This window comes from Blennius ocellaris, assembly GCF_963422515.1.
Source record: "Blennius ocellaris genome assembly, chromosome: 6".
Taxonomy (NCBI): Eukaryota; Metazoa; Chordata; class Actinopteri; order Blenniiformes; family Blenniidae; genus Blennius; species Blennius ocellaris.
Window position 1 is genome coordinate 12797232 of NC_137655.1, and position 576716 is coordinate 13373947.

Genomic DNA, 576716 nt, shown 5'->3' on the forward strand with positions numbered 1-576716 from the left:
GTGTGTGTGTGTGAGTGTGTGTGTGTGTGTCCGTGCGTGCATGCATGTGTGTGTGTCCGTGCGTGCATGCATGTGTGTGCCCGTGTGTGTGTGTCCGTGCGTGTTTTATTGTTGTTGGGAATGAGTTAATTTAAAAACCCATATTGTGTAGAGAAAAAGCCAGTTCCTGACAGAACAATCACTGACGGCTTTTTGGTGATGATCAAAATAATAGTCAGACTGAAGTTAGTGTTGATGTTATCCAGGTATAGTTGTGTTTCAAGTTAGGAAATAAAAGTCAACACAATGACCTCAGAACACATTAAAACACAAAACATGTGTCCCTGTACGTGTTATTTTCAGGATTGTATTACGTCTTAAGAAGCATTATCGTCACTATTTTATGTAGGTGTTATTAAGTCTTTTTTTTTTTTACGGTTTGACTTCAAAATAAATAGAGGGACATATAGCCCAATAGATGTTGCATCAGCACTGCACAAACTTCCTTTTCTTCAAGCAAAACCGAAGGACAAAGATGAACTCAAATTAAATCCCTTGATACATGAAGGCTTCTCACACAAGTTTTTGGAAAGTTCTCAGATTTTTTTCTCCCCTCTTGGCTTCAAAGTCTTGAATGTTTCAGTGCTGGGATCCTCTCCATAGGTCCATCTGTGGTGTGAGTCACTGGCACAACACAGAGTCACAGTGTACTGTCTCCTCTTACTGCAAAGAGTTTGGTCTCAGACACTAAGTTACAGAGTTACAACTTGTGTCAACATTTGACCATGATCCTGACTAAAGTAAATAAAAAATGTGCTGCAGTTTCTATTTGTTGTAATTATGTGCATTTAATGATAAATCAATAGTATTGGGTTTTGTACCATTTAATATATGTGCTTGTCTGTAGAGTTTAATATTTCCTATCTTTACCAATAATTTCAAGTGCAAATTTATACATTATGTACCGTTATCTCAGTAGAGGCTGAAAAGGAAGTAGAGGAAAATTGCATGAACATTGTGGCCTTACTTTCCTGTTAAGTGAGCCCTCCATGAGCCTCACAGCATGCCCGCAGCAAAACAACCTCTTTTGACTGCAGTGCTATTTTAAAATGTTCCCAATGTATGTCGTCAATAACTAATATTAACATAAATGACAGATTTTGAATAATAATATACTTTTTCCATTGCCAATTTCAGGAAACAGTCTGTATTGAAAGGGGAGAGCTTCTAAAGGGTAAAACAAGCATATCCAGAAATGTGACTTGTTTCTTTCTCTCAAGTCAAATGTAAAGTAGGACAGACGTTCATAAATTATGGAGTAAACAGTTATGAAAGAAGACTCAAATGTGATTTAAATGTTGCTGTGAGATCGGCGGTAGTTTCTGTCTGTGCTCTCTCAGGAAGGCACTTCTCACAACACTTTAAATGCCATTCAAAATGCACTTTCCGTTTGAGCGCAGTCATAGTTCATAGCTGGCTTATCAACAAAAGCATGGAAATGAATCCATCTGTTTCAAGCTCAATTCCACTGTTCTGTTGAAGGTGCTAGATCAATACTTCATATTCATACTCATTTTTAACTGCGTTGTGAAGATGGGTTTTCTTTGTTTCTACACAATCCAAACTTATATAATTTAGTGACAAATTTTCAATTTCCCTTAATAATATCTACATAGAAATATAAGACATTTGAAAACACTGTAACCATTTTTATATTCTGCAATCAATCAATAAAGAAAAAAAAACCTACAGCATGTTGATGTGATAAAGGATAAATAGAAAGTCCTGGAAATTACAAAGCTTGGCTACTAAAAATGCAACCATTTCCTTTTACCACTAAATACTTAGTAATTTCAATTTTTCTACAAGACATATTTTATGTCTGTCCGTAATGCCCTGTAAACTTTCATCAATCCACTAAGCAGAAGCAGATTCTTAAACAAATGAGGGGGACTCAACTCATTCACTCCTGAACTACATCCAAACAAGAAGCCATTTGTGGAATGGAAATCTTTTTCCTCATCCGTTATGTGGTATCATTTCCTTTTCCTCTATGAGGCTCCATCTGCGCCTGTGAAAAGACCTCTTGTCTGTTGAATCGAAGCCGCTGCTCATGTTTCCTGGTCACATCTGCCAAGCAAGTCTTGTCAGCTGCCACTCGGACCTGACCAATTACTTGACAATTTCGAGATGGGTCCACAGATGGACTGACAGTCTGGTAGATCTGAAAATAAAACATCTTATAGGCATCATAGTACTATCTGAATGATAGCTATTGTAGTATTTGAAGACATGCTTTGCTTTAGCGGAAGGGTGAGGTTAAAGGCACGATAAGTTTAATGTATGCTGCACTGGAGCAATCATACGATCACTTTAACCTCCAATTCAAGATGGACGTACAGAGACTCGTGCAAGTCAACAAACAGTCCAGAAGAACCGCCTGTCAACTGTAAATGTTGTTTATCTGTTGCCATAAATCTCGGAATGAAACTCGGATACATGCTGGGCAGCAGTCCTTGCACAAATCTAAGCCTTCTCTCCAGATTTATGGAGGCCAAAGCACTCAGTCTGCGGGAGACACATTTACTTTCAGAGAGTCTTCATCATCAATCACAATGCAACACCAAGGACGTCCTGTTTTCTCTGACATCTGCTGTTTGACATACTCTGACTGACACAGCCCAGGGGCTTATTCCTTTCCCTCTGTGCATGTTGAATGTTGAAGACACATTGTACATGTTTGTCTGGTCCTTGATGCAGATTTTTAAAAACATCAGGCGAGGATCATTGTGCAACAATTTAATTACACTTTTACATTAGGCCATGTCTATCCAAGCACTGCCTAACGTATACCCTAATGTGTACCACCCAAATCACATGCAGGGAAACACGAGAATCATACGGTTATGTGGTGGAGGGAGCGAGGTGGATCCAAAGGATCATACATATAACTGTCATGGTAGAAACCACATACACACAAAGTGATATTGAAAGACATGTGGAGGCAGGTTTAACAAGAAAAGAAGAAACGAGCCACAGCTTCTGGCTGCATTTCAATGGTGATGGAGACTCCCATCACTACTCTTTTGCATTTAATCCCTTTTGTTCCTCAAATACGCCTCACATTACTTCCATAACATATTGTGATTTTTAGACTACTGAACCCAACTCCCATGTTGTGGCATCATCTTGGCCCGAACCGTAATATTAATTGACACATTTGTTTTAATGGAAGGCACAGCCTATGAATGACAATCAGCCCAAGGAATTGTAGTTTGGAGACATGAGAGCACAAACACAGATATATTTGAATATAAAAACAAAAGCGGCAGCAAAAGTCTCTGGTAGCTTTGCAATTTGGTTTGTTTTGTTTTAGCCAGGGACACATTGGACTTTGTTGTCTGCCCTTTTATTTTCCACCACTAAAAAAGGTTTGGATGAACTTTTGTTGTTTTCACTGTGAGCACATTAAGGGAATACCGGTTCCCCGCTACGGTGGATGGGCTGACACAGTAATGGGTTACACTGAAACAAAAGGGGCAAAATTAATTGAACAATTGCTTTTGTGAATAGATTTCAAATTCTAAATCACCAAGAATTACAGGAAGACACTCATGAGGGACATTCGGGGTTCTACTGAGATGTTTTGTTGTTGCTGCTGTTTAGTAAAGGAGCGAAAACGCAAATTAAAATTTTTAATTACGCTGAGGTCCCAAATAAATGATTTAGTGCCTTGGCACAGAAGATTCACTGTATATGTATTTTCTGAGAACTGTGTATGAGTGTTTATTGCAAGGTTTATGTATATGTGAACATACATGTATTTGTCGTGAATAATGCGTGGCTCTATTGTGGATCCATTTGTCATGAGCTGAAAGGAGTTTGGGATATGCAACTATTTATCAATAGCCACTGGCCTCATGAAAACCTAATTCATTCTCGAGAACAGAAACTGTTTTCCCTGTTGTAATTATTATTATGTGAGACGTTTGTTAAAGTCACCCACTGAAAATATAGAGGAAGTGTTGAAATACTGCTGGTTCAACGTGCATGTGTATAAAAGAAAGACAGCTCCCAAATGTTTACGTCAGGATATCTATGATGTTGCTTTCTCATCAGTTATTTTGTATACATAGAGAATTGATTTATACATATTTTTGTTAAAATTCTGAAATGGAAAATGCTATTTTTTTATGTGCTATTTTTTTTCCAATAACTCAACTGACCTGTCCTGTCATGATAACTGACTATAGTAAATGACAAATAATGCTGACACTTGTGAGTGAGGAAGTTTTCTTATGTTTTGAAATAGCACTTGTATCAAGGAGGTTTCATACAAGCTACTCTGAAATGTATTATATGACTTTTGGACCAGTTTTGCTTTAATTACCATTTTGTGTTCCTCCTGACTCATATAAACATTTGTTTTGTTGGTTCAGTCTTATGCTCAATAGATAATAAATGTTGTGTTATATGATGATCACAACTTTTGTGTGACTGCTGGTTGATGAAACCTATATCAAAGTATGACAATACTTTGATATCAAATTGATTTGCATCAAATTTGCATCAAATTGATTGAAAAAGTAACAACAGAAACATGTTCTAGAGTTACACAGTTGGTCTAATTGACCTTGAGAATAAAAAGTAAATATGTGTTAAAAAGTAAGGAATAAATGTAATAACAAAAGAAATAATCTGTGCAGACACTTCAAAAATTCACTTAAGTACAATAATGATGTATAGGTATTAATGTCAATACAATACAGACTCTTTTATTAGTGCTTTTGCCTGAAAGGTTGCAGAGCTTTCCCACATGTGATTTGGACTTCAAAGTGACTGGATTAGAACAAATCTTTAAATTAATTTTGAAACCTCTACATGTGGCTAGTAGAGGGGGAAAAACACTGAACTGCCTTTACTGCCACCTCATCTTCAGGACCTGATAACATTCCTACTGCTCAACCCTTGCCACCATATTTCTCCGAGCTTTAAATTAAACTAACAGGCAATCAGTTTTGTTTGCATGTTCCTGGAAATATTTCATTTTTTTTATTAAGCCGATTCTTAGAAATGGCTGCCTGCTATCTGTGCAGCAAGCCTGAGTTATGAGCAGCGGGAAGTAATTTGCCTGGTGCATTACCATCCGCTGAGATGAGCGTTAAATATCTGCAGGGGTGGCTGCACAGACCTTTTTTAGCATGTCAGAAAGTACCCTCAGGCAGTTAAAGAGAGACATACCTAGGTCATAAAAGTTCCAGGTATGACAGCAATGAATGGAATGAATGTATTCTTGTGTGTCCGGTTTGGTGGAGTAATGAAAAGGTAGCTTGTTCATATTTACCTTAAAAGGTAGGATTTTCCACTCTCTGGGATGGAAAAGTGGTCAGTCATTCATTTCCCCCCCGATGGACCAACAGCATGTAAATGGAGAGGCAAGAAACAAAACACTGAACACTCACACAAGACAGCAAAGTGACTACACATTTACTTACCAGTATATGTATATGTGTGTGTTGGGGTTTTCTTTTCAGCTTTCAGACAATTATATATATATATATATATATATATATATATATATATATATATATATATATATATATTTATATACTATCAGTATTAAGATGGAGGTCTGAATGAAAGCCTCTTAGTCATATGGTTGCATAAAGACTAATAAATTGCAGGCGTCTTTTCACCCCTGCATTTGTTGGCACAATTCACTCCCATCACTCAATTGTCTCTGCCCTTTGAAGCTGCCCTCCATCTCTGATCCTTTGAAGTCATCACTCCATCAAGTCGGCCTCCCCTCCTCTGTCTCTCAGGTCACAAGATTTTCCTGCACGCATAACACCTTAACTTACATGTTTTTGCTGTCATTGCTCTTCGTTGTCTGTTCAGCCACTTTCCTCCACCCCAGAGGTTCAGGATGGTCTTTGGAGACCTGTCATTTATGATGCTGCCAGTTGAGTTAATGTTCAGGTATTGGAGACACATCAACTCCTATGCATTGTGAGTGCAAGTCTTTTCAAGTCGTTGTCTTGTGTCTGCCATCTGCCATGTTCGCCATCATGCACAGCAGTACATAGAAGCATGTTGTTTTCATAAATTAATCATGTGATACTATGAATGCACCCCTGCTGGTCTGCCAGAGAAAGATTTTTTCAGTGAAAGCCGTCAACAAATTCCAGACGATTCAATGTCTCTTTATATGCTATTCCCAGAGCCATTATTCACCACTGTATTGGTATGCTTGTCCATGGCGGATTTGGCTGCTTGCTGGGATGAAAGCTGCACATTCCACATTCTTTCTCATATGAGAAAGTGACACCCCAATCCTCTGATCTGGCCGGTTAAAATTCAGACCATGATGCCTTTCCTCAGACCACGAGGGAAATTAATAAATGATTAAAGTCTAGTGGAGTCAAGGGAAAGAATGGTAAAGAGGGATAATGGTGTATTGCTGAATGATGCTATCTCGCTGTGCTCAGAGTTATGTCTCTATCTACTATAGTGTGTGCTCAGACGAGATGAAGGCTGGAAGCTGTTTAGTTGACAGGTGTCCATAAGCGATAAAAAAAGAAGAAGCAACTAAGATGATTACTGAATAAGGAATGCTCCCTCGGGATCCACTCAAACCTTGAGATTGTACAATGGTGTGTTTGTAGCATGCAGATGCTGAATACACCTCTAATAATTAGCATTATTCTAACGAGTTGACCGCTTCAGTTCAACAGTAATGGTGAAAAAAAATGTTAGGTACACAGGTCGGAGACACAAACACAGAGGCAGAAGACAGACTTTGTTTAAGCAGTTTATTCGCAAACCAGGTACAAAGATACATTTTATGAAACACAAGTACATGGCATGGTCAATCCAAGATGTGATCAACGTTGGGTCCCAGGGGGTTGCACCCTGGATATGTCCAACACAGCACAAACACAGAGAGACAGACACACTAAGATACACATCTATGGGCATTTAATGGTCAACACATAATCTGCAGATTTTTTGTGGCGGTAAACCTGAGGGCTCAGAGAAAATTCTACAGAAACCTACAACCATTTCGCTATGAGGTCAGACAGCTGACGACTGCGTCACTGTGGCCCTTGGTTCAACAAGTGTTGTTGACCAATTATGAGTGGGAGAGCCCAAGATTATGAAAGGCCTGCTGCCTATTGATTTATTTGCATTATTAATTTGGTGCTTTGTATGACACTGTGATTGAAAAAATAATCTATTGGTGATTTGGTTGAATGACTTCACTCAAATATACTGATGTGTTATTCATTCCTCATGTGATTGTGTCATGATTTTAAGTTTCGAAAGAGGTTTTGATTCTGGCTCACTAACACAGCTTTAGATAAATCTGTCAACAATATTTAAGACAAATAGGCCTTTTACATACATAGAAAAAGTCTTAGATCTTTGAGTTCACCTCATGAAAAATAGGAGCAAAAACAAAAGTGTTGCATTTATATATTTGTTCAGTGTATGTCTGTTTGTGAGCGTTCTTGTAAAAATGGCGGGGTGAACGAGCCGCTCTTCTGACCCAACTGTGTCCTTACGTACCAGCCAATAAGCAGCCTGCCATCTGCCATTGTCACTTTGTCTACTCACCTCAGCTCACTTGGAACAGCAGTCGAGGAAGTACCATGAAGGTACCTAGTATCAGGTACCAACAGGTAATGGAAAAGCCTAAAAGGCAAGGCAAGTCAAGTGGAGTAGGTACAAGTGGAAAAGCATCATAATCTGTATATTTAATCAAAACATGTATTTGAGAACAGATTTCAAATGAGGTGGAAAGCGACCAGATATGAATGGTATCCCAAAATTTTCTTATACCACCTTAAGCCTCCACTGACTAAAATGTCTTATGATTTCCCAGTGTGCTCAATAAACTTGTTGATCCACCCTCTGATCCTTGTCTGATTACTTTTGTTTCTCATCACAACCTATTTTCTTTGGATTTTTCCTACCTGTATTTTGTCCATATACACCAATGCTGGTATTCAGTAATGTGAATCCAAACCAAAATCCCTGTCGGAAACCCCCTGTTGAGACTTTATTTGGCTGTGTGCTTTTTTTAGCATCACTTTGAACTCTCCATATCAACTTGGCTTTAGAAGTCAGCTACAAACAGCCTCATTGAGTTTTGTTTTTCATCCAGATTCTGAATTGACATTAGACCAGTTTGTGTGCTAACTCACTTAGACTATATTGTGATCTGGAAAGGAGCCAGATGGGAGTCTAAGAATTAAAACTGTGGAATCCATACGAAATCTCTCCACAGTGTTGTAAAAGTTAAATGAGATGGACTGGCAATCACTTTGAGCCATTTATCCTGAAATGCACATTCTCCATAGGCTTATTCACCGTTTGTCAAGGCTTATATGGAGTTAGCATCCTGTTATTTCAATGTTTGCTTTTTGCCGGTGGGATATTTTCATCATGTGGATCAGACCTGGACATGCTTTCACGGGAATATTTTGATCAATAGTGTTGTTTATTAGTCAAGATAATCCATTAGCAATGGTTCAGAAAAACCTTGTGCTGCGCAGGATATTGCTCAAATCCACACAGTGGATGCAAATTGGACACAAACTCAAATGTTTTCCTATAATTAGCCTAATGATAACAGCTTTACAGCTTTAGGTCTGTATTCTTGTTTAATACACCTTCATTAAATGAGAATAGACAACTGAAGTATTCTTAAACCATTTTTTAATTTGTAATAAACAAAGAAAAGGGCGTAAAAATGGTATGTAATCATTTGTTCGTCAAAAGTTGCTTTCAAAGTCCAGCTGACAATGATGACCTGGGCACGGTGACTGAGGGAAAATGTGATGTGACACCGCTGACAGGCTGTGCCTCACTTCAAAACCACTCTGGGTCCTTTGGGAGGGCTCAGTTTTGATGCGAAGGCTGGCACACTTCACAGCTAGAAAAGCCTTTTATCAGTCACTCGAGCTGACTTTGAGAACAGGGGACATTTTTTGGCCTGAAACACATGGGAAGTAAGTATGAGGTACTCTGCAGCATAGGGGGGTGCACACAACATTGCAGAGACAGGGCAGCCTTTCACATGGCTGCATCCATAAGATCATGCTTTGTGACCGACTCCTAAACCCCGACACTGATGGACGACAGCTGGACATTGGTAATTCTCTGTCTGTCTCTCTGAATGCATTGCTACTCCTTAACCTTGGAAACACTTGAGGGAATTATCATAATTGAGATATGAATTGGCTGATATGAAAAACTGAATGAGCAGGTCAGCAAGAGGTATCAGACTTATTATGAGATGATTTTGAATGGACAACAATGATTTTCATCATGGAAACCAGATGCTTTTATGTAAGATAAACTAGTTAAGTGACTTATACTTCTTAGTGAAGTACAAAACTCGGTCAAACTGCCTCCCGAGGGAATGTTTGACTCTACATGACCTTCACTTTGAACATCTATCTTTAAATGATGGTTGCTACTGACGGCAATGATCTGTGTCTAAACACCGGAAGTTATCGTGAGTGCTGAGAGGTCCCCGGACTTTTCAGTCATAGCACATACGTCTGTTTATTTATTTAGAGTTTATTTATTTTCAAAATGGGTTATGTCAGTATCAAAATGTTTCTGACTAATCTAAAATAAGGCAAAGAAAATGTATAAATGTATTTAACGTATAGAGCACTGCTTAGGCACAACTTAAGGAGGTAATGACAATATGAAGCCAAGTATTGAATATGAATATGAGTATATGAAGCATTGTAAAATAATTTTGTGGTTAGGTACAGACATCAAAAACATGTCAATTGACTATTTGATTATTTGTGTATCTTTCTGCTTCTGTGTCTGAAGCAATGCTGCAGTGATATTTGTAGTCTAGGAATCACCACAGCTGGAAGAGATGATGCTTCATAGAGAAAAGTAGCTTCAGTGTCAACACTATGGGAGCCAACACAATAAAAATCATAATCTCTGACTGTTCTAACATCTCCTACCAAATCTAATCACTGGTGAGCAAGTGCAAATGCATATATTTGACATTTTAGCAATAAGCATATAAGTAAAGTATAATGCAGGAAATAGTTATGGCTCGTCCAGACAGTGACCTTGTTGAATCTGTATAGGGGAGGGTTTTTGGCTCTCAGCGACCTGTGTTCTCTTATTCATGGGTGATGATTATTCAGAGGGATGATTCAACCCAAGCTAAGCCTGTCCTATTTAATGCCTTTATAGCTCATGATGAACTTTAGATAACTCCTTCACCCGACACATCTCAGTGTCATAATAGACAGAAGATCTTTCTGACACCGTTCAGACTTCTTTAATTAGAATTTCATGTTAATGTAGACCAGCTGACTCCCAAGTTCTTTTTTTCCTTCTTCCTCCCTGAGGGTCACAATGGAAGGACACACTCAGTAGGATAGTCGTAATATGCAATGTTGGACCAAAATTGCTCACTTCTGTTTCTGTGGTTTGGAGAAGCCACTTGTAATAACAGTTGTACATGAGCCCCACAAAGGAAAAACAATTAAAACATGCATCTGTCAATCTTCAGTGCTCATGAGTTTCCATGTTTTACTACCACAACTTAACCATGTACCATCTCTGCAATGATTGCTGTTTGCTCATTTACTACATTGCCGTGTTTCCGTACATTTGGGCCTCGGCTCCACATGCTAGCTAGCACAAGCTTTCTGGATGAGCTGAACTAATAACACTACTATATCAGAGTTGCATGAATGGAGATAGCTTACTCCCCATTTAAGGTCTATTAATTTGTATGAATTTAGTGAAAACCCAAATATGCATGAAATAGGCTCCATGCCTTTATTGCACTATGCTGTGTCAAAGCAGTTCTTAACTGCCTCATTTTACACTCTAACAGTTTTACCTGTGAAACTGTATTCTTGTTGTTATGATTCACCACTAGTTAAGGACAAATGTGTTCGAGAAATGTGTATTTCCCGAATGTATTTAATTAGTTGCTCCCATATGAACTACAAACTAAAGACTGGTGATTCCCATGCTGACTAACAAAGGATATGTGCTGTTGTAGATATATCTAGGTCTATCTAGGTTTCTCTCTTTGTGTTATTTTATATTTTAATATATGTCTATTCTTTCCTTGAAGGCAAGTATAGAAGGCAGGTGATCTGAAAAGAATCATTTCAATGTAATTTGACATACAGTTGACAAATCTGTGGAACTTTACTTTAAAAGACTCTCCTTTAAAGAAAAAAAAAACTGTTTTGATCATATCGGTAAGAAGTGCTGTCTTTCATATGTGTGAGAGAGCTCCAACCAGTTCAACACAGTGTTTTGTGCTAAAGGCCATAAGCATAGCATCCATTATGGTTCATTTGATTTTAATCGTCTTGTTTCCTGTGAGGAAATACCTGCATTCCCATTTTTGCTATCTTGTTATTTTGTAATGGACCTATGGTGACAATGTGAAAAGTCAATCACAATGAGAATAAAATTAATGGGCATTACAACAGGATACCACTCTCACCTCGTGAGATTTGAGTCCTGGTTTTGAACCCTTCTGTGCTGAATGTTCACCTTGTTTGTGCTTGGGTTTTCTCAGATTACTCGAGTTTCCTCCCATAGTCCTCTATAAAAGGATAATCAGTGACTCTCTAGGAATGCCCTGAAGTTTAAGGAATAATTTGCCTTCAAAACTGAAGAGCTTGGATTGTGTCCAGCACCTCACTAACCAACAGTACAGAATACAAGTTGGACAGAAAATGATTGTAGAAATGATGTTAAATTAATGTTGTCCTCAAATTCAAAAGTTATTATACTAAAATTATCATATATTTTGAAAAAGGCACTAATGAAGAGCACAGGAACACCAGCTTGATCTGCTTGTGTAGTGACCAAAGTAAATTGAATAGTTTTACTACCCAAGTGTGATCACAGACGAGACCAAATTATGCTGTTTCCAGTGATTATGTGGGTTATGCTGTAAATAAAATACCTAATTTGATTATTGTTTTTTATATATATATATATATATATATATAATGTCAAAAACGAAACGCAGACTGACTTTCTGCCCTTTTCAAATCTTCTGCTACAAGTGATGCATACTGCGTGGTCAGTTTAAAGGCACAGTGCAGCTATCATAGGTCAAAGAAATCACAATACGGTAATGAGGAAAATTAAGTGCAGATACAAACATTTTTGTCACGATACTTTTAATGATAAATACACACACCTCTCGACAGCACTAGGCTTATATTTTTTTAAACAGGACTCTGAGTGGACATGAAAAGTAAAGCATATGAAGGGATCTGAGCACTTTCAGTAATGAGAATCTACAATAGTTATCTAACTATAAATCATGATAACAAATATAAAGAAAGGATTATCATTCTGATAGTACATTTTGTTTTCTTGACATAAAATAGCACAAAATAGTATTGTAATAATGTTGTTCCCAGAACAAATGACTCAGATATGCTTTTTAATGCTTCATGAGGATCACCCACATACTGTTTTACCACCTTCAGACTCTGTTGGCAGCCATGAAAGTTATTGTTAGTGCCCCGATTTCAGTTTATTGTTGATCTAGTTTTTGTTGCTTTTAGAATTAACATTTATTTTAAATAAGTGTTTCACTTATAATTTCATTTTCAAATATCGTACTCTTGGTTTTCATTACCCCAATGCTTCCCCAAGCAAAGATCAAAGTAGAGAATGTAAGATTTTTAAAACTTAAGTTTATCCACTTGGCAACATTTTTAAGCATTTAAATTCAAGCAGATGGTGAATAACACATCTGTCTTTGGATTGCCACTCATAACTCAGATTTATCCTCTCTTTGCCACATTTTTTTTATGATCACATGCTTGTAAAGATTGAAGGATATCTCATAAAGTATTTTTGTTGTTGGGCAATTTTCCAATAATTGATGGAATGACTCTGAAACACAAATGATCTGATTGACAGTCTTCCTGGCCAGAGTTAATAAAAGATTCATCAAGTGTTTCATTTGAATTTCAAATTTCAACATAAAAACGTAAATCATTCCAACTAACTGAAGGGTCATTGAAGGAAAAAAAAACATGTCTTTTTCAAGATGAGCATTAAAAGCACTACATAGTTTGCAAAGGTCAGATATAATGGCACATTGAAGTGGTCATTAAAATAGAATAAAGGTTTTGCTTCTGGATGTGCTGAGGAACGTCTTGTCCATTGCTTTGCAGTGGGATTTTTTTGTCTTTTTTGTATTGTGGATGTGATTTAGTGTTGGGAAGCTCTATCTGACATCACCTCCTTTAAGATGATTTTTTATAGTTTTCTCACTTTTTGTTTTCCAAGAAGAAAAATAGAAACTGACTTCAGCCTCCTAGCCTGTGTGATGAGTCCTGTTAGTCAGAGCTAGGTGACAAGGTGTTCTTGATTCATAACCCTGCAGTAACCTAATTTCACTGGAAGCAGTAGCAGACTCTGTGTTTATCACCAGCAATTCAAAGAGAAGCAAACTTATAACAACCTCATGTCGGAGCAGAGAAGAAATCCACTCTCAAGGAAGTCTGCTTTTATTGATCAAATAAATTAGGTTAAACAGCCTTGAACAACAATAATTATCTATTATTCAATTAGCTTACCAAGATTAAATCGATAACTTAAATCTAGACGTGACTTACTTCATAGAGCGCATGTGAACGAAGGTTCTGCACCAATGCAGAACATTTTATTCCCTTCTTCATGATCCTGTGGGGTAGATTCTCATTTGGAAACTGTCAGAAACCGATGTCAGAACTGCAGCAATAACACCACTGAGTATGAATTACTGCATTAATCCGTCTACCTCCTATATTGCTTTATCCATGTCTGTGTTTTGGGGGATCATCGGAGCATCACTGGTCAACCTCAAATTAATCTTTTTGGAAGGGAGTACTTGCCAAATAGCTGGCCACACTTAGAGAGTTCTCAGAGAGAACACGCAAACTTCACACAGAAAGGCCCCTGTGCAGTCACATGTATCTCACTGAAATGGAAAAAGTAGCAGAAAGCCCTGGAATAGTACCATGAATAAGATTCCAAAAGTTTCAGTCTTTCGGTATAGAGATGCAAAAATTTCCTTCCCAAGTTGCCATGTAAAGCAAAGTAGCAATATGCTTGTGTTGCTTCTCTAAACAATAGAATAACTCCTTTCCCAACACAAGTTTGATTAGTTGAATTCACTTATTTTTGAATTTGTGATTAGTTTATGTGAGTGCATGTGTCATTTTGTTAATAATTTTGTTACAACTGTTGGCTTTGTTACATCTTTACATTCACTTTTAATTGTAGTCCTGATAGTAAATGTCCACTTTAGAACTACATTCAAGCAGGTTGGATTTTAATACATAACCTTATTGATCTACAACTCACCTCTTCACCTGTCTGTGGGTGCGTAATTACCCATTTTCCTGTGTCGTGGGAAAGTACTTATGCGCGGCTGTAAATCTGAACCATAATGAAAAAAAACGAACGAAAATGTGATGTGCATGAAATAAAATGTATGGTCTTTCCATGAATAGTTAATTTAGCACACTATGTGCCACCATACTAAAGCAAAGTTTACAAGTAGTTTCAGTGACACCGATTTCCATACAATAAAAACTTCCAATATTGTGTTTGCCCTAACTGTTTTCTCAGAGCCTACACTTGAACTCAAAAAAAAGAATTCTGTATTCCGCCTGTCATTTCTTTGAAATTGCACAGAAAGTAGACCTTTCAAACAAAACCAGCTCCTCACTTTATTGAATTCTGTGCTGAAAAGAAAAATCAACATTGGTTTGGAAAGACCAATGTTTTCTGTGTCTGTCTCATAAGGCGAGCCAGCTACCTAAATGCATGACGTTAGCAATTTTTAGGTAGATAAATGCAGCAATGGTAAATTAGTCAGCAGTCCACTGAAGTTGACGAGAAAAAAAAATATGATAAAGGTCTGACAACTGCGATATGTCATTCGTGTCCGCACAAATGTAAACACACCAGACAGCTGAATGTGTCACTCCTTCAGATTGACACACATCTAGCAGGCAGCTGACTGAGAAGAAACACAAAGTCCTGACATAAGCATTTTCGTGAATGTTCACGGGGAAAGAAAACTTCTAAATACTCTACCAAGATTTTAAATAAAATACACAGTTGTTAACAAACAGTCATTGTTATGGAGTCTGCTTACTGCTTCTAATATTTGAGAGAAAGACAAACAGCTGCACAGTGTCTACCACCAATGTGTCTCTTCTTCCTGGAAACTGTTTTTCTTTTCCCCATTAGTTTACACATAAAGCAGAAGTAGAAATACAAGTCACCATATCTAGTAAAGAAACTTCCCTCCTCAGGAGAGTAAGAATTCTTGTCCTCATTTTGTTGTTTCTCGGGCTGAAGTTATGCTGTGAGCACTTCAGTCTGATGGGATACTTGCTTGAAGTCTACTGAACTTTTTGGACATAACCTGAAAGTTCAAGAGTTAACTGCATCATCACATATTTATTGCCATTTCTATTTGGTTGCTTGATCACTAGCCTGATGTTCCTTAAATCAGAGCAATTCATTTTGGGGGGATTGTCTTAATATCACAGCCTCCACAACATAAGCAGTGTGAGCTAAAAATTATGAATTGTATTTAGCACAACCATCCTTTTTTTTTGGTTGGGACAAAAGTCTTTATATTTTAGACTCTTTGTTATAGACATTCTTCATTTATGTTATTCTTTTGGGTTTTTTGGAGTGTCAGTGGGAAGTTATGGGGAAATAACTCTGCCTCAGAGCCTGATATCCCTCATCGACATTTCACAGGATGGATCAGTGCAGTCTGCACGCTCTGAAAATTCCTCAGATGTGGAAGCTGTTCAACACCTCTAATGAAGCCGTTGATCAATGTCAGCTTAATGACACTCGCAAAGTGAACTGTATGCTCACCCAAATTGACAATGTGGTGCTGGGGTACTCAGAGACATCATTAAAAAATCGAAAAGCACTGACATGTAAACCGTACTGACCATTCAACTACACATTAACATTGGCAGTGAATACATCTGTGTGGTTCCTTCATCTGTTTATTCAGGTCCATTCATTAAACAAAAATTAGTTGTGGATGTGATACTGTGACCATGCTTATCAATCCTGCCCCGATTAGTGAGATCAAATTATTTTAAATCTCATGACGCCAATAAAAAGGCTCCCAGCTTCACCCTTTTTACAAGATGTAGTCTCATACTGGATTTAGACGAATGATATTGAAACAAATTAAAAAGTTTAAAGCTTTTATCTGTGAATTATTGATACTCCAACTAAATTATATCATTTGTACATTTTGGATGTCAGTTCAGCACTTGTTATTTTTTAATTGTAAGAATTCCACATATCCAGTATAAAGTTTGAATTCGGCTGTGGTGTTTCAGTTAAAATATTTGAATGTAATGTTGAACCAAATGCTTGTGTACAGTACAGTTCTAATTACCTGATAATAAAAAAAAAAAAAAAAAACAAGCAAGTTTTAAAAATGTGATGAGTAAAAAGTGAGGATTTTTTTTCTTTTTCAGGTGTGGGTAGTTCAGGTAAAAAGTATTATGGTGCATGTTTACTTTTTTGAAGTATTGCACTTCCTTTCAAGCTCCTTGACTCTCATCCTATCAACAGCAGTCTGACCACCTGAGTCCTTCAGTCAGCACTCCCTGACAAAAGTCATCAGAAGTGGAAATGCTCAAGAACAGTACAAAATTGAAATACAAGTGTACCCTTAAATGGTTAGCTTGTACGCCTCTATATAGTGGCATGACACACACCTAACATTTAGTGTTTCCCTTTATTCAACCATGCATGATCGATGCCAGTTTGCCATTAACTAACTCTACAGCAGCTGTGTCATGGGACTTCTATCCCTCACTTCTAATACAAGACTCAAGATTTCTGATCAGTAATCCCATTTTCTACAAAAGCCAACCAACCCCAAACATTTGAGCCTCGTGAAATGTGATGTTCTGGTCATGAATTTGACAATTTCATTAATTTGTTGAAATGTGACTAATGACCAGACTAACGGTCTATCCAGACCACTGCTTCCCAGGCTGCTCCGAATAGTCTGTTCTGTCCTGAGTTGTTTTGATCACTGATGTTTCAAAAACTTGTGTAATGTCACTCACAAAGAGATTTGTTATTCATACAGAGTTACCGATGACATTATTCAATGCAGTGTTTTGCATTTCAAATCATTGCGTAAATGAGAAGGAAAACATGTGGGCAACTTTATACAACATTAAGTGCACTGGAGTCATTTGAATTAATTGCAAATACTGAGAAAAGGAGCAGCACACAAGACAAGAAGTTTTGTTTGTGAAATGTACTGGATGAAAACGGCAACATTTTAATGATATTTTGTAGCTTAGAGCTTTGGAACTTTTAAATTTAATGGTCTTCAGTGGAGTGGCGTGCTTTTATAATAGCATATGCAGCACATATCCTCACACTATACTGTCCCCAAACTAGCAGGCAACACTTGAAAATATGGTTTTAGTGCCTATGTGTGTTTTTAGTGCTGGAGTTTGTAGATAGATGGGCAGGTTTAGTTTTTATTTGTTTGCTTGTTGATTTTTTTTTTTTTTTTTTTTTTTTTTTTTTTAGGATAACCAATCTGGGGAAAATGTGTCAGCCATATCTGATTAATAATGTACTATGAAAAACATATTTTTGCAGTCCTATCAGGATTGACTGATTCAATTGAGAGACTATGTGAACCATAGAAATGTCTTTCCCTTCAAGTTAAATAGCAGGCTCCTTTTAAGAAAGATTGGAAGCAGATGGATTTCCTTCTTATAGATAAATATAATAGTAAGGCAAATTAGCTAATTCTCAAAATGTTAGTCACAGATGCAAAAGAATGCTAGAGTCAGACTGCCCAAAGGCAAAATTCAGCAGACAGTAGTGGACGTTCATTTCTCACATTCTGCCAAATCCTCATTAAGATGTTAACCAGTGTAGTTTGGTAATTGCATTAAACTTGTTCATGTCAGATGATGCAGGGAATTCCTTTAGAATTTTTGCATATTGATATATTACATTTACCTCCTTTTGACTTCACTTGGATACAAAAAAAATGCCTCTAATTTGTTGTTGTATCCTTCCAACCTACCCATCCTGATTATGTGACTTGTTCTCATCTGTCAATTGGTTTTCCTGTTTAATTTCCTCTTAAATGCTTCAATCAGTAGAGGCCACATGATGATCTGTAAATGCAATCACTGAAACCATTTGGTAACAACAGCATTCTGGTGTGAGCTTTTGAGCGCAGCATACTTTGCAGAAACGAACAATGCTTGTATAGCACAGTTGAGAAGACCTCCAGGTTTATATATTTGGGACCTGTGCGTGTGTCTGCATGGATATCTATCTTTCTGCATTAGACCTATGATGGTCTAGCAATCTGTCTAGGTTGTAGCCTGTCTTTCACCCATTGTCATTTGAGATCGCTCTCGCACCCGGCAACCCTGAGCAGGATAAGCAGGTCTGGAGGATGGATTGATAGCTCTATGGATGGATGGATGAGTTGCTCTAGTCCTGAAATATACCATTGTTCCTGCAAGCTCAGTCTGTAAAATCTGTAGATTGACTCAACTGGTCATTATTTTCCGCACAGCAAACTCCTGAAGAGAACTAAGATACAGATACTGACAGCTGCCAACTTTAAGTTATTTAGCTGAAGCATGCTTACATATAAAAGCAATGATTTTGATCTAATTTCCTCCTGTTGTTACATGATTGAAAAATATAAAAGATAAAGAAAATGTGCATTTTATAATGATGCATAGCATATGAGTAATGCTTGAACAATGATGTGAGGAATTATGCAAAAACCCCATCCTATCCTCACAGCACCCCATTTTGGGAAGTACTGAGATAGCAAATGATTTAGAGCATGAGGAAACAGCAGTGTAAAGGTAGGAGTGAAAGAGTGTGGATGAATAAGTACATGATAAGGGCCATGAATCAGTAAATGTGTCGCTCTGATTAAATGAGACATTACAATTAATGGAGTGTGGGTGGGACTGACTGAGTGAGGGAGACAGCGAGTGGAAATTTACATGATTCGGTGGGTGTGTAAATGAATGAGTGAGGAAAGGAGACCATGAGTCTAATAGCGTCTTTCAAAGGGAAAAGTTGAGATTTTGCATTGTGAACTTCTTGATTGACTAAGACCATATGTATGTTCTAATCTTGATATAAAAACAACAACATTAAGCATTTGCAGTTCAGCCTTGCAGCCTTGGGAAGAACAGAGCCTCATGCAGTCTCATTTACAGTCTGTGCTGGCATGTGTCTGGCTTGAAGTACACTAATTCTGTTGGAAAATTATTCTAAGAAAACTGAACATATTATTGCTCCCGAGCAGGGTTTAGCAGGGATAACAGCAGTGACAGCAATGTCCAGCTGTCCGACTTTGGGTGCCAATATCATTTTAATGCAAATGGTTTCACATAAATGACCAGGACTGTAAATGCTTCAGCCGGATATAGGTGACAGAATATTAAAAGATGGCAAAGCATCACCCGGAGAGATGGACCTTTACTATTCTTGGCCAAGGGGGAATTTCCACAGAGCCATTAAATCGTATTTTGGGGTTGGAGGGGAAAAGCTGGCTTTTTGTATTGATTCAAAATAGGGGAATGGTACAGATTGTTAAGGGGCATTTCTTTTACTGTGTTCTATATCGCATTCCCTGTATCTCTCTTTTGCTCTCAGTTCCCCAGTTCTTTATGCACTCTCATTTTGCCTGAGCTGCAGCAGCTCAAAATGGTCCTCCTACAACACACAACACACATTTAATTGGCTACATGCATCTTGAATGTGAGATGAGAATGCACTCATACAAATAAGAATCCATTAGAGTTTGCAGAAAATTTCCGAGCTCAGTGAAAAGACATGAACCTCAACATCGTATCTATATCACACTCTGACCCAGTATTTGTGTAAAAACCATCAATAAGAACAAAGAAAGACCCTATAAGACCCAACTACTTAAGTGGTTAGGGTTCTGACTTTAGCGTACCAGAACACAGGGACACTTGGAAAACATGCAAGGTGACTGTGGCTCAGTTTGTGGAACAGTTTGTCCTTAAATCTCATTGTTAGTGGTTCAATCCCTCCTCTTAGATGTCCATCTGTCATGTCACAGTTCAGTATTAGGACTCTGGCGTAAGTTGAAAGAGTTAATGCATCCAATCATGTAAAACACATCGAGTGCTGAAGTGTCACATAAGCAAAGTCCATTTACCATGCAAGACACACAAAAAGGTCCCATACCACATAGATTCTTACTGTATGACTTCCCCATGATCTGCTTCTACATGATGACATGAACTCTACTTACCCCCACTGTTGTACAACATGACAGTTAATGTTCATGCCAACAGCGAAGCATAATTCAACTCACAGACATTACAGATTCTTCCTGAGATTACAAACACCAGCTTTTCCCCTCCCAGTTTTAATATAAGACTTCAAATATTAACCCCCCCCTCTCTACAGGATCCTCAGAGACCAAAAAGAGGGCAACGTCAGCTGAATGTTCACTTTGATCAAAGTAAAACCTATGTATCCTCGCAATACTCCTTCGTTGACACCCTGCTTCGAGATTCCCTCTGTTCATCTGTACCCCATCCTACACTTTGTCTTGGCTTACAGAGTACAACCTCAGAGGAGAAGCACACAAGGAAAGGATGGATGTCAAATGTAATTAACCCAAAGAGCGTCCCACACTTTACTTTCTCCTTTTATCTCTCCTCACCAGGAGATTTCTACAAGGCCTGTTCGCACATGCTGTCACTGTACTGTACCCTTCTTTGTCCTCATAAAGGAAGCAGCAGGAGAAACTCAATGAAATTTGGCTCAATTAGTTGTGATGAAACTAGTGGGGAGAATCTGGCTGACTATTAAGGGTAGAGAGCATCGGAGTGAAGCATTTGGACATTTCAAAGGCAGTGATCCTATTTCTAGAATTTGCTGAAGCTTAAAAATACTTAAAACTTTGGAGTGAGACATTTACTCTGTAGCACATATATGATAATGTTTCTATTGCTTTCATGTCGCTTGTGTTTTTTTTTGTTTTTGTTTTTTTATTTAGTTATTTTCATTGTTTTCTTTTTAATGAGCCAAACCTGTTGTCTAAGGCCATGTTTACACAGCAATGTTTCAAATGATAATGCATTATTTTTGCATCTTTGTTCCAGAAATGATTTCTTCCAGAAAATGCACACAGAAATGGCACAAAATACTGAAAATTATGTGGTTAGCATGCCAGGCCACAAGTTGGTTTTGTTGATAGTTTTTGTGATAAAACCACACACATGCGTGCAGAGAACAATATGCTGTAAACATTAACAGACATTCGTGTGGCTCAATGAACAAGATGGATTGCTATATAACAGGTGACTCTCGCCTTTAAAACTACCAGGTCCCTGGAGAATATGAACTGGGAGTCATGACACTTTGGAGGCAAGCATTGTTGCTATTGTCCATCAACTTATATATGTGGAGAAGAACTATTTACTATGGATGTGGTGTACATGCACAGTAGCAGCCTTTTAGAAAAATAGCTTTCCCCGGATTCCATGGAGACAAAGTCAGAGCAATTTCAAAGCACAACCAAAGTTTCACATCTTCAAGTGAAAGCATTGTCATTTACATTACCTTTTCACTTCTGTATACTCGTCTGGCGGAGGAACACATCATTAATCCTGACTTGGGTCAATGCTCATGCCAACAACATGAAAGATGTCTGATTCTCATTGACACCACTATTATCCTGCATTGTACGTGTGACACATTATCAGCCTGAGGAAACATCAGCTGACTTTTACACTGTTTGCTGCTGTCTTTATGTTTGTGGGCTATTACAGCTGTTTTCTTTTTGTTTCTTCTTGCTGTTAGTTTCTGAATCTGTTTCTGTCAAGAACTGCAACTCACCTTCAAATAACTAGGCAACTTTTTTCCAAATGGCAGAAGTAACTTTAGCTGAAATAAAAGAATGAGTGAGACCCACACAGTCCTGACAGCTCTGCTGTTTCACAGCAACTCTACAACCATAGAAATATGTGCACATTGTTTGGATATCCGAAATAAAGCGCGACACTGAAATAAAACTATGGCGAACTTCACAAGTAACTAGGAGATTTGTATTTTCAGTAGCTTGTGACTTTTTAAGGAAGTACAACCTACCAATTCAATCTGTAGTGATGTCTGACCTTAGTGAATCCTTTGTAGCTTCTAAGACCCATTGGTTTGATATAGACATTGTTAATTGAAATTTCTGTGAGGTGAACCCAGGTGCATGGATAATATGCAATGTAATGTTTTCTGGCTATTTGTATGTAGTATGTTTGCTTTCTGCATGAGTTAAATTAATGCCAACACCACGTATTACAAGGCGACTGGATAATACAACTGAACTTTTATTGGGTTAGCTTGCCCCATGATGAATTGCGTTACTGGCCCGATAACTGACTGCGGGTTTTGTTGGCTGGTGATTTGAGTTGCTGCGATGTTTAAATTTGTTTGATTAATTGTTTTATGGGCTAATTGTTGCCTAGGGCACTTGTAGAAAAAAGCAATAGACCCTGATCGGATTGCAGAGAAACAAAGCAGAAACAAATGTGTTGGTGTGTGGAGGTCAGCAGTGTGGTTCAAAAATAAAGTTGCTGTTCTCTTTTCAGCCATCTTTTCCCTGTAATCGGCTGCTTTACTTCATACTCTGTAGCGTTTCCTTCTCTTAGACATAGAGTGAGATCTATCAAATACAAAGCTCACTATTATTTGTAGTATTTTGAATACTCAATCAATAGGCACTTCCCTGCCAGCACAGTTTTGAGAACAAAGGGGTGTATTTGACTTCCAAGACAGCATTGCTGCAATTGAATATAGCATAAATCTTCAATAGCTCCCTGTAATATAAAGACAGGAGATGTTCAGAACTCTACATTTCATGAAGGAGAAAAATATATGTTTCAGAAATGTCAGATCATCACACATCTTTGCACTATATACGTATGGTATTTTAGCTATCTATACACGAAGAACAAAAACAAATAAAATAACTGGAGGCATTAATTGAAAAATAATCATTTGAAGTCTTTACCTCATCTTTATGTTTTGGTTGTCTAAACAACAATATTTCTGAATCTTTTTCCCCAAAGAGATTACAGTTTTGAAGAAAGAAATACAAGTTTGAACTGTATACTATTATACCTTAACCTTAGAGGGCAGCTTGTATTTATTTTTCTTGGTTCTTTTCTTTTCTATTGAGTCTGAAGAAATGTTGGTTTCCAGGACATGCTCTGTGAATTTACCAACAGTTCAATAAACACATTTAATACATTTTGGAGCTATATGGCAGGGAGATATTACAGTTGACGGATACTTACTGTTTCCACACCGAGGAGTCATGTTGATCACACAAATTTATCCATCAAGATTAGACCTTGTAAAAGTATTTTGTTAGTGTGAAACTGATGACAAGGGTATGCTGATACTTGTCATGTTTAAATAAAAAACACTCCACTTGTTGGACCCTTCCTCTGTGTAAACATTGCCATAAAACCTTAGTGTGAACCAAACAGATTTCAGCATGTCCAATAGTTACTGCATTCTCTACATAAGGCCAATTATCCATCCATCCATCCATCCATCCATCCATCTATCCATGTTCTAAGTCACTTAGATCCTGTGCATGGTTGCAGGCCATTGGAGCCAATCCAAGCTAACTGTGTACAGGGGCATGATGCACTATGGACAGGTGCCAGCCTGTTTGCTGTGAAATGAGAGTGCTAGCCACTGCTTCATTTTGTGGCCCAGGGCAATTTCAATACAGTGAAAGGTAAAAAAAAAATGACAAAATTTTGCAACTTTTTGCAGGCCTGTGTTTACAGACTCACCCTCATAGCATGGCTTTGAGGCCACTGCTAGTTTGGTAGCAATAAGGTGGCGAGCTTTCAGAGTAGCATCACAGACATCTTCGCTTGGGTCTCTGTGTTGTGTTGTGATGTGATGTGTTGTGTCTGCAACTCTTGACAAAGCCGTATTTAAAATGTAATACTTCAAAGAATTTCCTCCAGAGATGAATAAAGTACTTCTGATTGTGATTGTGATTCTTTCCTTGTAATTTTTGCAGTGGGTTTGTCAGCCAGATTGCAGCTTCTTGTGGGCTGGTTTCGACCCACATGTTTGACACCCCTGCTTTAGCTACAGATGAATTAATCAAAACAGTTGGTGACAGTTTTATTGTGAAAAACATTAGGAAGTCTGGCATTCAACAAAAGATTACTATGATGGTTGTGAGACAAAAATTGCTTGTGAGATGCATTCTTCCTTCCATACTTTGAGAACCCTCGGATGACTTCGATGCATTCACTTCTCGTTGTAACTTTGAACATTTTCACCGTGCTCTATAGTTATCACAATCTAATATTGTGGTATGATGATACTTTTAATGAGCTTAGTTGAGCAATAATTGGGCTCTTTTTACTTGTTTTATACATCACAAAGAATGAAATGTCTGTGATTTAGCACATTTGGAATATTTGAAGTGAAATATTGAAGAGAAAGCATTGTGGTCGTCAATTGAAATGTTCAACTTTTATCATTTTGAAAGTAAAAGGCCTTTTCTTTTCTTTTTTTTTCCTTCAAAAATGACCATTGTCTGCCCCCATCTGGATAGCTGGCAGGAATCTGCTATTTGAAGAACACACTGAGTATGACAATGAAAGGGCACCAGCATCTCCCTGCCATTGGCTTGATGTTACTCCTATTGAACATGTCACAGCTTCAAGAAAGGCTCTGAGAGGATGCAAAGCCTTTTACTAACTCAAACATCGCTCACACTGTGTGCATGTCATCATTTTGTTGGATCAGTTTTGGATCACGTCTGTGCTGGCAGACAGCTGTTTTCCCAGAAAAGACTCCAATAAACGCTCTGTTTGCTATCTGCCCTGCACCAAACATCACGGCGCTGCGGCTTGCTGTGTCATTCACAAGACGGTAGCAAAACAAAATGCAGTTATTGCTGCATTATATAAACAGAGAACACCTCGTGCACAACACTCCTTTCTCCTTTTACAATAAATCATTTAACTGAGCCTTGTAGTGTGGATGTACGGTTGTCTCTTTGTGGAGATTTTTTAAACGTCACTGTTGCTGATCAAATAATGCTGCTATTGTGCTTGTTTTTGTATTAGTTTGCAATTCTATTATGCAAACATGAATGCTTGCAAAATGTATGTTTGCCTTGTCCCATGTGGCAGCATCCCCACAGTGGCATTTGAAAGCCTGTGGTGGTATCTATTGATTTTTTTTTTTTTAGTTAATGTTCTCAACTGAATGGCTGACTACTGATAACATGTAAAGCCTGAAAAAAAGCAGCAGACTAAGAGATTTGGAATGCTGCAAGTGCATGTGTTGTTTGACATGAGCATGGATTTACTGTATAGACACCCCCCAGCATAATAGGGATGACTTACCCATTTCTTTCTATTTAATCTAAAGCAGAAACAAGCTTGTCTAATACTAATATGGGTTTTCAAAGCTTTGACCTTTACAATTATACTACAGTGACTTTTTGAAAAGAAAATGTCACAGACAGAGAAAATTATTTAGCTGTCTGAAAGTTTTATTTCAAGCTCACTGGAATGATTGACTTGATGGATAGTAATAATATCCCATATAGCATAGATTATATAAAGCAATATCAAGGAGCAAATTTAAGTCATTTTTTAAAACTTATTTAAACAGCTCATTTGTGCACAACAAGCTACTATATAGGGTTTTATTTGGAATCAAAGGCGTTTCTGATTCTAGCCAGTTCATTGTGGTACACTCGGAACAGGAGTGCTTATTTTCATGTGATACTTTTCATGCGTAGCAGGATTAACAGTTTGATTTATTCAGCACAAATTCAAGGGGCTTGTATGCAGTACTGTTATACAGAACAAATGGAACTCCTTTCTATGAGGCACATACTAAATACAGATTACACCTCCTTTTTCTTATGGTTTGTTGCCAGTTGGGCATTTATGAAATCATCAGACAAAATTTGAAGCAGTTGTTGCCATTTTCTTGCTTGTCTGACCATATGTGATAATCTGACCATTTTTGCACATGATGAAGGCATTGCTTTCTCAGAACAATAATGTGCGACTGGATACACACAAGACCACTTCCACAGGCAGGTATCGAACAAATTACAAGTGCCATGTTTACACATACGCTGTTGGGCCATACTCCCAAAACTCAGCTGGTTGTCCTGAAGACAGTGAATATGAAAGCATCCTAAATAAGACCAGTATTCGGACTTAGCTATGATATACAGTATGTATAAAAGTGTCAATATCACAATTTAAAGTTGCAATACCACTGTCCCCACACAAATTGAGTTATAACATTCTGTTCTTGCAAGCTTGTTTTTGCATAACATCAAAACAACTTTACTGTGGTCTTCTCATTAAAAGCCAACTGTTTCATCACTCAAGAACTATTTTCTCCACAATGCAACTTGATACCAGAAGCATTTTTGCATTTATAAGAAAACTAATCTGAATAAAATCGGACACTAACAATTTGGACTTTACCTTTAATTTTTTTTTTCCCACAGTCTTTTTCGACAATCTTGATATTAAGATCCGTAAAAGAAACGCTTGTTGACAGTGACAATGAAAAAAGTTGAAGTGGTGACAATGAACAAAGGAATCTGCACAAGATGAGAAGCTGTCTACCACTGTAATAAGATATCAGAGCTCTCTCTCTCTCTCTGACATGCTGCACTAAGCCTTCTCTACATTGTCTACACATGAACAGTAGTGGGAGAAAAATCCATGTCTCAGAGTCTTCCTCTGCAACATATGGATTCTTAATTCTTTTGTGCCTTCTGAGCGAAAATTGGCAGAGCGCAGGCTTGGTGAAGGTCCCTTTTTTCTCACCTACACGTATTGAAAGCAGAAGTACATGGCCTTAAAAGATTACTCAGCTGCCTCCTGTAAAAAAAAAGCTACTCCTCAAGGTGTTAGGGAGGATAAAGAATCAAAAAATTCATGTCACAAAATCCTCTGATGAAGTCTCTTCCTCCTTCAAATGCCTTATAACAGTGTATTGAGTCTGTCTCAGGATGTACATAGACTTCAAAATTTTGGAGGTTATCAGACTTTTTATGAAAATGTAAGACCATACCCCCAATCCATCTTCTATACCTCACAAACAGAATCAAAATAGGAGTCACACACACTCACATTGACACCTACTGGCAGTTTAGAAGGACTCGTTACCCTCAAAGCATGCCTTCGTGGGAGGAAATAAGAGTACTCAGAGAAAATGCACAAAAACTCAATATGGAAACGCCCCCATCTTGATTCCAACCAGGGACTTTCTCACTGTAATGTCAGCGTTAACCACTGTGAAGGGCTGTGCTCAAATATACATTCTTTTTACTACCATCCGAGATCATTTGCTTCTTCTCTACCCATTTAAAACATCTCTGCCCACAGCTTCATGCAAATGATCCAAGCGGGAGTTGAGTCACCCAAATGCACCAAAATGTGCCCTCATGTACAGTACAATCACACTTCCTAACAAATGGTTATTCATTATTTAAAAATTCAAATTAATGTGCATTTCTGGCATAAAATAATGAGCCCATTGCATTAATTCAACACATTATGTTTTACTCCTGACATGATGAACTGGTGTTTCATTCATTTTAATACCATAGTAAATCGGGAAACACATGACTCTTAACAACTAGTAGGAACCAAACTAATTATTAAATCTAATTAGGAAAAGAAAATGTGCAAAAATCTGCATAGTTCTTTCTGATTCAAGGCCAAGGTAGCTCATCAAATTAGCTACAGTATCCTCTTGATTATGGAGTTATATCTACTCCATACAAGATTATGGTGATTAAAGCTTATGTTCATCCACCTGGAAAGATCCTGTCTATTTGAAGGAGAAATAAAAATGTCATGAGCCTTTTTGTAACCTCGAATAAACAAATGCATACATACATGTTCCATTAACATAGTTGTAAATATAAGCACATCACAGATGCACATATGTATGCAAAAGTATGATATTTGCTTTATGCTTCATAAGCAAATTGTGGTAAAGGTTAATGTACAAGTTGTGATCCATGTGATCACACTGAATACACACAGTACACCAGTCAACCACAGAATATTTAAACTGGAAAACATAGGCGTGACCTTTCCCTTTCCCCTCAGATCCTCAATCTTGTCTTCTCTCCAACAAACAGTGTTAATGAGCGTGCCCAGTAAACATATTAAATGTCATTGGCTGACCAATGGAGTTGGGCTACATTAAAATGATTTGATATTCACAGTATTATAGCAGACATCAGAAATACACATGTGAACACGAACCAAGACCAGCCTCCAAAGAGATTGTATCCATGGATATATATATTGGCTACAGTAATTTTTTTATTTATTTTTTCTAAATATTGTGGACTTTTATAGCAGCAGTTTCCCATCTCCATTTTGTCTTAAGTTACTTTCTCAAGGTGTATATTCATGTAAGTGGGTAAAGGGAGGAAAAAAACCGTGTTTAATCTTAGTAAGCACTCAGTTCTATGAGTAGTACCTGAGAATTGGAACTGTTGAAAGCTTTGTGTTGTAATGGGCTGACACAGATCTCTGGCATGTCTGAATAGTTCAAAAAGTCTACTTTATTTGGTCTGTAAGCATTTGACATGGTGGATCTTGGGCCACAAGAGGGCAGGACATGCTAATAGGAACTGCTGATTGATTCAAGTGAGGCAACCACTTTTATGTGCATCAGTCTTTTGAAAGTATTTGGTGCTGACAGTCAGTACATGAATATTTGAGGAATGTCTGAGGTATTATTAGAGCTTCACTCCACTCTACTCTCTGTTCTTTTTTACAGATTTTTTTTTTTTTTTTTACTGCTTTAATTGGTTCGGCTTTTGTCTCTCAGTTTGTTGAATATAAAACAGAGTGAAAAGAAAAACTGTCAGAGCTCCATCATAAAGATTGAATACACATGGAAAGATCATCATTTAAGCAATATCCCACAAAAGGGAGTGAATATCAGTACAGCTTTGATTCAATCAAAGATAATTACAGCAAGTGTGATATAGGTTTATACAACATTTACATTAATGTTATTGAACGATGGACAGAAATAAATCTGAAATTTTTCTCTGAAAAATTATATTTTCTGAACATTTCTTCTTTGTGTTGGTCCTTTGAATCAGGAACATTTTCTAAACAAAACTTTTTAATGTTCAACTGGTGACGGAGAAATGTGAATATTGGGATCCACTGTTATTTGACACCACATGTCTCTCATCAAATCACATCCTTCTATTAGAAGTGAAAAAATCAATGTCTGTTGTATTTGCAAAATCATAATATTTATATAACAAAATATATTTGTGTGTAATAATGATACAAAAAGGACTATTATTGCAATATATTTTCATATGACAAAAGAGCAAATACACTGAATTTAGTATGAATTCCTGCAGGTTTATTTTCAAGCAAGCGATACTCACATATTCATAACTTTTTCTAACCTCAGTAGGCAACAAATTAAGTTCCTTGGAATTATTAAAAAAAACTGGTATTCTCATCGGTGGAAAGCTTTCCTTATATGACAAGGCCATTTAATACTTTGGTTCTGGGCCACATTTTCAATTTGCAACCCTGTCTTCGCAATGGCAGTTTCAATGTCATTATCTTTTGTCCTCAGTTCACATTCCTAGAAGATTAAATTTGTTAACAGGTGGACAGAAAAGAATAACAACAGTCTTTATCGAGAGTATCTCAGTGAAAACTGATCCAGAATCCATTCAATGTGTTTGCAATCTGATCTTTCTTTTTTGGGGGTTGTTGATGCAATTCACAATGAATATTAATGCGCGTTGTAAGAAATCGATTTATTTGTGACACACAAACAAATACTACTTACACTTGTACTGTTAACTATTGAAGGGTCATAAACATTTAAAGCTATGCTGGTTCACACTGACTACCTCAGTATGTCATGTGACACGGTTCATATAAATAAAAGCTATATTTTATATTATTGTATTACGAATATTGGAAGTGTGTTTGCTCAAAAACCCTCTATTGCATCACATTTAGTAATGATTGAGTTGGATTAAAAATGTATGTGGTTCCTTTAAGAATGAATAACCTTTCAGTGGTGGGAGTTGAAAGTCTTCTTCGGGTAAACCTGTACTGGAGGCTCATTCAATTGGATTGAAGTTGCGCGTGGAAAAAATCTCTCCCTCCACTTTCAGATCTTTCCTTTGACGGCAACAAGGTCTACATGTAAAGTGGTATACAGTAACCAAATCACTTTATCTTAGTCACAATGTAATTACCTTTAACTTGCAATACATCCATAACACCCCTTGAATAAGTGGATTTTCACATGTAAGTAGATTCTCTGTTGGGTTTCAATACCCCCATGTTCTATTTTTTTTCTTTCTTTCTTTCTTTCTTTCTTTCTTTCTTGGTAGAGCTCCAACAGTAGTGAATCTTTGTCTTTATAATGTAGTGAGTTAGTCTCCATTTAATTTGGAGGCTGTCCATGTAAAGGCAAGAAACAGCCAGGGGCAGAAACTCAGCTTCATTAACTCCTTTATAGTCCTTCCAGATATTTAGTTTTCAGAAGGTATTGTCTTTCAAAAGAAAAGATTCAGGTTTTCAACTGATCTCAACCTGGCTTGCTTAACTTTTGCTTTTGAAGCTTTTGTGTTTTGTTCTATTTTGCTTTAAACAAAACTTTCTTGCCTTGCTGAAAACAATGAATACTGCACAGTTTTGACAGAGATTTCACAATAAATTTTTTTCTAAACTGTGTGCCACTTTATCTTCAAAGTAGAAAGTTCTGATCCTCCCACCTCTCAAACCTTGGGTTGAAGATGTGCCCTTTCCCCCTTGATTTGATATTCCTGAACGCTATCGCTCACCGAATTACTTATGAGTTCATTTCAGAAATGCAAAAGAAGAGTTAATAATTGACAAATGAGAGACATAAGACAATGGTGGTCATGTACTTTCTGCAAATCCTTATAAAAACATTGATTTATACACCATTATCCATTGTTCTCTGAATATCAGACCAGTAGAGGCAACCATGAATCCTTAAATCAATACTGGAAATTGGGAAACTTGTTGACAATAATAATTATTTGAGTGCTCGATAGACACAAAAACAACTTTAAAAACAACATGTTGTATAAGTAGTGGAGTTGATCTATTTGTTGTTGATCAAAACTTTGGTTTAGCATGAAATATCTCAAAAGGGACAATTAATCATTATGAGTTTGTTCCACAAGCCACACAACTGATTTAAGTCAACAGTTTTCTCCATCTGGTTACTCAATCAATCAAACATAGAGGAGATGTCTTCATTTCGAAAACCTGAGGGCCACTTATAAAATCAGGGTAATAAACTAAACCAGGCTGTGTATGAAGATACTTTGTAATCCAATGAACTACTACAAACTTTGACAGGACATTATAAAACTTTTAGTATGAACACGTTGCATTTCTTTGATAAACATTTAATTTGTCACCTTTACCAATTAAAAACAAAATACCGAGGGTTGTAGTGTGATGACTTGCAGGTATGTTTATCAGCAGTTTCCTTTCTCATCATACAGTTTTTGGTGGCTTTTATAGTGAATTTGTTGATAAATCTTTCAAAATGTCAGATGGATGACGAGGGAGTTTGGTGCAAACATTTTTTTTATGACTTCAACTTCAGTGAGGGCCACAAGCTCATTAAATGTGACACTACCATGATGGACAACCATACACTTTGGCACGGACACTCATTCTGTCAATGACTTTGTTGAGATGCTTTTCAGTGATGAAGAATTTTTTAAAGAGTGGATTTATACTCCTCGTGAATAATAAAACAATAGTGCACCGATAAATCAAAAACCTTTCAGTTTATGGGACATACCTCAGCGTTGAAATGAACAAAAACCAATCAAGTGGGGTATGATTTGGTTATCATGTTTGATTGACTTTTTGATTGTCCCGCAATGTCATTGTGTACAACCAGACTGCGGACTTGATGACTCATGCTACTCACAACTCGTACACATATTATATCTTGTTAAATTGTATGTGTGGCAGTTTATAATGAAAGCTCAAATGATTGTCACAGGCTAATGTCCTTGTCGCTGAGACAAACGTGGCAGCGCTGATAAAAGCAGTAAAAGTGCTCAGTGACCATAGACCTTGTCGTACGTATTATATTGCAGTACACAGCTTCATGACCTCTGTCCACTCTTAAAGTGAATAAAGCTACTTCACCTGCAGACTGGACAAAACAAATCAAATAAATGTATTTTCCAACGCAAGTAATGCAGAGCTGAACAATGGCAGCTTGAATATAGTGTTATTTGCTGTTGGAACACTCTGGCAATAAGAGGTATTACAGAAGGTGTCTTAGTTGCACATTCTTTGAATCAATGTAAATCCTCACATTCACACACCCACTGCAATTTTCACTGTTTGCATTCAATGGGTGTTGATTTTGTGCTTCTTATATATTATAATTTTACCTATTTATGTTTTTTTGTATTGTTTGTGTTTTTTGATTTTGTATTCTACATCCTTTTACCTATTTGGCAAAAATATGTAACTATTACACTTGTTCAATTTATACATTTCTGTTTTTACACTCCAATGTTTTTTTTAATTTTTTGACAGTCACATTGTAGGTGCATGATTCCAAGGTTTAGTGTGTTTTCAAGACTGATTGATTCATTGATTGACTGTCTCACAAATCCCAGTTGTGAGTAATCCCAGTAGAGTACAGTACTGTTTCTTAACTGTTTCTTAGGGCTATTTCTCAGGTGTTCTCCCTCCGGAATAAAAAAAAACAAAAACTGCTGTTGGTATAAATTACTTATAGCCATACACTGTTCGACAGCTCAGCAGCCTTTTCATCCTCCACTGCAACAATTTCAGTCAGTAAAAGGTGACCGTCAGTCACTATTGCCTATTCCTGTGAGTGAAATACTCTGACGTGAATGAGGAATGAGAGCAAGGTTAAATGTCACTCACATGACATGAGTCCTCCACACAGGATTCGTTTTCTCCTTTTTTCTGTTACATTCTCCGTACTCTCTCCTCATGACCGATATTTCTCAGGGCTGGTGTGAGGTCATTGACTCCAAAATACTGAACCAATTTTGCCCCCTACTGACATATTTTAAGTATGCTCATGTCCCAGCATCTGCCATGCTTTATATGTACAGATTCTCCTTCTATAATCAGCTCGATGTTAGATTTTCTTTTCACGTTGAATCAATTCTAATTATGTTTTACAATGTGTTCTTAAGATTCACTTAACCTGAATGATTGTACAATCAAGAGCACAAAAGCAGAAGGACTAAATTATGAATACTGTGCTATCTGATAATTGTTGAATTTCTTCTTTATATAATTTAATGTAACAGCCTAACTGGTCCTAAGAGTAAGGTTGTTGTTGTTGTTTTTTTTTCTAAACTACATGTACTCAACAATACTATCATATTTGAGCTGTTTGAATGATGCAATGTAGTGAATTACATGTTTTTCGTATCTTGGAACAATAATTTTTTAGCTTCCGATCTTTCTGCTGCTATGTGACCTTGCAATGTCAACAGTGTATTAATGCTGATGTACAGGACAAGGGGGAAAAAAAAAAACCTCAGTGTATTAATGATCGTGCTCTGATGCTAGTTGTGTTGGGTTCAAGAGTTTAGCCACAAAGGCGCACAAGCAGCACCAGATCCAGGAAGAGCGCGACAACAGTGATACATCATGTGCCAACAGCCAGAACAGAGAAGATGACTCTGCCACAACCTGATCTTTACAGCAATCTATCTCGCCTCTGGCAATGACAAGAGTCATGACCAATGAGTAAAGGGTCTGTATAGGACACTTAGGGACAAACTGCACGTTGATAAAAAGTTGAGGCAGAAGAACCAGGAGTTGCTCTAATTTGCAGAAAGATCATTTGGTTATCTAATTGAGACACATTTAAAAATTAATATATTGGTAAGTACATTTTTGTGGCAACATGTGTAAACTGCATGTGTCACAAAGTGCCTATTTTTTAAAATTTTAGAAATTGGTACAAAACAAAAATGGTAGAAAGGTTTTGAGGCGGGGAGAAATAATTTGTTTTTGTTCATATTTAGCGAAGAACCAGTTGGGTCATTGTGTCCTCCCACAGCTAATGTCTAACTGAACAAGCAATTCCAGAAATACAATCCAATCTATAACTTTTTTTTTTTTTTTTCAAAGGAGGAGAGTGACTTGGTGAGGCTGACGCCTTTGATATCGTATAGCTATAATTAATACTTTGTAAATATTTCCATAAATACACAGTGGTTGCCTTTTGTAGATTTGCATCAAAGTAAAAAGCCTTTGGCCTGCAGCCTCCATGTGCCTTTCTAATCCATCACTGTCATACCCCCACTCACCCTGAAATACTGCAATTGTGCTTTTGTCAGCATATCAATACAACAATCTAACCTCAAATGTATTCGTAATTGATATGAGCTGTTTCTTCTATAACGAAGTAGTTTAGGAAATAGAAGCAAGCACTGATTGTTATCATAGTGATTTGAAATTCGTCGTAAAGCTCTTCTCTGTACGTTAGACTTCTGCATTTGTGTAATTTTTTTTAGCAAAGACCAAGTTTGCACAAGTCAATAACCTCCTGATTGTGATAGAGATTTTTTTTAATAAAACATTATCAATTGTGAGATTCAAAGTGACATTATAAGTAAATCTGCCAAATGTGTGCTACAAACTTAGATTACATCAACAAATTAAAATATGCCTTTAAACTAAGAGACTGTGTCTATATTGACAGCACTTTGCATTATTACACCACCAAGAAAATATTCAGAAACAAATCAAAGAGAGAGCATTGACATAGAAGTACACAGAGTTATAACACATTGGTCTTTTGAATTAGTCTCCTTTTCGACAAAGATTGACAAAGATCTGCTGTACCCGAAATAAAGCCCCACACTTGTAAATTATAGACTTGCAGAAATAGCACAAAGTCTGGGAGAGAGCAAGAGATTTAAGTTCTTAAAATGCAGAATTACAAAGAGTACTTACAGAGCTTATCATTGTAAGCCTTCCATAGCTTTTCCTTCAAACTGAAATATCTGTAAAGTGATGTGAAATGTGAAAGCAGTGAGTGGTGGAGACAAAAATAGTACGATTGAGTGGGATAATACTGATATTCTGCCCTACAAGCTGTTACAGATGTTCATAGTGGACCTTTTTTTTTCTACTCTCAGGGCTGGGGCCCCAAGCAGTTTTCCTATATGACCCTTCTTCTCTGCCATCAGTAACATCTTCCCATTGCTCCCAACCTCTTCATCCCCTCATCTGGCCTCGTTAAAGTCAGACGGAGATAAGAGTAGTCTCGTGCCCCCACGCACCTCCCTTCCACCCCAACTCTATCCTTTTCTGAGATTGACAGGCTGACACACCAACTCTGAGGTCAGCCAGGCTAATTGGTTTTTGCACATCTGAGATGGAACATTAGGTTTTAAAAGTACTAAACTGAAAACATTTCACACTCTCTCTATCGCTTGTTCTCTTTGAGGGTGGCTGATGGAGGCAGTTATGGTGGCCCACTGAGAAGTAATCACATCCAGTGCGATCTGGGACTCACATATGTCACAAGCTAAAACAATTGGCTCTTTAATCTTTTGGTCATTTTGGTCTTATTTTCTTTTTGTTCCCTTAAACTTGCCTGGGATTTAGTATGGCCATTAATGGCAGAAGTACGACTTTAGTCATTCAATCATTTAGAAGTATGATTTATATCGTAGTAACACTGAATTGATAAGTCTTGAGGTTAACTCTATTAATCTAATGTGGTTTGTTTTTTGGTTGATTTTCATTTTACAGGAAAAAATGTAAAAATAAAAAAAAGTCTTTGTAAGCACCATATTTATTTTATTTTATTTATTTTTTTATGTATTTTTTTATTTTTTGTTTAAATTTAATTGAGTCTTTCATTCACTTCCTAATGCAGAACAGCAGGACTGTTTTATTATACCGGGCTCCAGTGCAATGCTGTGGTCGTGTTCTCTGTGTTTCCTGATTGCAACTATCAGCAGGTGTTTTTGTGCAAAATGGGTTTCACTAGAAAGGAGTGCATTAGTGACTTTTCTTAATGTCCAACGTCAATAATGTCCACTAGTATTGGAAACTTGGAGAGTAGGACAAATTACGACCAGCACACGTAAATGGACAAGAATAGATCAACTGAGTAAGCCACTTTGTGGTTTAACAAAATATAAAAAGCTCCATGCTCATTTTAGTGTGTCCCTTTGTTTTTGTTTATTTGTTTATTTGTTTTGTTTTTAATGATCTCATGTTCTCACAACGTCTTCCAAGGGTCCCCTGTTCTGATTATTCCACCATGTTCTTGGAGCTTCATGTGCTGTCATTTCTCATGTTTTAAGAATCTTTCTATTTTCAAGATTTTCTGCGTGAAGCAATCGTATAATCCCAGGACTTTGCAGCCAAGTCCCTGTCTTCCCTCCGGGCATCACACCTGTGCACCATTCTCAGCTCTGTCTCTGTCTGTAGTTCAGTGCTCTGTTACTTCTTGGTGTTGATTAGGCTTGACACAGTTTGCTCTGCCTCTTGTTTTCTTTTCCTTATTGTGTAATGATGCGCTCATGTATCAGGGTAGTGGGAATGTTCCAACTTCAGATCACAAAAAAAAGAAATATTGTGTTAGTTCCTAATAAAAAGCTGTATTTGCTTATGTGTAAAAGCTCCTTTTGTCAGTACTGGTCAATTCATATAATCCATGTTTAGCCTATAATTTTTGATTTTCATGGGGCCGACTTGACAACCAGCTGTCATATGAAAGGTTTCTATGGGTATATATGACTTTTTGGCGATAACATCTACATAATCATATTATGAATTCTTGGATTTGTGCAGATTTTTCTGTTCTCATGTTCAAGAAGGTTTCAAGATTTGTTCAGCTCCTTTTCATATTTACACTCTGGTGAACATTACCTATGTGCCTGTTACCTGCCTCCTTGTTTCACTGGGTCCAGGATGCATAGAAAATCACATTAGAAATATCACAGGCAGGATGCACTGGGAACATGATAGGAAACATATCACTGAAAAACATGGGGAAACTTAGAGAGCAAAAAGAAAGAAAACAGATGAACAATGAATGAATACATTTGGCAGACTTATTAAAAATTGTGTCTGATCATGTGACCTGACCTACTTATTTTGATTTGATGGGTGCAATTTGTTTCTGGGCAAAATTGATCAGAAACGTACTTGAGGAGACACATAATGTGGGTTATCTTTCAATATACTGTCATCTCACAGGCTAAACAGAACCATCAGATATCAGTCGATTAAATGGAATAGAAATTGGTCATTTCATTATTTTTGCTCTATTGTTTTAATGTTTTTGTCAATGATCACACTTTTCTCTTTCTTTCATACTTAATATCCAGAATTGTTGAAATTGCAGCGCTTGAATGCACAGTGCATATAAACATAACAATGTGCAGTTCAGTCAGTCCCTTCTAAAACATTCTTCTAATAGCCTGATCTTCCAGCCATTCTACTGTACATTATTTGTATTATTGTCTCACAGGACACATGCTTTGGTATTTCACCATTAAAAAGGGGGAAAGGATTAGGCAGTCAAGTGAGACACAGACACAGACAACACCTGAGGTATTTTGTCTGGCAAACACAGCTAACCGTCTGATGGTTATTATCTTTGACAGACTGCCACTGACTGCTAGGGCCCTATCATTGGCTGCTTGAGCTGTGCTCGGTGGCCAAAGCAAAACACCTCTCTGTGTGATGTCGGCTGAAGAGTGATCTCTTGTCCCTGACACCAGATAAATGGTGCAGGGCACTCTGTTGCAGCTGCCTTTGTGTCAAACCTGTATCACAGTGAGTCAGCTAATTGATTACATTGACGAGTCAGCAAGGTATCTCAGGTAGCTTCTAACAGTCCAATCCAGAGGCATGCGCTCAGTCGTCTGTTCCGACTTAATACGTTAATAGTTTTATGAGTGTCGACATGGACATGGAAGTTTGGCTGTGTGTATCCACCTGACCTTCAGTTTCACATCAAAGACTAATCTCGCTTTCCTCTAGTCGTTTCTCGCAGCCCATCAGGGAGCCGCAGCCTGTAATTGGGTGTGGAGCCTGAGAGGCCGTGTAGTGGACAGCTCAGTGGAGACTGCAAGAGTCAATTACCAAAGCTGACAGTGCAGCGGAGAGAAAGGTACACCAGACACACTGTACTGATCTGTCTAAGCAGGATAAAGGAAACTCACGGTGTATGCAAATGTGAGACCAAAATGCTGCATTTCTCACACAGCAACAGTAGCATTTGCAATTGTACCACGTGTAGCAGTTCAACAGAGAAAATAAGAGGAAAAGACAGTAACAAAAAGTGAAGTCTATTTGTGAATATTATTGTGTCACGGTGTTAACAAACCGAACCTACTTATGCAAACCTTTTTTTTTTTTGTCTTGTCTATGAGACAACAGGTAAATAAATGCTTTCATTGCTAATGCTCCTTTGACTTCAAAATGGATTAGTGTTGCAGTGATCAAACAGTGGTAACTTCTTAATGGGAACCTTTCCCTGCAGCTCATTTGCTTCCATTACAAATGAAAGATTTGGATTCTTGAGATGTTCAGCACATAATTAGACAAGGACGTGAATACAAATCTTTGTGACTTTCTCTTCCTCCTTCCTACGTCATTTGTTTCCGTGTGACTTTTCTTGTTGTTTTTGATTGTAAACATCAATCTTGCTCCAGCATTAAAAAGAAACAATTCTAGCTGGGGTCAGTTAGAGTTTATAGAAAACACTTCAAAGTCCATAAAGGAACAGTTTAGTTTGAATCATGACAGAATTCTAACAGTTGTGTTTGATCACTGAAGAATGTAATTATCCATTCAGCTTTTATACTGCTTTATTCAACTTACTCACTAATGAATTTTAAATGAACGAGTAACTCGAGAAAGCCCATGCGTGCACAAAGAAAAGAAAGAAACGAGCCTGGACTTGAACTGGGATATTCTTAGGTAAGAGTGTTGACCACAATAGTTTTCTTTTCAAAATATAGTTGGGTACCATGCCATCCCTTGCTGCCTTACATAAATGTACCATGGGTTACAACAAAAAAGACTCACTCAAGACAGGAATCACTTCTGTTAGTCCAACAGGTGAGGTGATCATGCACATGCACGTGCATGTGCATGTGCACAGTATATCTCTAGACCTTCTCTTCCATGGCAACGGAGCATAATCATTCTGTAATCTTAACTAGATTCTGTGAGAAGCTCAACAGATCCATCTCAGAGTGAAGCACTTTGGGATCCCAACAAGTGAACTCTTTACGGTATGACTGTTTTCAACGAGCAAAGCACTGTCAGTGGGTGTTTTTGTTTAATATCAGCAGGAAATCTTTTTTGAAAGCATTTCCTCTTTACGCCTGCAGAAAACATACTGTTCTCAAAACTGGTCATCACTTGGATGAAAGAGCAACCCCCCCCCCGCCTGCCCCCTCCTAATTATATAATAATATTTGTTATACCAATTGATTGACTGCAGTTAAGTTTTCTTTATGAAAACATTGACTTTGCCAAGTTAGCTGTGTGGGAGCATTCTAATATGTTTTCTCAGATGCAGAGGGTAACAAATAATGCAAGCTAATTATGTGTGATGTGTTTATTTTTTTGTCTGGTCTTTGTACTTGTGCAGGACAAAGGGATTGGTGCCATTTCATTTCAAATTAAATGCTAGTCAGACATAAAAAGCACTGAGAGACAAGGCACTAATTGGCATAATTATTTAATCACTGGTTGTCACCTGTTGTACCAAGAAGTCCTGTTTTCCATCACTGAACTAATTCTAATGGTATCATAATACTTAGCAGGCAGCTCCACACACAGACACGGAGAGTATTAGCAGAAGTAGGGATGAATAGATTTCACTTAGTTCTTTTCCACTGCCTTAGCAGACCCCAAAATGCTTTACACTGTTAATCAGATTCATGTTTGCACCAACACACTGACATGCAAGGTTCTCAGTCCATCTACTGGAAGCAATTCAGAGTTCGGGGTCTTGGGAGATGGACAACTGAACATACGACCTATCTTATGAGAAATAACCAACCCGCTCTACCATCCAAAACACAGCGGCCTGTTTGATTCCATATAAGGCTACAACATTTACAGAAATTACATTACAGATGAAGAAGGAAAAACATTTTTTTTCAATTTGAATCTATAAATGCTTTGTCACATTCAGGATTGTGATTGGCTCCATTGGATGCACACATTAATAATCTGTCTCATGAAGAGACAGAGAATTGAAGAGAATGGCAATATGCTTTGCGAATAAAGTTACAATTCATATGTTGAATTTCAGAGTTAAGGAAGATATATAATGATGTAGTTGAACAGTTTAGAATCGAAATAAAACTAGTGTTCAGATGGTTTTGATGTGTGCTCAGGTGACAAAGGAGCTACTAGTCTAAGATTCATGGATGGAGTGAAGGAGGGAGTTGAAATGAGAAGATCTCATACTTGCTGATAAAATTCACAAAAAAAAAACAAGGATACAACAATCAGATAGAGGAAAATCTTTGGTGTGCATAAGGATAGACTGTTTGTAGCAAGCTCTCCTCAATCACTCACATTTTAAGTAATTTAACAACAAATCTGTTTATATGAGTCCTTCTTGCATGACTCTCAAGGTCTGTTAGCATCTTCTGTGGGTTGCTTTGTCAAGTGAGTGTGGCTATTCTCATAATAAACAAAACCTGTTCATCTCTCTTCTGAAGACGGCAGGGTGGAAGGAAACAGCTGTTTGCTTTCACGGATCACTGACATGATAATAGCTGCTCGCAAGTAACAGTGCACAGTGGGGTATTTTTCTGTGAGTGGGCTTCTACTTAACTGACTATCTTGCTGTTTAGTATCATATCGCTTATATATCGAGGTCTAATCTGGCATTATGTAAGTGATCACCAATCACAATCAGGTTTAGTTTTAATGACAAGTGCAAGTATGGGGTGCGAGTATTTGCATACTCTTGAGATGGAGGAGTGGATGATAATTTACATTTCACAGTGAGCTGCGACAGTCTGGGCTGCAGTGTGTAACAGCATATGGTGGGAAGGAAACAAACACTCCTTCATACATAACGGCAAAGTGATCAGACCGTCTGAACATATACATATGCCACAATGGTAGTATTATGCCTGTAGCCTGAATTTTATTGCTGAGACTGTTTATACAGTAAGCAGAGCTATTTAAATTCCTTGCATCATAAATATCCTTGTAAAAATAATGACTGGTGATAGAAATCGGATTAGCACACTGCCGTCCAGGAATTATCTCACAGGATTAAGATTAGTTCAATATAATGAAGAGATTACCAGAGCACCTGGAGTTTTTAAAACCTCTAATGAGATTATCGCTGTACAAATCATATTTTTTTCCTGCTAATCCATCAGAACCCAGCAGCCAGGTGAAACACAGTAGAGAAAATCTAAAAGATGAGCAAAGACAAATCAACGTAGCTCTTGAGATGTTCATATTTATTTGATTCATCAAACACCCAGCAGCACTGCCCTTTCTGAATCTCAGTCAAAGTCAAATGAAAAGTACATTTAAAAAAAAAAAAAAACTTATTTTGACTACTTCATGGCAGTGTGAGCTCTCCTCCTTTACTTTCTATTAGATATGCAGTAGTACAGACATACATTGACACACATGGTATAGTTTAGATTCAATGTAAAATCATTTTTGGTTCATCTAAGTTCAACCATCTCTCCCCCACACACATCCTGCAACTGTCTGCCAACCACAAAATCTCTTTCATGTCAGGTGCTCTATTCATCTGATTTTAAGGTAATGTTGGCACGCCTGCAGAGGGATGGGGTGGAGGAGTGGAGGGGGGGGTTGTAGATGTGAGAAGGTTTCATTTGTCATCACATATCACAAACTAGTCACAGACTGTATGAGAAATGGGGGTCCATGTATTGTAAACACCCCCACTCGACAAACTTTCCATTATGGTTTCAGTGGTTTTTGAATACATGAATGTAAGTGTGATTTCTCTCAACACACACGTACGCACGTGAATGCACATGCACATGAATGCACATGCACATGCGCGCGCGCACACACACACACACACACACACACACACACACACACACACACACACACACACACACACACACACACACACACACACACACACAGGTTATCACCTTTTTCTCGCCTTCAGACTTACAGTACCTCTGGGGCCTACACGGAGAGAACTGGTGACTGCAGGAACAAGACTGTATCTCTAGCACACCAGACACCTCAGAAAAAAACAGACATTGACACATTTTACAAATGATTAACAAAACCTGTGAATTTAAAGTAAAGAAACTAAAAAAAGCAGTATAACAGTTATTAGCTTTGGTCATTTTTGTTCATGTTTTAAATTCAATTTTACAAAAGAAATGTATTACCATTCTAATCAATGAAGAAAATGCCTTCACAAAGGTTTTAAACTTCTCTGATGTTAGTTCACATGCTATTTAAATGTGTTTATTGCTTAAGAATTCCAGTCAGAAGTGTTTACAAACTTGTCAAAAGTAGCTTTGATGCTGGTAAATAAGTGCATCATGGAAACATGCTAAATACCAATCAATTTCCTATTTTTCTATATTATTTGATCTTAAAAAGCTTAATTATAGTAGCACCTTCATATTGAACCTAAAAACCTTGTGCTAAACTGGTTTACCAGCTAGTATTTATTTCAAAATGTTGCAGATTTACAGAAACACAGATCTTCAGTGTGTTACATATGAACTATCAATGATAACCCAGAAACCTTTTACATGAGACTTGAATGTCATACCTTTAGTACTGTACTCGGTTCAAGAATCCATTGATCTCATTTAGTCCTGCTACAAATCATTTGAACACTGAGGTTGTTTTGCCACATATGAGCTGTGACCAATCAGATTCACAATGCTGGTGTAATGACATCGCTCATTCCATACCCCTCAGCTACTGCAGCTGACTTGTGCTTGCCAAATGAGATTTCTCTCAAACCTCTTGAAACACATCCCCCTCCCCTCACTGTGACCCAAATCTGAAAACAGGGTAGAAGCAAATTTTGGCAAATCCCCAAATGAAAAAAGTGAAAATATTACTTCAGTAGACATGTGAGACATGTTGATTTTCTTTCCATTTTCTTTCCATTTCATCCTAAAGCACGTTCAATTTTGTCCATTTACAAGCTGTAGCTGCTTTTGATCACAGGTTGAGGCCTTGCTTTGCAGTAATAGATTGTGTGGTTTAGCAACTGTGCTAAACTTGACTATATTCAAAATAAACAGACATCAATAGAAATCGAAATGTCTGGCTGTGATATAAGATTTATGAATAAAGTCCGGTAGAAAGTAATGCGTATTCCATAAACTGCTTGTCTTGGGACAATGGGATGCACATGGCTGGACTCAAACACAGAGGCAGCAACCACAAAGGCCAGTTTTGAAAATGGTGGTGACAAGTGAGCCAATACACATCTTCATGTTTTTCAAAACTGGAGAGCTCCTTGACCTTGGCCATGATGAACCGTCTGCCAGATGTCTTTGCATGGTAATTTGGTTTGTTTGCCATCCAGCACTTGAGCCCTCGTGGGGCACTGAAGTCATGATTATAAATCCAGTGTAAACAGTGAGCATCAAAACGCCATAACAAATCCAGGGGGCAGTACAACGAGGCCATGTGTGATTGGACTCTGATGTAGTACAGAGTGAGGTGATATGTCATCCCCTCAAAACACTTTTTTCTCATCTGTAAAGCATTTTTTTTTACTGGGTCAAGGATGATCGACTGATGTCTGTGCATTTGTTTGTGTGTGTGTGTGTGTGTGTGTGTGTGTGTGTGTGTGTGTGTGTGTGTGTGTGTGTGTGTGTGTGTGTGTGTGTGTGTGTGTGTGTGTGTGTGTGTGTGTGTGTGTGTGTGTGTGTGGGCGTGTGCGTGTGCGTGTGCGTGTTTATTTTTGTGCAAGAGCTGCTGCTGTGTGGACATACGCACGCGCAAGCACACACACACACGCACGCACCCACACACACACACACACCCACACACAAACTCACAGATTTGGGTACACACATACAGAAGTACAAACAGCATGAATGAAGGGGGCAAGAGGAGTAGTGGGGTATGGTCTGCAGGCACGTGCTCTCGAAGTGTTTTCAAAGTCTCTGTCTGTATTGCCTCTATTTCTGCTCTGCAATTTCACAGCCCAGGGTCTACAGACACGGAGAGAATAAATTAAACAGTCTATTGACCTTACTTTGTCTGCATCCAACTTTAAAATGAAAAGCAATTGTTGAGTGAAAAATGAATCACGGGGACCGAAGCAAACGTCAACAAAGGACTCGGTTTTTATTGCTGTGGAGGGAGCTGGTCAGGGAGCTGGTCAGGTTCAGTGCCAATTGAAACACAAAGGTGTAAAATCCCTGACTATTGGATTTAACCTTTATTTAAGTCATGAGTTTATCAATTTTCATGGTGTTTATCAGGCACAAAGAACAACTATTGCACCATGAGGTTTGTTCATGAGTATAAAGCCTGGTATATCCCCTGTATCATGTATTGTACTCTCTATGAGTTCCTTTTTTATGAACTGAATGTAAATGTATGAACAAAAGAGGATATAACACACAGTGCCATAAATAACCACCCAGCTTGCCTGTGAACAGAAGCAATGTGTTAAGGCAACTAAATGAGCTTTAATATACTATCTTCTTATTGATTATAGTGACTTTGGGGGTTAGTTCCAATGGCACTGTGCAAGCAGGTACAATTTAATGTTTTCATAGAGAGAGTGAACAACCTGACCTGCTATCGACTTCCAGCTGAAATAGATGTAATATAAACATAAATCACAATCATCCCGCGCATACAGTGTGCTTTGTGTTTGTAAAATAACGGATGTAGGTGAGTTGTTATTGTGCTGCAGCGGTCTGTTGAGCACACGACTGTACATTGACTTCTTGTTTTCAGTTAATAGATTCAGTAAAAGCCCTAGAGGGGTTTTGAAAGGTGCCGGTGTTATGTGGGGCTGAGTGGCTGTCAGTGACTAGGAACTGTTAGTCAGTCACCCATGCAGGCGTTGCCACTGGGACTAAAACCTTTTGGGGAACCCAGTGATTGTCCATGGTTAATAGAAACATCATTCTTACCAAGGGTATCTGGCTGATACGAGGTGAAGGAGTGTTGACCCTTTCACTTATCGAGAGAAGAAAGACTTTTTGAACATTTATCGATCTATCCATAAATCTTTTTTTTTGTAATACCCACTTTATGCAGAGCAGGCAATTAAACAAAGAGGCAGGTTACTTAGACAAGCTGCTAATCAACCATGAGACCTGGAGAGTCATATTGGTGATTATCTACATAATCCTTAACATTTCTAGTATAGTTTGAATTTTCAACTCACCCAGACAGATTGACTCTCAGCCAAGTAAAACGTGAGTATGTTGGTAGATCAGTCAGTATACTATATTAGGAATATCGTACAATTGCTTTTCTTTTTCCTTGGAGTGAATTGTGAGTTGATAAGCAACACTTGGACATCTGGGTGACAGGTTTCCTCATCCAATGTTGATTAGTAGTAATTAGTGACACAAAATCAAAATATAGTACCCTCCAAAATCCTTTTACCTGCAGTGTCCCAAGCTAGTAGTTCCTAATACTTTTCCCCAGCTGAATCCAACATTGACTTGTGTAAACAGAGAAGCTCGCTCTCATAAAGACATAAACATGCAATGCCTTGTCCCCGAATCTGATTTAGAGTCTACATACTGTCATTACGTTTTTCTTAATTATGTCAACACCAAAACAGGCCAAGCATCAGATCTTCCTTGTGATTGCTGCCAGCACCTCAAGAACATCCTGAACCACAAGTTGAGAAACACTGCCCCAATCAGTTTCCCTCATTCTTTTACATAATATACACAAGTACTTGCCTGTGCTATCAAAACAACTTCCATTTCTCCTGTTACAAGCCTGCAGTTTAGTTTGAAAATATTTTTTTAAGTGCGCGGTTGGCAACATGTCGAACTTGTTTGAGTTTGGATTGTGTCAGAGTACAAACAAGTTTCAACAGTGTCACCAGTGGGAATAAAACCGGCTTATTGCCAGGATCCTATTGCATGCTCACGCTCTAATTTTTCAAGCAGCGGTTTTTTTTCCTCTGGAATAAGAAAATGCTTTCTACTTGAGAAGGTATTTGTTTGGACAAATTGGAGAGAGCGCTCCGAAGCAACACTCAATGACAGAAAATAAGATATAAAAGTATCACTGCGGTACCAAACCGATTTTATGGAACAGTAGCAGGCATGGGGAACAGCAAAACTGACAAACATCCAATTCCAACCTAGCGGCCACTCTCTAAATTTAGCTTTCAAGAGCCCTGTGCTTAAAGAATCATTTGATAACAATACTTAATGAAATCCATTTTCTTTCTTCACCCATCTATCCAAGGGTTGTGGTGGCTAGAACCATCAGAGTATGGTCAAAGAAGACAGGACACACTCTGGATAGGTCGCAAGTGATTAAAATCAGGGGTGTCAAACATGAGGCCCGTGGGCCAAAAGCAGCAGGCAAGAGGCTCCAATCTGGCCCATCAAGTCATGAACAATAGCTACCTTGCTGTGGAAATGCAAACTAGCATTATTGTCAAAACCATGTAATCAGGGTGAGTTTGTAAAAACATGCATGAATTCTGCTTTTGTTTTTCTTTCTTTCATTTTTAAATTTTTTTACATTTTTACATTTCACAGTATTTTGCACCAGAAGGTACCATTAAAATTGGCTTTAAATTCACACCATACTCATTTGTGGTTGTGATATTTGTGAAAATATTGACATTTTCATCACATGAACTCTACACAACATCAAAGAACAACTTTTATGTTGAAATATAAGATAAAATTGGGCTGTATGTGGCTCCTGAACAAAAGTGGATTTGACATCCCTAACTTCCTCAAATGGTGAAATCTTTTTTCACCAATTGACTTCAAATGTATGTTTCTGAACTGTGTGAGACAGCACACTCCAGCACTGGGAAAAAATGCAAACTCAGAAAGGCCTCCAATGCACAACTTGAAAAGAGGATAGTATGACTGTGAGACACGATTGCTTACCTGTACACCACTATGTGGCCTGTTTTGTACGATCGTCATTTTTATCCAGTATAATGGTAGTGGTTATCTTGTAGAAGTATCAATCGTGATTTAATTCACACGTGATGTTAATAAAAAAGTTAGATAAGACTCAGTGCCTGCTATTTATTAAATTTAAACCCACTGTACATTGCTCCAATAAGGTTGAAGAAAAACTGAATGGACATTATGTTAGCCAAACCATCAACTGTCAAAATAAACCAACTCTGCACCATTACCGCTTAAAAAAGAAAGAAAAATCATGCAAAGCCCTCTTCCTCTTTGAAATGCCGCACTAATTTTCATGCAGGCGTAAATGCAAAGAGCACAGCAGGGAGTGCAGGATGCCCAAATAATTCATGTCCTAATCGCAACAAAATAACAGAACTGGACTGCCTGTCAGAGATTCTCAGCAGCCGCTGGCAAAACCGGAATGGTCTGCCTTGATCAGTCAGAAGAATCACCAGTTGCATTTTTAAATACCAGTGTAAAATATTTAGATGTAGCTTAACTAACCACCTACTGCCCACCTCCCACACACACACACACACACACACACACACACACACACACACACACACACACACACACACACACACACACACACACACACACACACACACACACACACACGCACACACACGCACACAAAATAATTACACCACTATTCACCCACGCTGTTTTGGAATGTGGCATTTAAAAGCACATGTTACAATCTGCATCAGTGCTGATTCCTCTTATTGATCTGATCTTATTGTAGCACATGCACTCTGCAGGCATGCTGTGTGATTCCGTAGGCAGAAATAATGGTTTTCAGATGTGGAGCTTTTAATGTGGACCCCACTTTTGTGCCATCACAGCTTCATATTCAAGAAAAAAAAAGTATCCTTTGGAAAAGTATGCACCAAGGCTGTGACAGAACACACAGAGTGAAAGTGAGCTGCAGTTGCAATATGACCCACTGGTCCTGCAGAGCAAAACAAAGATCCTGCTCTTAGTGTTCTGTAATTCACAGCCACCCAAGGAAGTTAATGTTCTTGCACTAGTGTCTGAATGCTACATTTTTTACAGTTGTTAGTTATTGCAGCAGTTAAGAAAGAAGATGTGGAAGTTCTGCACAGTTAAACGGCTTCATGGACAGAATTTTTGATGGACCACCAGTGCCCTCTGTCAGTCTTAGCCAGGATATCACATGTTGGACATGCTTGTTTTTTCTTCTTTGTTACAGCACAGATACTGTAAGTAGCATGTATATATTTTCACCTTTATATTTCTTGCATTTATAGATTTTTGCTTGTTTGTTATTTAATGTGTTTCTAGGTCTTTATAGCATATTCTGTGTACAAGGCTTTCCAGTTAGCTTAGATATCAGGATATGTAAATGTACATTAGGCTCATGCAATAACCAAGCTCGTGGGCGTATATGCAAAGGGATTATTCTGAGGTGAGACAGTCTCCTGACAGTCGTTAGCATTTGCTTTTGTGTGTGAAACTGAAAACTGATTGTGGGAAAGGAACCAAAACATCTGATTCAGACCTTGTCAAACTGTTTCCAGTCTGGGTCTCTCTACTTTACACTTTACTGAGTTCATTGACTTGTGCAAGCTGACAGTATGAGTAAGTGTGTGTGTGTGTGTGTGTGTGTGTGTGTGTGTGTGTGTGTGTGTGTGTGTGTGTGTGTGTGTGTGTGTGTGTGTGTGTGTGTGTGTGTGTGTGTGTGTGTGTGTGTGTGTGTGTGTGTGTGTGTGTGTGTGTGTGTGTGTGCGTGTGCTTGTGTGTACTGAGAATTGGTCTTTATCACAGTTGCTATTTTTATAAAGCATTAAGCAATTTGCTACTTTGAAAGGTAGTACGTCAGTTTCCTTGATACTTTCAGCTGCCTTTCAAAAACTGGGATCTGTTATTGTGCCTGTGTAATAGTATTATTGCAGTGCTACAGAAAGGCATTAACTGAGCTCCCATCTCCATGTTGAAAAATGTAGAATTTTCTCATGTCTGCCAAATTGACATCAGGTTGTAGGATGTCAGATGTCCTGGGTCTGTTTTAGTTCCTCACTGTTTAAAGACTGGAAGATGTTAAGATGGTTGCAAATTCTGAATGGTGTCCACAACCATTTTTGTGTATGACTAAAGTGAGACGTCACAAAATCACGACAACTTCAAAATGTTTTAATGTCTTTTTCATTTTGTTGAGCAGTTCTACCAAAATATGTGGATTTATCATATTGCATAACTTCATAACCTTCTATTTTCCATACCGATTGTTGCAAGGTTCCTGCAGAATGCATATTTTTTGAGAGGGTTTTTTCTCTGTATACTGTTTAAAATACAAATATTTCATAGTAATAAATGACTGTTTAAACTATGGTTACATTACATCAAGCTGCTGTGCCTGTCTGTCTTAACAAGTGCAAGTTGTCACAACAGAAAACCCCAGGGGTATAATCACTAATGGCTTCATTCCAAGTCGGTTTAAGAGTCCTGTTCTTGTACATGTCAACCCACGGAAAGGGGAGATATAAATGAAATATTTTATTCTGAATTCTTTCCACAGTTCAGGGAATTTTAATGCGTGTGTGTGTGTGCGTGTGTGTGTGTGTGTGTGTGTGTGTGTGTGTGTGTGTGTGTGTGTGTGTGTGTGTGTGTGTGTGTGTGCGTGTGTGTGTGTGTGTGTGTGTGTGTGAGAGAGAGAGAGAGAGAGAGAGAGAGCTACATACCTCTTGGGATATAATTGTGTTCTATCAATCAGATTTTTATTATTATCATTAATTTGATGCTTTTGATTAGATTATTCAGCTTACAGACACTAGAGGGAACCATTTAGCCAATTTACAGCTTGGGGGTCACAGAAAATGATCTGAGGTGTAAGTTTGAATGCATCAAGTCGTATCATAATAATCAGAAATAGCCTTTTCAAAACGAATAAGGAGAAGAACATACATGCAAGAAGAGAAGAACATGGATAATGTTAGGATAACAGGAGAATCTCTGTTCATTAATTTCTTTCATTCTATTGGTCAGGCAGCTTGTCGATAAATATTACAACTGTGGTGATCTGGCACTTCCCTATATTTACCACAGGACGGAGCTGCAGTGAAAGAGATTCTTTAGAAATAAGAAACACGATGTAATAAAACACCACAATTGAGATTAAGTGAGAAAATGCAGGTGCAGTGAAAATGGACATTTCTTGCAGACCTATCCAGTTCCTCTACTCAGCAGCCTATCATGAATAATGACTGCTACCTTTGATCGGGGTGCACCTCCGCATGGTTCACAGGACTCGTGCTTCTGCTTTTTCATGTACTATGCTCCAAAGGCTACATGCTACTATTTTCAGTGAACCCAGTTCTAAGGTCACATACATTACTCTGACAATGTTTTCACTTTTACCATAACAGAGCACAGATAGTTTTTTTGGTAATGAGATTCCAATGGTAAATAAGTCTTGTACAAGTTTGTTCCAAACTAGTAGTGTTGTGACTAAAGAAAGAGAGGCAAGTCTGGCTGAAATTAGTTACTGAAATTATTGTATTGAAAGAAGAAAATTAGATGTGATGGTGAACACCATTAGTATTTACTAGGATGCATGTGTGAGTGAAATTTGTAAAAGTATTGAAAGAGAAAAAACAGCTCAACCAAATCTACACAGCAAAAAGCCCAGAGTTGAATTAACTCCCACAATGTTTACTTGAGTCCGACTCAAATAAACACTGTGGGAGTTAATTCAACTCTGGGCTTTTTGCTGTGTAGGAGAGAAGAGTAATGAGATCAGACTGGTCTAAATAGCTGTGGTTAGATTTATACAGGTGCAGCCTGATAACCTCCATGACCATCCCTGAATAAACTTAAAGCAAAAGCAACATACTTTTTATCTTCTATTGACATTTCCCCATTGCAGGTTACCACAATTCACTATCTTCTTCCAACACTCTTTCTCCTGTATCTTTCTTCTTCAAACCAGCATAATGTCCTAACTTCTTCTTCTCTCGACTGGCAGCTGCATATTTAGCGCATTTCTCCCTCCATCTCGCCGCAGTTGGCCCGCGCCCCATATTTTGGACCCTCCTGCATTAGAATGATAAGGTTTTTAAGTGTAAATGCAACAGCAGGTTAAAAAAACACATCCTTAAAATCTGTACTTCATCTGTGTGATTATCAGATATATGGAGCAAATCCGAATAGTGATTAGCAGTCCAACCTCACAGCAAAATAAATGCTGGTTCAATTCTGGGCTTGGTAGAATTCCTATGGAGAGTTTATATGTTTTATCTCGGTACTTCAGTTTCTTTGCTCAGACTAAAACCACATGTTTGAGGTTAATGGGTGACTCTGATGGACGGGTGACCTGTCCGGGTGTACTCTATTTGTGCTCATAGTCAGCTGGTATCAGATGAAGCACCCAGCAACCCCAACTTGGGCAACATGGTAAATAATATGAATGGATGTGGTTGATTTTGGGACAATTGTCTAAGCAATGTGAGATTGGAATTACAGAAATGTCATCTACATTAGATGACAGGAGCATCATCTCAAGTATTCAAATTGTGAGATTGAATTTAACAATATTTTGTGGAAATAAGCAGGTTTGACGTAACAATCTGATGTGGTGATCAACAGTCACTTCCTGATCAAAGATGACAAATTACTTTATTCAGTGCATTTGAGAAACAGGCTCTAAGGCATGAGAGCAGAATCATGGCCATCAGGATGGCTGAGGGCATCATCAGCTACCCCAGAAATTTGAGAGTCCTCCTTTTAGAAACCACCTAGAATGGCCTTCCTGCATCAGAGCAATCACTTAGTTTATTTAATTGGAGTATCATCTCAAAACAAGAACAGGCTTTGTCTACTGCACTAAATGTGTAATTTTCATTTAATATGTTGTCATATTCATAACAAGTTATGTTATGTAGAGGAACATGGTCTATTCAGTACAATTTTAGACAGCAGAGCATTAAAAAATTTAAGAAATTGTAATTTCATTTTCAGGGAAATAAACAAAATCTTCAACACGCCCCTGCTCTAAGCACTGTTGCTTGTTTGACGGTCCACCATCAGACACAATTATCAGGACCTAAATCTTATTGAGAAATTACAGACAGTTGGCTAAATGTCACTTTCAGAGTATTAATATTGTAGGTTTTACTACATCTCAAATAGATTGCTTTACATATTGTAATGTACATATGTTATTTATTATTAAATATGCTATTAATTAACTGATAGGATAAGCATTGACAATATCATTTTTAATGTGAAATAAAGACTTTGACGCAACAAAAATGTATTGCAGACAAACTGTGTGTCACGGGAGTGATTTAAGCCCTCAGTTTCACTCTGGATGCTCGAGTCGACTCTGCTTCAGTTATGAAAAATGCTTATATGAAGTGTTTTTTCCGGTCTGCTTGCTTATAAAGTTGCATAAAATCATTATTCCATGTTAGTGATGGAGGGACACATTATGCACCCTTAGTTATAGTCAGTTCTACTGCCCCAGTTATGCCTGCAACCACTTTCTGGTTTGGTTTGACTTTAGGGTCATTTTCACATTTTTCACCATATTATTCACATGCTGACATTTACACACTGACAACCAGACCTCACAACCTAATTTATTTTAGAGCCCATTATCTATTTTGTAATCAATAGCTTATGCTTGATAGGATGTACTGTAACACCTTTTTACTTTTATTACTGCTCCAGGAGCCTAATGGGGATAACTCTCGGTCAGTTACTTAGAAAGCTGTTAGTGTTTTGAGTTTTTGATTTAATCACTCAAGTAATAAAAGTACATTAACCATTACATTGTGAAAATAAAGATGACTTGTAATTTATGACCTCTTCCTGTTCCTGGTTACATAACATCATTCATAAATATTAGTATTTGATATGCCACAGTTGTTAAGGATGATATCACAATGATGGGATGTTTCTTCTAGCTTCTGGTAACATGACACATTTCAACATCTGCTTATGATCACGACAATCAGCAATGCAGTTTTCCCTCAGCTACATCACAGCCTGCTGAACAGATTCACAAATCTCTCCAGCAAGTTAACCCTCTAATGCAGCGGGGGCCAGATGGAGTCTCACCGAACCTTCTCAAAGCCTGTGCTGGTGAAGTGACAGGTGTGCGCACAGACATCTTCATCCTTTGGGACCGCTCCCTCCCGCCTGCAAAAATGGAATTTAAATGGTGGTTAGGCCCGGGAATATGGTATCAGCAGCTCTGAAAAATCCCAGCGCTCTTGTATCAACTTTATAACCCCTGTAGATCACTGTCTGTCCCCTATGAAGTCAGCTGCCAGGTTTTCAAATGTGTGAGCAGTGCAACGAAGAGAAACTGTTTCTCATACCATGGACGGAGGGTGTACCTGCTTATGTGGAGGAAAAACAGGCCTGTTGTCAAAATGGTAGAAACAGAGTTTCAGGGAAATATTTGCCCTCTGCGATCTTTCTCCTGTGGTAAGAATGGTTGACAGCTTTATTTTCTGATCCCACGTACAACCAAAGTCCACAGCCAATATCTGGAGCACTATTAAAAGAGCCCATCAGGTCCAACCTGTCAACTGTTTACTCAGACCTGCTGAGGTGTTGTTGAGAACATCCTCACCAGAGATGACCCTGTGTGGCATGGAAACGCCACACAATAGAGGAGCACGGCCCTCCAGAGGACTATTAATACTGCAAAGAGGATCATGGGAACACAGCACCCCTTCATGGACACTCTGTTCACTATGCTGCAGGAACAAAAGGCAGGTTTTTGTCAGTGACCCACCTCACCAGGGAATCCCTCTGTTTTGATGGAGGAGCTTAAGATACCTCTTACAAGGAAGTGTCACAGTAGAGTCGAAGCCACCACTGCATTTTCTGTCCAGTGGCTTTCAGTGTGGAAGAACAAATGAGACCATGGTGCTTTTCAATAGTTCCGTATTTAAGCGCCAATTTAAATGTTTGCCCATGAATGCCCAAATAATATGAATACCTTATTGTCATATATAAATCGCATAATTCTGACTAGGTAGAGTTGCTCACTGCTTCTGAACACGTGATTTTACGATTTAGTTGTTTTCTAAAAAATCACTCACACATAGCCTACGGTTCAGTGGTAGAATTATCACCTGCCATGTGGCAGGCCTGAGTTTGATTCCTGGCATTGGCCAGGTTCAAAACACCTTTTGAACTATGTGTAGTTAATTTTAACAATGCAATTTTGTTTTTGATCGGCTATCCCCCAGTGGGGGCTTAACCTTTTCAGTGGATGCTGGAGCACCAGAGCATACATGGAATTAGCGCCTGGTTCCATATCTATACATGACAGGTTCTTCTTTCAGATGTCAGAATCACATTAGTTTTACTCAGTCATACTTTTACAATACAAGATGTTGAATGTGTAAATAGTTACACTGTACTGTAAAAATGAAGTACATTTTAAAACAATTACAGTCATAAGATATGGAAGCTAAGAACAATAATCCCAATACTTCTCCTGTCTCATAGCGATAATGTCATAGGTTAAAATCAGAGATATACAATATTGTGCCAATATCCAATATGTCGATATTTTTAAAACAAACTCCAGCCGATGCCTATAAAATCCAGAGTCGCAGGATGCATTGGCTCATCAAAATCACGTGTCCACAATATCCGTCAATTTCCTGCTTCCCATCCATTCTCTATGTGAAACACACTGTGGTGCATGCTGGTGCAGTATGGCATGTTTGTGTTGAGCTCGTTTGCATAAAGTTGCACCCAGTTAAATTCATGCAAATTAGGGGCAGGGAGTGGAAGTCCGACGCATCGCAAAACTTTTATGAAGCGTCTCGCTGTAGTGGAACCAAAAGGAGGACATATTCAGCAAATCCATAGCTAATTTTTCTCTTCAAGTGTTTTCAGAACAGAAATACATTTCACTGAATTGCTTTAGTAATAAAAGTGAAAGTTTGTGACAAGCCACCATGTTGGTTTAGCTTAAACTCCAGCAGCAGACAGCCCGTGAGATGACGTGTTTGTTCAATCAGGTGTAGTGCTCTGAAGTTCATGATGTGAGGATGTCTCTCGTTTGTTTTTTCTAATCTGACAGCCAAGTGTGCTCATGGCCTGCTTTCTGGCTGCTCCAAAACACAAAAAAACAAACAAAAATAAAGCATAAGAAAATCTACCTTTCATGCTGATGTTTTGTCAATATCATTGTGCATCCCTGGTCCTATATCCGCCCGCCCTTTCTCTGAATCTGAGTTTGCATGTTCTTGCTGTGTGTGTTCGGGTTTTGTTTACTCTGGTTTCCTCACAGTCCCAAAACATGCACAAGCACATGGCATGAGGGTAATTGGTGATCCTGAATTGCCAATTATGAATGTGACTATGTATGTGGTCTCTGTGTTTGTCTTGTGATGGACTGGAGACTCATCCATGGTGAACTCTGCCCTCGCCCATATTTAGCTGGGATTAACTCTCGTGCCCCACAACCCTGCACAGGATAAGTGGAATAGAAAATGGATAGATGGATGGGTCAGAGTTTCTATATATAGTTCATATGTGGTTTAATGTTCATTGTCTGTGTTCATGTGGACCCTGACTCCCATCAGCTCGAGTATTAAGGCCTGTTTAGGCCAATGCATTTGGGCCTTTCGTTTTCACCAAAAAATATTAGATCTTTATACTCAGGTAAAAATTAAGATTTGTAAAAACTTGGTCTTTACGTTTGGATGTAGACAGGGGGAGATTTAACGTCACACAGTACAAGACAGAAGCATCATCACCATCATATGTGTGCAACCTTTGTTTATTTTGACTACTGTGATGACAATGGATGCTTTTGAAGCAGTGCTTGTTTTTACATTTGTGCAAACGCTTTTGGCTTGTTTGCATTTACAATCACAATTGCTCGATAAAGACAAGGAACAGAGGCTTTATGCCATTACACTGCCACCTATAGGTTTGGCATGCTCATAGTAGCTCTACATTTTTTTTGTGTGGGTTTATGTGTATGAATCTTTTTTGGAAAGCAATGTGGTGTGAACAATGTCATTTTTTTTAATGTTTCATTCTGATTACCCTTGATTGTTGTCAGCTGCACTTTCTTGTCTCAACACTCCCTGTGTGTGCATATGTGCCATACCAACACTTGACCTGTTGACTTTTGCCCATGGTGGTCTATTGGTGATTGTTGCTTGCATCCCTAACAATCACCCAATGCTTGCCTCCCATTTCCCCCCCACCAATCTGCTTAACAGCAGGATGGATGCCAACAGATTTGATTGATTTTGAAATAAGGCTGCCAGGAAATGGTCATATGAAATTGTGAATACATTTATGTTAGAAATTGGATATTGGCAAGTTCTTAATTTATCACATCTCTTGCAGTCTTGGACAATGATATTACCATCAAATATTCTGTCTTGCTCTTGCCAGTAGTTATAAAACTTTATAGTCTTGGCAAAATAACAGCAGGTGGTTAAAATAAATTCTTTGGGCGACATTTTGTTTTGCAGATTATTAGGATATAACTGGCTAGATTTAATAGCTGTATGTAATATGAAAATGCATATGGGAATCATCGTATCCTTTTATGGAGTTTAGCTCATGTTTTTTTATGGCAGTGTCCGCAGCATTAGAAATAAGAGGCCCCCTTTGTAACCTAATCGATTGCCGAGCAGAGAGGAAGACCGGGTCCACACTCTGTGATCCGTTTCTCTGTGTCAGACCAAGTTCCCAGAATAGCAACTCGTGCGGGTCGTCTGCTGTCGTGCTCTGCTCTGGTGGAGATGGAGGAGGAAGTCACTGGTGGATTTGACAACTGTTGCTTTTGCCGCTGAGATCACCGCCGCCGCCGCCGCCGGTGGTGCTGCTGCTGCTACGGAACCAAAGTCCCCGTCGGCGCGCGCTGCGTGGCGCACGTCGAACAAGAATGAATCCTCCTCCGAGCCGAGACGTTCAGCCTGGATCAGTGTGCAAGTTCATGGGATTCCATTAACTCCTGCATGTCTAAGGTAAATGAAAAGAGACAGCGAAAGAAGCATTTCCTGCTTCTTCTTCTTCTTTTTTTTTCAAGAAGAAACTGGTTGAATTCTCCATTGAGTATCGTTAGTCAATTGACGTCCAGACGCCTGAGAGCTGCTGGAGGCGCATGTCTGCAGCGGCGGCAGACAAGGAGCGTCTGTCTGATGAATGGAAAGCCAGACGGGCTCTGCTGTAGACTGCGGTGATCGGATAACCTGTTGAATTGCAGCTGTCAGTCAGTCAGCTTCGAGCCGTGCAGGCAAACACAGCCCGCTAAAACCCCAACAAATAATATATATATATATATATATATATTTTTTTTTTTTTTTTTTTAAATCACTTGCCACCTGAAACACTGCGCGCTTGCCACTATCAGCAAAACTCGTCTCACGTTTCTTTCTCTCTCTCTCTTTTTTTTTTCCCAGCTGATGGTTATTTTCAGAGATGCCTGTTGCCTGTCAGGTAAAACGCACCATACCCATATGATTTAACTTGCTTTACAAGAATACATTGTCCTCCCACACCATATTGATATGGATATTAATTTAGCGTCCTTAAGTCACGTCGTGCCACTTAACTAGGAAGTCATGTTGAAAGTGGTGGGCCTACACATTATCAAAAAAATAAATTAAAAAAATGAAGGATTTTAACTCCTATTGTGTCTAATGGAGCAGTGGATTCCTTTAGTTGTCGTGTGGTTTTAATGCGGTGGAGATCACCAGTTTCCCTCATGGTTTATTTATCCACCACATCACATTATTCCCATTGTCCGCAGCTGGCAGTCAAAACGCGCGGAGCTCTGCCGGCTCGACCTTGAGTCACTTCGCCACAGTCGCTTTTTCTAACGTCGTCTGCCCACGGATTTCCAGTCCTTTGGCTGTTGAAAATAGCTTGGCTGCTCCCTGTCGCTATGGCTAATTCCTTAGGAACCGGTGGATCCAGTTTGATCCATCCCTCTCTTTCTTTCCCTCACCAGCTCGAGTCTTCCCCCTTTTCTTTCCAACTGCAGAAAGTTCACCGTGTAGGAGTCGGCCAGCAGTTGTGAGACTTGTGGAGAAATGTTATGAGTTTGAATCAGACCAGACGAGAAGGCACCGGGGTCGTTAAAGTAGGAAAACTCGACGGGGCGCGCGCAGAGGACGCATTGACGCAGCGACAGACACCTGTTGGACTCTGAATGCGCACCTCAACTTTTTCTCTGCCTTCCTGAACGGGCTCTTATGATTTGTTAGGTTTTTTTTATTTTTTTTTCCTTCTTCATTTTAATGGATTGTGACAGAAACGTGTTCTTTTGGGAGGAAAAACAAAAAAAGAAATATATGTATACGCGAGTACAGTGAGTTATTGCTCAAAGGTAAATTGGAGATTTTTGTGTCTTTAAAGGGAGGTGGAGACGACTCGCCACCCCCTCCCTCCATCCTTGACTGAAATCATCACCTTTTTTTGCACAGGGGAGACACTTGAAGGTAACTATATTAATGCCTTTTTAAGTGTATTGCATGTTACTTTTATGTATTCTCATTTCACTTCAATTTTAGGATCAAATGAGCTAGTAGAAACGTAGAAAATGACATGAATTTAAAGTGGCCAAGGTTTATTCATATATTTATATAAGAGGTCAGACACATGTCAGACCAATTCTTTAAAAAAATATATATATATAATGTGTGTGTGTCATAGTGGTTACATTATAAATTAATATTTTAAAAAAATGAAAACAAAAAGTACATTGGTCATTCTTTAGTTCACTTGTAGGTTTTTTTTTCTTTCTCTGAAAGGGTTAAACTTAATGTTTTTCAAAGAAGCCAACACCTGTGACACAGTAGAAGTGTGTGAGACTGCTTTTCGCATTCAGCAAAGTCTGACAAGTCTTTCTGGTGTAATCAAAATCTAATTATAATACATAAACTTTCTATTCATCAAAGTTAACAAATCTTTTAACTACATAAACGTATCGGGAGCAAATTATTGACCCAAAATTTATTTTGATTAATACAAAATCAATTTCACACCTTATTTACAAAAAATGTACAATGAACTCAATGCACACGTTTAACATTTACTTTTCACGACTTTTTAAAAAATGTTTCAAGTGTATATGTCATGACGTGCAGCTTACACCATCTATTTCTTTTTGGAACATTTTCAGCAATTTTTTGTTTTTTTTCATGGACAATAGTTGACATCATTTCACATCAGTGTAGCATTAACAACAGAACTGCTCCATTACGTTACAAAAAAATGAGCACCATTAAACTCGCCAATATAGTTCTGAAAAGGAAGAACTTTTCTTGTGAAGAATGTGAAACTAAAACATGACAGTTCACACATTTTTAAAATAGTTAGTGGGTAGCTCGCTAAATACGCAGGTCTACTTCTGTAAGAAGAAAGGTGCAGAAATATGTAGCTGCTGTGAAGTGTCTCTTCTTACAAGCTGTGTATTTTGATACAGTCACTATTCTAAACAAGTGGATAGTTCATAGCACTTATAAGGTTACTTTTAATAGTACTGATTATTGCTGTTCATTTTGGCTTCTTTTAAACCTTTGTTGTAAGGTGCTACATATTTTTTTTTCTCTTAATATGGTTTGTTCCTCATTTTGCAGCAATCCCAAAGCACTTGAAATGGAGGCCTCTGATAGCTACAGTGCAAGTAAGTCCCAATATCTCTACAGCACTGTGTTTGACCAATAACTTCAGCTGGTACAGCCACATGACTGGTAAACTGTGCTGATTACAGGTGTCATGAAAACCTTTGGACGTTTATATCGTTGACTTAGTTTTATTTTTCTGGACTTCCACAACTCCTCCAACAATTTCATTAAATGCAAGAAAGAAAAGCCGAAACAATATTTTGCAATCACATATCTGTAAACATTTCAAGGGATTTTCCCCCTGTGCAGCTGTTTTCCTGTTCACCCTTTAAAGGTGGAGAAACCCGTGCATTAGCAACATCCTGTTGAATGCGGCAGATACTGGATATGCGCTTTGTGGTGCTCCATTGCCCTTTGTTGGTTTCCTTTGGGCAAGTCTCTTGAACGTTTTCCTTGCCCCCCCCCCCCCCTTCTGCATTTAGCTTGTTTACGCATGTTGTTGATGACATAAGTGGTGACTTTTATTTCTCCATCGGGGGCTTGTGTCAGTAGGACCGCTCGGCAGGTGCGGTAGGGGTGGAGGCAGAAGAATATAATGGAGGCTTTTCCTTTCCCTGCTCTTCTTTTGCCTGTTTCTTCAATGATACTTTACAAATCAATTCTTCATCTTTTTTTGACGTTTAAAACATTTCAAAAAGAGCAGGAGTGAATACATTAATTCTTGAAGGTTGCATGATTTGAGGAATTAATGCACTCACACTTAATGAAGTAGCAGTTGTTGCATTGTGCATAACAAAACTATAATTATATCTGAAAATTAAGTATTCATTTATCGCCCGGTGTGATGCAGTAAATTCAGCTTGTGATTGTGGTGTTGAGACGGACTGCCATATACATACGCTGAACACGAACAAAAATGAAACAATTGTGGTAAATACCACTCAATATGTGCAACAAAATTAATAAAAAATAAAAAGAAGAAATGATGTATTGGATCACAAGAGTTTGTAGAAGTGTACTTAATGAAGTGGTAATGAGTGTATTTCTTGGACTGACAAAAATAACTGGCTGATTTGCAGGTGTGTGTCATTTGAAATCAGTCCGGTGGATTGTAACGCCTGTAATGAGTCCAGCCTATCAACACATAAATCAAATCCATGTCCAATGAACTGAAGTTTGCTGTTGGCTTTGCTGCAAGTTTTCGGGAGTAATCGAACCTTTTCTTAAGTAATCATTGAACTTCATGAAAAAGCTTGCATGATAAAAGTCCAGTTCTGCTGAAGTTCAAATATAAATTCTTCACATTTTACATCCTAAACTCAAGCTGCATTGTATTGCCTTTTGCAACCTCGCACAGCAGGCTGCGTACAACAAAACACTTTCTGCCATGTTTTGTTATTTTTTTTTTTTACATTTTAGTGGTGAATGGATGAATATTTCCTGGGCATACTATGAAGGCTTGGTATGGACAACTCTTGACCAGCTACCTGACTTGAGTGAAGCGTTTTGCTTATGAAAGCATATTCATCATTGGTCAAGTTTTTTGAAAACTGAGGGCATTTAAATTCGATACTTCAACAGGCCATTTATTCCCAGTTGCAGTCACACCAGTCATGATAAAGTTTGATATAAAGGAGCCCTGGACATCGGTAACGACTAAAGAATTACAGTCGGTAGTTCCATTTCATCAGCTATACTCATGCTCGTGGCTGGTTGATTCACTCTGAGCTGAGACGCTGAGCCAAGTGGATGTTGCTCTGAGTGTTTTACATTGTTTAGAGCAAATAAATGGGAACTTAAAAGGAAATAATAAAAACAGCATTTGTAACTAGATATATACTTCACACTAATGTTATCTATATCAGATTGTAACATGCAACATGGTGTCATATAAAAATATATGGACTGTTTTTGGTTTTAATTTGTGATAGACTTGGAAAAATGGCATAAAACATACTCCTAAACAAGGTAGGCAGGTAATAAACAGGGGAATCTATCTTTTGCACTGACAAAACAATGTCTCTTAACTTTTCTGTAGCTGGATTCAATTGTGCCTTGAATCCAAATGTTTACTGCAACCAGTACAAAGTTTCTTTTTGAAGAAAGTTTTGATGAACAATAAGGTGCCGACTTGTTTAATACCCAATTTTTTTTTAATATATCAAACTCTTTTTGCACTATTGCTCTGTATTATAAGTGCATATTTCTCTTTCACATACACTTTAAACTGCAATTTTACAGAAAAATTACTCACGCTCTTTTCTGTTTCACATCTAATTAAGTATTTCTCATTCTCAGTCCTGTGTTTGGTGATGAAATATGTATTTCACAATGTTAAAAGTGCAATAACTGCATCTGAATGCCATATGCCAAGTTGCCATTTTTCTGAAGAACATGGGTGTTGTCTTCCTTTTCCTGGTCTCAGTATTTCCTAAACAAAGTCAAAGTCATTCCTGTTAAATGTAGGGTTGTTATAAATTATTTTAATATATTTTGATCACATTTCATTCCATTTCAATAAAGTTATTTAAGTTTAATAATAAAATTCAAGCAAAAGTTATTTGTTCAAAAATGCTCACTCTGGTTTCTTCACTATGTGCACCCCAGAGAAAACCATATATACCTTATATACCACCATGTATCAAAAAAGATCAGTCGATACTTCATTGGTAAAGTATATGTTCTACGTTCAAGAGCACTTGATTCTTAATAACATCAACAAACCTCTCAAATTATGACAAAAAGTCAGTTTCTTTTGATTGAAGGTTTCGTTTGAGGCATGATCTTGCTATTTTCATCATGGTAATATAGAAGGCGAAAATACACGATTTGCAAGCTCAAATTATCCCTATTTTTTCAGAGACAAGTTTGTTATAACAGCTGTTACTTGCCAAGGATAAATCAGTCGCTAACGGTTGGCATAAACTCTTCGTTGTACAGACAGTAAATTTAAACTGTAGTTCGTTCACATGTAAGTTATAATGAGCTCCAACTCAGACCGGAAGGCGCATGGTATAATAATGCATATGTGGTTGCGCTTGTATCTGCATATTTTTGTTCACAGTCTGTGCTGTATGTTACTTTCATGACTCGGGTGTCTATAAGGAGGAGTTGAAGGTTGACAGGAAAAAATAACAACGTCTCTCATAAAGACTGACTGGATGACCTTCACTCCAGAACATTATCTTTTGTGAAGGTTGGCATAGGTGTCTTTGAGCCACTTTGTGTCTTTTTGTCATCGAGCAGACATGTATAGCTTCACCATCACTCTTCATTACTGTGGTATACTGTCCTTGAAACTACTTGTCCTTAGTTTTGAAAACCTTCAAAGACCACAAATATCTTTGTGTGTCAATCCTGAGCTGATGACCGTATTGTAGAAACTCATTTCTTTGGCATCAATGATGAAGTCAGCAATTATCACACCTACGAGGTTTTGTGTGTACACATTTGTTCCTTTCCATTTGTCAGCAGTAAACACCATCTTAATTTGTCATATTACTCAAACTCTCTTTTCCCTGGCAAGTCTCGACCGATTGATATCCTCTTCTTACTGTTCATGTGGGTATGACTCACACATGGAGCTCTAAACGTGGAGCACCAACACGGCCTGTGTTCAACGGAGTCTGTTTGAAGTTGTGTTTTAGCTCAGCAGTAAGACTTTTACATTTCTGACCCCATCCAAATTAGAAACAAAAGTTAAAGCTTTTGTGTGGAAACACTCTGATTGTGTAGCTGTAAACACCATCATCAGAAAATAAGTAGAATACTAGAAGATTTCTGCAGGAAATTTTATTGTGCAGTAACCCTTTTTTATTTCTAGTAATAGATGAGGACACATAGCTCAAAGTCTTTGAAAGTGACTGCGTTATGAATATGCAGAAAAATATAATGGCATTTTAAAGTTACTTTGACCATACTGCCAGAAGTCTGAACTCGGATAACCCAAAATGATCCATTTATGAACCTATTTAATCACGATGGTGTGGTGTGGCCATGCATCTGTCAGCATCTGTTACAGTAATGGAAAATCCTTCATGACAAATCTGGGCCACCCCTGTCTTCAGGACAGCTTTGCCAGTGCTGGTCACCTGAGATTTCCTCCAACCCCAACCTGTGCAACCCGAGCCCAGACTCAGGGATTGTGTCATGGACAACGTCTCCCAGTAAGCCCCACTGAGTGAGCGCGCCACTACAATGGAACAATACCTCCCAAGAGGTTGTCAAATTATGTTGAGCTGTCAAAGCAACAGGAGATCTGACACATATTTCTTTTTCATGTTCGAGGATTCATTTCAGCACTAACAAAATGGAAACATGGCATTCTTATACAAGTTTCAAATGTATTGCTGTCTTTTGATCTGTGAGTGCATCCACTGTAAGAACTGGAGGCAGTTGTGTGACATCAAATTGTGTTTTTTGGTGGGGTTTTTTGTTTCCACGGTTGAGTATTCTTGAAGAAAGTTAGTTGCGCTGCTGGTAAATGATGACTCGTTGTGGTTCCTAAAGGATCTGACACCTGGGTCAGAAGCAGTGTTTGCCTGTTGCCACTGCATTGTTTCAGTGACCCTGACGGGGCCAGGCTGTAAGGGGATAAGGGATTGGTTTGCTCTCCCTCTGAGTGGACACTGGGCTATCCATAGCAAGGGTTTTGTACAGGCTGCTGATGGGATGCAATCTGATCTACCTTTGCTGGATGTTGGCTTCCCATAGGTGCATATAAACAGTTGCCCTCTGCATTCTCCATGTTGACCTTTTATTCTGACCACTGAGGTCCGGATTAAAAGAAGATCTAGATCTTTAAAACAAAAAAGTAGTATGTAACATACCTCTCTGTGTAGTGGATGAAACGTTTGGTTGTCACTATATATGACCGTCTTTGCTTGTACAAAAGTAATTAAGAGAAGTCATTCTCATGTACAAAATGCAATATGTTCACTTACATATTCAAAATGTATATGACTGCGAAAGGTTGAATATTTAAGATCTTAGATAATTAAACTGTATTTTTTTTTTCACACGACAGTGGTATTTGTTGTACAAGCACAACACTGTAAAGCACAATGAGGATCGCTCTGTTTCTGTGTCTCCCAGGTAACGGACAGTGCTCTCCCGGTAAGGAGAACTCGAGAATGTTGGCAGATATGTCAGCACCTAATGGACAGACTGTTCCTCAGGGTCCTAATTCCCCCAGTGGTGAGTGCTCAATTAACAGATACACCTCTCTGTGATCTGTGGTGAATAACTGCAGCGCACTCATTCTCTTTCCCTCTCCGTCTCTTATGTCTCGCTCTTATTGTATTTAAATATGCTGTTGTAACCCGTTCCATGACTGCCATTCTCATGACTGCATTAATTCAGTTCAGTATACCATTTTCCCATTAAGCAGCTTTCTGAGGCAGGAAGTAATGCATTTAATATGCAACTTTACAAATTTAAAGTGACACAACATACAAGATAATATATTATCTTAGCTTCAAACAGTGGGGCCATTTAAAACATTTTTTTAATTATATCTTTAGCAATGTCTGAGTATGTTTGACCAATTCAAATAAGATAAGTCACACTTCAAAACCAGAAATGTAACAAATTTAACAGTTGCAGGCTGTAGATCAAAATTGTCCGTTCTATTCATTGTAAAATTCTATAACTCGTCGATTCCAGCAGACTCTTTTTGTTGTTTGTTGTTCTATGATCCCAAAAGGTGTTGACAACAGTATCTTTGAATGTGATGACAGACAAGTTCATGTGTGACTAAAGCACGTATGATGTTGGAGTGAGTTAGGAGTTTCACTCAATGTGTAAGCATTGCTGGCCCAGCTTTTCTCTGCTTTTGAATGTTGTGTCTTAATCAAGTATGGAACCGTAATAACATTAAAACAAATTGATAGATAAACAATGTATAAGCTGACTGCCCTGCAATACAAAGTTGTTTGTGCAGTGATGCATGTTCAAATTGTTGTGTCATGTAGATTGTAGTGCAATAAACTTGGTGTGAAGTGTTGCAAGGTGACCCTGTATCTACGATCATCTCCAGCCATGTCACCATGAAGCAGCAAAGTAAGAAAAGGAGAAACAAAGAGCGAGAGAGGAGAAGAGTTAGAAAAAGGGAAGCTCCTCTCCCACTAGTTTAGAGATACAGGGAGGCGGGCTGGGCATTGGTTTTCACAGGGAGATCCTCTTCACCGATAAGCGCTGTTGTCATGTTTAGAAGTTGCCTAACACGTTTGTTAATTGAGGGTATGTTACAAAAGAAGCACAACAATGCATCCCCTGTTAAGAATAAGTCTGTAAAAGTCTTAAAATTGTGAATTTGAAGAGAAGATATCTTTTTTTTAATTTACCTGTCGGGCTTATTGATGGGTTGCGTCGAAAGCGTGACAAATGTATTTTTCTGCTTTCAGTCAGCACCTCAAGCAGTCATAGCTGATCCCCATTCTTGTTTTCCTCTGGATTTTGGTGCCCTTATGTAGATGAAAATGTGTGTTGCTCTGGATCTCAAAGAGTATTGAAAATAAATCCTTAAAAAAAAAAAAAAAAGAATTCTTGTGATTCTCCTTGGTGCTTTTGTTGTGCGAGCCGCTTCAAGTGTATCCTCATTGGACCACTCTATGCATTCCACTCTGGCAAACTAGAGAGACAGATGTAAAGATGCAATGAGCTGAATAGCAAGGACGTTCAGGTCTGCCTCGTGTTGCCAGGATACAGCTGTCAAAGACGAGGCTCGATTGCAACCTGGGTATTGGGATAAGTGTTCCTGTGAACAAAGTGTGGCCTTGGAAACATACAGTATCAGCTCAAGGAACAGAGATTCTTTCTTAATACTTATTGCGGTAGTCTATAAGTGATACATTACTAAATGTATACACCCATACTGGCCTCTGAGAGTTAAATGAATGTGGCCTCAAAGCCGGAGGTGACAGTTGACGGAAGGTTTCGAATGGGAGGCTTCAGTAAAACTACCACATGTGCTCACACTGTGATTATGGCCCCTGTAGATCCCGAAACAGGATAATCTGGATCAGTGGGTTGTATTTAGACAGTACTGAGCTTTTTGCTAAATGTATTAGACCATCAAAAAGGTTTTTCAGTCAAGTGGTATAAAGAAACTGCTCGTATTACGCCTGATTCTTTAAAATGTTCAGTGTCTGCTGCGACATGCCAGGGTTAGAAGTGTCAGGGTTTCACTCTATGCAACAAACTGAGTCACGTTTCATCACATCTGTGAGGACTATGTTCAGCCCCTTGTGTTGATTACAGCTTACGCGTATGTAGATGTATTGTACTCTTTGTGTAAATCAAAATGGAGTAATTTTTATTTTTTCTAGTCTTTCTTGTGTCTCCATTTCATTATCCTACATCTTTTTAACATATTTTTGTCATCCTATTACAAATAGCTTTAGATTTGCAATCAGCTGACATTTGGGACAAAACTATAAATGGAATGGGCTTAAGTGTTGCTCTCTGTATGTTGAATAGGCCACATGCAACTTTTTTTGGTGTATTCATTGTGCACTGCTAACAACCTTTGTGTATTACGGATTGCTGCCTACTGCTTACGAGACACTGCAGGAGCAAAGTTATTTCCCGTCACCTCCCACATCCACAAGCGCATATTATTGCACAATCATCTGCCCTTGTCATCCAGCCAGTCTCCCATTGCTAGTCAACAGCAACTAGCAATGGGCCTCTGACACTCCTTTTCTCCCCAGGGACAGCCAGAAACCAAACCAGCCTGTTTCTTTATCTTCTGTCTCTTTCTCTCTTCTTGTCAACCAGCCAGTTCATCCTAATCCTGTGTCAAACTTGAACTTCTGAGTCAAAATGTTGTTTAAACGATAGCCTGTTTGGCAGAGAGTAAAACTGTCCGTTTTGTCTTCACAGAGACAAACACGCAGTTTCCAAGCATTACTGCTGCTACTTTTACTAACTAAAATGTACTTCAGTAATAGCCAAAACATTGTCACCTAACCTAATTATTTAAATGAGCACATGATCTTAAAATGTAATGTAAAGCTGTATGTAGAGCTTTCATCCAGTGCCCTGGTTCAGGCTGGGTTCACGATTGCTTTAGTTTGGTAAAAAGGCATTAATGACACTCCCATAAAACCTGCTGAAAACATAGCATCTCCGGCTTGTGGTGTGTTTTGTATCACAGAGCTCACAATCAAGCAAGAGGATGAAATTGCTGAAGAAGCTGACAACAGCAGCCCAGCACCTGAAGAAATAAGCCAAGCAGGTGATGAAGCGGCAGCACTGGAGGAGTCCATGAGCAGCAGCCCAAGCAACACTCAGGATGGGTTATCTGGGTCACATGCCACTGGTGATGCAGGAAATCGCCACCCAAACGGTACGAGCCCAATTCCAAACATTAAAAGATCATAAAGAAACTGGATTTTACACATATTTGTCACCGCATGTGTTCGAAACCAATTGACAATGGACTTTCTCGTTTTCTAAACTTTAAAATCAATACAGAGTTTATGTAGTTTCTACAGTGAGTCAGAAATAATTCCTTCTCCTCGTCTCTGGGTGTAAAGTGCTGTCTTTTCTTTTTTTCTTTGGAAGACAATAGTTTAGTCTTGGAATTAATAGCAAGGAAAAAATATCCTTGGAATCCCCCGCAACCTGTTTTAACTGACGCCATGACTGCTCTGTTTGTCACAGCATTAGGATCATATTTCTCTTTTCCAACTGGCTGCAGATCAAAAGATTTGCCATAAGAGCAGGTGACGGTTGTCCACTTGAGAGATAGTTGACTGTACACAATGTCAGACCGAGACACACAAATCTTTAAGAGGCTCAATACATTACAGTATATTCCCACAGCTGTGTAACATTACCTTTTATTTAAAGACCCCTAAGTGATAGAAAATCCACCAGTGATTGTATACGATAGATGTGTGCTTCCACACTCTTATTTACATGTCTCAAATGTTTAGGTTGATGAAGAGAAGAAAACACATTATTTTCAAAGGTGTTTTTCAACAATCTGCAACATACTTGTAATGCTTTGAAGTTTTATCATTCTTTCCTGACCTGCAGTGGAAATGAATTTAGCATTGCTTCAAGAAATCAACATTAAACATTTTTTATTTGTATCTTTCATATCTAGTAATACTGTACTTTACATATGGGGAAAAAATTAAAGTCTCTAGCCTCTATTGATATTTGAACCTTTAGATCTGGATGTTTTATAGCCCATATGTTTAATCTTTTGACAAAGGTCCGGTTCCATGTGAACATTTGAATAAAGACATATTCCCATACTGTATTTTTTATTGTATTTCATTGTTACACTGAGATATGTGCTTTTAACTTGGATGTTTAATAGAAGTAGATAGAATCAAGTGTCTGCTATGGACTATGTGTTTTCCTGCAGTGAAAAAGTAACTAATACTTTAGTTTTTGAAAAGTGTATTTTCTCATTTTACCTGTGATGTAGACGTTATTAAGTATTTTATAATGTAGCGGTCACTGGCGACGGCACATGGCTGTTCGGTACACAGAATTGTCTTGTTCTGACTTGTCGATATGTTCATGAAAATATCCTCCAGGTTGAGTGTGGTCTCAATGTCTTGTGCTCTCTTGCACCAGGAGACAGGCCGTTCCAGTGCAACCAGTGTGGTGTGTCGTTCACCCAGAAGGGAAACCTGCTGCGACACATTAAACTGCACACGGGTGAAAAACCCTTCAAATGTCCCTTCTGCAGCTATGCCTGCCGGCGACGCGATGCTCTCACCGGACATCTGCGCACTCATGCAGGCAAGTCCCACCTTCTATTCTTTCCTATTTCCTGTTTCTGGAGAACATGTGTTGATTTCTATGCAAGAAATCTTAAAAAAAAGAAAGAAAAAAAAACCCCGCCAACATCATGTTTTTTATTGTTTGTATTGTAACTTGGAGCGTAACTTTATTTCTGTTTTTGTTCGTATGCCTTTCCTTGTATTTGTGCTTTATCAGTGTACACAACATACATAAAAGAGCTCGAAACAGACTTACACCTTAATAAAGTCAGACCTTGCTCATATTTCTTAAAAAAATTTTTAAAGAAAAGGGCAACCTGCCACCTTTGTATGCACCTCTTGCCTTGTAGAGGTATAGTGTTTTCACATGTAATGCTCAGCACACAAGCCAGTAGTCTTTTATTATTTTTGGATAGATTTTTTTTTTTTTTTTTTACGTGCATGCTACAGACAGTGCAGTGAGTGTTTTGTGGTTAAGTACCAAGGACACGCTGTTCCTTAGTCGCTTGACTTGCTTAGGAGGAAACTATCTGTATGTTGAGAAACTCCTGACGAGCACTGGTTGTCTCTCTCAACTGTAACCCACTTTCCTATCAGAGGATGTGCTTTACCCTCTGTTTCGCCTTTGAAATCAAGGTCAGACAATACTGTCATTTCTGCCTGTGATGCCCCCAGAAAGGGTTACTCATCCACAGTGAGACAAAGATAGATTGTGTCTGTGCCTTTGCTTACAAGTTGCCTTTGTTTGGAAACCTGTACGTCTTCCTTATGCCTCTTTTATTTATTTAGCGCATTTATTTTGTCTTCTACCAGCAGCCACGATCACTATTCTGCTATTACTTCTTTTATGGTTCACCTGGTTTTGTTTGCTACAACTTTAAACACCATTGTCTGTCATGAACATTGAGCTTTTCTTCTTGTTCAGTGGGAATTTAGAGGAATTCCATGTTGCCAAAACATGCCGTCCTGACTCTCTCCTGTCCCGGGACTCTTTAATCTCTTTGAGCCACAAGTCTGGCATTTCTGCTCTGGTATCCCTCCAGGAGGAGCAGGTGTAGTGAAAAGCACCGCAAGAGAAGTCGGATGAGAAAATTCAGGAAAGCTCGAAGCGAAAGACGATGTAGGACAACCAAAGGCCGAATGTACTGAATGTATCGCCGAAAGTTCTGTTTTTTTTACTGAGGTTCAGTTAATCAGTGAAGCCTTAATGTGCAAAAACCAGGACTGAAGAGGCAAACTGTTTCACACATTTTAAACTGCTGCATGTTCCTATTTATGAGCCAAATGCAATCAGTCAAGTGAGTCCGGGTTCACAATGTGGTCCATTTGCATTAATAAGAATAGCAGCTGAAAGGTGCATTCTTCAGGTCCATCCAACATCTGCACAAGGTTGTGTGTGGGTGGCTGTATAAATATGAAAAAGTAATGAAGTCTATAGTATGTCTGTGCTTGTGTGTGTGTGTGTGTAAGAGAGAGACACTTGATTTAATACTGCCTACTTCACAGTCAGAGTTTCACGGCTAGAAAGCAGCAGAGAAAATTATTTCCATGATGACGTTTAATGCCGAAGTCACTCTTTCATTGCCCTGAATAAGTATTCTTGCAGTGACCCTGTAGGTACGCCTACTCACGCTTCAATAATATTGAAACCTTTTGTCATTAGTCACCACATCTTTTTTTTTTTGTCTCAGTTTACATTCATACTCAGAAAAAAATTATAAAAAAACCACAGGTTTGACTTTGATCAATACTATGCCGTTCATAGACCAAAAGAAAAACAGCTGAATGACATATAGTGTGACCTATTATCACATGATTCACTAGAATGGAAAAAAAAAGATACGAGATTAGCTATGACAGGTCATATCATTGTGTAACAAGTGGGTTTTTGTTATTCACATGAATCCCTGTCACATTAATTTACTGGGAAAAAAAAACACCTTTTTTTTTGGGGGGGGGGGGGGGGGCATATGGTGAAAAGACGTTAAATGAAGTGTTTTATATAACTTTGCGTGAGAGATGGGATGCTTATGTTGATGTGTGATGTATCACCTTACTTCACCTGTGTGTGCATGTCGTTGTACATGTGCTAGAGTCTCCGTGTTTCAGAGTGAAACATCATTGGTTTCTCTATTCTCAGCCTGAGAAAAGTAGTGGATCATCTGCACAGCCAGCCGGTGTCTTTATAAAGTTGCTCATGATGTAGTCTGGGTAACATTGGTATGCTTATGTAGCCACCAGTTCACTCCCTGCAACCCTATATGAGTCATCACATTACTTCTGAGAATAGCTGAACACAGAAGTATTACTTCAGCTGTGAATTGTTTTGTGACATTTATTTTTTATCATAGTGTGCTGCAATTTCTTTCTTTCTTTTTTTTTAAACAGTCTTCATGATGTATTTTTAATGGTCTTCCTCATGTCAAATAAAAATACAACTAAATATCCAGATAACTTGTGCAAATATTTTAAGTGACAGTATCAATTCTATGCTTGAAGGGATTTATGAGCCGACTTTGGTAGAGGCAGAGTACATGTCTTCATCTTTCCACTTGTCTAGGTAGGAAGGATTTGAATAGAATAGAATTGACACAATGAATCACACTCCACCTCCATAGCAGTTTAACTTGGAGTCAGTTTCCTACCACCACCATGGGATGCATGATCAACTCCGACAGTGGGAGTGCTCTGTACGTCTCACAGAGCAAAGTGTTTTGAAATGCAGTCTTCATGGCGCCGCTTTCTCTCTCTCTCTCTCTCTCTCTCGCCCACCACTTTTTTTTGCCTGTCTTGCGATGGTCGTGTGGAATCCTCACACTAGTAGTGGAACCTCCGTGATCTCAGAAGCTCACTTTTGGTTTGTTTGTACGAGTGACTGATTGCAGCATATACTACTACGCACTGCCTGAATACTGCTGCCCACTCGCTTTCTGTGCAGCAGTGAATGAAACTGATCACCAGTCCCTTGAATGTCTTCACTTTTAGTTGGCAAGCCACATAAGTGTAACTACTGTGGGCGGAGTTACAAACAGCGCACATCTCTGGAGGAGCACAAAGAGCGCTGCCATAGTTACCTGCAGAGTATCGGCTTGGATCCTTCCTCCAACGCTGGCCCTTACACAGGTAAAACTTGTACTGAAATTTTAACTATGAACTGGTACAGCAACCATACCATCGGATCACAAAATCGGATTTAACACACATTGATTTCTGATTGAAATTTTTCTCCATTACAATGTTTTCTGATTTCAACTTTAAATTGATCAGAATGTGTTTACTACATACATATTCAACAACCGTTCTCCTCGAACACCATTTAGAATCTATTTATAATTGCTCACCTGCTTATTCAGTGTGTTAATTTAAATATTCAATTATTTACTGTAAATGAGAACTACCTTGTGAGACATGTGTTCCATCCATGCATCCCATCACAATATACTATGTTAATATCCTAACCAACACAATGAATGTTTAGAAAAAAACAAAAGTTGATCAAAACTAAGTTCAAAGAAACTTTCCATTGTCTATGTATTGCTCTTAAACATTGACTATGAATTTAAAATACCTCCGACAACAGTTGATTAGCAGAAAAAGATTGATCAAATTGACCTAGTGGAAATGTATTGAGACACAGATACTTAGCGTATTTGGCAGTGAATGTTGCTTTTAACAAACTTGACTTCTTCAGACTTCTTCATTATTTTGAGGTCAAAAGGAAGCCGATGATTTATGTCTGAGAAGTTATGACTATGACCTTTTGAGGATCAGTTGTTTGACCTAAAAAGTTACAACAATGAAAATATAACAAACGGCATTACTTCAGGATTCGAAACTAAATGGATCAGTCTTTAAATGGGAAGTAGGCCGTCACTGTCGAACAAGTATTTTGAAGCTTTAATGTCTGTCACTCTAAAAATCAATTTACAAACAGTGTTGTTGAATAAAGTCTCAATAAAAGGCTGCCATTTGTCTGAAAGCTCAAGCTGCAATATTTTAGCTTGTATAGTGTTTTCACTTGTTTATCTACCATCTAATATGTGCTTTTCTCTTTGGCTTCTCAATCACACAAGGCGACATCGTGAAAGAGCCGAGGCCCATGGCAGAAGTCAACTCCTTGCATACCTTTGATCGGCCTCCTGTAATTGAAAGGCTGCACAGCAATGTAGGCAAGAGGAAGAGCACCACGCCACAGAAATTTGTGGGTGAGGGGCTTTTGTTTGTTTGTTTTTTCTAGCAAATCGGCAACCATATTGGAGTTCTACAGAGGTAAAATCTAAAAAGATACTGTTGTGTATTTTTTATTTCACTTGCTTTCAATTTGGAATTGAGTTCTTTTTGTTATGTGGTTACTGTGGCTTTTACCTCAACAGATTTCAAACACGATTCCACCAAATTTTGACATAACGTGATTTTAGGTTAAGGTAAACTTATTATTTCGTTTGTGCAACACACATTGAATATGTCAAAATGTGTTGTTTTGCTGGAGCCATATAGTGGATTCATCAGATTGTCATCATGCATCCAAGTTTAATATGATTTGAGTCATGCAGTATAATGCCAAACTTGCAAGCCTACCCTACTTGTATGCACAGATAATTTTTTTTAACACATTAGAAATGGAAATCAAACAAGCCAGAGTGAGCGAATGAATGAGCAATGAGGAAATGGTTTCTTTTTTCTCAATCTCTTTGTGGTTAGGTACACCTGTAACTTTGCTATTGCACTTATCGAGAGAAAACAGCTCACCGCATCCCGGTTCTGTAGGGGTTAAATAGCACAATAGTTGATGGATGGGGCTTTCCACCTCATTAAACTTGAACATCACGTGCAAAATGTGAAAAACAGGACGCAAGAGATTCAGTAGATTTGGTTTCTTTTGATTTGCAAAATTTGATTTCTTTTTTTTTCTTAGTTAATATTTTCTTTACAAGAGTTTGAAATTCAACTCCCTCTTCACAACATACATACATAGGGGCGGACCACCACCGCATTTTTTGGAAGTGCCCAAAAATTCAAATATTCTGGGAAAATATTCAGGAAGTTCTCCAACATATTTTTGGGCAGAATATACCAATAAAATGCACAACACTTTATCTGGGTGATTTACCGGAAGGAATGACAGGACATGATAGATACCTGCTGAAAATACTGATTGCTTCAGCAAAGAAAGCATTAACTCGTAAATGGTTACAGAAGGATGCACCTACAGTAGATAATTGGGTGGAAGTTATCAGGGAGATTCATGAGATGGAAAGACTGACCTTCTTGCTACGCCTACAAAAGGAGTCGTACTTTGCAAAATGGACAATACTGCTATACTTTCAGATATAAGATCATCCCCACACACCACACACACTACCTGTGCAGTGTAATAAAACAAACTTAACATGCTGTACCAAATGCTGTAAGAATGTAAATTGCCTGGAATTGTAATAGAAAAATGATTGTCAATTCAGATGTACTGTGACACTGTTTACTGTTAATGTTGCTGTATGGTTTATATGTTTCTCTGTTCTTATGAAAAAAAACGAATAAACTTCAAGTATAAAATTTAAAAAAACATGCATACATAATTGCTGTTTTTTTTGTTTGTTTGTTTTTTTACAGGTGAAAAGATGGTTCGCTACGGCTACCCTGATGTAGGCTACGAGATGGGCCTTAAGTATGAAAAGCAGGCGGAATTGATGCCTCCGCATATGATGGACCAGGCCATCAATAATGCCATCACATATCTAGGATCGGAAACTTTACGTCCCATGCTCCACCATCCAGGCCCTCCTCTTGCAATGTCGGATGTGGTGCCTATGGTCAACCCCCTCTTCCACCACGTCCTGCCGCTGGGCCATCGCACCGAGCGTCCAGGTAACTGTGACTCACTGCCAACACAGCCGCCTCACCTGCACGAGTTCCCGAGCCATCCCACTTCCAATGGCCCCAGTGCTTTAGCCAGGCAGGGCAAACCGCCCCACCGGGGAAACGAGGAATCGCCCTGCAACAGTGGTGTTGAGTCTGCTGACTCGGCTCGCAGCAGCCCTCAAGACCGGCACGCTTACCATAACAGCGCTCCCCCTGGCCTCAGGTCTCGAGCCAGTCCGGCGGTGGTCTTCTCAGGTGAGAGAGTTCGAGATGCGTCGCCCAGGAGTGCGACGGGAGTGGGCAGTGGGATGATGCGAGTCGCCGCCGAAAGGCCGGCAAGTCACGAAGGTGTGCGGGTGTTCGGACGAGAGGGTCACGAGTTGCGGGCCTTCCAGTGCGAGCACTGTCGAGTGCTCTTCCTGGACCATGTCATGTACACCATTCACATGGGTTGCCATGGATACAGAGATCCACTGGAGTGCAACATCTGCGGTCACCGGAGCAAGGACCGCTATGAATTCTCCTCTCACATCGTCCGCGGCGAGCATACTTTCCAATAATCAGGACAGGAAAGACGATAGCGGCGACAGGAGCTATAGCTTGACATCCCTCCTTGTCCCGAGTGAGACTGCAGAGTTGAATGACACTGTAGACAAGTGTAGCACAATCACAGACTCCTCTTTAAGCTACTTTTTGTGAATCTGAGCAGTTGAACAATCAGATGAAGGTACGGGCCAAAGACACATTTTCTACTTATTTAAATATTACACAAGAAGGAAGGTAAGTTTAGTTTTTTTTCTGTCTTAAAATGAATCGTACAACAGAGCAGCTGTCACATTGCTTTAATGAGGTATTTTTTTGTTGTTTTTCTAAGACCTCTTAAGATGTTTTTTTTTCTTCTTCCTAACCTTATGGTTTTTCACTTGCGATGAAACGGTTCTGAGATGGGGTGGGTGTGTGTGTGTGTGTGTGTGTGTGTGTGTGTGTGTGTGTGTGTGTGTGTGTGTGTGTGTGTGTTCTCTATGTGGTGGGTAAAGTGAGTTTCTATTCTGCAGTAACAGGTAAAATTGTCTTCAGTCCACTCAAACAGAAAAATGTTGGAATATTATTTGTCAAATATTGATGAGGTACTCAAGAAAATGGATCCAGTAAGGATTGCAATGTATGTTTTTAAGACATTTACCAGTGGATTTACAATTCCATTAATACTTGGACTGCTGTAACAACAAAATAATTAACGCTTTAGACCTGCCTCGTCAATTGAGTGCAGCATTTATTCTTTGGAGAGTCTTTCAGGGCGTTCAGTAAGTGTAAGGTTATTTACATTGTCTGAAGGGTACACCAATACGAGGCTTTAAATGCAGACTATAGAGATGAGTGTCAATACAAGTTAGACACAATAAAAGTGTGTGTGTGTGTGTGTGTGTGTTTTTGTGTGTGTATATATATATATATATATATATATAGTGCCCATTAGCATGTAGCTGTATGTTATTTTGGTGTTTTTCACAGTTTTAAACTGTGTCAAAATCCCAATATCACACTCAGGGTTGTGCTATTTCTTTGAACGACCTTTTAACAGTTAGGATTAGTCTATCAGATATTAGAAACAAACAAGCACACACTCTGTTATGCAGGCTCTCGACCAATGTCATAGACATTTATGAGAAGTGCTCAACCTTTGTGCGATCAAATCTATATGCAAATGTATTGATTTCTTTATAAATTCGACCAAATGTCTTTTGCACAAAGGAGGACTTCAAATGTAGATAGGTTGAGATAACTGAGTTAATAAGTTCATTACTGAATCAAATGATAAGTGGCAAATTGAGTAAATTAAACCACTATGTTCATCAGTGATATATTTTTATGTGTCAGATATTGTAAATCTCTCTTTGTAGGTTGTGAAACTGCATTTGCTGCTTGTATTGACACTTAATGTCAGTATTATATTCAGCCTCTATTCAATTTGCACTGACAAAGGCAGAACTATCGATCATGAAGCAGAAACGCACACGGAAAAGCACAAGAAGACTGTTCCCCAAACTCGTTGACCTCAAAAAGTTTGAGCCATGGCCGTCTCCTTTTCATCCTGTCTTTTTTTTTTAAGCTTCCGGAGTGATCCACACAAATAACTGTCCATTTGATTAGTTCTTTTGTTGCTCCTACACAAAATATTACATCCTGATGACTCACTTGGAGTTAAATCACTCTTGTATATACATGAATGGTTTAGAATAGTAAAAAAATGCTTGTGAAAAACTTTTAAACCTGAAGGACATTCAGCAACTTTGCTGTATTTAATAGAAATGGATTCAAAAACGGACAAAGATGCAGCTCGGCATCCTCTCTGATGTACCTCACTTAATGTTTTCTTGTTTTTTGTTTTTTTTTATTGAATCCATCTATGGATGGCTGGTTGTATGTTTGTGTGTGCATTTCATTGTATTGCATACATGCTGGTACATCAGATTTGAGTCTTTCATTTGATTTGTAGATTGAAAACAATACAGGAAAGAACTGATGTTTTACTGAAGCTCAATTGTTGCTGAATGGTTATTTTGTTGGCTTCCTGTTATTCTCACGGGACCGTATGGAGCCGGGAGAGAACCGTTTGTAAATACAGACCGCTACAAGCACGTGCGTCGTGCTTTTTTGCATTGCCATAATGTTTGTGTGTGACCATTTGCAAAGAGGAGAAGCAGGGCAGTGTGGTTATTGTTGTACTGCCCTCAAGGTACTTACCAAAACTGTGTAGCATTCCAAATCACCTCCAGAAACCTCTCACATTTGAAGCTCCTGTATATTAAATGTAAAAGTTGGAGATTTCCATCTCCCGATCACCTGCAGTACACTGAAGGATTACAGATTTTGATCCATGAGGCCAGTTTCTCCCCTGTGAAGGGACTCGGATAAGACTGGTACAGTTGATCATGCACTTTATGTCTCATTGTAGGCAGTGAGTTATTTTTGTTTCTCAGTTTTTATAGTGAAGTTAGAATGGGAACCAGTGATTTGACACAATCCAGGTTAGTCTTCTGAAGAACAATCACAGAGCAGTCTTCATCGAGGTCTGTGCTACCCTGTTTGATCGTCACAATCTTTTAACTGTATTACAATGTACAAGAAGTTTCTCAAGATTTTTCCAACATCAAAAGCAGTGGATTATGACTTATGATTGATTATTGAAGGTTTAACTCAGTTACCTGTTGTTTTTTATGTTCCCGATGTAATCAAAAGGCAGCTTTTTGTCTGTTTACATGTTGCTTCTTTTATGCGCAATTGGTGCCCAGCTAGCATTAAAAAAAAAAAAAAAAAATGAAAAAAAGAAATGTACTGTCTGTAAAGTGTTGGCATTGGAGATTGTTTACATCTTTACCTATGACATACAGTCTATACATTCCTGTATTTTTTCTGTATATATTTGTTTTCTGGTAAGCCTTAGACAGGTCCTCAAAAATGTACATGCCTTTTACTTATCCTCTAAAATAGATTTTTCTTTTTTCTTAATCCTCGTTCAGGAGAACAATAATGCACCAAGAACTGAATCGAACATCTTTTCAGTTTTTCTCCATCTTAAGGGTTTCACTTGGTATCTGCTAACCTTTTGCTCGATTTGGTTTCTCGTAGTTATCTTGTAAAAAGCACATAAGGGCTTGTTTCTATTGAAAAGCTTGAAATGAGGCAGCCATAAGAACAAACGAAGGTTGAAAAAAAAAAAAAAAGGTGAGAGAGGACTTTACTTGAAAATCATTATTATTGTTGGAAATTGCGGGGGATGTTTCTTTTTTTGTACATTTTGACAGTGAGTGTGCTAAATGTCTATTTTTCTGCTGAAATGTTGATACAGATAGTTTTGTGACCTTTTATGTGTTTAAAAATTGTTTACAAAAATGTAAAAGGCAGGGTTCCGGGTGCATTGTATTTTTTAAGAAATAATAAACTGTATATTTTGGCATTGCATATCAAAATTATACAGGAAGGTGTGCTGATTGATCAACTCTGATATGGACTCCGACTATCCAATGTGAGGGCTCTCAGGTATTTGCATAGGTCGTGTATTTTTATGTCCTAAAATATGTGATTTATTTATCAAAAGGATGCACATCAATTGAATTTCTTTGGTAATTTCTCTTGACCCAAATCCATGTACCACTGAATATGGTGAAGGAAGTTGGAAAATTGTTTTTACATCAGTGACCCTGTATGAAGAGACACTGCTGTGAACAACATGTAAATTCTGAGACATTGGTTTCTCTTTATCAAAGAAATGGTTTTGCTCTTTTTTTTTTTTTTTTTTGTGCCTGTTTTGTGCATTGGAAAACAGTAAGTCTAATGTACTCTTGCATTATTTTCTTCTGACCGTGCAAAATGTACTTTACTTGCAATTAAAACATTTTATTGTTGGAAAAACTGCTCTGATGTGAGACAATTGGACTTTACTGTACCATCCTCTGCCCGGGTTACTACTTTGAAATCCAGACTCAAATGATTGGACAGTGAACAGATCATCAGGTAATTTGACCATAAGAGACTTTGTTTGACTTGTGAAATTGGTTTTGTTATGTTTTACTTGAAGCAGTATTTCTCTTATGACTTTCTCTTATCACTGCTTGTCTCACACTTGAAATGCCTTCTTGAATGACACAATTATTCAAAAACCTTTACATGTTATTTAGATGCCTTTTAAGTTAAAATGCTTGGTCAATGCACTTTTATTGGGAGGCAATGTATAACCTAATATTTTCCATTGGGAAAAAATACTGATGGTACTCGTCAAATTAATCCATTTGGAAAATTATCTGAAACATTCCCTTTGTGGTGTTCAAGCTGAATTTAAAATCAGTGAATGTTTACTCCTTGTTTATGTAATATGTACTTTTTCACATATTGGTATTGAAGGACAGTGAGCCACACAAGTGTTTTCACACATCAAGCAGAAATTTAGTTAATTGCAAAAAGAGCCTTTTCATATTTTAATGTTGCATTGTTTTTATCACCTGCTAATAAGATCACTCTTCTCATGCAAGTTGGACGCTTCTGTTGCACTCTTGGTTTTTCACCAAAGGTTATCTTATCTTTTTTTTCAATTTGTCTCTCATTCCACTTACTTTGAATTTGTTTTTCTATTTTTTACTGAAGTTTTCTTTTTAGAATTATTGCCTCTCATAAATTTAAAGTAGTACAACTATGCTGAAAAAAGGCTTTATGGTGCTCCTCAGGGAGGCCGTCACAACAATTGGAAAACCACTGGTTTGGATTTAGATATTTATTTATGTATACGGAGACCAGTCTTTCTTGATTGTAAAGCAGAGTTTGCGCTTGCTGTACTTTTCCACCACAGTTAACGATACCAAAAAAATGTCAAAGTTAAGCTACAAAATAATACTCTGTTAACAGTTGTGTTTTTTAGTTGTGCAAAAACTATTCAAATGAAACGAGGCAAAAATGTCAGCAACTTCAGTACGAGTATGTCAGTGTAAGTCATCCTGAGCAAAACATCATTCTGCCCAAAAAGTGTTTTATCTTGAATAATTTGTGAAAATGTAATGTGCAGCCAGACCTTCTCCACCATACTGTACAGCCTTAAAGGCTTGCCTTAGTTTACTGTGTAATGACTGGTGTTTGTTCCTCTCTCTGAACAGGTGGGCTGGAGCCTGTTGAAGCCTCTAAATGTCAGAGCAGTCTTTTTCACCCTCCTATGTCTTTAATCTGTGTATCTTACACACACACACACACACACACACACACACACACACACACACACACACACACACACACACACACACACACACACACACACACACACACACACACACACACACACACAATCAAAGCTGCCTGAAGGCGGTAGCAGAACTCGGAATTGTAAAGCCTGAACAGACCCCAAACTGTATCTTTTCATCTTCAGAATCCTCTATTTACCTGCCAGTCAGTTGATTGTTTGTTACCAGCTAGATCATATCTCAACTTGAGTCATACTTTCAGGGCAGGAAAAACACACCTGCCTTCACTTTGTTTCTCAGACAGAAGTACATTTGTAAGATATATTTGTAAGGTGTGTGTGTGTGTGTGTGTGTGTGTGTGTGTGTGTGTGTGTGTGTGTGTGTGTGTGTGTGTGTGTGTGTGTGTGTGTGTGTGTGTGTGTGTGTGTGTGTGTGTGTGTGTGTGTGTGTGTGTGTGTGTGTGTGTGTGTGTGTGTGTGTGTGTGTGAATGAACATCTGAAACCATTTTTTTAACTGAAACTATCTGACACGTGCTGTCATAGCATAACTTCATGAGGAAAGATAAAATGAATCTGTATACAGGTGAGGTTGTCTTGCAGCAGAAACCATTATAACTAAACACTATATACTGTAACTGCAGTTTAAGTTTCAAGAGAGCATCACTTATCACACTTTGAAATCAAACACTCTCAAGCCTAACATCTCTGATACTACACCTCCTGATTTTTGGGCTTTTCTCCAAATTGTCATTTATCATGTGCAATATAGGCAAGGTGCTGGGAGGATTTATTTCCACTCTGGTCTATGTCTGTCCCCTCTAAATTATTTTTATTGCAGGGGAAAAAAATGGATTTCCCCCTTCAAAGCCATTAAAACTGCTTAAAAAAAATATGACATACTTTTTTTGTTTTTAATTTAACTAAAGTGGGGCAACTTTTGGACTTTTCCATTTTATTTCACCTCATTAATCTAAATGCTCTACATCAGACCTGGGCATTATAAGCATCAAATGTAAATCAAATGAAGGTTGGTGTGCATGCCACACGTATTTTATTTATTTATTTTCACGCTAATGGACAGTGATGTAGTATTGGTTGCTTCATGGTGTCTCACACCTTAGCTACTCTTAACTGGGAAAACTCACAGTGAAAAATTTGCAGTTTAAATGAACTTTAGTGAACTCAAAATGTAAAAACATTGATTCACAATTACAAAAGAAGGACTGAGAAAAAGTGACGCAGGGCAGCAGTAGCTCATCCAAACTGTGACAAACTGCTTTTCATCAGGACTAGTTTTCTTATTGTAGTCTCCTTGGGAAAACTACTTGCCCACCCCTGTTCCACATACTTTAAGTTAAGTTAAATAGTCACATTTCACTGATTGTTGGACTGAATTTTCAGAGTTTACAAATAACCAGTGCAAGATTTTTAACTTTTACAGTTTTTGTTTGTACCAGGATTTATTTTATTAATGTAATTTAGCTTCATTAACAAAAGTCTGTTTCAAAATAGGTTTTTAACTAAACTATATTTATATGCTTTTTATAATGGTTTATTCTCAAACTCAATGAAAACATCGACCCCTGGTTCCTCAAATTCCCAACTTGGCAAACGGTAAGTATGAAGGAATTCTTACTTGATGTTTCATCAGAACAGTGATGTTTTGGTTTGAAATCTTTTTGAGGTCATGTTTTTGCACCCCGTGTAATCGGTTTGAAAAAGTTTAATATTTCTCACATAAACTGTTTCTGAAAGCCATTTTATCTGTCAGGATTTTATTAACTCAATGTATTATGACCATCTTTCTTGATCCTGGATGTATGGCCCTGAAAAATACAGCATGTATTGATTTCTTCTTTCTTTCCCCTGTATGTGTAACACTTTGTGGAGTCCAGAACCCCTTGACATTGTCTGCCTGCTTTGTGCTCCTGCATTCTATTTAAGAGAACTTATGTGATCAAGTACCTTGGAAGTTTGTAATTGAACTCAGAGGTCAGTGTCATGCCATTAGTTTCTCTCTGTCTCTCATTTTCTCCTCTTCAGGACGAATGCCAGAAGCAGTTTCGTGGTTCCGGCTATAAGATTTCCTCCATCAGCTCCCATTGGCTGTGTCACTTCTTCTGCAGGTCCTGTTAGACAGTAATGGAGGTATGGAGCTGTCTTAAGCACTGGAAACTACAGCCATCCACACCTACGTACTGAGGCACGCTTTGTACTCAGGGGAACACCAAAACACACCCCATACCTGCACTGGACAAATACGGACATTATGCTGCGTCTCAACCGTAAACCGTAACCGTTGTCAAACAATGTCAAGAATGATGAGTATGACTCGAAGGAAACCTGGTTTAATCATTTTAATAATGAACTCACAAGCCAATAGATGGTAAGAAATTACACATATTGTATTCATGTCATGGTATGGTAGTGTTTGAGTTAAAAATGGCAGCATGATTTCCATCACTTTTGACTGCTTCGCCTTCATTGTAAGTTTTTCCTGAGTTATAAGTGCCATGTGCCTGTCCTCTGGGTTTGGAGTAACCAAGCGTGGAGTGGTTCCAGGTCTGATTCAACCGAATACGCATCCTCGCTGAGGTTGTGCAATCGTCTGGTGACAAGTCCTATTCCTGTTTTTCCTGCCAGGTCGTGGTGGATGTTTGGACAGGCCCTTAAACCTCCATGCATGCCAGCATAGTGACGCCAACAAACATACACACACACACACTAGTCTAGTTAGTTTCTGTTACACACCCATATCTCAGAGTTGATGAGACTAGCAAGGGAGAAATCTGGTATTGCACACGATGTCTTTGTGTTTGTGCTGCTTGTATTTGTTGTAATGCGAGATGCTGGGAAATGATTAATGCAACTCAGTGACTGCTTGGTGTAATGTCACTGTTGAAACATTAGTGATGAGAGAGTGGAAGGGGTGGTGCTATCAAGCTTGAGAATCTCTCTGCAGTACGTGTTTTGTGTGGTTATCTCTGACTCTTTCTGAATTTTCAAACCACTGAGTGATCCTGCCAATGTTAAAGCAGTTAAGATATTGGCGCCTTTGGATTCTTCTACTCCAATAATCCAGTAATCCTTCACAGTTTTACTTTGCAAATTGTTTTGAGGTAGTTGTACATGAAGCTGCTAGTTTAGGTCTTCTTTTTTCACTCTCTGTGCACATGAGGAAGTCGAGGTGTCATTGCAGAGGCATCTGTGTAATTTGGGCTGTTTTGTGGTCAGAGCGCTTTAAAACTTCGAGGTCTTTATATTCATGTGGGGAGGAAGTAGGACTGTGGGGGAACTTCCACTTTTGGAGGGTGTTGGGTGAATAACAAGCATAGAAAGATAAGTGATAGCAAACCAACTAATGAGAGTGAACAAAGGTGGCAGGCAGCTAGTTTAAGCAAAGTAGTGGAAGTCTTGAATAGTACCATTTGGTTACTGCTACCAGTTACTTCTTTAAAAGGTTGTGGAGTTGCTTTTCTCATTACTGAACCTGGAAAAGTAAGTAGTGACTTGGTAAAGGGACTATCGCATTACTTGTAATACTTAATAATAATTATTATTATTACTAATAATAACACTCATAATTGAATACCACCAGTACAAAGTTAAGCAAAAATAACTGAGGAATTTCTCAAGTAAAAGAATAAGATACTCGTCTCAAAAAATTAACTTATGCTGTAGTTATATTTCAACCACTATAACAATAACAAAGACTAAAACATTCAATTCAATGCACTTGAATAGAACATAACAACAATACAATAACTAAAAATAACACTTTTCTGGACAAATATATATATACCGCAGAGAATTTTTCTGATGAAAAAGTATACATAAAATTCAAATTGTGAATTTACTCAGAAGGGAGTTTAGAAAGGAGATTGCAGGAAGAAAATTGCGAGTAGAGTTACATAGTTTAAAAATATAAATGATAAAAGTCCCCATGATATGATTTGTAGTATGTTACTCGCACTCTCTCTTTGCGATGTGCATGCGGGAGAATTATTATAGTTTAGCTGGAAGTAGCAGTTCTTGAAATAAATTAGAAGAAAAATGATTCATAGATCAAATACAATGAGAAGAATCAGGAACTGCAGTGCTGAGATAAAACATGCACTGAAATCTAAGCAACTGAAATCTAAGCAAAAACTTCACATTTGCTGCTGCTCTATTAAATCGATGTATTTTTTATTGTATATTTGAGATTGCTTTTAGGAGAACTTGCCAAAAGTATAATGTCAAACGATGAGTTCTCAACAAAGCATAGTTTAAGTAAGTGAAAGAGCACCAGACATCACACTCATCACACACACTCAGTGGTTCTCATGGACTCCATGAGGGCCTGTGAAAGTAGGAAAGTAAAAAGACACCATAGCAGAGAAACTGAGAAAGGGATGAATTATTTGACACAGGAAGATGGAGAATGTGACAGAAAGAGAGAAACAGAGGTTTTGTAGAGCTGTGCACACCTGCTCTGAATATACTTGGGAGCGAGATACGGTTTGAGGCCCGCCGTGAAGCAGACAGCCACAGGTTTACTGTTGGAAACTGGGATGTGGGGGATACAGCCACCGGTGGTTTGACATAAATGGATTTGCAGCTGCGATGAGCTGAACTGAAAACAGGAAATAAGTTTGAACACAAAACTGCATTTATTTTTCTTGTTTTCACAGACAAATAAAGAGAAGGAAATTTCATCAGGTAAGGGCTATATTCAGATGAGCCAAACGCCAGACACAGCAATGCACATTTGTGACCACAGACATTTCCCCAAATAGATTTGACTCGGACTGTAAATACTTTTTTCTTTTTTCAGTTTGAGTGTGACAAAATTGCCAAAATTGCTCCTCTACAATATTCAGGTTTTTTTTTTTTTAAGTGTGTGGAGGGGGTAAGAAAAGGGTTGACAGAAAGAGTCATGTTCAAAACTTATCACTAGTGATTTAAAGGGCAACCACACACACCGTAAACCAAAGAGCAAAAATTAAATGTCAGCCCTTGAGGTTATTCCATTTGCATCACGTTTACTGCTGCTCCATGGGGGCTGGGGAGTCGGAGCATGTCAGCTCCTCCCTGAAGTCTGCACTTTATCATCAATCAGCATCAACAAGCTACGATGCCTGCTGCACCATAACACTCCACTTGTCTTTATAGTGCATTATGTTCGCGTTAAGGGGCTTTAAAGAAGCAACAATACAAAAACTGAAATCTAAGTTTGAATCATGGCATGTGTGTGTTCTTCTTTGTAGTGAAAGGGTATTTACGTGAGCATAATGGTGGGACACACGCATACACTCTTTCTTAGATGTTTCTGTACAACAAAGCCGACAAGTGTTTTGTTTTTTGTTGTTCTTCTCAGAAGATACTGGGACAGTTTTGATACTCGAACTAAGAAGCCGTCACATAATTTTTTGTTTTGAATCATGAATATGAGTGGACATGATTAGAATGGGCCACACTAAGGGACTTAACAGTTTGAAGGAGTTTTAACGCTTGCATTTTGTGAAGAACATATATTATATATATATATGTGTGTGTGTGTGTGTGTATTTTATATTTTATTTCACAATTTATAATTTCAAGAAAGCTATAAATGGAACAATCTTGTCTCATCCTAATTACCACATGATACTAGTGTCCTACAAAAGGGTGTTTTTAGCTGGAAAAGTGTGTTTTGTAGGTCTTCTATGACCTTATGATAAACCAAAGCTTTCCATATAACATTATGAACATAACTGGTTTAAAATTAATGTGAGTGTTACTTTACGAAGGCTGTAGTTACTATAACAACTAAAGTAATTCATGTTATTGAGTACTAAAGAGTTATTGAAAAACTTAGGCAAAAAAAAGTCCTGTGGTAATATTAAAAACCTGTAGGAAATTGGAAAATCTCTCAACAGTAACTAATAACACCACACCGGAGTGACATTAGAAAATAAAAGAGTTTGAAGTTCTTACAAACAGCACCTTCAATCAGACAAGTCAATTATAATTAGAAGAGAAGCTACTTTTCTATAAATGGAGGAACTGCGTTCCTGTTTCTGCCAATTATTATTTTGCATGTTTGCCTTCTCTTTCAGAAGAAGAAGCGAGCGGAGAATAAGAAAACAGTTTTGGCATACTTCTCTGCCTTTGTTTTTGTAAATGTCAGCACTTGTGGTTGCAGGCTCCCAGGTCAAGATAAGAGTGGTGGAGACTCAGATGGAAAGACTGACACACTTCGAAGCAGAGCTGAGGCCGGCTTTGGGCCTCTTCCCGGACAGCTGCTGCACCTGTAAGAAAGAACATCTCTGAGGTTTTGCCAGCAAACAATGTCTAAATGACATTATACCAAATGACAGCCATCTTTATTTCTTCCTGTATCTATATTATCTCTGAGAGGGTTTGTTTTTTTTCATTCATTGCTTTAACTTTGTTCTTTATATGCTAGCATCTTTGCTATTGTTATTATTATTATTATTATTAGTAGTAGTAGTAGTAGTATTAGTATTGTTGGTATTATTATTATTATTGTGTCTTTTAAATCCATTTGTTATTTCATGTCTTACTGCGGTCAATGAATTCTTAAAATTAACTCAACTCTTGGTGAATCAATGGCAAAATCAACAATGTTACACAAATGATTCTCCTATAACGGTTGCAAACTGTATTTTACACTGACTTAGTCTCTAATAAAAAATAAAGTCACTTGCTAGCAGTTCATTATCACTATATCACTAATAATATGGAAAAACTGACACCACATCAGTTTGGATATAAGGCCTATGTGCATTTGTCAAAATGTGAATTTATCTATAAAAAAAGAAAATCCACCACAGCAATTAAATATAGCATTCACTTAAACATGTGCTTTCATCAGCTTCAGTTTTTTCCTTGGACACTAGTATTTTTTTTTTTTTTTTGGTACAAGAACTGATACCATATGACCTTTGTTAATGGGGTCATCTCACTTGAGCAGTCATGTTATCTTCCACCTGCCAGAGCATTCAGGCCATATAATTATGTGTTTGTATGCTTCCTGGAGGGAGGGAAAAAAAACCCCACTTCAATCAAGGCTCAGACGTTATTATTTTTTTTTCTACACAGGATTTTCTATACACACTTTCAGTCTTCATCGAAAAGTGATATTGAGTTTGTGACATACAGTGATGAACTTTGACCTTTCACCTGCTGTCTTTGGACAAATCCCTCTCCCTCGGCCACGTGTCTTCTGTAAGAGTGTGAATCCAGAAGAGATTTATGAGGATTTCTTTCTTTCTGCGCACACACGCACTGTCTGACAACATATATCGCGTTTTTTTCTTCTTTCTTTTGTGAACTCTGGGTTTTGAGAGCGTCTTCAATTCATCTATTTTCCCCTACTGCCATCCAGTGGTGACTTATTGCTATCAAAGGGTGGAGCTCACTTTTTTTTTTCTTCATAACGTTGGTAAAGCCATCAAACACGTCCCTTCAATAAATATTACATTCACACGCTGAAACATAATTCATTCTTACCGGGAAATACCGGGACACATTTTTTCTGTTCATCACTTCTTCATATATGAAAACACGTTGTACCGTTTTGCCCATTTGCAACTGCTCTGTTTTTGCACAGCGTAACATTAAGTCTTCATGGATGTATTTTGTCAAGTGCATTCATTCGTTCATTCATTCATTTATTTCCAAGGTGGATAGACCAGCAATCTGCCATTGTTCCTATTGTTCATCCAGCATGGATAGCCTCCAACCCCCTGCAGCCACAAGTTGGATAAAGGATGGTCTATAAGCAACAAGACTGGATGGACAGATGGGTGGCTTTCAAAGGTAATGCAAAAAAAAATTATTACAGGCTATCTTGTCTATGAATTTAAACATTGTTTTAAACATTGTTTAAATTCATGATCATGCTGAAACAATGCTTTGCATGATTGTGTAATAAAAGCACATCCCAGCATCATAAAACCATAATAAAAAAAGAAAGAATTATTAGATAATGAAAAGATAGTTCTTGACATCTCAATGTTTGTGTTGCAAATATCAGTGCAAACGACTCCAGGTAGTAAATACAAGCTGCGGATAATAATAATGAATAGTTGCTGCTTTATTTTTGTTTACACTCCAAACGTTAGATGGGGACGTTCAGATGGTATTTTGAGTTCCATCCTGTAGATGGCAGCATTGTAAAGAGAACCTGTCCTGCATCACCAGCAGTGACGAGATCCTCCATCCACATCAGCCTAATAGTGCATGGGGAAATCTCATCTAAGACAGCATTAATAACTTGAGAAAAGTCCTCTCCCTTCCTCGTTGTCAGGTTTCACTTGACATAGTCGACCTCGTCTGAACTTTTGACCGGCCTGTAATTTGCAGTGTAAGCTATCCAATTTACAACACCTTCACAAGGGCACATGCCAACAATTATTCATTACTGCTGTGTGTGTGTGTGTGTGTGTGTGTGTGTGTGTGTGTGTGTGTGTGTGTGTGTGTGTGTGTGTGTGTGTGTGTGTGTGTGTGTGTGTGTGTGTGTGTGTGTGTGTGTGTGTGTGTGTGTGTGTGTGTGTGTGTGTGTGTGTGTGTGTCTCAGCCCTACATTTAATGTAACGCTTCATACTAATAGAGTCACATTATACATCCAAAGCAGTGTGTAAAACAGGAAGTGGGTCCCCTGGGAGGTGCCAGAGAGCTTTGAGGAGGTGAACCAGAAGACACAATCTGCTTAAACTAGCTTGTTTCTAGCGAGACTTTTTCTGTTTTATTTTTGAGGAAAAATATCAAGACAAAACAAGTGGTAGGCAAAACATATTGAAAAGCCACACCTTTCCATCCATCCCTCCATCTTCTATCCCACTCTTCCTGTTCAGGGTAGCGGGGCGCTGGAGCCAATCCCAGCATACTGTGGGCGAGGGGAGGATACACCCCGGACTGGTCACCAGTCTGGCCACACGTTTTTAGAGCTTTGTTATATGTTATTCAAAGAAAGATTTGAATTAAATTCTCCACTAACTTATCGTTTCACATTGAAAGAATTGAACCATTTCAAGTGTGATTGTGTTGTTTAACTGTTAACAACAATATCTAATGTATAACATGGAAAACATTAGAATATACTGTATAGATAAAAAATATCCTGTGAGTCATATGTGACATTTGGGGAGAAGCAATGTGAGTTTTACTCTGTGAGAGGAGCTCAACTCCTGCATTAGAGTATCAAGATGTACGTCGATGCAAAGACTGCATCTGAGCTAAAGAGACATCAGCACAGTAAGCACTGATGTGACTGATGGTAAAATTAAGTCTGCCATCATTTTCGTGAATCACCAAACATCTGAACTTTTGCCCCGTGGCACTACATGACGAAGTATCCTCATCCTCAGAGTGATCCGACTGCTTGTGTGCTGCTCATTCTGCTGCGGGCACAACCCTCAGCAGGATCAGGTCGCTTCCTTCAGTGGACAGTGAGTATTCGTCAGCAAACTCGGCAGTGAGACACGACTGGGTGGCAGTCAACATTTCCCCTAATGGGAAACAATTACACACTCAGTGGCTTCTTCAGTGACTTCTGATGAGTCTCATTCACTGAGGAAATAGCCACGTAATCATGTGTGTGTAACGCGCTAACACTGCTTATAGCTCACTGAATCAGGCTCATGCACAGCCACTCAGATCTCCAGTCGTCTCTTTCGCCACCATACGAGTCTGATGACAGACAAAACGTGTGAGGAGGAGAAATGGATGTACAGCTCACTTTCTCTGAGGAATGTCTCTGTTGTTGTTGCTCTTTCTTTATTCATTTACAATATGTGTGCAAACAGATGTCCCGCAAAGCTCTATAATCCCTGATCTTCTTCTCTGTCTCAGGAGAGTGACTATGAGAATAAATAACACTGGGAAATAGCCACTTTTTTAGGATTTATGCTCAGCCAGACTAAGATGTAAACATACTGAAATGTCTTGTCTTGTGCAGACATTAAGGTTGCCATGACCTTTTGTTTGCTCCTGTGTATTTTCTACTCAGAATGGCTTAAAAGTAGAAATTACACTGAATGAATCCAGTGCTTTTGAATCAATCTTAAAGTGCCTTTCAGTAATTTGAATGACATAATTTTTCATTTGATATATTTTGACTGTTCTGTCTCACAATTCAGATTTTCCTTTTTAAAAAAAACAAAAACTGAACAGATTTATAAAAGATTGCAGAGAAACCTTTCTTCGTGTGATAACAATGGTTTAATTGTATGTGTCTTAGAACACTGTGGCAGTGGAGAGATCATTATGATCATCTGTGTCTGTCAATAGTTATGTTTAAAATACACCACAAATAATATCGACATGTATGATGAGATGTCACTACCTGATGATTCCATGCTTCAATCAATGCAACAATGTAATGCTGTGTAATCCAGAGAGAAACTAATCCCATCATTGTTGCCTCAGATAACAAAGTCTGTCATCAGCAGACACAAGTATTTTTTTTTAAATATAATTGATGGTACTGTGTCTGACACTAGGCCTGTGGTGTCTCACGCACGTTTTGAATTCCCTCGACATGATGTTTTTGGATCCAAATCACAAAAGTAAATTTTCCTGATTTACTCCCAACAATTCATATAGCTTTCTGTGCAGATATTCCATTTTTTTCTGGGCTTCTTAACAAAATATATCAGAGTTTGCATGTCATTGTAGATCTTGCATTCATCGTTTTAGTTTTTTTGTGGCATTACCTTACATACACAATTATGATTTGGTGAGTTTAATTTACTATTGTGTCTCAATCAGCTTCAAACTAAATGATCCATTCATCTTTTGTACTGGGTGATGCAGCTCAGGGTCACGGCACGCTGGAGACGATCCCACCTGACGAGTCAGCTGACAGTTCACTGCTCCATCACAGGGCTGAGAGACAAACACACACACACACACACACACACACACACACACACACACACACAAGACTGTCACTAATTAGCTACAAATGCATGATTTTGCACTGTAAGAGAAAACTGGATTGCCCAGAGAAAGCACATACAGACTTGACAAGCAACAAAGCAAAGAAAAAAAAAAACAATGCCATGTAAGAAAACAACAAAATATTACTGTCACATATATAAGAAAAAAGGAAATGGTTGGTGTCTAAATGTATTAAAAACCAAAAAAAATCATGTTCTGATGATCATTAATACATTTTTGACTTTGTTGTCTAAAAGAGAATGAAGTGATAAGACTGTCCATTAGCAAGGAATAATCATGAGGAAGCGTAGATAGGTGGGGGTGGCTTCTGATTGAATTTTTATCTGTCAACATGTCAAACGATGCGTCGTCTGTGTTTATCTCTGTGCTGTCTTGTATGACTTGAGCCAAGCCTACAGCCCGAGATGTCAGCTGACGCAGATACAATCAATTGCAATCTGCGCTTGAAAATTCTCATTACTCCTGTTTGTACCTGTCATTATGAAATGAGAAGCTGTCTGCAGCCCACATCTGATCCAAAATGATGAATGCTTTTATCAATGCATGCCTTAAACACAGTGACATGTGCATTGTTAAAGATATATACCGGTAGGTAAAATTAGCGTGTTAGCAGTTTCATGTAATATTCTTATTGATCTAAATTTATCACTGTTCCCAGCATCAAATCGACACAGTCAGTGATATTGATTTGGGATTCCAGCACTGTGTAAATAGTCTGAGGTGATGAGATAGAATTTTAGCTCCTTTGTGGCCTTCATCAGACTACTTCAGTGTTATCTATTGAACAAAACACTTCTTGTTTTGACAAAAACAAACGTTTCTAAGTTTTTTCGGCTCTGACATGTCTGAAACTGATCATTTTTGGGGACAAAAAAATATTCATCCTATTTTTGCCTTATTGTTGGAGAAAGACAGAAAGACTTAGAGACATGAAAGAAGACCTGTAGCTCTTTTTATTGCCATCCGAGGGTTACTTTTGTGCTGCTCAAACAAAACAGGCAATTTAGTGTGGAATGCTGCTCTTCGGATTTTATTTTATCTATTGGAAGTCCTACATCCAGCGCCATGTTCGAAAGACATTTTAATGCAGGCAGAATCTAACGGAGTTCAGTTAAAGTTTAAAACCGCATATAAATGTTCACTTTTCATTTTCTCCATGGCTCTGTTAAATGTTTCCGGTTCTATTTGCTTTACTGCCACTATAATACATTTATGCTATGATTGTGATAAATGAAAATAATAAAGATGACTGGCCGGTTAGGACCCCCAACAATTGTATCATTTAAACAAATCCCATACTTTTGCAAATCTCTATCCTTTATACTTCTTCATAAGTATAGTTAGTCATGGGTGAAGGGTACACTCTAAACAGGCCTTAGACAGACATACAGGAGAAAACCTATGGAAAAAAAAGAGTTCACCCAAAATCAGCTTCAAACTAAATTGTTGCTTTGTATTCATATTGTTTGAAAAACAAAGTACTATAGCCAAGGCAAGTGCATTCATGGTGCACCTTTCAGACACAAGCTAATTCACACTGCTTCACAAAGAAGTAAAAATAATCCATTAAATCAAGCAATTGAGAATCTTAATCTCAAGCAATTAGGAGTATAAAATTATTTATAATAATTTCATAAGGATTTCTTCCAGGGATTAAAACAGTATGATTTGGATATAATAGGAATATAATTATTAAAAAAAAACTTCAATGTGTGAGAAATGTGTTGGCTTTTGAGAAAGTAGACAGTATGTTGAGTACTTTGTACTTTTCATTTGAGTATTTTAACAACTGTACATTTCAGGCAATGCAACAATAGCTATACTTCAGTACAAAGTTATAGTGATGTTTTCCATCTATGATGAGCTGAAAGGCATTTGTGCTAGTAAAATGTGCAATTGTAAGCATGATGAAATTATATGGATCAGGTCTTCTGTTTATTATCCTCAAAAACTAGGACATTCAATTTTTACCCTCTGAAATGTTCATTTAAAATCTAGTGTTTGATGAACTGTTACAGCTTTTCACCATATTTCTGCATAAATAACTTGATTGAACAATAAAAGTCGGATGGGATTTTAATTGAAAAAAAAAAGAAAAAGATTCATTGTTTTAGCTATCTCCCACCAACTAGTAAGTCATCAGCGTAGCATGTATTTCAGGGTGAAATGTTCCTGATCTCTGCAACATGTGGCTGGGACAGTTTATCATAGTGAAGGTTTATCTAAGTGTGGGGGAGAAGTGCTGTGCTGCAGGGAGAGATTGCCTTTACTTGCACGGCACCAACAGAGCAAAACAATGTGCCGCATGATAAAAAATTGCTTCATAACTCTCACATTGTGTGTCTGGCATCATTATGAGGCACAATAGCCTCTGGAGGGGCCTGGCTTTTATTGGCGTGCCTCTTGCAGCAGCAAAGTCTCATCCATTAAACAAATCAGGGGGTTATGTATTAGATTAGCCGTACAGCGGCACAGGGGAACGCCGTGAAGAACACATGAAACCTCGTCTCATTCCCACTCATAATCCCTGGAATAAATTACCTAATTGACAGCATTAGCTTGATACTGTCAGAAGGTGCCTCTTAAAGCATAATGCATAATGAAAATACACAACGTTGCTAAATTGCATTTTTGGTATTAAAAATGATAAACGGCAGCCATTTGGGGCATATTTAGAGTGAAGCCTTTCCCCGCAGCATGCTGCCAGATCTCATTTTTCCATATTTCTTAATAAATTTGTGGTGTCAGTGATATTAAAAGCTCATTTCTGCTGAGGAATATCTAATAAAGCGTCCGTGTGATAGGAAGCCAATGTCAAACAGAGAGTCAGGGAACTAGTTGGTGGCAGCTTGAATCACCCGCGGCCCCCTGCTGTGTCATTCTGCTGGTCCTGTGACCTGTGTGGTGAGAAATGGACTGCCCCCCACTGGTGAAGGGTCACTACTGCAGGAGAGGTTCAAGAAGTGCCCCTCACAGTTCAATGCACTATTCATTTTGCAGCCAAGCTGAAAACAACAAAGCCTTTTTGACTTTCCTCAAAGTGAAAGCTATAACTGACTACATCCCAGTTTCGGAAATGTGTCGGATACAGTCAGATCGAGGGAGTTCAGCCCAGTGTGTGTGTGTGTGTGTGTGTGAGAGAGAGAGAGAGAGAGAGAGAGAGACAGAGAGAGAGAGAGTGGCATGCCTCTATTAAAGCAAACAAGACCCTTGAATGATTTCTGGAGGGGAGGGATCTGCATGTAGCTGAAAGGAGGCTGTCTATTGATTAGTGTCCATCGTTGCTCAAACATATACTTTGATGTAATGGAAAATTGAAGGTAAGGTAAATAGCTCCTTGAGTCATAACAGATCCAACAGCCAGTCACTTTTAAAAGAGCATCAATGTCATATTTCTGATACCTTTATAATGGAAAACAAAGTGCTTGCAGTTAATTCTACGTATATTGGTTAATCCAATGTTACAACACATTTCAACAAAAATATAGTCAATATTTAGCTATTTCTGGAAAAAATACACCTAATGCAACGCATTTCGTGTAAGGGTTATGGAGAAGAATAAAAACTAAGACTTTGATGTATATAGAGTTACGAGATAGTTCCAATTAACTATAGCACAAGCAAATTTAAGGTTCTTATTGTTACTGTCGGAACTATAATACATTTCAGTTCAGCACTCTCTGTATTTGCAACATTAAAAGAAGGTTATATAAAGTAATGTCAAGTATAGATAAACAAATATTTACAACCAAAATGTATACAAAAAAATGAAACTGTGGAAAATAGATGTGAACATTATATAACGATAATATTGTAATTAAGCATAGGCACTTTGCATATTCTAGTAAAGACACCTTATAAAGCAAATTGAATCAGGTTAGCTGGACTTGGAAGATGTTTTGGAAGATGTTTTGTCTCTTAGTCTTTTTTCTATTGTTGCCAATGTTTAAACACTTTGCATGATCATTGCTGAGTTTTGCATGACTTTTTCAGACTTGTGTTCATGTTTGTATGTATGGATTGAACTTTGGGGTGGTGGGCAGGGACAGCCAGAGTACACTGTTTTTGTCCAGATGTGTAGACATATTGTAACTCCAGGAGGTGTTCAACCTTCTCCTCAGGTGGAGGAGTGGGGAGCAGCTGGTGGGAAGTAATAACCTTTTGTCCTATTGAATCCCCCCCATCCCTATTATGTTACTTATTATTTCCTTCATCACCACAAAGTCACTGCTTTCAAACTGTTACAAATAGCTCAGTGAGAGCAACAATATCACTATCTATACGTTCTATTTGACTTTTATTTGTGTCATTTGCACCAGGCCATTCTCGGGGAGGAAAAATGATTACCCGGGATATGGAGAGATATTGCCTTCAACAGTAATGTTTTCTGATAACTGAGGAAAAATGGGAATCTTTGTTCAGGATGCAGTGTGAACATGACAATTGGTTATGCTTGACACTTTGCTGACTGATCATGCTTCTGTTTTTACAGCTGTTAAAAAAAAGAAAAAAGCAACTCTAAAATGGAAAGAAAAAAAATTGGATACAAAGGAACAAAAGCAAAAGTTCCCTGCATGTTGAAAGGATAACATTCTAGTTTTGCATCACAGTTTCCACTGTCCACGTTTTAATGCAATATATTGTACCAGGTTTAGTTTTAATTTCTTGACCACATTAAAAGCATTATGTGTCTTATTCAGCTCTGTATCCCACAGAGGAATCACACACCTGTCAGACTGCTGGGTTTGTGCTGTGGTCACTGACAGGTGCAATACAGCCGATGCACTTATTTAAGCGCTTTTGCGATTCATGTCGACCAATGGCATCGCTTACCAAGTTGAGATTGGCGGGTCTAAGAGTGATCGACGGCGGAATGAGCCAATCATACATTGTGTGGGCGGGGTTACAGGACTCGGAGGTGTGTCTGTGAGAACAGCGAGTCTGCAGCTGCATAGTGTTTTCAAGTCGGGGAGTAATGGCATGAGTACTGCTTTACACTATTAAGACAAGCTTTTCAGTGCGTGCGGTGGAAATTGATAACTGACTCTTTCTGCATTCGGGAAGAAGTCGAAAACTGAGGGCGAAGACTTGGAGGGTCGAGGCGGAAGGACTGTCGGGCCGACTGCAAACTTGACCAAAAACATTCAAAAGTCGTCAAACTTGCACCCCGAAAAAGCGCCAGGCGCAAACGGTTCATCCTTTTTGGCTCTTCCAAGGAAGGACACTGCGACTGGACATGTGAATTTAAAGGAGATAACCTGCCACAGCACAACCATGAAACCAACGAGCGTCCCATGTTGCTTCGGCTTTCTTCTGACTTTCCTCCTGTTTGGGTTCAGCTATTCACAATCAGGTGAGTGCGCGCCAGCCGCCTCCTGTTCGGTGCTTACATGTGCGCAGTTTCTGGTCCATTGAGCTGGTCAGCGCGCGCAGTGCCAACTATTCATCCAGCCTACTTTTCCATCTTTTTTTTTTTGTTCTTTGTTATGCGCGGATTGACACTGGAGGTGTTCTCATCCAATCTGCCTCAAATGTGCTTTTCACGACCAGCTTCGAGTTCTGATGTTGGAATATTGTCTAAAAACAACATGCACTGCTCTTAAAAAAAAAAAAAAAAATGCTTGACGTACAGATCCCAGTCTCACTGAGAGACAGGTGTCGGTGTGAGCAGATGGCACATTGAAGCAGTGCATCTGATAATCAGAATGAATCCAACCGAGCGACTTGCTCTGTTGTCTTCTCGCACAGAGGGACACTGTTAAGGAGAATGGGAAACATTTGATGTCCATCACACGTGTCCTTTAGACAGTGTAGACAAACACACAGCGGACTGACAGCCTCACTTCACAACAGTGCTCCTGTTCTCCCCCTCCCGTGGAGACGCAGGCTGTCTAAATGCATAAAATTTCCCTCTAAACTCATTTTCCTTCCCCTTCAGACTAATTTATCTTCAAAATAACCCATTGATCGTCATGTAATAAGATGTATCCCCGTGGTCATCGTTTTTAATTATTGCGTTGGCAGAACGGCGGGTTGCATTTCACAGCTTTACGCACCGCAAGCATTGTCGATCAAACGGCACACGTTTGCTCCAACTACTTTAAGTTAAAAGTCCTGGAGGCACTCTTCTGGGAACAGTCCACTGCTGGTGTGTTTTGGCGTCGATAGTCGGTGTGTGGCTCTCACCTGTGTAAACGGTGATAACTGCTGAACATTCATCCATATGCATTCTGTAATCGGGATAAAAGCAAAGCGGATTAGCGTGAAATTACATTATTCCTCATTTTCTAGTGCGGCCCCTGGGGGCTGCCGCGGACCACAGTTTGACTCCTAGTGTTGGCAGCTCGCGGCAGCACCACGCTGACAGTGGCAGTACTGTTTGTACAGTGCAGGGGCGCTCTTTACGCACGGGGAGGCATAAGCGCACTTGGCGAGTTGTGTGTGAGTCTGTTCTTGTATGTGTGTGAGACACTGAGAGATGGACAAGACGAATAAAATTCTCCCTCACCTCCATGCAAAATTACCTTCAGACAGGACTACGTCTACAAAAAGATTCTAATCAGAAGCTATTGCGTCCACAGAGTATACTTCACACATATTCGCATCAGTTAATTTATTTCCCGTGGGGGGAAAAATACACACATTGAGAGAGCTCATCAAACAAACGTGCTTCAACCAGTTAGTGTTATTTCAGTCTTGATTTGGGTTGAATTCTGGTGCTTTCCGATAATAAATGCATGTCGTGCGCAGTCCCGTCTCATAAACCACTTGGTGCATATCTATTTAGAGATCTTAAACTAAGTTTGAGCCGGTACCACTGTTGCTGCGTCGTTTGAAGTTTGTATATTGGATACATTTGCATCGTTGGCCCTTTAGTTTAATCTCACAGGCTCGGCGGTGAAAAATGTGCACCTGGTGGCACATTGAAAGGGACCACGGGGCACCAAATTAGTTTTCATTACAGCGCTTGCATCTTTTAAGGCAAGATAAAGGTTGGTCAAAAACACTGATTCCCTTTATAAAACATTATTATCCTCAACGGGTGTTTCTATTTTTTATTTTTTACTTGTTTAAAAACCGCAGTTTTTAGGTTTATTCCTCCAGAATCATGTCTTTCAGATGACGTACACAAGCAAACCCAATCAACAAATTTAAATATAGACACATTTAAATATATATTTTTTACTGTTTATTTCTGTCGTTTTTACTTCCACCGCATGTGATTGAGCCGGAGCCGAAAACGATCAAATGAAATGACCAGATGACAGTGGGGAGCGCTTCCACATTGAGGGACTTCATTGAACAAAACACAGTGGAGCGCAGCGCACTGATACAGGACTGAACTGAACTGAACAAACATTTGTGTGGGTTTCAGAATAAACACAAAGCTGTGCCAATGGAAAAGGCGTGTGTGCGTGCGTGCGTGCGTGCGCGTGTGTGTGCGTGAACGTGCAATTGCAATGCGCCCTGGACCCCGTGGCGCGCACAACGTAAATAATAATTGTACGCACTCCTGTTTCTCAGTTTACTTGACATAATATTGCATGTCTCATGAACATAATTCCGATTACATTTTTTTTTTATTTCTTTAGGGACGTAACATTTTAAACACCTTTATTGGTGCTCCATAATTTTTTTTAATGCTTTAAAAAAACCGGACGTTTTCCAAAACCTTCCCCTAAACTGGCTTTAAAAGATTTTTTGCGTTGACAGGAGGTTCTTTTCTGCAATGTGCTGAGGGTACCCCAGTGATTCCCCTGCACAGCATTCCCTTCTTAATTTGACTGCAGGTATGAAACTGGAGGAACTGGGAACATAGAAAGTCTGAACATGTGGCAACTTTCCAGTTCTCTGTCTGCTGTTGTGAATATTCATTAAATCATGTGTTGAATACAACTACATTTTATTTAGTGTGGTCACTGCAGTGCCACGACTCTGCAGAGGGATGTACCTGCTTTGTAGTTTTTGCAAGTTGGACTTTTTTCTAATTTGCGGTAAGGTACACGGAACAAAATTGAAAGCTGTTGAGGATTAGTTTTGTTGTCCACCTTTTACAGGTGTCATAATGGCAGCCCTTCCCCACTGTGTACAGTATATCAAAATGTTTACAAGGAACTGAGGCACAGAGGGAAGCTCATCTCTAGAAGAGAAGCCTGAGATTTTGTTATTTCTTTTCCTTGTTTTGTGCTCTCACTACACAGACTAACACTTCTTGTACAGTTCTCTTTGTGTATTTTGTTGGGTTTTTTTTTGTTTTTTTTGCCCAGCTTGAAGCATAGGGAAAGAATGGTGTCACATTTAGCAGCCCACACAGCTCTGCTGCTCCACAAAGCCCTCTTACAGTCATATCTGCTGTCGCCTGTTAAAGGAGCTTTGACCCTCCACTGCCACCAGGCCTTTTAATGGAAGAATGGAAGTCTTTGATTGGGCTGGTCATCCACTTCCATTTGTTGGAAAAAGGAATGTGAACCTTTGTGCTTTTGTCGCCTCCGTCTCGGGCTGGGTCGGACACCAGGAGCTACATATGACCATCAATCTAATATAATCTAATCCCCAATCATCTGGTATTGCTTTTTAAAACATGGAGAGAGAAAAAAAAAAAACGACTGAGTTAATATCTGACAAGACACATGCTGTTATTGTGTAGCATGTGCTCCAAAGCATTGATGTAGGTAATCATAATATAGTTTCCTTTTTTCTAGTGAGTTGTTGTTGATGTTTCCTTTATACAACAGTTGTAAAATGCCAAAAGACAGACTACAGTTTATTGTATTTTTCTCTCCTGGGGCTTTCACTCTGCAGCCAGATAAAGAATAAATAAGCTTTCTGTTGTTTTAATCTCAACCGGATTCAATGTGCGAGTAGTTGATACCATTCCATTTTTGATGCATCTCACCTTTTGTTTGTGTAAATGTGGGGGACTTTTTTTCCCTTCTTACAATTGTTGCACACTAAGATATTACAATGAGAAATGTATTCGCATGGATGGATGGTGTGTGTGCATTAGTAGGATATACCATATACATGTCCTTAAATTCAGCAATGGTGTTTTCCTTGGTTTTAATCTGATATTTCTGGAATCGCAATGACTGGCCACTATATGGATGTATAACTGTAACATTTTGTCATATACTTCCAGTTGGAACTTGTATTCGAAGGCACAACTGGTGACATTGTCAGGCCTCATAAGCCATTAGACTGTATGCCACCAGCAGAAATGATTGGCTCATATCCTTGGTGACCTTTACAAGCTCTGCAACCTCATTTATCACCTGCAGTTATGAATGCTCCACACATGTGCTTATGTTTTGTCATGTGTCATTGTCATCTTGGCTATTTAATGTCATAATTGGTTCAGAGCATTGCCCGTGTCTGCACATGCTTGATTCAGCTGGCTGTTATTCACATGCTGTGTTTAAAATGCAAAGTCCATGTTTGGAACTTGGCTCACAAGCAATTAGATTACTGCTGATTTGATAAGGTGCGTTGAAAAGGGAATGCTTTTTTTCTGTTTGAGTCCTCCCTTTATCTCGTTTCCCCCTGCTTTTATGGTTTCTCTTTTTGCTGTCTGTAAATTGATCCTGCTTTAGGTTTTGTGTTTGTGAGGGAGAATGAAGGCACAGGGAGCAAAAAAGAGACACACAAATAGAAATACTGATAGCCTCTCTGCAACACAGGCCCTGAGTGCTGAATGCGCAGTACTCAAAGTCCTTCATTAACAAGGTAGTGCAACAAACATTAGCTTGATATCTTGAACAATACACAATAGCTACCGGTAGTTTAGACAGATTGAGGACTGAGTTTCAGTTGTGGGGAAATCAATCAGCCGCACTTTAATTAGGTTGGCAAATGTACATTTAGGGCCACCAAGAGGAGCTTGCAGTCAAAAAAAGCAATAATAATTCTGACTGCTTCTCAAACTGTTGAGTGTTTCTATGCATTGTGATGTGATGGACAAACACTCCAAGAAAAGGAGGCAAACAATGCAGTGTCATGTAAGGTTCAGATATGTGTCAGTAAAAATTTATATTTTATCTGTACCGTGACTGCTGAAAATTCAAAATTAAAGAAGCTAGCTCTGCTGTGTCTTCCTCTCCGAATGTTTTTCACCATCTTGTAAAATATGAGACCATCAACTCTTGTATTGTTTTTTTAACCTTCTGTTTTTTTTTTAATTTAAGTTTTGATTTGGTATTTGCATAAACATTTTTAACTGTGGTGCATTAGTTTAATTAGATCCACCAAAAAAAAAAAAAAAAAAAAAAACATTGGGCACTGATGCCAGTGTGCATTGTACATTGGCACATGCACTCTAAGACACACTCCCACACACTTGCACACATACCCACACACTCATACTGCCTTCACCCTGGGCCATCACTCTTGAAGTATAAGGCAAATGTGCCAGATGCAGGCCCTTGGAAGGCTCAGTCCTGTGTTCTCTAAATAATGTAGATGTCGGGAGTCTGAACGCACCATGTATGCCTGTCAGTTTGAGAGACTTTTGATCCCCTTTGTTGTTGCTGCTACTCTTATAACAAAAAGCCTGTCTGTCCTCCGCATCCTCCTGGAGGGCTGCAGGAGGCTGTCAGCCATCGACCCTTTTGACAACCACATTTTGAGGGCTTCAAAACGTGGCGACAAAGGATGGGGAGGATGCACGCATATTGTGTGTGTTTGCATGTGTGGTGGCTGTGTCAGTGTGCGTGTGGATGCATGGTTGGAGGGATAGAGGGTGACTGACAGACTAAGCAAGCTCTAGAGACTTTCTCTCTGCTCTAGTGTCTGTCTGCTCTTCTTCCTCCGCCCACCCTCTGCCTTCATCTGTGGCTTTGTAAGCCTCCACATTATGTGGGAGAATTAAAATGACAATGGAAATTATAGCTAATCTTTGTTAAGACATACTCATTACTGCCGCATTTCAGAACGAGAGTCCGACGATAAGAGTTGATCTGCCATGTTGTTTTTTTCTCTTCCTCTGAAGAGACAGCCTGACACATTGGATTGATGTGTTTTATTCCCACTTTTTTTGTTATTTTTCTATTCCCGCTCACAGTTAATAATGGTGGCAAACATATGAAAGGATGATAATAGGCTGACAACTTGGGAATGAAAGACGAGCTCCACCTTCAAACGAGCTTTTCATGCAGTCCTGCATGTGGGTGTGTGTTAAGGGGCTGATTTCTCCCAACTCTCTCCCCCTCTGTCTCTTTCCTCTTTTAGTAATCCCCTTCTAAAATATTCATAGCTAATCTGCATGTACAATGTAATTACAGACGGCTTTGAGTGATATCGGATATGGCCGGCAGAACACTCGCTTCACGCAAAAGCTTGATTTGGTGATTTGTGTGCCTGAATAAATATGAAACGGACTTAGGATGTGTTGTTTGAGTTAAGGCTATTTAAAATAGGTTAAAACAAATAAAATGTCTTCTGGACTACTTTCTGCAGTTGCAGTGAGAGTTCTCACTGTTCCTCGTGGCAAAAAACCCACATTGTTTTCTTTTTAAAAACTCTCTATCTTGGTACTTTGCACACAGTTAATGCGAATGCTGCTGCTGCAGAATGACACACACACACACACACACACACACACACACACACACACACACACACACACACACACACACACACACACACACACACACACACACACACACACACACACACACACACACACACACACACACACACACACACACACACACACACACACACACACACACACACACACACACACACACACACACACACACACACGAAGCTATCCCTTGCGTCTCTCTGTTTCACCCTCCACCCATCAAAACCTGCTCCGATCATTTTGGGTGTTGCTGGCCCCCGTTTTTGTGCTAATGGTGCGCCGTGTCCTGTATGCTATTCTTGCAGGGCAATTTTTCACTCATGCAGGGTGGGAGGGCGGGGAGTTGGGGTGTCCTTTTTAAATGAAGCACTTGGCGTTTGTGACCTGTAATAAATGAGTTTGCAGTCAGTCATGGCAGCTGTAAAGAGACATCTGGGAGCAGAGGAGAGAAAGAAATTGAGATATCCTGACTTTACTGGGGAACAGTTTATCTATGCAAGGGTGACAAATGGTGGCAACAAATATGCAATAACTAAAAAAAATATATATATAACATTTTACGTAGACATTGCAGAACATGCAGGAAATATACGAAATATACGACTGTAACACCACAAGGGTGAATATAACTCCATGTCCATTTTAATTGAGAATTTCATCCAAACATTTAAAACACAATGCAGCAATCATATGGTTCCAATTAGGAGTTTCCCTGGATATCAACCTGTTATAGTCATTGTGTCTATTCTCTCTATACAAGGAGAGAAACAAAGACTACAGTAAAGAATGCAATACAAAGCAAAATTAGCATAAAAAAATCATCGCAACAAAGGACAAACAATGTTTAGTCATATTTTCATATTTTCAGGACCAGGAATGCATCTTCTTTGGAATCATGATCAAGACTGGCGTCTTGTTTTTGCTCAAAAGGCTTTGACATACTGCTCCCTCCCCCAAAGAAGACTACTGGGGTTGGTATGTTAACACAAAAACATCAGTTGAGCTAAAAAAAAAGAAAAAAAAAAGTTTTTTCGAGTAGTTTTGACTGGAATATTGATTTTGTTCCACAAGAGTACAAGCTAGAAAAGGAAAAAACAAAAAAAAACAAGGAATAAATGAATCACAGGGCTTGGTGGAGTAATCATTGAGTTGTTGGTATTGATCTGTTGCTCTTTCAAAGTCCACATTATGGCTATTACTGCCCCTTAACATCAGACAAAGGTGGAGTTATCTGTAGTTAAAGAATTAACTCTTTTGTTTGCTGTGCTTTTTAGGGGAAGATCAATATCTTCTCGTATGTTAGAGGTAGGTAAGATCAGAACATCTCAAGGAAAAATAACAATACCTCCCCTTTTTATAAATACATTTTAGGGATGGATTTTCAAAAACAAAATGTTTAAAGGAAATGTTAGGTGGTCTTTCTCTTAACCCGCATTAGCGTTGTCATCACTGCTGTAGAGCAGCAGTCACCTTGCAGCAGAAATAGCGCAGCTCTTTTTCCCTGGATGTGAAGGTACATAAAGCACAAGATGAGAGGAGCGGGAAAGGCAATTGACCTTGGCTGCTTTTGGGGGCTGGCTGTCGCGCCATTCGGTTAGATGCCATGGGTCTGCAGCTCAGAGAAGAAGGGAAATAAAGGGATAATGCTGAGCATGACAGCCATTGTTCGAAATGGAGATTGATGGATTTTCGTAATTGTTAAGTTTTAACCATGCTGAAAGTGTGTCGTAATTCTCTGTGGTAATGTCGCACACATTTTCTCCTTCTGGATCTTTGCTGGTACAGTATTAGGGAACTGTAACATCTGCATGTCATTTCTCTATCCCTTCGTCTGTCTCTCTCTTAGTAGAAATGTGTGATTAAAGGTTAAGGTATGATGATAAGGGTGGAGCATATATCAAATGTGAGAGGAGCTGACTAAGTGCAGTGCTGGGCCAAAGTCAACCCTGCCTTTTTGTCCTGCTGCGCTAGACTGTTTACCTGAGACAGGGGTGCTTTATCTCAGCCAGTCAACAGAGCATGTGTAAACACACGGGGGGGGACACACACACTGCATATCATGCCGTTTTCAGCCCCCCTGCCTTTGTTCCAAAACCTCTCTCCCACAGAGAGACATTATCCCCCGATGGCAAGGTGAATGGGGTGCTGATGTAAGATTATTTGTAGCAGCCAGAGAGGCTCCGAAAAAAAGTGCGGCATTTGGGAATTGAAAGAGAAAAATTCACCTAATTTTGGCACGGGAAAGGGCAGCCTAGTACACTGGAGGAGAGGTGTCTTTCGGTGGGGGATGGGACTCGGGTGAGTGTCTTGGGAGTCTTGGTTAAAGCAGTCGCTATCACAGGAGCTGGACGGACAATTAATCAGGAGTGGCCCAGAGGGGAAAGCTGGGCCTCTGACAGGGACACTTCATTCTGCAGGACACACACATACACGCACCTGCTGGAAGGCCCAGCTATGGCTTTGTCACCTCTTTCTATTTGCCTCTGCCATGTTGCCATCCTGTTTCCTTTTCTGTGCACATCTCACTTCTTATGCCCGTTTTTTTTTTCCTTTTTTGTGACAGTTTTTTCCCCTCTCGTCACCTCTCCTCAAACATGTGTTTAGGTCTGCGAACCTCTTGATTGGAGTTGGTTGCGAGTGCCTCTTGTGACTTGACAGGCAACTGGAAACTCGATAAGAGTTAGGATTTCTGGAGGCTGTAGGGGTATGGAGGCAGGGAGGCAAAATTAGGTGTGAGAGGGTGGGCTGATGGCTATACTTTACCTCAACCGCCCCTTCCTTCTTCCCTGCTCTCATCCCCCCATTTCTTGCTTTCCTCTCCCCACGGCTGGCGCTGAGTGATTGATGGATTCAGGTTTGACATGGCCCGGTTCACCCGAGGGCGTGAGCAAGGACACTGGTGAGACTTGGCCAGATGCTGAGGAGAAGCAGACAGAGGGGAAATTAAAAAACAAAGAGAAGTGACGGTGCACTCAGCACTGCTCTGACCACCACGCATTGCTGCAGTTGTAGAGATAAAGAAGATTTTTATTATGTTGCGTCTCTTTGAGAGCACCCGATGGCTTTTAAATGTGGCTTCAATATAATGAAACGATATTATTGGAACTTTCTCACTTAAAAGTAAATTAGTTTAATTGATATCCTTATCATTACTTGCTTTATGGTAAGATTTGTTCTTTAAATGGTTCTATTATGGTTAGCACTTTAGAAATGGTGTTTAATGAGTTGTAGTTTCATCCATCGACATAGATCCTTTTCTCATCTTTGTCCTTAACTAACCCATAATTATTGTTCCGGTCATTGATGCATATACTGTATAAGTGAAGTATGATTGTAAATGTGATGAGAGTAGGTCTGGAGTAGTGTCTTTTTGTTGACTAAGGTGTAGGCTGAATGTTGCTACCCCTCCAGGGGGTCCTGGTCCTCCCAGTAAGCAAACACCCACTTGACATAGAGCTGGCAAGTGGGAACAAGGCCTGCAGTGTCTCCCTGCTCCAAGAGCTTTGTCCTGGAGGAGGCTCCCGCCGTGGCTCCCGGCCCCACGTGACATGCCTGGAGATGAGGGTGCCATTTCTCCTTATTGGACATTGTTTGCATGAAGCAGGCGAAATAAATCTAAATACACCTCTCCAGTTTAAATCAAATGATTTCAATTGTATTGCATGTAATGTATTTGAAAATCAAATGTCATATTTTTACATTCTGGTATCCAATGTAAAGTGTAATTGAACATCAGCCATAGCAACCAAGAAATGTCATTGGAGGGAATGTAGGGCTTTAAAAACTGTCTTCACTGAACATCAGATATTAATTATATAAAAAGAATGTATTATTGTATTATCATTCTTTCTCAGTTATTCATCTCTCATGCCACTTTGCCCTACCTTGTGTCGTGGGGTCTGGAGACCAAACAAGCTTACAGTGTTTTAAAGCAAGGACGGATAACTTTACACACTCTCTCATACACACCTTTGGTCAATTTACACACCAACTCACTTTAATATTTATGTGTTTGAATGTGAGGGACAAGAGCAAAACCCATGAGCACACAAGAGGAACATGCAAACTGTAAAGAAAAAGCCTTGAAATTGAGCTGCAGATATTCTTACTGAGTGCTAACCATTACCCCACATATTGTCCCATGTTTACATCCTCCGCTTTGCACTAGCTGTTTAATTAACTTTTTTTTTTTTTGCAGCCACAGAGCTGCTACTGCAACTGCAACTTCCTTGTTGGTTCTGAGAGCGCGGACGTCACTCTGGCGAACGCCGCTGCAGCGGCGTCCGCGGCTATGTGACAGCCGTAACTTCTATGTTGGTTCCAAGAAAGTGAACTTTGCCCCCCAGTGTCACAAAGCCAGTGGCTGGATGTGATAATTGCGGTGGCCCACAGAATGGAGTACCGGCCAGCGACGCAACATGATGTGATGAGCGGACTTGATTGTGCATCGGTTACGGCCGTAGCGTCTGCTCCTGAGTCCAGTTCTCCATCCCTGCCTAGCTTCTGCTCTTTCTTGACCAACATGAAAAACAAAAATAAACCAACCAGTGCAACGCTGAATATGTTAACAACAGAGGATTCATACAGCCGACATATTGAAACATTGAGGGCGTGTAATAAATCACTCACCAATCAGCAGACGGCTCCTCAAAATCAGAGCCGTTCTATGGTCCTGAGTACTCCAAAGGAAGGGTGACGGAAACGCCAAAAACCCCAAATTCTTGCGGTGGAAACCCGAACCGTAACGGACTATACTACTCCATTACTGCACTTTTTGTGCGGTGGAAACAGAGCTTAACAGACTAGTTTAGCCATACTTTCGGTTTATTCAAAGATGCTACAGTGAAATACAAACCTCCTTGAGGGATGTAATCCCACATCCTCACCATGCCTGCCTGTCTTGAGCCCTCCCAGTAAATAGGCAGTTTCATCCTCTCAGTGCTGGCAATATCTCCCAATCTCTGTCTGCATGGTGATGAGTATATTGTGTATGTGTCACCCAGCTGTCTCAAAGCTGTGTCTGGCTATCTGAGCAGTAAACACCACAACAGGTATCTCCCGCTCACCCTCTCACTGCCGCCTACCACACTTCAGGCTTGTGCTCTCTGTCTGGCTTGGCAGCAATGTGAAGTCAATAGGATGAATAAAACATACCTGAATCAGAGCCCTCTACCCTGGGAAATGTCAAACTGTCAGTATAGCTTAATGGGAAAACATAGGGCCAGTCCCAAGGGTCAAACAGTTTATTGTGAAGCACCTACAAAAATGCAAGCAGCCCAGTTGGTGTCTTTGTATATTACAGATACACAAGTTCTGATTTGATTTGCGTAAACTCGGCATGATGTGATAATCCAGTGTGCTTTAGAGAGACCCCCCCGTTTACTGGAGGTTGCAGAGTCAGTTTTTACCCGAGCTCACCAGTACAGAAAGTTGTGCTATACAGCAACCCGCTCTGGGTGAAAAAACAAAACAAAACCACCCTCTAAGTTGCATAATGAGTAATTCAACTGGTCTGTCTCTCAACAACTACCATTTAACATGCCTTGCTACACATATTACACAACACTCTTTCCTGCCTGTGGTGGTGGTAGCCTGCCCCTACAGCTAATTATCTTTAAATTAGGGCTGAGGCTTAGGTTTAATTAGGCCTAGCCATGAGGAGAGCTGAAGCTAAATACTAACTCCAGCAACTTCAGCTGCCAAAACTCATCATCCTAATGGAGACTCAAACGAGAGCCCTTGGGGGAATGGAAGACTAGCCTGATTTTCTGCTTTGCCCAAGACTCATGCAAACACAAACAGAGTGGGTTGTGCATAATGTGTGTAACAGGCTTTGTTTTTTCTTTTAATCACATAACTAGGAATAACTATTTAGGTGTAAAATGTCCTGTGTGTGCTGTTGTTCCTAGTTTGTGGAGTACAACTTATTCAACCGTCCAAACAGTTTCAGTATACTCAATAGGTGACTTTGACTTTCAAAACTGATTCATAAAATCCCCAAATGGCTGAGCAGGTCTGTGGAGATACTCGAGCATTGCTTCATGCAGCATGTATGTCACATTCTTGCCCTATTCAGCAAATTTGTAAGAGCTATGTATTGGTTTGCTGATTCTTGGTCACAATCTGGTGTTAAAGTAGGCTGTGAAACCACAAAAAAAGGAAGATGTAGCCAACCACAGCACAAATATCAGTCTTCCATGCTGCTGCCCTTTCTTTTTTTTTTACTTATTCCCCTGCCATTTCCCTTCTGCTGTTCAAATCACAACTTGGCTATTAACGCTCAAAAAAAAGCCTGTTTATGGGGTAAGAAAAGTGTGCACGCGAGTGTGTAGGTTTTCTTTCATACATTCTACTGCTGACAGTGTTTTTCACTGTTTGAAGTCAGCTGCAAAGGCAACCCTTCACAAAAAAAGAAAAAAAAATACCCAACATGCAGGTTTTTTTGTTCACACCACAGGCAAAGCACAGACACACGGGCAGCTCGTACATTAGAAGAGATTTGGCCAATTTATTGTAGGGACAGTGCACATCCTTGGCTTTGCTGCTCTTCCTGCAAATGAGTGTTTTTTTTTATAAAGGTACTAACATTAAAAATATAAATATAAAGGATTATTGCCAAGATGCATTGATACAATATTGTTTTTGGCTTGAGCTATGTCATTGCATTAACATTTGGCCTTCAGATTCTGGCCCACAATGAGGTCAAGTGGTTGACTCTAGTGGGAATTTTCCATGTTTATCCTGTGTCCTTGGGTTTTTTCCACATTCTCAGTCCCCCCCCCCCCCAAGGTTTGGATATTGGGTGATTTTTGTGAAATTGACCATAGGTGTGAATGATGGAATATGTGATAGTCTATCACTGTATTAGTCTTAGTGACCTGTACACTTAGTACTATGAGTTTGCACATTGTAAGCCGAGATCACCTCCCATAGACCGAAGTGCGATAAAGCAATATAGCAAAGGCATGAACTATGTATTCTAAACCATCTGAGCTTTCCTCATTTGATTATCTTGCCACGGTTTTGTTGCGCATGTGCAATAAAATAGTTGAAAACAGAAACGAGATGATCAGGAAGCAGTTCAACAGATCTGCAGAAACCAAATCAATGTGAGAGGCTGACAGAAAAAGAAGGAAACTATGCATTTTCAACACTTGCAGGCCGCAAGGAGTTTGTGATTGACACACGATTACATGAAAATAAATTGGTTTGGAATACATTTAGAGCAGCAGCTTCACATGAGTCATCCGAGTTTGAAACTTTCTGCTGCTCGGCACAGGATGGTTGTAGGATGAGTGTAAAGAAGAGAGTGAGTCAGGAAGTCAAGATTGTCATAATGACAGCTTGAACGTAAAAACAATCTCTTATATTGTCACATTTGGGAAAAACATCAACTTCACTTTACTGCAAGTAACTGGAGTTACGTATGATGTCATTTTTGCAATGACTAATTTTGAATGCCTATTAATCTGGACAAATCTTACAAAAGTGCATCATGGTTTTGATGTTAGAAAAAAACTATATAATAGATACAGAAACTGTTGCTGCTGTTTCCCCAGATCTTTAAAATGCAGATTCTTTGTTTGTGAGCCCCTGCGGCTCCACAACCACCTCCACTGCTTCCCACTGTCACCGCTTCAGCGCCAAGTTTGACAATGTGGTAATAACTATAAACACAATGAATATGAAATTTATTGGGTGGAGGTGTTGCATTAAACATGTTGAACTGATGATTTACACACCGAGAAAGAATGAGGGTGCCCTGAAAAGAAATGAGACAATTAGTCCCGAGTTTAATCATGTGAATTTGATATGAAGCATTTACTTTCTTGAATTGCATCGGCCAGTTATATGCCAAATCTAATAAACAGCCTTGACACACGAAAAAGCAAAACATAGCGTCGGTGTTTAAACATAAGACGTTTGCAATTCATGACATGGAAACGCATGTCTTGCCGCTGCACTTCTCTCATCCATCTGTGAACCTGTCCTTTTTACTTCAGACACAGACAGACAGCAAATGGATAAATAAAGACCGAGCAGAAATTGGCAGTGGGTGTGTTTGTTCTGTGGGGCATGTTGGACGCCTCCCGGCGCTGACAGCTAGTCCGTCTCGGAGGATTGAGTGACGGAGTGGGGCACTGGAGCTGGCAGGACGCTAATGGGTGTGATGCTAATGAGCTCGGAGCCAATAAACAAGCGCTCCCTTCTCCTCCCCTCACCTCTGATCTCCTCTCTTGTTTGTTTAACAACCTTGCAGGTATGATGAGGTGAATTCAGCCATGTTGCCAGAAAGCACAAAAGCAGGCTGTGATGGTGAGGATGAAAGCTGATTAAAATGTAACCTTAGCCAAGTGTGCTGGTTTTCTACAGTTAAATACCGATTTTACTCTTTTGCCTCACTGCATTTAAAACACATCTTTTGTTACTCAAGATGAAGATTTTACACTTTTTGGATATTAATTCAATTAATATTTGACAGAAAAAAAGAAATGTCACCTTTTTTGTTTTTGACTAAGGTCAAGCAAACAAAGAATATTGTTGACTTCTGACATAATTACAACACAATCTCTTTTCCTCTGAAGCAGCAACTCTTAATAAAGCTGGGAATGAAATAGAATTGACATTTTTGTGTTTATTTGGATAAGGCTTTTAAATGAATGACAACAAGAGCAATCACATTCACTTAAAAATCAAACAAACCTGCGGTTATGTCATATCAGTTTATTGCGCAATAATCATTAGAACATTTTTATTCAGTAAATGGTCTTCATAAAACCAGTGATGTTGGAGGCTGTGTGAAATTTGCAGGACTCATTCCCTCGGCTCGTACTCTACAGGTGCTTTGTACATGTTGGTGTTTGCCAGAAAGGGCACAATGTTTGACAATTTTAACTTGAATCAATTCAGCTTCATCCCTGAAGTAAAAGTACAAGTCAAGCTTTAAAATGTGCTTAGAAATATTTAAAAAAAAAGTTATATTGGTTGAATGATGATACCTTTTTAACATGTTTTTGGGGGCACTATGTCATATTGGGGATTGGGGCCCCCTTTAACACAACGACATTTACATGAGAATGTTCCCCGAAGCCACTGAAAATGCACGTTTTTAAAAACTGCTCACAAGGTGGAGCTTTTCGAAAACAATCCAGCTCCATCTCCACAATGTTTGTTCTTTCTGGACACTTGTAAGTCGATGGGCAATAATGACAATTGCGGCCTCCAGAGTGGCATGACTCCCAGTCCCTATTTTCCTTGTGCCTTGGTAATTTTATAGTTCAGTCACCTATTATAGCAATCCAACTTGGTTATCTCTCCATACGAATGTCTGTGTAATCATCAGAAGAAAGAACAGATAATATGTGTGGATTGCTTGACAAATTAACAAAATTAACAGAGTGCAAATACTTTGTCAGTGCTGGTGTTTGCATTTGTTTACAATTAGAAAGAAAGGCTGTAAATTTGAACTGTAAATCCCCCAAAAATATACTAAAAAAGATTTGCTTCTAATTACAGTTGGCCAAATTGACAGTGTACAATGTATGTTTATCTGCAAACAGTTATTGGAGACATCTTTCTGCATAAACGGGGCCCCACCAAGACAAATTGGAATATCTTTCAACACAAGTTGCATTTTCAGTCTAAGCGTCCATTTGAAATTAATTTGGCGTCATCTTTTTAAACTCTGAAAGATAGGGTGTAATTATAATTTCTTTGTGATTTGATTTCATGAAAAGAAATCGATCTTGTAATTTGTTCAGCAATGTGATTTTTGAAGCGGTTTGGGACCGAAAAGTTCCAGCTTTCATGTCTGCTGGACCAGAAATGTCAAGAAAAAAGATGTAATTCGGAGTGACCATATAGAAGTACGTCTTTCAAACAAATTGCCATCTAACCCTAACCCACTTATGCTCATAGATGCTTTTCTGTGCTTTTTACCCTCTTTTTCTTTAACAACCTGAGACGTCTAACACTTTTGTCCCTTCTTTCCCACCCTGGAGAAATGTCACTCGGGTGGGCGTCGTCCGTCAAACTGGCATTTCTGACAGAGTGCTCGGCTAAAAGGCCATGCTCCGATTGGCATGGGATCCCTCGGCTGTGCTGTGTCAGGCTCCTGCCTTCTCTTTTCTCCTCTCCTTGCCATGTTATTAGCATTCTCAAATCGGGGGGAAATATGAAGTTCTTCCAACACTATATCTACCAAAATGTATATATGCATCCATGTGTGAATATAATTTTAAGAATGTGAAAAAAAGGATGCTTATTTGAAGAAAATAATGAGCTGCATAATGATTCTGTAGCGTAATGAGCAATCGACGTGCCAGTGAAATGCAGGCAAACTCTCAGTTGCTCATAACGCTAATAATGACTCCTCTTATTTGATCTACTCGTATTTCAGTTAAACAGAATTGAGAAGTGACCACAGACTGTTCACAGCTGGTGGAACGAGGTTGAGGTTCATTGGCTGCGTTTCTTTTCCTCCAGTGATTAATATTGATTACTCTGTGAAAGTGATAAAACAAACTCCCTCTGTGACTCTCAATGTAGGTGAGGGCCACTTGTCGTCTTTAGGATCCGCTCCTTTTTAATTAAGTGTGAACCACTCCGGAGACAAATGTAGTTTAAATGTTATTGTGGCTTCCTCAATTAAGTGTTTATCTTAATGAACGCCGACACGTACAATGCAGGTCTTCGTTGTAAGTTATTCTCAGATTAAAAGGCAGTTTCTGCAATGTATCTGAAGATAGTAGAATATGCTACGTCACGTTTAAGTACATTCATATTTATGCTGAATAAATGCAGGAGATCTCACCATATAGTTCAATACACAGTTCAGAAACGTATTTATCAGGGGAATCAGACGATCGTTGCTGAAATGCTTGGCAGCTCTCGGTGCCAGATCAACACAGATTCATTCAAAGCTGACTGGAACTGCATTAGTAAGAGCCATCACACTGTATTGAATTCTTGTTGTCATTCCACTCCTGAACCACAGGTGGAAGTCTTTCAGCCTAGCTGAGCCAAGGGGGATAGATATCGGACCAGTGTTGTGTGGTCCTGATGATCTGATTCCCTAGTTAAGGGTGCATGGTCCTGCAATGTTTGACTCCAACCTCATAGCTTAAAAAGTGTCGACTTGGTGGCCTTACTGTGTGGAGTTGGACTCTTCCCTCTGTACGTCTGTTGGTATATATGATGATAATAATGTTTTGGAGCAATGATGAAAACTTCAAAATCTTTAGTCTTCTATCTGAAGCAAAGCTAAGTTTACATGTGCCTTTCTGATTTTGTGAAACAGTCAAACCACAAGATTTCATGCCAGAAATCTGTGCACTTTCCATCCCTATTTAATCAAGATTAACTCCAAATTAGTGTGAAATCCTGTTGGAAAGCTATTCAAATCTTTCAGATTGTAAAAATGCACACCAATTAACGGAGAGCTAAAAATTACCAAAGGAAAAAAGGATCAAAATGACTGAGTCACCTTGGTTCCTTGCAGGATTAAAAGGATTGAGATCATGGAGAACTTTCTGACTTCAGCCTTTATCTGATTTTCAAAAGTGTAATTGTGCTCATTTTGGCTGGCTTGCAGAGCTTTTTGCACATTTGTCCAATGCATGAGGCAGCAGAGCCAACAAATCAGTGGCAAAGAGGATGCTCTGGTTGCTGGATGTTTGCTTCTACATTGGAGCTGAATTTGTTCATACAGTACATGAATCTGTTTGTTCATTTGCAGATGTGTTTGTGCAAATCAGTGCAAACCGAGGCATCTGTGGTAATCTGTGCAGAAGATGATTTTACACCTTTACATCTGTTTAGAGCCCGATACAGTATCTGCACTTGTATTGTGCTACGTATTTGAGTGTTTGCTGATAAAGTCGCTAATGTAATGAATTCCACATGGCAAGTGAATTTGTTCGTATTGTATGCACTGTTGTTCAGGCCAAGTTCACAGAGGGACAGATGGGGGCCAGAAAATAAAAGCCTTCCCTTTATGCCTCTGCATTGTGCTTTCTCCTTGTACACACACACACACACACACATGCGCAAGGGGCCGCACTTGGAGGTGGAAGCAAAACGTTTAACTTTGAAAGTTGGGCTCCTAATTAGCAGAATTAGCCGTAGATCAAAGAGGACAATTAAGCACGGTGTTTGTGGTAGCGAGGGCTCATTAGCATCACAACACATGGACACGGCCATGAAAAAGAGAGTGGCAGAAGGAGTCTCATTATGGAGCACCGCTGTGCTTGTACCGGGCCACATGCGGACAGATTGGCCATCAGGAGCGCAAGTGAACAACCAGCTCCGACACACGCAGACACATATGTGCGCTCACACACCTCAAGGAGGCAAGGCCCGATGCACTAACACCTATGGTTATGGGTACAGAGACAACAAATCATTCTCTCATACACACACACACACACATGCAGTTGGATAGCTTGTAATGTTTGCCGGCACAAAGGAAAACAAAAGCTAGTCCCTGCCTGCTCTCATCCAATTTCTGCTTAATTAAGAGGGGAATTAACTTTGATCTGTACTGTGTAGTAGGAGCTTGATAGACCAGCCTGTAGGAGAAAAAAAAAAAACACACGCAAGCAAGCCCATAAGTATTCTTCAACCTCGCCCTCAAAGTCAGACCGGGATTGTGTTCCATTCATTCCACACTGTTTGAAGTTAATACAGATAAGAGCAGGAAAGATTCTATTAGGACTACCTGAGCCTTCCTCGTTAGCTAGATCTAACAAACCCCTGGCTGCGGGCCAGTGTGTGTGGCTCTCCACACTAATGGCATAAGCAGAACAAAAGATCAAAGGTTTTGGGATGGCCCTTTATTTTTACCGGGCCCAGCCGCTGCCTCTCAGTCTTTGGTCCAGTGATGTTGGTTAATGATGTGCTGGAGAAGAAGCTTTAGAAGAGAACCCGAGTTTGTGAAACATAGAACACAAGGATATCTTCTGCAGACGGCACAGCTTAATGTTTGGCAGGTTGAAAAGAAGTTATGATTCATTCTTGCTCATTTTTCATAGTTCGTTGAACATCACTGTTATTTATTATATTTTGAACGCCAAACATTTTCCATGTTTTTCGATTTTTATTTCCTGCACACATTGCTCTCCATGCTCTATAATAAAATTGTTCAACAGGGGAAGACTTCATGCTGAGTTAATTTCACTTGTTCCGAATTCACAAGTTTGACTTCCTAATTCAAAAAAAAAAAAAAAAAAAGGAAGAAAGAAGGATAAAGGCTTCTTTCTCCACAGGCTGTGAGCAATGTTTTGTCCATTTTTTTGTCCAGAAAAGTTTTTTTCAGCAATAAATTTGCACCCATTGGGCCTTGTGCACAACTGTTTAGTTCTAATTTTCTCCTTAAATGTTGTAAGAGCACTGTGGTTCATGAAATTGATACCCATGTGAACCACTTGGAGGATCCTGTTTGATCTTGAACTGAATTCACAATGTAATAAAGCTGTGGTATGAATATTAAAATGTGGCGAGCAAAGGGCCCGGAGAGACGGAGGGTGGTTGAAGCTGGATTGATGCAACATTGCTCATGTTGTAAGATTATAAACAAGTGCTTTTATATCGACTTCAAAAATAACTCTTAAGTACATGGGGATCTTGCACAGATATGTTCCATCCATCTTCTGTAATGCTTTATCCAATTTAGTGTCATGACTTGAACATCGCATGGCAAAAACACTCTCAATCACACCTACTGGTCTTGAGCCAGGAGTAGTGCAGCTTTAAACAATATGTCAATATAAAATATCTAACTTTGTGGACTATCGTCTTGTGCTCAGTGCTGCGATGCACAATATATACTATGTTGTATACAATAGCTTTCAGCAGACGCTCTCCAAAAACATCAATTCCCACGTTTTCCTGTGCTCAGTGACTTCATCTATATCATGCGTGTTTACCAGAAGGAGCACCCGCAGAGAGGCGCAGCAACAGTGCCTCTCTCTGTCTCCCTCGCTGCTTCTCTCTCCTGTTGAGGTGTTGAAAAGCTTCCCGTTCCTGCCACCACTGTCCCCCGTTCCCCATCCATCCCGAGGGATGGCTCAATCCGTCTACCAGCGCAGCCCTCCAGGCCACAGAAGGGTGGGACAGTGGGATTGAGAGGCGCATGAGGGAAGGGGGTGTTCAGATTGACAGTACTGATAATCACTGTAATAGGTGCACAGTGAGGAAAGTGGGAGGTAAGCAGCTCTTTCCTAAATGCCAGCACTAATAGCAGCAGCAACAGCAGCATGCCTCAGTCTGCTGATACGGCTTGCAGTGAGTGTGGCACAGGAAGGAGCGAGCGAGGTGAAGTTGTAGTTAAGAGAGAGGAAGGATAGCAGGAGGGAGTGCTCACTGAAGGCTGTCGAAAGGCTTAGTTAGAACGGACAAATCTCATTCATCTTCTGGAGCGACTGTCAGATATTCACTGTGAAGAGACATAAACTACAGAGGAGTTTGGGGAGAAAGCTCGGTATGAGATTAAATATCCCCTATTTTATATTTATATGGAAGCACCTGCTCGAAGAGCATAAAAACACCTCACAAAGTTTCCAATACAGTACTTATTCTAAGTATCTAAGTATCAAAGCTTAAATTACAGCTTGCTATCTACAATGTAAACATCCCTGATCCATACACCCTTTACCTAAATTCCCTACATTACTCAATTGTTTGTAAACTGGAATTCACAAAATTAATTCTCCATATTCAGTAACCCTTTTATAATTTCATGGCTATAGAATTTTCAAAAATCCGCAATGACTGAGTGTGCCGGCCACTTTTAAATAACTTTAACTCTCAATATCAAATACATCTTCAATATTGCCCAGTTTTTTTCTTCAAACAAATGTCTAAAGTCCAAATACAACAAGTGACAATGCAGTAATAGGTTGATAAGGATGATATCACATGGAAAAGGGAAAACAGAAATGAAAAAGGAACATAAGCACAGAAAATAAGCAAACATAAAAAAAGATGATTAGAAATGGTTTTGTGGAAAAATATTGAAATTCAAATCACATGCATGTGCAGAAAGCATGTTTTGGTCTATACATTGCAAAATACAGTCAAATCTGTTCAGGCAAAATTCCACAGGCTCTTCTCAGTACTTCAGTGTGTAATCAGTAATTGCGCATGTTTTTATTTTGCAAATAGTTTGGATGTTGTCTGAAAAAGTCAAAACCAGGCTTTTGAGAAGTTGTAGAAAAAAATGGTGTACTGTCACTGTCCCTGTTTAATAAAGGGGAAACGGTCTGCTAATGTTTATCAATGACCTGAGTGAAAACTGCCAGTATATTTAATGCAATCATTGCTACAAATAGTTTCATAAACACTGCATTTTTTTGACAAGCAGCTGACACTTTCGGGACAGAAGAAACTTGCTAATGACATTTGTTGAAGAGAAAAAACACACTCTTTCATGGGTTTATGTCTTTATTGTTTTACTCTTTAGTCTACCTTCATCATTATTATTTTTCTGTTATTCCTCCCTTCTGTGTCCCCTCTGTTTTGTGCTTCCTCATTTTCGCTTTAATATCTGCTCATTATGCAGAATAAATAGTATTTTTGCCCAGGACATGTTGAATGTGGCCGTTATCTTTAAAACCACAGCTGTGAATGCACAGATATGCCTGCACATAGCGACGAGAATATGTGCTGGGCCTTTGAACTACAAGCGTGGCTAATCATATTTTGTCCGCACCACCAAAGCCATGATCATTGTTTGTATAATACAAAAGTACGGTTAAGTCTCTGTTTCTATTTGAGCACCACTGTTTTCTTCATTAAATGTAGGTACACAAAGTTGACTGACTTCCAGTGCTTTTTTCTAGAACATTACTTGGTGAAGCTCAGAAATATTTCCATTGTAGTAGAGTTTTACAATCTTTGTTTTTATTAAATATTTGCAATTGGAATCAGATTTTTAGTTGATTGTTGCATTGACCCTGATCAAGGCTCCAGTACTTATGCTTACAGCACTATTAATTTTTTTGTTTTGCATCATGACATGAATTGTAAACTACAATTTAAAGAAAATTAAGTATCTTAATGTCAGTTTGTTTGCTTGAGATTTGGGGGTAATTTATACTGATACTTAATAACTACTTCAATACTATAATTACTTGTGCCTAAAACTGCTTTAAATAAAGCATAACCATGTTGGACTTTTAGTTATGAACAGCTTCTGGGATTTATTTGGATTGAATTGCATTCGATGGGGAAATACTTTCCTGTACTACCAAAACTTTTGTACCTCTGTTTGAAGCAGCAACAATGAAGTATCAATTTTCATTGGTCTCTCTTATAATCCTGTGACTGCACAGGTAAATGGTTTTTCTTATTATATTTGATGCTTTTTAAGATTACCAAGAGGCAGCACTTCTTTTAAGTGAAAGATACACTGCAATAGTGATCTACATTAAAGTCTTCACTCTCAGTTTGAAGGGATGATGGACATAACCTCACTGATCCAGATCCTCATTCAGCCTCTCACTTGTGTTTCAAGTCGGCGTGGACACTCAATAACCTTAAAAAAAATGTATTTACTTAATAATGCACTAGAAGTGGATATTGTGCTGCATAATCAAATAACTTGGCAAAAGGAAAAAGTGAGTATGTACTGATGAAATGTTCAATATTGATGCATGAATGACCTGCCAAACACATTAATTACCAACTTTTCCTCATTACACTGAAAAAATGATCTGGTCTAAGAATTTCGTTCAATTTTTAATTTTGTTTGATATTTATTGCTGTTTAAAGATGGGTAGAGAAATTTAGTTGAGATGTAATGGCTAAGCTCAGATATAGCCAGTAAAGAGTAAGTTGAGGGCTGATATCCCTGCATCTCCACTGGGATAAGTAAAGGAAATAAAGGTTGGAGGAAGAAAAATAAGTTTTGCTATACACAGTACATTCTCAGTTCTGAAACCGAGCAGCAGTGCGTCTCGACAAGCATCCCCTGCGACACGTGGTTTTTGTGAGTGTGGCATAGAGCAGCTTAACTAAACCCGATAGAACCTGTAGTATTATGTGCTTTTGGAAGGGGACTCAAAATAAGACCCTAAACTCAGGATACCACAGCCTCAGCAGATTAATTTTAAACTCAGCAGTTGTAATGTTTGAGGATTGTTGTATACCTCATTTGATCATAGCATCACTGTCGGATATAGCGATGTACTGCATGTGAGCATGCACATACACACACACTGGGACAAACTTAGAGTTTGTCGTCTTGCCAAAGGACACGCCAACATATGGACATGATGAGATTGGGAATTGAACCTCTATCAACAACTTTTTTAAAAAGTATTTATCTTTAACCAGCTTTCGAACATTACTTGACAGTTTTTCAGCTGAAACTAGAAGCAAGCTGAGGGTCATGTCACGGATCTGGTCTGCCTGTCAGCCTTGAATGTGTTGGTATCTGCTGTATCTCCATGAATTCATTAACTGGTGATTTGTAGACTTGTCAAACGAGTCTAGAAATGATAAAAGAGAGACAGACGGGCAGCAATAGAGGGCGAGTGTGACGGGGAGAGGCTATTTATTTGTACGGGGCATGTCCAAAATAGCTTTTGGTTACTTTGGGCTGCCCAAAGAAAATCAAAGCCTTCTCCATTCCCTGGTTCCTCTCCTTGCTGGCCCTGTTTTATTAATATTTCCTCAGTGTTACCCACTTTCATTCTTACTTCCAACTTGTTATCCCTGTCTTTTTGAATTCAATTTGCATCCATTTAGAAATAGATGAGAGGCCAACTCTCACCATCTCTTTTTTGTTTAGAAGTGATGGGCAGCTCTCAGCCCCCGTGTCTCTTCTTTATCCAGTAGTGATTAGTCTAGCCAAATAGCTGGAATTAGCAATGTAAAAATCTGCTTATCCACTGCCAGCTGGAGCAGATGCTCAAATTAAGCATCGGTGCCAGATTTTTCGACTGGCATGAAGCTAAGCTGGAAGGCCAACGCTGAGGAGGGAGAGAGGAGAAAACAAGAAAACAGGTTGAAAAGTGGGAGTGGGAAAATGGGCTTGTGAGAGGGAAAGAAACAAAGACGGAATACGAGGGAGTGGGGGTAGGGGAGAGTGAGCATGGGAATAAGAAATGGCAAATTCTTTAGTTTCAGCCAATTAGGCTGAGAAGCCACTGGTAATTAACTCTCGAGGGACCCACTGAACAGTCATGCACCTCGTTTACATAATGAGGATGAGAGGAGAGCCTCTTTTTCTCCTCTTTCTCCCTCTCCCTGCCTCTCACTGGTTTTCTGTCTTTGGCCTGTTGAACCACAGCAGAACAGCACTTCCTTCTACTCCTCATGACCAGTGTCATACAGCTCCCACTGACCTGGTATATCACCAGACACAGCACAATCAGAGGGATTTGACTCATGGAAATGACAGAAAATGGATTTCAAACTTCTGATTGTTCATTAAATGGTCGTCCATTTCTCTGGTGCTCTGCCCTATAAATTAGACCTGCCACTATATTGTCACTATATTGAACTTGTTTCCTCTTCAATTCCCAAACTCTCTGCCCATAAAGCAGAGAGTTAGATCATGTAAATTTATGATAATCCATTTGACTTTCTCCTTCTGCCCTTTGCCCCACTCCAATACCTTTCATTTCCTCCTTGCAAGATATGGAATATGATGGACTTAGACTTAAGTCTAGCACCCTTTAGCTTCATTGAAAAGACTGAGTATAAAAAAAGCTAACTGTCAAGAAGTAAGGGACATATTTTGAGCTTTTCACAAACAGGTTGAATTCACAGGTTGAATCTTTCCAACTATAATTTATTTCTAATCATTTATCTATCCCTTTTTAATCTGCTCTTCAAAAGAGCACTGCCCCAACTTTTTTTTCCCTTTTTTCAGATGCCTTTTTATTAGTTCTCCAATATCATCACACGTGCAGCTCACAATCACTTGTTTGGAATTCAAAAGACTTGTCACATCACTCATGTAAAAAGGAAACATCAAGTAACATTGTTAATGTATGAAAGTCACTCACCTCTAAATTCAGCTATAAAAACAAAAAACAGCACAGACACATGCTCTGGCAACATAATACTGGATACATCAATTCTCTTTAAATACAAAAACACACCTGTGTTCTTTTAACAAAAAAAAATTATTTGATTCATGCGTTTCATCTAAGCATAAAGCTAATCTTAACCATAAAGACAACTCCGAGTTGAAGACCAGAAAAGTTTGGAGCATTTTTTTTCCCCGAGTTCTGGTCTTCTTAAACTCTTTCATTCCTTTAAAAACAATTTGCTTCCTTTTTGTTTTTTTCCCCTCCCACACGAGGTTGAAAGTAGCTCAGGGGTAGCGTGAATGTAACGTAACAGGAAGAAATTCATATCTTCAGGTTGTGTGTTTTCCCTTTCACTGCCTTTTTTCTTCCCTCTTCCTTTGATGGTGTAGTTGGGATAAAAGCTTTAAGTTCACTTCCTCTTTTATTAAAGGAGGCCTAATTTAATTAGCTTGCTCTGCGTGAGCCTGCTATCAGGCCCTTCTGTTCCCAAATCCAAGGTTTCTAACGCTCTGAGGAAGAGAAGGCAAGAAAAAAGGGAAACTGTCGGGTGGTCTCCAAGGAGGAAGTGTCCTTTTAATCAGAAGTCTGCTAAGATCCCATTAGCATCTCCTTAGAGAGAGGGAGGGCAACACATAGCCAGATGGACAGACGTACAGTAGAGGAGGGTAGAAGAAATATTCCAGAATTGGCCAAATTCAGCATTAAAAGATAAGGAAGAAGCTTAAATGACACAGTGTCAACAAAGGGGCCTCAGCTGTTCAGGAATAATACTCCATAGTGCAACTATCCATGAGCTTCTCTTCACAACATATTTTTATTAATGCACTGCATACTTTTGAACATTGACTTTACTTGCCACTGCTGGGACTTAAGAGTACAAAAAGATGTTATTTGTGTTTCAGTCCATTTTAGCTGCAGTTTTGCTTTTGTTTTTCTGAACTCCAGGAATACATTTTGAAAGATGAAGTGCAGACCTATAGCAGAAAGATTTATGGCTCTGCTCATTCAGAAAACATAATTTCCATTTAAGACAACAAATATATGTTGTCACTGGAACCTTGGAAGACATCAGAAGAATGTCCAAATCATAATCAAGTAAAATGAGAAAAATTATCTTGTATATCTATAAAATATTTGCTACTGTGAATCTGAGGGCATCATCTGAACCTCTCACACTGAAGGTTAAACTTAAAACACTCAAACGATTGATTACGCTAATCTGTGAATATTATTGGTTATAGGGGTGATGTCGGAGCAGCCCCATTCTGTCAGTATACAGACGGCTATTTGAGTGCACTATGTGTGATTGTCACTTTTAGACCTTAAACTGGGACAAAAGAGTGAGTTTACATCATGGCTGTACAGCGACACTTGAACCTCTTGTCCTGTCACAGCCGCCATCGAGCTGCATCCTGTGACACATTCAGGTCAGACATTTAAAGTGTGACACAAGAATAATAACTGTTAATGGTCGGTGTTGTATTCGATAATAAAAATAAATTTAAAAAACAGAGTCGAGCAAAGTCGGGCTCTTTTTTTACGTATTATAACTTGATACATATTGCTCTTTTTTTCCTAATTTGTAACAAAAATGTTCTCTGAGTCATGTTGGTTGCCTGTGGTGACACATTAACTCTGCTTACAAGCAGAAGCATAACGTTTGGATGCATGATAATATACATCAAAATCATGACACAGGTTGTTTAATACTGACCTGATTTTTTTTGTCACAATCCCTAAATAGGAAACAGAAAAAAGAAAGGAAATCACAACCACTGTCACAAAAACTGATTGAAACATTGTTCTGCAGAATCTGTCGTCATTTCCAGACATCAGAAGGCACTAATACGTTATTCAGATCATCAGAGTCATCATGTTTGAATTAGGATTGCTCATTAAAGTTTGGTTTGTATTTCATGGGTTACATCATGCTTCAAATGAGCTGCTTGTGACTTGAAACATTAGCAGAGGAAAGGCTTTATGAAAAAAATAAAACCTCGAGAGGAACAAAATGTTGGAAATGTTACATTCTTCAAATAGTGCAGGTGCTGTATTTGTCCCATATGCCTGGTATTTGTAATTAAATGAGGGCACAATCATTAAGTACCTCTGTCTGATGCTCTTTGTATGAGGGCTTTGTTCTCCAACAACATATTTAATAGTTGGAAAAATGTGAAAAGAATAACTAACTTTAGTGAAGGGGGCCATCCTGCTAACCTTTCCTTTGGTTTAAGAGTTATTGATTGTTAATGAGTATGACTGTCTCTTCTAAGCAATACCATTAAAGGACAGTGAATGCTGGTTGTGTTAATTAAGACATAATGGGATAGAGACTCAAAATGAAAAAAAATAAAATAAATGGAAAGATATCTTTTTCCAAAGTCTCATTATAGGGTGTTGTTGAGAAGGTCATTTTCAAGTTAATTAGATAGTTAATATATACTTAACCAATGGAGTAGATTATATACATTGATATGTCTAGATATTTTATGATTTAAGGCTGCAGAGGGGTTCATTACATTTGTCCTCATGTGGCCCCTGCCTTCAATCCCTGAGGTCCAATAGTTAAAATAATATTGAAAAAAAGCTTTTTGAATTGTGATGGGTGGGGGAGCTCCACTTGTAACTACTGTATTTATTAAGTGTTTTAAAGCCCAACATATGGCATGCTAACTGCTGCTTATTGAGTTATTTTCCATTAATCATAACCATGAACTCAGATTTTCTGTTGTAAAATTGCTGGATCAGAATTTGAAAATCGGATTTGAAAAAATGAAACTTCCAACCTTGGTCATTGTAAGGACCACAACAGAGTGCTTGTCCACTGTTGTTGGATAGATAGTGGGATATCTTATATCCAGTAGTAAAGGACACACAATGTGCAGTGCAATATCAAAAGTGTCTCTGCACCTTTGGGACATAGCAGAAGAAATCTCTCTGGGTTCTGTCTTGTAATTTCTGCTCCCTGTCAGCTCTACATGTTCATCTCCTCAGGGACAAGCTTCAGGAGGTCATTGTCTTCCACCAAGGAAAAGCTATAGCATGTCCTTTTTTCATAGGTAAAGGGATTTCTGTTCTCAGACTTCTCTTGTAGAAGCTGTTACAAATGGTCCCTTTTGAATTGACAGGTTAAAAAAAACAAAAAAAAACCCTCACTGTAATAAACCCACAATGCACGTCGCTGCAATCTCTTAAATTTGTTTGCATGTCTATTACATTGATCACCCTACAACTTACCTATTGTTCAATCTTCCATTAAAACTCACTTTAATAGTCATTCATATGCGTTATTATCATTATTTTCTCACCAGGGTGGCTGTAGCTCAGTTGGTCGAACTGGAAGCCTGTAGTGCTAAACTGGATTTTCTCTCGTCGAGGTAACTTCAGGCATTAACCCTGCGTTTTATCAGTCCTATTGTGCTGGTTCACTTCTTATTTAAAGGGATCATATCATACAACATTGTCTTTCAAATGGTTTTACAGAAAGTCTGTCATCTATCTCCCCGGCTTCTTTCTGTTTTTTGTTTTGTTTTGATTTTTAAGTGTGTGCTCCAATGGGTAAATCAGAAATCAAACCCTACATAGTGTCATTGGGGGTTGAGCAAATCCCAATCAAGGTAGGCACTCCCTTAGACCATCCTACAATTAGGCAGTTCTGCTCTGGCACATGGCACCATGAGAGGAAGTTTTCTTCTTTCTAAGATTGGCATTAGTGGGCGGAGCCAGTCCAGCTCCCAGACAGCAGATTTTGAATGCAGCTCCTATAATCTAATATTCAAATCAAGGAAAAGCTGTAGTTGGGGATATTAACTTGAATTACAATGGTTTTGGATCAATGAGACTCATATGAAAGTCTTGAAAAGCTGTTTAATATGACTGCTATAGCTCACCATGGTAACTTGTGCTTAATGAGTTACCTGCTTCAGAGCAGGTTATGTTCTGGATAAGAGATTAGGTATGAAAGCACTACCTCTGGACGTATCAATTCTCCTGGAAAATGTCCTGTCCATTCTTGGAAGATCCTGTCAGTGTTGGCACACGGATCTTGAGTGGAACGCTTGGGAGAGAAAGAGACTTTAGGGACAGATGGAAGCTTTTTTTATGCCCCAATGACATCCTATATCAGGGGTCAACAAGCCATGTTGACCCGTTTCCCACTGGACACAATGGTGCTTGTTCAACTAGTGCACTTTAGGACAGTGGTTACAGAAATATGGATATTATAATACCCGTTTAGATGGTTCACATTTGAAATGGGAACCTCTGTGTTCACCTAACATGTTGCAGTCAAATTCACAGTTAATCTGTGAATTGGTGTAAAGAAGGTCCAGTGCGGGAATGGTTTTTGATTTGTCATGTCATAAACACTTGGCTGCTCCAAAACATCTTTGTCTAGATGGAAACCGCTTTACTTTTTTCACTGCTGTATGTCTTTCCTGACTGACTTGACTTTTGCAGCGAGAGAAGAATGGCTTTCTCCTCTGTGCCTTTGACTTTCAGACACCATGGAGGCCCTCGGGCTTTCTGTCAGATAGACATTACTCTAGCGTTTCGTCTTTCTGATGTGTTAGAAATGCTGAGCGCCACGGCAGGTGCTACACTTTTCAAGATGAGCTGACGATGCTGATAGATTTTATTTTTTTTACACAGCCTGTACGCTGTTTGGTCCTCAAATTTCTTTTGTTGAAAGTGTTTGACCTTTGTGGTTGATGTGTGGGTTGTCACAGCACACAAAGCATAGAGTATAGTCATCAGAGTATTATAACTTCTCTGCAATGTAAGTAATGATCAATTTCAACACTATAAGTCTCATGAGTTTTCGATTTTTGTAGATTTGTGATTACCGTAAAAACTTACTTAAAATTCTAAATTGATTATGGTTAATACTTTAGAAGCAGTATAGTTCTTTAATCAGTCAGTACACATGAAATGTAATCATCTGTTTTGAAAATCAAGTTGTTGTTTTTTTTGTTTTTTTAGCTGTGTTGTTGCTGTGTTGTTGCAGCCGGCATGGTTTAGGTAAGCATGTGGACTGGTTTACTCATTAAACTCAGTTAATATTCCATCATTTAGTTGGAACATGTATTATAATCTGCACGTTAATGAATCCTGAAACTCAACCAGAGGAAGCTTAAGTTATCAACACTCAGAGGGCAGCAGGCAGCTCTTACAATGGTAAACTAATTTTCAGTGAAGGCTGACAATACATCGCAACCATTTTGAATACAAACTAATGACAGTTATATTCAGATGTCTGCCAGAAGTACTCGGTCCAAGTTTTTAGGCACACCTCCTCTAATTATCATTAATATTGTGAAATGGCTACTGCAGTTTTGGCTCCACCTCATTTGTCATGTGTAACAAAAATAACAGTAGCACAACTTCTGTAACATTGTATTTATTATAACGTGACTTTATGATACAGTTTTCACAATATTGTCAGTGGATCCACAGCAGGAACCGTTGTCAGTACAGGGATGAGGAAAATATCCTCTTCTTTTCTCTTTATCTTGAGACATAAGTCAGATTTTGTGCAAACTATCTACAGATTATCTGCTGTTCCCTCTTTGGCATTGTGTTGTGCAATTAATAGGACATAATGAATTCCTCTTTTTTGAGACGTGCAATGTTTTTCTTATGGGACACATTTTGGCAAAGCACTCAGAACTCAAATATATTTGGTCAGTTATGCAACATCAGGATTCATTTACATTTTTCAGCAATGGTCAAATATAAAGGTAGACAAATAGTTTCCTTGGCTCCATTCAGCATTGTTCTGAAAGGTGAGGCTCATATATTATGGCTCTTTAGGACATACTGTTGCAGTATGTGTGCATGCGCATCGTGTGTACTTTTTTCACCCTTGTGTATCTACACGTGAAACCTTTTGTGTGCTTATCATTAATCTGTTTCTGAGCAAGATCTTTTCACCAGCATTTAATTGTTGGGTCAGAGTTTGCTTTACTTGCTGCTGCCAAATCAATAACATAATTGCAGTACAAACCTTATCTGAAATCTACTTTGCTCTCCTTGGACAACAAAATGGATAGAGTGAACCGATTCAGCACAAGGATTTCAGAAGCAGGACATTGGCATAATCAAATATTAATAAAGAGTTTTCAAAGTATTGTTTTGAACAGCTGTAGAAGAAACTTTTCAGGATGTGGCAAGACAATTTTTTCCTAAGATTTCAGGACACAAATGTTTATTTGTTGCAGTTGGGGTTAATTATTTTCTATCACCACAAAGCAGTATTTTATACAGTACTTGCATTACTAGTATTTCCCATCCATCCATCCATCCATCCACCCATTTTTTAGTAATTACTGTTGTAGGAAATCCCAGTGTCTGGATAAAATAAAGGTGCAAACTCCACACAGAAAGGCCTGGAAATGTGAGACAAGACTTCTAACTGTTACACTACTTACTTAATTATTGTAAAGTGGAGATTTTGTGAGATTATTTTTTTCCTCACTAAATGTAATCCCTGTGACCACAGGGAGAAAAAAAAAGAATATGAATGTTGAAGCTAACACAGATGGGATGTTGACAGTTAGTGGGATTTTATGTGTAATACCTAGATAGTATTCTGCTTCACTTATTGAGTTTTTTTTCTTTTATTTTTCATTTTGTGTGGTGCCACACCAGTATAGTACATCTTATTGATTATTTCAGATGGCACTTGTTCTTTGCTGCTTTCCTCTCCTCTGCCATTTTTCTGTATCCGTTTCTCACTGGCAGGTCAGGGCTGCAGAAACACCAGAGCTGCAGCTTAGTTACAGTTTAGTTAAGACATTGATTGCTGCACAAACGAATAGCTGCTACACACAGTTCTTGACATTGATAGGAGGGAATCACTATGGTATACAGTTTGAAAAAGTGCTTTACTATATCTTTCTCACATGTTGCATTTTCGACTTGTAGACAATACATTTCCTCACTCTCTGTGTGTGTCTAACATTGTTTTACCTATTATTCAAGACTTGGATTAAGGCTGTTATACTGACAATATTGGTAGTTATGTTAAATTATACTCTGCATTGTGGAAAACCTGTGAAAAGGTTGTTTAAAATGACAATGACTTGTTTCGTTTTGTAGGAGAGAGTCGGCAGCTGAAGGTTGTCAGTCGACATTGAGGTAGTTTCCTCTATAAAAAAGATAAAAAACACACAGACAGTTCATGATGAGCTAGATATAGTGTGTAAAAATTTGAATCATTATTGCCCTGATATTGTTGTTTTGGTTTGTTGTTGTCTGTGAAAAGCAGAAATCTTGACAACAATACTTTGGATATTGTTTACACGCTATGGTCACAAATGAGTGAAAATGTGTGTTAGGGTGACATAGCTGTGATGGGTATGGGAAGGTCAGGGCATCATTTAAATGAAGACCTGACTTGAGTAATACAAATGTACAAATATGCGAATACACTTGCGTACAGCTGCCTAATGAGCATGGGGAAGTTGCTTGTTTCCGAAGTAAGTTCATGAAGGTGCTGCACAAATCCTACTCCAGTTATACTCCACATTATTGTGATGATGTATGTTTTTGACATTGGGAGAAAGTGAATTTGAAATACGGCTGAGTGGGTTGAAACACCTACTCAAGTTAAAAACAAACAGACTGGTTTAGCAATTATAAAAAAAAAATCAAAAAAAAAAATCAAAAAATACAACCTCACTGCAAGATAATAAAAAGGAAAAGAAATAACTAAAATGATTTAGCTAATGGCACCTTGTAAAAGAAGATTTATTGCGAGTGCATATATGTAGCCTAGTCCAACCATTTACCTGCAAGCAGTAGAACATAAAGAATGAATGCAAAATTTAACTGATCAAAGATTCATAACCCAGCAGAATGGAGCAGACATTTTAAAATTTTCCAAATCTAAGCTAATAAGCTGAGGACTTTCAAGAAATGTTATCATGTAGTATTTTTATGCCACCGTTTGAGTGACAGAACTACCAGGTAGTTCATAGAGGAAATAATTAAAACAGTTTTTTTCCCCCCTCAATTTTACATCACTGTTTATTTCCAATTGTATTCTGACTAAACACAGCTCAGACAGTGGACCTAAAATATATTTCACTACTCGTGAGGGGCAGCAGGGCTAGCACTGCTTGCCCTGTCAAAAATGTTTTTTTCTGAAATCTGTGTCTGGAATCAATTGGTGACGTTAGCAATTTTATAATGCATAACAGTGGCCTTACATTGGATTCGAATTGTCTATTTTTTGTTTGGGGGGTGGGGTTGTAACTGCTGGCCCTGACTGAAACACCACCGCATGCTACTGTTCACTACACTGCACTACATGCCTGCACACAAGCTAACACACAGTGATGAGCACAGTTATGCAAATGTACAAACACAAATACATACTGTCTCTCCTGCCTTGTTTATTGTGGCTTTCCGTAACTTGCACTTGCTGGAACTGGCAGCAGCTGCCAGCTGACATAAAGCTGCATTAAGAAGTCTCTTCATTGTGCCTTTATGACCACTGTAAAGATACATGCAGCTTTGCCTCATCCGCTCGCACTCAAATGCCTGCGGCAGCATAGATCAGGCCTGCTGTGCCTGTGAGTGACAAAGTCCGCACAGTCACAGCCCAAAAGTTTTTTTTCCCAGCTGCAGAGCACAAAAACAACCGACATAAGAACTGAATGAAAAGCAAAGGGGTTGCACTATATGAGAAACACGACCTGTAATGGTTAAAGAACGATGTAGCGTATGAAAAGAAAAACTAAATCTTTATCATTATTTACTTGAAAGCCTTTGTTATTGTGGCAGCTGAATTGCTTTTGATCATTTCCTACTATTGCCAAAAAAAAAAAAAAAAGGAATCCTCATTGAACATAATTCTTGTGTTTATTCCTATGATTTCCTGGTATTATTGCTTGTGCTACTATTTCTTCAGTATTTGTGTTTGTTCATCTCCTAACACACTCAAGTCCCCTTTAACGATCCATTTTATGACATCTTTAGCACCTTCTCCTTTGAATTACCACAAAACAAATAATGTTGCTATTATTCTTGTTATGTTAGGCATGCTGGATGTGTATGTATCTCACACACACACACACACACACACACACACACACACACACACACACACACACACACACACACACACACACACACACACACACACACACACACACACACACACACACACACACACACACACACACACACACACACACCCAGGATCTACTTTACACACATGTATCACACCTCACCTACACAAACTCGGTCTCCCCCTCTGTTATTGTTGTTGTATACTTAAAAGTCTGTTTCTTTTGTTTTTGTTTTATCACCTATTTTTTGTCTTTCTTCACCAATTCCCGAACAGAAAAAAATAGACCGAGCCTTTAGATTAGGAAGCATTAAACAGATTGAGTTTGTCACTAAAAACGACACCGGGTGAACTGAGACAGAGGCAATATTTTTGTGCAAGAGGCCTCTCAGGACACACAGAGTGAACCATTATCTGGTCTGTCTGCGGCCGATATCAAAGGCCAACCTCCCCATCATGCAAAATGATCGCCTTCACAGATTGGTATGCCAACACGTCTGGCAGTTTTCATTCCTAACAGCCAGTCACACAAAATAATAGGCTGCGTTGGCCAACAGTTATGATGCCATTTCCTCTATTGCAACAGAATGTCTCGAGTTGTTTGTCACCTAGCTTGGGATGCAGCAGCCCTCCTTGAGCACCCTGCGAGCCTCTCCTGGATAAAACTCATTATCCCAGTCTGGTGCTCTTCAGGAAACTCATTATCCCATCCATCACCAGTGGACTCTTAGACAACAGGATGAATATGCCCTCTCATCGTTTAATTAGATCGCTTTGCCTAGAGTTTGTGGGCGAGCACAACAGCAGCCCACACCGCTATATCAGCTGTAATTATCTATCTACTATGACATCTTTAGTTTGACATTGGATACTTCTGTTCGTTTTCATCAACACCCTGTTTGCGATATACACATGCACACCTGCGAGCAGTCACATTGTTAGTCTGCCTGGTTGTCGGGAGTCAGCCCTTCTTCAGACTGAGGCAGAGGAGTCCCTGGTTATTCAGTTGTGTACTTGCTGGATGTCCAGGGGCCACAGTAGAAATGTGTTGTGTGGTTTCCCAGATGGGTTTCATAAGCAACACGGCACGGATACCAAGGTCCAAAATAGTTGGACACGAGGGGCCTCAACATAACCTCTTCAAGAGCATTGCTTGGCTGTAACACTGGCTGAGTGCGATGCTGGCTTACATCACGATCCATAATGAACTGTGTCCGCAAGTCGTTGGGTAGATGGATAGCCTCTAGTTTCTCAGAGAACCATCACCTCCCACCACTTCACTTTCTCCCTCTTCTATTCTATCCCCTCTTCTCCCATTCATCCATCCTCTGCCAAACGGGTGTCTAATGACAATGAAGGGCCCTTGGATGACTTGGAGAATAGATTATTGACTGGGACCAGAGATTTACACTGGAGCCACGGGGCTAGGCGGCCCAACCAGAGATAAATGGGACATGTAATTGAGTTTGGTCACTCAGTTGTGTTGGAGTGGCTAAGACTGGTGTTGCACCCATGCTGTTGTTGGGTGAATGGTGGAGCTCGCAGCGAGGGTGGTGAGAGGCGTCGAGGTTTATGAGCCATACAGAGTGGCAGTAAAGGGTCAGACAGAGGGCAGTTGGACACTTTAGTTGTAGAGATGTCAGGACAATGTCACACAAGATGGAAAAGGGGAGGAGGAAATGTGCCTTATAGACCTTAACAGATCTTATTAAGAACAGAGGATTCTTTCAGGGCGGTGACAGGACTGGAATTCCAAATTGTGATCCAGTGCTTTGAGTTGCCTTTTTAAAAACATTTCTATATAATGTCCTATAGTCACTGTCGACAGCTCGGAGGCACCTCAGGAGGTTCTATCATTAAATACGGCAAAATACATTATTGAAATAGGACAACACCAATGAACCTGAGCTTGTGTTTGCATTCAGGACTTGCAAAATCTGTTTTATTTTTGTTGCAAACTGAGATTGGCTAAAAAAATTAATAAATTCCACAGTGGCTTTAACTCAAACTTTGTACTTTTAAAACACAGCAAAAAAAAAGAGGGGTTTGTTGAGAAATGAAATCGCTTAAAAAAGCAATTCAACAGAAATAAAATCATAGCACTTCTCATTGATTGATGTCTTGTTTATTTTATGATTGCCACCAATTCACTTCATTGTCCTCTTTTCGGTCATCTCTCTCTAACATGTCCAAATTATTGAACAGACTTTTTTACTTGATGTTAAGTATGTATCTGGTCATTATGCAGTTATTAGGGAACATAGCATTTTCATGAACCAACACTTTGGGTACAATAAATATATCGTATAGGTGCACATCTTGTCTAAAGGTGTGAGGCACAGTATTTGGGATTCGGAAAGCGGTTGTAAAAATTGGAGATAACGATTTATGTTGGCTGAAGTGTACAATCGTGTGTGCACATGTGCCTGCATGTTGGTGTGTGGTGGTCTAGGTGGTCTGTCTGTGTGCTGAGGTGAGAGATGAGCAATGATGTTCATTGAATACCAATAAGCTCAGTCACCTCTTTACCCACAAGTGCTCCCTCACAAGCACCAAAGAGCATGCATATAAGTATGCATAGACACATGCGCACACACACTTAAGGACCTCTATAATCTGACCCTTGTCACTTAATTTCTATTGCTTTGTTTTTGTAAGTTTTCCACCCTATTGCAATACATATCATTTGGAAATTTGCCATGTTAAAATCTACTTTATTTATCATGCAGCATATATAACTCTGACTATTTATTGTAATGAGAATGAGCACGTGTGCTGCAGTATGATATCACACTTAGGTCACTGGTGGGGAAATCCTCTTCTGTTCACAAATTTCATCTTTATTTCTGCTTGGCTGACTGTAAAGTGTCATAGGATGATCTCCATGTGAAATCCAATATAATGTAATGTGTCTCTTTTGGCATGGTTAGTGGTGTCACCTGGCATATGTGCCCAAGCAGGTGTGCCACGGATATGAGTGAAAGGATTATCAGTCAGCCTACTGAGACCATATGAACACACCCTTCCCTATAACATGTTTTTACATTTAATGAATCTCTGTCAAATATTTATTTGGATGCTATTGTGACATAATGTTGATGTTGTTTATTGGACATCATTTTGTCTTTGCAATGTAACTACTCTGCTAAAGCAGCACTCTGTATCTTGATACTGAGTAAGTGTCATTGATATTCAATAAAATCCACATTAATGATGATCACTATTATAGCAAACTGCAGCATTAAGTATAATGGATGGTTGTAAGCTGGCTGTCTCAGCCTCCAGCCTCTGCCAAAGAGTTTGGGGGGAAAAAGAGCAAAAATACTGCAATTCTTTTCTTCTTAGCTTTCCCATGGGACTGTGTTCATGCACCAGGCTGGATGGAGGCCAATCTTTGACATGTGACTACAAGTCACAAATGTTATTACTCACCTAGATCCTCAATAGCGTCTCTGTCTGTTCGGACAGTCGGCACAGCAGCTTGCTGAGGCTTCTACAGAGGCTTTATATAAGGATCCTAAAATCCCTGAACAGTTAAGCTGGGAGGGTCGAGCTTTGCAGAAAGCATTGTTTGTGTGGGTACCTGTAGCACTGAGGGGAGAAAAGTTAAATACTGGAAAAACTTAGAAAATACCCAACATACGCACAGAGAAACACAGAAAGGATGCAGACAAACGAAACAGACGATGAAAGGATGACAGTCTCCAGCCTCAGAAACAAGACGGATTGTGATCACTCGTCATATAATGAAAATCAAAGATTTGAACAGCATTTGGTTTGATGACATTATGTGACAATGGTGCAAAGTTGTGTTGAAATCCATGCAGCAGGATGACCACAAGCCAAGCACACGGCCAATTAGCTCTGGTATTAAAAACGTATATCTTCTGTATGCATGTTAAACTGTACCAAGAAAAACCAATAGCAGGGGTACCCAGGTGAAATACCTTTTCATGTGTTATAGCATACTTGATCCAGGTGTTGATTCTGCAACAATAGGAGGGATCACCGAGTGCATTAGATTGAAGGAACGGTTAGGATTGTTATGCTTGTGTGTGTGTTTTTGCACATTCCTCAGTGCATCTCTATATAACGTATAAAATGTGTGCACATGTAGAAAAATTACATTAGTCGGTGACCATGTTCCTTTGTGTAACTTTTTTTTTTTTTTTTCATGGGGCTGTACATATACCGGTATGCTTTCTATGTAGAGATTTGTGGTTCGAAGTCAGGGGTGGTCTTGGTCTTGCCTGCTTTCAGCATCAGGTTGGCAACGAAGGCCTCAAGCCAGTAGGGGGCAATAAAAAATAAAACATTGACAATGCCTTTAAAATATATGCCATCAGAACAATAGTTAAAGCAGTCAAACCAGGAATAAAGGTACAATAAAAACAAATGAATACATAGCACATAGTCAATTTCAATCACAGTAGAACAGCATGCATTTGGTTTCTCATGCAGTAAAACAAGCGAAATCAAACATTTGAGTGAAGCTAAAATGTTTGCAAAGCTAAAACTCAGTGCATGTTGTTCAGGCTGACTCTGAGGCTCAGGTGAGTCCAGCCAGTTTCACGACAGTGAAATAAGCAGTGAGGATTTATATGAGGGTTTTTTTTCTCCACTGTGAGCTGCATTATAAAAGAATGAACTTTGGGGGCTTAATGAAGACAGGTACATAAGCAAGAAGGTCATGTTTTGCTGAAGGTCAGGTTTGTTTTTCATTCTGTACAAATATGCAACACTGTGGTGAATTAGTTATCAGTGCAACTGTTTTGTGTTTTACCTGACTGCATAGTTAGTGATGCTTAAAGAGTCTGCGTGTTGACAGCATCCCTGTGGAGCATGGTGTAATGAAGATATAATAGTTGTTTACAATACCATCATTGGGTGCTTGGCATTGGGTAGTGTGTGGAATTGAGTTTTCTCCAGACCAAATGCATGGGATTTTGATGAAGAGTACAAACAATCCAAACAATGTCAAATGTATTTGAAAGCATAGTGCTTTGGGGTTTTTGCATTGATGTTGGATCTCTTTAGGCATTTCAAAATCCACATCTGTGTGTGGTAGCTTTCTTTCTTGAATGCATTGGTTCATACACTGTTTTAAAAAAAATGTGTGTTAGGTCTTCATAGTATTATTTAATTTGAAACTTGTTTCAAAAAGATCTTATTGGAGCCATTGCAGGTCACCATCTATTACAAGGTAAGCTGGACCTTGCTCTCAAGAAGTAAAGTCCATTTACTATTTTAAAACATTTGAATTTTTCAGACCAAGTTTTACTCTTGTGTTTAAATATTCCAACATCCACAGTTTAAATAATAATGTGAAAGGCAATAACTACTCACCTCACTTCACATATTTCACTTTTTATTATAATATACATTTAAGTATAATTCAGTGTGAGAACCCACTCTCAGGATACATACATTCGACACACTGCCTGCACACAACAGCAAAAGATCAAGGTCTGATTCAATCAGTCAATCAATCATCCTCTCTGCATGTTGCTGTTGATACCTCTTAACAGAGCTGATTTTGGATATTAGTTGGATAAGGACAGCACTCTGTTTTTTGCATGCACGCCTCAGCCTTGGGGAGGAAAAAAAAAAAGTTTAAGAAGTTGCTGAGATTGCAAGCAGTAACCCCTTTTTACAGAGGCCATTTGTTTAATGATATTGACCAGTTTCAGAGTCGGATGACTTTTAATGAACTGTGAACTAGCACTATTGAAATCCCAGTCAATACTGGGATATATATAATTAAATGCAATGAGGTTTTTATTTGTGAATTGAATTGGACTGTGCATAGAGATTTAGAAGGGGAACAAGAGAGCCAATAATGCAGACAGAGACATGGCTTAGTTGAACGGAGAGCCTTGTAGTTTTCTTACAACGACTTAATGCTCTGGGTGAAATCTGCTGCTGACAGACTCTCACAGTTTGGGTGCCAAGATTGTTTTCACTTCTATTGAAGAAGAGACAACCCCCCCTCCTCTAAAGTCTAGCTGTTTGCATGAATAAAGAATAAGATGCTGGTCACAACCCAGATTGTAATCGGCATTTGTATTATGCGGCATGTTACAGTCTCCACCTGCACTAACCAACAAACTTCAACATACCATTTGTCACTCCCACCCTCCTTCTGCTCCCAGCAAATGAGCAAGAGTCACATAAAACATCCTAAAAAAGGATTTTCTTCTGTCTTTCCAACCCGAAAAATTTATGATCTTAACATCACTTTCTAAACACCACCGGCAGTGATTTTCATCAGCTAGTAAATTATTTCCTGGAGAGAATGAGGATTTTCATCTTCTTTTCATCAGATTGTAAATTTCCCCTGTTCTTTCATTATTTTCTTTTGGAATATTGCCTCAATAAAATGTAAATATTAATCAGAGCAGGGTATTAAAAAAAAAATCCCCTTAAAATGTAAATCAAACGGACTGAAACCTTTCAAATACCTCATCCTCTTTTTCTACAGTGTCTGTTCTCAGCACAACAGATAGAGGAGTAACAGAAATGCTTTCTCTTTTCCCGCCCATAGCACAGCCTGTTATTTCTTTCAATCTTTATTTTCCCCTGCTCTTATCTCACAGGCAGGACCTCATGTGGCAGAATTAGAAGCACTAAGGCCTCAGCTCTGCAGTAGGAGTGCTTTACCAGGTGGTTTTACACTTCACTACTTCACCAAGGTGACCAAATCGGTCTCAGATATAACTCCTCTCGTCAGTGTCTCATTTTGTCTTCTAGTGCCCAGCTAGTCTTTTGTTGCTTACTCCACTAAGTAAGCTGCCTTCATTTCTTATGTGGAGCTCATAGTCGATTGGGATTCTTGTAGCATGGCCTCAAGGCACATGTAAAACATATGCATTGAGCCGGTGGCAAATCATGCGTACATATAGTGTGTTGGAACAGAAATGACCCAATCAACAATGATTGAAAGAGAGGCTGTATACGTATGTAACAGCTGCTTTGGTTTATTAAAATTGCCATGGCTCAGTTTTAGTCTTTTCACATTGTCCTCAGGGTAATGCAGAAGAGAAGGCAAAAATACCAACCAACTGTTTTCAGTTCTCTTTGGAGTTGGAGCACTGGGTGAAGATTTAACACATCTGGTGAAATCATGCCTGTGGAAAGATGTTGCCATGGCAAAGATAAGCCCAACTGATGTCTTAGTTGGTTTGCCCAGGCAACATTTCTATTAGTTTCACATCATTTAGGATCACAATCTGGTCTCAAATCCAGAAGGTGTTAAGATTTGTTCTTGAAAACATGTTTATTCATTTAAACATGTTTGATTGTTAGCAACTGCTAAGTTAATTGAGTTTAACTGTCACAAACTGAAAAGAGCTTTAGATCTAATGTGCTGTTGCAGTGGAAACTCATAACCCTGGGAGCAATATTCTAGCAGTGACTGACCAAAGCCATGGGCTGTCTCGGTTATACATGTTTAGGTTTTTTTTATAAACCATACAAAGTGAAAACAAATTGCCAAAAAACACTTTTGCATCATCCTAACCAATGAACAGGTGTGTGTCCTCTGTATAGTTGATGTCGAGACAACCTCTATGACAAGGAATATCACATTTAAAAATATCTCCAACTACTCTGTAAGCTCAATACTTGCAATGAAACAATCTCCACAGTGGATGTGTGCATTATCTTCTCTACAGGTCACAGGCCATTGTGGCCAACACTCACTGTTAAAGCTGGGGATGTGTCATAATGATTTTAACAGATCCCAGCTGAGGAGAGAGGGAGTAGGTGTATAATTCTGGACAGAAGCAGGCACAAATCTCTCTGTCTGCCTTTGTGTCCAGCTCCCTAAGGGAACAGAAGGGTGTATTCTCTGCACAAATACTCCAACTAAAGAGGCGAAAGCTGACATGGATCTCAGTGTCTGTTACAGAGGCAAGCTGCTCTGCCATGTTGCCAAGTGGGAGCTGATGGCTTTTCGCAGAAATGTCCACTTTTGTAAACGCTTCATCATCACATCCATCTGGGACAAACTGTCAATGCTTGATGGTGATCTTGGGTGAATTCTTTTACTATTTACGAAAAATTGCCCAGGGGGGTCATCTCAGGTTTATTAGAGATTTGATGTCCAATGCACTCTTTTTGGCAAATTGATCATATGTCGATTTCAGCACTTGCAATAAAACATATGCTGTATAATTTTAGGTATGGATCAAGGTCAAGCTTAAGGCCTCTGTGGTCGACTCAGATGTATACCTCAGAACCCACTGGGCACTTGTGTGATGAGATCATCCGTCTCTCCGTCTGAACAATCACAATTTAAACGCAAATAAAGAGCCAGATGGCTCAAAACTGCTGAAGTGAAACATAAACTACTTTAGGAAAGGTGGAGAATGACGGGCAGCAGAAGTGGAGATATTTTGGGGATCGTTGCGTTACGTTATGAAACGCACAGGGAAATGAACCCAGAGTGTAGTATGGATATTAGGAGCCTCTTTACTCTGAAAGGTTGGCTTCCAGTTTGATGAGGATGATATGCAGCAGGCTCAGTGTAGTTACTGGGACGATCAGCACATCATATCCTCCCTAGTTGGGTGTGCTTTGCTGTCCACATCAATCTTTGTGAACTCCCTCAGCCAAGTTCTAATTTCATCTGAGCAAGCCATTGCTTTCCAACATGTTGATGGGCAGTGTGGACAAATCTCCAGCAAGCACATGGGAAGGCCAATCCTGGAGTTGACAAAGCAAAGAAAAGCAGCACATGTCGTTTCTCTTTGATAAAACTTTCACAATGGGCGACTGTTGGCAGTCGAACTGTTTTCTTCTCATTTCCTCCTTATTCCTCTCAAGCATAACAATATGCTAGCCTCCTAGTTGCCAGTGTGTTTGTGAAAGAGATGGAAGAGGAAATCATTGGCACACGAGTGACAAAGTCCAGCGAGCCAATCGGCGAGGAGAAACATGCAGGCGAGTGTTTCAAATTTGGTTCTTGATTTCGCCATTTCTGTTTTGCCATCCACAATTACAGTGTGGAGATTTGTGGAAACAGAAGTTCAGAATCATGCTTCAGACATCAATAGATCAATTGTTTTATCTATAATAGTAGGCTTTAGGTTACTGTTTAATAAAGTTTTGTAACAAGTCCTGAGAACCATTGAAGGTCTTCAGTTCATTCAATTGAATGAATTCCAGAATTTGTTCTAGCTCAGCAAAAATGTGTCATCGGTAAAAGGTTGAGAGGATGAATTATCAGAGAAATGGATAGTTTGAACCTGGAAAACTGTGGTTTATTTTCAATTAATCCATCCATCCATTCATAAATCCGACAATATTCTCTTCCCTTCTGTATCCTCAAAGGACTGGATAGAAACACTGGGCTTGAGGCAGTTTTACACCTTAAAAATGCTACTCGTCCATTAAAGTTCTAACATAGAAAGACAGTCACATTCATTTAGGCACTCTGGAGACACAAGGGACTGGGCAGGCATATTTTGGGATTGTATAAGTTAACAAAGACACCTGCAAGCACAAAACAGAAAATCCCTGACCCCATAATTCAAAATGTGGGTTGTAAAGTCAACATAGATATATTTCTTTATTGTGTTTATGTACATATTACAAACTTACTACCTTAACAATTTTTATGCGCACAACGTATGTATTGTGGCTTCAGTGGCAGACTTGTTGATTACTGTGTGTGTGTGTGTGTGTGTGTGCCTGTGTGTGAATCCTGGTGGGAGGAATAACTACAATTGCTTTTGGTTGCTCATATAAATCCAGATGCAATCACTCTCCATCAAACTCGAAGCTTTCGCTTCCTCTCATTCTATCCCTCTCTTTCTCTCTGAAAACTCTATGGATGTTGGTTGTAATCTGTCTCAGGGGAAACCGCAGGAGTTTGCTCAAAACCCCATCTGTTTAGCTAGAAAGTAAACCTGATGAATGGGATTCTCTGGTGTCTCATGCTTACTGAGCTAAGCAGAGGAACAGAAGGAGACTTGTGGGGTGAGTTTGGGTGCACGTGTGCAAGTGAGAAAGACTTTACTTCTCTGTAAGTGCAGACATAATTCCTATGAAGCATTTTTTTTTTTACCACTTCAAACCTCGCATACACAATTGACTGCCATAGATGTAACTTTATAGTAAAAGCAATGGCTTTGCTTTCTTTGATTACTTCGCTCATTCTCTGACATTTTGCTGAACGTTTATTATTTGATTGTATTAAAATAATGACACCACAAAATGGCAAATGAAAAAAGGTTTGCCTTCAACCTAGTCTAAAATATACATACCCACTCTACTTTTAGGAAATAATTTTTTTGGGAGTTTATGCAAATGTTTCTTATTTGTGCTTTGCTTGTAGTCTACATTTCATTCCGTTACAGACAGATACGATGTCTTTTGAAACACTTTATTTTCCAAAATGTTCACACTGGGCATCACTGTTACCAGTGGAAGCTACTTTTTTTTTATAACTCACAATAGACTTAATATATATCGTGATGCCAAACTGCATGATTGTACATGGCTGCAACAACCAGATCACTCAATTTTCAAAAATTGCTTCGTCATGAAATTTCCCTCAATAAATGTTTTATTTTATTTCATGTTTGAACATTCACACATTGCCATCTGAATAGGAGAAAAATGAATCCTCTGCTGGGAGTCTACCACTTGTCATGTCCTGTGAGGAGCCTATTTAAACGCAGCAGTGTTTTCTTTGTCTTGCATAGGTGGTGTTCAAGGACAGTACTGAGTGATTATTCACATTTTAGAGAGACTGTGATTGTTGATCCAGACTGCCGTGCTGACCCTCATTGTTGCTGCAGTGCAGCACTCCACTTCAAATATTAAGAGTTTATTGTACAATAACCCCAAATTTGAACAATTTCAGAAGGGTACACTTGATGAACAATAAAACCTGCTTTGGGTCACGTCTTCGGTCCCGAAAATTCTGAAGAACTCGTCAGTAGCGGCATTCAATCCAATATAAGTGAGGAGAACAGTTACTGTAAGTTTTTCTACTTGTCATACAAGAGAATAACTTCAGGAGAAATGTTAATATTCAATGGAAGATCAAATATTTTTAAAAACAAAAAATAATACAATTCTTACAAATGTACAAATCTGTGCTTACACAGATTTGCATGTACTCATTGGGCCTTTTAATCTGCACATTTTCTCATTTATACATCCTTTATACATGTAGTAGAACTCAGTGAGGACTAATCAAACATTACAGGGACTGGATATGACCAGACTTGAGCCTGCGACTGTCGTGTTAGGGCACAGAAAAGGAAACATGAATGAATCGATTGTAGGACAGCTTGTCCACTAAACTGCAACCTCGGACAACTCGTTGACGGATGAGATTTCCGATTGTTTTTTGTTTTTTTTGAGGAAATAAAGCTTGTACATTGTACTTTCACATATTATTTGTAATTGATATTTTTTACATTTATCATATATCTAGTATATGTCCATATATTTAATATAGTATTAGCTTTGTTTCATATGGTTCTGGTTCTTGCGAAGAATGGTTTTCTTTGTAAACAGTTGCAGTTTGGTGGAGGAGTTCACCCAATGAATCTCTGGAACTGCAGAAGCGTAGCAGGATTCCATGAGGTGGGAGCCTGAAGTCGAGGTGAAAGTATTTACAGGTCCTTGTAGGGACACACAAATCTCAGGACAAACCACCAACATATTACACACATACAAATTGTATTACACATATTAAAATGGAATTATTCACAGGCAAAATGTAATACACACATACAAATCTGTGCACATTTACATCTGATTTATATACTAAGAAATCTCATTATAGTCTCACAAATATTACACCAATGTCTTTTGCAAATATCGATGCATAAACAAGCTGGCCACTTTAATAGCCCAACACATAAAGACTTATTAGTTTTATTGCAAAACTCTCAACTTTTATTTGTGTCTTGATCTGTTTTAATTATTTTTAGAATGTATTGATTTATTGAGCTCAAGTTTATGCATGTAGGTTGCTATCCCCTTACAACTGTCGGAGGTGACTGAGCCTCATTTCAGTTTGTATTCATAATTCAAATCAAGTCTCTTCAACTATTAGAACCTCAAGGTTTTGTTGTTCAGCATGTTACTTATGCCGTTGATTCATTTCATACACACAGCTTACATTCTGCCAGCAACACTCGGAGAGCTTCTCCCTGAACTGCTCCACTAATTCTTGGAAGACACTGTAGCAAACACAATTATCTGCTGCTATAAAACACAGAACGTTAACACTCAGGAGATTTTATTACATTGCCTTACCTTTTTCCACTGACTGCCTTCTTGCGTTATGCATAAATAGTGGGAATGTTTCACCACAAAATCTCTGAGGAGAGTTGAAGTTTTTTAACTTTGTGTGTTGCACTTTGTGTTGGAATACTGGAGCAGATGATGCTGCAGATGGCAAAGTAAGGGGTTGGGTTGGCGTGGAGGGGTTTGGGGGAGATATGGGAAACCAGTAACAGACTGGTTTCCTCCCAAGCTCACCAGGCTCTGGCCGCAACACCAACACAGCCTGTGACTGAGATCCCCAGAGCAAAGCATGGAGAGACGAATTCCATTGAGTGCTCTGTGTGCTGCGAGTTGTCTGCGCTTCCAGTTGGCGCCGAGGCCTGTGTGCATTTGTGTGTGCGTACATGCGCCTGCTCTTGTGAGAGAGTCTGTTAAGGCTGCGATATTAATAGCACAATGCTCCGAGATAAGCCATTTGCAACACACACACACACACACACACACACACACACACACACACACACACACACACACACACACACACACACACACACACACACACACACACACACACACACACACACACACACACACACACACACACATTGTCCCTCACATGCATAGAGAGCCACATGTATTTATTGAGACACACAAACCTATAGTGCATCCCTCCTCAGTGACTTTTTGTTTTTATTTCTCACCTGTGTTTACTCCTCAACCTTCACAGTTATCAAAGCATATATTGCTTCTGCTCCGTTGTCGAGGGCAAAGTGATTTGTCATAATTTGTGTGGACACGGGAGTTCTCTTTCCTCTGTGGATGTGCTGTCTAGACGGCGCGCTTTGCTGCGAGAGCTACCGTACAGGGGCCACCTTTGTATTTTGCAGCTACTCTCTTAGTTTATGAAAACGGCAGATACTGTAGACCCTGGAGGTAACTTTAGCGTGCAGACTACACACTGCAAAGCATGGGAACGGAATGCTCTTACAGAAAAGAATTGAACTACCACAGTACCTCAGTGGTTTATTCAGCTGACAAATTGGCTGTAGCATATCTTTCTCAAACAGAATGTACGCAAAGACAGAAAGAAGCAATTAAAGTAAAACAGGATTGCAAAGACTCAAAAACACACTGAAATCACTACAGTTCATTTGCTGTTTTGGCAGTTGTGAACAAAACAAAAAAGTGGAAGATCACGTCTAACTGCAGTCAGTGCTGTTTGTTGTTGTTTTTTTTAGCTTACTCAGCGGACTAGTACTACCTGTCTGATCACAACTGCTTAATAGATGTAGTTTCTTTGTTATGTCATCAGTTTTAATGCATCAGTGATCAGTGTTAAGCAGGACTGATGTTGCACAAGAGGCTATTCGTCATTGTTGTTGGACGGCCTCAAACCCGTTTATTTAAGTGCTACAACGGTACGAGAATCCAATCTGTTAGTAAACTAGACACATCAATTCAACGTTATTTATATAGCACTGAATACAACAAAGTCATTCAGGCCACTTTTACAGAGAAAACCAAGCATACAAGCAAACACCCTTAACTTATCATAAATGGGGTATTATCAGTGTATTGTGTCATATTTTCCAAGGCTCTTATATTGTTATGCGCTTGAAGAAAAAACAAAAGCAAACATTTCTTATCCAATTTTAGGGAGACTTGCTTTAACAGCAAAGTTTGCAAGGTAATACATTGCCATTACAAAAACAGAACTTGTATGTCATGCTAAAGATCTATGAGGCAGTTCTTTGATTTAAAAAAAAGAAAAAAGAGAAAGGTTTGTCCCAGCATTGATTTGATTGTGATTATTAGTGAGTAACATATAGATTGAACCCCGCTGAGGTGCAGTTGTGTTTCCCAGTTGCTCTTTGGAGTTATCGACTGACTCTGCAAGCCTCCAATGACTTGAGGGCCACTGCTGGCCTTAACAGGATCTGATCTAATGCCTCTCTTGCTTTATTCATCTCTCACATCTACTCACTGCTGGAAGCCCAGTGATGTGACTCAAAGCATGCTTGTGCATATGTGAATCTGTGATTGTCTACGCATGTATACACACGGGAGAGTTTGATATCCAGCTGCAAAGGGATCAATAACAGTCTCTGCATGACGGCACTGAACAATAGAGGTTAAGTGAATTAATGCAGCACTTTGTTTCTGCAGTGCACACTTTTATGCGAAGGTTCTCATAGATAAATCAATCGGAGCCTATATGCGCTCTATTGTGTTTGTAGACAATCCCACTGTGCAAATACGCCATTAACTCTTCACAGAGGTAGAATTGTCTCAGCTGTAAGAAGTTAATGTGTTTGATTTTTCTACATGCATTCATGCATCTCCTATACTGCTTTACTGCTTTAACTGCCTTTGGGTCATGGCATTGGGACCAATCCACACACAGGGAGGACATGTAATCATGAGACTGCTGACTACTGGAGCACCATGAAGCCACTCTGCATTCATACGGGCAGTAAATCATAAGGATGACTTAAAAGTTTGTATGTAAAATTGCACTATCACAGCCTGTATTTGGCTTTTTGAAGTAGCACACCTTTCAAAGTATGAATTTGTTAAAAAAAACAAAACGCACAAAATAACTTCCCAGTCCTAGACTTTAAGTGCTGTGAGAATGTAGCATTTTTCTCTGTCATGGTGAATGGAGGCTGTGAGCACCTGTAAAAATCCATTGTAATTGCTGTGAATCTCCGATAATTACAGTCCCTGTTGTAAATGTAACAGCCAACTTGTCACTGCCACCTGTTATCAACTCCTTCATGGAGGGTTTCTTAATCAAAAACACATTTTATAAGAAGTAAGGAAAAACTCCGAGGATACAGGCTGTGATTGTGTGGATCTTATAATGTATTAACGAGACTGTGTCGACAAAACATTCAGTTTGATTATCTTTTACTTGTAGCCTGTTCCTTGTAGGAGTAGGATACCTTGTTTGCCCCCTTACATACAAGACAATAGTTTGACAATGGCTGAACCATAAAGAAGATCAAGTTTGTTGTAGAAGCTCCACGGAGTCTTGTCTCCTTTTTATCTGCACTTCTGCTTGCAGAGCAGATGCTTACTGACATCATGTACAATCACAACAGACAAATGGAAAATGATTGGATTCTCTATTTGTCTCATGAGGATTGAAGCAGCCGTCTACAGAGCCAGGAAATAGAAAGGGAAAAAATGCAAATTCACAAATTACAGTTCCAGTCGTTCTCGTCATTACCATTGCATATGCAGTAACCACAGGCTCACCTTTTTGTTGTTTACCATTTTTAACCTTTGCTGTTCTCCCTAAAGTCTTGAATTAAGTGCCACTGCTTCATGATTGATGCAGCTTGAGCGTTTCACATGCAAATGCCACACCTATTCCGAGACACAATGGATGGTTAACCTTTCTGTTCGAGTTAATCTTTATAATGATTCTGGATTACTGACACTCATTAGGGAGACCGGCTAATGAGAAGAAGTGTCAGTTTTCTTCATTGGACAACATCAACTTTATATTTGCCTATCTAATATTGCAATGGCTGACTACTTTATCTCACAGCTTTGCATTCACGCTGAAATGGACGAAATTATTTAAAAACTAAATGAAAAAAATACTCTAATTAGTCTCTTGTGCCTTCTCTTTTAAAACGTCCTGTAGGTTGGGCAGATATGTTTAACGATGCTTCTCATATCGAATATGAATCTTTATTATGTTAAAATACACCGTCAATACCTCTCAAGCTCGCACGATTACCTGGAAAAGCAACAAAATATGCAAATAAATCAACTTCGATTAGATTTCTTGCGCATATTTTTGATGCAGATGGAAAAAAGAAAGTCTGTAGCATGCCCACACGAGCGGCCTGCATGTTGGAAAGCCGACATAACACTTGCGCAATGCTACATTCACACTGACAGACATGTTAACATGTACACATGTAGATACGTGTTCAAACATGTAGTCAGTCCCCAATGTCGTCCCACTCACAAGAAGGTCACACATGCGTGCAGTACATGTGAACAATTTGACAGCGAACTCTGATGCACTTGTAATGAATGCATGCACACGTTAATCTGAATAATTGTGTGTGATGGCCAATCCCAATAGCTGCAATATGTGCATGCTTGCAAAAAATACAACTGTACTTTTTGGGAGTCTTGAGGCGATCTGTTAAACCTCACAGCAAGAGTTCAGTGCTTCATGTTGTAGTGATGGAGCCCTGTAGGGACCGGAGGGCCATGGCTGGATTAATGAGGTAGAACTCCATTCCCTTTCCATAACCTGTCTGCATGTGGCCCTGAAGCTCTTGCTTTTCCCCACGAGCACGCCCTGCTTGTCACCTGGTTGCTGGCAGTTTGGATGTACAGTGAGGGAACTGGCTTCCACCTGTTCTGTTCAGTGTGCAGTCGGCCGAACTTGCCAGAAAATACCAATGTTTTTGGCATCACTTTTTATATCCTGTAAACATCAGAAACCAAAAGCAAACACTCAGCAGAGGACTCCTTAATCTAAAGTTCACGTGGCCACGGTGTGAAATATAACTGAAAACAGGGAGTTTGATAAAAGCCTGTCTTTATTTAGTTTGACACTAGGGGGATGTGTCATATCTGCTGGGAAAAATGTTGAAGCTGCTTCCCTCAGCAGCTTCTGTTGTGGTGTCCTTGTGTAAGGCATCAATTCCCTAACTGCACATTCATGCTACAAAGTGGCCACCAATGAAAATATGCTTATACTGGACAGGACAGTCAGGCCACGAGTTAAAAATAAAGAAATAGAAGAACAGAGAAGAACAACTGTGGTTGCATTGGAAAAACTACAAGGTGTGAATATGTTTCTGCCAAAATCACAAGTTCTGGCATAACCTGACGAGGCCAGATATGATCCGGGAAATCTGTCCATAGCTGTTGTCTGACTTTGCAAATTCAAGAAAGAAAATAGAAGGAAGTTCAAAACGTTCCTCACAGTAACATGGAGTGAGTATGGGCATCAAGGCCATCAAAATATTAGTCAGAATAATATGTGAATTTTTGCCACATATTTAATTTGTAATTTTCCACAAATGTAGTATATAATGTAGACAATAGTGCATCCTGCATATTTAGTAGTGGTAACCCATTCAATCATTTATTTAAAATGAACAGATTAATTCAGTGTATTAAACACAGAATTGAATGAGCTCATCTGTTTTAAAATGTGAACATTAGCCTAATGGTAGTCCTGTTGGCTTTATCAGCCATAAAAAAAAAAAAAGTCTGCATAAAAACATAACCTCAATTTCCAAAAGGTTGGGATGATGTGTGCCATAAGGTAAAAACAGGGAGCATCCACGCAAGTTGAGTGATTTCTAAATGGGTTCCTGTAAAAGGAGAAAGACATTTAGGACCTGCATGTTTTACCTGTTGGGTTTCATTGCTCTGTATTTTTAGCCGATCCCTAAATTGTTAGAAACACCTCCCACTATAATGCAGTGCAACTGAACACAACTGTGAAAAAACCTCCCAAACGGGTTTGGTTTGGTTGTTTAACATGTTGTTAATATGATCAGTCATTTCATTGATGATACATCAATGCATAAAAGTCCATCTTCTTTCACATGTTTGTGTGAACTTGTGAACCAAATGGCAAATTATTAAATCTGCTTACACGATACATACATCCTTACCAAACATTATATTTAGGCTGCTCATTTAATCAGATAATTCTCATGTTTCACTGAATAAATCCAGAGCGTTTCCATCTCAGACGGCTACCATGACAGAGAAGTCAATTTGTTTGCTGAAGAAATCAAATATGTTTTGGGAGAAGCCAATGACATCGGCTTCCCTGATCTGCTCTCACTAAAGAAATGGCACAAGTTGATATCTTCAGGGCATAACAGCGACTGCACTGGCTAGTCAATATGAAAACTGTCATTTTCGTTTCGTATAAATGAAGAATTTGTGAAAGGAAAAAGAATGAGTATGTAAATGTGTAGTAATATGGAACGTGATATAGTAGAAACTATATCTTGGAGGGTTTTGGAGAAAAGCAAATTAATTTCTTCACACTTTCCTGACATGCCTTCATACGGGTATCCAGTTTAAACACAAGCCACGAGTGACTTCCTGTAAAAGATGGCAACAAAACAGACAAACAATAGCAGCGGTGGTGGCAGAGAGGTTGGGGAGGCGAGCTTGTAACCAGAAGTTGGCTGGTTGTATTTCACTGTCGACGGGTGTCCCCTGTGGGTCCTTTAGCAGCTACAGCTCCCCTTGCATCAGTGAGCAATACTGGAGTGAAACTTGTGCCAGTCACACGATCTGCTGCGGAGAAGGAAGAAACAAAAACATACGCTCTTATATCAAGGTGAAAATAAATTCTAGGTTGTCTTTTGTCATTACCCTCTGTGAAACTGAACATCAAAAATCAGCCGTGATGAGTTAGTCACAGGTGGAGCAGATGACAAGTGTACAGAGTCCCACAGGTATTCACCCCAGTCAAACCCAGGTTCTGACGAGGCTCTTGATGTTGATGGATGGGTTAAAAGAGCTGGGCTTTTATAATACCACATCTTCTGATCATGTGCCTTGGGAGCTAAAGACCAATCTGTGAGTAGCTGGATCTACACCTCAAAGCAAGATAAAGACAACAAATCTCTCACTTCACTTTGGCAACTTTGAAATTTTGCTCCTCAAAGGAGTCTCTTATTTTTTCTTCTCATGAACACGGAACAAAAAAAACCCAAACTGAAAACAAACCCCTGAGAGATTTCCCAAATACCTTTTGTCAGGTCTTTGTTTTTCACCTTGTGAAGGCCGTATTACTATTCATGCCATCTCTTTGGGGCTGTCACTTTTTGCCATATCAGCTGTTTGGAAAGACACCATATCTGATGTCCGTGATTTGGGAAAAGGCTCTCTTCTCCTCTTGATATGTTTTGCCAGTTTATTTTCAGGAAAGCCTGGCTGGTTGAATTCACGGGGCGGTTGAACTCTACTGGATCACTAATGGAAATGCAAACCTCAATGCTAATTCAAAGCCACAGATTCTCTTGAATAATTAATGAATTACCACAAGTGACCTGATTTTGATTTTGTATTTTGGCGTACTGTATCTCTAGGTTTCAGACCACAGCCTAAAGTGGAGCGCAGATCTTCTTTCCAATGCCATTACTGACTAAACATTTTACATTACCTCACTTAAAGATTTCTGACTAGTCCTTTTTTTTGAAGATCAAAACACATCATTGCTGCTTTGGCTTGATTCATTATTTTATCGATATTCATTTGTATTTGTACGTCTTAATCAAAGTGTATTATATGTCTATATGCATCCCACTGGGATGCATTCGCTTTTAGCCACAAAGCCGCACTAATTTGATCAAAGCAGCAATGTAGTAAAGCTGAAACACCCTTAAAACTTCTAGAGGGAGGATCCAACCGCTGATCTGTATTTTCACCAGAAAGATACAAGTCAATTTCAAGGTTTACGTCTTCTTTTCAGTAGCTCCTTTTTTTTAATTATTATTTTTTTTATGCTAACATCAGAAAATAGATGGAAAAAGGAAAACCCATGGGAATGGGTTAAAAGGCAGGCGTCAGGCGCATGCTGAGAGACTTTGTACAAACCCAACTTATTTTTTCACTTTGTACATTGATACGTGTGTGATGTTCACTTTTTGATTTAAATTTCAGACTCTACCAATGTCTAATCCTAACTATAAAGAAGACTAAACAGGACTAAACCAGAGGTGATGGATGTCATTTTGGGGGGGGGGCGGGGTGCACTGGTTTCAACTATGCAGAACTCTGTGCTCCGCTGTGTGGAGCTGGTACTCCGAGAGGGTATTGCAGTATTCAAACAAAACAAGATAAATAAATGATCCGATTTTATGCCTATCCAAGCAGACATGCCATCAACATTTCACTTTACTGTCATATTGTAAAATACGATGACATGATGTGTTTTAAGTGCCACTACACCACTTGAAAATGGATACAAAGCTCCAAGTACTAAATGGGTTCTTAGTTGGTGTAATTGCAGGAAACACATTTCCTAAACTATACAGAGGATCCTCCTCTGCCTGTCTTCATATTATATGCTTTTAGGCCACTTTTTTGTATAATTTACAGAATTGTATTGGACTTATTTCAACTCCATCCACTTTATCACTATGCTCCAACTCTCTCTTCTCTTACTTTTGTCTGCTTGTTTTTTGTCCCTTTTATGGAGTTCTTTCTGTCATATCTGTTGAGCTTTTTTTTTTCCCTTTTATGTCACCTTCTACATTGCTGCTTGTTCATTTCTGCCCTCGACCATTTTTTTTTAAAGTTAAAAACTAAAATTCCTTTTCCTTTTCCATCGTTGTCCTTATGTGTTTTTCTTCACCTCCCTCCTTCTCTCTTTTGGTCCTCCCTGCCCTCCCTCCTACCTGAAAAGATGCGATAACAGCCAACTTTTTTTTTTTCTGACAATGTTCACTCAGGGTTATCTTGTTCCACTCCTCTTATCACTGTAATATGACACCGCCTCCTATTCCTACATAACAACCGCCACTTTAACTGAAACGGCCGCATCTCTGTGCATCCCATAAGACTGAAATAATTGTTTACGATTGAGTGCCCTGTGAAATTTGCTTTCACAGAAGGAGAGCCATATACTGAGGCACAACTTACAGCATTGATATTTCTCTCGACCAAAGAATCGAGGATTCATTCATTAGTGTATTTATTTCTGTATACTTGCCCTCCTGAAAGAAAGAGACATGAATTTATTATACTTAAGATGCTTACCTCAGTATGAGTGTTTGGTATATTTAGTACTTTAAAAATAAATCTTAGTCCTGTCAATTGACAAAAAAACCCCAAAACAAACAACTGATGAATTGCACAATTTCATGTAATCAATTGCAATTAATCACATTGTTTTTCTACTGAAGACTGAAGCTTGTATTGGATATTTATTCAGGGGAAAGCCACGGAATTAATGTCGACTCAACACACAGACTATATTTAAATTTAAAAAACAACAACTTTATATTGTGCTTTTAGCATTGTGTGAAACTGTTTCTCTCTAAGATCAGCAAAATAATAAAACCTTAAATTAATTAATTAATAAACATCTAACGTGAGTCTAGGTTTTTTTTTTTTAGAGTGCAGGTCCACCACTGTGAATTTTAGATTTAAAATTAGATGAACATAAGTGGTAATCCAGTTTTAGCAGCAAGATGGCTACTTGTCAGCCAACATGGCTGTTTTGCTGCAGGTTAATTACAATTCTTTTAACGAGTTAAACATTTAAAATCAATTACTTAATTACATGAATGCGTTATTATATATATTTTTGACACACACACACATATATATATATATATATCTGGATACACTAAAAGCCATCAAGATAAACAAGAAACATTGATATTTGTCATGCTATCTGTGGAGCACACCCTATTTTCCACTAAGAAAAGAAAACCTACTAAATGTATACTTTATCTCGATCTCTCTTATATCTTGTCCCGTTAAAGTCAACAAAGGTCCCTGTACCATTTTAACATTTCCACAATAAGATTACCTCTGAGATTTACATCCACAGTGGAACACCTCTCGGTGTAATATGGCCCAAGATGTTTGCTGATTAGAGAAAAACACAGAGTGCATGCAAGTTCCTCTGTAGGACAGACATCAGAAAATACTGCACTGCACTGCTTCTAGAGCTGCAATGAATGATTATATTGCAAATCGATTAATCTGTAAATGTTTTGTCCAATTATTCTATTATGTTATTTTTGTTTTGAATTTTTTTAACCATGGTAAGTTATTAAGAACATATTTTCATGAATAACAAAGAACTATATGAGAATTGTGCATTTTACAGTAATTATTCTATAAAACACAGCTGGAAATGATAGAATAAGCTTAATTACTGCTTCATGAGCAATATTTCCAACACAAATATAAACTGCTGTCTCAACCTTGTCTCAGTTTTCAGGTCACACATCTTTTTCTTTTTGATGTGGATTAAGCTTGAGGTGCTCCCACAATTTGGATAACTTTTCGTGAAATTTTCTCTGCTGATATATCTCTTTTCTCCCATTCCTTGGACCTTTCCGCAGCCACCTCTGAGATCTTGCAGAAAGTATGACTGCTGTGGTACACGTGAAGCAAAACAACTATTGGCTGTTCACTGCTTCTCTTGCTGTGCTGGTAGATTACAGCCACAGGTGGCCTATGGCTGCCACACTGTGGTAGCTGCTAGAACAGATTGGTTGAAAACTTGGGGAAAATAACCCCAAAAAACTGACAAACATTTTTTTCTCAACCAACAAATCGATTACTAAATCAGCTGACAACTACTTTAATAATCAATTTTGATTGATCAAATCGATTAACTGCTTCAGTTCTAAATGCTTCCACTGTTGCTTTTGTATTATTTATTAATTTAAGTCCCCGAGAGGGGAAGTTTATTTACTGAATTGGCCCATCCACAGCTGTCACACAGTGCAGCAATCAGGAAGAGCTGATGGCGGCAGAGCGTGTTGATCAGGGATGCACGGTGCATGTTATTTTGGACTGTGTGAGGAAATTGGAATACCCGGAGGAAATCCATGCACACATGAGGACATCCAGTTCTTTAACCCAGGCCTTCTTGCTGTGTATGGAAGATGTGTATTGAACGGAGAAAGTCCACACAAGTGTAGTATGTTTTGACTAATTAATTTGACCTCTAAACCATATGAGAATTGGTCAATCTAACTAACTCATTAAGCATGCGGTACTTACTTGAGGATGTAAAGTAGTAGACACTGTTGATGGAAAAATAATACCATTGTCACTGAGCAAATGCAGTTGATTGCATGTTGTAAGTCATTCTTTGAGGATTAATGTTAAATTTGTATTTCTTCTACTTCCCAATTGATTGTATTGGAAAACACAATGCAAGGTCAAGAGAAAGTTATAGCTCTGTTTATGGATGAAGTGTATGAAATGCAAGATTGCACTTAATTATAAGCTGAAAAGGGAACCAATGGTGTTCAGTCAACTCGTAGTGTAATTTTATTAGCCAATCTTGCATCATTTGGCTGATTATTGATGCAACTGTGATTTCTCAGTTACTCAAAGACAATGAACATTTATGGGGCTTGGCCTTGTTTTATGATTAAGCCAAGAAAATCTGTCCACACCTCCAAATCTGCAGCCACCTGTATCTTTTAGGTGACTGTGACTGACATACTGCTGATAAAAAGAACAAACCCCGCAGAGCAAGGACAAACTACTTTTTTAAAACACTTGATTATGAATGCAAATGTGAATTCTCACCTGTACTTATGCCTTTGTGTGTTTGTGTGCTGGCTCATGTGTGATGTCACATTTACACCCGGCACACAATGATTTACTCAACTGTGTAAGGTCTGTCTGCCAGGCCAGCAGTCGCATGGCACTCAGTTATAGCCTCCTAAATCTCACAAGAGCATACAGGCTTCCTACAGTGAGCTAATTATTGATGCTAACCGCCTTTATTGCTGCCAATGCCAAAAGAGTTATTGGAGCCACTCAGACAAACATCTCAACCTCTGGCACCTTGTCACTGTCAGACACTGTGGGCATATGGAGTGGGAATGAAAAGAAGCTCAAATGCAGGCAGACACAGGAAATTAAACACATTAATGTGCTTTTTTGGTGGTGTGGTCACAGTCCTAATTTCATCTGTTACAAATCTGAAGATAAAGAAAAAAAAAACTGCCAATGTTCTTTATGGATTGTCACTACTGCCTCAGTTACAATGTGGAAGCAACATCAGGCAAAAGCGCGGTCTTGAGTTTAAATGCATTCCTTAATGCATACGATTAAAACGTCCTGAGAGTGGGAGGTCTGCACTTCTCTCTAGCTTCTATATTTGAAAAATATACCCCCCCCTTATGTGGGACTTGGTATAACACTGTGGCACTAACAGAACCCTTGGTGTGTGACACTTGCTACTAATCATTTACATCGTGTTTACTTGGTTGAGCCTTTTCAGTATGGACAGAGAAGGTGAGAGGGGAGAACAAATATAGAGTCCAATCTTTTTATTTCTTTTCTTTTTTTTGCCATAGTCAAATCTATTCGAGTCCCTCGTCACACATCCGAATACACACTGCTCATTTCACACTCAGATACCTCGGGTGTTGTTAATAGAGGTCACATTGAGATGGATCTCCAGTGGGGCTTTTACCCACTCCTGTATCTAACAGTTCCCCTGTATGATGATGATGGCACGCACGCACACACACGTTTCAAGAAAGCAAGGGGTGTGTCTGCTTGTAGTCCTGCTAATTCAATCCTACAAGACTCAATATTACTCCACAGTTGAGTTTCTGTCAGTCCAAAATCTTAAAATCTGTGTCTGTGTGTCCGTATGTGAGGATGTTATTCTTCTTGTTATCACACTTTTTTCAAAGCTATTTAGTTTATCTTGATGACTTTATGTTCAATGTCCCGGTTTATATGTCCTTTCATCATGTTCCTATCTGATCCTCTCTGTCTCTCTGAACTGCTCTCTCTCTCTCTCTCTCTTGCTCTCGCTCTCTCTCTCTCTCTCTCTCTCTCATCAGTAATATAGCAGACTGATCTGTTGGCCCAGCAGCACATTGGACCACCCCACCATTTGACACCACTGACAAATAGATAGCCGGCCAGTGAGTCGGGCCTGTGACCCTGTCATTCCTTAGCTAGACTGATTGGATTCCATTTGTCCCTGCAGAGGAAAGGCAGCGATTACAAACAGATAAACAGAGTGGGACTGCATGGCGTTTGGCCAGCATGGACTGCTCGAATCCCCTGTGACAGGAGAGGAGATTGAGAGTGTGTGAAAGTGGTAGGCTTGAAAACGGGGAGTTTCAAGGCCAGGTTGTTTACTGCGGCATTGCAGCGAGGATGATGGAGGTAGCGGCAGGCACGATGTGACTGAGTTTTTAGTTTTTCTGAAATTCCAAATTGTCCTAAAACCTCTCACGTCCAACACTTTAACAGCTCTCTACCTAAAAACACCAATCAGGGCAAACTGAAGCACTTTGTTGAACATTTTTTTCCTTCTCCTTGTAGCCTTAATGTATTCTAATTAACCCAAGAAACATTTAGCCCAAGAAACATTTAGCCCAAACATTTTATGAAATGTATCACCTCACAAAAGCACGATCACATCGTAATGCAGTTTGATAAAACTTCAAAAGATCAAGTGCTTTATCTGACTTTTCTTGGTGCTTTATAAAAATCATTTTTTTTTTTTTCTCTTTCCTAAACTCAGCTTTTTAATGTATTTTATATTTAACGCCAGCATTTTATAAATTACAGCTTAAGGAACAAAGTTGTGCAGTGTTGCAATGTCTAGTGCTTCCATCTCGCAATGAGGGTATCCACCATTTTAACATGTTTGCATGCCCCCCCACCCCCCCCAATTATTCAAAAACATGCCTTAGAGTAACTAGTTAACCTTCAATGGCATTTTAGACCACAATAAAACCTTACTGCTCCAGTTTAAAAAAAATAATACAAAATAAAACCACATGATACGACGAGCAGGTTAGTGGAGGTTCAGTATCTGTCCTTTTTTCACGTTGAGCTGTGGTATATTCCAAAATGATTGTGTACTTCAGCTTCGTGCTCTGGTGTCTCTAAGGCAGGTTAATGATGAAGAAGAATATCTCTTGTGCTGGTCGGGAGAGGACAGGCCCTGTTAACTTGGCTCACTGGTGAGTCGCATTGACAAGAGTCTTCACGGGCCATAAACCCAGAGGGATGAGGGAGAGTCCAAAATGGCCGACCGTCTCAATTTTCTGCCAGACTGACTTTCCCACCTTTCATTTTTTTCTCGCCTTTGTAGGTGTATGTGTGCGTATACCTCTTATTCAGATTGTATCATCAGTAATTCATAATTTTAGCTCACTTCATGTTGTCAGTCCGTCCTTCTCCAACCCACTTTTTCTATATATCACACACTCCCAGCATGTACATATGCACCGCATGACATGGATCCTGAGGGCAGTGGGGCATATCAAAACTCCATCCTGAAGGTTAAGATAAGTGTTTTTGGAGAGTGAATTTAGAGTTTGTGTTAAGTAGCACATAATATGCATACACATGCACAATCTTGTGGTTGCTCATATACTGCTACTCAGCCAGCAGAGCAGAATGGCCGTTTCATTATGATTGCTGCTGGCATATCGGGTCGCAATTATCGACGCTGGCTTATTCGCATTTAATTGCATCATTTAATTTGTCTTGAACAATGTCAACCTGTAGTTGAAAGTGATTTCCTCGCAGAACATACAACATAGACAACCTCATGTGCATTGGTTATGTGTATGTGGGTGTCTATAGCTGTGTCATTTGCTTTCTGCCGGACACCGGAAAGAGAGAAAGTGGGATACGGAACACATATTACTGTTGGAAGAACATTAGAAAGTTAACATTTGCATAATATAACAGCTTTAATGCTTTTATTTGCTTAAGTTAAAATGATCATTTAATAAATTATAGCAGTGCTTGCAACCTAAATCTATTTGGAACTGTGTCACAATTTCATGAAAACAGGTACAAATTAGAAGTATTTAAAAAAAAAAAGGTTTGTAGGTTTCAATTAACAAAGACTGGTGAAGAGCAGAAGCTGTGATTGTCAGCCAGAATCAGGACTTCTTCTGATGTTGATATTTGATTGTAAAAAATAGAAACACTTTGAGGTTCTGTTGCCACTCATTAACATGTGACAATTGTTGTCGATGCTTGTTTTCTTACAAAAAACAGCAGTGATCAATTGGTGAAATCAAGTATGTAAACCCAACATGAGGAGTCACTTGCGAGTCAAAACAAGACTTGTGTATGTGATAGACGCAGTACAAATTTGCTTTGATTTAGGAAATTACATCATAGGATATATCAATATGACTTATATCTCTTACTAATGGGGGAAAAAGCTTCTAATTTCACTATTATTGAACAAAATACCCAGAATTACACTGATTTCACTTAAAGTAGTTAAAAAATTAGATACCAGTACCAGTACCAGTTTGAAATTAGGTATCTTCTTAAGAAGGTATTTGTTTGAATATTTTCTACCCATGTGATGGCTACCATAAATTGTATGAAAGGGGAGGCTAGTCTTGTTTGGTTAATTGTAATTTACTACCTCATAGCTAATATTTCACTGTATTGTATCTCTTTGTGGTCAAAACAATTATGACAGTAGTAACAAAGATCTTGAATGTACCAAACATGGTAATTTCACTGAGGAGAGCCCTGTTTACCTCCATGTTGTACAAAATAACACTGACCTGTATCTGCTGGTTTGCCTACATTTGACAAAACTACAACTAACACACACCATTTATTGCTTTTTAGTGCCATGACAAAGCACCAGTATACCTCCCTATCCTGGAGTGAGCTCATGTTGCAACAAAGGACATTTGATTTAATCTAATGGGCTATTTTACAATAGTGATTGTGCAAGGAGTGTATTGAATCACTGCTGCAAAGGTAAAACAACGCAGTGGTGTGTTATGTCAGATTTGCGTTCCACATGTCCAATACTAATTGAGCTGTGCGTGTGTGTATGTATGTGAATGTGTCAGTCGTGTCGCTGCATGAATGCGAGGGAGTCTCATTGTTAAGTCCAGCGGTGATGCCAGCCTCATTAAGATTGATGAGGAGCGCCCGATGTCACGGGTGGGTTAGCAGTCCACCGACAAGCCAGGAACAGTACTGCCCTGCCACCAAGTTCTGGTCGCTGCATCGCGCCACACAACTATCTGGTTAAACGTCAAATGAATAAGGTAATTTATTCAACTGGATTATTTATGAGAGGAACTTTACAGGCGAAATGTTTCTCACCTGCCCTTTTTCGACTTGGTGAAAGAAACTGCTTCAGATTTACCTTATTAATAGGAGCAGCCACGGGGTTAGGAGACTACTTATATTATGAGAGTACCTGTCAGTCATCAGATTCATGCTAATTCTTTATATTGTCCATGTTGAAAAACAACATAATACAAATCCATATGCAAATTGCATACATGTTTTATTCCAATGTTTTCCAATTCCATAATTTTATATAAAATCACATGAGGGGGAACAAAGCTTTTGGTTTGCAGATTCTAGATGAACTGACTTTTCAATTTACTAATGACTATTTTGTAAATAACACTCTCCAATTCTAAACCCCCCAAAAAGCAGGGATGCTTTCAATAAAATGTTTTAAATTCAAATAAAACCAGAATGCATGTTAGCAGACGCTGATGCAAAATGTTTTTCTTTCATCTTCTTAACAAACCATGTTATCCATCACATTGCCACGGGTCACTGAAGCCAATCTTGATTAAAGAAATCAGAGGAATCCCCCTGAAAGGTCCTGAAAAAACAATTAGAGGAGCATTTGACATCATGTTAGTAACACGGCTGAGTACAAAAGGAGCATTTCAGATGCGTTTGAGTAATAAAAACTGACAGAAGTTCAATATGTGACAAAACGTGTCTACAAATCTTCAAACAATGTTTCTCTACATAAGATTAACACTTGCAGATCCCATCATCTGCAATGTAAAATGTCATCTGTAAATTTAGCTAATCAAGAGAAATCCCCTTGAACAAGGGACAAAGCTGAAGGTCAAAACTGAATGCTTTGGGCCCTGAGGTGGCACTGCATCAAAAAACAACATGAATCTCTACTGAACATCACTGTATGGGCTCAGCAACAATGCCAGAAATCATTGTCTGAACATTTAGCTACACAGAAATGTAATATTCTGTAGTTCAAAGATATTTTGGAACAATTTCCGACATGAAGACGTGTCAACCAAGATGTGAGCATTTTACACCTTAGAAAGTGGAATAATGACCTCGCATCACTATTGTGTTCTGGTGATTCTCATCACAGCTCAGCAGTATTGTGTGATCTGCATGGTGATTTAAAAGAAATCTAAGAAAATATGTCAGACCACATCACATCTTTCTCCACCTGTGCATGTACCTGACTTCAGTTGAGAGCCGAACAAAACACAACACCTAGTCGAAGGCTTTAGACAATTGCTTTTCTCTCTCTCTCAAATCCTTTTGTAATGCCTTGGATTGGCTAATAAGCTTCCCACAGTGCACTGAGGATTGACTGAAACAGAGACTCGCAGCTTCAATGATTCAAGGAGACTTTCTTTTACAAAGTGGGCCAACAGTGTGCCGTGAATTCCGTATGAGTGGGGAGGGGACATCTTCCTGTAGGGAGAGGAAGTGAGAGCAGAATACTGATACCAGCACCCAAAACCTCCTCATTAAGAAACACCATATGGTACCACCCCGCAGAAGCATGTAAGCCAGTGAGCTGAGGCCTGCAACTGGGTGCACACTTCACAAACTTAGAAACCACAATGGTGAAGATTCTCCATTAATTTGAGAGACTTAGTTTAAAAAAAATTTTTTTTCCAAACTTAAACTTTTCTGCTTTACTGCTCAGTTTGATTACAAATAGGCCGGGGAGAGCGAGGTAGGAGAGGAGGAGGTGTTGTAGTTGAACGAGTGACCGAATTGTTACTCATTCTTGATCAAGACTTTTTCTTGTCGTTTTTGGAGTTAGACATTTTTAGCTTTATTATCCTGGATTAACTGTCTCGAGCCATTTCAATCAGACGTCACGGTCACGTCGGGATTTCAGTGTTATATTCTATTCGTCCAGTTATTTCCATGGAGGGCACTGTCCTTTATATGAGCCGTTTTGATGTACTCTGCAACCATGCAATATCAAACTGAATTGATACCGTCCGTGATTTGATTAGACAGCCAGATGGGAGGTTAAGGACAGTGTGTCCCTGCTGGAACATTACACTTTGATAGTGGATTAGTAAAATAATCATAGAAGTGGTCATTTTGTGAGTACAGAGTGGTGCAGAGGACCTGCAAAGGAAACTTACAGCCTTTACAAACTATTTTGTATTTGATAACATCATGGATTTATAAGGGGAACTTCACCTCCTCCATGCTTGTATGTTTCTCTTGGTTTCTGACTATGTCGTATGTAATTGTAAGATTCTGTGATTCTTTATTTTTATTTTTTATTTTTTTTGACTGATCCAAAGAGGGCACGTGGCCTCTTATGGCTGAGAGGTTGAAAGAGAATTCTTAACACAATTCATGCCCTTCAGCTGTTTTTCCTGTCAGGCCAAAAATAATAATATGGTTGGCATTATGTCTACATATCTCTTCGTTTCATGTTTCAACAGAGTGGCTATCAATTCTCAACTACTCTATGCTCTTCTAATAGATAATGAAAATGTGCACATAAAAAAAAAAAAAAAAAAAGCGCCAATCTCTTTGAGCGTGATCACAGGGGATGTAACATCCATCTTAGCTGACTGGTGTTGCAGTAAGCCGCATCACTCAGACATTATGACGTTTTGGGGAAGTCTTTGTGTTTCGGTTTGTAAGTGTGAAAGTAACATTCACAGTTACAGAGATCAAAAGCTCATCAAATGGCTGTGGAGAGAACTGGCAGCCTGATTGCTCTTTTCTGCTTAGCTTCAGAAAATGGTCTTCATTTTCTCTTACAGGCACTATTCATGAGAATTGTGATAAGCCATGCAATGTAAATTATGCAGGTAAGAGGGTAGATGTGATTCATTGAGAATTCAGACAAATTGATTCTGAAAAAAAGTTGCAAAGTGTCTGAACCTTTTATGCTCTTTAACAGTTCATCATATGTATGATCACACAGCTGGCTGTTTGTGTAAAATAAGGCCCAAGATTGAAAAAAAAAAAAAAAAAAAAAGATTGTTAAAAAATGGCATCAGACTGTTATGAAGGCTCAGTTTGCACCACGTTTATATGACTTGATTGTCAACGCATCCTAATTATTTATGTGGTGATCTGCTTCAGGCACAATGCATTGTGGGTAATGCAGACATAAAATTGGCTGAAGTATTTCAGTGTGTCTGACTTTTAAGAACATCTTGAAAGGTCTTCATTGGGAATCCAGGGGATTGGTCTGTGCAATATCACGAAGCACTGTTGCAGAATATGAATTGTTGTAAATGTTTGTTTGTGTATTTAATGCTATTTTTAATACAGAAAAATAATTATAATATAAAACTAATATGACAAATTGGAGAAGGGGCAGAATTTGATAAGTTTATTTCTTCCTACCCCTTTTCAGGCATGCTAATCAGATATATGGAATATGTGTGTATGCATGCGTGTATGTTGATATTTATGTGTGGGTCTAATTAAGCATAGATTATCTATTTTTTTTATAATTATTTTCATAAGATATAATTTATTTATATATTAACATGAAATGGTGTACATATTTTTGGACGTGCGTGTATGAATATTGGATGTGTGCATGATTGCACAGAATGTATTAAATGTCACATGCCTGAAATTAATTTAGAAAAAAAATGTTGACGCTGCTACACATGTTTTTCCAGAATTGTGTGTGTGTGTGTGTGTGTGTGTGTGTGTGTGTGTGTGTGTGTGTGTGTGTGTGTGTGTGTGTGTGTGTGTGTGTGTGTGTGTGTGTGTGTGTGTGTGTGTGTGTGTGTGTGTGTGTGTGTGTGTGTGTGTGTGTTCTTCACATATAGAAATGGTTCTGTTCACATGAGTATGTATCGGCATGAATGTAACTATAAATGGGGGACTGGCAACCTGATATTTGCTCCCGCTACATGACTGTTTTTTTCTTTCAAATGAGCAGGTTCTTATTAAGTTGCATATATGGTGCCCCTTGTATTGCCACACAGCCTTGACTCGCGTCCCGTGCAAAAGAGAACCTGCTGACCTTCAATGTGACGAGTGGACACTTGTTAGTGGCGTGCTCCCTCCATCTCCACCGACTTTTTTATGGCACACATTGATTCCTCAACACCTCTTCCTCTCACAGGAGAGCAAGAGGTCTGAACTGAGAATTGATTCTCATCATTATTGGTCCCAATTTCCCCACTGCACCTACAGTAACAGACCTATGGAAAGGTCAGAAAAATTACCTCTGCTGACTCCTTGCCTGAAGGATTTGGCTGTTTATTGGCCTATTGATTTATGAATTTGATCGTTTTTTTCTCCATATTTCAGCTGAATATTTTTGCTTTGTTTATTAACTTGTTTTATAGTTTTATAGTGGCACCGATGAACACACCTGCAGTAAACAATAAATGATACCTGCATAAATAATGTGTTGATTACACACCTAAATGTAATTTTTTTTGTGTGGTGGCCCATTTTAGGAACTTGTTAATTGTCTTTATTTGAGTGTAAATGTTGACATATTACTGTGGGTTTCTCTGTGTGTGTTTGTATGTGTGTCTTTTTGTGTGAGTGCATAGTCACATTGCAATTAACCTGTTGATAAAATTCTCTCCCAATTTTTGCCAGAGATTATAATTTAAAAATAAATTTTTGAGGGTAGATTTTGAGCTGCCGACCTGTGTGTATAAAGTGACTGAAAAGAAATGCAGCTTCTGTATTGTTCACTGCAAAATATAAAACAGCAATTTATGCCAATTATATATAAGGGATTGAGGATGAGAATAGAAGTGTATATATTGGTGATATTAAAACATTTGAGAATATAGCAAAATGTCACAGCTCTTATCAATTATTGCAAAAAAAAAAAAAAACTTCGAAAAACCTGCATGATTTGTCTCACCCTGGACTCTGGGTTACTCCTTCTGAGCAGTTTAAACAACATTCTGGCCTGAAGCAAATTTGGTTTAAAGACATGTTAGAATTTTGTACAGTCATGCATTCAAATATTTGTTTGGAACATATTTGTCTTTTTTGTGTCTCTCTGTATTTAAACTATATGTAGTGTTCTTGCAAAACACTCACTTGTCCCACCTGCCCAGAGCACATTCACATTCATGTTACCCGCTGGCTGTCAGAATATCCCATGAAATATTCACTGTACCATTTAAAAAGGCAGCACTATGCAGCAATAATACCTAAAATCATCTATCCTGCCTTTTGTGATAGGTTTCGATGTAGAAAACTGTAGTGTGCATATCCCTGCACAGATACAGGCTGTACTCGCATCCCCGGGAGTTGTCTCAGATCAATAGGTGGCGGACGGGGCAGTCATCGATCAGCTCAGTGCATGGAGGCTAATTTATGCCACTGCTCCAGCGATCCCTCCGCACCGAGGCAGCAGGGTGTGAAATTCAAATTATTATTACAGCCAGGCAATTCCATTATCTGGGGGAAGGATATGTCGCTCTGGCACATATTGGCTGTCTTCCTAGTGTAAAGGCAGATAGAAGGAGAAAAGGAATAGTGGCCAAGGCTAGCCCTCTGTGGCCGTGGCACGAGGGCAGAATTATTACCCCAGGTTATTCTGGTGACCTCCGTTTTTCTTCTTCGAGTATCTTCTCAAGCCCCCAAATTCATGATGAAGTGTTTTACAGCAACTGCACTGTCCTTTAATGCCTCCTAAAGTTGCTGTTGCTGGATAGGTCATATTTATATACATTGTTAGTTTACCTTTTATCAATGTATTTTTTTCTGGCACAGATGGTGGCTCCAAGATGTCATGTATGGGAAATAAGCCTATCTTAAAAATGGCAAGCTACATGAAATGAGGCCCCAAGGCAAAGCATCCAAACAGCAGTTTAACTTATCTTACTGTTATATTTTTTTTTATTGTCATTAGAATGACCACAGTACATGGACCTCATAACAATGCTCCTCTGCATCCACTTGGTCCATTAAAGACAATCTTAAAACTACCATAATGTTGAGGACTGATTGATTGGAAAGTCACTCAAATTGTTATACTTTGTTTCAAAAGAAAGAGGGGGATAATGATGGAATTGTTTTGTAGGGGTTTTTCAGGTATTGGTTTGGTGCAGTCGCCTCAGTATACTGATCATTTTGTGTGCTATTTGCTGGGTACGGAAAGTCTTTCTAGGGTCTAAACTATGTGGTTGCAAGCTTTGGTATTCTAACCGTGGACCAGCTTAGTGAATATTAGAGGATGCCACCACTTTTCATCTTACTGAGGTTAATAGGTGTAACCTCTGTTCTTTTAATTGGTGCCAGGGGAGAACTAACTGGCTGTTGGAGGAATATATTGTATCTGCTATCGCTATGACTGGGTCTTTGACATCAACTGATTATTTAATTTATCATTGTGGGAAATTATAATCAGATGCAAGTCAGTATTGATTATTCTATTCGACATTACTTGCAGTACATAGGGATGTTTACATATTCTTTAGATTACAGCAGCTTACCCTCCTTAGCATGTTCACCTCTTGTCCTTGCGAAGTTCCACTTCCTTGCAAAATGTATGATCATAAGACAATTTGTTAGAGCAGCTGTTAATAATTTAGCTCAGTCATTAGCTCCCTGCCTCACAATGATTCTACAAACCCTATGCATTCTTGCCATTTCTGTCTCACTGCTGTTTTGTTGCCTCTGTTTTCTCAGAAAACAGTAACAGCAGCTTAGTCTGTTTATGTGTCTCTGAGTCTTAACTCCTGCTGCTAATATTATTGGACCGTGACAACTTTGATTATAAATGTTGTTGCTGCTTTGAATTAATCCAGTAAAAGCACAAACAAAACACAAGGCAGTCTTTCTTTGTAATCTTCTTAGCATTCAGGAGAGGGCAACCTTGAATTTAGGGGGCATGTTATAATAGTTTTGCACAGAGTCATATTTTTCCAGTTTAAGACTTTGTCAAAAGCAATGGATAACCACCTAATTGTGGACAATGTCACCCTGCTTATAGGGGCATCAAATGGAAAAAAAATACCCTTCTTATGGGTACACTTTGGAAGTCAATGGCAAAGGACAGCCATTGGCAGAGGGAAAAGTCAAAGTAAAAAAAAAAAAAAAAAAAGGCGATATAAGAAAACTGCAGAGGTAGAAGAACTTTAAAGAGACTCATTAATGCCAAGTGCAATGAGTGCCGGACGGTGGGTGGCTCAATGCTCGCATTAAGATAGTTGGTTTTTTTTGGCCCTGAGTCAATTAATTAGCACTGCAAGGGGTATCAATGCTGCTCAAACTACAGTATTTGTGTACAGAAGAAATAAAATAAGTGCAGATCAAAGTGGAAGAAGCAAATGAAAGAACAAGACTTGAAAACATTATTCTGAAAGTGTCCTAAGATGGATGCCAGAGTGTATATGAGGAAAAGGGTCAGGGTGTCATTTCCGTACATTCCCCTCTATTTTGAAATTGCGACTTTCTTTTGTCAAATCTTAGCACAGGAAGAATCCAAATAAACATATTCTCAGTGGCAGCTTTCGAAAGTGACAGTATGACTGAAAAGGTGTTTTTTGATTTCACCTTAAAAGAACTTTCAAGACCAGTGATATAGTGGGATGTGCCAAAAGGTAGCATCCTTTGACAGTGACATGATATTCAGTTAAAACAGCTGCCGAATGTCTGAATGAGGAATGTTTTATTTGCAGTTGTGCCGGTGGTAGGCTGTTTGTATCAGAAATTCTATATTTCTACACAAGATATTGAAATGATATTTATTTAATATTTAGACTCTTAATTCCATCATTTGTAGCATCATGGTTAAATTGCATTTGATTTCTATTTCAATTTGACCCATGTACCAACTTTATGGAATGTGTTATGTATTTAAGCTATAAAGGTTCCTGTACATGTGAACATATCTGTCACTTCCATATGTTCTTTAGTTTTGGGCCCTATTTGCACTGCAATGTTTGAAGTGAAACTGTGTCATTTTTGTGTTTTTGTTTCAAAAAGCTTTTGCATGTACATGGCAATGTTTTGAAAACAATGTCCATTTACAGGGAAAAGGCAGACATGCTGAAAACAATGTAGTTTTCATGTTTGCCACTAATGGGTGCTGTTTGTTTTTGTCAATGAAATCACACACACACACACACACACACACACACACACACACACACACACACACACACACACACACACACACACACACACACACACACACACACACACACACACACACACACACACACACACACACACACACACAGAACAAAATACTACAAACATTAACAATGGTGAGTACACAAACATTTGACCTAGTTTGATTGCTTTTTGCTGGTGACTCTAAACTATAAAACTACCAAGCGCAATGAGAATATGGGCTGGGAGTCACATGACTCTGGGGGCCGCCATTGTTGTTCTTGTCTATCTGATCGCACATGTGCAGAAGAACTATTTATTATGGCCATAGTGCACATGCACAGTAAGAAGCATTTCAAAAAGTTGTGTTGTTTCTCTGTTTACACAGACGGGGTGGGACCACTTTCAAAAAGTTCCACCTTACAAGCCTTTTTCAAAGAGTTGGATTTTCAATGGATCTGAGCACTGTAATGGTGTCAAGGGACACCCAAAATGTAAGAAAAGTTTTAACTTGAAAGTGCTGTTGAGGAAATGAGGCTGAGTAACATCTATTGGCTATTATATAATGACAGAATGAGGAACTCGGGTAAGATTGTCATCAAATCCACATGCACCATAATCTTGTAAAATATACTAACCTGTTTGAGGTACACTTGTGCATTATGCGATCCAGCTCAGCAGTTCTGTCTGAATCATTTGGCTTGTACGAGCACATTTTCTGTGTTGCCATCAAATCATCAGAAATGTTTGACATTTGTTTATTGTGGAAGCTGCAGTTTGTTGCAAATTTCTATTGTATTGCCGTTGTTTCTGGAAGAAAATACTCCAGTGGTTCACGTACCAACAAAAGAACAGAAAACCTGTGGTCATTTCAGCTCAAGGTTCCTGTCTGAATGTGCTAAATGTACATTTGAAGGTGCTTGCATTTGTCAGATTGCATGATGGTTGCATTTCCAAACACCAGAGAAGGAACACAGAAAGAGGTCAACCATTTAAGCACATTGTTGTTTGTATGACATTTTCTCCCGTGGTTGCCCAAATGAGTTTGACCTCTCCTCCTTCCCATGGGCTTCTGCTCCATGTCAGCCACTCACAGGAACAGGTGTTAAGGTGGTAGCTGCCAGGATATCCCTTTTATTTATTTCTTTTTTTTTACCTGGTGATTGATTTCCCCATCTTGCTGCCCTGAATGGGTTAAACATCACCAAGACCTCTGTTACAGAGAGATTGCGTTTAGCCGTTGCTGCCAAACCAAATAGGCAACCAGTCTGTCTGGTAGAGGGAGGTATCGGGGTGAAAGAACTGGGTCAGATAAAAAAGAGAGAGAGAGACAGAGAGAAAAGGCTAAACAGCCAGGCTGTTACCTGACACTTCACACTTGTTGTCCTCCAGCCTACTCTTTGCTTGCCCATTATGAAAATAAATCCTGTGTAATAAATTGGCCAGATTGCTTTGCCTTGTTTCGCCTGTGACACATTTTTGCACCAATTTACTGAGGCTGGAATTAATTCTGCCAAGCCATGTTTTCTGTAAACACAAGATACCCACTCTCCATTTTAGTTCTGTGTCATTATCCAAAGAATGACATAGGAGCTATGCGTTTTACAATAATTCAATTTTTTTAAATTTTAGCTTGAATATATATATATATATATATAAATATATATATGTCCAGTCTTCTTCTATCATCTAATAATCTAATATTGTCTTTCTTCTTTTTCTGTCTTACAGGTAACATGCTACACTGTTCATCCCCATGGGTCCATGCTCAGGACCACAGATGTGATGAGTAACACAGCTTGACTTTGTTGACCAAAGTTGACTATGCACACAGAGCAGCAGAAAAGGAAGTGAACCTAGGCAACCTGTTCACACAACCTAATATACACACAAGACCTGGATGCACACGAAGCATGAATACAAATCATGTCTTAATATATAATGTATTTTTGCATGTGGAGAAGATCGTTTTTGGCATGATAAATAATCGTTGGCAGCAATGCAATGTTTACATGATGAAGTACATTGAAATTGGTGTTTTAATAGCATGGCATAAGTCATCCCAGATGAAATGTTTTCATACTTTTTGTACTGAACAAAATATGTGGATATACAAATTACTTAAAGCTTTTTTAATTTAGTTTGTTTTATGATAAATTAATTGATAAACCCCTACATGCATGTCCTCACATTGTAAATGCCATCATGTTGCTTCATTTCCAGTTTTCCTGATCATGTGAAAAGGAGTTTAAACAAGCCGAGTGTCAAACCATCCTCTTCAAATAGCCAACTGAGATTTGGGCTTTTTGACTTCCTGTATGTGGAACATGTAATCGGGCATTTATTTAATAGCCATGGTGGAGTGTCTAGAACTCTTATCAAAATGATTGAAAAGAAACAAAAATCTGTATGCATCTAAAAATTACACTTAAGTCAGGCATAAGTCAGAGATAGTCATGAGAGTTGCCATACACATTTTGAAGTGAACTACATGACTTGTGCATGTATTGCTCAAGCCAGCTACAGTAATGCAGTGTAACTGGTTGGACTTACAACAAAGCGAACGTGCACAAGCACGAGGAGCAGATTTCTATCTTGTGTGTAGCTTTGTATGTACCAACAGTTGACTTTTTAATTGTTCACCCCCCCTCCCTTAAATCTGTGTTCATGTGCAAAAAGAAAAAAAATAGGTCATCTGATGAGAAAGTGGGAGGCATTTCTTATCTGGGATCTATTTGTAATATGTGTAGCTGCTTTTAGGCACACCTGTAGGTGTAGGTTCAGAGAGTAACTGTAGGTAGAAGCAGACAGACTAGGTTGCCTCACAAGGTGATTAGGTTGCCTCAGTGTTTAATCAGATTTGACTGAGACACACAAAGTTGTCAAATTCAAAAAAACAATGACACATGAAGCAGGGAACATAACTTTTGTAGAACAACTACAGCAACTTCTGGAGCTGTTTGGGGAGGTGAATATTAATTTGTGCCTACCCTCTTGATACTTGATACATCCACCAGAGTAAAGAAAAGTAGGAGAGGGAATAAACCAAGTAACTCAATCCAAAATTCAAAAATAACCCTAACCTGGCCAAATTGTATAGGTGCCGCACTGCCGAAACTTCAGCACTGCCATGTGCTGCTCATGCGTGTTCCAGCTTGCTCCTAACTATGTCATATTTTAATTATATTTAGCATGTAGCCTCTCTGCTGTGACGCATCACTCAAAGCGGTCAGCTCCTGCAGTCAAAACCGGACCAACATTGCGGCTCGGACAAAAACTCTCTTTTATTCCTCAAACAGTTCAGACAAATGTATTTCTGAAAACACTGGACGTGAAAAATAAGCTGTTCTTATAGCTTCAAAGAGGGAGTATGCAGAAGCTTCAAGAGTATTTCAAATAAGAAGATTTAATTTCTTCTCAAAATGTTTAACGTTTAGCAATCAACTACTTGATATAGAGCTGTGACTTCTTCTGTCACCTAATATAGCTTTACTGTTTTTTTCCCTCATAAAACAACACCATGGCTACTTCATTGAGTCACCAATCTCAGTGTGTCTACAAACCAACCTGAGTGTTTATTTAACCTGATCGTAGCTGCAATGTCATATACCCTGGTCTCAGTTTAGCTCAGTTTAATAATGTTTTAGGTCTCACACTAAATACAGATTTGACCTGAGCACGGCTTCTCACATTGCATTGTGTGTACACAATGCGGAGGAAGAACACAAATATTTGGATTACCTGTGAAGAACTCTGGATCCCGGATCTCACTTGAGTTTAGCACAGAGTCTGACTGATAAGCTGACAGTGATATGAGCCTCCAAGGCTCACCAGCAAGGTCATCAGTGCTGTATGAAAGTGTCAAATCAAGCTGAGAGATTGGTGTTGTGTTTCAGATGAGTCTGGATGGTGGTTTGACACCTGTTGCTTTTAATGGTTACGTCACTATGAGCCATACTCGGATTCATGAGTTGAAGAGTGATTGCAGCGTGCACCAGATTACCGCAGAGTGAATTGTTGTAGAATTGGCTGACACTGTGTTGTACACAATGCAGGCAAAGGTTTAGTGTTTTGCATTTGATCTCACAATATTGCACAAATATTGTGCTTTTATTATGCCCCCATGTGTTTACTGTCAGTCAAAATTTTCTGGAGAATAACAAAGATTTCTCTTCTTATACAAGTAGAGCTTTGTTTCACTCACCCACTCAACACGCACAGACAAGTCGGCGAGAGCAAAATAAAAAACAAAAAGACATTTTACACTTTTTTTTAAATTATTTTAGTTGTTCTGTTAGTAATATTTGAGATATGTATTGACATAAGCAAACAGTTTTTGCACATTTTGCTCGTTTATTCCTTGGAGGTGCAGATTTCGTCACTTGAAAGGAGATTTCTTTTTTCCTTTTTAATTTTATTTCATTCCAGTTGAGTAAGGAAGTTCCTCAGTTGGTGTTTTATTTTGTCATTTAATTATTTTTGATCGAATGCATGCCAACAAGCTATTCTGCCTACCCTGATCTCATGTTCAATAGACTTGTGGCTATCTTCACATTTGTGGGTCTGACATGTACCTCATAATGTACAACATTATACAAAATTGGTAATTGTGGTCCCTGGCGTGCATAAAGGTATTGACACGTATGCAACCTCCCGTTACCTTGTTGACCGCTGGCATGGCTACATGGCACTGTGCCAATAGACGTTGTATTTGCCCATTCGTCTGCCTGAAAGTAAACTAACTATGTAAATCTTCCAAACTCTAGCAAAAGCAGTGGAGCAGAAAAAAAAAAGGCTGTTTTACATTTCGGCAGAAATAGCTATGTAAAGAAAGAATGACGAGAGACGGAGTGAGGGAGCATAAAGCAAACTCAATCAAACGCAGTGAGTTTGCTTTGGTTTGATTTTCAGTCTCATCTGGAATTTAAAACACACCGTTGTTCCGGGTGATGTTTAAAATCACTGTATGTGATTAAGCTTGCGACAAAAAAACTATAGAAACAATGTGAAAGTCTTGTGCGTTTGTATATACGGGGCTTGTCCTAGAAAAAAAAAAAATCATTGTGAATTCATAACTCCTAATTTAGAGGACTGTGGGAATTGAAAAATGCACAGCCAGTAACCAGTGTCAGTTACAATGGCTGAAACCAAATCTTCTAGAGTGAAAATTGTACCTCATTTAAATGCGGACCCTATTCCTTTCAGAGCAATCGCCTTGTCTCGTATTACCGTCAGTGCTCTCACTACACCTGAAATGCACTTCCTAAAGCATTTCAGATAACATATGCAACTACTACAGCTAAATCTTCTCCACCAACTGGGTAATTAAAATGTAATATAGTCTGAGAAGAGGCTTTGTCACAAATAAACATGCCCTTGCATCACAATTCAGGTGTTTTCATTTTACAAGTGATTTAACAAACTCATTGAGACACATCACAATATCACATTGTCATCCTGGAAGAATTATTCATCGCTTGCAACCTGTGAATAGAAAAAACCCCAACAAAACAAACATTCAGGTGAAAAAAAAAAAACACCCTTGTGCACCCAAATCTTATCACCAGCGATGACATTCTCACACTTTTTTTCAAAAGGTTAAAGGGTAGTTATTGTCTGATGTTAGACACATGTACAGATACTGATAGAGCCTCCTGTCTGTACTCATTCATTCATTATGTGATGTATTTTGGTCTGCCTCCTGGAAGTTTAGGAGTACAGACAAATACTGTATGGTTCTCAATAAATGCGAGTGCAAACCTTGGGGTGTGCGTCTATTGAGAACATGTTAGCAAGGTTCAAACATTTTGTAAAAATACACTAATTACATGTGCCTTTGTTGACAGCGAAGTAGTTTTGTGAACCATGCAAGCGCATATCCAGATTAGCTGTGGCAGTCATGAAAGATGGTGTTAAGAATATAATGACTGTGAGAAGGGCCTGGCGTATGTCCAGAGCCGCTGACCGTCACCCGACCCCTTGGCTGACCTGTGTTCCATCCGCCCCGCGAGAGAAATGCCCCCCCCCCCCCCCCCCCCACTGTGCCAGGGTGAAGCACGAACACGGAGGGACAAAAGCCCCCCACGAGGCACACCACACGTCGAATTTCCAGCGCCGGGGAGAGGGGGTGTTGATGGGGCCACTGCTCCCCCTCACTGCAGCGTAAGCCCAGTCCCAGGCAGAGCGGTTTTAAAAATAAAAAAGCTTGAAAATTTTTTTATTGAGTGTTGTTTCTACACTGCAAAAAATGTTTATTTTATCAAGTAGTGAGGTTCGGTCTTTCTTCATACACTCCACATCTTTGAAAAACCAGGTGCTCTCCTATTGGGAACTATACGGTGGAGTAGTACCACTCTCGCCACAGGGGCAGTGGTGAAATTGTGAATTACAAATGCATTTTTTTTGAAGAGCAGCTGTGGTGACGCCTTAAGGTGTTTAACAACCTCTCAGACCACTGCCGTCTGCAATGCTACCCCTGATGGTGCGTAATTCTCAACATGGACATTAGTCACCCTCCCCTGCCATTGCCATTGTTGTCATCGTTGACTTCCTTCCTCTCTTGCAGAGAATTCCCCTCTGGTGGATTGAATGTCAAATGCTCATATTCGAATGCATTGAATGCTTGGTAGTATAAAAATAGGGCCGATTGCACTGATTGAAGCACATGTATCCATTTATGTGCATGTGTAGAGCATACATGAGTATTTCCAAGCCTGTTTAAAAGGTTCCTCGAACGCACAACACAAAAGTCATAGCCACATTTCAATATATATGTACTCATAAAAAGCCATGCTGACACATGTCCCCGTGTTTACCAAGTGACACCATGAGGCGTAGTGATTCACACAAGTATAAACCTGCTCTGTTCCATTTCTGTGCATGAATGACATATTTCTGAATAGACCTTGGTGTGACATACCCACAGTATTTTCCTGCATTGGTATTTGTTGGATTGTGTGTAGAAAAGCCTGTCGAATGTCCTCGGCCCCTGTTTTTTTTTAAACTGACTTTTCTTACAACCACTCAATCACACACATACCTTATTTAAAAAATTGGTTAAATGATCAACACTTTGGCCTTCCTGCTGCTAAGGAGAGCAATGTTTGTGAACAGAGGTCAGTGAGTATATGTGTGTTAGCAGAAGGTCACTGGGACCTTGGGTTGACCAACCTGCCACTCATTAGCACTGGCCCGTGGTCTGCTGGTGAGGGGTGAGAACATGGGTCCTGACCTGAGTAGCAGCCTGTTGTGTGTCTGCATGGACTCAATAACTATTTATGCGGACATCGGCAGATTAGCAACAGTTTACTGTACTTTTCCGAACTGTGTATTTGATTTGTCACATTTTTAAGACGAGCACACACATCCAGATTTTAACTAGCTGCACCACTGTCATGACAGCAACAACACTGCAGAGAAAAATGTGCCCTCCTGTTGTGGACTGGACAAATATTTATCCTTTTTCCTACAATGGAAAAGGAAGAATTGCTCGTTTTCTGCTTCCTTGCACATGCTGTGGCTCGTGGGTTTTGCGTGTTCTCAATTTGTTGCTGCAAATACTTTCACTTTGTGACAACATGAGGTGGGAACCAGATTACAGAACAATGTCATTTGTACACATTTATATCTAGGTTTTATTAGATTTGATTCATCTTTTGCTGTTTAAAGATCTTGCTTGGATTTTAAAGTTTGAATTTATGTGGGGAGTCATTTATGTACGTAAATTCATGTGACTGATTTTGGACTGGTGTTGTTCTTTTCCCTTCTGTATGACTACATGTTCACTTGAATTTGAGATTTTTGTGTGTTTCACTGTTTTTGCTATTTTTACCCATACTTGACTATAGACTCAACAGTTGGTATGTTTCCCTTAAAAGGACCGAGTTAGTTGGTCTGCAGTAGAAAGAAAAGGAAGTAAAATATATATTTGAAAGTAGTGCAACTTAAAGCTTCATCTTTCATCTATGTTTTCTGATCTCTGTAATCTGCAGTGGATCAGGTTCACAGTGGTGCTCCTTTAATATTCCTTACATTTTTCACTTGTTTCTGACAAACACTTTTTAACAATCTTTTTATCTATCTCTATTACTGGTCTGTACTGCAAACAGTTTTTAGTCTGAGTTTCTTCATATCCTGGTGACCCACAAAAAATCAGGTTTAATCGGTTTCACAAAAGTGGTTATCAGCTGTGTCTGTGGCAGCGAAGATCATGTTCATTTGTGGAGTCTAATTACCATCACAAGCAGCATCAACTGATCAGGTGCAGAGTGTGATATGAGATGAGATAAACATGCCTGTTCTTGCAGGGAAATTAGGTCAATGTGTGAATGGAGTGTTCGCAAGGGTTTACGATTGTTAATGAAGTGCATCATGTAGATTAAATATAATAACCATACAAATAAAACATGGCAGCTGTGGCTCAGCTGGTAGAGCAGATCCTTTCAATGTGTGGAAGTGTCCTTGCGCCAAACACTTTCTTCTAGCGGTGCTCAAACATGCCTTCATGCCATCACCATTGACATGTGTGTGTTTGTGTGAGACTGGGTGAATAGATGTATGTGGTTGTTTGCATTTAAATCCATTGATCACTCAAGACAAATATACATTAATATGGTCTCTTTGTTACCCTAGGTGGCACTGATGGGAAACATCAAATATCAAGGATACAGAGGTTGCACTGTTTTGATTCTCAGCGCCTTCATTGCAGCCGACTAATTGGCCAGGAGCCTTTGTGCTGCTAAAAAGCACAGGAGATGAGTGCTGTAGGCTATTTGTACATTCACACTGTGGTCTTTGATAAATGACTCTTTAGTGGATATATATACTGTAGAGTAGTCATTTGTCTCTGTCAGATGTTTAAAAATGATTTTGTTTTATGGGGAGTCGATTGATTTGTAAGCAAACATTTGCCACACATCAATCCATCCATTGAAGTGTTTTTGATCCTGAGCAGATCAGGGAGGATTACTGGTTCTCCCTTGAATTTAATGACAAGTTTGTTGTCTCTGATGTCTTCATTTCAGCATTGCATGTCCGTGGCTTTGTTCATTATATTGTATTCCAGTGTCTGTAAACCAAAAGCAGTTAAACATTTCACACAAAGAAACAAACCACCATCTTTACGATCTGAGGAAGATTACCCTCAGAAGTGAAACAAGACAAAACTATATGCAGCTACTTAATGAATAAGCCAAATTGGGACACTAGTCAAATATTTTTAGATTTATGCAGGTTTCTGAGAAGTAAAATGTGTTTTCAAAAACCTGGGTGTGTCCGCTTTAAACATGCACTCTGTTTTATCAGTTAATTGAATACAGCTGTGATTGATGTATTTTTTTCCTGTCTTGTCATATTGGGCATTGAGTTTTTACACTCTGGAAACATCTACAAATTGGGATCTACTATTATAATGCAATTATATCTGTCATTGTATCAGCCCACAGAGTCAAAAACAATATTCTTCTGAGATTGGTCGTTCTTTTACATGCAGCTCAAGTATTCAGGACATGTAATTTTGTTAATTAAAAATAAAAAGTTTAAATGAGGCAACATTCAGGTAGACAACTTTTCTTTTTTAATTGCCTGTGAAAAGAAAACCCTTCAAAGCTCTCTGATGAAATCTTTTATCTACAGAACCAAACCCTGCATCTTGGCAATCAATAAGGGCACTGCTCCCATCAATTTATTTTTAAAAAGTAACAACAATTTCAAATAATTGTCATGATTCCGGTTTCCTTCGATGAGAAATGTCAAAGATGCTAATTCAGTGCTTTCAATATTAGGATATTAAAAAGAAAAAAATGTACCAACGGAGTAGAATGCTTCAATGTTGGTATCAAGTGAGATCAATGCCAATGAGATGTAATATAATTTGGAAAAAATTTAACATTTGCAGCTACAGAGACTTTTGCTTTCAGTTTAATAAAAACTAAGAGGAACATTAAACACATTGAGCATAAACTTGAACATATATGAAACAATTGAAGGAACGGTTGGCTGGTGAGTGCTCATAATTCAATAGCAGAGTACAGAAAATCAATTTTACATGTGGGCTTTAACATGGGAATAAATTACCATATGCGTAAACACAACACCTCACTCACGCATATTCCAGGCATCCCTGCAGACGTGTCTCCTCTGGTTCTGCTTTTAATTTCTTGTTTTGTAGTAACGCATTAGTGTGGATTCAGTTGTGTGTATGCTTAAATCTGCGTCATTAAAATGCATAGCAGAGACTGTTTGTCATGGGCATTAATGTGCATATTTCTTCATACATGCATCTAGAAATTAAAACGAGGCACCGTATGGGTAGATTTAAGCATTGCAACCAAATTGCTCTTAAATATCTTGTAACTGTAAGAGTCTTTATAGCGTATAATGGCAAACTTCCCTTTTGCACATGAACGTACATACAAAAGCAGCGCAAGCTTGAAATTCACACCCATTCCAGCAGACTTGCCACAATCAATAAAATTCACTGGCCCAAATAAGAGAAGCCTCTTTTGTTTCAGCTCAACTTGTCTTTACAAGGACAGACACATTTAGTTACATTACAATAGATGACAGACAGTCCAGTCTATCAAGGCCTTGCTCATGTGTCCCACTTAATGAGCTAAAACAATCTGCTGTCTCCTCTGATAGAAGACAGCATGGGAATGAAAAGAGGTTTAGTGTGTGCAGTGGTCCCATTGGGTGAGGAGAAAGGTCTCCTGACAAAATATCCTGATCGTAGGTCTCATTTTTTTTCTCCAAACATCACTCTTTTTGACATCCTTCCTCATGCCGTCCATCACATGCGTGATGCGTTTTAAATCCCTCTCAAACAGATGTCACCTCCTTATCTACAGTGTCTGGTGTTAAACAAGGTCTATTTCTCTTCTAGCGCACAAGGCCTTTACTTCCTTTTAGTTTTTCCACTAATGTCCCATTATGCAAAGTTACATTGTGCACTATCAAGTGTTCTTTATTTGGCGGCACTTGTGTCGAGCTGTTCTTTTCTACAACTTCGTCCTTGGTCTGAGATTGTGTGTCTTTTCATTCCTTGTTCAGCAGCTTAATCATTCTGCATTCACCTCTGGTCTTAATAAGGGTACATAACAAATGTAATCATTTACCAATGGCCTTTCAGTCTTTCACTGACTATTCTAAAACAATTTATTACAAAGACAACTGACAGCACCACTTACAGATGCGCTGTGGTTCTTCACGTATCATCTGGGGCGATATGGAAAGGGCACAATGTGAGATAAAAAGAGACTATCACTGCTAATTTTCACAGAGCAGGTCCAACTTTGAATTTCTGCACATATACTCAGAGGTGAGAGAAGGCATTCGCTTTCAGCGATATTATAATAATGACAATGTATGCATCATGAAAGCTGCACCTTTGGGTGACTGTAATGATTGATGACCTTCACTGAGTAATAATCAGTTGGAGGGGTGACTCAGAGTGACAAGTAGCCTGCGGGACACAGACACGAAAACCAATGGGTTTTTCATCAAAGTGTCATGGGAATTCAAGCATTTTGGAAGGGCGGGCTCATTTTACCCTCCTTGGAAGAATAATGGGCTTTGAATTTTGTTTTGCCTCTATGTACTTGATATTCTGATTTAAAGAAAAATGGGTGATCATATATATATATATATATATATATATATGTCTGTCTTTACGTACATGTATATATTTAGTAAAAAAAATAGAACATACATTTTTGTTTATCTAAAAATCTTTAATAAATATGCAAAACAAGGGTCACTTTTTGTGGGACTTTTTGTGTGTTTTATAGTGAAAGCTAAGTGCCTACATCTTGGAAACAGCCATTAAGAGCAATATGTTTCAATGTGTCGATGTTGCTATGATAGAAAGTCTTAATTCAGCAAAGTGATTGCGGCATCTACGTGTAAAACAACAACAAAAAACTTGCAGAAATATGTATACATATACCAGAATGGTGAATTCTCCAGCCTTCTCTTTTATGCAGGTAATCAAACTCACACACACACACCAGTGGCAAAGGTTGGCATGTATGGTGCTCACACATTATTTGTAGCAATTTGGAAACAAGATTCTTGCCCAAGGACACATCGATTCATAAAATAAGGTGAAATAATGAGCAACCCTTCACATTGGAAACTGACCAGCTCTCCAAAATAGGACATAATCATCCTGAGAAGTTAAATATTCAAACATAATTTTTTTCCTTTTTTTTTCGTTAACTAAAGAACAGTCCTCTGGAAGACATTAAATCTGGGGTGGAGGAGTTTGTCCTTAGCTTGTGCCTTTCATAATATAGGCAGAGTTCTGTTTGAACAATTGAGCCTATTAAAAGTCCTGTCGTTGTTTTTTGCATCTGTTGTCCAATCAATGCCTCGTCTCTTCATTCTACGTTAATTCAGTGGGTACCTTTCACAACTTCTTTTTGTTGCTGTAATTATATGTAAAGTGTCTCACGTCCCATTCTGTGAACTGTTTCCGTCATCTTGAAGCCGTGCGATCACAGAGGCGTGTGCCTCCGAGCCGCTTGTGTCGGCTGACGTGTTTGTCTTTGTTTGTTCCTTCATCTGAATGAAGCTTCATCTGCTGTAACCCTCCATCCTTTTAATTTTGACAGCAGCCTGACTGACACTCTTCATTGGCTGTTGAGATACAGTATGGCAATGCACGCACGCACACACGCACGCACTCACACACGCACTCACGCATGCACGTTACGGCTGGCTGATTGTTTGATTTAGCATCACCCCTCCAAATTCATCAAAAATGGCAGACCTGTGTCTGAGCGTTATTGTGTTGCCAGCAGGCCTAAATATTTCACATGTATTGGAGTGAGAGTTAGTATGAGTGCTCAGGCCCATGCACGGCGCTATACTGCTTGTGTGAGTGTTTGCAGGGATGCCCTGATTGATAGTGCAGAGGCCAGGGTTGTAAAACTGCGGGTTTGAGTTGACATGAATACTCGCCTGCAGCTATCAAACATGATGCATGTTGGTGTGATGCGAAGGAGAGATAACCCCCAATGGGGGGTGGGTGGACAAGAGCTGTGACACTAATTTATCCATTTGACTGACTTCCCACTATTACAAAAGCTTGGAGGCGCAGTAGTATTATATACCACAAATTGCCATGCACTACTTGTATCTGCAGGGGTGAAGTGGACAATGTTAGCCGGTGAAACTTTGATAAGACATTGATAAAAAGTTGAAGCCTACAGTGAACACTGAAGTGAACAGTCTAGTATGGCTACAAAGTGGTATATTACATTATAAAGATGCAAAGAAGCTGCAGAATATTCTCTTTGTGTTGAGGAAAAACACACTTTTGAAAGAGACACAAAAATCAAAAGATATACATTGCCACAGAAAAGCTTCCTGATTTATTGCCTGGGACCTTGTGTGTTTTGTTGAAAAAGATGAAGCTGGAGGTTTTGTGAGATTCAAGTAGCTGCAGACAGCCGAGTGCTGCAAGTGAGCTACTTTCTGATGTGTAAGATTAAAGGGATTTAGCACTTGACTACCTTCTCGTGTAGACTCTCCTGGAGGGTTGTCTGGAAAAAAAAAAAAAAAGGACAGGAAGCTAAAAGCTCCTCTTTTTCCTCATCTCTCCCTCCTCCTGTGCATCAGCCTGATGAACTTTGGGTCTCAATTAAAGCGGGCATTCCCACATTATTGTCTCTGTGTTACATATGGTTGGCTTCATGATTCAGGCTTGTTGGATGGTGTATGCGGACACTTCAATGTGCGTTTTAAAGCATAATTGCTTTGCTATCTTAATAAACCAATCCACAGTGTTCCAGATAGTTGGACAAGTAGGTCTTTTGGTCTTTTTGAAATTCAAATACTATAGTGCATATGTGTAGTGTTGCAGAACGTGGTGCATATATATATATATGTCTGCTCCTATAAACCACACTATTTCATTCTGCACAGTATAGTTTGTAATATCTGTTCAAACCTGGCAACCTTAGGCTGTGATTGTGATTTTCTTTTTTTTTAAAATTTTTCATTCAAGCGTGCATTTGAAGGTTAAAAGGCCAAATAGAGAGAGGAGTATCGTGCCTAATCTGTGAGCAGAGGAATTAACTTGAAGCCATTGGTATTCTTGTGAACCCCTTATGAAATGCATTAAAACTAGTTTATAATCTCTTTGTCATCATCATCTCTTTTCTGATCACAGAAAGCAAACAAAGCTTGGCAAACTTCAGAACAATCCATAATTCACAACCAAACTGGCTTCTCTTGTTTAGCTTTTGGAACTAGATGGTATGCCCAACTCTTGCAAGCTCAACCACAAGTTCCACTTTGCATCCCGGTTTACTGAAGTCTTCCATCAGGTCAAATGGAAGCTCTGAAGACTGCAGTTACTTTGAAGATTTGACGAGGGGTGAAAGAATTGATTGTGGCCTGTATTTTGTGCCTTTCTTTTTCATCTTCAGATTGATTTATTACTGATTGATGAAAGCTCTCTCCTCTTTTTCTTATGAGAATGGATCATATTGAGCTCTCCAGGCAGTTCTCATGTCCTATTTATGTGCATATATGAAGTCTTGAATTCAACTGTGTTTATGCTTAATGTGCAGATTTGTGTGTGTTGGTGTGTGTGTACAAATGCATGCTGTTTATTAGGGCTGAGAAATTATGTGACATTGCAACAGCTGTGGTTGTTTCATTCATTTAAGACAAAAACGCCACTCTACCACCCAATGTACACTTTCAAAGTTTGTAACTCATGCTCATAATTGCAATACATGAGTTTGTCATAAACAACTTTTGAGAAGTTTTATGAGCATATAACCTTTTAGTCAACGGAAATGGTATTTAACATTTGACACTTGAAAAATAGTCTTCATTCATTTTCCAATAATTTTTGTACATGCAAGCAGTTGTAGGAAAAAGGATGATGCTCAGGTTCAGATGAGATAATGGCAGCTGCCTCTTTGTCTCTGGCTCTCTCTGCCAGAAATCATCCAGAAATGTACTTGTGACTCACAGATACATCTCCGAGGTCACATATCAGAAAATTAAGGGTTGTGTCACTTTCAGTGCAGCGATGTAGAATAAGTAACATGTGAATGGAATGCATCTGCAGTTTTTATTTTCTTCAACTACACTGGAAATGCACTGACTCTTGTGATATGCCTGAAACCAACTCAACACACCTCGTGCGTGTGTGCGTGTGTGCGTGTGTGCGTGTGTGTGTGTGTGTGTGTGTGTGTGTGTGTGTGTGTGTGTGTGTGTGTGTGTGTGTGTGTGTGTGTGTGTGTGTGTGTGTGTGTGTGTGTGTGTGTGTGTGTGTGTGTGTGTGTGTGTGTGTGTGTGTGTGTGTGTGTGTGTGTGTGTGTGCGTGTGTGTTTATTGACAGTACTGAGGAGGCCATGTAAGCTATGTGAGACACACTGGGGGACAGTTCAACTTCAAAAAATACTGGGGGCCACTGTAATGAATACTGTAGCGTGGAGTTACAGCCATGGGATAAGTCCATTGTAAATCTCAGTATTGTCAACAGGGTTAAAGTGCAAAAGTGGAGACCAGAAGTAATTTTGGCGTCTTAACTTGACCCAGCCGTTACCTTTCACATTGCCTGTAACCTAAAAACCTGACTTTTTTATCTCATGTTCATTGGTACAACAACACTGTGTTTTTCTATTGTTATCAAAACGTTTCCACACCTACTGACTGTACATCAACAAGGAGATTAAACTCGTGTGTGTGTGTGTGCGCGCGCGCGTGTGTGTCCTCTCTTCACAAGCCAACCGTTTTCCTTGGTGCAAGATCAGGCAAGCCCGATCAAGAACATGTGTGACTACTGAGATTAAACATTCTATGTAAACCGTTTTGCCTCAGGTTAACAGGGTGTGTGTGTGGGTTGTTGTTTTTTTTTTTAAGATACTTGGAAATTAGCCAAGTCTCTTCAGGTATGTAAATAATTGGACCTATACAGTATATTTATATATTATATATTATATGAATATTCATTGATATGAGTGTTTCTGCTGCTACAAAAGAAAAGACAAAAATGTGTGTCTGTGATAAAAAGAGACATAAACTAGACTGTGCAATACATCTGCATGCCTAAATGTTAAAATAAATAGCTGGAAGAGGTCATAAGGCTTGCAAGTTGCATGCTTCTGGACTGTCGATGAAAACTGGTATACCATAATAAAAACCTGGGTTCTGCATTGCAAACATGCAAACTTAATACAGAAAAGCCCCTAGGATTTTTCTTTGTAAGCAAGCGCACCACTGCCCCACTGTGTGGTAGTTAAGTTTGATCATTTTGGATTATTGTAATTTAGGTTTTCAATGACAAGTTTTATACTTGAAAGAGTGGAGGGTTATACTTTGGAACCACTTCAGTGAAGTTTAGCATCATAACGTGAGAAATTGCAGCGCAAAGCAGCATTACAGCTTGATGATGGGTATATTTAGTCTTACGCTAAGATGTGAGAAGGGAAATGCATTGTGTGGACCGAAAGGTCAGTTTGAATGCACTTTTCTTTTCTTGTATAGCATTTTTTTTGTCTGACTCTGTTCCAGCTTAGTTAGTCTCCTTGTTTTAAATGGCACACTTCTAAAAATGTTTTCATGTCTTCCACTTCAATCATATGATGCTTGTAAAGTAAAACTGCTTGACTTGGCTATAGATCGTGTGGAAAAGCTGGATCCATAAATATCATCCGGTTGGAGAGCGCTGTAACCGCACATAAATCTGAAGCTCAGCACAAATTTCTGCTTGTATATAATTTCTGCGTGTATACTGCCTTCAAGCAAGGATGACTTCTTTGAACGCAGTGATGCACTCTGATCCCTGACCTGTGACACTACTTACTAGAGGCTTTGACTGAAATTCAGAATTTATCCTTATATTCTTAAAGGATCAAAGGGAGCCTGCAAGCTATCAAGCATCACATTGGTGAGAAGGCAGAAAGCCTTTGTCTTTCCACTCTGCCTTCAATCACTTTTTCCACATGCTTTAATGATCTTTTACAAACAATTATTTTCTTCCACTGCCTTACCTTTTAAATACTCGACGACTTGTTATTCATGTGGATTAGATTTATGTAAATTATAGTTTGCCTCTGAAAAAGGTTGCCTATTGTTCTGTAAAGTGTCTGCTTATTGGAACATGTGCACCTGCAGAAAATGCAATTGAAGGCCTAATTGTATTATCTGCTATTGTTTTGAATGCCAGACGTAGAACTATCAGAATAATACAACTCGATCTGTGACTGAGCTTACGTGGGCAGTTTCTCATCAAAGCATTGTGTGTGATGATTTCAATGGCCACACTTAAAAACCGAGAAGCCATAAAGTCAATCTGCATACTGCATAGAGCTGAGTGATGATGGAAGGACCTGAGAGAGCTACCCTTAGTGTTGTCTCTCCTCTTGAGATATCTCACTTTCGAGCATTGATCACGTATTTCTTTGCAACTTGGCATCACAAGGCACTTTGAATATACATTGTCATATATTGCAAAAGATAGAGGTTGAAAAGCATATTTTTTTCAGGGTTGTTTTTGGAGCATCACTTGTAATTTGACTCGTATGTAGATAACAAGTAATTTCTTTCAAAAGGACGCTGTTTACCTCCATCATTAAGAACATTACCGAAGCAAGCTTTGGAGCTTTTCAAGTGTCCAATTTCTGTTCATTTAAAGTAAAATGCTGTTAATTAGTAGAGTTATGACATGCGTTCACTACTCTCCAGACCACAATGTACCTGATCGGAGGTGTGTGTGTGTGTGTGTGTGTGTGTGTGTGTGTGTGTGTGTGTGTGTGTGTGTGTGTGTGTGTGTGTGTGTGTGTGTGTGTGTGTGTGTGTGTGTGTGTGTGTGTGTGTGTGTGTGTGTGTGTGTGTGTGTGTGTGTGTGTGTGTGTGTGTGTGTGTGTGTGTGTGCGCAATACATAAACAGTGTTGGCAAGCCAATTAATTTGTTTATGAGCGTGCTCAGTGGGCTATGTGACCTCAGTGCCAGAGAGAGTTAAGAGTGCATTTAGCAAGCTGATGGCCTCCAAATTAGAACCGGTTTGCATTTATATACAAAGGCAGGATGGGGAGCAGAAAAGACAGCCAGATAGATGACTAAATACAATTGTTGTGGTTCAGGATGTCCTTTATTGTCAAGGTTGGCAGTATGATTCTTAGTACCCCTTGTTCCCTTACAGAGCTGTTTTTTTTTAAAACAAGTAGCTGAAACAAGAAAGTAAAAGCGTCGGGGCTGGCACTCATCCCCTTTCTGGGCTTTGAAGCAGAACAATGTCCAGCAATAGACCCAGTTTCTGCATATACTGCATTTTCTCCTTACAGGTGCTCAGTGATGGCTCAGTGCCTTGGATTCAGCATATTATCACATATCCCAAATTGTCCAGCTGACACCACATTGCTTCCTTCAGGACCTGGTGTGATGAAGTGTCTTGCTCAAGGGCATAACTATGGAAATCTCATAAATGCAGGAGGCTTTACATGCCAGTCTGTCATTTAATATCTCGCAACAGATCACCTTGCCGACTGTCAAGATGCTGAACCAAAGGTTGTCTAATGTAAGCATACTGTACATAGTCCAATCAGCTCTTCCTGCTACTTGCTAATATTAGGTTACCATACTTAAACCCAAAGTTGTTCATATTCAAACTAAATATTTAAATTTGATATCGAAGCTGATATAGGAATTTGCTCCATTCTCACTGAGTAATTCCAGATAAGTCATCAGTCGACCTTGATTTTCTGCTTGCAGTTTCTTCTCAAATTATATATATTTTTTGCGTCAGTTTGATGAGTCAAAAAAAGGTTTTATTGGAGACTTGGGACTCTAACCTTAATCAAAGTGATCTACCACGAGTGCGGCATACAACAGATACGTGAGAGATGAACAAACAACTAAATTAAGGTCAAACACTTTATTCTTATTTGATATAGTATTGTTTTTTGTAGGTTTAACGACAAGTGTAATTGTTGCTTGACCTTTTTATGTTTACTGCCTACTGGTAAGTGGAGGATGGTATTTTCTTTACAGACTTTATATTTTCTCATTTCATTAGTGTCATTGGTTCAGATGTAGTGTGAATGGTACTAGAACAATTAATTGTTATGTTTTGCGTTTCAGTTTACTGATCATGTTTTCCCGTGTTTCATACAATTTGACATTAAACATGTCTGAGTTCTCACTGTGGTTATTAGCACACATTGATTGTATACAAAACATTTCATTGCCCACTGGACAGTGGTAGAGTGGTTTGTTTCTCTGTCCCCTTGTTGAAGTGTCCTTGAGCAAGACACTGAACCCCAAACTGCTCACACTTTATTGGCTGAGCACCTGTGATGGCAGCCATCTGTGTTGGTGTGTGAATAGGTGAATGTAATTAAAGTTGTAGATTCATTTTCAAGTGGTCGTCAAATACGAGCCAACAAAATCTAGACAATATGACGTGGTAAAGAAGGAGAATGGGGGAAAAAAGAGAGCACAGCTTTTAACTTCTCTTTAACATTTTGGTGGAGCTGCTTCATCTGGCACTTATCCGTGATGTTAGGGTTATCAATGACGGAGCAGTCACATGTAGAAAAATATTTGAATCGGAAGCACATATGAACGTGGCCTGGGTTTGGTGTGAAACAAATCTGAATTGGCGTTTTCATACCACCACAAAAAAAGTTGGATATAAGTCACTTGTGATTAAAAAAAGTCAGAAATGGGTCTTTCTGAAGAATTCCCTTCAGTGTGAATGACACCTTACGCATCTTTACAGGTGGAGATGGGAATCGAATCTGCAACCTTTCATTGGGAGACTACCACTCTACCAACTGAGCCATGCTGCCCCATAGATAAAATGGATATAGATTTTGTGGGATAAAGACTTCAATCTGTCTTTTTTGGCAGGTATGAGTCATTGTTATGAGTACTGGTGATGAGAATTAGAAACACATCTGGAGGCTATGCTAAGATTTTTCTTCCGGATATAACTGGTTAAGTCAAAGTTACTGCTGTAAAACTTGATAGAGGACTCTTGCAGATGGGATAGTAGTTAATGTAAATATTAATATTAATGCCCACTCTGAACACTCAGTGTTGCAGCAGCAAGAGTTAGGGTGGCGTGTTTAAAAGCTGTGGAAAACATTTGACTAGACAAGAAAAGACAGCGAGGGACAAGTGGTTGGAAGTGCAACGAACTGTAGATCTGAGTAAGAGAAACAAAAAAAAAATAATAAAACACTTAACTGGAATGTATTGGAAGACAACACTTTTTTTTTTTTTTTTGAATGACATGAGGGCCAGTGTCAGCTTTGGGACAGCATATAATTGACACTGTTTCTATGGGGGTGTGATGGATTGCCTGATTAGAGGCCCTGGCAGTAGTATGCTTCACAGATGGCAAATTAAACAGCAGACAGATGCCCCCCAGCCTCCCCGCCACCCTCACCCATTGCAACCGCTCAGCGCAACCTCTCTCACCTCTCGGTGTCCTAGGCTGTACTACACTTCCCCGATTTCTCTTCCTCCTCTGTCTTTCCTGTCTTTGTAGAATGGTTTATGTCGGCTCTCGTGAGACATCCTATTGCAAGTTGATGGGTGTTTTGCTGTCCACTTGTCTTCAGTCTCATCAAAGTACAGTATAGGACATTTGTCTTCTCATTTATTGACTTGACTTGGATTGAGCAAAGGGATTTTTAGTCACATTAATGATAAAATAGAAGCAGGGATACAGGTACACAGATTAAAGTGTTTTTTTAACTGTGTGTGTGTGTGTGTGTGTGTGTGTGTGTGTGTGTGTGTGTGTGTGTGTGTGTGTGTGTGTGTGTGTGTGTGTGTGTGTGTGTGTGTGTGTGTGTGTGTGTGTGTGTGTGTGTGTGTGTGTGTGTGTGTGTGTGTGTGTGTGTGTGTGTGTGCGCGTGTCATACATATAAAATACATTGTGTTTGAGTGCATCTGCGTTTGTTCAGCACAGAGAGAGCTTGTAACCACGGTCAGTGCATCATTAATACCGTCTCCTGCAGATGTACCGTCATTCTTGACAAATCACCTGGGCCTGCCATCAGGAACATTACAATCCCCGCTCCACATTAGATGTACACGTGTAGCATGAAAGAGAACACACGTCTTCTCTCTTTGCAGCGGCACAGGCTGGGGGCCGTGAGGCTCTGGGGTCTCCGTCAGGGCTAAGTACTTGCAGAAAGAAAGTGGGCCTGCTTTCTAATGCGCGGCTAATCAAGCTTTGATGCGTTCCCTCGCCTCGTAGCACCGTGTGTTTTCGCCCCCACCCGCCCTCCCCCCATCTGCAGCCAAGCAATGCCCTGCCTGCTCGTCCAATTACCCTCAAGCATGTCTTTGTTTTATCTCGCTTGACTGCGTGTGTCCGCGCATGATAAAGGCCAGTGCACCATCCTTGGAAGTAGTCTTTTCCCTTAGTAGAAGAAGACGAGAGTGAGAAAGAAATGGCATTAATGCTATTGCACTAATGGTTTTTACCTGAGTGTAACTTTCATGGCCTGCCTCTAAAGTGTCCTGTCGCTCCAGTGGTTTGGAAAGCATCTATTATATTCAGCCCACAGAGCAATCACGGGATGCAGATGGGAGCCGTAGCTTGCCGTGTCTAAGACTTCCTGCAAGTGCCCTTTGCAAATGCCACAGACAATGATGGGGAGGAGAGAAGCACAGTTCCATATCCATCTGCATGCCTGACCAAACCAGGCGCCTGTGTGTCAAACGTTGAACTTACAGTGAAATGAGCTTTGTAATCCGATGATATCTTGTCAGCTCAAATCTGCTGCTGGAGGACTTGAAGTGAAGTCCTTCTTTTTTTTTTTTTTTTTTTTTTTTTGCTCAAACGCCAGTCAAACAGAAAAAGAAATATTGGGGTAGCTTCTGTCATCCAGAGGAGAGATAAGAGATGATAACACATATTGATAAACAAAACAGAAGGGAAAAAAAACCCCAATCCAAAAAATATACTTTTTATTCATGTGATTTTAATAAACATTAGAAGTCATGCAAATCACTGTACTCATGCACAGAGTGCTCATGTGCATGCAGTGAGTTCTACTACTCATTTCATTTGGATGAACACTACAGGTGTGCCTGATCTCACATATTTGCACACAAAAGTACACACTTTGTGTTGTCCAGAAATTCTCTGGTCTATCTGCCATAGCATTTCTGTGGAGCTCTGTGCATTCTTGCATACATGTGTGTCAGTCAGTCAGTCAGTCAGTCAGTCAGTCAGTCAGTCAGTCAGTCCTCTCTCTCTCTCTCTCTCTCTCTCTCTGTTCCTCCCACTGTGTCTTGCATTTCCTCCCACATAGGGACGCCTACACACCCTCATTCATTTTCTGTTTCCCCGACTCTGGTTCCAGCAGTGTTCCTCCTTGTTTTCCATTCTACCTTTTTTCTCAGATCGAGTCTTTGATGGTAGATCTCTCACTTCTTTTCCTTTCACCCCCGTCCATATCTGTTTTGCAAGATCGATCAATAGGTTAATCCTAAAACTGGTTGAGAGCCGTTGGCTGGAAACACACACACACACACACACACACACACACACACACACACACACACACACACACACACACACACACACACACACACACACACACACACACACACACACACACACACACACACACACACACACACACACACACACACACACACACACACACACATCTGCTTCTCCTGCAGCCATGACTTGGACTGGAAACAGCTTTTAAACGTCCCGTTCATCACGGCAGCTTAACTTGTATATATCTACTGAGGGTAAACTTTATTTCATGCAACTATAATTTACCTTATTAAAGTTGATCACAGTGATCCCGGGCACAAATATGTTCATTAAAAATATAGTAACAAATATGTTCATTCATTTTTCAAATGTAATTATGTCTAGTGCTTATATCAAAATTAATTGTCTGAATTGTCTTCCTATTTCTTCACACAAATGGACAAGTACACAAGTGAAGTTTGTCTTTACTCCTAAATTACATAAATTAAATATATGCACAGAAAACTATCTATGTGTGTACATGTCATCACCCAATACTTGGAAGTCGTGGCCTCGCCACTCAGGTTATTTATAATCTATATGGAAAAACCTCCACATGATTTGGCAAGTATGCAATCCCAAGATTAATTTTGGTTTTCTTTCTTTTTTTATTACCCTTAACTGTCGATTTTGTTGTTATTTTTGTTTTTTATTTTAAATCAGTAGCCTGTCACGCCAAACTTTGATGCGATCCATCCTTCTCCATTTCAGAAAACAAGCTCCAACGTCTCCTTTCCCAAACAGATGATCGTCATAAATCTGAATGACTGCTAGCACAAACACTGCCAAACTCTATCCTCAAATATACGTCTACCAAACCTTGAAGACTATAGACGATGTTGGGGTCATTTTTCACACTTCCTGCAGCTGTGCACATGCAGTACATGTAGTCACTCTTTTGGCTCATAGCAGCGTGTTTGAGACCATTATTGTATCTTTGATGACCAACAAGCTCTTAATTATGGTTGAAATCTCTATAGCCAACTATAAGCTTTCAAAGCAATTTCTCCCATACTTTTATTAAAGGTTTCAACTGTAACCTTCAGACAACCCGCTGTCACAAGCTCTTGACATTTCTTTGGACTTTGTTAGTGCATGTTTTTGTACCACTTTCTGCTATTAATGGTCAATATTGCTGCGTAGTGCTTTGCTAATACTGCACCTTTCTATTGGTTACACCACCAGAATGATGAGAAAAAAGCACACATACAAGGTGGGGGAAAACAGTGGTTTGATTTCAAAGGTTCAGCATTTTGGAGAACTCTGGCTTCCCACAGTGCTATGGCTGAACCATGCAGTCATTTATGTTATATTTAGTCAAGAATCACTTCAAATTCCTCCCTTACAGGAAGCACTTTAGGTGCAGTAAAATGTAAAGTCACTTTTATTTATTTATTTTTTTCAACAGATCTATTGAATTTTTCATGTCTCATGCAGATTTTCAAGCTCATCCGTTTTGTTTTTTCTTTCCTGTTTTAATATCAGACTCACTGGTGAGCTTTAGGGACGTGACACCACATGGTGCAGCTTTTAGTGGGGCACCTGTGAACATTTCTTTCTTTCTCGGTCTATCTCTCTCTCACTGCACAACATATTGTAAATGTATTATTCCTGCAAAAATGTGCAATATTTGAACGTGAGACTGAGGGAATTGTGAATTACATCCATGGGCTGAGTATTCATGCTCCGCAAATTCAAACGACAACAGTTTATATCTCAGCTCTGCAAACTGGTAGGTATAAACAGTGTATTCACTGCATATTATATTGTTTTTGCAATACTCTACATTACAATAATACATTGAAAGTTTACCTAACACAGCACAGCCAGTATTTACACAAGGGTAGGGTATTCACTTGCTGAGAGTACCTTCTTGTAATAATCTTTGTAAATCTGTCTTATGAAATAAAACTAACTGATGTTTGGGCTTAGTGGGGGGTGTCACCTCAGACCCAACAGAGTGCAAGGCGTACAACACACTGCTGGAATCCCAGTAGTGCAATACAAGTTGATGCGTCCTGCCACAGTTTCCCACTGTATTGTGTGTGCAGACATAGGTGGAAGACCAGCCAGCAATCATTGGTTATTTTTGTTTTTCGCCCAGTGAAATCTTCATCCAGCTTCTCTGTCTTTCCCTGCTCTTTTTCTACCTTGCTTTCATCTGGTGGCTCTATGGAATTGATTTCTACCCGCCTGTCTGCTTCCTTTGTGAGCAACGCACAAGCTGGGGAGAGGGAAAAAGAGATGGAAGGCCCTATTTTTCCTTCAAGGAGGGTTTCACACTCCTCCCTCGAAGGAGGCTTTTCGTGCTCACCCCTTTCAGTTTTTGGATGAGTACAGAAAGAGTATGTGGGCACAAATGCATCAGGTTCGGTCTGGCTGGGTTAGCTGGAGGATGGAGAGGAGACGGGCAGCCTTCAACCCACAGAATCAATTCGCCAGCAGAAAACTTCTTTACCGCACTAAATGATAACACACCTTGAGAGGCTTGGCCTCTGACATGGGAGAAAAATAGCTGCGTGAAAGAACTGTCGTGGGAGCTATAAACATATTTTTTGTCAGCCAGCCCAAAGTTGGCTCTATAATCTCGTATAGGTATGCTCTAGCTTTGGGGGCACCACTGTTTTCGCTTTTGTTTTCTCAAAACAAAGTTATTTTACCCTTTGTAATGCAACGCTTTTTCTTAGCCTGTCATGATACATGTCTCTTTTCTTGATGTAGTTCTGTAATCCTTCCTGGAAGAACATATTTCCTTGTTAAGTAGTGTCTCCTGTAAGTAGTGTCTCATCTATTTCTAACTAAATCTTGTCTTGCATGAAAGGGAAAGAAAGATGAGCATATGCAGTTATGTTAAACATTATTCCTACTGGACCTCGGTTCAAATAATTATGTAGTGGATCAAAACTCTCTATCCATTATAGTAATGACCATGTGAAGTTGTAATATTGATAATGAATAATGGAACTGTTCGGGCAAGTTTAACTAATTGTCATAACATCAAGTCAAATGATGTGGCGGTCATGTTCTGGCAGATAATGTCTACACCAGGACTCATTCCCTGGTATCAGAAGTAGTAACATTACTTTTTATATGACAAGTTCCAACTCATTCTTAGGTTGGTGATATTTCATTGTGGCAATGTTTTGAATGAATGACACTTATTTTCCCAAGGAGAATAACTTTGATACCACCAACCTTTGACATTTTTGATTGCCTCTTTCTAGTGGGTGTTCTTCAGGCCATTAGACACTGACACTGCATTATCTTAGACACACTTAGGAGAGAAAACCATTAAGCTGATGTTCTGGTCATTCTTTCAATTGAATTATCGGTGGATAATCAGTCCATTGTGGTCATCATCCATGATTCTCCCCCATTTAGCATGATATGTAGCCCCATATTCAGTGGTGCGATGCATTGTGTTTTCTGACATCTTTCTATCAAATTAAGTATAAATTAATTTAAGGAAATCGCCTCTATACTTGTGCATTCATACTTACATGTGACTAATAATCCCTTTGACCACAAATCTCTTCTATCTGCTTATTATCCTTGTTTTTTTCAGTTATATATTCTACATCAAACTTGATATTTAGGACTAGATTGGTTAATGGGACAGTTTTCATGGTTGTGTGCATGTGTGTGCAATTGTGTCTGAGCATGTACTTCCTTTTCTATTTCTCCTCATGTGTGACTTTGATTCTTGTGGGAGGGAGACTTTTATTAAATGTCAACCAGAAAGAGCTGACGGTGCGGTCACATCTTTGAGACTCTCACCTACCTAGACATTTTAAATGATAAGGCTTTTAACTGAAGCTTACCAACGCATCTCTACTTTGTCTTGACTCATCATTTTTTGCACACACATACATGTAGCATTCATCACAGCTTATACACAATATGCCTCTTTGTTGGTATGCATTGCAGTTTATGTGAGTAGAGCATCTACAGTAATGTACATTTTAAGTTTTTGAGTGACCGTAGATTTCGGGAAGGGGTAAAAATAATGTCATAAGCCTTCTTTGCCTGCAACACAATATGTATTTCTGCTAATCACATTCTATGACTCTGTATTTGTATTAAAACTACAAAAAAATAGCTTGTCCTCACACATATGGGCAAATGCAGACAGACAGACATACAAACAAACAGACAATCACATTAACACTGACAGGCAATTTTGAGTCACACAATATTCCCATGTTTTTAGACATGGGGGAAAATGTTACGTATAAAGTGAAAAATCATACATGCACATCAATGTTGCTATTAAATAAGATGAAAGCAGCATTTCTGCATGCAAGCAGACTCTACATTCAAAATTAAATTCACTAATACATGCCACTGGATTGACTCTTGTCCAGACCTCCTACAGAGCTGATGGAGAGGGCCTGAGCTTTCTCAAAGTCATTGTGGTGAGTTTTGGAGTTGCAGAGCTTGAGAGAGCTGTGAGCGCACGAATCTGTAGCCTTCTGTGTTGGTTCACCGCCAGCTTTGTGGTTTGACTTCCAGTCGACTTCGACTCCAGATGTTCTCAGCTATATGCCTGGTGTGTTTGTGCGTGTATGTGCGTAACTGAATTCTGGCTGTGGATGAAGGGATGTGACCATATGTGTGTGTTTTGTATGTGTGATTGTGTTTTCATCTGCCTGCTGTCTGACTTTCACCTTGTAATATCTACTGACTGGTCAATCACAATCTGTCCTGTCGCGCAAACACATTTGGTAGTGCTAAAAGCATCATCTTTTGGTAATGAAAAACAGGATTTCAGTCCTTTACAGTACTAAAACACATCTTTCACCTCGCTATTCAAAAATTATGCAGGCACATTTATCACAGAAGTGGCTAACATATATCCGCTGGAGCTTCAGTAAATTGAACTGTAATGCTTAAAATGGACACATTTGCTCAGTCGTTTCACCAAAATATACTCATATTTCCAGATTCTCTTCTCCATCCACACATACTATACTTTAGCCCAACATACTGTAGCTCCATTACATACTGAGCAAATGTCAGTTACCATCTTTTTGTTGTGTCGAGGGATTTTTTTTCTTTCAGATTATAATTACTAAAGACTTTTTGAATAGTATGAAAAAGAAATAACAGTCAGGTTTAAGGCAGAGAAGCTGACAACCCACCCAACAAAAAAGGACAGTCTATTGAAGAGACTTGCTATTATGGAATATTTTAAATTATATAATTATAGAAGCTAATTTTACAATTTCCTCAGGACTATGAGGCTTCTTTCTGTTCATTTGTTAAGAAAACAAAATCCCTCACTACTGTCAGTACTTGCTCAAACAACCGGTAAACAGATTTAGAAAAGAAAATTACCTTTCAACTTCAACCAAACCCTTTATTCATAGACTGCAATTTGCTTGAAACTCTGCACTCTCTCCTCGCAAAGTCTTCTTAACATCCAGTTGAGAACTGGGATTTTTTGGTCCGAAAACACAAATCTGGTCCGGTAAATAAGGCAGCCTTATACAGAGCCAGGCTGCGGCAAAGCCACAAATGGCAGTCACTTGGACTACTGAGGTTTCAAACTTTGTGCGAGCTGATTACTACACCTGCCAGAAATAGAAAACAATTTCCTGGTTACAGCTCTACCATATAGCAGCTCTTTGTACAAAAAAGAAAAAGAAGTGGTTGTTAGTGATCATTGTGTTCCACTTCTTTCTGTGCTTAGTAGAAGGCTTTGGTGCATGCTATGTCTTCCTCTTTAACAGTTTGATATAAAATATGCCACAAATGCATTTAGAAATCTTTAAATCAAGTTAAAGAAAAAAAAAAAAGAAAAAGCAACAGCTGCCTGGAAGTATAGAATATAATTTGTAGATGGATGTTATTCTTAGATATTCCATACATTTAAATACTTCTGCAGGTCAAACACTATCTGCTCTCGATGGTTCGTCCCATGGCTTTTATATGTTGTTGCTTGTGAAGAATCATCAGCATCAAAGCTGTAGTATGGGGTGATTTTGTTAAAACAGGCATGCTGAAGGATGCAGAAAGTGTGTGTCTTGGGAAGCCACTAGCTTTTGTCAGCATTAGCCCAATGGACCAGATGCCATTTCAGATGTTTCAGCAGATTGTGATGTCACTTGTTGCTATTTGGATGCAAAACTATTGGGGGGGGCGGAGAGAGAGATACAACATGACATGATTTTTGGACAGTTTATTGTGTTTTGTGCTTGACAGCGCCATGTAGAACTTATTTTTCTACGTTACCTTATTCAGCTTTTTGAAGAAATGTTTGATTACACATGGAATCTATAAATACATAGACATATTTATTTTCACTTAAACGAAAGGGGACATTTGAAATATTCTCTTATTACATTGTGACACTATCTTTTTTTAAAGGGCTATATGTGGCTTTTGTATTGAAAGGAGTTTGAAACCCCTGTACTAGAGCTCACTGAGATGACATGATCTGCCATTACAACTCATCATGAAGGTTGACAGAGCAGAGGGAGCTTCAGAGGTGTGAGAGCTAACCAACGTGGTTTTCTACTAATTGTATATATCGTATGCTTATAATTATATATATATATATATATATATATATATATATATATATATATATATATATATATATGCAAATTAATAATAATTAAATGTTATTTTTGCATTCAGCAATATTGGCTTTGGTTAACCCCACATGCACAAAGCCCCACTCCTCACAAAAAAAGGATGTTGTACATTGATATGTGTGACTGTGCCTGGGTGTGTGTTTGTGTGTGGGAGGAAAGGTGGGATTTGAATAAAAAGACCGACGGATAGAGATGATGGAAGAGCGACAAACCCCAGAGGGAACAGTTGAAGGGTTTGAATGGGCAGAAGTATTTGTCTTAAACAATCTTTCCTTTGCAGGTTTACTCAACCCATGCTTGCAGTAATGTGTTTTTGACTCCCATTGACTCTGAATCGCATTTCATTCAGTGCAGTGCAATCCACTTCCCTCTTTTCTCTCTCCCTCTCTCTCCTTTTATTGCATCTCATCAGCCGTGGGGAAACAGCCCAGCTGCCGCTGTGATGCCACTCACGGCCAATGCGCCCTGACAGATTCCAATTAAGTTGGAAAATGTAACGTATGAATATTAGAAAATACTCTGACACAAACATCATCCCCTTCTTTTGTTGCATTATGCAGCTTGTAGTCGGGGGTCTCCACTGGTCCACCATTTCCATAAACTTTATTTCTCCGCTACCTCCCTCTCTTTTGACTATCTGGAGCTCCCTCCTTTCCCGAAGGCTGTTTGTTAACGGTTGTAAATATGCCTGCCATGTACACATAAACCCTCATTTAAAGCCCAAGATGTGGCTTTGTTAATCAGTGCATCTCTATTTGGCTTCCCCTGCTCATTCCAATGAACATTTGCGTGTGAGGCAGGCGGGAGTCAATGGACATTTAGCACAGGAGATTGTGTAAATAAATGTAGACCTGTATGATATCTGATTTTGTATGCACTGAATTATACTAGTATTAGCTGAATGGCTTAAAAAAAAAAAAAAAAAAAAAAAATATATATATATATAAATATATATATATATATATTGTGTCGCTAGAAAATATATATTTCAACCTGTTTGCTTGTCTGTCTGCATGTATGTATTCATATGTTTGTATGTGTGGCAATGATCTGGAAACCTCGGTATTGCCAGCTGTCTGGCAGTTACATCACCACAAGGCTCAGTCGGACTGTTGCATTCCCACAGACTTCCGTTTTTCCGTGCTGAATGAGACCGTTCCTGCAGGCTGCCAGCTCCTGCAAGTATGTATGTGTATGTTTGTGTGCCGGTTCATGAGTGTGCACCGTCAGAGCCTTGAGACAGAGCCAGCGTCCCAATGTTGGACTGTGTACTGTGGTGTGACCTCATCTCAACCTGGTACCAATTTATCTTCAGCTGCTCGACCAATCTCACTGTCTGTCTGCCCAGTTGAAGTGGGGTTGTTTCTTTAATTCAGTTAGCTACATTGTATTGGATTTTAAAACAAGCAGTCATTATTGCATAAGCTGTAGACAGCAGAAAATGATATTAGAAGAGAGGAGGAAGTTTGAGTGTGATACAGGTGGAAATGGCCTGGATGTAAATTCATTTTGGAAAAACCTTTAGAAAAGTTCCATTTGAGTTGAATGTTTATTGTGAAGTTGGCAAATTAGCTATTGGGCGAATATAAAACTTCTAGAACAGACTCCTAACAATTAAAACATAAAACCTTATTGTGTCGACCAAAAAACAATAGATAAGTCAAAGCTAAGAAATTTAAGCAAATTAGTCTTTTCTCATCTCTATCATCAGGTCAGGTGAGATCTGACAAAGTGATTTTGTTTGATTTTACCTTATCTATGCAGTCAAAACTGTCCTGAAAACTTGCAGTTGCATCATTATCTGATTTGATTATATTGTCAATGATGTGAGGCAGTAATATAGTAATATATTTGTCATCGTGCAATTAGTTGTGGCAGTTACATTTCCTCACAGTGAATCTGCACAAAACAATATTGATCCAAAGGAAGCATGTGGGTGTGGAATGGACATCTGTTCTATCGGCTCTATCTTTCTATTTCATAATTCCAGCAATAAATAAATAAAAAATAGGAGATTTTAACACGTGCAGGACTTTATCTCTAAATTGCTCACCCATAGTAGTTCATTTTTAATCCTGTCTGTCCAGCTCAGCTTCTTCATTGAATGAATAAAGAGAAACCTACCTTGAGGTTGGATGTATTGTTTTAACTCGTGGGAAGAAGTTTATTGTTTGCCCTGTACTCTTCCCTTTTTGCTGGTCAAGTTTCTGTCCAACATTTGTCAGTCATTTTTATTATCGCTTCACCTTTGAAAAGCATCCAACCTCTCCTGCCCGGGGCTCAGGCAACAAACTCTATTGACTCCACAGGTGGTGAAGAAATAGGTTATGAAGTTGACCCTAAAGACAGACTTTTATTTATTGCTACAGTGTACTGGCCCCGTGGACAGCTAGATGTTGGCCACACAAGCCTGTATATCCTTGCTGTGTCATGTTTAGGCTCAGATACAAACTTACAGCCTCACAATTACCATGTATGAATGAACATATCTCTCATGCCAAGTCAAGCTGTGATTTTGAACTAGATTGGAGGTGAGCGCTAGTATTTCCCTGTAGATTGTCACATGTATGGGTCCATCGACTCCAGGATACTCAACACAAGGACAGAAGATAAAGTAGAGGTCTCTCTCTCTCTCTCTCTCTCTCAAGAAATTTATTCGTTTTTTGTAGATGTAGTCTTATTTATTTAGTCCATATTAGAAAACAAAATACACTGATGATAACATTGTGCCACTTGAACACAGTGTGTGTGTAGACTCCTTCAGATATATCTTCTTTTTTTTTCCCACACACTGTCTCACCTCCCTCTTTTAGTACACCTGCCCCTTCCCCTTTCACACTCTGTGAGCTGAACAGCAGTGAAATGACCCGACCCCACGACACAGCTGTAGCTAGTTGGTGTCATCATGACGCTCCAAATATCGGATGTCGCTGATGATGACAGCAACTTTAAAGAGTAACATAGTCTATCTGCAAGTTTTTATGGTTTTTGTAAATTTGGTCAGGAGTTGGGCAACTTGCCAATTTGCTTAGAAATGAGCAGTGATCATGCGTCTACCATTTACCTTTGAATGAAATGTTTCCTGCTGTCGGAAGTCTGTCTTATATGGAAACATAAATATGTAAGTCACACAAGCAGACTCTTTCCTGTATATTACAATTGATCATGCCAAGGTATTTATCTAAATCATACATGCTCATATACAGTACTTTAACTGGCTTAAAAATATTTTCTCCTAAAAAAACATCCATGACTCTTTTTTTCTTTTCTTAATAATAACAAATGATAATGTGACAAACTCTGGCAGGGTTATGCCTGACAGCCTGTATGCTAGGTGGAGAGCTCAGTACAATGCCCGAGGCCTGAGCCTGAGCTTGGTACACCCTCCACTTCTCTGCATGCATAGATGTGATTGCTGGCCCGACTGGACTAGAGACAGCTGTTAAGATAGAAGAAGTTGTGCGGAGGGCAAATCAAAAAATAGCAGTTTATCATCTTCAAAAGCATTCCACACCGATATGGAGGAAAGGAGAGCAGAGGGAGGAGAATTATGTCTTGGCAACATATCTTCCCCTCCTGGCTAAATGAGCAGTAGATTGAAGTGTGAATACGTGTTTGTGTGTGTGGGGGATTGTGTATGAGACTGCATACAGTGTGTGAGCTCTGTCCATCCAAGACAACTCAATATACATGTTTTATCAAGTATGTTAAACCTCACTGATCTCCAATGAAACTGGCTCCATTCTGCAGTCCTTGAATGGATGTTTCTCTTTTTATCTTTTTCGTTGTTGTCTTTGTGGATTACCAGCATTATAAAAGTTAAAAAAAACAACTACAAAAAAACAACAAAAACTAATACAGTACATCTCCAAGCGAGGGTTAAATAAAGACCATCAAATGACAGTACAATGGTTACAGTTTTGTCACCTTAAGGTACAGGGATCAACAAGGGAAATATTTTGTTTTGTGTACAGAATCCAAACAGGGGAAATAGGAGTTAGAAGTATTGTTTTAACTGTAGCATAGACCATTGTTTGTCACTCCATTCCCAATACTATAGGCAGTTCTTTATATGTTGGTGGCATTCTGCTGTTAGCGTAGCCCGACTGTGATTGATTTACAATTCCTTAGTAACATTCACCCGATAAATTCCAGGTTCAGGGTGGACTCTGTCAACATTCCTCTCTGTTTTTCCCTTCTTCTATTGTTCCTTTGTTCTCATTCAGTCTCAGTGTCTACCTCTTTATTGTGCTTTGTCTTTGGAGCTGTTCAATATTTCTTTTTTTGTATCTATGTTTCCATCACTATGTTTCTCGTGCTCCCATTCTAAACTCCATCGAAAGACAGCCAGAAGAGTCCATCACTTGAATGAGAAAACTGTATCTCGACACACAGGGGTTGTTATTTTGGCAAAAAGAACTTCAACAGTAATATGTGGTCTGCTCTCTAGTGTTAGCCTCAACCAAAGGTGGATCTCAGCAGCCCATTAATCTCTGGAACACACACCTCGCACTCTAAACACACTGACATGAGTGTGCATGTGTCCACAAATGTACAAAAACACACACACACAGACACTCTCTCGCTTCCTTTCGCTCCCCTGCATGACTTGAGAGAGCCAGTTGACCTTAGCACTGGGAAAACAGGTTTAGTAATGGGATCAGTGGCCACAGGCGAACCCCTTCACCCACAATCTCATCACCCCTGCTTACTCTAGTGGAGGAGAGATGGACCGGGAAGAGCCACGGTGGTTGTTGGGGAAATACACTCATTTAGGCTACTGTTGGTTCAATAAGTTTGCAATAAAGTCAGACTATGCATGAATCGGGGGTATAAAGTATCTTTTAAATATGAAGATACAACGGACAACTGCTTTCAAGTGTGATTTCTATTGTTTATGATTGGCCTTTTGTTGTCGCAAACATTCTTTAAAAGTAATACAGCCAATTTAAAAACACAGGAATTTCGTGAAAAATTGTATAGTATACAGTACAATCTAAGTTTAGTAAACATGATCATTGCTAAACCTTTAAAAATCCTCCCATTTTTCATTAGAACTTGTGACAAACAATTACTTACATACAGCATCAAATAAATACTTTATGAAACCAGAAATATTGATAGATTAGACACTTGCCCCACTAGTCTTCCAGCAACTTGAAACCACCTGAATAAATGTAAGATACTACTTGATGATGATAGATAATTCTTATTTGTACCTGTAACATAAAATAAATACATTTTTCAATTATTTATTGTGATCATTGACTTAGTTGACTATGCTATATTTTAATTTTGAAGTACATCATTGACATTATTGACATTTATTGTTCAAAAGAAACTGTGAGCATCAAATATGTGGATGCAGGACATTACTACACTTGGTCAGCTTGAATAGTTTGTATAACTCAAGAAACTTAGTACCTGCCTGAGTGTTATACACAGGCCAGCGCTTATTTTCATCTTGGTTTTAGACGTTGCTTAAAAATACATCAGTCAGTGAGATGAAGGGAAGGAGGCCTTTAGAGGAATTAGAAAAGACGAACCAAATGGGGATTCGTTGACAGATTTGCCCTTTATTCACCGCTGTTACACAAGTCCTCCAAAGAGCCTGCTTACATTGGAGGCATAGCATGAATTTATATTTTCACATCATGACTATTCAGGCCTCCCTGTACCCCTCAAACAAACTGCCTCCTACCTCATGTTGGGTTCAGCTGTAATAAAGTGGGCTTGTTTTAAAAAGAAGTTGGGGAAATGTCCCTGTGGTGGGTTGAAATCCCATTTGCGAATTGAGCTGTGGTACATGGGATCAAGCGCTGCTGCTAGACAAAGAAAACTAAAAGCGGGAGAGGAACAGTGAGGTTACAGACGGATCTAATTAGATGGAGAAAGGGGCAGTGATAGAAGAGAGAGCGAGAGTGAGAGGGAAAGACAGACACAACACCAGAGGGGGAGCTGACTCATTCATCACCACACTCTCCTCTTTTACTTTTAACTCCTCAGGACATTTTTTTTCTCCCTATGAACACAATACAAGTTTGTTGAGAGGAAAGTAGTCAAAAATAAATATAAGAAACATAAAGTTTGTTGGTGCAGAAGGTGGCTTACCAGGCGGTGCTCTCCCTCTCCAAGACAGTTTCCACATGCAATGTTGCTTCTTGTGGCTTCAGAAGGTTACTTTTAGTAGTTAAAAGAGCCAAAACAAGCTTTCAAGTTATTATGAGATGAAACATTCTCAAAGATGACAGTGAAGCTTTGATTTGAAACAGAAGTACAAGGACAAAACCCTTTTCATCTTCCTTTTATATTTGATTAATCTGAACTTGGTGAGGCCATCTGTCAGCCTGACCCAGGCCAGTCAGACCCGAGAGAAACAAAGAGAACGGACGGTGAAAAGCCAGTCGTTGTGTAACAATCAAGCACATGTCAAGCGTGACTTCAATGGTCATCATGTAGAAGTAGTGTTGTAGTACCTTGTAGAAATCCTTGTTTGGACTCATCAACGGTGTCCTCAAAGTAAGAACACTTTTAAGAGCCTTTTTTTTTTTTTTTTTTAAATTACAATGGGCTCTGATGAGTCTGCAATCCAACTTCAAAGTATTATAACAAAATTGCAACTGTAGCTTTTACTTGCTGATCGGTCTCAGCTGCCAGAGGGAGTCAACATGCCAGCACATACAGTAGATAAGATTAATTTGAACGGGCAGTAACTCTTATCTGTGAGAGTCTGCTCAGTTTGATTTGGCTCATTGGTACCCGTGACTGCCCTTTTGCATCGGATGTCATGACTCACATGTGCAGCAGTGCAAAAGTTAGCCTAAAATAGTCACTTTGTCAAATTTGGCACAAACATGAAGATGTCATGGTGAGGCATGTTTTTGCTCAGACATGTATCGGATGGCAGACTACACAAACTGAAAAGGCAAGTGGGTGGGAGTGGGGTCCATGATTGCTCACACTCTCCGCTACTTCTGGTTGTCAGCCTATGACTGCTTATGTTGGGAAAACAACTGCGGAGCGCTGGTAGCTGCAGGGCATTCTTGTTGATGCAATGTTACCATCATGAGGTTCAGCTTGCAGAGTAGGCTCTGCGTGTGTCCGTGTGTGTGTGTAATGGAGAATAAAACTGAGCATTATCACCAGCAGGAAACGCATTTCTGAAAAAAGTGACAGTTGATCAAAAGAGTACGGATAGATTTTTAATAAATGCCATCACATCTCTCCTGTCATGAACCTTCTGGGCATGACTACAACTACTTTCCACTTTACATGTCAATTTTTTTTTTCCTATTACATTCTATTTTTCAAATGACAAATTGATATTTGGAGGCAATCAGCATTTGTTTTGAGTGCTTTTTGAGAAACATTAACAAAGTTAGACAGAAAAAGATTTTGTCTATATATAGAAGTAGATTTTATTAATACCTCTTGGAGAAATGACATCTCAGTGGGAGCAGCAGGATGCCACAATTCAGGGAAGAGGCTCACATTGTTAACCTGTTGATGGAGGGATTCTGCAATAACACTGCTTTTATATAAAATGTTCACAATGTCCTGCATATAAAAGTCCTACTACAGCAGAAAATAGCTGTTGATTGTGAAATGGACATTACACAATCAAGCATATAACCCCAGTTACTGAAAAGATGTGAGGTTGAGGAAAGGAAAAAATGTAATCTTAAGTTTTATTCAAATGTCAGAGAAAGCATCGAGATTCAAAACCGCTGCATTTTTAGAAACAATTGCAGATTTTGAATTTCTTTATTCAAAGATAACATCCAATATTAACTAAAAGCATTAGCTAAGACAAACAGGACTTCATGAAAAACTGTATAAATAATGTGCAGAATTCAGATATGTATTGCTGCTGTTTTGTCTTTGTGGTACATTGGAGGGACCTTTCCAATAATTTTTTTTTCTTCTTTTAACTAAACTGACTTGATTTTTGAACTGGTATTTTATAGATTTAAAGTATCAGGAGGCTGGATATGAATATCATACAGCTGCAATGTTGTTTTTTTTAGTCAGCCATGCCACAATACAGACACATGTAGTGCATATTTCTCAGGCAGGAATTGTATGTTTCTTGCATTGATGCTCATGCTAGCTAAATTGAGAACATTAAAAGAAGACATGAACAAAGTTCAGAGATCATGCTGTCTTCTAAACTTTTGAAAGCATAGCACTTGATGGATGTTGTGTGCGCAGGACCAGAGGCGAAAAAGGCCCATGTACAGGTCAGCATTCATGATAGTATGAGAGTGTTTTGAGTGACAAGTTATATATGTTTTCAAGCAACATCAGTGTAACTGGAAAACTTCTATATTTACACAAAATTGGGCCAAACCATGGCTTTGGGGTCTGGAGTCAATTTTGTTACCATGATTTTCACATTATTACACTTTTTTTACATTTTATTTTACACAATATTGCTGTCTTTGCTATTTCAATTGTTTCCCACAATAACTTATGATGAAGTAATGTACAAATGTATCCTAGAGCTACTGAAACCGTAGTCAACAGCTGTAACTTAAGCTCATCAAATGGTTCAATGTGCAGGGTTTGAAAGAAAGTGGAGACTTTTGTTGCACTGCAGGTTTCTAAAGATTCAGCATGGATGGATTGGATAGGTAAGATGTACTACTGAAATCGCTCCATAGCTCAGCATGTTGCAAAGCTGCTCTACGAGGTTTCCTGTGGTTTTTCATTGAGTGTCATCATCAATTAGCATATGGTTGTCGGAGGCAGCTGCTATCTTACAGGCTTTAATGTCAGCTCAAAACTGGCTTGTAAAGGCACAGATGCCTTTGTGGAAGTGTGTGAGTGTGTGTGTGTGTGCACACACACATTGGAAGAGAAAGAAATGCCAGTCATCACCAAGTAAACAAGATCTTAATATCAATGTTAGCTTGCAAAATATTGCTTCTGAGCCATCTCCACAGAGTCTGTGGCAATCTGTAAATAAGGGGACGGATAGGGAGACATCTCTAATCGTCCTTGAAAAGGAAGTGCCACAGTTTTTTAATATTTCCTGCCCCAATGCCCAGAGGTATTGCAGGATGTTGGGAGGAGTAGGGTGGTGTGCATGTGTGACAGGGGTGCTGTCGGTGCCGGGTGATGGGGCATTACTCTCGCACCATTGACTTCATTACAGTCCCTCTCACATATCCATCCCTCACCCTTTCTAAATGCCCTTGCCAGCCTCTAATTCACTTAATTCGTTGATTATCAATTCTGATGGCATTCGGGCAGAAAGGTCAATACTCTTTGTGGTGCATACCTGAACTTTTACAACAGCAACTCAAAAGTGGGGAAGCCAGCTTTATCAAAGCCATGCCGAAAGGATGGAAATGCGATGTGTTACAATCATACGCTACCAGTTGGTTTCATTAAATTTTCATTGTTCACACTCTCGCAGGCATATTTTAAGAGTACACAAAAAATGGTATGCATCAGCACACACGAGGACGGGGAGAAAGGAAAAAAAAGAACAGGAAGACACCACGGACAGAGTCCTGCACTTGTGACAAACACTCATTTCTTACTCTCCCTTCTCTTTGCCCGTCTCTGTGATGAAATTGAGGTTGCCATGCCGTGACTCTACGCAGCAGACGCACGAACAAGTGTTTCCCCCTGAGGAGATGCAATCTAAATGGGAAAGCAACATGACAGCTTTGCCACATAATCAAACACCACACCCACAGTTACACACCAGCACCTTTGTTTGGAGACATTTCTGCGCTCCGCTTCATGCATGTGAAATATAAAGTGCAGTCCCTTTTCACCCTGAGCTCATAAAATCCTGCATCAATGGCATATGTCCTTTTTTCCTCCAATTTAGTATATTCCGCCTAAAATTGATAAACTGCCTCATGTCCATCTGGCATTGGTATGGTTCACATCTAAAAGTTTGCTACACAGACAGTGGGTGCTTTTTCTTCGCTAATTCTCGATTTGGTATTGAACTGGTGTTATACTGTTACACTTGATCAGTTTTTAATATGGGCAGCTAATGTTTACATGAGACTTCCTATTTACTCCACAGTTTACAAGCTCGGGGGAAAGAGTGCCTGTTCTCACAGTTTTTTTTTTTTTGCAGAATGTATGAGAGCATTCACCACCTATAAACTTTTACACTTTTATTAATACAATCCAGGGTTAAGAAGTGAAACATGCACCATATTTATATCTTCATTTTATAATGGAACTGTTTTTTTATGGAGCCGATCCATTACTTTAAAGATAATTAGTGTGCAGTTATAGCCAATTAAAAAGTAGGCTAAATGGTCACAGAGGCATAATCTCTGCCAGTTTGGCATGCAGCGGCACTTAGATAAAACTGATTTCTTAACCGGTGAAATGTGTCTTGCTGCATCATCTGTATGAGAGATGTGATTCGTCATAAATCTGCAAGCTGCTGTCTGGAAAGCAAGGATTTGACACATTCTTTGTTCAGAAAAGCTGTCACTTTGAGTAAATGCATACAGCACCATTTAGTCTTGTGTACATAATGTGAGCGGGTGTTGGGAGTGTCAGTGAGTGAGGAGGTCACAAAACTCAACTATCGCAGAAACAGCCTGTGTGTGTGTGTATGTGTGGATGAGACTGGCAGGTGGACAGCATATTTTTTCTTACACATGTCTGCTTGCGCATGTGAATATCTACACAATGACTCCCAACATGTGAAAAGCAATGTCTGACAGTCTTCGGGGGTCAGTGATGATCATCCGCACATTGTTTCTGTCCCTTATGTGGATAATGCATTGATTTATATCAATATTATGCGGCCTTTGTAGATACTCAAGAGAAGCTGGTACTTAAATACCCTGACTCTAAATCATGTCTTCACCTGAAAAGGCATTGATTTCCCCAATGGGATCTTCATTTTGTTCCAAACAATGACACTGTTTTCCAATGGATTAAGGTGTAATCAGGTTTATATCCCCTCCAGTATGAAAGAATAAAGACACACACAACTGTATTGGCTTCCATGGTGTGACTTGTGAAAGAAGTATGTCCCCACACATGATGCAACTTTGAAAATGCAAAAGAAAGCATTATGTGACAAAGGTCATTTCTTTGCCCCTTAACGTGACACCTTAATCCTAACATAAATCTAATCCCTGCCTCATCCTTGATGGTTTTCCACAGCAGGGGTGTATTTCATGAATTTTTAGCAGGGAAACCAATTTCACATACAACATTATCTTGCAGAAAAAAAGACAAAATAATTGGTCTGTGCATTTTTTTTCAATTTCTTTATTTTTCATTTCCAAATTACTGTTGTTTATATAGTGTCACAAAAAAAGTATCATGGCTTTTTGTATAAAAATGTATACAAATTTAAAAAAAAAATAGCATATGTGTAAATAATGAGATAGTGAAGATATAATAAAGATAGTGAAGCGTTGGTTACCGCTCTTGCCTCATAGTGAGAAGGCCATGGGTTCAAATATGGGCTGAACTTTTGTGTGGAGTTTGCATGTTTTCAACAGGTATTTGGTTTTTCTGTATGGACCCCGGTTTCCTCAAATAATATACATGTGGATTTTATTAGTGATTCTAAATAGCCCCTAATAGCATATATGCTATTGTCTGTTTTGTATTGGGATGCTCGCGCCAATAGTGAACTGGGACTGGATTCAGTCTCTGTCAACCATACACAAGATAGAGATGTATGAAATGTGGAACTTTTAAGTCGGATCTTCAAAAAAGAAGCCGTGTTAGTAACAGTCGTTTCTCCCAGTTGTGTCCCAAATTATAACTGTGATCTTGTTCCACACGAGACAATCATTCTACATTTAGAAACTTTTGGAGCCTCCAATAATCGAGAACAAAGTGTTATGATGGGGTAATATGTATATGAAAACTTTTTCTTATGATATGGCGGAGCTTGGCTGTTACACTAAAATAAGTTTTGGCTTTTTGTAATTGTTTTACAGGAAGACAAATAAAATAAAATGTAGAGAAACCAATATGAGAGAAATAATATATGTTGTATTCGTTCCTGCTAGTATTCTCACTTTTTCAAATCAGTTTGAGATTATTATAAGATTAGATCAGACTTTATTAATATCACATGGGAAAATTCGGTCATCACAGCAGCAGTTTCACATTGGATAAAATAGTTAGACAGTATAGTTGCTCACAGAGAACATACTATGTGCTTATCAATAGATAATTAGATAAATATATATGCATGTATACACATAGTAATATAAGTGACAAATATGGTGGGAACAATATTGATACTATTATTGAGACACCTTGATCATAAAGAATGATACAAGTACAGTCTATATGTAAATAGATGCCTCCTTAACCAATCACATTTTGTATGTTTGTCTATGGAAGGCCTGTTGATCACTTGTGTTGCTTCTTCTTGAGATGTGAGAAAAATCTCAACATGTTGCAAGGACACTCTGAATCATGTGCAGACTGTGCATATGTGAGTCTGTGCCTGGGGACATACTTCATATGTTGTACCTTGACATAACACCTGTTGTGGTGGAGTTTCTGCTCCTGAATGAGTGAGCGGAAGACTCTATCCCTTTTTCTGCCATGGAAAATTAACTTTTTCTTTTTTTATATAAGTATGAAGCTGGATAAATCACATGACTGAAGTGAAGGTAAATCCATGTTTTGTGTCAAGTAATGGCTTTTCACAAACAATATAAAAGATATCTAAACTTCCAAAGGTCTAAAATCCCAACTTGTTTTCTTCACTGTATATACTGTGTATATTGTCATTCACGAAGTCACCCTCGCCATGCATTAGGGTGGAATCTGTTACAAGCACGACATGCAAAACACTACAGAGCCTCTGACAGCTTGGCTGTGCTGACTTGGCTGATTCATCTGAATGGTTTGGCTTCATTTATTCTCCGTGTTCATTCTCTCCACTTTCTCTTCATCAATCTTATTTAATCAGTCAGTCCACAACCTGAGGAGTGTTCCTCACACCTGGTCCGTCTCTCGAAGATGATAATAGCAAAGCTCAAACTAAACCTTTAAATAAGTTGTTCATCAGTCCAGCTTTATACATCAATTGCCATGAAGAATATATTAATCAGAAAATAATAAGGAATTAATCAGTATGCTGTTATTTTTGACTGTCGGGTCTGTCTGATTTTCTCCTGCTACAGAATAAACAGTTGCATCCTGTTAACATACAGGTGAAGAACAAGAGTAGGCTAATCTTATTGTAATGCACATAGCCTTTTTGATTGTCACAGATTGTTATGCCAACATGCTCATATGGTATTTATTCTTTATCACGCTGCTGAGAACATGAGCCTATCACTCACATACATTTTTTCCAATATAAATACACAGATATGATATTAATGGAACAACTCACCTGCAGAAAGACTCCTTCACAGGACTGCTCTATAAATTGCTAACCTGATCTACATTCATGAGTCTAATAGATGAATGCATGCAGTGTGTGGAACAGGCTTGGGATCAAATCAAAGGTATACGCTCCCCGTCTACCTGTCCAGGTGCTTTGTGCCAGGCACTTTATTAGCGCGGCCCTGCAGATGGACACCGATGGAAGCAGGCTCTTTGAGCTTTATTCTTTGTGACTTGTTGTTCATTAAAATCAAATTATGTGTCAGGAAGCATAACTTGTATGTGCTGTAGTGCAGTTATTGCTCAACAAGCTCTTTGTCTTGCATCAGTTCACGTCTCTGTTTGTCTTACACAGTCTGCCAGACTAATTCTGCTCATTCTCCTCATTCAGTACACCTGACAGCTGCATTTATGACACAGTTCCTTGAAACACACTTCATTTCACCATGTTGAAAACATCTTTCACTGTATGTTTAAGTTTGAATTATATTTTATTCAAGGTTTTATCGATTTTCCTAATAAGTAAAAAGAAAATAGTGCATCTTTACTTTGAAGATGCAAAACCCCGACATGTTTGTTAACTTTCTCAAGTAATCTAGATTGAATGCTGCACGGATGGTATATTTATATATCTGCCTGCAAAAGCCAAAGGAATTATGCTTTCACTTTGTCCTTCGGTTAATTTATCTGTACATTATTCTATTCTCATTAGCACAATATCACTTCAAACTTGGTACACATTTTAACTGCCATTTAAGGTGGCACAATTGTGAATGGAATCAGTCAAGAAAGCTATTTATTTTTTCATTTATTTTTTCATTTTTCCCACAAATGGGAAAATGTGATGAACTGGTGCCCTGAACAGGATGACACTTGACCCAAAATCACCTGGGATCAGTTCTAGCACCTTGCAATCATAAATTGGTACAGTATTTTTAGGTTTGTTGATTAGTATAGGCTCAGAAATATATGAAACAAATGAAACAAGCAAATAATATCAAAACCTTCATCTATGAAATGGACCATGTCCCCTTTAATTGGGAAGTCATCCGTAAACAGTATAGAACCAGTAAGTAAAGTTGAAATGTCAGAATTTTCAAATGTTGTCAAGATAATCCTGTCTTCCTCTTCTGCTGCCAGAGTAAGGTTGAGAGAAAGAGGTTCTGTACTTCACACTCACTTTCACTGGAGGGTGTAGGGATGTGACAAGAAATGGCTGCTGCAGGAGTGGTGAGGCTCTGATTAAAGAGCCCCATTAAGTTCCCCCTTGGCGTTTGTGTTATACGTCTCACCTCAGTCTAAAAATCCTGTTTGTGTCCCATTAACTCTGACTCCCTATTAGTTATTTTGTCTTTGCATATCTGGTAAGCCCCAACCTAATTCTACATTTGTACCTTTGGGATTTTAGATGATACTTGAAGACAGACCGGTCTATAAAGAGTATGTTGGTTACCTAATAAACCTATAGCAATAATAAATGTGATGGGGTCGTGACTTCATAATAGTAGAACTGGTTGAAATGAAATTATATTAACATTAAAATAAAACACAATAGTCAGGAGCTGGTACCCCTATCCCCTTTCATATATTTAATTCTAATTCAAACACAATGATTCTTTTCCTTGAGGAAGAATACACTGCTTCTGATAGGATAGGCAAACCTATAATACAATGTTTATTCTGTGCCTGTGAGGGGGAGATGCAATAAGCTCTTCCTTTTCCCATTAAGGTGAAAAACCACGGATTTAGCCAAATACACCAGTCACTACAGTTAAGCAAACTCAAACGAACACACAGTTCTTCTAATCAGTCACTTAGTGTGGCGTATCCTATTATCAGCAGTTTCCAGCATTTCCCAGCCACCATAAAGAACACGCACAAGCTTAATTGCGTTTGATTCACTTCCACCTCTACCATTATTGAATTAGCTGGGACTGGCTAGTTCAAATCAATGCCAATGTTATCACAGGCCCCCAGGTGAGCAAGATATAAAGAGAAAATCAGGTGTGACAACATCTCCTCAGTCATCAATAGAGTTGCCTAGTCTCTTTTTCTGTGCCATTGACTTCATATTGACTGTTGATGGGGTAGATAATTGATCTTCTTTCTCTGCTCACTCCCTCTAAGAGGCAACTGAACATGGGCATGGAGCAAAAGGCAATCAGCGGAAATGGGTGATACAGAGGATGCCAAACAAAGAGAGGGAGAGGTGCAAGGGAATTAAGCGATCCAACGGAAAGTAGAGGCATCTCTAATTGGAGGCATCTGGGGGCTGTGGAGTAATCGAGTAGAAGAAAAACTGACTCCTGCTCTGATAAAACTATTAGGAGCTTCAGAAAACCAGTCTTAGATCAATATAGCAGTGCGGTGTGTAGGGAATGAATGAAGAAAAAAGCAAAAAATCCATTGACGATATCTGCATTCTGTATCCTCAGAGTATTGATGGGCATGTCGATTGGAAAACCAGAAGGAAGGAGCAGCATTTTAAAGTGTTCACAATGATAATTTTTTGGGTGGAAAAAATTATTTGGTTGAGTAGTCACATCTGTTGGGACTTTATAAAGAGCTTCAAAAAATGTAGCTATTCAAGCAAAGAGAAAACCACAATGCAATGTAAATGAAAGAGCATATTCTCAATATATCATTTGATATTCTAAGGTTGTGTATTTCCACCTGAGGTAACAATTATTATTGTGGAGAGGCTAGCTAAACCTTGAACTGGGATCTATAACAGGATGGCACTTGGGCAATAGAAGACCACAAATTATACAAAAAAACAAACATATTTGAGGTTGTACCCACTACTACACCATGCTCCCACTTATAGCTTATTATATTTGCATTTTATGCCACATTTTTGTTCTCTTTGGTGATCTGATGTTTTTATTCCCACAGATTGTTTTGTTTTTAGAAAGTGTTATTTGTAAAATACAAACACTTTACAGTCAAAATGACTGAGTCTCCCCTGTATTGTTTCATATAGCTAACCTTAGCAATTATGGGTCAATGGATATATTGTACGGTAAAAAGTTTAAAAGTGAATATGGCTTTCTAAATTCTTCATGGCAGTGAAGATGTGGCTCAAAAAAGTCTTTTTGGCAGGAGCCCCATTGCCGATATCTCCTCTGTGCACACAGTAGTCGTATAGTGTGGGCAAAATGACAACTGAGCGGGACAAAAATAACAGATATATTGCAGTGCTTGATGAATCACGCAAAGCATTTCAAAATCAATCAGGATTTTAAGCGTGTTCCAGTAAGCCACCAACTTTATTGAGAGTCCCATTTCAACTGGATGGCATTTTTATTTTCTCTGCTTTCTATCCACCTTGATATTCATGCCATTCATGTCCTCTGAAAAAAGCCCTAACCAGGAATCATTGGGTCTTGTCAGCCTGTAGGAAAGTTAGACCATCAAAGATAATTGCATGCTAATGTTCAATAAGCCTTGTAAGTCGCTGCAGATAAGTGTGGCTGCCAAACAGTCTTGCCAGGGGAAAGCACATCTAATCCCTTGGCTGTGGCCGGGGAAATTTAATACAGAGCTCCTTTGGCCAGCGACTTCCAGTGTGGTGGTAGAAACAATTACACAACAGCCCACCAGAGCACAATTAATGAATAACTCAGGAGCTGCCTAGTGTACACGTTCTAACAAAGATGTATCTACCCGCTAGCTGTACAAACAATTAAAACTTGTATGGATGGAGAAGTGGCCTCTTTGTTTGAGTGCACTGGACAATGACGTTTATGCAGAAGGATCCTGTTCTGGCATGACCAGAAAAATTCATCATTTTCACCCCTCCAATATCTTCTGTTTACATTGGTGCCTGTATCTGTATAATAGCTAATTAAAATATGTCACAAGATAGAGCAGGCTATTTTGTTCTTTAAACATAATATGCATATTATTTTATGTGTATTCTTCCTCATCACGCAACTGGTAAGCCTATATAAAGATATACAGTTCCGAACATCATCACCTCATCTTTATTTTTTTAATTAACTCAACATAACGCCTGGAATCGTGTTACATCTTTAGAATGTCCAGGTAAATATCTCAAGCTGATTTGATGGAGAACATGAATGAGAACAATAAATTGCCACATAATGGGATTTGGGGGGGGGGGGGGGGGGGGGGTCCATTTTAATGTAGGCAAGTACTTAACAGTATGCAATGGAAGACTCAGCAGCATCATGTGTGTGTGACCTGTGTTTACAGCTTGGCTACTGTGATGATGGATGCTGTTAAAACCGTTTTTGTGTTTGTGCTTTTGACTTGTTTATATTTAAAACTGAGCAAAACACTGAGCAGGGGCACACATATAAACCACTAACCCGAGTCAATGCGCTCACAATATTGTTCCTGGGCACTTACGGAACCTAGATATTAGCTGCGAGCTCTGGAGCGGAGTTAGCAGTATGCTCACAGGCAGCTAACGGCAGCCTCTTTCTAACGTCAGTGCTGACTGACAGCTCACCACGGACCACCACTGTGGCCACAATAGAGGAAATACTTTTCCTTTCCAGGAGCTGTTCAATCTAAAAATGTAATGGATTTGTTCTTGGATGTCGAGAAATTATCCCTGAAGATTTCATGCAATGTGGGTCAGTAGTTTTTGTGAAAAGTTGGTAAAATACATACATACATGTTCATCCAGGGTGGAAAACAAGCCGGGTCCATGCCTGGGATGACCTGTCGATGGACGGGCCTGTGGGGACCTGCATGATATCACACCATTGTGTTTCTTAAGTACTGCATTTGCTCCAATTCAAAACCAGCACTGTAGTGACCTGAGGAGCTAACATAACCAGTGTTTTTACAATCTACAGAAAGTGTTTTGTGAAAGCCCAAATGTTTAATGTACAAAAGCATGTACATTGTTTGGAACAAATGAAACTGTGAAAAGGGTTGACATTTTTATTTAATTATATAAAGTCCTCTTTCCTCAATAAATGCTTTGGAATCAAAGTTCTCATCCGATATGGGTGTCTGTGGCTTCCACATGAACCCTTTTCAGGTGTGATTATTGACTCTGATTTTGTGATTTTGAAAGCCCTTATTGAATTTTTGCTCTTCTCAATGAGAAGCAGGTGATGGCGTGAGCCTCTCCCCTCTCCCAAAGCACTCAGGCAGCAGTCGCTTCAAGTTGCAGTCAGAGCAGGACGTGTTCACCCCATATTGAAAATTAATCGCAAATGCATGAAGCTGCTTTTGGCCGAACCCGCTCTGGCTTACAATCAGTAGTTCTAAAAATGTAACTTTTTGGCCTAAATGTAAAACGTTGTGTGGCGGAAACCTAACACTGCACATCACCGTGAACACACCATCCCCACTGTCAAACATGGTGGTGGTAGCATTATGCTCTGGGGGTGCTTCTCTTCAGCAGGGACAGGAAAATTGGTCAGAGTTGATGGGGAGATGGATGGAGCCAAATACAGAGCAATCTTGGAAGAAAACCTGTTGGAGTCTGCAAAAGACTTGAGACTGGGGCGGAGGTTCACCTTCCAGAAGGACAACGATCCTAAACATAAAGCCAGGGCTACAATGGAATGGTTTAAAACAAAACATAGTCATGTGTTAGAATGGCCCAGTCAAAGTCCCGACCTAAATCCCATTGAGAATCTGTGGCAAGATCTGAAAACCGCCGTTCACAAACGCTCTCCATCTAATTTGACTGAGCTTGAGCTGTTTCGCAAAGAAGAATGGGCAAAAATCTCAGTCTCAGGATGTGCAAAGCTGGTAGAGACATACCCCAAAAGACTTGCAGCGTGTAATGTGACAAAATGTGGAAAAGTTCAAGGGATATTAATACTTTTGCAAGCCACTGTAGATTACAAGCAAAAATGAATTCACTATCAGTGTCTTCGTTGATTGGATGGACTGCCTGTGTGTTAGTCTTGATCTTTTTAGGGGTTAATGTCTGGCTATTTACATTCATCCACTAAGCCTTAAAACAAATTATAATCGATCTGGGGTGTGATGAAAAGGGTGGTCCTACTGCAAATTGAAATAAAAAGGTGGAAAGGACAGCAGAATCACAATAGCCCCTTCTCACAATGTGTGGTGCAATACATAACTGACATTTACCCCTATGTTTCAGATTTGCAAGCAGACTAAGGCGCTAATAAGTTTTCCGTGATAATATAGTCAGACACAGACTTCTTGTCAGTCTTCACTGTGAGCTGTCAGTGGATGGAAATAGTCTTTTTTTTAATAGTTCCATACAGGCGGGAAACAATAGTTGACAGTCATCTGCACAGAAGAATCAATCTGTATGTTGTGCTTGCTCTTCTGCATGTGGGCATGTAGATTTAGAGTCCTCTTTGCCATGCTGACTTAATAGCTATCTTGTTGTGAACTCAATGGAATTATTACTCATTGTAGTATATGAAACAAACATAATCTTGGTAAAAAGAGAGGATTGACTTGGACTGAGTAATGGTCCCCCTACAACTGCTCAGTTCATTTTTAATCAAGGCTATCTTTTATCCCTCTCCCTTCTATCCTGCTCAAATCCTGTCCAGGGTAGCAGGGCGTTTGAGCCAATGAGAAAATAATATTAAAATAATTATATTTTTAGTGGTTTTTAATAAATGAACAGTGGCATTATATTTAAGCTCAATGTAAATTGTATAAAAAGACACTTTTTATATAATTTCAATATTAAAGTAAGAACACTTACTGAGAAAATGTATAGTATTGAAGTTGGAATTTGCATTATCTTACTGAATTGTGCTGTATGTTTTCCAGGGTGTTAAATTAATTCTCCTTTCATCTGCATCACAGCTTCATTATTGATACCCTCTCTTGTGATTTGTCAGTAACAAGTCATTTATATAAGTCTGATACAGATCTATGTTATTGAGAAAAAGAACAGATCGTAATAACATGAATGCAGTGTTGAGCACACGTGAGTCAGCATTTGCGGCGTACACATTTTTTCAATAGGTGACTTCTAATTGAACCATTTGCTATCTTTAGGAGACAGAGTGAACAAGCCTTGCATCTAAAGGCTCTTAAAGAGTGAGTGCTTTTATAACAATCCAATAATGTTAGTATATTACCTGCTGTGGGCTGTATCTGTGGATGCAAGAAACAGAAATGTTTAACTAACATTGGAAATATTGCCACAATATCTGGGTGGGTGAAAATCATGTATAAAAGTGGATGGCCTCCTCTACACACCAAGCAATAGAAGCAAAAAGGTCAGCTAATTAAAAAAAAGCCATTTCTACTCAGAAAAAACAGTGTACTCAGGAAAGGCAATTAAAAACAAAAAATAGCTTTAAGGGCTTGAGTACCATCAGTGTAGGCTTGTATAGCAAGTAGTTAGCCTCATAGGAAAAACAAAGAAAACAATATTATTAGAGGCAATGTTTATGGTGCTGAAACATTTTCATTAACATTGGTATTGTTGACACGAAATGCAAAAAGTGCCATGATCCCATTATACTCTACATCTCAAATATGTGGTAAAAAGCAGATGATATATATGTTTAATAAAATTACATAGAAAGGTAAAAACAAATTGTGTATTCTTGCACTCTTCTTGTCGAAGTGTTTTTTTCAAAGGTCTATACTTAGGGTTACGGGTTGCTTTAACAAGTTGGATCTCTGTGTTCATGCAGGCTGTGCCCGGGAGCAATGCCTCAGGGTAGCTGAATTTGCTGAAATGTTTCTTACAGACTTCAAAACAATAGTGCCTATCTTCTAAATGAGAACTCACACGAATGTGACATAGTTCAAGGTATATCATGGTCATCTAAATATTTAAAAGAGAAACAAAAGGTACATTTTCAATCCCAACCATAACCCCATTGGAATTCTTGTTATAGACCACAAACCAGAAATGGTATCTTGTGTAGTATCTATGAGTAACAGACATGCCTTGAGACAATCAAGTGCCTCCAGCAGTGACTTCTTGTCATCTTGATGTCTCACACATAAACATTCAACCTGTCACCATGTTCCACCAGTTTAATGGAATAAATTATTTAACCACACCGACAGCTTCAGACATGCCTGTTGTGTGTCACATACAGTCTCCTGAATGACAAATCACATCACCGTCTGACAGGCTGAGAAAAGACAGATACCTAGAGATGTCGTCTTCTGAAGAGGGCATGCACTCTGGATTTTATGTTGTGAGAAATGCACTGTTGTAGAAAGATTAATGCTGTAACAAACAAACAAGTGCTGAGCCTTCTTCCTGTGTATATTGATGTCACTAGATCGCTAGTGTAAGAAGTATTTTTTTTTATAATACCGCAGTGTAATCAAACTTTGCATACTCCTGCACTTCTTAGTAGAGGGACACAGGAGGGAATCCAAAATCCAGCCTACATTTTGGAAGTTTGGACAAAATCTTGGATTTTCTGTTAGTAAGATCATCTGAAACTTTTTTACATCAACATCCTGCTTGTTAAACTCTCCAATCATTTTGTTGTTTCCCCCATTAAAAAAAAAGAAGAAGTAAATACTGGGACTAATGTTTTTTAGCAACCCCCAGGACAACAATCTCACACGTAGAAAAGTGTGTGGTTGCGTGCACATATACGAAACAAAAACACACATACATGCTACCATTCATATGTTCTACCTGTGGGAAGCACAGCGTCCACAAGCCTGCTGAGAAATCATTTCCCAGGCAAGCGAGCGAAGCAATTCCATCTCAGCGAGGAGGGAAAAAAAGGCTTTTTTAATGGGGAAAAATGGGAGGCAGGGGAAGAGTTAGCAGTAGCAGCCAGGATAATTGATGGCAACTGTTTGGGTACAAGATTAAGATTCATGGGTAGGACCACACAGTGGGGCTGAAAACCGCTATGTGCTAGAGGCATGAAGGATATGAGGTAACATTTTGACTGGCCTGCCGCTTTAATTGATAGAGTGTCGTCCCAGATGCAGCGTAAAAAAAGAAAAACTATCAAAGAGGATTTCACTCACTTCTAGATTGGAATCCATAATGGATTCCAACACCTGGACCTGAACTAAGAATGACAGAGAGGGTAAGAGAAGGGTCGGAAAAGGGTGGAAAGCAAGCAGTGGAAACCCAGAGGCAAGAAAAGCTGGTTTGCTTGTGGAAGGTCAGTGGTTCCCATCCACAGTCTGCCTGCAGAAAAAAAAAAAAAAAAAGAGAAGTGTGTGAGTTACATACTTCTACTCATCATCCACTACCCTTGAGGAGCCTTTCAGCAGTGTGCTTAACAGACAACTGCCCCAGTGGAACTGCTCAATAGCCAGCAATAGACACTATTGTTCAGTACAGTTCCTGTTGTGAATGTTACCGACTGGGAAATGTGGGGAAAAAGTGAGAGGAGCCAATGTGACTTTTCCTGCATATTTTAAACATAACCTTCTTACACAATGAGTACATATCTGGCTTTCTATGGGTTTCTATTGATGCTTCACATAGGCAGGAAGCTTACAAAGAGCTCGCTACGCCTATTACTTTGTTATGAGCAATCTTTCTCATAGCAATCTGCAGGTTCACCCTTACTAAAGTATCTGACCCACTGAACTGAATGTGATTTATACTGCAGTGGGAAAGCTTGGGGATATAAAACAAGTCATGCACAAAATCTGTCGTAAAACAGATAAAACGGGGAGGGGACATGGGAAAAAAAACACAGGGGTCAAAACTGACAGGAGATGAGAGGAGACAAAGGCCCATTTATGTTGCCCATACAGCATCCATTTATGTGTTGCATCGGTCATCCACCCAGCAGATTTTTGTTTTCTGTTAAAAAAAAAAAAGAAGAAGAATGTTTAATGGGCTGTTAGCTAAAGCAAAAATATAAATACTGATAAGGTAGCAATTTTGTGGAACATTATTTTCTTTTGATTATTATTAATTAGTGAATATTGACACTTGACGAAGATATGCAAATTAATACAATATTCATGAATTTAAATTGAACTATTAAATAAAAAGAGAAACCTATCCTGATGGCTCGACCTGCACATGTGCTCTATCAATGGTTCATAAAATATTGTGGTTGTGATGAAAAAGATCACTTGAAACAATTTTTTTGATTGTGTTTCTGGTCCATTTTCTGGGAATGGGGGAGATACTTTGATCAAGGTCAATCGAATTCAACATTCTATGAAAGAGGGACACTTTTTACCACTAACAATTTTCCCTCACCCCCTCAATCACTCAAAGAAGTTGTTGCTGTATGAAATCCCAATATGTGTTATTTGCTTTGGAGACCAAACATTCCAATCCTCACCACACAAGTTTATTTCAAGCAGTTGAACAGATTGATTCAGCCATGTTTCTCCTGCCTATGACCCCTATGTGAATGGGGCTATGTGTGAATGTATGTATGATAGAATTGTTCACACGTATTCATTTATTAGTATTACCACCTACATACCTCCACTTTCTTCAGGAGTAGGGCCTCAGAATTGTGTGTGTGTGTGTGTGTGTGTGTGTGTGTGTGTGTGTGTGTGTGTGTGTGTGTGTGTGTGTGTGTGTGTGTGTGTGTGTGTGTGTGTGTGTGTGTGTGTGTGTGTGTGTGTGTGTGTGTGTGTGTGTGTGTGTGTGTGTGTGTGTGTGTGTGCATGATTGCAGATAGAGCTCAAAAAATGTTCACATTTGGCGAGAAGCTCAATAGCTGAAGGGCATCATGAAGAGGCACATGTACTGGGTCATCAGCCTTGTTTCCAACCCTCAGCTAAAATGCTGGCAGACACCTGCACACTAATTTGGAATGGAGGCTGCTCGTTTGACCCTATTGCTCAGCCTATCCACCGTTTCTCTCTTTAGGGAACTATTGGGATATGGACCACCTCAGGGGTTTAATGTTTCTACTATTAGCATATAAAGAGTATAAATGTTACTCCGTATTGTGTAAGCAGGAAGCTTCTGAGACTCGTGGAGCAAAGGCGATGCCGCCGGGGAAATTTATAAACTATCTGTGATTGGGTAAGCCTTGAATTCAGAGAAAATCAGGCCATAAAATGCAGTAAAGATAGATGTATCTGTAGCTGCAAACTGGTAACACATATTTAGAACCACAGGCCACAGCTATTCAAGTGCTTGTTGAAACATATTTCTGTACAGCTGATGATAGGTTAATAGCCAAATGCACTTTGGCATGTCAAAATGATCTTCCAAGGTTCAAATCAAGCCCCTGAATGTGGAATGAAAGTGAATTCAGAGACAGCCTAGTCTGAGACAAATTAGTTGTAGTGGAGATGCCATCTACAACTTTCAAAGGAATGGTCCCAAAAAGACAAAATAAGCAGCACTTTCTCTCTCAGGAATGTTATTGATATCAAAGGTAAGAAGCATCAATGACACAAAAAATTGTTGTTTCTATAAAAAATCTATACAACCTCGGTTTCCTAAAGATCCTCACTGAACCTTAAAGCAGTTGTCCACAGTCATTGAAAACCACACTGGGTAACAGCAGCTATGAAGAAAAAACTATCCAATCGAAGATTTGTCAAAACATATTCTGACCTGATGAGTCTTGATTCCTGCTGTAAACATCCTGCCTTGCATCAGTGATGCAGGCTGCTGATGGGGGTTTAACAATGTGGGGTAAATTTTATTGGCACTCAGGATATTTTGGATTCCATAGTGCCATCTGTGCGTACTACAGTCCACCCGATTATTTATGATGACCATGTCTGTGCCATTATGGCCACAGCTTGCCTTCAGAAGATGGCTATTTCAACCAGAACCATGTTACAGAGCTCCGTTCAAGTTGACCTGATTTTATGAAGTACACCAGGAGATTCATACTATCGGTGTGATGCAGACACATTTGTACAATTGTATAATTTTGGCCCTTGTGAGCAATAGTTCCTGTTCCTTCTTCAATCGCAAATATGAAGAATGAAGCACCTGATGAAAGTAAGTAAAATGGGGCCCAATGGTTACAGACAAGTTGTGCTCAGCAGTGTCGATCTTTATTGTATATTATTTCCATTCATCCGCGAAAGACCACAACTCTGGAAAATGCCTCACACATAAAAGTCAAGTTCAGCTTGACTTTGAACCTTTTTGGCAACATGGGTTAGTTTTACTGAAAATCACTTCTCAGAGTATCTTTCCTCACAGTTTTGTCAAGTGTGTGGCTTCCATGGTCCACAGCTGCTCTCGCACTGACATTTAAGTAGGAAAGCATAGAGGAGGTAAATATCCCAATGCTGACAATATTGAGACTTACTTTATATGAACTTCACATTATTTGATTACATCATAATCATAAGGATGGAAGTAAGAACAGAACAAGTTTGTGTGTTTCAGGGAGGTGGTGAATACTCAATGAATTCATGTCAAAATGTGTTCAGATTGCGAACAGCTTGGAGTTTATTGCGAGTTAAGCCGAGAATGACTTTCCCTCTTCGTAAACTTTATTGACAAATACCGAATTACATTGCTGTTAGAAGATGATAGCAGAGTCAAGATTAGCCATCCACCTCATCCACATTTAATCCAAGCTCAGGAACCCCACAATGTTTGTAGGCACGCCTGAAGCACCATCTCTTGGGGGGGGTATCCCACTTTTCAGCTGCAAACTGAACAGACGCAGTAGCCAAATTTCTCCTGTGCAAAATAATCTTGAGACACTGTATTGTAATGAAAGCTTTGGATGATGCCTCTAGTGCTATTTACTTATAAAATGCATCATAAATTATAGATACAGTATATTGTTCCCAGCATCTCACTAAGCCGGTTTAATTTTGCCCTCCAGTGGATGAAGCATAATTGGTGTAACGGTGGGTTATCAGCAGCTGGTGGTCATGCACTCATGCCCCAGGACAATTGTCCTAACTTAATTATTGACTTACAGAAAATGCTACCACATCCAGTGTATACATATATCTGAATTGATATCTCAGATACTTGATCCCTTTTGGTCTTACAAGCTCTGCCCAGCTGTTATACTCTCCCCTGTTCTGAACCTTCGGGTATTTTTGATTTGGCAGTTGGTGACTCTATATTGGTTCCATGTGTGAATGTGCATGTAAGTAAATGTTTTTTTTTTTTTTTTTTTTTTTTTTTTTTGTGGTTGCTCTGTGCTGTGTTCAGGGAACTTCCTCCTACTTTCCCACTGTCATGTGAGCTCAACGCAAGTCCTTTAAAAGAAAAGGATATCAAAGATGAATAAATGAGCGACTCCTTTGACATGTGGCACCCAATGCATGTAAATTCCTGAAACTAATGGAAGCAGCTGGGCAAATATGTTGATAGTTCTGCTGCTTTCGATTTAAAAAGCATGACGCCACAAAACAACACCACTATGCCTCACCATACGCAGGATTTTGTCTAATCAAATCATATGCAGATGAAATGTGGCTGTTCAAAATAAACAAAGTGACAGGCTGCTGTGGAATTTCTCAAGTTATTTTGGAGAATATGGTCTCTAATGTGATTATCCCATGTTTTACTGTCTGGGTAAAAACCTTAAAGCTATTGATGTCCCATTTGAGCTAGCCTACTCATTGCTGCATTGTGAATCAGTAGATTGTATTTACATGAACCAAGTCTATTTTTTCTTTGGATTTATACTGATGCTTTATGTGGTTTGTTGTAACTTTGACTCAGTTAGTTTGCTGTAAAGGGTCTATAAGCACTCAGTCTGATGAGCTGTGAGTTTTAGGATATGGCCTTTTTTTTTTTTTTTTTACAAGCGACACACACATCTAATTATTTGCAGTGAGTATCAGTGTGCATTGAGCCTACTCAACTTAATGATTATATATACTGTATTTATGACAACATTTCCTGGAGCGACTTTCTTTAACTGCCTTTTCACAAGGTATGTAGCTCAAATGCTGAGTGTTTAGATTTGAAGCCATACAAATAAAAATGCTTCAAGTATTCAGATGGTGTAAATAAAAAAAAATAAAAAAGTGTAGATGCCAATATCACACCAGACATGAAGTTAGCGGCTCGAGGCAAGACATCTGTCTATCAGTCTGTTGGAGCTGGTGAAACGGAGCATCAGGTGTTGTACAGTAATATTACAGAGGAAGGTTATTTTCTCACAAAAGATCCAGGAATCTTGATCTTGAGCAGAGACGCCAACTGTCACATTTTATGTTCATCTGTCATTGCTGTTTCTAGCTGGCAATATTGACAGTCATCATTGTCAAAAGAACTGCTGCATGACTGTTGTTTAGTCCTCTTTAACAATTAGAAAGCAGGAGAGATTAGTAAATCCACTGTTTCTTTATGTTGAGGTGTGAAAACACAGACTGTCACCCTATTGTGCTTAAATACATTGTTTTTTACGTGCACTGATATTGAGCAGAGCCCTGTTGTTCTGCAGACCAACTTGACCAGTTCAGCACGACAGCATTCTATTCATAACTAAAATATACCCAAATTGGCTCCAAAGCTGATCCTTGGCAAAAAGCATGTAAACATAACCATCAGCATCATAGCTATGCAAAGCAAATGCAAATGATAAATGTCACCTTGCTGAAGAGGCAAGCAAAACTATATTAATGCTGATGTTATTTCATTTATTTTGAATCATTGCCTGCTGTTTGTGCTTCCTGAGATATAAATAGTGATTCTCTGTGGTTGTAAATTAAACTGTCACACTTAGTTGACACCTACACCAATATGTTTCTTCCTACTTAGTTTATTTCCTTTATCTTTTGAATCCTCCTAGCTCTCCATCACTTTTCACATGTAAATGTGACAATATCAATTCTTGGGAAATGATTGAGCTTTATCTAACTTGGTGCATTGGAGCCAATCCAAGCTGATCGTTGGTGAAGGCAAAGTACATATTGGACAGGTCATCTGTTCTTCACACGGCAAACACAATACTGAAAGCACAGACACTGCAGGTGAAATAACTTGGATTGGACATGAAAAAAAAGGTGTCAAAGACAGAGTATCACTTCACTTCACACTTTCTGTTCCTGTCCTGTCTTATAGTCAACCACTCACCGCACTGATATATATAGGAAATACACATCCATGGTAACACAAAACTGAGTGTCAATAATATACATTTTGCAAAGCACATTTCTTGTGGTCAATGTAACGTCAAACTTACCTCACACTATACTTTACACTATACTGACAGCAGCATGCTCTGTCAAAAAGAAGTGGAAACTACAGAATCTCGGGTAATGAGGTGTCAGTGTTGGCCAATCACTCCCTGGTGACTCGGTGGGTTTCTCTTGTCTGGAGACAACTTTAATTCCCAGAGAAATAGAAAGAGTTCAGGTGAAGTTTTCAGTTTGAGGCAGGTTTCTCCACAAAAAAATGTTTTCAGTTACTATTTGAACCACTGAAGCAAAAGGACAACTCCTGTTATGTTCGCAGAGATATCTTGACAGCCAATTCAAAGAATTGAAAGAGCTTATTCTCACATGTATTGTGAAAATAATCCCAAGACTATATGGTGGATGTACACTATTTTTATTTTGGTAATTTGATAAGTGGTATCAAAAACACCTCTAATCAAGATATTAATGACAACTTTAAGGTAAGTTGTATTGAAAAACAAAACAACAAAACAACAACCTTCTCATTAAGAGGCCAAAGTTTCAAGGATTACATTTCCTTGCCCTTTTAACATGAATGCCCAGGTATATATGCATCCATGCACTGTTTGAAGAAAAAACATACACAAGTTAGATATCAGAAGCAGAGAAATGTCAACCAGCAGTTGCTTGCTTGTCGTCCCATTTTTGATTGGGTCACAGTGTTCATCAAAGCCTATTCCCTGTTGCTTGACTCAAGGTTAATGGGAAGGAGAGCCTGTCATGTTGTACGGATCATATACCCATCATATAGCCATTCTGAAGTAGCTATAGCATCAGATGTATGCAATGGAAACAGCTTCTGGAAGACCCGGGTACACTGTGGCAGATGCAAGCTATTCTCTGTGGAAAACTCCCATAAGGTGTTGGGACTGTGCACACCAGTAAGGACATGAATGCTAATTTATGGTCGACCATATGGAGACAGCTGCAGCGTTGTTGGTAGGTGACCAAAGCTCAGAGGGCAGTGAGAGGTTAGTGTTACTGGACCATGCCTTCATCACGAACACTCATCTAGTTATTGTTTCTGATGCTTATTAAGCTGCTCAGCAGATGGACGATAATCTAGGCTATGATTACCATCAGAACCAGTGGCTTGTAACTCATACTTAGCTCACGAAGCTCATCTGGAGGGACATTATGGGACAAAGGATGCCTGTGACCTCAACTGTGGTACTTCATTCAGTTTGCCTGACAGAAAATTAGGTGTTTTGCTTTGTGAAAGCTGCAGTTCTGTCTAATCCCTACATGGATATCCTGTTTATTCAAGGCATGTCAGCAAAGCTGAGCTATTGACAGTGTTTACTTATGTAAGTGACATTTGCAACTTTATTTAATTCAGTCAGTTACTTGCTATTGGGATGACCTTTTGCTGGCTTCACTCGCTGAGGCCTATAAACCTCAGAGACTCGCCAGCTTTATAGGCATTCAATAATCGCACAAGGCATTATTGATGAAGTTGTTGTGTGCACAACCTATGAAATAGAAAAGAAGCAGGAATCATGGTCATGTAGTGATTGTGTAATCTTGATGAGGGTGTTCATGAAATTAAAATTGATGAAAATGCAGCTTCGGGCTCTTTGTCTGTCTCCAGAAATTCAAAGTTTTGTTGTGATTGTTTGCTTGTTTGTTTTTAATGCACTGGCAAGGGTGATTGTGTCAAAGATGGTGATAGATGCACTGTGGTCTTTTCTCGTGGCTGTGCATTGGAAGATTTCCTATGAATAAGCGTTTTTACATTATCTGGTTACTCACAAGCTTGTTTAAGTCAAATTATTGCAAATAAAACCAACAAACAACAAAAAACTGTTATGCTTCCTTCTACACTACACAGGTTGAGCCCCATACATTTTTAACAATTGGTTTATGATCTCATTAATTACATATATTGGAAAATCTTGAATTAATATAATTCATTGCCTTAATCTATCACTCCTGAGATAAAATTCCCTGCAAGTACATTCAATCAATTTACTCACATGGCCAGATATACTATACATATGCAACAATGACAGTGAATCTCATTGACATCCCCAGTTTGAAGTGTGCCGCAGTGAGAAATCCATCAAATGGAGGAGGCAGATTTTTTTTCTTTTAATGGAACAACCATAAGCTTTAAACAATATGAAGATTCATCTTCAGCAGTCCATTCCTGCATTCTAGGCAGTATGTTAAGCAGTCAACAACTCACTGTCTCAAAGTGTGCCCGCCTGTGTAGACAGGTTAGCCAAAATAATGAGCAGAGACTACGTTTTTTTCTTTACGGTTATACACAGGCTCAGATGTAACCTGTCGAGCACGGTGACAAATGGATTCAATCATGCAATGCGTAGAGCAGGGATTACATCCTGAGATCTGGTGTTTACATCCTGCCCACGCTCATGCACACAGATGCAAAGATATCACAAGCCGGAGCACCAAACTTTGCAGTTAACCTGCAACAGTTCACACATCTATATGTGCCGCAGAGCACAGATGGTTTTGTGGTGGTTTACTTGGCAGTTAGCTCCATTTCAATATCACACTGAGCTTTCACATTCCATAGTGTTTCAATAGAAATGACACAAAAACAATAATAAAAAAATAAAAAAAATACACTTTTTTCATCACACCAAACAGAGCTGTAAAGCCAGCAAGCTTATTGAAGCAAATAGGTATAAGAAAAAAAGAAAAAAGTAAATTTCACTCGACATCTCATGCCACAATGCCCCTTTCCTCTGATCTCAGCGCCCTGCCCCAAGGGTGCAATAACAGTTTATTACACCTATCTTCACTTTATGACCCCACCCCCCCTCCGTACCCTGCTTCCCTCAAGCCCACGCTAACTGTTATTGAAAACACCCAGGTCTGCCGTATATCATTCCTGAGCAGAACGGTATGTTGAGCGCAAGCTGGCTAGTCAGCGCTAACTCATCTGGCAATTGTTCAGGTTACATTGAAATGGTTCCACTTATCTAATATCTACTTTGACGTGGAATTATTTAAACGGGACACCATTTGTCTTTACAGCTTATCCTTCCCGTAGGCTGAATTTTCTTTCACTCATTTGTATCTTTTGAATAATGGTGGATATTGATTAGGCTATGGAATTGAAAGTTGTTTTTCTTTTCTTTTTCTTTTTTTTCCACATTGCACCATTGCACAAAAAATTATATGCTTGACTTTAGTTTTGTGGCTTTGCCAGCTGATAGAGTAAGCTGCTCTCAAAGAAAGGAGTATAAGATAGAGATAACATTTTTAGGATCTCAGATTGAAATACAAAGTGTCAGTAAAAATCTTTGGAAGTGGATGTGTTCAGAGAGAGGGGTAACCACTCATGGGTGACAGTGTGACAAGACCCAGGGAATGACCCGTCGCCCCTCCGTCACTGTGATGGCTTCTCTGTTATCAAGCATGAAGATGGTGCAGGTGGGAGAACCATAATACCAAGATAATACAAATGAAACTAATGCTTCAAAATTGCATATGTCAAATATATGTCATATATGTCCCTTATGTTTCAGGTCCAGTTGATTGACAGTAAAGGCTGTAAATAACTGGGAGATTTACAAGACGATTATGTGTTGGTTGCTATTTGCTTTACAGATAAAATATATGTTAACTCCAATTATGCTTATACCATAAGTATTTATAGACTTTTTTCTCAGTCTCTGTCCATGAATGCCTCTATGATGGTGTTTGTGCTTGACGAGGTAATACACCAGCTGGTGTATTAGGGCAGATGGCTTGTTTAGTCCTGGGTGAGCAAGGTGGAAATAGTCCTCTTTAATTACATGTCAAGCGAAGAGCCCAAGTAGCCACTAAAGAGCTCTCATCCACCCTATCGTTAAGTCTTGATGTGCAGTAGGGTCTACTAACTTCTTCCATGACCAGAGCTGTCAGTGTGTGGACTGCTAGATTTTAGGAGTGGAACAGAAAACATCGGATCCCTTTTACCATTCCCACAATGAAGCAAAGTTTAAAATGTTTTTGTTGGTAGATGTTAGGGGAAAAAAACAAAAAAACAACAACAAAAAAAACCTAAAACTTCTACGGACATCTTAATCAAAGTACTTGTGCTTCCAGATTGATTGATTGATTGATTGATTGATTCCTTCATTGATTCCTTGATTCATTCATTCCCCAGAAACATCTCTAGAGGTATTGGAGTGACTGTGACTTCTAATATTTTTCATTTTGTGAATAAAATATTTGGAAACTGAAACTTTCTAAAACATGCTTTATTCATTCCCTTTTTGGCTGTCACTCATGTAGTCATCCCATATATTGGTACGATAGAACCACTTGGGTAGTGATTTTGGTTTAACAACTTTACTGAACAAAAGCTCTTCATCTAACCTATATAAAAAAGAAATAGCTTTATTAACACTGTTGCATCTTTTGTTTTCCCCCTTGTGTCTTTGTATTCTAGTATGTGCTGGCACGGAGAACAAGCTGAGCACGCTATCGGACCTGGAGCAGCAATACCGCACACTGCGGAAATACTACGAGAATTGTGAAGTTGTGATGGGAAACCTCGAGATTACAAGCATCGACCGCAGCCGAGACCTCACATTCCTCAGAGTAAGGACAGAACTAAATAATAATAACCAGAATTCATTAGTATTTGTGTTTGCATACCAATACCTGTCCACTCACTATTCACTTGTGTTTAAACTGTCCAATTTTTTTTTTTGTTCTTCAATGAAGTGAAAAGTTCAGGATTTGAACTTCTTTTTAAACCTATGTTTCAAAGAGGCTTGTGTTAAAATCTTTCTCTTACCAATCAGCACTCGGATTAATGCCTCCATAGCCAATGATAAGCAGATAGGGAAGTTATTCTAATCAGGGTTAATCAAACCTGCTCTCGTGTAAGCGTCTCAGTGATTGTACGCTCGCTCCATTGTAGTCACTGCAGAATAATCCAAATCAAAATAACTTGATCCGGCAAATCTGTTTTTTAAAATTAACATCAATCCCAAATTGTCAAGTAGTGCTGCATCATTGAGATTCCAGGAAAAAAAAAAAAAGTTTGAGAGAGTTATAAGCAGTTTTACAGCCATTGTATTTCATTTGAATCTGTCTGGCTGTGATAAGCAGGAGTATGAGGTACCAGCATTATCAGCGCTTATAAACATAAGGCTGAAGCTAGAGCTGAGAAGAACAAGCTTACTTAATTGCTTACTTTTCTTAGTTTGATTTATGCACACAAACAGTGTCATAGCATGGAAGCGCTCAGTTCCTGAAGAGCCAGAAAAGTAACAGCATGGTAATGATAAGTTAAAAAGGGGTTATCGCAGTATAAATTGCATGAGAAAGCCCCAGACTTCTTTTTTTTTTGGGGTGGGGGGGTGAAGTGAGCTTCTCCAACTGACCTCTGTTAGCCCCCCACTTCTCATGGACATCATTTTGGACCGCACTGGCTCCACTCTGCACTGCTAACGCCAACCATCTCCAATTGATTCCAGTTTATCTGGGGGCCCTGGAGCTCCCCTGGTGCTAAGCTGAGGTGCTGAATGCATTAATGGGTCAATATTGCCATGTGAATGAACTGGGTTGAGGGGAAAGCATGTCCTCAATAATGCATGCTGTGTTTTTATACATTTCTTTTTACAGCGATGATTTATGTAATCATAGCAAACTTGTTTACATCATTTTAAAAAGAAAGAATTGTCTATCGTTGAGTATTTACTTTGTGTGGACCAAAAGGAAGAAAAAAAAAAAGATTGATCAAAGCACAAAAACAAAACAGCATCATTAAGTGCATTGTGCAAAGCAATTCTGATAACACCCCCCGCGATGTAAAACAAAACCAAGATGATATTAAAAAAGCTGGAGCAATGGATGGTAACGTGCTACCATTAGACTCCTGCAGAGGTAATAGGCCCAGCTGACTTAGTTGAGACAAAAAAAAAGATTGCGGTGGGGGTAGACATAGTTGGGCTGGAGTGTGATTCTTGTTTAACTACACAGAACCACAGGCACTTTAACACATGCTCCTGTCTTACTTAAGGTGTGCCTTTCGCACAATGTCACCTGTCCTAACTAGCATTACATAAAAGCAGTGTCTGTAGGTTGAGGTTGAAGGTGCATCATTGCAGTCTTATCCTCACATGCCCACGTTACACCACCAATCATTTATGAAACAGCTCCCTGTGGCACCAACTTGCCAGGTTCCTACACCTTTCCATGGTTGGCAATTAATATGGGTTAATTGAAGATGCTAATTAGGAACACAGGGTGCCAAACAGCAAGGGAGCAAGAGAGCAGGGTGCAGTATGTATTTTTAGATTTTTTTTTTATTATTATTATTATTATAAAACACTTTAATAACACATTTCCCCTGGGAAGTGGAAAATATTCACCTTGAGGTAGAAAAAAAATGAGTAAAAAGTAGAGGAAAAAAGTATTGTGCAGCAGCTTACCATACCACCTGTCTCTGGGAGGTGATTGAAACTGATGCTTGTGCATTGGCTCTTTCTTTTGAAGATAGCCAGGAGATTGATGGCTGCCTCCCAAAGCCCCTCAGACAGCTTTAGCAGTAAATAGAGTCCATCTTCTAAACTGCCTCCACGACAGATGAATCAACGCTTGCTCTGTGATTAATAACTGCATTTCACCACTGAGGCTTTCTCCCCCTTTCTCACATATGCACATTTACACCAACAGCTCAGCAGTGAGCGTTACCCACATGCTGTATTTATGTTGTCAGTGTTTAAATCACCGCTAAATCCATATCCTCATTCCTTTGAATGCTTCCCCCATATTCTAAGCAGAACATGCATTTGCATACAGAAATTGAAATGACAAGTTGTACCCATATTCTAGGGCGACATTTTCTTTTTTGTGAATGGGACACAGAGGAGAGCAAACACACACACACACACACACACACATGCACATGTACTGTGCATCTTTCTTTCCCCTTATGCCATATTCTCCTGTGAGCTCAAACAGATCTGTGGTGATAAAATATTAATTTCTCTTATCCTCCCCTCCTCTTGGTCTCAGTCAGTACTCACACCCATACAGTCAGATCAGATAGTTTGTCTAGCAGTTGCAAACATTAGTAATCATGTATGGCCTCATATCCCCCACCCCCAACTCATATATAAATGAGGTGATCCGCTTGCTTATTAGCTCAGCACCAGTTCTTTGACAACCTTTTTGTTAAAATCAGCCACTATAAAAACAATCTTGTTGTTGATCTTGATGTTTTCACCTGGTGTTGTACTATTAATGTCAAAAGAGACTGAGAAAGACAGCCAGAACACTGTGGTCACAGTTGTAAAAACACATGCTACTCTCCTATTACCCATCTCACACTGTCTTTGTTTTTTTTGTTTTTTTACTGAATTGTAACATGGTATCAAAAGTTTGATTTTAATCTAAAGTTGCCTTACATTTATTTTATTTTGTATAATGTTTTATTGACCTCAGGGTTGTAGGGAGCTGACGGCTGGGAAGACCTTGGCTCGGTCGCCAGTCCAGTCTAACCCAAACCTACAGAGACGGACTGTCACACAGACTCACGTACACAACTATGTTCAATTTTCAGCCTCAAATGTATGCATTCAGGCTTTGAGACGAAACCAGAAATCCAGGAAAGGAACTTATGTATGCACAGAGAGAACATGGACACCCCATAAAGAGATACTTAAAGCCAATCCCAGACTCGAGCCTTCTTGCAGTGAGCCAAGAGTGCTAACCCACTCCAATGTCCCCAACCATTTTTCTTCTTTTCCCTCAGAGTGGATCAAAATGTACATTTTGCTATAGTCATCAAAATCATATTAACTATGTAATCTATCTCTCTATTATAGCCATACCTTCATATTTTACATTTCAATGACACTTTCGCCAATGTTTGTGTAATAAAAGGGGCTTGTATGAAGCGACAGCGGTGGTCTATTACTGCGGTCTTTAGTGACACTTCATCAAAGTGTTCACTTGATCCTGTGCTTGTTCAATTGGCTGTTAGCTTTGATGCGTATCAGATGGAAACCACTGCACCAGTGACGAGGAACAAGGCAAAGGGTGCCAGGGGATTAAACACTTCCAATTATCTAATCAGAGAAAATAATTATTTAAGAGCAACAGCAAACAAAACTTCTTTTATATATATATATATATATATATATATATATATATTTTTTTTTTTTTTTTTTTTTTAACATAGGCAGCAGAAGGGATTATCTTCTCTCCCTGCACTTCTGTACCAAGTTGACTCGGTGTTATGCTGTTTTATATCATACAGGAAAGGACAGCTGTCGGTTGGTAGATACTGGGAATCAAGAAATCATTTTCGTTTTAAAAAACAGACAATTAAGTATTTTGCAGTGGACTTTAAAGGCCAGAGAAAAACTGCTGTGCATTGGGCACTATCTGAAGTCCAATTCATAACCCATGACAACAAGAAGAAAGTTCGGCATACCAGGGTCTTGCAGAACATAATGACATAATTTTCTTTGGCCTCTGGCCAAACAGATTATGTTGGGCAGTGCCAAACATCTGGGCCGAAGTCTCTCGGTGACTGTAAGCCATATGAGCCCTGAAGTGCATTTAGCATGTAGCAATGTAGCACAGACCAGTGTTCGTGATGCCCTTAAATGCATCACACAGAGTTGTCAGCTCCTGCAGTTAAAACCGGACCAACATCGCAGCTTGGACACAAACTCCATTTTTTTACTGCAATATTTCAGTGACATATATTTCTGAAAGCATTTGAAGCAAGAAATATGCTGTGCAATTGAAAAATTCCAATCAGCTTCACAGAATGTGTGAGGGGGCGTGGCCTGCGAGTTTGAGTGCTTGTTTTCTGGAGTATGAACTATCCTGCCGAACAAGCATCTTCTTTGGCATCTGGCTGGCCTCACAGCCAAACTTTTCTTCTTGTTCTTATGGGAGTATTTAGGGGTCTTGGGGCTGCTTCTAGTAATCTCAACATTACTGGCAGGTTTGTTATCTGCCACCAGTTGTTGTGAGACCGAGCGCCATCGAGGACGTGTTACACAACCATGTTCAGACTGATTTCTTTAAGCTCAAGATTACGTATAGGAAAGTAAGTGCTTTGATGAAAGCCATTCAAAAGTTTGTGACTGAACGCAGCTCAGTCTTGACACGGATCAGGGAGAAGACGCAAACCTGTACTGAGTAAATGGTGTGAAAATAGACGAAGTTGTGGAAAAAATACCAATAAAAGTACATAAATCCACATCATTAAAATGAAGAAAAAAATGTTTTTCATTTACTCTGTACTTTTCTGTCTCAATATTCACTGCTACATGACCGATAACTGGCGCAATCGTTAATATTAGTATGAACGTGCAGATGCTGAACACAACAAAACGTCTAAAAAGTGACTTATGTTGTCGCATCGCAATATTTACCGTAATTCAACGTACACTTGTATTGTTGTCTCCGATAAAAGCCATCAGACCACAGTGAACGCAAGAGAGAATACCATAAAAACTCCTCTATCACGCAAAGACACAACAAATGCCAGGGATTCAACTGCAGCTGCGCACTGCTATGTCACTTGTAACTCAAAGGTTTTATTGCCCATTAAGTCAGATGGATCATTTAGAGCTACAGTCAACACATGTCTGTAAACCCCCCCTGTGAAGCGTATGTGTGTGCTTGTCTGTGTTTGTCTCTACATAAGTGTGCACATGCATGTGCATGTGTACTGCTGTGTGTTACGTACGTGTCCAATAATCCATATGTTCAAATAGAAATAGTTATTGAGCGGACCTAACAATTAATGGATGGTGCCATCAGGCACCTCTCAGAAATACATAATTGCAAATGTGGACAAATGTACAGCTGAGAAAAACTTTTTTTATAAATGAACTAATTAATCACACAGTTTTCTGTAATTATTTGCAATTAAGCAGTTTTTTTTTTTTTTTTTTTACTTAAGACTCAAGCTTGTAATGCCCATCTATTTATGGAAAATAATGGAATTAATGTAGACTAATCACACAAAGTATATTTAAGTTCAGAGACAATGTTTATAACATGCTCTCAGTGTTGAGTGAACACTGCTTCTCTCAAAGTTTAGCAAAAAGAAAAAAAAAATCTTAACTCCATGAACACATAATATAACAAAACCAAGACGTATTTTTCTTAAAGTGCAGGTCAAATTTACAAAGGAGAGTAGTGACTAAACTCAAGCAGGAGTACAATTATTGTATGTCATAAATTAACTAAAGAAGACACATTTATATTCTGAAATGCACCTTGCATTCCATTATGTTGGTTGTTTTTTGTTTGTTTGTTTGTTTGTTTTTATATCCCAATAAACCTTTACAATGTCTGGTTTTCTTAATAAAGATGACATGGTTTTCTACATTACTACTCCTCTAAGGCATGATTTTATCATGATAAGAGGTGAGAGTACTTGGTTTAAAACGTTTGGTTTGTATGCCAGAGGTTTATTAGAGAAAAACAAAACGTCTAAAGGTAAAGGATAAAACTGCCTGTTCTTCATGGATGATGTCCTGAGTGGCCAAGTGGAGGATCAACATAGAATACAAGAAAAATACAATAAAATAAATTAAGAAAGGAGCACAATAGACCCCTTTAGGTATATTGTTAATACGCCCTATAATAATGCATTGATTGTCAGCATATGTGGATTTGCATTTTTTTTTACAGACTGCATGTTAACATGATATTTATAATGTTGCCTTTGATGGCTATCTCCCACAGCATTTGAAAGCAGCACCTCCTCCGGCAATGGTTACTATCCGCTGACATCTCTCTTCATGCTTTCTTTTGACTGGCATATTTGTCCCTCAGGCACCATCGCTGCCCTCCCCAGCTTCCTAATTTCTGATGCACTGTTAGATGAGTGCAGATTATGTTGGCCCCCTGCTCCTCAGCAAACTCCTTCAATATTAATGAAGACTGATGAAGTGCTAGGGAGCCCCTGTCTTTCAGCCCCGACCTAGATTGGATTGACAATTGCAATTAGCGTCTCCTCAAGTTCATTTCCATCACTTTAATTTGACACGAAGAAGGACAGTGTGGGGTTGGGAGTGAGACCACTGAAAGTGGGGAGGGGGTGGGGGGGGGGCGTCCTGAGAAGAAAGGTTGGTCAGGCAAACTGGGGTGAAAGAGTTTGACCGGGAGTTATTCTGAAAACTTGAGAGCAAAGAAGAAGTTAGCAAAGATTGTATATATATGTATACAAGTTGTATATATATGTATATATATATATATATAATTAAAATGCAGAATTTCTTGATTGGAATTTTCAGTGCATTTATTTTGAAAACTTTCTTAAACATTGTCATATCCATCAGAAAGAACTTTATACTGTCATTTAGGTCATGATTGCCACTTTGCTGGTGCTGCTTTTGTGAAGATAGGTACGTCTTTTCACCCCTATAACCATGTTAGATCTGACTCTCCAAGTTTCCTGCAATAGTCCCGAAATGGATAGCTTGTCACCGCGTGTGTGGGAAAGATGAATTTGTGAGATATGGGGACAGCAGAGCCTGGAAAATGATTGATTCTGCATCCATGTGCTGAACCAAAAGAAGCAGTAGTTGATAGTCGGAGGTTGATGATGTGTCATGTCTGTGTGCCTTTCTATAAGTGTGTGTGTGTGTGTGTGTGTGTGTGTGTATATATATATATATATATATATATATATATATATAAAGGAAAATAAAAGTTGCAGCAGGAATGTATACTGAACCCTCAAACTGACTGGTTCAGTAGGTGGTATATGTCTGCCAGTTTGGATGTGTGCGCTTGTAGGTTAAAACCTGTTTTATTCTCTGAATGACAGATACATTTTCTTTCCCTCTTTCCAGCTGTTGGGGAGCTGGCAGCGTTTTCTTTTCTTGTCTTTAAAAACTGATCTGGACAAATAGTGCGATATATCTATATATATTTATTTTTTTATTTTTTTATCCCTCAAATGAATCAGTACACAACTTTCCATTAGTATTGACCTATGATACTTCTGGTTGACAATGAGAGCTGTGCAAACCTGTTTTTTAAATGACAGTTATTGTGAAACAGGAAACATGTCCTGAATCACAGAGGTCAGGTAACTGCTGCTACCCTCCACACAGTCCAACTTGAAGCTTATAACGCATTTTGCCACAACAGAAATTAATCACAGCAAGTTAAATCCAAAATGTTTTCCAAACTTACAAGTGTTTTATCCTGTAATTAAGAGGTAGCATATTTTGCGAATCAAAGACATAATTATAAGTGGAGTGCTGAAACTCATGATTATAATAAAACATTGTAATTTTCAGTTTTATTTACCTGGTAATAATTAAAATTGCTGTCAGTTTGGTTTTTTTTTTCCTTCTCATACTTGAATCTCTTCTCGTGTGATCACCTTGTGTTGCATTACCTTTATTGATAATGTTTTCTGCAGAAATGGAGTGCATCAAATTAACTGGGTCTATATGATGCTATTAGCATGCTGACACATGCTAATAGCATCATATAGACCTGTTTGGAAGTTAATGACTGGTAAAATAACCTCTTATAGAATGCAGGCCATATCACAAGGAGTCTGTATTTTCCTTGCTTTCCTGTTATCTTTAGCCTTTATTTGTTACCATTTTAGCAAATGGGTAACATTTTGTGCACTTAAGTACCTAATAACAACCCTTATTTTCAGGGTGCCCATGGATAGAGACAATTATCACCAGATTAGTTCATAAAGTGGAAGATACTCAGGCAAATTCTTAAGTGTCATTGGAGATAATAGCATCCTCAGCAACTTAAGGTCACACTGAATGGCTCCATCAGTATGCATTTCATATGTCCCGGTATTAAAACGGAAGTGACTTTTGATTCAAATTTCTCTCACATTATATGTTCACATCCTATTTCTCCCTCTGTGCCCCCCATGCAGACTTTGGGCTTCCACTTTTGACTCAGCTCCAGTGAATGACCAATTGTCATAGAGACCTTATCATGTAATTTTCTGTAAAATGGGAACTGATGAGGTAAATTACAGAGAAGCACTGTGCATGTTTAATCTCCTAACTCCTTCACTTGGAATTGCATTGTAATGAACCATAACTGCATCCTAAACAGGGTTGTTATGACATAGTGTAGAATATACTGCTTCATGAAATACTCTGCTTTGGGAGTATAGTAGATTCCTACTCATTATAGAAAGCCTGTATTTGCATTTGCTTACATCCTATCTCTAATAAGAATGTTTTATTTATTCTCTTTCTCTCTCTCTCTCTCTCTCTCTCTCTCGCTCTCTCTCTCTACCCAAACTGTGACTAAAAGCCATAATACATTTTGGAAATGTAATTGCCTCCATCATAAGTGACTTGCTTTGCATCTGAGGAAAAACGAAGCGCTCTATACATGGATGACTGTATAAACAGATTTTGGTCTCCACAACATGGGCAATACCTGGACTCACACTTCCATGCACCCACAGACCAGAGGTGATAGGACTTATCATAACATAGCAGTGCCAGACTGAATAGAGAGGCAGTCGAGAGGAGAAGCAGAACCGAGCCATGACAATAGCTACCCTGCTTCTCTGATGCCTTTCAAACCTCATATCTGCCTCCCTCTGCTGCCTGACCCCCCCACCACCACCACCACCACCCCCCAAAAAAGGTGAAAGATATACACCAACTTCTCTGGAGGATCGAAATCAATTTCCACCCACTGCGACTTAGATGAGGGAGTTTTTTTCATGAATGGCTAGTGTTGCGGCTTATGGCCGGAGTGGAATTGTTCCTTTGGAACCAGACTCTGTCCTCCTCATTAACAAAACTCATTTGATATCAATTCTTTTAAAAAAGCAACCTGCACATTTAATCCTCTGCTTTACGTAGACCCCCAACCCCTCACATACACTTTTTTATGCATTCACCCTGCACCGGTAGTCAATGCACGGTAATTAGGGACCTTGTGGGTTTGACTTGCTTTGTCTGAATAGTGAAACTCTTTTTACCTGATGGTCATTTTAATATTCCTAGCATTTCTTTCCTTCTTTTTTTTCTATTGTTCAAACTGTATTAAACCATAATCTCCTTCTGGCTACACTGGACACCTCCACAGCACGAGTTTGATATCAGCACATTCATTCACATTCTCCATCCGTATTTTCTTATATGTGGAAGGACTGAATCTCGCATACAGTGCTACAAGGCATGTAATCATTATACAGTATAGCCGATGTGATATAAGTCCATAGAAACTAGGAACCTGTTGAGTGGTTTCTTGGTTTGGATCATAAATAAATAAATAAATATATGACAGAACATTTTGCACATTAATACTGTCGACTTTATGGTCACGCATAATGGCACCAGACCAGTAGATACCAACATGCTGACAGCTGTTGAAATAAAAAGAAGTCTCTCAGATTCACATTAATGCATCGTGCTTAGCTAATTGCAATGTGCTCCATGTGGCAGGATAATTTTTACCAGCCAACATCTTGCAGAGTATTAAAAATACAGAAACACTGGAAGAAAGTACGAAATGTCTTGTACACATCAATTACGAACTATTGCAATGGTACAACACATCTTAAGCCTGTTAGTCCCCATGTTTGTTAGGTTTCAAGTTTCTTTTTTTCACTTCTATATTCACACTTCAATCAAACTTTAATCAAACTATAACTTTGAAAAGCAGGTTTCAATCCAGTTCCGAAATAGTCAGAGCCCACTTGTTTTGGCACACGCCAGGTTTTGGATAGCAGCATTAACATTTCCACAAATATATCACATTAAAACATTGATTGCACCAGAACACAGGCCAAAACCCAAAGAGAGTAAACACACACTACACTATATACTAAGCGCTTAAACTGTTTAACAGGCCATTTTTATTTAGCTCCACTTTGTGGAAAATGACTCACTTAAACTAAGTTACTAAAAGGTCAATAGGACCCTTATATTGTTCGGAGAACAAGTACAACAGGATCTGACCCGAACTGATTGAATAATGAACTGGGCTGTAACACCTAACTATGATTTTTTCTTCGTGTCGCACTCATACGTCAGCTTTGTCGATGTGGCTGCGGAAGGTTTCACTCACACTCTGACCACTCATTTTGATATGACTTTACCACAGGTTTTTTTTATTTTTTTTTTATTTTGTTGGGTGAAGTTCTCATCCTTCTGTTGTGTTGGAGAAAATGAAAGCATCATCATTACTAAATAAACTATGAATGGTGGAACATTATCAGATAATCATTAACGCTGAATATAAATGAATGCCAGTCTGAGAAACAATGGTGATTGCTTGACACAGGCCTGTTTTGGATTACACAGGTCTTATTGTTTTCATGCACTGTGATTGCAGCATTGCAACAACTCATGTCCTTGTTGAAGTTGGGGGAAATTAATAACATATCAAATAATCAATTGCATACCATGCATTTTTTTCAGTCAGAACCATGCAGCAAAGTTCATAAAGGAGATATGAATCTGACCCCATTGTTCTGGAATCAGATCTTTCAGATAATCTCTTGTTAGACCAATTGTCCTTTGCAGTATCCCACTTAATCATTAGACAAAAAAGAAGTCCCTAATGAGGGACATCTGAATTATTTTTAAATGTATGCACTTTATTTATACAGGTACTCCCAGTTAGACACATTTTGTCATTTACAAGCAAGATCTGGTAACAGTATTGTTACACCAGGTTTCCAATCAGAACAATTTCACTTCGAAGATACACATACATATATTTCAAATCTTCAAGTTTCATTCATTAAACTAAGGGTATTACAGTTTGAACTTGTTTACCATTATTAGTGCTGTTATTATTCATGATCAGAATATGTTCTGCTGAAATGACCGATGACACAAAAACAAACAAAAAAGAAAAATGTGTTAACTCAATATTGCTCTACAGTTTTATTGCTTGGCTTAAATGAACAAATTACTGCATCACAGTAAGTACAATAAATGAGGGCAATTATGCTAAGTCGGTACTGCATGTAAGCAGGGTCTTTTTTATTTTATTATTAATAATAATAATAATATATTTTTTAAACTATAATATCATGATAGAGCAGATATCATTATTGTATACTCTCTTCCATATTATCAGTTTAAATTGTGGTACATCAATTAAAACTGAGATTGCAGGAAAAAAATGAATAAAAACAAACAACTGATAATTGTTTCCAATTCCATTAAGTTCCTTAATGATTTCCAGATTCAAGTTTGTCTCAGCCTGTCTTTGTAAACACGTGGTAAGTCCCACCAAATCGTTCAGTCCAGTATAGCTGTGCTACCTTATTCTATTGTTTTTTTTTAAGCATTGTTGGTCTAATCATTGTATTAGTCAGATGTAGGGTCAAAAGGTTCTAACCGTCTGTCATTTGGAAATTGACCCAGTCTAAATCATTTTATAAAATTGTCTTATCTCAAAGTTGTCAAATTTTCTTGGCTCTTTCTGCTTTCCATAGTTTGCCATGGCTTGGAATGTAATTCATTATGACCAGTCATATACTATATTGCTAATTCTGTATTAATTGACTGCAATACATAACTTTTTTTCACAACTTTACCAGCAGACTGTTTATATGATGCTGTTTTCTAGACACTGCTGTATAGCTGAAGGTTTTAGAGTCGGTGCCTATAAAATACCATTTTGACTGGTGTTGAAGTAAATCCCAGAAGGTGCAAAATATTCCATTGTGTATAAATGTTATTCTTCCAATACATTACTTCTAGTTTTCACTCAAACTTACAACAGTCATTTTCTATATTCAACTTCTCAGCCGAGTAGTTGTCATAACCTTGGTGGTGGCGGTGTTTATTCTGATTGATTCCTGTTAGTTGATTATACACATGCTGTCCATCATTCTTCGTTCCACTTCTCATTCTGCCCCTATATGCAAGCATTGCTTCTTTTTCAATTTCAATTCTGCTTCCCTCTGCCAACCAGCACCCCCACCCCTCCCCATGTCTCCTTGCACTAACTAGTCAGTGTTTGAATAAAAACTCATTAGAATTACATAGTCATTTAGCTAAGTGACACAGGGTGTAATTGTACCATCCATCAATTGCTGTGTAATAATACACTCGGAGGAGCTGAATGTTGATTAGCCGTCAGCCATTTTCACCAAGTGGATTTTGTGAATAAATAACTTAAGGAACTTGGGTGGTGTGATGGGTGGTAGGTGGCCTTAAAAGGCTGTTGTGGTCAGGGTCACTGACCCATGCAAGTGAAATTAACTTGGATTGGACATTAAAAAAAAAGTGTCAAAGACAGAAAGTATCACTTTCTGTTCCTGGCTATCGTCCTGTCTGATATCACCGCAGTGTGCAATATATACAGTGTGAGTGGTTAACTATCAGACAGGACGATAACCGAGGATAACAATCTAGTTTATCAGTGCTGTCACTCGATTAAAACAATTGTACTAATTAATTGCACATTTTTCTGCAATTAATTGCAATTAATTGCATTGTTTTTCTCCTGAAGACTGAAGCTTTTAATGGATATGTATTCAAGGAAATCCACAGAATTAAGGTTGACTCAACACAGAGAGTCTATGTTTAAATTTAAAGGCTATTTTTATAACGTCCTTTATGCTTTTTGTGAAACTGCTTCTGTCTAAGATCAGTAAAATAATTAAAACTTAAATTATTTACTTAATAAATGTTACATAAGTCTGGGTTTTGTTAGAGTGCAGGTCCACCACTTTTAGAATTTGAATATTTCTGGAAGCAAAGTTGTAAACTTTTTACATGAACAAAGTAACAACAATATACTGTAACACACACACACACACACACACACACACACACACACACACACACACACACACACACACACACACACACACACACACACACACACACACACACACACTAAATAGCATGATACTTCTTTTGGACTTCTTTTGTTCAGTGGCCCTGATCTGCTTGACATGACCTCATTTATTTTAATCATCTTCACTAAATCGTCCCATCCTGTGCTCAGTCAGTCAGTAATTTCCCTCTTGTATGCTTCACAGCAGTGTCCCAACCCAGTGTGTGAGACCTCCATAGGGAGGAAAGGAAGGGGGTTGAAGTTGTCAAAATTAGATTTGCATGTCCAAGAAAACCATAAAAGATATTTCCTAGAATTCATAGTTTGACAGTTTGGTTTTATGTTGGTAAGAGTGTTGGTCTTTTTTTAGAGTACAAAGGAAAACAGCCTTGCAGTGTCTTCTATGCCATGTGTGATTTCCATGGAGGATTATCTACTCACACTTTTTCATTTTGTCTGAGACTGGTAAAATCTGCTGTCCATGTTGCAATTCTCCTTGTATGAAAAAATGGAGCAGCCAAATAGACACATCATCCTACGACTGTACGACCATGCTACCACATCCTCATCCTCTTTAATTTTCCCTCGGTTGGTTACCATTTTGATAAGTCATCTTGACTTGCTGGTGGTCACATTGTTTTGAGTTGAAATAGATAAAAAGTCCACCATAGTCGAACCTGGCTTCTCCTGTTGCCATGCAAAAGGAAACTGCATTGTTCCCATCCAAAAGTAGCATTGTGTAATCTGAAAAACAAACACAATAGAAGCTGAAAACCATGAGAGACATGAGGCAGAGGTGGTGGGAGACATTTCTTTTTTTGTTCCATTCAGAATCATTCTAATTTCTTCTCTTAATAGATGAAAGAATAACTTAATTGCTTGTTGAATCAGTGACACCTTTTTGCAGATAATATTCCATGGCAGTGACAGTTTGGAAAAAGGAACAGCACAGAAGATTGAAAGGAAAAGAGACAGTATAAAGAAACAGAGCAAGATATAGAGAATTAAAAGAGAGTCTCTTTTAGTGTAATTGCAGCTTTTACCATTAAATGAATGCAGTGTGTGGAGCTAACGGTTCCAGCTCCACCCATGTGAGCAATCGTGTCTTTATCACTAATGGACCACTGACTACTACTGTAATTACATAGGCTTTTGTCTAGCTGTGTGCGCAACTATCTGGGAAGCAAAAATTGCTCTGACTTTTTATGGCTCTTTCATTGACATCTTCAGTGTATGGGCAAGCTAAAAAAAGACACGGCAAAAATGACATGCTGTTGAAAAGGGAGAGAGGCAAAAAGAGAACAAGAGCCATTAGAACAAAGTTAAATGGAAAGATTGTGTTGTAAAAAACTTGTGGGAATGAGCACAATGATTTCATAGATTACAAATGTTATGAATAGAATTTGTAACTAAAAATTAGTCAGACTCGCACAATATTCCAGCTTTTTTTTTCTTGTCATCTATAAGAAGAAACAAGAAAAACTGGTGATTCACGAGTTTGTGATTCGGGTAAGGAAGTCAAGACAATTGATGGTGTGCATGATCCAGCCACCAGAGGCTCTAATTTGGATGAAGTAAAAGGTGCTTGGGATGTGAAAAGTATGAAACAAATATTACAGAATAGATCCCGTAAAACATCTAGTGTATGCTAGAAAACAGTCAATGTCAATGCAAAATGTATTTTAAGGAGCACTAAAAACCCCACATGCTGTAGAACTCACACCTTCTTGGAGGCAGAGAAATAAAACACTTTAATCAACGGAAGATCTCACTGCAGCTTTCGCTTCTTCTTCTTTGTCTCGTTAATATTCTGCCATGAAGCACTGCAGGAGTTCAAACACAAGACGTCCATTAAAACAATTAAAATATTTATCATTTTTAGTCGGGTAGAAGCCGAAAACATTTGTTCACCAATGTCCCGTCTACTCGAGCAAAAGCATCTATCGAATGCGACTCTGGTAGTCGCCCACATATACACAGCTGTGTAGTAACCACTCTCCAAAGGAGAGAAGTTAACAATACACAAAAAAAGAGCAGAATTACTTTTATCTCTATTAAAGTAGTTAACTTGACGTTTTTAAGAACATGTTTCTCTCGAACAGTCTATTAAACAGCACTTGTCTCAAAGTTACATTCTCATTGTGTGAACATAACAGACTACTTTCACAGACATTTGGGTATGTCATTTTTGGAAGTACAAAGGCTGAATGGATGACACCGATGAAGGTTGAATTATATTTGCTGCAAAATGACATAGTTCTCAGGTCCAGGAAGTGTGCATCTGGTTCAATGGCCTAGCTCACCGGCACATTAAAGAAGGTACAAAATCATCACGAACAATAATACAGTGGTGCCTCAAGTGCTTTCTCTCCTTTGACCAAACTCTCTACTGTGAAAAAGACATTTTCACTCCTGACATTATTCATGTGGTAAAAAAGATCATAAAGGTATGCAATGGTTAGAATCAAAGGTGACTGTGATTGTTGAATATGGTTTGTTAGCTATGAAAGAAAGAAACCATCATAGTCAAGTTCACTGTGAACAAACAGCAATTTCAACATCTGTAAGTCATTCATGATTTTTTTAATCAGTCAAGACAGGGACCATTTGCACAAACATAGCATTTGAGAGGAAAACAAAATCCAATGTTGTCTCTTTTGATTCCCCCACATACAAAGTCCATAAAGTTGGTATTATAGGAACATACCAAAATGTTTTCATAAATCCTATATGTTAGTTTTCTTTTGTTGTTGACAGTAATCTGCAAGCGACAGGCAGAGTCACATCAATTTAGAGTGTTCTGCTCCAATTCCCCCATAATACTTCAACATCTTAATTAAACATGATTGCTATCTGGGTTTGTTTAATTCTTAGACATGCTGATGGGTCTTGCTGCCAAATAACACTCCACGGACTGGATTTAGCCACTTGGCTGTTGTGCGCGTGCATGTGCGCGCGCGCGTGTGTGTGAGTGAGACACAATAAGAGAAAGAAAGAGAGTATAGCCAAGTGGGTTAGAAAACTGTTTTCCAAGTTCCCCGTGGAAACAGCAAGACTTCAATTTCTGAGATTTCCTCTGTGGTCAGAATAAGAGGACAAATCACCTGTTTCTCTTCCACTCCTTTACTTGTAGAGGGCCATCAATTGACTCACGAAATATGAGATATATAGAGTATTTTAAGCACTTTTTTTTTCACTTTATACTTTTGTTACACATTTCTTTTTTTGGCATTTCATCTGAGTTATTTCTCTCTGTTGGTTTGGATTCATGTGCACACGTCAAAAGGCTTTTGTATATCATAAATGTGAGCTTTGCAGAATTTAGCACAAGGCTAATTTCCATCTGTTGTCTCACGCATTCATTCCCCCGTCCAGTATAAAAACGTTCTCCTTACAAAGCACTCCAAAATCGAGCCCCCACCTACCTCTGCAACCTCCTCCATGAATACACTCTTCTCACCTTCTCACCATTCCCACGTCACGCCTCAGCACCAAGGGTGCCCGAGCGTTCAGCTGCCCAGAACCCAGACGCTGGAACTCCTTCCCCCCCTAAACATAAGACAGTCAGACTCCATTACATCATTCAAGACTAAACTCAAAATCCACCTGTTCACCTGCTCTCACTTGCTTATACACTTTAATTGGACACTGTGTGCTTAACTTAACTTGTTTATGTTTTTTTTAATGATCTGATGTTTGATGCTCGTATTCTCTGTAAGGTGACGTTACGTGATCTGAAAGGCACCTCCAAATTAAATGTATTGTTATTTATTAATATTGCATTAAAAAAATGGTTCCAGATGTATAAGAACAAAAAAACAAAACAAAAACAAAAATATAGGAAAACGAAGACACTGATTAATCATTGTAATCAAATATTTTGGAACCCAATGTCATCTTGTTAGTGGTTTTCCTTACAAACAGTTTTCTTCTTTTATGTTGGTGTATAATCAAGCCCACTCCATCACTAGGAAAACCCACAGACACATCTCTCTCTATTTCATTCACACCTACAGACAATTACAATACAATGTATGATCTTAAATTCATATTTTGAATTGTGAGACAAAATGAAGAGGAGCCAGAAAAACCAACAAATGCACAGTGAGAACAGGCAAACTCCACGTTCCAGCCAGGATTCTGCCTGGCACATTCTTATTGTGAGGAGAGTACTAACCATTACACAACTGTGGGGCTCTGTTTTATATGGGATAGATGTCTAACCTCAGGAAAAGGTAGACCATCTTGTGTGTTCTTGATTCATCCTTTAGTTAACTCATCAAAATCACAAACTGGAAAATTACAAGAACTTTTCAAAACTTCCCTAATGCTGATGCATTTAGTATATAAGCCAAAGCTTCAGAAGAGAAGTTCAGAGGTTGTGTCCAACTGCTTTGTCATCATTAATTAAGTGAGGTGATATATGCATGCCTGTTAGGAAATGTAATGCCATTGTGAACAACGGGGAAGGAGTGGATTGTCTGCAGAATTTAGCATTTATGGAAAAAACACAGCCAAACATTTATTATGGCACGGCATTTTTCAATGACTTGACCTATTAGGCTTGACATTAGAAGAACCATACATTTGTTTCAAAACAACTTAAAACATGCATCAACACTCATGACGTGTGCACCATAGCAGTTGATCAGTAAGTTGAACTCATGACAATGATGTATTCAAAGGAAATAAGTTTTACTGGTAGATGTCACTGAATAAAAAGTCAAGATTGAATACAGACATTTCTCATGAATGGTATTCTTACGTCTTAAACCTTGATGTGCTTTTTTTACGAGTGCAAATCCTTCCATGAACTCTATGCAGAGTATGCCTTGGTGCAATCCACAAATTTTTAGACTGAGACCTCAACTTAGCACGGCCACTGCTTCTTCTCCTGTCCTCCTAAATTTATAGAGCCGCGAGGCCCATCAACCTTTATTAGCTAATAATGTGGTTAGGGCCATTAAACATGGTCGAGACTCCCCCACAGCAACACTTAACAGTCTCAGTGGGGTACTACTGGAGGACTGAAGTAACAGAACTGCTGTGTGACAATCCCCTTGTACTGACATGTCTGAGGAGACTTCTAATTTGACAGTGCTACGACCAGTATAGCACCCCCAGAAGGTGATCAGTTTGTCACTTAAATCCAGCCAGAAAAATGCTAAAATAATTAATAAAAGAGGAGTAATGTTGGACTTTTCTTGTTTTTGTGTGTCATTTGTTGGGGGTTTGTTTTTTGTTTGTTTTCTCATGATGTTCCAAAAAAAAAAAATGCAAGAGTTTGATTTTTATCAGTGACTGTGTGCAACTACTAAAAATCCAAACTCCCATAAATAATTTCTATGCACATAGTGGAGGGCCCTTAGGGTTTCCCAAAGATGTCTAGACCTCCATTTGAGAATGAGTGTTTCCTATGTTCTTTGTGCTAAAATGTACTTGTCAAAATAGATAGTAAATGCGTCCTATAGAGAGTGGACTGTAGATGATTTAAAGTTCCTGCAGGCAGTCTTTAGATTGCCACGCTAAAATAAGGACACAATGGAGTCTGGTTGCTCCCAGGACTGTGGGGGTTGTTTTTGTTGTGTTGTGCTCAGGCCAAAGTCTTGGAGAATGGTTAGAGGATATCTGCTGTAGATCAAAGACAGAATATAATGAAGGGGGGGTCCTAACAGTTGATAAAGGGGTGGCAGAAAGGACTGTACAGTGTGTGCTCTCATGAATCACAAGACTGGAAAGGGATTGTGGCTTTAGCAATTAAACCATTCTTTGATACTATTGGGATGTGTTTGTTCCAAGTCTTTCAAGAAAATTGATTATAAAAGTTATTCTGGTTGATTCTTTGAAACTGTTCTGGCAGTCACCATTGGAACACACATTGGGCCCATTCAGACCTGTTATTTGCATGCATTTCTGCTGATCCTATCGCATGCGGCGAGCCCTGACGCAGACTGTTTACACTTGTCCGTATCATGCATTTCGGGCTGAGCACATGAGATCAGATTGTGTTACTACCTCTACATCACTTGGCCCTATGTGCAGCTATCAGTTAAGTTATGCGGCTGCAATGGACAGATCCACTGCCCGGGCGGCTATAAGGCAGTATGGCTCTGCAGATCCCTGGGCATGGACATCCATGTTCTTTTCCATAGTTCTTTTAAAGGTTGAAAGGGCTGTATAGCTCAGACCACTGCATTCTCTTAAATAAAAACATGGCCCACACTGATGACGTTTACATTTTCAGTATTTTCCTGAAAGGCCACAACCCGTGACCCATGCTGTTCACACTACAAAGCCTACGAGGTCACCTCGTGAATTGATTTGAATGAAAAGGGCTTTGGTTCCTATTCAGAATTGTCTTTACAGCTCGGAAGTACAGATACTGGTCAAAAAGATACGTGAGTTGTCTCCAATTTTTTTTCACACAACTAACCTGTCTTTGCTCCAAACATCACTAGTGACACTGAAGTAAAAAGGCTGCAGAGTCTCACAGGAAGCATGTCCCCATCACATCATGTCACAGAATCATTGCAAACTTTCACTCGAGTGCAAGAATCTCCTCAACTAGAAAACTTTACAATGCCGTTGGGATTTGGGTCTCAGGCCTGATTAGGGAGCTAACCACGGGCTACATGAATCAAGGACTATATTTTACTCCACCACACTCCTCCTACACAGCAGCTCATAGTTGAGGAGCATGGGGAAGTGATTACTCTCGGATTAAGACTTGCCTCACCGCAGATATGTGCAGCATAATTAAATAATGGCTGCCTCACCCGTACAGTCCCAATGCAGTGGGGCCTCCCAGCCTCGTCAGTTCGGCACAATATTAACCATGACACAGGCGTAACCAGGCCAGTAATTAATGCACTGAATCAATTACAAATTAGTCAATTTGGAGAATTCCCCACAGGAGTCCACTCATTACCAGAGCTCTGATGGAGTCGCAAGTTCTCCTCATGGGAAGGGGTGTCACTTCACTCTTCTCTTCTTCTATCTGTCTTTATCTCTTTTCTCAAGGTAGGATTCAGAAGACAAATGGAGGATGAAATTGATGCTGCCTGCTACTTGGAAGTGCTTTGCAAATTAAAATAGCAGCTATACAAAACTGGGTAATAGGTATTATCCAACTAGTGGTGCTTGTAAGCTTTTCAAAGTTAGTAGAAACACATTTAAACTAAGCTAATTACTAGTTGACGTGTTTACTGCTAACGTGCTACTTAAACCTAGTGTTACGCAGATCACTGAAGTAGCCATGAAAGCCATTTAACTGATGAACTATTGATCTTAATCGTTTTGTTTTGTACTCTTCAACTTTTACTGCAGGAGGTGGTCATAAGGAACTGCATTTGATGCTAACTGCTACTCTCCAATCATTACAGATTAACAGTGCAGAGGACAAATTGCATGGATTATATTGGGTTCACCTTACTTAACTGGTGTTGAAGGAAGGTGTTATGGTGAAGGATATGGCTCTCACTTCTCACTTTATATTAATGGTTCTCCTGGCATACCATAAGGTGTGCACGATACAATTCATTTCCCTGCCAAAGGAAAGAGTCAGCCTTAATGATAGAGAGCTTTCTAGCTCAATTCAGGAGCTGTCATGTGGGTGAAATGGGAAAGTGCATCCAGTGTGTGTGTGTGTGTGTGTGTGTGTGTGTGTGTGTGTGTGTGTGTGTGTGTGTGTGTGTGTGTGTGTGTGTGTGTGTGTGTGTGTGTGTGTGTGTGTGTGTGTGTGTGTGTGTGTGTGTGTGTGTGTGTGTGTGTGTGTGTGTAGCGGGCTGAGTAGGTGTGGTTAATATTTTTTTTCTGCCCACAAGCGATTTGAAAAGCAAGGTTCCTTCAGTACACCAAGCCGAGGAAAGAATTCAGGATATTATACCAATAATTTGATATAGCTACACCATTCAATATTTTTGAAAGAATTCATAATTTTGCATAAAATGTCTATTACAAAGCACACAACATATTTAAGTGGAAGGTGTAAAATATGGAAACTGTTAACCACAATCTCCACAGCTGAAGCAGAGGTGTCACGTTCATCATAATGTCAGGAAAAGAAATAATTGAAATTTAAAACTCACATGTATAGAATCGGTATAGGCATAGCTCAAAAAGGATATGCAGAATGCAAAATGGTCACCTGAGACATCTCCAACCCTGCAAGATGAGGAACTAGGTGATGTTTCATAAGGATACAGTTCTGGTCTAAAATCCTGACTCCTGCATCCTACTTGTGGTGCAACATACCCTCTCATGCTTGTATTCTTTGATGAAACATTAAGAGGGACCTACCCCAGGATAAAAATGTAGTTGTCTTTACTTGACAAGAATGAAAATCATGAATATCTAGTGCGGTGGTGTTAACACAAACCAAAGGTAGCTCAGACATGCTGTAATGATGAGGTAGATACTGCTTGCTTTCAACAACGGTAATCCTCGCAAACCTTTGAAGGGTTATAGACTCGAGGTCAAAGCACTATTGATGCATTTCTATAGTTGGCTGTACTGGCAAAGATATCTGTATATTTCAAGGGAAGTATCAGGAGAGCAATAATTAAACTACCGATTTATAGAGGAGTCCTTATGCGTCAGTGGCTGATGTGTCCTGGCAAAAGTGAGCTTTTTCCCGTAATTATTGTTGGTCCCATGAATATTGTAAACGTGAGTCACAATTTAATAGTTGTTTTTTTTTCCAAACCTAGTTGAATTTCCAAGACAGCGATTGGATCTGTTGGTAAATGACAAAACGCGACATTGTGAGTCAAAATGCAGAAGAAGTCATTTGTTCCATTCCTCCATTTGAAAAAGTAATTTTCACATTTGACTTCTTCTCGCTCTTAATTGATACAATCTGCACTAAATGTTCAACTCCCTGATGATTTATTTCTCTAAAAGACATAATCCAATTACCTGGTGCTTAGATTTTAATTTTTAAATGTGTTTTTATCTTTTTTTTTAATTCAGTCTTGTATCAGTCGTAGGCCTGGCGCAGCTGTCTTAAAACATTTTCTTTTTCAATAGCTCAGTTTAATTTGAACTCAACAACATTATTTGCTTGCAAATCTTGTTTGCATAAACACTATAAAGAGGATTGAAGGATGACAGAATGGTGCCTAATCAACTTGTACAGTATGGGTCATGGATTTATGAACACTCTGACAGTTAAAATACTCCTTAATTTAGTCAGCTTAAATATATTATCACCCACGAACAGAAACCTTCACAAGATGCTTGTTCAATGGACTAACTGAAATAGTTCAATTCATTTTATATTGTGAGCGTCCATGTACATCAACAAACATGATTACACAATATCTAGAGACAACCTGCAAAAATATGAGTGATGCTTAACTGACACACTCACTGTGTTGCAAATTTGATTTATGTTGTACTGAAATGTTTTGCTCACGTGAACAAAGTCATACAAAACCAACTCACTTCCTCTGTAAGGTTCTGAGCATGTGAGATTAGGACTGATAACAAATGTGAGCATCTATCTTCAACATCACTTTCACATATTTTTGATGCCCAAAAATGACTTAATTGGCAATCATAGTTAAAGTAAGTCAACTACTTAACTTAAAAAAAAATACACATTCATCGTGCTATTATCTACATTTAGTTTGTGCATTTCTGAGAAACAAGTATTTATTATTGTTTATTCACATAACTAATAATTTTTATTTTATTTAATCATTATTAACACTATTACATTATTAACACACAAAAAAAAGCTTGGTAAATAAACTGCATTACATCATACTTGAGGACTTTCTGTGCTCAAAACTACATGGTTATTTTTGTTTTTTTCGTCAGTGTAACACCATTCAAAAATCTGAAGAGTGTGGCAGAGGGAGTAAAATGGATTTATTCAGCAGAAAAAAGAAAGTGAATGGCATGTACAAAGATTTATTCCTTAATGTTGAGTTTAGTCATGCTCTTTACTGACTTGATACTGAGGGAGAGGTGTTGGATGAGCTTATGGAGGTCATGGATGAGAAAATAAAGGTGACTGACATATTCACAGACAGATCAGCCATATATCAGCTTCATCACACATCCTACTCCAGACTCCCAAAGGAGGAATTACAGATAACATTTGTTACACATAATATAGTCTCTATTTTTCAGTTATCTTAGTAAAGGCATCACAAGCCATTCTTGACAATGTTGTCAACACAACGATACTCAACATTGTAACATTTTACAATACATGCAACACGCATCTTAATGTTACAGTATGTTTGTTTTTCAAATAATTGTAAAATAATATTCAGAGTGTTGCAGAGAAAGCTATTACATGTTGTGACTTCTCCAGATAGCCAGAGCAAAGTGCTGCAGTCCTGTTCTTTATCTCAATATAGTGCATTGAGTAAGTCAACCACAGTTTAAGAGCAGATTTTCTACAAGAAAAGCAATGATTTCAACCAGCCCTGGAACTCCGTGTGACCACTAAAGACAAACAGCTAAAATGTTGACTAACAGTGACACACTACTGTCATTCTGTGCACAAATGTGTTATCACTTCAGTCTAAGTCATCATACCTTTAATTTTGCACTTTTAGGTCGGTGTCAAGTTTTTTTTCTTAAATATGTAAAATAGCTTAATAGTCTTTAGAAATTGTTAGTCAAGAAAATTTAGACATGACTTTGGGATCTATCGTAGAGTAAGAATAGATGAGTTTGCCAGAGCTATGACACTGTGTCATCCACGCCCCCAAAAATAGTGCTAACCCTGCCAAGGTAAACGCTTGACTGGGCCATTTGTATCTCTCAACAACATAAAAGCAGCAGATACTCAGAGTGCAGACAGTATCAATGCTGGATTGGGAAAATGTACACAAGCAATCAATTGGAAAGACACTGTTAAAGTAGCTACTATATGAAATTAACAAGGTCTTTAGTTCAGATTTAGTGTTGGTCAGCAAGACTTCTCTTGGCAAGGCTGTGCCAGGCCTGAATACTGGTCTGACTGCATCTTAAAATCATTCTCCTAAAGGGGGAAACCACTCTGGTTTGTTTGTATTTGTTCATTACCAGTGTGATGTGAGACCCCGCAATGCTGCAATGACAGCACTTATAGAAAATAGTGCCAAGCAAGAATATGTCGGAGTTTATAAACATAGAGGAGCAAGGAAATTAGTGAATGCATCTTTGAAAAGGAAAATGATGAAGTGGGGAAAATATGTCTGACTTGTGTTAATAGTTTTTCCAAAAGGCTGTTAGCATTTGGACATTGTTGTTTATGTTTGCAACAGCAATTTTTAATACAATAACTTGCTCAGCTGTTACTATGAACTGACATGCCCCCCAGACTCGTACACCAAAAAGCTTTTTTAGTAAATGTTCCAGCTGCACAACAGCACATTTATCCTCTCAGTGAATACTAAAGGGACTGTCAAATCCCTGCTGGACACCAAGCGAAAAACAACTTTTCCATGAAGCAACTATCCATCTTTACTTTTAGTTTGTCGAGCGCAGTGTATATTGCGAAGACTATATAATTGGTTAACGTGCCCTTCTGAGATCTGGACTTCCTGGGATAGATGTGTCAAACACAGTTTGGTTCAAGGGCCACATACAGCCTAATTGCATATTGCGTCGGCCAAATAAAATAGTGCTATAATAACCTTTAAATTTAAACTTAAAATGTTTTCTTAGTTTTGATGCAGAGTATATGTGATAAAAATGCCTAAATGTTTGCAAAACCAATCATCTATAACTGTTGCCTCATGCATTTTCTTTCTTTATTTTTTTTTTTACAAATTCACCCTGACAGCGTGGCTTTGGGTCAAATGATAGTTTAGGAGTAACAAAGTAGCCAGCTTTCATGGCAGCATTACCAATATCTCAGCTCAGTTCTCATGTTGTGTTGTGTTTGCTGTTCTTGAAAGATTAGTCTCTTTACAATTTGCTTGGTGGTTTGGTGGACTAAATTGGACCCTCTTGTCGGCCAGTTTTGGCCCATAGGCCTTGTGTTTGACACCCCTGTCCGACAGCATCTGATGTTCTCTTTCTAGTGAAGAACCATCTCTTGATTGATTGATTGATTTTTATTTATTTTTTTCATCATCGTCCAATCATACAATATTCTCAATACTCAGCTTATTCTTTTCATATTCAACAATTGTTATATATTCTGTCAATGATGCATGCACCTTCCAGGGCCTTTTTGTCATCACGGATGACAAGTCGGCTGTCACCCTGTCACAACCAATGACACTCAAACATCAACTGAGCACTACGCATTGCCCCGGCGTACATCCTATGCACACTCTGAACAGGGACTTCTGAAAGTCGTCCTTTCTTTCTGATCTAATTAAGAAGTTTCAACCACTCTCAAACACAAGTCACACATGTAAACAAGTTGAATAATCCCTGGTCTATTGCAATATTCTTGTATGATACATTGCAAATTTGGTTGTGGTCTAGACATTTTAATGAAGTGAGATAGATTTTCTTGCTGACAGGGATATTACATTTTTATTTCCTTCATTGAAATCAAGTGTTCCTAAATATCAGCTGGCATTGACCCTAGTCTGTAGACATGAGGGAAGGACATGAAACAACAACAGAGGCATTTTCTATCTTTCATGTCACTTATTCCTTTTTGGTCTTTCAGTTGGTGAAACATGAAAAAAAAATACAAAATTCTAATCTCACATGCCTATCTCTTCATACAGCCACACAAACACATAACACATTCATGTTTGTTTCACCAGAGCATATACAAATGGTGTAAGAAATGGACCAGATAGTTTCTCTTAATCTTCAAAGGTGAGTCGTCGTTGACGATGGGACAGCATAACCATCTTGTTCAAGCAATAAAAAGGTACTTCAGTGGCACACACATAGACTCCGGTGTAATCCCTCTTTCTTGCTGACTTACACTAACATCAATGTAGTGTCACCTACAGTTGTTGGAAGTGCCTCATACTTGGATGTGTGCCACTCCAGAGGTCTCCCAGGCAGCAGGGTGGATTGAAGGTGGACACTTTGACAGTAAACCAAAGCATTGCAACACCAATGGAATCAAGTATAAAAAGCAGTAACATATTGTCTCAGGCAGTATTCTTCCTGTGAAATATTGCATTCACAGTGCATATATATTGATGCAATGCCATTACAATTGCCTTTGTAGAGCATGTGCATTATGCCCTCTCAGGGTGTGTTCTCACTTACTGTAGCACTTTTGTCTTTCCTCTGGTCAAAATGACCCACGGTCCATTTGCATAACTGTGTATGCCGCCATCTGCATTTTGGGAGCCAAACAAGTAGATCAAGCCCACTTGAGATCATACGGTGATGTTTTTCCATTAAAGTCCTATCGATAACCGAATGCAAAATAGACCAGAGAGCCATAAGTGAACCAGACAGGTGGTGGGACAAGCTTCAGAAGCACTGTATGCTTGCAGTTTTTCTAAACTGATACACATAATAGAGGTATAAACTTTTTGATGGCTGCCGATTAGTTCTTAGCAGGCAAAAAATCCTCTCAGCAATACAACACACAACATCACATTGGAAGTCGTGAATGTAGCATCAACCATCCGATGTGACTTCTGTAAACTGGTCTATGTAAGCACCCTCCTCAATTGGTTGACAATCATGTCAAAAGACAGATATTAATGTCCCAGTTGTAATGAGGCTTTTACTTTACACTTTTTCGTAGTATTTCCCGTACTTTGCTAGTGACATTGAGAATTGCCTGGGAAAACTCAGGAGGATTTTCTTACTTTCATCTGTGAACACTTTATCAGGATTGTGTGTCTGTTTACAGATGTGGGTGTGAGCTCAGGCAGAGGATTTAGAGAAGCGATATGGAAATGGGGGATGAAGACTAGGTGACGCAAACCTTAAGCCCCGACAGTGCACCCCTGTGTATCTGACTTCAATGACCGCAGCCCTTACGGAGCCCTAGCTCAATATGTATGGAAATGAGAGGCAATCATGCTAACGTGTGTTCAGTCTCTTCAAACATGCTAATGGTGTCCATTGCCCGCACCACAACATTTCACCCTTTAACAGACCCTTTGCTGTCCCTCTGTCTCTTCTGACCTGGAACAGGTGTGGTATTAATTATGCATAGACATTTACATATACCTACTCTAGTTCACTTGAGCTTCCCTGCTCTGTGCATAGCTTACTGTCCAAGATAGTTTTATTGCTCTCGCCTTTCTCTTTCCTCCCTTCACTGATTCTACCTCCAACCCCCCCCCCCCCCCCCCGCTTAGAAGTCAGGGATTGAAGGACTTGATTTCAAAACTGCGCACGTCTCAGTGACTCAAGTGAGGGGTTTGTTCCGCTGCCACACTTCCGTTCACAAATGCTTCAGCTTGGGGAGGAGGGAGAAATCCCTGTTAATCTAGTGAATCTGGCTCTCCCAGTCTCTTTTGTTCACTGTTGCCGGGACCCTGACACATTGATCTCCTGGGAGGCATGTGAGGTGTGGACTTGGATGCATTCAAGGGGAGGGGGCGACATGCTACGCGGTGCTGTAAAGGACTTTTATCTTTGACTGTATAAATAATATGATTTTCAAAAACTGGCAAGTTTCTTTCGGCGTGATGGTCACGGTTCATTAACAGTTTTGTACAAATCTTTCTAATGCTTGAAGGACAACATTTTTTAAGGATCGAAATAAATGCTAAACTGACATGGGAAATAAGCATAAGGACATGACTCTTCAGCTTTATGTTGTTCTGTAATCACATGTGCCTGACAAGAGCATGTAGCTACGTATATTTCGCAGGTAATTGAACATCCCTAAACACAGGACAGTGCAAAATACTGAACAATTTATTCCATTGGAATCTTTGTCATGATCTTGCATTATACCACTACATATTTTACTTGTGTTTGTCATTATTTAATATATATAAGAATATATTTCTGCTCTTTTCTATTTGAGCCTATGGTAAAGCTTGCTGTTATCAGGTGCCGGCTTCCCCGGAGAAGACTTGCTCTCAGTGCTCTTGGCCTGCACCAGTGGTATTTCCAAAGGGGTGCTTGTTTTGTTGATCTGCGTTTAATGAAAGTGACCACGCGTGGAGCAGATTTGGCCATTAGCTCAGCTAGAGCCTGTAATCACTACAAGTTGTTTTCCTTTTTTCATGCAGTTCATTATTGAACAAACAATCTGCGAGTGTGTGTAGCTGCCATCTTCTTCCTCGCTCATTTTATTTCCCTCTGCAAGGCTGCACTTTGGAAAGTATTGATTTGGTCCCTTGAAAATAACACACCAACAACTGTGTGAGTGCGGTAATAAATGTGCTCAGGAAAAAGAAAGGAAAAAAAAAACTGCTATAAAAGCACCCATGAAATGTGGACCCTGCAATGATTATTAGCTACTGTATATGTTCAGATATAGTAAGAAACCAACGATTGCTATTGCAGTTGTGTCGCACCTTCAGCTTTTTGGTAGAAGTACCTTGTAGTGGAGGAACATATGGCCAAAGTTGAGTCGCTGCACAACCACAGATTTGAGCTCAGTTGGTTGGTTAGCTCATTTGAAATGACCTTCAAACCCCAAGCAATGTCTCCATGAGTCATCTAAAAGACCTTGTGTTACTCTGTCCGCACTGACGGTAATACATATCCACGTTGCAAAAAAACCCCAGAACAAACATATTGCACATACCCACGATTGGCGCTGACAAATGTCCACTTCTACAACTAAAAACGCATCAACTTTTGAACCCTTGAAGTGAACATTGTCCTTGGGGATCCTCTAACTGCTAAAATGTTTTCATCATATTTTTTGTCCGGTTTTGAAACCGATAAATACTGATGTTAAAGTCCCTGTCACTCAGGCACATAAATACACAGAGACTCACCAGTATTCGGCCCGTCTGTTTCTATTAATGGTAATCATTCGGGTAATGATGACGGAGCTGTGGCTTACTTACTGGTGGCTGATGCCCATGGTCTCTGACAGCTGTCAGCCGCCATGACTACACTGCCAGAGCCCTCCTTAGGACTTATTTCAGCTCAGTACATCAGTTGTAGCAGCACTTCACGCACAGACTTGTTGATTAGCAGCATCATCGGTCCAGCGTGGAAAAGACTTCTCTGACCGCCGGTCTGCTAATGACAGCCACCATAATGGTGGATGGGAGAAAGAGGACACAGTCTGTCACTTTGATTCATGCAATAGCAGCTCCAACTGGGTGGCTCCTTGCCAAAGTCTCGACAGTCGTTATATCCCCTCCTAAATGACATTTAAAGTGTGAAGCAATAGCTGTCCTTGTGGCTCAGTCACCCCAGGCCAAGCCCCGGACGAGCACTGAACCCTGCGCCAAGTTTTGTGCTGAGGTCACAAACCCTGGAGCCGATTCTACTTGCTGAGATGTTTTAACTCTACTCAGTGGCATTACTGAATATGTGGAAAACGACCTTGAAGACACATGCCATCAATGACCTGATGGAGCCTTTTGACAATTCTTTCTTTCCCTCACCATAGTTTTGCTCCTCGATTGAATCATCTGACATTTCCTCTAATTAGCTTATTCCAGAGGCAGCTCCTTACATCTACACATTTTCAAGGTATAATCGAGTTGTATTTGTACCTGATGTGATTATATATCCAGACGTCGATACATCTTTTGGGAAGGAATACATGCCCACTTATGTTTTCAAATATGACTATCCTAAAATATGTTTGTTGTGTTTGTCACTGTGTGAAAGATATGTGAAAACGGGAGTGGGACATTTTCTAAGACATTAAACAAAGACATACAGAGACTTTTTTTTTTGTGCAAGACACAGGTACAAAGTGTTTTTATGAAATCACATTTTGTTTTATAACATTTCATGAACTTAAATAAACACCCCCTATCAGGGTCCTCTTAAGTATCTTGAGTGTCCCGAAAAGCGCTATATAAAATCTATGCGATATATTTATGTATATCATGCATTACTAGATATAATTCCATATGTATGTTACATACATACATACACACATGCATACATACATACATTACATATGTATGCAATTATGGGGAAAAAATGTGATTGTCCTGTTATGCACTACTTGTCTTTACTCATGGTCCTAATGAGATATATTTTTATATAAAATGTGCCTTTGTGAACTCAAGCTGCATCTCTTTTATATGAAGGATGGCAAATAATATTATAAATGGAATGGCATCATTATGAGAGGGCTTCCTGTGTCATCACAATCATTTTTCCAACTTCTTATTTTCATGGCTGGATGGTTCCACTGATCATTGAAAATCTCTACAATCCACACAATAATATGCGCTATGAATGCATGCCATACACATAGCAGAGCTATAGCTCAGTCGAGTAAACTACTTGAACACGTGTGCTTGGATCAGTTATAAATGAATTCAGTCACCTCCAAAATTAGGCTTGACACATTGTTTTTCAAGATAACATCACAAATGAGCTAATCAACTGTTTTAGTGTTCATTTGTGTGTCCTTTTCTTGAAGGGACTTTTATTTTACACACTTGACTTTGCCCAGATAAATCTTTCCATCTACTGGTTAATGAAGGTTGTGTATTTCCACAAATTTGGAGAAGCAATGCAAATCGCAGAAAAAGAGTTAAAATCATGTTTACATTCTGTATTACATTAACTTCTGCTCAGACTGCAGGGTTTGCAAAGGCATTTTACAAATCATGTCATCAGGGAGTAACATCGAGGAGAATGAGAAGTGTACAAACAAGTATTGTCCGTGTAAAAGTATCATTGCACGATGTCACTCTACAAGTTCTTGCTTGAAGTAAGGAGGCTGTAAAGGGTCCGTGTACCTTCCAGCCATTCGATTTTCGTTTTGATGTCGGAGAACGAAAAACCGGAAACCATCCGATTTTCGTTTTTCGATTTGATATTGGGAAACGAAAAACGGGAGATGGCTCATCTCCCGTTTTTCGTTTTTAAATTGAAAATAACATTTCTCTCAGAAAAACCTCTGATAGGGCCAAACCGACTGCACAGGTGTGCAGAGATTTCACCCGAAGTCATGCCGTTGGCGTGCATTTCCACGATGAGGTTGGCGCAACCATCCAAAGACATTTTAAGAAGTTTTAACAATTAAATTTATAGGAGAGTATGAGAAAGATGGTGGGTCAAAGTCAGACAGACTGAAGGGAGCAGCAACGCAATGTGCCTTTGTTTACTCTCCCATCAAGCGAAGAAGAGACTCGACTTCCGGTTTTCCGGCAACTCAAACTTGAAATAAAGAATTATGGTCGGATTTTATTTCCCGATTTTTGTTTCAGAAACGCATATCGGGAAACCATCCGATTTCCGTTTTTCAATTTTCAATTTAAAAATGATTATCGGATGGTTTCCGGTTTTTCGTTCTCTGACATCAAAACGAAAATCGAATGGCCGGAAGGTACACGGACCGTAAAGCTCTTAGCATGCTCAATGTGAGGGAAAACCAATTATAGCAGCATGCACCTTGTCAGCTTCAGCAAATACTAGTCTGCTATCCCTTCATAATGCAGTTCTATTAAAAACCTTTTTTTGTTAGCATATGTTGTGGTTCATCTTTGGCTAAACCTTGGAGTTTATGCACTGGGAAAAGTAGAAATATCTCCCTGTACCATCTATACCCAGCTGAGTCAATCATTTTTATAACCACCACAAGAAACAGTTTTATTTTTTACTACACTTATACTATTTTCTTTTACGTACAAATAACAGGTCTTGCTTCTTGGAGTATTTGATGATTTTGGAACACTATTGTGCACAGCTAAGACTTCTACTAAGAACCTCCCTCTGTGAATCTGCCCACAGTCTATCCGAGAAGTGACTGGTTATGTGCTGGTGGCTCTGAACCAGTTTGACTACCTGCCTTTGGAAAACCTGAGGATCATCAGAGGGACGAAGCTGTATGAGGACCACTACTCACTTGCAATCTTCCTCAACTACAGACGTGATGGAAACTTTGGACTGAGGAAGTTGGGTCTGAAAAATCTCACAGGCAAGTGTTTTGCTTATGTTCCAGTTATTCACATTGTAACTGTGCTGTTTCGTTGGTGTGGGTATCTGCCCGTGTAGTTTTCATGTTAAACATGTTGTTCAGAATAAGTCCAAAACATTGGTCCCAAACATTGTGGTCTATATAAAGAAAAACATCCAATGCAATGGAACAAGTGAGCACTCGGATGAAAGTAGAAAATTGCATAAATCTACTGAAAGAATCTTTTTTCCACTTTCAGCCAAAACTATAGTATTTATTGTATTGCATTTTCTCACGGTTGTTATTTAAATGGTCACAGTATTCACACACCAGGTCTGTGTTCCAGAAATAACAAAACCAAGTTGTTTTGCTAGAGTGAGTGTCTGTTCCCCCTCAATCACTAACCACTGCAAAGCACAGCTGACATTCCAGAGCTACCAAGAAGTCAGATTGAATGTTTACCTTTCAAACGACATCTCTTTATTTGAACCATGTCGGATTTCCACGATTTAGCCACTAATGGCATAAGATAAATTAGTAAGGGAAAGATCAAATTTAGACAAGTTGATTATGATATAATTTCCTTGCACTGTCACCAAGGTTAGTGAACTTCACCAGCAGATATCAGCACACTTCACAGTGATATTGATTTTAAAGTTGGACTTCCTTATACAGAGCCACTAAGTCTCAGACATAGAACAATACACTCATATATTTGACTCAAAAACGCGCTCAAACACCACAATTGCATTTTCTCACATTAAGTTACAGTTTTTAACTCAATGCTTGACTTTTTTGTCTTATACATTGAATATGATGATCCAACTATTAGCTAATGTTGAGGCAGAGTGTTTGATCCCTTAATGTATATTATACTCTTGGGAGCGTCTCTTTTAAAATTGAACGTAATTTCATATGCAATCCCTAAAATACTGTATTATTTTTTATGGTTTAATTATTCTTACCCATTTCATAGCTTTTCATTTGTCACAAAATCTATGATTTTTCCTCAATGCACTTAAAAAATTACTGTAGACCTGATATATTGTCAAAAGTGCAATTGTATTGCTGTGATTGTCCACACACATTGCTGGACAAGCTTTGGACTTGCTTTTTACTCATGGACTAACCATGACAAACATTTCCCTTGAGGATTTACTGGTCGCTGATCATAGATGTGTTCTTTTTTGGAATTTCCTGCATTCTGGATATGCAACCATGAACCACGTGTCTCAATCTTGGTGCATCATAAATTAACACTGCTGAAAAATTTACTGCTTTTTATCATGAACATGGCCTGTCATACTGTGATGATGTGCAAACGCTGGTGGAGCTTTCACAGCTCCTCTGTTCTCAACAGGGTTGCTCCCCTCAAACCTAAAGAAACATTCTTTACTAAAATCCTCGCCTTGGATTAATGAGTCAATTCACTGTCTCAGGCGTCAGTGTAGGAGGACAGAGCATTTATGGAAATCCACTGAACTACAGGTCCACCGGCTGCATCTTAAGGAATTATTACTAGAACTCAATGACATGATTTGAGTTGAAAGAACACCATATTTCACCATATTAATACCATAAATGCAATAGTGTCTCCTACCACTCCACAAGTTCCCGTTTCCTCTCACACTGAATGCAATAATATTTTGCCAATAAAGTCAGCGAAATCAGAGCCAAGATCTCCTAGTCATCTCCCCAGCTTTCTGCAGGGGCTCCCAACATCTCAATTTTACATTCTTTTACCCCTGTCTCATTAGAGGAAGTTACAGGTCTGATGACCAAAATGAAGCCTCCGTATGCCCCCTTTGATTTTCTCCCTCCATCTTTGGTTTCTTTTATCGTTTTTAAATCAATTAGTCCCACAATTGTTGATGTAATACATCTGTCCCTATCAACATGCACTGTCCCTACACTTTTTAAGTGTAGGGATATAGTTCATATGAACTATAGGCCTATTTCCAAAACTGCCCTTTGTCTCAAAAATTCATGAAAAGGTTGTAGCCACGCAGCCTACATCTGCTCTCGAAGCACATGCTATGTATGACCCATTCCAATCCAGTTTCCGTAAACTTCACTCCACAGAATCTGCTCTGACTAAAGTCACTAATGACCTTTTTATGGCAGCAGATGATGGGAAATGCTCCGTGTTGGTACTTCTGGACCTCAGCTCTGCTTTTAACGCTGTGGCTCTCACTCCTATAAAAAGCTTATCCTATTTTCTCAGAAAAAGTGGTTTAATAAAAGAGATTACAATTAAAACACAAAACTCCAAACAAAATAGAATTCCAATAATTTTTGTGTGTATATAAATTGAACAGTGTGTTTATCATTAGTTGTTTATAGGTTCCATCGCCTGAATGCCAAATGACGATACCTTTGCCTTTTCCTCTTCTCTGGAGAATCCCAAGCTTTGCTGTTATCACATTTAACCCTCTCACACTGAGGCATATGACGCTGACTCACAATGTTGTGAAAAGACTATCACTTGATGACTACACATCAATCACACCAAAAGCATTATCATTTGATTTACAACCCACTCAGCTGAAGACCTGAGTCTGTTTCCTCAGGAGCCTATTTATCAGCAATCACATTCAGTGTGTTCTCCATCTTCTAAGTATGAAAACAGTGTGTGGGTGGCTCTGCTTCTTCATGATCAGTGGATCCTTGTACTGCTTTTCCTTCAGGAGCCCTGACCCACAGGTCACTAGAAAACGGTGCTCTTGCCTCGTGGATAATGCTGTAGAGCGTTTCCACGACAGGGCTAAGTGTGGCATGCCAAGGGCAGTTTACTATGTGTCCAACACAAGTTCTGAGGTGTTATTTACTTGTTTTAAGGCTCATTCCAGCATTACGCAACTCAAGAAGGAGTGAAAATGGAGAGAGAAGCAGGTATAGCTTTATTTAAATGTCAGTCCACACCACTGTTGAATAGTTAACTATCATATCAACTATCTACTATATTTCTATAGTTTATATACTGTAAACTGTCATATATTTCACTGCTATAGAATAGATCATACAGTCACCAGACTTGGTTACTCTTTTTAAAGGGAAATCAATAATTTAAAGGAGGACAATTGCACATTTAAAGCAACATTTTTGATAGGTAACTAAACTTATGCTAATGTTTATTTGAGCATGAGGGATGGTGGTTTTATTAATTATTATATCTACTGGTAACTCATGCAGTCCTTCCTCTGTAGTGCAGAGAGACATTATATCTTACAACTAAAGTATGAATGAAAATTATACCTGTAACCATGGCAACTGTTCTAAATCTCATCTAAAAGATGGAGCAGCATCATTCCTAAAACACAAAAATGATACAGAACTTACAAACCTAGGCACACGTTAGAATAAAACTAATGACCCCCCCCCCCCTTGCAGAAAAGACTGGATTGTTGATAGGTTAACACCTCACCTCAGGTGCCAAAATTAACACTGGTTATGGCCCAAGAAGAACACACTGGCAAGGTCTTGTTTGTTTTTGTTTATTTATTTTTTCTGTTTCAGGGCTTTTTTTTTGTTATCTCTCACCCTCTGCACAATCAGGGTTCAAAATGTTCTCACATCCACATGGTATCTCTTATACAAAGTGAACCATGTGAAAATAGATATCAATGTTTTATCCATTAGCACAACATACTACATACTACTTTGGGGTACTGTGTTTTTTCAGATGTCTTTCACCTCTAATTCCAACTTGATGTTGAGCCGGAATCGGTATGAATTGGTTTGCAGCAAATGATGTCTTCAGACTAATATCGTGTATAAATCATTCAGTAATTGTATGGTGAATTATTTCAAGGAGATTATAAGGAAGTGTGATAATTGCATCACCTCATAGTAGATATTTGACATTTCTACATATGTTTTCTGAATGTGTTTGGATTTGTATGGAAGAGGTTTGGCACTGAGTCTTTCTCCAACGCTTTCAAACCCTTTTTTTTTTTAATAATTCAGTTCTCTCTCATTCTTCTCTTCAACTGTTCCTTCCTGGTGATTCCCTGGGGTCGAGGAGGGGGAGGGGGGGGGGGCAACAGCACAGCTATCAGTCTGCATGTGCAGCTACGGCATGTGCTTGTGTGTTACGCTCCATCTTTTCTTCTTTCTTGCATGTTGCGCCACACTTAGGGGATTGCATTTGTCCAGCACCACCAGCAGTTGTTTTGCCAAGCCAGTCCTTTTCATTGTGGTGCCAAGTTGAAGCCGGGGCTGAGGGAGCCAGTGCTGGACTCTGTGAGAAGTTGCTGTTTGATGTGCCATCCATGGCCTCAAGCCATGAAGTGCAGCGGAGTTACACACAACAGCCACTGTATCTGCTCTACTTCATAACTTCTGTTGTTTGTGTTTCACATTGGTATATTTTATTCCTGCTAACGAAATGAATATAAAACAATCCGCTCTGTTTAATTTGATATAAAATACCATTGTTACTCACAAATCTGTGCTTTCAATTTGGGTTATGTAGTTATTGCAATGTACAAACCAGACGTCCTCAGTTATGTCTTTGTTTTGTTGAAGTAGGACCTGACCCAGAGCTCCAGTCTAATTTATAAGCAGTCCAACTGCGTAAGGAAAAAGGTTTCTCTTCTATCTTGTGGGGTCTCAGCTCTATGTCTCAATATAAGTAAATAAATCTGTATTTTTCTGGTGTTTATTTCATATTATTATTACCTGGCATTGCTGCTAACAGTGGCATTATTCACACCACAGATATTTTAAATAAATCACCTTTTTGAGTCTATTTGTTGTATAACTGTGTATGATCAGATGGCTGATTTGACCTTGGGTCTGCTTTTACAGTGACAATTTCTTAAATTGCTTGAAACATGGAATTTCTACCACTCACTTAGATTCATACAATGGGTCATTACAGCCTTAAACACCCAGAGAGGACTTTGCCTAATCAAATCAGTCTGGGAGAATGCAAAGAATTGGGATCACTTCAAGATAATTGGGACTATGTACTTTTTTTTCTACTGCCTGTCCTGTATTTTAACTGTATTCAAAATAAAAATAGCAAAGTTTGTTCAAAGAAATATTTTATTCACAGATGTAATTCTACTTTTGATGTCTTGCTCACCACTACATACACTGATCAAGTTCGTACAAGGCTAGTGAGAATCATGTTCAAAAGTGTGACCCCATGAAAACCTTCTCACTAACTTATCTCTTCATCAGAAGAAACTTGTCTCGAAGAGTTTATCATATCACTGAATTTTCCACAGATAGTCCTGACAGTTTAACAAACTCTTGCCTGGGGAGAGAAGAAAATCACTTGTGTCCCAGTTTGTTCTGTTGCAGTTGTCATCATTCCACACTGTGCTTCTGAGGAAGGAAATAAGCCTGAACTATCGGGCTCTATCCAGTCATGTACATCAAGCAGCACAGATCAAACTCTTTCCTTACTGCGAGTGATCTAGAGAGTCCAAAGCAAGCTGTCTCATTCATTACGACGCCTTTGATGTCGCTGTCATATTAGTCTTGCGTTGCTCTGCTTGTCTCTCCCAGGAGAGGTGTCAAATGATCAATATAATCCATAAGCAACATATATAAGAGGATAAAACTTATTAACTACATAAGGGGCTAATCGAGAGAAGGCTTGGTGAAAGACCCCTTCAGTGCTGAAACCCACACACGCTTCTACTTGGGTCGAAATTGCCTTGGGATGAAATCAATTTGTCGGCAGTATATTGTAGCATTGGACTTATTGATTTTTCTGGTGCACTCTCTGCAAGCTGTGAATGGACTCTGTGGATTTGAGGGGACTGGAGGATGGGGTGGAGGAGGTCTCTGGCTGAGCGGGGATAGGACTCCCTCTGATGCACCTTTCAATCAAGCTTAGCTAAGTTATCCTCATGAATATGAAATATAAAGCACAGTCAAGCTGGGGAAAGTTGAGAGATGGCGTATGTGCACAAGAGTGTATAGAATAGAATAAGAAATATAAAAGCCACTCTTTGCTCAAGTGTGGAAAGTTTCCTTATGTTTATTTCGTGTCACTTTTTAGAAGAAAAATCTGCTTAAAAAGCAACAATTTCAAGACAAAAAGTTATTCCCTGAAACATCTGATGAGTGTACAAATATGTTTTCTGATGCTGCAGGAAGAAGGTTCAAATAAGTACTGCCTTGACTCTTTTTGCCTATATTCAAGTAAGATTAAGGTTAAACAGACATACCACCTCACATTTTCTAAGAGCCCAATATGTATTGTGTTGCCTACTGATCCACCATGTTTTCCTTTTTGCTTAGGCAAATGTTTTCAGTACTTTTTTTTTTTTTGGGGGGGGGGGGCATAGTCATATGAACCCTGGGCAGTCTCTGTGCTTTCACATGGTAATTACAGCCTGCTTGCCTGGCAAAATAATAACAGCCTCAATAAGGAGACCTACCCAGATGAGCTTTCTGATTTAACACATTTTACTGCCACCCCCTCCCATTCCCTCATTTCATCCCGTATTTATTTTTTTTTTTCAGATTTGTTTAGTGTTGTTGATTCATTTTTCTAACCACCCTACGCCTGCACTGCGTCTGTCCAAAATGAAGCATCCAATCTGAGCCCCCATCTGCTGAATGATCCACTCTCATCGCATGCATGTACACAAGGCTGTGTTTTACGCCAAGGCGTTATCCACTTCTTCATGGCCCATCTGCTCTCTCTTTATTTATCTCATTTTCTGTCTATCTTCCATCTCTTTATCCCTTTTTTTCTTTGGCTCTCTTTCTGCCATCATATTCCACTTGGCTGTCTTGATTTGTCACATTGATGCCTTTCACACCAACACATACAATGTCATGCTTGTAGCAGTCTGTACTGCATGTAAAACTCTTCTGGATGCTGGGATCTTCTTCACAGGCTGGGGCAGTGGCTCGATGATCATTTGCTGAACCTGCTCTGCTCAGGGTCTTGTGACAGCAGTACTGCTGTCACAAGGGAGGCAGAAAAATGATGGGATTGGGCAAGGTGAAAGGGACGATTAGAGTTGGTGTTTCTCCCAGACGAGACGCTGCTAAATGGACGGGCATGCAACTGCTGCCTCGTTCTGATCCTTTAGACTGCCATTCAACACCTAGCTACTAGGTGACGAGAGAGCAACTGCACCATACAAAACAGGCACGATCGGTTCAGTGCACATCACCAGAATTTAGTCGAGCCTTTTGCCTGGCAGCCTGCGGTCCGCAGGTCTCCTTCAATTGTGTGTCTAATTGATTACTTCCCATGCAATTACTCCCGTGTCAGACTCAATATTTCACTGCTCCAGGAAGGGGTAAGAGGGACTTCCTTTTGAAGGACGACATTCATATTGTCACATTTGTGAGCCTTTAATGTGTATCGGGTGGAAGCACAAGTTAAATTGAAGTGCAGAACGGGACATGAGTTGTAGTTGGTTTTAAGTGATTGCTGTGTTATGCCCCGTTTATGACATGGGCAGTGAGACTGTTGAAGCCAAGCACTTTTATTTTGGCTGAACACCTCCCAAAACTTTTACTTTTGTTTTTATTCAGTTTTTTGTTTTTTTTCCACAAATGTATATGCCAAAATGGGATTTTTTTTTCATAATCAATTACATCTTGGTAATTTCCCAATCTCATATAGTTCAGAAATGTTGAAATAGTAAACCCTAGCTGAAATATTACTTAAGCTTTCCCAAATGTACCTAATTTGCCAGACCTATTCTCCTATATTGCTCAGAGCTTGGCCTTAAACGTACACTGTTTTTTTATTGTTTAGTTATTTTTTACCTTCTCCGCTCTTTAATATTGCGATGCCTGAGATTTCATAAGAAGAAAATAACCACTCTATGAAATATTAATGGGGGACAATAGCACAACCTGCCATGAGACAGGAGAAATAATAATACAAAACAGATCTTTGCCAATTAAAAATGTGTGTATTTGTGTGCATCTTTATATGCATTTATGTCGCATATATTAAGTTAATGGATTGTGCCTGCAGCAAGTTTTTGCCTTATGTCAAAAAGGCCTCCATTCTCTCTTAAACCTTTAGACTTAAATGAGCAATAAGGCAACACAATATATTCATTTCATTTTTGCCAGATATGTTGGCAAAGTAGAGAACAAGCCAGAAAGGATGTTAATGCAAATAGTGAGGAATTATTGCAGTGCAGTTTTTTAGTTATAATAAAAGAACTGCAGGCCAATGCATAAATACATCAGTTGGGCATACGAGTATAGCATGTGTGCCTTTCCAATAAATAATTTACATTATGTAAGTCTGTGATTGCATCAGGGACCACTCTTGGTGGATCATCCTCCCAGATCTCTCATCAGCATATCCCAGCATGTCTCTCATCTACTTCTGTTTTTGTCAGCAGAAGAAAAAAAAAACCTTGTCTAAACACCACTACACACCCTTTATTGCCAATTTGCCTGCCTAACTAAATTTCTGTGGCCTGCTGGAAGTGAAAGTTGACTTTCACCTCATTAAAATTTTAAGTAGACATGGAAGGAATTTTAATTCCATTTAATAATCAAAATACTCTTCCATCTTTTTTCCAACATTTCCATCCCCCTTGGCAATGACTTTGGTCTGACATATATTATGATGTAGATACATATAAAACTGGTTCACAAACCAGTACAATGCTGATAATTTAGATACAATTCCATGCAAACGTATTGCTGCAATAACAAGCAACAATGAGGAACAACAGACATATATTGTATGCCTCGTAAAGTCTTAAAGTTACCAAATACTTGTCTCTCTTGAACTTCAGGTTTTGCAACCAGAAACTGCTATAGTAAGAAGAAGAAAATATTTATCAAATGTCATTTCAATATTCAACATATTTGCATATGGCATATGGCAAGTGCTGCACAGTGGTTAGTGAGAAGTCTGTGTGTTCAAATGCTGGCCGGTGGTGTTTGCATGTTTCTATGTTACCTCTCGGCTCTCCGGTTTCCTCCCACAGTCCAAAAGAACATTCACCTTGGGTCCCTTAGCAAGACCCTTTGCCCCGATTAGCTCCCCCTGAGAGCCACGCTGTGTGGTTGCATACCCATGGGTCAATTAGGTTAATAAATGTTCCCTCTGGGGACTGTTGCAGGGCTAATAAATCAAATACACTAAAGGCAAAAGCCAGTACATGGAGTCCAGTGAATGACTTCAACAATATTTTTTTGTTGTACATTTTATATAGACGTTTATTCTCTGTGACTGTGATTTGCATGTATTTTAGGAAACAGAAAACACTGAAATTTCACTTGAGTGGGAAAGCATGGTAGTGGAACCATCATTCTCTGTGGGTGTATTTCAGCAACAAAACGGGAGACAGGGTTCAGGACAACCTTACTGAAAACAATCACACTTAAAGTCCTAAAGGGCCAAACGGTCATCACTTGAATTACTACGCCACACCCATTTCTGAACCTAAGTTAAGATCTGAAGGGAAATCTGAAAATAGCCTCTTCGATAGTTTTAAATGATTTACTGACACGTTTGGCAAAACATCTCCAAATCAAGGTGTATACAACCATTCCCATCACACCCAGGAAGACTCAAGTCTGTAATTATAACTAAAAGTGATTCAGCTAAGTGGTAAGTAAAAAAAATCTGAATGCTCATGTCAATGTGATGTTTCAGCTTGATTGAAATCCCTCGTGAAAGTTTATTGCGGGGTGTTTGGTGCACACTGACATAGGTTAAAAAATAAAAAGTCTGAAATGGCTTGAGACAGATTGAAAAAGTGAAACTGATCGAACTTTTCTTGCATTGTGCACTTGTCACTTTGCAAACACGAAGCGTAGTTTGAAACGTCTTTATGACAGATTTGTAAGAGTAATCCTTCCTTTGCTGAATATCTGCTGCTTTTTCAATCAGCTCAGTATTCAGACCTGATTTGGTTACACTTGAAGATAAATAAACAAATGCATGGCTCAATACTTACATGTCCAGTGTATGATTCTCCTGTATTTTTCTGTGGAACATTGCATTATTTAAAAGTCTGCCGTATATATGAATATAGACCTGAAACAATCTCAGAGTGATGGTGATTGACTTTGTCAGTGACGGCCTGCTGTTGTGGCTCTATGTCAGTGCATGGCTGTGCAGCATTGACATGAAGTTTCTACTTGTATTGTGAAGGCCAGACTATTTCAGACAGGTCTTTCATGTCAGAGGCGCTCAGTGCTCATCTCAGGGTGTGAACAAAATGAGTGGGAAAGCAAATAAAATAGAAGCTGACTGACAGCTCCGTGGGTCTCAGAAACCACTGAAGGAAAATGTCACTTTCTATCATCTTAGTTATGAGGCCCAAGTGGATACCTCTGGACTGGTGATGGGAGATTTTCATTTTTAAAAGACATGAGCAGTTTAAACAATCATAAAACTAGTTTTCAGTCGTCTTCAGCTGTTGTTACAGTCACTTGGCTTTAAGTTGCATGCACAGTAGAACCCGAGAGCCCCTTTACAATAATCATTATCATTGTATTTGCTCCTTCTATATGTGGCTTACCATAATATAGTTTGATTGATGCAATTCGATTTTCAGGTATAAGGATACCAAAAAGTGTGATATCTCAAGGTTACAGGTTTGATTCCCTATCGGTCCACATGTTAGTTTCCTTGAGCAATACACTTAAACCCAAACTGCTCCCAATGACCTTGCATTCATACACATTCACACCACTTCCATTGGTTTGTGGATGTGTGTCTGTGAATGGGTGAGTGTGACTAACATTGTAAAATGCGTTGGTATCTGTTAAGTCAGTGGAACGAGCTCGAAAAATGACCTCCATTTACTATTTACCATATTCTTATGTGCCACATTCGACTCACATAGAGTGATTGTAGCAGTATCATTATACATCAGCAGTGTTGTACAAATAACAAAAAATAGGTACTTCTGTGTATATATACTGGTTACTTCTTTAAGAATTACTTTAGTGTAAAGGTGTGACACATTACCTGAGCTGTCAGCACTGTGTGAGTCAATCATGTGTCTGAACCAGTAAATTCCTGCTCACAGGAAGCCAATAGTTGTTCCTGCAATGTTAATTCCATAATATTATTCGGTGATCAACACAGATAACTTTGTGATACTGGATCGGATCGGCCCTATCCCTATTAATGGAGTAATGTTAGCATTATGTAATCATGTATCATACTTCAAAGCATCTGGCATGTATAATATGAGCACAGTCCTCTTTATGCTGTCCTTTTCTGGGATGTTGTCTATTTGAATCACATGATTATTATTTTTTTTCAGATTTTTTCTGTGCTAACAAATATATAACATTCCTCTATAAGTAGTCAAAGCAATTCCAATTGCTTTGAGAATTGCTTCCCATTAGTTGAAAAGGAGGAATGCTCCAAAACCAATTTAATAAGAGTACATAGTGCCTACACACATAAGCATTCACATTACCCTGTAACCCCATGGCTCCTCCCCTTTTCCCCCTGGCAGCTTAATAATTAATATGTTTTTTTTTCCCCCTTGTAGGCTAAAGCCTTGGTTAAGTGAAACTCTTGATGGGAGCAGTGGTGGGTAATGGGACATGGAAAAGCCTTATTTATTCATTTATATATGGTATTCAAATGGTTTGACTTCCATTGTTGGCATTTTAGTCTACACTTTGCGAGGGGGGGTCTCTGACTACATCTATAAGGTAGTCCTGTAATGTCCATATTTTAATGCTTTTTATTGCTATTTCAACAAGTAGAATGTATGAGCACTTTTATATTCAATAGGACAAGTCAGATCAGCAATGTGGTCTGAAAAAAGTGTATCTCCTATAATAGCATAAAGACACATTTTTCCAAGTCACTAAATTCTGCTTTTTAGTTTGGTTCAGGCTAGTTTTATATGGAATCACAGAAATGCCCAAATTAAAAGGAAATAAATGCGATTTGCATTGTATTGCTTTTGGCTTCTCAGACGGCTTGACTCATCGAGTAAATGATATGACAAAAAGCAAATGGAAAAGACAAAGACACAACAGGAGAAGCATAGACAAAATGAAATAAGTAAAGACAAGATAGAAAAAGAATATGACAACCTTTGTATATTTTTTTGTATTATTGATTCTCTTTATATTTCCACATGTACAGTATTTCCTTTTAATTTTGGCACTCCTGCATTCTATAGTTTTAAAGCAACTACGTTCAAATAAATAAATAAATAAATCTTAAAGAGTAAATAATGTCCACATTGTTGCACTGCAGAAGGGCTGGAAGCACATGCATTGACTTCACTCTTCCAACTTCAGAATATCCATGTCACATGGATGAAAACAAATCGGTTGGCAAAATGCAAGGCACAGATTGTGTAATGTGCGGATCAAATGACTTTTTCTTTATAATATCTTTTTGGAAAGAATTAGTAACATTTCACTCGGGTGTATCCACAGAAATAGTTGTCGGAAGAGAGGAGAGCTTCAGCAAGAAGTTCAAACTTTGCTTACTTTCTCACTTGCATGCTTGGCCAGTCAGAGTGTGAAGTGGGAGTGCATGTTGGATTGGTGGATTTGGAAAGTTGCACAAATGTTATTCAGTTCAAAACCTTTTGCAGAATTTACTGACAATCTTTTGTAGTATTGTCTTGGTGTTGCGCCAGCGGCTAATAACAAGTGAAACCAGCCCTTCTGTTGAGTCATGTCCGTACCAACCCTCCTTTGTCTAAAGTGTGTTTCCATCTGAAAGGTTAAAAGGGAATATGTTATTCAGCAAACACTTTTTTTCTTCTTCAGCTGTTTGGCAGGATTGCCATTTTGCTAAACACTTAACTTTTGGATACATGTTTGCAACACACTGAAGGTGATGTCCAACACACATTTGAGCTACAGTATGTGAACAGAGTGAGAGCTGTGGCCTGCATTGTGTTACTGTCTCTCAGTGGACCTGAAAAAACAAGGCCTCTGTAACGTGTTGTTGCCTTAGCAAAGCAGGCACTGACTGAAACCAACTTCCTCCGTGGTAAAACCAACATACTTGGTATGCTTGTGGTAAGATATGCACTCTTTCTTCTCAGTCTCTCCATCGTTCACTCTTTTTCTCTTAGCCTCTCTCAGACCCTGGCTTGTTTTGTTCATTTCAGTGAGCGTGGCTCATTTTTAATTCAGCTGGCATTCTGATCACACATCAGCCTTGATAAGCTAAGTGGCCCTCAGCAGTAGCAATTGAAGGCCCTTTTACTCTTTTTTTTAATCACTGACTTGTATGTCCCCTTGATAATCTTTTCTGTCTTACTTTTTGGTTTCTTTCCTAATTTGTTTTTCTAGGTTTTGTTTTTCTCTGTTGCTCAGAGATCTCTCTTGTCTCAAGGTATTATAACATGATTTGCCCCCCCCTCCTCCATTCTCACCATAAAGCTCAGATTACTGAGGCCTTTATCACAGAACAAGTTGGAAATAAGAAAGAATGCAACCCCAAACCACCAAAACCATTCTGTCATGATTGTATTTTTTCCCCTTTTCTCATGTTTAAGCAGATGATTTGCCTTGCTCTGGTATAATACCATAATCCCTAAATCTCGGCCATTTTTCATAAAGACTCATAGGAAACAATTGCGTGAGGGATGGGCCAAATTTAATCAAGCTGTCTCCAAATGCAATTAAGTCAGTGAAGGAGAGACATACGTTTGGGGGATGAGGACCACGGCCAATGCCCCCATGACATCTTCTATACTCCCAGTGAAGATCTCATCATTTCTCCTTCACATTGCCACACAGGTTAAAATGGATACATGTGACTTTTACAACCTGTGTAATATATCTATTTTAGGGATTGAATGTTGATGCGCTATGTTTTTTGTGTTTTGTTTTTTTTTCTTTTCTGTTGACACTTTCAATACACTCAAATTTAGGAGGTAAAGCTCTTATTTTATTTTGGATACACTCAGTCAGAGGTTAAATAATACGTTGTACCATTAATGAAACACATACAATGCTGTATCTTTATAGTTGAGACAGCTTGTCGACTGTTAGCATATACGAGGCCGAGTCAATATATTAAATAATGGAAGTATAACATGCTGCAGTGTAATGATCTGCTAGTATTGATTGAAATCAATACTAACACACACACAAAAAAAAGTTATTTTAGTCAACAAATATTGTTTTAAGAGATTTAATCAATAGAGTTTGGAAAAGATTTGAATTGAACCATGACATGTACAAGTATTCTTGACAGAAAACCTGCTGTTTGTGGCTAGTCTCCAGTTCCTTCATTTGACCTTATCTTTATAGCTGTACTTTGCAACAGATATCCATTAAGATAATCATTTCTTCTTTAGTTCCCTTAAATAATTATTTCTCTCATTTCATTGCCTCCTTTTCCATTTTTCACAGCTGTTTTACCAACAGCCTCTAGCACTCTTAGGAAAAATTTATATTTGGTCCAATGCAGTATTTTTGCCTATTGGGGTTACTTATTTGCAGTCGGGCTATGTAACCTGTTTTTCCACCCAAACACTTCACCAATAGGAAATGGAAAAGTGCAACTCTTAAATTTGAATGAAATTGCAGGCCTTGGTAAGACTAACGGTTCTTGAACTATATGGCTTTCACATTGAGACATAAGAGGCTGTTCATTACACCAAAAACCTCCCAATGTGCACATAGAACTATGCACACAATGCTGGCTACTGCCACAGCCACTCGCCCATGAATATCACCATGAAGAAATTTAATATGCATTTTATGTGCGAGGATTCTCCATATGCAGCCTCATGTGTATATAGTCTGTACATATGTGCCCATGAAGTTAAAACTCATCCCTGTCTCTGTGTTTGTCTTTGTTGAATCTTTAATATATTCTTTTTACTTCCATTAAATTTTTTTTCGCCATTTCTTTCTTCTACCAACCCAATGTGAGACATGCACACGTGCACAAGCAGGCACACACACACACACACACACACACACACTTCCCACGCTGCTGTTCCTGCCTGACCGCAGTAAGTTCAGAGACACTCAAATCCCACTGCCACTATCTCTCTGGTGAAGCACTTTTATGGAGTTGAAATAATGCAGCTGTTCTTTTCAGGTCAATAGTTATACACATAAAAGTGCAATTACATTTGAATGGGGACCACCATTTCGTTTCAGGACTGCGTTCACAGTAGTAGAATTGCATGCCATTCTAGTGGGAGGTGCTCTGTGCATTGACATTCGTAAAGAATGGAAGTTTGTGACGCATGCTGTGACACATTTCATACTTTTGAAATGTGTTTGATTTTAGAATTATTTCTTTGATTTGATATTTGTACTACATTCATGTGAAGTGAAAACTAGACCAGAAACTAGAGATTGCATTGTTCAATTTTGCAACATCTGCTGTGGAACTGATGTCAGCTCACATACGATCAAATTCTGAATCTAAAATGTTTTCCAGTAAAGGCACATATTTATGTGAATCAAATGCTTCTGTTTTCCCTCTGATTTGTTAAAAAGAAAAAAAGAAAGAAAACCATGACACGTTTAAACTGATGTCTAACACACAATTTAAAAGAGCATCACGTGTTTCCATAGATCTTTGCGTTATCTACATAGCTGAAAACAGCAGTTTGATCAGATTGAAAAAAACTACTGAAAATGTGACTTAAGTAAAGCTATTGGGACTTACCTTATATTGTACCAATTTTAAAGTAAGTGCAGTTTTTGGAAAGAAAAAAAGAAAAATCTAACATTCTTCCTCTACATTTCTAAGGTTCTTGTGTTCATCGGCACATTCTCGATCTTTCATAATACTGTTTAAAAGCTTTGCAAAAAACATAGAATGAGCACACAGTGTTTTTAATCACATTGTTTTAGCAACTGAGTCTGTAACGGAACACCCTGATGAAGAACATGGATCTGGTATGGTTTTGGTCTTACCTGGTTGGTCGAACCTGCTGTGTTAACCCTGGCAACTACGTGTCTGCCACTGCTTCCCTCTCCTGTTCTCCAGATCTCCTTGTTGCCCTTTGGATCCAAATTTCAAAAGCAGTTTTTCTTAAACCTGAACCGAAAACCTGCCTGAAGCTCGGAGAGGATCAACCATTATCTGTCGCAGTTCCTCGACTCTCCCACTACACATCAGACAGGCACCTTCTTTATCTCTTATTAAATCCAATATTAAAACCCAGCTCATCTTCGTGGCTTTTAACACCACATAAGAAGGTGATATCAGTGTGTGAGTGATTAATTTTATGTATTGCACACATCAAATGTATTAAAATATTGTATTATATAGTATACGTGTAATAAGCCACCAAATGCCCAGGTCTGATTGAGAAGTATTAGCAGATGATTGGACTGCCTTTTCTTTTAATTGACATTTGGAAACACCTGACCTCCAACCAGACAGCCAACGTGATCAGCTACCAATAATTCTATTTTGCTCAGGGTAAAGATTTGTTGCCATGTCAAGTACATGCAAAGATAGATTTACTCATTATATCTGTGCATTACGACTGACTTTCCTTGCCAACTGTGGGGACTGCAAGACAACGATAGAGTTGTTGGGTTATGGAAGATGATGGATGTGAAGGGAGATCACCTATTTGTAGAGCAAAGGCACAGATTTCCCGTCTTGACATCTACTGTCTGCAGTGGAGCAGTTTAAAGGAGTGATTGACGCAGCCCTGTGTGGCCACGAGTGGTGTGCACAGGGAATAGTTTCTCCGAAAGCCTTCTTTCTTTCTTTCTCTCTTTCTCTGCATGTGCACTGAGAAATGATGTGTTGATTCAACCACAAGGAAATTATTAGAAGTTTTATGTATAGAAACTCTCCCCTCGTACTGCAGAGCTCTGTGATATCGTGTCATTATTTTTAAACACCCGTCTGGTATGCTTCCAGTTTGAAATGAAATGGTCATTGATGACATATGACATAGGTTCATAAGAAGGAACAGTTGAGTGGTGCTGACAGTTTCTGCCCACATTTCCTCTGCTCCTTTGTCAGGGTTTCAAATTAGTGACCTTCTCGTTACAAGCCCGCTGATAAAGCAAACTGGTAATTTAATTGACGCTCGTGGCACATATAGTAACGAGGGCCTCATTACTGCCAAGCCTAAGACATGTATGTGAGTGAGGATGTACTGTGCGTGTGCGTGTGACTGCGTGCGTGTGTGTGCAGTTTTGCCATTATGCCTGTGAAGTGCAGCCTTGAGCAACATCTTCAGCCTTCCTCTGCTGCTGGGGAGTCCAGCAGGATCTGCACCCGAGCATTTAGCCTTTTTGACCCAGAATACACCCTCATCTTCCTGCAGAGTTTCTCCCCTCGGTTCCACTGAGCTTATAGCAGTGCTGAGCTGAAACCAAGTTCAAGCTCTCAGAAATCAATGAGACTGTGCCATGGAGACCGACGGGAAAATCCCCAGTTTCACTGTTGTGAGAGAGAAGAAATGCCTCTGTCTTTTTGATTGAATACCTGTCTGTTTACTGTAATTGCCTGACTGTTTCAGTGTCTTCCAGAATCTCTAGCTGCTCCTCTATCTTTTTAACTACTGCCTGGCTGAATGTGTTTGTTCCTACTTATCTATAAAGCCAATATGCTGCTGTTGTTGTTTTATTTATTTTTTTGACTGTGGAAAACAATATGAAGAAGGACTGAACTTAAGATATTGAATAAATGTGTTTTCCTGTATTCATTGATAGTACTACTTCTCCGCATTGATCTTTTTCAGATTACAAAGCAATAAACTCTGTTGGAGGATTTTGATAATGCAATTCAACAACAATGGAACACAGCAGCCATTGGTTCTGGTGTTTCTGTTGTCCGACATATTTCTCCATTATACAGTCCACACAACACATTTTAATTCACTCTCACTAACTCATTAATATGTAGTTCTTATCTTTCTTCTGATCGTTGCTTTGCTATTTGCCTCCCAGTCTTAATCAAACTCATCCCCACCCTGCAATAAAGAAGAAAAAAAAAAAATCATAACAAGCACTTACCATCAAAATAATTGCCTGCATACATTTGTTCTGCATCCCTGAGTTTCATATTGTTTTCCTCCAACGGTCATACAGCATGGTACTGAATATCGCTGTGCCTTTTGAAGCCATACGCTCATTCATAGATGCTTGGTGTGGCTCTTGGGACAAGGCAGAAAGGGAAGAGCTAAAAAAAAGATTAGCTGGAGCTACGTGGAAAAAAACCCTAATTAAGACATTTTCTCTACCCACTAAACAATCAACAGCAGGATTTATCCATTGATCTCCCCAGGCTGCTGAACCCACCCAGAACACATGCACGTCAAGCTTTTTGCCTCTAATGAAAGGAAAGCCTACATGAGTATTTGATGTCATCATAGGTATTATGTTGTATATGTTTCTTAATCATTCATATCAAGATAAAATAGGCCTTTGGAAATACTGTAACTGTTCTGGGCAAAGTGCCAGCAAGTAGCCAATTAAACTGAAATCCTGTGCTGTCACCCATTGCAAATAAATGTGTATGTCTCTGCTCCACTGGCTGTTGTCAGCCAACGTGTAGCGTTTAAATTTGGGAAACAAATTTCCTCACTCACAGATGAACAGATTTGATTTTGGTTGCCAAAAGTTAAAGGTCACATTTACCATTACCACTTCTATTCTATCCAATGTGTTATACCAGAAATGCTTTTAGGGAATAGGTTCAGGTTTATCTTCCAATCTCACTATGGATAAATTAATTAGGGTTTGGTGTCTAAAGATCAAGGTCACTATAAGCGCTTGCTCCATTTTTGTTGTCATCTGAAAGCCTCATTCTAAGCTGCGTTTCTTTGGTAGTCGCTGTTGTGGATAGTTTTTAAGTAGATGCATTTGGGATCTTGTTCTTCCTTGGAAAAAAAACAAAGTTGTCCCTTGTAGGATATCATTCCAGGACGTTGTATAATTGTTCATTATTATGTTATATGTATACAAAACTAAAAGCATGAGTGCTAGTATATATTTATAGTGCAATACGGTGATATAATAACAACAACAAAACAAAAAAAAACAAATCCCAGTGAAATCAGTTGTGACACGTATGTGCACTTTAGTTTGGTACAATTGATATACAAAAATATTAATGTGGATAATGATAATGTTTTTGACATAAGCGTAGTCAGTTTAATTCCAAGAAACATTTATTTCTGTTGTTGCTGTCGTGCATTTTTTTAACCATCTTTCAAATAAATTAAGGAACACTACATTCTCACGTCCTCAGTAGATTTCAATGTGATCAATCGGACAGAACCCTTTAAAAATGTTGTTGTACATGTTTTCTGTTCTGTTTCTGTCGTCGTCCAAATAATTAAACAAGAGTTCCCCTCTTAGCTGCTTTGCTTGTTCTGTACAAAAGCAAATGTACAAAATGCTTGTAAAGCTGGAGAAGATGATGATGTGGTGTAGTTTTTTTGCAAATAATAATTGCAATGCACAACAATGAAGCCACAGCTACAGGTTAGTCACAAAGTGCATGTTGTTCTTTCTTCGTACAGGTTATAATATTTATGAGGGAGTTCAGCGCAGATGGAAAACGTTCCTCTTTGACCTAAGGGTTTGAAATAACTTAATCACACTGAAGGTCTTTTCACCAATTTATGCAAATGAGATAAATTATCTCAGGAAAAAGTCAAACAAAAAAAAGCTCTTTTTTTAAACACTTGCAGCTTAATATGTTTTAGATAGGTTTCCTAGAACATTTGCACTGTGGCTCCAATTAGAGTCTAGTCTGCCAGAATAATGGTGAGAAGGTTTCGGAGATGGACCTGTGTCTCGGTTGAACTGAATTAATATGTTATGCTGGCAGTTTTTGTCACATTATCTACTCCACTTTGTGTGTTGGTCTGTTCGATGTGCAGCTTTGCTGGCAGCATCCTAATGTGAAAACAATTTGAATTTGAAACATGAGCTCCTCCTCCCTGAGATATTGTATGTTCCATCTGTGGTGAGAAGCGTGGATATAATTTATTTCCCTAACTATCACTGTACGTGCAGAAAGATAGGGAGGGAGAGGTGGGGCTTGGGATACGGACCCGTACAGGTAAGACCACTGTTATCCAAGGAACATCTTTTTATAGAGTCTGTGTGGGACCAGATTGTATTCAGCTGGTTTGGTGAGGTTCTGGCCGGGAGTCTCATGTTTGATTATGTGTCTCATCACTTTCAGCCCTGTGTCAGTAATATGTTTGTAGGGAGATAGAGAACACACAAGCTCAGTAAATAATGCAAATCTGCTACCGGGCTTCCCTTTCCTTCCTGCCATTTGTCTCTATGTGGCTTTCTTCCATCTTTATGTGTCTGTCTCCTATTGTCTTCTCTCTTTCTTCCTCACATAAAAGTCAGGATTAGACATTCTCTAAACTCCCGCACAACAGTAATCCCAGCTCCCCTCTGTATCCAATCATTCAGCTGTGTGTGTGTGTGTGTGTGTGTGTGTGTGTGTGTGTGTGTGTGTGTGTGTGTGTGTGTGTGTGTGTGTGTGTGTGTGTGTGTGTGTGTGTGTGTGTGTGTGTGTGTGTGTGTGTGTGTGTGTGTGTGTGTGTGTGTGTGTGTGTGGCAAGAGGAATCAGACCGTCTCCTAAGACCGGGGATCATCAGCTCGACATGGTATTGCATATTATAATAGTGCGATACATAGACACCATGATTAGTGATAAAATTACAAACATGTTTGGCCTGGTGTCCCTTAGTAAAGGTTACTCGAACGGATTTATAGCTGTGATGGTGGTGGAAATAATTGATTCTGTCGACCCACAGCCAGTGAGAAGAGAATTGAGAAAAACAAAATGGAAAAAAAAAAAAAATCACAATTTGTAATAACAGTGATACGGCAGAGCTTTGTCATTCCTACCGTTGAACAATAGCCTTTTCGACATCCGTGTCACTCAAGATCAACTTTTCATCCTAAAACTTTAAACCACTCATGTTTCCTGCTGAAATGAGTGCACCTTTTACGTCATACTACTCTACTGTACTTTGTGTATGTTTGTACTAATAGCTTTTTTCTGTCTTTCCCACAGAAATCCTGAGTGGAGGTGTGTATGTCGACCAGAATAAGTTCCTGTGCCATGCAGATACAATCCATTGGCAGGACATTGTGAAGAACCCACGGATTCATCCGGTGGTGGTGCCTACCAACAGTAGTGTCACATGTAAGTAAAGACACAACAGCACAAGCATTCGAATTTACTGTGTATTTTTCTGGATTTTTCAGAGTATAATCCATAGTAAATAGTCCAATCCACATACACTGTTACATCCATTCACTTTAGGAACCTGCACAACAATGCAAGGACAGTTTGACCCATAAGACAGCTATGGGGCTTAATAGAATACTGCGTTAACTCAATATTGTGCTTCTACATCACTGTTGGACATAGAATTAAACTAATCTAATGTTAATCTCATGGACCATTCTCGTTGTATAATCTAATACTTTGTGAATTGGTTTTATAAGCTTTTTTTTTTTTACATAAGAGTTCACTTACATAGAACTTTTCTACCATGTAAGCAGTCTCCATGTACTTTACACTGTTAATCACATTCACTCATTCACACACACGCTTTCACACATCAATAGGGTCCGCTGCCACGCAAACTTTGAAAGCTCTTTAAATTGTAATCTGAGCCCAATCTACATCCCTGTCACTGCTTCGCCACTTTAGTCTTTGTTTCGCGTTTGATGCTTCCCATTGCCAACCCGAGACACTGGCTGCAGTTTTTGACCTGTTTTGATGCAGGCATCCAGATCAGTCTAGTTCTACCATCGAGTTCAGTGATGACCAATCATGTTCAATGCTGTCTAATATTTCTCACTCACAAACATGTGCCATGATACAGACGTCGTTGGTGTTATTCACTTCTTCTGGTCATAACTTTATTGCTGAATGGCGCATATGAAAATAGATGTGTGACCCAATTTGCCCCAATCCATTTCATTATTTTTTAAATTACAATTCTTTTGCTTCATCTGGCACATTTTTAATCCCATATTTACAAGACTCCAAACTCAAATCCATCCTAAAGTAAATGCATTCACAAACGCATTCCAAACAGGCTCAGTCTGGTAAATTGTGACTTCAGAAATCCTCTAAAGAAGAAAAAAATAATTGTACCTGTTCTTTATCCAGTTTATATTTAATGGGTAAATCTGAGCAGCAAAACACTCTCATTCCAAAATCACCCCTTGACCCCATTGTGTCACTCTGCTTATCATAACAATGCCTCAAGCCTGATGTTCTGGTTACTTTAATGCTTTACTATAGGCAGTTGGAAGATGTGTTAATGATTCCTTTGAATATTGATGGGATTTACTTGGGTGAGGATTGAGGTGGTTGCAAGTAAAGATGTATTGAGTCCCCTCCTGACCCATTTCTGTTAATTCACTGACTAAGCCTCTTAGCAGTGCTCTCCTTTTGTTAGTAATTTAGTGTTCAAGTTGTTTGACATTTAAATGCTTTGTTGTTTATGTCCGTTTTTTCTTCTTTAAGATGTCTCATTTTACAAATACAGAATAACACAAAGTGCATTGTCATTATTAAAATAATTAAAAAGAAGCTTTGACGTATGTCCTTGGATATAATCTCAGAAGACTTCCTGAAGACTTTGGTTGCATATTAACAGCTGCAAGCATTGATATTCTGCTCGATCACTGTCCTCCCCACAGCCCCGTTAGCCCTGGATCGACCCTGACTGCTGTGCAAGTCTCCTATCCCCACTGAAAGATCAAGGGTCTCCAAACTTGTAATCCCCAATTGATAAGATAATCTCTCTTTCATTCTTTCCGGGTGGCACGCGAGTTATGTTCTTATCATATGACACTGCTGTCGTGGGATTGTGTTTTGTTTGTATTTGGTGCCAAAAAAAAAAAGGAATTTCAAAGTTAATTAATTCAAGATTCTTTTGGCCCGCAGCAGCCCGAGGATGGCAGTTGTCTCAAGATTTTAACCTTCAGTGGCTGTTTTAAGAAAGCTGTTAAAGATTATGCTTCAGGAAAAGAGGTGGCACAGGTTTATTCTCGGTCATTGAGCATTTAGAGGTTGAGATAGTGACGGCCGTGGACAGGGAAGGAAAGCTCTGACTTCACAAGGCACCAAGCTCAGAGGAGAAAGGAGATATATCATAAGTGTAGCAGAGATTTGGCACACTTGGCACTGTCAGACAGCCACCTATAGTTGCCTGACATTTATATTATTATCCTGTTTGTGCATTGCCTTTCATACAGTCAGCACTGTCATACTCTTCCTAAAGCTGTGTCAAAGTGCTGTTTTTTAAGGGAAACAGAGCAGACATAAAGAGAATGGAATGAAGAAGGACATAAATATACAGAGGCAGACATTCATTTAGCAAAGAACCACAGAGTAGTAATGAATCAGTTAGGGGTAGCTTGTGGATGAAAGAGATGGAATCTGGCTCACAAACAAGGAGATGGAGGGGGGGAGAAGATGGAGAGGCTCGTGTTGGACAGTAAAGTCAGTCCGATGGTAATAGCTCTCATCTGGAGAGGCTGATGGACAGAGGACAGCACTTGTGCACTTATCCAGCCTCTCTCCTCCCCTGCAGTCAATTACGAGGTGGTCAATTAAGTCCTCAAAACAACCAAAAAAACTTGAAAAGACACTGGTGAAAGCTCTGAGAGTATGACGCTGCTTACAGATCCCTTACTGCTTTTATCTCAACCAGATGTGCTCCAGTTTCATTCTGGGCTGATTTAGTGTGAAGTTGCAAGAGGAAATGTCATATTTTCTCAAAACAACCTGTGTCAAGTTTCTTGGAAGATTTTATGCCTGGAACAGCATGTACAAGTGAGAGGAAGAGCAAACCTGTTACGAATACAACACATTTTGTTTTCATGTCTTGGATTCAAAAGAGAACACCTGAAGAGCTTTTCATTTGTAGTGAATGCATAAAAATGACATGGCATTTTGAATTATTTCAAGCATGAAAACCTTTTGAGATTGCATCAATTAATACAAATATTGTCACCATAAGATTGTATAATTAACTACACACCAGTCCTACAACCACAATTTTTTGCAAGACTTTGTTTTTTACATTAGATTTTAAATGCAATAATTATGGCGAGTTCTCCAAATGTATTCATATTGAAGCACTGTTTCTTAACATCAGCACTTTCAGCTAATTTAATGATGTTTCACAAACACAGGCACACAGACCTAAGTTGTATTCAGAGTGAAGTAAAATGATCAGCTCCATTTTAATGCAGTTAAACCAGAAATAGTTTTGATTGGTCCTAAGTGGGTTGCGTGATGACAGTACAGCTCCTGTTGACAATATTAAAGTCTAGCCAAGTCGATACCGATACCATATTTTGTTTGATACAGATCATAATTTGTTAATAAGCCATTTGAAATGCTAATTCTGTTTTTCTTGACATTTATGCAGGTCAGAAATGCCATCGTTCTTGTAACGGCCGATGCTGGGGACCCAAAGAGGACGAGTGTCAAAGCTGTAAGTGCATCATTATTATGAGTACACATTAATTTCTACTTGTTTCTTCATTAACTGGGAGATGATGATGTCTCCAATGATTTTTAACTGCGTTAACACGTTAGCCAATGTGTTATCACTATGGTTCAAGCTCATTGTCAACAGATCATTTGTGATGCAATTACAATTGTTGTTATAGAAACCGACCGCTCACAAGGACTCATTTACCTTACTCTGCGCTTTTACCACAATGATGGACCCACATTCAAACCAAGTATGATACGGATTCTCGAGTCTGTGGTAATTTGTTTTGTTCTACCAAACGTAATGAAACATTGACACTCTTTTGCAGACTTTTGTATTTATTGTGAAATGTGTCTAATTTTCAAGCTGAGATTGCAAAATAAACCACTTTAAGTTGAACTTTAGGACAACAATACTCAAGCTCTGAGTTCATTATTGAAGTTTGCATAGAATTGAAAAGAAATACTTTATTCATCTGAGTTTTTTCTTTGTGGGAACATGCAGGAAGATTTAGACTGACAAATTATTGTAACAGATTGCTTTTGTTTATTAATTATATGTCATTTCTACATGCAGAAAAACTGAGAAATTGATGGGTATGCGTTAATATATTAAAAAGAAAAAAAACGTTACAATAGTAATAACTAGTCTCTTTGTGCCATTATGTGAATGTATGTTGCTTCTCTGAGAAATTTAAACAACTGTGTGAGTAAAACTGATTTTTTTTTTTGCATTTTGTAATAAGAAAAAACAATTGCAACAATATATCCCCTGGCTCAGGTTTATATTTAGATGAATAGCATGTTATCTGAATAGTTGCTTTTCATTAATAGAGATTATTACTAAAACACTGTCTCTGACTATTATTGTGGAGGTTTAAATTTATTCCAGAGGCTTCCATTTTGAAAGAATTGGAATAAAATGTCATTTTGCCACCAAGCGGAGAATAATCCTTGTATTTGTAATTCACTTGTGAATCATCTGTGGCATAACTTTAATTTGTTGAATGTTGCATCGATTGCACTCTGAAATGAAGGTCTAGTAATTCCTTGGGATTCAACACAAGGAGGGAAATTAATTTTTTCAAATGTCTTTTCGGTTTCAAAATGTCGACAAGCATGAGGTGTTAAAAGAGCTGTTCGTCCCTTAGAAGTTTAAATAGACATCTGACATGTGTTTCATGACCATTGGGTTTGGGTTCTTCTGCGTCTCAAGTAAATATCAGATATTTTTAGACCCAATGTTTATATTACACTATATAGCTGTAAGTTTATTGACTGAAGATTTAAGGTTTCAGGCACGCTACAGCCTTGCCAATCAGCAATAATTATTTGTCCATCATAGCCCCATCGATACATAGGAAAGAAAACACAACTTTTATTTTCTATGAGTATGTCCGTTCTCACTGTAGCACATCAAAACACACACTACACATGATGCAAAGTTAAAAAAATAAAAAATAAATCCCAACCCCCCCAAGACATACTTTCCGCTTTTAATTGGAGAGCTATTTTTCTTCTTCCAATTCCAGTTTGACTCCTCTCTCCATCTATTTTGTCATCATTTCTCATTGCTGTACATGCAGACCACTTCCTTCATGCCGTCCAAACCCTGGCAGGACTGGTATTATTTGTTTTGCGGTCACAATCTCATTTAGATAATGAGGGTTGAACTGTTTGACCAGGACCTGTTAACAAGTGACAGACCAGACCTGGATAAGCTCTGGCCCCGTGTGTGTGTGTGTGTGTGTGTGTGCCGCCGTTTTGGCTGCTAGCCGACCATCTATGCGTTTGCTAGTTTATGGATGACAAGCCTTTTTTTTCATGAGAACCTTCAATTTGTTATGTTAAAAGAAAAATCTGAATTGTAAAAAGGTCAAATATTGAAAAGCTTTTTTGTGACATATTGTCATTCATTATTCAGCTGCTTCCAAAGATGACAAGTGTCTGCATTTCCTCCATTTAAGTCGATTTTCCGGGTTTATGCAGTAAAGTATTTATTTTTCTAAAAATGCATTTATTTTACATTCTATCACATGTTTCAGATTAACAATGAAATGACCAAAGAGGCTGACAGTGATATTATCCATTTTGAAAGTGCCAAAGTTGACCAATTTAAGTGATCAAATTACATCTATCATAGTTGAGTTTCAAGACTTTTCTGCGATATTCTGTTCGACCAGCTTTTTATTTAAAAAAACAAAAAAAACTAATTAATTTCTGAATAATAACTATGAATCATGATTCTCATTGAAACACGCAAGACCAAACCAGAACTGACTTTAAGCCAATCGCTGAACCCGGGGCGACTTAAAGGTTGCCCCAGGTTTCTGGCATGAAATGACACTGATTAGCTTAATTCAGTGTCAGTCACTCTGATGTTAATCAGTAATTAGTGAGATCACTACTAAACCCCGCCTCCTGTGGGCTGCTTTCCACAGCCCCCCAGGCTGCTCTCACACAGACTACTAGAGAGACAGGAATCAAGAAATAGTCTAATTTGAAATGAAGCATATATAGTTCAGGGGCCATTGTTAATGTGTCGGCATGAACAAATGTCAACAGTACTGCAGTTTGTTCATATATTTTATATTAAAAACAATAAAAAAATAGGGGGGAGGACTCCTTAGCACCCTGTATTGACCAGCAACCACTGTCCTCTGGCCATGCACTAGTAGACAATATCAAGAGAGACTGAGACTTGGTAGTTTTATTGTTGACAGTCACTCATAAAATAATCCAACTTCCAACTATTGTTCTAAGCACATGTGTTTGTGTTTCATTACAAAAACAAATGACAGCATCCATAATGGGCCAACATGACAATACATTGTTTTCAGCAATTCTGCCGTTTGCATGTAAACCGACCATCATTATATAATTTATGTATATTCCACAGAAACTAAATGAACAGCTTTGCCATTCACCCTACTAATCCATATTTGAAATGGCATCTTTTATTAAAGTTCTGCATTCTGTATCAGAACCTGAAGGTAAGCTTGTTTGAGGTTAACAGTGCTAAGGTCTCCTCCACAACACTGTTTTGTTGTGGATTTCTTCAAACGTTTGCAAATCTATTTTTATTACCGCTCAACCTCCGAGCAGACGAAGCCTTGCACTGCCATGATCTTTCATGACAAAACCATTGGGGGCATCAAACCAGTCGGGGCGCAGGCCAAAGGTTGGGAACAACTGCACTGCAGTATTCTAAAGAGCAGAGAATTGAGAGCGGCACCTTCCTGATTCCATACTTTTAAAAACCGTGCAGAGCATGGTTATATGGGAGGAAAATGAAATTGTACGAACAAAAGTACAAGGTATTTGTCAAGGGTGTTGGTGGAGGGTGGGGTGTGTGTGTGTGTGTGTGTGTGTGTGTGTGTGTGTGTGTGTGTGTGTGTGTGTGTGTGTGTGTGTGTGTGTGTGTGTGTGTGTGTGTGTGTGTGTGTGTGTGTGTGTGTGTGTGTGTGTGTGTGTGTGTGTGTGTGTGTGTGTGTGTGTGTGTGTGTGTGTGTGGTGGGGGGGGGAGAAAAGAAAAGAATGGAGAGATATTTCAAGAACACTTTTGCCATGGTCAAGCACGGTTGTGAAAATGTGATGCTTTGGAGTTGTTTTTCAGTCCATGGTCCAGACAGCCTTCTACTTAAAAGGCATCAAACCTTGGGTAGTCTGTAAATAAACCTGGCCCTGGGTGGAATTGTACCCACGAACAAAACAGTAATTTCAACCATACAACTGAATGGATCACATCTGTCAAGAAATATTGATCAAAATATAAATACAAAACAACATAAAAGTACAGATCTTTTTGCAACGGTTAAACAAAGCATAATAAACACAGACAGTATATACACATAACATTAAAACTAAACTAAATATTTTAAAAAATATATCTTTAAATACTTTAAGTGAGCAGTGAAATACAGGCCATGATAATGAAGGAGAAGTGAACATTAAACCAATTCTGCATTGTATTGGCATCCTATCACCGTGATAGAAACGGATTATGTTTCATGTGGTTCTCTTACGTGTTTTTTTTTTTTTTTTGCTGTGAAACCTATAGGTTTGGACAATGTCATCCCTTTAATGTGAACTAATTTTATTTGTTGAAATAAAAAAAAAAAGAATAACCCACATTTCTCTGAAGGAAGTTGTGACAACGTCATGAAAGTTACCATAATTTACATATCAGATTTTTGAAGAGCAGCAACAGCCCTCCATTTGTAATAAAAGATTACAATCCTTCATCCTTCCCCTTAATTTGGCTCCTGGTTCTAAAATTCACCAAAATACAGTTATACCCTCAGAAAATGTGATTACCTGTTTAAGGATGGCCTTAAATTTGATATTTTCCTGACAGATTGTCCAAATATGCATGCATTCTCACAAACTATAATACAGCCAGTTTATTTTTTGTTTAGTCACACAAAACCCAGAAACTGAACTTGACAAGTATTTGAACATGTGTAGAACAAAGTGAAATGCAAACAGGTGGTCATCAATGGATTTCATGTAAAATATTGGTGTATGAAATATACTGCACATAAACAAAATGATGATATTCTTATGTTGGGTTGACCATCTTATTTCAAATACACCATTGTTATTATATTAAGTATTAATTAGAAACAAATATTTCCATTATAGAGCAATTAAGTCAAGCTATCAAAATAGTATTTTTATGTCAGATAAACAAATATAAGGCAATTGACTTATCCAGTGCACATCTGGTTTACACATTTGTATTTTGTCTTCAGTAAAGTTTCCTTCACTTATGTGTGAATCACATGATCTTCTTTGGTGGCACTGAATATGTGCTGCTGAAACTTGTCACCACCACAGAGTAAAGTTTTTCCTCTCAAAAATGCATATACTATTCATGAAGTTCTTTTGGGAGGCACTTTTAGGGAAAAAAATGGAAAGATTTGCTCATGTAAATAGGAAAAGAGAGGCAGCGGTCCTTGTGACTGATGCTGCTGTCCACAGTCTGTTCAAATGGAAGCTTCCAGGCATATTTCATGAGATGGATTCTTTCTGTATTTGTTGTCACCAGCATTTTTTTTTTCTTCCTAAAGTGGAAGTTTAAAGCCAAATTGATAAACAACATTGCGTCTCTTCCTGGCAAGGTCATTTGTTTGACAGAGTGTCTTTTGAATAAAGCAGGCCGTTTCATTTTAGCCCAGCCACGCTTAATGGAATGCCACTGATGGCATGTTAGGCACCGGGTGAAGTGTGCATGTGTGCCTGCATGTTTGTTTGGCAACTTGTCCATGGCTTCTATCAATCACAGTGAATGGCATCTTGTCGCAACGATGGAGAGTGGGAAACAAAGCACCCACAAAACACACACTACCGTAATTTAAAAATAAATAAAATTAATTTGTAAATGAATTCCACCAACTATTTTTTTTTTGGTCATTGCAAATTCAGCATTTTCATTGTAAAGTCTATTCACACAACTCATTTTGTGCACTTAGTCAAAACTGATCACCACTTTTTGATATGCAAAAGCAAGTTGTTTTGCTTGAAACTAATAATAAGGAAGAAAGGATCCTGACAAAGTGACAGTATGTTTTAAGGAACTCTTGTTGTATTGAGTGACAAATGAGATATTACTGTGACGTGTAAGCTGCAAAACCGGTCAAAACACTCAGCTTTTCCCTACAAATTTCAAATTATTTTTGTTGTTTTTTTTCAGAGACCATTAACTCTATGCAACTTTTCCCCCCTCGTTGCTCCATTCACTGCTTTATCCAATCCCCTGTAAGATTTGATTTAGTAATGTGCTCAAGCTCTAGCTTTTAAATTCCCTCCACTGACACTTGAGCTGTGTCTCTTACCAGCTGCCTCTATCCACAGACTGAAGACATTGTATGTACATTTACATATAGCTGTCAGAGCGAGAAACTCTCAGACATATGGTGGCCCATATGATCACAAAAGACATATGAGGAAAGGGTGGGCAGATGTTGGCAAAGATGGTAGTACTCTAGTAAGATAGGAATTGCTATGTCTCTGTCACATCCAGCTAGAGACCCTCAGGGGAGCACACAGGAAGTCGAAAACATGATTGAATAAAGATGGTAGGTGGTAACAAATGCTTCTGGTTCAGCTGAACCAATCACATGCAAATACACACATAATGATGGCCTTTGTGCAATGTGGTGCTATTGTTGCACTTATGGCTGATTGTCAAGCACTGGGTCTGGCTTTGAGGGATTGTTTTTGTTTTTTTCCCAAGCTTCACCTCGATTCCCACAGAGTTTTGAATTACGATAAAAGTCACCTTTTTATTTTTTCTAAAATAAAATCTTTGTTTAATTTTATATTTTTGAGAATAAATGATAATGTATGTCTGGTTCCAGAAGTGATTGTTGTATAAATGTGATTAAGAAAGCTATAAATGCTAATATAAGTAAGAAGCTTAAAAACTGCTGTATACCCACAAATACTTAAATGTCTTTGTTGATCCCAAAACCTATAATGAGGAGTATATTATTCCTCATTACAAAGTTTGGCAATCAACTGAAAGCTTCAACTCCTATAAAATGATTATCGGTACATGGTACCGTGTATCACTACACAGTGCATTGTGGATTTCACAGCAATACGTTTGGCTTGGTTTGGTTGCTCTCCACTGAGCAATCACTATAACTTATAACATTAGTTTGGACCAACAACAATGTCGCCCTGTACATCATTGACATAGGACACCAATGGCTTCAGGATGAAGATAAACCAATCTAACGAAGAAATGAGCCATTGCAAAAAGTTCTGTATCTATGCAAGAGTAGGCCTGTTGTCATAATCCAATCCATCTTTATTTATACAGCACAAATAAAACAACCACACAATAAACAACGCGATTCGAATCGTACACATTTACTGAGCTGTATCCACTATAATTAATTTGTCTTTATTGGCAGTGCCAGTTAATAAAATGACAATACACTTGTCCATATGGATTTTCTCACATATGTAATCCCTCGATGGTTTATGTCAATGCTCCCTGACTTATATAGACAAAGCACAATGTGGTAATGTCGCCTTTGTGATTTCAAACTGTATGTCTGAAGTGATTATAGGTGTGCTTTGCTGTGGGTGGTTATGAGGAAAACACCTCAATAAAAAAGATTGTGTCTTGCAGGTTCCAAGATGCTAACCACATGCCCTTTCAAGCCACTTGACACAAGACACTTTCAAACCACCAGTGTTGCTGTCTATGAGGTCATAACTCATCTCATGTACTGTATATGTGAGACTCCTTACTAACCTGGATCACAACATCCTCCCAAAGCTAACCATTTTGCTATGGTAAGAGCAGTGATATGCTGGTCCCTTCGAGGTTGGAAAATCATTTGAGCTGTAATTTTGCAAGTCAATGAAGGTGCTCAAGGCTGGGACTGCAAAAGCAACATATTGCACCTCCTTCAGTGGAGACGAGTACACAATTCCAAATTACATATGATATATTCTGCATGTTTACTCAGTACCTTCCTCATTTCTGAATGTGACCCATTTTCAGTGATTGTTTTCTCCTTATTTCTATTCAAACTGCATTGTGTTCATTAGTGTTACATATCAAACATTCTTTGTCACTCCGCAGTAACAAAGACGGTGTGTGTCGAGCAGTGTGACGGCCGATGCTTTGGTCCCTATGTTAGCGACTGCTGCCACCGTGAGTGTGCAGGTGGCTGCTTTGGTCCTAAGGACACAGACTGCTTTGTAAGTGAACACACACACACACACACACACACACACACACACACACACACACACACACACACACACACACACACACACACACACACACACACACACACACACACACACACACACACACAGCACTCTGATTCCAGGTTTTCATAAATCAACACATTGTGCTCTTTACTTTTGGGTTATATTGATTCTGCAAGAAAGACTTAATCTGGATTTTCTTTCGTTTTTTGATTAAAGAAATTCCAGTTTTGTGTCAAATGTGATCAGATGAAGTTTAATGAGCTTTTCTTTCTGTAATGCATGTCAATGTTAAAATTTAACCACTTCTACTCTTCCCTCCTGAGTTAACATCTACTTTTTTTTCATCTGTCTGCATGTTGAACGTATATTAATTTTGTAACTCAAACTCTGTCACGTATGGAGTGTCACTAGCAGACTTCGAAAAAGAAATAATCTAATGTTGGTCTTCATTTTGACTTCAAAAATAGGATTAAACATAAAGGGCTTTTGACATTCTCCCTAAACTTTACACCAAAGTTATCACTGTCTCTCATCAAATTCATATCAGGGCTATGAATGAATCGTCCCTAAAATAGACATTTTTAAGCCACAACATTAGGATCTCTGGAAAGATTTGTAAAACTGTTTCATAGCATCTGTCATTGGTGGAGTGAAGCCTGATATGTGTGATCTGGTGAAACATAAAAGCTACTGAAGCTTAATGTCGGTGCTTTCTGACATATAACCAGCAACATGGGAATGACCCCAATACTAGGGAGGTGGTCATATTATTGTGGATGACCGCTATATATATATATATATATATGTAACAATTACCTTCAGTCTTTTTGATAAATTAGTTTTCTCTCTCTGGCTGACAAGTTGAGAACAAATACACTGAAAAGTAATTTGAACAATGTTCCAGTTGAGAAAACAAAACCCTTGATTGACTCCTATCAAATTCATTAGGCTGTGTAATGAGGTACAGCGTGAAATCCATGGTTCAGTACATATCTTTCTTTTCAGATCACTGTTTGGTGTGTTTTTAAGACAGAAAAGTAGAAAAAAACAAAGAATGCCTAATAATTGTGTTATCCACACATTGGTAATGTTCTTTACCATTCGTAAACCATTCACCTTTTGCAGACACAATGAAAATGTGTTAATGCAAGCTCTCCCACATTCCCCCCATAACCCTCCTATAGCCAATATATTAGTTGATTTAAACGTTCGCTTTGTGTGTGTGTTTGCAGGCCTGCACCAATTTCAATGACAGTGGGGCTTGTGTGACCCAATGCCCTCAGCCATTTGTCTACAATCCTACCACCTTCCAGCTGGAGCACAACCCCAGGGCGAAGTACACCTATGGAGCCTTCTGTGTCAAAAAGTGTCCGCGTGAGTGTTACGGTCCTACACACACACACACACACACACACACACACACATACACACACACAGTAATACAATTCCAACCAGAATGACATACATCTTACTTTGCGTACAAATTTGGACACATTCAATACACGCTTGTGTTTTTCCTAAACGTTTTGTCCTTTAAGATTTTGACTATTCGCTGGTTGCAGCATGGTTTCCAATACTTTAAAGTGTTAGTGGATCCTACTGTACACCTGAACCTTTTTGATTATATTATATTATATATTGTTGTGAAATAATAGTGCTCAAAGCTTTTTTGTGCATTTTCAAAAGTGAGACTTATGGTTACGTACACATATGTACGTGCTTGCAGGGTCAGTAAAACAGTTGCAAGCAAAGATTTGTGAAATCCCTCATTCGTATTGTACTGTGCCAGATAAATGCAACGACTTCTTTCTGTTTCGCCTTCACATGAAAATCAACAGTATGCATACAGCAAGAGCAGCAATTTCATATTGAGGTAGCTTGAATTACATTTTCTCTTTAGGACTCTCAGCATTCTCATTACTGCTGTGAGATCATTTTTCAAAACGAGTGCTGCTAATATGAAACAGCTTGTTATATGCTCTCCCCAGATAACCTGTGTAGAGCCAGCCTGAGTTTTTGACACTTTGCAAAGTGAGGATATCTCCAAAAAGCTGTTAAAGGTTAGGAGTTGGTGTCATGGTTGGGAATTAAGCAGGTTAGGTTGCGGTTTGACATTTGGTTAAGGTCACGGTGAAAGGAATGCATCGTGTTAGAAATATTGAAGAACAAATATATCTGAGTGTTCTTGTCTTTTAAAGCCAGTGTTTAATTGACATAATCGCTCAGTACAAAGTGGATTGTTGGCATATATTTAAATCCCCTGTGCCAGTAAGTCGACATTTTCATTGGAACTAAATGTTTAATCCCTTTATATTACTGGAAAGTTTTCGCATTATATTTCTTCACATTAACAACTAAGAAAACACAATATAAGCTGTGACTTCCCACCTTTATTTCACCTTGTGAGAAATGGCTAGACCACTGAGCCACGGAAATTATGGTTTAACTATCATAAAGAATTTCAATAAGCCAGAGCTGCCAAAATAACTTCAAAGGGGTTGAAGTGCTTCTTCACATCTATGGATCTCTTCCTCGGGAACAGAAACTTTTTTTTCTTTTTCTTTTTTCTCATCCAAAAGATACTTTCTGTAAGTCAATTGTGACGGAGGAGCCAGATATTGAACGTGTCTTTCAAAACTCTTTGATAGAGGTTCCATGGTGACTGGCTGATATAGCATAGCATTTTGGCCAAGACAGATTTTATCCACTTGTGACTGGATTTGTTTTGCCAGAAACATATTAATCTTTACAGCTTAATATTTTTTTATTAAAATTCATCAGCAGCTCAAGTCACATGTCATATTTATCTCTGTTTGTATTATCTCCATAATAACTTTACTAATAATAACTAATAAAGTTACTAACCAAATTATTTTTTTTTTCTACTTTTTTGAAAAAACAATGGATTAAAGTTCAATTGACAGTAAAACCATCACCAGGTCCTCAGGTAGAATCCCTCTGTAAAACTAGAATATATCTATGTTGCAGTGCTATGTAAGCCTGCTATGAAAAGTTGACTTGCGTTAAGTTGTAACGTGTTTTCAAAGTGAGTAGAGAAGAGGATTTGTTTTGCATCCATCATGTCACCTCTCTATGCTTTGCACTATTGGTATTCCCTGCATCACTACCCGAGTGTGTTTGCGCCCCTGTATCCTTCACTGGTCATAACATCAATGAGAAAAGGCCAATCAGAAGGGTGGAATGTAAAAAGCAGTTGCACACCGACCAGTTCCTTAGACTAAAATGACCATTCAAAGATAATGGAACATAAATGTTCCCTTCCTTTTTGCTGGTTTTCTAATTGGAAATAGTTCATACGTGGCCTCTTTAGTGTCTCAGTTTCATTATACTGTATGGACTGAGTGATTTTTTAAAATTTTTAGCACAGCTTCATTAAATTCCACATTTTCGTGTATGGCCTTTGACCTGCTCGAAACTACTGACAGTTATGAATATGACCCGCTCATCCTCCAGTGTGGGTTGGATCATGAGAAAACAATGAATTAAAATGCACAAAGAGTGAACATTGGATAGAACTGTAATAATCACAAGAGACAGTACACACTAAAGGGTCAATATAAAACATTTGAATATGCATTTTTGATTTTTGTGTTTGTTTTTAAGACAATAGTCAAACATCTTCTCACCCTTAAACAATTGGCAACCTCAAACTGATGGATGCTAGTTGAAAGAACAGAGTTCAACTCTCAACGGATTAAACCAGCTAAACCAGACATGTTGCATTAGCTAACATATTCCCCATAGTTCCCTCACAGCTAGAAAAGGAACACCTTTATAATAGTGGGAGGGGCGTTATAAGAACGGAGTCTTTGTAATACATATAAAACTTGTTCGATCTGCTAATTCAATTCATGGGCAGTCACAGAGCATTGATCTAGACAGCAAGAAAATGACTTCCAGCCATTATTTTCAATTGGACTTCCTGCTATTTGCTGCCAGTTGGTGCACCGTACAGCCCTGTGTGACAAACTGCAACTTCCTGTAGTTGACATTTTCAATGAATTGTTTTTGTGTTTTCTTGGGGGGGGGTTTTTCAGATAACTTTGTGGTAGACCATAGCTCCTGTGTGAGAGCATGCCCCAGTAACAAGATGGAGGTGGAGGAGAATCGCATTAAGATGTGTATCCCTTGCACTGACATCTGCCCGAAAGGTAAAGCCTCAAACAATTGGTCCTTTTTTTGTTTTCTGATTACGCTTAAATAGTATGGATTCCTTTATGATCTCGTACTTGTTTGTGTATCAATGAATTTGCCATTGATGATAAATGTCTTCAAACTGATAAATAACTAATTTACTGTTTTGTCCAGCATGTGATGGAATCGGTACAGCCAGCCTTCAGACAGCCCAAACAGTGGATTCCAGCAACATTGACAAGTTTGTCAACTGCACCAAAATCAATGGAAACCTGGTGTTCCTCATTACGGGAATTAAGGGGTAAGAGCTGTAACTGGTTAACATGCATCCATGCATCCATCTTCTGTTGGACTTTGTAAAACTTGAGGTTGCTGACTGACCCCTGATATTTATTGACTTGAAAACATTCACTATTTTACCTTAATAGTCAGTTGAAAACTTTGTCATCTCTTCACATAGAAATGTTTAACGTTCAGTTAAGTGTAGAAAAGACAAAGAAAAAAGGTGCAACGGGAATTCCCTGTGAGAAGAAAGCTGAGTGTATGTTACCCTCAAATAGAAAGTGAACATGTTCATATTACTTCTAGATGGATTATCTATACAGTGTAGGTACATGTATTTCAGTGCGTTACCCAAGAGAAGAAAATCCATGTGAGCAACACACACTTAATCAATTTGCTGTGTGTAAGCTTACTTAATGTTGAGATATGTGCAGCCTCTGAGTATGCGTTGATTCAAGTGAATGTGCCATTCTGATCTCCCGTCATTATCCACAGGGACGTCTATCATAACATTGAAGCTTTGGACCCAGAAAAGCTCAATGTATTCCGTACCGTTCGAGAGATCACTGGTGAGTAACACACATAGATATGGACAAACTTTACTCCTAACTTCAACTCTATTCTTCAGCTTTTTATGCGTTCTTCGTGGTTCATGTGAGTGTGTGTGTCTTTGTGTGTGTATTTGCTCAAGTCGACTTCACCTCCTTCCCTTGAGACTGTCCACTGCAAGGACAGACATTGCAGCATAAGATGAATATCATATGAGTCTTTCAATCTCCTCCTTCTCTCTGTTGCTTCTCCCTCTGGGAGTCTCTTGCCTTGAGTCCCACAGTCCCAGCTCTCCCTTCACGCACCATGAAGAAAAGATCCCGAACATGTGGTGCGCATCGTTAATCCTCCAGCTCCCCCATGCTACCACCATTTTTAAGCTGCATGTGTACTGTCATCTCTTCTGCTCGACATTTGACAATGTGACAATGTTGTCTGAAAAAACCTCATACCTTTGATATCAGTCCCACTCAAGGAAATATTGATGTTGAAATATTTTTGGGTAATATTTCTTAGTTAATAGGTTGGTTGCAGAAGGGAATTATTTTAGAAATATGTACCCTGTTTGATTGAAAAGCACTTTGGTGACAATGTTTGTTAACAAGCAATCTAGAATACACTCTAAAATTGGAAATTTTATATCTAATTGATGCTAATGGCTCTTTAAATGTAATATAAGGAGGTGATAAATGTGCACAATTAGGTGTCAGGACAAATTATGTGGTGTTGGTAGCAGTTTTCTTACTTGCTCATTATGCAGCTCCTACGGCTCTGCCACATCTGTCTGCATTATCTGAATGTGATTCAAAGCACTCCACCCGGATAAGAAAAGATCCCCGTCTGGGCCAGAATTTTAATAATGCTTTGCAGCAATTGACCACAAGAAAAAGAGCTAGATAATATATCTGTATGATCAAATTGGATATAACAACAAAATGACTGGAAAACACAACTCGCTGTATCCGTTATAGTCGGAAAAGTTTCTTCTTACAGGAAAACAGAAGGTGCAAAGCGATGACTTAAGTATATTTACCCCATGATTACTCCACAATAGGCTTCGGTGTTCACATAATACTACTACTACTACGATTACTACGACTACTACTACTACTACTAATAATAATAATACATTTTATTTACAACACACTTTACATTGAAACAGTTTCAAGTGCGACAGGAAACATTTTTGTATTATTGGGTTTAAAAGAAACACATAAAAGACAATTAACAGAAGGCTTTTTTTTTTTCTTTTAAATGGTAGGTTTTTAGTTTTTGTTTAAAAACATCTGTAGCTTCAGATAAATCTGCAGTCTGTTTCATGCCCATGTGGTCGTGAACATGTGTCTATAGTCATTTTGTGAAACTGATGAAAATTTAAATACACAATAAGAATAAAAAAAAATTATGCTGTATTGATTAAAATTTTCCCAGATGAAATCCAGTGTTTCGACTTTTCATCTCTCTTGGTTTGTGGTGGCAGCTGGAGAGCAGGTGATGGGGCATAAACCAGTGGCCATGTCTTCCGACACGTGTGTCAGCTCAGCTTGTCATCTCTCTGAGCTGTCAAGAGAACGTGACTTCTGACAGAAGCAGCCACCCTGTCTCCGTGACCTCAAGGTCACGAGTAGCGTTGCTCTCGCTTCCAAATGAGTTGCGCAGGCAGACACTTCTCATCGGCCACACCAGCACACCTATCTCTCGGTCTCCAATTCTTTTCCGTCTCGCTGCCTTTCGCTGCTTCGCTCATTTTTTTCCCCCCAGGATCTTCAAAGACATTTCAACCGGTCAGAGTGGGCGATCAACACTCACCACTTAGCATAAATGGGTTTGTCAGTGTTTAGACTCAGGATATAATTACCACAGCTTATGAACTGTTAACCTTTGCTTGTGAGCTCATGGTGTTCTGTGTTAAGTGGTTCCACAGTGTATTTCACTGTTGGATCTGGTATACTACTGATGTGGCTCATAGCAGAGCAAGAATGACTGCTGGGTGATCTTTTCACGTTCCCTTTCCTGCACAAATTGCTCATTTGCAGGTGAAAAGATGGCAGAGACACTATACCATAGCATAAAGTCAGTCTCTCTTCTTAAGACGAATTCAACTGCATATAATATAATGCAGAGAATGTAGTTTCTGTTCCATAAATTGCCATTTTTGTTCCAGCTCTGAAATAGCAAATATGCCCTGCTGCCACCCCTGTGTTTGCTGATCTAAGATGCAAAGCAGCTGACCCAGAGATGTCATGTCCATTACATGTACTGTATTCAGTACACTGCAATCTTTCAGCACCTCCTCTCCTTCAGCTCCACCATCTGTGTGAGCAGGAAAAAGAATAAACAAGAAATAAACTACATTCATTTGATTTATTTCAAGCTGCTGTTTCTTTGCTTCTTTTCTTTCATATATCACTTTCTTTTCCCAATTCAAAAAATAAATAAATACAAATACATTCTGTGATTCACACCCAAGCCATTTTTTTTTCCAAAAACATAATTTATGAGATGTCTGCTTGCTTGTCATATAAACACATTGTCGAGACCTTATTGTTATTGTTGATGTATCATACAGTATTTCCCTCTGCACACTGATCAAGTCCAGTGCAGATTCATCCATCCGTCAATCATCTGTCATGCCTGCTTTTTTCCAACTTGGAGAAGCAGTGTCAATCTTGAAGGCCAAAGTGCACACTAGACAGGTCAGCAATCCATTACTGGGCGAATCCAAAGCCACCTACACACTCTTTACCACCTACAGTAAATTTAGAGACCTCATGTGTTTGTGGACTTGGAGTTGGAAGCCAGAGAAGATATTCTTGCTGTAAGGCGAAAGTGCTTTAACCAAACATTGTATGCTGATCACAGCCATGAATACGGATCATTCACGGGCTAAGGCAGATTAAAACTTTAAGTAATAGGGTTCTTGACACATTTAATCATGTTGGTGCTGTTTTTATTATGCGTTAGGTGTTTTTGCTCGTGAACAGCTTGAAGAAGCTTCCAGGAGTTAAGCTTTCTTTTTTTTTTTTTTTTTTTTGCTTTAAAGTGGTTCCACAGTTGACTTTTCGGTTCTGTGTTGCTGTAGCAACTAATTTCAGCGGAACACCCACTGTTTATTGCACGCAAGCCTTTTTTTTTTTTTTTTACCATTTTGTTTACTGTATTTTCTTTTCTTTTGTTTTTTTTTATAAGACTTAACTTAATATTTTCTTGCAGGTAATGTGACTGTTGGATTCCTATCATAATAAACTGTGTACCCACTGTACCACATATACAGTAGGTATCCTCTTCAATGTATAAAATGGAGATTAAAAAACAGCCAACAGCCAGTCAATAATGCCTCTTCGGTAGTCTGTATACTATATGTACTGTTAAGTGTAGTTTAGCAGCCCTTACTTTTCACCACACTTGCGAGCACCATTAAACTGAGCACTGCACTCTTTTCATGCTGGGCTCTTCTCCCAGATATCTGTCCAAACATCTTGGAACACAACTATTGCTTTATTTGAGTTAACTGTTGTGCACATACCCTATGGCCACATGGTAGACCAGCTCAGGAGTTTAAATGAATTTTTCCTCCTGATACATTCTGTGCTTTAGGCTGTGCATAGACTTGTTTGTGTCCATCAAAAAGGGAGTCATCATGGTCATACCAACACAAACCTTTGGTTTTGTGGCTTATTGTGACCTACATTCCCCTGCACCTTAAGCCTTGAGTGTTTTTTTTTTTTTATTTATTTTTTTATCCCTCCCTCTCCACGTATATACAATTTACCTCTCCCTTAGGGCAGCTTTGTTTGCTGATCAGAAGCCTGCATCACTGGTCCTCAGTTGCAGATAGTTCACTTTGTCATCCATGGCCTCTGGTTGGCAGATACTGAGATGGGATTCACAACGTCTTCAGCACAATTGCCTGTCTGCCCTGTCGTCACCACTGTCTGGGATGATGCTACAGCCCAAGTGTTCGCAGCAATCCTGTACATCTGCAGTGGCTCCCTCTGGCCAGAGTCTGACCCATTTTCTTGCTACTTTGGTGAAACTACTTAAGTAGTGGTTCTTTTACAGGGAGTCATAGATGTCAGTGAGATAGACCAAAGCAGGTTATGGAGCCGTTTGCCCCACAATCTGCAATGCTGATAGTATAGACAAGCAGAAGTGTGCTACGGACTTTGACACATTTGTACAGTCAATTTTAATGGGCTGGCTCTAATGTGACTTTATGAATCCTGCAGTGACAAACTTGTGACCTCGAGTATATTTTGCCTGGTTAGTTTAACAATGAGTATCTTTGCCCCCAAAAATAAAATACATATGAAAATGACCATTCAACCTAATGCAAGTTAATGGAAAAAATAAAATCACCATAATGCTTCATTATATGTTTCCGTGATCTTTTACCCAGTATCGACACATTTGTACTTGGAGATCTTGTGCTACTTGTGCCTTATACGCTGTTCGCACAAATCCAACATTAGTATGAGCAAGTGTGCAGGAAGCTGTCAGCTGTCATCTCGAAGTAGAGAGCACTCCCGCCTCACTGAAGTGGCTCTATGGCAGAGCTGTGAGGTGTCTCAGCACTGCAGGTTTTGTCATTAAGACAATTAGTGTCGGCAAGTACAGCCCTAACGATTCCATAGCACTGCTGCCTCCGAGTTGAGAGACCCTCACAGTTGCATAAAGTGTACGCCATGAGAGACGAGGTGCACAAATACCAAACGTGCAATTACATTTCATAAACAAGTATTTTCCCAGCAGTGTATCTACTGTTCCATACACTTTTTCTAAAATGATCCTCTATATATTGCAATTCCTAAGCATGGAGTGGATTGTTGTTAATATTCATCATATTAGAAGAATTTGTTTTTTCCTCCAACCTGTACACCAGAACACTTGCACAGCCTGCATAGGGGTTACTCTTAAAATGTATTCAAATTTTGCCCTTGTTCATTTGCATGACCCATGCTCAATGTTTGTTTTTGTTTTTTTTACAATTTTCAAACTTTTTGTTGTTTCATCATCTTCACTTTCCTAACAAGTGTATATTCAGACCTTGCTACTGCTCAGCTGGGATTGACAGAGCACACGAAATGCTGTCTACAAACTGATAAAGGTGCCGTTGAAGGTTATCGCTGTCTTGTCCATGAGCCAAGAGAGCTCTTGTTCCTCTGAAATTCTGCTTACCTTTCACCACCATTCCTCCTGTTCTGAGTAAACAAATGATGCGTCCTCTGGGAGGAAATCACACAGTTTAATATAATGGAGTCAGATACTGTTCATTGATTAGAGAGTGCACAGTAATGCCCATCACTCCTACCACCTCCCTGTCTGACTTGTTTCTTTCATCAAAAAGGAAATGCAACAGCTGGTCTTGGTGTGTTTTTTTATATGTTGAAGAAATGTTATGTTTTCTAATGTTACATTCATCATATTCGTCTGGACATCTACCCTTTTCCTTCCCTCTCTTCATCCTTCCTTTATGGATTTTTCCCCTTGGTCTCATAGCATCATCCAATTGTTGTTTGTCCTCTGCTGCTGGCTTGGGGATTGCACTCCCCTACTGTTCCTCTACTAAATATTTAATATTCCTGAATCCATTATTGAATATCCTAAATGAGCCATAGACATCTTCTCAGCTTTTCATTTAATCCTCTAAATGATTAAGCAGTGGAGAGCCTGATATAGGAAAATGCAAAAACATTGATATGTCTGATCTTGCTCCTGACATAACTGGCACCACCGTTCTTTGTGGATGTGTACATTTCTTTCTGGTTTAGGACTGCTTGGATGTCTTTAGATGAGACACAGGTGTTATTGTGGCGCTGGAATGTTCCTGACAGGGATGTCATGTCTCCCCTTTCTCTTTATTCCTTTCATCACTGTGTAAAATGGACAGTGAGATAGACAGGTGATTCAAGTATGACAGTGACTCATTATAAACTGTGTGTCTGTGTCCCCACTTAGGCTTTCTTAACATCCAGTCTTGGCCTGACAACATGACAGACTTGAGTGTGTTCTCCAACCTGGCAACTATTGGTGGAAGAGCTTTGTACAGGTACCTGTTTAAAAAAACTGTTGAGTGCACAATGTGGAGTATTTTGGTTTGTACATCATGTAAATATTTAAATCAATTTACTAGACAGTGACACAATTTTATTTTTTTAATTATGTATCAGCACCTATTTCAATATATTACACAACAGACTATTTGTGTGTGTCTTCTATGATTTTTGTTCATTTGTTGTTATTCTGGAAAAAACATGATAAAAGAATGCTACCAAATATGTTGATGTGCTACAATAAAGGGTTCATATTTGAACTCTATCCTGGATAACCAGTTAAAGCATTTTAATATTCGTTCACATTCTTACAGGTAAGCCTAACAGTCATTTTGACATGCTTCAGGGAAATATTTAAGGTCAAATGTGTATTAGTGTTTCTTGCATTATCATACGAACTTAAAGCACAACGTATGTTATTCAATTAAACTGTATTACTGCGCAGACAAATGTAGACTGAAAGGAACAGATTATTTTGTGCACATGATGTGCACATGCTTACCTAGAAATTTATGTTTAAACATTTTTCTATGCAAATTCAGTTTCTGGTTTGTTATGCTTTTATTAGTAATTGCTGTGCATTCAAATGTTGCCAAATGCATTTGTTGCCAAAAACACTGTGCTTTAAACAAGCTTCTGCCATGGTTTTGTTTTGACATTTAAGTAGACAGCTGAGTTGTTCGAACCCGGCTGATACAACGTAATTATTTATCATTTAGATTTCAGTGAGGTATTTTATTTTTTCAAAAAAGTACTCTAAAAATGGGGATGGAAACAAAGCAAATATCGGCAGCCTGTTCAACACGCTTTTGTCAGTGCGTGTGTGTGCGCACACAGGTGCATGGTCAACAAGTGTGTGTAAAAATGTGTGTTTGTGCCGTGCACCTGCCTGCAGATGGAAACAGCAGGCTGCAGTACAAATTACAGGCTGCCACCCACCCTTGCCCCCGTGCTTGATCCCGCATACTCCCCGTCTATCTGATGGCTCTGACATGGCACATGAGTGAAGTTGCTTTGAAGGGGGAAAGATGCTCTTTATTTCCAATGATTTTCAAAACATATTAAGCTATACAACTCTATTTAAAAAAAGTAAATTAAAGCCAGTCATTTGTAATTCTCATTGATTCAGGTTTTTACCTTTTGTATCTTGTCATTTAGAATATTTTAAGGCGATGGCAGGAACATTTCTGTTGCCGTGTTTACCACAGTACAGCATACCCTCTTCTTTGAAGTAAAAATGTGGTAGAAAAGGAGAAAAGTCGTTGGAGTTCCGGTTGAAGCATTTATTTTATGTCCCATGTTGTATGAGGCAGCGTCTGAGGAGTCCTTGGTGTTCTCTTCGGGTGTGTTATTCTTGATGTTTTGAATGCTTTCTGTCGGTGAAAGGTCTTGACTGAAGTCAAGCCAGTTCAACATCTGGACTCCTCTCCTGTGAGAACATGCTGTTGTGCTGGATGCAGGGTTTGGTCCAACATTGTCTTGCTAAAATATGCAAGGCCTTAACTGCAACAGGGATTGTCTGGATGGGTGCAGATACAGTTCTAAAAGCTCTTTTTTTTTTTTTTTTCCTTTCCAGATGTGTAACCTTCCACACCATGGGCACTAATGCAGCCCCAAACCATCAGCCATGTTTCTTAAACTGTGAGCTGATGATAAGGCAGTTGGTCCTTTTCCACATTAGTCTACAAGAAACAGCGTATTTGTTTCTAAGCAAATTTTCATTCATTTGACCACGTTGTGGTCCATGTTAAATTAACATTTGTTGAAGAAAAACAGGCACATTTTCAGTAGAAAACAATGCCTGCTCTATGTACGGTGCCTTGTGACAGCCCACAGATCACAGAAATTAACATTTGGTCTTGTCTTTTGCACATAACGATATCACCACATTTGTTGAATAGTTTGTTTGATTCTGTTGTGTTGATTGTGAGATTTTCAGATTATGCACAACATTGTTTAAATGAAAATGTTCATATCTTTAATTTTCAACCTTCTACCCATTCTTACAACATGCTCTGTCTCTCTAAAATGCTCTGTTGTTACGTCGCGATGTTGCTCACATGTCACGTGAAACCTCATTAGTCATTTGATCCTTTGATTTGTTCAAAATTAAGGCCACTTCCTTTTTCAAACTTTTGTTGACCAAGTTATACCTTTGGTTAGATGTATTACTGCCACTAAATGCAAACATAATGTATCTATTAGTCTTTACAGCCTTATAAAACTCTGGGTCAGGAGTCTTCAAAGCCAGTCCTCGCTGACTGTGGGTGAAGACAGGGTCCATCCTGGAAAGGTCACCAGTCCATAACAGGACAAATACAGAGACATCCAAACCCACTTGTTTTCACACATACTGGCAACTATTGACACACAAATGGTCTCAGTGCATATTTCTCCTCTGAAACGGGAATTTACAGAATACTGACGCATCCTCAGGGCCAACATTCAAACTTTACACAGAAAGGCCTCCCAGGGGGACATTACTGCTCTGAGGCTGGCTGCCAACCGCTCCTCTGCCGTGTGGCCACAAAGTATATGAAACAAATTAAATATCTTTATTGCAACATCTAATACATTTCTATAACCATAAGATTCCATCTTGTAAATAACTATTTAAATGTTTTGGTTTTCTATTCAAATGATTTATATGCATATTTAGTTTGAAGCATTTACAACAATAACAGTTACTTAAAAAAAAAATGTTGTGGTATTGGTCTTACTTCATTTTTTGGTTAAACACAATTCCAGAGTCAAGGAAGTATATCTAAGTTTAGTTGCAAGCTCGTTCCTGTGTGTTAGTTGTCTTTTTAAAGAGCAAAATACAAAGAAATAAACCGACAGGCTCCATTTGCCTTATGTCTGTTGCTATGTTACTGTGCTGAATTACTTAAATCTGCCATTTTCAGATGCGAAAATGCTGCATTAGTGTCTTAAATTCAGTGGAAATGTTAAGTGCTAAACAAGACTTGTGTGAAGACAGAATATTTAAGAGATTCCCTTCAATGCAGACAGATTGCAATCCATTTGGTGCAAAGTACCCACAATAAGTTTATTCATTTTAACCATGAGGACAATGTCTGTTTTCACATTAGCGATTTTGTTCAGGTTCATAGTTAGTGTACATACACATTATCTATTTATGTATTTTATGTATTTTTTATATATATATATATATATATATATATATAGACACTAATGCAGCATTTTCGCATCTGAAAATGGCAGATTTAAGTAATTCAGCACAGTAACATAGCAACAGACATAAGGCAAATGGAGCCTGTCGGTTTATTTCTTTGTATTTTGCTCTTTAAAAAGACAACTAACACACAGGAACGAGCTTGCAACTAAACTTAGATATATATATATATATATATTTGGGTTTTTTTGTTTGTTTTTTTTACAAAGAAAATAACCTGAGTGGCATCAAAACCTGTGAAATTAATTCACCTTTGTGTCGGCCTCTGTCCTTTCCCTTTCTGTCCCTCTCTTGTCCCCGTTGTACTCCACCTCTTCTCCTGCTACTCTCCCCTCTCTCCTCTACCCATCTGGCTCTTTCTTCCTCTCACCTCTACCCATTCTGCCCTCTCAGTGGGATCTCCCTGCTGGTTTTAAAGCAGCAGGGTATCTCATCGTTGCAGCTTCAGTCCCTGAAAGAAATCAGCGCTGGCAACGTCCACATCGCAGAGAACAGCCAGCTCTGCTACTACAACACCGTCAACTGGACAAGACTGTTTCGCGCTGCGAACCAGAACGTTTTGGTCCGTAACAACAGAAGTCCAGAGGAGTGCTGTAAGTCCATGTCTAAGTCCCATGAAGTACAAGGTGTCATGTTGTCATGCATAATAACAAACAATGCTGGATACTGTTTCTGTATGACTGACTTTTTCTTTTCTTTTCTTTTTTTGTCGCTTAAATACTGCAAAGATATACCAATTTTTAAGTTTTTGGTCTACAGTCCTCTATGCCAGTGCATTAGGTCGAGTATAGCAGATTCACACTTGAATCACGGTTATGACACCCAACATAAAGTCTATAGTATGCAGAGAAAATCGCAATGACTTGTGGAGACTCCTGGAAAATGCAGAGCAGCCAATAACACAACTTATCAAGCAGAATCTCTCAAATCACATCATGTTTGTAAAAGACCACCTCTTTCTGATCGTGATATATAGAGATTTCTCACAACGGAGCTCATGTTATGCAATGTCTTAAACATAAACTATCCTCTTAATATTTGTTGGCCTCAACTTTTCCTTCTGTATATTTTATAGTCAAGGTCCAAACTGTACAGGAATAAACAAACAAACAAAATGCATTGTGTTTCCAAAATATTTTAAGTCTGTGATACAAACAATCCACATCCAACTGTCTCACTCACCACCTCAAACTGATATGGATTTTTAGAAAAGTCAGGTTGCTACTCCACGGAAGGATAACATTCAATCGAAATCAATCACTGACTAGCTGAGAGAACATGCTAAGATACGCCCACGCGTGCTGAATATTTACTTCTATTAAGATGGGAATGGCCCTTTAACACACAATTTGACTAACCAAGTCGGTCGCTAAAGCGCTGAAGGTCAGCCATAATACATATGTTTTTTAGGTTGGTAAACACCTTGCATGTCTATTGTTCAACAATATATATTTGCTATTACTTCACCTGTATTTCTTTTCAGCATCCTCTCACACATCGCGCCGACACACATTGACACATACAACAAATTTAGACTCCATTCATAATGTGTGTGGGTTAAAGGGTAGAGTGTATCTTAGGTCCCATAATTAGCATTTATCTGTAAGCTCAGAGGACTACATCTGCCAAAGCTTCAACAATCATGGCTGTAAAATGGTGTTTGCTTTGACTTCAGAGGAGTAGCTCTAATAAATTAGGTCTTTTTATCATTACTCCCTCAACATCTCCATGTGTCAAAATAAGGGACACACTTGTGTCTGGCCTAATGTGAAAATTATGGTCCACCCTAATAATTCAAAAGGTTTTCTAGTTTTAATTATCAATGTGGTTATTTTGATGGAATAATCAAAATTTGTTTTTTCCTTCTCTGTGAATAAAAGTGTTTTTTGTTCTTTCTGGAAAATTAGGCAACAGTGATGCTAAACATGCAAATTCAGAATACACTCAAAACACTCTTGACCTGTCTGCTACTATTATGTCATAGTAGATTGAGGGTATTGGCTTTGTAATTTCTGAAAGCAACACCGACTCCACAATTAAACAAATGAACCAACAGGAGCATTCAGAGGGTTCAAGGTTCCATGGATTGAAATTGAGCTAAAAGCTCATATTAATAAGAGTAAAGACTGAAAGATTTCTAAAAATGGAAGAACTTTTTATTATGTCACTGCCAGAAGTGTTAAAACATTATTCATTTATATATAATGTTCATTAATGAGACTGTATTTGCATTATTGAGTTGGCCCCTTTTCACTGTTCATGTGCTCCTTTTCCTTGGGCAGTTCCACGGAGACACACACACACACACACACACACACACACACACACACACACACACACACACACACACACACACACTGCAGACACTTTGAAGACCGGTGAGATACAAAAGTCACATCCTTGACATGGTCCTGCGTGTGTGCGTGCGCGCATGTGCGTGTGTCTAAACTTGACTGATCCTTGCAGGGACTGCAAAAGGGCAGGCATCACACCGTAACAGGGCATTAAAGACAGAGGAGAAAGCGAGTGCATCTGCCCACACTTTCATGCGAATGTCTCTGCAGTTGCAGCAATATGGAAATGTCCCTGCTGTCCTCAAATCAAATGTGCTGCTGTAGATTGATTGTACAAGCAGAAAATCCAATGTCTGTGCACGCTATATTCTGCACTTAATTGATGAATTTATTGTCTCATACATGTGCCACTGCTCGTCTCCAACAGTCAAACAATCGATCATGTATTTTAAATGTAAAGACTCATGGATCTGCTTATGTAACCTTCAACTGTCATTGAAAATAATTGTTTTGGTCTGAGAAAGTGAGCTTAAGAAACAAGCGGTGACTATTTGACAGGACTGAAGAAATGTCATATTTAGGAATAACATTTAGTTATTTGGTATCCAGCATCTGCAGTCACCTACAGCTTTGTAAACGTCTTTATTGCCAAATGATGTGGTTTTATCTGTAAAAGAGTAAGCCAGACATTGCCTGGATCGGGCTGCACAAAGTTTTATGTTTGTATTTTGAAAGGATTCTTTCTAGAATGAAGCAATCAAGACACTCAGTTGCCACTATATCAGGGCAAACAAATTAACAAGAGTCCCAAGAGTAGGTGGCCCTATGATCCTAATAAACCATTTAATGAAATGACTTGATGTCAGACAGAAATGAATGCATCTCTTACGAGTTTGCAATAAAATTGTAATAATTAATGAATATGTACAACATATTTAAATTTTTTTGTTTTTTCTTCCTTTCTGTTTTTTAATTAGAATTATTTAACACTTCTGCATTGCACATAGAAAAGGATCATTACCCAGCTGCCCCTCTCCCCTGTTTAGGCGTCTCAGTGGCTGTGATGCGTTGCTTTCAATGCTTCCATTGTTGAGAGGGATGAGAGGTGAGGGATGCAGAAAACTGAGGCAACTGTCTCCTCTCTTTTCTTGTAGTCACTACTGTTACTCTCGTCTTTTTTAATGAGGTGTTTTATTGTTTATTTCAATCCTATTTCCTTTTTTTTTTTAATCATATCTGCTCACTTTATGTAAATTATCCATCATCACAGCCTGTTATCCTTCAGCCCTCGGATACCAAACAGGCACTTGTCTGGCTACTTGATCAGAAGCGGCTGTGTGTTTGATCTCCTCATATAAATTAAAAGCAATGCCAGCGTTTTCCATTGCTCCATGCCTCTTTTTCTTACTGACCACTTTACCTTTGGTGCTGGAAGCTCAACAGAGGCGCTTTGTCTCCTGTGAAAGACAAAGCTTTCATTCTGTGCCCTCAAAAGGAGCACTTGATTTCTGTTCGTTCATGTATCTGCATCTTTCTGTCGGAATTGTTAAGCATTCTGAGCATGGCTCAGGTTATCACTGAGGCATCGCCCCTGGCTTACACATGGCCAGGATGCCGAAAAACAGCAGGAGCCCTTTTATTGCCAGGTTCACAGCCCAACAGAAAGAAAGACAAGAGGAGCGAAAGAGTCTGGGAAAAATCATGGCTGACCCAGATCGGATGACAAAAGTTTCCCATGTATTTGTGGTACTGTCACCATGTTACTTCAACACTTTCATTTTATCACTGTAATGGCCTCAAATATAGCAACCTTTTGTAGAGCCCAGTCCTAGGGGGGGAAGACAAAAGGGAACGAGAGAAAGAGATAAGAGATCCAGGCCATTATGGAGCAGATGTAATAGCCTGATCATTTGGTAGAATATGAAAAAAACGGTGTGGCAGAAATTGAGAGAATAGAATACCGATTGCTTGACATAATGGCGCCTTTTTGTTTTGTCCCTTTTTTATAACTGAATGCAATGCAAAGAAAATAACACCTACTCATCTCGCACTTGTTTCTTTGTAAATAAAAGGTTGCTTTTATTGCGGATATACATGGTCACCCAAACAGCTGACTATAGCGGATTTTACTATTCATGTGCATCTGAGGATGTAGGTTTAGTAAGACAGTATACTTTCTTCGAAGCTTATTTAAAAAAAAAAAAAAGCACTAATTATCACAACACAAAACGCAGAAAGTCTGCATTTCACATTAAACACAGGTGATAAATACAATGTTTCTATACTGGTTTTGTATGTCATGTTTTTATGGGTCTATGTTATATCAACAATTCTGTGTGGCATCTGCAGGTGCATATTGGCTCCCGCTGGTGATTTGTCATTGTTTGCTCAGCATTTTTTTTTTTTTTTAATAATGAAGTGGCTTCTTCATTTCCAAATGAAAAAATAACCACATCACATAGCACTGGAACCAGTAAGTAGAGGTAGCACCACCTATACTAAGCCACCATCCCAGTCCTTATTTGAACTGAGTTAATTGATGTAATGTTTGACGGGGAAAAAAAACAAAAAACTTGCTGGGAGTATTTAGTGGGACTAACCAGCTTATCTGTCAGTTTTTTCCGTGAGGTAATTGTTATGTGACGCTATTTTGTCTGACAATTTCTTGTTTCCCAAAAACAAATAGCTTAATCCTTCACTATTAAGTTTTAGACACACCCCTATCCCTTTGTTTTGCTGCAATTACCCTGATATTGTTTAGGAAAGTTGTCCTGACAAAAACACAGCTTTTTATAGGTCACCACGAATGAACAGCTGCAATGTGGAGGTGGAGAATTTTCATGCAAAAACTAAGTCCTCACAAATTGCATGTGCTTCAGTACATCTAGCCCTGTGTCTTTTTTGCACTGTAAGTAATGAGATTAGTTTGGCTAATTTTATAACCAGCTAATTTAGGGGAATTTAGAGTTTATGTGTCAGCACTGAGTCATCAAAGAATAATTGCATCCACACAGTTACAATCCTCTGCTCTAATGTCTTTCTTTCTGTTTATATGTATTGGGCAGCTAAGGAGCGCATGGTGTGTGACCCACTGTGTTCAGACGCTGGGTGTTGGGGTCCTGGCCCAGACCAGTGCATGTCCTGTCGATACTTCAGCCGTGGGCGAACCTGTGTGGATACCTGCAACCTATACGAAGGGTAAGTTATGCATATGCATGTCCACATCCACTCTTACATGGAATCAATGCACCATCGATATGACAGACAAAAGTAGCTGTAGATATTTTGATGTGGTGTTTGGTTTGAGGCTTGATGTCATTTGTGCTACAAGTCTGATGGTGAAACAACAGATGGCAGATAAATAGTGAAGGAATTGCATTTCTTCATATTAAAAAAAACTCATAGTGACAGGCAGGAATGTGCAATGTGTATCAGATAGTAAATTACAACAAAAATAGAATCAATCGAAACGGAAAAGTACAGGTCTGTTGTAGGTGAACAGTTCCCATCATCACATCACTAAAGTGTTGATAAAATGAAGATGTACAGTTGGTGGAAACAGCATTTTTCATCTTTTCTGTTTTCTCTTATGCATCTTATCATCATATTTTCTCTGCTAGATAAATCCCAATGCAACTCAGTTTGGTGCCAGTGCACATAAATATACGGATTACTTGCATCTATGTCATTTGGGCACAAATGCATTTTACAAAGCACATTTGTCTGTTGTTGTTCCAATATTAATCAAAGTCACCACTGACCCTGTTCTTGTCCACCTTTACTTCATGTTGAATATGATAATTTTGCTTTGCAACATTCACATAGGAGATGAAACCAAGCCAAACTCATGTGTTATGTTGCTACAGGACAGGCAGACTAAATATGGCATCACTGCAACATTCAACTTATGTGTCACTGAATCACAGATAATGAGGCGTTGCTTGAATAAAAAAAAAATAAATAAATAAAGAAAGGTAAATACTAATATTGAGGAAGTTACATTAATTGTGTTGGATGATATTCTGAAACACATTTATGCTCTGTTAGCATGTCACAAACAAAAGTCCATTTATCATTACAATGTAGAGCGCCTTCCTGTAGCACAGATTCGAGCAGCACTTCTAGTTGTAACCTTTTCAGACTTATTTTCTTCCTTGTATAAAAACGATTTAATTTCAAAGATTGCTAGATTCCCTGCCAGTCCATGAGCACCATCCTGTATGGTAAATCACAGCCCTTGAAGATGGCCTGCTGCTGCAAGAAAAGTCACTATGGTAACCGACAAGAGTCCTCTGACGGAGTGGACAGGGCTCAAGTAAACTGTCCATGCTTCCACTCACCGAGAAACTAGCACACAAAAAAAAAAATTGCACTCGCGTGGTGGAAAGGGTTCATGCAATTCATTTTAGCTACTAAGACACAAGTAGATTTCCTGTCCTGTCCCATGCTTGAATGATCGCATTCATTACAACACGTGCAAACTTGTGAATTCAAGTTTTTGCTTTTTTTAAAGAAATCACCATCATCACAAAGACAAATCACACTTGAAAGTTGCCCTGTTAAACAGTTCTTGGAACTGTAGTAAAATTGATTTTAATGGTCATTTTGGGTAGAACATTGGCCTCTTAAGTGAACTCAGCCTATTTGGGTATGAATATAAACAATATTAAGTTATGGGTTGAAGAGCTCCTGCATCACCTTTTCATAAAAAGAGTTTTGATAAACAGCCCAAGGCTTTTTACTCTTCAAGCTGAGTGGTATTTTTGTCTGTTTATTGAGGATGATATTAGAAGCCAGGGGTTGAAAGAAACAACCTAAGAAGTGGTGTAGACTCTTCAGTCAAAAGGCACCCCTGCAGAGCATCATGACAGCAGCAGGTCCCTTGATGTTAAAAAGTAAAAGTGACAACATCCACTTTGCCAAGGGCGTTTTATCAGCTACATTTACAATGTGTTTCCCCATCAAAGAATAGCTGGAAAGATGTTTTGTTTGTTTTTGTTTTTATTTTTGTTTGAGGGTGATGACATGATTCACAGATTTTTGGTGGATGTGTTGGTGAGGAATGAGGAGGACCAGAAGCTAGGGCAGGGGGGCTAGGCGTGTCACTGCGTGTCACAGTCACTGCTTGCGCACGGGGCCACGCCCTGCCTACCTGTCCACCTGCACGTCAGCACCACCACCACCTTCAGCGATACTGGCACACTTATGCAGTGCATCATCCACCACATTGGAGATTCATTAAATGCAGCTCTAAAACTTCACCATTTCATCATTCCTACATTGTATTTCATAAGCAGTGTTTTACTGAGTTTTGCACAAATATTTAACTCAATTTTAGTCAATAGTTACTCATTTTAAAAGGTGAATTCTTACTCTTTTGAAACTCATTCTACTGAGACTCATTTTAGTAGCTGTTATCTGCTATTTCATTCTTTATGTTTTGACCCAACGTTCATAGCCATAGGTGAGTGTCGTGATGTAAATCTATTTGCAAACAGAAAACTTTACTCTACAACTCATTGTCAACGATGACATAATTAATTGCAATATTGTCTATTTGTGACCAATCTCACATAACCGCTTCATCACTCCTGAATAAGACACATGAACCCTTCCACTCAGTAAAGGTTTTTCATCCTTTCCTGCAGGCATGCCTTTTTCCCCCCATAAGATAATGATGGAATTTTTAATTGGCTGATTCACATACAAAACCCTTTGCACTCAGTAGCAAACTATGTGACATGAAACAGCGTGCCCTCCTCAACCGCTTAAGTGCATCAGAATAAACTTTTCTGGGTTTGCTAAAGAAGTATGATCGCCTGAGAAAAAGCGACTACTCTCCACTTATCCCTTTTTGAAAATAGTGACCATCATCTCTGCATGCAACTTTTTGACTACCCTGATGACTCCCACCAGGGACATTCAGAAAGTTCAGAAGTCTTCAGAATTGCTTCCCATAAGAGAGGCATGCCCCCCGGGGTTCAGAAGATCCACAGTGTTCTTTCCACACTCTGATGATATCATAATTTACAGTCGAAGGATATCTTGCTGAGCACAGCTTGCACAAGACTCGTTTGACCCGTCCTGAGCTGCCAGATGGTGCCCCAGAACCTCTTTAAGGCTAACTGAAAGTCACTCTCCATGGTCTCCCTGATGCCCTCTCCTGCTACAGCTGTGGCCTTGTTTAGCCTGCTGATACCTGTCTGTTGCATTGAGACAGCCATGCCTTCCAGGCCTCCTTCTTATAGTTGGTAACACCCATGGTTGCTACTGTCCTTGGTGTGCCATGCTGACAGGCACCAACAAGCCTCTGGCCAAAGTTGAACCTAGCAATTTCCACAACAGAGGTTTTGAGAAAGGTCTACTTGGGCTCCATGCTCACAACATCCTTTGGGACATGGAAGAAAATCGTAATGAGGTGAAAGTTGGCATCCTTTGAACAATGTCCCCTCTAAGCCATTTTCCGCCTACCCACAATGTGTTCTAAACTGCTGGGTCTGGCCCACATCAATCCATGCCATCTGAATAACTGATAGATGCTGATGAATTGACAGCCTTGCACCTGTCTTCAACAGAATGTCCACAACACACTGCCTGGGTCAAGGTCCTGAGATCTAATGAACTCTGGTACTAAATATACCTTTGAGCATTTTTGTGGTCGGACATGGCATTTGTTTTGGATGATCAATCCCATTCCTGGTTTCCCATTAATGCCAACAGGACTATTCACTTTCCATGTTTGATTCCATTAGTAGGGCCTACACCATGACCTTGCCCACCTGCTCAAAAACGGCTGTCAACAGTCAGTTATCCTTCCGTGACTTTAAGCTGCAGGGTGGTGACCCTCTTGTCCACCGGGACAAACTCCAAGTGTTTGGCTGCCAGCCGAGGGCTTTTGAGAATGCCCATAACCCCCCCAGCTGCTCTTACTCCGTACACATGAAAAGAGACCGCCATTAATTGCAGAGCTTGATTCTAGAGGTGACATTGTATGTTCCAGCAACCAATTTGTGTTTTAGGACTTCTCCATGCCATGTGTCTTCCTGCTCTCTCAAACTGAATTGCCAATGCACCACTCCTCCATGTTGGGCTTTGCAGCTCATGGGCACTCATAGTCCCTTCACATAGCTTGTTTGGGGTATGTCTGACTGGGAAACTACAGAGACAGCAGGCACTTACCGGCAAATACTGCCACAGTGCTTGTCTCCAGGTGGGTCATGGTCACCCATTCATCTGGAAAGTGAGAGCCACAGTCTCTCCACATCTTCATTATCACTACCATGAGCATTAAAGCAAGGCTCATAAAACCTGCCCTGCTCTTTGGCTACTGTCCTGCAACAGCTCAGAGTGTGTGTAGTTTGGATTAAATATGAACAGGATGGAAACGGAATCAATAAAAAAGGTTAATAAAACTGAGGAGAATTTACTCTGCCTAACCACACACTTGCATCCTCAACTTTTTTACAACTTCTATGTTTGAAGTGTACTTTTAAAAAACATATCTATTCAATGACTTTGTGACTGTTAGTTCATCTTGAGTAGCTTGTGCATGTGATTTTCATCTGAAACTTTACATCACCTCAAACAGTATTTAATGCATTATGTATTGTAACATTAATCTTTGTAAGAGAAACTTAATCCTGGAAAACCCGGGGATAATAGCAAGCTGCTACTGCAAAGCATTGCACATGGTTGTTGAAAATATTAAAAAGTCAAAACAATCTGAATAATGGCACTCAAGTTTATGTTGTTTGTTTTCTCAGACAGTAGATTTTTTCCATAGTGAATGTGCTACTTTATCTCCATTCTTTAACAAACAGATCATTCAGTAAAGCAGAGCATAATGCTGTCATCTATAAGTCCTTAGTGGTAGTGATATCGTCTCGCTACAGTGCAGTCACTATTATTTCGACCAGTACACACCCAGACAAAAGCTCACCCTATATTGCCTCTTGGAAGGTTTTATGAAGGCCAGATGAAGCATAATTAATAATAATTTGATTTAGTTCCCACTGGGACAGCATCATTTATTCTTATACTGAGAACATTCTGTCTTCCCTCACTTACCAAAAAGGACCCAAAATTCATTCTCCTGCTGTAGTGACAAAGGCAAAGTGCCAACTCAGTTGCACTGTGGTCAAATTTAATGACTTCTTGAGGCCACAGCATTGCTCCAGTCTTATAAAGGGATTGTAGGAATTGAATAACAAGGCACTTAATTAAATTGATTTTTTTGAAAATGTTGCACCTAATGCAGGTACTGCACCTTTCAACTGTGTCAACCCCGTGAGTGATGGTATCAGTGTTCCAGTTAGCTAATTGGATACAAGCTTTTTAGTGTGCATCTCCGTGTATGTTTATTTGGGGGGTTAACTGTGTATTTTGTGTACTTCATTTGCCATATTTGTATCTACAGACCTTAAGTCATCCTCCACTGTTCATCATTTCTCCGGTTGTTTCAATTTTGTTGACGACATACATGCCACAGATTGAGTCTGACATCACCAACTTGAAAGGGAAATTTGCAATTGTGTTAAATTGTATAAAATGTTATATTTTAGTCGCAAATGAATCTGCTACACATCTATAGAGATCGGTGGAGGAAGTCAAGACACCCAAAGCACAAGAGAGCAAGTGGATTCAATCCAGAAACATTTTGACTGTAAAGTTATATGGTGAATCACTGCAAAACTGTGCTTTCCATTAGCCAGCACACAATAGAAATCCTCATTCAGCCATACTTGCCATACATACAGTTTAAGCCTCTACTAGAACCAGGGTTAAAGAATAGAAAATCCTGTTTTGTAAATGCTTTCCAAAATAAAGTACTACAATTGCAATTTGTTTGGTATTTGGATGCTGTTACTCTTACCATTGCAGTAGAAGTTTGAGGCCGTCTTTGAAAGAGATTAGGAGAATAAACATATTTAGACAGGAAACAAAACAAATAAAGATTTGGATATACTAAATGACTGTTATTTGAATGTTAATGCTGATGCACGCAGATTCTTGTGAGCTACCCAAACAATACAGAAAAATAGGAGAATCCCTAAAAAACCTCTTGTCTCATTTATTTTACAGTGTTTTTACGGCTTTGCTATTAGTAGGAGCAGTGATGTACATGCAATAAAATATTAGTTCAAAATCATGGAAAACCTTAAATCATGGAAAATATGTCAATATTGTGTAAAATGTGTGTGTGTGTATATATATATATATATATATATATATTAGATATATTTTAGTATTTCTAAATGAAAGTGTTAACTGTAGCCTTGTTGCTCTGCTTTTTTGCTTCCTTCACACCCGCAAGAAGGGATATTTTATTAAACAGGCTATTCTCCTAACTGAGGACACAGTACATCATTACTGTGTCTTTTTTTAGCAATATATAATACGGAACACTCTTGTTCGAAGTGACAAATGCTTCTCCGCTTGTCTCTCACTCCTGTTCTCCCTTTCTGTTTTTCACCCATTGCACCCTTTCTCCCTCTCCTTTTCCATCATCTCTCTCAGGGACATTCGAGAGTATGCCAATGGCTCAGTGTGTGTGGAGTGTGACGCCCAATGTGAGCGAGCTGACGATGAGTCTTTGACCTGCCATGGCCCGGTAAGCTCAACCCAAAGACAACAATATTGAGGAAGACTAAAGCCTTCATTTCCCATATTTCTTCTCAATATAGATAGAGAGAGGAGCCATTTGAAGACTTAATCTTTGTTTCTATCTGCTCAATAGAGAGATATACCTTGTTGCACAGCCAGTAATACATCAGCCACTGACGCTCAAGAAAAGAGCACTAAAGCCCCACCATATCTCTTTCACGTACAAAAACCACATGAATCCTAAGAATGAATCACATGAATCCTAAGGTGATACTGTGCCAATAGGCAATTTCCTAACTGGCTTGTGGCAGCCAAGCATTCATGGCGATGACACTTTTTGATCCTTCGATGGTCTTGGTAACATTGTGAAGCAGAATTCACCAAGGGTTGGATTGTTCACCCACTAATAGGGAACGTGAGTTATGATTAGACCGCCGTGAGACTGGTTAGTTTTACCCTGCTGATGATGTGTTGTTGCAATAATAATTTCATTCATTCATTCATTCATTCATTCATTCATTCATTCATCCATCCATCCATCCATCCATCCATCCATCCATCCATCCATCCATCCATCCATCCATCCATCCATCCATCCATTCATTCATATTTGTATTATAATTTAATCGAGTTGAGTATAATTTAGTAAAAAAAAAAAACATGACATGTAATACAAAAAAAAAAACTGTTTATTCTTGCTCGGACATGATGGAGGGGTGCAAAAAGCCCAAAGAAACACAAGTTTTCCAAATCACTGTTGTTTGCCTATTCTGCTTAGTCAGATCAGCAGTATTGAGAAAAAGATTTTCTCTGTAGTTATTTCTAGGATCACTGACTCTCTTCCTAGGTAATGTCAGCAGATACACAGCTGTGGGTCTTAAGTTAGACCTATAAAGGATCTGAAAGCAACATAGAAAAGATTCAAGCCTCTGGAAGTTGACATCAGTTATTCACAGCTTGACTATGTCAATCGGCGGTTTTCTCAGTGAGCATCTGACAGCATCTCTCTGCAGGTGTCTTTCATAAAGAACAGAGCTTCTTTCAGACATTTGGTGCAATTGTTTCCAATGGTGCCCACAAATTATATCCACTTTTTCAGCACAGTCGTTGGTAGGTTTAAACAGCCAGCATCCACAGAGGGGCATGTTCTCATGGAGGACTTTGCAAATAGGGGGTTCTGACAGAGTGTAAAATAAAATCTTTGCCTGAGGAATTCAGTTGGCACCCTGCACAAGCACCAAATCCACTGAGTGAGAAAACTGATAAACAACACTTCACTCAGTCCTACAGTCATAACCTAAGGATGAAGGCCTCTTGGTGAAGATGACTTCAGTGTCTGGCCAGTGAGCTAAACTATTATTGAAATTTTTTGATTATCTTGCTGTGTAGCAGCTACAACATTAACCAAATATCCCAAAATGCCTTTGACAAGTCTTTGAAAACAGAGAACGTCTGAAAATATATATAAAAAAAACAGCAAATAAGCAATATCATATTAATTAGCCCCTCAAATTCCCTCTATTTCGTGAATGCTCCAGCTTGTCAAATCCTATGAAAGTCAACTCCAGACTACAAAAACAAGATAGTAACATTGAATGGCTTTTTAAGCATGTCCCAATGTATGCACCCTCATTCCTCAAATGTTCCATTATCGCATGAGTGAGCATATTCAGGTAAAATAATGGAATTCTTGAATTTTTTTGGCAGAACATTGTGCTCATCATCAAAACCTCTCCATACCCACTGTATCCAGCCCTTGTCCTCCACTGCCTCAGATCAGACACCGCCAGCAATACAGTTAATCAGTCCCAAGGCCCCCATCAGACATTGATTGCTCTAAAACTGGTCATGCTAAATACTCCATTATCTTATGCAGAAGTCTGTGCAGATCTACTTTCAAACTCCAACCCCTCTTCTTATTGTAGCATAGGACACTGCATTGTTCTAATTTTGAAAAAAATATAGTATGACTTTGTCGCCAAGAAAAACCTAGAGTGACTGAAACTACAAAATCAATGGAACTTCACTGGAAAGCTAAATGACATGGATCATTGTGAACATAGTCAATGGCAGTTGTACAAAAGTGCTGCATAGAGACAACTGACCAAAATCAGATCACTACAACTGAAAACTGCACCGACTTGTAGGAACCCAAGTGTGTGTGTTTTCTAATGTCTCGAATGACAAAAGCATGGATGCTGTTTTTGCACTTTACTTTTTCAGCTTGGATCTATGTTATTCACATCATGGCATTTAATTAGTGAGTAAATGTAACTGTTTGGGATACATGATTATGGCTTGTGGTTTTGTCATTTTTTTTTAATGAATCTCTTCTTCAATGGCGTCCCCTGAGTTATAAATATGGGAACAATATTCATCCACTGAAAAATGTTATGCCCCTCTATCTGCCTTAAATTGCATTGACAGTATAAGGAATTATATCGCAAACGAGCCTATGAACCTCTATTTCTGTATATCAATAAAGATTAACTATCTCTTTGACAATATCAAGTCAGTGGTAAAGTACCTGTCAGGTTTTCCACATGAAAAATGGCAGGATTGTATCTGCAGGCTTTCCATCGCAAACTCGAGAGTCTGTTTCTTTGAGCTAAATTGGCCCTGAGTTGAGGCTGAAATCTAAAGAAAAGGAATTACCTCTCAAACTTGTCATTTTTTTTATGTTTGCGCCTCTGTTTCTTACTATCCCCGCACAAGTATTCTATAGAACAGTGCCCAAAACCAAGAATTTGCAAAAACACCAGCAACTTTTGTGGGTATTTATTTTCCACCGATTGAAATACACTTCTGAAGCCAAGCAATGATAGTAAGGTTGCATCAAAAAGGATTTTTGCTCAAAACATGCATTGCAGATTTTGTTCCTTGTATTTATATCAGCAGTTGACATTTGTTGTCAGGTGAAATTATGAAGCTGTCCCATAACATTTTAAGCAACATGGAATATGCCTAAAGATAAGATTAAAAAGGCAGTTGCTCCTATTGTATCGTCTAAATCAGCAGTCCCCAACCTTTTTTTGTGCTACGGACCGGTTTAATGTCATACAATATTTTCACCGACCGGTCTTTAAGGTGTTGGTGGATAAATACAACAAAATAAAATGATACGACCAACACAACACAGATGTCTGTTTTTTTATTCATTTTGCGAGCTTATGGGTTTAATATCAGCGCTAATGTGTCACGTGACCAAGACAAGTGTGAGTCATAGACGGATGTAACGAAGAGAAGTGGGTCATTTTTCTAAATAAAAGATTGTTCAGTCTCGGATAATATATAAAACGGAAATAATGTAAGTTATTTATTCTTTCTGTGCGGCCTGGTAACAAACAGCCCATGGACGGGTACCGGTCCTCGGCTCGGGGACCACTGATTTTAAAGCCAACACTGAAAGTCAATTTATCATTATACAGTAAAAGCAGATTCAGCTGTAAAGGGGTCAGTTATTTTGTTTTGTGTGTCAGGCCTTCGCTCCAAGGCTTCAGCATCACTTCACTAACCAGAAACTAAATGATTGAGCTGGAGACAGCCCCTGTGGTATTCTTCGACTCAGATTAATTATTGTACCAACAGTCAAAGTGTGCCTTTCAGCTTGACTATTGATTATATTTCATGTTGTAATTCAAAGATAAAAGTCATTGCTTAGTGCGCACACTAAATTTCTGGACATTTGAATCCACTTCATGTACATTTCTGGGTATTAAATAGGCTAATCCACAAGTTCAAACTGTAACAGTGCATAAATGGGGAAACTTATCAATCTCATGTTATTCTTCTGTAAACAAGCAACCGTTAATTATGAAAATGTAGAAGTTATTGTTTCATATGTATTTTTCCCCCAGGAAGACATTTCTCTTCCCCAGGAACCTTATCTCCTCGTGAGTTTCAAGAGAAGCATGGCAGCTTTTGAAAAACTGGGAGCAGCTGTATCAAAAAATGCCATGAAAAATAAATCCCTGACCTTCATTTCCGTCTGCCTCTTGCGAACACTGCACCCACAGCCACATGAGGCCCCTGACCCTGCTTTCTCTTAAAATCTTATCTTGCTGTTTGATAGAGGGGAATGATTTGCGACAGATGCAAGCCAGAGGGGCCATGTACTGTCTTTTGTGTCCCATCACACCCTGTCAGACAGTTTTCCCAATGTAGTTTAGAAGTGTGGAACTTTTTTGCTCTCCCAAACCACTGTGATGTTTGTGTGTGGATGTACAAGCATGGGCAAAGCCAATGCCAAAGTTACCGGTAGGACTTTCATGTTTGTTGTTGCTTTCAGTTGTGTGTTTGTTTTGATTTGAGTGTCTTGGCTGGCTGCTTGATAGTTGACTGTCCTGGACAAAGCTTTCGATGACATTGATGGGAATATGGCTGCTGTAAAAACCTTGCTACTACCCAGAGGCCAAGAACTTATTTGAGCCATTTGATGAATAAAGGGATCATGAACTTAATATTAATGCTTGTACCCAATTTGCAATTGCTGTCACATTTATATTTGTCAGTTAGTTTGGAAGTAAATATACTTATTCTGATATTCACCCATTTGTCTTTTTTGCCACTCTGTAATTCCATACGTACTGTACAATGTTCAAACGAGTTAGTGTGTCAAATGCAGATGTTTACTCTGTGTGTATACATGCATGTGACTTGTCAAGCAGTGTATAATGGAGATGCCCCAGCCTGTTGGACCTTGTATAGATGTCACTTGTACAGCATAGGCATCCAAATGGATTACAGCAATAATGTTATTGCTACAGAGCCCATAGCAATTACATTACAGCTTGCAGACAGTGATTTGATAGGTCCCGTGCCCTCCGTGGATTCTCGACGTGTCAATATGCATGTTTACAGGCAGTGCTAGAAGCGATATAGGCGATGATATTAAATCTAAAGTAGTTAATCAGCTGACTTAGCTTGCTGATTTCAATCTCAGCAAAACCACTGCTCCAAAATGCATATATATTTACAACATTGAAAACCAAAGTCCTGAATGGTTCATTAGCAAGTACATTATGTTGTCTTTAAGATCCTACAGTTGCTTCATGCATAGTGTTAACAAATCTTCTTGTTCCATTATTTTTGATATTGCCCCACACATACAAAAAAATCAGCAGACCCACGACCACCACCACCACAACCATCATCACTGCTGGTGCCTCCCAGACATGTACACATCACACACATTTACACAATTTGGTCTGAAGTGTGCATGCAGTGCAAATTTGAATGTACAGCAGGGTGCTGTAGTTGTTGTTGTGGTTGCCCTACCATCCTGCTGGACCGGGCACAGTTTGTTTGCTCTGTCACATAATTTAGTGCGCTGATGTGACGGGACTATTGTATACGCACACACCAATAGACATGGGTGGGAAGACACTCATAAAAGCAAAGTGTCAGGCTCGATGCGAAAGCCAGAGAGAGCGGTGAGACTTACAATTTGCATAATTATAGCAGGGTGAGTACATATTCACACATGTGCACCAGCTTTAAAGAGCATCTGCGGGGGTATTATGATGCACATACACATGCACACACAGATTTACACTCTGTTTCAGTGATCAAAGCACAACTGTATGTTGTTCTCCTCCTTTCACGAAACATTACATTGACATACACTTATTTTCAGCAGACCATAGTACGATTTGCTTGCCTCTTATTCTCCTTTTAACCTAACCCGAACCCAACTCCTCTTACGAAAATGTGATTATTGACAGTATGGGTATTCCATTGTTCCCGCCATACTTGAGACAAGTTCCCAAAAGGATGGTGTCTTAAGAGCTTTATATGTAAAGTGCAGACACGCATACAAGACCGTGTTTGCGTTAATCATTCTGGCAAAATGTGTTAATACATGTCTATTTGTTCAATATTGTTCTATGCACCTTATTAACATTCATGCTATGGCTCAAGCTCAAAACAAGGGTTGGATAATGGGGAATTAAAATATGATTTTTATATGCTTCAATTAGAATTATTTCACTGTTTTTCTATGATTTCTGATGATTTGACAAGGTCATTTTTGTCAATGTATCACTTTATGTTGTTTTCATGACAAAGAGGCTAAAAGCAAATTACACTGCAGCCTCCACACTATTCTTTTTTTTTTAAACATATTTTATTGTTCTTTAGCTTCTATAACCAGCCAAAACAATATATTATGCCATTTTGTGATAAATCCCAAATTTAAGATCATGTCCAGTCTCTCACTTAATCTTGATAATCAATACATTGGCGTGCGTGTGTGTGTGTGTGATGCTCGTTATGGGGGTCTTCTGGGAGAGCGTTTCACCTCTCTTCCTGTCCTCCCCTACCCCCTCCCTCGCCTATATTAGCACCATAAATCCTGTTCTAGGCGGATTGTTATGGTCATTGTGTGTGCTGTGAGCGATGGTTATTATCTGCCTGCTCTCCTCACACTGTTTTATGCGTATCGTCTGCTTTTTCCCTCCCTCTCCCTCTCTCTCTCTCTCTCTCTCTCTCTCTCTCCCCCTCTCCCTCTCCCTCTCCCTCTCCCTCTCTCTCTCTCTCTCTATGCTTCCTTATTACTCAGCAGCACTGTCTTTTATTTCTTTTTTCACTTTTCTCTATTCTTTTTTTGTCACTTTTGCCTTCTGTCTTTTACCTCCCGTTATCTCTCACTCTTTCTCTTTCAAGCTGCTGCTGCTTCACGGGTGTACTAATACTATATACTACAGTTTTATCTGTGAAACGTAAATCACTCAGCTTCAAGTTTATGTATATATATATATATATATATATCAGACAATAGTCATGCAAACAGAGGCTACCCCCTCCCATAAATCTGCAATAGTACAAAATTGTCCTCTATGCCTGATTTAATGATGTCACATACTACAATATATCCTCTAAATGTGTTTTTAGAATAAATATTTATTAGGAAAGCATGTCTACTTTGCATTTATGAGGCAAAAAGTAAATTTGATTGTGATAGTTAACCCTGCTGCATGCATATCTCTAACTGCTTGCCAACATGCTAGAAAGAAAAAAGGACTTGAAGATGATTTTGTTTGAATCAAGATAAGTTGTTTTGACTGACACGTATCACACACTGCAAAACGAGCTTTTTTTATTACGCTGTAAATTGGGTTTACTGCTGGGATTCTTCTGTTATGTAATTCTTAAAAAATGATTTAAAATGTGCTTCATTTTCTCTCTGCCCACAGGGCCCAGAGCATTGTGTGAAATGCCTTCATTTCAAGGATGGTCCAAACTGTGTGGAAAAATGTCCCGATGGCCTGCAAGGTGCCAACAGTTTCATCTTCAAGTATGCCGAAGTCAACAACGAATGTCATCCCTGCCATGCCAATTGCACCCAGGGGTAAGTGCAAGGACAGAGCTGTGGGGGTACGATGCTCATTAATCCATAGATGCTAAGAAACTCCCCTCATTCTTTCGCAGATTTCAAAACAGTGCAGACTGTAAGAGATAAAAACAAAGCAAACGGCAGCTGAGTTCAGTCATCATTTAATAATAGAAGAGCAAGTAAAAAATCAAAACAAGTGGCATCGCATAATCATCTGCTTTGTTTCTCAGGCTAATTTTGGAGTACAATTTGAAAAAAAAATTGTTGTTTAAGCCTCTCGTGCTGTTCATACGTCATGCTTTCACTCATGGCCTTCTGAGCCAGGTCATGAATCTATCTTTGACTATTTAGAATGGATAAATAGATGTTCTGTTAATATGAATGGATTATCATCCTTAAATAAATGTTTTAGATTGCAGTAACAAGAAACATTTGTAAGGTTTTATAAGTCTCTGGAAGCAGTTATTACACAATAACATGCCCTGCCACACAGGGCATGAAAGCATAACAACCAGTTATCAAATTCAAGTACTGCTGAACCTTAAGTTTCTTAACCACATTGGTGGAACTAATATTCACCTCAAATTATAGGGATCAAATTTTACTATGCTTCAGTGTACTTATGTCACTTTAATGTTAAGTTATTAAAGTTCAGGGTAACTTAACCATATTTCTGTTTTTTTGTTTTTTTTACTGCTTTCAAATGTGAACAGATCAACTCAGACCCAAACTTTTCATTAAGTACATTAGAATGGAAAATATAAAACAGGAAAAAAAACTATGCTCAAGTTCCAGCTGCTTAACACAATCTTAACCAAAGTTAAGACCTGTTTAAACCTGTGAAACCTTTCATGCATCCCTGTGTTTTCTATCCGACGTGTAAGAGAAACATATTGGATCTGCAATTCAAGTGCATGTAATCTAATGGGGCAAACAGCAATGTATGTTGTCATGCATTTAGCAGTAAATTGATGTAAAATTCAATACTGCGTGTTAACAGTTTCAGCTCTATTAAAGAAGAGGTTTTCCTGAAGCTGGAATATCAGAAGGAAGTGGAATTTATGTAAGACCAGCTTAAAAGAAGCCAAAGCTACAACAACCTCCTTCAGAGAGAAGGCCATAATTTAACGGTCTAAGTGCACAGTCTAAAAGTCTAAAGCACTCGTGCATTTAGGTGTGTCCAAGTTCTCGTTGGCTATTTTACCGGCAAATAGTCTGTGAGCTAAATCTGGTATAAATCCAACACATGGTTCAAAGGGCTGTAATTATCCCCTCAATTATTCATAGGCGTTTTGGTTGTACCACTGAATAAACCAATCAGAGCGCCATTCCCTATTACTCTAAAGAATTTAGGATCACGTCTTTCTTAACAAATATTTTGAAAGCACTGATGGCAAACAAGAAAATATCTACATGTCAATCTACCTGGCGCTAATTAAGGATGCAGAATCTTAAGGCAGGTTGACATGTGTGAATGATTGCACACATATTTGGTGATGGTGCAAATATATTGGTTAGAAGGTGACCAGCGAGAGTAGCGCAGATGAGTAAGTGAAGTGTACCACACAAATATTTCAATACAACTCAAGCTTATGGAGCTTGTGCTGCTCTTCCTGCAAACACAAAACTATACTCCCAAGATCTTGTGAGATAAGCAAGATAAATGAAGAGATGAAGTAGAAAATGAGCAAGGAGAGGAAAAAAAACAAACAAAAGTGCATGAAGCCAATGAGGTATCCCGCAACTTTCCGCTGGTCACTAGCTACTGATCGCTCACTGTAATATACAACTCGGTTTGGTAAGACATCATTTTGTATTTAACTCCACGGGGAGTTTATGTCACTTTCCTGTGTCATTTCTTCTCTCCTGAGTGACAGCCTCCAGCCCGCTCCAGCCCGCTCCAGCATAACAATGTAGTCTTAAATGGAAAACACCAGGCTGACACTTTGTCACAGGCACCGCTTCATAAGCAGGTCCGCCTTTAGAAAACAAAAACTGATGGAAGGCAAAGGATTTGAGAGATACACTGAGAGGGAAAGAGACAGACTCTGCCAGACATTCAAAAGAGCCACTAAATTTCACAGCCGGTGCGTGTTGTGTATGACGCCACTGGTGCACGCTGCACATAGGAGGCTTGAAACATTAATGCAAGAGGACTGCTGAAACTTCCTACGGAGATGTTCGCTTTTCTTCTGAAGACAGTGCAGCTTTGTAAACTGTCACTCTGAAAATAAACTCTCACTGTGTTCCAGACCAGAGCAAGTATGAAGCTGAGAGCAAGCTAACAAGACAAAACCAGTCTCACATTTTAAGTTTGCTCATGGTCGTCCGGAGTTTAACACACAAGGCCATCTTGCTACTGTCTTGAAGTGTGCGACTCAAAAACATCCTTATGCATCATCATACATTCATCATTTAAATTTGAGCCAACTGCTATTAAGTTAGCATTCCATCATTTTCAGCAATATCTCAATTTTATGAGGATTGCTTATTGCTTGTCCTTCATTTTTTACAAGGTGCATTGGACCAAGACTTCAAGACTGCATTGGCTGGATGGACAGGTACCACATTCCCTTCTATGGATAGCGTTTATTTCACAGCATGCAAACAAACAACCATAAGATCAACCCTCCAAAAGAATCACAGTCAGCACAGAATCTGATTAATGATTCGCTTGAAGGCCCTAAATCCCTGCGAGTGTCCTTAATGCCTCGCTGTGCATGTGTGCATTTGTGTGTATGTGTGTGTGAGTAGCCTGCATGGTTCTTGATAAATTGATAATGCTTTGGCTTTTGTTGTGATGCTCGGGGGTAATAATAATGAAAAAAAAGGAAAGAATGCTCACAAGTCCTTATAAGTGAAGGAATTTGCCATCAAGTGGCGTTAAGAAATCATTTGTGGCGTTTAGGGCATGATTAAAAATATGGGAAAATAAACAAAGATCAGCAGCCAGTACTACACAGCTTAGAGGTGAGTCTCAAGATCTCCAGCACACTGAAAAGATCGGGGGTTATTAAAAGTTAGCTCGGAAGTAAAAGTCAAGATGTGGCACTGTTTAGACTCTCTAGAAACATCACGCAAAACTCTTGTAAAGTCAACATACATATAATCAGTGAGGAGCCAGATGTCATGTCGCTGGTGTTTTATGTGAATTATTCTGCTTGCTGTGCATTTTACCAAGGAAACGGATGCTGAAAGAGTTTTCATGATTTCCGGAAGGAAAAAAAAAAATAACATGCCATTTTCAAAGCATTTACCCATTTTCACCTGAAACAGTATTTGGGACTCTGCCAGCAGCGAAACTCCAGTAGATGGGAAAATGTAGCTATCAGCTGACCCGGTGAACAGATCGGCTCTTATCAGATCTCCAATAGCCCTCACTCGGATAAGGCTGTATCGTAGCTGCAGCTTTCGGGCTGAGCTGCCTGTTCTTAGGTGTCGCACATGTTGTAAATCTGTTTCGGGGGTATTGGTTTTTTAGCACAGCTGAAAGTGTCTTATCACAAAACTATGGTAACACAAAGTCATTTGAGGCCATTGTTGCACATTGCATTGACGTACATGTTGTGTAGGAATTGCGTGGATATCAGCCGCATCAATTTTGTTCCTCTGTGTTTTGCCATATATGTTCATGTATGTTGTTTAGCAATGCTGGTCCATAACTTCTCATTCAAGTCATTCAGAAATGAAAGGTATTGATACACACATCATGTTTTTCCTCTGCGCTCAGACATAATGATCTCCTTCACAGTCGATGTGTAATTCCCCAGAATCATAAACGCTGACCTGTATAATTTGAAGAGCTTGACATCTGTATAAGGGGAGTGACATCTCACCTGTATCTCTCTGTTAGATGTGAAGCTACAACAACAATCAAAAAATCACTAAAAGTAGAAGTTGGGGGAAAATGATTTGTCTGGACTTTTATTCAAAATAATCTACAAGCACATCTAAAGCTCACTATTGATCACATTGTACCTTCTGATTCATTTGATCCATATAAAGCCCTTAATGTAATAACCAGCCTCACAGTGTTTGGACCCGGTGTGCCGAACATTTGAAGTATTTTCACGACCTTTTTTTTGTCATATAAGTGTTACTTTAAAAGGAGTTTCTATTATCCGACACATATGTTCCATAAGTAAGTTGAGAAGTTGGACAGATTCAGGTTGATGTTTTATGGAGGTCCTCATGCTTTCCCTGACAAAACGGTTTCAATTGGGACACGTCACAGGAACTGATGGATTCCACAAGCTTGTCAACAGAATTTTACTGGTTTGAATCACACTGAGAGATTACAGCTGTGAGTCAACAACCAAGGCCGTCAAACCCCAACATCTTGACTTGCGTTAGGAAGGGAATAAGACTAAACCTTGTTTCAAATCAAACATGCGGATCACGATGATCCCAAAAGAGAAGCCGGAATTCATTCTCTCTCGATTGGACCTCTTTCTATGAATAGAATTCCATTATTCTCGTGACAAGGCACATGTTTTGATATCCTGTTGGTCCCTTTCCTTTATTGTTGTGACCAAATAGCTGCACGTCTCATTTACCAGCATTATATTGTTTTGTTGTGTTTGTCTGACTTGTTTGTGTATACGCACTGTTCACCAATGGTTCTTGTCTATACATATGTTCACACATGAATCACTGTTTCATATTGAAGCAATGATTATCCAGTTTTTACGCTTGATATGTTTTCCCACCTGGTATTGGGCTAATCCTGGAGAATTAGCCAAGTCTATGATAAAAGTTTTAATAACCTGCTGTGATGACCCGAAACAGATATGGCTGTAATTGGAATATATCTTTGAACAGACAGTTTAAAGAAGCTGGTTCCTCATCTTGGCTACAATGGTCAGCTCTACATCTCAATGTAGAAGTAGTGTCTTTTACAAAATGTCAAACTATTTCTTGAAAGAACTGCAATCATGACTTGTGAAAATCATATTTTTGTTTTTTTCATAGAACGAAACAAACAAGATAAGCCATCAGTAAAATAGCTGGAGCTGCTATCCCTCCAGGCGACATCTCCACAGCACAAACAAAGCTCCTAAAACCCCACAAAACATATTAGTCTTCTTTGCCCCGTGGTGAGGAGGCAGGGTCTCAAGAGACCTCATAGGGTCAGTGGTGTGGGGGAAGACGCTCCTGCCCAATCCAGAATAAACACCTCTCCTCCCACTCACTTCCAACCTGCCAAGTGGTCTTCAACCAAAAATATTTATGAAACACTACAATAAATAGTACAGCTTGTTTACATATTTTATGGTAAGGATTGTCCAATAAATTTGAATCTTTTTTTTGAATTTCATTGTTGTTGGTTTTTTTTCAGTTACTCATCTTTGTATAATTACCCATAAAGAAAAAAAGGCAGGTTGCATGTTGGTAGCAGTCGTGAATGACTTCAAGTTGAATGGTGACCTGTATAATCAAAAGGTAATCAGTTGTGTATACGATCTATCCACCTATGATATTCTGCACTAAGAGATTGAAAAGGTGAAGAAATTGAGTCCAGCTGTGAATACCTTTTCTTTTTGCCTCTATTTACCCTATATATACTTTTAATTTTTGCTTCTTCTGTACAGGGATGACAGGGTGTGGATTGGTCAACACCTCAGTCTAAGATGCTGTAAACTATATGAAATGATGTATAGGAATGGACAAATGATACACAGACTGGAAGCCTTTACTTTGTCATGAGAAGACATGACGTGTCACAACGTTTTATAGTTAACAACATCAATTGTTGAGGCTAAACTCCCATGTCAGATCATACAGTGATTTTTTTTTTTTTTTTTTCAGTTGCAGGAAGTTGCTTGCTTAATACTGAATTGGTCACTTTGCATGACAACCTTTTTTCAGTGGTAGCTTAATATCAGGTCTGTCCTTGTCTGAATTTTGCAGACAATGATACAAAAATGGCATCCATTTATTTCAGTTTATTTCTGGCCAGATCTTAGTTGGTATGTCTCGACCAAGCCAGGCTGAGTTAGAGCACGGAAAAGCAAACCGCTCTCTGTCTGTATCCATTCGGCAGACAGTCTGGGGAGCATATCACAAAAATTATTGAGAGTCTTGATTTCAAATGACAGCATCAGTGAGGGGCTGAGAATTCACTTTGAAGGCGGTTTCCATGTTTTTGATCTCAGCCTCAATTTTAATGAGAGGGCATGGAGGAATATTTGTAAGCAGATGAGTATGAGACAAAAAGTGAAGGTGAAGATGATCTTCAAGGATCGCCCACATGCGCATATACTTCAGAAACATGGTCGCTGTCAATTAATTTGCCTATTTGTTTTGTATGAACGCATGTGTGTGCATGCACATGTGTGAAGCTGTTCAAGTCGGTCTATTCCACCAGACTGTTGTGAGCCCCCCCACCTCCATCCGCCCATCTCCTATTTGCCATTGACGAGTGTTCATCTCTCTTCCTCTCAATTTTCTTGCCTTCAGAACTCCTCTGATTGCAGCTGGAGTAATCGGCGGCCTCTTCATGGTGGTGATCATGGTACTGGGCATAGCAGTGTCGTTGCGTCGTAAGAACATTAAGAAGAAGAGAGCCCTTCGTCGCTTCCTGGAGACAGAGGTAAGAGAGTGACTTGATCAAAAACAAGTGGGTTAAAGGTATGACATGCTGTCTGTTTAAATTAAATACTCTGTTGGGGGTTTTTTTGTAAGTTGATTTAAATTCAGCATAACAAAAATGCACTTTAACTTGTAAAGATAGATGAAATTAGTGTGATTTCATTTGGTGTCAAGTTGTTTTTAAATAATAAGATCAAGAAAAAAAATGCCTACAACCATTTGTTAGATTTTCAAATATTTTTCAGATGTTTGTATGTGTGTTTGAAACTGGAGGTGTGTTTACATGAAAGCGTGGGAAAACTACACTGAAAGATAGAGAAAAAGATAAAGAGTTTGTCTGCAAATTAGAGTGTCAGAGAAAGTTTCTCTCAGACTCGGGGGCTGACTTTGTCATGGTATAATGGAGAGACACTTCTTTCAGAAAGAGGTAAGGGACCACACCATTAGAAGAAGAGAAAGCACTCTTTTTGTGTGTTAAAACCATGAGAGTGCATCGTCTGAGGTACTTGTGTGTGCAGAGTGAGAATAAGGTCTTGTTTCACTGCTTTCTCTCTCACACAAGTGTCAGTGAAGTATCTTACCAAAATAGAGCTAATATCTCATATCATTATACTTCATCCAATGCGCTGTACTTCTCTTACATTAGGGCAACACTTTTTGAGTCACTGTCCATTGAATACTTCAATGTTTTTCTACATTTCTAAAATATACTGAAATACTGAAATATATAATCATGGATATATCACAAGGATGCATTCCTCTCTGGTCTACATGCTCCAATTGTCTGATGGGTGGGGGGGGGGGGGGAGTTGTGATCTGCATGTAGTTTGAATCACACACACATCTACTTTACAATGTCATGTTTCCTTGAGAATTATTGTAATAATAATAATAATAATAATAATGTTGTGAGCTTTTTATCTCCTGCTTTCATCACAAATTGCACCCTGACTGTGGACAAGATTACCAAGAAGAAGTGATTTTTATTGCACTGATTTGACTGATAATCTTCTGGGAAATGCCTCAATCGCTCAATATAGTTATTCTAAGTGACTATATTTTAATGATATCAACACATGTCAACATTAACTTCATGGCAAAAGATTGTACTAATTGCCATCAATATTGCATATTAATATTTAATTTTAGCAAAACAATAAGGAAAAATGTAAGTGCAATTGAACTTACTATGAGATTGAATCCTGGTGGCGCCACTGCTACCTGGTAACCATGAGTCTAAAACTTTCTCTGTGCCATTTGCACATCACAATAATTGAAGCATTAAAGGAAGGCACCCACTATACTTGAGCCTGTGGCTTAACCTGTACATCTCTTAAGCACTTGGCTTTTCTCACTCTGTTCTTCTTTAACAGTGATAGATTCTGTCAGCGTCACGAGTATGAGAGTTATATTTTGTCATTCAGCATGCAAAAGTAGGGAATGAGTGATTTTTATTGTTTGTGTTCACAGTGTTACTGAAAATAGGTAGGATTACAGTCAATTGTTTAAAAACTAATGAATTTACTTTACTGAAATAAATGCAAAAAAAACCCCCAACAAAAAACAATTGGATTAAAAGCAGCATAATCATTACTTTAATGTTCTCTCTTATTAAAGATTTTTTTATAGGTATTGTGACCATTTTCGTAAGGCAAATTAGCAAAGCTGGTGGTACAATGCTTGTTTGAATACTTAGACATTAATAAAGGCAAGTACTTGCAACTGCAGACTCTCCCTTTTTTGGCATGAAGCAAAACTCTTCATAACAGCTGTTCTTGAAAGAAACAGATCGATGAACAAATGACAACAAGAACAAGCAATCTTCAACAAATCTTTGCGGTAAACTACCAACAAATAGACAGAAGCACAGAGTTCTTACAAAGAAAAAGCTCATATTTATTTAAGGCTGGTAAAACATCACAGGTACTGTTGATACACTGAAGCTAGCAATTGAGTTCATGTCCAACAAAATGGACTCCAGCGGGTTAGCGGTTTACTGACAGTAGTTATACCATAGTAGCATGTCTATGAATGAAACTTTACCGAGCATCAGTTTTGGCTCATGGAGTGAGAAGGCAGCTCCACTGTCCAGTCCTTATGGCTGCTCTACAGCCTGAACGTCTTCAGCACTCATGCTGGACAGCTCCCAGCACCATGCAGCAGCACAGCGTTCTGTATGTGTATGTGTATGTGTATGTGTATGTGTATGTGTCTGTATGGGTCATTTTTAAAGATATCTGTATTGCCTTGTGTGTGTCCGTGGCGCCCCGCCCCACTGGTTTCCACCCTGCAGAAGCTGATTTGTTATTCCATTTAAATGAAGAATGGCTATTGTTTTTAATCAAATGGTAACCATGAGCCAGAGGGACAGAAGCTGCCGACTACAGCCAGGCTGATTTACACCTCCTCTGTTTTCCACTCCCTGCCCTCTCTCCCTCCCTCCCTTTCTCCCTCCCTCCCCTTCTAATCTTCCACTCTTTTCTGTAATTCTCCTTATATTGCTCCCTCACTTACGCTTTTGCATCCTCTGACTAATTCAGCAGCCCGCTTCTCCATCGTTGTCTTGTTGTTGTTTCTGCCACAGTTCCTCTCCTCATCTTCCTTCTTCCCCGGATATATAATTTCTTCCTTTCTTGTGATTTCATCTGTTCGGTTCCTACTCTCGAAGCAGTAATGAGACAACAAAAGTGTCAAATCCTGTTCAGGCTCCAAAATTATCTACCCCTCCCCAATGCTTTTCTCCTGTTTCATCCACCTGTGCTCCTCTCCCGAGTCTATTCACACACTAAATGTCTCACTTTTACCTCTCATGAAAAAAAATTGTTTAGTGGCACTTCACAGTTATGATTTTTCCAGTTGGAGAGAAAGGAAATTGCAACCTGACTTCAACCGTAAACACTTTGTTGGCGGAGCACATATGTAAGATTAACTATCAAAGTATCTTTAGCCTTCTGTGGACACAGTAATTATCACCATTGGATTAAGCTATTTCAGGTAGGGAATATTTTAAGTATGGTCATTATTTCATGTAACTCCATGTTAATTGTGGCTTGGGCGCTATGATGAAAGCAGAGTTTCACAGCATGACTCTCAGAATTAGGTCACAGTTTTATAGAAGGAGACAGGTTTTTTACTTTTTCTCCCCCAATTACTATCGACTGCTTGGTTGAAGAGATCCTATTTTTTACTTATTCATATTCCATTTGCTTACCTATGATGGCATATCCTGGAAAAGGTTTTAAGATTTGTTTGTGCACAAGGATGTGGATGTCTTTTGTGGTGTGATTGTTATGAGCTCAATACAAGACGGCGGAATAGCATGCAGGGGATCAATTATCTGAGTAATATCAGATATTTCAGTGTTTGGTTTTAGATTTTGATGGTACGTTATGGCTTATTGGTGGAAACTTCTGACGATGTGCACAGGAAAAAAACTTGAAGAAAATGACAGTCCGTTCTCTTTTGTTTATGTTGCAGTATTCACTAATTGGATTTTTTGTGTGTTTTTAGTTGGTGGAACCGTTGACCCCCAGTGGAACAGCCCCCAATCAAGCTCAACTTCGCATTCTGAAAGAAACGGAACTCAAAAAAGTCAAGATCCTTGGATCTGGAGCTTTTGGGACAGTTTACAAGGTAAAACACAAAATAAAATTTCACTTTCATGAGTTACTTTGCCAAATAGGTTAATATACTTCCAAATCTACGTTCTCAATGTGAGATTATAGAGATCATCCCACATCATGAGAGGAAGATGAGAGAGACGGATTGCAGGATGGTTAATGACAGGAAATGAGATGGAAGGCTGGAGGCGGGAGATGAAAAGAATAAGTAATAGCAGACATTGAGACCCCTGGGGTGACAGTGAAATAGGAGAGAGTTGGGGTCACCAGCAGTGCAACGGTGGGCTGGGGAGAGGTATATAAAAAAATAAAAAAAACAGAGCCTAAATTAGAAAGAACAGACTCTCTCACTCTGAAGTATATAATTGGTCACTTTGTGAATCAATCTGTTCACATCATACCACCTTTTTAGGTCAGAGCTATAGTAGCTGAAGTGATGTCTTGCTCCCCTGGGGGAATTTACAGCGCCTTCAGGTGTGTCAAAAATAGTTGGTCTTATGTGAGATACAGAAGCTGTCAGCGGCTTGGTGGTCAGGAGATATCAGAACAGCACTTAAATTTCCTTCAGTGGAGAGACTTGGGGTCAAGGCGCATTACGTGCTGATATATTTGCATGTCGACATTTTGATGCTGCACTGATTTACACTCATGTTCTTTAATGCTCTTATACCTCAGAGAGACTAGCCTAGTGGACAAACTGCAGACAACATGTCTATTGCTTCCTTATGGGGGGCATTAACCATACATTTCTAATGCAATCTGTTTCTTTTTGAATCAACTCTAAGATTTAAAAAAAAAATCACATTTTTAATTGAATACAAATAATATTTTGTTTTTTTTCAAAAGTTGTTGGGGATATTTTCACTTGTTCGTCTGACTGACTGATCATATCACAAAATAAACAGGTTAGATGTTTCTGAATCTTTTGCTTAATTGACACATTTACTATAACTACATTTTTAGATGTTCAAATATTCAGATGTCACTGTCATATTGTAGCATATGAACAAATATCCATTGGCAAAGTTGTGTAGAGAAGAAATGGCTCATGTCATTTGAATATACACAGCAATGGATGGAAAATGGTACATAAGGCAGTCATATAAACATTGTTAAATTGATGTAATCAAAAGATATTGATCTTTCAAGACTTTAAGTTGGAATAAAAAAGCACCATCACATATCAGTCCGTTGCAAAGAGGCCAAAAACTGAACAGAATCAAGCTATTTCAGTATTTTGAATATCCAATATCATGTGCTTTCTATAAAGAAGCACATTAAATATGACTTCCTAGTATTATTAGCTGTGTTTGAAAATAGGTCCTTTCTATTTTTCCTAATGACAGGATTCTCAAAGAGTGAGAGAATGAGTCTTCCCTCACAACTTAAACCAACTTTAATCCAAATTTCCTAGCAAATCAGAACTGGGTAGCGAAGACAGATTTCCCAATCTCTGTCACATTTTACATTCAATGTATCAACATTGTTGACAGGCATAACTTTTCTTGCGTAAGTGACTGGCAAGTTTTTATATGTAGTCTGCAATATTAAATGTTTTTGAACCACATCATATGTTTTAAATTCATCACTATCACAATCACAACAATTTTAGCAAAATACCCATAATTTACCCCTCCAATTATTTGGTATTGTCAAGATTTATTCTTCTGCAAATAGGCGTCCCTCTGATCCCCAGACTTTCTGCTTCCCTGTCATATTCTTGTTAACAGGAACAACCCATTTAAAAGGAAACAAGATCAGAGATGCCTAAATATTAAGGTGCTTACAAGTATAAAATTAATTACTCAACTCGAGAATGAAAGTGCCACATTACATTCTTTCCATGCATGTGGGTTCAAGATAAGTCATTGTCCTGAATAGTAATCATCTCTGGCTCAAGCACAGAAGACAGTGTATGCCATCAGAGTGATCTTTGATGTTTCAGCCTTCAATTCAGGAGTGTCAGTGCTGCACTAACTGTCACCAGGAACGTGTAGTCACACTGTGGTTGAACAAAGGTGAAACTCATTTTAAACATTTTGCAAAAATTGAGAGGCACTTGATTTCTCTCCTCTTTTAAATGCTTTGGCAGCTGCTAAATCACTTTAATCCTACCTGAAATTAAATACTTCAAAATGATTAAATAGTTTGACTTAAGTCTTATTGAAGGGCACAATAACCTTAATCATACTGCGTGCAGAACGTTCTCATACACTGCCAAGGAGAATAGAGAGCGATGTTTATTAAGTGGAATTTCATTATGAAAAAAAAAAAGTTAAATTCATTGCCAGAGATTTGTCACGCTTATTGGGATTTATGGGGGGAAAAGTTTTGTGAATGGAAAAACCTGTGTCTTCATTCAGTGTAATGAGTAACTATATTTGTGTCAGAGTCTGTGTTTCCTTTCCTTTATCTAGGGTATTTGGGTCCCAGAGGGTGAAACCGTGAAAATTCCTGTCGCCATTAAAATCCTGATTGAAGCCACTGGACCAAAGGCGAATGTAGAATTTATGGACGTGAGTATCCCAAAAAATTATCTTTGTCATATATATATATATATAAGAACTTTTTACCTGACCTTGACAACAAATACTTTCCTGCTCATGACAGTCTTGACTGGGTATTTGCTGGTTTTAACCTCTATGAGGACGACTCAGAGTTGCAGTGAAAGCATCAAAGCAGCTGATGGTAACAGTTATCGATATAGAAGCTTGCAGAAGGTTTTAGCAGTAATCAGGTTATATCAATATTGGCTAAATACCAAAATGTACTTTCTGTTTCAAAACGTGCGTGTATCCGTGCGTGCATCCGTGCGTGCGTGCGAGGCCACACACCTGAAAAATGTTTGACGTCCCTTTTCACTTTTATCTGCACTTTTGTACTGGAGTACATTGTAGATACTGTACATTTTCACATTTGCTGAAATAAAGAACTTGATTTAAAACGTTTACTTTTTGTAAACACAAGTATCTGGCCTTCTGGTAAGGTCGCGGTTTTCAGAGGAGCCTTTCACACAATTTTAATTGACTCAAAAACATTTAATGTCACTAACATTTTAAAACCAATATTAAATTGACATAATGTCTGAATCCAAATATGTGTACATGAATACAAATTATTTAAATCCATTGATACAATTGATTCTTTTTAATAATCGTGAAATTAACACCATCTCAAATACAATGTAAAATCATTCCTTGATTTTTAACTCAACAAAAAGTTACTGAAACCAATTATCTGAGCGGGATCATTTGCTGTTCAGTCTACAGATTAGACACATATTATAAGACTTAGTGAATGTCCAGTGTGACTTGTGACTCAAGTTTGACTTCTTCAAAGCAGAACTAAGAACAGTGCTGCTACAGAAATGTTATAAGAAAGCACAAACTGAACGTCAGCATGATGAAGCTGTTAAGAACTAAACCTAGACACCACAGACACCAAAATAGGAACCATCAAGGTACACACACACACACACACACACACGCACGCACATGCCACAGGCTCTGAGCTTGGTGAACTAGGCCCCATTTATAAAACATTCGCTGCTTGGCTTATTTCAAAAGGAAAAGTGGGGGAAAAAAGTCAAATTTATTATCCTGTGATGATGCAATGCAGATGAAATAACTCCTATCAACACACGCACATGTGCAGTCACACACACTCACTCACACAAGCGACCCACTTGCTCTCATGTCTTGCACTTAGTTTAATAGTCTAAAAGAAATAGTTTAGGAGTGTTGGCATTTCTATTTTTATGCTGTCTTTGATGAATATCCCATGTGTCCTTAATTTTTATGCTAAACGTGCTTCGGGGGCTTGTCTGACAATCAGAACACCCGATAAAGTAATGAAAGGGCAACGTACAGAGAAGAGTGTGATATGAATCCATAGAGAGGGAGAAATGTAAAAAGAAAATGGTGTTAATTTGATAATAGAAGTGTAAATATAATAGAATAAGTACTTGAGACCTTTAATGCTGCATTCATCATCTCTCCTCAGAAGGTTTGTGTGTGTGGCATCTGGACAGTCAGTCAATGAGCTTGAGAGTTACAGTGAAAAAGGAGAAGATGTTCATGTAATTTGTCTTACGTTAAATGCTTCTAAGTAATTAATAGCATGTGTATTAAAAATATGTCATTACCTACTTCATTAATACTGAATAATAAAAGTATTGACAGAATGATGAAGAAAGCAGATTATATCAAATAAAATTCCTCATAAACATGTAAAAGGCAAAATATCCCAGGACGCGATGAAGGAACAAGGGCCGACTGTAAACTGTAATTTGGAAAAATACCATAAAAACATGGATTAAACATTGTAAGTGCTTGATTGATCAAACCTTTTTTTTTTTTAAGTTATCAGTGTCTGTTCTGATCCACACACCCCGACTAACTGACAAAAGATGAGTCTTTACACGTGTCAGCCAGAATTCACCTCCAATAAGAAGCTTTTTTGCAAAGTTAAGCTAAAAATTATTATTGCATTGAAAACATGGTCGTAATTTTCTCTTCAATAGCATTTAATTTACAGTTGTAAGCGGGGGGCAGTTTTTCCTGTTAAAGCAAGTCTAAATGAAGTTAAAATCAAATCATCACATTTATTAAATACATATCTTAATATGGTTTTCTCATAATTGTGATTCAATGGCCTGAAATTTACTAACATTTAACATTAAATTAACTTACTGTGACATTACCTGTAATTGTACCTTACTCTAAATAATTGAAAGAATTCATCAACATCCAAGCTCATTTGCTAATGATTATCCAGTATGGATAAAGAGCTTTATTTACACATCGTCATCATTCACACATGATAATTCCAGTTGTTTAGCACCTTACAGTATGGGGATTACATCTATGGGTTTTCTTCTTCAGCTAATCCAGTTTCCTTCCACAGTCCAAATAACCTTGCGCGTGCGTGAGAGTTAATCAATGTTCCTAAATTGCCCATTGATGTGAGTGTGTGTGTGTGTGTGCTCGCGCGCACTGTAAAGTACGGGCAACTTGTCCAGGGCGTATTCATACTTCTCCCACATTTAGCTGGATTGACTCCAGCGCTCTGCGACCCTGAATGGCAAAGAAAATGGAGGGATATAATAATGAATTTTACACTCATAACCTCCATTACTATCCAGCTCTGTTGTCTTCTGAGTGCTCAGTAGTGGTTGGTAAGCTTTTGCTGCAAATTTACTCAATTAAGCATTTCTATCAGAAAGCACAATGAGGACCAGAGTTTAGTGCCTTTCCATTTGTTGTCCTACCATAATTGTGTGCATTTCAGCAGCTAAAAGTCAATTTTCAGGCTTGCTGGATGTCTGTGCCATTTTACTTTTTCCTCATTTGACCTTAGTTAAAATAATTTGCTAAAAAATCTCAGCACTAAAATAAATGACTGATCAAACTGGGAAACGGTGATCAGCACAAGGATAAACAAAGTCTTGCACGATGTTCATTATAGTCATTTGATGGTTATATTGGAAGTCATAAAACATTTCACCTATAGGCTAAATCGTTATCAGGCCGGTAGTTGATGGGCTCTGAGGTTGCACTCAAGGGAAGATCACTGGAAATTACAGAAATAAAGCCAATTCCATCCATTATTTCCCAGCGAGAATGAGAAGTGTTAGTGTTGGATTTGGCTGCAGGCCACGCGCACTTCCCATTGACTGTTAGGAGATGTCACCATTGATTATTTTTTTAGTGGTGCATTTATATCTCTTGTAGTTTACCACACGTTACCTGTGCAGCACTAAGGAAAGCAACACATTTCTTTAAAGCAATCAAAAACTATGTGACCCCTCCACACAATTTCACTCTCTCAGTCTTGCAAGTGCTTGGCAGGAAAACGGGATGTTAATATCCTGCAGTATGGCTATGCATATACATGTGTTCAACGCTGTGCATGTTTGTTTTGGTGTGCAGTGATGATAGCAGCTGCAGGAAGATTGAGTTAGTACAGCATGTTATTGCTTTTGAAAGCTGCACTGCTCAAGGCTTGTTTTCACCAAAGAAGGATAAAACTGTATCGAACTTGAAGTCTGTCCTTGGAAATTTTGTTTAGCTATCCTTTTGTGAAAGAAAAAGAGACCCTTTTTTATTTTCAGGGTTTTACACAGGTTATTGTTCAGGTTTGGATCACAACTGCTGAACTTCCTATAATATTAATGTATTCTCAACAAATAATAATGGGGATAAGAGGAGGAAGAAGAAGAACAATTAGTATTCATAATAATAACTCAGATTGTTGGAACATTTTACATGCTTGGAAAACTAAATTGTAAGATTGCATGTCATTTTTATTTTATGGAACTTTTTTCTAGGAATAAATAAGTGTTCAATATTTAAGTTTACAATTTTACAGCATCACCTATACCCATTCAATTTTATTCAAATGAATATACTTTTGACAAAACCCCACTGGATACTGTGGAGCTTACTGTATCATCAGTGGATCATGCTGTTTGATGGAGATATTTTGACACACAGAAGCATAGTGGCAGATAGATACTGACGTAATTCAGTTGAATTTAAATGGCAAAACTGTCAAGGTGCAGATGACAGAAAGACGTTGCCTCTCTTGCTCTTTGACCTAATTTATCGTGATCTTTTCCATATCTTTTCCTGTCACCGGACTTGTGCAGCACATGAGCAGCGGTCTGATTATGTAAGCATTGTGATAGATGAGCTATATAAATTATAGATTGTGTGGTGGTTGTATCCCTTTGTCAGTGTTCAGCAGCGCCACATACACTGTATATCTGTCTCACCCAATATACACACACACACACACGCATGCACACACACACGCCTGTTTCTGACACGACTACTGCCTGTCTTGTGTATTTGATCGCAGAGCGATCCGTCTCATGATGAATTGTCACATTAACTCATAACCCTCACGGCCGCCCTGCTTTACTTATGTGTCCACATACATACGTATAGTTGAGCAGAATAGATGGAGGCCTGATTCTGTCTTCGGTAGCGGTTTCACTTGAATAATAAATTGTGCAAATTGAAGTATATGATATGCAATATTGCCAACTATAGGCAAAGTTTCATCACATGCACATATTTCATACACAGTAGTCATGTTTAATGCATAGTATATGTCATTACAAAACACAAAGAGACATCACTGTACTAAAAGGATAGAGACTAGTGAGTTACAGAAATATCACCTTGCTGTGTTTACTACATTTTTTTGTTCTCTACAAAGAATGCTGACAGTCTTGAAGCGGTGAGTCACTTTGATGTTTGAGGTTTTGAATAAAATTCAACTTCTTTTTGACTGAGTGCAACCTTGCTGCTAACTTCAAGAGGAATTTCAGCCTGAAACAGAATAAGAGGTCCTGTGATCTTTGGAAGTTCATTCTTCACTTGTAAACATGATGAACTCTCTGACAGTGTCTCCGTCTGGAATTTGTCTCTTGACATTAACAGAGTTTGCACCATGTAACATAAGTGGTGCAAAATCTAAATACCTTTCTATTCTCACAAATGAAAACAATAACAGTCATAATAACTCGTGAAAAATACAAAAAAGGCTAACGGCAAAATCAAAATATGTTACTGACATGGTGAAATTTCTTATCTTCTTTTTAAAATTACACAAGATTGACAGTTGTCCAATTCTGAACTTAAAACTCAGACTCAGAACTTTAGGAGTCAGCGATTTCACATTGTGTGCTGCTAACACCCACATGTGCAAATCAGCAAACAGGACAAGAAAACACTGTCCTGAGTAACATTTTGCAAATGTCAATTTTGAATAATGAATTCTTACACAGGAAAATACAGAAATTACACAAACAAACTGTGGGAGGGAAGCAAGAGTGTTTGTGAGAAGAGAAAACTTTGAAGGACACCTGCAGGATACAAGTTTACATTACGAGGTGGAAATAGTTCATTGCAACCAGCCCCTAGATAATGTGTGTAAAGAAATTAAAGTTTCCGATTGCTGCAGAGATATTCCAAACTGATTTAAAAACCTGCCAAAAAAATTTGTTTTTTAAACTGTTATTCTGTTCTACTTTGTTTTTGTCTTGCAACTGACTTAACACAGCCAGTGTGGCTTCTGGCAATAGTAAGGAATTTAAGCGGTGTGCTGTACATTGAGGAAACTCCACAATGACTCTGTCTTTTATTGTCTATGAGTTAATGCGAGTAGATAAGTGTTTGTGAGGAGAGCAGTAGATCTTCAACTGTTGTAGAAGTTTATAAGAGGCTTGGAACAGAAAAAGAATCAATGGCTTTCATGTGGGCACACTCTTTGTTGCATGCTACTTCTCCAACAGAGCCAAGAAAAAGCTCCCAGGATTTGTTTACCTACAACTGTGAGAATCATGAGTGTGATTAGCTGTGAAGTTAACCATGACTTCACCATGGAAAGGTAGAGGATTCCCCCCATGCTCCTATCACCTTACATGATTATACTCACAAGCAGGTGCGAAACAGGTCGTCCTGTGAGTCCCAACACACACACAAAAAAAAAAGCTTTAATGTGATAAAAGTTTCCAGACTGGTTTTGTTTGTCTTGCAATTGTTGAAAAAATGCAGTTTAATCCATGGGATATGTGTGGTGTCACAGCAACAATGAAAATTGGGAGATTAAAAAGATTGACGTGAGCAAAACAACTTATTTCCACCAAAAATACATGAAAGATTTTGAGGCTTAATACAGAAAAAGAGTGAGACAAAAGGCTAGATGCTGCTCTGGGTCAACGGGCTGAAACTCAACACTGGTAATATTGCAGATTACCCCACAGACGGGCACAAATATTTTAGGAAACAGTCTCTTATTAAATTTTGAAACTGATCATATTCTTGTAACTTTCTCAATATTTGGGGAAATCATGACCAAAGATCCCATTTTTTTGTTTGTTTCTTGTATCATAAAGCATAATATTATATTATGGATTGTGTGAGGGCACTAAAAAGTGGATGGAAGTATTTGTCAATCTCTCAGACTATGTCTGTACTGTTTAATAATCGCATTTATACATGAATACATCATCTGTGAGGATCAATATTGTAATTTGTAAGATTTTTTTTAAATGTGTCTGATAAAATCATGATTTTAACTTTCACATTATTGAGTGTGTTATTCCTGGGCAGTGGGGCCATCCAGCCATTCGCATGGCTTTTACCAAATAATTTCTGTTTTCATTCAAGTTCTTCCATATTCTATTATGGCTTTGCCTGAGATAATGCCAGAGACTATCAACAAACATTTTGTTTGCTTGTTTGTTTATTTGTTTATTTGCAAAAACAGTACTCCAGTTCATGAACATGACCACTTAAAACAAACAAACAAACCAAAAAAAACCCAGAACATCCACACATTGATTTAAAAATAATTTTAGTTAGTTATTGTTTAACCAAATCAAGAAATTGAGTAAATAATAATGATGCAATGTTTACTTTTGCCATATTGTTACACATTTCGCCACGCACATGCCTGAGTGTGTATGTGTCTCATCCAGGAGGCTCTGATCATGGCTAGCATGGAGCACCCCCACCTGGTCCGTCTGCTGGGCGTCTGCCTGAGTCCCACAATCCAGCTGGTCACACAACTGATGCCCCATGGGTGCCTGCTCGACTATGTTCACGAGCACAAGGACAACATTGGATCGCAGCTACTGCTTAATTGGTGTGTCCAGATTGCCAAGGTAAGGACAAAACCATCTTTCATTAGTAGCTTGAGAGGCTGCATTGTCGGTGGTTTGACATGGTTGGTGTATTTGTTATTAATTGAGTCATTAAATTGTTTGGTCACAAACTAAACATGCGGTTGTGTGTTTGCGGGTTTGGCTGGCCTGTTGATCGAAAATGGGTATTTACCGCATAAATACTTGTGTTTACTGTGGATTACACGCACTCGCTCACGGCCACCTAACCGCTCCATTATGTGCGGACTAATAGAGGCCGAGCGAATCACTACGTTATTTCTAGACAGAGAATAATAATGTTTATGTTGGGCTCTGCTACATGGCCGTGGGCCAGAGACAATGGTAAAGATTGTGTGAGTATGCTGGTGGATTTAGCAGCAGACAGCTGCTCCCTTCTTGCCAGCCTCTCTGAAGAACTGAAGTAAATAATTCAAAGTCTTGCTTGACTTTGGAGGAGGAGGTATGGAGTGCGGGAAATCAGTGTTACAAGTTCATGAATGCAGGTGTGCATGATGTGGCAGAGCATGCTTTCCTGAGCTGTGGCTACTTTTTTCTAAACCTGGTGTTTTTAAAGTGTGGGAGTATACTCCCCTCCTAATGTTTACTTGTGACTCTCAATGTTTCCCTCATTATTCAATATTATTTCTAGCAGCTGTTAGAATCCAAGGGCAATGAAATGCTTAACTCTGCTCGCTCCTTTTCGATGCTTTTGTTTGTAAATATGTGATCAGTCTTTTTGAAAACTCTCCAAGATGATTTTGCACTGAAGCTGATTTTCATTTTAATTCCTCACCATTAAAGTCACAATTGACTAAAACATGTTTATTTCAGTTTTGCCCTTCAAGTATGTATTTGAATTGCAATTTCTTCTCAAATACCCAAAGAGAACACATCATGGTGGACACTACAGGCCTTTTCTGTTGCTGTGCCCTTACTGGACTCCCACCCCACACTTTGGAAATCAATGCTGCAGATGACTGGTGCCAAACATATGGCTGGATTAGACCTTCTACTGGGCTTATTTTAGCACAAGGAATGAATTTCCAAAGATTAACAGTACAGAGACAACTTAAAGTAATTTTTTTACCCGAGTATAAATAACTGTTGTTTGTCATTTATTAGTAGTGGATCGCCCTGTCTTAGGAACGGTAGTGGATGTAGCACAACACTGTGAGCCAAGACATCAGTAAATATGCAACAGTAAAAGCATTAACATTAACATCAAAGAGCAGAGCTTTCATCAGATTTTCCACATGATGCAAAAAGTCAAATCATCGTTGGTATTATCGAATACAACAAAATTCAAAGACAAAATAGAAGCTCAAATGTAACACATGCCTTGTGGCCATTTCATGATATTTTCTATCAATCAACTGTTCTTGTTTTACTTGAATCAAATGTAGATAATAGCTTCATAACACTTTATTGCATTAAAGCAAAGAGAAACAGATTTTTAAAAACTTTTTATAAAGTCGTTGGTGCCATTTTACTCGTGAGTTTGCCACCCCTGCTTCAGATAAACCTTCAATATGTTCGGTATTTATTGTTTAATAGAATACTTCTATTGTGAAATCATTTGATGTGTTTGCTATATACTCCTACACATCGCAGAATATTTGCATATCATTTTAATATGTCTCCAAATCGTCTTGTATAATGGCGGATGGAGCTGTCACATGCAGAGAGCAAAGAAATGGGTTAAAAAAAACCCAATGAGAAGCAGAATGAAAATGGCACAGCAGTCCCAGATTTAATATCTTAGACAAACATTTCTGTTGCCGTTTTTGGCCAAGTCAGAGGCAGGGAGCACTCCTGTGAGCTTCTATGAAAAAATATTAAACCATCAATTAAATTTGAGACACGGTTATGATTATACCACATATGAAGTGTTTTTTCTTCTTTTCTTTTTTTAAATGTATTTACACATGTACCAAAGGTGATATGCCTGCTGACGAAATTACCATGCAGTGTAACACAAATATTTCCATGATATGGAATTAATCATACAGATGTCTTTGTAGTAAAGGGATGGCAATCTACAATGTGTATGAATAAATATACTGTACGCCCACTGTGAACAGTTGTCAACATGGAGAGATATATAATTCATAAAGGGTGGATATGATGATGTATTATTTACCAGCATGTTTTGTTACTGTGTCTCACGCACATATTGTTTAGGGGTTTTCAATAATTGGCCACAGCTCCACGAGACACCAATAGCCGTCAGGGGCCAAGGTTAATTAGGTTGCTACAACTTCAGGGGTTTCGTGCCTCCAAACACAATGTGTCCTTCACAGTCTGAATCTGTATTTATCGGAATCCTGCTGACAAACTGAGCTGGTGCACTTTGGTGAACATTGCCAATGTGCCTAGTCGTAGTGCTCATAACCGCTTTTACTGAGCCAGGTCCGGAAACATTTTTCTGCACTTTATTTCATTACCTTTATTATGGATGTATGCATGCCCCCTTGCAGGGTCTTACATGTTTCTCCAGGCTCTTGCATGTGACAGAGTTGCACTCTGAGGCAACACCATTTTCTCTCTGTCATGGCCACCATCACAGCCATAGATTATTAATGAAGTGATCTGCCATGAGAGTCATACTAATGAGCAAATTCATCAGGCAGCTATGCATTCAGGACTCTCCTACCACGGGATGTTCTTTTTAAAATCCTGTTTTATCTTCTTATACTCTCTTGCTTCACCCTACTATATCACTTTCTCCTCATTATGTCTGTTTGCTTTTTAAACCCTTCTAGTTCAACCTCTCTTTGTTTGTACATGGAGTTGATCTATGGGATCACACATTTTGACTTGCTGCTGCTTGTAAAGATTCGGTAAGAAAGTAAAACATTTCTGTAACAATACACACACTCAAGTTGATTTAGACAAAGTTTCCCACAAACCTTTCTTGAAGGATGATGTATTGATTTGCCATTGTTGGACTATACTGCAGCATCTCACCACTGAAATTCTCAAGGATAAGAGAATCTCCTATAGCAGTTGTGTTTAGTTTCAGGCAGCACGCTCGCACTACATTCCAGAGCATTGCGACTATAATACCCCTGTTATGACAGTAAAAACTTCACACTGGCTTTAAATGGACTCATAATTTTGAGTATTTCCCATCTATAAAAAGGTTAAAGGCAAGGTTCATTCTGGCGAGGTGTCCTGTTCATCACATGGTCAGACATGAATCCACACACTCATATCTATGAGTAAGACATTAATCTGAACTTATAGTTGAAAATTGATATTTAACATTTCAGGCATGACCTTTCTGTGCATAGTTTGCATGTGTGGCTTCAGTTCAAGCACTTCCCACTTTCCAGGAATATGCAGGCAAGGTTTATTACTCTCTCTTAAATTGTAGGCATCAAAGTGGATGAACTTCCATCTCTCTGTTTGTCTTCGACGAGCTAGTAGCCTGTTCAATGTGAACCCTGCCTTCATTAGTAATTAGCTGGGAATGGCTCCAGTGTGCTGCAACTGGATAAAGCAATGTAAAAAAAATAATCAACTTCAATAAATTGATGGAAGAAGTTGCGTCATCAGAGAATACAAACACAGATACAGGGATAGCATGCAAAGTCTGCTCAGAAGAGTTTTGCTCATCAATAGAGTTGAACCAAAAAATATTGTAAACATGATGCTGTTAATCACTGCATAACAGTACCACTACTTTGTAACTGATTAAACTTTAATGAACAAAATTCTTACATCCCAGTCATAGTTTTGTTTATTAAGAAGCAGGTTAGTCTTGTGTTTATGTGTGCACTCCCATCCAATTCATCACAGCTGCATTGGATTACCTCATAAGCCGTTCAGCTGTTTTCCCTGGAGTATCGCGCTTTTGCAGGATGCGTTTGAATGAACTGAGTGGGCTGACAGAGATAGTTACATATACTGTAACAATGGTAGACCGGTTTTGGTGGCACATAGGCAGCATTGTAACACAATTCAGAGCAGACTTTAATTGTGCCCATTGACATATTTTTAAACGTTTCTTCCAGAACTAGTCATTAGATCAAAATTTCTCATCCAGAAACATCCCAACTTTTGCTGCAGCCTTTTATCAAATTGGTAATGACAATGACAAGGACTTTTATGTATCCAACAAGTTTTCTATGTCTTTCTGATGGATTATTGGATAAATCTTTAGGTTATATTGACTATGCTTTTCGATCTTTACACTCCTCCGTCTGTCATCAAAAAGCAGATCGTTACTTGAATTTCAACAGGAATGCAAGTTGTGATAAGCCGAAGTTTGACACATGGTAACACACAGAATATATCAATATGTGCCAGAATCAATTGAACTGAAGCTAATAAGCTCTGTGTGAAAATACTGGTTTTGTATCAAAGTTCAATTTTATAATAATAATCATAATTTTATTTATATAGCACTTTGAAGAACAGTTGATTCAGAAAGTGCGTTACAGTAAAAACACACAAACATTGTGTAATTCTGTGGTAAGAAGGGAGCAGTTTGTAAGTTCATGTCAACTCTATTATTTGGAGTTACCAAATAGGCTACTATTTTGTGACTGTTGTACTGTTTAAATTATATTCTAAGCTGCACTTGTGCTGGTTGTAGACTATTGATAAAAACAATAATCAAATTTTGGGGTACAACATTGTAAAAGAGAAGGATTCAGGTTAACAATGTAAAATGCATCTTCTTAATTTACCTTGGTCTGTTCAAGCCAATTCTTATTGTTACTGATGCATAATAGTGCACAACATATTCAGGGTGGGCATTTTATCAGCAGGACGTCACATAAAACAACCAAGTCTGGCCTAAATAGACTTGATTAAGTTAAAAACAAGAAGTCTGGCCTAAATAGACTTGATTAAGTTAAAGACAAGTACATTGTCCTTAAGTTTGTCCACTTACTGCAGAGCTTTTGTGAAGGCATATTTGCACTGGAGCTATGTGACAACTTATACATCTTCAGTCTTGAAAAGTGAAAATGTCATGCAGTTTCACTCAGTCACTTGTATGAATGTATGCTGAGCTGCTGCTGTGATGCGGTGTGATGTGATTCCATTACAGATAATTAGCTTAGCTAAAAAACAAGTTGAGGTTCAACTTCTGTGTGTAACAGGATGAGTCCACATGAGCTATGAGCTGTGCATTTATGCAGGCTTACAGTACAATTCATTCATAGCATAACAGGGAAAACTATGCAAATGCCTTAAAACTTGCTTTAGGCTTTAGGCAGTCAACAATGTAACCCTTTTCTCCTGACAGAAGATAGTAATGCATTTCTTTTTGATACCGTAGCTACTTAAACAGAGTTTTAGATTAGAAAATTACGCCTGTGTCAATCCGGCAGTGCTTTGTTTTGCATTAAATTCCAGAGCTGCATTTTTCATTATTCTTAGTCTTAAAGTACTAATACTTCATCAAAAGAAGCTTTACAGAAAAAAAACCAAATGTCTGCAAAGGTGCATTAGCAAACTCCTCGTTCTACATTTGTCAATATCTATGTTTTGGTTTGCTTCCAAGGTGTGTGTGAAGTCAGCTGGTGTCTGGTAAGAGGCCCCACAGTGTGCATCACAGGGTCATTTCTCAGTGTAAACCAGACGAAGCAAACATGCCTCTCTGCACCTCATTACATACATCCCTAGGGTTCCAATGAAAACTCAGTCCACTCCCTTTCCCAGCCTCGCCTGACCGTCATCTCTCTTCTCTGTTTATATTTATTTCAATGTGTGGAGTTTTTTTATTTCCTTTCTCTCCACCTCTGTCTGAACATTGACACCAGAGAACAAACCAAAAAAGAAAAGAAAAGACATCTGCAGACTCTCATGGAATCTCATTGCATTTTCAAATATGTGGTTCTACTATTGTGTAGTGTCACTATTGCCATGCTAGTAATAAGTCTGGACTGTTTTCACATATCTTTGTGGTTATTTATCTATTGTCCTGTTGGTTCTAGTGAGATACCTCACCTAGTGTTGCTTATTGTTTGTTTTTGTTTTTAATTCCCACTAAGATGTTAATTGTTTTCAAAGGTAGACCAGCAATATGTATCTTTTTCTCATTTGTTTTGAAATACATTTGATGTCCAGTTTTTGTTCAAATAAAATAGTCACCATAAAATGGCCTGGATACACCCTTTCAGGAAATGCACAAACAATTCAAATTTGTATTCAGATTTCAATAAAACCATTTTGATGAAATGCAGATGGTAATCAGATGTTGATCATGTGACTCAACAATTCCATGTGTATCTGCTTTGTTTTATACAAATTATGACTGTCAGTGTTCCTCAAAACCAACTTCTGCTCGCCAAACTCTCATATCTTTTTCCCTCTTGCAGAAAACATTCAAGTAGCATTCAGATGTGTGATTCCAACCAGTGCTGGCAGATAGCATCCCTGCTCCAGAGTGCATGTTAAGACATAGAGGGAGCAGTACATCACAGGCATCAAACCTTTGATACCACCAAGCCTTAGAAATGTCAACAAGTGTCCGCCTATCTCCCTTCCTCTCTCTCTCTCTCTCTCTCTCTCTCTCTCTCTCTCTCTCTGTCTCTCTCTCTCTCTCTCTCGCTTTCATGTCCAAACTAATTAATTCTGAAGCTTTTTTTTTTTTTTTTGCAGCAGTCTTTCATGATTGCATAAATAAGTGCATGATCCAATGTTAGCAACCAGAATACCTCTCTTCCCTTGGGTAAATATCAGCTGAAAGGGGGGTAGAGGCTTCATACATGTTTTCATCACTTGCAGTTCTCATCAAAGTGTAGATGTTGGAAGGTTGAAATAATCCAATTTTTAATTTTTTTTTCATGTATTATGTAGAAGTGTACTTTATTGTATAATTAGTAGCACGTTGTTCAAGCTGTACGGAAATTCATCAAAATAATGAAGTCAAACGTGGAACGAGCATATGTATCAAACTGGAGATGCGAGAATGAAATTGCACATGTTAACGGGATTTTATTAATTACATATTGTGATAATTACATTGGTGAAAGCAGTCAATGCTTACCATCTTTTTAGCAGAGAGCTGAATTTAACTATGGAAGGTGCACTCAGTCACTCCATCCATCCATTCATCCATCGGGCTATATGAGTACTCGGGGAAAGGGGAAATGATAACCACTACACCACCATGCAGCCCAGCCTGTACGTGTGACAAAGTTATTGCAGTCAGTTCGTTATCATCCAGCATTCATTCTTTTCCTAGTTTCTAAAATATCATTTCAGATCATGTTCATTAGAGGCCTTTCACCCAATTTCATGTGGAAAGTAAAAATGAAGGCATTCAACAATAGACAGCCATCCTTTTGGCAGTGTAATCTCCATAAATAGTATTGGATGCCTTGAAGAGGTAAGGAAATCTAATGTAACTAGCTGTTACAAAGCATTTATATATAAAGATGTGAAGACGTTTGTGATGCACCATGTATACCAACTATATGATTGCACCCATGGATGTCCTTCGAGTGGAAAAGTGTGATAACGAGTAAAGACAGAATATACAGACTTTTGGCTCCTTAAGTTTCTTCACTCAAAACAATATTACACTTATTATTCAAGGCCGTGTATGTTTTTAGCTCGAGATGGGATTTGGTGATAAAGTTATCCACGTCTTATGGATTCCGTCAAATTGAATTTACTTTTTTTTCATCTTCAGGATGTATATGTAGTCTTTTTAAATGTCAGAAGACACTCCATCAGTGAAAGTCTCAGAAGGAAAGGCATAACTGATGAGTTCTGCCCTGAAACTGCTATGAGGACTTTTTTTTATAATGCATACTATTTCATGGTTTCTTATGTCTCAAACATGGGAACCTGACTGTATCGACTCGTGTGTTTTCATAATGTTGCTAATGTTTGGGAGAAAATGAGAGTTAGTGTAATTAGCCAGGTAACTATTAGTATATTCATCACCCACTGACCGCCCCTCTTCAGTTTCACTTTCACTGTAGTTGCCTCATGACGAGCCTCTCTGGAAGTGGCTCAAACCTTGCGTGCGTGCGTGCGTGCGTGCGTGCGTGCGTGCGTGCGTGCGTGCGTGCGTGCGTGCAGATGAATGCATCCTGTGTTGGCTGTCTGGTTGACACCCAATTGCCAGAAACAGGTGCAGGGCTTGGTGACTTCTCAGTCCTTCGGGTTTGCATCACACATGCCAGAGGGTTGATTAGCCCCGATAATAGTGGTTTATTACATTTAAAACATGTAAAGTAGTTATTCCACTTTCTACTTGTTCGAGATTGTTTTCACTAGGTGTGAGATGAGCTCAGCCACCTTAACAGAAATGATATGCATGTTAATGCCTGCATGTTTCCCAATTCCACTGAGATCCGAGGAATATCATAGGTCAATTTTATTAAAGTGTTTTCTGAGAGGCTGTCGGCTCAATTCTAATTTTACTGTCAATCAACTTGTCAAAGCCACTAAATCCTGCACATTTATCATGGCAGGTCTCACTGTAAAGTAAATAATTTCTCAACATGTTTTTGCAAAAATGACCAGGCTTCACTCAACAGCGCTTTTCAATATGTAGTCTCCAAGAAAATGTATGACTTTATGAAAAACGTGCTGATTTCTTCATTAATTAGCCTGAATTTATGTGCTTGTATGTTCGTTTACCATGTCATGTTGATTTAGGCAGGATTTAGGCATTAAGGCTTGAACTTCTGACCCCGACTGAGCATTTTCTCCTATCCACAAGAACTAGTCTTTGACCCAATATATATCAGCTGAGGGCTTCATAAACTGCGGAGTGTGCTAAGCAAGTTTCAATTCAGGTACAGGGAATATAACAATGCACTTACCAAGATGAGAGGGTAACTGAGGAAAAAAGCAATCAAAGTCAAGTACAACCAACATTCCATTAAAGGCTTTAATAATCTCAACCTCTCCATATTACAGTTCACTGCAATTAGCAATAAAATTCTTAACGGGAGTGGACTTGTGGTGTAACTGTTCGAGTGCGGGTCAAATTACGTGGTCACACATCTACGGACCTGCACCATCTGTTATTTTCATCAGAGTCTGACTCACACAGAGGGATGCAAATTTTTTTGTTTTCCTTTTTCTTTTGTATGAAACGAACAAATTGAATTCCATGAGTCAGGCATTGAAAAGTGTTGTTTTCTATCCTAGATGTCTTTTTTTAATAAAAAGTTGTATTATTATCTCTATATCCTTTTTTTTTCTCCCCTTGTCCTGTTCGGGCAGCTTGGGCAGACAATATGATGTGATTGAGAGCCTTCCGATGTCAGAACAGTTTTTGCTCTTGCATCAGGAAGAGACTAAGAGTCTCCCCATCTTGCTGCCTTTATTAGAAGTTGGCATGGCTGTTGTACACGACCGGGTGGGAACGCTCAATTAAGACAGAGAAGAGAAAAGATTGAGGAGAGAGCAAGAGAGAGTGGGGGGGGGGGGGACAACATTCAATATCCTTGTTAGTGCGACATGTATTATTTACAGTTATCACATTGATCCAAATATTTTCCAACAGTTGTTACATTCAACTAGCCTGAGCTATCGAGACAGCAACATGACTTTCAAGCAGGAATATAAATTAGCAAGGAAGCAACAACAAAATAACACGACTTTGATAATTGAACAAATAGTCACTATAAAGCAGCAATAAATCTGTGTATTGAGTTTATTTTACCACTTTTTGTCTGGAGTTAACTACAGATTACTTGTGTGTTTATTTGCAATTTAGGCACAATGTCGTTTACTTCAGAGCAATCACTTACAACCAGGTAAAAAAAAAAAACAGATATAGCAATAGGGAGAACATAATCAGCATGCTAACTCTGTGTCTTATTACAAAAAGAAGTCTGCTTTTCTTATGGCCAATTTTTTTTAAGCATGCAGTGTCCCTTTGACTCGCATCTGAAAAGTGTCACGTTATGAAACCTTATTGTTTATATTTTCACTTTCTTTGTCCTTATCCAGTTCTGTACCGCAGTCCCTGTGTTCCCTGCTTGTGCAGGTGTCTATCCAATAACTTCCAAACTCGCTCAATGTGCCCTGTGGAATAGTTACAGCTCAAGGTTGTTTTATTGTGTCACAGCTATCATCTGAGAAACGAGGCAAATGAAACCAAACTATAGAAAACCTGTTCATCTCATTTCTTCTGATCAAGATGCAAGGTTTGGCATTGTTGAAGCTGTTATCATGGCCGAGGCAGGATCCTCACATTACAATATGGCTTTTGTTAGGACTCGTTGACGAGATTCAGACACGTCTCTCAATCCCTGCAGCAAACTGGCTGTCAAGCAGGCTGGCTGTAAGGCCACACACACGCACGCACGCATGCAAACACACACACACACACACACACACACACACACACACACCCACACACACACACACACACACACACACACACACACACACACACACACACACACACACACACACACACACACACACACACACCTCGGTGCATCCCAAAGCTCAGAAGAGAAAGAAGTACAATATTGATAGCAACTTCCAGTCCTCAGTCTCTCCAAGGCATAGCCCACAATCACGTACAGCAACACACACATTGAAAAGTTCCTGTGTGCACAGAGACTTCCAGGAGGGTTCAAATGCACACCTAATATACACACACACACACACACACACACAAACGTTGAACTGACGAGATACTGTCTGTATTATTTACTGGAACTACAGGGGACAAAGCAAAGCATACTCAGAATGAGTAAACACTGTCTGGGACGAGAGAAGTGGGGGGATGGAAATAGAGTCAACAACTTGAGGAATGGACGAAGAATTCTTTTTTGGGGTTTATTCAGCTTTCTCTCTTTCTGTGTAGGCTGGGTAAGTTTGTTTGCTGCTGAGTTTAAAAGATTGGCGCAGTAAACAGAAGCGAATCCTCCTGATAAAGACGACAGAATTAATCTTATATGGTATTACCCTTGCTATCTGTATAATAGGTAATTACAAAAGAAAACATTTTCAGATATATGAAGCAGGGTCCATGTTTCTCTTGAGGACAACAGGCGTACCCACTGAACTAAAGCATGGAAACAGACTGAAAGACATGTTTTTGTTTTATTGTTTTGCAAACACACTCAAGTCTTGGTGTACGGATACAAAGGGTGTCCCACTATGATGAATATTTGACCTGTTCACAAAGAGAATTTGTTTTTTGTTTTTTTGTCAAAGTCTATGCTCAGGCCCAGTAGACTTGTTTTTTGTCTTACTTTTAATCAAAGTGCTCAGATTAGCATGAGGTACGTATATAAACAGACCAAAATCAAAATACTCAAGCGTTATTGACTTTCTACCTGCTCTTTCATTCTTAGTGTGGTGTCAATCCCAGCAGCCAATGGGCTCAGGCAGTCGATGTCATATATTGTGTGAGAAAGAAAACCCCAACATGCACAGGGAGAACATTCAAACCTCACACAGAAAGTCCCCTAGCCCATTATTCACCTGGAGATGTACTGTTGTTAAAGTCAGGTCTCTACCTAGATGGATTATAGTCGATAAAATGGTAATAAAAAGTGAAAGTGTGAAGCAATGATTCTAACCCATCAATATGTCAGCTGCAGCAGCAGTAATGCAAACATATTTTATTACACATTTGGACAAACATCCTTGAATACAAATTTCTTTGCGTCATCCCATTCCAGGAAAACTACCGCTCACTTAACAAACACCTAGGCTCACAACAGATCAATCACAGACCACAGTTAATGTCTCCCGTTACGGCACCCTGTGATTGCCCTGTTATTATCGCACTAATTACGACTATCATCATTATTATCATTTCTCTATTACAGTTCATTACTCCGGAGTCGAAAAAGGATGGTGTAATGGTCTAAGTGGCAGTTACTCCATTTATTGATCGGTAGGAAGGTGCGAGCTGCGTTGCATGATGTTTTCTCTTCAGGCTGAAGCCCTCTTCACTCTTATGAGGTTCATTCAACCAGTAATTACCAGGCCTGACCAAAAGGGCTCTAAACAAGCAAACTTAATAAAGTAAAGTAAGACACACTGGTAATTTCTAAAACATATATTATAATGTATCCCCCAATTTTTGGTTAATAAGGATTACACCGCTGCCACGGCATTTAAGAAAAAAAAAAAGAACTAAGGCCAAGCCAGGCTTTTGTGCTCAGAAGTTAAAAGTACAGGCCTGCAGATAAATATTTTCACACCATGGAAAAATTGCCTCTGCATCTGTTTTTTTTGTTGTTTTTTTTAAACAATGAATTCTTTTATCCTTCATCTCAATGAGAACATTCTTTTTTTTCAAACAAGCATAGAGACAGGCTGGCATAAAGATCTGTCCCAGCACACATTTTGGTACCTCAGCTAAATCACAATCTGTTAGTAAGTCTGTTATTTTCAGACAATCAATAATATATGAATCATTCTATTCTACAAGTCGGATCAAGTTTCTGCCACTAGAAATTCTACGCACTGCTTATTTTCTCAGGAAAACTGCCCACAGCCGGATTTGCATCGGCACCCCAAAAAAGATAACATTTCAGTAGATTACTTGCATAAAAGATGTATATTAGAGTTACCATCTAAAATTCTAACTGGTAATATGCTTGAAAATAAATGAGTGTACTGACTTGAAGGCCCTTCGACGTACAGCATCGCAGTTCAAATCAAGCACAGTTGATATTTACTCAAGAGGTGTCTCAGCAGGGTTTCAACACACCCACCCCTTTGCAAACATCCTGAGGCAATCTCCATGCTCCCTCACTGGAAAGCGCAAACAGACCGGGCTGCCTACACTCCAACACAAGCAAACGGATGCTTCCCCAGATAGGAAGAGTGTCCCATCTCAGAGGTGAAAAAAATTAGAATAAAGGCAGCCTCTAAATAGCTGCCGTCTCACGCAGTCATCAGCCTTACTCAGCAACTGACTCATAACCTCTGTTGTTCGTTGTGTGCCAGGCATAAAAGCTACACCAATGTGATTAAGGACAGAAAGGAACATTACATCGCTGCCGTTGGCAGAACAGTATTTCTCTCCAGATGTGTCAGATTTTTTTGAGTGAAGATACATACACCCAGTGCCATACTGACAAGCATGCATTTTAGGAAAGAATGAGAGAAGCTTTGAAATCGTTTCATGAGCCAAAAGGTCACACATTTTTCATAGCTCGCAGAGAAACACCGAGTTAACTCTAGTTACACGGGGAAAAATACAATACGTACATGACAACAGTGATCTAAAATACTATAAATACTTCTGTTCTTACGAATAAACCAATGATGTTACTCTGCACACTGCCTGAATGGCTATAATTCTGTGACATTTAAAAAAAAAGACTTCTTAAATTTTGTCTGTTAATGATTCAATATCAAAATGCAACATAAATAGAACTCATTCTTAACATTCTTGGTGATTGAATTACACAACACTAACAGCAAAACAAACCGGACTCACGATACCACTTTAGTATGAGGAGAGAAAAAAAAGTTTTGAAAAGCCCAAAGAAACCAAACACCCAAACTTTAGCAATCTTAGTTGTTCCCCAGAGGGCAGTCCGTTTCAGTAATTAGTAACACTTAAATTGTACATTTAATAAAGTTTAAATAAACTGGAACAATAATTGAGTTTTACCTTTTTCAATAAGCCTTTCAAAAGCAATTTGTTTTGCATTTGACATTGTGTTTGTTTTTAGCGCCTCCTTGACCTCATTAACTTCATAACAGGTGACATTGATTTTTGCTGTGATATTAATAAAACGGCTGGTGTAGCAGTCTGACTCACTTCCATCCATATTTCTCCTATCTCTATTCCTAGACCTGAAACACCACCATGTACTTTTTTTTGTAAAGTTTGCTTTTATGTCATTACTGTCTGTCTCAGTAGTGCTTGCTCAGCTTATCCATTTCATTTCACAGATTGGAAGGGGAATTCACAAAGGAAGATCAGGATGCTGGGTTTTTTTTGTTTTTTTTCTCTCCACCTACCAGTTCAGACTGATGAGTTCAATTATGTTCGAGATGTTTGGCAAATGTTGCTTCCAACAGACGAAATCCCTGATCTCGACTGTGATGCACTTTCTATTCAGGGGCTTTAAATCCAAGGAAAATGTGTCCCTGGACAGGAGGGACAACTAAAGTTATTCAAGCACAATTGTTTAAGTACTATTATTACGTTGTGTGGTACAGGTTCAACTCTTCTAAATGAACCGAGATATTAATGGCTTCAATATAACAAACCCAATTGATGTTTCAGACCATTACAGATAAATCATTTTGATGCCAAGTTCTTCAGGTCACTTGGTCCCAACCCATGGTGTGGGACCCCATGAATGGGGAACACAGAAAGGGCTCCCGGGGTTTTGCTTGCTCTGGGATTTAAGACTTGAAATCTATACGTATTAATTTATGCAAATTGAAGTACTGTGCTGTGAGCATCAGGATTAGGTAGGCAGGGTCAGCAATGTCAACATGAACAACAGCTACGAATTTTGAAGAGCGAGCAATATGTAGTATTAACAAATGAAAATGTACGAACTAAGCAACAAAAAAACAACACAACACAATCATTACCAACACTAACAAGCAGCGCCAACTCATGCCCTTAATGCACTGCAGTGATCAGTTCCGTGATTCTATATTATGTTTCACCTGACAAGTGTTAATCTAACAAAATCAAGACCGTAAAACATCATTAAAGAAACATCCCTGGCATTGAGTCAATTCTACATAATATATAGTCATGGAAGTAAACTTAAAAAAAAAAAAGATCGATCAACAGTCCATTAGTATCTCCAGAGTCATTTCAAAACACATAAATACACAATAACGCACATAGTAGACAAAGTCAGTAACAAAAAGTCCTTATCACTGTATCATTGTGAACATAGGACGACCTCCCTGTTTTTTAAAGAAAGAAGATCTGCAGATCGAACGTTGAACACATTGAATAGAACATGTGTGAACAAATAAACATTTGAACGTATCAGAATATCTATAAGGACACACGCTCCATGCAGCCGTTTTCCTGAACAGATGTATTGATGCCTGCGAGCCTCTTTCTGAGTGCTTCGCTGCTTCAGGACAACATGCGGTGGAAGTTTAGTTCCGTCAGTGATACTTGCAGCATGACTGAGACCTTATCCTTTTCATTTGCAGCCGGACTCAGGTAAGTTTATAAAAACTTTGATCCCGTTTGTGTTTGCCCTGATGGATTTTGGCATGTCAATAAAACCAACACGGTTTGATCTGCATTTCCTATTTGATTCAGGAGTTTTAGCTGTTTTTGTTTCTTTTCCTCAGACAGATCACATAAGGCTGTAAAGGCAGCAGCCTCTCCATGCAGTCTGAGTTAAGGCTGGCCAAAATGTGTTCTTCTCTGTAAAGAGAGCCCATTACACCACGTGAATCTTCTCCAGCAGCTCAGACTTGCTCTAAACTCGGTATCGGGGATATTCAACGCTTTGGAGACTTTCTGTGCCTTCAGCTGAGTAACAGCTCTGGCTACGTTTGTTCTGTCTTTGCATTTCTCATTCAGTAATCATTCCCTTTCCTATATACTGTATGCCTGTAAACTACTTAGGAACATGGTACATCCTCATCCGACTGTGTTTTTTTAGACTCTTTTTGCACTGTCAATCTTATGATGCACTTGGTGACGCTGTGTTTCATTTAGCAGCTAGACATTTATTGGAAGTCTCAGCTGCATTGATCACAATCAGATTAAAATTGGCGGCATAACTCTTCCTGTGTAGCTGATTAATTTGGCCTCCATTTGAACCACTTCCCTCCAGGTAATTGATGTATCACATTATCTTTATTAACATTTAACATTTAAATACAAGACAAAGAGGAGAAGATACCTCCATTCACTTTAACCCCGAATATAAGACAACCTCACTTTTTCAGACATTCTTCCAAGAAAGAAAACCTTGTCCTATATTCAGGCCAACGTTATATATACTCTTAAAATACCATTGTATATCCTGGTGTGTACAAATATTCTGTGAATATATGTAATTCAGACACCTAGTGACAGAGTTAAATTACCTGTCCATCCATTCATCTATCTTCTATAAAACTTTATTCAACTTGAGGTCATGAAGTGCAGAAGCAAATTGTTGCTTCAAAAAGTTAAATCTTTGTACAATCTGGAACAAATGTCTCTCCATAACAGGGTAAATACAAAGAGACGGCCATATAAACACAATTGACATCAAGTGGAAATTTTGTGTCATCAATTATAATCAAATGCATGTTTTTCTTAAGTCTGAATAGTCCTCATAGTAAACACATTCCCGCAAAGCCCAAACTAGAATCGATATTGTTGGTATGAGGCAAGAGTGCTCACTACTAGATCAGCATACAGCCCCTGCATTACATTACAGAAGTGTGGGAATTTGTGAATATTTCTTGCTTTTACACTTTAACACATCCCGTGTCATAACTTCACATGAAGTACCAGGAAATGTTTCTTCAGCAACATGCTCAAACAGGTTTGCTCTCACTATAACAATCACAAGTTTTAGCATATCCCACCTAATCAGCTCTGTAACTCGTGTAACAAAATGCATTTTCCTCACAGATGACGCTCTATCTGAAAATGAAACGGACAAGGTGTCCTAATATATGAGGTTTATTGCAACTATTATCACCAAACAAATAATCTACACCATTGTGCTTTGCTGGTAAATAAATCATGATGGTTTGTTTAAAGAGGCTTTTAAGATTGTTCCATACACCCATCTTCTATAACACTTAATCCAACTTAGTCTTGGGAACAATGAACCAAATGCAGTATCATTTCATTTTTCTTTACAGAGTGATGAAAATTAAATTAAACAATAGCTATCCCTTTAAAATTAAACATCTGTAATTTGGTTGGATCCCTGCTTTAATTAGTGTGCTGAGCTCTCTCTGTTTTGATTTACTGTTTGTGCAAATTGCAGGCTCCTGTAATTGAAGAGGACACAAATTAAGTGGGTCTGTGCCACAAACTTGATTATGTGGCTCCAGCTCTTTGGCTGCTCACAGAGGCTGACCATCATCTGCTTCTTTATGAAGCTGTAGGAAGGACATTTTATACTGTGTGTACTCGCAGACAAAGACAATACTCAACTCAAACTGAAAAGGAAAAGAAAAAGCAGGACAGAGAGGGACAGTAGCAAATTATACCATGCCAAATACATTAACATATCCATCTGGTGTCTCATTCTTTCTCCACTCTCACTCACCCCATTGGCCTCTGCTGCCCCTATCACTGAGCTCGAGCGGGCCCATCCAGGACAAGGTCATGTTGTTGGCGTATGTTATAAATCTGCCACCTGAACCCAAAGATGCCTGCAGGGACCTGGCGCACTGGCATGCTGGCAGGATGGCCATGGTAACTGTGTAGTAGTAAACTGACAGGAAGCAAGGTTGGGTCAGCAATCTGGGTCACCCATGCACACAGTCGCTCGCATAAAGTAACACCTTTCTTTGTTCCTGGCCCTGCACTTGTCTCACCTTACCTTGTCTCTCTGTTTGTTCTTGTCTGGCTTCATCACAGCATAGCGGCAGTAATTCAACTGGTCTGTTGGTTTTGACAGTCGCCGCTTTATTTAATCATCAGGTTGTGTGTGTCAGTAATGTCCAATGGGCAACAATGTATTGTCAGCCCCATCTTAGCTGTCAGAGACACAGAGAGGCAGGCAAACAGGCATGTGATGTATCAGAGAAAGGAGGATATAATACAAAAGGGAAAGTCCCAGCAATGCCTATTATTCAATTTATTTATTTATTTTGTCTACTTTTCTGTAAGTTGCAGAAGTTCCAGCTGTTCCCTCTACCTTTGGCCATTCACAACCATATTGTGTTCTTTCATTTTGATCTTGCTGTCAGCTGGTACTGCCACATCTATCACTACTGCCCTCCTCTGTTGTTTGTCAGTCACCTCCACGTCTGGTTGCTTATCTAGCAGTGGTTTGTCAGTCTGGAAGCTGAAATCCCACTGCATCTCAGCACTGTTGTTCTCAACCACCTTTTGGGGGGGATGTCGCACTGGGATTTGAGTACTTTGAGTCCATAATGGGTACAGATGTTCCTGTACACTTCCACAGTACTTTGCCATCGTAAGGCTTTAAACAGGATGTTCTCAGACAGAAGCGTTCCCTTAAAGTTTTAGTAACAGTAGAGTTGAAATGTAAATCTATGTGATGAGGTTGACTCCAAAAATAAATTTTAACACATCACAAGAAGATGCAGCAACAAAACATCCCAAATACACCAATAACTTAGACAGCAGAAGAAGACAGGTTAATAAAGGATTCCCAATTGTGAAATCCTCCATGACTGTTGAGGATTTTGAGGTGAGAACTTCAGTGTTCCTGCAGTGACACTACAAAACGAAAAGTGAGTTATTACAACAAGACTTTGCCAAACCATTGCTTAGCCAGATATTCTGCCCTATCAGCTTGAAGTGATTCAGTTAAAAAGATGAATAAAATATTTCTGATGATGCATGTGTTCTTTTACCCATATAATTCAACGGTTTTTTTCCTCTCTGTCCTTTTGTTTTTTGATCTGTGAACCGTACCCTCCACCTTACCTCACCTAAGACACCACAGGCCATAATCGCTGATGAAATGTTGTCATCACTCTGTCATCCTCTCAACCTTTCACATCACATACACACAGACACACACGCTCACTTTCGTAGAATAAAATTCACCTGCACATCAAAGAAGGAAACATCAAAAGTGACAAAAAAAGGAAATGAAAGAGATAGAAAAAATTATTGTATAATAAGACCATGCATTTAAATTACCAAAAGCTTCTTTCCAGTGCCGACCTGTTAAAAAGATATCAAGTCACAGTTGACCCAGAGCTGCAGGGTGATGCTTTTCTGAATGACTTCTTTGCCAAACTCCAGAGCTGTATGACGTCTACTACTCCTTCTGAATCTTGTTGCCTCCAGGACTCGTGGTTATCTTCGCAAACTCGTCATGGTTAAGAAAAAAAAGGAATGAATTTATGCCAGGAAACACTTTGTACCTCATCACCTCTGGCTCAGCAGAGCACTCCATCTTGCACTGCTCTAAGGACCAACTAACCCAATGTCAGGGTGTGTCAGTGGAGAGTCTTTTATCGAATGATTCTCAGTCGTGACTCTCTTCTTGGTCTTGGTCTTCATCTGTGCCCCTACAGGTTTGCAAATTTCCTCCATCAGGTTTTTTTTTCTGCTGATGTCATGCTTTATGTCTGCAGTGAAATGCCCACAAACCTATTGCCCATTTTATGAAACAGTCAATGGAAGTTCTCAATATTGGCTGGAAGTCTTCCTCATAAGCATGATTTTCTAGACTTACTCCAGAAATAAGAGGACAAGCAAAAGTATTGTGGTCCTGAATTGCATCACCAAATCAGATGTAATAATTTTCATTTCCTAATGATGCAGTAAAGTAAAAGGCTGGCTTGAACCAGATTTAAATTGAAGACAATTATTATTAATTTTTCAGATATCTGACATCTTAGTTCATATTTTTTTTATAATGAGATTTTTCTGGCTGAGCACATTTCTGTCCCTCATTCTGTGGGTGGTGAGGTCAAATGATATCTCTCATGCATTCATTCATAAGAAACAGCAAGAAGGGCTTGAAAAATATTAACTAACCTCTGAGCATTCTCTCAAACAAAAGGGTCTGAATACCTTTCTTCCTTGTGTCATTTGTTTATTTGACATAATTCAAATTGACAGTTATGTGCATTTTAATTCTACAAAAACAACACTATTATTATTCTTGAGGAAATTCTCTCTTCAAAGCTAAAATGCATCTGTCCATAAAAAGATGCACTAAAGCCTAATGGGCTTGAGCTAAATTGGCCACTCTACTGCCAAAAATAATTGTTAGAAGTAAAAATGAAACATGTGAAAATCAAAAGAAAGGTTACTAAGATTCCTTTTGGATTGTTCATGAAGTGAATTTCCTCTTATTCCTATTATAAATCATTCTCCCTAATTTGTTCTTAAAAGAATCTGAGTTAATGATTAGACATCTTAAAAACAAGCATTAGATCTACCCAGCCTTCTGAACTATTTCAAACCATTAATGGACTCTAGACATGAGTCAATCATTGAATTATTCTCTGTCTGATGGCAGCAGAGGTAAACTGGATAGAAGTAAATAAAAAAAAATAAAAAAAAGTTGCTCAGGCCTTGTGAAATTGTACCCTGCCCTGTAAGTGTTGAATCCCACTTAAAGGGTTTGTTGCATGGCAGCTCATTAGCAGGTATGTAAAAAAAAACAACCCACACCTCAGAATAACACCCCCATCTCCTTTTTAAAGTGCCACTGTCCTGAATAAACAGAAATATCTTAGATAATGTCAAGTTGGATGACAATTTTAGATATTAAATACTTTATTAATTTAATATTTCCTCTTGGCCACTGCTAGCAAAAGATAGTGATTCTGCTTGCATGTTTCAGAATCAGCTTTCACGCCTCCATGTTCTGAGCTGTCAAGCATCAGCCCCACTGAATCTATTGGTAAACATAACACCAAACCTGGCTGTACTGATAACAAAAAATGCAGTCATTTCTGCACACTTCACGTGGTTCCACAGTACACTTTCAAGCAGCCAAAAAAAGAAAAGAAACAAAAAGGGAAAAAAAAAGAAATGCTCGCACCAACATCATTATGTCACTGTCATATTGTTCAGTGGTTTTTCATAAATGCTTTGCAGCATCTAAAACTTCAGGTGTTGAATCCATCAGTCATGAGAGCTGTTGGTCACTATGTACTTGTGTTGGAGGCCATGTGGTGGTTGTGGTGTAGGAAGTAGCACTTGAACCAGCTCTGTCAAATCTTGGTCATGAGACAGAAAATAATCTTAGGAGAAGTGTTGGTTTTTCCGACTTTGGTGGAGCCACCAAGCCAACATGTATGGTTGCAAGTAAGGTTTCTCCTTGGTTTGGCAAAGTTGTGCCTGTTCAAGGAAAAATGTCACAGCTTTCAAAGCAGTTAAAGATCAAATGATTGTGGCATAGTGCATCTGCGTAACCATGGCGGACAAGTCTTGACCTTGAGTGTGGGGGACCCAAGTTTGAAGTCTTGTTGCAACACAAATGTAGTTCAGTATAAAAACAGCTGGTTCTCTGGTGCAGACTGCAGTGACTTAGTGTGGCAATCCCCTGCAAAAGCCAGACGCATAAAAGACTGTTCTTCTACAGTGAAGCTACAGTCCAACTGTTTTTTTTGTCTTTCTTCTCGCCCTACTTTACCTCAATAGATGAAAATATCTTAATCAAAATCCAATTGATGGCAATGTTTCAAAAATGATTTTTATCACTTCTCATTACAGCGTTTCATCTCCTGTCCTCTTGGCGCACATGTCAGAAGATAGAAGTAAAAGGCCATATGGTGAAAAATCCTTAGACTTGACTTCAGATGATGTTTAATTCACTTATCAGACCATTTTCTTTATTAATGTGCAACCAGAGATCGTATATTTAACATCACAAAAGATCCAGGCCAACTTGTTGCTCCTAGGCATCCGTGAACACTTAATGCACAATTCAGTGTTGTCTGAGCGAACTAATGCATGTGTGTGTGTGATAATTTCCCACTGTTGCATTTCCTAGAAAGCAAACCTAGTCTCTATTATTCTAAGACTACATCACATTTGCATTCAGATTGTACATATATTTAAACAATATAAAACATTTGGGAGCATTTTTACGATATAGAAAAGATGTGGTGTTAAAAAAACCTGCAAGCAGAAACTTGACGAGAGAATGAACCTACTGAATCAAGGCACCGATGTCACTCATTCACCATTATGGTGTGTGTGTGTGTGTGTGTGTGTGTGTGTGTGTGTGTGTGTGTGTGTGTGTGTGTGTGTGTGTGTGTGTGTGTGTGTGTGTGTGTGTGTGTGTGTGTGTGTGTGTGTGTGTGTGTGTGTGTGTGTGTGTGTGTGTGTGTGTGTGTGTGTGTGTGTGTGTGTGTGTGTGTGCGTGTGTGTGCAGTGAATGTTGAAATGGCTCTTAACAGTTTAGAATGTTGTACACACAATGTATCTTTATCGGCATTTCATTTCATTCCTTTACATAGATCTTTTCTGTTTTGATTGTTGATTAAATGTGAGGACTGCATATTGAGTTAGCTCCTTTCACTCATTACTTGTGTATCTGAATTTGTGTGCTTTTGTTTGAGCCATTATATTAGAGACCAACCCTCCTCCTTCCCCCTGCAGGTACAGTAGTAGATTTGGCACTAAGTGTTCATCATAGAGAATAAATGCACACAGACAAGGTTTCTTCAAATCCAGTCTGAGCACAGACAAATTGTTCATATTAGAGCTGCCCCCTAATGTCATTTACTAAATTCATTCTGACATGGCGGCTCAAAATGAAATGAAAACCTACCGCTTTCATCATTATTGTGTTATCTTCCCATCCTTTCTCTCGGTTTCGCCTCCATGTTGGTCTGATTTGTTTCACCTCATTCCTTAAACAGTGATTCACCTCCTTCCATGCCCACTGGAATCTTTTTATATCCAAAGCATGCATTAAACATGCACGGTATCAAACAGATGCTCTACTGATGTCACAGACCTCCAATAATAAAGCACTGCTATTCACAAATTTGAAACGCAAAATAGAAAGTCACCAAACATCCTTTGCCCTCCAGAGATGCTGGATTCACTGTTGAAATGAGCAAAAGAAGGATAACAAGAACAAAAAAAAGAAAAGATGCACAACTGAGTTATGTTCCCTTGTTTCTCACTGTTCTGAGCAACAAAATGACTAATAATATACTGTAATCAGTGTCTTTATAGGGTCTGGTATCTTGCATTGGTACAGAGATGTATAATATTGTGAAACAGGTGAGAGCCCAGTTTTTTCATGTAAAAAAGATACATTTGACTTAGCGAGTTCACTTTTCAATTATATATCTTCTATCCTGATGAGAATAACAATATATTTAAAAAAAAAAGATAGTTCTTACTCAGCTTGGGCTGATGAGCAAAACCCCCTTGATCTACATGATTGGTATGATCGGTAATAGTCTTTCATATCAGCCTTCAGATGTCAATCCTTTTCATTTAACTTTGAGCCACATGATGCGGGAGCCCCTCGAATTCAGTGTGACACAGTTCAGTTTTATCTATGTGGAGTTTGCATGTTCTCCCAGCAGCTCCTGTTCACAATCTAAAGTCCATGAGAGTTGGGTTAATATGTGGCAAAAACGGCTTGTGTGTGCGGTTTTTTCTGAGTGAACTTGAAATCTGTCAGTCGTGTACACTCCTTTTCATCAAGCTCGAGCCTCAACGACCTTCTACTGGATGAAGCAGGTGAATAGATGAGTGGATGGAGGGATTCAGTATTTAGAACACTGTTGTGTCTGAGAGACATTTCTTTGTCATGCCTCACCTTTGGGTTATTTAAATATGTTAGTTTTCTGTAAAAAAAAAAACCAAAAAAAAAGGTCCAAAGTAAAAATGATAAATTATGAACAAAAAATTAATTTTAATTAGGTGCCTCTGTGTAAAATCATAGTGGCAGGGAGGAATCCAACAATAAATTCCTTCTTTATCACTCGGGGCATAAATCCACAGTGCGAGACGTGACTCTTACACCAGTGCAGTGGGCGGTTTACCTCACATGAAAAGACACACACACACACACACACACACACACATAAAACAGAGCACAAAAGAGGTTTACAGAGCCTCGACTGGATGTTCAGTCTCATTAGAAGTGTTTCCTCATGAATAACATTATTCAAGATGAATCACCTGATTATAGATTTATGTGTGTGTGCACATGTATGTGTTGACAGCTTCCTCTATGTGCATCTCCACTTGTGTTTGTGTATCTTGCCAGAATAAACAACAGTGGGAAGCGCCAGTCAGTGAAAAATGAGCACCGCCTCTCCTCACTCTCCTCCTATCGATTTAATCTCTCGCCCTTTGCCACTCGCCACCAAATCTGTCTTCACACGGCACACGAGAGGACAATGCCGTTAGACCTGGGTTTTGTTTGCGCGGCACTGTGGAATGAGCATAAATAACTAAAGTGGGAGGTTAGGATCCTCTCAGTGGGAGTAGTAATTCTCTTCACTGTTGAGGGGGTGGTTCAGCAACCTGCAGAGTGCTGCCGCTGCCCTCTTCACCTCCTACTCTTCTGTCAATTTTTTTTCACCCCTCTTCGAGCAAACATCCAGTTTTTTTTTTCTTCCAACAAGCTAATTATGGCAGAAATGTTTTCCTTAAAACGTTTGTTTGTGGTAAATGGATATAATGACATTATCCTTGAATTGATTGTGTTGTATTGTCGATGTGCAAAGATAAATCATCTTACCAAAAAAAAAAAAAAAATGGTTATCATTGTATTTTCATGAAATTATGATTCAGAGCTTTAACTTTTCTCCCTCTGGCTATTCCTGAGGTGTTTCACCTTGGCTTGCATTTCCATGTAAAATCTCTGTGCGCAGGACTTAGGGCGTATGCCTGATCCCCCCCTGATTGGAAAGCAGCCCTCGTCTGGAGGTGCGATCATAACAGAGTCTGTCTGAACCCCATGGATTTTCACCGGTGGCAGGCTTACCTGACATGCAGTGTTCACTACTGGCATGAGCCTGACGGTCGCATCCAAGTCTGCAGCATTTACAAACTTCTGGCAGTGGGTTGTTCTCATCATGTCCACATGGACAGGCAGTAAATGAGAGCAACACCGTAGGAATAGAGGGAAAAAATAGTTCCTTACGCATGTCTGCAGCCACTTCCCATTCTGCACACACACACACACACACACACACACACACACACACACACACACACACACACACACACACACACACACACACACACACACACACACACACACACACACACACACACACACACACACACACCCTCACCTCCCACTCTCAATCTCATTGTGCAGGCAAATTAAAATTCATGGCTTGCCAAGCCATCCATTCTCCCACCACCGCTTAATTGTCTCGAAAATTGAGGAGATTACGGGGTGCAATTTATGTACAAATAAGAATCTGTCAGAAACGTGGTTGTGTTTATATAACATGATATACATGCATGTATGGAAATGGTAGCAGAGGATGGTGTGGGATCCCTTAAAAAACAAAGTTTTCCTTTTGCTGTTGTACTGTGAACTTCTTTGTGTCTTAAACACAAACAGGTGTGCCTGTATGTCATCTGCATGTTTCCATGTTCATGTGAGTTTGCATGTAAATATACAGGTGAGTGCTGAAATCTCTCTCTCTCTCTCTGAAAAAGAGAGCGTGTATGAGTATAATCATATATGAGAGTATGTGATTATAGCTTTACCAATGTAATCTCACCTTCTTAGACTTAGGCTCTTACACTCAACCCCACCCATCTTCACTTCTCCTCTCCCTCCTCCTCCACCCGCTCCTTCTTACATTCCGGCCCATTCTAGCTAAATCCAATTTGTTATGGTTTCAAATAAGCCCTCGTTTTTCTGTCTCCTTGCCACTTCAAACTAAATAGCTTCTGTTATTTCTTGTCCAATTTGAAAATAATTATACCCCCTCCCACCAGCCCACCCACCCATTTTTTTTTTTCTTTTCAGGTCCACACTTTTAGCTACGTACAATACTATGGACTTTGGACGGTCATCCCAGGATGTAGAAACTGAAATGTTTCACCCAGCTCCACAGCTTGAAGACATTAATTAGATTGTGTGTGTCAGACTGAACTTACCTGCTTTACTTATATTTGTGATGAAGCCAATTCCAATATTGGTATTTTTTTAGTCTGTACACCCTTGATTAGTTTTGTGCAAGAGTACTTGGTTGTAGTTCAGATTCATCTTTGTCATTGCCTATGTCACACGTAGAAAAATAAATACAGACTGAATCTGACTTGGTGTCATCAAGCAATAGTAAAGACACTCATATCTACACTCATGGAGAGTTAAAGATATATTGCTCTATGTTAATGTACTTTCTTTTTTTTTAAGAATTATGTACTTAATTCATTTTAACAAGAATTCCAAAAGATGATTTCCAAAAAAGGAATTATCTGTTGGTTTTCACCATACAGACCTTGTTAACAATAAGTTATTCAATTGTAAATCTTTCCAGTGTAAAAGTGTACTTTCCAATTATAAACAATGTATAAACTGACGACAGCCGGACAGAAACACATCAGACCTTTTGAAGGGAGATAATCACTATTCATTTAAGCCGAAGAAGAGTGAAGGAGGATGATGTGGTGTCTTAATTGTTCGATAAATGCATTCAAGGAACTGTTTTACGCCAGCGTTCCTTGTTCCTATGGGCCCTGTTTTTAATTGGAAACCTGCCTCGGGGTTGATGTTTATGGATGCCGGTTTTATTGCATTGCCAACCATTTGGCAATTATGAGGGCTTTTCCACAGTCTACTTGTTGATTGATAGAAATTATGGCCATAAAAATAACAATGTGGTGGTAATGATGGTGATGCAAATAATGACAAAAATCTCTATTGGGGACTCAATGATGTTGTGGTGATGATGATGATGATGATGATGATGATGATGATGATGATGATGATGATGAAGAAGAAGACGGATGCTGAAGTTTGATTGGAGTCAAAGCACACAGCTTTGACTCCAATCAAACTTCAGCATCCGTCTTCTTCAGCATACCGTTGCAACTCACGCCAGCCAATATGTGTGTTGCCTATAAATTTACTGAGTAGAAAATAATAAATCAGTTCTGTGTGTGTTGCAGGGCATGATGTATCTGGAGGAGCGTAGGCTGGTTCACAGGGACCTGGCAGCCCGTAATGTTCTGGTCAAATCTCCCAACCACATCAAGATCACAGACTTTGGCCTGGCTCGCCTGCTGGATGTTAATGAGAAAGAATACAATGCTGATGGAGGAAAGGTAAATGATGTCAATACTTTTAGAAATGTGACTTACGCCTCTGCGTTCACAGCTTTCATTCATCATGATGAACTGTTACATCAAATAAAATAATATTTATGGATAAATAGAATTAAAATAGGTCATTTTAACATTATTTTTAAGCAATTGGATATATTTTGTCAATTTCTTCCTTGACATTAGATCACTGATAAATCATGAATGTAAAGCTAAAGGTAGCAGCAATGTCAATTTTTGTTTTAGACTTTGTTTCTTTTCTTTTTTTTAAATAACTGTTGTAACTAAAGTTGAATATCTGCAGTGGTCTTGTGTAGATTCTACAACTGCCTGTTACTACATGCTTTGTTCAAACAGCTTAAAAGAAATCCAAATATGGCTTCAGCTACTAATATTTTGAATTATGAGCAACAGTAGAGTGAGTCTCCTTCTATGTACATAATCAAAAAATAGCATAAAGTAACTGCAGTATTTTTTGGATGGTTGAATTTCATGAATGGACTTCATTTTGTCCCAAATTGTTAAAATTATTTTAAGATACACTTTAACATACGGTACCTCATTGTAAGGTTCTGAAGAAGATAAACTGTCTAACTAATCCTCAAAAGAATTTTTCTTTGCCTCACATGTAGATTGTAAAATAACCATCACTCGAAAAGTGATGATCACTTGCACTGCATCTGCAGTCACACCAAATTTTTTAAACACTTTTTTCCTTATAATGTTAGAAAATCTACATTTGGAGCAGCTGTATTGTTTTGGTTCTTCTTTTTGGTCCTGCATGAGGATTTGACACTGCAATGAAGAACTGTGTTGCCTTTTTTTCATATTTTCTTTCTTAATTGCTTTATGTGCTTAGTTATTATTGAAAAACTACTTTAAATAGCACCACTGACATGTTATAAAAAGATACCATAGGCAGTAACATTAATGAGGGTTTAATATCCAGAGGGAGAAACACGGTCTGCCACAAAGGACAGTTTCAACAAAGTGAATTTTGCTCTCTTGGACTGTTTTATTTACCGTGAGGGAGCTGAGATCTCAAAACCCTTGAAATGTAGAAAACAAATATGTCCTTGGGGCTCTCTGTACATGGATTTCTGACCTCCTCTAATCTTTGTTTATCCTTTGCCTCTTTTGTATTTTGTTTTCAAACCCTCTCGTCAAGAAAGCCTGTTTTATCCTCTCTCACTAGTCCTCCCGGTGTGTCCATCACAGTTTATGTGAGCAATGAGCACTGTGGTATTATTCCCTCAGCTGAGTGAAAGACAGGCACTCTCACCTTCAGCACGCCACCACCATTGCCACCACCTCAACCTCCATCACTGTAATCAATAGCATTGGCCTTCAAATCTAATCACAGTGTTAAGCTGCAGTCCAGACGGCCCTGCTTTTGGCCTCTCTTTATTATTGTACTGCTGGGATGTTCGTGTGTGTGTGTGTGTGTGTGTGTGTGTGTGTGTGTGTGTGTGTGTGTGTGTGTGTGTGTGTGTGTGTGTGTGTGTGTGTGTGTGTGTGTGTGTGTGTGTGTGTGTGTGTGTGTGTGTGTGTGTGTGTGTGTGTGTGTGTGTGTGTGTGTGCGCGCGTGTGCGCGTGCGCGTGCGCGTGCGTGTGCGCGTGCGTGCATGCGTGTCTGTCTGTGTGTGCTTGTGTGCGTTTGTGTTTTTCCGACCCTTAATTTCCTTCATCTCCAGTGTCCTCTCCTTGAATGACTGCCAGTTCTGTCAGAATGGTTCATTACATGTCACCTTCCAAACTGTTTTGGTCTAAATTCATTATTATTTTGATCTGTGTATATTATACTGACATGCCAAACAACTCTTTGGTAGATGCCAATCAAGTGGATGGCGCTGGAGTGTATCCACTACAGGAAATTTACTCATCAGAGTGATGTTTGGAGTTATGGTAAGTCTTTTTAGAAGAATGTATTGATAATGTATGACAGACATTCACAGACCATGCTTATCATGATAGATCTGATATTCTCCCTTTAATTAGACTGCCTTGTCCTGAGTAATGCAATTTTAATGTGAGTAACAGTTAACATGAAGGTTTTTTTTGTTTTTTTGTTTTTTAATGACACAGCTTCAAGTCCTGACAAACTCAGGGAGTGCTCACATATCAGAATTAATTAAAACTGAAAATGTTTCTGCTTTTATTCTTGAGGAAAGAAATAAGGAAACATGTAAATATTCAGTTTCAGCGGACCTGTCCAGCTCTAACATTACAGCCACTCTGAGCAGTCAGAGGGAGTTGGTTCAGATAGAGGTCATCCTCATGACACTATATAATTCTAACTCTAAGTGTATACATGTGGCCACATTTAAATTGTCCGGCCATACTGATTTGAGGGAATCAAAATTAACTTTGCAATTGCTCTTTTAGTATAATGAGCATATGCCACATATCTTTGAGAGGTACAATCAGGACATTTTTACAGTTGATGTGACTGCTTTCCATACATTTTACAAGTGATCAGATCCCCTTAGCTGGTGAAGATGCACCACAGTAATAGTATGAAAATGTTCAGAGTAGTGCATTGCTTTATTCTAGAAATTGTTGTCACATATTGTGCATTATAATCATGCAAAATGCTTTGCAAAAATGCACTCGTATCTTTTTATTTTGTTCAGAACAAGGAGCAGCACTACAGTTAGTGTGCACATAGCCTGAAGGTGTCTCTTTGGTTTAGTGCGTCCACCGTCGCAGTGGTCCTCAGTGACCTGAAGGCTATTACAGCTCAATCTTGTTGTGTGCAATCACTCTCTTTGCCACTTATTAGCTGATTACTCTAACATGATTAAAGCCAAAGAGTGCCTAAAGTTCAAACAGATTGACTTTCAAGACTGTAATTAAATTCTCTCCAACTCTTCTTCAGCCCTCTGTCAAGCCCATATCTTCACTTATCTTTTGTGTTGTTGCTTTCTGTTGTTTCTTAAACTTTCTGGTTCTTCTCCCACTTCTACATCCCATCACTGATTATTATCATCCCATCTCTTCACTTATCTATTGCTATATAGCATCCTTTCTTAACTCTTCTTTTATCTCTACTTATTATTTCGTTCAGTTTTGCCTTGTCAATACCCACTTGTTCACTTTTGTAAGAACATGTTTCTTTTTTCACTTTGTACCCTGATCTCTCTTTTTATGTTTCCATTTTAGGTGTGACCATCTGGGAGCTGATGACCTTTGGAGGGAAGCCATATGATGGGATTTCTACCAGAGATATCCCAGATCTGCTAGAGAAAGGAGAGCGTCTGCCCCAGCCACCCATCTGCACCATCGATGTCTACATGGTCATGGTTAAATGTCAGTATAACCTCACTGTGAGCGAAAGACTCTTCAATAAGAAAAGTGATATTTTCAGACTTGTTCTCTTGTTGTGAAGAGGTTTGAGGGCAGGATATGGCTTCTTTGAACCGATTTTCGCGTAAAAATGTACAATTTGCTGCCACTTTTTAAGTGTTATTATAAGGGGACTTGTATTGAGCACAGAAAGTGATGGTATGGGAAAGAAAAAGGAAATGTCCTGGGTTAGCGCTGGATAACGAAAGAATGAACAAATGAGTTGAGCAATTTTAATAGCATTGTGTGGTGCAATCTGAACCGACGAGCTACTCTACTTTCAAGCTACTGCAGAATTCTAATGGTGATTTTGATAGAAATGTGTTGGAATTCACAAAGCATCGCAATTTGATATATTTTGGACAGAAAGAGGTGAAACCTGCACAAACTAAGCGGGTGCTTGTAATACTATGCCTGCTTGGTGTGTAGTTATACTACTGTAAAGGATGAAAAGTTGCTGACTATAATGAAGGTTTCACCGACCACTGTTTGATTGATGAGCCCCACGGGAGAAACACAGCTGGTTCTGAGAAGATTCCCCATGGTTCATCAACCACATCCTGCAGAAGCAGGGACACTGTGGATGCTGCAGCAAGCTCCAAGTGGCTAAAGTTTATTTGCATATTTTGATACATGGCAGGGCTGGCACTTTTCTCTTGACTGTCTTGTTACCTTTTTTTTGTTATAATTATACGTCTTGCAACCCTTCAGTTGGTTTGCTTCAAACTCTTTATTATTATATAGCCATTTGTCTGTCAGCATATTGAGTGTGAGGTCAGAATCTGGACAGATTCAGACAACCTTCTATCGTGAAGGTCAAAACAATTTGAGATAAATATGCAGTAAAGTCACATTTTCTAAATATTTGGCTTCAGCCAAATCAGTCTGTATGTTGTGAAATGTAAAGACAGAAGTAGCAAGGTATTTATTTATCAAGTCAAATAAAAACTTACTATTTTATTGACACGTTTTTTAAGGTCAAAGTATTGTATAAATTATATAAATAGTCTTTTTTATTGGATCGTGTAAGATTTGCCACCCAAACATCTCTCCAATGACCATGATGGAGAGTAATCCCACAGAAGTTTAGGACAGCCAGTGGAAGTTTAATTAAATACAAATTTCCTGACTGGCAGTGACCCCCAACACAAAGACATTGGCCTTATTGTTTGGTCGCTGCTTTCTTGCTGTCAGGCACGGGGGTCACAGGTGGCTCTGTGAACTCTGGCTACTGCTGCCAGGAGAAAGAGTGGATGCCAGCATGGCCCTGGCCTTATTCTCTGCTCTCCAAGCTACGGCCTCTGGCCACCAGTGTCACTTTGGCTCACACTGTAACCCTGCACCTGTGCCAATCTGGCAAGCAGACACAGACACACACACACACACACACACACACACACACACACACACACACACACACACACACACACACACACACACACACACACACACACACACACACACACACACACACACACACACACACACACACACACGCACACACACACACACACACACACACACACACAGCATGGATAGGTCACTGTCACCTGCTTGTTACTACCTTCCTTTTGCACTGCTGCACGTACAGAAATGATGCGCTCAAACAAACACACATTAAGAAAGCATGTCACGATGGATTTCCTCGCATTTTGAGAATGTTGCTCCTTTTGGCTTAGCAACTAAGCACTCAGATGAAAGATGATCATTTATAGATGTAATGGTATATGTGTACTTGGGTCTAAAGACCGAGCTCTTTGTTTGAATCTCTGTCTTATTTCCCTGGGTGCCAAGACATGCTTAAGTCAAGGCCAGGTCATGTGATTACTTTGGCATTTTACCCATGTGTTATGGAGACATTGGCAGGAGGGTGCACTGCTCCATATGGCCATTCTGGTGACGGAACTGTATCTTTAATTTGGAAAAGGTGATTACAATGAGCAGAAAATGGACAGTTTCTGTGTTTGCTTTTTTTCTGTTCTATTTGTTTAATCATTAGGGATTTCTAAAGCAAAATGATTTAATTGTTTTGGACATACCTGGATATGTGGAACTTAGATTCCGACTTTTGTTTGACAGCATGATGGCAAGTTGCACACAAGTTAGAAAAGGTTGATTACTCACTGTGTTTTCATGGTCTGAGGTCTAGCCACCGTTGCACATTGGGTGCATTTCTATTTTATCATAAGCACAGCTGAAATTAATCTCAACAAAGGGGAATTACAAGAAAGTTCCAGTGATGTTTGCAGTGCATGTCCAACGATCTCCAGTATCCACCTTCCTTAGTTCTTACTCTTTCTCACACCAACAAATGATCAACACTGCATACATGTGAATGTACTTAGAGCAAAACAAGTATAGTCTGTTATTTTGAACACAAAGGACTGCAAATGTCAAAGTATTTTGATTACTTTCATGCAAATAAAACAGAAAATAAAATTCATATTTGACACAATTCGTGTGGGCAGAACCTCTGACACCAAAGTGTGTGTGAACTAGTGAACCATACTGCCTGATCACTGCTGACAGATACTTAACATGCTGCTCCTCCCACTGAGTTGCATTTACCATACATATATCAAGGCAAAAAAAACCCTTCATCTTAATGGATGTTGATGAGGCGTATAAATAGATTTCCTGTGGGAAAGCATCTTGGACACGGGGTCAAAGTCAAAGTGAAGTTCTCCTTGCATTTATAAGGAGGTGAAATATTCATATTCAACCTGAACTATATATGTTTTTGGAATATCCTTTGGGTCTATACTTAATGTTGACCAATTTTTCAGGCTGGATGATTGATGCAGACAGTCGACCTAAGTTTAAGGAGCTGGCTGCAGAGTTCACTCGGATGGCTCGTGACCCCCAAAGATATCTGGTCATCCAGGTAGGTAAATCGCTAAGATCCAAATGAAACATTAAGCTTTTATAATAAGAAACACCCATTTCTTTGCTTTGCACTATTTTTATCATAACTCTGGGTTGATTTAGTGAGCCACTATTAAAATCAGTCAAACAATATGCTTTATGTTTCTTATTCTCTCTCGAAAACAATAGAAACATGGTCAATAGATTTAACTTAACTTATAGAGCTTTTCCTCTGTTTGAGCAGTCCCCAAACTTCCTTACACTCTTAATCACTTTCACACACATATTCACACACCAATGGAGGTGGCTGCCATGCAAGGCGCCCAATCCATTCAAATCCATTCAATGGAAGCAGTTTGGGGTTCAGTGTCTTGCTCAAGGGCACTTCACGGAGAGATTGGGAATCGAACCTGCAATATTCAGATTAAGAGACGACCACTCTACTAATTGAGTGCGCATAGCTCAATCATTGAATAGAGTGAAGTTTTCTTTCACTAAAGAAAAAGGTGATTGGCAGATTTATATATTTTTTTTTTAATCAATGGTGATAAAGCTCAAGGGCACATTTATCAGTGTTAGCCATGTGCAAGCTGCTTATAATGTCTAATAGATATAAAAGTATGTCCTAGCTATGAATGTGAATTTTATTAAAATGATATTTGCCACATAAATAATATCTTGTCATATACCACATTTAATAGAATTTGTGGTTGTGCCTTTTTCTTGTGGCACAATTACATAAATCCCAAACCATGACTTTACCCAGGGTGATGATCGAATGAAGCTGCCCAGCCCCAACGACAGCAAGTTTTTCCAGAGCCTGTTAGACGAGGAGGAACTGGAGGACCTGATGGATGCAGAAGAGTATCTGGTGCCTCACTCCTTCAATGTTCCACCGCTGGCGTACACTCCCCGCACACGCATCGACTCCAGCAAGGTACTTTCTCTTAGACATCATACTTCAAAGCACAGAGCAGATCTACATACAGTATTCAGACACATCCATCCTGTGGTATTGTCATTAAATGTTACAAGTCCATAAGCATTGATCAAAATTTAATGATACCATAGTTATATTGATATATATTTTGTTAATTACAGTAGTGCTCCAATATTTCCGTTTCAACACGTCTTTCCCTATTAGGATTACTCAGACTGTCATTTGCATGATGCGTCTTACATATCCACCCACTCAAGAAATCCTCATATGCTTTCAAATTCCCTTAGACTGTCATGGGGGATGTAACAGATCTTAGAAATTCCATATTCTAGTCCAAATCTTTATGGCTTTGCAGGGCTGAAACCAACTTTGTGATGGCTCTGTTTCTGATTGGCCTATGGCATTTATAACTGACGTCAACTGTACTAACATTGAAATAGCTCATGTCTTTCTCTCAAAGCAGTATTCATGAATATGTCTATACCAACTTAATGTCTTTAGGTTACACTGAACATTACCTGTAGTTCTGTAAGTTTGCATGGAACACCTGTAAGTTTATTGTCATGCCATATTTTTTTGAGCCACACTGATCAATGGCAAGGTACATGCAGATACTATCTGAGGAGTCCACAGGACGTCATGGGCATCATTGTGCCAATTCATTTCTGATCTGACTTTTTTTCAGATGCTTGACTCATTCCCTGTTTGACATTCATTTATTATGAATAAAAAAAAAATTTTATTGTGTCAAATCACAGCTCTTTAAATCCAAAAAATACCAGCTGGGTTGCATACTTTTGAATTTTTAAAGTGAAATGTATTTATCCAGCTTGCTTTTCTAGCACAAGTGCAATTGTCTGAATAATTTATGTTCCTGAACTCTGAAGACTAGTTTTCAAATAAAAACATCAATTGTATTTGCTATTACACCGACATAAAAAAGTATAAATATCTTTCAACAAGCCAGTCTAAGTTATATAATATATTGTAATTTATTGTGGAAATGGCAATATTTCTGAAAAAATTTTATGTCACAATTAGAATAGTTAGAGTCAAATAAAGTGCTTCTGGAAGTTTTAATATATTCTGGGAATACATTTATTTACATTTCCTTTATTTTAATCATATGCATATTTGAACAAAATGAAGTCCTTACAATATTGGATCACCATATCTTGTTGTTGAGTTAGTTTTATTTCTTTATATATCCATTATGATCTTTAAATATTACATAATGTGTGGAAAAGTTATTTTCTACAACCCCAGCAAGGTGTCTGACACTAAGCAATGATTTAAAAAAAAGAGAGAGAGACAATATCAAGTCGAAGCAGCCATTCATGTCATTTAGTTGGCCTCTAAAGTGATGTGGGAATGAATCTTCTCAGTGTGTACTGCAGGACTCTCCTGTTAAAGCACAAAAGATTGAGGTCTTAAAACTGCATTCACACAGCTTTCTCAGTGTCTTACTCATCCCTCTCCTGCTTTCCCATTCTCTGGCTTGTTTTCCTCCCGTCTTTGTCCTTTGCAAAACTATGGTAATTGCCTTCTTCAAAATTGTCGTTTACCACCAGATCTCCTCACTTTTTCAGCTGTTCAAATGTTCATCTTCTCTCTTTGGACGTAAATCCATCACAAAACCAGTCTCACAGCCAGCATTCTGCCATTTTGTATTCCAATATCCCCCTGTGTTTGTGTCAAGATAAAAATGCCTGCTGAATGCCAATGAAAGACACGTCTACCAGTCTGGAGCATTTCAGAGGTTGAAAGATTTTTACTCTGTTTTTCTGTATAATCTTTGAAAAGTTTCACCATTCTGTTTTAGGGCGCTCTTATTAGTTTGGACACAGCGTAACTTGACTTAATTCTCAGAGTTAGATTTATCTCCATAAATCATGCTGATTGATTGTAATGAGTTTAATTATCGCACCCAGCAAATTATATCCATAGCAATACAACTTGGCTGTACATCATGAATTCTAGCAATGCAATAAAGAGAGGAAGAACTCCTAAAAACTCTTTTTTTTTTCCAAATGTGATGTGAAATATTCAGCACCGTGACAAGTTATTCAAGTATCTTGATTGACTTTTCTAAATAATTATGTTTGACTTTGTACATTTCCAAATTTTAATCGTTCTTTACAATAAACCAAGATCATGAAGGTTGCTAGGGACACCATTTTTCTTTTTAAGTAACATGACTGATGTTCAATGAAAATCAAGAGAAATTGTCCATTTTATATTTCTTTTGTGTATGACTTTGTCATTTCTGTTTGAATGTCAAGACAAGCCAAGTTGTAACATAAAGAAGTATTAATGAGGATGGAAAGAAAGGAATTTAGTGGTCTTACCGAGTCCGAGGGTAATGAGAGCACAGCACAACTGCTGGAGTATCTTCAGGCTGACAGTATGAAATGTTACACGAACAAGTGTGAAGATTAATGAAAATATATGACACACTTGGGGGTTTATTTTTAAGTGCTTACGCACTTGCATTTCATAAGTACATCTGAAGATTCTTTTTTTCTTAAAATTCCAAAACTCTTTTGATAGTTTGACATCTCTTATCTGCTCACAATCCTGACATCAAAACCATGTGAAAATAAAACAGCTTGTCTTAATGCCTGCTATGTATAAACTGTGTACATTATTGCTATGTGAACATTTGATTATCATATTTATTATACGATTCTTCTCAAAATAAGTCACAACTAACTTACGACAAATAAACCAGGCTGCTGTGGCTGCTTGATTTGTGTAAATAAATACTTTGGATGCTTTAAGTTAATCCTCGTTTTCTGAAACCTTTGCTACAGCGAGTCCATAATGTTCCTAATAATAGTATTGTATGTATATTTGCTCATAACCTAACACAGTGCTGTCACTTGACCTATGGCTTGTGAATAATATAGCATATCACTCAAGGTCATTAAACTGGAATTGCTAACAGTTTTCTTCTCATACATCATTGATTATAACGTATCATTCTGTTCAGCATTTTAGCATACATTTTATCTTACAATACTTTATAGCCGTTGGGATTATTTTTCGAACTGGTAGTTATTCCTCTATATAAAAGTGTTGTCACTTTGCTATGAAATTATAAAACGTGTATTAACAATGACATTATAACATACTATATCCACTTATTAGATCCCTTTTTGGAACCTTGGTTTAAGTTGCCATACATACTTATAAACATTTCTAGCTTAATTTATGAAGCCATAAGTATGCAATATAAAGTGATATGTATGTGCTCATGATGCATTTTGCAGTAGTTATAGGAAGTCCTACTAAGGAATTGATCGTTTACATTATATATTTTGACTAGAATGTGCTCATAGCTGAACCTTGTCTTCAAGTTGATTTGCTTTTTACTAATCCTTGTTTGTTTTCATAATCTTGCCATTAGAAATTCCACAAATTACAATTAGTCAACACTTCTGCTATTTTTAAACTCTACTTAATGATATTTTAGCATGACTCTCCTAAACATGTATTGAACAATTGCAGGGTTAGACAAGTGATCTGATCACAATAATGATCTACTCATGCGCCTTCATTCACAGAGCAGAATGAGTAGAAAATCATATGCTGCCCCTACCTTTCCATGTTAAGCGGAAAATTAGGGATGCCCACAAAACTACCATTTTTTTTTTTTTTTTAATTTCTCAGACACAGTAAAATTGTGCAAAGTAAGGAAATGTACAATGTGACACAAACCCCTTGCTAAAATAAATAGGGTGGACAAAGATAAATCACAGTGAAGCTCCCAGGGACGCTCTAAAATTTATTTTTTGGCTGTTGTCAAGAATGGAGACACAAATGAACACAGCATGGCAGGGCTGATAGGGCTACTTTAAGAAGTTGCTGCATGGAGCCTTTTAATTAAAATGCCTTTAATTAAATTGTCCTCGCACATTGGTGTTTAACCCCGCTGCACGTCTCGGCCACTTGTCATTTTTAAAAAATACAAATGAAAAATGAAACAAAATGCTCACTTTATCACATTTACAATCATACTATATTTTGTATGACACTGTGGTTTCTTCTTTTATTCGTTTGTTTCCACGTTTTGCCCTTGTCTACACTGATACATCAAAAAAGGATTCCACATTTTATCAAAGTATTACTCTCCTCACTTGCATTTGCCTCGAGGGGTTTGGTTTGGCTCGAGGAATCCATTCCGCTAATCTGATAGTCATTCTTACCTCCCTTTCTGAACTGATATGCTTTCTCTACCCTGCTTCCTCTCAGAGCCAGTTTGGCTGCCAGGATCCAGGTTTCAGCATGGAGGACATCCTGGCCTCGCTGCCGAGAGTGGTCTCTGTCCCGCCTGTGTCAGGAGGCTGTGTCTCTTCACAGGAGCTCACCTCGGGGGGGCAGATTGCTGTAGGGTATGGACGTGGCAGCCAGGATGACCCTCGATGCAATGGCACCCTGAGGAAGCAAGCCTCCCCGAGATCAAGCACCCTCGTTGCTGGCTCGACACTCTTAGCGTCAGTGCAAGGTAAAGCAGAACACTAAATGAAAGTTCGCTGTTGTAGTGGCTTTTAGCTCCATTGGGGCCACAATGAAATATAAAGTTTAACGGGGGCTCACAAAAGTAAACAAACATCCAAGACAACTGCATAAATTAGATGGTGGAAGTAGACTTAATCAGTGCTTCCAAACTGTCATCAACGTCCTATGACTCCCGTTGGTCTCTGTGACGCTCCACTCCTACACACAAGAAAACATAGAGTACGATACATGCAGGGATTACATTCATACAATGCTATTGTTGACCTTTACCTCCAGAAGCAAACGGACCCCACACATTTATTTTACTTAATGAATGAGATATGCAGCCAGCAAATTTGCTCTGTGGATTAGTTGTTTGCTATTAGATCAGTTTTGATTTCCTGGCACTTCCCAAACAGACCAATACCAAAAAGAAAAACCTGCCCTTTTGACTTTAAATCAACCAGCTTTAATGTAGCTGTGATGAAATCAAGCCTCAGCTGGCAACAGGAGTCAAATTTGATATTATTTATTTATACTGCAGTACACGTCTCGGCAGCCTGGAAAAGTAGAAAAACATTTTTTGTTCCATTGGGATAGTTATACAAGACCTCAGTCATTTTATTGCTGAGCAACACATTTATGCCCTCTGTTAAGATTTGATTGTGCAGAAAATGCCACTTTAAGGGCTGTAAATGTAACTGCTGACTTTGCATTTTGTTTCAACAGTGATCAGTTAAAAAGTTAAAGTATAAAACTTTAAGTAAAAACATAAAAGTTGTATTAGTTTTCCAGATTAATGGCTTGCAATGCAACAATGATACAAAAGGTTAGGGTTAGGGTACTTTTAATCCAATGCACATTTTATGATGCAAATGTTTTAACTCTTGCTTTGATTCATTTCTGTGTCTGCATCCCAAGGCGGAGGTGACGACAACAGTGGACAGCGATACAGTGCAGATCCAACTGGTCTTTTAGCTGAACGAGCAGCCAAAGGAGAAAAAGACCAGGATGGATACATGGCCGCCATGAGAGACAAGAACAACACAGGTTACTGTTGCAATTATGAGAACCATTAAGTCTTGTCACAGTTATACTTTCAGAAACAGTTTTGACTGACTTTAGCACCAGTTTGTCCTTTGCCTGGCTTTCAGTCGTCCCTCTTCCAATAGGGTGGTAGTTACAGTGGATGAGATTGACTTTAGTGGGTAAATGTCATACACTTGCTCATCATGTATAAGACCATAGCCATTATTTTGTTACCATCTGTGCTTTTCTCAGTGCACCATCTTATGCTGCAAGACTTAATGGTCAAGGCGAAACTTGCTGACTTTGGCCAATATACCAGCAGCACATCATAAAATGGGCATCTAGTTGTGCTTATTGTTTGAGGACACAACAATTTCCATTAAAAGAATGACATGTGACACCTTTAGCCATTAAAAGCTGTCATATGATGACTTCAACTAAGTTGATTTAATGTGGTTCAAAAAGAATCACTGGAACCCCCGGAGAGTAATTTGGAGTATTTCTGACTTCATTCTAATATGAATACTTACAATAAAATTCATTACAACTGCTTTAGGACCAAATAGGTTGTTGTGATACTGAACATTGGAAAAGTAACTGTATCAGTCACTGATGTGTAAGTGACTGTTGTGTAAGACAGGGGATACTTGGCTGTCAAAAAGTTAACTGGTCTAGTTTACATTCTTCAGCAATAGAAATGTAAAAAGAAATTCTCACCCTCCTCCTTTGCTTCCAGATTATCTAAATCCAGTGGAGGAAAACCCTTTTGTCACACGTCGCAGGAATGGCGAGGCCCACACAGTGACTGATGGAGCAAGTTGCCGCACCTTGCATTTAGCTGCTGCCGTTGCCGCCCCCAAAAGTCAGTCTGCCCACGCTGGTGACGAGTACATCAATGAGCCGCTCTACCTAAATACCTTCTTAAACCCCGGAGACAAGAACGGATTGGCTGGAGCAGTGTCCATCCCTGGTCCTGGGTCTTCAGCTGCACAATCTCTACTGCAGACAGTCAACCCGTCAACGTCGAGCCACGCCGTTTCCTCCACTGGATATGTGATGCCCCCTGGCCACATCCCTCACCCTTCGTATCCATCACACACACTGCATCCAGGACATTCAGGACACACTCTGCACTCAGGCATTACCAGCAGCACCATCATGTTTGATAAGAAAGGCAAGAAAGCAACTTTTGACAATCCAGAATACTGGCAGCACAGTCTCCCTCCGAAGTCCTCACTGCACAACCCTGAGTACCTGCAGGACTGCAGCACACGCTTCTTCTATCGGCAGAATGGACGCATTCGCCCTGCTGTGGCCGAAAACCAGGAATACTTGTCCGAGGCTGCTATGAAAGCTGGCAATGTGTTGCCACCCCCTCCATACAGACAGAGGAACACTGTGGTGTAGTGACCCAGTACCACATTGGAGGACTGAATCGTCTTATCAGTGGAGATGAATCAACGTAAAATAGTCCTGTCTTTTTTCATGCAGTACTTCTCAACTTGGGTTCTCCTTGCACCTTCCCTGAACATTTCTCTTTGTCACGTCTGTTTGCTGATCTTGTATCATCACATTAAGGTTCTGCCTTTTTTGTGACAGAACTAGAATAACTGTTACTGACAACATCACTTGACACAGAGACCATTTTTAACTCCAACAGTGGCCCTTACTCTCTAAAGCAAGTACAGATATCTCTATGAGGTTGGTTCTGCCCCGGAGAACACTGTGGTGCCGTCTTTAGCACCAACGTGGCAAAAAAAGAACACAATCAATGACTGTAAAGAGATGTTCAATAAGAGAAAAAGGAGAAGGAAACTGAGGTTAGCCCAAAGAGGATTATTTACATCACCTGACATGCTCTTGTTTATACAACCATGAATCACTGTTCACCGTGCCCTTTTAGCACATTCTCTACCCAGCCAGATGTGCACATTGTGATATTCACAAATTGTCAATGCTTGGGTGCAGTCTGTCAAATGGCACATGCACATGGAGTTGTGTCGTGACTTACCAGCAAAGCTGCAATCATGCTGAAAGAAGCCCAGATGTGGCTTGCATGCATGCCTACATGCTTCTTTGACTTCTACCTTTCGCTATGTCAGTAATGGATTTCAGACATTTATCACACACACGCACACGCACACGCCCACAAAGCTCATGTCATACCTAAAACATGTTAACATGCCTGTAGGCTTGACACACCAATAATAACCATGCGTCAATTCATATGTAAATACACACGGACAGATAAGCTTGCTGCCACTCGAAATGTATTTCAGAGGAAAAGCTCAATTGACCTTGTGCTCAAAGACAGAGGATGCAGGTATTGGCAGGCGGTGGTGCAGCACAGGAAAAAACTGTTAACAGGAAGTTAAATGTCACCATCGCTGTGATATCACTCAATACCTCACTGAAAGCATTCAACAGATTATGGGCACGACCAGGTTGGGGTTTAAAAGGTTGATCTCACAGGAGATGACCCTTTAATTCCCCCTTTAGTTTTCCGTACAGTTCCCCAGCCATATCAGTTCAGTCCGAAAAACGAGTAATCCCTCGAGGTCATTAATATTCTCATCAGATTGTTGTGAGGAGCAATGTGACGGATGTAACCAATGGTGACTACAGAGCCAGAAATAATATTTCAGTTGAACCAATATACTTTTAACAGGGCAAAGAAGGCGATGGAGAACATATGAACTACAATAAGACAAAAGCATAGAGTTTCAATATAAATCTATTAGAACAGTGTTTCTTCTTGTTTTTTGTAATCATCAGGGGTCCGTTTATGTCCTCATCTTGTCGCGCATTGTATTTGACTAATGAAGGATGGGATAAACAGCACAGGCACCCAGCCACAAAAGAGCACTACGGAGAAGGCAAAAAGGCAAACTCTACAGTGTTGTAAATAAGCCAATTATATGTCATTACCACACAGACGCAATCCTGAATAAAGGCTCTGTGGATCCAGCCGTGTCTGGAAAGATGTTGGGATACATCAAAGACAAGAATAAGCTACTTTTTTTTTCTTTCTTGCACCTCTCCATCTTCACGCTGTTGTGTGTCCTGAAATCACAAAATGATCTTTGACCATGTCGTCACGACTTGCTATCTGTCTGAAAGTTGAGATGGTTCAGGCAGCAGGACTCCAACAACTTTCTAAAATGGTCTCCTCTCCAATGGAACACTTTCTTTTTCTTTTTTTTTTTTTTATATCAATGGTGAGACATTGCTAAATCTACTGATGGTTAACTTTGATTCCTCATACAATACTGCCAGATGCCACATTAAACACTGATGGAGACTACTAGCATCTGTTGAAAATTGACTTCAAAGACTAATTTAGACTGAGGTTGATAACATAATAGCACTTAATGCAAGGCTAAATGCAACAATCTAAGCCTTTTTTGTTTCCATTTTGCAACTATAACACATCGTGATATAGTTGCAAAGGCATACAAATGAGTTCTCAGAAGATTATCATATTGATAATCGGAGGAGCTGGGTGACATAGCAAGACGTTCAACATCAAACTTGTTTTGACATAACTTTTTTTCTGAGACCACTGCACTGGGACGTTATTGCATTTACATTATGTTGATTATATATTTAGATGTAAATATTTGTTTGTTTTTTTTAACCTGTCTACACTTGGCGAATACTACTGTAAACTGGGTGCCCTGCACCTTTTCCAACATTCGATATTAGAGTATAATTCTAACAACATCATAAATTAATTTTTACCCCTATGCCCACCTCAAATAATAGGTAATGACTCCCTCAAAGGTGGAGATTGCCTCATTCCTCTGCTCGTTGTGCTGCTGACTTATGTACCAATACACAAGTACTGTTATACAACCATGTGCCTCTGTATTAAAAATTCAGATGAGCAGTGCTAATGATTTACTGTTCTAAACACAGATGTTGCCCTGGCACAGAGTTTACTCCGCCTCTCAGGTTTTATGGGAAATAATAATCATCTAGTTGAGCTGCAGCTGAGGCACAAGTTGATCCATCATAAAGGAACATCAAAACTGTTGAAATAAAAATATAATGAGAGATAGATTAGTGCAATGGTGCCACAGTAGATGCACTAATAAATTGTGCAGCAGCTCAATAGAAATGTGAATTTAAGAGGGAATTTTACTGCTTGAATGATCACTTCTGCTTCGGCATTATTCTGCTGCCAATCCTATTTACTTGTTCTAGATCTGCTGTCCTGCGCTTTTTAAGGTTGGGATTGTTTTACTGATTTTCAGATTCACACATATGTATACAGCACATAGTGCCTGTAGAAGTGCGCTGTGAATATGTCCCTTTTATGTTGAAAGTAAGTCATGTAAATATATATATCTTTTTTTTTTAAACACTGCCCAAAACGCATTACCAGCAGTCCTCATAGACAGTACTGTACAGCTGTGCATGTAGGAGTAACAAGAGCAGTTGAGAGTTATCGGAAGGCTTTGTAATGGGTCTCTGTGGAAAAATATAGCCAATCTTCTGGAGGAGAAAACCTGCTGGTGCTCTCTGCTGGCAAACATCACAAGGGGCTTTTAGCTTTTTGAATGCTAATTCATCCACTTTCCCTTTTTGTTCTGTGGGGAAATCATCTTACCCAACATCTCACCAAGTGCACCAGCTGAGAAACCCTGAACGACAGGCAATAGGTTGTAATCCTGCAGTGAGGTTAAAACTACGGTATTAGCATTCAAGAAATGTTACCTGCTCAATGCATCAATGTTACAAAAGCTTGGAGGTGAGACGGTGCGAGTGCACTGTAACTGTCAGAGGAGACCACAGTTAATTCCCATTTTTTCTTTCTCCCCAAAGGTGACTGTAGAATTGTATCTCGCAAACACTGCTCTGCAGCTGAACTCTGACAAGCAGCCATAAGAAATGTGAAGCGCCACAAGAGCGCCAAAGCGCCACAAGAAAGAAAAAAATTGATCACGGTCAAATGCGAACATGAGTCGAAGCATAACATGAAAAGATATTATATGTATGAAGGTGCCGCACTGTGGTTATTCAGAAGGAGCACAATAACTGCCTCTCAATGCTGACTGCTCACCCAGCATATCATCTTTATGGTAACTGTCATATTTATTCTGTGCATCCTGGTTTTCCTTTTGTGTGCTTTCAAATACATTTGCAATCATGTCAATTCAGTGCTGATTTTTTTCTATACAATGTTCCTAATTGTGAATTGTTTTAGTTTTTATGTCATTTCCTTTAATCGTAAAAAAAAAAAAAAGAGGAGTTATTTGATTGGCTATGTTCGAAGCAATTACCAGTTGATTATGAACTGACTAAGACACAAATGTTGATTCTCTTCAACAGCTCTATCTGTCTGTAGTAGTAATATTGCTCAGACTGTTTAAACCAGATAAGTCAATAAGACTGACAGCGTATCAAAAATGGACACTCAAAAACACACAGATATAAGTTTTCCTTGATGGATCCCATCCGATATTTAAAACGAGAAGCAATTTGTAATAACAAATCAATCTCAAATGCATGGTTTTGAACTGTGAGAGTAAACCGTAGTACCCAAAGTACCTGCAGAAAACATTCAAATAGCATAAAGGCACCCAACTCAACCTGGGGCATTGTCCCTTTGAGATGAGAGTGCTGTTTTCCAGAAGCACTCATTCATTGTGGATTTTATTTTTCACAAAAATTAGAACCCAAATGGGTCCAGATGACCTCCTCACATGTTATCTGTCATGGTTTGCGTCAAATAGTTTGCAGTATAATTTGTTTACTTTCCCTCACCATATAATAGCAATCTGTCAAGTGGGATTTGTTTTAATGCAACATCAAATACACTAATTAAAATAACAGTTGGCAAAGATATAGAAGGGAAGAGGACCTGCCTGCTAAGCTCTATTAATATCTATTTTCCACCTTTACAAGTTATTGGAGATCTCCTGGTGCCATAGGCTAAAAAGTTAACCTTGCACAAAAGACTGTGAAACTCTGAAAGTAATCGTAATAATAAACCAATTAGGTTCAATAATGCAAAAGCCAAGCTTACATTGTCACCTCTGGAACGGGACCGCCACTGTCTGACCATTCTGGCATGCAACATAGAAATTTGGACTTTGAAGAGTCCAACTTCTGAACTGAGAGAGTGGAGTGACTGTATTTGTAGTGTGTGCTCTATTTCTTTTCAATGTGTTTTGGTCATTCATAGCATAAGGACATTAGACGGACACACGCCACACTGAGGTGAACATTTAATCCCATCTTCAACGAGAAATTATATCATTGCATAAGTCAACAAGCAAAACAAAAAGCCGCTCTGAGCCGTGTATGGTTTCTATGATGTGATTTTACACTTAATAATATTAAGCAGTTGTACAGCTCGAATAAAAATGGGGTAGAGTGAGGGTTAAGAAAGCACAGTTTACAATGTATTGAGCTGATGGCAAAACTGTATCTGGTGGGATATTGTCTTTTGTCAGAGACATCCAGGTAATAGGTTCTTCATCAGTTTTACCATTATTGAAGACAAAGTTTTAAGAAAAAAAAAAAGTCACAATATTTTTATAGGCAGGAAAAAGGTGGCCAAGTGCATCTGTAAATAGAGCAATGATGCTTCTCTCCAGCTGATTTTCTTTCTTCTCTTTGCATCATTGCACTCTTCAGTGTTCTAATGTATCTTTATCTTTTCTTTGAGGAATATCTTTTCTGTGTGTATATAATTATACAGTATATATATAGATAATTATATATATATATTCTGTAAATGTAATTTGAGGAGTGAACTCTGACTTTCAAAATGCTTGCAGGGTCTTCTTGTCACTCCCCTAACCGATCATTTCCCCCTGTGATTGTGTGATTGTGTTCTCAGCACAACTCGGTGGATTTTGTGTTTCAACCCCTGCTCTCGCTCACTTTGTTGGAGGATTTCTTTTTTTCCTGCTTCCTGTTTTTATACTGGATGTATTATACCTTCAATACCCTCCACACTTATCTCAGTATTATCCACATCTTGAGTTGTTTTATAGAGATTTTGTACACTCTTAAGATGCTGTTGCAATACTAATGGATATTCAATATTATACACCCCTCCTCTTTTCCTGAGTCTTTTCCTAACAGATGTTATTGATCCAATCGTGTCACCTCACACACTGGGTTTTCAGGACCTCTAACTATCTTCTCTTGTGTGTTTTTATTTCCATTTGCACTGATCTCATCACCTAGTCATTGTTTACGTTCATCCATGTGGCGCAATACTGAATGAACTGTGTAGCAATATCAAGTTGCAGCCCTGAGAGTTATTTAATAATGTCCAAGACACAACGTTGGAATATGGTTTGCATAAGATGACTTGCTCATTTAATTCACTGGTATTTGCTTGTGCAGATAAATGTGTTGGTACTACCCCAAATTCAATAGGATTTCACTATTTTCTGAAAGTCATTTTTCTACATTATTTTGTATCATTATTTATCTTTACATGGGACTTGAGCCCAATTGTCATCACACTTTATGTTCATTGCTGAATATACTGCCACCAAAATCATCACGATGAACTGTTTTAATTGTGGCATTGTAGCAAATGGGTCAGAAGCAGTCAGAGTGCTGAGCAATTCTAATATTGAAAAGTGGAGATGAATGGCTTGTCAAATGTGCACTTGAAATAAGAGTTGGACCTAACGCACAAGTCAACATGAATTTAATTGTTAAAGTTGAATTATATATTCTGCTTGTGTGAGATGCAGGCACAACATATGTTATTTATGCAGTAAATGGGTCAGACACTGTATAGTGTCAGCAATGGCAATGATCAAAATGTTTTCACATGTCACAATTTTAACCAGTATCGTCTTAGTATTATCTAAATGTTTGTTGTTCTTTATTTTCTTTCATATATTTACATCATATATAGATAATACTTTTGATCAATTCTTAGCTAAGTATTGGAGATTGGAGTTGTACAGTTTTGATACTCGGTGATTTTGGTGGCAATCTTGTCATATTTACAATATCCAGCATTTACCTTTGTATCTGGGACTGTGATCAGTTTAAAGTTTCTCAATGGTCATTCAAGTTGTTTAATCAAATACATGGGAATTTGGAAGAAAAAAAATGTCTATCTTGACATAAGCATAAATAATATTTTCTGTGTATGAGCTCATTAGAATGATTGAGAACTAAGTTTTATAAGCTGTACTTTGTCACATATTACTTCTTTCCAATGGTTAATTGACATATTCCCCCAGCTAGGACATTTAAATGCATATTCCCTCTGTTTTGTTACATGAATCTGTCAAAACTATATTTTTAATTCAATATGAATAAAGATCAGTCAATATTTAAAAGCGGGTTATGTTAATTTCTTGCCTTTATCACTGCGAGAAGTTCATCCATGAATGTCACCTGAGTTAGTGAGCTTAAATGAAAATTAAAGGTTCAGTGTGTAAGGGATCGTGTAAGAGGAAATGGTATTACTGCTAAATAAGATTTTCCTATCTAATGGAAAGCAAGTGGCCTTTGGAACATCTGCAATGTCCCTTCAGTAGTCTCTGCAACAGATAAACCAATCATCGCCTCTGAGGAGACTTATAACTTTAGTGGCCACTCATGTTCTTAATGGTACTGTGGCGGTTGGCCCAGTGGTGGAGGAAGCACTCAGCAAGGCAGGAGTGTTCTTTCCCAGGTGTTTTTATTTACGGTGCTCCCCAGAGGTTACAAAAACAATCACAACTGTATTGAATGAAATATATAATACAAATAATAAAGAGGAAAACTCAAAGGGAACTCAGTATCTAACTCAGGCCAAGCCCACAGCTCCTTACAAACAAAACTACTCTATCAGCTCTTCTGCTGGAGTTATTCTTGTACACCTGTTGCCATTAAATCAAAACCGTCAACAGAATTACTCTACTTTTAGGTGCTGCAAATACTCTCTTGTCATCATCATACAATCTCACCAAAGTCCCCAATGATTTACACAATGTATGCTGCTTCTAATCTCTGTCACACCTGGTACATTCCATTCTATTCAGCATACAAGGATTAATGGGCTCCGGTTGGCTGATGACCTGAACACAAAGAGAGCATCAAACATTTTGGAAGCAAATTAACTAATAAAGAACAAGCTTATATAAGTAAGTGTGTTCTGATCTTTTGGTCCAATATGCACGAATTTCAATGGGTGTAAAAATTATTAACCAAACAAATCGATGTTAGGTAAACAGAGCAAAGCCTGTAGTACCACCACTCTAACCCAGCACCAAAGAACAAAGGAAATGCCTTCAACCCACTCACACATTCACAATCAAATGCAGTGGGTACAACTTTTACAGAAATATCAGATGGCAGAAATGGTAAGCACAAAAAAACAATTCAGTGTTTGAATCCGGCATTCTTAAAGTGTGCCGGATACTTTCAGGAAGTTAACAACTGTGATTCAGGGGACATCCTCTGAGTTCAATTTATAAAATTAAAATCAAATTGAAAGGAATACAATTGAGAGGTTATCAATTGTTCTGTTAAAATATGCTTGAATATACTTTTTTGCAGAATTAGTTGAATAATTTGAAGGATGAGGAATGACAACTGGTGGACATCCACGTTTAAATTATTCCAAAATATTGAATAATGTCATTTGTCATGTGTGGATTCCATTATATCTGAACTGTTGTCAGTGTAGACCCTCTACATATCAATCTGTGTTGACAGTGAGATCACCATGGTTTACCCATTGCATGGTGTGTGTGTGTGTGTGTGTGTGTGTGTGTGTGTGTGTGTGTGTGTGTGTGTGTGTGTGTGTGTGTGTGTGTGTGTGTGTGTGTGTGTGTGTGTGCGCGCGCGCATGTGTGTGTGTGTGTGCGCGCGCGCATGTGTGTGCAACACAAATAATCCAATAAAAAGCTTTCAGCCAACTGTAACTCGGTTCCCATTGTTTGTCTTAAAGAGCTGTTCAATGGTTTCAGGTCACTCGCAAATATCACAACTATCTACCCTCTGAATTACTTTGATAATAGTTCAATTCAATGTCACCTTTTTGGTTTTCTTTTCCATCTCTAGAATGTGCACTTGCTTTAGCCAGAAGAAGTGGCGGAAGTGTAGAAGGAGGGCGGTATAAGAAGTACTGTATATATATGAAGTATATGAAGGCTGACCAGATTTCAATTCAAAGTCTCTAGCCCCATGAGAGTTAAGCTTATATTGCATATGGAGCCCTCAGCTGTTGTTGGAGCAACTACAGCATATCTTGAAATGTGAAAATGATGAACAAATCCAGCATTCAACAATAAATTTCTACTTTGATGTGAGACAATGTGCAGTGTTAGAATTGGCTCTACTGGAAGACGCGATCTGGTTCTGTTGGAGGCTCATCTTCCCACACTTTGAGGACATCTGCTTTAAACTATATGGCTAACTGTCTTCTATCTGTCCCCCTCCTCGATGAGATCCAGTAACACTTGTAATTCAGCCCTTGTAGTTTTGGATGCCCTTTGCACCTCCTTACTTTAAATGTCAGCCCGTTCTCAAGTGGTTCAGCCAGACGCATGGGAAAGTTGTGTAGCCTGTAGTCAGAGCATGACATCTTTATTTTACCCAGATGAGGCTGCAGACGTCTCACGCCATTCGCTTGATTATGCCTTTTAGCGAGACAGAGCAGACCGAGACTGTAGCTACACTTTCATTACCACAACCTCTATGCTCTTGCCCTCTTTTTCCACACATTGAGAGCTACTGTCACACACCCACACACGCATGCACACATCTTGTACACTTGCTAGAAAATCTCACAGATGCCCCAATAATAAAGTATCATTACTTCTGACACTTGCTCATGCATGATAGATGCATCTCTTTTCCGGCTGATGACATTTTATAGCATTATCATAGGCAATCCAATAACAAGATCGGCATCTTGGAGCCCCTGCCCCATGCAAAGTCAAATCACTTGCCTTAAGATGGTAATAGAGTGTGATCGAAACAATCTGTCATTGCCTGTCCTCTCACTCTAACACGCCAGCCCTCTCAGTTAACTTATATGGATTTTCACCTGCTATGAGTGATGATCGGCACGGCTGAATGTAAATGACCTTAATTGTCTTCAGGTGAATCGATTGACTGACAATACTCAACAAAAGTGAAGGCTCTATTTGACAGCACGTCACTATGACACCAAATTTTACCGCAGACACGTTTCCATGTGCAGCTGTTTTTAATATGTGCTGATCCAAACACTTCCCAGACAGAGGTTTCAAAATTGGTTTTGTGCCAGGACTCCAGTTTTGCTTGCTCCAGCAAGAAATTCCTTTTTTTTCCGCTGTATGCCATTTGGTGTTATATACACACTCCTCTGCTTCAGGTTTTTTTTTTTTTTTCTTCTTTTTCTCATTCAAAGTTAGTGATCCAATTGTCACAGCACCTCTGCTGTACAACTTTCAGCATAGATGATACATGCTGGGGCTGTTTCACCCGAGCAGATGGCATCTTTCCAGCCGTTTGCAAGAATCACAGTCGATTACCTGATGCAATCGTACAGTAATTTGACAATTTATAAATGACGGCAGCAAAGCTTAAGAACTTGTTTGGTGTTGTTTCTGCTGTTTTGGCATCATCATGTACTTTTCTCAGAGACCCACTGGTGAGGGCGACTGTCTCTAAATCCTGGCATGTTGGTAGCCTCTGATTGAATGGACTCTGCAAAGCCCACTAAGCGGTGCTGCGATCCCCCTTGAGAGCTTTCATTATGGAACAGCATATTGGATTCCCTTCAGAGGCTGTCAGCCTCTGGAAGCTACAGTCACTTCAGGAATGCACACACATACACAGTATCATACAAGACAACCTGTAGACAAGCAAATAACCTGCCTGATTTTTTTTTTTTTTTTGCCTGAATGTGATTTCTTACACTGCAGACTGAATAAATGGACTGCAATGATGTTGTTGCCAGTAGCTGCAGTGAGTGATCTGCTCATGGATCAGCAAAGAAATACAGACACAGGTGTGAATCTTACACTTGTAAATTTCCACTTGTGCCGAACCACACAGTCGGGGTTTACAACTCCAAGGGGAAGTGTGCGTCCGTGTGTGCGTGGCGTTTTCTTTTAAAGCTTTGATTTCAGCCTCAACACCTTGTGGAAGATATCAGTTTCTGTAAAAGACAGAACTATAGTTAAGTGTAGTGTTGATAATTCAAAATCAGCATAGCTTAATTTTCAAATAAGCAAAAAAGAAAAAAAATACGTAAGAAGAAGAAAGCGCATTTTGGAAAACAAATGCTGGCCATTTTTAAGAATTCCCCATTGTTTAGTTGAAATTCTCTCTTCGGGGCATTTTGAGCGTCCCTCAGTATGAATACTGATAAGATAACAAAGACATGCTCTCACATGAAACTCCAAAATATTTTTTGCGTTGAAAAAATATTTAGTGAAGATAAAGTAGCTGAAAAGAGAGCTGTGCGAGGATAGAGGACATTAATCAAGTGTCTTTTGTGACACTTAAAAAAACAACAACAAAGAAACTGTTGTAATTTAACTTATAAGAAGTCATTGGTACTTAATATTAAAGTTCATCAATGTTTTTGTGTTTGCTATGGTTCCCTGGATATTTGGACACATTATTGTGAGTGGAAGGAATTGTGATGACGAGAGTGTATTGAACAGTTTTAATGATGTAGTTTAACCAGTTTGAATCTGTGAGGTTATTAAGTCGTCTATCGGGGTCATTGTCAAGGCAAGTGTGTTGTAATATCAAGACAATGGATATATACAGGCTCATCGCACAACATTATAATACAATTTTAAAAGCTTTGTTCAATCTTTTATATTTCACTTGATAAGTCATGAAAATCCCAAATATTCCATTTGATGAGATGTTTTTCCTATTTTTTTTTAAACCACAAGTCACATTTCCATTAAATAATGAGGCTAAACAAACCAATGCATTATCTGTTATGAGGGATGAAGAAAGTGATAAAACAATTCAGTTTTCACTCATATTGGTTTTTTCTAAGATGCTCCTGTAATTAAATCTTTATTGATGAGAGAAATTGCCCACAAATCCCAAAATTGAGTGATTTATTAAGGGCACTATAAGATGTGAAATATTTCCTCAAGCATCTTTATATTGGTTCCATTCCAGTAGTGTCATTTCAAGCTTGGAAAGATGTAGCACTTTATTAGGCTATGGCTGACAATGCAAACATTTAGATTGATAAGCCAGTGTCATTGTCTATTTGCATACTGAAAGTAAAAAGCCAGTCTGATTGCTGGTGAATATAAACTGCTCACCATTTAGTGTTTATCATTCGCTTTGTTAGGCAGCCCAATGTTCACAGAAAGGTACTCCTAAAACTACATGGGTACTTTAAATGAGAAAGAGGTGGTTACAACTCATTTAGATCTCCATTCGCTTCCTACAATGAGAGAAAGATTGTGATGACTGAATATACCTTGTGGGAGAGCGTGATAGTCCTCATTATTCCTGCACTTATATCCAAACCCTCTTTAAATGCTTTGAGAAATAGTCCAAATGTTCATTTTTTTAAATGTTCGAGATTTCTCTTGTGCTTTATCCCAGCAATCTTAGCTACTCGTATGACTGAATGGGGGACAACAAGAGGGGAATGCCAGTATTCTGAGGTAATAGAAACATATTGAAAAAAAAAAAAAAAAAAAACTATGAACAACTTAATTTTTGGAACTAAATTATGAACTATGAACTGAATTAGTTAATTTTAAAATCTGTGAACTCAACCTTGAACTGGTTCATGCCGAAACTGAACTTTCCCAACACTGCGTACAGCAGTGTCAGAGCTACAGTCTGGAAATGGATGATTGAACCGAGTTAGCAGTGATAATTATACAGTATGCTCACACTGTAACTCACAGTATTTGGTGAGAGGGTATAGCTGACAGTGGTGTCACAAGTTTCCCTGATTGTAGATGGACGGCTCAGTCGCATCCAACAGTAGGAGTGAATAATTAGGGAAGGCTGTCATATCAACGTTAAGAGAACTGCAAAGTGATCATTATAGAAGCAGGTGGTAATCTTCAACTCTAATTCCTCATCCCTTCATAGTAAGTAAATTAGAATAAGTGAGCCATCTGGCTTTTTCGGTTGGTGCCCAAGCATCAGCATGTTACCCCTTAACACCAGCTTGTACAAGGATCGACGGTTCATAGTCAGTCCACCTGAACCACTTTACCACTTCCCAACCTTTTTTTTTTTTAAATAAGATTTTTAACACCCCAGATTATGACAATGAAAGGCCACATTTGATATTTGATTTTCTAAAACATCATGGCAGACCACCCCTTGTTCAAGTTAAGGTCACATGGCGTCACGTGGAGTTGATAACAATTGATTGTGATCCAATCTTGGGTTTACACTGGACACTTCAACCTATAAAAGGGAAAATACAGACGGGGGAAGATAATGCATCCTCACGTGCACTTTTGGACAACTTAGAGGCTCAGGGGAGACAGAGCTTTTTCTGTTACAGAATGAGCTTCCGCTGCTCATCAGACAACTCCCTTTACTGTCCACTTTTAAATCTAATCTCAAGACCCATTTTTATTCCCTAGCATTTAGTCAAGTTTGAGCCTCTGCTCCTTTTCTTATTGTTGCCATTTAATTGTTTTACTGTTTTTTATAGTTTTTATTGCATTTTGTTGTTTTAATGCTTACTCTATGTTTTTAGATTCTTGTCTAATTATGTAAAGCTAATTTTCTATGGTTTGTATGCTTTGGTTGTTTTAGGCCCCGTTTACACGACAACAAATGTGCCACAGGGTACCACTAACTGTTGGTAGTTTTACAGTCCGACGCCAAGTCTTCATCTGATGCCAGCTTTATAGAGAGAGGTGCATTGTTGAGAGAAGCCACACCCTGCCGCAGGTGAGTGCACTCAGGAAATCAGCACTGCACTCCTCCACACCTCACACAGCATGCAGCACACGCCCACCTAGGAAAAAGGAAAGGAGGGAGGGGGAAGGGGGAAAAATGCTGCCACTAGGCAGAGCCAGAGGTGGAGGTCATGACAAAATGCCAGTGTATCCGCAAAACTTTCTTCACTTTGTGGTTATCAGGACAAAATACTGTTGGTTGTTTTACAGATTGTATTAGGCTTTTATCTGTTATGTTTCTGTGTGTCCTGTCAGGTCTGAATGTCGGACAGATCCTGATGCATCAGTGGAAATCAAAATCCTATCACTTGCAGAGAATACCAACCCGCCAGGGGAGAGGAGGAAGTGGAGAGGACTTAGCTGATGTAAAACCAGGTGGAGTAGGTGCTACATAGCAGAAAGGCAGAAGGTGTGAAAGTGATTTAGTTGGTTTACAGCATTTTGTTTCACTCAATCTTCAAGATTAAACTTGTTTTAAATGTGTTTATTACTGGGGGAAAAAAATCTCAGGTTATGGCTTGGATGAATAATATATCAGCAATTTAACAATACAATAGTTTCAAATTTGTAAATGTCTAAGAAATCAATACTTTGATAAGTCTACATCTTTTCAGACATAGTTACAGTCTTGATTACTCGATATTTGCAGACCCAGCTCCCACTGCCTCCTAAACCCTCGTATCCTATTACAGTTTCTTGCTGAAACAGGTTCAGATGTGATGACAAATCAAAACTTAACACAATTGACGGTCTCAGAACACCTTTTCTTCATCCATTTTTCCACAATTTTCCCAGGAAACCACATTTTATGGTTGCCACATAATGCAGGGGCTGGAAATGGACTTGCCACTTCAGTTGACAACAAGTGGAAGTACCCTGAGCACAGACTGCAGGAATCTTTCTGTAACAAACACTTTTAGCTTAACTGTTATGTTGCTATATTAATACGGCTTCCACTGGAATTGTCATTTCAAATGTGACCCCACTGAGGAGAAACAGAAGCGCAGCAACCCACCAACCATACACAGTTGAATAAACTGCACTTTTGTATTTTTCTGTTATGAAAACAAGAGTCTGATGTGTGAAAGTCCACTGCTGTTTGTCAACTGTGACTGCTGTGTGCTAATCCATGGTTTTCTACTCAATGATCCTGATAGCTCTGTGGACTTCACCACTGCTGAATCTTTGATCATCCGCGTTCTGGGTCTAATGTACTGCCTTTGTAAACTTCTGTGTCTGATAAAGTAGCAAATGATTGGCGGAAACATTCACAGCTTTAATGTGTACATAGTGCAAATTGATCCATTTTATGCATACATGTATTATGCAAGACTTTGCATATAATTAGACACACGTGGCAAATTATAAATAATATTACATAATATTATAAACAAAAATATTATAAACATTTTTAGCTGACTTCACTGCATGCAATAGTAATATGCTGCTCAGAAATATTAGATCAGAGGAGTCGAACTCAATTTAGTTCTGGGGACACATGAGGGCCATGTTGATCTCAGTGGTGTCACAGCAGCAAAAAGATAAAATTACATTATAATCTATGAATTATTGATCTTTCTTTCTCTGTCAACTAAACAGTTAAACATCATCATGGTGTATCCAGGCTCAGCATCTTCAATCAATTTATTGAAGCATTACATTTGACCAAAGTTAAAATAAATCATTGTCCCATGAGCTGCATTATATTCTCAGGCTGCATTATATTCTCAGGCCTGATTATATTCTCAGGCTGCATTATACTCTCAGGCAGGCTGGATCACCGTGTCTCTGAGTAAACAATATCACATTAGCCTGAGGCCCCATTTAGACAAACTTTTTTTGCATTTGGGTGTCTGTCTCTACAACAATGGGGTTCGGACCCCTGATAATGCAACCTTTTAAAAGCGGCTCTCGGGTTAGAACTTTTCGAAAACACGTTGACTTCGCCTCTGTGTAAATAGGGGGAAACAGCTGGAGAGGATGCTCTCGATGGTGCCTCTGTAGAAAGTGTGCATGATGGGGGTCGGGGCTCTTGCTCTCCTTAGCTTGCGGAGGAAGTACAGGCGCTGGTGTGCTTTCTTGGCCAATGATGCAGTGTTGTTGCTCCAGGACAGGTCTTCAGAGGTGTGCACTCCCAGGAACTTGGTGCTGCTTACCTGCTCCACTGCAGCACTGTCGATGGTAAGTGGAGCATGCTGGGAGTGTCGTCGTCTGAAGTCCAGAACAATCTCCTTCATCTTCTCCACATTCAGGCGGAGATTGTTGCCCTTGCACCACATGGCCAGGTGGCTCACCTCGTCCCTGTAGGCTGTCTCCTCATCGTTGTTGATGAGACCCACCACAGTTGTGGCATCCGCAAACTTGATGAGGAGGTTGGAGCTGGATGATGGTGAGCAGTCGTGGGTCAGCAGAGTGAAGAGGAGGGGGCTCAACACACACCCCTGGGGGGCCCCTGTGTTGAGCGTGATGATGCTGGAGGTGTTGCTGCCAACTCGAACTGCCTGTGGTCTCCCCGTCAGGAAGTCCAGCAGCCAGTTACACAGGGAGGTGTTGAGCCCCAGCTGACTCAGTTTGTGGGTGAGCTGCTGAGGGATGATGGTGTTGAATGCTGAGCTGAAGTCAATGAACAGCATTCTGACATAGGAGTCTCTGGTCTCCAGGTGGGTGAGGGCTGAGTGGAGGGCAGTGGAGATGGCATCATCGGCCGAGCGGTTGGACCGATATGCAAACTGGAAAGGGTCCAGGGTGGGGGGGGGGGGGGGGGGGGGGTCAGACTTGATATGTTGCATGACTAGCCGCTTGAAGCATTTCATGATGATGGGGGTGAGTGCGACCGGGCGGTAGTCATTGTGGCAGGTGGGGGACGACTTCTTCGGGACCGGGATGATGGTGGTGGCTTTGAGGCACGTGGGGACAACAGCCTGGCTCAGTGAGGTGTTGAAGATGTCCGTGAAGACGTCTAGTAAATGGTTCTTCTGCACACGTGCATGTAGACAGACAATAACAACAATGGCGGCCTGTGGAGTGTCATGACTCCCAGTCCACAAGTAGTCCATACTACTTGGTAGTTTCATCGTTGAGTCACTCGTAATACCACTCCAAGTTTCTTATCTTGTCCATATAAATTTATATTTTCAATGTTTATATATTTGTGTGCTAAATTTGAGCTAAAAAAAATGTTGTCGTATCAATGAAGTCCGAGTTTGCCTAGCACTATTACGAAATCCGCAAACTGCTGTCATTGCTGCATTTGCTATATTGTGCATTTGGCTGTTTTGTTTTGGGTTTCAGTGGAACTATTTTACTTAATGTCTTGAATTATGTATGACAAAAAAAAAAAAAACCTCAAACAACCTTTATTGTTTTTGTGCATATGGAGGTGAAAAGTTTTGTTTCCTCAGTTGACCAAATATGCTTTTATGTCTTCTATGACTTTGTGGCAATTTGCTTTATTATTACAGAGGCAAATGGGACTGAAAGTTAGATCATTTTCTACATGGCTTCATGTTAAATTATGTTTGTTTATTTAGGTTGCCTTTGCTACTTTCAAACTGACAGTATATATTACAGCTCTTTAGTAATTACCAAACACACAATCAAGCATGTCATCCCTCCAAATATGGAAAAGCATGGTCATATTGTGATGGTGTGCGGTGCTAATTAAGTTGTGTGTAAGAACATCCCCTTGCTCACATTAAAGATTCATCAAGAACACAGCAGGCAAACTAGCATTTCCTCATGTCTGCAAAGTTAATGGCAATGAAGTAAGATTTTAAAATGACTTCCACTCATAGAATATACTAATAATATGTGAGCACAGTGATAAATGAGACCAATTGTGGGCAACGCTGCATTTTAATTAAGCAGCAGTCTTAAGTGAGGAGGCGTCATTGTTAAAGTCAACTCTCCATTGCAATTATGCAGCTCTATTCATGTGTAACATAATGGCTTGATGACAGTTCTTTGTTGGCTTACAGTGGAGGCATAATTGTGTCCTTTCACAAATAAGAATATGGCACATCTCAATTTTATATGTTGTCTCTAAGTGAGACTCATTCTGAAATAAGGTGAAGGGTTTCAGCTCCATGAGTCTTATTCATTGTTTGTAACAACTTTGTTGTTCTCATCTCCAGGTGCAATCTATTGTTGGTCTCCTCTGCCTAATTGTTCATCTTAACTACACTTCAGTGGTCTCAAGAGCCACAGACTCTTAATTGTCTCCATCCAAGCAAACCTGTTGAAGCCCAGCTAATGCTTTTCAAGAAAGAAAAAACATCAAATCTGTGGGTTTTCAGAGTGAGGTGGCTTAATAACCCCTCACTTAATAGACTATAGCGTATAGACTACGCTGGGCAAAAAAATAAAATAAACTCTTGAATGAAATCTTCGCTGAACAATGACTGGGTCAATCATCTGATTAAATGATCAAGTTTGGATATCCCTAGTTAGTTATCATGTCAAGGTTCCTGTTTTGTCTTGAGGTTGTTGTTTTTTTCGTGTTTCAGGCCCTGTTTACATGTAGGTATATATAAAACCGGTGATTTTTGTATATGTTTGGGTGTTGTATTTACACATAAACACAGCTATGAGTCTCCAAAAATGATGATATCTAATAACTCCAGCCTCAGTGGAGATTTAGAAAAAGTCTGTCCAATCATTTGCATATAGAAAGGGGGAGACAGAGATTTAAACCACAGTATGGGACAGAAACACCATTGGTGTCATCTGTGTACAATTTCACTACTGTGATGAAAATGGACACAGTAGAAGCAGTGGTTGATCTTGTGCTTTATTTGTTTTATATTCTGATGCCACGTTTAGGAGGAGCTCCGCTTCTTCATTGGTTCAAACAAACAAACAAACTGTTTCGCTGAAAGAATTCGTGACGTTGCGTTATTTTCCCAGAAATCTGATTGGCGAGCATGGCTCCATTACTGGCTCAGATCATTAAAAACCCCATGGGTGATAAAAGGTAACATTAGTTTCACAAATCTACGTTAAAATCCTCAAATATCAAACCATCACTATAAGCCAAACAAAAGAAATCCCCCTATTAACAACAGACATTTCAGTAAATAAGTTAAAAACAACAATTGTGTGTAATGTGCAAATAGCAAATAGCAAGTGCTGTGTGCCACTCAAAGTGCTGGTGAACTTTTAAAGTGCTGTATGTAAAGTGCTGTGTTATTGCATAAGGAATGAACAGGCTGTGCATCACATGTACACTGATGTGTTCATTACAGTCGATAGTTTATGACCAAACATCCCATCATTCTGTCTGCTGGTCATTTTCTTTGCACACACCGATTTGTTTTTATTTTTGTTTGTAGCTGTTGTTTGCTATTCTGTTCATTAACATAATCTAAATAAAATTGTGGCACTGGTCACTGTGTTATGCAAAAAAAGCCTTTGATTTGAAATGTGACCGTAGTAGCCCAACTCTGCAAATACCTTTTAATGAAAGATGTAATTACCATCTTATAAGTTTCATGAGCTCTGAATACAAAAAGTCATATCATGAAATTACATTCCTGAAATAAGTTTTTAGGTAGGACTACCACTATCAAGTAGATTATATCGTGGCTATGAAAAACAGATATCACCCTTGTACTAATTATACGTCCCCAGCTAAGATGCACCATGGAGAATGTACTTTAAAAACCTGTTAAAATTACGTTTAGCAACTCCTATATGTTTAGACTTGGCAAGGGGGCAACAAATGCCCTGTTATGATGCTTGGTTCACTAAAACCCTGCAGCCAGTGGATGGTTCACCCATTATCAGACTAAGCTTTGCCTTATTCTGATGGCAAACCATTCGATGTTTTCGTGAAGGGTTACTGGGGAAACTATTTGGCCTTGGTGAAGATCTGTACTCTGAGTGCTTTTCCCTTCCCCTTCCACTTTGAGTGAGGGACCAATAAAAAAAAAGGCCAAAGAATTCTTGAAATAAATAAGGACTGTCTGTTTGTGGGTGAAATGGACACAGTTAATGGGAAGCAAGTTCGTGTGTCTATTTGTCTTGTCTATTTTTCCCCATCCATCTCAAAGTGGATGTTGCATCTTGCATCATCACTTTGTTGAATTCAGGCAATAATGTGGGAACAAAAAAAAATACAAGCAATGACTTTCTCATGAATACACAAAGCATGATCAAAGCATGAATGATTCGAGCTATCCACTGTATACTCACCTTGTGTTCATCAGCAACTTAGTCTGCTTGTGAATGACAATATGACAATCAGTCTGTGCTTGTTCATTGTGCCAGTTTTGATTGCAGGTGCAGAGTATACAGGTTGGAAGTGGACAGCCATCGCTGATTGGTCATATGGGCTTTCTATATATTTCATCACCATGTCAAAAGAAGAGCTTGTGATTGCACCAACACATTTCTCTAACAAACAATAGTGGGGTTTTTTTTATTTGCTAGAGGAAGAAAGGCATTATATCTTGATATTATGCAGAAAGTGTCATTACGCTTGTCACTATCTTCCTACATGATGCAATTTGACTGCTTTTTCTCCCCAAAAGAACCATCGGAATTTTCCTTTATAGTTCACAGATCCAAGCAACTGCTAAAATGCAGCAGACAGCAGAGGCCCCTCTGACCTCTCTGCTACACTTCTGCCTCACATTAGCCCAGTAGCATTTGAAAGGGTTTGAGATCCTCCCGCAAGACATCCCACTCTCATTTAGCCCTTCACACTCTCAAACTAGAAGGGCCACCGAAGGCTGAAGACTTATAGTGGTGGAGGGTCAGCAGATTAAAGGCCTGGTGGAGGAGCTGAGGAGAATGCAAGGTCAGTGGAGCAGGTTAGGCCACAGCTCGTGCTGCTCTCAGTGTACCCTCTCTTTGTCTATAGAGAAGCTTTCGCTCTCTGCAGTCAGATGAAACAAAGCAAAAGGGGTCCGGGGCCCTTTGTCAAGGGCTGTCCCGTCTCTGTACGCCCGGAGCAGGAGTTTGGTTTGCATTGCCGGCAGTAAATCGGCCCTATTCCCAGTGCACGTTGGCCTCCAGCAGGGCTGTCCCATGGACAGAATTTCTCGGCGCAGCCAGACACCAGAGGGGGTCCGGTTTTTGGGACCACAGGATCTCATCTCTGCTTTTTGCAGTTGATGTGGTTCTGTTGGCTTCATCGAACCTGGACCTTCAGCGTGCACTGGCGTGGTTCACAGCGGAGTGTGAAGCAACTGGGATGAGGAGCAGCACCTTCTAAATCCGAGGCCATGGTTTTCGACCGGAAAAAGGTGGCTTGATGCCTCCCCAATGGAGGTGTTCTGGGTATGTCCCTCTGGGAGGAGGCGTCAGGGCAGACCTAGAAGACGCTGGAGGGACTATGTCTCTCAGCTGGCCTGGGAACGCCTTGGGGTCCTACCGGAAGAGCTGGAGGTAGTGTCTGGGGTGAGGCAAGTCCGGGCATCCCTGCTTCGACGGCTACATCTGCGACCTGGCTCCAGATAAAGCGGTAGATAATGGATGGATTGATAAATCAATTTTTTGATTGAAGTTGTGATGTGTGATGGAGACCAATCAAAGGGATTAAATAAGCTGTAGTGCAACACCCTATTTATCAGACTTCCAGTGCCAAGCTCTGCAACTCTATGCAATATTAGGTGGCAGAAACATATGCTGGATTTCCTTTTGGAAATAAACGCACATTTTTTATTACCCTGTTTTTCAGTAATTCCATGAGGCCTTTGTTAGTGTTAGTATCTTGAAACCATAAGTTATGTTTTCATTAAAAAAAAGCCCAACATAAAATACAAAACAAACCTTTGATCAATGTCTATATCTCATTGTTTTGTGTATTCAGTTTCATACCTTCATCTTCTGGAGCTATAGTGCATAATTATGTCTGGCAATCAACACAAAAATGTAACCTTTAACAACTGTGGTGACTTGCATAAAAGAGGGAGATAGTCCTTTTAGCTTTTCAATCTACAGCACACTGCCATGGAGGGTGTCCTTCACTCCCCTCGAGCATGTCCCTCTCTGAATGTCACAGGGAAGCAAACGCAAAATCAAAAATGCGTACATTACAGTCACATACAATGCAGAGAAGGTGCCCCATTGGCACAAAGCAATTACAAAACACACACACACACACACACACACACACACACACACACACACACACACACACACACACACACCCACACACAGATGCCTGTACGCATACACACACATACACACAATGCCATAGTCCACAGGCAGCCAAAGAGAGACAAATTACCTCCTTGTCAGATAAAATCAGACTTGACATCATTTAATTAATTTTAGTGTATTAGCATTTCTTATTGTGATTTTTCGTTCTTTTTTGCTTTGTGTTCATCCTCCCCCCGGTCTTGTCCTGAGGAAACCATCAGTTTGAAAAATGATCTTGTGCCTTTCCTTTCTAGCACTTTTCCAACACGTCCTTGCATCATCTTATCTTTTTTAATTTCAGCATTGCAGTTGTGTGTGAGATGTGCTTGGAAAATGCATGTCATGTGAGCAAAAATGTGGTGTCGTCACATTTATAGAAGAAAAATATATTTAAAAAAATGAATAAATAAATGCACCCAGTTCTTGTCTATAGATCCAGCCAGCTATGTTCATTCACAGAATCAATACTTATCAGTGTAGAAGATATGAATCAGTCAGTTAGTCGCCTTCATAGCTGGAACAGCTGATAGTATTTTATGTGGCAGTATGACAGTTCTAATGACATGCCACGTTAATAATTCTTAAATGAGTTCATTCAATTCAGTTATATAGTACTTTTCTACTGCTTCAACAGCACTTGAAGTGCTTTCGATAGATAATCTCATTCACACGCACATAGTCCCAACCACTGGGAGCAATTTGCCTTCAATGTCTTGATCAAGGACACTTTAGCATATGAACAGGGGGGATGGGGATCAAACCTGCAACCTTCAGATTCTGTACCAGCTTAGCCACAGCCGTACTGGAATGTCCGTCTGACCCTTGTATCCTGAATCCTCTAGTTTTCTGCTTTTTTTTTCTTTCCTCCAGCAAAAAGGCTGTGACGTTGCCCTCATCACATTGCTCAGTGAAACAATGTTTGTTGTTGATTAAACATTGAACAGCAAAGGTTGCATAAACAATATGCATGGTGATAAAATAGCATTAATGGTCGTGGAATGCACTAGAATTAAAATAAAAATCACATTCTTGGGTTGGATCATTGATTCCAAAACCATTTGGGACATAGAATAATGGAGTCTTGCTAATCTGCACTCTAATCTCTCTTCCACTTGCATGGTGGCATGCCGATGCATAATGAGAGATTTGAACCCCTGGTGCAATGCAATAGCTATACTAATGCACAGCAACTAAAGACTGTAGGCAGTGGATGGGACATGTCTATGCGTGTTTTTGTTTCCTCTTTCAGTTCATGAATGTCTGCGCAGACAGAGAATGATCTTTGGTTTCTGCCTCATGCTCGTTCCTCAAAAGGAATATTTCAGGTACAAGTACACAACGGGAAGTTCTCTCGATTAAATATTCACGTACACATGATTTTAATTTACCTGCAGACAGCAAAAATATATCTGACAAAAATAATTTTTAATAAAATGTAAAACATTAACCACTAATACCAAATGGCTGAATGGTAATTAATCGGCCCCCTGACTAAAATCAAAGGTATTTTGCAGGTTTGGTGATATTCAAACATATTTTGTATTGCGCAAACCCATGTACACATGGCAAGGTAAAGCAAGGCAAAAATGTATTTATAGGACACAATTCAAACATAAAATAAGCAAAATAATTCTGTCCAGTCTCAATACACTTGCAAACATTCTGGTGCAGTTTAATCCAGGCTTGAATGAGACATTAACCAAAATCATGATGCAACATATTCTAGCAGTACGGTATCTACACAGTAGACTTCTTCAGTTTTGAATCCTTTATACATTTTAGAGACTGTTGGTGAGTTCTTGGCTGGTAAAGATCTTTTTAGCACTTATCCCTGCTAACAATGGGGGAAGGCAGGTAATTCCTACGACATCCTGAGGAAAACGACACGGGGAGAACATGCAAACTGAATACAAAAAGGCCTAATTTTGAAACCACAAATTTCTTGATGCGAGTTTGAGACTGCTGAAGATCCTACTGCAGTAATCCGCAAGCTCATTGCAATGCATTTAGGCCGGCACACAATATTAGGATCATAGAATATACATCAGCAATGTGTTTTATTTACATCTCGAGTCAGAGATTAAACAAGCCAACGTGAGCGTGAAGCAAATTGGATGTGAGTGTGAAGTTTTCTTTTTGTTGGTCAGAACCGGGAGACTGCACATTGCTTTAATTACATCAGCTGGTAAACTTTGGTTCAACTGGACCTTTCTCTGAAGTTCAGACATGTTGGTCAACCGTACAGCAGACTACCTTATAACATTTCAATATGCACATTTAAAAGGCTGCCGACATTTCCTTATCAACACTGACTTGAAGGCTCCAGAAACATACAGAGTGCTAGGTATTTCAAGCACACCTGTGCATACGCACGCTCGCGCGCGGGTGTGCACTCACACACACACACACACACACACACACACACACACACACACACACACACACACACACACACACACACACACACACACACACACACACGCACACACACACGCACACACAACCCGGAGTTGACCACAGCACTGACTTTAATGATTCAGGATATTAAATTGATATGAGATGCACAAAGTCCTCCAATGCATTCATATGAGGGATTGGCAAGTAGCCTATTTCTCCAGATGAATAGTAAGTCACAATATATTTTTTCTTGTTGCATTTTTTTTTCCTCTCCCAGCAAGTTTTTCACAGAAGCACAAGTTTTCTATTCTAAATATGTACACAGGGACATGATTTCTTTATTACATGAATAAAAAGGAAAATTGTGTTTTGGTGTATTGATATATTCATAACTTCATTGTACTAATCAATGCTATTTTAAGAGATAAACAACAGGATCAACTTTTGTAAATCGTGTTCTTACATTCAGTTTATTGGAAGGAGTGGTCAATGTTTAAATCCAAGGTGTGGTGGTTATTTTACCTATATAGAATGTCTCTACTTTTCTCGCCTTCTTTGATTTCTTCTCAGTTAATCCCCTACTATGCACACAAACTCACGACCAGACACTCTCCCATCCACTCATCACCACCCAGGGATGACACTATCTGATACCGCCAAAGCAGATTAGGGCCTTAGATTGCAGCGCCATAAACAGGTACCTGATCAAAGCTCTGTGTCACGGATTACCTCCTTCAGAAACAAGGTACGGCAAAATTGACACAAGAAAAGCTGCAAAATGTCAAGGAAGCTTGGTTCTTTATTGGTTTTTGGCTCAATTGTACTGAAAAGGTGTGAGAGACACTGTCTGGTATTTAAAAAAAAAAAAAAAAAAGCATCAGCAGCAGTGGTAGAAAAACGTGTCAGAATTTTTGAAAAAGCTTACTGGATGTTGTTGTCTGCTTTTTACCAGCATACTCACAAATATGAACTGTACACTGCTTTTTGAGACTCTAGTAGCTGACAAAGCTGCCTAACTGTCATTGCCTTTTCTCTGCGACCTGCCTGTTTCGGTGTGCAGAGCTTCACGGCTGCGTACCATTGCTGCCTGTGACTGCATATGCTGGGTTTCATGAGTGAAGAAGTGGAGATGTGAAGACCACAAAAACAAAAAAAAACATTTACAAGCAAGAACTAATAAAAGTAGATACAAAAAACAAGGATGCTCAAACAAAGAGAGAAACTGGGAATTGTTGAGAGAAAAACTGTATTTCCTATCAAGCATGTTTTGAGAAAAAATTCACATTAAATTAGCTCTAAGTGCAGAATAAAACAAATATTTAATTTGATGTAAAACACTGTTTTGGAATTGAGTAATGCAGTGACTACAACAAGATTAAAATACAGCTATATAATAGGCCATAATGGGAAACCATATATGTGATAATTGATACAGTTGTAGGGCAAAAAAATTCAGAATTGCTGTCACCTTAATACACCTCAAAAAATAAAGAAATACTCATTTCAGCTCATATTAAGTCATAAACCATTTAGTTTTCAGGATTTTCTGCACTGGTTGAGTAATCGTGAAGCCATGTGTGGCATGAGAGTGCAAGTTTAGAGTCAAGAGTGTGAGAGTTTGCAGCCCTGAATAAGCAATTTAAGGCAAGGCAAGGGAAATGTATTTATAGAGCACCGTTGAATCACAGGGCAGTTCACAATGCTTTAAAAAAGATTATGTGCTTCAGACCTAATTCTACTATATGCTGTTCTTTGTGTGTATTAACAGAGTTGATGAATTGTGCAAAGGGAATTAGTAGTCAGAAAAAGCAGAGCAAGAAGCTTTGGATCAAGACTATTTTGTTACTTTCCATTGCTCTTTTGATTTTTATTTCATTTATGTCAGCAGCTGGTTATTCTTACTGATATCTAAGATAAATAATCCTAAAATAAAAAGTGTGGCACCGTTCAAGGCAATCTGTGACAAAGCCTGAAGATTAAAAGTTTATAGTACAAGAAATAGGGAAAATTAAACAATTGTCAAAATATGCAGAAAAAGATATTGAAATTGTTGCTGATACAAATTCGTTCAAAGTTCTGCTCCGTGGTGATTGACATTCACCTGCAAGAATTCATTGTTTTATTAAAGTTTGCACAAAATGCGAACTATATCTTCCATTTTAATTATTCTTTAGTAGGTGTGACTTGATCCATGTTTAAATATATTTCTTTCATGACGTTCTCTCCTTTATTTTCTTTCTTGAAAAAAAAAAACATTTTGGATTTCTCACCCTGCATTCACAAGCATTCACGGAATTCTGCATTCAAACTACATTTGGATATTTTTGATACAATTGAAGAGAGTTGGGTTCCCCTAAAAAGCACTACGACAAAACTCACAAGCTAATCAGGAAGATCAGCCAAACTCTCAGGTCGCGAGACTTTTATTGATGACTGCCCTCTTATCAATACAATGAGCAACAAAGAATCAATGAAATACATCTTTAGACATGCGAAAGTGCTCAAATCTGTAGAATCACATCATTCTCTGATAAATATTTAGGCTTTTGAATCTGAATATTTATTAAAAATTACTCAAAAAACAGGCAAAAGACAGCTGGGTAGTGTGTTTTGCTTCAGAATATATCTGAAGTCTGACAGTCAGTTGTATGTTTAAAGCCAAAAGATGAGATTCAGATTTTATTGATATCTATGTTGTTATTTACGCATTTTTAGTGTGGAAAAATGCCTGAACACTATTGCCCAAGCAATCAATGGTCCCTGTTGTGTGCATCCAATGTAGAAAATTAAAGTGAAGAAAGAAAACTCTGTGCGACCCTCTCCCTTTTCTTATTGTAAGGGGGTGTTTCAAGATCTAATTGATGAATAGCTGCCATAACTTGAAGCTGTGTCCTTCAATTGTACTTTAATTCATATGTGCATCAATCATTCCCCCCCTTTTAAAACATAATGGATACTCACAGTGCTGATTAGTGTGCGTTTTGTCCTTGTGATGTGACTGTGGGTGTGTACGTGAGTGTGAGGGAGAGAGTGCAGAAAATACCTCTTTTTTCCCCATTGGACATGGTAAACAAGGTACAATGAAGTTTTCGACATCCTAAAAACAGCCCTCTCTCGCTATGTCCCTCTCATTCTCTTTCTCTTCTCCCGCCCTTTGTTGCCCATTATGGAGTAAACAAGGCCGCAGCTGTGTTTCTGCATGCCCCACCACCCAAATACTGAATTTTTTTTTTTGTCCTTCATTCAGATGAGTTATTGCAATGTGAAAGGGACTGCAACAATTAACATTTTGTGGTGAAAAAAAAAAAAAGGGTTTGTATGTATTCATTGAATTCACAGATTATATTTATAGAGGTTGAATTGTGAATTAGAGCTGTTTGGTGGTGCGGTGGTTACCTCACAACGAGAAGGTTGTAGGTTCAAGTACGGGGCCTTTCTGTGTGTGCTGTGATAGTCTGGTGACCTGTCCACTGAGTATCCTGCCCTCGCCTATTATGAGGCTGTGACCCTGAACAGCACGATAGAAGATGGATGGATGATATACTTCTTTGCTCTTGACTGAGACTTGGCAATTAGTGTGATGGTGCTTTTGCTTTCTAAGGATAAGCTTGAGAGAAATGCACATTGACTTCCCTCACATTCCCATTGTTTTTTACATGTTTGAAAGCTGCCAAGTAATGTTGATCCTCCATTATGAGCATCTTCAGGTTCCGTGTAGTGCATAAGGACACTTCGGCACATGTACAGGCGGAGATTGGGCTCAATCAATCACACTGGGATTATATGAAACCCAGAAAACAACCAAATCCCAGAAACACAATTTGGTTTGTACTGTGGTTCGAAACATTTTTACCATATTTGAAAGATTAACAACTGAGATTGAGAAAGAGATGGGTTTAGCATTTGCTGCTGTTCTGTCACAAAATGACAGCCTGAAAAATAATCAGGATCTGTCTCAGAGTAAACATTAATTGCCACAATTTACGTTTACAATAACACCCTGAGGATCAATTGGCTCAATTCACGGCTTCACTGGAAGTCCCAATGTTTTCTTATGCTGACTTAAAAAGACTAAATTCACTTCCTCATATAAACTGCAGTCACACGGTAGCCATTCAGATGAGGTTATATTATGCTGTGTCTCACAGGTGTTGTGAAGGGGGCAGTTTTAGTCACTGATATTTTATTGGGTTAGGTCTATGGTTCTCATAGAAGTGTCAAGTGCAGTTCTACAAACATTTTAACACCAATGCCATCAATGCTACATTATGACTCAAATATAATAGCCCATTACAATGTCACAGTTTTTTTTTAAAGTAATTGTCTAATGATATGACTCCATATTAAAAAAACAAAACAGAAACCAAAAACTTTGTTTGAATCTTCCACAAATTAGTTGTCTGTTTATTCCGTTTCAAGTAAGAATATTTGCTCTATCAGAAAGATCAACTTAAATGTTTGAGAGTCAAATATATGAAATATCTTGTCCAATTGTATTATTGCTTTATTAATTGCATTATGTATATACTTACTTATTTACATTATTTATTTATTTACTAACTTTTTACTGGGGAAAAACAAAAACCATGTGACTTGGTTGTCATTTTATCTTGCACATATGAACACCAACTTGAAAAAGTGTGCATATGCTTCAGCATTACTTCTTTATCTATTGTCTCTCAGCCAGTTTTGGTTGAATGAAAATGGAATAAAGCAACAACACAGGGCTGCAAAGAGGCCTCTGTTCTACTTTAATGTGGACAATGAATTCAGATCAATGCCTTCAAAATGAAGAAAATAAACTGTGTTGGATTTCGGCTTCTATTATTGACCTGGCTTTTATTGCTTATATCGTTTTTCAGAAAAATAAATATGTGCTGAATTTAGTCTTGTTTTTATTTTTTTAAGTCAAAAATTGCAACATGATGAATTGATAATGCACAGACTCTCTCCTTATTGGTCTTTTTATTTTCCCTCTTGTGACACTGTGAGCTATGCTGCTGGTGTGTCCAACAATCAAGATCAGATGTATGAAAATTGATTTCATTGCCATGTCTTGTGCAAGACCTTCAAAGCAGCGCGGCAACCTCCCAGTGAAGCGCCTTCCTATTCCAGTGACATCCTCATCAGTGTTGAAACTAGAGTCGGCACATGCTCTTCAAATGAGTTCGCCTATCACCCAGTTGCTTGCTAATGGGATACCTAATTTAATTCATTATTGTGCCATGCAAGAGTTTGACTAATGAGGGTGACCCTTTACTGAATACAAAACCTGCATCTGACAGCCTGATGAGTTGGCTTTTGATTTTTGAGGTGCAAACTCAGTTTTTGTACATGTTCGGCTTTCTTGTAGTCAGTCATGGATGAACTGTTTTTAACAACAATTGCATACAGGGAACTATTGTATGTCAATGATGTAGATTTGTGGGGTCAAACAACATCATATACATTTCTCGATATTAAGATACAAGTGCAGTTTGTTAATGACCCCATTCGAATGATCTAAAGCAAAGTCTGGGCCTAGGGCCAATCAAAGCCAATGCACAGATTTCATAAATAAATGCAGCATGCATGTTATTTAATGGGTGAATCACTCACAATTTTGCTATCTCCCTCACATTAACATCTATCTTATGCAAATATCATAATTGATTTTGAGAAATAATTTATTTCCTAAAAAAAAGTCAATTAAGCCGTTGGCCCTCAGGCACTGTCATATCATCAAATGTGGCCCTCAATAAAAATAATAATAATAAAAAAAAAAAACAACAACTCCCAAATGTACATAATTTAAATGAAATATGTTAAATAGTGGAATAAATGAAACCCTTTTTTAGGATGAACAAAGAACGACTTCTCTGCAGAGAAGACAAAGTGTGCTGTGCAAATTACTGAAGGAACAGAAGTAAACTTAACTCACTGTGTTACATATCTATGTGGTTTCGGGTTCAAAGTGGCTGCTGTAGAATCGAAAAGGTTATGTTTAAACAGCATTGATGACATAGGAGGTGTGAGTGAAAAAGCTTTATTCCAAATTATGTTTCAAAATTCTTATCATGCAGAGGAGAGCAGGGTTGTAAAATAATATAACAGATTATGCAATGTGCGTGTGGCTCGGTTTTCCTTTTTTTTACTATCTTTATATTTGCCTTCCGCTGAGACCAAATAGTGAAAGGAACCCTTTCTTTATTCACAGTTACTTTCATTTTAGTTGGTTCAACCTGTTGTGTAGATGACAAGAGAAGTGTGGTCATTTAGCTATAGGCTCATTTACCCTTTTACATGTGCCTTGTCTATCTCTCCCTGGAAAGAGGCCTGCAAAAAGTCCATTAAGAGCTATCTTAATGAAGAGGGACAGACACAATGGCGCTCTCAGAGGTGAGGGTTGATCAGAAAGGTAGATGAGGAGTCCTTCTCGTCTACTCATTCCCCAGTGGACAAGACAAGGCCTTAGACTTCACCCTGTGCCAATATATCAGGACAGGATAATGAATGAAAAGGCAGCACTGCTGGAGCCATCAACTCGCCCATCTCTCATCACCACAGCTCTTGCTGGTGTTTCATTAATATAGTCCCTCGTCTCTTCCTATTGCTTTGTCTGAGGTGTCTGTCCATGCCACAATAGCTATTGCTCATTCTGGAACAGGGACTTAGAGCTTCCTAAAGGAACGAATAATGAGTAATTATGTGGTTTTACTGACCTCCACTGAAGAGAGGATTTCCCCCGGTTGTTCTTGCCGACATGAAGCCTGTCAGTTAGGTAATAGGCCTTCTACCGTTAAGCACGATAAGACCCATATTACGTCAAATAAAAGCCTGAGCATGTTCATGCTTATAAATTTTAAACAGTTGAATTATACCTGACTTTTCCCGAAAATGAAATTTAGGTTCCATCAGAGAGTTAAAACTTTAGTTTATTTAATGTTGAGAATTTGATTTGTAATGGTACTAAGTTTCTCAAATAAGAAGAATTCCAAGAAAATTAAAGTGTCTATTCGAGAAATATTGAACTAGGAACATTACTGACACAATCCTAAATTATCATCAGTCAGTGAAATTGTTATATTTTTGAGATGACAGTGTTGTATTTGGCACTATAGAAACTAAATTGAATTGAATTGAATTGAATTGAATTGAATTGAATCACATTTAATCACATGTAATCATTTTACCCTTTTTTATTATTTTTGCCACTGTTTAAATGCGTGCTGTCTGTACTGCAGTCATGTATTCAAGAACTGTAATCTATCTGTTTTTTAAGTATTTAAAATAAAAGACCCACTGTCTGTACAAATACTTATATGTTTGCTGGTAACATGTATTAAACACATTTAAAGGAACCAAAAGTTCAGCACTACTTGTGCATCTTCGAAAATTAGAATGTCATGAAAACACACAAAATTAATACTTTCACACATCTTTAAATGTTGAATTTTGATCATGATTTTAAGAGATCTGCCCATAAACAACAGTGAAACATGTATGAATCAGGGTTCTTTTATGTCTTTTTAAAGCATGTCTAATCTAGGTTATTTGCTACAGATGAACCACCAGTCACTGGCGGTTATAGAGGATAGGATGCATTAGCTACAAATCCATGTTAAAGATGGCCTTTAGCAGAACTGCTGTGACTCATTCACACTTGTCAAGTTTCAAGGGCAAACACAACTCAACAGACATCAGGCCATCTAGCAGCTTTCTGAAGACATGTTGCTTGCCCATGGCTGATCACTCAAGCAACCTCTAATCAGTCTTAAAAATACCTTCACATAGCATGGCATACATTAAGAGAGCATCTGGATTATTTGGATTAAAACTTTTTTTTTTGTAGACCTTTCTTCCCCTTGCAACCCGCCCCAGTGCATTGTGGGCCATGACAGACCTTCTGATAAGACATGTTGACAGATTGGACGTCCTGCCCCCCTTGGCGCTGTGGTTAGGATGAGTACCACCTCCCTCCCAAGACAGTGTACCAGGATTGTAAGCTCGCTCCAAGAAAAGAGAAGTTATTTAGTGGAGGGGGATGTTCCCATTAGGGTGATGAATGGCCTAATTACTGGAAGTAAACAGTCCCTTGGAGATAAAAGGCAAACCAGGGTCTACCAGCAGGGATGAGCCGCTGTATTACAGGCCTCATCCTGCCGGGATTAGGGATGAATGCACAGCGTGATTTTGTGTGTGTGTGTGTGTGTGTGTGTGTGTGTGTGTGTGTGTGTGTGTGTGTGTGTGTGTTCTTAATCCTCATTGCTTTTCTTGGATGGTTTAGGATGTGACATTATGCACAAAACGTTCTTACCTTGAGTTTAGTGTTTCCCTGTGATATCTCAATTTGACTGTATATATCATCTGTTATATTTAGATGACGTTAGATGATGTTGTCTAAATCATGTTCATATCATTTTACCCATCCATTCTCTATACCTGCGTAGCCAGTAAGTCTTGACAATATGTAAATGGTCCAAAGAACCAAACAATTTAAATCAAGAGTAGGTTTCTTATAAATTCAAATGTGAAGTCAAAGGTTAACATTCTCCTACATTGTTGTTGTGATGAGTTGCACTATAATACATACATCAGGCAGGGTGTTGGAATCTGTGTGAACATGATCAAATTGAGTGCGGCAAGCAGCACTGGAGCAAAAGTCATTCTGTGCAGGTCAATATCCAAATATGTGAGCAGATTTTGGTTGGTTCTAATTCTGTTTTCTTTTTTTCCCTACATGCCTTGTTTTCATTTACCAGATAAAAGTACTTCCAAACCACTGGTTTTGCGAGACAACTTAATTTTTTTGACCACACTCTTTTGAAGCCTATTGAGCAGGTTGACTGATACAGTACCTGCAGTGCTGACCAGACGTGGGCGTCTGCTTCGCCTTGTTCATTAAAAAAATACTAGTTGCCTCAACCGACACATTTTTTTTAGGTTCAGACAAGAGAGAGGCAGCGTTTGATTTTTGGCCAATGAATCAAATGCATTCTTGACCTGGACATGTTGCCACTCAATCACAGGTTAAGACACAATCAATAACACACTCACACCTGCAAGCACCTGGACAATTACTTAACTTACTAAGCATTTCTTTAGATTGTTGGTGGAAGCAAGAGTATGTTTTTATGTAAAATGTTATTCAAAAACGTACATAATATATATATATATATATATATATATATATATATATATATATATATATATATATATATATATTGACTTGTGATATTTTGGATCTTTTTTTCTCTGCTAAGTGTATTTCTCCTGTTGTGAGATGGGACGTTAGATGCGCCTGTCTCTCTTACTTAAATAAGGATGGTTCGATGGATCCGTTAGTATTCAATAAAGACCGAGTCTGAGGTCATACTGTAATTCCAGTAGTAAAAAAAATTGATTGACAACATAAAATTATAATTAATATCACCTCTGATATACCTGGTATACCTTGCTACACCGTTACTATCATTTTTATTCTATCACATATCTCATTAGCCATTTTCTGAACCAAGTGACCTTGTGCGCCACTGCGACTAGCCAAAGCTTTCCCAAAGGTTTTGTCACCCTGGTGCAGAAACAGCTGTTGTAAAATACTGATTGTTAACATGCTGTAAAGGGAGGTTTATTTTGTGGACTAGAGCAGGCCTATTTATTTATACACCAGCTGGACAGAATGACTGCATGGAGCACCCCAGAAGTCCTGTTTTATATTAATGTTGTAGACCTTTCACACTGTTGCAACGTTTAATCACAGCTGTGTGAGCTTTCGTGTCTCGTCTTATATTCATGACTTCCTTCCAGAATTTCTAGTAGTACATAATGATGTTTTAAGTTTAGATTGAATGTAACCATATTTTCAGTCTTCTGGGGTCCAATGGTAGAAGGTGTTGAATCCTAGACAGATTCTAACTCCTCCTGGGGCAAATTTATAATTTATGATATCTGACTGGAAATGAAATTGCCTGACTTGTGCTAATAGTGCAGGAAGCAAGATCTGAAGATATCGACTCATTTGCTAACAAACAGGAAAAACAAATTGCTACTAAATCGCTAAGACATTCTTTTAATATTTAATTATGTGTAGGTTACAAAGTAACAAAGCAGAAAAAAATACATCCGAGGCACACCAGAAATACTGACTTAAGATGTCTATTTTGACCTACAATTTCCCAAGCCATATACACTTTGAAGTCTTATCCTGCAGAAGATCCCAGTGTGACTGAGTTCATCGCAGTCACCATAAAGTGGGCACTGCGCAGGCCATCGCATAAACCACCATTAACTCAGTCAATGTCCCTTCTAAACTATTTCCTCCCTGTCTCTCGTCCAGACTGAGCTATTCAGCATTTTTTATGATCGATTACACAATCAGTCAGGGGAAACCACTGGGTCTTTGGGGACTGGCAAACACACACATACGCTCACACTGCTGTTCTGCAGCACATGTTTAAAAGCCTCTTTTAACCTTGATCATGAACAATGAAGAACATGGCACCTAATAAGTGTTTTTCATTGTTCACTGTCCCTGTAAATACATAAATCACACCCACCTTGTACCGTCAAGGGTACAGTGGACAATGTAGAACAACGTATGAGGGTGTGTGAGAGAGAGAGCGAGCGTTAATAAAACAATGCAAGGAGCTGTGGACACACTTTGCTTTTTGGATTGTCATGAACTCACTTTTTCTACATTAATTAGTATGTACTTGTTTTTTGTTGTTGTTGCTGCTATTATGGATATTTAACTCAATAGTGATGTGTTGTTGTGTTGTTGTGCACATATCTTTAGCTAATTCCTTTTTTTTAAGATTATGAATAAACATTTTACAGACTTGCAGCTCTGGCTGTGGCAGCTAATGCAGTGATTCCATACCATAACTTGTTTCTAACATGACTCAGCATAAAATAACATTATGACTATGTAATATTCACATTAACAGCTACTATTAGTCAAACTACTGCTCCCATTACAAATTAGCACCATTGTAACATAAATTATAAAGAGACCTGCAGAATTTATGAGATATGGCTTTATAAAAATATTTTAATCACTTAAAGCAAATGTTTTTGGACACAAATAAACATCTTGCAGAGACTGAAGCTATTTATTTTTCCGAGAAGCTCAGGAGACTGATCTTGCTTGTCAACTTCCTGTGAAGTGATGCACTGTTGTGCACTTCTTCCCTAAATCCTGCACTCTTCTCTTTGAATGATAATAGTTGGTCAACCGCACAGCGGAGTACAGGGTGATATGAACAACCGTTGACAGTGTTTGTGAATGCTTCTACAAATGTATAGGACATCACAATTCATGTGTGATACCTCATGTCTGCAAATGTTACAAGTTCATGTCCACGGGTGAGAGTAACTGAAGAATGACCTTTTGACGTTACTGGTGAATGGCAAAGTGGGAGGAGCTAATTTTTGACATTGGCTCCACTGCGACCTGATCATTGTTTTGTAACTTGGAATGGGATATACATGTTAACTGGATGCCAGCAGTCATGAGAGGCAGTGCCAGGGCAGAAGGAAAATCAGCAGGTGGCATTCTGGGTTAGTGACGGTAAAGTACAAACAGTGTGGTGGGTCCCCTCCCTTCTCTTCCCGGTTCAGCCCAGCTCCCTCACCTTCCCAGTCTCAGACACCTCCTCACAGTATGGACTATTTCATCTCACAAACGGGGTCTGCATTCTTTTCCCTCCTCCCATTTATCGTCTTTCCCCCCTCAAGCTGTCTCCTTTATCATTCACTACAGAGAATGTCACTCATGTTACAATTTTATGATATTTAAAGCAAAATACACAGTGGCACAGTTAAGGTCTTAGTAGTTCTCTCCATAGGGAACTCAAATGGTGACATCAATTGAGTGACAGTGAAATAACCCCAGTGTGCCTTTTTTCTCATTGCATATTCCCTGTGACAGAAATCCCTGTGGGTGGGAAATTAGCTTTACACTCTGAAACAAAAGTGTTGAGACGTTGAGACGACACAAGCCTGAGGTGACAGATCACATGAGTTTATGACACAATGCTGACACAGACTACACACATTCCATTTGCACTGGCTGCACGGGCTTGGCTGCACCCTATGTAGTTCTTCTTCCATTGTGAAGTGGAAGCCCTCCTACCTCATCTTCTCCCACTGAGGAATCTGTTCATTTCAATGCAACGACCCCCCCCTGCTGCCCGTGCCAACGCCCACCCCCCTCCCTCCAAAATAAAACCCTTCAGTTCAATTCTGAAGTGTGGATCATAGGAGATGAAAAGGATTAGGCAAGTAAAGCTCTTTTCTTCCCGTCGCTGCACATTTCTGGTAGTTATTCATTCATGACAAAACCCATTCATGCTCTGACAGCCTACGTCCCCGCTGATGTATGGTGTCGTCTCCTGCTACGATCCCAGCAATGTGCACCAGGTCGCTGCAGCCACGCACTCACCCAATCAATGTTTCCTGCCCCACCCCTCGTATCACTTCAGCTCAGGCAGGATATGACGTTAGATTTGGAGGGTTATTCATATATGTGACAGATTTGATACATGACAGAGAAAAGGCACTGATGGGGGTGAGTGCCAAGAAATCTGTTTAAGATCACACTTCTGAGAGTGATGGCCCCACCATGTGAATATGAATGAAGTTGGGATATTAATGCTTCTGTCCATTCTTCTTTGCTCTCTTTTTCTCTGCCTTTTTTTTTTGCTCAGTGTTATTTATTCACATTTCATTCAGTGAGCATAGAACCCCTGCAGTTTCTCTGTCAGTCCAGGCAAATGTAAAACGAGGGTTGGTACAGATGAATATGATTGCCCTTGCTGTCCTCACAGATGTCTGGGTACAAGGAAATGAGAATGGTTTATAATGCTGTTTTAGATAGTGAGGGTCAGCTTGTAAATCAACCTCATTTTGTGTTTCCTTTGGAATTCATTGGCTGACAGAGCAGAGGAAACACAAGTTGTGCCTCCCGAGAATAGACAGCTCCCTGCAGAATGTGATAGAGTATAAATCTGACTTTGCTGTATCCATTATAAACAAGAGTAAAGATTTAAAGATTGTTTCAGTATTTGAAGTACTCTGGAAAGTCTAAAAATATATGTTTAAGAACTGTATAGCATCACATGATCACTACTGCTGCACAAACTCCATAGAGCCTGTTTGTAATGTCACAAGTTTGGAATAATTTGAGGATTGAGGAAAGAAACTACATTTAAACCAAAACAAATCCGTAACTCGGCATCTACTTTCTGTTTTAACAATTAAAAATGGAGAAATAACAATAATGTAGTGTGATCTGAGGTTGTCAAAGTTAGACTTACACGTGAGATTAAACCATATCTACTTCCTATAGTCTTGACCCGACATGGGAAACTGCCTATTGCTTTAATTTTTCATTTGGCTTCACTGTAATATTTTCACAAATCAGAGATCAGAGAGAGTTCTGCAGCTTTTCTTTGTGGCACTTTGACATCCTCCAGATGAACAATAAAATGAATAATACCTCACAGGCCTGTGTGGTGGCAGAACAAAGTGATGAATGGCTAAGGCAAGAGTTAGCTAAATCTACCCAATGAAACTGCTCAGGTGGTGATTGGAAGGAGGTGGACTGGGCATCAACATTCATCATTAGAGGACAAAAAGTAGAACTGGCTGGGTTCAGATATGGTAAAAGTAAGATGATTGGACAAAAATAGTGATGATTCAAAAAAAAAAAAGATTTTTGCTGAATGGTACAGCAAAAAGGTCGAGAATATTGCAGCACTATATTGCATAGGGGTTTGAGAAAGCCTAAAGACAGATTGTGCAGGAAGAGATCTTCCTTATTGAAATATGCATACACTTGATTATGTGCTATTACTCTGTAATCAGAGTAACAGTCATTGGAAAACCCAGTCATGTCCTATAGCTTTCATTGTATATTCCCTAGATCTTAGTTTCATTCTCATTTCTATTTTTGGAGAATATTTTTTTCGGTAATTTGTGCTTATTTTACTGATATTAGGAAGACTGTTCAGTTTATTACATAGGTCAGGTAGTATAATACAATTTCCCTTTTTCTGAGCGTTTTGTAGAATCCCACTTTGGCAGCCGTAGTGTGAAGCCTTCTAGTGAGTAGGAGAGGAAGTAAATTGGCAAAGAAAAATAGATAGCACATGTCATTCTAATCTAAGCTTTGCATCTTCAATCGAGAATTGGCTCACACCCCACTCTTTCACTCCCACCAACTCAATCTATTGTGAAGCTCAGTCACAATAACTCGCCAGCTTGTTTAAAATACACATAATTTGCAAATTATGTGTATTTTGTGTTGTGTTAATAATGTATTACCAAACTAATGCGTGTGAATTCTGGCATTGGTGCTTACAACCAGCATCCAAGACAGTGTGGAAAATAATCTCAAAGGAAGTATTTCACAACTATAACAAGGACTTGCAAGTGTTATATGAATAAGTTTGTCCAATATATTGCATGTGTGAAAAATTACTGGTTTGGGATCTGACATTTTCTGCCAAAATGCATTAGTGGAATCTCACACAAAAGGACCAGCTTTCATATTGGAGTGGCAGATGGTTAATACCAAGGATTGTTTTTTATTTTTCCTAAAAATGTTTTATAAGAGAACAGAAAATGTCTTTGCGGAGTACGTAGTTGCCAATAAAACTTTAGATGTCATTCTTGAGGTTCATATACTTCATCTATTCATCTTAATGTGGCTATAATAAGTCATATGTGGTTGAATAGTATATTTCCAGTTTGATCCTGGGCTTGGGTGTCTTTCTATGTGCAGTTTGCATGTTCTTATTGAGCATTCTCCTGGGTGTCCCTGTTCACTCTCACAGTACAAAGATACTGTAAGTGTTTGAGGTAATGTAGTGGACATAAAATTGACAGTAGGTGTGAACGGGAGTTTGTGGGATTGTCTGTCTTTCTGTGTTTACCATGTAATGATCGAGGGCCCCTCTAGAGTTTAACCTGTCTTCTGTGTAGATAAAAAATATAAAAGTCCAAACAGACTGCAGAGAAACAGATGCCTCTTCACAATCTTCAGAAAGATACTCTCTTTTTATCACATCTACAGCTTCAAACTTGGCTGTACCATTCATGCCTTTAAAAATATCTAATCAAAAACCTGAGTCATTTTTTTTCAGGCAGCTAACAAAACCACACTTCTTCATTCATATTAGTGCCAGCAAAGCAAACGCTCACTGAACCCTCACAAAATAGTTTGGCTAAGAGGATTTGGCTAATATCTCATTAGCTTAAAGGCAGCAGCTCTTTCTGCCCTCACTTTTATTTGGACAGCATGGCCCTGGATTAACACTCTCTAAATAACAAATGCCACCAATCCAATTTAACTGGCTTTGTTCACTTTAATTCAATTTCCATTAACCCTAAAAACATCCTTTGATGTGTTTTTCCAGACAGCCTTGGGAGGAAACTGGAAGTTGATGGTAGTTTTGTGAAATAATCAATAGTCAAAGTGGAGGAGACAAGACAAGCCCACATGACAGTATCAGTACAGTACCAGCTCCTCCTGCATTAATGTGTAACAAACCACACTGAGACACAAGCTAACAAACGCTGTCATCCTGTGTGTTAAGCTCCTCCAAAGAAGGGTACACCATGTTTCTGTATGTTTCTTTAAATCATCACAATTTGACATAACAAAAATGGAGGGGAAAGCGCTTTCAGCTCCCTTTTAGTATCTGTAATACTGTTATGTGTCAAAGCCGTTTCTATTCATGGATGTTTTTGTGCTGATTTGTGTGGGGAGTTACTGTCTGCTCTACTTTGCTTTGCTCTGCTGACTTTTCAGCTTCCCAGTTGAAGCAACTTGTCTTGTCCTTGCTCCCCAATCTACTCCTTCATCTTAGAAGATGATAGGTTTACACTAATGAAACTATGGTACATGAAAGGACACAAACTTGAAAACTTTAGACGTTTTTTGAGAAGTCTTTGAGTTAAAAACATGTTTGTGCTGGAGTTTTGGCTTAGAAATGGGACTTTTGCATATTCTGTGTGTGTGTCACACACACGATTCAGGTTTAATTCTAACTTTTTTTTAGACACCACTACAATTATTTTTGTTTTGATTATTCTAAATAATTGGTACTTCTGATGTGTCCAAATTGCATCTATTGAAAAAAAAATGTATAAATAAAAACCCTCCTATTCAGGTTTGTCATTCTTGATGCACACACTTACTGTTTGATTATGTTTCTACTCTTCTGACCTATCTCAACACACACTTGACATGTAACCCTAGACTTAAGCATTGAACATGATTTTGTGAATGTATCAGTGTGCCAGACAGGCTAAGTGTGCCAGCGCTAACGTTTCAGAGCATTTCAGCACACAGTACCTTCCCCCCTGGGGGAGTTGCAAGTTCTCAAGCTAGCACACTGTCATCCCCCATAGCCTTTCTCTAGTTGGAAACATTTGCTATGCTGCTACTTGTTCCCTGTCGCTGTTTTTTGCTTGTGTCTGACACATCCTTGTTGTTCATTTTTAATACATGCGGTCTTCCCCCGTCTTGCCAGAATGGTGCGACTCTTCCCGGCTGGGCAGACCCATTAAAGTGGTGTTTACCAGTTGCAGAGATTGTGTCCCACTCTCTAAAAGGACCACCCTAGCATCCCAGCTGCATGAATAAGGTATGTCTGTGGCATCACATGTGCAATAAGGTTTGAGTGGAAGGTGGAGTTGTTGGGATGTAGGTAGAAGTGAATGGATCCTTGGTCAAGTCACCTCCATAATGTCACACCGATGATGCAAATTTTTTGACTAAAAAACTGAATATTCATTCTAATGAAACTCATTGAGGAACTCACTGACCAAGTGTTTTTGTTTTGTTTGTTTCCCCCACAGAATGCAAGTCAGTAATATTTAATGCCCGAGGAGCACTGTGCATTTCATTCAGACTGAAAACACACTATTGCCATTCGTAGCCACTTATTCTATTGCTTTCTTGGGATCCCTAGGCATTTTCAGTCCCTCCAGCATTATCCTGGTGTACCCCATGGACACTTCCCAGTTCAATAGATCTAAAATACTTCCCAAGAGAGGCATCCAGGCTGGTCCTTGGTCAGGTAGCCAAAACACCTCAGGTGGTTTCCACAGTTCAGTAGAGCAGCAGGTGTGCTCCCAATGTCTGATCTCCCCATCTGGTCCCAGAGTGTGACTCAACAGACCCTACTGAGGAAGCTGGCACATGGCCATAGATGAGCAAGTTGAGAGGTTATTAAAACCAAGAGCTCTACTATAAAGTGCAGCTCCATTCTTTTCATTTCCTATTCTTATTACTTCACCATTTTAATACTTTCTGAAGTCCGCCTCTGATTTTAAGCACCTGCTGTCTTTCGGTGAATCAAGTTGAGGTTTTGGTGTGACGGTAGGTGTCAATATGACATGTGCACTCTCTTGTAGAGTAAAACAGCCACAGACACTCTGTTGGGTGAAAGTGTGGTGTGAAAGCAACTGCGCCAGAGTTCAGATGTTTCAGCATAAAAGGTTCCTGTAGTTTAATGAGCTAAGCATTGTGGCTTGTTTTATATGAGCATATCACATAGGACCAAACATGGTGAAAGAAAATGCAGACAAAAAAACTTTAAGCTTAACTGAGATTCAGTACTTCATTTCTTCTGTTTCTGAAAACATCATGATCAATAAATAATAATCATTGAAAAACGTCATGTGGAACTTATTGAAATGTGTTATGCACACAATAAAAGGGGGAAGCAATAGTACAAAATAGATAAATGTGATGTGACAAGTTCCACAAGGTGATTGGAAAACATCAGTCGCTACAAAGTGGCACTCCCATATTAGGGATGCATTTGAAGCAGAGGGACACAACATAGGTGTGGACAACACACCACTGTATTGTATCACTTTACATTGGTCCAAATGCACACCCTGGTGCACACTGACGTGTGAAAACACCCTTGAGATCCTTCACGTGAGGAAGCAGTTTTTCAGTTTAATGAGGTCAGATGGTAAAAGTTGACAAACATTCCACATGGCCAAATCCAAACAGAAAGATCCTGCCTCGATTTCTCTGCCCACACTTAAATGCTTTGAGCACAGCATCTCAGCTTCTTGCTTCTGCACTTCAGTGAGCATCTCTACCTACGCTCTGTGTAAAGGGGAACTTCGCCGATTTTACACATCAAAGTCTGTTTACAGGTCTTCCAGGGAACTACTGGCTGTTGTATAACACTTTTTGTAACTCTAGCAGAAGCTGCATAAATACTGAAAGATTTCTTCAATTGATGTTACTTTGGTCAGCACTGGTGGAGTTTTACAGTAGCTGTGAAGCTACCACAACAGATCTCTGCAACTTTTTCTTCTCTCTTTGATTATGAAAGCAGTCATAATCTCCCAAGTAAGCTGTTGAGGATCAAGTTATATTATGTGTAATGCTGGGACCATGTTTAGATATAGGCCCTTCCGTTTCAATACTTTTTGGCCGCCATGCACAAATAAACAAAAGACTCAAATCAAACATCATTTGAAATATAGTAACAGATACAGCTGGTTATTGAATGTAAGTGATCAAAAAGATTCTACTTTTGCATTACGTAAATCCTCACCTTTCTTGGATTCATTCCTGTTAGAAGCAACATACATAAGGGATGAACGCAGAGAAGAAAAGACTTTCAACCCCTGGTTTTATTTCCAAATCAATACAAAAAACTCTAAACAGAGAGAAATCATGTTATTGAAACATGAGGTGAAACATCTGAACAATGCTTTTCCATCTCTTTTGGGAACATGCAGGTCTAATTCCCAGGATCAGGTGTCTTTGAAGGATTATTTGATTCACACTAATTGCCAAACATGTCAGCTTCCTTGGTTGTTAACATGTCAAGGTACAGCATTTTCATGTGGGGCTACATGAAAACATCCCATTAAGTCTGTATATGTCTGCCAGCAGCCCAGTACAAGGGGTCCCCAGTGAGGCTGGGGTACACTCTACAAGCTAATGGGCCTGTTTTCCTCACCCTATTTGGTTGGCAGGCCTTTACTTGGTAATTTTCCCTGCTAATCATTTGTTCGCTATTTGGCAGGAGAGATTGTTTAAAATACATGAGTCAGAATGTTACGGCAGTATGTTGAACAAACCAAGGGAAAGAGTAGACTTCACTAAAATGCTCCCATAGTTCTTTTTTATGCAATAAATGTATGCTTCCCTGACATTTTTTTCCAACCATCTTTTTTTTAATCTAAAAGTATCACTTCTTTTTTCTTTGTCGTATTCCCTTTAGCATTTCCGGTGACAAAATGTTTAGATGCTCAAAATAAAAAAGTTTTGCTGCATAAAGTTTTTCAACCTCTCTCCTTAATTAGTCAAAATCACTTACTCTGTTTGGATCTCCTTCAAAAAAAAAATGCTTATGGGAAGATTTCCCCCCTTGCTGTTACAGATGACATTTGCTTTTTATTTTTTTATTTCATCCTGTATCCTGTAATGCCACATTTCTTGCACCAAAAATGCTTGCACATTCAATTTACTGACGTACCTTGCCTCCACGCACTAGCTCCTCTCCAAAAGTACATGTATCTCTGATATCTATACCCAAGTGTCAGCTACTGAAATGAGTTTTGCTCTTCCACAATAAAAAATTGTCACAAGGCAAAGACATTTTTTCAAGTTGGAGTGAGTGGAGCATTAATGTGCCTGCAAATGAGCTCACAAATCTCTTAGGCCACAGTACTGCATCTGTGAGATTGCAGAGAAATGGCTTCTGTACAAAATGTGTCTGTTTGTTACTGTGTGCGTGCTGGTGTGTTGTGCAGGGGCTCCTAAAGAGAGTGGAGATGTGAAATGTGAGTATTTGCGTGATGCATAAGTGGAATCCATTGGGCTTTTTGGTCAATTACATTCAACAACCAGCGGTATCTTTGACCATATTTCAAATTTGATATTGTTTGATTTGACTTTTCCAGCACAGCTCTCTGATACTGTGGGCCTCTGTAGGTTTGCTTTTAACTCACTTGAACTTCTGTCATCGTGAAAGGTAACAAGGGAAATTAAGTAATGGGCTTGGCTGTGTGCAAAGTGAAGGGGTAATGACAGAGACACTAACAGATGTACCTTTCTCTTCCTTTCTTCCACTACCAGGTCTCTTTAACCACTTCACATCTGTGCTCTCCTGCCTGTCCTCAGTGCAGACAAAATGCTGCTGGGCTCTTTATGTGTGAGAGAGGACTCCAGTCTGAGCCATTATTCCCCTCTCCTGTTCAATTCCCCCCTTTTTTTGGCCACAGCCTCCAATCATGATCTCTCTTTCTGACGACTGGGAGAAAAAAAAAAAAAAAAAACGCTGCTCATTTCTTCAAAGCCACATACATATCCAACATTTTGAAATATTAATAAGGGTTCTTTTCAAATAGAGGATGAGGTCATTTTTTAAATTTTATTTTCTTGCAACAGTTCTCATGGTCCTCTGGATTTGTGTGGACTAGAAATGGGGATACATTCAAGAACAATACCTTAGCCCAACTGCAGATTTTGCCAAAATGTGCTCCGAAAAAAGTTAACGTGATCATTGGACACAGGTATGTCCTGTATGCCAAGACGAAGCCGACAGCTCAAGCAATGTCTGAGATTCTGTTGAAAAAGACTAAAAGAAAAGGGAGGAATATATCTTCCCCGTCCTAACTTCCTGTGCTCATAATCCACTCTGAATCTATTCATCTCCTTTACTGTGACAGGTGGTTGAGAACGAAACAAGCGGTTCTAACAGAGCATTCAGAGAATATCCAGTGCAGCAGAAAGTGGGTAATTAACATGAAAATACCATCTTCAGCAGAGCCTAGAAAATTATTTGCAGCAGTGAACTTATACGAGCTAACACCTGAAGCTCAAACACATGCTATGTGAGTACGTGTTTATAGACAAATGTTCATTATCTCTCTTGTTCCGGGTATAAGGAGATGCATTGTCAATCTATCCCTCATCTCTTCCTTACAGCTATCATATCACTGCTCGCTGAAGTCACATCGGAACTGAGAAAAACTGTAGCCTGTAAATGTGAGCTCTCAAGAAAGTGAAAAACTAGATTTTAGAGTTGGGTGTACTACTACACACACCCTCTGCTACCTAATTACCTATGAAAGGGCATGGTAACCCCAAGTGGGCATCTAATATTCTCAGCAGTTACAGAAGCATGTAATTGCTTGTATAATTTAGGTAAATTATTGATGAGTTCCCAGCTTTCTACATAAAACCAAATGGATCATCTACGTATATATTCAGGACTGTTGACTTACCATTCATGTCAATAATTCAGCTGCATTATTTTATAACATGTCCAGTAGAGAAGCTGTACGCAGTATGCACAATAATTGTGCAAATTTCATTCATCCATTTTCTGTACAAGCTTTATTTGGATAAAGGAGCTGGAGTTTATGCAGGATGACTCCTATATGACTCCTATATGGGCACACTCTGAATGGGCCATGCAATGTACGTATGCGAGTTAAGCTCTGGCACCTCATGGAAAAAGTTATGCTTGGGGGCATTTTTGTGTAGTTTAAAAATGTTCTCCCTGTGCATGTGTGGCCACAAGTTTCCACCCAAGGTCCAATCATTAGGTGAATGTTCTTCCTCTTCTTTTTTTCTGTTTGTATGTTCCAAATTAAGATTCATTCATTCATTCATTCATTCATTCATTCATTCATTCATTCATTCATTCATTCATTCATTCGTTCATCTATTCGTTCATCTCTCCGTTCAATATTAATATGTGTAGTTGCCAATCTCTCTGCGTTTGTCTCATGATGGACTGTCAGCCTGTCCAGGTAATATCATGTCAGAGTGGCTGTTCTGCACAACAGATACAAAAATGTTTGGTTGAATTTTGTAACTTTTTTGGTTTAATATGACAAATATATTGTATTAACTTAACAATCCTAGATTGTTACACATTAAAAGCCAGAAAATATTAACAGGAATGTTGAAAAAAATGACAACAGTGTATTTGGAAAAAATAATAACACTCCTTCAAGTTGGTGTGTTTCTTACAGAGGAGCAGACTTATTGGGAATAAGTGAAGCTGTCACATTTTATGTAATCTTTGTGACACTCAATGAGGATACATAGTGTATAATGAGCATGTACAACATAATGAGCATGTACAACAACAACAACAACAACAACAACAACAGTCTGCTCGGTGTGACGTGAAGGTGAGGTAACACTGCAGATGCTTTGGGGGGACAAAATACAGCAGCAGAAGAACGCTGCAGGGTGGAAGTCCACTTTTATTCTTTTTTTTCCTTCCCTTGTCCTGTTCAGCAGCTTGGACAGACAATATGATGTGAATGAGTTTTTGCTTTTGCAACAGGAGGAGACTTTTATTCACTTTTATTAAAAGTTTTTCATCCAATGCTTTGTGGCCTTCACTGCCAGACATCTTCTCCTCCCCCACTTTCTGTTCCTTCCTGAGAGTTTTGGCTCCACCTCTCGATTCATGATCAGGAGAGAGGCCTGTACTACGGATCTGGATTTTCTCTTATCAAGACAACTTCAAGGATGAACCCTGGGTTTTCTGTACTACGACACTAGCTCACTGCTAATTAAGATCAAATTTGATATACAGTATGCTACAGATTTTCGTCTGAATCTGGCTGTGTTGGCTACCCGCCTTTTGTAAGTTAATGAAAGAAAGTGTGACGACATGAACAAATAACTAACACGTAGGGAGGGACATGCATGCATACACATATATTCATAGATGTGTGGATTCCCAAATTTACATTCAGAACAATACACTTAAACCAGGCGAATTAATTTCTAGAACAGAATTCATAAACACATGCACGCACTGTGCCGCGTACACTCACTGGACCAGACAGGGTTTGGCTGCCATCAGTTGTCATTCTTGACAGCTCTGCAGAGGAGAACAAGCAGACCATGGGCCCTGATTGACAAGCGTCTTCATGTACAGCTCTTTTTCTTCCATCACATTGAGAAATGCTGTTATTAACGAGCGGCTCCGAGGCACCTTTTCTCCTTTTGTTAGCTTAAAATACATGCATCAGTGAGAGGACAACCCTATCAAACAAAGCCTCCAGTCATTATTTGTGGAATAGCAATCCCAAGTGTAAGAACTTCAAATTGTTATTAAAAAAAAATATATATATGACGTGGTTGCTCTAAGGACTCTGAAAAAACTTTCATTTTTTTCTTTTTTTAATACTTTGGCATATTTTCAATAGTCAAATTGTCAGGAGGTAGGCTGAGATCTCCCTTTAAGAGTGGGCGGCCACAGGTCTGGGCGGTCCTGTTCCACACCTGTGGCCAATTTCTGTCATCACCATGCCCTATATATGTCCTGTCTGTGTGTTGGTCTGTTAGTCATCGATGTCTCGTCCGTCCTGTCCAGTGTGTTGGAGTACAAGTCTGCTGTGCTCCTCAGGTCGAGGAGCAACCTGCAACTCGTCGGTCTGTACAGTCATTGTAAATAAAAGACTCGATTGAACTCAGCCTGCCTCCAGAGTCCTGCACTTGGGTCCTGTCCGTTACCCGTGACACAAATCCTGTAAAATTGTTGATATCAAAAATGGTATCAAATGTTGGTGTACATGAGTTCAAGATGTATTTGATGAAATAATGAAATCAATTAAAAAAAAATGTTTTGAAAGTGATCCTGACTGGTCACAAGTTGGAGACAGCAGCTGCACCCTGATATTTGTGTTTGACTGCAGTAATATATGGGACTGGCTGATCTTTGAACTGTGAGACTTGACATTCAACATGTTCAGTAGTAACGGATATGAATAGTCTCTTCAACTTTTACTATTTTATTGCTTATTTTCTTTTCTATAGCTACTCTGTCTCTGGTGTGATGGAGATGTCCATTAAGCACCACCAAGTGACTTTCTGTTCTCTTATAACCAGACAGTGGGTGTAGGATCGCTATAATCTATATAAAGAAAAGACAAACACATACAAGACTTTGATTTTGGAGAGTTATGAGAGGATCCTGATTCATATATTTGCACTGGAACACTATGGCTGCAGGGACTCCTGCGCCTCAGACTGCAAATCCCCGTAAAATGTTTAGAAAACCATCACCAAGGTGAAATGAAACATGCTCTTGTAATATGCAAGCAGAATCATTTCAATGTAATCTTAAAGTGCGCATTCCTCTCAAACCTAAAAAGAGTGCAGTCAGATAACACTGCACAGAAACTATACTGTTCAAAGGTCTTTAGATGTTGTGATGATGCAATACAGCAGCATTGGCAGACAGATGTAATGATTAAGAAGGCAACAAGCTGAGATCATAGTTTATTGTAGCAGTTCGGTTCCCATTAAGCGTTCATCGCATGTTTACTAAACATGACTATAGGTAATAACAAATACCTCTGGCTCATCATTGTCACAGCAGGCAGACGGATGATGAGGCGTGCTCATAATTGTGAATTCATTTCATCATCTCTGGTGGATGCCGGGGGTCGCCTCATGGGACAAGGCACGATGCAGAAAGCTGTTTTGACACTGTCCATCATTGTTTGTATATCACCTCTCAGTCACTTGCAACCCATGCATTTTGGGGGTCAGTGTTGTTCAATCCTTCTGCTGAGGAGGGACTGTCTTGTGTGTTTTGATGTCTACCCAGCCACACCTGATACTGCTAAATGCATCACCATAAGCTCTGCAGAAGCCTGGCAATGACTCACCCATTTAATCAAGGCTGCTGGAGCACAACGACATCTCAAGCATGCAGGGGAGAGGGACTTCAGGCCCAGAATTAAGAAATGGTAATTGAATGTCCTCCTGACACATTCAGTTCTTAAATACAATTCATGGATTTTAAAGATAATCTGCAATATCTAAAGCAATATAAGTTGCATTATTTTTGTGAGAGGTTGTCAATTTATAAGACTGAGCCTTATAGACTGAGGCTGGACTGGTACTGTCCACCTACTCAAAATAGAAGGAAAAGCACAATGGACTTTGAAAGTACCTTTTCAATTATGTTTGCAGCTGAGTCACAATGTTTTTTTTCGGACAACCTGACATTTCTCTCTCTCTCTCTCTCTCTCTCTCTCTCTCTCTCTCTCTCTCTCTCTCTCTCCCACTTTACTATCATTACTGTGTTTTTGTACCACGTTGTGTAGTCTTTCTCACAACTGTTACTCTACTCCTGAACCAACGTGCTTTGAAGTCAAGATGAGCTGCAATACCTCCCCCTGCTGGATTTGGAGCAAAGTGAGCACCTTTCTCCTCAAAGGAGGCTACATTTTTTTCAGTTCGCCAGGGAAACGTTTGATCTGAGGAAAATGCTCAGTAAAAACCCTGAATGCCATCAGCATAAACTGTATGGCTACAAATAGTTTTAAATTTATAGCAATGAGACAATGTTAAGACATTTACATTTTTATTATGATATATGCATTGAAATCTACCATGATCTTTTAGAATGGGACTATATAGAGACTTTTAGGATGTTTGTTTTCGAGGTTATGGAAGAAATGAACCACGAATCATAAATTATGCAACTGCATCAGGTACTAACATCATGATGAGACAGCTTTACCACACAAACTCCTCAAGTGTTTATTGTCTAAGGACCTTAGCCGCGCCACAAGGGTGTGCACAAAATCCTATTCTCTGAAAGCAAAGCCATATAATGTTTGAGTGGTTATGAAGAGATCAGCATCTGTCCCCTCGCTCGGCTCTGGAGACCCTTACAACTTGCTTGACTGCCACCAGTGGTGGTCTTCATGCCAGGGGAGGTTGGAATAGCAGGTACAGAGGGAGCGTCGTGATCACACTCAACAGTGATCAGCTCCATTGAGCATTCCATTGAGCATCTGGCGGTCCGTCATTACACACTGAATCTGAAGTGCGACTGTTTCGCATCCTCTGCTGTGGCTTGCACACAAGGGACAGCAGACGAGTTTTATTACAGAACCACAGTCATGCATCATTTGGTTAGGCTCCCACTACCGCAGAACACAATTTTCCTGCTGCTACGCATGCAATTGCATATGCATATGTGTGCGTGGGCGAGGAGGTGTTTACTTGAATACCTCTTTGTGTGTGTTTATGCATGTGCCTGCCCATCCACATCTGTTAGTTTGTTTTTGAGTGACCTCCTATACTTGTGTGTTCCCAGTGTTACATCTGGACGAATATCCTTGTGTCTTAGTCTGCGTATGCATAAGTAAGTTGCAGGTGTGTGTCACATTGTGTGCATGGAGAAACGGGAGGGCGAAGACGCAGGTAGACAGAGGGATGCTCTGCTGCATTCACACTACGTACGGCAGGGGTGCGGAAATGCCAGTCTTGGCAACATACATGTAACATGTGTGCATGGCAGGTGGTTTGTGACACACCAATAGCATGTGCCAGTTAGTAGCACCGGGCACCAGAGGGGAGCCATGCCAATCTCCTGCCAACACCATGGGGCTCATTCAGGGAAGAGAAACAGCCACGAGAAGGTAGAATTGGATGTCCTTCATTAATCTGAACCGTCTTTTTTGGAGTTCATTCAACCAAAGCACACAAAAACACGAGCATTTTTTTTTTTTAATTTCAGCCTCTGTTTATGTATGAAATATTTCTACTCATACAAGGTCTTTTTTTTCCTTTTGTATGAGTGTGTTTACTTGTATCTGTTGAGTACTGAAGGTTTTGTAAGGTACAGCTAAACAGTGTTATGCCGTGGTGCACTTGTCCTTGTATCAGGTCCTACAGGTATCTCTATTTGTGTGTGTATGTGTGCTTCCTGGACTCCGGTGGTGCATTGGGAGGCAAAGCACTGTCTAGTTCTATGCACGTACCGTGTTCTCATTACCACTAACAGCCTTGAGCCGGCCTCGTCATTAGAGGGAATTATTCTCAATCCAATCACCTATTGGTTACGCTACGCTACCGAGGCCCACAATCTGTCCTCATCCGATGACTGAGATTTCTTTGTAATGTCTCCTGAATTGCAAAGGACGAACAGTTATACAAGAAGAGGAACATGGAGCAAAGGGAGTGCAAGGATGAGACACGTATAAGTGTGCTACTTTACAATAGCTGCAGGTCAGATGACTGCGCATCTTTTCGAGCTATCACACACAATCGAATTGTCACATTTCTGATCTAATTTCCCCATCGCATGATGTAATTTGTCAGTGAATCAAGAACAATTCTTGGGTACGAAAACAATTTATATGATAATAATGGATGTCTTTTGCTTCATTTGGGCTCTGGTATGAACTGTTTAGTAGACAAACCCACTACCAAGTGTCAAAGTCACGCACATTGTTGACCCTGTTTATTCATCCTGACCAACTTGTGTAGTTCTAATAAAAACATCCCAATAAATGTTGTATTTCTGTTCCTGATTGACAGTAATAATAATTTTTCACACAGTCAGCCAAAGAATACATTTAACATTATTCCCTCAAACAAAATGTAAACTGTTATTTTTCTTCGGATGACCAATGTCAACCTACCACAATTGTCCTCTCATATTGAAATATAAGAATTTTGTTTAATAAATATGATTGTCACTCCCAGGAGGTATCATCACAGTGCATAACCAAGCCAATGATCAGCTGGAAAACTTATTGGTTCCTTTGTTGCTCTAACAACTTCTAATAGTGAAAGATATTATTAGCAAGTGTTATGTATCAGAAGGAAAACTGAATTTATTACTGGAAATCTGTCACCAAAAAAACGCTGTTCTTGTGTTGCATTAAGTTATTATTTGCATAAGCTCTCAGAAGCATAAGAACCATTTGCAACTAAGCAAATCAAAAAGAAAGCAGTGCAGGATCAGGATCAGTAATGTGACATGAAATGGCAACAAAAGTATGGTTTAAAAGTAAAATAACAAGTAACTAAGTAAAAGTAGGCAAATAAAAAGATTCAGCATTGCTCCATGTTTTTGCCTGTAACTGAAATGGCAGATTTACCTCTATTTCACATCTCTTTCACACACATGACTGACCACGAATATGACTCTGTTCTTTTTTTCCAAACCTCACCATGTGTTTATGACAATGTGAGTGTTGTTGTTAATAAATTGCTGCAACTGATTAAAATAAAGAAAACTCATTATACTACTCTTGTGCAAATGCTAACGCAAGCCTGAATCCTAACATTATATGGTTTGATATACTAATATCAGTATTGTGTTACTCTTTATTTTTTGCAGAAATATTTCTATTCAGATTTCAGAAAAATCTTTATATCTCTATCATCTTTATCCCCTTTATTTTTGTGGTCTCTCCCTGATCCCTTCAGTGGTGGTGTTGGTGGCGGAGGAGGTTGTGCAGGTAGGGAATATGAATTACCTGGCAGGCAGACAGTGTTCTGCTTGGGAGACTGCTGTCAGCCTGGTGAGGATGGATGAGGAGAGACAGGAGAGAGATGAGACTGACACCTCCAGCCAACCTTCATCCATCCACCCCCACCCTTGCCTCTTTTGCATGCTCCCCTCTTGCCTCCCCTGAACCTTCCCACTTTTTTGGGCTAAAAATAGAAGGCAGAACTACATGATATAATACCTCCATGAAAAGCCACGCTTGAAACCCAGGTCAACTCCAGAAGATCCAAAAATAACAACATCAAATAGCCATGAAGCCCATTCACCAGTCCATTTGATCAAATACTGGTTAATGCAAATGGATGGATGAAGATGTGGTTTGGGGGCTAAGATTACAATTATGTTAAGATAATGTTGGGTCCACTTTTGATGGTTTGAGTTAGTTTAAAGGACTATGAAATTCAAAGTGACAAAGAGCAGGCCCTTCAGGTAATGCAGTCTGCTTTTGGTTGCACACATGCAAATTGGTTGTAATGGACTTTCTTTAAAAGTGGCAGATGTCACATTATTCCGATTTCTTTTTTCTTAGCATCTGCTTTGACACTTTGAATTGTATTTACTTGTCTTTAAAATCTGACCGACAGAAAATCATGACCTTCTTAAATAAAGGAAACAAGCATAAAATGTGCATCGTATTTGCTGGTAAGCAAGTTAATGATGCAAGCACATGTCAGTATTAGTTCTTGATGTAACCAAGGAGACATTGGCTTGTAACAGCCAACACTTCACAAAGATTATGCAATGTTCTCATTGTGCCTGCTCAGTTTAGCTTTTGTCACTTTCTACCGAAATAGACTTGAGTCTGCTTGTAATTTTTTTTTTTTTTAACCACAATGCAATCCGACAGTGTGAAGGGTTTGGAGGATGTTGATTGAGGAAATGACAGTTGCCATCACAGACATAACATTACCTGTTTTTTTGGGGGGTTTTTTCAAGGAACACCAAAATCAAACAATATTCATCAGTTATTTAGCTTTATCTGATACTCCATCGGTTTGACTGTTGAAGGTGCCTGAGTGGTGCTTTGTTTATTCTATTAAATTTACAAGACTCTGGGTGTCACAAACTACTTTAAGCCGTCCCAGTGTTATGATTAATTAAAAAGACCCTCAGAACCATGCAAGTGAGAGTGAAAGATGTTCCTGAGCTTGTTGAAGTGCAATAGAAGCATTGTAATGTATAATTTTAATATTGTTTTACACACTTCCCAATTGTTAAAATATCAAACTTACACAAGAAAGGGTCAAAGGGCCACACATAAATGTCGATCCTGTTATATAAAAACACAACCTCCATATAATGCAATGAAGGTTAAGAAGCTTGTTTCAATATAAAGCTGGGTAACTTTTCCTCCTAAATTGTTTTGCCTTTTCCCCCCATCTTTGTTTTTTTTTTATTGTCCCTCTTCCTGTTCCGTCTCTCTGGCCTCTGTGTGACTCCGGTGCCAATAAGCTAAAGCAGAGGTATCAGACAGCGCACCCATGCAGGGATCCATTAGGCAAAAACCAATTTCACACAGAGCCAATTTCATAAATATGGAGTATGGGCCCACCTTTGGCTGTGCTTGACTAGCTTTTAGAGGAATACACAAAACCATAAACAACGAGCCGCTGCCTGAGGACTCCTTTTAAATGATAGCTGGAGTGTGTGGTGCAGACCTGAGCACATTAAGTTGTAATTTTAACAGTTTAATGAGCAACACAATGAATGACTCTTTCATTCAGAATCCAAACAACCTTAATGGAGGATATGTGGTTAGTTAAAGGAATTCACAACAGCCAAACAATACTGTACGCTAGAAAAGTAATTTTTTTGTTAGTAATAATCTGTTTCTATGCAAACCAGTTTACTGTGTAAGACTTCTAAATGACTTTAGAAATTAACAGTAATTATAAAAGGTCAAACTCTTATAGTTTAACAGTTGGGTGGTCATACAGCTCTACACTGCCTCACCATCCATCGATGACCACAGTTGTAAATCTATATAGGTTGTTGTTCAAGACTTGCTCTGCATTTCTAGGGTGGATGATACATGTTTTTCTAAACTGTGAAGTCAGCATCCAGATAAAATATAACCAGAAATGTACTTCCGTTTCCAAGATTTTATATTACTGTACTTCACTTCAATAAGGGAAAAACCTGTTTTAAGATTGCGGCGTGCTAAAGTAGCTATTGAAAGAAGATGTGATGGTCTTAAAGTGGTTGTAAATTCAATGAGGTGATGAGCTTGATAACGACAGTCTTTGGGGTTGAGGGGATTGCGCAGGCTGTTTTTACTGGAAGACTTTCTACATATAAAGGGAAACTGAGGTAATACAGCTAGGTTTAAAAATGGGGGAAATCAAATGGACAATATCCCTTATAGTTGCTGTCAGTCATCACATGGAGGAAAGATGCAGAATTGAATAATTAATTTGAAGCTCATCCTGGCCTGGTATATGTATATGGTACGTGGCACTTTTCCACTGAGCAGACGGTTTTCCAGAAATAGGATCGATTAATGCAGAAATAGAAATTCTAAACTCTGATTAGTTTAGTTTTATCAGTTTTAGCTTTTAGAAATTAATAATGAACTGAGTTATGTTTGTGCAACTGGAGTAAAGAATCTGATTGCAATTTAGTGGCTTAAAATATTTTTGAAATGAATGTCAGAAGTCAGAATCATGAGTACAAATATGGTTTAAAAAGCAAATATCTCACACTCTGTGCATATGTGCCAGAATTTACAAGCTGCTCAGCTCAGCTCTACCTATAAAGAATTCACAAACCAGGAAAAGAAATTCTGCATTGGATTCCCATCGTCCACTGCCTATTTTCGCTAAAATGAACATCTGAGGCTTCAGAGAAGTCAAAGTTTTATAAAATTTCAGCAGTACCAGGATCGAGAATGGCCAAATGTCTGCTCTGTTGCAGAGATGCTGCAACATCAAGGTGAGATGAAACAATAAAGAAAAGTTCCTGTTTGAAGCCGTCTGCCTCCCAGGTTGGCCTCACTGGTTTGAATTCTCTCCTTTAAAGCACAACTACAGGATTTCTTTGCATGACCCTAAAGCCAAGTTACTTCTCAGTCTTTATTGAGGCTTCAAAGGGACTGCTTTTCACCACAAAGTTCTACTGTGTCTGAGTGGTCTGTACTGAGCGAGTGAGCCACTCATCACTTGAACACTCACAGCTTTTATTCCAAGGTCTGTGTTTTCAATGGCATTGCATGCTGATTGCTCACTTGCTTTCCATTGTTGAACCCACCACAGACTTCCTTGACCTTGTGAATGATATTGTCAAACTGTGCAAAGGTGCAGCCAACGTATTGTCATGATGTTATTTCTGGATTGAAACTAGACTAGACTAGATCAGTGTGTGCTCATTGCATTAATTCAACCTATGTTTGAGTGGGGGAACAAAATAAAACATTTTCTGCGAGCGGACAAACCTTTACAGCTGTCTACACACTACTGCCAATGTGGCAATTAGTTGAAGTAGTGCTGGCTGTATGCCTGCAGGGCAGCTATTCAGTATTGTCAGTACATTATCAATACTTGATGTAGCTGCAGTAATATATTTTGAACATTGTATGTAATGCCATTCCTCACAGGGCATTAAACTAGCTTTTATAGCATGCTGAAGTTGTCTCTTTACCTAAATTATTATTGTTGTACAATAAATAGACAGGATGGGGAATCAGACTTTATTTAATGGCTATCTTATTAATGCTACTATTCATTCGTATATTTTAACCCTTTTATTTCTTTTCTGTTTGTGGTGATAAGATTTGACGTGCTTACTATAACTTCCAACATTTTAACTATATCAGAAAAGTAGAAAAACAAAAACATACTACCAGAAAGGAAAAAAGCTTTGTGGTCATAGATTAGTCATTCTGATAGCCCCAAGGACTTCAACAGAACAACCTTTTAATCGAAGATGAGATTCACCAGCATGTCATGGGACATACTGTTCTCAGTGCTCTCCAAAGCAATTGGTTGTATATAGTCAATGTTATGTTAAAAAAGAAAGAAAAAGAAAAGGTTGCAGGATATTTCAGGATTTGCAGATACTCTATGTTCCTAATCCATTAAATAAATAAAAAAATATTCATGGGGGTTAAAACTTGAAAGCTGTTACTATGCTTTTGCAGCATAAAATACATTACGATGCACATATCAACATAAGAAACAACACAACTCAAATCAAGTTTTGAGCCAGATGTGTATGTTTCTTTTGTATTACAAGAATATTAATAAATCCTAACCATAGTAATATTCCACCTCAGAACCAATATCTACTACACTCAATCCATGGCAGATAGAAATGCATTAACCAGAGTTACCATTTGCCCTGCTTTCTAAAAAAAATGTTTTTTGACAAATTCCCTCAAAGCTTTGTAGAATTTAAGGCCCTCAGCATGTGCTCATCTCAAGGCACTTAATATAGAGATCAAGACCTTAAGAAAACAAAAGGAAACAAAAAAAAAATAGAAGAGCCGTTCTCAATTGATTTCTAGTTGTATTCTTTTTTTGTGATCTTTATTTACACAGAACATTTGGCTCGGGGTTATAGTAAGCCTCTGTTTCTTTGCAAATGTGGCTTGATATATACATTTAAAAATAACAAGTCTATTCCTCACCTAAACAAAAGACTCCTTGCTGCCAAAACAACCACACAAAGCTTGGTGGCTGTGGCCCATCCTCCACTCAAAACCTTATGAAGCAATTCAGTCAATGAAAAATGACCAAGCACATGACTTCATGGTGGCTGTGATGGTGCAATTATTTTTAAATTTTTTTGGGGGGGTGAGGTTTGATGATAAGGCAGCTTCTTAGATTTGGTAACATAAACTGTTTGTCAATATTTAGTTTTGATGACAATACTACTGTATAAAATCAACACCCATCTTCACACAACATTGATTGGTCCTGATACATGATGCACACTATTGTTGTTATGTATTACTAATTCTCCAGTTGACCTTTGTGGTTGTAGCAGTTGCAACTATGCAGTCAGTGCAAAGCCTGGCCATATGGGGAAATGAGCAGCAGCTGTGGAAGGTGGGCTCTGCATATTGCTCTTCTGAAAAAGGGTCCGCACTCATTATGAACAAGCAGGCCATCACGGTAAGTGGTAGAGTTATTTGGTGTGTGATTGTCTAATAGTTTTGTATTGATTCAGATATTGTAAAATTATTTTCTTTTTCAACATAAATAAAGGACACCTAATGGCACTATACAGCTAATCATTCTCTTTGAGCAAGGAACTGGCAGTACCGTAGGTAAAATGATCATCTTTATACTGATAATGACAATATGTAAAAAAAAAAAATTACACATCACTTAGGATAGATGTACAGAAATTATGAATTTAACTGATGTGGATGGATAGTCCAAAAAAAAAAAATATGTTTTTACAACAAAACGTTTTCAGTAAGTTTGTCACATTTTGTACCAGTTTTGTGATCTGGGCTTTATATGCTCTTGTACAGTGCTGGCTGGGAGTTATTCCTGCGTGCTGTGCTGCAGTAGAAGAGTCTGTCACATTTCCATCCTTGGGTTGTTTCACAGGAACACTGCTGTTGGTTGCTTACTTCTAACATGGAGATACCAGTGTTCCTCCACTTGAACGCTGCTCTGTACTCTGATTTGGGACTTGAGGCCTGTGTGATTGATTAGGGCCACTCTGCCTGCACATCTGCTGTTGACTGATTGTGAGATTGACAATATTTGTGTACACAAATTTCAGGAAATTGCTCCTGAAAGAGTAAAGCTCCAAGTCTGTGCTTCAACACGTCTACATATATTTGCTTAAATAGATACTGTGAGGTATGTTTAAAAAAAGAAAGCCTTTCCCTCTTTTATCACACAACTACAGCTTGAGCATGGTGCAATCACACAGCGTGATCTTGTAGCGCTTCTGGAAAACGCTATTGAGACATACCAATAGCTCTGAAGGGAGAAAACAGGCAAGCTGATCAAACTTCTGAAGTGTTAAATGATCTTGTGAAGAAATAGGAACATAATCATTCCAAGCAAAAGGGTTTTTTTGGTCTGTTGTTTTTTTTTTCTTCCCATAGACCTCATTACGTAAACACTATTTGGTTATTTAAGGGTATAATTTTTACCATTGATCCCTTCTGCTTCAGAGTGAAAAGGCCAAGGCTGCAAAACATTAAAAATTCAAACTTGATATAACTCTTTTGATTCTTGTGTCTTGAACATGAGAAAAGTGGAGTTCCTTTTCTTTGTTGGTGCCATGTAAACATTCCTTTTTTTCCTCTCTCACGGCTGGGATATTAATTTTGCTTAAATGGACAGATAAGGTCCTCACAAGGTTTGCTCGATGGTTCAGAAAGATGCTGCCATATTATTAAAGTCACGGTCACCTGGCAGTCATTGATTTCTTCTGCAGATGGCATGATCGTTCACAATGCATCACAAAAGCATGCAATCTTTAACTGTAGTTTCACATATTGATTCCATGTGTATAATTTGTGTTGGTTCTTAATTGCTTTCAGTACTTATGTATTTTCATCTATTTTCTTAATCTGATTTCTGTGTGTGTGTGTGTGTGTGTGTGTGTGTGTGTGTGTGTGTGTGTGTGTGTGTGTGTGTGTGTGTGTGTGTGTGTGTCCAGGAGCAATAAGCAGCTTTTTTTTCCATAGCAAGGATGATTACTTTTGTAAAAAAAAAAAAAAAGTATCATTAATGTATATCTAAAGTATGCTTGTTTTAGAATACCATTATATTGGCAGAGCTGCACACTGAGAAGACAGTTGTGTAATTTGTGTGACTGCGTCATGAACCACCGACCTAATATTTGTGCTTTATCTGCGAATCTGCTGGAAAATTATCTTCATTATGAACAATTTTGAACCTTTTTGGAAAGTTTTGGTTTTGTAAATGGTACCTTTTACAGTGTTGAGCACTCTGTATGTGTATGGATCTGTCAAATCAATCATAATGAACATGTCACCAAACAATTCAATCCCTGCTTTTTTGATTCAGCAGTTCACAAACCGCCGGGATGATATCGAAACTGTTTTCACACTGCCATTTATTTCTGCCATTGAGATTTTAGAGACTGAATTGAGAGTTTTTTGTTTGTTTTTTGAAGCCAGAAAAGCACAGTTTGAGACATTTCAGACCCCATTCAGAGAAAATCATGGCACTGAGACTCCACTTCTTAACGGAGACTGCACTTCTTAACAAATGTCGCTTGCATCTGGTGCTGGAAAATCAGCAAGTTTAGTTCTCCTGGATGTACATTTCATACTGTTGATCATTCTACTTCATTGGATTATCAGACAATCTTGTTGGCCTTTCTGATTTAAAGCTGTTTTTTTGTTTTTTTTTAGTTCTCAAGATGGATATTTTAGCGTGTGCCATGGAAAGTCAAATTTGCCCAGTTGAATATGAAGTGTGGGATACCCCAGGTCTCTGTTGTTGGAACACTCTTGACACATACAGTATCCTACCACTGAAGCATTTCAGTGATTTTACTCCAGTGACACAAGGCTTTCTATTTTCTGTTATACTTCACGTGGAAGTGCACTGGCTGCAGTCTGTAGTATTTGTTTAGTTCCTCCTTCCGTTCTCATTTCACATTTGACTCTTCATGTTGTTCCTGTTTGTGTTATGCAAGATAACTACATTTAGGATTTAACAGGAGAGAAGCTGCAACCTGCATTGAAGCTACCTTCGCTTCACACCCTCACACAGTGTCTGATGAGAGGGCCCATCTCCAGTTATCCATCTAGAGATTGGGTCACCTGTATTGAAATGAGGGGTAATCGATGATCATTCTTTTCTCATTATGTTTTTTGTTCGCTTATCCAAGCAGCCATTACCCCTGTGGGCACGACCACTGTGGCACTAGTAACCTGTCATCTCCCTGCTGCCGTAATAAATGCTAATGTTCCCCTTTGCCAGAGACTGTTAAATTGAATATGTTTGACCAGGGATTGCAACACAGAACAGATCTTTCTCAGCATTTAGCCAATACGCACAAACAGGCAAAAAAGGTCTTGTGTCTGTAATGTATAAAGACTGATGAGATGTGATAGAAATGATGGGAAATCAACTGTAATAAAGTGTAACGTTATTGTGTGTGTTCTAGTTGAGAAATGGCAACATATCTAAAGTTCTCAGACTCCTTTTGTGCAAGCGATTGAGTTTCACAGTCAGTGGAAGAGGGGAGAGTGTCAGTGTGGCTCAAAAACAGGGGCGAGACTAGGGATCAGACCTAATAGTAGCCCATGGTGAAATATTTACTTGGCCTAGATTCATATCTAATGAGCTCAAAGAAACACAGTTATGCAAGCGAGCTGAAGTTAAATGTTTAATGCGGTGTTGTTGTGAACACACTAGAGAGACCTACACTCATCTTTAAATGAGTTCATCTCGCCACTTTCACACAAAGCATTTCCACTTCTCCAATGAGCTCCTTTAGTCTTTTTCTAATGCAACACTCTTCAAGTCGTCTCCTGAATTTAAACTGACTGAATCAATCAATGTTTGAGTCACCTCAGCCTTTGGCTTATCCGCTGATATGCCATATGCTGAGTGACTTTGAATGTTTTAGAGTGTAGTGGTAATTATTAATTATGCTGTGCGAGTCAGACTTCTATAGCTCCTGATAAGTTGGAGGATTTTCTCCATATGTCTACCAGGCTTGTCTCAGAGGAAGCTTTTTCTTGATATGAGCAGCGCTGAGCCATTGTTCCTACACTCCTCTAATTAGCTGCAAGTGTAGCAGCTCGATTCATGTCACTTGTTTTAAAGTTCTACTCTTTAAGGGACCCACCCAGCACTCATCTGTGTGGATCTGTACTCCCGGGGCCTCAGAAAGAAAGCAGGGATGAAACAAAAAGGCCCCGCTGGTGGTAAAGCTTTTGATGGGACTAATAATCCAACAAAATCTGTCATTTTCATGAAAGGTTTTTCTTTATACTGCTTTTGACTTCTTTTTGATGCCTGGGCCATGTGTCTGTGGCACTAAAAGCAAAGTGGCAGAAGATAAGTTGTTATGAGACTAATAAACCTGGTGTTTTCTCCGGAACTATAACAAAGATGATCCTGCTTTGTGAAGTGCTTTTCTTGTATAAGTCCCTGTATAACATTTTACTTAGCTTAAATTTATCAACAAATGAGCACCGATGCTGCCCCAATCAAACACAAAGCCTGCTGAAGGTGCAAAGTTCAGGTTTGTTACTCACATGGAAGTGAAAGTCAACCTTGTCAACCCTGTTCAACATGCAGAATCAATTACCAGTATAACTCTACACTGTACAGTCTGTGCAATCCATTTTGTTTCGTCTCTTTGAATGTGCAACCTGGAAGGTTTTAGATCACTCAATAGATTCTCTTTCTGTTATTTCATGCAGTACAGAGCTGCCAGATGGAAATATCACAATTCACAACACAAGAGCTTAAAACTGTCCTTGAGAACAGTAAAGGTAAGTCATTATTTCTTGTCTGGACAAATAAATAGACTCAGATAGTACAAATGCTCATTATGGTGTGCACATCAGCTACTTTTTTGTTGCATGTTTCATCCATCCATCCATCTAACCTTCTATTTATCTATCTGCTTAATCCGAATTAGGGTGCCAGAGGGCTGCAGTCGATCCAAGCTGACTGTAGCTGGCGGCAGGGTCACCAGTCCATCACTAGGTAAACACACATTTACTCTCACTACAACTTGTAGTGACCAAATAGCCTCAAATGCATGTTTCTGTAAGGGAACCAGTTTACCCAGTGAAATCGCACACATGTATGGGGAGAACATGCAACCTTCCACACAGAAAGCCCTCCAAGCTCAGAACCTGAGCTGTGAGGCAAGGCTTATTTCAATAGCCTCCCCTCGTTCTTTTTTTCCTCACTGAAGGACAACCTGTTGTCCGAATTGGAAGTTAACCAACATGACTTAGGTATAAATGCATTAGCCATGTTAGAAATATTTAGTCAAATGTTTTTGTAACTTTCTGGGTGCAGTTTGCATGTGAGGCATGGATTTTTCTCTGGGCACTCTGGTTTCCTCCAACAGTTCAAAAGTACAGGTTTGAGGTTAATTGACTCTAAATTCCCATTAAGTATGAATGAGAGAGTGTGACTGGGATCGTCTCTCTCTGTGTTTATGAAGTTTCTTACTCTGGTCCACATCAAACGGGGAAATGTGAATGTGCCTTGATTCATAGAGGCCTGCCAACACACATACCGTAGCAAACCCAATCACAAACACTAGCTCCACACTTTCTGTGCGGAAGACTGCCGAAATAAAAGCCCATAACATTAACATTACACCTTCAAAATCAAAACATGGGGGGACTGATTATTCTAAGACTTACAAAACAAAAGCTTGGATTTATAGTATCGCATTTCCATTCTAAAATCAAATTTGTGAGCCCCTCCCAATGGAATTCTTCAATATCTACTAACTGCTTAATGTACTGTTAAACGCATGATAGAGTGCTGAATGGTTTGAGGCTTGGAAGCATAATCCTATCATCCCGTTGAGTACAGGTCTCTCCAGAGCATGTTTCAGAACTCTGCTCTGAGTTTTAACAGACGACACACCTTTCTCTCTCTCTCTCTCTCGGAGTGTCTGCGTGTGCAAATGTGTGTGTGCACATGCATGAGTGCATGCAGGTGTGTGTGTTCGCTGGGAAAGACAGAACACGGTATCTCTGACATTCTTGACAAAACCTCAGTTCCAACCTTCACAGGATGTAGAGGGAAATCTCCCCGACTCCACCAGCATACTAATGCTGTTCCACCACAACACTTTAATTGCTGTCCTCACTTGCTAAACAAGGGGTGTGATTGAGCTTAGAGGTAGTTTTGTTATGCTGATTGCAAAACATACTCCTTAAAGCACTCGGGGTCCTCCCTCGGAACTATAGCGCAGTAAAAACACAACAAATGGGAATTCGCCATCACTGCTGTTTCTCTTTAAAAAGCATCCTTAATTGTATGTTAACAAGGAAGTAATTCAACTGTGGGTTCATCAAAAAAGCTTAGTTATAGTATACTTTATGTGAGTTTCACACTAATGCAGCAAAAGCGATTATTGCAAAGCTTAAGATATGTATCTTAACAATGATTAAGAATTGGTAATTTAGACCAGGGATATATCCTGCTTTAAATAAATAAATAACACCTCTGATGAACCTACTAGAAGATCTGCAAGCTAAAGTCATTGCTACTTCAGCCGTAATCTTATATATGTACATTTAATTTTAATTTTATTGTCCTGATATTGTAGCTGATTTCACTGGAAGAATTATTCTGACTTGACTAATTCTCTCTATTTAAACTCCCACTTCAACGTGCAGCACTGTGTGAAACATATCTGCTGCTAGGGATGGGATAACCCGCTGTAAATTATGAAGGATGTCGTGAGGTGACTCATGGTTGTCAAACAATCGGTGACTGTGCTGTCGCAGCATGCAAACACATTATGACAATCGTTTCTTCACAGATGGCATCGCCAATGACTTGATGGTCTGGGAGATAATTAAGCCACACAATCGCTACTGGAATGAAATGCTACCACAGCTAATGGGGAGGCGTCTTGCAGTCAGAATGGTATTAAATGCACATTGAAACAGTGAGGACAGTCTGTGGAGTGTAATGGACAAGTATTAGAGTTTGTGCATTCAGATCATTACAAGAAGGCACTTGGTAACTGACCCAAAATACATTATATGTTGCTTTTATAGTGAAATTAAATACAAAAATCTAAAATAAAACCTCAAATTCTGTTACGTTTTTAAATGAATCTATATTCATCAATTATTCAAGCAAAACATCTGAGTGGGTTTTTAACACAGCTATATGCATGCATGGGTATTGGCTTAAAACCACTATGTAAGTCACTGTCTTCTAAGCCCCGCTTGCTCCCCACCTCCATGCATTATTAATTTAGCACAGCATGAAAAAGGCATGTCAATTAGCCAGGTTTATTTTCTTCCTCCAATGAAAAACAGCAGAACTGTCTTCATGCCAGCGAGAGGAATTATGTAGTCAAACGGTGCATTATTTAGCATGATCTGGACATGACTGCTCGAACTACATGGCCTCATTCTTCTTTTAAAAAAGGAACAAAGTCTGACAGCGTCAATTATTCTATTTGATTCTCGCAGACATGTCTTTTTTTTCTGTGAGAGTAGATTGTGCTGTTTTATCGCTGTGATTGACCTTAGTTTTCATAACTGCATTACGAATTCTCATGTATCAACATCTGCTACTGAATGTAATTACTGAAACCACTTCAAGCAAAAAAAAAGGCTTCTTTTCCTTGTCTAAGTAGTTAATGACACCAGCAACACTTTCAGTGGTCTGCACATGGTTTGCAAGAGAGGAAGTACAACAGAAATAATGCAGTTGTACCAATTGCTGGGTGAAAACTCAAGACACCTGCAAGTTCAGGGTTTTTTTTCTGAAGCGCCTGTGTGCACACACACAAAAGTTTCCTCCACTTCTCCTCTCCACAGTAATGACAGCCTCCCCTGAGCTACCTAAAGACAATCAGCTGTACTGTAGTTTAATGATTGCCTCAGTATGGTTGTGTGTGTTTACATAATTAGCTTCCACATCCAATTATCAGTGTATATTTCTGTTTCTGTGTACCTGACACACCTATACTTTCAGTGATTGCTTTACTTTTCACTGTTGTCCATCATTTGTAAACAGGGTTTATTTCCTAAGATGAGGCGTCATGCTGATTTCTGCAGAACTGATTAAGTTGTATGCATTTGAAATGCATATCTCTGAGAATTTACTATCAGAACTGTGGGACTTTAATAATACCTGATGAACTTAAACTTACCAAATTAACTGACGTAACATTTGTTGAACTTAATGACTGAATCATTAAACATTGATCATCACTGATGACAGCTCAGCAAAGGTGCCACAGCAATACAACTGTATGCACACTATTAAGACATCCTAATTAAGAGAGGCAATTAAAAGTACTATAGATTTTCTTTTCCAATATTACTCATTTTTTTGTTTCAGAACTAATGGAACACTTCTGGTTATGACTGAATAAGTACTGTAAACATTTTGAAATGCGTTTCACTATAATTAGCTTTTTTTAATGAGCAGCACTTGTTTTGCCCTCTTCAAAACCCAGATTAATACACACATTGAAATCTTTCTAAACTGCTGGTTTATGTCCTTTGACCAAAATGAGGATCATGTTTGGCCTTGCCCCAGACTTGAGAATGCTGACCACCCCCTCAGTTCACCAGATCAAGTTTTTATGAGATGAAACATACTTCACTAATCCAACAAGGGAACAATGCAAGCGGGCAGCAACAACATAGTGAGAGAAAACAGATAATAAGAATACTAACAACAACAATTGAAATTCAGGATGAAAAGGGATTAAAACAAAAACAAAAAACCTACCGAAACAAAAAAGCCTTCTCTTAATTGTCTTTTTTGTCCCATTTGACCCCAATAACCCCGACATTTTTAACTGTGTTTTTTAATCAACTATTACATTTCATCTGTTTCTTCAAGATTGTTTGAATGCAAAGTGCATTATAAATACAATTTATTATTATCATCATTATCATTTTTATTAAGAACAACACAATAGGAATAAGACTGCCATAGTATAAGAACCTATGGCAGGATTATGACTTTGGCTGTTTTATTTAACCTAAAAGACAATGTAATGTTTTTAAATTATAGAAGAAATGTAATGATTAGTATTTGGTTCTTTTTTATTTATTTTAACAATTTTTGTGGTGAAAAAGCTGATAAACCTCTTCAGAATTTTTTAATACTAATATGTCATATGCCTGATATGTGAAACAATGCTTTTGTTTGCGATTAAATAATGTGCAAATGTGTTTTTTTACAATTTATAAGATAAAATACATTAGTTACATTAATAGTATAGCTGGTTGATTCAGGGAAATCAATCATATTTCTCTCATAGGGACATTTTTTAAAAGACTAAAGTGCAACATTTTCACAGAAGTACTTGGATCCAGATAATTCTGCCATAAATGCCAGCTAAACCCAAAGTTCTCAATGGAGCCAAACTGCAAAACCAAGCTTGGGGAACTTTTCACTGCCTACATTTGTAGTCATTAAAACCTCTCCCAACCTTTGATGAAGTCCAGGTATTGCACATAGCTTTAAACTGATCAGCGACAGAGATATTTTGTGGGTTGTCAGGTATTTTTCACCTGGGGAAGAGCTCACCTCATGTAAGAATGATCACCTTGTTGCGCTCCTGGAGGGCTCAGAGCCGGCAGACCCAAAATAAAACATCACTTTTTCATAAAAACGGAGTACGGTTAAATTTAACAACACTACACTTTAATCAAAGTGGGATTTGCAGACGTACTGCTCGAGACACAGCAGTCTACACGGGAGTTATTGTCAGAGATGAACACCGCATGCAGCCCTGTTGCTTGGTTACTGTGCCTGCAGTGAATCGTGACTCTGATGGCCCTCGGCTGCTGAGGACGCTTTCGGTTTAACTGAGCAGGAATTGATCATTTTTAGAGATCCAGTTGTTTAGGAGAGAGCCATAGAGCAGGAAGAAATAATGAAGTAAAATTAAATATCAATTAATGAAGTACTGGGCTTCCATCTATATGTATCTATCAATATGTTGACAGTACTAGTTTTTTAAGGTGACCAAAACTGAAGATAACAAAAGTGCAACTGTAAATTGGAAAATAAACTAAATTGAAAGTTACCTTGAATAAACTTAAAGTGTCATTGCACATCCCAGGTGAGCTTACTCATCAATTGTAAATGACAAAATCAACTATCTTTTTTTTTTTTACATACATATTTAGTGCCTCATCTTGTCCAGATTTTCCCCGGTGGTTTGCGTTCGTATCAGTCATGGCATTTATTCGTTTTCCACCACCTGTTTCATAAACATAAACACACACACACACACACACACACACACACACACACACACACACACACACACACACACACACACACACACACACACACACACACACACACACACACACACACACACACACACACACACACACACACACATCCACAACACATTTCTCCTGTGAAAACATTGATACATTCCTTTATTTTAACCCTGCTTATTTGTGGGTGTGATCTTAAGAGTTTATATTTTTCACTCTTGATATGAGAGTATTGGCAGCTCTGCTTTAATGGAATTGTAAAATATATTTATTTGATCTGTTTTGTCTGAAGTACTTTTAATCACCGAGAAAAGTAAATCAATTCTATGATCAAATTAAATATTAGATGATAGTGAGTGGTTTGTCTATTTGCTCAATTCATGTGGAAAATAAGAAAATGACTTGTGTATTTTATGTCCAACAATATTTTTGGTCGGACCGTCCTCCGCAGCCAGAAGAGGTGAGAATGGGTCACGGATCTTCTTTTTGACTAAGTTTTCGCAGACTAAATAACAATTGTAATTTAAATTTGTTGACTAGTCCAACAAAAGTATATAATTCAGTGTTTCAAACATCGTCACCAAAGTACATTGTGTGTATTAGGAGCTCTTTTAAATATATTCCATTTACATCTATATAGGATGTTAGTCACCAGTAAAACACAAGGCCCTTTGTGCTGCGCAGTTCTCTATGGATTAGCATGCAGCATTTGTTTGTTATTCAGGTTCGATGTACTCCATTGATTTACTGAAGATTTTATCTGCAACTAAATTATATGGAACCTTACTTTGCAGGGTAATTTTTTGAGATTGTTCTTTTTACAATTCGGATAAAACTGTGATAAGGTGGACAAAAGTTTAACGGCCACACCGTCTTACTGCCCTCTGCCTGGCCTTGACTTGTTTTGTTAGTAATCAATGCCCTCCGTCACACATAATGTCTTGTTGTCATTACCATGGTCACCACCACTTTGACGCAGCAATAAGGGAGGTTGGGTTAGAAAGGCCTCGTTTTCTTCTCCTCTTAAAATAGACAGCTGGACTCGAAGTAACTGCATGAACAAAACTCCTAGTGTGGCGTAAGACAGCAGCTTTGTAATATTAGATTTTTTGTTTTTGTCAGCAGCTGGAGTCACAGTGGAGCGAGCTATTTGTAGACTTTACAGTGCTATAGGTACACAAAGTGGATGTTACTTAATCAAAGAAATTCTCAGGTATCCTCAGTTGCCTACTGCCGAGGCAAAAGAGAGAAGCTGAGGAGTCTGGGTCAAAATAGCTGGAGGAAGACTGCCAACGATCCGTAGGCAGATCAATATCAGCTCTCTTTGGAAAGTTGAGACTGTAAAGTGAACCTGAAGCGATTCAGCTGGCACAGATGGAAAACAGCTATCGAGTAACAGTTTATGCCTTAAAATTACGCACGTCTTGGAAGGGTTTGTGTATAGTTTCTAAATGTTTTTCCTCATTTGTGAGATTGATTGGGGATTCATGAAAGTGATGTTCAAATGTTGCAAAAAAAAAAAAAAAGGGAGTTGAAAAAGAAAGTTGAAAGGAATGCATAATGTGCTCTTTTTGGGGCTTTGATGCAATGGTGTGCTAAAAGAAACTCATGGAGGCCTATAGTGGTTCAATCGTGCAAAGAGGTTCTCCAATTTGTATGAGGGTGAAACACTAATTGAACATTTAGTAGCTGGTTCCCTCCGAAATTTGCCTCAGGATAGCTGGCTTACATTCTCAGTTTTATTTGGCAAAGCGAATGATTAGAGGCCCTAAGACCAAAACGATCCCAACCTATTTTCAAATTTTAAATGGGTAAGAAGCCCTGCTCGCTGGCTTGGAGCCCAGTGTGAAATACTTTTGGTTTGGTATCCAGAACTGGCACTGCGGGATGAACGGAACCCAATACTGACACTCATCAGACCGCACAACAAAAGCAAAGACTGGCTGTGGAAATTGGAATTTGCTAAAAAGTGTGAACAACTCACCGGTCAAATAATCCAGTCCTCGGATTGCATGGAGCTGCAGGGACTCGGTAGCAAATATTCTTGAGAAATTTCAAAATAGACACCTGGGTCAAATTTGATCCAGTTGTTTGTCCAATTAATATTCCAATAATTTCCCTCTCTAATGAAGATATATTAGTTTATTTTTAAATTGCTGCAATTGGCTTTTTGTTACTTGTTGATGCTTCAAGTGTTAAGTAAAATAAAACAAAAATCTGATCTGATCCATCAAGCAGTTAATCCATTTATAAAGGACATTTTCACAACTTCAGCAGTCCATCCATGCACATAGCCACACTGTGATGGTGATGGCTGCAATGACAGGTGCTTCACTTCCATTGGGAGCAACAAGGGGTTCTGTTTATTGCCCCAAGGACACCTAAACACCTGGTCTTAGTGAGATGGCAGATCGAACCACCAATGTTGCGATTGGAAGAACACTCTCAGTCGGCTGAACCACAACCACCCTTGTGGTGTGTGTTTTTCCATCTATGCACTCTCGGGCCGCTCAATGGACACTTGAATCAACACTACAATCGAAAACGCACTCGGGCAAGCTCACAAAAATGAGATAATTGTTTTGTTCAGATACTCGTTTAGTTTTAGAAGAGAACATAAAAAAAAAAAAATCCTCACTGATTAATAACCTTAATAAAAGGGCAAGGCTTTCCATTCAAGTGCTTCCTTAACCTTCAGACCCTGAACCACACCAGATATACTGCCACCCATCCTTACGTGTATGAGGGAGAACTCTCAAAAAAATAATGTAAGTTCTAGTTGTTCGATCATAATACTACTTCTCTTCACTGCCACTTCATGAAGGACAATGACAGATTTTGTGTTTACCCTTTGACATGTTGTGAAATGACGGTGCACAGTGCCAACAGGAGCACATTTTTATTAAGCTCTTCAAACAGACACATTCCTGTACGTTATGTGTTGCATGTGGATCAGATTTTTAAGGCAGAGATTGTCATGTGGTAGGGAACGTGCCACAACTTTAATGAAACACACTGAGCACTCACATTAATACAAAGAGTAGATATCATGCGAGCGGGTACTCAAAATGTATTTTAGTGAACTCCTAAACACCACAGGAAACGTGTGATGGATTAGTTATTATAATTTCTGTCTCCGGTTACGGTAGGTTCAAATGCCGAGTCTGAAATGTAGTATGTACAAAGATGAACCCAACTATGACAACAACAATGTTGAGAAACAGCAATTGAAAAATCACTCTTCTCTTAGCAAATGCATGAGGATTATCTTTACTCCAGTTACTTCATCTTAAGTGTACATTTTCCCCACATAGCACAATTTTAACACAGTTCAACTGTAAGAACAAACGGCATGACAGACGGTCATTACAACAAAATGAGCAAAAAGTCGTACGTCAAATTCACCAGTGTTCAAATGCATCACGTCACTTAAACTCAAAAGCAATACAAACCATACCAACTGATTTTCAATATTCACATGACTTCCATTAAATCTACCTCTCTTATTATCATTTATAGACTTTGGAGTGAGTTTTATTTGTCAATAAAACCAGTAATTGACTATGTCAATATAGTTATTCATTAGCTGCATTTGCTACTGGATTTGTGTTTCACAAAACTTAGCTTTTCCTCAACAGGTTTGACTTTTGAACTTATTTGACCAAAACCTGCAGAACATGTGGTCCACAAAACATTTCAAACGCTTTTTTTTATTTTATTTATTAATTTACATGTAAAACTCTGCCAGAAGGACAAATACAAACAAAGAGTAATTGTTACAACTGGTATGTTAGTTCATGTAACCAAACAATGAGAGCACCTTTACTTACAGTGCTCTGATCTTTTCTGTTTTTGAATTGTGGCTTAGGTGATTTAAGTAAGCTGTACATCTTCCTGGCACGAAACAATACTGTAAACAATATCTAAAAAAAACCCAACAACAACAACATTGCTCCCACTGACCGTTACTGTTATACAACAGAAATTAAAGGAGTGGGCTGGACAAGGCAGTGAGACTTCAACTCTGCTGCGTCCCCTCTCTCTGTTCTTTCTGCCGGTGACTTTCCTTCTGCCGGTAGTGGAAGAGGCTGGTCGTGTCGAGCTCTCCCGCATAGCGAACGGCCTCAGCGAACAACTTGACCACCTAATTTGCACAAAGACAAAATAAAGCCAGGGTGAGAGAAGTATTCAATATGTAAATTGAAATGTCTTTATTCAGTAGCCGTGTGACACTCGCTGACCTGGTAGTTTGTAATGAGAGGAACACCATAGTCCACTGCCATTCTGCGGATGATGAAGTTATCCTTCACGTATTGCGTGTTGTTATTAGGGAGATTAACCACCAGGTCAATGTCACCTTCCCTGATCAGCCTATAAACGCACGCAAAAAGAATCTCTTTAGAGGTGACGAAATCAAAACATCACATTTAACCTCAAGCTTCTTGTGAAACATGCTCGCTCAAACAAAAATGTATTGGTGAATAAGTTATTGGTGCTATTACAAAAAACACTAGTTTTTCTTTTTGTTTGGCACTTTATAGGCTCTTAGAAACTTTAAGCACACTTGGCTGTTTCCGTCTACACTTATGTCCCAGTTGCACCTGCTGACACCTTTATATCAAACTACTGGCAGAAGTTTATAGCAAACCAACTTCAGATGTGCCGAATGCATGATACCTTCTCTGCAGAAACCGACACAACTCCAACATTCAACTCATGACTGATGAATCATCTGAACAAGTAGCAAGCAGAAGTGACCCAGATATATTTATAAACCCTTAACTTTGTCAAAAAAAATCCCTCCTGGAAATAAACAAAAAAATAACTTCAGTCATAAAATAGTTGCAAAGTGGCCCTGTGACTTTATGTATGATTAATATGTATCTCAAGGGCCACACAGGAGTGTAGCGCTCTATTTAGAGATTGCATGTTGTACTTGTACATGCATATTACACCAGGTTAACTGATCACTCTCAATAAGGGGTGTCAAGCACATTTTAGTTCACAGGTCAAATACAGCACAATTTCATCTTGAGTGGGCCAGACAGGTAAAGTAGTGCCATAATAACCTTTCAATTTCGGTGCCGTTTGCACAACAATGTTTCATGTAAAAACATCTAATCCGTTCAAAGCATGTTTACACTGTAGCAGCAGACACATTGGCAACGGCTCAAGAAGTCAGCTTTTATCGATTTTACTGTTTGGTGAGATGCAATTTGAAGACAAAATTTGGCTTGTTCTCAATTTTGACAAACAACAACATTCAAGCAGTGATGATGCAATGCTAAAAAAAAAAGGTCCCATCCATGTTCTGTACCTCTTTCGTCATTTCACGGCCATGGGGTGCTGAGGCCATCTCCAGCTGACTCTGGTCAGTCATGGACAATGTGTACTTTGATAAATGAATCTCAAATTGTTGTAATTTTCATCATTCATTATTGAGTATATTATTTAAAGCCAAAAATAGACTACAATGGAAGCTCCTTGAAGTCGGGAATCAGCAAGTCTGGTTTGGAATGTGGATGAATGGGTATGGCTTGACTTTGACTAATGAAACACATTTCAAGTGATCTTAAAATAAAGAAATCAAGAATCAAGAAATATTGATTTTGTTTGAAAATGTCATCGATTTCACAATTCTGAATATTCTGCATCAACCCAATTTTGTGTGAATGGAGACAATTACTAATGTGATGCTTCTCTTCAGTAGTGAGCAGAATGCTCAGCCGCTCCAAAAGCACAACTGAATTTTAAGGTAGGTATAAACAAAAGGACATCATAGTAACAGCTCAAGCCTGAAGTCACTGGACTCCAAAAAGTTCTCAAGTTTACCACGAATGAAAAAGAAAAAAAGAAAAGTGCTGCATAACAAAATTTTTTTGAATTTTGGATATCAATACAAGATCAGTGACAAAGCAGGGAATATATAAAGTAAATCTATCACACAAAAGCTTCAAACAAAGACAAAATGCCTTCTGGAGTAGCAATTTCAAAATCCAGACTGTAATCCAATACAGACGCTGTAAAATGAGCTCCAGAAAGTTGTTTTAATGAGACAACTCACTGTTTGGCTCAGCTGAAGCAGCTTTGTGTGGATGAATAGTCCAGATTCTTCCTAAACTTTATGTTTGCTGAGTGGTACCAAGTAGTAATCTCTATCTGAGGTTATTACTGCAAACAAATATTATTAATCCCACAGTTTCACTTCACAATTGTTTAGTGGGCATATTCAGTTAAAAACTAATGAAAAAGCAATAATACTGTAATATTTACAATCAAGATAAATAGCAGGTCATAATTAAAGAGAAACTAATCAGACCATGCCAGTTAAAGCAATTATTGCATTAATGCAAACAAAAACTTCATCACACATTATGAGTTTATTTATTTGGTCATTGGCTCTGAATCTACAGACTGGTGATAGTGAAGGCTTAGGGATTGGCTTCAAGCCTTGTTTGTACCAATAAGAGCATTCAGGGTGGGGCTGACACTGCTTCAGAGCTCAACTGACTGCAAATCAATAAAAAACGAAAATAAAATGAGACGAAAACCATTTAAAGGGTTCATATTTGAAAATAGGTTTCAGTACTTATAGCTGGCTTCTCACCCTCCTGATAGACATGATCACCAAGTCACTGCTAACTATGTGGACCTTACAGAACTCAGTATAACACTGGGTGTTCACTTTTAGATCCAAAATACAAGAAAACTTTGCTGGAAAAACCCCCCAAGTTAATCTCAAACCAAAACAGAATTGTTATCATGGTTGTAGACTCCGAGGCAACTGGGTCTGAATGTTTGCGATGCCAAATAAGTTGTGTTGTTTAATTCTTTTCATTTTTAAGTTGAGATTTTTAAGAAATATTTGTAATTGTTGCTGGTAAACTAAATTGTATTGTAATTTAGTTTTAACTGCTATATTTCTTAGAAATAATTGTTGACATTTGTGCAACATAATGTGAATAGCTGCAGAAAATGTGATTAATTGCAATTTCAACATTTGAATTGTTGCCCAGCAACCAATGCATTAAAAACCAGCATGCACCTGTTAATGCCATCTGTCCTTCAAATACACTCACAGGCAGTAGCCATGGCTCCTGGTGCTTTTTTCATTGAAAGGCCTTTGACAGGCTGCATGAAAATAGTTCTTAGTTCAAATTGGAAAAATCGAGGACGGACAACAGAGACAGAGCTCATGTTCTTTTCTGTAAAGAATTGGCCTCAATGCCACTTTGCACAGCTGATCCCAGCCTCTCCCCTCTCTGTGTCTGTTTATGGATGCAGACATGAGGACAAGTCGCACTTTTGAGGAAAAAAGAAAGCCTTAATGGGAAGAGAAATGAAAAAAAAAAACACTTTAAAGGTCAACATTAAGCTTAAGGTTAGTGTCGACTCCAGAATTAGGCAATTTGTAAATATGGTTGAGGTTATGCATGTACGTTTCCAGGATGTTAAATAATAAATCCACACTGTGTACTTGCACTTTTTCAAGCTAGACCTAAACTAATAACACTCTTCTTCGCCGACATATGGTCCAGATGACTTTATTGTAGCACAATCATGACATATTCAAGGAATCATTACCTGAAAATTGTGGTCAAAATGTACTTTGTAGCATCTTTGTTAGAAAACTGTGCAGGTAGGGAAAAAAAAGGATGACTTTGCTTGAAGGCTAAAAATATTAGAAAGAAATGATGGTGGAGTCATGAAGGTGTCTGACACCAAACGATTTACTGTTAAATTATTTTGAGTTCAAATTCAGACACTTCCGAGTGTATTGCAGGAAGCTGAAGCTTTCCTTTGAAATTTAGGTGGATAACACAAACAATCGTCTTACCTACTATAGTCGACTGCAACAGAGATTAATTTAAATTCTGAATATCATACAAAGAAAACAAATATGCCACTTTATGCAATTATTGACAGTATCACGTGCTGGTGCAGTGAATAAATAAGGTCCAACAGGCACATTTAGAGGAGTTATTAATTCAACTTGTCCAAATATGGTTATGTATGCAACATATTTGTTTTTTTCTGGTAAAGATACACTTTAAATCCACCTAATCCAGGGTACACCCAAAGTAAATGAGTCTTGATTCGACAATAACTGAATGAAAAGCAATATGCTTCACGTTAGAAGTATTTTAAGCTGTCCTAGATTTCATGAAGTATTAGTAACATTGTTGCTTTATTGTTGGTTGTTTCTGTTGATTTCGTCAAACTTGACTTCTACACTGATCTGAGGAGATTTTTCTCATCCATTTCACGCCTCATTCTGGTCAACGCAATAACTCTGGACTTCAGGGTCTGCCCCATTTTCTTTGATCTCATCCGCCTCTCAGAGATAATTAAGGGGCTAAGAATTCAGATCTTAAGGCTTTACCCTATGCTTATGTTCTTTTTTTTTAATAACCTAATAAATCAGTTTATTTATTACTTCTACACTTCCTCAGAAGTCTGAGCCTCAAAGTTTCACATCAGCTGTTTAAAAGAATTTGTCAAATTTCGTCAACATTATATTGGCCTTCGCAACAAAATATTTTCAACCTCTTAATGCTGGACAAATCGTCTTCTCCTTCATTCTGAGTGGGCCAGGAGACTGGAATGGCAGGTACGTCGTTGGCACATAACCAGGCAGACGTGGCTTCAGTTGCGTAGAGCTGCATGACGGGGAACAGCACCACACACGCAGAAGGCCACATGAGTTTGACAAGACAGAACAATATATATTTTTTTTATAACCATTAATTACATCATTATATCAGCCAGACATGAAAAACATCAATAAATAAATGAGTCTCAATGACATGTCTGTTCTGTAGCGTTTGAATCAAACAGAAACTTGCAGTCCTCACCTTGAAGCCTTCCTCCTTCAGCTGGTGTGCAGTTGCCAGGAAGTTGGGCCGGAACGAATGCTGGACAGCAGGGAAGTAGACAGATTTGTGAATAATTAAATGCCAGGAAAACATCACAAAATAAACTGGCTGCTATTATGCAAATCTTAACATTTTTTTTGAATTTGTAAATAGCAAATGGGCCAATACAAAATCATTGACACACTCACCCCCCACCAAGCCACACACAAACAAACACACAAGGTGTGGGTGGGTAATTCAGGGTTCAGCATTGTGCTCATGGACACGGCAAGCATGGGGACCAAAACATCCATACAGTAGTTTAAAGTTTAACTGAAATTTTGATCCACAGTGGAGACCTTAATAAAATTGTTTCATCATCGTGCACGTCAGGGTCACAGTATATCTTCATACTACGTCAGCACAGATGAAGCTTAAAAAAAATAGTGAACACAAATTGTTAATTGAAGAAGTAATGTGCTGCTTGTTTTCGATCTTTGATATTATTGCTTATTGTAAATCAAATAGGCTCTCTATTGTGCACCTCAAAATGGATTGTATCGCCAAGAAAAAAATGTTGGACCGTTAGGCTGCAAGAAAATATTGTTCAGCTTGATTTCTTTATTTAAAAGCTTTGTTCAATGTTGCATCGTGCTTACTTAATTAGAAAGACACACAATTTTGAAGGCAAAATGAATGTTTCGGGGTTCAGTCTAATAAATGGGGGTCAGAGGGAGGAATGTGATATGAAGGAAGTACTGGGGATAAGCTTTGTTTTTTATATCAGTGTCTATTTACTTTCTCACTCTATTGGATGGTTTTGCCATCTGTCTTTTGGCTGCAGTCAGACAGTGGAAGAGATCTCTCACAATGTGTGTGTTTACTGTGACAACAAATAGCCAAAATGATTTCCAAGGTGATCTGGGATCCATATGACCAAAAGAGAAAAGAAAGAAAAGAAAACTAAATTAATAAACGCGTTAAAACTGTGAATGAGATATGGTACTGTGTAAAAGTTTGAAAAAAGTATGAAAAAAAGTGCTTCCATCTCATTGTGCAACACAAACTCTGAAAAATCTGAACGGCTCCACGTTTACTTTCACAGCCAAACTCAATATGAACTACTTTAACTTATCAACATTTCAAGAGGAGTTTTTTTTTCAAGAACTTTTTGATGTCTTTCCAAGAAGGATTTATGCTGATTTGGGTACATAAGTGATCACATGAAACACTGATCTTTCGTTCATTCACTTTGCATTGAGCTGAGTAATTGAAATAGAAATTATATTGGGAAAAAAAACACCTATTTTAATCTCCATCAGGTAAAATGAAGACACATCGTCCCTCCTCGAAGTGGCCAATGTCCAGTTGACCCGATTCAATTTGCTTTAAAGCTGCTCTCCTGCCTGGATAGATGGATATATGTATAGACACACTGCTATTGGTGCTGCCACTTCCTTCTGTCCTGGTGATTTTCTTTTGATTTGACTCATTTCCACACGTAAAGGACAATCTACCACTTCATGGACGATACCATTGGCTTTAGTGTACAATTGACAATGAGGTTCAGTCGTGTTTATATATTAGCAGTTTGTCTTAAAGATGACATTGTTATCAAGGTGTTTTTTTTTTATTTTTCAATTCAGTTGAGTGGAAGTGATAAATGTGTCAGTCTGCTGATGCCGGTGATGCTGATAAAGAAAACAGGGACATATTTCACAGCCACGCAGCAGTGACTTGCAAAAAGTTTTAAGTGATGCACCAAACTCGTGTTTCGGACGTGAGGAGATAGAAAAGGGTGCAGTGTTTGTTCCTCTCCCTTTTAAAAAGTTCACTAGATGTGAACTCTGTCTTTGCATCTGAAGGTTAAAGAAAATCTCTTTGACCGCACAGTAAAGTGTTATTTTAGTGCATCACTCGCACGACTGGGGCTGCGTCATGACAAACAGCCTTGTCCTGACCTGTTTTTAGCCAACTGAATGGCAGAATTTGAGGAAGAACACTGGTTAAAATCAATTACCTCGAGTCTCACAGATTTTAAGTTATGGTTATTTGCGATCATGCTGGCAAACCCAGATATTCTGTTGCCATGGATTTTATATTCAAATAACAATAGCGATAAGTTTACATAACTTAATTTCAGATTCTTTTTTGATGACATATAGGATTTTTTTTTAATGTTTGTGTTTACAGAGCAAAGCAAAACATTTTTTGAAACATGGGCAAATTGACATTTTTGAACAAGCCACAGTCATAAAGTGGCTGTCGATGTACGTACAATAATTTTTTTTTGTTGACTGCAGTTTGCAGCTTGTTTAGATGAGACTGTTATAATTTCACAGCTGCTCTGCAAGTGTATGTTTATTTTCTTTAGGCTGTACAGATATGTATTCGTAAACTCCCCATTTTGATATAGCAGCACTGCCACACGACATCATTAGTGAAAATTGTTTTGCACCACATGCACGTATTACTTTTACGCTCAACACAGTGGAAAAAGGAAACACATCTGAATTATTCAGATGTCATTTACAAAACAGTTGTGATTTTAAGAAAATATAAAAATATTGTGTTATGTGTTCATGCCGTTCCACATCATCCTGCACTGACCCACTTATTGGATTCTACTAAGCCCACTGAAAGTTCTGAAAACTCCTTTATGAGGTTTCACTGCTTATTTGCAACTGATTATGCTCAAAGTGAGTGCCCTTCAGCTTAGTGAACAATATGCATGCTAAAATGACTGCTGTCTTACAAACAGCATTGTGGTATGGTTTGATGCTCTCCGTACATTCACCAGCCTACCTCACTGACGTCCTATATAACATCCAGGTTTCCAATTTGCCACCAATTGTGACACACAGCTAGAGATTTGTACAATGAAGGTGAGCCAAATTAGGAAGACAGGATCGAAGGCTGACATTTAGAGAATGGAGAAAAAGAGAAGGCATAGGAAGAACTTGGATAAGTGAAAACAAGTCCCACTGTTATAAATATCTTAAAGTTTGCATCTTGTATATTGTTCTTCTCGGTGTACATCTCTAACCCTCATATTATTATATAAGAAATTTTTGGTGACTCACACCAGCTTTGTGCATTCAAAACAGCAACAAAGGAAACTGAAGCACAGGTTGCTGTAAAATGTTTCTCTTGATCTCGCTTCTTTTTTTTTTTTCAAGTGTTGCATGTCAACTTTCTAGGAAAGAAAGTGTAACACTGATACTACAAGAACAAGCTCAACTGCATTGAACATTTCAAAGCAGGTGCTGTATGTTGCAGGAAAATCATTAATTAGAGTGCTTTCACACCCGTGGATTTCTCCATGTGGTGGGGAAGTGTGAAAACTCCACTCCCGTTCTGCTGTGGACCTCAGCAGACGTACAGAGGCAGTCTGATGAGGTCTTCATGTGATTTCAGTCACAGGGTGGTGCATAGTGAGTCTGATGTGTAAGCAACCATATCAAGGTGAGCAAAACTACCTCCCATACTAAAGGTAAAATGGCTCTTGTCGTCTGATGAGCAATCAAAGGTATCTTGTTATGTGAGCACATGACATATGATCAAACATGGTAAAGGTGAATGCCGACAACTGCTTCACGGACATTTTGTCCAATAACATATGAATAAGTCGCCATCAACAACTCATAAAAACAGAGAAGCATAAGGTGTGTTTGGTAAACAGACACAAGTCATCATAGCAAAACTTGGTTTGACAAGGAGCACAAAGTGCTTTTGGTATTACCAGTCAGTATCAACCACTATTAGCTTGTATCTTCACACAATTGTTGTTTTTGTGATTGTCACATTTGGCCTCAGTATTGTGGTCTGTACTTTGACATGTTCTCTACCAAACAGTTGCCACTTAAGAATGTTAATCACCAACAGTACAAATGTTGAATTGGATGATTAATCTCTTAGTTGAGTCACGTTTTATATCAAACATGCCGCTGTTATGTCATTTTTTAATTAAAACCTACAATGAAAATAAGCAAATCAATTGACAAAAAAAATATTATGGAAAGTGTTAAGTTTTGAACCTTCAAGACCTAAAGAAATAAATAAAAATCCTCCCTATGCTAGTAGAGTAGAAGTAGTACATTTTTAAAGTAATAATGAAATCAAGACCCCAACAACCTGAATAGATCAATTTGTGATGCAAACATGAAGTTAAGTCACCGAGTCTCTTCCATTTATCTACCTGTTTTAGCCAATAAGTGAAAAAATATATAATTTGCTTGAAAATATGACTGCCTGTTATCTCCACTGCAACGCACTTTAAAATGTTTAAGTTTTGGAAGTTTGATAGCAAACCGAGTAATCAATAGTCAAGTTATGGCTGGGAAATGAAATAACAGTTTGAAAAATTCTGCATCAAGACAGTAGAAAAAGGACCCTGAGAAGTAAGTAAATAGAAAACATGCAGCTAACAAACAGACCAGAATTTCACATCTGTGTGACACAAAGTGAAGGAGAGTGAGCTGGACGGAGAGAAGCAAAATATTAGGATTGCTCAGTAAGTGCTGTTTGGATATAAATAAAACACACAGCTGTGTGTGTATGTTTGACATTAGTAAAGTTTGCACACCTTCTGCAGAATACTGATGAAGAATTCACATCAGTAACACTGCATCATGCAAACAGTGTAGTACGCATGGGTCCCCCACATGAATACATTTCAGTCCCGCCTCTGTGACAGGGTAGAGGGCTGCCTTCAGGCTACAAGTCTTTTTTTCCCTACACTTACTCACAAGACAAATCATCAAATACACTCCTTTTTTTTATTCCCCCTACTACAATGTTTCTTTAAACTAATAGAAGTAAAAGTCATCAGTGCTCGTGTGCTGTGGATCTGTCGGCCTCAAGTGTTGCCGTTCGTCAGCCGTGTTACAGTGCGTATGTAACCTCAGGCACTTGCCTTGAAGTGGACCTGTTCCCCAAGAGCACCAATTACACAGCGAGTGTTGTGAGTGCTTTGTTCAAGCTGCATTAGTCAAACTCGCAGTTTGGCAACTCAGGGCAGTGGCAAGACTTAATTACCAAAAATCATGTAATGTGGTGTTAGGAGACAGTTAAGTGTGGGGGCTTGTGTTTGGCTCTCTTCTGGAGTCCTGGAGGTATTATCAGTCCTGCAGCTGCATTCCAACCTCGTCGAATCACTCAAAACTATGACTTTTTCAGAGTCACGTGTGATTTGCTGCGGAACTAACCGAGGGGTAGCAGGTTGGTAGTGCAAGATGCTGATTGGGCCACCTGTTCAATGGGCACCTCGCATTTGATGTTTGGAGGGCAGGACACACCAAGTAAAACAGAAACAGGAGGTGAGTGGACCTCCAGATGGCCGTACTCTTACCTGAATCCCAATCAGGATGCCCTTCTGTGGCAGCTTAAAGCCTGTGGAGAGCATCGCCTTCAGGAAGGCTGAATAAATATTTGGTCCAAAACACGCTACCTGCAATCAAGCACATCCACGCACTGTCATGAGAGAATGTCTCACTACCAGACGAGACAAGTGTCCAAGTAATATTCTTCGTGGTATTATTGGTTGTCTGATGTATGAGGGGATTACTTCTCCTGTTGAAGCCATCTCGCAGCGCAGCACAGGGTCTGCGTCTCTCAGCCGAGGCCAGGAGAACATGGGAGCCTGATGAAAGAGGGGGGGGAAAAAAGAGTGAGTGTGGTTTTGACAAGAGTGTTTCAATTAATAGGCTGTCACTGAATGTGAGCTACTGTTGAAACCTAATCACTTGTTTTGAAATCTTTCCTTGCTTAGCTGTAACCATCTGCCAATACACTCAGCATTATTTGATCTGTGGGATCAGTTTACTTCTTCTTAGACTTTGGCCACGATGTAACTGTGTAAATACAAACCCATGTTGTGGGATCATGGTGAAAGAATATATTTTGCAACAGATAAAGTGTTGAAACTCATTAATACCATTTTAAAACAAAGTAGAAAGAACTGAAAATGCAGTATAAAGTGCTTGAGGAGTTCATGACACTGCTGCCACCTACAGGTGAGTGAAAGCTATATTTCATTATTTCACCTGAAATAAACCATTGGTGGCTACAGAATTAATGAGTAGAACATGAAGAATTTGTTTAAGGATTAAATTGTTTCTAGTTTCTTTCAAGCAAAATATGTCTGCATTCACTGTGTGACATATGGTTTCATTAGAGAAAAGAGGGAGTGGAATGGTAACGCAGAACCGTATGGAGATTATTGCTACAACTGCTGGTGGAGACAGACTGAATTAGGAAATTTCTAAAGAAAGACGGCTTTCCGAACTGCAGGCCACCAGTCCCCTTGCTGTCATGTTTGGCACGCCGTCTCCACACTGAGAAGAAGGGTAAAAGAAAGCAGGTGGTCTGAGTGATAGAGCAACACCGTGGTAAGCCAGTAAAAGAGCGAGAGCGTGGAGAAGGTAGAAAATGAAAGAACAAAGAGCGAAAGTAAAAACCACCAAAACTTGGAACATTAAAAAAAACAAAGCTGGGAGTGAATAGTAAGGAATAAAATGAGGGAACAATTAAAAAAGAAAATGGAAATGGTAAAAAGTACAGGGGAATGGAATACACATGATAAGAGGAAGGGAAAGATAAAATTACAGGAACCACAGGCGGCAGAGGGAGAGGAAGATGATTAAAAAGAGGGACTAAAGCAGACGACAGTATCTCTTTGTTATTGTTTCATAGAGAAATTAAAAATAGTGCAGAACGGTGTGGGAAGCCATTTTTATTTTTTCCATTAGAAAGCAGACAGGCCTCCATTACCTTGAAGAGAACAAGAGGTGGTTTAAGCCTGTGTGTGGTTTACACACACACACACACACACACACACACACACACACACACACACACACACACACACACACACACACACACACACACACACACACACACACACACACACACACACACACACACACACACACACACACACACACACACACACACACACACACACACACACACAGAGAGAGAGAGAGAGAGAGAGGCCACTGGGGGGGATTCATCCTTGAAGCGGCTATCTAATCAGCGAACATAATGTTAGCATACTAATGTAAGAAGGGGCGAAGAGCGGGGAATACAGACAGGGAATGAGCATCGCTTATCGTGCCTTTTTCAAAGAGTCGGAGAAAGACAGGGAAGTGTGCAGAGATAAAAATGACCAAATGTAACCAAGACAGACTCAGAGGAAGAGGAACGTTTATGGAGAGTGAATGACAAAAAGAGGAAACTTTTAATCAGTGCTACAAATACACAAGTGGCACAAAAGCTTTCGGGTTTTAGTACAACCAGAGCAGATCATTTGTGCACGATCAAATTAAACCACAACAAGTAATTTTACCCAAAACAAAGCTGAATCAAATCCAGAAAATCCCTCTTCTTCAGTACTGAGACTTAGATTGAATGAATTGAAGTTGAAAAACAGGCACAGACAAGAGTGGAAAAGGAGAGAAGCAGTCAGAAAAAGTAATCACCAACACCTGCAGAGATTCAGCTGTTCTGAATATGAGAATGTGAACTAAAGCCTAAACAGTTACGGAGGAAAAAGAAAAGAGCGATCAGATATAACAGCCTGCCCTTCAATCGCAGTGCTGTATCTGTCGGACAGAATGAGACTGTGACAATAATCAAAACACCCCACCAATGCGGACTGACCACCTACTCCTGAGAGACAGGAGTATCATGCGCCGCCACAACTACATCAACAATGTTATCTGAGAGCAGCAGCCCAATTCCTGTCGAAAAGAAATGGATATTGTAAGATGTATTGAAAACCACAGTTGCTCGATAGGAATGTTGATGGAGGAGTGTACAGTCCACTGCATGAATAGCTATATAATCACAGTGAAATGGAAATCAGCAATTACACGTGTACTCGTGGGGTTTTGAAACTGGTCTTCTCATGCACTTTGCCAACGATGCAGAATAACATTTAAAGGTATGCCAGAAAGATGCTTAAACAACTCTTTTTATAATTTTTTTTCCCCTGTGGATTTTCATAATTACTAAAGTAATACTATACATTTTTTTTTCATTCTTAAGTTGCTTAATGTCCCAGTGCTGGTTGGTTGTTCTGGTTCAAGATATGGAGTTAGTGCTCAATGGTTTTCAATAATCAGATACTGTTCACAAATCTGTTTAAATCTGTGAGTGAGTACTTCTCCTTTGCCGAGATAATCCATCTCATCTCACAGGTGTGGCATATTAAGATGCTGATTAGACAGCATGATCATTGCACGGGTGTGCCTTAGGATGGCCACAATAAACTTCACAATAGGCTTTACAGCAGATGAGTTTAATATTGTGGACTTGCGTCATGGTCACTGCCACATGACGGCTGCTAAATAATGCAGAGATATATAACAACTGAATGACATTGAATGCCACACCATGGTTTAAAACTCATGTCCGACACATATGCGCCAATTTAATAAAATCATAGCGACGACGATGGGGGTGGGGGGGGTAGGCCTGCATCTCCTAGTGTGTCAGTGTGTTCTGTTCAGTTGGAAACAGGTCCAGTTGGCTCTTTGAGTGTTTAAGGTTGTCGACCCCTGATCAAGAACACTGGTCCCAAGCATTAAACGTTGTTGTTGTTGTTTTTTTTTCCCTCTCAGAGAATCCTCAACTCCCATCGACAAAATGGCAGAGGTTACAGGGTTAATCAACAAGACCTCGTCAGACTGTAATATTTACAGTTAGATTTCATACTCGGTCCCTGGGATCACGAGGTGTTTAATTCAGAAGCAGCCATGTTGTGTTCACGAGGGGCAAAACAGTTGGATAAAAAAGTTGGACACAACCCCTCAACAAACGACATAAAAACCACTGTATGAACTTATATCTCCTCAAATGTTGTTCCCATGCTCTTCCTCCCCTTAAGTGTCATAAACACAGCAGTGCTATTGTTCCTGTGAGTTCATATATGGAGATAGAAAGTACACAACAGGGACTTGTTAGTGAAAAGAAAAAATATTGCTTCAAATGAGGAGGTGTCAGAAGAGAGAAAACAGGCAGCAAAACTGAGTCTATGAGAGAACAAGATAAATGAAGATGGTCTCCCAGGGTGGCAATGACTTGTGGTTTCAATGATACAGTGAGGCTGGCAGCAAGGAGAGAGGACATATTGATCAAAAACACTTCAGGCTATTGAGGCTGGATAATGGTTTCAGACACCGAGTGCTTACAGTATGTTGTGGCAACAATAAAAAAAAAAAATGAACAGGCAGAAAAAAATTTGCACCACTCTGTTAAACAACTCTTGTGCTTGGTAGAAGGGTTTTCCAGTAAGGGTCCATATCCATCCGGAGGTGTGAAGTCTGTATCATACAACCCAAGTAAACTCTGGAAGTCTTTAAAGCATGGCGCCCGGAGAATTCACAGCTCTGATTAATATTCCTCACCACTGTGCAGAGTCGAAATTGAAAACTTTAGGTGGCGGGGAAGAGTGGGGGATTATACCTGCATGATTGGCTCCAAACTACAACCATTGTTACAGCCGCTCTGTTGTAATTAGAGAGAGAAATTACTTTGGAAAAAATAGCTTTTGAACAGCTGGCGACACATAAACTCTCTCATACCCAATCTCAGAAGTAAGCCTCCCAGTTGGTATGAGAAAGCTACCTGCTACTCCCCCGCATCACGCCTAGGTGGAGGGATGAAGCAGTAATAGCCGTCTTTGTTATGTGATCCAATGGAAGCTGTATTCGTGGAAGCAACAGTACCTATTAAGATATCATACATGTAGTGCTTTTAACACAGAAATTAATTCTTCAACCCTACTAAATAATACATCAGGCCTTTAGAAGTTCTGAGAAATAGTTGTGAGGAGACATTAAGGGAAGTTAAACGTCATTTTCACCCAAGACACAGGCATTACCTTTCAAGTCACTATTAATTATGGTTTGATAAGAAGTAGAGGGCTGCTACAAAGACAGTGCAACAAAGACCTGACGCGAAGCGAGAAAGGACAAAAGCTGCACAGTCCTTGCAGGGATACAAGAACACGCCCACCATATTGCAAAGCACAGAGCATCAAATGTTAGGTAGAGCAGCGTGTTAGTGTCTAATTCTCTGAACAGGACTGTTATTTATAATTACTATTATAGACTGTAATGCATCACTAGAAGACAATACATCAGCCATTACACGTGTGTCATTCTGTTTAGGTCAGTACCATATACAACAGTGATTGTGACCCAGAAGACTTGCAGAGCTCAGAACTACATTCGCTTATTGGACCAGGTAAGCCAGCCTTTGCTCCCTATGTTCATCTTTGAGCCTTGGCCTTCTTAGACCTGGTAAGTTCAAGGCTTCTGTTCCTTGGAGCGTTTATGGTCACAACAGCACAAAAACTTCCCTCAAAAAACAAAACAAAAAAAAGCAACGTCAAAACATACTCTTTAAGATACAGAAAAGCTACACCTAAAGGTTTTAATGGAGCCAGCTGCAAGGGGAAAAAAAGCTGCAGTTTGATCCTCAATAACAGCACATGGACCTTTGTTTTAAAGAACTAATATAATTATAGTAGAGAACTGTTCCATGTGCACTGAGCACAGGATCACAAGGTCACAACTCGAGAGACACTTGATAAACACTTCAGGCTGATTGTAGGAAGCAGTGGGGCTCACCACTCAAGCAAAGGAGCTGAAAACATGAGCCACCTGCCTCTTCGCAGGGATACTTGACGACCAGCTGCAGCTTTGCCTGACCAAAGGAAAATTTAGGGTAGACACTCGAGCTGACCACTTGGGTCCCGTTTTGGCTGGCCGTCGGATCAGCTCTGTGGCCCCCCCCCCGATTACATCAGAGCGGTACTTGTCCTGCTCAAATGTCCGTCTGGTACGAAAAAGGAGTGGCAACTGTGACATTATTAAAAATCCAAGCTGAACTAGTAGCATACACAAGTGAATGGGCAGCGTCTTAGCAGCGTCATCGGAGGATCATTGGGATATCCTTCGGCGTAAACACTATGGATTGGTTTCACTTCAGACGTGTTTACTCACTGTGGTGCTCAAACTGCTTTAAGACAGCTTCTTGAGTATCAAACATAAAAGTGATCAGATTAGATCAAACAATCTCTGGATTATGGTTTTGTTTTTTTACCAACTTTCTTCTCAAAAATGCAACAATCATTCAGCAAAATAATTTCACTGGGAATTAAATTGTAAATCGTGCTGGCATTCAAGCCATAAATTAGAAGTCAATCTTTTTGGAGGTATTTATCTTCATGTATTCTTTTATATGTCTACCAACCTACTTGCTCTGTTGTCAAAACTCTTATTTGTGAATGACGCAAATGCCTTTCTTTTTTTCCAGCCATTAACAGTTTGTCTTCTTACCTTGATTCCTACGTAGTCTATAGGTATGATGGGCTTCTCAAGGGAGGGCAGACTGGCCTCATTCAAAGGCTCGCCCACCATCACTTTGGTTGCCACGTTGATAAAGTCCACACCAATCGTTTTGGACACAAATGGGAAGGAGCGCGACGCCCGCAGATTGCACTCAATCACCTACAGCAACACAGACAACCCATAGTGTTATATAAAAAGAAACGGCACATTTTCCGGGGTAGAGTCATTAAATTTAGTCTAATTTAAAAAAAAAAAAAATGAAGTGTGCTATAGCTGTAACATCCAAACTGAAGGCAACATGGATCAATGAATAAAATGAGATGTCAATCGATGTCAATCCTTCATTCAGTCATACCTGGAAAAAAATATTACCTACCATGACATCATTGCCTTTTACCAGAAACTGAGTGTTGAAGGGGCCAGAAATTTCAAATGCGTGGGCAATTTTCCGGGTGGCTATTTTAACCTTAAAGCAAAAAGAAAAGAACAAAGAAATATTAATTATGAGGCCACATTGGCCCTCTATCATTATGGCAATACTAAAATCAACTCTGATGAAAAGTTCACAGTTAAAGTTATTCTGCTTGATTACCAAGAAATATCGATTACAGTGTTCTGTAACAAATATGGTTGAAAGACTGAGCATGTTTTTCTCAGACACTATTCCTCCTGGCTTTACTCCTTAATGACCGAAGAATACTTCTTGTAGTTTATTGACAGCATTCCAATGAAGATTTGATCCATAAGTGTCTCACCTGACTGCACCATAATTTTGATTAAAAAATTATCAAATCAAATTAGACAATTGATCTGACTGATTAGAACTTGAATGATATTAATATGTGATTTCCATAATTATAAAATTTGGACACAGGCACCGTGCAGAAAAGGACCCAGAGTGAATGCAAACGTATGCAGACATTAACATGAGGAGTTAGTTTTTGCGGCTGGAACTGCCAGGATTTCCAAAAGTAATGAGTAGAAAATGTTCGTTAACCCAAGGAGGAGTGTGGAACTGATTATTATCTGTGGCCGCGGCCATGGGTTTCACCAAGATGTTGGCGAATAGTTTGTGCTCAGAAACTGCAGCAATAAACAGCTGTTTTAGAAAAGACAACCCACAGTTAATGTGTGTGCCAGGCTCTTTAAATAACACTGTGGAGGTTTATCAAGCTCTACGAATTGGGGTTTCTGTTTGAGGAGCCGACAGATTGCCATCAATGGGAAATACTTCCTGTTGTTAAAACGAGAATGTTGTGATGAGATAAACAAATGGACATTCAGAGTTCCTGTGAGTGATCCTGCGAGGCTGATCAATAATGGTGATTAAATCCTGCACTGAAACCGTTTACAGGAGATGAGGCTCCACCTGCAAACACTTCTGTCACATCTCTCAGCAGTTTGTGCAGGGATGTTTTACATCGGGCACATATCGAGCATCTGGTTTAACAAAAGGAGGATTTCTTCCTCTCGATGTGAAAGTTCTGTACTAAAAACTATCACTAATACCGAGGGCTGGCTCTGAAATATGTGCCTGGAATGTTAAAAACCCAGAGCCGAGATATCAAACAGAATATAAAGATAGAGATCCAAGACAGCGACGTGTTTGTCATAGAAATCTTTCTGCAAGTGGGCGCTATTATAATGTTAAAGTGATATACTATGACATTGTTAGAACTCGTTTCCAGTTACAAGCAGTTCCTCAACTGCTGGTAAACAATAAACAGCTCCTAGGACAGTGTATTGCAGTGTAAATTATTATTGTGACCAAGTCTGAGGATAAGAGTCAGAATGACTTTATCTGCAGTCCATCAGATTTTAGTGAGAATATTCATTGATGTTTATATTTGGCTTTCTCACAAATTAAAACACATGTTTCCATTTGGATTGTAACTGCATAACTTTACATTCATCTATGCAGTAGAAGAGCAGTCAACATGTGTTTTGAGCATCGACATTTTTTTTGTGAGAGTACAACTCCCCTGTCTTTGTATCCTCAAGCCGAGGGGATGAAGTGTGATGTCGACAGCCACATCTGTGAAGCAGTACTGTGCTGTGGCGGCGAACTGATAAGTAACTTGTGTGAATGTTTAAAGTGACTTCACCGACCTTCTCCAGCGCCCCCTGGCTAATGGTCTGGGTGGGCAGAATTAGGGTGGCATCTCCTGAGTGCACCCCAGCATCCTCGACATGCTCCGTTATGGCATGGACCAGAACCTGGACGGACACAAGGTGATTATCACACACACACAGAGAATTCGCAGGCAGGGCACAGCTCCGATAGGCGACAGAGATGACTTGCCCAAGGCGATCTGTCTTTTCACAGCCTTGGTCTGTTGACCGAGAGAAAGTCTCAGACTCCGAGGCAAACGGCCTCCAGACTTGACACGTTGATACCAACACTGTCTCACAGTGAACAATTGTGTACGGAAATGTAGAGTCAACATACGGCACGGCAGTGCCAGCAGGTGCTGGATTTTGCACTCGGAGGAATTAAATATATCCAGAGACAGAAGCTTTGTATTTGTTAATGAATCCCGTAGGAAACAATTGGCTGTGTATAAGCAGTGCCATAAGAGTGAGTTCTAACATTTCACCCGAAGGAAAGGAGATCGGTATCTCCACGCAGCTTTACGCAAGTCTATGACTGAAAATGAGTCGCCATGTCATTAGCTCACTTAAACTGCTGCTAACCACAGCATTTATTAGCCCTCTTCAGATACAGCTGGTAATTAATACGCATTATCTCTGACTTTTTCACTCTCCAACACACACACGCATGCACGCACGCACGCACGCACGCACGCACACGAAGCCTTTTTGGTATTCAATGAATGGGCGGCTTGTTAATGTGATACTGAAGATAAAGGAGGACCCGTGTTCAGAAAGGACAGGCTGAGAAAATCTACAGTGCAACTGGATAGTACACTTTTAAATTGACACCCTTGAAATGACTCTCACAATCTAAACACTAAGAAAAATATTGAAGTGGTGCAACTTACACTGAAATTTGGAGAAATATGTCACTCACTGTCAAGTGACTTGTTGTAAATTGTGGGTTCAAAGTCATTGTGTGTCAGGGATATTTTAGGATCAATTTCAAATTAGAACTTATATGACATCCAGTGTATATGTTTGCTTTGTTTGTCTGTTCAAGATATCTTGAACAGTTTATTTAGATTTGACACACACTTTCCATCTCAGTCAAAAATGACCTAATAACTAGAATATTTGTCTTTTTTTCAGCCATCTTTACCAACATGAACATGGGAGTTTTTTCTTCACAGTAATTACAGCTCAAACTGCTCACTTACTTCCACTTCACACCTATCTGGACATTGTTATACACATGGCACAGAAATTAATTCGGCAGCACACTGCTCTTTTCACATTTATAGATATAGAGAGTTTTTGGCCTTCTGAATAAATAATACAGCCAAAACCACCTCAGTGCATCACAGTATGCATCTTGTTCATTTCTACATTATTAACTAGTAAATAAAGCAACAAAGTAATAAGCGACAATCCCACCTTAAAGCTCAGCTGGAGAGCAGCCTTCTCAAATCATTCAACTTTTGTACTTTCATTAGTACTGCACTCATAATCTCTTGATCAACCCGTATTTCAAATCCCAATTCAGTCAGTTCAAAGGACAATATTTTTACATTTCATTATCTTGTCTTTTACTATTGGTTTTATTTAAACAAGATCTACTATCTTGGCGACGCTTTAAAGTTACTGAGAGTTCAGTTTAAATGTAATAAATAAATAAAGGGGATACATTGTTTGTGATGATACAAAAAACATAAGATTTTGTAGATGTTTTTAAAAATGTAAGACTAATGCGCCCAATAAATCTTCCATTAAAACATTCTTGACTTTGGTGGTACACACATCATACAGCTATAAACTTCCAACTGGCAGCCTACAATAACCTCTAGCTTCCAGAATATTGCTAAACTCAGAAATGGAATATTTCTTTGTTAAACCTTTGCCCCCCCCACCCCTCAAAAATGATTAAAAAAATATTTAGTTTATTTAATGTGCTCATTTTACCTGGAGTCAATACTCAAACATTTCATAGTTTTGTAATATGCAATCATGCATAACAGTTATCATCGTAAACAAGAGCATGACAAGCAAAGGAGCAAGCATTGCATATGAGCAGATCAAAGTATCAGGCCTCTGCTGTTGGAAATGTTTCCCTTCCTATCAAATTAAACAAAGTGAGAAAGAAAATCATAAGATCTTTTAAACTTCAGATATGATAGCTCTCTGGCTTATATAATCTCCCAAACACAAGCCACACTTGTTCAGATTAATTTCAGTTAATAGTTCCGCTTACATGGGATTACTGAGCTTTACCAGCACCATATTTCTCTTCTTTTCGCCTTGTGTCTCAGATAACCTTCTTTAGCAACACCAACAGTTTTATTGTAAATAAGATCCCCATGTAAACATTTGCAAAAGTTGGTATTGAATGAGGATTATTCAGTCAGCGGCACCTTTCTGCATCATCTTTTTGCTTGAGGCTTTGAGAACTCCATTATCATTATGAAATCTATTTGAAAATCGTTTCACTCGACAGTACACTCCAAAAACTGCGACATGTAGTACTGACAAGCCTAAAGTGCTATCACCCCCTAGTAGTTTTCACAGGTAGCAATAATCTGTTAGCATTGACAATATTTGAAAAATATGAATACATTTTTTGAACAAGAATCATTTCAATATTTCTTAAACTGATATGATCTAAGAAAGAAAGAAAAAAAAAACATTTATCACTTCCACTTTGCTGTATTTTACCTTTAATGTATTCCTTTCTGCCCATCAGATCTCTATCCCCTACCCCCCCCCCCCCGCAGTTAAGATAAATGAGATTACTTCCACTTTATTCTTCCACTGGGCTCAATATCTGTCCTTCCTCTCTGTTTAAACTAAAAAATAATGGACTGAATAATGCCAAGCTTCAAAGATGAATAACAATGACACTATTATAAATAGAAATATAGTCAAACAGGATGTCAGCAGAAATAAAAAAAAAAAGGGGGACAAATAATGTTTTCTGGTCTCTTGTGTAGTGGAACATTATGTTACATTATGTAGACGCGCTACACTGTTACAGGAGGTTATATTTCTAATGAAACCACAATATTTATTTTCTGTTCTGCTGTGTTACGTGATTATTGCAGGCGGAGTATAATAAGTCTGGTCCGTGCCATGCATTTAGCTGCCTGCACAGGGGATGACACGTTCATGCTGATACTGAGAAATACAGTGTAGCTGGAAATAGAGATTACCCTGCCATCTTTGGCCACTGCGTCCACCTCCACCTCCCTGGCACCACGGATAAACTTGGTAATGACCACTGGATGCTCCTGGAGAAGAAATGGCAGATTTCATGAACATTATTTCACCATGTTGGATTCCTCCTTCAGCACACTGAAACATAAAAAAACAAAAAAAAACAAACAAGCAAATGTCAAAAGGTTAACTTTCTGTTTTTGTGAACCTGTGACCCAGTGTTTCTCTAATCACACATTTGGCTTTCATAAAGCACAATGGTAAGTCTGTTTTCACTATATTTTTGGTATTTATTATAGTTGGTATGAAGGAATGACCAATGGAAATGACCATAGCTCCCACACCATGAAGCCAAAATATCTGGAGGAAAAAAAAAATGCATCCTGCCAAAATGACATCTGGACATGAGCCAGAATTCATTATCATAATATTTTTCTTCCCAGTAGTTTGTGCTAGTTTTATTTAATTAAACCCCACAGATGTCTGTTTAGGACAGTAAGAGCCCAAGTCAGGGACCGGGGTCCACTTCGGAGTGGCTATGCTCTAGGATTGTCAAAACTAGATTTGGAGATCACAAATCCAGCATAAACCTTGAAAACTGCTCATTACTTTCATTCTGAACGTTCAGGTTTCTGTATGTTTGTCATGTTTTGGTAACTCAGGAATCAGATTAGGAGTCCATAACTCAGGTTTGCAGATGTGTTCGCTGGATGTTTCCCTACTACACACACAGTGGTCTACTCAAAACAATTTTCTTGGTTTTCAGCTGCATTATATTCCCTCACAAGCCCAGTTTTCTTTCTTTTTTTTTGCTGAAAACATCTGCCCGCTATCATTAAAAAAAAGCTTCTATTACAGCAGCACCAGCAAACCAAAACAATAAAGATGTTGGCCAGCAAGCTCAACAATTAAGCTGAAACTCATAACACAGGTAATTGAAACCAAGAGCTTTGGGTGATGATATTCTTTAATCGAATCTTTTCAAGCATCTTTTTTCACATGTTTGCATTGTTTTCATACTCTCATGTGATGCATTCATTTTCAGTTTCACTTTTCTCGTTTGAATTCTTTTCCAGCTCAAACCTGAGCGAAAGCACTAAGTATCCACTGCAGTTTGTTTCTTGAGCCAAATCTAACTTAACCTGTAATACTGTTTAAGATAACATCAATGACAGAATAAAAGCAAGTAAAAGTTAGACTGCTGTAGTGCAGACCCGAAGAAGCTTCTCCTATGATGTGATGTATTATGGGCAGACAGCTAAAAATTTACTGTGGAAAGACATCAGATATTATTTCTGAAACATTAACTTCATGGCATTGTGTTGAATCAAATCCCTTCTACAAGTTTCTAGTACCCTAGTGGGTTTAACTATAGCTGTGCACTGATGTATGTGCTTTCAACTTCTATCAAATAGTATTCTTGTATCTCTAAAGAAAATGTGACTAAAGCTGAACGGATTACGTCAGTGATGGAGTCATTTTTGAATGGAATTACTTCAAAGCTGTTGAAATTCAAGAAGGGAGACAAATGAAGAGGAAACAACTGTAGTTAAAATGCAAGGAAACAAATTATAGATGTATGTGTACACTGAGCTATAGTATATGCAGTTTCATCTCTAGGGGAGTGTACAACCTGACAGTGTGGAATATGTCAAAGTTTATCTTTACGTACACTGACGTTTACAGTATCTTTTGGACACTGTTGTACACTCCAGGCTTTTTTGGGTGATATACGAGATGGAGGCATTAAGTGGCGTGAGGATTTCAGTTTAAGCAGACTTGTGCACCAAATACTAGAACGCAGTTTTGCCAGTAGGCAGTATTTGTCGCACAGAAGTAGATAGAAGCAGTGTGTGCGTGTGAACGAGAGCTCGAAAGAGGTCATCTGGTGTAACATGCTAATTCCGTTTAGCTCAAGGCAGTGGAAAGATGAAAAGTGAAGGTGAGTCATTAGCAACAAGCGACATGGCAGTTTGTCTTTCTCCCATGTGCACATAAAGTTCAGACTGATCTCACCTGGGACACCTGGGTGGCCTCCTCCAAGAAACGTTTCATCTCCTCTTCGCCGTATGCAACGTTCATGGCAGAGCCACTGGTGAGAGGCAGAGGAGGAGAGAAAAAAGTGTTTTGAGAGGAAGGAAGGCAAGCAAACGGGGGAACATACAAGCTTCAAATGATTGTTCAAAACACTCATTATCCCTCTATTGCGTCACCATTACCATCGGGAACAAGGTCTGGAAACAGTCAAAATGAGGAAAGAAAGAGAGGAAGAGGGAGAACAGCAACTATTTAGGTCGAAAAGCACTCCGGGCTCCTGAAAACGAGTTCAGAACTCCATCATTAAAAAAACAACGGATTTAGGCTAGTTTTGTTGTGGTGTTGTTTTTGATTTGAGACTGCTGGCTGGGCTATCCTCCTGTTGGAAGGGAAGGAGTTGAAGGAAAGAGGACAGAGAAAGGCCACCGGCTCGGGTCAAAGCTTTATTGCTTAGCCGTCTGTAGCTCAGAGGCAGACATATGGCCAAAGCCCAGATGAATACTGACCCCTCGTTTGGGTACCAGCAACAGACGCTGCACATTGCATATCAATCAAGGCACATCACTGACTCACGTGCCACTTGGTTTTTACATCGCTGTGCTCTCAATTCTCTAATGTTTTTACAACAGTTATGATACTTATCAATAACAGCATAACCATCTAGTATTGATTGTAGGGTCTGAAATAAAGAGCTTTAATTGCAGTTTGCAGTAATATGATACAGTAGTACATGTATAATACAAGTAATCCTCTTACTGAAGCAATTATTGTATCGAAGCAGTGAACATCACAATTTATGCATGACTGGTGCATATTTAACTATGACCTGCTCTCGTGTTGCACCAGTGTTAGAAAACATGGCTGAATGTCAATATACCAAAGTGCCACACGTTTCTGTTGTGTTATATTAAATATATCCAGAGCCAATTACTTTGTCCAAAAATAACAAATGCGACAGTGGTGAGCATGTGCATCATACTTAACCGGAGGTTCCTAAATTGTACTTGATGCAATTATCTGTGCTAAACAAAATGCTGCTCTCAAACTTCTTCATCACTATCAACCAAGAATGGTTTCCAACTTCCAGTCCAGCTTTGATTGTTTTGTTTATTTTGCTGGTGCAAAACTGAAGCAGAAGGGTTTTTAATGGGCACCCTCAACGGCTCACAACATCATACTGACCATTCTCGCAAAATAGGTGGATTCCTATTTTGCTCTCAAGTAGGAAAAAAGGGATTTAAATGCTTGCAGCTTTTTTAGCAATATGAAGAGAACAAATTGTCCACCTCTAAAAGACAAAGGAAAGCAGAACAAATGATAAACAGCATCGAGAATTAACAGGATTGATGACATTATTACATTTTCTGTGATTGTGACATTCTTGACATTTTTGCAAAATATACATTTGTTCTTTGGAGGATCAACTAATTTTTCATTAAAATGTGGCTGCTATCTGCCATCTTTGAGAAAGAAGAGTAAAACAATTCACTCAAAATACTAAACACTATGAAAAAATACAAAACAGAGCAAATAAAGTCTGAGAAGTAACGAGGACAAGGTTTTTGGAAGCAAAAAATTAAGTAATTGGCTTGAACTCATAATAAATGTTTGAGAACATTTTGAAGAGAAGTGGCAATGAAGACCACATTTCATGGCAAAGAAGACTTTTCATTTGTGTTTCAGACCATCTGAGCAAATATTAATCACTAGTCCAATGGTTTCACATATCTGTTTACTTTACTGTTTCCATCTGATTTGCATTCCGCTTCCAGGAAACGACACCCAACTCATGAACGATCTTCAGAGGGAGCAGACTTTGTCTTTCTTTTTTTTTAAATAAAAGCAAACAGTCATTTTCCTGTTCGGCTTTATTACTATGGTCAATTGTGAACAATGATCACCTCCACAAATTTAAAAAGAAATGGAGAAATAAATCCACAGTAGTACTTTGCATTCTGTCTTGTCAACAGTGGCTTTTGCAGCTCTTGCAAACACTGAAGGAATGAGTAAGAGTTTGAGTGGGTTCTAATGGAACCAGTTTCACTAATAAACACACCAATCAGCCACAAGACTATCACTACTGACAGGCGATTTGACCGACACAGATTATTTACCTATAGTAGCTTTTAGCAGAATATATTAGACAACAATTGACCATTTTGTCCTCCAAGTAGATGTGATTTGAGTGAATCTGACGAAATTGCTTGTTTCGAGCATTTCCCAAACTGCAAATCTTCTGAAGCCCTCCTGGCCTGCAGTGGTCAGTATTTATCTCAGTGGTCCAAGGAAGGAAAAGAGTTGAACCAGGGTGATCGGACCCAACAGTTGTAGTTGTGCAATTCAAACTGCAGACGTTAATGCTCAATATGATGAGAAACAAACAAACAAAATAAAAAGCTCTCAAAAGCTCATCACAGTGGTTTTTATGGAGTAAAAATGGAGACTTGCACAATATTCTGATCAGATCAGCGCTCTAAATGTGTGCAGACATTTGTGCCTCACCATTACACAGCTGTGCCTGGCAGTGCTGGTGCGTCACAGCAGTATTAATGCTAAGTAAATGTTTTTCATAACCAAAAGGATTGATGGCCTTAAGCATGCAAATAAGATGCAGTTTGTTCAGTGTGAGTAAATTTCACTTTTTAGAGAAATGTGAAGCTCAGGTCTGACAAGGAAGCAAGTGTTTGGTGTGGTAATGTGTGAGCGGCTGTGCATGTGCACTGGAGCTGAGAGGAACATTCAAAAAATATTACCAAGTATGTCAGTGGGAAGAACTGGGGGGGAAAAAAACAAAAACATCAGGGATGGTAAAGATCAGAGAGAGTTCACCCTGCGCCGATGCGGGAAATAAGGAGAGGGGGGCTTCCTCTCAACCCAAATCGCATGCAGCATTCACCACAAATCAATGGATGCAGAGGATTATTAATCATTAGATTAGATTCAGACTTCAACAGCAAGCGGAGGGGATCTTCAATGCTGTTATACATTCCACCACTTAATAAAATTACTTTGATGTTTAGTAGTTTTAAATGTTACACAGTGCCCAGCTTTCAGTGTTTCCCACTGCTTCCCCACAGTGCATCGGCAGATTTCCTTCAAAACAACATCACACAAGTGAAAAAAAAAAAAAAAAAAAGACTCCCAAAAACAAAATAAAAAGTCCAAAATTGCATCACAAGTTTCCAATATGATGACTTCTGGCTGAATCCAGGGTGTCTTCATGACACCTGCTGGACAACTGAATTGCTGCATGATTAGGTAGCATTAGTCTGACTTCATTCATCATCGGGGAAAAAAGGAAGGGAAAAAAAAAAGCTTTTTATTCAGTTGGAAATTAGCTTGTGAATTAGCTATAAAAGAAGCTGGTTTTCTCATCATGACTCAGCCATCCATGGCTTTACTGTTCTCAGCCTCTGTATTTGTTGATAAACTGCATCGGCCAGAAATATGACAAGCAAAACTAATGAGATAATTTGTTGTGTAGTCGTGCTTTTAAAACAATTCTGAGAAATTATTATTAGAATGCAACTTGTTGCACAACTGTTATTTATGTAAGTGCCTCCGAGTGACTGAGAAAGTTAACCCATTTATGACGACGATGCCAGGATGTATTTTGAATTTTCTGGTTGTAGAATTGTCAACAAATGTGCAATGAGTGAGTGAGTTACATAACTGGCAATTGATGATACTTTTCTGCGTGCATTTATCAGTAAGGAATCTATGTTTTTGGTGGTGATGAGAAGTTTGTGTTCTTGGCTGTTAGGCTGTTCATTTTGCAGGAGTCCCGTGGAGCCAGTATAAGGACTGCTATATATACACACACAAAGCTTTATTCCTCGACTTTCAGGAAGCTTTCTTTTAATTTGTAGATTTCATAAAAAAGACCAGGAATTATAACATTGATGATAGAAACTCACACACATGACATGTGGGAATCCATATGATGTGTCATGTGCAATTGTTTTAAGCTCACCTGAGAACATATGATGGCCGCAGCAGACAGGGATAACCCACCTGGTTGGCAAAGGTAAAGGCATCATCCTGTAAGGAAATAGGAGCAGTGTCATATTCTGACAGAAAATAACTCATTCTGCACAATCTGAAGCTCATCCAAAAGGGACAAACACAGAGTCCCCAATGTACGTGTATAGACTTATCTATAGGTGTATTCTGTTGATCAGTAATTTGCTTTGAAATGAAGCCTACGATGAATAAAACCTGCATGAGTTCAGCCACTTCAGATAAAAAAACTAAAAACTAACACTAAATATTGAAACAAGTGTGTGTTTAACAGATCAAAGTGATCCTCATAGTACGAAACCTTTCATATCACGAGCTCCTGCTATTTATCTCTTCTCAGTTCTGCCACAAACACAGCCAATCAACAGAGTAAAGGAAAAACAAGAAGTACTCCAACAGCCAAAAACAGTGAAGCTTCGACTGATCTCCCATTTGATTGCCCCCACCCCTGTTCAGTTAACAATAATGAAGGAAAGAGCAGGTGGGGGTAGCGTCTATCTGCAAAAAAAAAAAAATAAAATCATCATCGCCATTCTCATCATTACTCTCTCTCTGCTCTGTTTCTGCAGGTCGAGCCTTTTTCTCTCCATCATTACCCACTGTTGACTCGCTAGGTGAAGTACTATTTACAAACACCAAACAGCTTCCCAGAGACGCGAGAAACCATCTCCCCACGGCTACGCTGGCGTTATTCCAACCCATTAAAAACAAACTGTTTCTTTGAGATTGGCATGAAAATAGAATATGTGGGTAGACTCTGGAGAGAAACGGAACTTTATCTGTGTGTGTACGGGGATAATAGCTCCTCGGTGGTAACCGAAAACATGAGCAATAGTAATGGAGCAGATACGTTTTAGTACCGACTGCCGATAGATTTCCGTGCTCGACGTGCTCCACAGAGGGATCTAACGTTCCCTCGCTCAGATGTTGCCGGCAGCCAGTTGAGAGGGACAAATCGAGGGAAAACATGAAGCAATGTATGACAAACTGTGGGGAACAGTACCCCTATGTTGAAGAAAATTCTTAAAAAAAAAAACAAGCATCTGAAGAATTGAAATGTTATAAAATCTAACTCCATGTCGGTTAGGGGAGGATAGAACATTGGCCTCAGAGGAAAATGGTTGCGTACTTGAGTTCGTGCCTTTATGTGTGGAGTTTGCATGATTACTCTGGTTTCCTCTCAGTCTATAAACATACATTTGTGGCTCAATGGTGACTCTCTATGTTTGAACTGTGACTTTCGTCCATATTCAGCTGTGATCAGCTCCAGATTAGTTAAATGAAGGAACATATAACATGGACAAACTTGTGAAGCTGCAATTTTATTTGCACTAACACAAAAATGTATGAGCTCATTAAATGCACTTCACATATACATCACATTTTTACCACCTCATTAGTCTAAAAGCAATTGTACACGACCAGTAACATTTACCACCAGGGTGCAATTTGAGTTTCTTTGTCTTTCTTATGGACACTTTAGAACTGGAGGAATACTCGCTCCGAAAACTAAGCAACTGGCGCAAAGTTTTTGATCATTAAAAGTTAATTTTCTTCCTAAACATGATTAAAAATGTCCAACAACATCACAGCAATGTTTTTTTTTTTTTTTAATCTAGAAAGAATTATTACAATTGGTTACTGTGTGAAATATACACATTAATAAAGAGTTGTTGTTACAATTAATAATGGTATGATAGTTAAAAGACATATCCACTTTTTCTTTTCTTTTCAAGAATAATCCCAATAAAGTACCTGAACTTTGATTAACTAACATTTCCTATCACTTTGATCCTGCAATTGAAGTTATGCAAGCTCATAAAATCCTGGTGATTTCTCAGAAACTTCATAATTTTTCATACTTCATAAAACCAAATAGCTGACAAAATCTCATGTGCAGTCAAGACGGCCCAATATTTTTTTTTTTAACTTGATGAATCTATTTCTCATAAATGTAACACTATGGCACTAGAGAAGCCGATCTCTGATGCTGAAGTCTGGCCTCAGAATGCCTCCACGCCTTCCTAATATTCACAGTGGTACAAGGCACCAGTAACACTTCAGTGAGTCATTATTTAGAATGTTTGCTCTCACCAGGGAGCTCAAAGCCTTCCACGGGGCCTGGGCCACGTCGAGGTCATCGAGGATGCTGGAGAAAATGGAGCGCTCCTCGGCCCGGTCGATCTGAAGCGGGCTGGTGCCCAGTATCGTCACCCCATTCCGGTGCAGCGGGACGGCCAGGTTGTTGGGAATCTGACCTCCCACTGACACGATGCTACCAGAGCAGCCCTGCATGAGACAAGAGGAGAGTGAAATTGAAAAGAGATCGCATAAGTCTTGGAGGCTCTAACATCCATACAGGCATCTTCTATACCTGCTTTATCTGGACTAGTGTCGGAGCAAGGGGATAGAACATCGGGGGAAACGCACAGGAACGTGTCAAAGAAATGGGAGAAAGGACAGGAGGCAAAGAGACACCCTGCCACAGGCCTATCAGCCCAGATTTAAAGTCTGAAACCTGTGGCCACTTGCAATCATTCTGACCTCTGATCACACAGTGAAAATATGAGACAAACACAAACAGTTGATCTCAGACGTGCCATGGGTTTAGTTATCAGCAGAGAAGGTGTATGTGTGTGTATGGATGCGCGCTCCTTTTAATAACAGCATGAAGCCCCTTTTCCTGTCAAGCTGATCCAAGGGGAATGTTGTTTCCATGGCAATACCAGGTTGTATCTCTTCATTATTCATGGGCCTGCTCCTGTCCAGGGTTTATCTCCACGCTCTAATGCCATATTTATCACACACACACACATGCAAAGCAAGAGGGGGACTGTAGCTGTGAGAGAGGGATTGATGGTAATGCTATCTCCCTGTACAAACAAACACTTAATCACACTCTGATCCCATCGCAACTTTAACTGGATTACAATTTCTCTGCAAGGGAAAATCAGTGGACATTAGTAATCAAACACACAACGCAGCAGAAAAACACGGGCGCCAGCAAACTTAGGCACAGAGAAACACTGCCCTTGAACATGTTTTAACATCATCAGGATCAGCAGGGCTCCACACACCACACTGTGTAGCAGAAGAAAAATTCCTCCATCATATTTATTATAATATAACTATGTCTATACATGTGAATATCAAATAAAGTAAAATTGCTTTGACATGGGTATTAGAAGGCAAAGAAATCATTGTCATTGTAGTAAATGATAATATTGTGTGTTGCCTCTTTAAAAATTAAACCAACTTCATTATTTGCAAAAAACTGTTTTCAATTCAGAGCAATAAGAAATCTTTCAGAGAGGTCAGTTCGCTTTTATTAACCTAGTAAGGGTGTAACAATACGTACTGGTACCCGTACCGTTCGGTCCTGTCCAGAGGTGTACCGCGGTACAAACATTTTAAGACCAGGACTCGACATTACCGCTTTCCCGAATGCCCGGGGCTAATAAATGCTTTGCTCGGGAAACTGAATCATCCTCACAAGTTATCCGAACAGGCTACTGGATTTTTGACGATATTTTGAAGTTTTTTTCGGCAAAAAATCACGTGATTCTCGCGTGAACGCCGACGGTAGTATGTGAATATCGCGGCCGCGTTTTTCTTCCCGATTCGTGTTCCCCCTTCTGGTCAGTGACGCTGCATCTTACCTGGAAAATATGCGCAATTCCTCGGGAATCCGTCGAATTACGGAGTCAGGTAAACTCCTCGTTGTCTGCCATTTTCAATTTTTCACTTCTGTTGTTGGTACCAGATCTGTCCGGGCTGCCAGATCTGTCCGTTGGCGGAGCTTGCGCATGCGCCTGAGCTACCACACAGTCCAGGGAGGGACTTGCACCCGCCAGATCCCACTCAATAAGCATGAATGTAATTATTACCATTGATTTAACCCGGCAATAGATTTAGTGACCTGCCTCATTTTCACAGCAAGCTAGGCGACTCGGAGATCTAAATCAGTACACTGATGTGCAGAACATTATTCACTGATTGTAGTATTGCTGCAGCCCTAATAGTTTGAGTGTCTTGGGTTTATGTGGAAAGGCTGGCATTTCTACTGTGTGGCTTTACATGTTTTCTTCTCGGGTAAAACATTTTAAAATGAGAGCTCAAAAATGGACATTTCGTAATTATTTGAAATGTGTGGGAATGAATATGTGCAGCGTCTCTACCTCTTGCTGGGTGATGTCCAGGATGCGCTCGAGGGTCAGCTCTTCAAAGTAGAGCCGGTCACACTCGTCAAAGTCCGTGCTGACCGTCTCGGGGTTGTGGTTGACCACCACTGTTTTCTTGCCCATTTGCCTCAAGGCTCTGATACTGGACACCGCGCACCAATCAAACTCCACACTGCTGCCTGGTGGATAAAAACAACGATACATGCGAGTGTATTGGCCATAAACTGCAATACACTACAGCAGCGCTTGCAGCATTTTTCCTGTCTTGCAAAAAGATGTCCATCTTTCATTAACTTATTGTTTACCAGGTGCAACACGTTTTAGGTTCAAGAGTTTTGATAAATAACTTTTACAAATCCAATGTGGACATATCAAGCAAGTTCATACCAACTGTGTGGTCTTTCTCCATGCAATCATAAACCATGTTCAATACATTATTTTATCAAACACAGAGAAAAAAAATTTTTCTGAAACATTTCTTTTCATGAAATGTACACATTCAACATTTTTAATATGCTTGCAAAGGATCTTATGGTTACTCACCAATGTGATACGGACCACAACCAAGAACCATAATGCCTTTGTCATTAAAGTCCAGATCATGCTCCTGATGAAGTGAGGAAGACCAGATGAAACCATCAATTGAGGAGCAGTTGGGGATATTAGCAATTCCACAAAAGAAAAAAACTATTTCAATTTGTAATTACAAACTTCTCTTCCATGCAAATTTAATAGTTTGTTGTTGTACTGAATATATAATGACTACATACCTGACCGTGATAAGTGCAATACAGATAGTTTGTCATTGCTGGGTACTCTGCTGCCAAGGTGTCAATCTAATGAACAGAGAGGTGAGAAAAGGTTAATTTGTCTCAATTAGTAGAACCAATGAAAAGCACTTCACCATTTAATGCAATCATAATTATTATTGTAATTATTAGACCTGAATTGCAGATGCAAGTGAAAACCACTTAGCGCTTGCAATTGTTATCGTCATTATATAAACTGAATTGCAAATTTCATTTGCATAATTACTGGAACTGGCGCCATTCATCTGTATAAAATAGCCAAATTATAAAATAACTAAAATGTCCTAAATATTTCTGTTATTTAGATCTTCAATGTTTATGCATTCAGGGTGTCATCTATTTGCAGTCTCTTCTGCTTTCGTTGGAGAATTAATATCTATGATGGACTTTATGTCAATAAGTAATAATAAATAAAGATTCTGATTGAAGAGCCAGATATTAATGCCTGACTGTGGGCATTGAATAACGCAGCTTCTTGGATTTGCAATACACTGGAGTTTGCCAAAAAAAAAGACAAATTCAATTAATATAACCCCCAGAAAATCTGGAAACCATCAGTTTATGTGTGATTGTTGCAACTTCACATTTGACACATTTCCCAGCAAATACATCCACCCCTCTGTGACCAACATAATTTACAATGAGTTACTGACAAAGATAAAAAAGCACTGCCTGCGTCACAATCTAAACCATTTCAAAAACTTTTTCTAAGCATCAAGGACATAATAATCAATCACAACTTGTGGACAAATGGAGGCTTTGGGTTGTGCTGACAAGTGATTGGCCTGCTCGTCTACTCAAAGATGAAAGCGGGAGCAATTGTTGAGCCGATGCCGGGTACCCATATGTATCCTATCTTTCATGGATCAGACGAAGCACGTTCAGTGGTGCTCACCTGTTTGACCCAGGGTTTGATGCCCCGATTGATCCTCAGGTCTCTGGCAGCGTTCTCACTGGTGCCCAGGATCTGGCCGACCTGTCGATCTGAAAAGCCGTCCTGCTTGGCCTTCAACAGCAGGTCTTCAGGTACTGTGCCACTGTAAGATAAACCAAAGAGGAATGTATTGTATATATCTTTCACAAATATAGATGAATTTTGATTAATGGATTGCTGGGTTTATTATTTATTATGTAGGCCTTGTCCTGTGACAAGATTGGCGAACTGTCCAGGGTGTACCCTGCCTTCGCCCGCAGTAGGCTGGGATTGGCTACAGCACCCCACAACTCTGAACTGGATAAGCGGGAAAGGAGATGGATGGATTAATAGGTAGGCCTTGATCTTCTAAAAGCTTGTGCTTATAAATAGTGGTGAAAATATTGTAATCATGGATGGTAATCTACAAAAGGGATTCAATGAGGCTCATGTTTGGTAACACTAACAGTTTAGTGCAATTACACAATCAATCATGGACTCAGATGTGCATTTTAGATCACTGAAATATCTCTTATGTTAATAGAATACGTGAGTAATGTGATTCATGTGGGGTTTTTTTTGTCATTTTGGTGCCATTAACTACAATGTTATTGGTGTTTAACAACAAAAAAGTTTTCTGCACACAACTTCTACATTAAAGTATGATTTGCCCTTTTCAATCATGCGCATACATTTGAAGATTTCCTTTTCATCACAGAGAGCTATGTGCGCTTTTGGCTGACTAATATCAAAGAAAAACTATCAAGGTGATATCTTTGATCATGCCTTAAAATACTGCAGTCTTAGTTGTTTATGGGTTTTGTGGTGGAGAAAGGACCCAAGACGGGACCCAAGAGGTACAAAGACTCGGCAATCTGTGACGTTATAGTTACAAATTCCCCAAAACAAAATGGTATCGCAAATTGGGAAAACAAACTCAAAGTCCGAAACAAGAGGGAGAACCAAATGTTCAGGGGGATGAAAGCAGTCAAGGCTAAACAGGGCCAGAAGACACATGAGGTAAACTCATAGCGCGCACACACAAATAGAACCACAACTAGAACAACACAAAATACAAGAACACCTAAAACTATGAATGGAAACAAGGTAAAACAAGAGATGAAAACAGTCAATAGTACAATCCACAAATACCAGAAACATGGCACAAAGAGAGCATGGCAGCCTGACAAAACAGACATTCACAGAACACCAGGGAAGCATTAAGACAGTTTTCTGAGATTCTAAAGGAGTATAAATGTTTGACCAAATCCGAACTCTCCATCCACTCCCGTACGGAGCATTTTTCCAACTGGAAATGCTACTTTTTTGATTTGTTTCATTTGCTGACAATGTGCAGGACAAACATTCACCTCTAAATCACTGAAGAGTATAATCACTCAGTCAAACCTATTTCATATCTGAATCACGAAACCGTAGTGTGTTAATAACCAATAAACCTATAAGACTGTTAAAATCACAAGAGATTTCAGCTGTTATCGACAGGAACAACTATGACACAGAATGACAAATGTTGTCCACGGGCTGTTGTGCTCATTGAATGTCCAAGTAATTGCTTCTGTCAGAAATAGCAGCCGTACAAACCAATGACAATTTATTTAACGTGACATTTATAGACGGAGGCAAAGCAAAAGAACTAGAGGTTATTAGAGATAAAGGAAAAAAGACCGCCTCTAGATATCGTGTAACCACAGTTCACCCTTTTACAGGGAGTTTGAATAAAGATCACTTTGTAATGCGTCATCAGTATTCTATAAGTATTTCTTTTCTGTGAGTTAACATGCAACACACCCAGATTTGCTAAGAGATAGAGAAAACCTGGCAAGCAACACCAGATGGGCTGTTTATTTGTTTTTAATGCTATAGGACATTATCAAAAGCTTGCTTTTACTGGGGTCAGCACAGCAGGTCATCCTGCACTGTAAACTTGGCTCGTTTGTTTGTATGGCACATACACTTGGACTAAGATTCGAGCCCGGAGGGTGGTGAGTGGGGGGGGTGCATCAAATCAATAAAGAAGATGAAAGTTGTCTTTCAAACTAGGGATTAATCATCGCTGGGCTCTTGTTCACATTAGATAATAAAGTGACACAATATTCCACTGAAGTCTTTTACAGCTGCTTATAGTTGTAATCCAAACTTGTGGCATGAAAAGTGTCATTCTTCACTACGTTGTGTCCGATTCAATCAGGTCTACTACAGATTCACAGAACGATATCAAATAAAATTATTTTACATTTTATCGGACAGAACATACAGATTTGAAAAATAAGGGCTTTGGATGTTCTGAATAATATAAAGAGACAAAATCCCCTTCTGCCTTCTGATTCATTGCAATGTTAAGCTGAACATATAAATGCATGGTAATGAAACAGATATCGGTCTTGTCATCTAACTCAAACAACAACAAGCCTATTCCCCATAATGAAGTAGTATTTCTTATAAAGCTATGGATAGACAATAGGAAGGAATCAGTTTTTTCTGATAAATCCCAACTTGCTCTCCTTCTTCCTTATCGGAATTATTTATGACCTTATAGCATAACAATATTGAAAATGTCAAGTGCATTTTCACTCCCAGCGCACATGGCCGCGCTGAGAAATAACAAAACCCTGAAACAAGGAAAAGGAGAGGAGCAAGGAGGAATAAAAAAGAGAAAAGGCGTTTGATCTTAGGGCTCGCTTGACTTGTGCACCTTTTTTATGTAGGGAAATTCAGTTTAAAGGGAGAAGGGGAATCATTCACACACCATTAACTTATGTGCATCCACCATCACATGCAAATAAAATATGAAGTGGACTTCTCATTTGTTTGAACATGGGTTGAGTAAAAGGGACTGCCACTGTTTAAAAAATTGTCTCGCTTGTATTTCTCGCACTAGTTTCTTTAGAAATTTAGATAATTCGTATGACAGTATTGCGATGTGAGGAAAATCTGTCCTATGCTCTCTTGAAGAAATTACTGATCCTATTCATAGCTAAATTATTCTAACATGGTAGGAGCAATGACGCACCTCGAGAAAAGCTGGAGGGTCTGCATTGCTCAGGGACCCACATTGATAACCTGGCAATAGGATTCAAACCAGCAAACCTCTGAAGCCCAGCCCACATTTCTTAGGTCCAACTCAGGATTAGGTGAAAGACTCACATTGAGGCACAATCTGCCATGCAAGGCTGAACCTGGGGTTTAGTATTATAGTCAGGGTCTGCAACCTATTGCTGCATGCAGGTCTCACACATTTATATTGCAAATAAACATTTATTGTATTTCTGATTCTGCCATACAGTAGACCAAATGGCTATATAAAAAACTGTTTTGATTTAATGTCATCTAAGAAATGACAAATATCATACTGTCACATTACGTTTGAATCCAATATTTAATGAAGCCACCATCACCTCATATGAGTAATATGTCATTTTCCAGCATCTAAAAGTTGAACAATGGATCAGGTGTTAAGTGCAGCACTGACTTTTTAACCAAAAGAGTAATTATCTATTAACAGCCAGTCTGTTTAAAGGTTAAAGCAACTCGGCAAAAATCAATAAAAACAACAAATCTAACACTGGCCCCAACTCATACAAATGGATGGCTAAAGTGGCCACATTTGATTTATCCTCCTCATACTTTAATCATAATTATCTTTCTGTTCTAAATGCTGAAACTCTCTCATGCACACAGTGTCTGTAGAGCAGCAGAGCCTGAAGCCCACCTGCACTTGGCTATGCGCTCCGTCAGTCTGGCAGCGGAATAACGTTGTGTGCCTATCGCTGCATCCCTGGCTCCAGAGTCAGCAGAGACTGCTGCAGCCCCTCCATGTGTCAGTGTGTTGAGGTGGGCGCCCACCAGACGGCCAGTCATTAATTATTAAACAGCGAAGTCTGAATAAAGCTGCAGGTAACCTGTGGCTGAGCCACGATAATTCACTGCGGCTTTGATTTGAGCTGTCCAGGTAAGAGCCTGAGGGCAGAGAGAGACCGAGCGAGGGACGTGGCGGGGAGGAGGTAAACCCAGGGAGGAAAGGAAATCGAGAGAGACTGGGGCTCTTCCACTTTGTTAAACCATTTTCAAACTGAATTTATAGAAAAAGAGAATTTACACCTTTCCAGCCCTTCCCAGTTTTAAATTCCTGTCCCCGTTAGAATACATAGACACCACCTGTTGAAGCTACTGTCAGTGGTGGCCATCAGGTGCAAGACAAACACAACCTCAATGGGCAAAGGGAAACCTCTGGCTTCATAATTGTGAAACTAGCATCCATGACACACTTCTACAATTGATGTCTTCATTTAGGATAATCTGGTTGCGTTTAGAATTTCAGGAAAACTGTGTGTTGAATCTGTATGTGACAGATATTCATAAAATCTGCTTTATGAACTGTTTTTGACCTTTTGAACACTTCTTTGTTAAAATGACAGTTCTCTTTCCAAAGACTTCGAGCAGAGAGCCAACAATAGTCTGCAAACCAGAAAGAGCCGAAGGCGAGCAAACAGGAAATCAGACTGAAAGGTGACAGCCAGCTTGGGAATCAGGTTAAGGCTCTTCTGGAATGATGCCTGCAGCTCACATGAAAGATTTAAAGGCATATTTGCGGGCCTCACAGTAAAGTAAGTGGTCCGTGCTCCCATCTCAGTGACTATATCCACTGTCCAGGTTCAGTGGGGATCTTTCTGTATGGTCGCTCTGCGTTTTCTCTGGATACTCTGTTTTCCTCCCACGGTCCAAAAATATGTTTGATGCAATGCTGTAATGGGTGTCTCCAAATTACAGCTTGGTGTGAATGTGAGTGTGTGTGGTTGTCTCGCTTCATTTGTTCTGTCACGGACTGGCAACCTGGTTGCCTGTACATTCCCTTCACCAAGATTCAGATTAGATCTGCTCAAGCACGCCAGGACTTTGATCTGACTAACAGAGTATAAAAGAGGGATTGACACATTTGAATACATTTTAACGCAATGCACTGCATTATCAGCCCAACATAATGAAGTGACTCTAATTGCCAGCAAACTTCAGTAAACTGAAGATTCAGAGCAATATTTACCACTGTTGTCACCAAAACCCATTACCTCATAAAAGTGTTTTGACAGTAAATGTAAAAATTAAAAATCTCTGACAATATTCAGTGAAAATATTCAAGTCGGTAAAATCTACTTAGTTTTATTGAGGTAGCTGCTTGTGTTACCTCTTGTAGTTGGACAGGTGCTTCTCCAGCTCTGTGATCCTTTGCAGTTTGTAGAGGAACCACTTGTCTATGGCGGTCAGCTGGTGGATTTCATCAACAGTCACACCATCATGGAGGGCCTGAGAGGTAAAGATGTGAAACAGACTCAGCATTTTTACTCATAATCTTCAAGTGCATCATTCATGCCCCTAGTTGAAGCCTGGTCATCATGAAAATCATGTTACAAATCATCCAGCAGGCTGTGGTGGGGGAGAAAACAGACCCCATAAATAATGTTTTTACCCGTTTCTTCTTCAAAGACTATTTCAGGCAAAATCTATTGCAGGGACGATATATTACTTTGGCATTTTATTAAAAATCTGTGTCAAAAGCAGCCTGTGTCATCAAACTCCTATAATATGACAGATGTCCTGCCCTGACAACAGCTAGTAAATATTTTATATCGTCTGTATATTGGATGCTTGAGTAGAGAAATCCTTTCAGCCTTAAGAGAAGACTGTAGTCAGTCACCTTGAAGTGAAGCTACTTTGTCCTGTGGTAAGGAACCGATAATCAAGCTGCAATGGTTGTTACTGCTGTAACGCTGTAAATAATGCAATATGTAGCCAACAAACACACATGATGGCCTGAACTGTAAGACATGTGAGCAAAAACACCAATACCACATTGTATGTGTAGAAACATTTTCCTATCTCACATTGTTTCGACATACCAGTTAGTAACAGTGAGTCTGATTGATTGCTTTTGTAAGTTTCAACAACAAATTCAGTAGCAGAGAGCTGCTTTGCTTGGAGTCACTACTGCCCCCTGAGGGCTGACAATACATCACACATTTACCAATAATGTAATCAACATATTTATCGCAAAAGCTGAGCTGTGTTCATTAACATTTTTTGGACTGAGAACCCTAAATATGTCATACCTCATGACCATAGGACATAAGCCAAAAGCGTAAAAATGTTTTTTAGAAAATCAGGAAAAAATGACTTAAAACAATAATATCACTTAAGTGTTAATCGTTTAATTGTATGTTCAATAACATGCAGCTCTCCAATAAATGTTATTTACAAAATGGATTAATAAGATATTGGTGAGCATTACTTTAAGCTGCTGCCATCCATTCTGACTGTCTTGCAGAATTAAATGCACTGATCTATCTGAACTATCTGCTGTGGTGACACAATGCTCGTACAATGAGCGGTTGGATCCCGGACAACCTCATTCTGTTTCTCTCTGGCCATAGAAATATTGCAGTATGAAAAAAAACCTCTTCAAGCCCACCACTCCAACTCGCTTCTATCCATATGTCTGAATAGCGGTGCTTGACCCTGTGTCTTGATGTGCTTATACAAGCACCGTCTTTATGAGGGGAAAATACAGACAAAGGGGACTGTTGTTTTGTTTATCCTCCCTCACTTTTGAACGAACGTACGTACGCACATACGCACATACATACATACATGTGCGTGTGTGTAGGAGTCTCTCATAGTCTACCTTGGCAAGGGAGAAGATCCGGGTGCTGGAGGGCACAGCCAGCTCTTGCTGCAGGTCCTGGGTATTGGCCCAGGCTTTCCTGAGTGGCAGCTGAGGCACAAAACCATCCACTGAAGGATGACACATCCTCAAGGCTTTCTGCACACTCTCCTCAAAGGTCCGTCCGACCGCCATCACCTGCATCCGGGGGGGGGGGGGGGAGACATGTGATGCTCTGGGTTTACCAAAGAGGGGAGGGGACAACCAAGCTAGTGATCATGCATCCAGGGGTCATGCCCACCTCTCCAACACTCTTCATGGCGCTGCCTATTTCCCGAGACATGCCCTGAAAGCGGTCAAGATCCCAGCGGGGAATCTTGGTGACGATGTAGTCCAAGCTTGGCTCAAAACAGGCGGTGGTCTTCTCCGAAACAGCGTTCTTGATTTGTGGCAGGGGGATGCCCAGGGCCAGCTTCGCAGCAACGAAAGCCAAGGGGTACCTAGACGAGACCGAACCCAGAGACCAGGAGACCGGAACAGTGTGAGAAGAAATACACTTTTTTTTTTAATCTTTCTCAACTACAAACAACTAACAAACCATTTCACTTGGAAAATTAAAAGCTATCTCTGAAGTTGAAATAATGTATTGACTTACATTGGCTGATGGGCAAATGAAGGCATATAAAGAAATGTACAAAATCATCATTTGGGTATAAAAACTATTTATCTGTGTTAATGCACAAAACATCGTTAAGCCCTCGGAACATGAGCATAATTTCAGAGCCCTTTGTTTACGCGCATATATCCTCTCACCCTGTAGCTTTGGATGCCAACGCTGAGCTTCTCGAGAGACGAGCATTAACTTCGATGATGCAGTACTCCAGGGACGATGGGTTCAGGGCGTACTGTATGTTGCACTCTCCTACGATGCCGAGGTGACGTACCACCTTGATGGCAGTCTCACGGAGCATGTGGTACTCCTCATTAGACAATGTCTGACTCGGCGCCACCACTATGGAATCACCTGTGAAAGAAGGGCATGGGTTACAGTGAGAAAAAATTTGTTATTTGAATACACTTTTTGCACGTTTCATGGAAGACGTTTGTATTTTTTTTTTTTTTTTTTTTATCACATCAATATTGCCTTTTCTAAAAACCTCATCTTAACTAGAAGTAATTCGATACGGCAGTTTTGTTTTAAAGGCATGATTACATGGATTGTGGACTGCTGAAAGGAAATCTTTAACACAACATCACTCAATATATTCTCTACAGTAATCAAAATGTAAAGCATCAAAGTAAGTAGTAAAACTTCTGGCTTATGGTCTGCTGCATCTAAAAATGTTATGTTGTTGAATCAATTAGCACTGTAATTATAATATAAATGCATAACTTTTAAGTTACAAAATGCTTCAAATATTTCCCATTTTAAAAAAAATAGTATTAACAAAATACTTTAGCAGTAGATAGTACATTAGGAAACCCAAATATCTTATTATGCTGTTATAACCAACATTCACGCTCCAAAATGTGCCATCAATTTTAGCAAGAGTTTTCGTAAGAAAAGTAGTGAAAATACAATCTCTGTATAGGGTTTAGAATCAGCAAGGGGCACTTTGAATTGTTGTTGGAAGACTGGAATCTTAAATGAGGGTTAGTTCAAGTACTAAGATTTAGTTTTCATTATAAAGCAAGAGGACAACGACAAGCTTTAAAGCACACACACACACACACACACACACACAGTCCATTTTGAAATCGCTTTTTTAAAGAAGAAAGGTGAGGGCATACGATTTTCAACAAAACCAAACAAACGGAGATGCACTACGATACAGTAAACAAACCAACACGGGTGTGTGTTAGCTAGAAGTCAGTCACATTGCACAAAGTGTTTATAGTATTACCTGTGTGAATTCCCAAAGGATCAAAGTTCTCCATGTTGCAGACAGTGACACAGTTATTGGCCACGTCCCTCACCACCTCATATTCTACCTCCTTCCAGCCCAGCAATGACTTCTCCACCAGGATCTGACTGGTTATAGCAAGCGCCTACAAGAAGCACAATATTTATTTAGAATAGAAAATAGTGCATTTATTGTGCAACATGTCACTCTTGCAAAGGTGCAGGTCAGAAAACATTGTTAAATGACAAAGTGAGCAGATATGGATCCTATAAGTACTCAATAACACAGATTTAGACAAATTTGTGATCAATATTTGAGAGAAAAGGGTCTTTTTTTGTTCAAAGATAAACTGACGAAATAGAGGAGCAAAAAAAAGTGTTTGTGTAATTACAAGATTTTAGAAAAAGAACATAAGGCAAGTGAAAACACAGTTTTTAATTTGCTCTGTTGAAATAAATGGAATATGATGACCTGTTCCAAGGACAGTCTGTACAGTTACAAGTGAGGTAGACAGAAATAAAACAGGTCCTGCTGTTGATGCCAGACAAGGACAGACTCGGTTAAAAGAACACTTGTGTTTTTGTAAAAGTCTAGACAAAGAATCAGTTAACTATGTCTCGGCGCTGACCTTCATATATACCAGGTAAACAGCTCTTTAGCAGAGCTGGCAAAAAAACATTAGAAATTAAAACATTCAAATGGGGGGGAAAAAAAAAAAAAAAAAAAAAAAAAAACTTGAAAAAAGCAGTAGAATATACAACGCAGCATAAAAAGTATGCACCGATTTAAAGCAGGCTGGCACAGACAGTTCATTTTGCAGCCTGTGATTACAGATTAGAGCCAATTGAGCTGTCACACATAATGTTGGAAAGGAGACAAGCACAAAAGGCTGTTGCTTAGCAACAGCAAACTTCATGGTGATAGTTCATAGGTGAAGATATAACCATTTCTAATGCTGCAATTAACAATCCCAGGTGATTTGGAAAAATATTTTGTTCAAAATTAAATGACTAAATATTTGTTTTCTCTGTGTACAAAGCACCATTCATTCTGACCTTTGATGCGGTTTCCTCAAGCCTTTCTTTATTAGCGCACAGACCAGAGCCCAAGCCTCCCAGAGCATACGCTGAGCGCAACATCACCGGGTAGCCAATCTTCTCTGCTGCTTCTAAGGCATCAGACACCTGAAGGAAGAGCAGAAAGTGACATTAACATGAGAGAAAAACCAAGAGCAAATGTATACATCTAATACATGTCACAAAAGACTAACTGAACTGCAATCAGTTATAGTTTTCCATATAGTGTACATTCATTTCAACATTTTTAGTAAATTAAATTGAACCCTTTCACCGTATTTTGTTGACAACAGATTGTATTTCACATCATATCTAGTGGCAACAGGCCAGATGTCAGAATTCAATGGAAAATGACAAATGACTGCAGGTGGAACTGCGAAATGCGATCAACAAAAGAAAGAAAAAGAAAAAAAAAGAAATGCTTCGCAGTCTGGTTACTGATATCGAGATGGCAATACTCAACAATGACTTTGCATGTTAAGCGAATGTGGTGCAACCCTACTTGAACCCTTACCGACTCCACGGCAATACTGGGGGCAATCTTCTCACTGATTTCCAGAAGTTTGTCAGCAAAGATTTGTCTGTCTTCCGTGGCCATGATGGACTCTACCGACGTTCCCAGGACTCTCACCCCATATTTGTCCAAGATGCCACGCTTATATAACTCCACCCCTAAAGACAAATTTACATGTAAACATACACACAATTGAAAAATGATGCAAGCATTGAAACATTGTTGTCAAGCACAGTTCGTACAGTAAGAATACATAATACACACGTGCATAGCACTGTCCTGTAATATATTCTATACTTTATTTATGATGGAGTGGCATTGTTGTTTACATATATACTTTCTTAACTATATCAGGGCTGTTACATTGCACTTGAACGTGATAGGAACACATACCCCGGGTGTTCTATAAACGCAGTGTATCCCCTTATATTTAGCAAACTAAAGTACAGAGCTTACCACAGTTGAGTGCAGTCTGACCACCCATAGAGAGCAGGATGCCGTCCGGACGCTCGATCTTAATAACCTCAGTTACAAACTCTGGCGTTACTGGCAGGAAGTAGACCGAGTCGGCCTGCTTGGAGCCGACCTCATTGGTTTGCACCGAGGCGATGTTTGGATTCATGAGCACAGTCTTCAGGTTTTCTTCCTGTGACATACAAGGTAATTGAACAGAAAACAAGCACAATGATTCATCATTGGTAATTTTACATTATGTCTATCGACGGTGAGGGAGAAGACATTTCACCAGTTGTGATCGGAGGAGTACTGATGTTGTTAATGAAATCAACAATAACTCTTTTCTACTCAAGCGTCCAATGAGTGTGTCATTGAGGCCGCATTCATTATAACAAAGTCTTGAAACCTGAGTATTCAGCCATCATTAGTTTGAATTCTTCATACATTTGCTGCCCTTGAAGCTGTGTTATGTCAGGATGCCATGTGTTCAAAGGGCCTAATGCTTTAACTGTATGTATGCCAGACTGCTCAATCATCACTCAGTACACATACTACAGCACTGATGCCACATGCACTATAAGGTGATTACAGCTGAATGCATTTCAAGAGCGTAAGTCAACTTTTAATAAAACTAGACTCTTGAGCTTCAGGGCAAACCTACATTAAATTAAGTTGTGGTTACACAATATGCAGAGCTTTATAGCAGGATAAATGACACATTTAAAAGTCCATTAACCAAAATGTGAACAAATTAGGGCATTATAAGTGATCGGACCAGACGGTGATGTTTGTCGTCTTTCTAAAGTTTTCTGCACGTTTCGTCCTCCTGTTTGTTAAAAGGTCCTCCAACATTGAGTCCTACAGTATAAATCACACTGATCTATCTTCATTGACAGTTTTATATAAGAGCACAGCATCACCTGACTTCAGATAACATCGAAACAGCGGTCACAGGATGCTCTTACCTTCATGGCCTTGACAGCCTGAGATCCGGAATAGTCAAATTCTCCAGCCTGCCCAATGGACAAACCCCCAGAACCTAGAACCAGAACCTTTGACACCTGCAGGGACACAATACAGGGAGAGGGCCAATGAGCCTGTTTTGGCATCAAAGAAATGTATAGGAAAAAGGAAGAAGCGCTCAAATAGTTGCAGATAGTTTGCTTTGGTGACATGTGTGCAGTGCATCAGTGTCTGCAGTGAATATTATTTACTCTTTGTATGTTCTGTCCACAGGCACTGTAAAAGCATCATTACGTACGAGTATGTAATTTTAAAATTACATGAGAAAATAAATCAATTACCCAGAGTGAGTTACAACTTAAAATATAACTTCTATACAGAGATGACCTAAAGCTATACTGAATGAGTTGGGTTTTTTTTGTTTTGTTTTTGTTCAATATGAGGGGTTAACCCAATTGGCTTGCTTGACATAGTGTACCTGAGGTCTTGGAGGAAGGTTGGGTTTAGCAGGCATAACGGAGACAATGTTCGCATCCTTCCCCTTCTTGATCAGGGACATGAAAGCATCAAAGAAGAACTGAAAAACAAAGACAATTTCTCAATTAACCACATATCACGCCTCTGATATGATTTCTGGGCACGTTTTCCATCTAAAGAACAAAACATGGAGAGACACAATCAGCCTTTGCTAAAACCATAGTTTTGAACTTTTTGGTTTATATTTAACATGGTGGTAAATGATTTTGAGCCGAAGCTGCTGCTTCTCAGTTGTTTGGATAGGCTTGTATTAAAATGTGCATATGTCTTCAGATGGTCATGAATAATAATATTAAACCTCAACCATCCACCCAAAAATCTACTAAATACAGATACTGATCAGTTACAAAAAAAATTGTATTCTTGTTTGTACATTTTATTGTTTTTTTCACTTTTAACTCTTTAATATTGATCATGGCCACTTCAACTCTCAAGTGTCAAATGTTTTTAATTTAGTTGAAAATGACGTATTTTACTATATTTGAATGTATTCCATTTCTTCTTTTTTTTACTTCTTACATCTCCGTTGGAAAACACAAAGGACAATAAATAATGTTGTTTTGCTAAGCTGTTTAAAACAAATGATTTCCATTGTACTTTGCTATTAATGTTCAATCTGTTGTTTTAGTGCGTGATAAATTATGTTTATTCAATTTGATCAAATTTGGGGTTTTAGCGGGAGGAGCAACTCAGATCATTGTGAAGGCCAGAAGAATTCTCGACCAGAGGACCAAATAGTACTGGATTATTTAATCATTTATGAGAATTGCAGCCAGGGATTTAATATAAAACTAACTGAATTTCTGTTTATAAAACGCATCAAATGCACCTTAAAATATATACGATATTTAGGAAATAACGCAACTAATAGGCTGGATGTGGCCTACAGTCAGCCAGTGCAAACTTGTAACTTCTCAAGGATTCAAGGATTCAAGGATTCAAGGATCCTTGAATGTTATGACTGCATAATGTACTGTTTGTAGTATAGTATGGAGGCGCTTTAAACCGCACCATCAAAGTTCTTAATTACCTCTGTGTCGGTGGGACCGCCTTTAGCCTCCGGGTGGAACTGGGCTGTGAACACGGGCTTAGTGTTGTGCATGATGCCCTGCAGATGATGCAAAGTTAATATAAGAAAACTTAAAGATATTATTTAACATCTGTTAAACAATCAAGTCTCTCCAAAATGTTATGCACAAACAAATATTAGCACACTTCATCAAGCAAATCATTTGCTTGACTGCAGCTATAGTGCTGCCATTAGTACAAAACCTGCAAATCTAAATGTCATATTTGTGAAATATTTTTACACGCAGTGAAATGTAGCTTTTCTTTCTTTCCTCGGCTGAATGTCAAATCATACTGCATTAAGTAATTGCTCATCTTCATCTACCTCCAGCATAAAGTGACCAGCTTCAAAATAATTAAACACCTTGGAAAAACATGCACGTGAAAAGTACATTCGCACAGAAAGATATCAACCTCATTGGTTTCATCATTGGCGTTGACGAACAGCGGGCTCCACCCTGGAGGCAGTGATTCGCTGTCGATGCCGTACCCGTGGTTCTGTGCAGTTATGAAGGCCTGGCCTGTCATTATATTCAGCACTGGCTGGTTCTGGCCTCTAGGGAAACACATTCATGCATGAAACACAGCATGTAACATGCATATTGCATTCACAGAAAAATAAAACAGTTCTCTCCATTTCTCTGAATCACTAAGGCATGTTTTTTGAATTCTCTAGATTAATTCGATGCCTCAAACATGTATAAGGAGCTGTTTTTCCTGCACTAGAAAGTCATTGCTGATTCTCTGCTGCCATCATTTTTTACACTGACTTATGATTGTGAATATTGCTAAATTTCATCTAATCAGAAAAACTTAATGCTCAAAAAATTCAGGAGTTGAAACTTCCCCCATGAAAAACACTTCAGTAGTTTGTTTCTTTTGGAATGTCTGTTACATTAGATTATCGTGTGATGCTTCATGCAGTGTTTTTAGAAGAATGTCGTGATGGAGCACAGCTGGAGGATGCAGGAAACAAAACTGAGTCACATGTAGCACAAAAAAACGCTCTGTATCGTCCTGATTAAACTCTGAACAAGGAAAATGTGCTTTGGCGTTGTTTCATTAGAAATGCAAAAAGAAAAGCAAGAAGTTTGATTAGTCTGGCACTACCAAATCCATCTTTAATTCTGGCAGGCCAGTGCAAAGCCTTATGGGATTGATCTACTGATTAGCTCCAAATTAATCGGAAATGTTCGATTCAAACATAAATCTGATCACTTTATTCAATGTTAATATGAACAGGATGATCTGATATCTTCACGTGAGACAATCCAATCAGACAAAAAGAGACGATGTAAATTCAGCTGCTGTCTTCTGTCTCATAATTACACTCGACACATACATTGTGTTGAGCCTTCACATCTCGTCTGTAACTTATGTAACGGTTACACTCCACACACCATTTCCATTTCTGATAAGTCTTATTACATTAAAGATCTACTTTTTAATTTTTAATCAGGAATTTTTTTTTAAAAAAAGAACCACCCTGAGATAAGGCATTGCAGTGCACCAACCCTCAGATTCTTCCTACTAAAAACCGCTGATTGAAATTAGTAAATGGCTCACCTGTTGCCCATAGGGAGCTTATAAGACCTTGCTCCTGCAGCCAGAGCAGTGATCTGGTTGCCCATACAGATCCCAAAAATAGGCTGGGGACGATCACTCTGCAGCACCTTCAAAGAACAAGTGTGATGATTAAGATTTAAATATGAACTCTATCTGTCCGATAAATAAAAAGATAGATTCACAACTTTGAAATGTGAATTATAAATATGGTCATGAATATCCCATTGTACTTGATCAATGTCAGATCATGTCTCATTTGAAGCTTCTCAATATGGCCCACTTCCTACCTTGCGCACGTTATGGATGAGTGTTTCAGCTAGAGCTGGATCTCCGGGTCCATTGGACAAGAAAAGACCGTCATACTCCAGACTGAATAAGTCCTGGTCCCACGGCACCAGGTGGACCTCGGCTCCTCGCTGTAATCATTCACATCAACATATATACTCTCATCTTACGGCATCGCTCAACTGCATCCCTCGTTTTATTAACATAACTGTCATTATTGTATTCATCTTCCGTTTCTGCAATGACCAAATCTCTGCAAAGAGATGAGTGGTATCTTTTAAAAATGACTATGAAGGCTTTTCATTCATTTCAGTAATTAAGGAGGACAACAGTACATACACATAATTTTTTTTTTTTTAAATGTAAAAATGAATCCCAGCCTCCATTTACCATAATTCACAGGTAACAGAGCGAATCTCTGTTAGGGAACGGCTGGCTGAACCGGTTTTCCAGAACCTCACGGCCAAATGTTCCTTGCCATCATGTGTCCTATTAAAGAACTAGGTGTAACCACGCTAAAACCGACAAAGCTCTCTGTGGGTGTTTACGAGCTTGACGCAGGGAGTTAAAAGGTCTTAAGATGATCTGAGATGAATCATTCAATTGTGTAGGAAATATATCTAGACATGGTATGGATTTCCAATGAACACCAGCAGTAAACCAACTCTCAGTTGAACTAGTATTTCTTGGCTGTTAAGTCTTAGAATCACAATCTTTTTTGTTTTCCTACAGGAAGCTCATAAAACAAGTTCTGTCAAAGTCAATGCAACTTGTAGACCGTTAGAAATTGCTCAGATCTGACTCATGAAGTTGAGTGCCAGAAATTTAAGCTAAACCATTTGCAGTGAACTTACTGGATCAGGCCATTTTAATTAAGCATGTTCAGGAAAGTGTCTCGACATCTTGCTATTAAAGAAATGATACATGAATACTTAAAAACAAATCCATAAATGTACACAAAAACATTTTTTAACGATGTTGATTTACAGAAAAGTAGGAGAAAGCACCCTTTATCCAAAGGATATGAGTATTGCATTGAATATTATGGGAAATAAATTGTGTTTACTTTGTATTTCTATTCACGTATATTCAATTTGTTACTTTGCATTGGTCAGGCTTTAAGTGAAAGCATACATTGTGTTGATGCCAGGCCTGAAGAATAGTTCATGAAGTATATTGTTAACTGATGTTGTGATCCAAATTTCACTAGTGAAACTACTTTTTTTTTTTTTTTTTATTTGCTTTGACACTTCAAGTCACTAAATATGTTTAGAAAAGGCCTGCAATCATTGCACACTCATGTTATTTCACAGGTTTTCTAATCAATAATTTTATATAATCTTGATTAAATTAATGTGTGCTTAAATTCAAAGAATCAACACTAATGTTCTTTCACGTCACAAGTTCTAATCAAAAAGCACAGGAAATATGGCAACAACCCCTCAAATATCCTTCAAGACATCCCCACCTTTAGTTCCTCATAAATACGCACAAACATCAGCATTCCAACAACAAATCATTAATTCTGAACAGAATTCAGAGCCCACCTTAAGTAACCCACCTCACAGAAAACATTAGAAGAAGCGTTGACTTTTCTCTGATTGAGAGGGTCATCTGAGGCTCAGTCATAACAAACAGCAACACTAACTGAGTAATTGACACTGGTGCATACTGGGCAACGGGCATGTTTCACGACTCCCAGTGTATCTGAACTCACCTTCACCAGCAGACGGATTATATTGTGTTTAATGCCACAATCCACAGCCACCACTTTCACTGGGTTGCCTTTTCCAAAAACTTTAATTTCCTGGCGTATGAAGGGACACGGCACAGAGGTTAGCGCTCACAGATATCATCTCTAGACTAAATATAAATTAAACATAAATAGCTGGGAGCCATTACCTTGGTTGAAACCTCGGCTACTAGATTTCTCTGGTTGGGGTCAGATATCTCAACAGGCTGGCCATCAAATTCAATCTTTCCCAAAACCGTACCCTGAGGAAGAAGTGAAACACATTAATAAGTGATCAATCATTCCATCTATCAAAGGCAATCGCTATCTGCAGTACCTTATCTCTGATGATTTTGGTCAGCATTCTGGTGTCGACCCCAAACAGTGCAGGAACCTATAAAGTAAAAAGAGAATTTCATCTTAAAAGCCTTATTCATCTTTTCAACTTTATTCTATGTGGGTAAAAAAAACAGACCTTTTCTTCGTGCAGCCAGTCACCCAACGACTTGACAGAGTTCCAGTGGCTATATTCATGGCTGTAGTCTTGTACCAAAAGACCAGACACCTAGAGACACCAAAGCACAAGATAAGTCTTCAAAAGGGTCAAGCTGAACATCACTTAAGGGCTTTTATAAAAAAAAATCTCCTGTGATAAGACAAGCTAGGAGCCTGTGAGACCTGCTATAGATACTAAAGGGTGTGCTAACATGCCAGCTGTAAGCAAGAGCAACTGAGAAGAAATCAGTTGATGATTTATGTCCAGACTTCTGTGCAACTCACTCGAACTGACCACTGTCAATTATATTTTTACAATTTCCAAAACTCTGTATATCTAAACATACAACTAATAATCATTTATTTTAAATCAGTTATTACTCAGTTAGCTTGTCGCTGTTTCTTTTTTTCAGTTATCCTAAAGATTACCATTTTGAAGAATTTAGGTTACCATAGCAACAGCGGTGTTTTAAAAAAAGAAAAAAGAAAGAAAACATTATTTCTTGATCAGCGGCTTTATCCGATATCCAATAAGAAGGGAAATTAATGTCTGTACAGTGCAGACAAACTCAAATTGTTTTATTTGAGAAGTCGATCTATATGAATGGGGGTTTTTTATTAGTAGGTAGTCACAATTTTAATGTTTCCTCTTCCCCTTCCTTCGTTCTCACTTGAAACATATAATATAATATAATGATGGAACATTTTAGGGTCCAACACAGTTTAACAATATTATTTTTAAAAGTAACATAAAAAAATGCAGACAAAATACAAGCCCACAAGCTACAACCTGCAAATAAACATAACCTGGAAACAGTTTGTTGCTCTGTTGGTAGAGCAAGTTGCTTTTCAATCACAGCGGTTTCGGGCTCTATCCCCCAGTGCCTCACGTCTATGCGTCAGTGTCCTTGAGCAAGACACAGGAGCTCATATTGCACCCAATGGATGGAGTGAGCACCTTGCAGTCAACTTTGGCTTGCGAGTGTGTGTGTGAATGTGACTTTAACAGTATAAAGCACTTTGGGGGCCGCTAAAGCAGTAGAAAGAGCTGCATAAGTGAAATCCATTTACCATTAACTCTTACTTGACGCTGGTGCATAAATGCCTCCTTTCATGTGAAGCTTTCACACTTTAAGACATCTGGATACAAGAAGAGTAGATCTTGCCACACACAAAAGCTACTATAAAGAGAGCAAATTACTGAGAATGAATTAAGTCATTCAGAGAAATATTTTAAGCACTTCGCCTGTCCTCACAAAAATTTGGCAATAACTAAAAGCGAAAAAGGTTTATTTTCCAGAAAATGTGATGAAACTACAGCAAGTTCCCAGTGCACTTTTCAAAACATTACAAATTCATAAACTGTTTTCTTCAAAAAAGCTATTTTAGATCAATTAGCTTGATACCTAAAATTAAATACGTAACAGTAAAGTTTTTCATGCAAGGACTGACCGTTATGAGTTTGGACACTATAACTCAACGGAAAACACCTAATCTATGTTCTCAGAAAAAAAAAAGAAAAAAAAATTAGCTCATGGGTATTTTACAGGCAGACCCCAGTGGACCAAAACAACACTCTGATCTAGTATCCTGAAAGAAACCTACAAACTACACAATGGTAAAACATTATTGTAACAATCACTATAAGCTGGCACTGAATCACATTCATGCAAATAAACACATGTCACACGTGCAAAAGTGATTCTAAACACAAAGAATGATACAGTGACATTCTGTGGTGATGCCAAACAAAAAAAAAAACATGTGCGATCTGTACAAGTGGTCACAACCGGTCACACCCATTGGCTTTACACACTCCATTGCTTGATAGGTCGATGGAGATGCGCAATGTGCCTGGAGCAAGAGAGCTGACTGGATGAAAAAGTGCTGTGTGGTTCAGTCCCTTCTACTTTGTTTCCTCCTCAGGAGTTACAGTCGTGCAAGTTGTTGTTTTCTCCACACGCACACACAATCCAAGAGTCGAAATTTGTTGGAATGAACACTTGGTACCATTGACCAGAAACATGAACTCCACTCCTAAAGATCATTCTTTTTTTTTTATCTATTGTTTAAATTGATGCATCTTTTGCATGTGTTGTGTTTGCCTCTGCATTGTTGTGGCAACCAGCAATTTGTGTTGGTGAACTTAATAAATAATAATTGGCTGGTCACTCAGGTCAAAGAGGTTGGAAAAAATAAATAAATAACACCAATTGATAAACACACAGTACGACTGAGGACTCTTAAATGCCTGAAAGCATTGAGCCAGAGATGAATTCCTTGCCTGGATGCGCTCTGACTCCACATGTTTCCTCAGACCCAGCGCGTCCAGCTCCTGGGTGTTGGGCACTCCATAGTTCCCTACAATCGGGTAGGTAAGTGTCAGGATCTGACCTCTGTAGCTGGGATCAGTCAGTGCCTCGGGATACCTAGAGAAAGAGCACAGCAGGACAACCACACCTGGTTATAATAACGCATCCATGCAAACCTAAACCTTGTTACCTGTAGAAAATATGATTACGAAAATAGCTGTCCATAAATATACTCTGAATGTGAGCTTTCAAGCAGATTCATAACTTATTTCACATGTCTTTTTGTATTGAATCTGAGCTGCAGTTGATCAAGTGTTCCGAGTTCAACTTCAGTCAGCATGACTCTTTCTTACCCCACCAGGCCAGTGTTGAATACCAGCTCTCCAGCTGCTGAGGTATTGTGCCCGAAGGAAAAGCCTTTCATCCTGGTTCCATCCTCCAGGACAAGGTGGGCTGTCTGGGCCTGGGAGTCCAGAAAATAGATAGATGGTCCCTTTTTGTTTTTTTTTTATAAATATGGAGTTAAGAAAGGGAAAAAAAAAAAAAAAACACCAAAAAAACTTTCAAATATTCATGTTGTAGATTTTGAATTTAGGGGTGATAGCAGCCAGTGAGCCTCTGGGAGTTCGTGCTGAAACTGCAGGTCACTGTGAATTGTGCCATGAATGCTGAGACAGACAAATCTGTTCTTCTGCTCTGTGTGTGTGTGTGTGTGTGTGTGTGTGTGTGTGTGTGTGTGTGTGTGTGTGTGTGTGTGTGTGTGTGTGTGTGTGTGTGTGTGTGTGTGTGTGTGTGTGTGTGTGTGTGTGTGTGTGTGTGTGTGTGTGTGAGGGAGAGAAGGGATGTGACCACATGTGTGACGAGAGACTGCCAGATACAGAAAATTATTTATGTGCATAAAAAGGTTGGCATGACCCGGTGACCTCACATAAGAGGCCATCACATAACCAGTGACCTATTTCACACTTAAGTCTCCCTTATAGAAGAATCCTCTCCTCATATAGACATATATGAGATGAATGAAAATCAACGGGCGCATAACATTCTTACTTTGCTTTTATAGAAAAAGGTTAGAAAAGCCTTGCTCGCAGGTAGTAAAGTTTCTCAAACCAATAATCAAGAAGAATTTACAGCAGAGTACAAAGAACGAGAAGAAATGGTATTGTGTGTATTTTTCCCCCTCTGTGTGAACTGCAATCAGGGCGGATCTTAAACATGATGCAATTCGTGGTGTGATTTACACTAGTAAGGCCAGCATCTGCAAAACACAGCTGTTTAAAAAAAAAAAAAAAAACCAGCAGTAGTTTCTTCTTGAAAAGTAGAGTTTTATGGGTTCGTGCACGGTGGGGTGAGGGGAACCCTTCACTGCAGAAACCCAGCCGATGACGTGGAGTGAAGTGTGGCGTAAACTTCCCTCTGCTAATCTGGCCGATTCCTACAGTGTAACAACGAGACTACAGAATGCATTCAAAACACACGGGGCTTCAGATTTGTTTCATCATGTGAAGCCACGTGTCACTACTTTTTTAAATACAGCTCGCGCTGCTACACGTTTGCACGTGCACGCTAACTCTGCAGAACTCCGTCATGTGCTCACTCAGCGCGCCACAAATAAATAAATAAACAACTTCCATGAAAGTCCTGTGCACAGACGGTTTGGGAACGTGACTTTCATGCAAGTTGATTCTACATTGTGCCTCCGAAACTAAAAACAAACAAACAAAACAAAAAAAAACATCCTCACTCGTGTCGTGTTCTTACCTTTGCGCTGAAGAGTTTTGCGGTTTGAAGGCTGGAGCAGGCCAAAGCGCTTCTGCCGAACAGACATCCTCGTCTCACAGATTTCACGACGCTGCACGCCAAAAGGATTCTTGTCATATTAGCCTGGACGCTTTGTGTTTTTCTTTGGGAGATAACGTGGATGCCTTGAGTTGGACTCACTGGCTTGTCCACGCGCTGAAGTTGCACGCTTGTAACGTTGCTCGCGATTGGCCGCCCGGGGCCTGGGTCAGAGACACAGCAGGAAGCGCACCGTGTTCCTATTGGTCTTCAGGAAAACGCCTTCATGTCTGTCAGTGGGATGAGCTGAAGCAAGTTGCAACTCTACAAAAGTTTTCTGCAGGCCAAAAAAGTGCGTTAAACTGAGTATTTCAGTCATTGACTCCATAAAAGGCTGATCATGGACAGTTTGGTGTTATATAATTAGGTCCAACTACAATTGTGCATACATTTACCTCATGTTTCTTTCATTATGTTTCCAAACTGCTATCAAATATATAAAAGTACCTACAGATTCAAGTAGAGGGAGTAATTAGGTGCACGGACTTCACTTTGCAACTTAGAAAAGAAACAAAAGGAAAATGCTTCTATTGGGAATAGATGTACCTGCTTGTGGCAGACTTGTGCATAGTTCTTTCTGTGCGGCCGAGTCTTTACAGCCCTTTCTTTGAAGCCAATTGCCTGCAAAAAGGGAAGGCAAACTGACCATAGAGAGGCTGCATGGTGGTGGGATTAGAGTGGTCTGTGTATTTGCTGATCACTGCAAGACCAGTCCTCTGTGGAGAAGGCTGTCTGACTGCCACTCTGCTGTGTTCAGCAGTTTGAACAAAGTGGCTGTGAGTATTAGAACCTGTATAGATCAGGAAATACCTTCACACTCCAGGAATTGGATTTGGAACAATGGACTCTGCTCTTCAAAAAAAAAAAGAAAGAAAAAGAAAAAGAAATAAAAATGTGATGCCATGTGCAAATTTTTCATCATGAAACAATCAAGTCACACACACACACACACACACACACACACACACACACACACACACACACACACACACACACACACACACACACACACACACACACACACACAAATATATCCCAAAGGATAACTAATGTCTGATCTTCGTACGCTGTAGGTGTGCATACACTGCTTGCATGTGACTAATCAAAGCCTCACCTTGTTGAACAGATTGTGTTTCCCACCGTCTTCCTGGTGACGCTGCTGCTCACGCAGCTCTGTGGAACACTGCTGACCTCCAGTGGCAATTGTTGCTCAAAAGCTTCACAAGGATATTGAGCCAGTGAGCAGAGTTGTGGAGGTAAACTGTATGAGCATAGCTATATATACACAGAATGAGTAAGAGTAAGAACCGAAAGCCCTCTCGTATCATTTGGCTGCCTCTGGGTAGTAAAAGCTATAACAGCTTCACAGTTGACATGACACTTACATTCATGCCCCCTTCTTATGTGTACTTGTATAGGAAGTGATGCATTAACGTCCACACTTTATTTATACTGCTGTTTTAAGATGTGGTTTGTTACTCAGTGCTATTAATCAAGTAACCAAGTTAAAAAATATGGTCCAATCAAATGACCAGGAGCACAGTTGTTCAGGAAAACGTTTTCTTCCCCAAACGTTTACATGAACTTAACAGTAGTGAAACATCCGGCTGTGAAAACAAGTCTTGGTTAGATGAAGCTGTAGAGAAGATAACTAATGGATGGATGGACTGCAGTGGAAAGCTGCATGGTGATGTGGTGGTTTGCCCTCTGACCTCACAGCAAGAACACCATGGCGAGATTGTGGATTATTGGCCTTTCTGTGTGCAGTTTGCATGTTTTCCTTGTGCATGCCTGGCTTGTCAGCTGGTTTTCCAACTTTCTCCCACAATCCTAAGGCATGCATTGGGATCACTGGTGATTAGCTGGGATCAGCATCAGCTCCGTACAATGTCAAATTGGATAAACAGAAGATGGATAAATGGAATGACAGTAATAGTTTTCATCGTAGCTTTGCTTTAACAGCCTGTTTTTGACATTTTGTTTGTTTCCAGCTGGATGTTATAATTTTGTTCGTCATTATAAAACAAAAATAGAGATAATGACACAAAATTTTAAATTAAAGCCCTTACCGAAAGGATCATTAGGATCAACCGACCTATCTACCAACCTACCTACCTACCTACCTCCCTACATACCTAACAAACACTTTATCTTTCTTTATGGGGTGAAGGCTGAACATGCAAGCTTAACATTTTATTGTTGCTCTGCTTGGTCTGGATAATTTGGGTTGTTTATCTAATCAAACTCTGATTCAAAGTAATTCAATGTAGCTCTGGAATCTGTCAAAACACAGACTGCAGCAGCCGTTGAGTGTCGCCCTGACGCCTCACATCCCTTTACAGTGATGAATCATTTCATTTTAGGCAGTAATTGAAAATTGCTGGCATACATCTTCAAGCCGGGTTATTATTATTGGAATCACATAAGCAATGTCTATATTTGTGTATTTTTAGACAACAAGAACATGAAGCCACTCAACACTTACTGAATGGTAATCCTCTTTATCTGTCATTGTAGAACATGAAGAGTTATTTCCTGTTGTGAAAAAGCATTACCGCAGAGAGGCAGGACACAATTTAAAGTAAACTTGAATATCTGGTGTAGTTAAGACACACGTACACTGAATGCTCTGTTGTGTAAAATGTGGAGTTTAATTGAGCATGTTTTGGTTCCTAAATGAACAAAGGGTCAGTCCTCAAAGGTATCGACATCAACATTGATATTACTTTGTCCCTTGAACAATCCATTACACAATGCTGTTATATCCTCTAGAGTCTACATTATGATCAATTCTACAAATGCTATTTTCAGTAGTGAATAAGTAAAAAAAAAACACACCAAAAAAAAAACTTCATGACCATCTTCTAAATGTTTACAGGAAAACCATCAGAATGAATCCTCAGATATTTCCTGCCAATAATGTCTATCAAATACACTGGATATTTTCTGTATGACAAGCTGTGCAATGTACAGTGAGGGCCTTTTATTAGTGGGAGGTCCATCATTAGCTGATTGGCTGGCACTCGGCCTAATGGGCTCCACTGTCTGTCCTCAGTGGAGGGATCCCACATTGTTTGCGGCTTCAAGTGTGAGTTTCAGATGGTCACCAAGCTTAAGAGAGGACGTAAATAGATGGGCAGGCACCCTCGTCGCTCTCTTTGCCAGCTTTCCAAGCAATGCCTCGACCCTGAGATGACAGAAATAATAGGTGGTTTTGTCTGGTAGATGTATGATGACGTTTGTTCTTTGAATGGCACGAGTGGTGTGCCTGAACTAATTTAAAGTAGCAGTACGGTACACAGAGGCAATATAACTTCATGTATGTAGCCTTCTTTGAGTTGAAACAAAAGGATATGGTCAGAACAGACAATAATATTTAATATTATTTGATACAATGTTTAAAAATTGACTTTCAACTACTGAAAATGGTTTTTTTTGTTTGTTTGTTTTGGGTTTTTTTTACTTTGTGCATGAAGGTGCTTTAGAAAACTAGCAACTGTTGTGATGAGAATAAACTTTCTAAAATTTTAAAGGTGTGTTTATATACAGTAGTTAAAATATTTTTCACTTTAAAAAAAAGCTGCAAATGCCTTCTTCAATTTCAACTATCAATGTTTGTATTCAATCTTACATGTACTGTTATTTGCAAACTTACCAATGTCTTATTCTACGGTGCAGTTAGAAAGCTTCTGATTGTGAGATATCATCACAAATCAATAACAAAATGTTAAAGTGAAATCAAGGACACGATGAGTCTAATGCTATACTCCCGGTTCCAATTAATTTCAAAATGTTAGCTTTCATTTCTGATTTACACTAGAGTGACATGTTCTCCACAATGACTGACATCAAGTAGAACCTATTAAAATTTCTGAGGCATGCTGTAGGTAAGCCAATGACATCATGATGGAGATGGCGGCCCCTGGTATTTTGCAAACAGGCTTTTCACCACTTCATATAAAGCCCTCACATTACAGTGCAAAATGATAAGTATAGATGTAATGTTTCTTTCACTGGTTCTCCATCCATCAGTCCACAGGATATACCCACAACAGGTCGCCAGACAGACACCAAACAATCTCACAAGCTCACATCCACAAATGGAAATCTAAGACTCACCAATGAACCTCATCCTAAAAGGTGTAAATGCGTATTCTCATGCATTCAGGTTGGGTGTATCTCAAAGCTAATTAAATGGACTAGACTGGCGGGCTGGCAAGGCAGCCTTGTCAAGGGAACAGCATGGGCTGACTAAGCCATTGGATGAGGGAGCAACATGTTTTCCAAGACATATGACTAGGTCCAGTTGGTCTAATTCAGATCACTTTGAGATTCCTACAGGATCTGTGACAGTGAAATTGGGTGACCTGCAACTGATGTAAATGTTTTTGTTTTGTTTTTTCCAGTTCCAAATGGTGAAGAGTATTTTCATTTTGGCAAAAGAGTTTTGATCAGTGTGTTTTTTAATCCACATGGCTTGGTAGCATAGTTTTTAATGTGGTAGAATTACCTATACAAATGACTGAATGGTGCACAGTCGGGGCTCTGGTGCTGCTATTCATTTCTCATTATAAATCAATTGGAAACAATTTTCAGAGACTTTGATCCATGTTGAAATGATGTGAATGGACCGTTTAACCATATTCCAAAGGTTTTGGACCATTTCAGTGAGAGTGAGAGTGCAAGAGTGGGGTTTTCTAGACATTCATGGAGAAGGAATTGATTGAAAAGCCATTGTGACCTTGAATTTTGACCTTTAGTCAATAACACCTTATCACATAAAAAATTTGGAAGGTGGCCAGAAGTGCGGGACTATTGGAGGATTTAACAACTTCTGTAATGACTGACTCACTCCAGCCTCCATAACTGTAATGAGTCATCATGTCCTGTACTGTGCTGTGATTACCATCTTCTGACCTGGGCTTTGCCATGATGATTCACTGTCATAGCATGTACTGTCACATTAGAAGAAGGTGCACAGATAGCCTCATCGTTCTTGGTTTGGTTGGCATCCTTTCATTCAGACAGTGAGCCTGTCCTGCTGTGGCACCAGCTTTAGCCTTCAGATTGTCAAAGGAAGATTAAGTCATCAGGTGGATTAAAAAAAGAAAGAGAAGACCTTCCCTTTCGGGTAGTATTGGATTTCCATCCTTCGAAGTGATGTAGTGTCCCCGGAAAAAAGGGCAGTGTGTAGCTTTGTTTAGCCTGCCCTCATCTAATCCCTGTGTGGCCAGTGTGGAGGTTTGTGAGAGAGTGAGGGAGGGAAAGAGTGCCTGCGGGCCACAACTCCTGCATCAGCCCCCTTAAGGAGCCATGCCCCCCGCTCTTAGAAATCCCAAGAAACTTCACACCTCTGTGGAGACTATAAATAGGCGCCATCTGTCCCCCAGGCTCAGTTACAGCCTCATTCCTTTTGGCCTGGATGGAGGGCAGGGAAGGAAGCGGCACTGCGTTTTAAAAGGGACGGGGGGCAGATAAACCAAGTCCAAAATCTTTTCTGCAGTCATCTCTGATGGCTGACATGGTGACCTCTGCTGCATGTTTTTTTGATGAAGGGAGTATATCAGCACTCTTTCATTTCCATAGCAACTCACTCGACTCTCCCGCTCCGCTCTGAGGGAAAACATCAGTGAGCAAGGAGTTTGTGGCATCGCTGGAAATTTACACCACACTGCACTCATCGCACATTTCTTTTTTTCTTTCAAGCTCAGGTTCTTCACATTTCATTAATCATGCTTAACTCAGGAGCACTCCCAAGGCCGGGACAGGTGCTGTGCCTTGAAGTCAGCGCCTCCGTCATGTCTCCTTCAGGGAAGCTTAATTGCACAATTCATAATTTTACGGTTGAAGTGGTGTCAGTGCGACAAATGACTTTCCTCAAATCTAACAAAAAAAACGGCAGAATTCGAGAGATTACCACAAATGCAGAGCACCAAACAGTCGTCAGCGGCATACATCAGACAGTCATTCCTGAGAGGAGACACTTAAAGCGTCTGTCCTGAAGCAAACCTGGGGGTGATATTATGAAATGCCTTGCTTGTCCCCCCAAGGGCATAGCTCGGGGGTGAGGAAGTGACACAGAAAGGATAGATCAAAGCATGCTGAAGAACAACCCCACTAGCCTTCCTCTCACTTCTTTCAATTCCTTATAGCTTAAAAAAAAGAAAAAGGTTTTTTATTAGGCTAGCAATGGAAAATTAGTCTACTTTAGTATTATTTCTACTTTTTTTAAGCGACAACTTCTAGCCTTAAAGCCTCTAAGTTGCACATTACAGCTAAAAAAAACTCTTTCCAAAACGCTTATGTAAATTAGATGAAATGATTTAAATAAGATGCTAATAATAGTCTTTTGGTTTAAAAACACCCATTTGGTTTTGTTTCATTTTATGCTTCCCCCTTTGGTTGTTCCATTTGCTTCTCATTACTGATGCTTTATAATCACAATCTGCTCATTGAGAGTCCCCGGTGCTTTTTGTTCTTTCTGCTCTTAATTCCTGCAGCTTCAAAATGAACTCCACAATAATATTTTAAACACTGTGGTGCGACAACACTGAAGCTGCGAAACATGTGTATGAAGCATGTGTGGGTGTCTCAGTGAGATACATCTTTCGAAACCTAACAAAGCTCACTTTATAGCACCAACTGGAGGAGAGACGAGACATGAGTCACGTAAAGAAATCTCAACAGCTCTGACAGCTCTCATTCATACTCTCAGTCCTAACTGGGACTATAATTAGATCACTGTTGTTTGAGCTTAAAAATGACTTAAAACCAACTATAATTTATTTAATGACAATAATTGAAAGTTTCCTTCTCACTTATCTTTCCTCCACAATTGAAGCTTTGGTTTAAAGTTAGTGATTCATCCACTAAGGATTTACACACTGTTTAGTGGCTTTTATGATGCAGTAATTGTCTCTGTTCACATGCATGTAAATGCTGGAACAGTCATCATGGAGTCCATATTGAAGGTAGTCACTTTTATTTTTAGCCACATAAGCGCCATGACTTTCACCAGCCTGTCATCAGAAATGGTCTTTTGTTTGAACAGACATCAACACAGACTATGGCGGTCTCCATAGCACCCTCTAGTGGTTGTAGCAATTATGAAAAGGACAACGGATGATTATAGGATGACTTGTTAAGTGTATGCAAAAAGTGACACTTGTGATATAAGAAGGCCAGGGGTCAATAGATGGTAGAAACACAGACCTGATTTAATCCTGTGAAATTGCTGCTGGTGTCTCATGTGTTAAATACAATTATTTTCTTTACATATTGTGTTTAACATGAGTGAAAACATAAGCTGATTTCCATTGCACATTCAAGAAAACCAAAGTTACATCATGTTCACACATATATTGTGTTTTTATAGAACAACGAATGTGATAGCTAGATCACATACATTGAGATCTTTACAATAATAGTGTTTAGGGATGTTTTCACATTTATAAGACAAAATCTGACAGGAAGCTGTGTAGTTGTGATTTTTTAATCTTTTGCATGTTTTTGTTGTAATGTATTTCTGTAATTTCCTTGTATGTAATGCGAACTGCCTTGTGCTATGGCTACTTGAAACTATTTTGGCCAACACGAACAATTGTTGTTGAAGTACCATTACTCATGTCATATTGTGCGATGGAATATAGGCTATGAGCTTTTTGTTCATCTGCGTGTGGGCATCATAATGTTTTAAACTTGGAGTAGTAAATCTGGCGCTAGCCTGCCCGCAGGTGCCTGCTTGGCTGCAGGGACCTTGTGATTAGGCCCACTGAGGATTTTCTAATGTAGTGGTCCCGACAAACAACACGATATGAAACCCTAATGATTCAGGAAGTTTGAAATAATGTGAACACACCCTACTTATTTCACATCAACATGATACTGATGATATTGCTGGTGAGTTCGAGCCATCCAAAGCATGTCTTTACAAAGATGCTATTAAGGATTTTCAGTCTTTTCTAGTCTGAGTTGTTCATTGGACCAGAGAAACTGGATATAATATACTGCCTTGAGCTGTGCTGAAAGAGATCTGGGCAAAGCATTGCACATGATAAAAAAGCCTCCTTTTTCAAAATTCTATATCTGCCCCAGAGAAGTTTACATCGATAAGACCACTTTTTCTTGAGGGAGTTCAGAATTTGTGTCTCCTTGATTTATGTGTATTCCACTGTGAAGTCGCTCAGAAATGTCACCATAGATTCTGGAATGGAACAGCCTCACTAAATGAAAACAATATAAAACACATCCTCTGACAAGCCGCTGACCTTGAGTTTAAATCTGGTCCTAATTTGTCGCACTCAAATACCGTAACTGAGGAAGCCTGTTGTGTTTAACCTGTACAGTCGAAGTTCTGACCTCACTTAACTCTGTATGCAACTTGAATCAACAGTGCATAAGTGAAAGGTGAGACATTTCAACAGAAGCAGAACTAACTTGACCAGTCTTTTAGTAATAATTGTATCTGTTTGTCAAAAGGACCAGGATGAGGAAATGGAATTATTGGATTTATAAACAAAACACAACATAACAAAAAAACAACAAAAAAAAACAAACAGTAACTATAATAAAACAGGTTTGTTTTTATTTATACTACGAAATCTCTGAAATGAAGTACTTGTCAGGTGCGTCAGTTTTTTTGTGTGTGTGATCCAAACAACCATATTTGGTGTGCGTGATTTCCAAATAAAGTAGGGCTGTCTGTCTGTCTTTCTCTCTTCATTTACTGACCTGCCATCACATCTTAATAAAGCCCAGCTCCATGATGCTGAATCCATTAGGATTCTATAGTGGAGCTCAGATTGAACCGCAGCACAGGTGCAAGGACTGGAGCAGAGTTTCTATAGGGGGAGGGAGCGTGGAGAAGTCAGACTGAGAGAAGGTGCATTTGAGTGCTGGGGGTGAGGATAGATGACAGCTGAGGGACTGAGGCTTTCTCTGGCTTACCCTCATGGAGATAGGGTCAGAGAAAGCTAGTGGGCGGGGTGTGTGCATGGAGTGAGGGGGGTGTCGGAGTCGCAGGAATTTATGCAGTTCCTTCGTCACTAGGCCCTGTCATGGTGGTGGGGGCAGGGCTGTGCCTCTGGCCCTGGGAGACGGATATAGACAAGAATTAAGGAGGCAGAATTTGCACTCTTAGCCTTGTCTGGGTTACTGGCATCAGCAGCTGAAAGTCCACTAGATCTCCATCTCCCTCTGCCTTTACGTCACATCCTTCCCAAATTGAACACAGGTGCTGCTTGTCTCAACACACACATTGTCAGGGACTAGAAATAAACAAAGGCTCATTATTAGATCTGAAAGACACCACTTCCACCACCTGTCAGCTTTAAGCCTGCTCCACTGACAATTCCTCAAATATCAATTTGGACTAGTTTGAGCTGTTAATTCTCACTGTGTGAGTGCAGCAGCCATGATATTTTTCTTGGCAGAATAGTCCATTTGCATGAATTTCTTCTTTACTTTGTGGCATACTTCAGTTCATTAATATTTTACAAATGTACTTGTGTCACTATATTAGTGGGTCTTCAAGTGTTCTCACCAGCAAAATATCAAGTGAGCCAGGTTGCTGTGGCTGCATCATCAAAACAACTGTAGGTACAGTATGCGAGTTATCATATAAAGTCAGCCAGATAAAAAGTAGTTATGATTGAGGAAAGTGTGAGATCTGTGGCTTGTTTTAGACTTCATTTCACTCAAATGATCATAATCGTTTTGGTACCTATGGTAGTAATGAGCTCATCAAGGTTACTGTCAAAGATGAGTTTAGGTCAAATCAGTAATATCATAAAAAGTAAAGGGATGTCTTATGATAGTGAATAAAAGAAACGATGCACACTGATACTGGGCATGTCCATTTCTTTTCTCGGAAGCTGCTCTGGACGCATTTCCAGTATCTTAAAAATATAAATTCACCGAAGTGTTAATTGCTACCTGATAGAGGCTAATGTTTACAACAACCTAATATGCTATTCCACATTAACACTGAGTTTGTTTTTCACAATATAGCAAATTACTCTCTCCTTTTTTTACGGGACCTCGTTCTGGTGTTTTTTTTTAGTCACGTTGTTTTAAAGTGTATATAGTGTATAGTTACTAAAATAAACTGTAAACACTAGAATGGGGCAAACACGATTAGTTTTACAAGTCCCAAGAGTGTTATGTTCCTCTCCAGTGACCTAGTATGCCATCCACGTGGATCTGGTTTGTGCGTAAAGAAGCGCCGCCGCGGCGCGCCGCGCGTAAAAGGTGGAGACGTTTCGCAAGCGTCCGCGGGAAATCGCACGGCCCCAGGTAACCTTTCACGCCGTTTCCAATGTTTTCGTTTTTGATTAGAGCTATATGGCATGAATAAACACTTTCTGGCCCGCCGCCTATATTCCATGTTTAGAGAAGACCCCTCCAGACGCACATTCAAAACACACACCCCTCCCATCAGCTATCCAATCCTTACGCGGGGAAAGCGTTGACGGGGGTCAAGAGGAAAAATAGCATCATATATATACGCCCAAGCTGTGATGTCTTGCTCCGAGTCCCCTCCATTCTGTGTTGCACTCCTTGTGTGTCACCCTAACCGGGAATTGTCTGTGCTTCAGGGTCAACGTAGTTCTACTATCACCTACAATGGCACCCAAGAAGGACGCTAAGGCACCAGCCAAGAAGGCTGAGCCTGCACCGGCTCCTGCACCAGAGCCTGTCGCTCCTCCCAAGGCCCCCGCCATCGACCTGTCCGCCGTCAAGGTACGATGACTGTGTGGGCATAACGTGATCTTGCTTCCAGAGGGGGTGGAGAGATTGTGCCTGCTGCTCGGAACAGCAGCGCTTTAATACTTTTATTTTACGCAGATCTGCATGGCAGAACTGAACATAGCGGGGTGGTAAATGAAGGTTATTTGGGATCCTGGCAAAACTAGGTCATTCTGAACTGAAACAATGGTGTGAAAGCACTACTCTTAATTTAATGAGTGCTTCATATTGCAGTATATGGACTCGTTCGTTTATCTGAACAATTATATGGAGGTACACAGTTTACAGTGAGTTAGTGAGAGCAACTGCATATATAAAGGACCTTACTCTGAGTTCAATACAAGACCAGAACCATGGAGAGCTCACCATGGTTTAGACCACACCCCAACTTCTGTGGATTGGTCTATCAAACTGGTGACTAATATGTAATGGGAAATGCAGAGTGACACCAAATGTGGACATGTCAATGGGGCTAAAGATGGACCCCCACAGATCAGGTGCCTTCATGTGAAGCTAATTTTGGCAATGAGACAAGTTCAGTATCATTGTAAAAGGGATTGTTTGATGTAGATTAAGAGGGGGGTATCTGGATATATATGCTGATATTTTGAATTAAAAAAAAGGTTTATGTGTCATTGTGTCCTTCTTTAACAGTACTCCTGCTGTTATTCTGTTGAATGTTCATGAGCCTGCTTTGTATTGGCTTGCAGATTGAGTTCACCCCAGACCAGATGGATGGTATGTAGACCCCGTCCTTCCATTTGCACTCACACTGACACTGCACACAGTCCATACAGTTCAAGAGCACTTCCTCTTAACCGTGGATTGGCTTGTTGCCGGATGAATCTATCATTGTCATAAATTAAAGATACAACTATAAGGTAAAACAACGTGAAGAATGAACATTAGGATTCATGCCAGCCTGTAATAGACTTGGCAGCAGGCGTCTTGTGATTTGGTCTCCTGTGATTTGACATTTAATAAAAAGAAATAATTTAACAATTTAAATGTGATAGTTACTAATCAAAAGAAGAAAAATCAGTTGTAATTTGTAGGATAGTTTTAAGATTTTTATATAGATTAGATTTATATATATATATATATATATACATTTTTTTTTTTTTTTAAACCTTGAAATATATACGATGCAGAAATGCAGTGACAAGTGACAAAAACATGTTTAAGACCGTACAGGTCATATCACGTAACAATCGTAGCTGTAGAGGGCATCACCTAAAGGGTCAGATGTTCAAAATCCAGTTCAACCAGACCCTACGGCCAGATATTAACTTCAGCTTGTTTATTGTCAGTTTGCAGGCTATTTGAGGCTCTTTGCCATGATTAGATCTGTTACATCAAATTTAACTGCCAAGACAATACTGCCCCAGAAAGCTTGAGGGTTTTACAGGGAAGGATAGTGGGTAGTGGTGGTTTGACAGAAAGAAACACCTGTGTGCTGTTGTTTCCATCTCCCCTGGGCTGGGCACCACAGGAGCAGACCTGCAGTCTGCTTGTTACACTGCTGTCAGCATTCCCTACTTTTGCTCCGCTCCCCCGCAGAGAGCCTTGCCTTTAAAAGGAGGGGCTCATATTCTCAGCTATGTTTATCAATTCCAAGGTGGTCTTTTAAAAGAGCCCACAGCCGCAGTCATCACCGCAGAGAGAGAGAGAGAGAGAGAGAGAGAGAGAGAGAGAGAGAGAGAGAGAGAGAGAGAGAGAGAGAGAGAGAGAGAGAGAGAGCTGAGATGGAAATAGTACGAGGAGTTACTAAGCTTGGCAGGAGTCAGCCTTTTCTGCCAATGATACCACAACCTTTGGGGATGTCTTGCACTTGCCATTTCTTATGTCTGTTTGTGGCTCCATCTGGCGGCAGATGTGCAAAAGACACAGCTTCGTGAAATTCACACCACAGGGAAAAAAAATCCTAAAACATAAAAACATTTTACGCATACCACGAATGCATTTTGAATCATTAACTGTGACTTGTTTTGATGTTTTCCACATAAGTTTTGAAGATAATTATATAACTACATATGTAATATTAATGGATTAGCGTTGGTACATGATTCACGAAAATATATCAACATCACAACTAATTGTAATACACCATACCTAAAGATGACAATTCTATATCATACAATGTGGCCTGAAACCTTCCACTTGAACCTTTTTAATGAATCCCTTACAATTGATAAGAAATTAGGATTGTTGGATGACGATATCCTCTTCTACTGCTGTTGGACAGACTACAGGGAGGCCTTCGGTCTGTTCGATAGAGTTGGCGACAACAAGGTGGCTTACAACCAGATTGCTGACATCATGCGTGCTCTGGGCCAGAACCCCACCAACAAGGAGGTGACCAAAATCCTGGGAAACCCCACCCCCGAGGGTAAGTGGCACCATCAGAGACTTTTCTGCAACTAAAGTATTGAAGCACAATGTTTGAGCTTTACGAATTTCAAGGCATGGGTTAGGGTTATCTCTGCTTTCATTCATTTATTGGGTGATGTTAAAAAAGTGCATTTGTGTCAGTTGATCCTGAAGTTACTAAGTAAGCGATGCAAATGAGAGGACTAGTGAGACTATTTTTTTTTTCACCCGTATGAGAATGTTAGATATGCAGCAACTTTGACTGTGTGGTTTGATCACATACCTGATTTACATATCAGGACCACCTTGATTCTTCTCTGTGAAGTGTCTGGTCAGGTGTTATTCTTAAATTGGTTTATATTGGGTTCTTGTCTTATGTACTGCCTAGAAAACTCATTAACTTGTGATTTTGTTATTTGCTGCAATATGCCAACACAATAAAAGAAACAGAGAGTTAGACAAGGGATGCAAAGTACTTGTGGTTAATTTTGTGACTCGAATTGGCCTTTTATCTCTTTCAGACATGGCCAACAAGAGAGTAGACTTTGAGGGTTTCCTGCCCATGCTCCAGACCATCATCAATAGCCCGAACAAGGCAGGCTTTGAAGACTATGTTGAGGGTCTCCGTGTCTTTGACAAGGAGGGCAACGGCACAGTGATGGGCGCTGAGCTGCGTATCGTCCTGTCAACACTGGGTGAGTAACACCAGGACACTGTTTGGTCCACTTTGAATCAGGTCTCTGCATGCGTGTCACCTCATGTGTTTTTGTTACTATCCTCTGTCCTCTGCTGCCCGCTGCAGGAGAGAAGATGAATGAGTCTGAGATCGACTCTCTGATGGCAGGACAGGAGGATGAGAACGGCTGTGTCAACTACGAGGGTGAGTCACAAATGACCACATAAATGTGATGTGAACTTTAGTTTTCTCAATCTGCAAAAACAGACAAATGTGATGTTGAAATTTACAGGATTACTTCGGATGATGTCAGATGGATATTCTTTGTCGGCTTAGAAATTGAATTTTGTATCCCCTAATCTGTGTTGCTTTGTTTCTACCTGAGCCACTTTAAATACACCTTTCTAATGTTCTTCTTCTTCTTATTATTGCTTAGAGACACCAATAAACTTTAAAAAAATTTAATTGGAAGCAAGCGTACTGCCAACACAGGGAGAACAGAAAGGCCTTATTATCTACCAGGTTCAAACCAGTAACCTTCTTGCAGTGCTAACTATTTCACCACTATGCCCACTAGACTTCATTGTAGTCCTAACCCTTTAAAACCAACCAACTCAAATACAAGTTGAATTAACTCTCTGCAGTCATATCGATATTGTTAATAACTCTGAGCTTATGTTTGAAGTTTCCAACAATCCAACCCTTTTTAGTCACGTAATGTCAAAATAAAGGGTAAAAACAATCAATTCACACATTTATACTTTCTTTTCTACAATGCAGAAAGCGCAGTTGCAATTAAAATACAAATTATTTCCTGTCATGCAGTTTCCCAAACCTGTAACGTTTTGAGCAATGTCGTTGCCCTCCTCACTCACTCATGCCCTCCTTTGGTTTTCGATCTGCAGCCTTTGTCAAGCACATCATGTCTGTGTAAGGACCCTGCCACCTCGGTGTAAAGCGCCATGTACGTGCAGACCCCATGGAGTCGCGACATCCACTCGCTGTTTCCTATACCATCTGTGGAAGCAGGGGGAACAAAGGACTATGAGATGTCATTTCCTGAACCTTTTGTTTTGTTCGACACTTTGTTTTTCTTTTGTCCAACTGGTGCTTTTACTTCTCTCCTCCTCCTCCTGCCACTCTGGAAGATGTCCTGATTTCCCATGAGGTGCTTTCTCCTCATCTCCATCCAAGCCCCGCAAGACTCATTGGGGTTTTTGGGTTTTTTTCATCACCGTAACAGAGGAACAGTGATGAAGGGGAAGGTGGAATCATGTTGACCATCCCCTCCCACTTACTGCCTGGCTGAGTCTCTATCAGCCAGAGAGCTGACTAGTCTGGCCCAGGACCGGCCATCCAAATCAATCCACTCCACACCCGACCCATCCCCAAGTCTTAAGTTATTGTATCCTCTGCTCTTTCACAATAAACTTTTCACACTCCCATTTTACTTCCATTTTTTTTGACTCCTATAGTGTCTCTTGGTTGATGATCTGAGAAATTGTAGTCAGTGCAAACGACCTTTGAAAACATTGTTATCCAGGAACTATGTAACTGTCTGTAACTCAAGTTCTTTACCACTTACCAGTTTGGTGCTAACTATGGGTGGTGGCAGGGTACACACCTTGGAGGAGTCACTCGTGTTTAGTGTTAGTATTTTATTAATCTTCATTCTGAACATGTGAAAAGCAGAAGAATGTGAGCTCTGTTGGAGGATACATCAATTTAGATGTGTACAGAATCAGAGTTTTAGTTAACAGGGTAAGCACACAGGTTTGCTGAGACAGAGCTAAACAATTAAACTAATATTGCGCAAGTAACTAATGCAGATTTTCTGACTCAAATCCATGTAAGCGAACAAAAATGTGTCTTTTTAAATTTGCTTCCTTTTGTGGTCATCTAAAAAGAGGCAAACAGGCATCACTTTTGTCCTTTTTATTGTCATTAATTATGGTAACTGGTGTCATCAACAAGAGAAAAACTGCGTACATCTACTTGACCTTTTAAATACATTTACAGTTGCAGTGGGGTGGGGGGGGGGGGGGCACACGGAGATGGGGGATGCTGAAAAAACACAGAAGCAAACAAACAGGTGCAGGTGAGGGCAGTAGTTCAGCGGGAGGCAAAGCATACCACAAATGGTGTCTGAAAAAGAAGAAACTAGACCACCCAAACACTTTTTCCAAAGATATACAGCAGGAATTGACTGAATTCTCTCGGTCGTTTTGTTTCGCTTCTTGAAGTGTCTCTGACTTTTTTTTAAGAATTTTAGCTCTTTTTTTTTCTTTTTCTTTTTTTTTTTTAACTCCGTCCGATTTCTTCCCCCACATATCGTAACAAAACATCCAGATACTGTGGCATCCGCCTAAAATGGAGCGGGTTCTGCATCGAATGCTCACACACACGCACACACGCACTCACACACACAAACACACACACAAATACACACTTCAGAGTAGCTGCACCTTCTACGAAGTACCATTTTACAAACTGTAGCATATTCCTCTGTGGTAACGGACAGTCCTGATGAGCACAACACCAGGCTGCATTAGTGAAGAAATGCCTGCACAGTTTGTTTATGTGAGTTGATCAGCTGCAGCAGTAAAGACAAGGTACTTTTAATGGTAACCCTTTCACATTGACTTTTCCTCAAATGAACTCCAGAGTTGAATATCATTCTGATGTAAAAACAAGCGTCTACATTTAACTGCTGAGCAGGAACGAGTGTATGATGCTGTTTGAAAGGACTGCGATGCACTCCTCTGCAACAACAAATCAGCTGTCTGGCACTGTCACCAAGCATTACAATGTAAACAACTATCAACTACAAAACATGAACTTCTTTAATCTTTAGCCAATAGATGAGGAAATAACTTACTAAAACCCTTTTTTTTCCTTCAAAATACAAAATAGCCTCTTTTGATAATAGAATCCATACATGCTTGTCATAACATGACCTAGGTCTTGCATTGATTTAATTTTACAATTATATTTTATAGCCATAATGTCGCTTCCATTTTAAAATGTTTTCAGGACATGTTGATGGCAAAGAACTTGTATTTTGTACATGTTTCTATATATATTCGTTAAATATACTATATATTGGATGAGAAGAATGACTTGCAGTAAGGATGCTTGATTTGTTAATGAGGTGGGGTGGGAGGGGGGTTTGGCGTCCATGCACGTTTTATGGAGCAAGAACAATACGTGCGGCATGGTGCACTGGTCACATTACCTCCTATTTGAAGTAGAAAAAAGGCTGTAGCTTCTTCGAAACACTGACTGGGGACCAAATAAGCCAAAACATGGTCCCCACCCATAAGTAGACACATCACATTGTTTAAGGAACAGTGTTCAGACTGAACTATTCTATGCAACATCATTCAAAAAAAGGGAGGTCAACAAAATAAATCAGAGGGATCAACATTTGGATTTGAAATAAATACAAAACAGAATAAAGAGGACCAAAGTACAGTAGCTCCTAATTCGAGTCTCTACTTAAAGTTGAGTGATGGATCTTGAAATAAAGATGTTTAGAGGCTGTAGTTAAGGTGAGTGGTAGTAGTAGAAGTAGTAGTACTAGTAGTAGTAGTAGTAGTAGTAGTAGTAGTAGTAGTAGCAACCAGTCAGCCTTGGGGTGCCAGAAGAGGGCAGGAAAGTTTAAGAGCATCTGATTGTGGATGTCTGAGATGCACAGCAGCAGATCCAGGGGGATCCAGAGTTCACAAACCCTGCTTGGCCAGAGCCGCAGTGACATCCTCAGCCAGGGTTGCTAACTGTGGTGACTCTGTCATGTTCAGACTGCCAGAGGATGAGAGGTGGCTGTCTCTGTGGCGGGGAGGAGACTCCAAGCCGGACAGGCCGGGGGACTGGATGATGATGTCAGCGCCATGGTCGACCCGGGCCTTGGCTTGGTCACGAAATGTCAACCTGTGGCTCTCAATCTAGTAAGAAAGGTGGCATGAGGTGAGAAACGATGAGAGAGAAGAAGTCCGTTTTTTTATCACGGTAAACAATAGTATATTAGTGTTTGTGGGTTGTCATATGAAGACCTTCATATAGTATACTTGTATGTGTACATGTGTCTGGAACTGAATACTTCCTAAGGTGTGGTTAGATGCTACAGGTTCTCTTCTACATTATGTGAAGACATTGGTGTATACTGTACCTTTACTGCTACCCGCATGGATAAAGGAATACAACAAGTTTTTGGAAGACTGGCTGACTGGTTTTTATATTTATTACTCTATCAGTGTTTATACAACAATATGCCAGTTTACTGTATATCATATTATGACCTTTTAAAAAAAATTTTTTTTTTAGTGATGATGTAAATACAGTGTATACTACTATATTCATTTAATTTCAGTATAACAGAAAATAAAACAATTGTAATAGTCAAAGTCATATAACTTTGTAGTTTAATCAAATGTATGAGCAAAAAGTACTGATAAAAGAGAAACCTCTTGTTTCTTATTACAGTTTATATCTAAGACAATCTCTCAAAAACTTGATGTTTTCCTTTAAATCATGGATTAGGAGCATGGAGCCAACACTCACCATGACGTCACCTCCACCAGGAGTGTGGTGAGCATTATCCAAGGAACCCACCTTGGCTTGGGCTTTGTCTTTGAAGTCCAACTTCACGCTCTCTATGCGCACGTGTCCGCCACCTGGGGGAGAAAGAGAGAGGAGAAAAAACTACAAACTGGACAGCAGTAAGGCCACTATTGCAACTGTGTCTGTTAAAAGAATAAAACAGGTCTTCAACAACAGAATGAGTATTTTTGGCTCCTGTTCACCAATGTTAGACCACCCCTGATATGTATAGGGGAAAAAAATATTGGGACACCAGCAGATGGCGTTGCAGCCCATGAAGAGGTTGCTGCAGCATTATAAGAGAAGGATGAAGTTGTTTCCACGTCCAAGCAAAACAGCAGGTCAGCAGGGCTTAGATTCACAAACTGGTAGTTTGCCAAATACCAAAGTCCTTTCACAGAGCTGTATATTCATAGTTAATACTGGATTAACACGTGGTTTGTGATTACTCAGGTCTTCAGGACTGTACTGCAGAGAGACAGCAATTCATATAGTCACTATATTTTGTGGCAGCCAGCAGGAAAAAAAAAAAAAGAAGTGAAAACTAAACAGTTTCCAATAAAAGCTGTGCTTGCTATTTGTTGTAATCATCAAATCTTGTGAACAGTATCTCTTTGTCTTGCTGCTGCCGTGCTTACCACAGCAGGATTTGATCCATGCTCCTGCTGACTGGGATCAGCATCAGAGAGCAGAGCTGTGAACACACTTTACTGCATTGCATTTCAGCCACTTGAAAAAAACCAAAGAAACAAAACACAAACAAATGTGCAACCCTGACTAAGCTTGATCCAAGCCAATTCATTACCATTTGCTTTGACACTTAAACTCGCACGCTTAAGGACAGACACAAAATGTAGTGAGTCTGCCAAAAAACAAAAACACCTCCTACATTCGCCTGCCTGTGAACAGATCCATCGAGCTGCCAGTCCAAAATCAGTTTACTGCTGCTCCCTTTCTACTTGTGCTGCTTTGTCAGCTTGCATGATGCAGACCAGGGCAGGATTGTATCTGATTGACGTGTTTCTTCAGGCTATTCAAAAAAACTAACTGCATCATAATTGAGATTGTACACTCAGTGCCATACATATACAAATAAAGAACTGTTCAATTAATAACTCGTGGTACTTCCCAACCCCAGCTACACCCGGTACTGATACCAACCATGGTTTAGAGTGAAGGCATCCCATCTATTGGCATTGGCGAAACAAAAACTGCTCTGCAGATAAAAAAAATATAAACTTTTGTACTTAATAAAATTTGCATTTGATAACAAATGTTTTTGCATGGATTTTATTTTGAATTCTTAAAAACAGATATGATTGTTGCTCTACTATGTTCCTACTCCTAGCTGGCTGTCCTGTTGAGCTCCTTGTTGATTTTCTGCAACTCACAACAACCAACAAGAGCACGTGGTGCAGCGAGTTTTAATAGTCTCACATGCATTCACATCTATAGGCTTTTAAGAGCTTAGCAATGTATAAAATGAAGCCACCCAAGTATATCCGAACATTGAGAAAATAAAAGGGCAAATTGCACCAGTGACGCTCTGATTATAAACGATGTAAAACAGTGGAAATGTGCCCAGGAGCTCTGTACCTGGACGATAATGGATGTTGTCCAGAGAGCCACACTTGGAGGTCACGTGGCTCAAGTCGATCTTCTTGTTTTGTATTTGCACCTAAAAAAAAGAAAAGAAAAGTCAGGAATTAAAAAAAAAAAACCCCAGAAAAAAAGCTCACAACAGTTCAATCGACGGTCATTAACAACAGCTGACCTCACACAGTGCACATATAGCAGTCCAAATTGTCTTCCACTTTTATTTCCACAGAAGCATATCTGATTAGCACCAGACATGAGATGGTAGCTGCTGTTTCAACAGAATGATTTTTTTTTTATTAAACCAGAGTGAAGTTTCCAACTTTACAGCACAGTGACATTCAATCGCATGTATTTATTGGGGAAACAGGAGGAAATCACCAGTGATCATGAAATAACAACCTCTATGTTCTATAATGCACAGAACTGCTGGAGTCTATAAATATCAATCAAACCGAGACTGCATACAAACTCTCCTACGCTATTGTTCTAATATCATTTGGCACACTCTGAGAAGCTTGTTAGATTGACAAATGTAAGACATTAAAATAAGCTGAAATCAGCAACAGAGCAAAGGGGAGACAGTGAGATACAGCTATGTGACACATCCAGGAGGTGTGCAGTGGAAACCACAGAGAAATATGCAAAGAGTGCACCGATGAGACAGCAAACAGCACGAAGCTATAAAGCTTTCGACACAGCACAGTGAACGAAGACAACACACACTACCTCCTGCAATGAATGTCTGACACACACCTGTGACTGGCAATCACTTTGCCAAGTCACAGATTTATCGATATACCCTTTCTCACCAGTGGTGTAGAAAGAGTGACAGAAAAGTACAGGTGGATGATGATGAATAACAAACAAAAAAAACAGCAAGAGCAAAGAGCACTTGATTACAGTTTGCACCTTTAATCATGTGATGGTGAAATCGTGGACACATGCACAACTCTAGTAACAAGGGCAAAGGCCATGTGTGTGTTACATTACCATAAAATCAACATATTGTTTTGAGTAGATACATTTAAAGACAAAACAAGATATTCGTGGTTTTTACTTTTTGCATAATTTACCAAAAAACAATAAACCTTTAGTTTTGGTATCACATGATTACAGTGAGGGGAAAAGCTCTGTCCATCTGCTGCAACTGTATGTGTAACATCAAATCTACTGCAGGCGGAAATCACAGAATATTCCAATTGGTTCCAGCTGCCTTCATTTCACACCTTGGCACTTCTAATAAGAGGTCACCAGATCTAATCCATTAGTGATGTAGTATTATATAGAACTTCAGTTTTGATTGAAAAGAGACACAAAAATGCCTATAAAGTGATAAATGGAAAACAAAATGCATTTTTTTGGTCATTTTAAACTAAATTTCAAATGTATCTTCAGTATAAACTTCTCACTAGGGACCTTGATTTGTGAACCACGGATGAGGGTGTGAATTAAGCATATTATAAGAGCGAGATATCTTTTCGTCAGCCTCATCAATGTGTGTGCAAAAGCTTGTAGCAATCAAAGGCAATGAGATCAGTTATCTCAGGTCTTGATGAGAGCCGGTGTAATCTTCCAATTTATCAACCGTATGAAATCAATTGAAAAAAATTGACTGTAGGGCAGAGATGAGAAATATATTTCATCGCCCACACTTCAACCAAAATAGATTTTGAAAATTGTTTTAATAGCCTTTGGCAATGTTTGCCAAAGTGCTGTGTGGAAGCAAACAATGCAACATATTTACATCTACAAAATCTGTAACTGAAGCTGTCGTTGTGACCTTTACCCCCCCCCTTGAGAAACTTTCCATTGACCAGCACTCTTGATATTGTCACGTACTTGCTATAATAAGCAGCCAGAACTGTCAGTAGTGCAGCTGTGATTTGGAGCGGCCTGTACTCATGTGTGCTATTTGTCACTGGCTGCAGATTGACTGAAGACATTTGTCTTGTAGTTGAGACTCGGGTATGTGATAAATCTGAACTGCTGCACAATGTGACTCCAACAACGAACCGTTTGTAGTTCCTGTGAGTAAACATGCTAGGATTAGATTGAAACATGGTTATAATAAGTTACTTACAGTTCTTTTGTGTTTTTCTATTGAAAATCCATGTAATTATGTTCAATATGAGATTACTCAGCTTTATATTTCATTTTAAAATTATATTTTCAATAAAGACACTCTGATACATGCACTTTGAGGATGTCGTTACAACTGGCCTTGAAACGATGACCTCTCAGTTTAGGCCAATTATCAAAAAGCTAATTTTTTTAATTTGACAAACAGAACAAGGTGAAACGTTTCCTTGGTCCATGCGTTCACACAATCAAGACGGCACTACTGTCACACTCTTGCCGCTGTGTGTGACCTAAACAAACCTAAACATGAGACCATGTTTGTTTCTAAAGCACTTAATGGCCTCAGAGGTTCAAGCACTGCACAAAGAAAAAAGGACTTTGAGGGCATCATTCCTGAGGAACAAGCTTTCCTTGAGCTTGTGCATGCATAAATGTGCATGGAATGCATCTTTGAGAGAAGATGTAATGATACAGGCAGCTGTTGCCCGGGCAACTCAGTGTGATGAGACAGAAATCAGAAGAGGTTTGTGGAGAAGCCACAAATGTGAGGGACGCTGTATGAAGACAGGAGACAAGTTTTAATTGTCTCATTGCTATTGGGTTTGTGCAACAGTGCAATGATAGTATGTATTACTCAAATCAGAGTCTGCAGATGGAACGAACACGCACACGCACACGCACACGCACACGCACACGCACACACACACACACACACACACACACACACACACACACACACACACACACACACACACACACACACACACACAGAGAGATTACTGTAATCAGACTTAATCAAGTGCTTCATGCAGTGTGCTACCTGTTGTCGGTAAAAGATGCTGCCAAGGTCTTGATTTGGATTATTGATTTTTCTTTTCTTATGCATTAAACTTATTCTTGTTGGCTGCAATATACACATTCTGTGCAAGTCAAATGTTTGGTCACAAATTCTCGTTCACTGTTTTTTTTCTTCTCTTGATTATTCACAGTGCAGATTCTCACTGAAGGCGTCAAAACGAGAGAATACCAACAGTGTGCAAAATAATAATCAAACCAAAAGGTGATTACTTACTGGAATCTAAAATATAAAACATGTTATTTCACAGTTTTTGGTTTACTACGTATGTGTTCATTCATAGTTCTGATACCTTCGGTGAGAATCTACATTGTAGATCGTCAAGAAAATATAGACACGAATGAAAGGTGTGTCCAAACTTAATGAAGAAAATTAAACACACACACACACACACACACACAAACATATTTTAATCCTTTAGGAGTGGGCTGAAACCATTCACAGTACATATTGTAATGTACGTTTGGCCCGCTTTAAGCTGGCAAGCAATACATAGTGCAAAATATAGCTGCTCAATCTTGATACAAAAATTACAGTGCACTGGTGGATTGCCACTGACACTTCCCATTATATACCCCTTCTCCTGCTGCTCCACACCATGAATCACTATCTTTCCAAAGACGCTTAAAAGCAGCATTTTATACTAAATGGAACTGTACAAGCATGTACAAATTGTCTGCATTTCATGTTGCAACCGTGTTTTCAGGTTCCAGGGGGAGAGGACATTCGATTGGTGACAAAACTTCTCACAAGATACAAACTATGGGAGTGACGTAAAAGCATTTCGGTAAAGAAATATGTTAGTGATAAAACAGTAAACTTGTAAAGCATGGTGAAAAAGGTAAAGACTGCACTGACCACACAACACAACACATATATAACACTGAGACGATGGGTTTGCAGCACAAGACTCACGTTTCCACCTCCTGCTGAGTATCCCCGCCTGTCCAAGGACCCACACCTAGCCTGAACATGGCTATAGTCCAGCTTAACACTGGGGATGAACACCTGCAGGGGTGGAGGTGAGCAATGAGGTGGGACAAGGATTTCTGGCAAGTCTCTTAAACAGCTTGTATCCTCCCACTGTGTAATTTTCGGTCCGAGACATCTGAGCGTATTTGAGAGTGGCATGTGGGCACTAATGACCTGGTGGCTCTGCACAAGTGACATGCAGTCTGTCTAAGCTCACAGGTAAGACAGATCCATCTCCCTTCAGGAGCTTTGGTGGTGTGCTGGCCTGCTTTCTGTACCAGAAACCATGGCTTCTGATGATTTCTAAGAGGATTGCTCTCCTACCTTCAGGAACATAACATCAAATAACACTGAAGTCCAAAAAAACGTGTTCAAGCTGTCTGACTGAGGTCAAAGCCGGTTAGTGTGGCTGTCATTCTAATGAAGATTTGCAGGTTCTAAAATGCTTTGGTGAAGAGTAACATCCAGTTTTAGGACCATGCTGCAATTATTTTGTGCCTACGCAGGACTTCAGTAAAAGAAAGCGTGACTTTGCACAGTTTGAAAACAAAATGCAGCTGTCAAATTATCTTTAATGTCCATATTTCCACTGTCTTAGAATGCAAGCAAATGCAAATTAAAGGCAATTCAGACTTGGGAGCATTTTTTTTTTATGATGCGAGGATAATAATATATGCGAGTGCTGCAATGGTGAATGATTCTCTGTAGCTGCAGGGAGAGAGAGCAGGGGTGAGATGCAGACACAGCAGAGTTCATACAGTCCATAAACAATAGGAATAAATACATTTTACCTCGCAGCACAGTCAAAGCGATGGGGACTACATCAGATAGAAAAATCACACAGTACATTCACATTTTGTGTATGGGGAAAAGAGAGGATAGGATAAGAGAGCCCTGAGCTGCTTTTCTTTCTTTGATTTGACCACAACAATGCTTCAGTATTAAAGCCATCAGCGTCACTATGGGGAAACACAAAACCGCAAATATTGTTCCAAGAATGCTGCAACAATATAAACATGCTAATGGCTAGTAAAGAATATATACAGGCCATATACTGGTTTGACACAACAAAGCATAAATCTAAATTTTGAGAGCGTCAAGGCAAGAAAGTCAAGTCTGGAACAAACAGCATGAATGAAAATGGGAATGAGAGACAAATCATATTCATACCAATGATATATCTCAATATGATCTTGACCCACAACTTTGCCAAAGGTGCAGGATCAAATAGAGAAACGCGCTGGGAATAAATTAATAATATGAAATGTTGTGGAAGAAAGATCCTTAAGACCCAAAGTCCAGCTGCAATTTTCAGATGGCCCAGGTAGGACCTCAAATCATTTTCTTAAGTACAGTTCACACAGCAGCCGTTTAGCAACATATGGCTGGATCAGTGTCACTAAACATTAAATCCCTTTCTTTATATACAGCAGATGTTATTTGGGGGTTTATGGCACTAAACTACCAGCAGGAAGTCCAGGAACATCAGAAAGTCACAGAGCAGCAGCTGCTATTAGCCGTTCACAGCTTTTCCTCCAGTATATCATGTTTACAAGCTTCAACAGGGACTTTTGTAATTCTCAAACCAACAATGAAAGCAGACGTAGGATTACAATTGCTGTGATAAACATGGGAAAAACACAAGACTAGGAATCTTCAAAGCTACAATCCTTACTCCTATAAGGTTTGGACAATGTGTAAATTGTGGTTAAAAACATTGTGCCATGATATATAAAACCTATGAACCCATATTTGCACCACAATAGAACATATCAGATATTAAGTGTATGATATTTTACTAATTGCTGTAAAACATTAACTTATTTTGATAAACATAGAGGTTCATTTTTCAATCAATAAGTTAGAAAACCAACAGGTCTGCACTTTTAAAGTTTCTTTGAAATAAAGAATGACAGAGATTCACCAATCTGTGACAAACTACTAATGAGATTTTTCTGAAGAATATTGAGAAACATTAAACTAATCTTGTTTGAATGTCTATGTTCTTCTTTGTCTGGTTTTACTGCAGTAAAAAACTGGAAAGGCTCAATCACACTTCCACAAACCATTGTCTGCGAATATAGTGAATCGAGCAATACACAAATACAAGTTGAAAATGTGTCTTAAAAAGAACACCATCTAAAGCTAAACTATTCTGTCTCAACCATTTTGATGCGTGTTGCTGGATTTGAATTACATCAGTTATTTTGTTCACTTTGTTCTGCTGTGGAGAAAATATGACTTCATAAGACCTATTTGCCTTTACACATCATCCTTACCTTTTTGGAATCAGGACTGTGGTTCTTTTATGTCACTATCTATCAAGCTTAAAACAACACAGGAAGAAACGTGCCTACGCTCGAACTAAAGTAAAATACGGCCTCCACAATCCAGCAGGATGAAGGTTGATCGGTACATACATTGGCTCCACAGCGAGCGTTCTTCAGATTATCCTTGGAGCTGCGTTTTGACAGAAAGTGACTGAAGTCCAGCTTCTTGTTTAAAAAAAGAATCTATGGAAAAATACAGAGATAGCTTGAATCTCTTGAATGTGCTGACCATAACCTGCAAATCCTGAATATGTGAATGACCTTTTCTATATTTTCTGGATAATAAAATAGGAACAAGATGTTATCTGTAAATACCTTATCTTTATCAGGGTACGGTTTATTTAAAAAAAAACATAAACGTCATATACAGTTCTGTAATATAATGGAGTAAAAAACAATGCCAGTGTGGCATTAAAATAATTAGGCTAATATGAATTGTTGAAACAAATTAGAAATTCATCAAGGGCTCATCAACTTAACAGTACAAACATACCAAAACAGTAATTACAACAATTAAACATAATAAAGGCATCAGTGACCCCCCCCCCATCCTTGTTTTTTTTCAATTATGAATTCCAAAATGTACTTTCTTTCTTACTTGATTTATATTTAAATGGAATGAATCACACCGACCTTTCTTTTCTTTTCTTTTACATGTATGCATATACTGACTAGAATGTTTCATTTTCTCTTCTCGCTTCTTACAAAATAACACACGGATCAATAGAGTTTGACAGAAGATGTACCAGCAGGTCTTGGTTCCAGGTCACGCTGTTTGGTGCTGACAGACACAAGGCAATGGAGATGCAGCGCAGCACTGACTTCCAGATAAAAGAGGGTTTACGTTTGGCTTCTGCTGCCTTATAATGGTCCTTGTGTTTCTATAAGGACAGTCAGTTTGCAGGTCAGTCGCTGGGTGAAGGTTGGCTGTGAGCGAGGACAGGCTTTCTACAGGAGCTGCTTATAGAGCCACGATGGGGCTGTTGGGCTTGCAAGGAACTAGGAGAGGTCGGGAGGTGAGTTTGCTGCAGCTGTGTGAATACTACCACTTGTATTTTAGGTATAATCATTGTGGGAAGATTGTAATATGCCTAGTATGCTCAGGGGATTCATGGGATAAAAAAAACATGTGCAGTATGACTGTGGGGCCCAACAGCTCTACTTTCTGTTGTGTGGTGAAGTAATTTATGACTGTGACAGTAAGGAAAATCATCTGCAATAAATGTGCATGGATTTGTCAAAATGTGTCAAACATATTGCATTCTTAATTAATGAGGATACAAAAATATATAATTGATTCAGCCAGAATAGATTTATGAAGAATTATGAAAACCTGCCTGATACCACTTGACCTCGTTTGACATCCAATATGCAACAAACAAACCCTCACCATGTATTCTGACTTCTGTCTCTCAGAATGAGACTTGATGCAGATTGAGTTGCAGTAGCTCATCTGCTGAATCACTCCACACTGGGCAGAATCCCCTCATGCTTCAATGAACCTGAACTGAACATGACCCTGTCACCGGGTACAGACACTGCCCACTGCAGATTTGGAGATGCTCTGACCCGGTCATCGCCACAGACAGGCCTGTGGCTACATTGGTATGGGTTATTGGTCTACATGCGATAGCATAAAGCGGTTGCTTTAAGAGGCGGATCAAGTTCTAACACCATGGCCGGCAGCAAACAGAAGTTGAGGAACAAGGGCAACCGGCCTACTCAGACAGACAGTCGCCCCAGAGTTCAGACGAGAGCTGCCACCACCAGTTTGTGTCTGAGAGAAGTGCCACAGAGGTAGGGCAAATTCACACACAAACAGAAGCAGACACATAAAGTCCCAGTGACGCTGTTGAAAGGATTAAACAGATACATGGAACACTAAAAAACTAAAGAAACACTGACACATGTAGTATGTAATACCTTTTCTTTGTATGTTGATGCTACCATTACAGGTTAATCATTTAAGTAAACCATGAAAACCATCGAAAGGTAACTTAAACATAACATTTGGAAAAAAGCAACCGAAACAGGCATCCAACCTCATCTGAAGCGGACTAAAATTTTACTTTTACTTCTTGCGTCGCTACACTAAATTTGTAAATCACTGAAATTCAGGTGGAAAGCATTTTATTGTATATATTATATTTTGGCTGCAAGTCAATAACATTCAGCAGAGAGCTTTTCTTTTTCGAGGAAAATAGGGAGAAGAGGAGAAGATCAGATTGCATCTTTGGTATATTACAAACACAAGATGCACATAGTTGTGATGTTATACTGTGGTTGCACTGTGGTTTGTCATTTCCATGAAGGGTCTGCATGATCTTGACTGAAACTAGCCAGCAGAGATTTTTAAAAAAAAGAAAAAAGAAAATGGACACGTCGCAACTTCAAATACATATTCCAACAAACTAAAAAAAACTCCAGTCAGCTTGTTTCTCCCACAGATGACAGGCCCGTGTTTGGAACATGATCCCTCTCCATTTTGCAGTTGACTGCACAGAGCAACTCTAAGACCCTGCAGGTCAAAAAGATGCCAGCCAAATCCTTAGATTCCTAATCAGGTCATCAGCGGAGGCTTGTAAGAGCTGATGGCTACAGACACACTGCTGTTTGCATCACTTGGCTTCCTTTTGTAATGCTGCCTGTGCATTTCAGACTCGCGCTGAAACAAGATATTTGTCAAACACTAGGCCTTCCACTCCCAGGAACTCCCCTAATGCGGACTCTGTGCGGCAACAGAAAACCGGATTTGAAATGCAGATTTATGTTGGCGGCTATGTTGTTCTCAGTTCACAAAGTCGGAAAGGAAAAACTCAAAGAAAACTACAGAGAGATCTTACACTCAATGATCTGTCAAAGTCAACTTTTTTTCTGATTATTTTAACTCTGGCTGCAAAATGTAATTTACACAGTGATTTAAATAAAGAAAATATGTGAGTTCATGGAATTTATGAGCGGATCAAAAAACAAGGTAATGTGTGAAATGTAAAATTAAATATAGTTTTAGAATCTGTTTCTCAGTATTTATTTCCAAAGTCTTTAGAACGGATCTACAGAAGATTAGTAACTATGCACAAAAAGAAAGGAAATTTGTTTGAAGCAATATTTCTTATTTCATGGGCACAACCCACAATCTCAGGGCTGCTGCTCATCCCACAAATGCATGTCTCTCACCAATATGAGAAATATACAATGATAAACAAAATATTGCCATTGTTACGACCAAATAATTATTAACAAAATACACATTTCCTTACTTTTTGTGCATAGCTAAATCTTGACACAGTAAAAATAAAGAAAAAACATGAATATATTTGTAGGCTTCATGTGAACACTGATAATCATCGAAATGGTGATCAGGCGATGATGATTTTTCACCTTGGCGGCATTACAGTGTGGCATCACCAATCACATCTATTCAGTAACTTTTTTTATCCATTCATTTAGTGCTACAATGGCCAGGCATTGTACTTGCCCTCCATCAGAGGAAACCTTGGAGTTCATACTCATGTCCAAGGACACCATCACCCATAGACGGAGAGAGCCCGGGATCAAACCACTGTCTTTGCAAATGAAAATTGACCCAATCCACAAACCTCAGTTAAAACTGCCCCAAGGAACACTTTGCATCATGTATAGTAGCATACACTGCACGCACGCGCGCGCGCGCGCGCGCGCACGCACGCACGCACGCACGCACGCACGCACGCACGCACGCACGCACACACACACACACACACACACACACACACACACACACACACACACACACACACACACACACACACACACACACACACCATATAAAAGCTGCATGCTGATTACACTGAGCCATGAGGTAGAATTCATAAGGTTCACTTCTTGGTCAGGTTGTTTTCAATGTTCAATGTCTATCAGTAATTTACTTCACCATGATCAAAATAATAGTGAATTAAATAATATAATTTCACTTAAAACTTTTTCTATCACTTCATGTTATTAAGCACTATGTGTAGACACACACCATTGTCATAGATCAATAAAATGAAGAAGCACTAGTGAATGGACTACACTGTTGTTCAAATAAAGTTCGATATATCACTAAAGCTTTTGTAATATTTGAACAAATCATATTTTTATGCATGGTTAATGCATAGAGATTAATGGTGGAGCTGTTGGGTGAGATGAAAGATTAGAGGGGTAATGACAAGCAGAGGTCGCTAAAATACTAAATCAAGGGCTACTGTGGAGATAGTTTGGAAAAGGAACTCAGAGATATAAGCATATCAAGGCAGAAGAAACAGACAGATGTTAGATACAAACACACTTTACATTAAAATTCAGACGGTATAGTTTAGTTTAAAATTGTGGACACCGATAGTCACTTTATCTTTGTAACCCAAAGACAGAATCTGGAAAACACCTGTTGGAGGTATTAAAAAAATGTTGTTCGATTCAGATCTAAATATTCTCAAACTTAGAGGGATTGTGATAGCTTTTTGTTTATTTTTTTTTTACAATACCTGCACTAACAAAAACATTTCTATGACTATCTCTGAGTTTGGCATAACGGAGACACCTGGGGAAAAAAGGAACAAATTAAAAGCACTAAAACTAGAGACACACAGTGAGAAGCATAAGCAAGCAGATAGAAGACAGCAGCTTAAAGTTTTGAGTGAAGGTATGGAGAAGACTGTCACCTGTCCTCCTTTAGGCTGATATTTGATATTCTCCGTGGAGCCGATCTTGGACTTGATTTTTTTGAAGTCGGGCAGTGGCTGGTTGATGATGCGGAGCTGCTTCGGTGTGGTCGCAGGTGACTTCGGTGGGGTGCGGACCACGGCCACCTTCCGCTCCTGGGAGATCAGACTGAGAGAACGTGGGGTCCCGGGGGTCCTTGAAGATGAGGAGTAGCTGGGAGGGGTACCCGGGGTGATCGCTGTGGAGCCGGGGGTGCGTGGGGTGGAGTGGCCACTGCGAGCTGACCGGGATCGCACTGATTCGGTAGCTGATGGGAAATATACATGGACTGAAGCTGGACCATCAGCTACGATAACAACATTTGGTAATAATGGTTCAGCTGCAGCATACCAGATTCATTCTTCAAAATTTCCTATAAAAGCTACAAACATCCCTTAGAACACCAATTTTCCAGGAGACACACTACTAATCCATACACTAATCTATCTGATCTATACCAAATTGGCACTGTTGTTAAAAGTCCTTATTACCTGTCATACTCGGGGTTCGCCCTGTCCTGTGCTCTGCCCTCATCTCAGCGCGAAATGCTGAAGGGAAAAGAGAAAAGGTATAAGATAAAGCAGCTGGGAGGAAGAAGCACAAAGGAGATTTTAGAGAAATTGTTAAATTATACAGTGAACTGGAGCGAATCCCAGCTCAATAGGGACGAAGGCAGGATACACTCTGCGCATGTTGTGAGTCCATCACAGGTCAAACACAGAGATGCAGCCAACAACAAACACTCACATTCACTCTTAAGGGCAATTTAGAGTCACCAAACAACCTCAAATGCATGCACAGGGGGAACATACAAATACCAAGAAAGGTAAGCCCACTCGAGATTCTAACTGGCCACATTCTTACTACGAAGGTGTGAGCCAGTCCACCACTGTTAGCCCACAACTCCTCTGAATCAACCATTGGCCAAAAACCTCAAACGCATGACACTGTATTGTGGAAGGAAAGCAAAATACCATCCAACATCCATTTTCATTACCTGATGAAAATTTTTTATTTTTGGTTATAATTGAAAATAAATTGCCTTCAAACTCATAGGGCACTTGACTATGCACATGTATGAGCCAGTATAGCATCCCTGATCATTTCTGTTGTTTGCAGTCATGCTGAACTGCACTACATCCTATTAGCAGGTGTTTCTAATATTTTAGCCATATCATAAGCATACGATGGAGTTGTTTAATATCAACAACACAGACTAACCAGGCTAGTTGAGGCAACAGCATGAACTGATGAAGCCACTTGGAAAAGGGATGAAATATTTTCCAAGACACATTAAGACCAAGTCCAGTTGACCTGATTCAATTTGACCGTGCGATATTAGAAACACTCATTGCACAAGTTACGTCATTCGAGGCGTTGTAGCTTACACGTGGGTCTACGAGGAGCCGTGGAACCGGAGCTGGTGATGGAGGTGGAGCTCTCATCGTGGTCATGGTACACACGGCGACTGAACATGGAGGCGTGCCGCGGCACCGAGGACCTCTTGACTGGGCTCCTGGACCCACCATCCTGTTGGGAGACATACAAAAGAGCAACAGATCCTCAGGCCTGTGACGTGGATGCTGGCTTCTGTTGTCATTTTGAATAAACACAAAAAGAACACATATTGGTGCAAACTGTGAGAAAACTCAATTAAAAACCAAAAAAACATACATGGTTTAATTACTATCAAAATAGTTCTGCCATCCAATTATTTAGACAATATAGATAAATATCTCGGCAATTCTGCTATGCCTTGATGCTTCTCTCTTGATGGACAAGCCTCATTTAATGAAATAGCTGCTCTGGATGTGGGGATCTTTGTAAATACCAACTGATGTACTACAATGATGAGGACAAATATGTGAGAGAATAGCAGTTAAAATAAAAATCACAAGATGACTAAAACAATAGTGAAAATTACAGCAACATGGATTATGGGCCAAAAGCATCTCAAGCTATCTCATTGGGGAGCAGACAAAAGTACATGAAATAGCATCATCCATAAAAGCGAGAAATGCACATTCAGTCTGCAGGAAATTCAAAATGATTATGAATATTATGCATTGTGCACATGCAACGGTAATGAGTTACATGGCAGAACATAATTGCAGACATATAAGAGGACACTTTGAGTATCCCGTAATGACATGACATTCAAGAAATGCAGAAACAGTGTTATTTTAGACACAATAATTGTCATTACCACAGTGGAGGAGTAAAATGGAGTCACGACCACAGCCGCTGGAGAAATGTCACTGGGTGATTCAACGCCCACACAGTAAAACACTCTAAATGGATCTGTCTTGACTACTTGTGCAAAAAACCCATTAGGGATGCAAACAATAGGAAGCATTTTACAAAAAAGATAAATAAAACCAACATTAATATTTCCATCCTTCAAAACATACAAACTGAAACCAAGAGTGAAATTATTTCAGAAATGCAGTGCAGTGATTTCCATGCAGGGATTAACAATGGGATAGACAGTGGGAGAGAGGAACAGCTTAAACAGTAATGTAATGTGTTATTCTGAATAGTTGAATGACTCATGGTGTGTCACATGGCATTATATATTATATATAAGATCTGCTTTAAATTGAGTAATTTAGGTATTTTTAAATTTGAGGTAATTAGGTGTTTATTGTGTTTATCCTAAATAAGTAAGGGAAATGTGTATGTATTAGTAGGTCTATATAGATAGCTTGAAGTAAAAATGAAACAGACCTCGACATGTGAAGTTGATTTGTTGCCAAGTCTTTGGCACCTTAAGGCCCAACTCAAAACAGGTGCATTGCAAACTATCTCGGCTTATAAACGCTAGAGTATATTGACAGAAGCTGCACTCTCGTCCCTACACAAATAACCACAAGAAAAAGAGAAAGGAGGAGAGGGATGAAGCTGGAGCATCAATCTTCAGTGTCATTTTGGCCTGAATGATATTTATGTATTCATCCCATCCCTCTAATTGGCAATTCAGGATATATACCACTCCTGCTTTTGATTGTTTTTGGTCATGCCGTTGTGTGGTTGCGTGAATGTACTCACTGATGCTCTGTCGCGAGACTGTCTGGCAACACTGAGTGGCTGACGACCGTCTGGCAGGGACTCTGAGGGACACAGACAGAGAAAGATTAACAGAAAAGTCAAAATCCTCTGCCAGAAAATGAGGTGACCTTCAGACATTAAAAGAGAAGAAGTGAGAGCCTCTAGAATGTCCTTCGCAATGTCCTACTTTAGAGGGTTGTAATCAAATGTCACTCTTGGGAAGATCCGTGGCTTTCATTATATGAAGTTTTAGAGGTCCAACTGATGGTCCTAAATCTGGTATGTTAAGCTATATGACAAATCAAATGTTCTGTAGGAGAGTGGGCTGCCGCCCCCCAGGGAGCTCTCCTCTGCAAAGATTTGGCAAGTTATCACAGCAAACGAGAGATTTTGTATTTATGTAAGGCAACCCTGGAAAATAATCTAATTGGGGCAATGCAGCAGTGCACTGAGCTTTCATCATCAGTGACACAGAATTGAAGCCGTCAAGGGAAAACAAAGTGCAAACTGCATCTGGTACAGAGCAACATTACAGGCTTTATAGTATCACGTCCATAGACCAAACCATAGATTACTAGTCGCTAGGCGACCAAAGGTAGGGGGGGAAAAAACAGTGGGGATGTGTAATATATGACAAGGTCAGAAAGGCCACACAGATTTATAATTTTTTAGTATTAAAATTAACAAAACCATAAATCCTGTCACATGAAAAACACAGGAGGAGACAGCACGTAGTCTTTCACCTTGCAGTTTGTGTGAGGATGTCAATAAATGAGTGCTCGGGAGTTTTATCTCGGTGATGGAAACAGAGAGAAAATGTGAAAAAAAACAAAACAAAGAAAGGAAAAGCCATTTATGAAATGAAGGATTTATGACAGTTTTTATTGTGCTCAAATACAAAGACACTCACACAACAAAAAAGAAACAAAGATCATTTGAGCAATGAATCAAAATTAAAATGAAACCCAAAGGTCAGATGAAGGTGAAGAGAAGATGTTGTGGAAACTGTCGTTCTGGCGACCCCCCCTGCAGGAAGCACCAGTTGCATGACAGACTGAGTCAATGCGTCACCTGTGGCTCTCCTCCGGGGGCAGGAGTGATGCTGTGTGGGACGGGTCTGCCGAGCAGCTGGTTTCATCACGTTCCTCTTGGATGGGGATTGAGTCTGAGTGTCCATTTTCTTGGTATGCTCAGCCTTTTTTATGACGGCTAAATTATCAAAGGAAACAAGAGTCACGGGAAAAAAGCAGAAACAATTTGCAGCCAAACTTGTTGAAACATGCTAAAGAGTGTCGGAGCATCAGCTCAGCAATGTAGAAAGAAAATAGACCATAAAACACTGACATAATTTATCAATATATAGTGATGTAGAGAATACCACTTATAAATCACGGGGACTGTAAATCTGCTCAGTATTGACCAAATGAATGAATAAATATAAGACAATCATTGTAACCTTTTTTCTTCTTGACCTCCTCTCTTGGGAGGTAGACTGGTTCTTTGCGGACAGGTTTGCGTTCTGGTGTGGAGATCCGTCCTTTAGTTCGCCCACTCTTGGTCTTGGGTTTAACCGGCTTTTCTTGTTTCTCGTTCTTTCGTTGCTGTGCCTCAGCTGACTTTTTCACTGGAGTAAAAACTTTAGGCAATGGCTCAATCTGCTCCGTTGCCATACTCTTATCATCATCTTCAAAATAGGAAAGACAAGTTATTGTATTTAAAAGTGAAGACATTTAAAAAAAAAAAAAACAACTTCATGAAGGGAAAAAGTAAGAGATCTCACCTTGAGTGTCAACCCAGGAACTGTCCAGAATGGAGTCATCCATTGTGGTTTCATCTCTGTCGTAGCTTTCTGTGGGTCCTTCTGTTTCTACAGTCTGAGGCTCCCTTGCAGGGGAGCCAGGAGTTTCAGGAACATCTGCCACCTCCTCCAGACTGGCAGCCTCCATGTCTGCTTCCTGGGCCAACTCCACTGACTCCTCCTCTTCATCATCTTCCTCTTTCTGCGCAGGAACACAAAGAGCTTCATCCTGAGGCGGCGCAGAGAAGCGAACGCTGTGTCCCGGTTCTTCAGCCACATCGATAGTCTGGACCACAGTGATAAAATCATCCTCCACTGTCACCACTGATTCAATGGCAGCGCGAGTTTCTGGTGCCTCTGCTCTCTTTCGCGCGTCTTCATCTTCATCCTCATCAACATCATCGTCCTCTCCTGGCTTTTCAGTGTCCATCTCGGCAGTCTTTGTGGCCGCTGCTTCATCTCGTTCAGGCTCACCATCAACCTTTTTGTCCATCTGAGCCACTTTTTCAAGTTCTTCTTTTTCTTTCAGTTGCATTTCTTGCTTTTCTTTCTCTCTTAACTCGAGCTCTATTCTTTCCTTCTCTCTTTCTTTTCTTTCTCTTTCCTCTTCTTCCAGCTTTTCCCTCTCGTCTTTTTCTTTCCTCTCTCTCTCTTCCTTCTCTATCCTTTCCCTATCTTCTTTTTCTTTCTTTTCCCTCTCCTCTTTCTCTTTCTTTTCCTTTTCTTTCAGCTCCAGCTCCTCTCTCTCTTTCTTTTCTTTCTCTTCCTTTTCTTTCAGCTCCTTCTCTTCTTTCTCCTTTTTCTCTTTCTCTTCCTTTTCTTTCAGCTCCCTCTCCTCTCTCTCTTTCTTTTCCTTTTCCTCCTTTTCTTTCACCTCCATCTCCTCTCTCTCTTTCTTTTCCTTTTCCTCCTTTTCTTTCAGCTCCATCTCCTCTCTCTCTTTCTTTTCCTTGTCCTCCTTTTCTTTCAGCTCCATCTCCTCTCTCTCTTTCTTTTCTTTTTCTTCCTTTTCCTTGAGTTCCCTCTCTTCCTTTTCCTTCTTTTCTTTTTCTTCCTTTAGTTTCAGCTCCTTCTCCTCCTTTTCTTTCATCTCTTGCTCTTTCTCTTCCTTCTCCTTCCTTTCTATTTCTTCCCTTAAGACCCTCTCTGCCTCCTCTTTCTCCCTCTTTTCCTGCTCTTCTTTTACCTTCAACTCCTTTTCTTTTTTTTCTTCCTCTTCCTTAATTTGCCTCTCTTCCTCTTCTCTTGTTTTCTTGTCAGAGGCTGCCTTCTCTTGCTCTTCTCTCATTTTCCTTTCCAAATCCTCTTTTTTTACTCCTAACACTGGCGAAGGTGACCTTTTGGGGGAGCCGTACATTTCTCTCTGTTTTAGTTTGGAGGGTGAAAGCACAGGGGAGAGAAGCTTGTCATCGTCGATGTTACTGTCCACAGAAGAAGCCGGTGAGGTTTTGACAGGCCGGGCAATTCGATCCTTGGCAACGCCAGTAAGCTGGTACACATCCTCAGCGTCTACCTCCTCATAGGCTTCCTGGTGTACCAGCTTCACCTTCTCCCGAAGTTCCTGCAGCTCTCGCTCCTCCTCCATACTTAGAGGCCGACCCTCCATTTCCAGTTTGCGAATCTGCCTCTCGTAGTCAGCAATCTCGGTCTCGGACGCTGAACCCTCTCCACTAGCTTGTCGCTCGGTCTCACTCTCTGACCTCCCACCTTCGAGAGTCACAGTCACAGTTGGTGTCACAAAGGACTCACTTGCCTGAGTGAGGGGTGTCTCGCTTACAGATGTAACTGGCTGTTCATCAGCGACATTCTGGCTTTTTTCATTGACAGAATCTTTACGATGGTCTTGTTTCTGTTCATTCTCTTTACTTACATCCTTATCTTCTGAAGGTTGGCTCATGTCTTCCATAGATGTATCTCTGACTGCCAACTTCCTTGCCTGCTCTGCCACTTTCTCCTCCAGGACTGATGGAGTGAAACATTTAGCAGAAGCATTTGTGGGGCTGAACACATCGGCAGGAGATGGCATGGGTCCAGAATATTCACTGAACACACAATAGCCCATCTCTTCAAGCTGACTGTCACTCTTTCTTGGCCCAGGACTCTGTTCCCCTGAAATTAGACTGGCCAAAGGATCATCACCAAAGAGTGGAACATCAGCTTGAAATGACTTTCTCCGAGTGATTTCTGGGTCAGTGTTTTCTGATGCCAATCTTGAACGGGTACCAGCAAGGTCGAGCATCTCAGGCAGGTCTTGTGCCATTACTGCACCATTTTTGTCAGTGTTCTTAGGGGGCTGGGGTGATTCTGGAGTTTCTGGTTCGACGTTGGGTTTTGCGGGTGGTTCAGTGGTTCTTGGAGGCGATGAAGAATCTGAGGTGATGGAAGCTGCAGTCTCCAGGATCAAAGGAGGAAATGCTGGAGGCTTATCCACAGAGGGTGTAGAAACTGGAAGGTAGTCTGCTGACTCATCCAGACTTCCACTTGTGTATGACATTATATCTGTGGCCAGTGGCGAGAAGTTTTTTGGTTTTCCCTGGCCACTCTGATCCAAAGCTCCAATGGTGATGTTAAGTGAATAACTCCGCTGTTCTAAAGCGAGTTTACCTGGTGATAGCCTGCATTCATTACTCCTGTCAGGAACTGTGAATGTGCTAGTGTCTTCTGTTGCACTTGTTTTCATGTCAGGTTTACTTTGAGTTTCAGCTAGTGGGTTAGGGTTGTAGCTGATTTCCTGCAATTTGGAATCAAATGTACTCTTCTCACTAGCTCGACTCAGTTCATAATAACCCTCACCCTTACACTGGGAACTGTTATCAGTATCCATGGCTGACGTTTCAAAGTAGGCAGACATTCCAGATCTGTCTCTTGCCGTGTCTCCTCCTTCTATTTTCGCTCCCATTGAAGAGAAATCAGACGGAGCACCCATACTGCTCAGCTCCACCACCTCCACTGACGGCTGTTTCTCTGATACTGTGATCGGCTCTCCATATGTAGGCTGAAGTGTGAGCGATCTGGCAGATTCTTTGGCTTGACTTTGAACCTCTGGAGGCACAAAGGACGGCATATCCATAGTAGGGCTCTCTGGTACGACTCGTTCACCAGCAAAGAATCCTTGCATCTGGGGCTCGTAAAACTCCTCTGGACGTTTCTCCGATCCAATGCTGTCTGGGCTAATGGAGCCACTGTCTTGCTTGTCTGATTCCATCTTCAAAGCTGAAAGGATATCTGTAAGTTGGCTGTTTGGATCACCACAAAACAAAACAAAAATACTTGAGCATGCTCCGGATGAGGGAAATTTTAAGCCAGGGACGGGGAAAGCTATCGCAGAACCAGGCAAAGCTTTCCTTAGAAACTTACAGCACAATGACACAGCCATCACTGAAGAAGTACGGCAGCAGTATGGCATCCACCGAATCACAGATGAATGAAGAGATGGGATGGTGTGTGACGGAGACCGGCATGAGCCAACTGTGATACTGATTTATGAAAAAACAAGCAATAACAGACGGAAGGGAATATTCATGCACCTTTAAAAAAAAAAAAAAAGACAGCATTTCTCTCATCCTTGGTATGTCCTATGTAAATTGATCAAGTTAAATTGTTTATTTGGGTGTAAATCTACGTTGTTGATGATTTCTAATGTCATCCAGAGAATAAAAGCTTGAAACTGGGAAATATTTCCGGTGTAGGACAGAGAAATGCTATATAGTCTCATCAGCATATGGTAATAAAAATAAACCAAACTACAAACACAAATAAGTAGAATTCTGGCAGAGAAAGCAAAAATATTTAGTGTATATGATTCAATTAACAACTAAGCCACACTGAACATGAGACAGCCAACACAGAAACTTCTGCTAACTCTGTACTCTGAATCATGATCACATTGTTAGGATGATTCATGGTTACAAGAGGTGTGCAACACTGGCATACCAGTACCAAGCCATATGGATACACAACGAGGAACCTGTAAGCTTAAAGCTGGTTTTAAAAAAAAGCATTTTTAGCATTTAGCATCACTTCACCATACCAATGTGACACAACCGGCCCCGAAAATCACAGCAAGTGAAAAAAAAAAAATACAAGCAAAGATATAACGAACCAGTTTAGACTAAAACAAAGTGGCTCTTTTCACCAACAAGCCTGTGTTGCCTTGCAGCCACAGCAGAGCGCAGGGAGGATTATTTGCCATTCCACTTCAATCATAAGGCTTAAATATACACTTCCGTCAAGACACATCTTGTGTCCTTAAACGGTGGACAATGCAATGACATGCAGGCAGGGAGAGCAGAGGGCAGGACACACCTGTCTCAGGGTTCTCCTCACCCTCTGCTTCCTCCTCCTCCTCCTCTCTGTCCATAGAGCTTTCTGCAGTAGCACTATCTGCCTCGACAGGCTCCATGTCAACATCCTGAGCCTCGTCTACGGCCTCTGCCTGCTCTAAGGGCTCAGCTTGGGGGCTGTCCAGCTCGGGCTCTTCCCCACTCCACTGCTGCTCATCAAGAGCTGCTTCGGATTCTGCTGCCTCTGCACTCTCCTCCTCCTCTTCCACCTCCTCCTCCTCGTATTCAGCTGTAAGAGCCTCCATGGTCTCTTCTTCTCAAAAACAGGGTGAAAGGGGGGACACATTAAGACTACAGGCAACACAGACTTGGGTTATGTGAATAACACAACTTATGATGGAAAACTTTCAGCTTTAGTAAAAGCTGCAAATGTGATCTGTCTGTTCACACACGTACACCACACATATATCACAGATTGGAGTGTCTTTCTGTGAGTGACTTTTGTTTGGGGTTTTTTTGGCTGGAGGTGCTTGGTCTACTCAGCATGTTAGCAAGTCTAATATAGTGTACGTATGCAGCTGAAGGCATATATAAGCATTTCTTTTTTTAAGATTTCTAACAATCAATGCTTTTGTCTATTACTTGATGCATGATTGAGAAGTCAGACCAAAGGTCACACTGAAAACTATCATCAAGACACATGACCATTTTCAAATCACCCTTTTATCTGCACCCCACAAGTCTGTAGCATTGACTCTCCTACCATGGCTGGTGACAGACTGTTTGAAAAAACAGGAACATGAAACACTTCATGGCTGACTGACATGCCGCAGTCGGAGCACTTTAGTTCTGCGTTCCCCTTAAGTCCTGCGCTTGTTGAAAAATGGAACTGAAGAGCTGCTGTACTGCACAATACAAAGGTACTTTCTCTTTTTTTAATACACGCAATGTTTGTACCTGCAAACTAAATTTCAATCATTTCTGGATTTTATATTTGAAATAAGCCAATACTGTCAGTAAGGAGAATTTGATTTCAACACTCTAAAATCTACTTAAGGGAAAACAAAAAGAGAAAGAAATATGTTAAGAAGCTGTAGTCAGAGATATGTAGATATAAATCGATCAACTGCAGCATTTTTTTCTCAGATCTATTAAGGGAATTATGTTAATATAACGAAGACGTTGAAAGTGTTTGTAGTAAGTTCTGGAATAAGACATATACCTGCGGAAAAACCCCCAACATTATTTCCATTACAAAGGCCTTTGTGCCGTGCATTTGAGTGTGAAACACATCACGTCCTTGAGATTTTTCTTAAATGTTGGGTCGATAGATGCAGGTCAGGGCCACAGTGCAAGTTTAAGAAACAGCTATTATTATCAGAGGGACAACCCCACCCCCGCTACAGCCAATAGTAACCACACAAGTAAAATATCACATTTGAGCTGAAGGATTGTGCAAAATACTATCACTTGCAAATAAAATAACATGAGCTCATTGGCCACCAGAACCACACACTCTCATTGTGACTTTTAGGTAAAACTACAATCAATACAAATTTGCTATTACAATTATTCAACATGGGTGGATTAGCCTATGTTTGTAATGGAGAAACATCAAAACTATGATGCTGTTTTTATTGCATATTCTTCACTGATTCCTTTGGAACTTCAGCAACTTTTCCTTGCTACCACAATTAATGTTTAAGTGTTGCTATGGAGGTAGATATAAAATACAAAGGGAATTATTATCAAAAATAAAAGAGAGAGATTTTAGAATCTCTGAGACATTTCCAAAAGGTAAGCCATGTCTCACGTACTGAACCTTGCATTTTATGTGATCTTACTAATGAAACTGTCCACTGACCATGTTTTAACCAAATCACTGCTGCATGTTGAGGTTATTGGCATGAGGAGTGGCAAATGAATAGAAACAAATAAAACCAAACAAATGTGATCGTTAAATAAACACAGTCAGTTGTGGAGTGAACATTCACCACAAGGACGCACGGACACAGACATACGAGGAGACGAAAAGACGGACTGACGGACGAGGAGACGGAAGGACGAAAGGAAGGAGGGATGGAGGGGGGAGGTCAAATCACAGAAGGAGAGGAAAGAAAGAGAGAGGTGATGGAAGGGGGTCGGATGGCAAAGAGGAACCATGCGTGGTTCACCTTCAATCTGTCTAAAGGCCACGGCCTGCCCTGTGGGGCGAGAGCCCGAGTGCGTCCACTCTGGGCTGAACAATGGGTGCTCATAGTACTCCTCGTCGGAGTGGTAGGGGTCGTCCTCAGGCACGGAAACTGAGATGGAGGGGGCGAGGAACTTGCACCTCTCCCGAGAATTTTGGAAACGGCGGAGAGGGCCCGCCTCCTCCTCATCCCCTACATCTACAAACGAGACAGACACAAGGAGAAGAACTGCAGGGATATCTGGACACACAGACTGAGAGAATGAAAGTGAAAAGGGAAAAAAGAAAAGAAAACAAATAGTGGGAAGAATAAAATGGAGACTGCACCAAAAAATGTCCATCTATCAATGACTTTGAAATGTAATACTTGGTCATGAAATCTAGTTATTATATGATCCAATATGTTAACAACTGAAAGAATAACTCGATGACTTTGGATTTCCTCCAAGTCAAAATCTTAACTTTTTACTTTATGAATAGTAATCCTTTCCGATATAGTTTCCACTGTATGGGCATCAAGAAGTACTGTATATTTGCAATTTGTTGACATGTTCTTTTTGAAGACAGACATTTTTTGAAGTGAAAAAGTTTGGAGATAAAGTTCAAGAGGAAGGAAACAACATAAGACTCTTTTGTAATTGGCGACACAAATGGAAAGAGACACAAGAAAGGGGAATGTAGAAAGACACTGAAGCTCCATTGGGCTCGAGGCAGACAAACACAGAGGACACTGACATGTAGACGGTGATAAGCAAGTCGAGAGTTTGAAAGATTTGGGGGTCATTCGTTGTCCGACACCCACATTATGAGGATTCAGCATCAATTCAGGAAGTTATTGGTGTCATTTACAAATAATACTGATCTAAACCAAGCAAATTTAAATCAAACACATGGGCTCAATTGTAAAACAACTAACAGTTATAATGCAGTACACACTAAAAACTCTGTCACTTTTAGATGTATGTAATAGACAGCAACTACATGACAAAGCCTGTAAAACCAACACACACCTCCTGATCAGTCAAAAATCAGTTGATTCACCACAACAAACTACCACAATGATGTCACCTCTCCTTGTATCGCTTTGAAAATAATATTTCCTGCAGTCACAGAGCCTTTACTGTGCAGCCACTACTGGTTTCCCAACTACAAACACAATCCAAAGACAAAAAATATACAACCTGATCCCAGCTGGTTATACGGTACTGAACATTACTACTTTCATGTACAATATACAATGATATATAAATAGCTATACACATTGTAAAAAAAAAAAATGCATCATGGTTCCGACTGAGTAAATAAATTATGTTTTGGTCTTAAAACCCACTTCAAACTGAAAAACTTTTATTGCTAGCTTCCCATGAATAAGTTAAAGTCACTATACTCACAATACCCTGGGCACCTCTTTCAGTTCAAAAATCTGTTATTTAATTTTGGAATCAGCTCCATGCAACATTTAGAAAACTTGGCCATGGTCAAACACATGAAAAAGGAGACCGTGGACAATGTCCTCACATCGTGGCGGTCACATATGCAACACCAGAGATATAATGCAACTGAAGAGATGAACAACCAGAAGTTGCCGGCTAACCTACATTGGCTGTCATATTAGTGTGTCGGGAAAAGACAGGACGGCATGGCGTTAGAAAGGGTAATGAAAAACGATTATGGTAAAAAGAGTGCACTTGGTAAAACATACTGCAATGGTCATGCATTTGACTGCGTCTTTTTTTCAGGTCGCAACAATGAAGACACTAATGGCATCCGTTGTATGAGATGGAGACGAGGAAGCGGGAGTTCAGGAGATGAATGACAGAAAAAATAGAGAAGATGTTCCTGCTTTAATGGCGCTCATAAGTTACAGCTGTTGAACAGGTAGCAATACGGGGGTTTGTTTTCCTGAAGTCGTAGAAGGTAGGGGGATAATTCCCTCTGATGACAAACACCAGCACCCCAATGTGTTGGTGAACACAACAATCCTGAGGCGACAGTCGATGAAAAGAAAGACACCATGCTTCCAGACATTAGAGAAACACACTTGTCAGACACACTTTCATTCTTCCTACCTCGTTCCGCAGGACCAAAGTGCTCTGCAGCAGGTGAGGGCGGAGGGGAGGGAGGCAAATTGGTGGTGTCTTCAACTACGAAGGGAAGACAGAATTTGTTCACTTAAATCACATATTCCTCTTCTGTTTAGGAATAGTTCATTTAGAGTCGAGCATGGGTGAGGCCGACATTGACAAAACCCTGCTGTCAGAAACCCATACTCATTTAGTTGGAAATGAATGAGGACAAGTCCACATTGTATTCTACCTACTTACACATTTTTAGGTTAGCAGAGATGTGCTATGTTGCTGTGCTGCTCCACTGAATACCCCATTGTAACAGTGCAATGGCTGATTATTGATTTCAGCAGCGTGAAGTTGCTTGTTTTGAGTCAAGGTTTACACTGTTGCACTCCGATTACTGTTGCCCTGTCTTTGTATCTGTGTTTACCTGAACTGATCTTTTACTCTGTCGATGTGCTGTCCACACAAAGGAAAATGAAAAAGAAAACTGTGCGTTATTCAAAGACCTCTGGACCTCTGGAGATGAGGTGTGCAGCAGTTGAATAACAGTCAGTGGGTGTTCAGCTTCCCTCCCACTGCACAAACATGGGTAGGTTTGTTGAGATGCTGACACTAAGATCTCTGTAGGTGTTTGAAACCCTTCAGTCTTGTTACCATGGTGTACACGTACTGTCGCCCAGCTCAGATGAACTCCAGCCTCATGGGCCCAACAAACAAGCGATATCATATCGTCAATGGCTACTACACAAGTGTGTTGGTGTGTGTGTATCTCACCTGATGGCAGCCTTTGAGTCTCCTGTTCGCCCTTCAGCACTGCCACAGCCTCTGCCGTCACCTCCTGCACAATCCGGGCCGACACTTGTTCTGAAAATCCACAATCACACCGAGACAGAAATGCAAGGTCAATACTGTTCTGTCATGAAAGTTGACGTAAATAGGACAAATACTGCTTGAAATCCTAGACTGGCCTAAGGGTTGAAATGACACATTCATGATGCTGTTATATTTCAAGGTATATGTATCCAGAGAAAAACTAAAATACAGTCTAATATTAAATTTTGTAATGTTTGAATCCCGTCAATGAGGATGAAAATGTTTCTATAATCACAGCAACAGGAGGGATACTGTTGAAGGCTGCATCACCATAGAAACCCATCGTCCCTGAACATGTGCAGGCTAAAAACCATATTAATGAAGAGCAATTTCCAAAAATGAGGTTTGTGCCTATTTTTTTTTTAATCAGGCTTGATGACATGCGATGTGAGTTTGTTTTTCCAATCACACACTAACATTTCAAAAAGAAAGGGCAGAAAAATTAAGTGACATTCAAATGATATAGCCATCCAGCGTTATGTACATGTCAGAATAGGTGAATAGCAATGTGATTCACTGAGCACAACCAAGTGGATTTCATGACGACAGTATGATTTGGACTTTCAATACAAAACACTCCAGTCAACCACTGATCCAATACAGAAAGGCATGTAAAGTCATGGGACTCAAACCAGAGCTCTTCCTTGTGAGGCAAAAGCACGATCCACTCCACCATCTGACAACAACCCAACAGTGTTTCACATGTGGGTACAAGACTAAAGGTGTGGTGTCAATTGCACTTCAATACAAACAAATAAAATGCATGTACACTATTTACTCTGTCGCCTTCAGGTCTGCGCTGAAGCACCAAGCTTTTGACTTTTAATAGGAGATGTGAAGTGGGCTTTTGTTTGGTATTTTCAACATTAGTTGATGTTGACAATAAATTTAAAAAACAAGCTGAGTGGGGGTTTAACATGCAGCACATATATGTCCTTGCCAGTAGAGTGGCATATTGGAATAGAGTACTTCAACTGAACTGTAAATCCTGAGGTAAAGGCCTGAGGTAAACTGTTAGTGCTGAAACACTTGACCTTCACAACTTTGCACTTAGTACATTTAAACTGTTATAAAATCCAAAACAGGTGTTAGCTAAATGTTCGTTAGTAAAGTGTTTGTAGGATCTAGTCTGAGACACCACACAGTGAGCCGGTTGGAGAATAACGACAAGAGATACAGTACCTGTTGTTTTGTTTGTTTGATTTTTAAAACTTGATTTCTATTTAATGTAGAACATATATCATGTTTGGCAGATACAGCACAGTGCAATGTGAGCTTGAAAATATTCCTCATCCTTAAAATAAATACTGAATTATAGCTTTTGCAAGGAAAGAAGCAATATAATGCCATTTAACAAGAAATACTGTCAGTACTGTCTGACATTGGTTGGCAGTAGGCGCTAAATAAGTATTTGAAACAAGAGAAAGGTATATAAATCAGTCACAAGAATGCATGTGTCTTTTGATAAATAAATAGGACATTTCTCTCCATTTTGCCTCAGATAAGAGCCAACTGACCTAACTAACCTGAGCTGTGCAATTACTCACATCTCCTTGTCAACAGGTCTACATCTATTTAAATATTGCCTGGCACACAGGAGTAATGCTCAAATCCTCCATTTGCATAGTGGCAGTAGTTTTGTAGGATTGAGTATAATTGGTTGGCTGTTTCACTGTTACTGTTTCAGGACCTTCTCGAATCCAACATCACCCACACAACAACACAAGCAATCTGGCAGCCATGCACCCACCCCACAATAACACACAGGCACACACTCCTTCCGGGAACACTTAACACAACCCACTCACCTCAAATCAAAGCACCCATTTCCCCTGTTCAGTGGTAAAGTGCAATAAATGTGTAGCACCTCTTCAATGCTCCGAGACAAAACCTTTTTTTTTTTTTTTTTTTTTTTACATCTGACTAGAGCCTTACAAATCTAATTCTGGAAAGATTTGAATTTATTCAAAAACTGGATGCAATTATTTGCCATTTTCCAAAATTTATATTCAATACATAATAGAGCACAACAGAACAATGGATCATATGTTGCAGTAAAACATTTTACAATTTTATAAAATATATTCGGTAATTCCTAATTTGGTAGCAGCAAAGATCTGGAACAGGCACAGCAACCAATTGGGTGGTCCCTGCAACCTATTTACTTGTTTGTTTGAGATTTATTTTATTAGAGGTGGGTTGTGTGAAGGTCTACAACAGTAAAATTGTGAGGATTTGAAGACTTTACAAAGGCGTCTTTAGTGAGGCTTATTAAGGAGTTTTTTGCAATGTCAGCAGTGCATGTGGAGGTGAAGACAGATGTTGGTATCAGTGCTTTGAGTCTGAACATAAGCCCGGGAGAAATGTTGTGCCATAAGCTTAGAAACTATAATTAGCCTATGCTTTTAATCTTACGTAAGTGAATTCACGTTGCACCATGGTGGATTTTGATTAAAGGCAAAAAATAACCTATAGCAACCCAAAGCTGCATGTTGGGACAGTTGCAGAGGGTCAGTAGCCCTGCACCACATATTTTTGTGGCATTTTTACAGAACCAATATTGCCCAGGAGAGGCTGTCTCAAATAATGGTGAAGAAATGGTCTTGTTGTGGTCATATATCTGCCAATATGATGGTTAGCTTTTCACTTTGTTTGTGTGACTTAACGCATCTCAAAACAACATCCGCCTCGTTGAGAGCTGATCCTAACTCCCCTTTTCAAGAGGAGGTGTTTATGTCCAGGTTTTCACAAGGTTAAGTACAGTTCAGACTTTATTCAGATTTGTACATGTCGTGGATGTTGGTATCACTCTAAGAAAAATACTTTTTTTCTAATATAGTTTAATAGCTTACATAATACGTGTTTAATAATCTAGCATAATACATGTGTGTTAATTCATATTTATTTCAAAACCTCCTAAAATTGCCTGTGGGCTAATTGAATACAATTGATAGAAAATTACAAAAGAGATAACCCCAATTAGATTACTTGATTGTTATTGTGACTATCGGCTGTGGCAAATTAAAAGAAAGAGCCAAATGCACACCAGTGGAGTCTTTCATACACACGTGAAAGAGAAATTGTGACGCCTCATCAAGGGCACCGAGTTCACTGTGAAATTATTGAATTTTAGCCCTAGAGACAAATCCACAGACATGCACGTTCACAAATCCCCAGCACTGTAAAAAAATACACCCATGTCACATTCTCCAAACCAGTAGGGAGTGATCAAAACCAGCGTTGTGTGGCTATCTCAGAATTTCTCTGACAGAGATGTCTAATGACACAGCAGCATGCCTGTCATTGACTTTGAAAGCAGAATACACCACATGCACAAAGAACTGCTTTGATTTACAGACGGGCTGCGCTGCACCTCTTGATCTACGGGAATATTCAAAAGTAACAGCAGACAAACAAACAAAGGTGGCAGAAGGAAAGTGTGCATTACCTGTGTGACAAGCTGACCGCATTTGAGAACGCTCCCTCTCTGAGCACAGACTGCGACTGGAAGCCCCGAGTCAACGCTAAGCACAGCCACAGACTACCCCACACACACATGGGCGTACACACATGCGCGTACACACAGGCGCGCGCGCACACACACACATACAGGAGCTGAGAGGGCACAGAGAGAGCAGGAGTGATGTTCGGGAGGATACCAGCAGGCTCCCAAAATGTGTAACGCAAGAGGTTGCCATAGCAACAGACTGTCGGACCACTGACTTGGTCCCATATGTAATTCAAATGAGAGTGACATGTTGCGGCTCACAGCCTTTGTGTTCACAGCCACCACAAAATAAAGGAAAGGTATCAGGAACATTTTTGGACATCCATGATAAAGGTCTAAGTAAAAGACAATACAGTGTCTATTATAGATTTAAGAAATCATTTCTAAAGCATTTGTGATTTATTTAAAAATAACATCATATTGTCAAAAAAAAAGGTAAAGCATGATGTTGCTAATCCAGAACAAGCATTTTGAATTATTTAGTCAAACATTTAGTTCTTGAAATTAAATTGAGGGTTGGACAGTGTCCCATTGTAGAGACTTCCATTAAAAAAAAAATCCACTAAATATGCATTCAAAATTCAATAGAGAAGACGTTATATCAACTGTATTTGAGTTTAAATAAAAACTCCAGTTATTTGACACAACACACTTTATACAGTCTTAATGACAGCAATTGATAGCACACACTTACTTACTTACTAAGCTTACACTAAAAAGACACACCTGAACCTCCAACTACTGGGCTGAGAAGTATCATGAGGAATGTGGTTTGATCATAAATCATTGCATTACTGTTTTGATTATTCTGTAGGGGGAAAAAATCCGTATATCACTTGCATGCCCCTTATTATAGAATAAAATTTAGTTTTATTTAAAAGATTGTGCACAAAGTACAAATATAAGCATAATCTGTTCGAGCATGGGGTTTGGGTATTATTCAGTAAGACTAAGGGGATTCTCCAACTTTGGACTTGTCCCTTTCTGTTTGTGTTTGTGCTTCACACACTCGGGCTTAATTGGGCCGAATCTCCTCGATGCTGCTGCCAAAGATACTGATTCAGCCTGATGACGTGGAGGAACTTTAACAACAGGAAATCTTGTCTAGGATTCCTGACACTGTGCCCAGCCACTTGTGTCAGCTAAATGACATGGACATAATTCAGTACAATATCGCCAGTATAAAACTTCAGGATCAACAACTGTGTATTCTCAGTCTGTTTCTTTTCCCCCCTCCCTCTTCCTCCTGTCCTGACCACTTGGAGCAGCGCTGGCTGCCTGGTTCAACTTTGTTTCTGAGGAAAGTCAAGAGGGCAATTTTGTGCTTCAATAGTTCTTGTTGGATTTGAAGAGCTTTTCACAGGAAGAGAAGGCTCAATAAGTGATAACATCAGCCCTTCTGCCCCACTTATGCCCCCACCCAGTACTACTTGGGAGCACTGCTAATATATGGTGACAAGAAGCTCTTCATACAAATGAAGCCTTGGCTGTACTCTAGCTAAGAGCTTGTATTACTTTAATGTTTCTGATGATTAATAGAACATCACCAATTGTTTTGTTTTTTCCATCATTGTTAAGACAAATGTTTGCTCATACATGAAACAAACCCACCAGCCATTGTATCAAAATTATGTTAACTTTTCCCGACAAAGTCAATCCTGGTTTCTGCTTTACCATGAATCTCCTTCCGATCTTCTGATCACAGCCCCGACATCAGTCGTTTGAAGGAGGTCAGCATTATTTACAGCTTCTAAAGCAGCGGTGTCAAGAGGGTTGAGTCCGTCCCACTCCATTACCTACTTAAAATAGTAAAGACAACATCACCTGCCATGTTTCAATGACTGTTAACCCTAATTTGTCCACATGGGTTCACACTGTTGCAGTAGGCACCCAGGTCATAATGCAACATAGAGATCAGCAAATGACTTTATCAGTAATAGCTGAGAAATCAGTAATGCAGCATTAGAAATAACCTCCCCTTATTGCAAGTAAAATCACATTAGGATCACAGCTAAACTGAAAATAACATGCTGAAAGCTACAGAAATCATTTTATATTGCACTTTTTCTAAGATACTGTATGTCTGATTGTTTAAAATAGATCTTCTGAAAAGTGCACAAAACGAACAGGATGTACTTACACAGTATAAACTTAACAGTTATCTTTCTTTATGGGGAGTTTCTTGTCTGGCCCAGTTGAGATGAACTTGGGCTGCATATGGCCCCTAAATCAGGATGATTTTTATATGATGTATGATTTGCGCCTCTTCTAAAGAATAATGACACATAAAAGTAAGGTTCTCTGGAGGAGAGCATAAATGAAGGGTTCAATTTCAAATGCTGGGTCATATTGGCTTTCACTCCTCATAGAGCAAAGCTGAATTTATGGTTGACACAATTTCCAAGCTTTGACTTTGAAGGTTTAATTGGACTATTTACTGCTTTTTGAAATATGTTAATAATGAGACAGAGCAGCAACACAGAGCTGTGGCAACTGCTTATTATGTTGACTCATGAGCTAAAAGGTTGCTTGAAGTTTCTTCAGGAGTGATGCATGAGAAGCCACGTGACCATTCTGACTCTCAGAACATGAAGTTTTCCACAAGAGTGTCATCCATATGATAGAGCCCCTGGAAGTAATTGGAAATATTGACTCATTTAAGCTTTTAGAGGAAAAAAATAAATATTGCATAAACTGAAAGAAGATTCGCGATTTTGACTGAACACGTGAACAATTGAAATGTTGGTAGAAATCTGCATCTTAATGGGATTTCAGGATTATGTTAGAATACAAAGGCGGTGGTGGAGATCAACACTTCCACAGCTGGTAAGAACTGACCACTAAAGTGACTGCTACCCACCCATTACGTCAAGGTGGTGGCCCATAGGAACTGTGCCATATGGCATTCTTTAAACAGATGGGTCAGTACAAACATGATTTGAAAACGTGAGAATAATTGACTTCCTAAATAAATGTCGCTGCTGCAGCTACAATTTGTATAACAAAGTCAAAATAAATGTTTTATTAAAAAAAAAGTAATTCATTCAACGCTCTCAACAAAATTCTGTGTGTTTAAAGAAAATCTCCTTTTTTAATAAGTTGATAATGTTGTAAGAAGTAGTACCTTGTATTATTCCATGAACTATTACTAAAACACTAACCACAGATACTAAACTCACAAGCCCACAGCCAAAGCTGTATGCTGTGGTCAAACAGTTTCAAGAAAAAAAGCTAGTATATATACATATACTGATAATAAACATATAAACATATTACTTGTGTTTATAGACATATCTTGTCTGAAAAAGATTGTGCAGGTATTGAACTATTCAAAAGTATTCCACTGCCAACAGCTGGTCTTAATGAAACTTTATAAGGGTATGAATATCTCTTTAAAGCGCATCAATAAACACACATAATTATCAGTAAGTTATGAAATAGACTTAATTTAGTTATGAAGTATTTTTGCATTGCACTGTTTAAGTATACAATCGCTTCTTTCTTTCTCTCTCTCTCTCTCTCTCTCTCTCTCTCTTTCACACTCTTCCCTCCAGAAGCATTTCAGAAGTTGAACAGTTTATTGTTTTTAGTCATTTATCCTTGATTTTGTTCCTTTTATACTTCTGGCGTCTGATCTATTCATCAGGTATGCTATAATGATGAAATAATAAAGTGCAGGAGAGTATTGCTTCACATTTTAATGCATACTGCATGGTGTCACATTTTATTGCAGCTCACTCAGTGTACATATACAATATATTGCAAATGTTATCACCTTTATGATAGGTTTGCAGCCTCAATTGCTATATAATGAAGCTTTTACCAGAAGGATACAGTACGTCAGTGAAAAAGGAAGCAGACACAATCAGCTCGCAAACATATTCACAGCTGCTCCCTGATCACAAAATTTGATCAGTGATAAACTACATTAAAAATGTGCTATGAAGGGGCACCAGGCAGCTACACACACTACTGTTGTCAGCCTTAAAAACTAGTATCAGTTCAGTCTCAATAATGGGGAGATGGGAGGTTAATTAGGCTTCTGTCACTGCATGCTGCATGGGCTTGTCTGTGGCAAGCTACAGCCGGAAAGAACAAAAGGCCTGGCCAAGTAAATTGTAGGGGAGCTGTTTCTATGGTTACCCCATTGGTCTTGTCTCCAGGGGTGTGGAGTGAGGGTGGGGATGGGGAGTGGGTGGGTTGGAGGGGGCGCAGAGAGACAGATTTTATGTGTTAATTATAGCAATGTTAATAACAGTATGCGATTCTAGTGAGGACTCATAAGTGCTGAAAAGGCACGCGTGCACACACGAGACAGGAAACAAACACAAGCACAGCATCGCCTCGCCAATTCGCTGGGAATGCATTCACATCCACATCTTATGACTGCATGCTTGAAGTGTACATCCACACAATGCTGCCAGCACTTGTACACAAAGGTCTCATCTGAAGTTCCAACCAGGCACGATAAGACGAGAAAACAACAAATGCTTAAGTCTCAAGCACACATAGACACATGCATTCACCTATGCACACACACACTCTTGTGTTTATATGTGTTCCTACATGCATATCAACAAAAAAAACCCGTGAACCATAAACTTCATCTTGGTGTAAGTTTGGATTCTTAACAGGTTTCAAAACACATAAATTATGTCTTTAAACATTCATGGCTCTGCCTCTTCACTGGGTGATTAATCAACTCCACAATGTGGTTTTATCCCTTTAACAGCAAACTTTACACTGTTAATTGTGTGCACACGCACGCACGCGCACGCACACGCACACGCACACGCACACACACACAAGCTCTTTTAATGGTGTATGTTTGCTGTACAACCATCTAACATGAGGGGCCTTGACCACCATGCTAACAATAACAGTAACGTACAGTTTTATTGTTAAAATGTCTACCTATGTGACATAAATACATCTCAGCAATTAAAGTAAGTCACTATTGATTTTGTCCACACATATTGCAGGCACTGCAGCCTCCTGGTTGAAATTAGCGTGATCTATTCAGTACCAACTGGCCTCTTTACATCTTTTTGTCCAATTACTTATAATCATGACAACAACTAGAAAGCCAGGATAAAAACATAATTATGTTTTTTTTATTCCAAAACCCAAAAACACATGATGCATTGCAATGCTTAGTCCTGTATATTGTGACCAACATTCATGCAATATTCAATTTGCATAATATTTCGGTACAAATAATAATAGTATCCAATTCCTTTTTCAAGCTGATGACAATGAACAAAAACATCTGTCAACATATAACATGTGGTTAGGGATAGTAACCCAATAGACCATTAAGGCAACAATAACAGCCATATCTACCTTTCTAGACTCACACTTTACTGAAAATTACATTTGTGTCATAATGAAAATAGATGCTAAAAACAAGTAAAAGAAATGAGATATTACCTGCAGTTATTGCCTGAGCTCCAGTCAGCTCTCCATTGAAGCCATTCTCCCTGGCAGAGTAGGGGGCCGTGGCCACGTGGGCGCCGCCAGGCTGGCAGCTCCTGTAAGCTGACGAAGAGAAGCCATTCGCTCCATGTGTACCGCCAGGCTCCTGCCCCCCTGAGGGGTCCCACTGAGGGGCGCCATCTTCTGGTTGTCGACTGTCTGCCATGCTGGTAGGAGCTAGCAGCCCAGGATGATGGGAAAGGGATGGGTTCTCTCCTTCTGGGGAAAAGAGCAGAAGAGATGGAGAGAAAAGTTGTGGTCAAAACCCACCAATTCTCTCATTAATGGCCACGTTATCTGTGCTATATCGGGGGGAATGAGCAGTGTGCAGACCAGAGAAGGCTCGAAGACACACACCATCAGTCACACTCACAAATCTATGTTTGTCAGACATAATCCCCACTGCGGCTCCACTGAGTTTCACTGTCAACAGTTCAGAAAGAGCAGCTGTGCTTGTGTGTAGACATTAATGTGAATTACTATCCTTGGATGTTGGCAGGCAGATGGCAACCACCGGACAAAATGTATTGATTTGTGTACGTGTGTGTGTGTAATGACTCATATCGTCGATGGCTCAGGTGAAAATCTCAGCTGCTTGAAAATGAGCAGTGTGGATCTTGCATTTTCCACAGGGGGAAATAAAAGTGGACTTTGAAGCAATCTGATAAGATCTAGTGATGGAAAAATTGTTTGAATCGGGTATCCACTGAAGCACAGGTCTGCTAATATATCTGAAAGCAAATTTACCAGAAACAAACATTGTATAGTTCACACACGAGATGTAAAAAGGATTTTATAACCTGTGTGACATGTATTTGTAGTGTTGATCAGCTCGCTGTACAAACAGAAGTTGTTTCCCTGAATGCAGGTGATTGAGCAGAACAGCATGGAGGAGGAGATCAAGTAGAAGAGGGAAAATATTGATCAGACCATATAATCGCCCGAGGCAGAGACAGGTTGTGAGATTCAATGATCTCTTGGACAATATTACGCAGAAGGTGGGGGAAGGAGATGAATGGCTTTGATGGAGTGTAAAATCAATAAATAGGGCTGTGTACGTGAAGTCCTTAACTTGCCCTGTTCTTTTTCTGTGAACAAATGGGATCGCTGATTATTTTTAAATTTTTTAATGCGTGCCTTTATGATGTTCTACTTGCTTAATGTTAACATCACACAGACAGCACCACGGAATTTCTTGTGGCCTCGTGTTAGAGTTACAAAAGCAGATATAAACTGCAACTTCAATAAGAAAATAGAAATTGTTAAACTAAAAAAACAGAGGAGGTACTCTGACAGGGAACGTTTTGCATGAGGGTTGTGGCTGATAGTAGTGCCTTCATTTGCAGAGCAGCCTGTGTAGTAGTGTAGTGTGGTGGTGTTGGTGGTGGTGGTGGTGGTGGGGGGGGGGGGGGGGGGGGGGGGGTGTAGAGCAATTTGTCATTCAGCTCTGCAGTCCACAGAGATCCAGACACTAAAGAGAAGTCTGCTGGAGAAAACAGCAGTCAATAACTGCAGCTTGACACCGAGGTACTGCTATAGTGAGCACTAGTCACAGCATCCACACCCAGTACATTCAGTAACACTGCTCAGATACAGACACAACAACAGTGGCTCGGGGAAATGGAAGGCAGCTGAAACTACTGTCAGACACCAAACGAAAATAGTAACAAAATAAGTACATTTATTATTTATCACTAATCATTAAGTGAAACACAGGACATATTTTCAATGGAGATGAGTCACTCTGATGATGTTAATCCAATGTTGTAATTGAGCATTTGTGAAAAGCAATGGGAAAGAGGCAAAAAAACATGTGTCAATTAACTGCAATTGACATAAAAAGCAGTTCACCCAATTGGAAAGGTTGGGTTTTTTTTTTTTTTGCATTACTTGCTCTTGGAAGAAAAGTATTAAAGTGACATTATGTAAACAGCAAGTGTAGCGACACTCTAAGAGCTACAGAGACTGTATCATCAAAATGCCAAACTTCAGCAACAACTAAATTTCCTCCCAATTCATAAATACTTGAATGCAACACCTGTGGAAAAATTGCATAGTTGAAGAAGGAAAATAGCAGAAGAATTACTGTAAAGAATTTGCTTCTGGGATTTATAAAGTATTTTCTATTCTATTCTATTCACAAAGAAAAGCATTATTTCATCAACCATATACATTGGCTTATCAAAATTGCTCTACAACAAAAACAATGGCTGGAATTTTTGTCAGTCCAATTTATTCAATGGATAAACTGACTAATAATATAAGGTTAACAGCTGCTGTATATAATAAAAAGCTATCATACAGCAGTTGACACCAGTTAGACAGATAATATAAGGACAATTAAGTGCTGAGCATTGTTCTAATGTTGAAGATATCCATTGCATAATTAGCTCTGACCTGCTGGTGGTGCCAGAGGACACAATTCAGTAAGCTTCCTCTTCAAACGACCATACATTCTGCACAGATGTGATTATTATTCAGTGTCTGTGAGTATATCACAACTCATGCAAAAGAAGATAAAATCACAGTAAGCAGACAAAAGGAACGGAAAGATGTGCAGATGCGATGGCTGTAAGCCTTCCCGACCTCACTGGATCAAAGTCAGAAGTTAATGAAGCTTTGCATGACTCAGCTCAGAAGGGAACGTCAATGTGAATGATTCTCCGAGACCGACAGAGACACTACACTGCACCTCACCGACTGTTTCACAAAAATCGCTCCCTAAAAGAAAAGCCACATCCATATATTTTAGACAGCGCTGTCACTGTCTCTTCTGTTGCTTGTGTCCCCGTTCCACTGAAGAACACTTGCAATATTAAAAAAATAAAAAATAAAAAATCATAAAACACAGGGACAAGGCCTTCGTCATGATGCAATGTCTCCACGCTGTCTGTCTGATGATGAAGGTCACTTTGAGCTCTGTGGCTAATTTCCAGACCAAGCAGTGTCATGCTGACAGGCAGGCAGGCTCGGGGTGTCACTGACGGTTCACGGGGAGTGAGGGGAAGGGGAAGAATGGCCTGGTTTCCTGGAGGCCTGTTGAGCTGCTGATGATGTCTGTTTTTGCATAACTATCTGCGGAATGAAACAGCACCACCTTCTGGGTTAGGAAATGATAATCAAGACCCATGACACAATAAGATACATGTGTCACTACAACTTTTTAATTACATACAATGATATTGTATATCAATACAATAATATGGACTGTGATGATTATCAGACTGAGTAATATGCTGTGAATTAAATAGTACAAATACAAATTAGTGGTTCAAGATTTTGGAGAAAAAAAAATCCAAGATAAACAGTGAGTAAAGAATTTAATGCTGACCACACATCAACAAATGAATAACAATTATAGCAGCCAGGAATATAACAGGAACAAGAGAAAACCCCTGCAGATTACAGGACACCGAATGAATAACACTGTTGATTATACAATGTCCAGCAGGGAGACAGTCTGTATGAGATAGTGATGTTATGGAGTAAGACACTGAGCATCCTAGGAGACAGCAGGTCTGTTACCCTTGGCATAGAGCCTGAGGCAGATTGCCAGAGGGGTTGGTTGATACAGATAAGCCCCACGTGTGCGTGCGTTAGAAACCCTGAACAGCCAGAGAGACCCCATGCATGCACAGGGAAAACATGTAAACTTCACACAGAATGCTCCATAATCCCAGAGATATTCTCACTGTGAGGTGAATCGGATGAATTTGCCATCCACTAACCCTTTTATGACGATCAATTTGTGAAATAAATCTTCTATATCTGACAAATACAGTATTAATATATTATTGGCTGCAGTTATCACACTGTGGCATTATTTGTAAATACTACTTCAATAATGTAGAAATATTAAATTGTTGACAAAATAATTATGTTAGTGGCATTCATCATTGCCTATGATCACATTATTGGTAGTCAGATTTCTCCTTACGTAAAATGATGACGCTCAAACACTCATGCAGCACTTTAAGCTCACACTGTGCTTTGGCATGTCCTGACCTATGAGTGAACATGAAATGTGACTTTTAAACATTGGAGGTGTGAAGAGGAGTAGAGAGAGGAGAGAGTATCTGATGATGAGAGTAAAGGAAGACACATTATCAAGTAATCTGATTTCACATGTATCGTTATTGAAATAATGAGGTTTGGGTCCTTTTTGAAAGACTGATTAGGATGAAGGAAACAATGTACAAATGAGTTGTCAAAGCAAAGCCATCCTTTGACAGCAAGCATGTGAAGCTATGTTCTTAAGAGCAGTTACAAAAAATGATAAGTGCAAGTTGCTGAGCAGCTCGATGATCTTTGATAAATCTCATTACAATGTGACATTAAATGGACATACAGGATGTGAGAATATTAATAATTTAGCCTCTCCTATGAGTTCTTTAAGTGCAAATAAAAGTCACATCACAAGAAACTACTTCATCCACCACAACATGACAATACCTGTGACATTGAATCTTTTCTTTTTCACCCACTTCATGAACATATTACAATAATAGACAGTGACAGGATGCATTCAATGGCCTATAGCTTATGATTTATATTTCATGTAAGATTTAGGTATTGTGGAAGACTATGTTTTGCCACTTGGGACGCTTGAAAGGGTCTGCACTGCTGCAATGGGGTGAAACACTCCTCACTGTGTCCTCAGAATAGATTTTTTTTTCTTCTCCTACTGGCTAGAACCTGTGGCTTTGAAAATTGGTTGTTGAGTGAACGATAGATAAAAAGATCAAAAACCTACAGATAATAGTGCAGGCTTTTGTTCCTGTGCTTGGAAACAGAGTTTCTCTTAATGCAATGTCAATACAATACAATTTAATGTTGCAATTCTTGTCTTCAATATGAATAATTTAGAGAGTAAAAAAGGTGAAAAGGCCCTAAGATTTCTTTTTTTCGAATCTCCAATTCACATATGTTGACCACACTCACTCAATCCCAGTCTGTGAGTGGATGCAGCTTTCTGCCGCTTGCTGAAGACCTTGTTGTCAGTAATTGTATGAGAAAAGTGTGAGACCACAGACTTCAGTCCACACAAGCCAAAAGTGCTGCAGTCAACAGACAGACACTTAAAAGGCTCCGATTAAAACATGGGCGCACACAGACAAGTCTCCATCCTCTCGAAATAGCAAGCGGCCGTCCAGCTGAACCATAAATATATTCCATTTAGAGGGGAGACAGCTAAATTTTAAACTTCGATTTGATGCTTAAATGCACTTGTCACATTGCAAGAGGAGGCCAGTAAAGTGGAACTGTATGTTTCTTCCAGAGGAAGACTACCTGTTTGTCTCCATCATCACAAACACCAGCCTTTTATTCAAAACCTACTTCTTATGAAGGTGGAGAGTTCGCGAATGGTTGCCAGGTCTTTTAATGTTTGGATGGTTTCTTAGAGTGTGACCCTTATTGGATAATAACAAAAAAACAGGAGCATTCAAAATGAAAGCAATGGTCAGTTTTCCAGGCCAACTCTAGATTTTACCAAGGTTCTAGTTTTCTTGGCCCAAATCGCTGTTATATTTGGCTTTCCAGAAGAGAGTCACAGACCCCCACTAGTACCATTAGTTGACTGCCATTTTGCTAATTCTATGTGTTCTTCTATATGTCTTCACTGTGTAAACAGCAGCATCGAAAGTTGACATCACACAACAATCACGTTTTCTTACAAATCTGGAAACTGTGCGACGAGTCCAGTATATTGTCAGTTTTGCAAAGACCAAGCCTGTACCACAATGTGTGAAGAGATGAAGTGAGACAATACACCATCTATGAACACATCACCCATAAAACACATCCCAGACAATGTAATCACAAAACTAATTAAGCCATCCATTTGTCTTTTGTCATTTCCTAGGGCTCTTATCTGTTTCTCTTTCATCTTTTGTTTAATTTCTTAGCAATCTTGCACTTAAAAAATCTTCTTTTTACCTGCCATTTCTTCTCCCTCTATACCTTCCTCCGCCTCCGACCATCACCGTTCCTCCTCCTACTCACTCCTCTTCCTCCACCTTTCATCAAGCTTCGTCTTTCTCCTAACTGCTCTTTCTCTCTCTCTCTCTCTCTTGCCTCATCTCCCTCCTACGATCTGAGCACTTTCACATGCCGCTGCCATCTCACTGTGCGTGCGTGTGCGTGTGTGTGTGTGTGTGTGTGTGTGTGTGTGTGTGTGTGTGTGTGTGTGTGTGTGTGTGTGTGTGTGTGTGTGTGTGTGTGTGTGTGTGTGTGTGTGTGTGTGTGTGTGTGTGTGTGTGTGTGTGTGTGTGTGAGTCACACAGATGCTGCATTGCAGGCGCTCCTCTGAGGGCCATCTCGCTGCAGGAGCCACAGAGGAGGAGAGGCTGGGGAGGCGAGATCTTGTGCCTCCAAGAGTGAGCCTATACAGTTATGTGCCAAATGGAAGTAAATCCCAGTGAATGAAGTTCATCTCACACAAGTACAGTGAAATGCTTTGCTGGTAAAGAAGTTCAGAGATTTTCTTTTTTCAATCATTCTTCCCTCCCTGGGAGGGTGAAGCACTTGTTTGCCAACTGCTGCCAGAGTCCAGGACGGAGCTCCATGCTTAAGTGGGAACGGCCATTTTTATTTTTAGCTTGACATACTGTGCACGACACACAACTCTAATTAGCGGGTGTAAGAGCTCTTCTGAGGCAGATTTTGCTGTCCTTTTATTTATTTATTTTTTTGTGCTTTTGTTGTAAGAACAAAATTTGCTATTTCAACATATTTCCAGTCTTTCATGCCAAGAAGCCACTACATCGGAGTCTGGAGGTTTCTTCCTTATGAAAAAAAAAAAAAAAAAAAAGGTTTATCATTTCAAATGTTGCCAATTCTCACTCATGTGGAATTGGTGACTTTCTTTAATGCTTTAATGTACAGTGCCAGGAGATTGATATGTTGTGATTTGTGCTAATTAAATAAACCGTCACATCCAAAAACCAGAATTGAAATAAAGTGACAGGAGAGAATTCTCTGCAAAGGTTTGGAAGAGTTAGAGAGTCACACAATTTTTTCAGTACAAATTAATCTGGAACCAGTCGAAATCTTGATTCGGCAACAGTTATGTAATCTTTAAGTTCTCATAATAAAAAAGGTTTGACATGATTCCGGAAAACCAGCAAAGTCAGAGGAATGACTTCACATACTGGGGTCGTCTGTGGAGCACACAATACAGCAGTACCTACCAAAGTACAGCAGGGTGTGCCACAAAGGTCCAGACTTTATTAAGATTTCATATAACCGGACAGATTTAACATGACTTTGCTTTCACGAAAAGGCGAACAGAGTCTTTACAAACATATCGTTACGATCCATTCACATCACACTGTATCGTGTTACATTATTTAGGACTAACCTTTGCCTGTGCAAACGCAGGTAAAAAAAAAAATACAAATAAATCATTCTGCCTTTCACTTGCTGTGAATGTCACCGATGAGAGCTGTTCCCCTTCAGGAAGTCCCTGAAACTGTCGAATTTAAAAATGGGCTGTGAAGGAATACTATGAACATACAGTATGTGCCCATTCAGATACACTCCCACTGGAAAAAAAGTTCTATTTTGGAAGTTCATAAACTACAAATGAATTTCACCAATAAAGTGCATGTGGGTGATCATACTTTCAACACACACTACACTTATTTTGTATATTAAGCTCTGCTACACTTAATCACTGTCTGATTTGGTAATGTATACTGTACATTATGCAACCCCAAACAACACGCCAGAGCAAATCACTCTCTTCGTTAAGATCCTGTTTAACAGAATGATGAGGGATTTTCTTAATAAACCGCCGCAGAGAG

The 576716-nt window shown here is 39.1% G+C and overlaps 5 protein-coding genes across 5 annotated transcripts; 3 read left to right on the forward strand and 2 right to left on the reverse strand.

Moving 5' to 3' along the window:
- Positions 1-58637: 58637 nt before the first annotated feature.
- On the forward strand, positions 58638-76164 carry ikzf2 (IKAROS family zinc finger 2). Its single transcript, XM_080498362.1, has 8 exons — positions 58638-58773; positions 59914-59960; positions 64996-65097; positions 68060-68251; positions 69499-69666; positions 72633-72770; positions 73721-73852; positions 75258-76164. The coding sequence occupies exons 2-8, from the start codon at positions 59933-59935 to the stop codon at positions 76064-76066; spliced, it is 1569 nt and encodes a 522-aa protein (XP_080354488.1). The 5' UTR covers positions 58638-58773; positions 59914-59932; the 3' UTR covers positions 76067-76164.
- A 21292-nt stretch (positions 76165-97456) lies between these two features.
- erbb4b (erb-b2 receptor tyrosine kinase 4b) lies at positions 97457-388571 on the forward strand (the record flags this gene model as incomplete). The annotated part of the gene is made up of 28 exons (XM_080497752.1): positions 97457-97535; positions 229877-230028; positions 262006-262192; positions 283114-283245; positions 286499-286564; positions 294170-294288; positions 295536-295677; positions 298362-298475; positions 298633-298759; positions 299236-299309; positions 305248-305338; positions 308932-309131; positions 313898-314030; positions 320349-320442; positions 327629-327783; positions 330285-330329; positions 334228-334360; positions 337870-337992; positions 340397-340495; positions 347470-347655; positions 374333-374488; positions 376315-376390; positions 377648-377794; positions 380617-380714; positions 381462-381632; positions 385890-386142; positions 387057-387185; positions 387901-388571. 28 exons carry the CDS (start codon positions 97457-97459, stop codon positions 388569-388571), a joined length of 4152 nt encoding a protein of 1383 aa, XP_080353878.1.
- Positions 388572-458750: 70179 nt separating this feature from the next.
- cps1 (carbamoyl-phosphate synthase 1, mitochondrial) lies at positions 458751-514845 on the reverse strand. The gene is made up of 38 exons (XM_080498728.1): positions 514637-514845; positions 513229-513338; positions 512848-512992; positions 510544-510633; positions 510406-510462; positions 510239-510331; positions 510054-510143; positions 508339-508467; positions 508052-508158; positions 506900-507041; positions 506448-506525; positions 505359-505457; positions 504883-504978; positions 503918-504107; positions 503462-503619; positions 502927-503055; positions 501872-502016; positions 500781-500991; positions 500269-500467; positions 499989-500165; positions 498495-498613; positions 493277-493418; positions 492343-492408; positions 492116-492179; positions 491570-491751; positions 489486-489680; positions 487345-487412; positions 483351-483426; positions 481331-481408; positions 478140-478247; positions 476407-476496; positions 476019-476189; positions 470237-470311; positions 470021-470119; positions 464671-464730; positions 464363-464475; positions 460057-460186; positions 458751-459959 (listed from the first exon to the last, which is right to left on the reverse strand). The coding sequence occupies exons 1-38, from the start codon at positions 514751-514753 to the stop codon at positions 459834-459836; spliced, it is 4524 nt and encodes a 1507-aa protein (XP_080354854.1). The 5' UTR covers positions 514754-514845; the 3' UTR covers positions 458751-459833.
- Positions 514846-525224: 10379 nt separating this feature from the next.
- On the forward strand, positions 525225-529951 carry myl1 (myosin, light chain 1, alkali; skeletal, fast). Its single transcript, XM_080497926.1, has 6 exons — positions 525225-525454; positions 526171-526198; positions 527706-527849; positions 528352-528525; positions 528633-528710; positions 529412-529951. Exons 1-6 carry the CDS (start codon positions 525338-525340, stop codon positions 529438-529440), a joined length of 570 nt encoding a protein of 189 aa, XP_080354052.1. The 5' UTR covers positions 525225-525337; the 3' UTR covers positions 529441-529951.
- Positions 529952-532228: 2277 nt separating this feature from the next.
- map2 (microtubule-associated protein 2) lies at positions 532229-569077 on the reverse strand (the record flags this gene model as incomplete). Its single annotated transcript, XM_080498739.1, has 16 exons — positions 532229-532450; positions 533067-533179; positions 534702-534783; positions 545624-545931; positions 546155-546211; positions 547052-547193; positions 548712-548773; positions 549783-549920; positions 550168-550395; positions 550492-551284; positions 551600-553722; positions 554815-555105; positions 556967-557182; positions 559053-559127; positions 559830-559919; positions 568867-569077. 16 exons carry the CDS (start codon positions 569075-569077, stop codon positions 532229-532231), a joined length of 5151 nt encoding a protein of 1716 aa, XP_080354865.1.
- Between the last annotated feature and the right edge of the window lie 7639 nt (positions 569078-576716).

Excerpts from the sequence above, each read along its gene's own strand:
- ikzf2 (XM_080498362.1), top strand. The coding sequence starts at position 59,933 with ATGGAGGCCTCTGATAGCTACAGTGCAA. Across the intron at positions 68,252-69,498 it reads AGGAAATCGCCACCCAAACG|GAGACAGGCCGTTCCAGTGC; the intron begins GTACGAGCCCAA and ends CTCTTGCACCAG. Across the intron at positions 73,853-75,257 it reads CACGCCACAGAAATTTGTGG|GTGAAAAGATGGTTCGCTAC; the intron begins GTGAGGGGCTTT and ends GTTTTTTTACAG.
- cps1 (XM_080498728.1), bottom strand. The coding sequence starts at position 514,753 with ATGACAAGAATCCTTTTGGCGTGCAGCGTCGTGAAATCTGTGAGACGA. Across the intron at positions 470,120-470,236 it reads AGATGGCTTCAACAGGAGAA|GTAGCGTGTTTTGGACCAAA; the intron begins GTAATCCCCTCA and ends GCTTGATTGCAG. Across the intron at positions 459,960-460,056 it reads CTCTCATTACAAACTACCAG|GTGGTCAAGTTGTTCGCTGA; the intron begins GTCAGCGAGTGT and ends TGTGCAAATTAG.
- myl1 (XM_080497926.1), top strand. The coding sequence starts at position 525,338 with ATGGCACCCAAGAAGGACGCTAAGGCACCAGCCAAGAAGGCTGAGCCT. Across the intron at positions 525,455-526,170 it reads TCGACCTGTCCGCCGTCAAG|ATTGAGTTCACCCCAGACCA; the intron begins GTACGATGACTG and ends ATTGGCTTGCAG. Across the intron at positions 526,199-527,705 it reads CACCCCAGACCAGATGGATG|ACTACAGGGAGGCCTTCGGT; the intron begins GTATGTAGACCC and ends GCTGTTGGACAG.